The sequence below is a fragment of the Boleophthalmus pectinirostris genome, unplaced genomic scaffold (assembly GCF_026225935.1).
Source record: "Boleophthalmus pectinirostris isolate CB_2022bp ecotype Guang Dong unplaced genomic scaffold, ASM2622593v1 HiC_scaffold_18, whole genome shotgun sequence".
Classification (NCBI taxonomy): domain Eukaryota; kingdom Metazoa; phylum Chordata; class Actinopteri; order Gobiiformes; family Gobiidae; genus Boleophthalmus; species Boleophthalmus pectinirostris.
Window position 1 is genome coordinate 26,474,809 of NW_026571133.1, and position 550,831 is coordinate 27,025,639.

The 550,831-nt window shown below is 38.4% G+C and overlaps 40 protein-coding genes, 4 long non-coding RNA genes and 1 pseudogene across 70 annotated transcripts in view; 22 read left to right on the forward strand and 23 right to left on the reverse strand.

Moving 5' to 3' along the window:
• Window positions 1-21,488: 21,488 nt before the first annotated feature.
• LOC110157503 (proprotein convertase subtilisin/kexin type 5-like) lies at window positions 21,489-35,080 on the forward strand. The gene is given in 39 exon segments (XM_055154179.1): window positions 21,489-21,528; window positions 22,477-22,571; window positions 23,335-23,439; window positions 23,792-23,953; window positions 24,063-24,206; window positions 24,472-24,530; window positions 24,730-24,815; window positions 24,893-25,065; window positions 25,307-25,513; window positions 25,585-25,685; window positions 25,768-25,871; window positions 25,960-26,080; window positions 26,287-26,475; window positions 26,691-26,827; window positions 26,915-27,031; window positions 27,117-27,219; window positions 27,335-27,525; window positions 27,839-27,923; window positions 28,164-28,267; window positions 28,385-28,523; window positions 28,710-28,825; window positions 29,036-29,138; window positions 29,303-29,439; window positions 29,526-29,582; window positions 29,585-29,725; window positions 29,873-29,941; window positions 30,065-30,107; window positions 30,258-30,400; window positions 30,641-30,841; window positions 31,235-31,318; window positions 31,424-31,622; window positions 31,708-31,922; window positions 31,992-32,234; window positions 32,719-32,958; window positions 33,029-33,206; window positions 33,461-33,678; window positions 33,814-33,914; window positions 34,150-34,348; window positions 34,562-35,080. Coding segments are annotated over 39 exon segments (5,631 nt in total). The 3' UTR covers window positions 35,044-35,080.
• A 508-nt stretch (window positions 35,081-35,588) lies between these two features.
• On the reverse strand, window positions 35,589-40,592 carry prune2 (prune homolog 2 with BCH domain). Its single transcript, XM_020921856.2, has 11 exons — window positions 40,443-40,592; window positions 39,704-39,761; window positions 39,401-39,601; window positions 38,815-39,000; window positions 38,395-38,497; window positions 37,710-37,841; window positions 37,550-37,636; window positions 37,068-37,166; window positions 36,957-36,992; window positions 36,538-36,585; window positions 35,589-36,390 (listed from the first exon to the last, which is right to left on the reverse strand). The coding sequence occupies exons 2-11, from the start codon at window positions 39,732-39,734 to the stop codon at window positions 36,345-36,347; spliced, it is 969 nt and encodes a 322-aa protein (XP_020777515.2). The 5' UTR covers window positions 39,735-39,761; window positions 40,443-40,592; the 3' UTR covers window positions 35,589-36,344.
• A 1,384-nt stretch (window positions 40,593-41,976) lies between these two features.
• LOC110157430 (guanine nucleotide-binding protein subunit alpha-11-like) lies at window positions 41,977-53,007 on the reverse strand. Its single transcript, XM_020921767.2, has 7 exons — window positions 52,719-53,007; window positions 44,449-44,633; window positions 44,223-44,377; window positions 43,984-44,112; window positions 43,482-43,611; window positions 43,206-43,359; window positions 41,977-43,100 (listed from the first exon to the last, which is right to left on the reverse strand). The coding sequence occupies exons 1-7, from the start codon at window positions 52,837-52,839 to the stop codon at window positions 42,910-42,912; spliced, it is 1,065 nt and encodes a 354-aa protein (XP_020777426.1). The 5' UTR covers window positions 52,840-53,007; the 3' UTR covers window positions 41,977-42,909.
• Window positions 53,008-53,531: 524 nt separating this feature from the next.
• LOC110157385 (guanine nucleotide-binding protein G(q) subunit alpha-like) lies at window positions 53,532-59,145 on the reverse strand. Its single transcript, XM_020921716.2, has 8 exons — window positions 58,722-59,145; window positions 58,446-58,630; window positions 57,695-57,879; window positions 56,761-56,915; window positions 56,540-56,668; window positions 55,907-56,036; window positions 54,703-54,856; window positions 53,532-54,638 (listed from the first exon to the last, which is right to left on the reverse strand). The coding sequence occupies exons 2-8, from the start codon at window positions 58,579-58,581 to the stop codon at window positions 54,451-54,453; spliced, it is 1,077 nt and encodes a 358-aa protein (XP_020777375.1). The 5' UTR covers window positions 58,582-58,630; window positions 58,722-59,145; the 3' UTR covers window positions 53,532-54,450.
• Window positions 59,146-65,309: 6,164 nt separating this feature from the next.
• Window positions 65,310-66,026, forward strand: LOC129409001 (uncharacterized). Its single transcript, XR_008632231.1, has 4 exons — window positions 65,310-65,332; window positions 65,518-65,647; window positions 65,725-65,799; window positions 65,952-66,026. It is a non-coding gene; the product is annotated as an uncharacterized LOC129409001 (long non-coding RNA).
• Window positions 66,027-68,932: 2,906 nt separating this feature from the next.
• Window positions 68,933-77,771, forward strand: ntrk2b (neurotrophic tyrosine kinase, receptor, type 2b). Its single transcript, XM_055153702.1, has 16 exons — window positions 68,933-69,282; window positions 70,086-70,160; window positions 70,480-70,551; window positions 70,624-70,692; window positions 70,769-70,920; window positions 71,053-71,189; window positions 71,270-71,402; window positions 72,187-72,495; window positions 72,926-72,954; window positions 73,195-73,294; window positions 74,108-74,296; window positions 74,651-74,781; window positions 74,890-75,062; window positions 75,553-75,793; window positions 76,722-76,880; window positions 77,586-77,771. The coding sequence occupies exons 1-16, from the start codon at window positions 69,086-69,088 to the stop codon at window positions 77,769-77,771; spliced, it is 2,352 nt and encodes a 783-aa protein (XP_055009677.1). The 5' UTR covers window positions 68,933-69,085.
• A 3,441-nt stretch (window positions 77,772-81,212) lies between these two features.
• Window positions 81,213-85,060, reverse strand: kcmf1 (potassium channel modulatory factor 1). The gene is made up of 7 exons (XM_020921788.2): window positions 84,874-85,060; window positions 83,368-83,535; window positions 83,085-83,224; window positions 82,686-82,787; window positions 82,406-82,589; window positions 82,023-82,317; window positions 81,213-81,906 (listed from the first exon to the last, which is right to left on the reverse strand). Exons 1-7 carry the CDS (start codon window positions 84,887-84,889, stop codon window positions 81,642-81,644), a joined length of 1,170 nt encoding a protein of 389 aa, XP_020777447.1. The 5' UTR covers window positions 84,890-85,060; the 3' UTR covers window positions 81,213-81,641.
• A 238-nt stretch (window positions 85,061-85,298) lies between these two features.
• On the reverse strand, window positions 85,299-98,175 carry LOC110157451 (integrin, alpha 1). The gene is given in 29 exon segments (XM_055154180.1): window positions 85,299-87,052; window positions 87,127-87,240; window positions 87,326-87,421; window positions 87,510-87,614; window positions 87,688-87,786; window positions 87,864-87,980; window positions 88,044-88,146; window positions 88,314-88,403; window positions 88,480-88,556; window positions 88,649-88,726; window positions 88,799-88,823; window positions 88,825-88,923; window positions 89,062-89,138; window positions 89,745-89,855; window positions 90,535-90,686; window positions 90,773-90,948; window positions 91,462-91,592; window positions 91,661-91,912; window positions 92,009-92,152; window positions 92,587-92,732; window positions 93,048-93,195; window positions 93,993-94,066; window positions 94,144-94,318; window positions 94,431-94,581; window positions 94,957-95,105; window positions 95,540-95,667; window positions 96,126-96,240; window positions 97,131-97,201; window positions 98,013-98,175. Coding segments are annotated over 29 exon segments (3,423 nt in total). The 3' UTR covers window positions 85,299-86,995.
• Window positions 98,176-103,728: 5,553 nt separating this feature from the next.
• Window positions 103,729-125,667, reverse strand: LOC129409033 (integrin alpha-1-like). The gene is made up of 16 exons (XM_055154185.1): window positions 125,391-125,667; window positions 114,725-114,848; window positions 111,862-111,971; window positions 110,095-110,183; window positions 109,091-109,205; window positions 108,505-108,632; window positions 107,922-108,070; window positions 107,396-107,546; window positions 107,109-107,283; window positions 106,958-107,031; window positions 106,012-106,159; window positions 105,551-105,696; window positions 104,973-105,116; window positions 104,625-104,876; window positions 104,426-104,556; window positions 103,729-103,912 (listed from the first exon to the last, which is right to left on the reverse strand). Exons 1-16 carry the CDS (start codon window positions 125,437-125,439, stop codon window positions 103,729-103,731), a joined length of 2,169 nt encoding a protein of 722 aa, XP_055010160.1. The 5' UTR covers window positions 125,440-125,667.
• A 7,474-nt stretch (window positions 125,668-133,141) lies between these two features.
• Window positions 133,142-137,230, forward strand: LOC110157353 (Golgi phosphoprotein 3-like). Its single transcript, XM_020921670.2, has 5 exons — window positions 133,142-133,607; window positions 134,060-134,191; window positions 134,367-134,481; window positions 134,565-134,725; window positions 135,115-137,230. The coding sequence occupies exons 1-5, from the start codon at window positions 133,401-133,403 to the stop codon at window positions 135,376-135,378; spliced, it is 879 nt and encodes a 292-aa protein (XP_020777329.1). The 5' UTR covers window positions 133,142-133,400; the 3' UTR covers window positions 135,379-137,230.
• Window positions 137,231-137,810: 580 nt separating this feature from the next.
• On the reverse strand, window positions 137,811-138,508 carry LOC129408964 (uncharacterized). Its single transcript, XR_008632202.1, has 2 exons — window positions 138,369-138,508; window positions 137,811-138,292 (listed from the first exon to the last, which is right to left on the reverse strand). It is a non-coding gene; the product is annotated as an uncharacterized LOC129408964 (long non-coding RNA).
• A 1,306-nt stretch (window positions 138,509-139,814) lies between these two features.
• On the forward strand, window positions 139,815-143,947 carry pstpip2 (proline-serine-threonine phosphatase interacting protein 2). 4 transcript variants are annotated; one of them, XM_020921588.2, is made up of 14 exons: window positions 139,816-139,995; window positions 140,354-140,454; window positions 140,682-140,756; window positions 141,116-141,150; window positions 141,246-141,352; window positions 141,422-141,484; window positions 141,895-141,987; window positions 142,081-142,126; window positions 142,201-142,280; window positions 142,515-142,613; window positions 142,680-142,776; window positions 142,862-142,949; window positions 143,030-143,064; window positions 143,144-143,947. In XM_020921588.2, the coding sequence occupies exons 1-14, from the start codon at window positions 139,963-139,965 to the stop codon at window positions 143,197-143,199; spliced, it is 1,008 nt and encodes a 335-aa protein (XP_020777247.2). In that variant the 5' UTR covers window positions 139,816-139,962; the 3' UTR covers window positions 143,200-143,947. The 4 variants fall into 4 exon arrangements, with proteins under 4 accessions (XP_020777246.2, XP_020777247.2, XP_020777245.2 ...); XM_020921587.2 differs by having other exon boundaries at window positions 139,815-139,995; window positions 141,895-142,126; XM_020921586.2 differs by lacking the exon at window positions 139,816-139,995 and having other exon boundaries at window positions 140,002-140,454.
• dhx29 (DEAH (Asp-Glu-Ala-His) box polypeptide 29) lies at window positions 143,930-152,871 on the reverse strand. Of its 3 annotated transcripts, none has more exons than XM_055154075.1 (28): window positions 152,738-152,871; window positions 152,433-152,503; window positions 152,231-152,344; window positions 152,027-152,156; window positions 151,826-151,962; window positions 151,591-151,731; window positions 151,299-151,425; window positions 151,065-151,223; window positions 150,814-150,979; window positions 150,413-150,533; window positions 149,958-150,338; window positions 149,479-149,745; window positions 149,253-149,396; window positions 147,715-147,891; window positions 147,499-147,639; window positions 147,287-147,428; window positions 147,078-147,198; window positions 146,899-146,983; window positions 146,741-146,829; window positions 146,525-146,653; window positions 146,354-146,429; window positions 146,018-146,242; window positions 145,808-145,944; window positions 145,285-145,375; window positions 144,920-145,216; window positions 144,359-144,490; window positions 144,185-144,281; window positions 143,930-144,115 (listed from the first exon to the last, which is right to left on the reverse strand). In XM_055154075.1, exons 1-28 carry the CDS (start codon window positions 152,838-152,840, stop codon window positions 144,060-144,062), a joined length of 4,056 nt encoding a protein of 1,351 aa, XP_055010050.1. In that variant the 5' UTR covers window positions 152,841-152,871; the 3' UTR covers window positions 143,930-144,059. The 3 variants fall into 3 exon arrangements, with proteins under 3 accessions (XP_055010050.1, XP_055010049.1, XP_055010048.1); XM_055154074.1 differs by having other exon boundaries at window positions 152,687-152,840; XM_055154073.1 differs by having other exon boundaries at window positions 152,594-152,840.
• A 157-nt stretch (window positions 152,872-153,028) lies between these two features.
• Window positions 153,029-162,433, forward strand: mtrex (Mtr4 exosome RNA helicase). The gene is made up of 27 exons (XM_020921735.2): window positions 153,029-153,161; window positions 153,345-153,485; window positions 153,562-153,628; window positions 153,692-153,754; window positions 153,828-153,940; window positions 154,014-154,188; window positions 154,263-154,353; window positions 154,437-154,561; window positions 154,646-154,744; window positions 154,843-154,960; window positions 155,049-155,180; window positions 155,359-155,438; window positions 157,094-157,204; window positions 157,652-157,753; window positions 158,519-158,644; window positions 158,894-159,044; window positions 159,121-159,293; window positions 159,368-159,436; window positions 159,510-159,635; window positions 159,706-159,816; window positions 159,902-160,090; window positions 160,750-160,913; window positions 161,147-161,252; window positions 161,596-161,652; window positions 161,712-161,874; window positions 161,946-162,050; window positions 162,137-162,433. Exons 1-27 carry the CDS (start codon window positions 153,061-153,063, stop codon window positions 162,187-162,189), a joined length of 3,111 nt encoding a protein of 1,036 aa, XP_020777394.2. The 5' UTR covers window positions 153,029-153,060; the 3' UTR covers window positions 162,190-162,433.
• On the reverse strand, window positions 162,313-170,068 carry plpp1a (phospholipid phosphatase 1a). Of its 3 annotated transcripts, none has more exons than XM_055154076.1 (6): window positions 169,589-170,068; window positions 166,116-166,264; window positions 165,386-165,666; window positions 164,309-164,366; window positions 163,588-163,764; window positions 162,313-163,503 (listed from the first exon to the last, which is right to left on the reverse strand). In XM_055154076.1, the coding sequence occupies exons 1-6, from the start codon at window positions 169,644-169,646 to the stop codon at window positions 163,381-163,383; spliced, it is 846 nt and encodes a 281-aa protein (XP_055010051.1). In that variant the 5' UTR covers window positions 169,647-170,068; the 3' UTR covers window positions 162,313-163,380. The 3 variants fall into 3 exon arrangements, with proteins under 3 accessions (XP_055010051.1, XP_020777297.1, XP_020777295.1); XM_020921638.2 differs by lacking the exon at window positions 166,116-166,264 and adding an exon at window positions 168,490-168,644 and having other exon boundaries at window positions 163,588-163,752; window positions 169,589-170,066; XM_020921636.2 differs by lacking the exon at window positions 166,116-166,264 and adding an exon at window positions 168,490-168,644 and having other exon boundaries at window positions 169,589-170,064.
• A 662-nt stretch (window positions 170,069-170,730) lies between these two features.
• Window positions 170,731-190,209, reverse strand: csgalnact1a (chondroitin sulfate N-acetylgalactosaminyltransferase 1a). Of its 2 annotated transcripts, none has more exons than XM_055154168.1 (8): window positions 189,992-190,209; window positions 181,046-182,228; window positions 179,249-179,465; window positions 178,262-178,363; window positions 173,431-173,609; window positions 173,233-173,327; window positions 172,805-172,886; window positions 170,731-171,692 (listed from the first exon to the last, which is right to left on the reverse strand). In XM_055154168.1, the coding sequence occupies exons 2-8, from the start codon at window positions 181,848-181,850 to the stop codon at window positions 171,403-171,405; spliced, it is 1,770 nt and encodes a 589-aa protein (XP_055010143.1). In that variant the 5' UTR covers window positions 181,851-182,228; window positions 189,992-190,209; the 3' UTR covers window positions 170,731-171,402. The 2 variants fall into 2 exon arrangements, with proteins under 2 accessions (XP_055010143.1, XP_020777437.2); XM_020921778.2 differs by lacking the exon at window positions 189,992-190,209 and adding an exon at window positions 187,073-187,225.
• On the reverse strand, window positions 188,904-189,994 carry nxnl2 (nucleoredoxin like 2). The gene is made up of 2 exons (XM_020921916.2): window positions 189,641-189,994; window positions 188,904-189,329 (listed from the first exon to the last, which is right to left on the reverse strand). Exons 1-2 carry the CDS (start codon window positions 189,940-189,942, stop codon window positions 189,161-189,163), a joined length of 471 nt encoding a protein of 156 aa, XP_020777575.1. The 5' UTR covers window positions 189,943-189,994; the 3' UTR covers window positions 188,904-189,160.
• A 2,031-nt stretch (window positions 190,210-192,240) lies between the features above and the next one.
• On the forward strand, window positions 192,241-193,203 carry gng10 (guanine nucleotide binding protein (G protein), gamma 10). 2 transcript variants are annotated; one of them, XR_008632162.1, is made up of 4 exons: window positions 192,241-192,389; window positions 192,691-192,844; window positions 192,948-192,999; window positions 193,117-193,203. XR_008632162.1 is itself a non-coding variant. In XM_020921794.2 (3 exons), the coding sequence occupies exons 1-2, from the start codon at window positions 192,309-192,311 to the stop codon at window positions 192,814-192,816; spliced, it is 207 nt and encodes a 68-aa protein (XP_020777453.1). In that variant the 5' UTR covers window positions 192,241-192,308; the 3' UTR covers window positions 192,817-192,844; window positions 192,948-193,018. The 2 variants fall into 2 exon arrangements, 1 of the variants encoding a protein (XP_020777453.1); XM_020921794.2 differs by lacking the exon at window positions 193,117-193,203 and having other exon boundaries at window positions 192,948-193,018.
• Window positions 193,033-201,995, forward strand: btc (betacellulin, epidermal growth factor family member). Of its 3 annotated transcripts, XM_055153386.1 has the most exons (7): window positions 193,033-193,042; window positions 193,117-194,019; window positions 194,112-198,065; window positions 198,469-198,573; window positions 199,423-199,534; window positions 199,627-199,773; window positions 199,850-201,995. In XM_055153386.1, the coding sequence occupies exons 3-7, from the start codon at window positions 198,026-198,028 to the stop codon at window positions 199,986-199,988; spliced, it is 543 nt and encodes a 180-aa protein (XP_055009361.1). In that variant the 5' UTR covers window positions 193,033-193,042; window positions 193,117-194,019; window positions 194,112-198,025; the 3' UTR covers window positions 199,989-201,995. The 3 variants fall into 3 exon arrangements, with proteins under 3 accessions (XP_055009361.1, XP_020777582.1, XP_055009360.1); XM_020921923.2 differs by having other exon boundaries at window positions 193,042-193,295; window positions 198,001-198,065; XM_055153385.1 differs by lacking the exon at window positions 193,033-193,042 and having other exon boundaries at window positions 193,043-194,019.
• A 2,719-nt stretch (window positions 201,996-204,714) lies between these two features.
• On the forward strand, window positions 204,715-205,950 carry rxfp3 (relaxin family peptide receptor 3). Its single transcript, XM_020921851.2, has one exon. The coding sequence runs from the start codon at window positions 204,715-204,717 to the stop codon at window positions 205,948-205,950; it is 1,236 nt and encodes a 411-aa protein (XP_020777510.2).
• Window positions 205,951-208,222: 2,272 nt separating this feature from the next.
• On the reverse strand, window positions 208,223-215,479 carry slc45a2 (solute carrier family 45 member 2). The gene is made up of 7 exons (XM_020921921.2): window positions 214,627-215,479; window positions 213,729-213,905; window positions 211,318-211,688; window positions 210,759-210,902; window positions 209,761-209,884; window positions 209,179-209,384; window positions 208,223-208,499 (listed from the first exon to the last, which is right to left on the reverse strand). Exons 1-7 carry the CDS (start codon window positions 215,096-215,098, stop codon window positions 208,278-208,280), a joined length of 1,716 nt encoding a protein of 571 aa, XP_020777580.2. The 5' UTR covers window positions 215,099-215,479; the 3' UTR covers window positions 208,223-208,277.
• Window positions 215,477-222,228, reverse strand: amacr (alpha-methylacyl-CoA racemase). Of its 2 annotated transcripts, none has more exons than XM_055153384.1 (7): window positions 221,949-222,225; window positions 220,930-221,186; window positions 220,606-220,749; window positions 220,358-220,518; window positions 218,151-218,337; window positions 217,525-217,930; window positions 215,477-215,498 (listed from the first exon to the last, which is right to left on the reverse strand). In XM_055153384.1, the coding sequence occupies exons 2-7, from the start codon at window positions 221,174-221,176 to the stop codon at window positions 215,492-215,494; spliced, it is 1,152 nt and encodes a 383-aa protein (XP_055009359.1). In that variant the 5' UTR covers window positions 221,177-221,186; window positions 221,949-222,225; the 3' UTR covers window positions 215,477-215,491. The 2 variants fall into 2 exon arrangements, with proteins under 2 accessions (XP_055009359.1, XP_055009358.1); XM_055153383.1 differs by lacking the exon at window positions 215,477-215,498 and adding an exon at window positions 215,947-217,090 and having other exon boundaries at window positions 221,949-222,228.
• Window positions 222,229-225,221: 2,993 nt separating this feature from the next.
• Window positions 225,222-227,366, reverse strand: LOC129408948 (uncharacterized). Its single transcript, XR_008632196.1, has 6 exons — window positions 227,128-227,366; window positions 226,467-226,532; window positions 226,048-226,104; window positions 225,917-225,964; window positions 225,786-225,820; window positions 225,222-225,627 (listed from the first exon to the last, which is right to left on the reverse strand). It is a non-coding gene; the product is annotated as an uncharacterized LOC129408948 (long non-coding RNA).
• Window positions 227,367-243,818: 16,452 nt separating this feature from the next.
• On the forward strand, window positions 243,819-254,220 carry LOC110160489 (lysosome membrane protein 2-like; annotated as a pseudogene).
• Window positions 254,221-255,081: 861 nt separating this feature from the next.
• Window positions 255,082-263,896, forward strand: nup54 (nucleoporin 54). The gene is made up of 13 exons (XM_055154079.1): window positions 255,082-255,206; window positions 255,564-255,671; window positions 258,159-258,245; window positions 258,363-258,521; window positions 259,625-259,851; window positions 259,926-260,113; window positions 260,390-260,586; window positions 260,665-260,719; window positions 261,071-261,164; window positions 261,239-261,346; window positions 263,000-263,119; window positions 263,265-263,375; window positions 263,460-263,896. The coding sequence occupies exons 1-13, from the start codon at window positions 255,164-255,166 to the stop codon at window positions 263,586-263,588; spliced, it is 1,626 nt and encodes a 541-aa protein (XP_055010054.1). The 5' UTR covers window positions 255,082-255,163; the 3' UTR covers window positions 263,589-263,896.
• A 490-nt stretch (window positions 263,897-264,386) lies between these two features.
• LOC110160607 (serine/threonine-protein phosphatase with EF-hands 2) lies at window positions 264,387-268,565 on the reverse strand. Its single transcript, XM_020925282.1, has 16 exons — window positions 268,559-268,565; window positions 267,785-267,912; window positions 267,664-267,718; window positions 267,412-267,587; window positions 267,203-267,317; window positions 267,084-267,130; window positions 266,845-267,011; window positions 266,714-266,750; window positions 266,205-266,354; window positions 265,805-266,125; window positions 265,556-265,741; window positions 265,348-265,490; window positions 265,167-265,273; window positions 264,931-265,094; window positions 264,658-264,745; window positions 264,387-264,574 (listed from the first exon to the last, which is right to left on the reverse strand). Exons 1-16 carry the CDS (start codon window positions 268,563-268,565, stop codon window positions 264,387-264,389), a joined length of 2,079 nt encoding a protein of 692 aa, XP_020780941.1.
• A 1,192-nt stretch (window positions 268,566-269,757) lies between these two features.
• On the forward strand, window positions 269,758-272,200 carry gsdf (gonadal somatic cell derived factor). Its single transcript, XM_020925283.2, has 5 exons — window positions 269,758-269,876; window positions 270,206-270,363; window positions 270,467-270,544; window positions 270,621-270,739; window positions 271,660-272,200. The coding sequence occupies exons 1-5, from the start codon at window positions 269,758-269,760 to the stop codon at window positions 271,801-271,803; spliced, it is 618 nt and encodes a 205-aa protein (XP_020780942.1). The 3' UTR covers window positions 271,804-272,200.
• A 2,645-nt stretch (window positions 272,201-274,845) lies between these two features.
• aff1 (AF4/FMR2 family, member 1) lies at window positions 274,846-282,781 on the forward strand. 2 transcript variants are annotated; one of them, XM_055153774.1, is made up of 20 exons: window positions 274,846-275,039; window positions 276,404-276,518; window positions 276,642-276,794; window positions 276,874-277,287; window positions 277,624-277,665; window positions 277,769-277,855; window positions 277,922-277,943; window positions 278,082-278,136; window positions 278,221-278,311; window positions 278,404-279,192; window positions 279,257-279,336; window positions 279,421-279,622; window positions 279,704-279,753; window positions 281,335-281,398; window positions 281,496-281,632; window positions 281,781-281,846; window positions 281,925-282,018; window positions 282,095-282,135; window positions 282,225-282,391; window positions 282,465-282,781. In XM_055153774.1, the coding sequence occupies exons 1-20, from the start codon at window positions 275,023-275,025 to the stop codon at window positions 282,587-282,589; spliced, it is 2,811 nt and encodes a 936-aa protein (XP_055009749.1). In that variant the 5' UTR covers window positions 274,846-275,022; the 3' UTR covers window positions 282,590-282,781. The 2 variants fall into 2 exon arrangements, with proteins under 2 accessions (XP_055009749.1, XP_055009750.1); XM_055153775.1 differs by lacking the exon at window positions 277,624-277,665.
• Window positions 282,782-284,203: 1,422 nt separating this feature from the next.
• On the reverse strand, window positions 284,204-297,326 carry LOC129409036 (macrophage mannose receptor 1). Its single transcript, XM_055154188.1, has 50 exons — window positions 297,272-297,326; window positions 296,722-296,867; window positions 296,372-296,484; window positions 296,170-296,303; window positions 295,818-296,041; window positions 295,638-295,744; window positions 295,446-295,564; window positions 295,237-295,372; window positions 295,021-295,103; window positions 294,825-294,944; window positions 294,632-294,733; window positions 294,403-294,561; window positions 294,237-294,319; window positions 294,012-294,156; window positions 293,895-293,939; window positions 293,659-293,826; window positions 293,367-293,486; window positions 293,164-293,274; window positions 293,065-293,091; window positions 292,696-292,830; window positions 292,479-292,625; window positions 292,264-292,398; window positions 292,030-292,187; window positions 291,814-291,958; window positions 291,689-291,743; window positions 291,549-291,615; window positions 291,323-291,456; window positions 291,072-291,115; window positions 290,830-291,003; window positions 290,568-290,722; window positions 290,372-290,485; window positions 290,176-290,291; window positions 289,721-289,875; window positions 289,420-289,625; window positions 288,572-288,749; window positions 288,266-288,490; window positions 287,998-288,167; window positions 287,737-287,807; window positions 287,540-287,640; window positions 287,331-287,447; window positions 287,071-287,208; window positions 286,844-286,998; window positions 286,640-286,739; window positions 286,328-286,563; window positions 285,922-286,105; window positions 285,594-285,842; window positions 285,335-285,514; window positions 284,569-284,619; window positions 284,356-284,501; window positions 284,204-284,287 (listed from the first exon to the last, which is right to left on the reverse strand). The coding sequence occupies exons 1-50, from the start codon at window positions 297,324-297,326 to the stop codon at window positions 284,243-284,245; spliced, it is 6,483 nt and encodes a 2,160-aa protein (XP_055010163.1). The 3' UTR covers window positions 284,204-284,242.
• A 1,215-nt stretch (window positions 297,327-298,541) lies between these two features.
• Window positions 298,542-303,896, reverse strand: klhl8 (kelch-like family member 8). Its single transcript, XM_020925205.2, has 12 exons — window positions 303,817-303,896; window positions 302,858-303,077; window positions 302,464-302,525; window positions 302,122-302,287; window positions 301,636-301,956; window positions 301,328-301,514; window positions 301,073-301,216; window positions 300,890-301,001; window positions 300,642-300,810; window positions 300,406-300,565; window positions 299,844-300,045; window positions 298,542-299,775 (listed from the first exon to the last, which is right to left on the reverse strand). The coding sequence occupies exons 2-12, from the start codon at window positions 303,053-303,055 to the stop codon at window positions 299,652-299,654; spliced, it is 1,845 nt and encodes a 614-aa protein (XP_020780864.2). The 5' UTR covers window positions 303,056-303,077; window positions 303,817-303,896; the 3' UTR covers window positions 298,542-299,651.
• A 596-nt stretch (window positions 303,897-304,492) lies between these two features.
• Window positions 304,493-308,977, reverse strand: sdad1 (SDA1 domain containing 1). Its single transcript, XM_020925201.2, has 21 exons — window positions 308,763-308,977; window positions 308,586-308,690; window positions 308,425-308,523; window positions 308,237-308,347; window positions 308,088-308,159; window positions 307,916-308,016; window positions 307,778-307,835; window positions 307,621-307,695; window positions 307,424-307,525; window positions 307,282-307,351; window positions 306,711-306,814; window positions 306,553-306,610; window positions 306,425-306,483; window positions 306,266-306,342; window positions 306,084-306,181; window positions 305,940-306,016; window positions 305,611-305,737; window positions 305,244-305,532; window positions 305,067-305,151; window positions 304,759-304,920; window positions 304,493-304,654 (listed from the first exon to the last, which is right to left on the reverse strand). Exons 1-21 carry the CDS (start codon window positions 308,850-308,852, stop codon window positions 304,610-304,612), a joined length of 2,064 nt encoding a protein of 687 aa, XP_020780860.1. The 5' UTR covers window positions 308,853-308,977; the 3' UTR covers window positions 304,493-304,609.
• A 188-nt stretch (window positions 308,978-309,165) lies between these two features.
• Window positions 309,166-335,908, reverse strand: ptpn13 (protein tyrosine phosphatase non-receptor type 13). Of its 5 annotated transcripts, none has more exons than XM_055153757.1 (49): window positions 335,620-335,908; window positions 332,024-332,143; window positions 329,686-329,852; window positions 328,338-328,403; window positions 327,997-328,182; window positions 327,262-327,349; window positions 325,815-326,420; window positions 322,308-322,400; window positions 321,957-322,047; window positions 321,343-321,559; window positions 321,193-321,267; window positions 320,940-321,111; window positions 320,345-320,495; window positions 320,129-320,267; window positions 319,792-319,944; window positions 319,517-319,699; window positions 319,278-319,440; window positions 318,825-319,197; window positions 318,559-318,659; window positions 318,419-318,472; window positions 318,016-318,105; window positions 317,835-317,942; window positions 317,636-317,767; window positions 317,126-317,565; window positions 316,494-316,610; window positions 315,710-315,803; window positions 315,553-315,638; window positions 314,923-315,070; window positions 314,625-314,839; window positions 314,448-314,543; window positions 314,017-314,375; window positions 313,563-313,719; window positions 313,208-313,363; window positions 312,967-313,138; window positions 312,640-312,850; window positions 312,434-312,519; window positions 312,288-312,349; window positions 312,058-312,213; window positions 311,820-311,973; window positions 311,649-311,750; window positions 311,482-311,588; window positions 311,348-311,403; window positions 311,193-311,278; window positions 310,967-311,115; window positions 310,807-310,897; window positions 310,385-310,722; window positions 310,081-310,296; window positions 309,944-310,006; window positions 309,166-309,871 (listed from the first exon to the last, which is right to left on the reverse strand). In XM_055153757.1, exons 2-49 carry the CDS (start codon window positions 332,136-332,138, stop codon window positions 309,794-309,796), a joined length of 7,518 nt encoding a protein of 2,505 aa, XP_055009732.1. In that variant the 5' UTR covers window positions 332,139-332,143; window positions 335,620-335,908; the 3' UTR covers window positions 309,166-309,793. The 5 variants fall into 5 exon arrangements, with proteins under 5 accessions (XP_055009732.1, XP_055009729.1, XP_055009730.1 ...); XM_055153754.1 differs by having other exon boundaries at window positions 311,193-311,287; XM_055153755.1 differs by having other exon boundaries at window positions 311,658-311,750; window positions 316,479-316,610.
• Window positions 335,909-336,994: 1,086 nt separating this feature from the next.
• mapk10 (mitogen-activated protein kinase 10) lies at window positions 336,995-356,125 on the forward strand. 8 transcript variants are annotated; one of them, XM_055153483.1, is made up of 13 exons: window positions 336,995-337,232; window positions 341,884-341,980; window positions 343,529-343,698; window positions 346,407-346,536; window positions 347,077-347,135; window positions 347,215-347,353; window positions 347,633-347,798; window positions 348,221-348,292; window positions 349,656-349,838; window positions 352,006-352,184; window positions 352,516-352,579; window positions 352,653-352,730; window positions 353,631-356,125. In XM_055153483.1, exons 3-13 carry the CDS (start codon window positions 343,577-343,579, stop codon window positions 353,771-353,773), a joined length of 1,335 nt encoding a protein of 444 aa, XP_055009458.1. In that variant the 5' UTR covers window positions 336,995-337,232; window positions 341,884-341,980; window positions 343,529-343,576; the 3' UTR covers window positions 353,774-356,125. The 8 variants fall into 8 exon arrangements, with proteins under 8 accessions (XP_055009458.1, XP_055009453.1, XP_055009455.1 ...); XM_055153478.1 differs by having other exon boundaries at window positions 341,884-341,955; XM_055153480.1 differs by having other exon boundaries at window positions 341,884-341,955; window positions 352,006-352,130.
• Window positions 356,113-383,790, reverse strand: arhgap24 (Rho GTPase activating protein 24). Of its 2 annotated transcripts, XM_055153476.1 has the most exons (10): window positions 383,282-383,790; window positions 377,283-377,506; window positions 373,843-373,930; window positions 361,454-361,576; window positions 359,721-359,928; window positions 359,245-359,377; window positions 359,096-359,169; window positions 358,900-359,021; window positions 357,704-358,832; window positions 356,113-357,624 (listed from the first exon to the last, which is right to left on the reverse strand). In XM_055153476.1, exons 2-10 carry the CDS (start codon window positions 377,484-377,486, stop codon window positions 357,363-357,365), a joined length of 2,343 nt encoding a protein of 780 aa, XP_055009451.1. In that variant the 5' UTR covers window positions 377,487-377,506; window positions 383,282-383,790; the 3' UTR covers window positions 356,113-357,362. The 2 variants fall into 2 exon arrangements, with proteins under 2 accessions (XP_055009451.1, XP_055009452.1); XM_055153477.1 differs by lacking the exons at window positions 361,454-361,576; window positions 373,843-373,930; window positions 377,283-377,506; window positions 383,282-383,790 and adding an exon at window positions 360,166-360,459 and having other exon boundaries at window positions 356,114-357,624.
• Window positions 383,791-386,765: 2,975 nt separating this feature from the next.
• Window positions 386,766-388,044, reverse strand: esm1 (endothelial cell-specific molecule 1). Of its 2 annotated transcripts, none has more exons than XM_020925266.2 (3): window positions 387,628-388,044; window positions 387,233-387,376; window positions 386,766-387,057 (listed from the first exon to the last, which is right to left on the reverse strand). In XM_020925266.2, the coding sequence occupies exons 1-3, from the start codon at window positions 388,022-388,024 to the stop codon at window positions 386,975-386,977; spliced, it is 624 nt and encodes a 207-aa protein (XP_020780925.1). In that variant the 5' UTR covers window positions 388,025-388,044; the 3' UTR covers window positions 386,766-386,974. The 2 variants fall into 2 exon arrangements, with proteins under 2 accessions (XP_020780925.1, XP_055009923.1); XM_055153948.1 differs by having other exon boundaries at window positions 386,766-387,060.
• A 528-nt stretch (window positions 388,045-388,572) lies between these two features.
• Window positions 388,573-422,049, forward strand: LOC110160611 (probable E3 ubiquitin-protein ligase HERC1). The gene is given in 81 exon segments (XM_055153509.1): window positions 388,573-388,673; window positions 390,561-391,540; window positions 391,987-392,082; window positions 392,154-392,333; window positions 392,410-392,622; window positions 392,692-392,790; window positions 392,868-392,964; window positions 393,039-393,182; window positions 393,251-393,378; window positions 393,561-393,705; window positions 393,771-393,942; window positions 394,016-394,150; window positions 394,279-394,444; window positions 394,530-394,655; window positions 394,723-394,947; window positions 395,036-395,188; window positions 395,272-395,404; window positions 395,472-395,675; window positions 395,925-396,125; window positions 396,208-396,381; window positions 396,690-396,804; window positions 397,158-397,275; window positions 397,400-397,571; window positions 397,646-397,946; window positions 398,032-398,077; window positions 398,149-398,194; window positions 398,289-398,542; window positions 398,612-398,797; window positions 398,897-399,017; window positions 399,098-399,338; window positions 399,440-399,606; window positions 399,679-399,831; window positions 399,912-400,009; window positions 400,099-400,194; window positions 400,301-400,468; window positions 400,544-400,783; window positions 400,854-400,937; window positions 401,010-401,226; window positions 401,363-401,639; window positions 401,900-401,931; window positions 401,934-402,611; window positions 402,683-402,896; window positions 404,899-405,068; window positions 405,385-405,468; window positions 407,036-407,222; window positions 409,163-409,290; window positions 409,376-409,584; window positions 409,670-409,929; window positions 410,000-410,052; window positions 410,129-410,323; window positions 410,445-410,607; window positions 410,731-410,980; window positions 411,057-411,276; window positions 411,354-411,628; window positions 411,766-411,893; window positions 412,533-412,660; window positions 412,737-412,961; window positions 413,053-413,180; window positions 413,267-413,466; window positions 413,571-413,661; window positions 415,517-415,645; window positions 415,723-415,820; window positions 415,911-416,085; window positions 416,166-416,447; window positions 416,529-416,594; window positions 416,655-416,780; window positions 416,850-416,988; window positions 417,454-417,635; window positions 417,717-417,872; window positions 417,950-418,072; window positions 418,165-418,267; window positions 418,334-418,503; window positions 418,583-418,721; window positions 418,805-418,974; window positions 419,056-419,225; window positions 419,346-419,511; window positions 419,584-419,660; window positions 420,032-420,284; window positions 420,369-420,521; window positions 421,173-421,478; window positions 421,663-422,049. Coding segments are annotated over 80 exon segments (14,226 nt in total). The 5' UTR covers window positions 388,573-388,673; window positions 390,561-390,592; the 3' UTR covers window positions 421,849-422,049.
• Window positions 422,050-441,476: 19,427 nt separating this feature from the next.
• On the forward strand, window positions 441,477-487,230 carry LOC110160656 (potassium/sodium hyperpolarization-activated cyclic nucleotide-gated channel 1). Its single transcript, XM_020925331.1, has 8 exons — window positions 441,477-441,829; window positions 445,677-446,100; window positions 468,518-468,679; window positions 472,805-473,023; window positions 479,748-479,894; window positions 481,371-481,611; window positions 482,584-482,748; window positions 486,104-487,230. Exons 1-8 carry the CDS (start codon window positions 441,477-441,479, stop codon window positions 487,228-487,230), a joined length of 2,838 nt encoding a protein of 945 aa, XP_020780990.1.
• Window positions 487,231-505,058: 17,828 nt separating this feature from the next.
• On the forward strand, window positions 505,059-518,808 carry ccbe1 (collagen and calcium binding EGF domains 1). Its single transcript, XM_020925286.1, has 11 exons — window positions 505,059-505,184; window positions 505,259-505,339; window positions 513,967-514,019; window positions 514,090-514,224; window positions 514,625-514,762; window positions 515,444-515,550; window positions 516,488-516,587; window positions 516,659-516,807; window positions 517,640-517,675; window positions 517,975-518,010; window positions 518,530-518,808. The coding sequence occupies exons 1-11, from the start codon at window positions 505,081-505,083 to the stop codon at window positions 518,806-518,808; spliced, it is 1,218 nt and encodes a 405-aa protein (XP_020780945.1). The 5' UTR covers window positions 505,059-505,080.
• Window positions 518,809-523,794: 4,986 nt separating this feature from the next.
• lman1 (lectin, mannose-binding, 1) lies at window positions 523,795-530,134 on the forward strand. The gene is made up of 13 exons (XM_020925134.2): window positions 523,795-524,041; window positions 524,807-524,961; window positions 525,071-525,178; window positions 525,338-525,399; window positions 525,714-525,813; window positions 525,880-526,003; window positions 526,202-526,260; window positions 526,419-526,551; window positions 526,631-526,818; window positions 526,921-526,994; window positions 529,315-529,477; window positions 529,554-529,678; window positions 529,755-530,134. The coding sequence occupies exons 1-13, from the start codon at window positions 523,822-523,824 to the stop codon at window positions 529,789-529,791; spliced, it is 1,548 nt and encodes a 515-aa protein (XP_020780793.1). The 5' UTR covers window positions 523,795-523,821; the 3' UTR covers window positions 529,792-530,134.
• A 384-nt stretch (window positions 530,135-530,518) lies between these two features.
• cplx4a (complexin 4a) lies at window positions 530,519-533,979 on the forward strand. Its single transcript, XM_020925339.2, has 3 exons — window positions 530,519-530,977; window positions 531,742-531,829; window positions 533,310-533,979. The coding sequence occupies exons 1-3, from the start codon at window positions 530,814-530,816 to the stop codon at window positions 533,535-533,537; spliced, it is 480 nt and encodes a 159-aa protein (XP_020780998.1). The 5' UTR covers window positions 530,519-530,813; the 3' UTR covers window positions 533,538-533,979.
• On the reverse strand, window positions 533,325-535,778 carry LOC129409004 (uncharacterized). Its single transcript, XR_008632232.1, has 3 exons — window positions 535,684-535,778; window positions 535,249-535,303; window positions 533,325-533,441 (listed from the first exon to the last, which is right to left on the reverse strand). It is a non-coding gene; the product is annotated as an uncharacterized LOC129409004 (long non-coding RNA).
• On the forward strand, window positions 535,695-537,457 carry rx3 (retinal homeobox gene 3). The gene is made up of 3 exons (XM_055154104.1): window positions 535,695-535,944; window positions 536,258-536,496; window positions 536,765-537,457. The coding sequence occupies exons 1-3, from the start codon at window positions 535,695-535,697 to the stop codon at window positions 537,212-537,214; spliced, it is 939 nt and encodes a 312-aa protein (XP_055010079.1). The 3' UTR covers window positions 537,215-537,457.
• An 883-nt stretch (window positions 537,458-538,340) lies between these two features.
• On the reverse strand, window positions 538,341-542,820 carry grp (gastrin-releasing peptide). The gene is made up of 6 exons (XM_055154105.1): window positions 542,693-542,820; window positions 542,531-542,627; window positions 540,192-540,269; window positions 539,206-539,256; window positions 538,696-538,913; window positions 538,341-538,623 (listed from the first exon to the last, which is right to left on the reverse strand). Exons 2-6 carry the CDS (start codon window positions 542,553-542,555, stop codon window positions 538,570-538,572), a joined length of 426 nt encoding a protein of 141 aa, XP_055010080.1. The 5' UTR covers window positions 542,556-542,627; window positions 542,693-542,820; the 3' UTR covers window positions 538,341-538,569.
• znf532 (zinc finger protein 532) lies at window positions 542,158-548,912 on the forward strand. The gene is made up of 9 exons (XM_020925289.2): window positions 542,158-542,467; window positions 543,882-546,081; window positions 546,150-546,334; window positions 546,425-546,601; window positions 546,903-547,065; window positions 547,398-547,688; window positions 547,772-547,884; window positions 547,963-548,095; window positions 548,233-548,912. Exons 2-9 carry the CDS (start codon window positions 543,904-543,906, stop codon window positions 548,770-548,772), a joined length of 3,780 nt encoding a protein of 1,259 aa, XP_020780948.1. The 5' UTR covers window positions 542,158-542,467; window positions 543,882-543,903; the 3' UTR covers window positions 548,773-548,912.
• A 770-nt stretch (window positions 548,913-549,682) lies between these two features.
• LOC129409038 (O-acyltransferase like protein-like) overlaps window positions 549,683-550,831 on the forward strand; it is a 1,950-nt gene continuing 801 nt past the window's right edge. The window contains exons 1-5 of the mRNA XM_055154190.1: window positions 549,683-549,920; window positions 550,137-550,270; window positions 550,332-550,410; window positions 550,475-550,610; window positions 550,683-550,816. Coding sequence (XP_055010165.1) covers window positions 549,683-549,920; window positions 550,137-550,270; window positions 550,332-550,410; window positions 550,475-550,610; window positions 550,683-550,816 — 721 coding nt within the window. The remainder of the gene's footprint in view (window positions 549,921-550,136; window positions 550,271-550,331; window positions 550,411-550,474; window positions 550,611-550,682; window positions 550,817-550,831) is intronic.

Here is a 550,831-nt window from a genome sequence, read left to right on the forward strand (position 1 = left end):
ACTCTGTTACCCCTGTTGTTACACCCCACTCTGTTGCCCCTGTTGTCACACCACACTCTGTTGCCCCTGTTGTCACACCACTCTGTTGCCCCTGTTGTCACACCACACTCTGTTGCCCCTGTTGTCACACCCCACTCTGTTGCCTCTGTTGTCACACCCCAGTCTGTTGCCCCTGTTGTCACACCCCACTCTGTTGCCCCTGTTGTCACACTCCACTCTGTTACCCCTGTTGTCACAGCCCCCTCTGTTGCCCCTGTAGTTGCAACACATTCTGTTGCCCCTGTTGTCACACCCCACTCTGTTGCCCCTGTTGTCACACTCCACTCTGTTACCCCTGTTGTCACAGCCCCCTCTGTTGCCCCTGTAGTTGCAACACATTCTGTTACCCCTGTTGTCACAGCCCCCTCTGTTGCCCCTGTAGTTGCAACACATTCTGTTACCCCTGTTGTCACACCCCACTCTGTTGCCCCTGTTGTCACACCCCAGTCTGTTGCCCCTGTTGTCACACCCCACTCTGTTACCCCTGTTGTCACAGCCCCCTCTGTTGCCCCTGTAGTTGCAACACATTCTGTTGCCTCTGTTGTCACAGCCCCCTCTGTTGCTCCTTTTGTCACACCCCACTCTGTTGCCTCTGTTGTCACAGCCCCCTCTATTGCCCCTGTTGTCACACCCCACTCTGTTGCCTCTGTTGTCACAGCCCCCTCTGTTGCCCCCGTAATTGCAACACATTCTGTTGCCCCTGTTGTTACACCCCACTCTGTTGCCCCTGTTGTTACACCCCATTCTGTTGCCCCTGTTGTCACAGTCCACTCTGTTGCCCCTGTTGTTACACCCCACTCTGTTGCCTCTGTAGTTGCAACACATTCTGTTGCCCCTGTTGTTACACCCCACTCTGTTGCCTCTGTAGTTGCAACACATTCTGTTGCCCCTGTTGTTACATCCTACTCTGCTGCCCCTGTCGCCACATTATGCTCTGTTGCTCCTGTTGTTACATTAAACTCTGCTGCCCCTGTTGCTAAACCACACTCTGTTGCACCAGTTGTTACACCACACTCTGTTTCCCCTGTTACCACATTATGCTCTGTTGCCCCTGTTGTTCCACCCCACTCTGTTGCCCCCTCAGCAGCCTCTGTTGTAAGTGCACAGTCTATATCTGGTGTTGATATTCCACACCCTGTAGTCCCTGTTCCAAACTGTTCTGTTGTGTCTCCACCTGCTGTAATTCTGCCTGTTTTTTCTTGCAGTACATCATTGTCAGTGATCCAAGATTGTCCATCACCTATTTCAAACATTGACCTGCCCACTTCATTAACATGTTCTTCCCCAACTCCTGTTCCACAAAATTCTCCTGTTGTGCCCCCAAATGTAACAGATATAACAAGGCATATACCTAACCCTGTAAATATAATTTCTCTACTGCCAAATGCAACATCTCCAACAAATGTAGCTCCTTGTACGTTTGTAACCCAAACTGCCATATCCTGCACATCAATATCCTATTACACTACTACACATCCAGTTGGTCCCACTGGTCCTCAATCACATATTTTGCCCCCAGCTTATGCCACTCTTGTACAAACAGTATCACATTGTAACATACCTTGTCAGGTTTTGCAAAACACTGTTAGCGCCAAAATAACTCCATTCTCTTCTCCAGTTCCAAAACTCAAATCTTGCACATCTCAGCCTATACTAGTGAAAACGTACACATCCAATCTTCCAATTATGCAGCAGTGTGTAACACCAACTAAAACTGCTCCCTTATACTCTTCCACATTTCGCGCTGCACCACCTTACACTCCCCCCTTTCAGACTCAGGTAAAGAGGGGGCTACGGCTTCCGCCTCCACCACCACCTCCACCTCCCTACACCCCACGTAAGAACACAAATGATCAGCCTGCAACCCAAACCTCTGTGCTCAGGACAGACAACAAGACCACTGAGAAGGACAAAGATGTAAGCAAAGACATTAAAGCTGATGAAAAAGGCAAGGATTCACCCAAGCTGAGTGGAAGAGTCAGCTCCCTGAAACAAAGGGCCCAAACTCCACCAGCTACTCTCATGAAGGAAAGGGGCTCTCCGGCTAAGGCCTGTTTCAAGTCCAGCTGTCTCAGTTCAGCCCATGCTCAGCTCGGAGTCCTGCACAAAATGCTGTGCTCAGGCGCTAGACCTCGGCCCAACACCCCCTGTCAGTTTCCTCTTCCTCAAAGTCAACAAGGCTGCTCTAGGTTGAGGAGGTGCTCTGTTCCTGCAGAACGTTCTACAGCTGGACCACTGACCCCTGCCCAAGCTGACACACTAAGACAGGTCCAGGAGATTTTGGGGGGGTTGATGTCTGGAGCTAAATGTAAATTGGATCCAGCTAAAGTGACAGAAAAGCTGTTGAGTCCCAATGGACCACTGCGAGACATTCGAAGTCTGCAAACCCAGCTTCAGAGCTTAGAGGGAGTCCTGGAGACGAGCCAGAATACCATTAAGGTCCTGCTGGATGTCATACAAGACCTGGAAAAGAAAGAAGCCGTGCGGGACGGGTGAGGCAATATTTCAATGTATTACCAATTATCAATTTCAATTTAATCAAAATAATAATTGCATTGATATACCAATACTCCTGGTTTCTTCCTAGATATATAGGATTCTGTTATAACATTTTTGGTTAATTGCTTTCTTGGTTTTTATGTTAACACAATTTGTGGTATTACGCTTTTACACATTAAAGTTTTGTGACTGCCTCAGGCAATGGGAACTATAAACCTAAGGTTAACAAGGAGAGCTTAGCCTAGGGCCAGCTGTGGTGAGACATAGCCATACAGTAATCTATGTAATTTTCTGTTTCATTTGGCCAAAGTAAAAACATACAGGATCAAAAACACACTCATAAATGTTTAGTATTCAAGACCAGGTTTTAGAAATATCAGCTATGGTATGCCCATGAAACCTGCAGTTTACTTCTATGACAAATGGATTTATGTTGCTAGTGTCAACAACTGTGCACAAAAGCACAAGACAAAGACATAATTAACATGCATTTGTCAATGTGTGTAAGCCCTTAGTCGTCCAGGCAGGATCCATAGCAAAAGAAAATTTCAATTCTTTCAACTGGACAAAAGATTTAGAGTGAAGAGTGAAAGTTGCATCTGATCTAAATTTACTGTTTATTTAAGTACTATATGCTTGGTTGAGACATGTGACACAGAAAAGCATTTTTTGTAACTATTTAGTGTTGCTTGTAAATCTGATGCATGCACACTTGACTTTATCTGATAAGCATTATTTTATGCCTCAAGAGAGATAGTGAGTCACAATTTATGTAATCGCCTGAGCTGGTTGGAAGAAGTATCGTTAATTGAAAATGATTCAAGCTTTGATTTCAGTAAATTTGTAGATATGCAACATACACTCATTTGTACAGGAAGTGAAAAGTTAGTATGAGCATATGAACACAGAGTCAGATGCATGTAAAAAAGTGTTTCTTTTACCCCTGATATGTCATCTCTATCCTTGTCAACAGAAGACATTTGTACAGAACTGGACAGGACATTGAGAACTGTGGCACCTGCAGAGACTGTGCCTGCATCATCTACAGGTAATGCAATCTTTACTGTGTATTTAAAAAGCATTATCAGAAAAAAACAAACAAACAAACAAACAAAAACACGCACACACATGCATTTGAAATGATTCAGAAAAGAGAAAATGTGAAAAAGTGGAATTTAGGAAAAAACATTATGGTATTCCAACAATTCTTCATATTCTTCATCTTAATATGACCATGTGGTGATCACCTTTGATGAGTTGGAGCGAAACATAACTAAAGTTTGGGTACAGCTAAAGAAACATGACAGAAACCTATTTTATGTGCTCATCTCCTCAGCTGGCGTAACGGACCATATAACATCAGGCAGTAAGGAGATTTCCATTTAACATAGACTGAGTCAAGTCAAAGAAGACAACTGGAGAGATAGAAATGGGAAAAGAAAAAGAATGTTAGACAAGAAAGGCAAACTTAACAGATACAATTATGGGTCGTATGAGGCATTGATGTCACAGTCAAAGGTGGGGGTAGGTCTTTAGAGTTCCGGAGCCCAATGAAAAAGCCTCCTTGGGTTGTGTCCGCCATGTTGAGTGAAAGCAGGCAGTAATACATATAGAATTGATGCCAATAAGTAATGAATTGAGCTCTATCAGAATACTTTTGTGTGAATACTAACTCAAGTGAATGATGACTGAAAATGAAATGTTGTGCATGCTGTAACATATCTGTAACATGCTTCCCCCTATTACTTTAACTAGGATGATATTATATTATTAGAATTATTAATTATTGTGAAATTAATCTTTTGGGTTGCAGGCAACAGCAGAATATATAATACACATTTTGTGTGAAGCAATATTGCTGAATTTAAGTGTTTGTGTCCTTGAGTATTACAGATTCAATGAAGGTTGGTGTGTCTGGAGACACTTTTTCAAAGTTATTACTTGCATAATTAATATGCCAGTCTGATTGTGTGGTCGTGCAGGAGTGTTAATTAGTCAGTGAGGTGGTGATTTTCTGTGTTATTCTTTTTTGCTAATGGCATATGAGCCACATGAAGCAAAACAGGAGCTCTAAAAAGGAACTGTTGGTGTGAATGCCTGCGGAGTCTACACAGGCCTAATCACATTTGTATGTGTTTCCTTCACCACACATTTTAGGGGCTTAGAAAAGAAAGGGGGGCATGACTCTGGACCGAAGACCTGTCGCTAAAACTACTCCAGTTCCTTCTAGACAGGCCACTGTGCTCTTTTCTGAAGACCAGATAATCGAGAAAAGTGTTGCTGATGAAGCAGTCTTGGGTTCACTGTTTTCTCTTAGCTTTGTGTTTTTGTAAGAATGCTGCTCAAACTTGATTTATGTGGCACTTGTATTGTTTTGTTGAACGTATTTACAGGCTGCCAAGGCTGTTTAAGAATTGGTCAATAAATTCCTCCCCTCATTACAGATGGGTTTTTTGTGGTTCTGGCAGAAGAAAGAGGCGTCAAGATGCAGCTCTTCTGACTGCAGTCTACAGTAACAGATCCTCACTCTGTATTGTCGCACGCTCCCCCATGAATCAGTAGTTTTTGACAGATACCATACTGTATGATAGGACAGAGTTCATGTAACTGGTGTTCTGGAAATATTCCAAATGTATAAAATATTAAATACAAATGCATACATTGAATGATTACAGCTTTGTAAGATTTTTAAAGATGTTTTTGTGAAAAACTGGGAGTAAGCTACATGTAGCCACAGCTGCCCTGAGGCTTACAAAGACATGAATGATGTCACTCACACCATGCGCACCATTCATGATCATCTGGTTATAAAGTAAAATGTCTCTCCCATGATATCCTATAGCCATTTTTTCTCAAGGCTGAAGTTAAGGATTTTGTTACATAAATAGTCTGTACAGTGAAATGTATAGTTACCTCTCTCTTTAGTGACTGTTATGCTGAGCATGCTAAGAAATAGTGTATTAACATCTAGAAATATTTAACATTTTTATATGCTGTGGATGTCCTATTCAAATGTATTCACTACATTTACAAAGCTTACTGAAGGAAAACAGGATCAGTATGATGCCCAGGAATCTCAATAGTGCCCTTGTGCCCTTTGCCCTATAATGCTTGCGTGCCTTCCTGCAGTCACACAATTGACCATAAATAAACACACTGATAAGTAGTAGAATTATAATGTGGCTTTTAACCTAATCCAAGACTATTTATTAGTTTAAATTACTTGCATTTGGCTTTTAGTGAAACCAAATGCAAAGCAAGCTTTGTTTAATGCAACCTCACCCTCTAATTATTCAAAAATGCACGTATTGATTCTTTGGGTTGATTTCCTGCAGTCAACATTAGCACATAATCTGTCATCTGTTCAGACCTAATCTGCTTTTCTGTGATCTTTCCAATAGCCACATTGTGTGAAACAGAAAAAAAATTGATCTCAGTGTGCAGATAACAACTAATGGGGGGATCTTGATGGCAGTCAACAAGAAAGAAAAATAGACATTGTTGTATGAAGCATTTAACCAAGTATGAGAGGTCTGGGTTTGTCTAAGAAGATTTGACAGATTCTTGACTCTGACCTTTTGCTAAGAGCCCTGTCAGAGCTTTACAGAGCTGTGTGTGTATGTGTGTGTGTGTGCTCATGTTGGACAGAGAAGAGAATAGAGAAGAGGTGTGTGTGAGATGTGTAAAGGGCAGGCTAGGCAGTTCTTCTGCAGTAATCCATCTTCACTTCAGGGCTGAGCCGTGGAGCAATAGGCAGCTCACAGGGGACGAGCAGGAAATACACCATAGGCACTGCTCTCATTGATGTGCGCACAACACAGAGGAAACCTGCAGCATGGGCCTTTCAAATAGGATAAACAAAAAATGCTTTCTTTTTATTGCTGACAACATTGCTGTTACAGATATATGGAGTGTGCAGAGGTAGCAAAGAATATGGTTACAATTTGCTTACCCACAAAAACATTTTTTTTTTTTTGGTGAAAACATTCTCACATCATAAAGTGAGAATGTTCTCATGTAAGTACCACTGATTCATAACTAATTATGTGATGCACTCTAGCCTAACTTGAGGTTGTGTGATACTATATATTCTTATGTTACAGCAAAGCGCTGCCTGTTCTCACAACTAAGCTTGGAAAATGGCACCTGAACATTACATGTTTATTGATACTACTCTACTGTAGGGTTATAATTAGAGGTTAATACCAGTCTTTATATGTTTGCACAGTGAATGTCATTGTGAACCAGTTCATAATTTTATATTCATGATGCTTGTGTATGTGATTTTCAGTTTTGGTCTTAAAACAACAGAAGAGACACACACGAAGAGGTATGAGAAGTCTTGTCCATTTGGCACTAATTACATAACCTGCGCACTGGTGCCAGTAGTGAGGGCCAGATGGTGCCCATCTCTGGTGCACAATGTTTTTGAAATGGGACAAGAGAGACAGATCAAGAGTGGCATGTGGCACAGGGAAGCAGGGCCTAATGTGGATGATGTATCATATAAATACTAATCAGGCTGGTATTACACCCACAGCTAAACCAGATCTCAAAAGCTCTTCCACAAGCACCCACTCCAAACCTACGGCTCGCAACGGCTCACGCTACGCCTTAGTACACAGCCTTTTATTTGGGCAATCATTACATATGAATTGCAAATGCAGAAAATATTTGTTTCGCCAGTGTCTGGAAATATTTATCTATCCAAGTAGGCAGTGATGAGGCATTAGGGAGATCAAGGCATTCAAAGATTACACATGAAATTGTATAAAGGAGAAGCTAGTCATGCTATTGTATGACACAGTGTTGTGAAAATCCTACGTATCACACTGGACTTACTGTATAGTAAACACTGATATGAACTCACTAGCATTTTATACAATATTACTCAAAATTCATCTTGCTATACTTTATGAGTGAAGTAAAAATAATAAGTGATAATAAATAGATTGCAAAGTGCACATGTTTATGGCTGTTTTACAAAGGTCTCCCTCCTCAACCTGCATTAGCTTTAAGGTTATCATGTGCTCATTTGCTATGGTACTGAAATATTATCAAAAAAAAAAAAAAAAGTGACAGTTTTGTGCTATTATGAGGCAGCCATAAGAATTGATGGGCCTTGACTGTGAGCTGTTTGAAGCGGGCACAGTGCCACCTTGGCGTCACACTTCTGTCTCAGTTCTCTTCAGTAGCTGCCCATCCATCAGAGCCTTCCGCTTCACAAGTTATCACTCAATATCTCTGCAGTGTTCAGGACAAACAGGTGCTGTGTGTACTCAGTCGGCTTTCTCTTTTAATTCACCACAAATAATTTACTTTCAAAATACTGACAGCAGTTCACAGCATTTTCTGGATACCCTTGTATAGATGCCTGATTTTCCAATGAATTCATGGATCAGTCAATCACATACTTTGCCTTTGCTGTGAAATTGGCCCAAGCAAGTCCCATGATGATGACGAGAAGTTTTTCTTTCATCATATCTTTGCACAGTGCCACAGGAATTCATCTCTCTCTTATAGTACTGTGATTTGTATATTTGGCCATTCTCTTTATGGAATCTTGGAACTAGCTTCCTAGCCTAAAATAGCATGATGCAGTATTAAATTGTACACTGTATAATCTAATCACTTGTAGCAAAAAGTCATTGCCTCACCCTTATTAGTTAGGTTTTAGCTCTGTTATTATTTCATGTTAGCAGCATAAAATTCATTTAGTTTTAATGGACTTTAGATAAAAGATTCATTCATTTTTTATTTGTATAGTTTTGTTTTACATTTCTATCAGTGCTGTATCCTATCAAGGATGAAACAGTAATGCCCTGTTAGATGCATTCTTTCCAAATGCTGCTATGCCACATTATATTTGATAGTGTCTCTGTGTGACAAGGGAAGGACTTAATGGCTTTGGCTTCAGCTAGTTCAAGTTTTCTCTGATGTGCCCTTCTGCTTTTGACCTGATTTACTTGTATTTCCACATCCCTGGCCTATGCTCCTTCAGTGATCAGGATTGACCTTACTTGCTCCTCTATTTGAAAAGCGTTTTGATGCAGAGGATTTTCTCTGATCTTAAACCTCCTTATCTGGGGTCTTTGTCAAACAACCTGGGCTATTTGTGCTTTGAAATGGCTGCTCTCATGCTGATGTTGATTTCAAAGTGTTATACTGGCAAAATCATCGCATCTGGAGTGGTTTTGAAGATCTACCTATTAACCCATTAAGTGAGGTAATGGCAACATTCTGTAAAGTCAAAACCTCAAATTGAAGGACACTATAACTCTTTGTAAATGATTACTAATAATCATTCTGAAATATTTGGATTTTCAAATTCTACCATTTTTCAATCTCATTTTTAATTTATGGCTTGATGAACCAGAGGTATACTGCTTGAGTCACTTGGACTCTTGACTTTACTCTCCAGTTCTTGTAGTCGACCTATGCATGTTAAATGATACAAAGGTACTTTAAAGTGAGAGAGCACAGTTAGTAAAATAGACTAGAAATAATAATATATACTAGAAAAGTCTATTTAAATGAATTAGACTTGTTACTCGGATCAAACTTGAAGGATGAGGACTTTAGCGTGACTCTGACTCAAAATATTGTGACTAGACCACATCCTAGCTATTTTGACATACCCATGTACACATCCAAGTAACAGAGAATAAAGCTGCCCAAATTTACACTTTTTAAAATGGTCCTCTATACCTGTTTTACTACTCTTACTTATGATACTAAATGTGTTCAAGCTAATTTTTAAATTGAAGTTTATTTTGTCTTAAGATGTAACAAGTGTAATGATGCAGCCATGTTACATTTATTAGCATGCGTTTTATTGCACTCCAACCCATTACAAATAGCATAAATTATGAGTTCATGTCTCCCTGAGTCATGTTTATAGTGTCAGTCTATCTTATTTTGCTGCTCGACCAAGCAGTCTCAAGTCAGCACTATGAGGTCTTATATGTTTATAAGGCATAGATTTCAATAGCTTTTGCCAGTGTGCCTGGTCCTGCTGAAGTGGAATCATTTCACAATTCCCACAAATTAAAAAAAACTTGAACGCGACTGGAGAGCATAAGTCTGTGGCAAAACACTGGTGCAATAATAAAACATAGTATTTTGCTCCTGACCTGCTCTGTTGTTAACTCTAACATGATCTGAATTCATAATAGCCCAAAATGATTAATATGATTCTGAAGGCACTTAAGATAACCACATTTTCCACACCCTTGCATTGTATTCTCTCTCTGCATACACAATATCAGTGCGTGTGTATTTTTTTATTAACAGCTTTTTGTCGCACTGTGCTGACACTGCACCACATCTCTGTTTATAGTGAGCCAAAAACAAATCCAGCCAGTGCAACATCAATCATGACTGAAATCGTTTTTATACCAGACACTTTTTTAAGAGTATTTCCATATTTCAGCACATTCGCGGCCATGGTTATTCTCTTAAGAGCTATTTCAATCTCTGATTTGGCTTAAGCAATGTAATTATCTAACTATTGATTCAATCGCTGCTCTTTTCATTCAGCATGAAATGCTCAGACAAATCCTTGAACTCCAAACATCCATTGATTTCTTTCTTCTGCAACTTTTTTGATTAAATTGTATGTATTTATTTGTATGTTTTTCCACAATATACAGAGAGGAAAATTATTACTCTGGTTCAAAATCATTTTCACTGTTTGCAAATGAAAAACATTCCTATGTCAGCCTACATATATATATATATAAAGCATAAATGGAGCGACATAACCAAGTGGTGGGCATAGTGTACAAAAACATCTGTGCAGAGTACGGGCTGGAGACCCCAGGATCAAGGTGGGAAACACCTCCAAAGGTGGTGGAGAATGACCGAGCCAAGATCCTGTGGGACTTCCAGATACAGACTGACAGAATGGTGATGGTGAACCAACCAGACATAGTGGTGGTGGATAAGAAACAGAGCAGAGTCGTGGTGGTGGACATCGCAATACCAAGCGATGGTAATATCAGGAAAAAGGAACACGAGAAACTAGAGAAATACCAGGGGCTCAAGGAGGAGCTGGAGAGAGTCAGGAAAGTAAAGGCATCAGTGGTGCCTGTGGTGATCAGTGCACTCGGGGCTGTAACCCCCAAACTGGAAGAGTGGCTACAACAGATACCGGGAAAAACAACGGACATCTCAGTCCAGAACTCTCAAGCTCCCAGGCCTCTGGTAGAGGACCCGAGCTGAATGAATGTGAGAGAGACCTACCACCGTGGAAGGTGAGAAACACATTTTATATATATACACACACACACACATATATATATATATATATATATATATATATATATATATATATATATATATTATATATATATACACACACACACACACACACACACACATATATATATATATATATATATTTTTTTTTTTTTTTTTTTTTTTTTCCAAACATGTCATTTGTACAACCACTGGTAATAAATAATATAACAATAAGAGTACAGATTTCATACAATATATAATTATGTTATATGTATATTTACCTGTAAAACCTGGCTCAGTTCACACATACACGTAGTTCCCACTGTCTTGAAACAAATGAAGCTAATTATATATTTAATTACCTAAGCTTTTGCATTAAGGCTCAGGGCACATTGGGCTCATTTTTCTGTACCTTATTTGATATTTTGCATATTTACTTTTAAAAACTTTGGAAAAACATTCACTTAAAGAATATTTTCCTTTATTATGTTCTCTGAGAAAATTTGCATGGATGTGTTGAGTTGATTGTGCTTGCTGTGCTGTATTTCCAGTGAAAAGTCTTTGCTTGCTGCTCAGAGTAGAGGAGTCTGGGGAGCTCTGATGATCTCTTGCTTCTGCCACCACTGTATGAATGTTTAATGCAAGACAGAATGAGAAAGGAGTAAAATCCTGCTCAATATTTATGTGAATATATATTTCTGAGATATACTTTTTGTCACTTGTTCTGCCCAAAATGTTCAGACTGTTTTTTCACCCTTTGTTCCCAATGTTCCATTTACTACTACATCTGAACAATACACCTGATTAGACTTTCCGTGCTATCTTATTGACTATTGGTTGTATGTTACACAGAACTTGTAGTAGTAATAGTAGTTTTATCTGTAGTGTAAAATCAGATTATAGTGCTGTGCGTTGGGTTAGAATTGGTTATTGCTTCTAGAAGATCACTCTCTTCCATCTTAAGATGAATAACTATGTTCATACAGTAAATCATCATTTTATTTTTGTTTATTCTTTGACATTTGGGTATTCTGTTGTATGTTATAGAGGTAGGTTTATAAGGCTGTAGTTTTGATGTAACTTTTACATCTCAGGTGTATTCATATTAAAATCCAACTCCACTCATTTATTTAACAAATGTTATAAACAAAACAGCTTACTTAAAGATTTGCACAGAGATGAAAGCAATAGAAACACATTTTCAGTAGTCCTAAAACAAATAAATCAGTAAAATCAAATACATGCTAAAGCATAAAATTGCTAAAATAAAACTAAAGTAACATTCAAGGTGCACTGTGTAACTTTTCCAGGAGAGTCTCCACTTGTCTCCATGGAGAAATTACTGCTTTGCCCTGATAATTCCACTGTATGGAAAAAACGTTGTTATTGCAGTTTTGTTAATGGTCAGATCTATGGAGAAGTAACATGTAAAGAATTCATGTTTTTACATATTTTTGAATTGTAAAACACCTATAATTCAACAAATGCAAGGGAAATATGTTTAATGCCCTACTCTGGAACATTCCAGGCAAAGAAAAGAAAAAAAAAATCTTCATGTAGACAAGCAATTAGTAGACCCTCCACCTTAGAAGTTACATAGTGCATGTTTAATTAAAAACAATGAAAAACAAAAAGGACTGGTAAGATGCTTGAAATAATAAAATCCTTGAAACACCAAAGGTCAATAAATCATCAAAATTTGTATGCGCAATGTCTTCCCTATTGAAAAAACAGGATCCATTTACACTGCCTTTTCTCACATTTTTAGGACTTTAAAACATGCCAAGCCTGAACAGAACACTGAAATCTGCAGAGCCTTATTAAATGAAAGAGGAGCTATGGAGGGCAAAAGTGAAGAAGAGCAGAGGTGGTGTGTGCTGCAGTTTGTGGGCTCAGTGTGAAGATAATTAAAGCTGAGGGTGGACAGATCCCCATAGTGCCAGTGTGCCTTCACTGTGGTTCCTGGAGACTTGGACTCTTCACTCCACAAAGGGAGGAACGTGGCACACTTGATGCAGAAATCACATAGGAACTCTGTAGGGAGCTGAGTGTAAATAAGCAGGCTATGCAAAGGACGAAAAACCTACTTTAGTTGCCAGTAGCATGGAGCCTGTTATCCTTTTTTCTTCTATTTCCACACATGCTGAGATTCTTCTTCTCTACACATTCTTCTATACATGCACACAAAAACAAACCCTCTACACTGCTGTTTTGCATACACAATGCCCTCTGTATTTTCATGTTTCATTTTGTTGTGCATAAAAACAGCTCCTTCAGTGAAGTGGCAGTAGGCAGCTTTTTTTTTTTTGTTTGTTTGTTTTTTGTTGCCAGATGCGGGTGGGTTTGAGAATCATCATTGTTCCCATGGCCCTGGTTCCTCTGCACCAGTCCTCTACATTCTCAACCTAGGGAGTCCTCTTTATTTCTAGCATCTGTGCTGTGATGAGAAACACCAGCTAACTAGGGCACTGCATAATAAGCAAGAACAGCAGCAGCGTCAAAAAGAAAAGAGGAAAAGAGAATGAGCTTTCCCTATGAGAGTACATTCTCATAGGGAAAGCTTACCTAAAGTGCATTTGCTGACAGAAGTAATTCAGCGAGCTAATATTGTCCTTATGCCTTTTATTGCAGTTGCCTTCATTTATTATTGCTTACCTATGGCTATCTGGTGGAGGTGCATCAGAGTTCACAACTTATTTCAACAGCCAGAGCCCTAAGCTAGAAGCTGTCATGTGATGGACAATGCAGCTTGTAGATTGTGGCCTGTGTGTCAAAGGATGAAATACTAAACGCTGTTTTTGTTAGAGTCAGCATTCTGTTTAAGCTTTGTTTTATCACACCAAAGTTAATTTGAGGAAAACAGGAAAAATATGCACTTATTTGTGACCTGGTGGAATTATTTTTAAGTTAAGTGTACAATATTATCTTAGAAGGCAGCAAATCTTTATTTATTTTATTTTATCAGCCAATCTCTACTGTAATGAATGCTTAAACATGTGAGTAAAACTTATTTGACAGGATTATTATTTTTAATGTTCTATAAAGCTCATAGACTATATAAAGAAGTGGACTAAAGGAGTGTCACCCATATTGTTTGGGTTCAGTCAAATGAAACACGATGCTAGCGGTTATAGGAATGAATTTGGAGCAAGGTCCTTATTAGGAATGAGTTTTTATTTAGTTACAAAATGGCAAAATAATAACACCACAATCATGTAGAGTGACTTAATGTGAAGACCAAATGAGACTTTAAAGGCTCACTGCAGCAGTTACAGAGAGAGTGTGACAATTTTCCAAGGTGAAGTCAACTGGTGGAGCTGGAAGCGCCCATATGATCACTTCCTATTTGTAACGAGGTGGCTAGCTATGTCCATTTATATGTGCAGTCTATGATAAAGCTACATAGAGATTGCCACAGTGTATCACTTGTCTCAGTCTAAACATATCCTAGTCTACACTATCTCTCTTAAATTAAAGTGACTTCATTCAACTTTATTTATTTTGTATAGCATTAGCATAACACAATAGTCTCCTCACAAGGCATCACAGAAAAAGTCGACTTGATCAAACAGTCTGAAAATCAAACAGTGAAACAAGCAAATGGATTATTGACCATTCTTCTCAGCAAGGAAAAAAACAAAAACAGTGGTGAAAAAATGCCCCAAGACACACAAGGAGAGATGAGCCCCCTTGGATGTAAAAGCTGTGGATGTAATCAGGACTGACAGCTTATCCATTTACAGAGTTCAAGAATCCTAAGGTCCAGTCATGGGGCATGTAGACAGGTGGAGAAAGGCTGAGGGAATTATCTAGGCAGGTGTGAGGTAAGGGACCTTCCTGTGGGACAGAGAGACAAGTTGTAAAAAGAAACAGACCACAGGTGAACTACATCCATTACCCATAATACCTTTCTAAACAGACCCTACACATCTTAAAGGGCCAAAATTACACTATTTTCTATTCTATGTTACAATGTTGTTTCCTCATCTGAAACTTATCTGGAGTTATGTTTTGCTTCATTCAATCATGTTTAACACACAAACCCTGCAGATTTGGGATGAGTTCTTCTCTCAAACTGAAAACACTCTGTTCCACCTAGTGATGTCATGTGGTAATTTAGGAAGTGCTCCACTGTGTTTTTAAACTCCATACACCTTCATCAGAATGATTTGGATAATTTCAGATCTAAAGGTAAAAGGTAGTTGTTAACCATTTCATGACATCACAAGACGGGAGACAAACTAATAATAAAGCAGCAAGATTGTCACTAATGCTACCTATTCTTTCAAAGTAGTTAATCCATCTAACTAGATTTTCTGTTGCATCTCTCAACAGTGTAGAGCATGATTTCCGTCTCCAAGAAGGGCAGGTGGTTCGCACATGGAAGGTGGGTGACCCCCCAGAGGATCGGCCACAGACCCCCACTCCCCCGCCCTCCACACCCCACCAACAGGACTCTCCTCAGGCCGTGCGACCACCTGTCTCCGCCAAGAAGAACCGCAAGAAATGCTTCTGGTTCCTTTGAGCCTCAGAGGATGCAAGTTACACACAATCCACTAAAAACAATATAAACTGTGGGGAAAAAAATATGGGAAAACTCATGGATATGGCAGTTTGTAGCAAAGACGTGCTGAGGTCAAATAAAAAATAAATGAATGATTCAGCACAAAAGACAAGAAATATATTGAAATGTATTGAATATATTGAACAAATAATAATAAAACATATTTAAGAAGGAAGAGTATGATCTATAATATAGAAGGAGATGGTTTATTTAATTCGATATTGGACTAATGAGGGTAAGAACACCAGCTTTTATATTAAGAGACATTATAAAGTTAAAATATGTATTTAAATCTTTTACTATGTTGTAATTGAAATTAAAATATTATGTCGACACGCACATACAAATCTCACAGTGATGTATAAAAAATATTTAAAGTATTTATAGAGACACAGAGTAAGACGAGCTCTGTACTTATCAGAGATCAGCTGCTTGGATGCTATATTTCAGATATGGATTAATCCTCTATAAAAGTATTTTACCACAGCTACTGTTGTGTTTGTTGTTTTTCTTCTAATGTATTATACATATATCAGAGAGAGAGAGAGAGAGAGAAAGAGAGAGATTGTGGGTCCATAGTAGCTTAAATAAGTTCAGCAGTATTGACAGCAGTTGGTTTTGGGCTAATATACTGAAATCATAATCAGGCATATTCACTTTCAATGTGCAGTCAAGGTCAAACAAATACAGAAGCTATTAGAAATGAATACTGAATATTGCAAACAAAATGAATATATTTTATTTATATTGCACTTTATATTTCCAAAAAATCTCAGAGTGACTAATAACTAGTATTATAAGTGCCCATTTGCTTGGTAACACATGAAAGCTGTTTACCGTCTCTCTTTTTCCCCAAACACTTGAGGGTGGGGGGGTCTGCAGATTTGAAGTCTCAGCTGAAAAAGTCCCCAATATGACTCCTTAGTAATTCATGACACACATAAGCAGCTTCAGAGCCCTGTGAGATCCTGGCCTCATTTATCACACGCTCTGGGAAGTTTGTCTCCAACTTTTCTGCTTACTTGTTTGTATATTTAGAGCCAGAATAGGTTTAGGATAAAGGGTTTTAAAATGGTCCATTCCCCTGTGAGTGAGTAGATTAAATTAAAGTGTTATGCTTTTTATAAGAAAATTAGAAACTCATTCTCTCTCTTTTACTCATTTAAGTAAATAAAATCCATTTAGGTGTTGTACAATCATTTTCTGTGTTGAAATATTATTTGGAGGTGCACTATATATTATTTTGCCTGGGATGTTTCACAGTTAACTTGTCTATCTTGCTTTTGTTCAATTACGAGTCTTGTTTAGGTGAAAAATACAAAACATTTTATGAGCGAGATTTGCCTCTCTACAGAGGATAACTTTTGACTTCTTCTAATGGTGGCACCTGGGGGATAAATTTAATTCCATATTATGGAACATTCTAGGCAGAGCAATTACATCTCCACAGAGTCAAGTTACATAGTGCACTTTTAATATAGTGAGTAAAATATTACAAAACAGACCATATAGCACCTTTGTCACTGCACTATACAAAGTATGTTATCTTAACTGCTATAGTCAAAATCTAAACTTTTTATTAAGGTTGTGTATGGAAGAAAAACAATCAGCTATTTCTCACCAGTTATTACAATACTTTTAATGTAGGAATGTTGTAACTTCTCTCTAACTGGCATACGTAACCATTTCCTGCTACCACTGATTTAAAACCAGGGCTGTCTTAAATACCACCTTCAGCTCAATCCAGTCTGCACAATTACAATTTTCTCACAGACACAATCTCACAGCTAACACATTGTTCTCCAGCCACACAATACTTTATCTCCCCCGCAGTTGTTCCTTCTCTCCTCACCAGCAGCAGCCCAGCCCCACACTGGCTCAGGGTGCAGTAGAGTTATTAATCTGCACAGTCTGTAATCCTGAGTGCAGGAGGCTTTCAGAAGGCAGAACAAGGATCTGAGCCCAGAAGAAAACAAAAGAACCAGCCCAGACCAACACTGAATAAAATCATAGTCTATGAGGACCTGTATGTCATGTTCTCTAGAAAAATACTGGCACTATAAGGCTCTGTATTGTTGGGTTTAAGATGACACTGAAAAATACATCTTATGGCCAATGATGTTCCTGGATTTATTGAGAGGTTTGAGTCTTTCAATATCATACACTATTCTTCAAAAGCAACCAGAAATATCTTGGACAAAGCATTCTTACTGTGGTTTGACCGGTAACTGGACCTGGTCGTGTGACTTGCTTCTCTCCATGGAGATAGATATGTTTAATGCCATATTGTGAAACATTTTAAACAAACTAGCTTCAACATCTCCACAGAGGCAAGTTAGTGGCAGGCCCTCCACCTGAGAAATTATCTTTAAAAAAAAATAGCAACATGGTCATAATGTTACAGCTCATTTGTGTAAAGGTTTACTGAGCAATCAAACCAGTCCAACTGTTTTGGAGAGAAACTTTCATAAATATTTTTTATGTAAATAAATACAACAACCCCTCACCATTCAGGACTATTTTCCCTAAAATGTCTGACTAAAAGGACTCTCAGTTCAGACTGAATCTCCCTCTGTAGTTTTGGCCTATACTGATTGATCTACTCTAAGCTCTACATGGAGAAAAGTCAGATTTCAAATTGCATCTGAATTATTTGGGGTAAATACAAGAATAGGTATAGCTGGTGTCCCTGGGGATGATCTGATAGACAGCAGATTGAGCATTCATTGGGTCTCAACAATGAGAAATGTCCTTGTTGTTTTGGAGCACAAACTGGTCCAGATTAGTATCAGAATGGGTGATTGGACTGAAAATAAGTGGATTACAGATTTCAGTTAATGTTAATATGCCCATGAGATTGAGAAGGTGAATAAACAGAAACTAATTCAGAAATATATATGGGCCCTTATCAGGGCTCTCTGAATTTTATAAATAAACAAAAATCTGCCAAATGTAAAAAAAAAAAAAAAAAAAAAAAAAGACCAAAAAAAAGACCAAACTAATTAAATTAAACTGAGGGAATTTTCTCACAAAGTAAAAAAAAAAAAAAAAAAAAAAAAAAAAACTTATTTCAGGTTCATATAAATAAAAGAAAATATTCACAGCCATGCACTATAACTTTTTTCTGGTGTACAAAGTCTTCTGGTCCAGGCTCATATACAGGTGCAAAAAGCTTGAGGAGCTGTTGCTGTGTCTCTCACTGTGTTAAATGAGCATCAGTCCACACAAGTCTCTAATGAGTTCTGAGAGATGTGATGCCAGTGGAGAAACATTGAACACAGCTGTTTTGAAGAAGGATTTCTTCAAAGAAATGTGAAGGGTCAAAGTTAGCACACGCAATTCAGAGCAACACTGCTGAACAACTGCTGGAAAAATAAGAGTGTCTGCAGGCATCAACAAGAATGCATAATGGACTTGAGAAATAACCAGAAGTGGCCATGAATGCTGACAACAAGCCCACCAACACCCTAAATATATCACATAAAATGGAACTTAAAAAATGATGTGGCTGAGTCAGTATTCTCTTTCTGCAAATCCTAGTCCTAAATAATAGTTGAAGCCTAAATGTACCTAACTTGGACTCAGTAACTTCACCATGCAAGGCAATAAACAAAGTTAAAATAAAACAGAAAGCCTTCATTAGCATTACATCAAAAGCATCCAACAGAATTTGTTGGCTCCTCTAGAATTTCCCTCTACACACATTCATTCAACTGGGAAAAAGTGTATTAAAATTGCATTAAAAGCGCTTGTCTCTCTTTTCCAAGTGTCATATGAATCTCATTAGTGACTAAATAAAAAAATGAGTGCCTTGTAGAAGGGAATACAAGATATAAAGGATCCACACAATGCCAGGATATTTCTATTTACTCAAATACACATTGCCATATCCCAGCAACAGTGTGTATATAGCGAGCTGGACATTGGGAACAGTGAATAATGAATTCGAATGTACTCATTTGCAAGCAACCTGTCAAGCTTTAGCTCTGATGGCTGCAGATTGGTTTAATAAATTATGAGTTAATTTCTCCCAGGCTGACGCTGTCAGGAGCGGGCATTGAAATGTAAATACAGGCTAACATATATACTACATAAACTTGATCTATTTGTTTTATTTATTTATTTGATTGAGACAGAGCATGTTAATGAACAAACATGGTACAATATGAATGTTAACACACCAGATTGTAACCTAAGGCTAATTTCCATCCATTGTCCCAAAGGGCTGAGGTCACAGGGGGTCAAACAATAAAAATTGCACACCCCATTTATTACACAGTTCCCATTATTGCACACTCCATTCATTGCACAAAATATTACACAGTCCAGTCATCGCGCAGTTCCCATTATTTTGCTGTCAGTTTAACCACACATTCAACACATGCGGATAATAGGAGATCAGTTAAAATCACAGTGCAGCTATACATGAGAACATGTTTGGTTTGACCATAACCAGTTTTTCATTTGAGCTTTAAAAGAGCTGTACATAGGGCATTCTCTCAGCGTTAGTGGAAGACTGTTCCACAGATTTCCACCTTGGACAGCTAATACATTCTGACCAAAGGTGGTTCATCTCTGGGGTATGACCAGGTCCCCCCTGGTGGTGGCTCGTGTAGTCCTTTCTGAAATATCTTTGAGTTTGATGTACTCCTTTAATAGTGGTGGTGTGGGGGAGTGTAGGACCTTAAAAATCAGACAAGCAATTCTAAGTTTAACCATGTTGCTAAAATCCAGAAGCCTGTGCTTTTTCAGAATGTGACAGTGGTTGTAGGAAATAGGTTTTTTATCAAGTATTTTCAGACCTCTTTTATAGAGGTTTTCAATGGTGCTTCAAAAAAGTGTTGTGGGGCAGGCAAGCGACCAAATAGTTAAGCAATAATCTATGTGAGAGATAATCATGGAGTACAAATAAGTTTTAGCAGCATTCATGTTTAAGTTGTTCCTGATATTATGATTATTGAGCTGGATTACCTGGGACATGTGATGCAAAGTACATTTTAAATATTAATAAATATTAAAACTTACATTACTTTAGAGTTCAGTATAGTAGTTTTGTCTTCATATAAGCTATATTGATTGAATCACCATCCCAAAATATCAGAAATATGGGATACATATGAATATGTTTTTTTTATTGTAACTGTGACTTTAATTGTGAATCATTTTTGGATGCCATTTTCTAGTAATATATTTTACAGTGTAACAATACTTCCCACTGTGAGTAAGTTTATTATTTGGATCACTACTGTTTACATATTTTATTTTGGAGTAACTGTGTTCTTGAGTACATATTTTGGCTACTCTACCCACCTATAATAATGCATATAATTGCATAATGGTAGGGAAAGAAAAGAGTACATAAAACATTCTGTCTACAGTAGCAGTAGTAACAGTGTAAAAGTAACATTATGCTCAGTAATGAAGGGTCTTTTTTTTTTTTTTTACAATTCTTCTAGGATGAAAGATAATAATAATAATTTGTCCAGACTCTTGTCTGTAGACAGATGGAGTCAGTCATTTCTGAAAATGTCACAGCATGTTCCAGTGACAGAGGCTATTTGTAACTGAGAGTTTCAACCAGAGAGGACATTGTGAAGAAATGTAGAAAAACCACACTCAAATCTCCTCGGCATGAAAAAAATGCATGTAAATATATCAAAATCAGTCGCCTTCGACAATAAAAAGTGAAGAAGATTAAACATTAATTTTAGTTATATTAGTATATGAACCCCCTGTGGGTGAAGTCATAAAGTGAATCTTTCACATGTTCTTTAATCAGTGATCAACTAGAAACATCACGCACATTAATATATTCTTCCTGTCAGCCATAAAAACAACCATTAGGCTATGTTGACTTATTTTGCTAAAATCACCAGGTAAATAAACCAATGACATAAGTTTGTGTTAGTGGGGACTCTACGTTGTGAACATAATCACCATGCCATATGATGTGTCAGAAGCTGACACTGTCATGAGAATTTACAAATGTGTGAGAGGCAGAGGAAAGAGGGGAAGAAAGAGAAGATGGCTGCTGTGCCTGGGGGCAGAGAGCACACACAAGAAGACATTTTAACAATTATTCTCAGGTGAAGGTGTGAGAGAGAGGAATAGCTCTCTGAACATCAAAGCCCGCCTCTCAGAAGACATGTTAGATAACTTCAAAGTCCTCAGACTGCAGCCAAGAGGTGCTTTCCTATTGTTTTATATGCCAATATGTTTTAAGGTCTATTGAGTCAATAAGAAGAAAACAAGTATCCATTACCCCAGCACCAGGCCTTGTCCTCTGCAATATTATCATCTCTCGTATGTTCAATTATTGGGCAATAACAGCAATGCTTTGCATGCACTTTATAGTTGGCTATTTCATGCAGCCTCACATCTATGTCATTTTGAGAGCCAGAATTAACTTTATACTGTACTGAACATCTAGTCTGTGCTCTCATCTCTGCTTGTCTTGGTGAGTTAAGTCTGGCTGTTATTTGAGGGACTTAACAGAATTAAGCCCACTTAGTTTTTCCGACTAAATTTTTAACTAACAGTATGGTAGACTTTGGGACATGTGTCATGTGTCTCACAGTTTTACTTGGTTGAATACTTTAGATTTTTGTAGAGCATGGCCGGGTGAATGTGACATCATGCTCTAACCGCCATATACCGTAGGCCTATATGTACAGGTAGTACAGGTTACTGGTGGTGTGCCTCGAAGAACAGGCTTAGTGAAAATTGATGAGCCAACTGAAATATCACCTCTACAAGTGCAAGAATACAAGTGTCAATGCTATTAGGAAAATGTTTTGTTCCCATTGAAGGTAAGGCTGCACTACGCTGTTGCATCGTCAGAGTCGCCCAGAGTCTGATCCGTGGCTTCCATATTGAGGTGGTAATTTGATAGCCATTGTCCCCCACAGAAGAGACAATCGAAACCTACCGGCACTACTCCTCTTGCCATCAGTTTATAAGGACTTTGCAACTTTGGGAACTTCAGGAGAAGCTGCTGACAGATTCAAATGAAGAATAACCTCTGAGGAAAACGACGCGCGTGGGATAAAACGCAGTGTCCGAGGAAGGGCTACGGTCTGTTGCGATGCTTTTAATTGTGTTAATAGGAGTCTTTCTTGACTATTGTCGTGCAGCTGTCTTTACACATGAATGGGCCATAAAAATCACTGGGGACCAGACGATTGTCAGTGAGATTGCAGAGAAATATGGCTTTTCAAACATGGGTCAGGTAGGTTCAGCCCTTGGGGCCCACACCTGACACGGTGAGCTACTTCTAGCCTTTATTTATTAGTTTAGTTTAGTTTAGTTTAGTTTAGTTTAGTTTAGTTTAGTAATGACGCCGTCTGACTCTGAATAACGTGCGACAACAATGATTTCACTTTGTCACACAACGAAAATGCATATTACTAGAAAGGTTAACGTAATCAAAAGGCAAGATGAAATAATAGGCTAAATGTAATAACAATATCTTAAAATAATAGTTCTAATAGGTCTATATAGAATATAATAAACCTAGTAATAGGCTATATGTAGGCTTACATCTGTGCTATATACTGAAGTGCGGCACTGATTATAGTTTAATTTACTGTGTAAATTAATAGATTTAGGCAATTATTATTATTATTATTTTTTATATTAGTCTTAATAAAAAAGTAGGCTAATATAGGTTTGATTCTACACTGTTAAATGTAGCCTACTTTGAGATTATGCAAATGTCACAGCTTTATTAAACATAGTATTTCTACACATTACGTCACTGTCATTGGACAGGTGTATGCATAAAGCCACAGACTTTGGCAGCTTCCCAAGTGGCTTGTGTTGGGATCAGGTTGCTCAGTCTAAAAACCACCACAGGTATAGGGTAGCCTTCTGTGTGAAAGATAGCAAGGACACTTTCATAATTCAAAGGTCTTTAGTACAGTAACAGAGCAATGACGAGCATTAACATGCCTTCAGCTAAAATTTAACTCAAATGATGTCTTTGTTGTCAGGTTGGAGACCTGACGAGTTATTACAGGTTCTGGCACAATGAGACGGCAAAACAATCCACCATGTCCAATGATGGACTCACGTTTGCTGTCTCCAAGGAGACTAAGGTAAAGTAACCTGATAAAAGGAGGACGAGAAGACTTGGCTGCATTATTAATTTACTTTGTGTCCCCACGTTCCCAATTAATGACACACAAGCAATAGTCTCTACACCATAGACTGAATGTATATTTTATACAGTCTGCGCTCTACATGTGACCAGCATCTTACCCTTGACACATTCACAAAATTCACATTAGAAATACAGTACTGTAGACGCTTTGGTGAAACGTCACATGTGTCCCAGACACAGTGGATTCAGTGTCTAATAGACTTGTTTGGAAAGAAACAGGAGAAAATCTTCCAGTCATTATGTGACTGGCTTTTCAACCACAATTCAATTGCTCCTTTCTCTCTCAGGTGGAATGGCTCCAGCAGCAGGTTGTTCAGAAAAGGGCAAAGACGGCCTCTGGGGTCAGGCAAATCTACTCTACCAAACACTTCTCCTCTTTCCATCTGCCTTCAAAACAGACGACGCCTCTGCACCTTGACGACCCAAAGTGGAGCAGCCTGTGGTTCATTGTAAGTCTGATTTTCCCTTTTAAAATCAAGTATGAAGAAACTCAGACAGACAGGACCTAAAATAGAGAGTTATTCTTATCTAACGGACAGCTTGCTTTTTGCTTCACAGCATTGCAGCGACAGGGGCACAGGTTGTCGCTCTTACATGAACATTGCAGGAGCGTGGAAAAGAGGCTACAGTGGGAAGGGTGTTGTAGTGTCTGTTCTAGATGATGGGATAGAGGGAGCGCATTTGGATCTCAAGTCAAATTATGTGAGTTTCCTGAGAGAACACCTTTCTCCTAAGAAGGGATATTAATCATAGACAATTTGGCAGTGCTGTGAGTGTGTAGTATACAAATACTGCATGTAGCTTTTGGAACAACAGTCTGGACTAAGAGAATATGCATGAAATCTATCATCTACTTTACTGTAAGGTGCCATCTACTTTATTGTAAAAAAGACGTTTGTGATTTGTCTTACAGAAATAGACGCTGCTGATGTCTCATTTTGTGATGTTACTTGTTTCTTTTGCTTAGGATCCTCTCGCCAGCCATGATGCAAACAGACCTAAACAAACACATCACATCTCTAACTAGTAGGTTTTGATATCTACCTGTTCTGCAGTTTTCTATAATTAATGCATGCTTTTCTTTCTGTTTGGTAATTACATGCAGATATAGATGCAAATTCTCTATTCTGGATTCTGTCTTCTCAGTGTCTTGATGTAACAGAAATAGCCCATCTTTCACTCATACATATGCATCTAACCTCACGTTCTCCATCTTTCTCTAAAGCCATGGGACTCAATATGCCGGAATCATTGCTGCTGCAAACAGCTCACACTGCACACTTGGAGTTTCTTTTCATGCAAGAATAGGCGGTGTGTGTGGAAGTATCAAAAATGCTGTAATAAAGGACATTTGAAGGTCATAACATGTCTGCTGCTTTTCTTTGCAGGTATTGATATGTTAAGTGAAGATGTGACAGACATTGTAGAAGCCCAATCACTAAGCTTCAAACCACACTACATAGATATTTACTTGGGCACCTGGGGACCTGAAGATGATGGCATCACTCTAGAGGGACCAGGGCCTTTGGCAAAAATGGCACTGCAATATGGCATCAAAACAGTGAGAGAATATTTTGTGACCATATTTAGCATGAACACATTCTTGGATTGTCTTCCCGAGTGTGGCAGAAAGTAACTCCAGATTTGTAAATATGTTACATTTACAGTCTGTCTTTTGTACTGTCATTTTCATTTGGAGTTGTCTCCATCTAGATTTTGAATTAGCAGTCAAGATTATTATTATTATTTCTTGTAACTTTATTTGACTGGACTATCCTTTATAATAACATTTACATTTTTAGGGTCGACATGGTAGGGGCTCAATATTTGTTTGGGCCTCAGGGAATGGAGGACTGTCAGGTGACCACTGTTCCTGTGATGGCTACAGTAGCAGCATCTACACTGTGTCTATAAGCCCCACCATGTGGAGCGGGGCCAGGCCTGGATTTCTGGAGCGGTGTCCCTCGACTTTAGCCACAGCCTACTCTGGGAGCGAGGTGAAACCCATGGTGAGAACTGAAAAATAATACATCTACTAATTGTACTCTTTGTATAATGTTCTTTATCAAACTCTTCATAGATGACTGCTGGTGAACATCAGACATGTGTTAAGACACCCCCAGCATCTTCCCTGTCTGCTTCTGTGGCAGCAGGTGTCATTGCTCTCACTTTAGAGGCCAAGTAGATAACCATCCCACAAACCGGTACATTACATGAGGACAAAATGGCATAGATAAATATATATTGTTTTTTTTTTTGTCAGTCCTTTGCTAACCTGGAGAGACATCCAGCATATTATTGTTCGCACATCAAAGACGGAGCATCTTGAAGCACCTGACTGGAGAATAAATGGAGCAGGATACAGAGGTTCTCCAAAAAGCTATATACTTGAAGTGTATTTAATGCAAGTTTGACTGTTATTTAGTGTCTTAATATTTAATGTATCATACCTTAGTGAGCCATCTGTATGGCTTTGGGCTGATGGATGCAGAGCACATGGTTAAAGAGGGTGAACATTGGAAACAAGTCCCTTCACAGCATATGTGTGTAGAAGAGGCTCCTGTGCAGCAAATCAGGTAACATGCAACAACAAACGATCCCTGCTTTGGGCTTCTCCAATCCCTCCTCGCCTTTTTTTCACACTTTATCTATTTCTGTGTTGACACTGCTTTATGCTCACTCTTGCTCCTTTGTTTTTATTCTTTTGATTTTGCAGGTCTGTGTTTGTAGTTTTTCATTCTCATTGTTTTTCATTCTCTTTGCTTTCCTTTTCTGTTGACAGGACTATTTACCCAGGCTCTGTGTTGACATCTGTGTACGAGACGACAGGTTGTGCTGGCAACCCTCTGCAGCACGTGGCTTATGTGGAGCATGTCATTGTCCGTGTTACCATCAATCACCACCGTAGAGGCAACCTCTTCATCAGACTCCTGTCTCCCTCTGGCACCATATCAGAGCTGCTAGCACACAGGTAGCTAAGAGTGGGATCTCAAGAGCTGTCCTTAATATTTTCTTTTTGTTTGTGTTTTATATATTCACATTTTAAGATTTGGATTATGATGTTACAAAAATGTACAAGTGGTTGGCTCATCATTTCTGATGTCAGGTTTGAAGTGTTCTTGGAAAGCAACGTGTTAGATACCTTAAATTAACATTTATTTTAATATTTATAATATCTTTATTCAGGCCACTAGACACCTCCAGTGAGGGCTTTCAGAATTGGGAGTTTATGACAACTCACTGCTGGGGAGAGCCTGCAAAAGGAAAATGGACCTTGAAAATAAATGATATTTCATCCAAATCACACAACATAACATATCTAGGTTTGCCCTATCCCTTCACTGTATTTTAAGTTACATTAATACACAGTAGAAGTTTGAAACTAACTGTAGTATGTGTGGTACTTCTAGGGGCTTTAACAAAATGGTCTCTGGTGATTTATGGCACAGCAAAGCATCCATATGTGCCTCAAAAGAGTGTGCGTTCAGCAGAACCTATTGATAATGATCTTTTGGAAGAATATAATGGTAAGTTATAATCTTGATGTTGTTGCTTTGGGATGACAGTCCCCTAAATCTAAAATGTAAGATTAGCTATTCATGTCTTTTACAGGACCCTGTGATGCAGAATGCAACAGTGACGGTTGTGAGGGACCTGGCCCACAGCAGTGTGTAACATGCTTACACCTTTTTCTCAAATTCAAAAACAACACTAGGTTAGTCAAAATTTTTATGTAATTATAATTAGATAGTTAGCTTGTTGTTAGTCTACATGTTTGAGGAAATACATACATTTCAAAAAGATGTCTGACATAATTTGTGCTTCTCGAGGCTGTGTGTATCAGAGTGCCCAAAGGGATTTTGGGGTGACCGTCGTCGTTGCAAGAGGTGCTATGCGACTTGTGAAAGCTGTACTGGGAGTCGAAGTAACCAGTGCACAACTTGCCAATCTGGGCACCACTTAACTGAGGGCACAAACACCTGCACAACCATCTGTGGAGAAGGCTATTATCTCGACCATGGTCGTATTTTCTGTTTGATCAGTTACTATCTGAATGTTTGTGTGTTATGAACTGCAATGGAAACACTCTCTTTGTTTGAACACCTGGACACCTGTTGTAGGTTTCTACTTGTGTGAAATGTCTTATGGGTGTTTAAATCTGACAATTGTAAAAGATAGATTTATTTCTAAATATTTGGATAAAAATAACAAGAGAAGCACTATTCTCATGTGAAGTATGTGATGTGAATGGACTGTTGGCTAATAAAAGAGCAGTTGAAAGCTGTGTGAGTGAAAGATTAATCAGACTGATGTGTGTTCTCATTTCTTCACAGATGCAAATATGTGCAGGAAGTGCAGTGAAAACTGCCTCAAGTGCACAACCTTCAGCATTTGCACAGAATGCAAACAAGACACAAGGTAAACCCAATCACCTGATGCATTTGATACGTTTAATTATTTGAAAACTGTGCTTCTTTTGTAATTTTTTTTTTTATAATCAATTATGTGCAGCACAATTACAAACACATTTACTTTCTTATGGCGTAATCTGTGAAGAAGGAAAACATACCAATCATAGCCTTTTTCTGTGCCCTCAAGACCAGACTTAATGAGTCATTGTTCAGTGATTGTCTATGTCACCTTTCTTTTCACCTTCAGTCTGCAGGGAAATCAGTGCTTGCGGAGCTGCCCAGCAGGATTTTACCATGACAAACAGGAAGGCATATGCAAGCCCTGTCACAAAGCATGTGCTACTTGTGCAGGTGGGTGTCAAAAGTCCACCTATGTTATAAATGTTAAGCATTGTACATTTCATTGATGTTTATGGGTTGTGTGAACTTGTGAAGTGACTTTAAAAATGATGTGTCATTCGACTACAGGCCCAGGGGTTGAGTCTTGCAAACGTTGTGCAGAAGGATATTTAATGGAGGAGTGGAGGTGTGTGCACTCCTGCAGCGCTGGCTTCTATGCCACAGAGCCAAGCCCAGAGATAGCTTATGGGCAGAGGATATGTAGGAGGTGAGCATTGGTGTGTGTTCAGGTGTGGGTGGTTTGTTTATCTGCTGATTGCAGCCCTTGGCCTTGGCTCCATTGCCTGCGTTCATGCTTGTTTTGATGCTGGAGTTTGCTTTTGGGTGGATGGGAGGAGTTTTAATCCCTTTATGGACTTCTGGTCTTTTTGGGGTTGTGTGTTCTATTCCTCAGGTGTGACGCCAGCTGTTCGGCCTGTGTGGGACCAGAGCCGGAGAACTGCAGCAGATGTTCCAGTGGTCATAGCCATCAGGGCGGAGTGTGTGTGCTCAACACAGAGTGTGAAGAGGGTCAGTCAGCTTGTACCTTTTATGACATACTGCACTGAGTTCAGATATACAGCAAACTCTCAGAAGGGAACTGAAAATATGTTATTCTTTAAAGTAACTAGTGTAGCCAAAAGGAATGTTGTTAAAACAAATAGTATGCTATGCTTGTTATTAAAAGGCTTAATTAGTTTCAGGTTAATTCCTAACTTTTCATCTTGGCATGTTTACTAGGCGAGTATCCAGACAGTAATAGGAAATGCCATGCATGTGATGCTACATGTCTGAAGTGCACAGGACCACAGAGTAATGATTGCATCAGCTGTTCCTCTTCACGGTGAGTTGGACTGATTCAGAGTCTGAACAGTGTCCCAACAATGTCCCAATGCAATCCATATTTTACTGCATTTGAAAAGAAATGGACAAAATGTAATATATACATTTCCATTGAAAGTTGTGCTGTGGTAGCTAAGATAGTATTTTGTGTTGTTTTGGTTATAGATCTCTGGATGAAGGTCACTGTGTTCTGAACTGTGCAAAAGGCAAATACCAGTCAGGAGGACAGTGTCACATGTGTGACCACACCTGTGCCACCTGTTCAAATGCAGGACCCGCCAACTGCACCAGCTGTGACACCGGTAAGGACAAAAGCCTATGCTCACATTATGTTGGTATTGATTGTCTGTTTAGAGCAGTTTCAGAACATCATTTTCATTTTGTATAGACAAGTTTGGTATGGATCGATACCTGTTCATGGGCCAGTGTGTGGATGTCTGCCCTGAGTCTTTTACCACACTAAAGAGAAAAGCTGCGAGCCATGCTCTGACCACTGCAAACTGTGCTCTAGCCCCACCCACTGCCTTAAGTGTAACTCCTCCTACTATGTTTCTGATGGACTGTGCAGCAAGCTGGAGTGTGGAGAAGGTAACCAATGTGTTCATCTGAGTTATTTTCTTGCGGTTATCTGACTTGGAGACAGGAACATCAGAGTGACCTTAAAAACATTGTCTTCACCTGCCCCAACTACCCCATACTCACACCATCTTGTCTTTTCCATGCTTGTTTTCTCAGGGGAGGTGGAAGATCCAGATTATGAGGACTGCATGGCCTGCGAAGAAGGCTGCAAAAAGTGTGTCTTATGTAAGTCACTGCACTTTAACCTTCAGAAAGTTATGAGCTTCAAATCATGCTCCTACCTTGCTTCATGATTTAACATTGTTGTTCCAGTCTGATGAAGAGTTTGCTTTTGTCTGCATTTAACAGATAACCCTAGGCATTGCCTGTCCTGCATAGAGGGTTTTTACAAGTAAGGTTGTGTGCCCTCCGTGTGATCCCCTCAGAACATGCTGTACCTCTTACTTTATTTCTATCTTTGAACTGATGAACTGGTTCTGTGTGTTTTGGATGTGTCTGAAAAAGAAATTCAGGGTTTCAATGTTCAAGCATCTGTTATCAGTTTTCAGGAAGGTTGCTTCAAAAACTGTCCAGCAAAGACGTACAGTGTGGAGGAGGAGATGACTTGCATCCCATGTGATGAGAAATGTGTGAGCTGTGACGAACATGAGTGCTACTGGTGTGAAACTGACCTGTTCTTATCAGGTAAGACCACTGCCTCAGGTTAGATGGCCATATGTTGCTTAATGTTTGATGCAACATTTTATAGTGAATTACACAAATGCAGTTTCAACATCAAAATGTATACTGCCCTACATGCTTGCCATGCTTACTAATTAATATAAAGAAAAATACACAGTATTACAGTATATAAAGTAACTCAAAACAAACAATTTGTCCACATTAAACATATTTTAAAAAGCAAATATGCTTACTTGTTTTCAGAGGGTAGATGTGTTGAAGTGTGCCCTGATGGTTTCTATGGTGATGAGGACTCAAATGACTGTGAGGAGTGCCATTCAGATTGTGTGAGCTGTAGTGGGCCAGAGGAAGATGACTGTAAATTCTGTGAGGAAGGAAAGACGCTGGAAAATGGCCTGTGTGTGTTTGAACATGAAGCCTGCCCCATGAAAACCTATCGCAGTGGTAAGAACTATATATATATGTCTTTTACTAATCCCACTGTCCGACCATAATGAAGCAGGGATTTGGGCACTTTCACAGGTGCAGCAAGAAATCATTGAAGGTAATTGGTCTGCATGACACTTCCACTGTCAATTTTAATTTCTCCAAAGAATTATTTCAAAACTTTAAACAACAAGAACATCTTAATTAGTGCAGTTAAACTAAGTGTAGAGTGGGAGATGTCCTCACATTTTCATCTGTTACATTTTATGATTAATGTTAATTTTAAATCTTTACTTTAACAGCAGCACTTCCTGAATGTCCATGTTAAATTGATGATGATGTGTATGATTATGTTAGATCAATTTAGTTGTTGATTTGTAGAATAATATAATGGGGGGGCCTTATTCTCAGATGATGGGGCATGTGAGGATTGCCACCCTTCCTGTGAGGCCTGCTCTGGAGATGAGAAAAATCAGTGTACAAAATGTGCAAAAGGTATCATTATATTTTTAATACAATGCTGTGTTGTTGTGCAAGTTAACAATTGGACCTCTGGATATGCAAACCGCCATACATTTAACGAATGTTTTCTCGTGTCAGGCCGTTTTCTCAGCCCACAGCAGTCATGTGTGTTGAAGTGTCCAGGGGGATACTTTGCAGATCGGATATCCAGTGTCTGTGAAGAGTGCCCCTTTGGCTGTTTGACATGTATGGACGCTCAGCACTGCACACGCTGCCAGAGCACCCGAAATGCTCCATTATACCTTCAGAATGGCCAATGTGTTGAACAATGTCTCAGGTTAAAAATCAACAAAACATTCAATTGCACATTCTTTTACTGTAGTGTTTAATCCCTGTCTAATAATATTTAAATTTTTTCACAGGGGTTATCCTGCTGGTTTAGTGTGTCGAAGTTGTGAGGCAGGATGTGCTTCCTGTTTAAAAAATAGCACCCACTGTTTAAGCTGTGATTCTCCTCTTCTTCTGCACAAACACCTCTGTGTGGAGGACTGTCCTGCAGGCCATGCAGTCCGAAATGGAGAATGTCACCATTGTCCACCTGCTTGTGCAGAGTGCAATCCAGTTGGACAATGCATTGGTATTTTAAATATTTGAATCTGTTTTCATTATGATTATCTTGTAACTTAGCATTAACATCTTTGCACAGAATGTGAAGAGTATCATTTTCTGCTCGAGGGACTATGTGTACTAGACTGTCCCGATGGGTTATTTGCTGATACGGAGCAAAGGGAGTGTTCCCATTGCCACCCTGATTGTAGACTGTGTGACGGACCAAACAGCAATGACTGTGATAGCTGCATGGACTCTCAAGCCACGCTGCACAATGGGGCATGCCTAACATCCTGCCCCTCACACACCTATCAGGATGACATCTCAGGAGACTGTAAAGGTGCCACACACAAAAATAACTGTTTATCTTTCATTCTGGCAATATTATCTGACATTTCTCATGCATTTCAAAATCCTCACCTTGTTCACTACAGCAAATCAACAACACATTCACTGAAACTGCATTTCATGTTTTATACAAGCCAATGTCCTTCATACATTCTCTTAAACTAGAACTTAAACTGTCTGCACCAAAAATAACACTCTATTTGACAGCTGTCAAATCTCACTCACTCTGCACCAAACTCATGTGCAGTCTGATCCCCAGAGAAATACACACTGTTCTGCAATGCTATCCAAAAGCAATTGAATTTAAGTTTCATATAATGTAAGCACATGTTAGAAGTAAAATAGTATATTTTAGTGAAGCATGGATGAAGCTCTGTCAAAGCCCTAGAAGTTACAAATATTTTCATCAGATAATCTATATTATACTCAGACTAATTGCCACTTGACAGCTTTAACCTTTTGACTTTTTGAAACAGAGTGTGATGCCTCTTGCCTCACTTGCTCTGGGCCATACAGTGACTCTTGTACTAGTTGTAGAGATGACTACAGACTGGAGGGCCATAGTCACTGTGTTCCAATGACCCACTCAAAGTGTACAGATCAACAGTATGTGGACCAAAGCGGGGAATGCCATCCATGTCATAAATACTGCCACAGGTGCTCTGGGCCTGGTACAAATCAGTGCCTGACCTGCAACCAGGGTCATCTCATGCTCGGTAAGTCAGTACTTGAAAACCACAGCACTTCCTGTGGCTGAGGCTGCTTATCTGGATAATATCTCTGCAGATGGTACCTGTTTGGATCGATGCCCAACTGGCTACTACCAGGATGATATGGGACTAAAATGTGAACATTGTCATCCCTCTTGTGAGTCCTGTGTGGGAAAACACAGCCACGAGTGTCTTTCCTGCAAATCCAGTCTTTTCCTTGAGGCCAAAGAGTGTGTTGAGACCTGCCAGCATGGGTAATTCAATCCTCACACTGTCCATCTGTTTTATCCGTGCATCGTGTTTTGAGTGGTCATAAAGATTTGACCTTGAAAACAACGTCTTAAAAATACCCCAACCTTTTCTGATGTGCTGTGGTTGATTAGGTTTCATTTGGGAAAAATCTAAATTAAGTTGTGTCAAATGTTACAAGCCAGTGGAACACAATCAGTAAACTTCTAAACTACTATACTACATACTACTACATCTACATCTACTACTAATGTGGCAGGCACTATGGAAACCCGGCCTCCAGGATGTGTGAGAAGTGTGACCCCAGTTGCAGTGAGTGTCTTGGCGCAGGAGAGGACAGCTGCCTTACTTGTACTGTGGGCCTAGTTTATTTGCGCAAAGCTGGACGATGTCTTCCTGTGTGCCCTGAAGGATACTACAATGATGCTGAGCACGGGACCTGCGAGCCTTGTCATGCCACTTGCAAAGCTTGTTCAGGTTTGTAAAAGATAGAAGTGATTAGGTGACAAACTATAATACAAACCAGAATAATAGAATAATTTAAAGAATAAAAGAAAGAATATATGATAATTTATTGCAATAATTCACAATAATGTTGTTTGTCCTCTTTAGCAAAAGAATCACATTCATGTCAGGCATGCCATGTTGGATACAGATTGACAGATGGGATGTGCGAATCAATGTGCTACAGGGGCCAGTATCCTGTAATAGAGGTAAATTTACTAGTTACTAAAGTTCTAGTATTTTATAATTAAACATATGCCATTATCCTATAGCATATAACTATATAGACATAAGAACCTGTAGCTTGACATTTTTCTATTAAAATTTTTATGTATGCCTGTGAGGAATTAGACAAGCAAAAAATGACAAAGTTCAAGAAGCAGCACATTTTTATTTCAGTAGCTGATAAAATAGCCTCATGCAAGCTCATTTGTTCTCATTAAGAGCATGGAGCTGGCTTGTGAAGACTGTGATGCTTCGTGTTTGGAGTGCTGGGGCCAAGGTCCAACCAGCTGCACCTCATGTCCTCCTAAGGCTATGCTCGAACCTGGGGGGCGCTGTCTGCTTTGTTGTAGCCATGACAACAAGGATGGGGCAGATAATAAACGGCAGCAGGACTGTTGTAACTGCACTGAATCTCAAGGTATGAAGAAAAACTGTTTGGCTAATTGGTTTATTGTACATGCAGGGCAAACAGTTCTAAGGTGAATAAATTAATGTACATTATAGTATGATTATACATTCATTCATTAATATATATATATATATATATATATATATATATATATATATATATATATATATATATATATATATAGTTACTTTACAGCATATAATCTGTTGCATTTTTTTCTAGGAGAGTGTATCGTCAGCACGAACTTACCATTCAGAAATGATGAAGAAGAGGAGGAGCGAGGGAACTTAGCTGTATTCATCACTGCTTGTGTTCTACTGGTGGTTGTACTGGTGGCTATTGTCTTCCTCATTAGACACTCGCGGTCAAAAGGTGCAGCCCGGGACATTCCCCTTCGTGGCTATGAGAAGCTGGGCTCAGGCGGGTTTGGAGGGGGAGGCAGCAGACACGGCTATAGTCCAGCCTCCTCCACCTCTTACAGTGGACATGCAGGCTCATGCAGTGGCCGCTTCCAGGAGTCCCAAATGGTGGACTTCAGTGACCGACGCTTGGGGAGTAAGAACAACGATGACGACGATGATGATGAGGACATAGTGTACATGGGCCAGGATGGCACTGTGTACAGGAAGTTCAAATACGGACAGCTGGGAGACGACAATGAGGATGAGCTGGAGTATGACGATGAGAGCTACACTTTTCGATGAAAGAGGAGAATAAGTCATACATCTTTGTGTGTCTTTGTGTCTGGCCCGAGGGAAAGGCCTCTTTATCCCTCATTGAATGTGAATCTACAAAATGAGGCATGAAAGGCTATTTATATTCTGTAGTAACTGTGTACTCGAGATGCAATACACCTCACTGTATTAACCTCAGAGTACTATTTTGCAATATGGTGGTGAAGTTCACATAAATTATATTTTTCCCTAAAATAAAGTCTCTATATATATTAAGCATTGTTACACCAATTGTTTATAAAGTTTGACCTGTCATGGTTGTTCCATGACAACTGCTTTTTACTATGCAGCTGCAACAAAATAATTCATGGAGCTTACATTTCAATATTTAAAGAAAACAAAACAATGGCGTGACTTAAAATAGCATTACCAAATGATATGGCTGATATTGTTATATTGCTATGCACAATTGATAAGTGATAAGCTTAAATATTCATATGAAGTGTTGTGATGTGGTGGGTTATTGTTTAAATAGTGAGTTTTTGTTTGTGTGTTACATTTAGTCGTTTACACCTTCAGATGTCCCTGACAGTATGTAAATGCTAACTTTCCAATAGTTTAATAAACAAACGTCATCAGACACACAAACAACATAGTCTTGGTACAGTTGCTTGGTGCAATTTTATTGAATTACTCGACTCAACTCTATTTATGTTTTTGCACCTCCTCCATACCTTACAACAGTAAAACAGTGAAGAGACATGCACGGTTCTACAGAAAACACACGCAACAAGGAGCAGAGATGACATTGTGCTTTGCAGTCCCTGTGTTTCTTTTTCATTATGAGGTCATTTCTTAAGTTGGCATTATTTTATAAATAGGTTTAGGAAATGACTAAATTACTAACATCATTTAAATGTGCATTATAAAAAATAAATTAAATAAATAATTACAATAATTTGATAGACCTGTGTTTGTTTGGCCACAATCACTAGCACAAAGTTATGCTACGCCTTGTGCTCCTCTAGAGGCTACTTAAAACTTTATACATGTCTAACTGAAAAAAAAGTGTCATTATTGCTCCACAGCTTCACATGCTCACAACCAATATATTCTAGATTTGAATGAGTCAGTGCAACGCGCTGTCAAGTCTACAATGTTACTGTTTTCAAACACACATCAAACAACAACTGCTGTGGCTGATACTGAGATGATTCTACTCAGTGTGGTGACTTACAGATATACAGAAGAACTACATATAGTGCTACAGCAGCCATAACAATGAGACAAGATGTGTAAACAGGCACTATTAGTAGTATATGGAACGTTATTTAGGATGCCTGGCTTTGGGAGTTGCTAGTTGCAGCTTCCTCTGCCCTGAGAATGAGAGAGAGCAAGAGACAAAGAGAGCATGAGGAGAGATGAGGAAAAAACAATAATGACATTAAAAAGTGGTGAGTGACTTTAGAAACAAGAATGTTTGTCTTGTGTGACTGTGTTTAAATGTGTCACAGGAGGACTTACTGTGTCCTGTCAACTGTTGGCTGGGGTCCCAGCAAGAAACTATTAACTCTTGGATAAAAGAGAGAGATTGTTAGAGGAGGATGTATTGGTGACAAATGTTGAAATTAACTGATAAATGCTATCACACATGCAAGTTATGATTTGTTACACAATAAGTCAGTCCATTAAATATCAGGGCAGTGGATCACCTGATAATAAAGATAGTCTTATTTAAGTTCATGATAAATGAGGCAAAATTTGTTTAGTTAACATTTTAGAAACTTTTGCTCTGCTCTTCCAGTAAATACAACTAATGACAAATTAAGTTGGTCAAGTTCCAGCCAAAGAATGAAAAAATGTGCTGTATGATAAATGAATGAATAAAGCAGCAGCAGTGACTAATGCCATGAAGAAAAGATGAAACAGAAGAGTGTGCTTACTTGGAGTTCTCTGCTTCCTTCAGCTCTTTGTCCAATCTGAATGAAAAGAGTTCAAGAGACAAGAAAATTAACTAGGTTTGAAACACAATTAAAGGTTTTGAGTGGGCTCACCTGATGATGCACTCTGGGATCTGTATTTGTTCCATTGGGATTAGCTGCTGCAGCTCATCCAGACTGCTGACATACTTTATCTTACTGCTGAACTTGGCACTGTTTGGGCAACATAAACAGAAAGCTGTCTTTACAGGTATATTAGATCTGCTAAGCTATAGCTTGTTGACAATTTTAAATCTAATGCTGCATAACATGTATAGAAGGAAGATAGTAGTGAGCAAGTTAACTTGCTATGCTATGACATCTATAGCAGGTAAGGGATTTGAGTGTAAAACTAATCTCCACATATTGCACAAGTTGTCTGAAATGGGAAGTAACTATTATTGAAATCTTATACAGAAGCAAATGTTGCTAAAATCAATAAAAACAGTTTTTGACAAAAATGTATCAAACAAACAAAAAAAGAAAGAAAAAAAGAAAGAAAACAAATAATGACAAAAAAGGAAAAAAGAGAAATGCCAAAAATGTCAGTACTTTACCTTATGAAAGGTTTTGTGATGGCTAAAACAGTCCTGATAAACCATGATGGGTGGAGAATAATAAAGGATTTCAAGTTCTTTCTGAGCCTATTGAAAGAGGATATAAGGCTGTAATTTTATTTTTTAATAAGTGTGTTTGTCTAGGCACAAGTAAACACACCTTCTATCAATCATCTGATAGCACTTCTTGAGCCAGCCCAGGCCCGGCATTCTCCTGTGTGGTGTGGCCCCATTCAGATACACAATCATGTAGTCCTCTGCCACCATCAGCTCCAGAGTGCTAATGACATATCTGTGCAAACGACAAAGACATCATGGCTCTCAATCAGCTCACAACAAAGTGTCCACCGAGCAGAGAGAATTCTTTATGAGCCTAAGAGAAACTCTTTTTAATAATTCATTTAGGAGAAAAACATACGAGTACATTCAAAATCCAAATGATAATGAAACAAAAAGTGACAAGTGCTGACAATTAAATTTACTATTCAGCTAGCAATATTTTTTCATGTGATGTCAGTTGAAGAAATGGTAAAGGTGCTGCTGTATGACATTTGTCTCATAATCTTTCTAATTTCAACTGCTTTTAATTTCAAAGCACAATAAAATGCTAGTCTTTAACTATTTTGCCTCAAATATTGAGATCTACTAAAACTTAATTATATAACTAAACAAACAGTGTTCACATAACCATATTCCATTATTTTCTTCCAAAATGAAACAGCATGCCATTCGAGATACAAGATACAACAGTCTTACTTATATATTGGCTAATTCTCTCTTTTTACTCAGCATACTAAACATTACATCTGCACAGTGCAACAATAAATATTCTAGGTAATACTTACAAAAATAAGTTTTCCATAATTTCATGATAGTCAGGTAGATCACTGTCTGGCAGGAAACAAGCAGCAAAAACTATGATGGCATTGACTCCGTTTCCATAGTAACCTTAATAAAAAACAAAGACTTTATTTCTTCACTCATCTTACTATTGCAAACCAACCAACATTTTTGCTGTTTTTAAGAAATGTCATTGTACTTATTTTTCATTAACTCCAAACTACAGAGAAAAAGAACAGAGGGCATAAGCTGCTTCATCGGGCCCCAAAAAGAAAAGGCACTGGTGACATCAAAGACCAAAAATATTTACATTCAGAAAGTTCCTCAAACAATAAAACATGTTTTCAGAAGGTTTTTGGTACACTTTTAAGCAAAAAATCTTTAAATTATATCACTCAGTTGTATAAAGTTGTATAAAAGTTCACCTCCATGTGATATGACTTTCATATATTGCTCAATGATCTTCATATTAATGCGATGCTCTTGCTCTCCAATGATGACAGTTCGCCACAGTTTGCCATCCTGACGATCCTGACGCTCTTCCTCAGCACTGTAAGTGGGGATTGTGTTATAGGCATCACTTGTTCCACTTTGAATGTCCACCTTAGGGTCTAAAAATATAAATAAATAAATATAAATACAATAGTACAACATAATACACTTTGCACACTGGTATTTAATATTAAATTATATAAGGTGCTTCTCATGATTTTGTACATGACAAGCCATAATATTGATCTAAAAGGTCTTAATTATAGTAGTGGGTTCACTGATTCAGATTTTTGTCTTTCTTGTGTCTGAAAAATGACTTATGTGACATTTTTGAAATGCAAATATAAATACAGTGTGATGAGTGGGTCTGGGGGTTAGATGTAAACTGAACGTACTCAAGCCTTAAATAGAGGACAATGCAGGATTACGCAAAAATGCAACACAATTACAACAAGGTTAAAAGCTCATAAAGGTTTATTGTTTTTTTAAGATGTCACCACAGCGTCGTGACTGACCCACCTTCCCAGTCCATTTCGTGGTCTGTGTAATCGAGGTAGTCTCCTTCTTCTGGAGTGTCGATGTCATCCACATTAATGTCCAGATCATCTGGAGTCTCACCCAGGTCATCTTCACTCTGGTCCAATGACAGGCTGATACGAGGGGCTGACAGCTTCTTCCTCTGACTCTGACCTCCTTCTAGAGGTAAAGAGGTGGGAGGCACTACACACATGCACAGAAGTCAATTAAGTGCCATGAGCATTAATGGGATTTATTAATAAAAAAAAATAAAAAATAAAAAAGTTGATGTATCCTCCTCTATACCTGGTCTGCCTTCAGCTCCTTCAGAGTTCATTTTAGCAAAGTCTGTCCACAGGACGACCTACAGGTAGTAACAAATAAACAATCATAATTATTATTATTATAATTTGTGGCTCAATACCAAAAATCATGTAGTCCACTTGACTATGACAATTTGTTTTTATGTAATATATGTTATGTATGGTGCACAATTGTTATTCAAAGCAATAATACAACATCCATTATTAATATTATACATACAATTATGCTGCTACTTAATCCACCAGTCTAACAGTCTCTCTCTGTAGGAGAAGGGCCATGCAGGGCAGTTGAATGGAGGCTGGGAGCAGTGCAGGATTGCTTCCATGATCTGCACTGTTGCCCTCTTCACTGCCTGCTCATTGCTCTTTGTGCTGACTGAAATAGAATGACTACAAGCTCGCCTGTGCACAGATCAAATGATGCAAATTCTCTGTGTCATGTGCACAGACACGTTCGCATGGAAATGAAAACCTCTTTTTGACTGAAATGGGCTATATGGCACTTACAGAAAATAAAAAAGCCCACACCATAAACAGTCAAACATTAGCCAAAAAGGCCCTATTTGAGCATCAATAGGAGTACCACTTTAGAGGTGATGACATGCGCCCGTCCCTCTCCCCCTTCCTCTCCCCCTCCCTCTGCCCCTGTTTCCTGTGCGCAGGCTTAGGAATAGGAACACATTTCATTTGTTTTCTTCCTTAATATATTACCATGTACTTACCGTTGCTGAGTCACGTGAATCTGCAAGTCCGTCTGCGTTTTAAACCATTTGTACTTGTTGTCACCTGCTTATTTCCTGCTCTCTTTTCCTTGGAGGAGATGCTCGACTTGCAAACAGCTCACAGCTTCCACCATTTTGTGGTCACGTGATCACGGCTTCTTCCAAATAAGGACAATAACCTGCTACGACAGCTCTATGCCATAGAGTTTGTGCGCTGTGCACAGCAGTGTCCTCCGGGCAGTGCTACACTCAAGTGCAGGAATGGCTAGCGCATGTATCCACGACATGATACAAGAACATTCTAGCCTTTAATCCATCGTTATGTGGACGAATAAGAGTAGGCCTTTAATAAAACAAATGTTTAGGTTTAATTATGTTATTATTCGTTCATAAGGCATAAGGTTATTTTCTGATCTATGTTATAATGTTGTTTTGTCATCAGCAACAAACTCGGAGTTGTGTTTTGCATGTAACCCTGCATATATAGGCTGTGCTATTCTCTACAATAAAAAACAACTCTATTCCACCTTGTGATGTCTTGTGGTAATACAGGAAGTGCTCGACTCCATACAGTAGTTTAGTTAGCCCTGGATTAGTCCATCTCTATTATACAAAAGGTAAAAGCAAGGAGTTAACTTAAGAAATAAAGATTTGTGACATCACAAGGTGGAACAGAGCATTTTGAGCTTTACAGATGTAGACAGACTAAAGAACAGTGCGATGCAATGACAATGTTTCAGTCTCAGAAGTGTACGTCACAGGCTACACTAGAATCATGTACCAATAAGTGAAATACCGTAATATATCATTATAACAGTCTTCTCTGTGAATACAATTTCGTTGCAGCAACAGCAAAAGGAGGACAATGAACTAGACTAGATAAGAATTTTTTTGCCCTATTTCAATGCACACAACATAGGCCTTTTGCAGCCTGCAATTCTTCGGAATAGCCTGTGACTAAGGTCATTTAAAATGAAAGTTCTTTAGTTCTATTAGCCTGAGCGTAATATTGCAAATAGGACTATTGCAGGTGAAAATATTGCAATGGAAAACTGTGATAATATCGTACCGTTAGATTTGCGTATGGTTACATTCCTATTGTACACTCGAAATTGCCAGGAAAACAACAAAGCCTCTGTGCTCTTCGCCTATAGTTTGAACAAAGGTTAAGGCATTCCACAACCCAAATCACTGTGGCCACACCTGGCTTATGTTAATGACTGAAATGCATTTCTGGTTACTCATCAACTTGGACAACTACAAACATTAAGGCGAGACACTGCAGATAAATAGGAAAATTATCTTAAATTTAAAGGGATCACTTTGAAACGTCTTCTGTAGTTTAATTAGATTAGTGCCTAGTTTTTCATCATGTAGGCTAACTGTAGTTACTATTTGTCAACGAAAACTAACAAACAAAAGAGGCGACAAACTTAGAATTAAACATAACTCAAATAATCACCTTTGGACACCATAGGTATGTTTTTTACGCATAACATACAACAAACTCAATGTCCAGATCCAGAGATGCATTTATCAAGATTTATTCCAAGTTTAACAGGCAAACAACAAGCATACATATTCAGGCCTACTTGCTGCCTCTCCTGTTAGCTGATAAAAACCATAGGCCCACCCAGGTGCATTCTGGTCCTGCTCTACCAACCTTTTTTATCCCCTAGGTGCCATATGGATTATACCAAAAACAGAAAAGGTGCTAAGGTATATTATAACAAATTAGACTAAACAAATTAGAAAAGATATTAACATAGCAAAAATATATTCTGCAAATTAACTAAATTAGTAAACTAACTGACATAAACAGAAAGCAAGTTTTTGAATGAACAAAATAAGCAAATAGCTCATACAGTAATGTTTTCATTAAGTCAATAAATAAGTTTCACATATTTAATTGGGACATAGGCCAGTAGCTAGGCCATATGAAAAATTATTAAAGCCCAAATAAAACAGCAAAATCAGTTAATAACCAAAGCCCTTTCTTTATTTGACATTTATAGCCTATAGTTTGCCCATGTTCCCACTCACTGAGCATTAACAGTAAAGGTATAGCCTATAGCTTAAATAACATTAATAATCTATGACTTGATGTATCTAACACAATAACAACAAATATAATATTAATAAGGCATGAATACCACATTTAACTTGCATGTGCAGCATAGGTTTCAATTTTACAGTTTTTTTAAACCAGTCAAGGCCATTCATCCAAAATATAGCCAATACAAATATCGTATCATATCATAATCAACATGAAATATGTATAGAAATATGTATGCATACAATTAATTAATCTTCACCAGAATTAAAAAAAAAACAATCATATAGCAGAACCTGTTTGACGGTAATGGCAAGTGGCCATGAGGCAGCACCAAGCAGAGCTGCAGACATGAGGAGTATTCACAACTCTTTCAACAATAATTAGTCAGATCTTAAAGCAAATAGCAAATCCTTAAAGTGGGATGAAGACCCCCAAGACATCTTTGAACAAAGTGTGTTTCACATTTTTAAACACCTTGTCAATGTTTCCAGTGTCGGTCGCACAGGTGTAATGTGTGTAAAAAGGTTTATCCCGTTTGCCATGGCTATCCACAAACATTTGTCGTATGAATGTTTTTGCTGCTTCAGCATTACAATTTGGCCCTGAAAAAAGACACATATGAAAAGAAAAATACTGCAAGAATATTTAATCTGATTTGAATAAGACATTCATCACACTAAGGGGAAAACAAAAGTGCATAAGCCTACCGGTGTATTCTGGGAAGTATGCCTTCAAATGGGACTGGGCAATCTTCTCTTCTAGTAAATCGATTTTATTTAGAAATAAGATGGTGGAGGACTCTTGAAACCAAGGATATGAAAGAATAGTATTGAATAAGGCAAGACTTTCTCTTAGTCGATTCTGTTGAATAGAAGACAATATTAGGTTAAACTTGTGGCATTTAGAGTTACAATGATAAATTGTGTTGTTCTATAATGTTGTAGTAGTCAAGAATTACAGTAGAACTACAAGTCTGAGCTTACATCATTTTCACTTTCATAGAGATTTTGGTCATATTCACTTAATGCAGTCAGGAATATAACTGAAGTGACATTCTCAAAACAGTGAATCCATTTCCTTCTTTCTGATCGCTGACCACCCACATCAACCATCCTATACCAAAAAACAAAACAACAGTATTGGCCCTAATTAAAGAACATCCTGTCACAATAGTATAATTGAAATGCTCTCACTGGCCACATTATTAAATTAATCTGCTTCTAAATTTGAATCACCATGATATTCACAAACATATCTTTATGTGCCTGTCTGGGATCAGAGCTCCTACTGGTGAAACTAAAGCTGGGGTTAAAGTTATAAGTTATGGACCTGATATTATGTGTTCTTAATAAAGATGAAATTGTTATTTTTTGTAATGGTTTGTTTTGGTTTGTGTAATGTATTTCTTTTAAATCATAAATTTTAATGTAGGCTACATATCTAATAATATGACCAGTGAGAGTCAGGTGTTTGTGTAAAAATCACCTAAAGGTAACTTTTAAGAAGTCAAAGGGATACTCTATGATTCCTGTTGTGGACACTCGAACTCTCAGGATATCTTGGACAGATGGGATGTATGAAGGAGCCGCGATCCTATCCAAATCACTCAGGTAACTAAAACATGTTTTGAAAACAAAAACAAAATAATATTCAGTACATGTAAAAATTATTAATATTGTGACTACTGTGGCCTAAGTAATACAAACATAAGATGGAAATCTTACTATTTAGCGTTGTCATTTATCTGGTATTCTCTTCTGCGGTCATAGCACATTTGAACCCCATGATCATTCCACACTTTTCTAATGGCCTCCGCCTGCCAGGGCTCTAACGTGGACACTGTGTTCATCTCCACTTGGGACAGTCTCTGTGAATATGCCTGACACACACAAAACTGTCAGAAAACAACTTTTTTCATGACTTTCATAACTTTTTTTTTTCTTTTCTTACAATGTTGTTGTCATCGATATAGTTAATTTTCAAGGTCCTCATGGCATTGATGAGTGCCTGGATTGCTGCCATAACATTCTGATACACAACCCGTTTAAAGACTTTCCTATCATCTTCATTGTATCCTTTACCATGGATGATCCTCATCTGTTTAATGAAGGTGCTTTTTCCACTTTCTCCTGTGCCTGTGTAAACAAGAGGAAACAGAAAATACACCGCTAACACCAGCAAAAATAGCAGAACCATAGGTGACCTCAAAATCCTTTGCTAGATTCCAGTTTAGTTTATGTTTGAGGTACATTCAGTTTAGTTCGTGACTGCAAAGAGATTTGGTTCAATTCGGTGTGAATCACCACAGTAACAGACTCCCCTGCTTTGGACCAGGGTAAGATCTGGTTAGGTCCTCATTTTTTCAAATGAATTTGTTAATCAAAGATGAAGAAAATAAAATGTTTTGATACAATACATATTCATGCATTTCATACATTTCAATATATTTAATAACAAGTCTAATTTTGAGTTAAATTCACAAAACTTGTTCAAAGAATACATCAGATGTATGATTTGATTATCATTTGTATCACATAATCATTAGCTTTTCACCTAAACTGGGGCAGGACTGTGAAATATGGAGGTTTTATGGTTTTCAGCTGGGTTTTAAGTTATTTGTTTCTCAAAATCTGTTAACTTATAAAAACAGCTATGTTTTGTTTTGTTTGTTTGTTTGTTTGTTTGTTTTTTACTGTTATCACCTCCATCTGTGTCCCTGGGGTAGTCCCTCCCTCTAGCCTAACTTGTATTGGCTGAGCCGTGCGACTGTCTGCCTGATCTGTAGGCTACAGGAGCAGCTGCAGTCATCAATGGCTCTGGGTTTGACAGAAGATTCATATCCAACTTCTAGCAACACATAAACCTAAAGTTACTCAGTTTGCTGGTTTGGTCTTATCAACTGAGCACTAAATCAATGGGCTCTATTCACACTTACGTCACACGGCACAAATCAGGGAAACATTTGGAAAGATGCAATTACAACTTCCGGTGAACATACCGACTGTGATAAAACTGTAAAACCCATTGAAGTAAATGTCATCAGTGGTAAAATGAAGACTGCATACATCTGTGCTGTTTGGAATCATCTTGAATTTGGCGCCTCATCTCTTCTAATCGCATGTACCCAGTGTGCTCAGAGTTGTGTGTCAGTGGGGAAATGATGAAAACTGAGGTCTGGTTGTAATTGTTGATTAGCCAAACATAACGGAATGCTACATTGACATGTAAATGAAGAAAACTGAGCCATTTCCTAATTTTTCCTAGATTTTGTCAGACTAACTACCGTGAACAGAGCCTGTCGGAAGTCATAATTGCATCTTTCCAAACGTCTTCCTGATTTGTGACATAAGCGTTATTAGAGCCTATTTGAGTCAGGGTTGAATTAATATAACTCTGAGTAAGTTCAACCGGCTTCTAGCAACACGCCTTTAACCATTATTTGACAATAATTTTAAGTAATGTTTGGCACTGAATTATGCTATTACAGATATGACGGAGGGGGGGAGGATTTGGGGGGATGAAACAGAGGAAATTAAATGCAATTGGTTTGTCCCTGAGTTTTTGAAACCTCAGCTGCCAAACAATTTGGAGAAGAGCCATGTTCAGCCAAAAAACTATCTTTAAGAAAACTGATGGAGAAGTCTATATTTTTGTATGGTTTTATTTTAAACAAACACATAAAACATTAAAACCTTAAACAGCACTAATTACACACAGTTCTCCTTGAACAGAACACTGCATCTCCCTCTGCTCAGTCTCTTCTGGTGCTCTGTCTGTCTGGTGCTGTGTAGTTTTCATATGTAAATGGTTTGATTTTGAAAAGGAAACAGGAAGTAGTATGCACATACACATCTAGCTTAACCTTGCGAATTGATGCATAGAGCAGTCTTTTCTCTCACGTGTTGGCATGTTGGTTGAAAAAGAAAGAGGTGTGAAAACCGTCGATAATCTTCTCTTAATCTTCGGGTCAGTTTTTTTTTTTTTTTTTTTTTTTAATTCATGGAAAAGTGGTGCTACCAGTCTTGGTGTCCACTAAGGTTGATTAAATGATGCCTCCCAGTTGGTTGAATTGTAAGCATCTACCACTCCATACAACAGATCCTGGTTATATTTATAGTTACAACCTGTAGGCCTAGTAGACAAAGGACTACATGTTGGAACTATAAATGTACTGTGCATGCTTTTATATTTTCCTAATTTAAAGTTCACATTTAAATACAATTACCTGGGTCCACTGGTTATAGACCTTTTTTACAACGGCTGGAAGTGCTGTGATGTAAGGTCAATGTCACCTACGTTAATCCTTTTCTATGGCAAAATATCTGTGGAAATGTCTTGCGTATTTTCCATCAGCTTCATAAATCTGTCCCATCAAAAAATCTTCATTCAACGAGGTCAACGAAGTACATAGTCTGTCCATGAAAAATGTATCCACAACTATCAAGGTAAGAAAGACAAAAATGTAAAGGCTAACAATGACTAGCATTAGTGACCTCCTGAGCACAACAAACATTATGGTCATGAATAAAACATAAGTAGGCTAACTTGTTAATTCAGACTGATTCTACAATTACAATTAAAAATCAATTTCATGATGTAGATATTAGCATAGACAGAGAGATTTGTGCAGTTTAAATGCGAGACATCTGTAATCTGTAGAAACATCTGTAGCATTCGAACTGCACAAATCTCTCTGTCTATGCTAATATCTACATCATGAAATTGAATTGAATTACTTATTGTTTTTTACTATTATTTTTTTTTCTATTATTTATTATTACTTTGTTAAACTTATGTTTTATTCATGACCGTACCGTTAGTTTTGCTCAGGAGTAGTTCACTAATGCTAGTCGTTGTTAGCTTTTAAGTTTTCATCTTTCTTACCTTGATAGTTATAGTTGTAGATAGATAAATTCTTCAGGGACAGAATATATCCTTTGTGGACCTTGTTGGATGAAGATTTGGTGACGGATAGGCAGATTTATGAAGCTGGTTGACAATACGTGAGACATTTCCACAGATATTTAGCCATAGAAAACCATTAACAGGAAATTCCACCAACCTACAGTGGGGCACTTCTGGCCATTGTGATAAAGGTCTATTGCTACACTCTCAGCTCCTATGAACCAAGAAGTCAAGACATGTATATACTGTATCTTGAATTAGGTTACAAAGTAAAGCATGGCGAGCCAGCAGGGGGCTTTGAGTAGCAATAACGTTAGTATCCCTTAAGTTTGCACTAGTACATTTTCACCAATGTTAAGGTTCCAAATTGTCATTATATCAGCTTTGACAAATACCCTTGTAGCTTATTGAGTTTTTGAAGTAATTTGGGTCTATTAGCAAATTTATCAAGGTTTGAGAACAAACTTGAGAGTTTTTCAGTAAAGTTGTGAACAACTTAACCCCTTTGAAGTGCAGAGGAGCATGTAGTAGTGGAACACATAGTCAATAGTTCAGACCCCTCACGCATCAGCAAAACTCCATTTTCTGGTAGTCCCTTGCTCAAAATTTGTGGGTGACTGTGACACTTGGAGAAGCAATACTGAATGCCACTTAGCTGATCCCACTATTCTCAGTGCACAGCTTGTAAGGTTGATTGTCAATTATTTACTGCCCCCTGACTCGACTATAGTCAAGTCATTTAAAAAGCTTTCCTAGACCTGTTTGCCTCAGTTTATGCTGTAGTGAAAGATCTGGATGCGCTATTTACTCAGTTTCTCAGGTGAGAAACCTTCTAACTATCTTCAAAGATTACAGATACTGTTGAGCTGGATCATGAAAATGAAAACAATTTTCCCTCAAGCTTTAGACAAACAACTCTTAAAGCAGTTCTGTGGAGATTGCTGGAACAATACACTGATTAATGCACTTCAGTTGGAGCAAAGAAAAGATAACACACCCATTTTTCCAGAGTTCCTACTCCTTTTAAGAATAAAGGAGGACAAACAAACTGCACAGGCAAACAAAATGAAACAACATTTGGGGTTTTACAAACCAAAAGCTATGATGCACAAGTATGAGGGATATCTTTCAGACAAATGATACACAGCTGTCCTTCCCGCAAAGGAAAAGAAGAAAGAGAAACAAAAAGAGAAAACCAAAAAGACATCAACTCCAAAATCTACCGCAGAAGCGACACCAGCAGCACTTAAATGAAAATCATGGTACTGTTTTCACTGTGGCAAGGATGGGCATATTGCCATGAGCTGTAATGATCCCCCCCAATCCCACATTACTGTCTGCAAAGAGAACTCCGTTATAAAAAACAAAAAGCTTGGGAAAAAGAAAATCCGACCCCTGACAAGCAGTTAAACTCAACAGTGTTGTTATTGGGGGACAAACAGAAACAAATGAATCAGAATGTCCCACAAGTGAACCAAAAACAAAACCAAAAGCTAAAATCAAAGAACAAAGAGTGACACAGAACAGCATGTTACCAAAAGGTCTGGCTGGAATAAAAGCACTACTAATGTTAAAGTTAACATGCATTGCGTGCTACTGGTTTGTAAGTAACAACCATGTCCCAGTCCTTGCTTGTTCCAATAGTCTCATTCCATTATTAACTGGAACTAATACTAATACTAATAGACCCATTTTGTGATCAGTTCTGTGATGACAGTGCCCTCCAAACCAGTCTGTACTGTGGCTATCACCAAGTCTTGAAAACGATACAGTTTAGACACAAACAGAGTTCACATGGTTATCTGGGACTTATAAATCTCAGAAATTATGAGTGTAATTCCTGCTGGTCAGAAAATAGTGCTAGAGGGATGCAAATATTGACAATGCAACAAATGAAAAATGTGTCCTAGTTGAGCAGCCTACAGTGTCATCCTTTCATTTGCATTGCCTATAGTCTTAGTATAAAAGAAAAATTGGGACATCTGATTACGTGTGAACTATTGTCATTTAAACATACATATGATCAAGGATGCGTATTACCAAATTTTGTCCTTTTCAGCCGTTAGCGGGTCTGAATGTTTTTCTGAATGGATTTGAAAAATTAATATTATTAAAGAAATGACAGAGTGACAAGGGAAAAAACAGAGTTTGAGTGACCTGTCAGGTTTCAGTAAGGCGCCAAGCTTCTTCTTTCCATTAAGTGCTGGAAAGCACTTAATGGAAAGATGCATGGGTGATATTAACTTGCATCTAAGAACTAACATCTAAGAACTTGTGTTCTTAGATGATATAATTGTCTTCAAATACACTAGAAGAACACATAACCCATTTGAAGAATGTCCTCAATCGCTTGTAAGAAAAATTATCACCTGAAAGTGCTTTGTTTTTTAAACATCACTCCGCATATTCTCACTTGAAGCAGTGTTAAGACCAATCCTCAAAAGTCCAACAAACTTAAGACCTGTTTTCACAGTGATTATCGATAATAATCCTTGTGATATGTCCTAACCAATGCCAAGCGAGATGCAACTACTAGTAAGTAGATGATGATGAAACACTTAGTGACCTATCAGACCGTAAGTACAGTGTGGCGGCACTAGCTGCATTGCAGAGCACAGACCCATCAGTGTAGTCATTAAGTTATGTTGACAGAAGAACTACAATTAAACACACTACATTGTTTCATAATAGACAATATAATAATCAACTCGTCTTACCACAAACTCTGAGAAAACCAGTAAACCACAGGTTACATAACGAAATGGACCATGTAGGAGGCAAAAGAACAGTTAACCAGACCTTGCTTCTATTGGCCAAAGATAGCTCTAGATGTTGAATCCAAAAGCGCAATCTCTGTTTTCACAGCAAACACAAACTAGCTATCATGGGAGTCTAGCACTTATGTTTTATGTCCAAAAAAAGTTGAAGATATACCTTTGTACAGTTAGTCCTGAGGATCAAGAAAGGTGCTTGTGCACTCCATCAAGACTTATTGCTCCCTTGCGTATTTTTACCAGAGAAGGATGAGGAAATGGTAAAACCACAACAGGCCTCAAAGCGCAAAATAAGGTACACTCCCATCCCTCCAGTGGAAAATCCTCCTGACTCAGATAAAAATTGAGCCTTGAGTATAGAGAACACAACAACATTATAAACTCTTTAGATTTAAAAATGACAGTGGCCCAAAAAGGATTACTACATACCTTGATGGGAAACAGACGAACAAAAATACTATCCTTGGAGTGGACAGTTTTTACCCTAGTTTAATTTCAAACATTCCATTTGGACAATTCCGACACCTCAGGAGAATATGTGACACAGACAAGGAATTTGACACTCAGGCTCACGACATGTATGCAAGATTCCAACAATAAGGAAACAGAAAAAGAACTCTCAATAATGCATTATTTAAGGCTAAATCCACTGAAAGGTCTTAGCTTTTCAAAAAAGAAGTCCAAAACAAAAAATAACAATAACATATTGTGTTCAGTCAAATATACTAACCTTGCATACACGATCAAACCTATCATTAGGAAAAACTGGGACATTCTCCAGTGACCCCTCCCTTGCCACTGTTGTACCTGAACCTCCTATTTTTGTTATCCGTAGAGCACTAACTAAGGACCAACTGGTAAAAAACTACTTACCTTTTCAACAGAAGCCATTCTTCACCAAACCAGTTGGAACATGCCAATGTGGATCCTGCAATCACTGCAGCCATATAAATAGGTCTACTTCATTCAAAGACTCCTCCCGTAGAAAAACATTTAAATGCAGACATTCTGCCAACTGCAATACAACTCACAGTGTTTTTGTGGAGGGTTTGATATTGGAAGGACCAAACAAAGACTATGGGACAGACTCAATTAACATAAATATTTTGTCAAAACAAAAATCCAAATTACTTCAACATTTTCAATCCTCATATCATATCAACACTGTCCTATTAAAAGTGATTGCCATAGATGTCATCCCTCACATCATCAGAGGTGGTGACAGGTTTAAAAAAGCTCTCACAAAGACATTTTGGATTGAGACTCTTAAATCTACCAAGTTTCCTGGTCTTAATGAGGACCTTCATTTTTCCTTGTAATTATTTACACACACATGGGAGGTTGTGACCATCTACTACAGTCCTGCTGACTTACATTTATTGTCTCATTCACCATGTTGTGAAAATATTTCTTGGGTTGTATTATTAAGTTCTATTATGACTATTGTTATGTAGGTTATTGTATACCCCAGGCGCGCCCACTCTTACTGTTACATGCTCTTGGCCCTATGTAGTTTTAAAGTGGGTGTTTCCTGTTACACCTGTCTTCTATTATTAAATAAGGTGGGGCTATTGTATATTGTTAAAAAAAAAAAAAAAAAAAAAACATAGTATATTTTTTTAATCTGATGTAGTAATATCATGTTGATTATCGTCATCTCACGTGACTGGTGTAAGATGATTCTACTGTTTAAGTCACCTGTTGCCTTTTAGAATCTCCACAATGCCGTGAAGCAGACCTATTAAGTCGAAAAGCGCAGACGTCCCGTTTTGAAACAAACTTCTGACTTTTATGCGCCTTGTCAGTGAGCCTCAGATCCATCAGTACAACTTTTTTAAGGCAAGTTTTGGCTCTCTCTTTGTATATGGTCACGTCATTGAAAAGTACCTGGCGCTTTTTACAGTTTTGTACACAATTCCTGAACCAATAAAGCACGTCCTTGTCTGCCTTTAATTGTCCAAATAAGACTTTGTATTAGCGTACATACTTCTGTACGTTCAGTCAAAATCTCGTTGTGTACAACAAGTGCAACTATAGTACAAGAAAGTACAAGGAAAGTACAAGCAAAGTCTGTTGTTAGTAGGCGCTACTTTAAAATGGGATCCTTGCGTCCCTTGGAGAGAAAAATGCATTTTGGATAAACGGACGTTTAAGTTACAGTGTCGTATATAAATCCATGGACGCAAATTGATTTAATTAAATAGGCTATTAAAACAGCTTTCATTGCAGAGTGGACAATTTTGTTGTTTCCACATGAAAACAAAAAACTGAAAAAGGTTTTGCACAGTGTCTCCCTTATTAAAGTCAAGACCAGCGTGTAACGCGTTAACCCAATCAAACCTTGCCAATTTATAATAATCCTATTGATTACTCAAAGGGGGCATTTGGAATACGATGAAAACGTAATGACAAAAATAAACTGATAAAGAATAGCTCAGTTTAGTGGTAAGTTTTAGACACTGTGATTTGTCTCTCCTGGCAGGTAGAATAGGCCCCCTGGATCCCGGCGGCACCACAAAGGAATCAGATATTTTGTCTCACCTAAAAGTAGCAGCTTTAGCTCTTTGTAGGAGTTCTCCTTATCCCTCCGAAGTTGTCGCTCAATTTCTCGGTGAATTTGAAGTCGTTCACTCTCTTCAGCAGACAGACAGCACTTGTCCATTACGGCCCAATTGAATGTGACGAATGAACGAAGCTGTCTGTGGTACCGTCAAATAAAGGCTGACGGTAACCCCTTTTCTGATCTCACAGTAGAGCGTCCCGGAACAGGTGGAATTCTTCCTTGTACAGGATCCAGTTCGGGTGCATTTCACATTCCTCTGAGGCGGAGAGGCGGGTGCAGTGCACAAACGCATGACTTTTTGAGCACCGTATTCAGTAGCTTTGTCATTCTCTTAGGGATAAGCAGTTTCGTTTGCTCCATTGCGCCCCATAGCCTACTGAGGCGAACTGTCGAGGATGGGACTTGGTCAGACCAAAAAACAAAAAACAAAAAAAGCCCAAAATAAAATAAACAAATAAATAAAACTAATATATATATATATATATATATATATATATATATATATATATATATATATATATATATATATATGTGTGTGTGTGTGTGTGTGTATATACACATATAGTTATATATACATACATACACATACACAAGTAATTAGGTTCTCTCGCTATATATATATATATATATATATATATATATATATAAGAGAACATAATTCATTATAAGTTTGTCTGTCAATTAGAGAAACTGAGACTGCCTCATGTAAGGGGGCACCTTGTGTACGGTAGGCCTACACATACTACATTTTGAGAAACACTGTTGTACACGGAGATCAAGTCAACACAATGTATTAAAAAATAAATTTTAATTTTCCAAAATTAAAGTACCCTCAGCATACAGTCTGACAAATACTGAATACTGGGCAAGAGAGGTGTTGTAAACAGTGTCCCTTAACACCTGGAGCAGGGATCTTAAATTTTTGTTATACATCATGCAGGCCTAAATCATTCTCTACTTTGAAGTTAATTATAAATGTACAATACAGGACAAAGAACAAAAAGTGAAAAAAATAAAATAAAAAAACATCAAACAAACATCACTGAATAGTAGTGGGCGATGTATATCAAAACTAAACAAAATGTGAAATTGACAGCTGTACATATATGCTGCAAATCAGTATGAACGGTGTTATTATTAGTGTTTCTATTACCCTGTTGCACACAGTTAATATTTCCATCAGTATCTCCACTTTAACAACAAAAAACAGCATATATAACCACATATGGAGCTCATCTCTCCATCCGGTGCATGGTGGTAAGAATACAGTGCAATGGGAAAGAAGTTACTAAATAAAAGTTTCTAATCATAGCAAAAACAGTGCAACATACTTAGTAATCTTATCCAACAAAAAATTTAAAAAGTACATTTTTGTTTGCATAACTGACTGCATATCAGGCAGAGGAGAATAATTTTAACCACACCACCTTATTGGAAATAAATGGTACTGGTGCTTGGTTCTTGTACATTTTCCCTTTTACTCAATATTTATGCACTTAGAATACTGAAAAAACATACATTGCATAGTGCATACTATAAGGCTAGCTCCTCATCTTGATTTTTATTAAAGAATAAGGAATGTGAAAAATACAAAGTACATTCATTTTCTGCCTCAGATTATAGTGTTCAGCAGCTACAACATGCAAATGGAAGAAGTTCAGAATTCCCCTACTGACGGTTCAAACTTAAGTAGACTGCATAGCTGCAGTTTTAAACTAAGTTATACACACTAAGGTTGGACTGCAAAATGTGATCTTTCACTACACTAAAGACAAATCGAATATTGTTTGTGTCTGTGGCACAAGTGAAGTGGGAGTAGATCCTTTTCTGATCTGGCTGAAAACTAAGAAACATATTTAGAATAAATTCACTTGCTGCCTTGGCATCTTGCTTTGGCCCTGAAACATAATAGACAAGTGAAATTTATTTTGAAAACCAAATAAAGAAATATATGTAACTTACCAGCATATTTAGGAAAATAGTCAACTAAATGTGAATACATGATTTTCTCCTTCAGCAGGTCAATTTTGTTGAGAAACAACATCACAGAAGCCGAAATAAACCATGGACTGTGCAAAATTGTCTGGAACAGTGCCATACTTTCTTCCATTCGATTCTTAAAAAAACACAAAAGCAAAAACAGCATACACTGATACAAAGACAAGGAGCAATAACATTCAGGAATCTGTGTTAGACAAAAATTATAGACAAAATTATATAGACAATCCAGTTTGAAATCAGTACAAGTAAAGTGCTCCCCCTGCAGATTTAGACATAATACTACCACAATGACAACTGTGAAGCAGTCTGCCTTCTGTGGCCATGTAAAGGAAATGAGCCAGAGGTGGAAAAGGACTGCATTCCATTATCTGTAAAAGTGCCGGTAAACCTTTACAAGCAAAAGTAGTTCTGAGAAATTATGTTGCTATACGAACTACTGTAGTAGTACTGAAAGTACGTTTTGCAAATCATTTTAACTAAGTGATGATACCTCTGAAGTTCAAAAAATAAATAGGTTACTTCCAAGAGACAAGATGCAAATTGTATTTTGGTCCTATTCTGTTCAGTCCACTCTGTATAAATAATATACATGTTGTAAAAGATTAGATTAAACATGTTAAGTTAGAATGGGTACATTGGAAACAAACATTAAATTTGCCTATATTTTGTTTATTAATTATCTACAAAGAAGAATAAGCCATCCAACTGAAAGCTGGTGGAAACTGCATATAATGTTAATGACCTCTAAAAGATGCAAATAACTCTTCCACAAAAGTACTTTTTTAGGAATGCAGTGGAGTAGAAAATGCTGTATTTATTTTTCAAATGTAGAGTACACCACTAGATTCCAGGTACATTAATGCTGTCTCACAGTGTGCCAGCTTTAGCCTGGTAGAAGAATACCAGAGAGCACAGGTGAGCCTGAACAAAGGCCAGGTGAGGGGAAAGGGGAACAGGTTTCACATCTGCCATCTACTTGTAAATTTTTTTATATATAAGGCTATAAGTAAAGTAAAAATTACCCTTATGCCAGAAAGTCTATTTTCTGCATGTTGTAAAATAAAACTAAGTACCTGACTGGACCTGAATTAGGGAAAGTAAACCAGTGTCTAAACAAATGCATCCAGTGATTATAAATATAAAGAGGACAGAAGTGTTGTCTTACCACGCTGTCAGATTCTATAAGAACCTGATCATACTCGCTGAGAGCGGCCAGGAACATGATGGATGTGACGTACTCAAAACAGTGGATCCACTTCCTGCGCTCTGAACGCTGACCACCCACATCCACCATTCTGTTAAAGCATAAATTAAAGGTGATAAAAATGTTCTGGTGTCACCACAAAATCAGTGACTGTTCCTTAAATAATTATTAATGCTGTAAGATGAGCTATTCAACTACATTTTCCCTTGGGGCCAGAGGTGCACAATGTGTCACCACAAAATATCAAACAAAACAAAATATTCCCAACACTACATCTGTTTCAGTTTTAATAACAGTAGCAACATACAGCTATTCTCATTTTTTCTAAAAAATAAATAAATACAAAAGGCTTCACCAATATTATTTTGTAAAATTACCAATCCAGTACTGAACCAGTTTTAAACTAGGTCTAAAGCACAATAAAACAAACAGAATAAAACTAGGTCTAAACATGGACTAACTAAACCAATCAACAAGAGAAAATATTTTAATATTTGGAAAGTGGAGTGCAGATTTGATGGTTTGGAGTGCCTGATCTGGCCCCTGGGTAAGTTAAAACAGATCTGCTGTCACAGCAGCATAGCAAGATCTCACCTGAACACCACTTTTTCCACATCAAAGACATATTCTATAATACCGGTTGTGGGAACTCTGACCCTTAGCACATCCTGCTGAGTAGGCACATAGGCAGGGTCCCCTATTCGGTCCAAATTGTTCAGATAACTATAGGAACACAACAAATAAAAATATATAAACAAAAATATTCATTGAGTTTGTCCCATTTATTTCTTTTACTTATGTATGTAAAAACTTACTATTTTGCAGAGTCAGAAAGTTGATATTCTCTCTTTCGATGATAACATTCTTGAACCCCAGGATCACTCCACAAGCTCTTTATGGCATCTACATGAAGCTTTGAGAATCTGTATATTTTATCTATATCCACCTCAATAATTACTTTTGCATGGGCCTGGAAAAACAAAATATACCAATATATCTGAACAGTGCAGCTCCAGACTCATCCAAGATCTTGATTCAGTGTAATGTATTTAAAGCCCAACTCCCAGTAATTTTAAATGTACCCCTCATAATATTATACAGTAACAAACAATTATGATTATCTGTAATGACCTTTGCTTGTAGCAAAATTTCTCTAAATTTTCTTAAATCTTAAAATTACCTGGTAAATACTTAATTTGATTTGAATGTATGAATGTATATGAATTGAGTTTACAGGGCACATTTAAACACACAAGCAGTAATATCTGAAAGATGAATTGCATTTAAATTGTCAAACTAAAAGAAACAAATTCATTTTTCAATGGTTGGTAAAGTTTAAACTAGATATAGATGCGATATTTGGTTGTTTGTAATTGCGACCTCTGTGATTTGGCAATTGTGATTTTGCTTTGATTGCGATATACTGTGATAGCCCTAGCAAGGCCAGGAGTACTGATTAGCACATAGCATGAATGGTGCTGTCTCACTGGGACTGGTGCTTACTGCTAGAGTGAATCACAGAGCAAATACATGTCACCACATGCCTGGTGTGCATCATTATGTTTCCAGAAGACAGCATTCTCTGTAAAAGGACAACACTGAGAAAGCAACACTGCTAATCTAAACACATGACAGGAGGACTTTGTCACAATGAAATACAGGCTCACCTACAGGCATATAATAGTGTAATGTGTACACAGTGAGGGGCTAGCTGTAAATGCTGTATTTACTGAAAACAGAGGAAAGTACCTTGTTATCCTCAAACATGTAGGGGATGTGGAGTATATTCATGGCCTGTATGATGGTTTGGATGGCTGTGAATATGTTCTGATAGACCAGCCTAGTGAAGTCTCTTCTGTCCTCTTCAGAATATCCTCGTCCATGGATGATTCTCATCTGCTTAATGAAAGTACTCTTTCCGCTTTCTCCAGTTCCTGAAAATCAATAAACATTACCAACTGTAATGCACACAAGGATACCTTTTATTCATATAGACTCAAGGCTTAAAGTATGGCGTCAGTATTACAAAATACTGTAGATAATGGTCTTTTTTGAGGATTCCCTGATAAAAGAGGAAGAATGTCTTCAGAAAGGAAGCCAAAACACTGCATTCATCATGCAACTCAAACATTGCTGAATATGTAATAGGCCTGTCCAATCGCGTAATAAAGCAATAAGATTAGGCCTACAACTACATTACATGAAGAAGCTGTAAGAAAATTGCATATTAAGCTGGAATAGCATATGCACGAGAATGGCTGGTCAAGTTTTAAGCGACTTGAAATTAATGCACATGAGCCAAAAAGCTGATGCGACCCAAACTTGAACTAAAAGACCTAGAGTTAACGGTCTATTCCAAAAAAAAAAAAAAAAACAACTCGCTTGATGTGCAGTGGACACATCTCTGGGCATTAAAACTTCTTATCACATCCTTGCTGTACAACATTAGCTCTACGTTTCATTGAGAAAGAATTTGGGAGAACATGCTTTCGATCTTTACCCAGCAAAAGAAGTTTGAACTCCCGGCGAGCGTTCTTCTTGTCTCTTCGAAGTTGTCTCTCAATCTCGTCGCTGATTCTCCGAGCTTCTTTAGCCTCTGGATTGAGGCAGCAAGCCCAGACACAACTCTGGGTCATTATCCTCGTCGCGCCGAAGTCCCGCAGATATTAAGACTCAAAATCAACACTGCAAAGTGCAGGAAAAACAACTTAGAGCGCTGCGTCCTTTGGATTAGCACTATACGAAGTTGTAAATTGTTGTTTTTTTTTTTTTTTACCTCACTCAGTCGCTCTCCGGGCGTGGTGGATTGTTTTTTAGCATTGAAACTTACATACCTCTAATAACTATTTTATAACATCTTTAGTAATATTCTCACGTCGTTTTCTTCTCCCCAAACATTCAAAGCTCCCGACCAGGTCCTGTGAACGGCAAAAGTGGAGCATGTGACCAGGGCAGCGCGCTAATGGGAAACCACATGGGCTTTTGTTATTGCATTATTGGACGACATTTCCGGGTATAAACAAACTCGACACCAGCGACCAGTTGTTGTTAGAATCAAGTTGAACAAGCGTGTAAGTTCTGAGCGGTATAATCCAAAATGCACTGCGCAACTATCCAGTCCACGCTGGAAAGCTTCTGAACTTTCTGTCAGTTTATGGCAGAAACAGTGTAGCCCACTGCCGCACCACAGATAAGACTGACATTAGCACGGAGCAGCCGATAGAAGGCACTCTAGAAGGAAAAGAGGTGGAGCACAGGCAGTTTTTTGAGGTTCACAAAAAATGTAAAATACCAGTTTCAAGTAGGCCTAGTCAAACGCCAGCCTTCACAGATCATTAGGAAGATGACAATAAACTGTAGCCTACAAAAAATTAAGTGACTCCATAGAGCAATAGAGAAATCCATCATTGCTTTTATCTATTGCTTTGATACATTTGATATTCACGAAACCATATGTTGATTTTAAATTAAATATAGCTTTAAAGGTAACCATTATAATACGGATATATTATTAATAGGCTACAAAAATGGACAAGGCCACGTTGCCTATGTTATAGCCTAATTTGTTGTCTTGGTTCTCAAAGCAGTATGAGCCTCACATGAGTCTCTCATTTGGGTTCACAGTTTAGGCCTACTGTAATCCAGTTAGTTAAAACCTAAAAGGACTCTCTTTGATCTGAATCGTTACTACCTAACCCCAGCACCTATACTTGTTTGAGGCCTGTCCATATACTGAGAATGAGAAAAACTTGTATGTGTCCTCTACATACAGGTTAAGGCAACGTCAATTCAGTTTCTGTTGTGATTGTAAGAGCGCAGGCTACATAGTTCCTTTATACATTCAATGAAAAATCAAGTTTAATTAGGGCTAGTGCTGTTTTAAGCGAGGTCTACGATGTGGAGTTAAGGAAGGTATATTTCTTATTAAAGCTCTAGGTCTACACTGCTCACAGCTAATTTACTCCTTGTTGGTTTGTGAACCTCTAACAAGAAGGGAAAAACCCTGAAAAAAGTTTCACACTGGTATAAAAGCCCCATGCTTAAAGTAGCCTTTTAAAGGAACAGCTTGACTTGAACGTCCAGCTCCGCCCCTGCAGGTATGTCTGATTGAACCACTATTCAGAGCAGAGGAGTCTTGTAAAGCAGAGGGCCTTTGTAGCACACGGGTTACAATGCATTACAATTTACTTATAAAACAAATTTGTTTTAGTATTTAGTCATGCTTAGACAAACACAAATCGGGTTATGTGAAAATTCAGATTGGAAGACTTCTACCCGCCACCAGCATTACCTTTTTTCAGACCTTTTTCTTTGAATCACCACCACTGCCTTGACCCTGAGGGAAGATTCCTGCCTCATATCTAGCTCTGCACCTCTAGTGCACTCTTGTAACGGTTTAAACGCCATATTCCAAATTAATGTATTTCCTTGTTTGTACACATTGGTTTGCTGTGTGACTTTTGTTTTTACTCTTTGTGACTTTTATGTATCCATTTGCTTTAAATGTTGGCCAATAGCACCATATTGGCATGGTTTACCTGTGGGGAAATTGCTACAATAATTTCTACTTAAATGTTCAAGCTGTAATTAAGGTGTCAATTGTTCTGCCACATTGTACCAAGTTACTAACCTGGCTTTTGTTTTCTGTTGAGAAAAAGCAGCAGTTGGGAATGGTATTTGTGAACAAAAGGGTAAGCCTCTGGGCAGTGGTGCCCAAGGTCACAGCATCAGTCCCAAAGAAAGTGTATAATACCTTCCAGGTAACTGTAGATAGCTGTGACATGTTAGGGACTGCTAGATTAGCCATTTCGCTTTGTTCCTCAACTCTCATCAGCATAAAGGTGCAGCAGTTTTCACTACAGTAGTCAGTCCTGGTATAGTGAGATGAGTTGAGTACAGCTCAGTGAGCCATTCCTACTGTTTTAATTCTGCGGGTTGACAGGCCTGTGCAACGGTGGCAGAGGCCACATCCTGTTCTGGACCTGTTGTAGGTCAGCTTTTAATTAAGAGATGTGTGCTCTAAACATTTGCCCTTTTAATGTATTGTTATTTGTAGCAAAACAAAATAATATTCTTGTTAAGGTGGGGGACGAGGGACCCAAAAGCAGAATCGGAACACAGTCAAGTTTAAGCAGTTTATTGTACAAACGCAGGCAGGCTGAGGAGGCAGGGAGCTGGCCAACTTCTCCGGAGGCAAAGGCAGACGACCAGGAGACACCTGGGAGAAAACAGGAGTAGGTAAATCCAGGGCAAACAATAAGCAAGACAGGAATAAATCCAAGAGTCTGGTGACGCTACCGAACAGGACGGAATTATCTGGCAAAGTGGTGATGAGAAGACCAGGGCTAAATACTGAGGTAGATGAAGGGATTGATTGCAGGTGTGTCTCGTCTGCTCCGGAAAAAGCCAGCCACACCCCCTGCCACACTCAAGCTCTGAAACAGAAAAGGGAGGGGGAGAGAACAAAAACACAAATCCTAACAATTCTGTCTATCTGGAGTAACTTTTGTCCATTTGGCAGATTTTTACTTTTTCTATGGATCCCACCTGGATGACTGAAGGATTACACAGACATTGTTATTTGTGCTCATCATCAGGACAGGAGAGGTAGAATATAGCTGCTACTCTCCATTTACAGGTAGAAAACCTCCAGCCTTCTTAGAAATTTTAATTAAATAAATAAAATTAATTGTAATAAATAAATTGGCCTCAGTATCATGTCCCCTGTCCACTTTATGGCATGGCTCACAGGGTTGTTGCTCCTATGGTGAGCATATTGAACACCAAACTGCTGCTTTTTGTCTTTCTTTCTTTGTCAACTTGTTAGCCCTGTTTATTGGTATTTCTTTTGGCTGTTAACATGTCAAAAAGATGCAGAAGCCTGAACTTGCCCACAATGCAGAAATGTATGACATGACTGATAAAGAGCTGGTCTGAAGAGTCATCCTAGCTGCACAGGAACAGGCCTTGAGCACCAGAGCAATACGGTCCCAGATCTACCACACCAGACAAGACCCAAGGTGAAGGCTGTGCACAGGGCTTAAATGGAGCAACATAAGCATTAAGCATAGTGTACAGAAACATCCGTGCAGAGTACAGACTAGAGACCCTAAGGTCAAAGTAGGAAACACCTCCACAGGTAGAGCATTTTTAGCTTTTTAGACAAAGCACAGTAGTAGCCTGTGGAAACTATACTGAAAAATGAAAAAGCTCCTATTCCCATATTTTTACAACACCATAATATTTGCACTGGAAGAGACTTTGGTATCAATATCAAAAGTGTTTTAAGAAGTGATTTTTTTTATCATGTGTCATGTGTCATATGGCTATAACCCAAATGTAATAATTTTCAAATGCAAAAGAATTTACTTGAATAGTCTAAAGTGAAAAAGCCCTGCTTTGATTTTACCTAGACATCAGGATGTGTAACCAAGGAGATATCTGTTGCTAGGCAACAACAGGCCCAGATCTGCACATAAACATACTAATGCACAGCAGAGCACCATCTTGAGTCTGTGCAACAGTCGGTTGCTTTTATTCTTACAAATTCTAACATCCCATTCAAGCTCCCACCCATTTGCTATAGTAACAAGATAATGTTTATATCACATACCACCGTGTTGTAACTTAGTGTTCTTCTCTGTCTCTTTTATCACAAGAACATTTGTTTGTAAATAAAATACGAAATGTAACATTTATAAATTCACATCATCCGATTGTCAGGTAATGTGGTTTCCACTGTCTAAAAACAGTAATATGATATAATATCATATCATATCATATATAATATAAATATCATATCATATCAGTAAATTGGGAAAGGCATTCCTGAAACAACTTGATGATAGTTTCAGTACTTCAGTACAAAAACTAAAACTAATAATCTCAATTGAATTCCACACTAAACAAAATAATAATTTCTTGAATTTCCATGGAAATAGAAGGTTTCCATGGAAGAAACCATACTGAGGAATATTTTCCATGGAGGTGAGTACATTTTATGTGATACTGTGAAAGATCATGGACTGGTGTCATGCATTCAGCCGGTGAAGAATGTCTCATAGCACAGGAGCTCCACAGGGCTGTGTACTTTCTCCTCTGCTCTTCTCCCTGTACACCAACTGCTGCACAGCCAGCCACAACTCTGAACCTGATCAAGTCACTCTCACTGGGCTCATCTTGGACAGCAATGAGCTTGCTTACAAGAGGCAGATGGCCCGATTGGTGCTCCGGTACAGCGGCAACAACCTGGAGCTCGACACTTTCTAGAGATGATCATGACCGCCCCACTCCCTCTCACCTTGACTGACCCCATCACCAATGTGGACTGTTTCTGCTTCATTGGCTTCATAATTAGCCAGGACCTCAATTGGGAGCTGACCATCAAAACTGTTTCTCTGTTTGTGGACACAGTTTTAGACTGAGGCAAAAGCTGAAAAAGGCCACAATGAAGACACAGTGTTAGCAGTTGGCATCCATGCTATTGTATTTTATTTATGAAATGTGGTACAAATGATCTTGATATAGGAGTGGGAAGCACCTAGGCACCTAGGAAGAATTAAATTGTCAAATTAAATATGTTTATGAGGCTGTATTATTAAATGTATACATGTATTTGTTTTTGTTAACCTTTATTTATCAGATTAAAATAAACAATGAGCTGGTGGATTACAGCACTTGTCATAAAAAAGTCATCTAAATTTACAAAAAGACATTTACACAAAAATAAACTATAAAGCATAGTAGAAAATACAACAGGACTACATTTAAAAACCACAAACCATGTTCATTATCAGTCTTTGTTTCTTTTAATTGACCAACAATTTCACAAAGTTTAAGGGGGGTGGGGGTGGGGGAGAAAAACATCCTAGTCTTGCAGTTAACAAGATTTTGATGGATTATACATAATGATTTGTGGTTTACTTTTCTTTTCTCTCTCTCTCTCTCTCTCTCTCTCTCTCTCTCTTTTTTTTTTAAATGAGGCTATAGTAGCCTATTGCACTGCTCCGAGGATGTCTTCACCTGGAAGAATTCTGCGGGAACACTCTACTGAAGGTATTGGACAAGTGTGCCACCAGCTGGTGTAGGAGGAGATTGTCGCATTGGCAAAACAACCCCAGAGAATTTTTTTTTTTCTTTTTCCTTTTTTCTTTTCAACTACAAAATCTATGTCTGAAACAGGACTAATCAGATCTTAAGTAGATCTAACCACCTAATAAAAACATCAATACAATTTCTAACGTTGTATTAAAAACAAATACATTTGCATACAGAGGAATTTTTAAGCATGCTATTTGGTCAGCAGACAACAACAAAATACTTCTAGATTTACCTCAAGCACTAATTTTAAGTGGTGTTCATTTTAGCATTAGCCTCTTCCATGCATATGTTAATGTTTTCCAACCAGGATTTGACACTGTCACTCAGTGGCTGTCATTTGCCAAAAAATGCTTTATTTTTCATATTTTGTGATATTCTGTGGCAAATCCCAATTTCTTTCATTCAGAATATATTTGTTTACAAACCTTTTACAGGTTTTATGTAGGCTATTGCTTAGGATGATGTAACAGTCTACGCATTTCAAAGTGATGAATAATATGCACTCTTGTCAAAGCAATTTACAGTTCAAAAACTCCTCTAAATGTCCCCCTTAAGCAGGAAGCTATATAGGTAACACTAAGTTACTAAACTCTGGAGGGAGCATGTCACCTGCACAATTCCACATAAATGCAAAGTTTAAAAAAATACTTTGGAACTTCAGTTTTATATTATGTGAAATATTAAAGCCAATGGAACGATATTTCAGTGGAAAGAAGGAGGAGGCCCTCTTCTAGGCCAAATAAGACTAAGGTTTGTGGAGATTCAAGCCTGATATGCCTAAAGGTGTATGCTTTTCTAGTTTTTTTCAGTACAATAAGAAACATACTTTTATTTTATAAATTTTTTATGTGACTAGATTGATGACAACAGTCAAATTCAATTATGTTCATTTGATGTCTCGGTAAATCAAATCATCATTTGACTTTGGCTGGTCTGGGTCCAACGATATTCCAGCCTCACTACAATGCACTGAAAAAACGGTCCAAGAGGGGTTGCTCAAATTGCAAAAACAAATTTGACAACAATAACATCACTTTTTTACGTTTCTCTGTCAAGCATGTTTAAATCTTACAAACATCGCTTGATTGTGGCCGATGTGAGACCTGCATGTTTTAATCAGGTTGAGGAAACATGACTTTATTATAATTTCTGGTGAGGCTCCTCCCTCTGGAATTCTCCTCCCCAAAACATTTGGAGGGAAAATTCAAATGTAACAGGACACAGGACAGTTACAGGAGCAGAGGACACACAGTGGGGACCAGGGGGATTATGAGAGCTGATCTGGAGGTGAGACTTTTCAAAGATTTTATTATGTGCTTCTCCGGCCTAGAATGTCGTCATTGTTAAAACATGTTTGTGGTGTTTTATTTGAAATTAGAGTTAATGTAAGGACAGCTTGAAACAAATTGTTTTTGACTGTCCATCTACAAGAGTGTGACACTTGTACTAAGATTTGAATGTGTTGCTTCCAGAGTCGTCTACAAAGAGTGACGTCCAGAGCTCTGCTGGAGCTGTGGGGAAGTTCATGAATGTTATAGTTGATGTTTCAGAAAAAAGGAAGATGTTTGAGAACCAACAAAACACAGACCACAGATGAACAAAGTAAGTAAACCAACTAAAATTATTTAAAATTTTTCAAAATGAACTTCCTATTGAAACTGTTATCGTACTTGTACAAGGTGATGTGGCACTAGGAGACTTTATACCAGATGCCCTCCCTGTTACTGTGTTTAGAGGAAGAAAAGCAGCACATGGTGAGTTTTGTTTCTGCAGATACAGTTCTAATGTTCTTGTGATTCTGTTCCGGTCCATTATTGTAGTAATAAGTACTTTAAGTGTATTTAAACATGTACAACAGAGTAGATCATCAGAATGTGATCATCATGTGTTATTCCTGTGTCCACAGGCAGAGACCAGAGCGTCTTCACTGGAATAAATCTTCACACTGTCCAGCTCCAAACTGTGTATCTCTGTCCCTGTGCTCTCTTTGTGTTTGATTCTGTTAAGACAATACAGAACTGTGGAAAACTTTTTTTATTTTACAGAATTAGATCAATTAAATTACATTATACATACTTATACATTTCATGATAAGGTACCATAAGATAAATATGCATATTCAGCATGATTTGTTCAAATTTCATCAACATGAAAAAGTGATGTTCATGTTCTGAGAAAAATATGTGTAGAGGGGATTGAAAAAAGTTTCAAAGCCTAAACATAATTTTATTGCGTGCAACCGCTGTCCATAACTTTTTACGCAAATCCAGCAACCTTTTTTTTTCAGTGTGGAATTTTGGTGATTATAACCTGCTCATAGGCACGGTATAAAGGCATTTTAAATCTTAAAACTGAACAAAAGCAATAGGTGCACTTTGGGTAACTCTAGAGATCATTTTCACAAGTTATCAAATTATTTTGACCACTATAATACTTTACCTAAAATTGATATTATTTAATTTGAAACAGTTTCTGTCTACTGCTTAGGAGGTTCAAAATGTGTAATTCTGCTGTTTGGTCTGTGGAGTCAAACCATTGGACTTAAAAAAACTGTGATCATGTCACACTGAACAGACACAACTCCCTGACTACTCTACATTACCATGGAGACAAATATAATTTGGTTCTTGATGTTTCTCATATAAATGCATACTCTTATCTGCAACCACTGCAACACTTTCAGTTTCCTGTCACTGGCGCCATTTTCAGAACTTTCAAAAGTTTGATTTTTTTTATTAGTTAATTGCTAGGGAAATTAGCCAACTTTTTCTTCACTCTGAAAACTGGGGATGCAATATTCCTTGGATGGCAAATTTCTAGGGCAACTCTTGGAGGTCAGAGGTCACTAGAGGCACTGTGCTGTCAGTGTTTCTCAAATTGAAGAGAGGACTGAGCATTGTTTAAACACAATCTGATTACAAAAAAACTTATGTAGTTGAAACTAAGTAAGCAGATCAGATCAAATTAAGCAATAGAGTCCTGGATCTACCACATCAGACAAGACCCAAGGTGTAGGCTGTGCATAAATGCTCCTGAACAGTCTAGGACATAACTGCAGGGTATGCTGGAGGGAAAGCACAGGGCCTTCATGGAGCGACATAACCAAGTGGCAGGCATAGCGTACAGAAACATCTGCCCAGAGTATGGACTGGAGAGGTAGTGGTAGAGGTAGTGGAGAATGACCAAGCCAAGCTTTTATTTCTTGACATTTTCATGATTATGGCTTACAGATCATGAAAGCCCAAAATTCTGTGTTTCAGAAAATTTGAATACTGTGAAAAAGCTGAATATTGGGACGTCATAGTTTTACACCTTCATCAGCTAATTAACTAAAAACAACTGCAAACTTTTCTTGAGCCTTTAAATGGTCTCAGTCAGGGTCAGTGTGCTACACAAAAGGCCATTGCTAAAGAAACTGGCTGTTCACAGAGTGCTGTAAGCATATTCATAGAAACTTGAGTGGATGAAAGAAAGTAGGAAAAGGTACACTGGCCAAAGGGATGACTGGAGCCTGGAGAGGACTGTCAAGCAAAGTCCATTCAATATTTTCAGGGAGCTTCATGAAGAGTCAACTGAGTCTTACCTGGGCTGTGGAGAAAAAAAAACTGACTGTCGCTCAGTGGTCCAAAGTACTCTCTTCAGATTAAAGTATGCATATCTTTTGGAAAAACAAGGCCCCAGAGTCTGGAGGAAGAGTGGAGAGGCATTGAATCCATGTTGCTTGAAATCCAGTGCGAAATTTTCAGTCAGTGATGTCTGGGCTGCCGTGTCATCTGCTGATGATGGTCCACTGTGCTTTCTGAAGTCCACAGTCAATGAAGCCATCTACCAGGACATTTTAGAGCACCTTATGCTTTCTTCTGCTGACAAGCTTTATGGACATGCTGATTTCATCTTCCAGCAGGGCTTGACACCTGCCTACAGAGCCAAAGGTACCAAAAGGGAAGAGGGACAATGTTGAAAAATATGTCTTAATGTCACATTTTCTTGTACAGTTTTATTAACAGACGAAGGGACAATTCGCTAGCCCATTAGACCAGTATATACAGGGCCATAAACCAGGTCAAAATCTGTACGTGCATTGATTGAGTTCATGAATTCAACCTGTAAGCCTATACCAACTCATTAATAGTGAAATTCAGAAATCTACTGGTAAGAATGTAACAAGAATTTATGAACGGGATCCAATGCCTTTATAGCCTTGCCAAACATTATAAAATAACGGCAATCTTAAGTTATGTATATTTTTAGCTTTAGTTATTCTGTGTGTTTTCAGTATTGCCTGTTGCCTGATTCTTTACAACTTGTGCGTCAATTGTACTGTACTCAGAACTATATTAGCCTACAAATCGTTTAAAAGGGGCCATGAAGGAAGCAAACGTGGTAAGACATCTATAACTTTACTACAATGCATAGTAAACAAAATATACAAATATAACAATAAAACAATGCAGGTCGTCACTGCGTGTCTTGAAAGCGAATTTGGTGGTTAGGATTAACAACTGCACCAAAAAAAATCTCATAGGCTCACATATAATAATCTCACATATCAGGGCTCAACGACCGTGTATCTCACATCCTGTCCGCGTGTAGGCTTGAGGTGCGCGCGCTTCTCGGTGCATCGACAAACGCGTGCAGGTAGGGCAGGCAATCCACAATCACCTTGCATCTTTCCACCGCTCTGCTCGTATTTTCTCTCCATCTGTCCACATGATATTCACCAGGCTTATGTCTATCGATGTCTCAACATCTGGCGCAATACTATTTGTTTTACGTGCACGCAGGGGGGCGCGCTGAGACAGCAGCAGCACCACCAGGACGGACCACTTGACACCACCTTGCTTCACGGTATCGATATGCAGTAGTGTGATAGCAGCTCTGCGGAGAAGGAAAGGCCGGTCCATGGAAACTTGATATCAAAACCGTGGACTCTGCGAAATCCCCACGACGTAGTCTGTCACGTTATTTTGACCAGATACGGAAAATTCATCTTGGAGACGTTTATACGGATCTTTATAGTGGATCTCATTGGAACCCGCCATGGACTCAAGAGCAGGGGGATATGGCATGGCTCGTGTCGGGTTGTTTTTGGCTTTGATGGGGCTGTGGAGGTTCAGTGATGCTTGCCCCAAATCATGCACTTGCACCATCTCTAAGATTGTTTGCATCGATTCTGAGCCGGGAATCGAGGATTTCCCTTCTCTCACGATAGATGACATGGAAAACATCACAGAGATGTAAGTGTAAATGTGTGTTTTGACATAAGAGGTAACGCTGTCAGTTATGACGTGATTGGATCCTCACGTTTTACAATTATCAACAGGCCTTTAGAAACCACCTCGTGCATTTTTGCGAACATGTGTGTCAGTAATTAGGCATATCGCCTTTTATATTCCTCTTAAATTATGTGGCTTACACCTGTGCTCGTCACAAGTGGTGTGCTTCGTATGTTTGCCTGTTTTTACGTGCGTGAGTTTGTGTGCGTAATTCTGGGGAGAATGCGCGTAAGGCGTTTTTGGATTAGCCTTGGTTTCTTATAGTAGGCTTTACATACAGCCAGTGGAGTAGGCCAAATGTTGAGCCCGTGAATGTTTTTTCTCGTCATCAACTAGACAGAAGTATTTGTCAGAAATTAGAGCAACTATGCCGTGGAAGGCCACAAGACACCAAATTGCCAAAGCTGGCTTTAGTTAAGGCCTGTGTTGTCATTAACTGAATATCATCAGCCTTGTACAACCGGCACCCTCTGTCCACAGACAACTACTAACGACAAGTTTGGCTACACTGAACTAGAGTTGCCTAGATTAGTGTGTGTTATCAACGCACCAAACTTAATGGGGGTGCAGATGTGGAGTATTGTCTAGACTACAGTTGTGTTCATTCAGCCAAATGAAAGGCTAGAAAATGTCCATCTATTGCTTTGGAAAAAAAGCTTGATTTGCATCAACCACAGATAACTCTAAAATGTCAAAGAAAATTACCATACAGCGTCTTTTGTAAAAATGTGAATGTAATGGTGCTTATGTTCCCCTTTTCACAGATACATTGCCAATCAGAACAGACTATACGACATTGAGGACAGCAGTTTAAGGCGCTACATAAACCTGAGAAACCTGTAAGTATGATACATATTAGGGTGAAGTGGCTGAGTAGACTGTGCAGTGCATACTACCATTGTTTCATTTGGACAGATTTGATGCCACACTCCCTTCACTCTGCTGCTTGCTGAGTGTAATTAAGGAGTGAATCAATAATGCACACAATTGTTAAGTGACTTTAAATGCATGATTATGATTAATATTGTTATTATACAACTTAAGATAAGATACATTATTGTTAGTTCTGCCAAAACGTCCATTGCAGGTTGGATAGACAGTGCTGTTTAATGTGGGGTTAGGTTAATCTAAAACTACTAATGTCTTTATTTTTTATAGCACAGTTACAAGAACCAATTTGACCAACATATCAGTTAATGCATTTTATAACAATACCAGGCTCCAATATGTGTAAGTATTATTTTACCTCCTCAGAGTAACACATTTTGGCATCATTTATTTGTTTAAACTTTAATCTTACAGAGATTTAAGGGACAATAACATATCGACTTTATCATGGAGAATATTTCAGAACTTGTTAAACACTTATTCGTAAGTAAAATGTGGTGTTCTAGAGATAACGCATGTGTTTCAGAATAGTGTTTACGAGGACTCATCCATTCTTTAGGCTCCTCCTCTCTGGTAACCCTTTGGACTGCATTTGTGAGAACCTGTGGATTAAACTGCGGCCCCAAGAGGAAATGGAGAGCCAAGAGTTGAAATGTTTTGATGAGGGAGGAGCTCCCCAAGATTTTTTCAACTTCACACCACCTGACTGCAGTAATGTTCCAATGTCTCTATCCTACACAACCTTAGTGATCTAGACATTTTAAACTATTAATGTAATGTACTGGCTGTATTATTTTTTTAACAACAGGTTAAACTAATCTTCAATAACTTTGTCTTACCCAGGGATTCCAAGAGTAGTAGTGGCTCCTACCACAGTGACAGAGATGGAGGGCCATAATGTTCGAGCATTGTGCAAAGCCTCTGGTTCTCCAGTTCCTCAGATAGAGTGGAACATTGATGTTCTTGACACAGACCATGATGTAAGCGCTTTCCCACTTGTCATGGTTTTAGCCTTCTCATATTAATTTAACTCATGAATGAACATTGCTTTGTTTTTCAGATTGAGGAGAAAGACACAGAGAGCAGTCTCACCCTCTCTGGCCTGTCTCCAGCGGATAATGGCCGGGTGATCACATGCAGCGCTCAGAACATGGTCGGTCAGTCAGAGGCCACGCTTCAGCTCAACATCCTCTGTAAGTAGTTGTGTTAATTGTTACTGTAAATGCTAATTTCCAGATTCATGCTTTTAAATTACAGCTGCAGTGGTAAAGTGAAATTATCCAATTGCCTTTGGAGATTAGGCTCAGCACACGTCACTATAATGCACATTTTTTTCCAGTGAAAGCAGTTGGCTTCTAGGTTTATTATTGTTACTGTCATTGCATCTTCCAATTGTGCTAACTCTCCAGACTTCCTGTTTATGTTACCTCCTCCTGTAAAGTTCCTCATTTCTCCTGTGCCCTACGTTTACCAACATTTGTCTTAATTTAAGTGTCATAATATTAAAATGTGTGTCACACTCACAACTAAACCGTTACACCACCAGGCAGTAGATAAAATATAGTAATTTTATTAAATATGAGTTAATGCTAATCTAATGTTAATTGCTTCTTTTAGTTCAATTATTTGTAGTTTAGATTTTTTTATCATCTAGTGCTGTTACTTAAGTGGTTTAAGCTGTAGCACAAATGCCATACTTGGTACTGGCCTCAGCGCAGTCAGATTGACAATTTACTGGATGCCTTCACCGCTTTTCACTCCCATTTCACTGTACTGTAAAGTCAGTAAAGCCTAGGGGCTGGGGAAAAAAAGTTAAGTAAAAGAGGTAGTAAAATGTTGGTAGTGACTTTTGAACTAGAATCACATGACAGCCATAGGTTTTGTTTACACAGTCCATCAGAAACTACAAAATGTTCCACCCACTTCTCCTCTTATTGTTGCCACTGTGTGATCACTCTCCTATTGCCTCCATGTCAGTTGCCCCTACTATAGAGCAGCTGCTGCCTCCTGAACGGGACCACCACTGGTGCATCCCATTCAGTGTAATTGGGAACCCCAAACCAGAGCTGCAGTGGTACCATGAGAACATCCCACTACAAGAACAAGACTACATCCGCACCATGATCCACGAATCCACAGAGAGTGTAGATCACGGCTGTTTGCAGCTAGTCAACCCCACTCACATCCACAATGGTGTCTACAGACTGGTGGCAAAGAACAAATATGGACGTGACGTCAAAAACATCACTGCCCAGTTCATCAAACCACCCAAACTCGACCCTCTAGGTAGGATTTAGCACAAGCTACACTGCCTGACCAGAATCCAATTTACAAGATACCTCTGCACATATTTATAAAATAGAATATTTTGAAAAAGCAAAGTACCAGTTGAAAGCGAAATACGATTTGAAAAAGCAGTCCACTGATGAATATATTGATAACAAGAGACGCCAAACTGGTTTGAACTGAGAGAGTGTTTTAGGCTGTTTACTAATCATTATGGTGTGTTGTATTTCAGATGATGATGATTACTATGGTGAGTACAAAGTGGATCAATCCAAAATATTGTTTATCATATTTTTCTGTAACCAGACTACATTTGTTCTATCTTTGCACTGAACAGATGCCACAGGTATGCTTCTTTGACCCTTATACAATACTAAAATATTGAGTATATAAAATATCTAAAATGTATTTTTTTTTGTATTTTTTGCAGATCCCTCACCGCTGGATGATAGTGTTGCTGTATGTAATTCTTAAATGTATTTGTTAAACATCACAAGTTACCCTCAAAATGATCAGCATATATGTTCAGAATTATAAACTGAAATATACTGTTCAAATATTGTAGTAGTTTCTTGGTGAATGCTTGTTTCCCTGTGTAGAGAGAGGGCAGGTTGGTGCTAAACTCACATGTAGCTTTAGGCTTGTGGCCAACACAGTACCCTGTCAGAGGTCATGGACAAATGTTTTTTTCTCTTCCAGGTGTATGTTGTTGTTGGAATAGCTGGAGTTGCTTTGACTGGTTGTGTTTTGATGGTGATTATACTAAAATACGGAAGAAACTCCAAGTTTGGAATAAAAGGTAAATTTTTCAATGACTGATACATATACTATATTTTACTATTCAGCAAAGAGGAAAACTTTGAAATCACATTAGCTCTCAATAGCGCAAACAAATGAGGGAAATTCATTTGTAGGGAATGGGTTATGGAATTTCATGTCAGAAATACAAAATGGCACTCACTGATCCCCACATTTAGTCAAAAGTACTAATTCCTTTATCTTCAGGAGGTACATACTCTCACCGCATAGAGCCAGATGGACCCCTCTTCAAAGGAGTAATACTGAACAATGTTACAGTTAGCAAACAACAACAAGAAATGCCTCCAATATCCTCACTGCTCTGAACACTGTGCAAACTTTCTGGTTATGGGGTATACTGAGGTGCCATCATGGAGGAGTGATCCTCTGCAAGGTCCAAATATTGCCTCATGGTCCTTGTAGTTGAAATCCATGGTGAACTGTCTAAAACTCTGTAAAATGAGGAGATAAAATTGGTCAGCACCCTCCACCTGTAAAGCACTCTTGACCAGAGCGCAAGTTAATTTCATCAACATTACAGCTACTGAAACTCACCAACAACTCAACACTACAACAGACTTTATGCCATATTCAGATGTAACATCTGAGCAGCATATTTGGGTCACCTTTAACATTAAATATTTTTATTCATAATTTAGCATATTTAATCATTTTGTTGTAAATTTGGTGCACAGTGAAATATGAGTGCCAATCATTTGAAATTACAGGACAAAATATAAATGACTTGTAATCTTGTTTTCCCACTATATTTTCCATTCTCTTCACTTCCCTCCTCCTTTTCTTGTGTCTCTAGGCTCTTCCTCTGTCATCAGTAATGACGATGACTCTGCCAGCCCTCTTCATCACGTCTCCAATGGCAACAACACCCCGTCGTCCTCGGAGATGGGCCCAGACGCAGTGATCATTGGGATGACAAAGATTCCTGTCATTGAGAACCCACAGTACTTCCGTAACTCCGGCAGCATCTTGAAATCGGACACATGTGAGTTACTACCCCATGCTCCACATCGGGTAATCTGCACTTTTTCGGATAAATCCATGCATTGACTGACCACGTATACACTGATGGCGGGTCTGCTGCTACATGCAATAGACAAACAACCTGGCCTTTAGAATGCAAAAATAACTCTATTTAGACTGTATTCTATCTCTCTATGGTAAAAGTTGATGTGTTTTTATGTAAATTTAGCAACAATGCATGTGCAATAGTATAAACCAATAAATTATACTTGCATAGAGACTGAAACATTTATACATAATTTATTGCATTTCTTACTTGATGCATGAATGAATGTTACGTTATCTGATAAAAAAGTTTACTCTTTTTGTCTTGAAGTTGTTCAGCACATCAAGAGACACAACATAGTGTTAAAGCGAGAGTTGGGAGAAGGGGCATTTGGGAAGGTCTTTCTGGCTGAGTGCTACAGCCTGACACCAGACCAGGACAAGATTCATGTAGCAGTCAAGGTATTGCTTAGGATGCTATATGATCCAATTGCCAATACCATTACTGATTTAAGCGTAAGTGCTTTTGAATTGAATATTGTTGCTCTGGTCCTGTCTTCCTGTGGTCAGACCCTGAAAGAGGCCAGTGAGAGCGGTCGAGCAGACTTCTACAGAGAGGCAGAGCTGCTGACCAATCTGCAGCACGAGCACATAGTCACTTTCTATGGAGTGTGTGTGGAGAGTGACCCACTCATCATGGTGTTTGAATACATGAAGCATGGGGACCTAAACAAGTTCCTCAGGTTAGAATTAAACAAAAAGTATCACTATATTGTAAGTGTAGTTATTATGGTGGTCTGAAATATAAATGTCATATCTACACAAATAACTAAAGCCAGACAATGTCGTAAAGTGAAGAAGAAAAATGTATTTAGGCACATCAAATGAAACTTTTACTGTAGATTGTAATGTAGAAAAATGCACAACAAATTTTTACTTCATTTAAGTTGATTAACAAGCAAGTAGTTTCTTGAGAAAGATTTTGTATATAAATTTACCGATGAAAGTATATTCAGAGACATAATAACCATCTGAATGATTGACAATTTGACAATTGACAATTTTGTTATATTAAGAAAAAATATTTTGCGCTGTCTGGTAATAAATATGCTTCTTTACAATGAATATATTATTATTTGATGTTATCTTTATAATATAGTCTAGTGTTTTACTACTTAAGAGTGATAATGAAGTTACAACAGTCCCTGTGATTGATCCCTTCCTGGTCCATAGGTCCCATGGGCCAGATGCGATCCTCATGGCAGACGGTCAGCACAGTATCCTGGTGGAGCTCACTCAGTCCCAAATGCTCCACATTGCCCAACAGATTGCTGCTGGCATGGTCTACTTGGCCTCTCAGCATTTTGTCCACAGAGACTTGGCCACTAGGAACTGCCTTGTAGGGGAAAACCTTCTGGTCAAAATTGGTGACTTTGGCATGTCCAGAGATGTGTACAGCACAGACTACTACAGAGTGAGTACAGTTTGTTCTAATGTGTTGATGTTGCTATGCTTTACATGTATAAGATTATGCTTGTGGATTGAATGTTCTGCCTTGAAGAACCTTCTTTTGCTGCTTAACCTGAATGTACCAACTAGAATATACAGTATCTTCTACAGTTCATATCCTGAAACATTACTTCATTGGCTGGTCTCAGTTTATCAGTGTTCAGTCAGTTAAATGTGAATAGGCCTATAAGTTTCACCTGGTCTTCACCAACATTGTCAATACAGCTAATAGCCAGTACATATTATCTCTAATGCAGAGTCTAACCACCAAACATTATTTAGTTCAAATACATCAGTTGTTTGTGTTTGTGAGAACAGAACAAAATTTAGATCAACTTCATATTTCGTTTAAATATATTATAAATACGTTGTAAATTTTAGATTACAGTTTGAAACCCACAATGCCCTCTGCTGGCCAGGAATGGATCTGCACCACTCCAGAACATCATAATAAAAAGCATTTGAACGCATCAGATAGGCCCGAGGGGAGTCCAGTGAAAACAAGTCATGATATCAGCCTTGTAATCGAATAGAAACTGTATTTGTTAAGACAATTGCTTGCTGATGTGTCTCAACTTCCCTAGGCTATAGGTATTGAAGGTGATTTAATTATATTGTCTCTATGGGTGTGGAAAAAGCCCAGATACAGATACAATCAACTCTTTGGTCGTGCAAGTATCTAATCAGCCAATCACAGGGATGTTTTGTAAATGCATAAACCTGTAATCTTACTTGTTTTTGTAATGAATGTTTGCAAACTTTTAATGTTGCAATATTTCAGAAACTATTAATCTTGTGATTTTTACTCAGAACCATTTACGGGACATTAGAAATAAAATAAAAAGTCAATGCATCTCAGCGTGCTTGCTGATCTGTGCCCTCTGTGACTGTAGGTGGGTGGTCATACCATGCTGCCGATTCGCTGGATGCCCCCAGAGAGCATCATGTATCGGCGGTTCACCACAGAGAGTGACGTGTGGAGCCTGGGGGTGGTGCTCTGGGAGATCTTCACCTATGGCAAACAGCCCTGGTACCAGCTCTCCAACAATGAGGTAACACTCATTCAGCCTGTAAAGGTGTTAGATACAAGTTTATTTTCTGCTTTTTATTATTGAGGAACCGGAATCATAAGGGTCAGTATGTGTTGTGCATTACTCAGTGAAAAATTAATTAAGATAACGTAATAAAGATTGCACAAATGTGTGCAATCTTATGGAAATACTTTAAATGAGCGAAGTATGCATATGTTATGAGAGCAGGCCATAATAAAATCAGATATCGTAAGTAGTGAGGAATGTAATGTGTATACACACTCACATAATGGTGTTGGAGACAAAAATCTGGTCCCTGTAACATAAATTCACATGATTCAAAGTACAAATATGGGTTAAAATAGGTTAAGGTTAGAGGTTAAAATTAGGATCACTCTCCATTTATTTTATTTATTTATGTATTTTTAACAAGACAGGGACAACGCACAATTTTTACATTAACCTTAACAGGAGAGATGCTTGTACCAGGTTGTAGTACCCATGCTATTTTCCACCTGTAGTCCCTGGGCAGGTTCATTGATTGATTGTATTTAACTGACCTTGGCTATCAACTGTTCTTCCTGGAGACCTATGTAGCATGTTTTGGGTTACAATATGATACAATATGGCCCCAGGAGCCATGGAAACCAAACACTGCTGTATGTATGTAATGTATATAGTACTAGTCACTGTTGATCCCAAACTAATTGTGGTTCTTGGCTGCAGGTAATTGAGTGCATCACCCAGGGCCGGGTTCTGCAGCGGCCCCGGACTTGTCCCAAGGAGGTGTATGATTTGATGCTGGGCTGCTGGCAAAGAGAGCCCTACATGAGACTAAACATTAGGGAGATCCATGCCCTCTTGCAAAGTCTGGCCAAGGCCTCCCCTGTCTACCTGGATATACTGGGCTGAAGCATCACAGGACACTGTATGTACCTGTTGTGTGTGTGTATGTGTGTGTGCGTGCGTGCGTGTGTGTGTGTGTGTGTGTGCATGCGTGTGTGTAAGGGCATATCTGTCTGCGAGCTCTGTTTGAATGTTGGCTTGAGCGAGTCAGACAAGAGCTATTGTAGCCTATGTATGGTGCTTGTGGAAGAATACATGTACAGTCTCAAGCTGTAAATGTAATTGTAAATGTCTATGTCCTCTTTACATAGAGAAAGGCCTTAAATTAAAAGTTATTTTTATTTATTTATTTATTTCAATCACAATATTTTCAGACATATTTTAAATATGATATCAAACTACAGACAGATTTTGGCACTGTTGTTGGCACTTGTGTGTTTCTGTAAAAGTTCTGTAGAATCTAAGTATTTTCACTCATTATTCAATTATTAATATTACACAACAACTAGAGGTTAAGGCATTTCATTGAGTATGGAAAATGTGTAGACACAGCATTGAGGATAGACTTTTTGCTTTACCAATATTGTCAGCAAGCACTTTTTACCGGACTGAAAAGGGTTCCAGTGTAGTTGTTTTTCATTCATTTCTTATTTTAACCATTATGATCTGTTGTCTCTTCTCCATGGTGATTTCATGTATCTAAAGCACACAAATGAGGACTTGTTGAGCTGTGCCTATCTTTGAAGATGAGCACAGTTAGTTTTAATTTTCACCAGCAATGTCATATAGCAAATCTTGGTTGTTCAGTGGTATATTTATTATACATCTATCTACCGACCTCTGAGGAACTGCTTGAGTAACAACATATAGCATTAGCATAAAAGGTTAGAAATGGAGGTGTTGGAAGTGTAGATAATAATTGATGAAATTTTTTGTTGCAAGTAATAAACAATATAGTAGATTTATTTGAGATTTGAAGCACCTTTGCACTGATGGGCCCTCCAAAGTAGAGCATTGTATCTGTAAAAAAAGGTTACAAAATGTATTTATGTAGTTAACCATTTCTTCCGTGGATCCAAGTTAATATGTCCTCCACATTCAAAAACACCATAATATGTTAAAATGCACTTTGTAGAAGACCAAACTTCCCAATGCTCAAGACACTTCCCATCTTCAAAAAAAAAAAAAAAAAAAAACTGGTTTTGTCTTTAATTTTTTCCCAGTTTATGTTGTCAGTTGTACAATAGTCTGATGTCTACTGTATATAAAATGGTGTCCACTTTGTACAGTTCTGATACTTGTCTATATGCACAGTAGGCAATGTTTAATATAGTATAATCTGTCTGAAGCAGATGTTTAAACTGTGTGACATATATGGAAGATTACATGCTATGGGCCACTGGTAATACATACTACTTGTAAATAAGATTTTATTACAGCATTGTATACTATAATTTGTGCTTGTTCGTAATAATACCAGTGGAAAACAATCTTTTTTGACAAAATTTCATCTGCTAAAGAACTTTCTGAAAATGTTTTGTTCGAACATAAAAAGAAAATAAACAAAAACAATGTCAGCTTGTGATGAAGTGGCTTCTAGTTTAAGAAAGAGGTGGTTGTTTTTAGGGAAACCAGAGACTTCTAAAAACTCATCTCTGACATACTCCCTTCACTGAAACCTAACTGACTGTAGCCTATTTTGATTTTTCAAATTAACAACTGTGACTTTGCATCATGAATCGTATATAATTTTGAATGTAATGGAGTGGGGTCACAAAAAAGCTTTGGAATGTTTTCTTGGACAGAGGTTTTTTGTTTGTGTGTTGTTTGTTTTTGTAAATATCTGGTGGAAAAAGGATACATTTCAGTCCTGTGCAGTCAATGGAGCTGACCTACTCTATGAATACAGTGTGTGTGAAATGTTGTCAGTGTGCGTTTCCACTGAACGCCTGAGTGAGTGTGTTTGTGTGTGTGTGTGCGTGTGTGTAAGAGTATGTGTGAGCTCTCCTGGCAGATTTAATCCTGCTTTAATCAGCCAGATCTATCAATCAATTCAATGCTTTGTGCATCCTGTGAGTAGCTTATCCACAAGTAATGGAATTGTTCCTTGTGATACCGTGCATTTAATAAAGGTGGTTTGTCTAACTATCTCTTGCCTAAGAATATTATTGATAAATGTTTGGTCTTTCAACATTGCTATGCAACACATCAAACTAGTTTCTTTTTTGTTGAAAAGGTTGGCTACTCGCTGGACACATTAAAGAAAAATCTCTTTTCCTCGAGTACACTTTGGAGTATTCAGTTAGAGTTACCTTTGCTTTAGGGCAGTAAATGGATTGGGTACAATTTCAGCACAACTGCAGCACTGGGGTCTTCTTACAAAGGAAAGATCAAGATTGCTTTTCATGTTATGAAAGAGGACCATTTGTTTCTAACAATAACCTCTGAGAAGTGACAAGGACAGCTGCCCAAAATACCTCACACAGTCTACTACAGACGTGTAGTATCAAGTATGGTTATGCAGTCTGCTTTTTCACCATCAGAGGCCGCCAAAACAACTCCTTATCTCATTTCCTCATGAATGCAACTTACCTTTTTTGAGTATACAGTGCAGTGTATTATGCGGTCCTGACATAGCACTAGAATGTGCATTTTTTTATGGATGTTGTTACTTCAGATTATATTGTATACATTGTGAGGAATTCATCATCCTAATACAGTAAAAGAAAAGCCCACATGGAACAGCGTCTTGGTTGCAAACGCACTGTGCAGTTTATATTTATTTTGATCTAAAATTACAGTTAAAAAACGTGTGCCCATGTCTTGAATCATTAAGTTAATGCACAAATTGAATTTACATCTCCATATTTTTACAGAGAGGATAGATGTAGGCATGGAGGTGGTATTCATTTCAAGGCTCTAAAGAATCAGAGAATAAAGAGAAATTGCTCATAATAAGCATAAACAGTCTCCTCTTGACAAACGTCTGCAGTATCTTAACAGAAATATCATGCCAGTGAACGCATGTGTGAGGACTCTGGGCATGAAGCAGCCCAAAGGAGCAGTCAACTCAAGCATACTCATATGATGAACTGTTGTACAGCTTTACAGCTACTTAAAAAAAGCAGGAACAGAAAAATATATGGTTTATCTATCTGATATGTTGTTAAAGAGTAGGTAGAAGTCTATGATTACACCTGTTACAATACTACAGAAAATGGCCAAGTGGATGCTGCCACATTGCTGTATTTCACAAGACGCGGAATACACAAAATGCCTTAATTCTGAAAAAAAAATATAATTAAGTGTCAATTATGTAATGTTAATTTTCTTATGAAAATTATTGAATTAACATTGTAATAATCATTTTAAGACCACTTTTGTATTTTTTTCTTTTATGACAAGGTCATTAGATGTCATGCACCCTGTAAATAACTGCATGCAGTACTTATTGTAACCCAACCAAGCACTTTTTATTTAGTAATAGTCATGAACACACACAGCAGCTTCGGTAGAGGAATTTCTGTCCTCTTCAGTTTTTTAATGTGGAGTATTTAGGAGAGCTATATGCATGTCACAGGAAGCAAAGGTCCGCAACAGCTGCCTGCAACAAAAACCTGATAAAGAAAAATGTTTGAAAATTGATTATCAACTTCATATATATATATTTAATATATATTTATATATATATATTTATAGATTTCTCTTCTTTCATTCGCTCAATTGCTATAGCGCAGTCGCACATTTATCCCACTTGCTCTCATTTATTTTGCTTACAATGTAACAAAATTGGTGACAGGCCCAAAATTACAATCACCAAAACAAACTCAGAAAATCAGGGGTTGAACAGGGATAAGGACAGAGCGGCCTGCTGCTGTGGCTGCCCATCACTGGCAGTTGCAGCAGAGTGGACACAGTCTACTTGATGCTTGGACATCAAAGAGGAGGCGGCGGAGGCTCCTTCCCCATAGAGTTGCTCTCTCTGAGCTGGAGGTTTTCCAGCGCAACATCTAAAGGCATGATATCCACACAGCCCATGGCTCCGAAGTCAGCGAAGTCTCGCCGCTCGTCTTCATCGGAGGAGGAACTTTCTTCGTGCATCAGAGTGGACAAAAGTAACTCCTGGACAAACAGACTGCGGTCAGCACGCTCCCCTTCAAAAGACTGCCGCTCAGTTTCTGACATTTTCGGTTCGTTCAACCTGCAAAATAGCATGAAAGATGTATAGAATTATATTGCAGATTTCCCTTTAAGTTCCTATTACAACATAGTGGCTGTTTATTATGAAACTCATAGCCTGCAGTGGATAGTACTCACCGAGCTAATAAAAACTGGGAGCTGTGCGATGAGGATGAGGGGTTGCTGTCACCTGCAGTGGCTGTGCTGGTGGCTGTTGTGCTGGGGGGAGCGATGGTGGTACCAGTATTTCCTGGGTTGTTGCCACGACGTGTGGCATGGCGACCGGATTCCACCTGCTGTCTGGCTGCTTGAGCCTGTTGCCGCTCCAACTGCAGCTGCATCTGTAGCTGCTGGAGCTGGGACGCTGAAGGTCCCGAGGAGTTTATTTGGCCCCCCGCTGCACGGCGGACACCAGACAGCTGAGACAACAACTCTGCACAAAGCACAAACAATTAATAACACACAGTTAAGTCTCAAAGTGTTAAAGTAAAAGGTACAATCTGCAGAGTGATAATTCCCACCTGCTATTGGGTCCATTACCTCCCTGTTACTAGGTGTGTAAGTTGAGCTCTGTGACGACGAAGAGGAGAGGCCTCCCGTGGAACCACTAGTAAAGTGCATATTTGTCCGTCGTGCTCTTGGACCACCTAACCCTCGTCCTGGGTGAAACATCCTACGTACATGCCGCACACTACTTGACTCATCATAAATGAACATTAAGGAGAAAGCAACAAAACTAAAACACTTGCATATACAGTTAAATTTTCATTGATTTATTACTATCTTAATAGTAAAGGATATTAAATCTCTTGGCGCTCTGTGTTCGAGTGTGAGGTGAGCTGTAAAGTCATCTGTAACATGATTAGGGTCACCACCAGGTAATGCTGCACATATTGGACATATCTACAAGAAAGAAAAGTAGATTTAAGAAATTAAGGATTACTTTAGATAACATACTGAATCAAAGATGCATGAATCATATTTTCCTACAAAGGCAGCACCTACTGCAAAGTCTTCCAATGCTTATGACATAGCAGTTTCATCAAAAAAATACTATTTATATCAATTCCTTCTATGGTTATAGTGTGATTATAGATTACCGTGTGATTATAGTGCAATTATAGATTATATGTTATAATCCAATAATGAACATGCTGAAAGATAAGTCGAGATAAACCAGAGGTTTATACTGATACTTGCCACTTCGGTGGATGTTTCTGCATGTTCTGCAGTGACATGCTCCTGTAAAGACGTCTCTGTGAAGCCCATCTTCCCACAGTAAGGACAGGTGAATGACTGAGGTTGTTCTACTGAAAATGTATCGCCTCCATAGTACAGATCTGTTGGAAAAAAAAGAATGCCCCATCACTATAACATTGCTCTAACTCTTTAAAGAAACAATATCAATAGAAGCAAAAATAATTGTATTTTGCAGCACTAATAATACTAAAATAGCTAGTATATATCTGTAAGCAGTCCTTACCATAGTCTACCCTTGTTAATATACACTGCATGGGATGCTCCGTAGTGTGTCTTGTTGTTGTGGCTCCACTTTCGTAGCAAGATGCACACAAATCATAGTCGTAGCAAATTAAACACTTGAACCGTCTTCCCCTAAAGTTTCCTTTTAAACACGCATCACAGCTAACACCTGCAGAGAAGAGGAAAATTCACTATGAAAAAAATAACAATGCCAAACTTACTAACACAACCGATTATACATTAAAAAGCTGGACATCTATTAATCAGTAACTTGAGTACACTGTACAACTTACAGCAGATTTTAGTTGTACTGAAGTCACAGCATGTAACTTTTTAGCCAAAAGCAATTAAAATAAAAGCATGAAGTTGTTTTCATTTAGAAAAACATGAACCTGTACTCTGAGCAGGTTTGCATCTCCACAAACCTGACTCCATTTGGCCTGGAGGAGGAACTCTTTCTGCTTGTGTTTTCATGGAAATGTTGTTCTTTTGGTTATAATCTTTCACAGTTTGATGTATCTATGTCCATGGAGAATGTTCATGCAAGTGATGTGCCACCTCCAGAAAGTGACAAAGTGTACCTTAAACTCACTTACTCACACAATAAATCAGAAAATTATAGATATAGAAAATAGTTGCGGTCTGCATTATATTATTCACTAAAGCCACTATAAATACTAACTTTATATGAATAAATTATAGAGCTAGAGATTGTGTCACAGTGTAATTACACAAACAGCATGGATAGTAATAAACCAACAGACAGCTCAAACTTACGTATTCATAATTTTAGATCTTTTTTAGTAAAAAAAAAAAAAAAAAAAAAAAGCATCATATCAAGATAGTCTCATGTTGTCAGTCATTGCCATCTTCAAAAATATTCATACAAGACACGCAAATTCTAATATTTCTGCCTTCTACTGTCTCCTTTGACAGCCAGCTGGTTTACTGACTGACATGATTGGTGGTGGTATACTTTATGGTCACATACAGAGGCCGCACACTTTTGGGTCGTTTTCTTGATGACAGTGCATTCACCAATAACAGAAACAGCACTTCAAAGCTAACGCGCCCTATACATCCATTTATACAGAAAATAAACAAATCTGTGAGAAGTGTGTTTCGCACAAGTGAAAGTCACTAGAAACATTTTAAGGTTGCACAACTACACCTCCCTATGTTAGCATCATTAGCCTATTAGCATACTGTACGGCGAATGCAAGGTAATACAGCACACAGCGAAAGCTAAATGCTAAGCTTTGTGCTGCCGAATATCTGGCACGAGTAACTTCATATTTTACAATTTAGGGAAATCACCATGTCAAGTAACTGGAACAGACACAAGTAGTAGACGGACTGAAGCCGTATTTATAGAAAAGATGTCTGTAAATAATCTGGCGCAACAACCAACTCACTTGAATGTGCACGTAGCAAAGCAAGCTAAGTGCTAGCTTCCGAGGAAATGTAGCTACCAAAAGAGAAGTTATGGGCCTATTTATGGACTTACCTTCATGTCGGGACATCCTATAAACTGCGGCACAGCCCCTCCTTGGGCTCCCCAGCGCGAAGATCGGAGGACGATACAGTTTTTCAAGCACCAAACTCAAACACCTTCACCTTCGTTTCTTTTTCATGCAAGATGGAGCCCCAGTAGCTCAATATTACAGTAGCTTCAGCTCAGCTCCCCTCCCAGACTCAGTGGACACTAGGCGGCGCACTTCCACATAAAATCTATTGTAAAGCGCAGTTGTACACTACGATGCTGCCCTCAGTTTTGCCTCACAGGCGTATAGAACGGAATAAACATAAACAAGCATTTTCACTTCATTAGTTAATTATTTATCGGTTACACGAATACCATCACAAATTTTATCTTCATACATTTGGACAATATCCCATTATCACAAGAGATTAAATATAAACATAACAAAGTGAGTGATAAATTGTTTTATTATTTTAAAACATTATATTGACATAACAGAATTTACGTTGTGCTGATGAGGAAACAAACCAGTGCATTACAGTGAAGACTTCACAGCAGTGTAGATGGCGTGGAGCATCCAACTCTCACAGCATGCCTTGTCTTTTAAAACAATTATTTGTGAAAACAATCCCTGATTAGCTCTATCTGTGTCAGTGAACAGAAACTTTTACTTCATTTACCCATTAGCAGTGGTGCCTACATTTTTATTTTCCTTTTGGTTTAATGGTTAATAATGGGATGTAGGGCGCTGATCTAGAACTGGAGTAACTTAACCACTAATCACCAAATTAATATCTAGAAAATAAAAATGAACATGATTTGACATTAAATAGTAATGTTTCTCATTTCAGAGATTGAGAGTGGTTTGAGCATTGAACACATTCAAGAATATGTGAATGTTACCTTAATATCATATTAATTGTAGTCTACTGCATGTAAATTATTAACTAAAATGTTATTAACAGAAGAAGACCAGAGAGCACAGGCGCACCTGAACAATAGCCAGGTGAAGAGAGAGAGGGGTGGGGTGTAAGATTTCAATTTTTATAAAAGTAATAAAGGCATTTAGTTAATTAGAGATTTTTTCTTATTGCACTTTGCCTGGAGCAATCTTCAGAATAACAGAAAATCTTTCTCTATGGAGAATTTTCTTTGGTTTTAACTTTTCATCTCCATGGAGGCAGGTCACCAGAAATCTTACTCGGTGATGCTTTAATTAGATTACCTGAGTAAAATCAAGTTTTGAGCACTGTTCACTAAAAAGGTAGAAAAAAATATATAAAAAAAAAAAAACCATTAACAAAACAATTCTGTACATAAAGCTTTACAACAACAAGCATCCATCTATTTACAATAAAAATAAGGTTTATGTTTAAAGCATAAGGAAGTTCTTTAAGTTTTTTAAGTGATGACAGTTGCATAAAATTCCATACAAAAATATACATTTTAACTTTGGATTATCTGACTTTTGGCATACATATAGTAGGCCTATGAAAGTATTAATGAAGCACCTTTATCATTGAACTAAATCAGTGTTAGGCAAATGGAGTCAATGTGTCAAGTGACATTGTAGGTAAAAAAACAAAAAACAAAAAATTAAGTTGGCAAAATTAATACAGTGTTTGTCTCATGATCAAATCAAGCAGAGCCAAAGTTCATAGATTGTCAAGCAAATAAACCTTTGTATATCAAATGCATAAGACAGAACAAGAGTCTTTAACCTCTTTGCTTTTCCTCTCAAAGCACCTGAGCTTTTTTTTAAACAAAGTTGATACAACTCCCAGGGAGTGGACAAAATGCTTGTAAAGGCACAAGCAAGGTGGAAATGATAGTCTTTTTCATAGAAACACAATTGGTTTCTATTGCATGAAGTGTGTCACAGAACCTCAACCACTGAAACAAGGATTTCTCAAAAGACCCACCCAAGTCAAAGATCAGTCCCTGTTGTGATGAATTGCAATTGCAATTGCATTTTGCTGAAGCCTGTAACAGGAATTGATTGTTGTGCATTGAGTTGGTTATGGTTCATATGGCATCCCCTTCGTCTTTTGAGTTGACTGTTAAAAGACTGTTGTTAAGTCTTTGATGTATGGCTTCTAAAGCAGGTGTCACATGTCAAGTGTTTATTTCTGGCAGAATTTCAACATTAGTCCATCATGTCCTCCTTGGAAAACTCTCTTTGTTTTCTTTTAAAAAAGCCCATCTGAAATAGCAAGGGTACATTGTTGAATATGGTATACTGAAAAAATATAAACTCAGTGTTAGACTTTTCTTTACCTTCCATAGAATAAAAATTACAAGTGCCAATATCAATAGTCCTATCAGAATGCTAATGATGATAATCCAAAAAGGGATGCCTCCTAAAGTCTCTTTGGAAATTTGGATTTTCACCTGTTACACAAAAACACAATATATTAGATAGATAGATAGATAGATAGATACCTATTCTATTAAAACATAATAATTATTTACTTACACTTCTTGTTCTGCTACTAGTACTAAGCACAAACAGATCTGTATTTTTAATTCCCAGTGTAGCATTCACGAGCATGTGCAGATTGGAAAATTCAGCCTGTAAAATATAAACATCAGCATTTTTGCAATCATAACAAGTCATTATGAAATGTTATATCAGAACAACACACTGTGTTTTAACACACCGTGATAAATGTAGGCTTCCAAACTCTGAAAGTTAGATTGACTTGACTTGTTTTTGCCTCTGGAATGGCACAAATAAAAGATGCACACGGAAGGTTCTCACAGCTCTGTGATGAAAAAATAGGCATAAGTAAGAAACATACATATCAACCAAAGGTTTATTTCTAAAAGCATACTTACCACCACAAAGTTTCCCAGAGTTTCTTTTTTAAGGTTTGGTTTTACTTTCTTTGAGTTAAGCTTTTCAACATTGATCAGGTGTGCTGCATTACACGTAACCTTTAAAGAAAATAAAGTGGCCAATATGAAGTATCATTTTGCCAAAATATTCTCTCAACAGCAACAATACTTTATACCTGTGAGCTGGTTCTGATATGAGTCAAGTATAGTAAGTGGTTATTCATTGGAGACCGATGAGGGTAGGTCACTTTCAGATCAAGGTCTGGAGTTTCAATATCACCCGTTTTTTCCACCTAAACATTATAATGTGTTACATTAATTTCCTCGTGTGATCCAGATATTATTAGATAACTTACTGTATATGTGATGTTGATCTCCTCCCCAATCATTTTGGTGTCATTGAACATGGCTGCAAATTGTTCACCCTCTTTAACAATGATATGTTCATCAGCTGGCCACCTACACATTGGACAGCAATGTGTCACCATTCAAACTTTTACTAGGCAGTTGATTGTTTGAAGAGATAAAGCACAAACAACTTTATTTGTCCCTGAGGGTTCGATTCAAGCACATGGAGCTTGTAAATTGTCCCTTACTGAATGTAGTTATTGTTGGAGTCTACTCACACAGTAAAAATAAGTCCAGCTTCGTACTTCACAGGGATTGAAATCTGTGCTGTGTTGTCATATAAGGTAGATTCTAACTCTTCACTGTCACTGAGAAAAAAACAAAACATATTTTATTAGTTTATAACAACTTAAAGTAATTCTTACAAAGGAACATCTCTATTACCTTGTTGCTGTCACATTGATTTGGATTTCATTTTGAATATGAGCTGGGTTCACCTCAAACTTCACTTCCAGATTTTCCTAGTAGAAATTTAAACATGTATATAAAAATATAGCACTGGGCTTGCATACACTTGCTATTCTGGTGGTGTAGAGGAAAATGGATTTCAAACCTCCACATTGCTTCCCAAAAAGGGGTATCCAACAGCACACTCTACTTTTGTGTTGTTCAAAGAGCAGTCTTTTTCAGGCTACAAAAATGCAATATACAATCAACCTTAAATGAACCAGATGTACAATAAAGAGCACTACAATTCTCTTACCTCAACTTTAACATAGTTAATGTTTGGTGAAGCTGACTATAAGTTTTGTGTTGTATGCATTGTCTTTGGTGTTTTTAATGCTGATTTTCACATCTATCTTCTCCTTGTTTGCTTTGATAACCATTCTGGAAAGGACAGCAAAAAAGTAACACATTATGTAATGAACACTCTCCACCTGAGGGGGGCAGTAAGGCACCAAATTTAATAGGACATAAAGTCGAAAAACAAAACTGCAACATTGGCAGTAATACTGAATCACTTACGCGTTTACACTTGGCTCTGCTTTGAGTGACAGATCAGTGATGCATCTCTCGTCACTCCCACAGTCCACTAATGGGATCTGAAAGATAATTACAGACAGTAAACATACAATGATAGTTGTGTCATGTATATCTGAGAGAAATGACTCATAATGTCTCAGTTGCTTTTTTTCCCTGTTATCTCCCATTGGACTAAACAACTTGCCTAACATTTGAAAGAGTCTTGAATATCACACAAGCACAATGTCTCAATAAGAAAAAAAAGGCAAGCTTCCGTTCCATGACTTCCTTTAGCTCTGTGTCCCCTTCTCTTCCTTTCAATAACAAAAACAGACTTTGCTATAGCTCCGTGTTCTGCATTGCCTACTTCAAGTTCACATCTACTAAATGTTGACTGCTTGTAATGCTTAAATTGTATTATTTGTCATTGCTTTGTTCTCATGTAAACAATAAACTTCTCAGGACACATCACCCTCACAGCTATAATTTAAACATCTTGTTAGTTAATGATGCCTGCTGGAGTGTGGGAAGACTTAAATGCCACATGGGGCTAAACATTAACGCTGCCCAAAAGAACTGTTAGCTGATGAACTTCAGCTGTTGCACGTTCCAATAGTGGGAATTTTTCTATTTATGTATCCACAAATAACATCGATATTTGAGGGGTTTTATAGTAGCAAGCTTACTGTTTTGTTGATAGCACGAGGAAGGCTTTCATCCAATACTGGTCCCTTGTCCTCAATAACCAGTCCAAAATCCAGAGACACCATCAGGGGATCCCTGAAATCCAGTCTGGCCTGATTAAGACAAAATCATAATCATAATCATAATCATAATCATAATGAGGAGTTACCAAAAACCTCTGGAAAGTGCAGCATTAAAACCAGTCAGATAATTTATACATAGGTTTGAGTGCAGGGGTAAGCCTTTTAGCTGAATAACAATAAGATACATTGTGATTCATTGTCAAGTCTCCCTCTGGTTTAGTTCAGTTTTGACAGCACAACTAGCAAGTACTAAATCTTTGTTAGATAAAACTACTCTAATATATGTATTTGAACAGAGCAGGTATTCATGGAAGCCTCACTGTACAGCAGCTGTTCCCACTGATTAGTTACTCCTGCTGGAGTCCCAGGACTGCTAATCAGAAAAATGCATTACCATTTTGAGTGGCTGGAATAGGACCTTTTACTACTTTACACATTCCAAATGCTGACAAACACATCACAACTGTAACAGGATCACATTTAATAAGCTTTGATCTTGATATTACTTTTATTGTGGAAGTTACTACCCCTTCAAATTCCATATGATTTTAACATTGCTTTCTGGCAACTGGCCAATAAAAATAGTATAAATTTTGTATTTCTGATAATTAATTTCTTTTGAATGAACAGTGAGCCAATTCAAGGACTGCTGTTGCCAAACTGCTAGTGTCAGACTAAACAAGCCAATACCTCATTAAATGGTACTTGCCGACATCATAAAGGTCTCCTGTAAACATTTTCTTTTTCCGTCACTAATGGTGAAATTGCGTCTAATCCTCCGGTCACTTTTACCCTCTTTGTCAAGAAACGAGGCCCTAGCTTTGGCCCGAAGAGCATCAACCGTCAGATTAAAGAAAATCTCTGTTGCATACAATATAAAAGTGTACATTAAAAAACATGTGTGAAACACAAACATAAAATCACAGTAATTATGTTTTATCACTCACCATTGTCGACTTTGTTATATTTGTTATCAGATTTAATTGTGTAGACAAAACACACTTCTGTTCTTACACACACTGATTTGCGACCGTTATGTTCACATTGATTTTGAGCTTGCTGAAGTCGAATTTTAGGTGGATCAAAGGTCATGTTGGCATGGAGCTCTGCCACGTCTCTGGACCTGTCAATTTTCAGTAAACTTGTCAGCATGATTCACTTAAGTTAATCCAGATGCACAAAACTATACTATATCTCTATTTTCTCACAGCATGTCTTAAGAAGTGGGTGTGTCTAATGTATATCTTTCTCTCCAAATAGTGAGATTCACAAATTACAGCCAACAATCTGGGAAGAGCATTTCAACTCTAGGCCTCATGGGAGATGGAGTTTTCACACAGCTTTGGCCAGGAGAATCTGTGGGAGAGGGTAGGCCTGGGACTCTAAATCACAACATGTGGGCTCATGTTTGAAAACTTTGTGGGCTGATGTCTTGAGGTCTGTCTCCAACAATCTAGCAAGGGCTTTAAGAGAGTGATCATTAGGAAACTGTTGCTCTCCAGCCTACAAGCCCAAAGGGACAAGAACAGCTGTCTAAACCCGATTTGGACACTGAAAAACCGGATTAATATTCAGTTTTTCACTAAAGGAATGTGCTATTTTGGGAGTAAACGTATTTTACTGTGATGTTACTTACCAGAACAAAGATACTCCTCCGAGACCTCCAATGGTAACATCTGTGATTCCATCTCCATTGAGATCCATAACTCCGTGTATAGACTGACCAAAAAACTTAATTTTGTCACCATCTCCACCTGCAGGAATTCTCTGAAAGACCACAAATACTTGAAGCATATTAACCTTGTTATCTTTGACTCTCTTATTCTGACCCTTACCTGAACATATTTCTCCTTGAGAGTGGCCCTCTCACCATGATAAATATACACAGCCCCTTTGTGGTCATTTTCCAGGGGTGCCCCAATAGCTACATCATTAAAGCCATCCAAGTTGAGATCTGATACTGCGGCAATGGCCGTACCAAATCGAGCCCCACAAGGTTCATTTTTGTTGGTGCAAACATCGGAGTGGGCAGTACAACATGACTGATTTATGGGTTTTAAAGTGAACTCGTATTCAAAATGGCCATCCTGTTGTTGAACAAATAGAAAAATACATGAAAGAACCTCATTTATAAAATCACAAACAATTCTTGCAAAATGTGTTATTAAATTATTCAGAATTACCTTATTGACCTTGTAAACATACACTTGACCCTGCTCATCTTTTTCACTGCCCATGTACATTGGAGCTCCAACTAACAGAAGATCAGTGTAGGTATCATTGTCTAAATCCACTGTTTGTAGGACACTGCCAAAATAGGACCCAATCTGTTGACATAAACCAATAATTTGAGCTAAATTTATTCAGTCATCACTTAAGGGTTACAAGACAAAAGGAGGTAGTTGTGTCAGGCTTAGGAAGGACCCCAAGGGTAAAACAATAAAACAACAAAATATGTGTCAAATTGCATGAATTTAATGATTACAGCATTTCTTGCATTGACCTTAGAAAGATAGAAGCCAATCTAATGTTTGAAGGTTTATTGACTGTGCTACGAAATATTCAGTTATGCTACTAAAGATATTTGGACAATGTTAATAAGACAATTGCATGGAACCCTGGCAATGTTGGTTTATTATCAATAAAATGAATAAATTATTGCAGGAAATTAAGCACTATACAGCATTTTTAATGCTACCACTTCAGTAACACAAAAGGCATAACTTTTGCAATCAGTTACGTAGTTTTGCATCTTGCTGACCTGTTCTCCCCTGAGTATCTGTGAGATGACAATATTATTGTCCTTATCCAAACGGTATATGACAACACGCCCAGTGTGGTTGTAGCGAGGGGCTCCAGTGATGTAGAGGACACCATCAAAGGTGGACGCCGACTGGACATCATACCCTAAAGACAAAGAACAGACAGTCCACAACATCAACAGATATCAACAATTGCAAGTTTGTGTTCAGTTTCTGAGGATGAAAAGTGTAGAGTGTTTTCCATCTTTGGATGAAAATTGTGATAGGACTGACTTTAAATACACAGTAGTGACATGTTGATAAAATGAGGCAATATTAAGATGTTATAAATGCACTATAAATCACCTAAGGTTTCAGTCTCTTATATTTCTAATCTAATGGAAGATTTAGCTTGTCATCTTACTTTTTTAGCTTTAAACATGTCTGAAAATTTTGGACTGGAGTTCAGAGTTGAGCCTACCAATGTATCCAGCCAGCTGTTCATATCCTGCCTCAGTCTCTGCATTGTAGAAACTATTCCTCCTGGGAACTACGGATCCCATAGGAGTTTGTATCACAACTGTCCCATTCCAGTCATAGGCTCCCACTGCACCAAGTAGCACTCCTTCCTGTGGGAATTACACATATACAACATACTGCACAATCACAAATTTGGCAATGAATCTACAATAACCACTGAAACAATAAGATCTGTAACACAATTTAACAAAAATATTTGTCATGATTATCTAAACGGAAAAGGAGGGTCACAGAGGATATGACATTGTTCGTTAGTCAAAGTAAATTGCGTGGAGTTACTTCCTCAGTTGTAATAGATTTGATGTGTTGTGTCTAGTGCTGAATGAGTGTAGCATTAGCTGTAATTCAACAATAGCATCCAAATATGAATCAGGAGCAGGAAGTGTGCATGTTGTGTAAACAAGCATGTGATTCAACCTCTGCTCCCGTGTGGCCGTTTCTATCACTGAACTTCTCATGCCACCAAACCAGTGCACAGCAGCAGTACAGAAAGCCTCTCTGTCTACAAATGTTAACTTCACTAACCAAAATGAATCACCAAGGGCTGAAGATGCACCAGAGATAACAATGCAGTGTTTTGTCTGCACCAGAGAATTATCCAAAGCAACATTCTTGCCAATGGATCTGTACCATGAAAGCATTTTATATCCATAAATTACATCAAAATATTTCCTTCAGACAAATGCATAGAGACATTTGCAGCTAGGCTTTGATGAAGTGAAGCAGTATAGATAACGTTAACAAGAACAAATATTTGATACATGTGAATTGATTTTTTATTCCATATTAAAACAAAAACAAACAAAAACATTGTATGGCAGCTCTAAAATACAACCACATTGAAATTGTAATCAAGCTGATAAGTAATTAATTTCATATCACTTACTTTAGACGTGTGAGCACTGAAGCCAGTTTGAGACATCTCCATCTCAAAGGATGAGGTGAAATTGCCAGTTGTAGCTGAAGAAGTAGGTGAACATACATACATTATGTAATATTAGACATAGTTAAGGTTATAAATGTATATTTGTATATACCCTCCAATGCAAAGATCCTGCTTCCCAGAGCATCCACAATGCTCAGAAGAGCAAACTCATCTGATACATTGAAGAAATGGTCATGTAATGGTGGACTAGAGATTGATTCAATTTCCTTAATAAATTTCTGCACTTCTTCTGCACTCTTGTTCTGTCGATTGTAGTCTCCCAACACCTACATAAACAATGAAAGTTCTATCAAAAGTTGTACTACTGAGCAATAAGTCTTAATTTTGGCTATTTAGCTTTATAGATGGATAAACTAACACAATTTAGAATGCACTTACAGCAATGCCAAACCTCTCAATATTATCTTCTTCACAGTCTGTGATGACCTGTTTCATGTTGTGGAAGTCATGTGACTCTCCGTCCGTCACAGTTACCATGACTTTCTTAACTCCAGGTCGAGCCCCACGCTCAGGCATGAATGCCTCCTTCCTAATGTTATATAAAGGCATATAAAACTATGACATTATGCAAATTGCATACTATATAAATCAGTTTTTGTTTCATGAGTGCCTTTATTTTGTATTTCTGCTTTTTTCTGCTGTTGAATAAAACTAGTTTGCAATTGTTGGATTAATAAAAGTTTTTTAAGAATATATATTAATATGTTTATACATATAATTTTTTTACACATTATTTGAATTTGCTCATTGTTAATGGGAGGTAAATACTAAAACACTTACAATACTTACTACCACAACCCTTACAAAAGCCAACCCAAAGTCTGACCACAAAGAGGTGTGATAAAAATTATTGGTCAGGGTTTTAAACATGCCAAGTGGAGTAGCGCGGTCTGTGCTTAATTACCTGGCTGTGTCAATACCCAGAAAAGTCATGGTCTTAAAGCCTGTTTGCTGAGGAAGCTCTTTGACAAAGTCCACCAGGTCTAGAGTGTTGTCAAACTGACTCAGGTTAACGTTGTGAGTCACTGTCTCACCGTAAGACACAATGCCCACCTGTAAAAACACACAATTTTATTCTTGTTATTAAACAGAACAAAATTAAAAATGGAATGACATTTCTGTTCCATTCCATTTCAATGCCTTTTCTTTATGGTCCACACCTGTTCTGACATTGTGGAGAGGATGTGAGTGTGTCTGACATATGTATAAATGTACTTGGGCAGAGGACTAAGCACCCATGGAAGATGTGACCAGAATCAGCAGTGAAACAGTTTTCCAGTCTTGCCCTCTGGAAAACTGTAAACACTTCAAGGCGATCAATGTAACCATAATAAAATCTAACCAATCCATACACTGCTCTAACACAAGCAAAAAGAAATGCAGCTTGAAACTGTGAATTAATTTTAGGTTTTCAATCATTCTCTCAACTTCATTCATAATAATGTGGACTATTTAAATATGACTATAAAAATTCAACAAAAACTTACTTGTGAAAGTTTTGGTCCAATAACTATGTTTGAAAGAAAGCGCACCAGAAATTCAGTTATACTCGACCATGGGTAGATACTATTTGATCCGTCCAAGACAATTACAATATCCAACTCCTTAGCACACTCTGAAATCAAACAGTACAATAGTAAGTATTTAATTTTTTTTCACTTGTGATTTACTCTATTTCTATTTTGAGATTTGGTCCAAACATTTACAAACATGTGAGGGTGATCCATGGATGATAACAAGAATGTGAGAAAGAAAGACAGTAGAGGCATAGACTGTTTACACTGGGCTCCTCTGTGTTTCCTTTCAGGGAAACAGAGCAGCCCCAGTAAACCGTCTCCAAACTTGGGCATATAGCAGAGCACCAGGGATGGGCCATGACGAGCTGGGGTCATACATAAGTTTACATTAAGAAGAATGCTCTAATCTTTTGCATTGCTCAGACAGAGTCACGTCGGGGGTCTTTGGATGGAGCTACTGCCAAGATCCTAATCTCCTATTCCTGAGACAGTTCATTTGCACTTCAGACGTCACATCCTGCTACCATGTGATTAATGGGCTGTCACTGTGTTTTACCTTGCACTGCGGGGGCAATGGAGTTCAGAATCTGGAAGGAAGAGCTGACATTGGCACAAACACCTGAGATGTACTGTTGCTGTCCACACATGTACCCGTACTGAGGTCCACATGCCTAAAGAGACAGGAAATAACACTATATATAGGAACAAATGTATATTTAAGAAACAGACTTTTAATAGTAATGTGCTTGATCAAAAATAGAACTGTCTTTACAGTAATATAAAAATAACTGTATAGGAGTATATTTTTAGAGCTATAACCCTTAAGTACATGTCTTGAGTGAAACAAAATGTAAGGTTTAATTTCCTCTGTTTGGCTTCTATTGCAGCAAGAGCTTGAGGGGAAAGTAAAAAATCACGGAAATTGTTTTCTTTATTACAGTTTGGCACTGTTGTGAGTTCAGTAATTGTCGAAGATGTTTTGTAATTGTGAAGTGTTAAGTAATGGTATAAAACAGTGCCACAACGCTGAAAGATCATTACCACTGTTATGGACCACTAATAGACTGACTCTACACAGCTGCACATAATTTAAATACAATATAAATATCAATATATATATATATATATATATATATATATATATATATATATATATATATATATATATATATATATATATATATGTGTGTGTGTGTGTGTGTGTATATATATATATATATTTATTTATTTATTTTTGGATTTTTTTTTACATGTTGAAATGGAGTGATCAGTCACATCACAGGAAAATAAAAAGTGTCCCAGCTCCCCTGTCAGTTTTAATAAATGACTGTTTCATGAGATTGTAATAATAACACTGTCTTGGCCCATACATGCTACACACTTATGCAATAGAGAGTTCACATGAACAGTACTTTCTCATAACCACAGTGGGAAATGCTCACTAAGTCCAAAGGTCCAGCAAACACTAAAAATACTCATGCTCTGCTTCTTCTTTTGTTATTGGCATGGAAAATATGAGCTTAAGTGCATTTATTTTTTCAAAGTGCAAATTCCAACCTACCAGAAATCCTCCATTGGGATTGGTCACCAGGGTGGTTCCCATGGTCATGTTCTCTTTGACCTGTAAAATCGCTACCAGACACGTCACAGCAACATCACGTGACTCTGAGGAAGACGCCAGTGAGCAGTCGAAACTGTCAGGTACGAAATAACAGTCTAGGTCTGAAAAAAAGAACCTAATAACATACAAACCACACCAAGTTACAGGTCAGATCTGTGGAGAGGCAACCCTGCGCGCAGTCAGAATTCCTGTTTTTCTAGGTATTTATGAGCTATAAAACCATTTGTAATTGAATAAATGTGTGAGATCTGTTTAATGTTATACTGTGGAACATTCCAGGCAGAGCAATGACATGTCCATAGAAACAAGAAAGCAACAGACCCTCAACCGAAAAGTTACAACGTGCACCTTTCAGTGGAACATTCAAAACAAATCAATAACATCTTCATAGAAACAAACCAAAAAAGCTGAATAGTGCACATATTATATTCTATAATCAAAAAGAATCAGGTACCCCGACATAAGGCCGTGCAATTACTTGAATTTTGATCGTGATTTTGATTTGTGTGTGTCAAACGATCTCCAAACTCATATAACTGAGTTGAAACAATTTAGAATGCGCTCACACTAGGACTTTAAAACCGTTCCCAAGCACGGATCGCCCCTAAAGCGCAGTACGTCTGTCCTGTGTGAGCACAATCACACCGGGCCCAGGCACAGCACGACTGAGACGTAGTCCGGTTGGAGGAGATGGCCACGGTTACTCTTGTACACACACACACATGACTTTACTATACAAGCCCTGTGTAAGCGCTGATGTCACTCATACAATAAACACATTGAATAAAGTTGCTCTAAAACACACAGTGAATCTGCGCTGACCTTCAATAAGGACTGTGACAGAGACTAAAGTTTTGCAACATTGTCTCTGGCTGTCCTCATTCCTTCTCCTGTCCTCACTCCTCCTGTCCTCTCTCCTCCTCTTGTCCTCACTCCTTTTCCTGTCCTCGTCTCCTCTTGTCCTCACTCCTTTTCCTGTCCTCATCTCCTCTTGTCCTCACTTCTCCTGTCCTCTCTCTTCTTGTTGTCCTCTCTCCTTCTCTTATCCTCACTCCTTCTCCTGTCCTGATCTCTTCCTGTCCTCGTCTCTTCCTGTCCTTGTCTCTTCCTGTCCTTGTCTCCTCTTCCTATCTTCATCTCCTCCTGTCCTCGCTCCTTTGTGCTCTTATTATATCCATAAACTCAGAGAAGCGTGTATCGCAGCAGGACTCATATCTGCGTCACTATTTAATAGATTTTTCTACCGCTGGACTCATTTTCTCCGCTAAATTGTTAGCTCTGCTGCATGGCATGTAAACAAACAGTTGTGCAGGTGTGATATATAAATAAGTATATTTATTTTATTTTTTAAACATAGAAATTGTAGAACAGCTGGATATATCGTTTATTTTGGATACAGTTATGTTTTTCTATGCCTTATTTCATATTCAAAGCATATTTTATTCATTTTATGTTTTATACATCGCAAAACTGCTCTAAGGTAAATATTTGTAGCCTGTATTTATTTTCATTTGGATTTTAGGATGGAATTGAATGAAGTTTTGTGTAAATTATCAATAACAAAGTGGTTTTTTGAGAGAGAAATGCTGAATAAATACATAGTGTAACAAAAAAAAAACAATCGTTTGAATAATCGTGATTTCAATATTGACCAAAATAATCGTGATAATGATTTTTTCCATAATCGTGCAGCCCTACTTCTACATTATATGCATTGATTTAATCCAGATGTCATGTTACAAAAATATTTTCAAACTTCACCATCTTTTCCTTTACTCTCCCATGAAATCGACTGCTCGACATTTCACATTTCACACTTCTATCTCCCGTCTCTATCTCCCAGCGCGGCAGCCGAGTCTTTCTGGCCATTTTCAATTAACTCCGGGGGACAGGTTTGAGCGAGACACCGGTGTAGCGAATATTTTTTTCTCTCCGAGCGGAATAGAGAGTTGGACAGGCCTGTGGGTGAGAGATATGGAGTTTGGCAGGTCTCTCCATTGTACGCGTGTGAGGATAAGTCTTCACCTGTCAGGCCTGAAATCACCGGGCTCCCAGCGGCGGCCATGTTTGTTGACGTTGGCGCTCCTGTACGATGAAGTGTCAGGCCCCCGCGCAGTCAGTCACCGCCACAACCTGACAAAGTGAGACAGGATTCCCACGCTGGTTATCCAAAGCCCCGTCAGGAATATAGACAGTTTAAAGGCCCTGTACTATTTTATGATCTGTGTTATAATGTTGTTTTCTCATCACAAACAGACCCGGAGTTGTGTTTTGAGTTCTTCTCTCAACCTAAAAACTGTTCCACTTTTGAACTACACTAATTAGTTGACTTATGCATTGAGTTTTGTTTGTTTTAATTTATATTTTGCTCTTATAAATACAGTAAGTCAGAAGTGAAATGGCAAATTGTTCATACGCTGCCTTTCTTTCTTCAAATTCTGTCATTGTTTAACAGGTTTTGGCATTCTAAGTACTTTTTACTTCAGTTTAAACCCTTTCGGTCATGATCCATGGTCTTGTAGTCTATGTTTTGTTTTGTTTTGTTTTCTTAATGCTGTAAAAACCGAATAAACTACTACTACAAGGCAAGGCAAATTTATTTGTATAGCACAATTTGTACACAAAGTAATTCAAAGTGCTTTACAGAATAAGAAATACATTAAATCACAATAAAAACAAATCAAAACATAAAATAATCATTAAAAAAAAAAGAGAGAGAGACATTAAATTAGAGAGAAGAGTGCAGAATGAAAAATAAAAACCTTTCAGTCATATGCACAGATAAACAGAACGACTACTACAACTACAGTCCCTGACAAAAGTCTTGTCGCTTATCCATTTTGTAGAAACAAAAGCTTATAACTTGACTTAAAATTAATCGATTGGTTTTAGAAATGTCTCATATGAAAGCTAAAACCCTCCCAAATTATGCTCAATATACTAAAATAAATTTGCTTCACTGAAGAAAGATTGATCATTTAATGAACACAGAAAGGTCAGATTTTGGCAAGACAAAAGTTTTGTGGCCTTGTCATATGATGCACCCAATCCTAGATTACAGCCTCACCTGTGATCAGTTACTGATCAATCAATTAGTGGGTGTGTATAAAAAGAACCCCAGCACACCAGACCTTCACATCAACTGCAACTTGACCTCTGACAACATGCCTAAGATCCACCCTGAGACCAAAGCGTTAATTATCAAGAGGCTGAAGACCAGATCCACTGCTGAGGTGGTGACACCTTCAATGTGTCTCAGCGTCAAGTACAAAGAATAAGAAAAAGATCTGAAATGACTGGAGATGTTTTTGACAAACCTAGGTCCGGCAGACCCCGCAAGACAACTGCTCGGGAGGACCGTTTGTTGATTCGAAAATCCAAGGCCAGCCCCTTTTCCACTGCAGCAGACTCCACCAGGCCTGGTCACCTCAAGTCCCTGTGTCAACCACAACAGTTTGTAGAATTCTGTCTCGAAATGGCCTCCATGGTCGAATCAGTGCACAGAAACCAGCACTAAACAAAAGGCAATTAAAAAAACCGTGTGGCATTTGCCAAGGCCCACAGCCTGCTAAAAGGATGGACACTGGAAAAGTGGCAGAAGGTGGATTTCTCAGATGAATCCTCGCTTGAATTACATCACAGCTGCCACAAATATTGCAGGAGACCTACTGGAGCCTGCATGGTCTGGGTTACATCCAGTATGGGGGTGTGCGAAGACATTTGCAGGGTGGAAGGCAATATCAATAGCCTAAAATATCAAGACATATTAGCTACCTCTTACATTCCCAACCATAAAAGGGGTCAAATTTTGCAGCAGGATGGTGCTCCATCGCATAATTCTATCTCTACATCAAAGTTTCTCAAGGCGAAGAAGGTCAAGGTGCTCCAGGACTGGCCAGCCCAGTCACCAGACATGAACATCATTGAGCAAGTCTGGGTAGAATGAAAGAGGAAGCATGAAGGCAAAACCAAAGAATCTTGATGAACTCTGGGAGGCATGTAAGACGCTTTCTTTGCTATTCCTGATGACTTCATCAACAAATTGTATGAATCATTGTGGAACCGCATGGATGCAGTCCTTCAAGCTCATGGAGTCATACAAGATATTAAATATGGATCTCACAGCACCACTACTTCATTCACTGACGTTATGCAACATATTTTTGTATTTGAAGTAAATTATTTGTTCAATTTTCTGTAGGCGACAAAACTTTTGTCTTGCCAAAATCTGACCTTTCTGTGTTCATTAAATGATCAATCTTTTTTCAGTGAAGCAAATTTATTTTAGTTTATTGAGCATAATTTGGGAGGGTTTTAGCTTTCATATGAGACATTTCTAAAACCAATCGATTAATTTAAAGTCAAGTTATAAGCTTTTGTTTCTACAAAATGGATTAGCGACAAGACTTTTGTCAGGGACTGTAGAATCATTTAGATGATTTCAGTACTTGAATTGTCAATTTTTACTGAACTAAAGCTAAAAAGTAGCTGTTAACTTGAAAACTACTGCTTTATGACAGGTGGAACAGAGCATTTTGAGCTTTGGAGATGTAGATAGAATTTTCAGTCCTGCTCCCGCCTGCATCTGCAATATTTTGTACCGCTCTCGCCCGCAAATCCCGCAGGATGGGGATGTTTGCTTTCCTTCTCTAGAAAGGTCTTTTTATTGGCTCTTCAAAGCTCTGTCAAACATGGAGAAGTGAAAATGAATTGTCTAAAATGTGCGCGAGATTAAACCACGTCTGCAAGTTTAGGCTGCTTAAAATGTTTTTATTAATGCCAAATAAAATATACAGCACAAATTATTTATGATAGGCAAACATTAATCATCTATATATTTTACTTTACACTCATATTTAGTTTGCGAGACTGCAGTTTATCATCTCCCGTAATGTGTCGAAATGTGTCCTGCACCGCACTGTTTTGCATCAGGTCTCGCGGGCAACATGGCTAATATAAAACCTTTTGTAGAAGAAGTTGTGTGTTGGTAAGTTAGTTGCCATATACCAAACAATATTGTGTCTTTTATTTATTTGATTTTATTCATGCTACTGTTTTGATTTGGGATTGGACAGATGTCATAATTTGAGATGGAGGGCAGGGACCTTTTGCCTGGGATTCAAAATATTCACTTCTCGAATACTTAACGAAGATGTGAGTCTGGTCATCGGTGATTCTCCCCAAATTCAAATAGCCTTGATTGACAGGTGGATTATCCAATTAGGGACATGCATAATCTATTTGCTTAAAAAAAAAAAAGTATGGTGGGGAAAAAAAAGTCACAGGAGGCTGGAAAACATAAGGAATTTCTGCAGAATCAATGAGCGAAGCACAGCTCTGTTAATCTGAAGAGAATTGTCATTTTGTTTGTAAAATGATGGTTACCAATGAGCTCCTTCATTTCACATGTGTTACTGAAATAAACAACAAAGACTGCAGCCTGAAGTGACCCAAATCAGATTTTTCGCTCCTATGTGACCTGTATCTGATCTTTTTAATGAATGACACAGATCCGATTTTTCAAATGCGACCCAGGACACTTAGATATAAGCTCCTAAAACCGATGCATATCCGATCTTTTGACATGAGTCTTCAGTCTGAACGGCCAGGTCACATTCATCCCACCTACACGTCATAACAGCACGTTAACGAGCACGTGTTGTGAGCCAATACAGCCCAACGCCGACGCATTTGCTCACTGAAATAGTTTCCTCCTGTGAGAGAGAAATAAGTAGACGCTCACAAATGCACACAAACGTTCTTATCGTCATATGAAAATTGTGTCTGAACTCCGTGTCAGTGAAGCAGCGAAGCACAGAGCAATCCCACCACTCTTGGCTGTGACTCCGCACCTTCACGTTCCTTTCTACGGACGTTACAAAACAGCACGGCCAAAAACCTCGTCCTTCTCCTTCTCAATCTCCTCCTTAAATCAAATAAGCTGTACATGTTCTGGCTCTGGTACGACAGCAAACTTTGAAATCTCCAGGTGCTCATTTCTCGCGTCCATGTTTAGGCGACTTCCGTAACACATGTGGGACACTTTCGGGGCGTTTAAAGTTCACACTGGAGATCACATATAAGTCACAATCAATTGGAAATGTGACCAACCTCGCAAAAAAAAATCAGAATTCACAAAAAATCCAAATTGAGCTCAGAGTGGACAAAATAGATAAACTCAAAACAGAAATATTCTCCACTGGGGGCAGAACAAAGACATTTAAAAATGAAGTAAAAATTGCATTTCTACAACTCTTATATAAATATACCATGATTTTTTAAGTACAATTTATCTTAAAAGTCATATAAACTGCTAAAATCTAAGCTGTATTTGGAACTTTGGTTTAAAGACTTGAAATGACTTGAAGCTCAAAGCAGACGACTTGGACTTGACTTGGACTTATAGGCCAGTGACTCGAGACTCAGCTTGGTAACGAGCTGAGCCGTCTTTGGGATATTAGCATTTCAAAGAGGAAACTGAAACCAAAAAAATCAATTNTGTGAAACACAAACATAAAATCACAGTAATTATGTTTTATCACTCACCATTGTCGACTTTGTTATATTTGTTATCAGATTTAATTGTGTAGACAAAACACACTTCTGTTCTTACACACACTGATTTGCGACCGTTATGTTCACATTGATTTTGAGCTTGCTGAAGTCGAATTTTAGGTGGATCAAAGGTCATGTTGGCATGGAGCTCTGCCACGTCTCTGGACCTGTCAATTTTCAGTAAACTTGTCAGCATGATTCACTTAAGTTAATCCAGATGCACAAAACTATACTATATCTCTATTTTCTCACAGCATGTCTTAAGAAGTGGGTGTGTCTAATGTATATCTTTCTCTCCAAATAGTGAGATTCACAAATTACAGCCAACAATCTGGGAAGAGCATTTCAACTCTAGGCCTCATGGGAGATGGAGTTTTCACACAGCTTTGGCCAGGAGAATCTGTGGGAGAGGGTAGGCCTGGGACTCTAAATCACAACATGTGGGCTCATGTTTGAAAACTTTGTGGGCTGATGTCTTGAGGTCTGTCTCCAACAATCTAGCAAGGGCTTTAAGAGAGTGATCATTAGGAAACTGTTGCTCTCCAGCCTACAAGCCCAAAGGGACAAGAACAGCTGTCTAAACCCGATTTGGACACTGAAAAACCGGATTAATATTCAGTTTTTCACTAAAGGAATGTGCTATTTTGGGAGTAAACGTATTTTACTGTGATGTTACTTACCAGAACAAAGATACTCCTCCGAGACCTCCAATGGTAACATCTGTGATTCCATCTCCATTGAGATCCATAACTCCGTGTATAGACTGACCAAAAAACTTAATTTTGTCACCATCTCCACCTGCAGGAATTCTCTGAAAGACCACAAATACTTGAAGCATATTAACCTTGTTATCTTTGACTCTCTTATTCTGACCCTTACCTGAACATATTTCTCCTTGAGAGTGGCCCTCTCACCATGATAAATATACACAGCCCCTTTGTGGTCATTTTCCAGGGGTGCCCCAATAGCTACATCATTAAAGCCATCCAAGTTGAGATCTGATACTGCGGCAATGGCCGTACCAAATCGAGCCCCACAAGGTTCATTTTTGTTGGTGCAAACATCGGAGTGGGCAGTACAACATGACTGATTTATGGGTTTTAAAGTGAACTCGTATTCAAAATGGCCATCCTGTTGTTGAACAAATAGAAAAATACATGAAAGAACCTCATTTATAAAATCACAAACAATTCTTGCAAAATGTGTTATTAAATTATTCAGAATTACCTTATTGACCTTGTAAACATACACTTGACCCTGCTCATCTTTTTCACTGCCCATGTACATTGGAGCTCCAACTAACAGAAGATCAGTGTAGGTATCATTGTCTAAATCCACTGTTTGTAGGACACTGCCAAAATAGGACCCAATCTGTTGACATAAACCAATAATTTGAGCTAAATTTATTCAGTCATCACTTAAGGGTTACAAGACAAAAGGAGGTAGTTGTGTCAGGCTTAGGAAGGACCCCAAGGGTAAAACAATAAAACAACAAAATATGTGTCAAATTGCATGAATTTAATGATTACAGCATTTCTTGCATTGACCTTAGAAAGATAGAAGCCAATCTAATGTTTGAAGGTTTATTGACTGTGCTACGAAATATTCAGTTATGCTACTAAAGATATTTGGACAATGTTAATAAGACAATTGCATGGAACCCTGGCAATGTTGGTTTATTATCAATAAAATGAATAAATTATTGCAGGAAATTAAGCACTATACAGCATTTTTAATGCTACCACTTCAGTAACACAAAAGGCATAACTTTTGCAATCAGTTACGTAGTTTTGCATCTTGCTGACCTGTTCTCCCCTGAGTATCTGTGAGATGACAATATTATTGTCCTTATCCAAACGGTATATGACAACACGCCCAGTGTGGTTGTAGCGAGGGGCTCCAGTGATGTAGAGGACACCATCAAAGGTGGACGCCGACTGGACATCATACCCTAAAGACAAAGAACAGACAGTCCACAACATCAACAGATATCAACAATTGCAAGTTTGTGTTCAGTTTCTGAGGATGAAAAGTGTAGAGTGTTTTCCATCTTTGGATGAAAATTGTGATAGGACTGACTTTAAATACACAGTAGTGACATGTTGATAAAATGAGGCAATATTAAGATGTTATAAATGCACTATAAATCACCTAAGGTTTCAGTCTCTTATATTTCTAATCTAATGGAAGATTTAGCTTGTCATCTTACTTTTTTAGCTTTAAACATGTCTGAAAATTTTGGACTGGAGTTCAGAGTTGAGCCTACCAATGTATCCAGCCAGCTGTTCATATCCTGCCTCAGTCTCTGCATTGTAGAAACTATTCCTCCTGGGAACTACGGATCCCATAGGAGTTTGTATCACAACTGTCCCATTCCAGTCATAGGCTCCCACTGCACCAAGTAGCACTCCTTCCTGTGGGAATTACACATATACAACATACTGCACAATCACAAATTTGGCAATGAATCTACAATAACCACTGAAACAATAAGATCTGTAACACAATTTAACAAAAATATTTGTCATGATTATCTAAACGGAAAAGGAGGGTCACAGAGGATATGACATTGTTCGTTAGTCAAAGTAAATTGCGTGGAGTTACTTCCTCAGTTGTAATAGATTTGATGTGTTGTGTCTAGTGCTGAATGAGTGTAGCATTAGCTGTAATTCAACAATAGCATCCAAATATGAATCAGGAGCAGGAAGTGTGCATGTTGTGTAAACAAGCATGTGATTCAACCTCTGCTCCCGTGTGGCCGTTTCTATCACTGAACTTCTCATGCCACCAAACCAGTGCACAGCAGCAGTACAGAAAGCCTCTCTGTCTACAAATGTTAACTTCACTAACCAAAATGAATCACCAAGGGCTGAAGATGCACCAGAGATAACAATGCAGTGTTTTGTCTGCACCAGAGAATTATCCAAAGCAACATTCTTGCCAATGGATCTGTACCATGAAAGCATTTTATATCCATAAATTACATCAAAATATTTCCTTCAGACAAATGCATAGAGACATTTGCAGCTAGGCTTTGATGAAGTGAAGCAGTATAGATAACGTTAACAAGAACAAATATTTGATACATGTGAATTGATTTTTTTATTCCATATTAAAACAAAAACAAACAAAAACATTGTATGGCAGCTCTAAAATACAACCACATTGAAATTGTAATCAAGCTGATAAGTAATTAATTTCATATCACTTACTTTAGACGTGTGAGCACTGAAGCCAGTTTGAGACATCTCCATCTCAAAGGATGAGGTGAAATTGCCAGTTGTAGCTGAAGAAGTAGGTGAACATACATACATTATGTAATATTAGACATAGTTAAGGTTATAAATGTATATTTGTATATACCCTCCAATGCAAAGATCCTGCTTCCCAGAGCATCCACAATGCTCAGAAGAGCAAACTCATCTGATACATTGAAGAAATGGTCATGTAATGGTGGACTAGAGATTGATTCAATTTCCTTAATAAATTTCTGCACTTCTTCTGCACTCTTGTTCTGTCGATTGTAGTCTCCCAACACCTACATAAACAATGAAAGTTCTATCAAAAGTTGTACTACTGAGCAATAAGTCTTAATTTTGGCTATTTAGCTTTATAGATGGATAAACTAACACAATTTAGAATGCACTTACAGCAATGCCAAACCTCTCAATATTATCTTCTTCACAGTCTGTGATGACCTGTTTCATGTTGTGGAAGTCATGTGACTCTCCGTCCGTCACAGTTACCATGACTTTCTTAACTCCAGGTCGAGCCCCACGCTCAGGCATGAATGCCTCCTTCCTAATGTTATATAAAGGCATATAAAACTATGACATTATGCAAATTGCATACTATATAAATCAGTTTTTGTTTCATGAGTGCCTTTATTTTGTATTTCTGCTTTTTTCTGCTGTTGAATAAAACTAGTTTGCAATTGTTGGATTAATAAAAGTTTTTTAAGAATATATATTAATATGTTTATACATATAATTTTTTTACACATTATTTGAATTTGCTCATTGTTAATGGGAGGTAAATACTAAAACACTTACAATACTTACTACCACAACCCTTACAAAAGCCAACCCAAAGTCTGACCACAAAGAGGTGTGATAAAAATTATTGGTCAGGGTTTTAAACATGCCAAGTGGAGTAGCGCGGTCTGTGCTTAATTACCTGGCTGTGTCAATACCCAGAAAAGTCATGGTCTTAAAGCCTGTTTGCTGAGGAAGCTCTTTGACAAAGTCCACCAGGTCTAGAGTGTTGTCAAACTGACTCAGGTTAACGTTGTGAGTCACTGTCTCACCGTAAGACACAATGCCCACCTGTAAAAACACACAATTTTATTCTTGTTATTAAACAGAACAAAATTAAAAATGGAATGACATTTCTGTTCCATTCCATTTCAATGCCTTTTCTTTATGGTCCACACCTGTTCTGACATTGTGGAGAGGATGTGAGTGTGTCTGACATATGTATAAATGTACTTGGGCAGAGGACTAAGCACCCATGGAAGATGTGACCAGAATCAGCAGTGAAACAGTTTTCCAGTCTTGCCCTCTGGAAAACTGTAAACACTTCAAGGCGATCAATGTAACCATAATAAAATCTAACCAATCCATACACTGCTCTAACACAAGCAAAAAGAAATGCAGCTTGAAACTGTGAATTAATTTTAGGTTTTCAATCATTCTCTCAACTTCATTCATAATAATGTGGACTATTTAAATATGACTATAAAAATTCAACAAAAACTTACTTGTGAAAGTTTTGGTCCAATAACTATGTTTGAAAGAAAGCGCACCAGAAATTCAGTTATACTCGACCATGGGTAGATACTATTTGATCCGTCCAAGACAATTACAATATCCAACTCCTTAGCACACTCTGAAATCAAACAGTACAATAGTAAGTATTTAATTTTTTTTCACTTGTGATTTACTCTATTTCTATTTTGAGATTTGGTCCAAACATTTACAAACATGTGAGGGTGATCCATGGATGATAACAAGAATGTGAGAAAGAAAGACAGTAGAGGCATAGACTGTTTACACTGGGCTCCTCTGTGTTTCCTTTCAGGGAAACAGAGCAGCCCCAGTAAACCGTCTCCAAACTTGGGCATATAGCAGAGCACCAGGGATGGGCCATGACGAGCTGGGGTCATACATAAGTTTACATTAAGAAGAATGCTCTAATCTTTTGCATTGCTCAGACAGAGTCACGTCGGGGGTCTTTGGATGGAGCTACTGCCAAGATCCTAATCTCCTATTCCTGAGACAGTTCATTTGCACTTCAGACGTCACATCCTGCTACCATGTGATTAATGGGCTGTCACTGTGTTTTACCTTGCACTGCGGGGGCAATGGAGTTCAGAATCTGGAAGGAAGAGCTGACATTGGCACAAACACCTGAGATGTACTGTTGCTGTCCACACATGTACCCGTACTGAGGTCCACATGCCTAAAGAGACAGGAAATAACACTATATATAGGAACAAATGTATATTTAAGAAACAGACTTTTAATAGTAATGTGCTTGATCAAAAATAGAACTGTCTTTACAGTAATATAAAAATAACTGTATATAGGAGTATATTTTTAGAGCTATAACCCTTAAGTACATGTCTTGAGTGAAACAAAATGTAAGGTTTAATTTCCTCTGTTTGGCTTCTATTGCAGCAAGAGCTTGAGGGGAAAGTAAAAAATCACGGAAATTGTTTTCTTTATTACAGTTTGGCACTGTTGTGAGTTCAGTAATTGTCGAAGATGTTTTGTAATTGTGAAGTGTTAAGTAATGGTATAAACAGTGCCACAACGCTGAAAGATCATTACCACTGTTATGGACCACTAATAGACTGACTCTACACAGCTGCACATAATTATAAATACATATATATATATATATATATATATATATATATATATATATATATATATATATATATATATATATATATATATATATATATATATATGTGTGTGTGTGTGTGTGTGTATATATATATATATTATTTATTTATTTTTTGTATTTTTTTTTACATGTTGAAATGGAGTGATCAGTCACATCACAGGAAAATAAAAAGTGTCCCAGCTCCCCTGTCAGTTTTAATAAATGACTGTTTCATGAGATTGTAATAATAACACTGTCTTGGCCCATACATGCTACACACTTATGCAATAGAGAGTTCACATGAACAGTACTTTCTCATAACCACAGTGGGAAATGCTCACTAAGTCCAAAGGTCCAGCAAACACTAAAAATACTCATGCTCTGCTTCTTCTTTTGTTATTGGCATGGAAAATATGAGCTTAAGTGCATTTATTTTTTCAAAGTGCAAATTCCAACCTACCAGAAATCCTCCATTGGGATTGGTCACCAGGGTGGTTCCCATGGTCATGTTCTCTTTGACTTCATTTAAGTTGGGAACTGTTGTGTTTTCTACAATAAAAAAATGGATGAATAAACACAGTATAAACCTGGGACGGCGCAGAGGAACCACAGCTGGCTGAGTTTGTGTAAGCTTTCCCAAAGGAGAAGATGTAGCTAAATCACTTTTATTCAAGTATGAGCTGCTGCAATACTGTGATTTCTTACTTTCCGAAGAGCAGTATGAAATGGTAAGATTGCAACATCACATGACATTTTTATTTTAACCATGCTCTTTACAAACCCCCAATTGGATCCCCAGATGTTTAACTGTCACTGATTTCAATTAGATACAAGTTATGACTTTAGTCTTTGCTAAAAAAAAAAAAAAAAAGAGAGGGAAAAAAAAGTAAAAATACTTGGATTATTGTTAGGATATATATGTACTAGTTATCTTATCATCTGCCTCATAACCTTATCAATTTCCTCACAGCCGCACTTCACACACTTTGAATTGTTTAAAGGAAAATCCTTTTCTCTCTTGAATACCCCTAATTTAACCTGCTGTAAACATGTCAGATATGCAACATGGAGACACAGTGGCAAATTGGCAGTTTATGCTGCTATGAACCCACACTGGACAAAATGCTGCTTTGACAGAGCTGCAGATAATAGATGCCTTGTCTTCAGTAAACTGTAGACCCCCCCTAAGAAGCTGAACAAATCTAACATATCTGACTATTCTATTTGCCTTAAAGAGACCTCTTCGAATACATCACAAAATGGCTCCTGTCTGAGCAGTGTTTTAGTTAGATGGACAATCCGGACTTCTATGTGTGAACTTCAGTAGAGCCCAAGAAAGTACTTGTTTATTATAACTTTATAACTACACAATTGTGTGTGTGTGTGTATGTATGTATATATATACATACACATATACACACACATTATCTGTGTATAATCATGGATTTAAAAAACATAAGATGGCAGTCATTGAGCATAACTGGGTGAAACCTACAACTACAATTGCAAAATAATGACCACAGATTTCAAACTCTACCCAGTGTGGCTTGGCAAGTGTTTTAGTTGAATAAGGGTGCAAATAAAACACACATAATTACATCAGTGGCGTGTTTATATAGTGCTGATATTGTGTGTACATGTAGGGTGACACAGGTGCTGACTCATGCCTTTGGTTAATGTCCATGTTCTGCTTTACATTGATTGTAATGTAGTAGCCATCATGGCTGCCCCTCCCTGTTGTTCCCTGTTGTTGAGCGCTCTGGCTCCAGCTGCCAGGCTTATGCTACTCCCAGTGGAGCTTGTACAGACTAAACTTGATGTTATAAGATTTGAGCTCTTCAATCTAACTCATCCCAGATAACAACAAAGAGCTGCTAACTACTGTTTTAAGGCCTTACTGTAAGTGCTCATTAGGCACAGTGACTCCTATTCGTTGATAGAGCAGCGATGTAAACGCTTTTGTTGACAAGTATTCATTTGAAAATCACAGTGAGCATGTGAAACACAAACTGGCAGATTTGTTGAGACAAACATAGACAGTAGCAATGGAGACTGAGACCGGCTGTGGACATGTGTTTATCTTCTTAATTAAAATATAATTATGGAAGCCTTGTTTATTTGACTGCCTTCCTGTTGAGATGAGCCCGACTTCCTCTGAGTAAATGACAGCCAAATTTAGAGATGCCAAACATAAACACGTATACATCAAGTGAAAAGTTTGACTTACTTGGTAATTCTAGCTTGATACATTTATTTTCTCCTTCATGAACAGGGCATTTGTAGACATCTCCTGTGCGTCTGACTGGCTGTCCCGACAATGGCGACCCAATTAAAATCCTGAATGAGGAAATGTGCACATTAATATTTTAACAAGCAAAAACACTGTTTGTGGAGTTGTTGACTAGAACTATGCTTCACTCTCACTTGAGAAACCTTAATTACACTTAATTAAAGCAGGTTTAATTACACAGTTATACAGAATAAATGGTCACCACAGTTGCCTGCATTAAATAGATTTAATTATTCTATATATATATGTGCCCACTGCAAAATGGACAAATGGTACAAATGGTGCATGTACACTGCAGTGATTTATAAACTATAATAACATAAAAATAAGGCCATGCGTTAAACAAAAAGAAAATAAATATAAAACTTTTAATTGATTTATTAATTTGCAGTGTGACATATGAGAACTTTGTTATTAATTCAAGTCAATCTGAACTGCAAGCTCAAACTAATGTTATGGCAGACATTAGTGCTCTGCAAGTGCTGATAATCTTTGCATAGTGAATATCTTTCTTTCTTTTTTTCTTTTAACTTCCCAACTCCCAAGACTTGCAGTACTGAGGACATTATATTTGCAAAATAGACTACATATGCTAGCATTCAAAACTGTCCATGACTATGTACACATGTTCTTCTCTAATGTGTCACTCAAATGTGTGCTAAAAACAGACGGTCATCTGCCTCTTCCAAACACTCACGCTTATTAACATTCCTCAGATCTAATGGGCCCTGGTCAACAAGAGAGACCCAGGGGAACGACACCGAACATCACAGCACAATAATTAATATCTACCACTAAAACTCGAAATGACTATTAAAGATTTGTACATAAAAACTCTATTTACAACAACTTCTAATCTATTTCGGAGAGCTATTGCTATATTTATACAACAACAACTCAATCAGTGTTATTCCCTTGACAGACCTTACAAGGGTAGGAACTTTTCCCTTCCATTGATAACAAACAATTGTGAATTTTCCATGAGAAATTACAAAGCACTCGCTCACATTTTGCAGCACAACCCTCAGAACTATATTTGTGAGGTGAACAGGACAAGTCATTTGTAGTCATTTAGTCAATTAATGGGATTTGTATGGACCACAGCAGAAAGGAAAATGGAGTGAATTAACTGGAGTTAAACTAATTTTCAATTTTGAAGATGTTGTTGTTTTTGCAAGACATTCTAATAAATCTGACATCTTTTGCTTTGATGCACAAGGCATGGCACATAGGAATTTCTTATAGCCCTACCCAGGAATTATTGGAAATTAGATTTAGTGAACTTTTACATGCATTAAAAAGAAAAGAAAAACATCTGTTATAGTGTTTTATTATTTTAGTAAACTCATTCATTCATCTATGGTGCGCAGACGAAGAAGATTAACCTACTACATATGTACTGCATTTTCACATCATATATCTATTTTTTAGTACTACACTGAGACTGAGAGGCTTTGTGGGGGTGGAGGGCAGGGCTGTGGGGGCGGACATCTGTGATCCATCAGCCACTTTCTAGTTATAGCGACTCAAGTTTTACATCACCTCTATCTGTTCATTATTTTCTCAGGGCAACATCACATCTCCGGTTATATAGCTACCCCTTTTCCTGTCTTTTAGGTATCTTCTTTCATCTCTTGCCAAATCCCTCATGCAAAAACAACAACAAAACTAATTTCTAAACTTTATCAACTTTAAGCGCATGGCTCATACTTTTCTTCCCTGGAACAAAATGCAGAGCTGCATTTGGTATTCCACCTGATTTTACAGACAGACAGTGAGTGGGTTACTGTAACTGATCTCATATGAGCTTGATAAGGTTATTAGTGCAGGTAGAGCCATGTGGGTAGGACATCTGGACGTAGTAAAGAACAAAATAAGTAAAAGTGTCAAACTGTGGTCATCGTGAAGCTAAGAGACAGTGGCCCTTCTCAAACGAATACTATTTAACAACAGGCTTTTAAAGTGCGAGTGTTTTAAAGTGTAAAGTTCCTAGCCCTGTATAGTAAGAGTCCCCATGTGCCCGGTGTCAGCACGTTTACAAGTCTGGGATGTGGATACTCTAGTGTCTAGTTTTAAGGTGAACAGGGCAACTCATAAAAGTACAAGCTCTCAGTGGACAGCTGGCATTTCTCGTCATAGTAAAAAAGTAAATCAGTCCTAGTGCAAAAGGCAGCATGGTGGCTGAGTGGCTAGCACTCATGCTTCACTGCAAGAAGATTCCAGGTTCGATCCCTGTGTCACCCGGGCCTTTCTGTGTGGAGTTTGCATGTTTCTCCACGTGTCTGGATGGGTTTTCTCCGGGCACTCAGGTTTCTCCCATCAACCCAAAAACATGCTACATAGGTCTCCAAGAACAGTTGATCGCCAAGGTCAGTTAAATACAAGCAATCAATGAATCTGCATAGGGACTACAGGTGGAAATTAGCACTGATGCTACAACCTGATGTACAATGCATCTCTCCTGTAAAAAAAAAGTTAATGTAAATGAACTTTACTCAAAAAAAAAAATGTACTCAATTTCACCCACCTTTAGTTCACATTATCAATTTATTTTTTTCTTGGCATAAGTCAAACATAACCTTGCAAAATATCTGTTTTCAACTCTTGGTATTTTTATATTTTGCATTTCAGTGCTCATAATGTCTTGTCAATGTGTTTGGTAGCAGTATTTTTTACAAGACTGGCAAGTTAATGTTTACTGATATATCATTAAGACTTGATTAGATTTGCAGTAATAGTGTGTAATGTTCTCCATACATGTGCATATACAATATAAACAAGCACAGGGCTTTCTACTCACCATTTGCCCTCACTGTTCTCAAACTGCTGGACGGTATATCCGAACATGTCCTCCAGTGAACCTCCAGTGAATGACATACCATTCTTCTCATCCACATTGAAGCACAGGGCACAGGCAAGCAAAGCTGGGGATAAACAGGAAAAGGACTTTACAAAGAATATGAACCTTCCAGTAAACAAAGTAAATAAGTTATTCCAGACAGAATTCTTTACCTTAATACCTCAAAGTATGACAATAATATAGTAGTAGTATTATGAAAATAGTAGTATAATGGTATTGTAACTATACTATACAATAACTACAACTATAAAAACTGAACAATATACACAATAAAAGGTGCACTGTGTAACTTTTCTGGTGGAGGGTCCATCAATAGCTTTTCTCCATGAAGATGCTATTGCTTTGTCTGGAATGTTTCACAGTATGGCATTAAACCTTTCTATTTTCATGGAGCACAAACCACACCAAGTTACAGGTCAGATCTGTGGAGAGACAACAGCGCTCACAGTCAGGATGCATGTTTCTCTAGGTATTTTTGAGCTATAACACCACCTGTAATTGAGAAAACGTAAGGTGGAGCTGTTCATTGTCATACCTTGGAACTTTCCATGCACAGCAATGACATAGCCATAGAAAAGTGCCAGAGCCTCAACCAAAAAATTGCATATTGTATCTTAAAATTTTGTCTCCTTCATTGCAAGCTTTCAAATGTCAGAGATATGGTGAACACACAAAGTCATTTTGCAGGGCACCAGTGGAATTTGGGACATTACTGTGAAGCTGTTGGCCGTGGGTTTCATCTGAACTCCAGGACAAAGAGCTTTTCTCTCTACATCCTCCCCTATCTGTCTCTGTCGGTCATTGCACCGAGCATATCACACAGACTCTGTATAAATCCAGACATGTCTTATTGTGCTACCACGACAATGACATCCTTTATCTCCACAGTGTAAGAAAATTCCTCAAGTATAAATTATTCACTTGATGCTCTTATGAAGGAGTACAGAGAAGGGGAGAGATCAGTGAAGTTAAAAATGGCGTGCAGACATGGGCTACATATTCAGAGACATAAATAATGTCTCTGAATATGTGTGCTGGATATTAATGCTGTGAACACACCAAGTCAGGAGCCCACCATACAAGCTTTGTAAATGGACATATGGATCTTTTCAGATAAGTCCCTAATGTTGGTCCCTGTTAAAAACTTTAATTTGATAGAAATTTGATTGCAGGAGAATCTTTGCCAACAAAGAACCAGTATGCATAAATGCCAGCTACTCAAATCTGCAGATGGAAAATTGACTTAAAGATGCACTGTGTAACTTCTCTGTGGTCCTCCACTTGCTTGTCTCCAGAGATGTTTTGCCTATAATGTTAGACATTATGGCATTGAACATTTCTATCACTATGGACACAAGCAGGTGACATAATACTAAGGGAACAGTAAAAACATCTGCAGCTGAATAAATTAAGTATGGTTTAATGTCATACAATGTCACATTTACAGCAAAGCAATAACAGGTAGCAGACTACCTCACCAGAAAAATGATGCACATTTACAGTTCCATACCATACTAGGAAGTCAAGCTACAATAAGTTTTCTGTATGGCATCATGTGAAGAGTATTTTAGAGAGTGCTTTCTAAACAAAAGTCAAATACAGTCTTAAACAGTCTTTAGTTTTCCTTGATTATTCATCTTTCAAAAAACATACTGTCATCACATACTGTTTAAAAATTTCATTTATATTTTGTGAGAGAATGCACTCGAGAGATTTCCCAGCAGTGACGTAGATGAAGTGTGAGAATGAGGAGCAGGACTGCAGAGTCACAGTGAATCTCCAGCCAAGAGACATTACCCCTGAGTTTTAGTCTCTGTTTTGTCCACTTCCTCTGCTGCCCCGCTCCATGAGAAGAATCTCCATATCCTGTTACCATTAACCTCATTATAGCCCCCTCAAATCAGGCACGCACAACTACCTGTATCAATACAAATAATGTAGCTTAAAAACAAACAGCTGTTCTTTTCCAGTTATTGCAAGTCAAATTCATTACACTATATTTTGAAAGGAAATACCCACTGTCCAACTGCAACCATCTCCATAGGTATGCTTATTCAGCATTGTGTAATTTGCCAGTTGAGCAAGCTGCCATTATTGTTTCCTAGTTACACACAGAACAAAACAAGATTTTTTGCTTCATCAAAATCAAACCTGGTAGAGTTAGAATTTTTATGATACTTAAAAATGGCCCATGTTATTGAAAACATACTGTGAAATGCTAAAATGCTAAAAGTATTAAGACAACTGTGCATGTCGGCAAAATCAGATATGCCTGTTCTTATGTAAGGAGAAAATGTAATAAAACCAAAAAAATCATATTTAAACAGTAACAATATCATATCTCAAGTGTTTCAAGTGCTCAAACCCACTGATGTCAATATTGATTATCGGTATACGTCAGCCACACAGCCCTGCAATCACACCCATAGTCCACAGCTAAACTCAACTCAAAACTCAATTTAAACATTTGAGAATCATCAGGGAACATCTAGTCAAGCAGTGATTCTTTGATGTTTCTGATACAAGGAACAAAGCCTCACCTGTAGAACATCAAATATACCATAAACACAGACTCCATTCAACACCTGAGCAATGGGACTGCATCTGCTTCTCAAACCTGCTACAAAGTTCATTGAGTATCATTCGAACATGCATTAATATAAAGATTTTTTTTTTTTTTTATTCTAATGTAAATCAGGCAGTGGAGAATATCTTTAATCTGCAAAGTGTCAAACAAGGTCAGAATGAGAAGGTGTTTTGGAAAAAATGATGTATCTCTTGATGTTAAATAATCCATGTGTGAAACCCGATGACATTTTGGAGTACAGACAAAGGTTTATTCTTGTTACAGCAGATATTGGCCTGCCCGGGACAGAGACCAAAAGCCTCTCCAGTCTCCTCTCTCCATCTCACCTCAGAGCATCTGAGCTCTGAGTATTTATAGAGAAATATATGTTACATACATAACAAAGCAGAGTTTTGTTTCACAGACTCGTGCTATTCAACATTTGAGGGCAGGTAAGACAACACAGAGTGTTGTGGGGTGGGGACAGTTGTGTCTGCTGAGCCTTTACACATGTTAATGACTGGTCTGGTCTCAGGGAGAAATCATATTCATTTACAGACAGACAGACTGAGAGAAATCTTTCCACAATATAAATTTCCATCACAGGTGCATTGGGTATGAGCTGACCTCTTCACTATGTTCAGCATATAAACAAAAAAAATATCAAGAAATTATTAATCCATATTCCAATTTCTTTTTAATCACCCTTTTTCTGTTGCATTCAAGTGAAATTACACAGTTTGAGTTCCGTGGACTCTCAGACTCTTTGTGAGTAACTTCATTATTACTGGCTGTTTGTTGGATATTTTCATGACAAATCCCTAGTATAACCAGAAACAGAAGGGCAGCAAAAATTACATAATCCTATTGAGCAAGTCATCTGTGAGGCCAAGTCATCTGTGAGGCCATTATATAATGGCATGAAATGAAAATAACATTTTCTAAAACTAAATGTAATTTAACAGCACTATTGTGAACTTCTGGCACACAGTTAGAATTGTTTGGTGCATAAATGAATTGACTCTTCTATATTTCAGTCTAGCAAAAACCCCATAAGACTCTCATTTATCTTCATCCCTCCACCCTTTTCCTGTTCATTTGATTCACTTCCAGAACATGCAAGCCCTACTACACAGTGGTTTCAGATTGCACTATTTGGTACTTACCAATGTATTCTCAAGAGAAGCATTTTCCTTCACAAAACCTGCTGGCCTACTAGGAGAAACCACAGATGACATCATCACCCCAGGCAATTGTCAAATATTCATCCCCCTTCATTTCACTCACTCTATAGAGCAAGCCCGATTGGCAATCCTCTGACCATATCACCCAAACACATCGAGCTTGAGTCTCCTATGTCTCCTGAAATTGCTGATCACTGTTCAGGGAACAGATGGGATGAAGGAGCATCTGGGACAGCTAAAACACCTCGAAAGGAACTAAAAATACACACACACACCCTGGGTCAAAGACTGACCTCCCTCAGAATCAATAAGTGACATGAGAAAATAATCATCCATGTTATGGATGTAACAGGAAGAAAGGGAGCACAAGTGAACATGGATAAACTCTTTATTTCTAAGAATCACAACTCATTAAAACACCATTACAGTTATGGGTTATCTTAATGATAATATTGTGAGTATGATAGTAGTAACAGGCCAATTTAGTATACCGCTTTCTAAAATACTTCTTATCAAACTGAGCAGCTACATACCATTCCTTTATTTCTGTATTCAAGTCCACCTCCACTCAGCAGTGATAGTTAAGGCATAGAGCTCTACTCTCCTTGACTGCCCTCCCTTGACCCTTCTGAAAAGAAAACAACTGGACTGCCCGCATATCTCTAAACCAAGATTTTCACAAAATCTTTAACTCTAGTCAAGTCCCACAAGAGATACAACAAAAAATGTTGCTCCTTACCATTAGTTGGTTATAGAAATCTGCAAAAAGTGCAGAGACATATATCTTGCTTTGTTTAACTACTTCTGATTTGCATTTCCTATATTTTATCTGCTCGCTCAGATACATCCATAGGTGCATGTTTAGTAAATGTTAGAGTATATGCGCCCTGAGGAATCCTTCTCTCATCAACACATACACTCCCTAGATGCAGGGTAGCTGAACTTTCCCTGCTGTTTTGCTTTACAGCTGTTATTCCAAGCCTTCTCAAGACAGGAAAGGCAGAAAACTATGGGGTTTGTCTCATTTAACAAAACTAGGCAAGGTCATAAGCGACAATCAGCTAACAGTGTGCACAGAGCAGTTCCTGTTTTTCTTGCTGACTAAATTACACAAACCCTTTTTAAAGAAAATGATTGTCAAAAGATACATGCCAGGAAGAACAACTGTGGCTTCCCCTTTGTTTTGTAGAAAATATGCTCTGTTAAAAGCTTAAGTTAGTTTTGCTGATTTAACTGTGAGTAAAGCCTACAGACAGGTGGGTATTGATTTATGATTTATTATTATTTCAAGGTCTGAGTTGTCTGTCTTCATTATGAACATATATCTTTTTTTCAGAATTACAGATGATGAAGTACAAACTTTCTACACAATTGCCATGTTGAGTAGCATGGAAGTTGCAATATTGCCCCAGGCTGTGTAGGTCTATGTATGATGCTAGTTTGATGGATGGCTTTGGCTGATGGTTAGCCTGTGAAAGAGGCAGAGGGGCGGGGCATAGGGCAGGCCTGGTATACAGATGCAGCACACACACATACAAGGAGCACTGAGAGAAAAACATGGAGGATTTACACAATATTTACAGATCTAGAAGCAAGTTCAAGTTCATGTCACCTATTTTCTCCACCCCCTGTTTCCTATTTGTTATTGTAACAAAGAGGCCTGTTTGCTAAAATTACAAAAATGACAAAAAAGTACAAAATGTGGACCATGAATTCCTGCCTTCCTACTGAGTTCTTTGACCATTCTTTGACTGAGTGACAGATGGATTTAATTCATCTCTACGTGAAACCTGAATTCCTAGAATGAGCAACTGTACTGTAATAGCCACTTGTAAAAAAATGTACTGTATATACAACTGTATATACAACTGTATACACAACACTATTATTCACCCCTTACAAGAAAAACACAGCAGCAAATACAATATTGTTGTAATTAACAAGAAAAAAATATGAAAAATTTATTGTGGCTTTAAAAGGTTATTGTTTTATTAATTTATTGTTTTTCAACTCAGTAAATATGATTTTATGGGGAACACCGGTGCATGTTACATTCTGTGCCTGAACCATATCTGAAACATATCTTTTAACACATCACTGCTTCAAAAATCAGCAGTTTTAGCTCTCTGCTCTTCCCATAACCTTTGAACTCTTCACTTGAATTCCCCTCTTTGCTGCTGTTCAGGCCCTAACCAGACAAACCCTGTCTCCTCCCCCACAGTGTTTGTCAGAGAGATGCTAGACCTGTCTCCCTGATGAGTCACCACCAGCTCCTCTCTCCACACACTTTCCCCTTTTGCCTGTCTGCCCTTCTGTCTCCTCTGCGTCTCTGCTGATCATGTCAGATTTTCATTGAAATCTCGCAACAACTGTGCACTGCCTGTGACTGCCTAAGAAACACTCTCATAGGCACATTTAACTAGAGGCAGCCTTAGGCTCCTGTGGCATGCACTTATGATGTACATGTGATTATTTTACAACAATCAGCTGTCTCCCTCTTCATACTTTTTTTTCATTCTTTGACATATAAATGTAAACAGATGGAGTTCAAGTGGCTTAGTGTTCAAGGTGCATGTCAGTATGACAGCACACAGTGGAAGGGTGGATTCAGTAGTTCGAAGTATCAATGGGAGGTCAAAGTTACAATTAGTTAAATCGGGTGCACTTCAGAACATGGGTCCCAGCAAGAAATTTATGAAATTGATTAAATTATGTGTGATGCCACACTAGCACCAGAGCACTGGCAAAGAACTTATTATTATTGTAGACACATACACAGTGCAGTATACCATAATAGGTATGGCCCACCAGTAAATTATTCAATATATGTTCCAGAACTGGTAAATGAGCATGAATTTTTGCCTACAGTGCACACATCAATTATCATCAAGTTTGAAAGAAGTGGCTTAGTGACAATTGATGAAGAGGATTGATGGGAAATATATCTATGTGGTTGACCTGATGAGATCTACATCTATGTAAAATATAAGTTCTACGCATGGCAAGACATGGCAAGTGGAGATTTCACACACAGGAAACTCTAGCTCACAGGCTCAAGCAAAAATGAGAAGTTTGATGTGACATCAAAAATTGTGTTAGGGGTGAAGAAAAGTAAAATGATTCAACTATTTGCTTATTATTGTGGATGTTGCATTTTTACTTGTTTCTCAATAGAGTATTTGAAGTAAAGAAATTCTGTGTGTCCTGTCCTCCTGAATGAGCCGAAATGTATTTTCAAGGTCATCACATTGCAGACAGCGCAGAAAAGCACACATGAGGAAGGTTTGAACAAGTGCTCATGTGTGTGGGTGGCCTCTGTGGTTAACACAGGCCTCATCGTGAATCTATCTAAATCTATCTTCTTTACCTCTTACCTCCATTCAGCAGGAAGACTGTTACTTCCTATTACTTTTGTACCAACCACTGACATTAATAACTTATCGTCTTGTAGGCAACAATAGGTGTACATATACTCTATTGCATTCCACCTCACTTCCAGTAGGATGCAAATGGAAAATAAACAGTCTATTAAGGCAAAGCATATATTAGCCCAAATTGAACATGTTTTATTTATTTATTTATTTATTTTACATGGGGTTGTAAAAACTGGCATTATCTACATGGTGACCACATAGAGGTTACTGTTGACATTTTTGTGGTCATTATGTTGGGAGTGAGGTTTTCGGTAAAGAACTTCAAAGTATACTTCCTGTCACACTCCCATGCATTGTAATTTTAACACAAGCTCAATATTTCTAGTATATAACAGCATAATAGGTGTGCTAGAGTCACTTATAACATCAGCACAGATTAAACCCCTAAATGCATATGAAATCTACACCATGAGGTAAGTGTTAGTTTAACATTGAGCCGTGTGAAGAGCCAGACATGCTGCATCTGCACCACATGACAAGGCCAGCAGTTAAAGCTATTTACCAGAGAGGACAGATGAGTGCTGAATGTTGTTACATTTTAAAATTCTGAAGACCTCAAAGTTGGAAATGTTTAGACTGGGATGGGGAATTTATTTTTACTTCTGCCGTTCCTTTCTACTGTGATTTTAGGAGCTGCACTTGAAGGAATGCTAAAAATAAAAACATTACATAAAAGAGAAAGAAGCTATTCTGGACTTTATTAATTTAAGTGACGCTGCATCTCCATGCCGGCAGACAGTTCATGCCAATTTGATCTGATTGAAGCAAGGCCGGGATGAGCTGATTCAAGATATATGAATGAGGTAGGACAGGCAATAGAAAAAGACTTATAACTGAACAGGGTGAGTTTGTGTCTACTGTTCTGAAGTGCATAAATTTAGCTGAGATCTTGAAGTTCCAAAGACTTGGATCTCACTGGCCTTATGCCTTTTATCTGAATTAACAAAAAGTACAGACATCTGCAGCAGCATTCCTCCTCTCAGAGATAACATTAGAATGTTGAGGCATTCCTAAATAACGCTTTGAAACTTGACAGACTGCACTCCAAGATTCTTTTAAAGTTCAAAGATTCATAAAGCATCTCCATATCTATACCAGTATACCATGGCAACATAACAGTGCAAAAACAAGGAAGACTAACTGAAAAACAAGGATTTCCATTTCATTGTCAATTTCAGTGTCAGTATGCTCATCTCCTATATCTCTTATATTTAGTTTATTTACTTTGGACATGCATTAATTATATTTCAATTTAATATTTTCATTCATCACAACATTTTTCATAATACTTCATTCATATTAAGGATTTTTAATTTTTGCAATTGGAAATGCCATGTAGTAATTTTTGAGAGAATAAAAACATGCTCTGCAGTGTATCGATTAATCAGTTAAAAGGGGTATGATGCAGATAAAAAGGCAACAGTCCAGTAACTCCCAATACACCAGCTAACTCCCTCCAAGCATTCTGCTCTCTGCTTTTGTGCATATACCTCCAATACAATAAAATCATTAACTGACCAATAAAAAAGTTGACGCCATCAACCAATTAATCGACTAATTGGCTAAAGGATTACACCCCTAAAGCTACGATTGTTCTTCATCTCAAATAAATTATCCATCATGTGTTATGTTCACACAATTGCAATTGTTCAAGTAGTCTTTATACTTTTTCTTTTTAATTGATCAATACATAAATAAAAATCCTATTCACTTGCAGGATAAAAATTTTGCACTATTTAATGACAATCCTTTAAATCATTAAAATAACCATTACATGTTAGTGTTAAGGTGGTCATGTTGTTCTTGTTTTTAATGTGCTTGGTCACTACAGCCTGACATGTTCTGATTAAAGCCAGATGCACATTTCTCCTATGCCGCGCCAAAACTCAAACCACCTGTAGCCCCATCTCTGTGAGGAATTTTCAGAGATTAAATGCTGCCGCTACTAGAACCACATGTGAGCCTCTGAGGCAGGAGCTGCGCCTACCAGAGTGTAACATGGGATCTCCCTGGACTGGCCTCGTACCAGGGACCCCAGTGTAACACAACAGCTGAGGTCATGCTCTGAAAGGTCATACAGGACGGCACTGGAGAGAGATGGGAGCAGACAGGAAGTATAGAGCTGATGGTGGTGATGTTCATGATGAGATTTTAACGATGTTGGGTGGACAAACCACTGGATACGTCATTAAGATTTAACAGAACTGCAGTAAATTGGAAGGAGGAAACAAAGCATATATGGGAAATCATAAACAATGTGCACTTGGATTTTTTTTTTCCTAAATCAGGATGAAAAGGCTTAATTTTGAGCTCTGTTTATGCTTACAATAGTGTCTGTAGAATTCTAAGGAACCTCTTAACTCATAAAGAATCTACACCCACAACCAATGACCTAACCACCAGCCACGACAGCACCATTTGTTTCTCATAGTTAAGCTCTTGATTAGACACCTGATTAAAGGGGCTAACAAGAGGCCAGTTTGGGTCACTTTAGAATAAACAAATTAGAATAAAGTCTAAGGCCAAGTTCGAATAAACATTTAGCGATAAGAAGTTGCAAACTTTTGCAAAAAAACACCAATCACACTCCACATAGCTAATTCAATTCTGTAATGAACATCACAAGCCTGCATCACATGAAGTCAAGGGAGGTTTTTATCTTAATTTAAAGAGCAATGGTTCTCCAATGCTGTTGTACTGAGTTAAAGTCCAAGGCACAATGCACAAAGTCAGTGTGTTAAGATATATAAATACAAAGTTGCAGCCCACGCATAGACTTATATCTTGTTAATAAATAAATATTCTCTATGTGGTATTCAAACAATATTTACATTCCATCACAAATGTGTTAAATGTCTTGGTTGCAGTGTGGCACAAAACATGAATGGACTGTAAATTGAAAGAGAACATGTTACATAAAATCCGATTTTATGAGCTTTTATGTTAGAATTTTTTTTTTTTCCTCATTATTAACTGCCCGGCAGCCTACATTTATTCTTTTAAACAGCACAATTAGTATATTCGGTCTTTAAAATCATAAACATTCTTTGTACAATTAATCACCAGACAGTTTCAATATGGATTTCAACTTGATGCACATGCGCCCTCCAATTATTAAGACCCAATCCATGCTCCGCGTATCCTACAGAGACAATTATTCCCGGCGGTTTCTTTCTAGCAGTCATTGGCTTATAACACTGACATAAAGTTTTGAGGTCACTTTACGAGGACACCGTGGTGCCAACGTCACGTTTTAATAGACCATCGCGCAGCCAAAGTGATTTACACATTTAAGTAGACTAAATGTTGCCTAGATGCCTATAGTCACATAGTTTTCAATTATGCTGTCTACCAGAAACCCACCTGGCCTTGGTTAAAAATGTATAATTCTTCATTTTAAACCAGGATTAGTTTAGACTTACCAACAACAGACACGGTTGTCAAAGTGAAATGCCAACTCGCATCCAGCATCTTGCCGCAGTGGATGTATCCGGGTGGGCTTGAACAGCTTGAGTGACTTTGCGTTCTTTGAAGAAAAACAAAGGCAGATATCCCCCTTTAAAACCAAAGCTAAGAGACTTAATCCACTCTACAAGTCATCGCTCCCTCCGCAGTATCCACCGCTCAACTGTTTGTTTGGGGAGACTCCGAGGTGGGACGAGCCCCGAGTCATTACGTTGACTTGTCAGAGCTGCGCGGGACTACAGTGTTGAAAGAGGAGGGGTGAGGCAAAGGGGCGGGTGGGAAGTTGTAACTAAGGAGAGAATGCACATGACCATGTAGTTTGATATAGACTACATAATAATAATAATAATAATAATAATAATAATAATAATAATAATAATAATAATAATAATAATAATAATAATAATAATATAACGCTACTGGAATGTTGCACATGAAATTACATTTTTACAAAAATTACATTTACTTTTTTTTTTTTTTTTTTTATTACCGTCAATTATGTGGTTATGCGACCCCACTGACAGTAAGTATGCCTGTAGATACGTTTTTGTAAGCAATTAAAGACATGCAACTGAATGGATACAAGTGCCACACTATGAAACATCCCAGGCAAAGCAACTAGACCTACATCTCTATAGAGACAAGCAGGTTGCAAACCATCCAGCAGAAAAGATCCATAGTCCACGTTTATAAGCAAAGTCTTGCAGCACCCCTGACATGTGAACTCAAATCCTGTCTTGTTCACATCGCATTAACATTTTTGTTTTTGCACCATTTTAAAACTTGGCGCATACATTTATTGGTCTACTGAATTTAAAATATATTCAATGTTTATTTTTTCAAATGCTGACATTTAAGATAATCTAGTTTGTCTTTATGTTGAGACACTTGGCTGTAATGACAGTAAAGCTGATAATCCCACCTCAACTCCATGTGCAGAGTGCAGAGTTACAGATGGGCTGAAAAGTGTAGCAAATTACAGAGGCCAAACAGCTGGATCGACTGGATCTCGTCATTTAACAGAATTGTTGGAAGAGTGGTGTATATTATCCAGCTAATCTGGCACAAAGTTATTCGACCTTCTTCCATAAACAGTCTAAAAAGATGCCAATTTTGTTCTGGTTTAATGGGACCATTATAATAATCAAGTACTAAACTTTGATGATTAGCCATATCAAACTTAAAGGCAAAATGCTTCCACATAATTATGGCTATTCAGGTATTCACCAAGACACCACATGCAGTCAGTGTAAAATTGCCTTTATATATAGCACTCAATCACTTAATGACCTGCCCCTATTTCCTTAATACTACTTCTTATCATAGACTTAGCTTTTCTTTCCTTTGGCTTATCTGTTATTTTGTATAATGGCATCTATAAATACATTTATTGCTGTGAATACTGTTTTCCTCCTGTCAGTAGCTGTTGATTATGTGGTTTGTCTAATATTTCTGTGCAAATTAATTAAATTGCTAGTAAAACCATTTATACTATTGGCAGGCACACTTTTTATGCCTTACATTACCTGCTAATAGCGCGGTACGAGAGCAAGTGCACATGTGGTATCTTGTGAGTTTCGAGTGGTCAGTTTATAAATAGACTTATCTTTATTTTGCTGTGAGCTGCACAAAGTGCATAAATACATTACATCATATCATCACTGTTGTATACTTCAAAGATGGTTGTGTCATCAGTGAGAGGATACAAACAAAATGCACCCACATGAAAGTTACTCCTAGATGTGTTCAGGACTGAATATCAGGAACTGTGAGAGAAGAGACAGTTTACAGAAGTCCTTCCTGTCCTTAGCCCTGCAGATGTATCAGGGCCGACTCAGGAAGACTGATTAGTTTCCGTGTATTTCCGTCAGAGCAAGACCCTTCCCCACCCACTGTCCCCCTTCCTCATTCCTCATTCTTAACTCACCCAACGACATCTTTTATGTCCAGGAAAAACGCAAAGGCAACATGCAGCATTCATGTTTTCGATGCTGTTTACTGTTTGTTTACTGCACTCTAAACTTGAAAAGTTATCAGTGTGTTAATTTTGACAATTGCTCAAGCTCACAGAAGATAATAGAATGAATACAACACATCTCCAATGTATCATTGAAATACTGCTTTTTATTGATCTTCTTATAGATTTTGCATAATGGTTCTGAGCTACAGAATGTAATGATATATCGTATAGAAAAGAAAATAAATTTTGTTAATTTTTAGTCAGTTGTGATACTGTTAATGCTATTATTGTAATACACATTCATAACGCTAACATACAACACATGATGATTATTTTACTTGCCAATTTAATTATATCCACAGGTGTTATATAACTATATAAATGACCAATCTGTGAAGAAAGTGATTTTTCTTGCCTTAAAATTATATAAGGTCAATGTTGGGTTAGTGCTGCCAAGTTATTTATTAGAGACATTGGTGAGGACCCTTGTGGTCACGTAGCCTCCTTCTGTGTCAGTGTTCACTGGAATCTCCAGTGTATACAGCAGCATGGTTTATGTGCTTTATAACTGACATCTCTCAGTAAACACTAACTAAATATGGAGATAGTCACTGCATGGCATTCTGATAAGATCTTGCCATTTTAAACAGTGAGTAAGAAGAATTGCTTAATTATCACTGAGACGTTGTAATTTTTCATATGATGGTTATATGTTTTGGGAGAACAGGTCTCTGGTTGTATCAGTGTGGTAAATGTTATTTCTCAATAACGTTAAGATGAAACACAGAGGTTGCTGATAGAAAGCAGATCTGTAGGTTTTAGGCTGTACTCATAACAGTTCATCATGTCCTTTCTGTAATAATTCGCAGACCAGCAGGCCAAATGGTAATGTCTTACATTCTTACCTCTGATGATTGTCTCTCCATCATATTCATGCTTTTTGTACAGAGAAAAAAAAGCCTAAAAGTGGCTAAAAAGTATGCTTTGTGAGGTGGGTATATTTACAAGAGGAGCAAACAATGTGACAGATGGACATTCTCCACTTGTGCTCTTTGGGCATGCTCACCTTTTAGTCATGCTGATGAGACTTCTAACTTCCCTTCACTCCGCACAGGACCCTGACAGGGTCCTGACCCTTTGACTCTGTCAACATGGATTCTGAGCTTCAGTTACAGCCACTTCTATAGCAGACTGGCATACACTCAAGAGCTCAGATCACCATTGGAGTTAGAGTTAGATAACTGCAGATTTTGGCACATTGTTGCATATAACAGTAGAAGTGCAGCTTTTAATCATGCAAAACAAATGTGTTATGCAAATTCACACATTTTTCACCTTGGTCTTTGCTAAAAAGTTTCACAATACATTCTTGAACTTCTTCAAAATCTGAACTATCACAGCCTGAAATGTGAAGTCAGTGTGACTTGTAATGTGTGTAAATGAATGTGACATCAGCCCTTGGCACAAAATACATTTATTGTGATTAGAGGATATCGTATCCAGCCTCAGTCATTTCTTACCAGAACATCTGAGACAGCAGCACAGTTCACACAAGATGATCTCTTTGGAGATGAGGGAGATGTTATCTGTGTCTATATGTCAATTTCCCAATTTCCCTCTTAACACTTTGCTTGGTGGAGGTACACTTTCATGTTTTAATATCACCTTCACCAGACTTGTTTTGATCATTTTAGTGTTTACACATAGATACATAGATGCATAGTGTACACATGGATACATTTTCAACTTTGAAGCAGCCATTGCCTGGACTGGTGAGCCAGTACAAGTTGCATAAATTACAAAGCACAAAAACATACATACACTGAAACATGACTCCTTTTCAACAGAGCAGTCCAGGAATTGTGATCACATGACATTTGAGCCAAACATGTTAAGAGAATCTTTAGCTGTGTCAATATTCATGTGTATACGCACTTATTATCATGTTACTTGTTATAAATGTTAGAAATTTCAATTCCTGATCTCATTCAGTAGTTTTAGTGGCCAGTTTTATTTATGGGCAGAAGATTAAAATATACCAGACACAGAACTGAAAATGTAGCCCCTCAGTGGGAGATTCAGTGTGTGTGTATATAACCTTCCCATAGTCCACCCCATTGAGCAAGTAACTAGATAATGATTAGGATCACAAGGTTTTTAAATTGCCTGATTGTGTACACTTTGCATTTGCATTACAAACCTGAGCTCTCCTGTTTTGGAGCACAGGCTGAGTAGGGCTATAACCTTTGACCAGCCTCAAAGTAGCACATGAAATCATCTGGTGAGGATTACTAAGCACTGCATGAGCAGACTTTACTTACACAGCAGCTCGTCTTGGCAAATAAACGAGTTTTCACTCAGTTCTCAAGTCTCCAGTTTATGTAAAATCTTCAATGGGGTCCTTGATGAACAATGTTTATCTACATTCAGCCTAGTATTTTCAGAACTCAAACAATACAAGATGCTTTTTTTTTTTTTTTTTTTTTTGCCTTTAATGTGTGTGTTGGTGTGTCCATGCATACAGCTGTTTGAACCTTAGGCAAAGTTCCATTGTTAAACATTTCCTGTAGAAATCTATGAGAAAGAAGTAGAAAGGGAGTATAACATGTAAGTATAGTCAGAAAAGTAGTTGAAAAAGGTGGGGTTTGTGTGTGTGTGTTTTTTAAGTTTTTGATACTTGTACTCCTGCCTTAGCAATTGCAGATGAGACATCTATATTATCTATATTATCATATTTATTTTATTACTAGCATCTGGAAGCAAACATAGGCTAATTCCTATGCAATAACCTGTCCTTTCTGAGCAGTTTTTGGTGTTTGGTGTCAAGAGAGACACTTCAGTCATTTGTAGACCTTATTTATTTTAGTTCAATAGGTGTCGATCTGCCCCTTTAAAGGGTTGCATGTGATACAGAGTGTTCACATTTCTGTATGAGGGAGTAAAGGGTCAAACATTTGCCATCTTCTGAGATACAATGTATGTCTGAACCAGAGGTCCTGGATCAGTGAGCAGAAATCAGAAGACAAAATGTTATGACATAATGTCATTTGAAATCACAGATAACTCATTTCAGAGTCATCTACAAAGATATGCTTAAAAGTGCTTTGAGAGGCATTTTCTGTTATGTTATCATAAATAATATATTTATTTATTTTATTTTTATTTATTGGGTTAATATAATTTAAATGTACCTTATTCATCATCTCAAAATGGAATTTATTAATCAGACAAATTCTTAATGAGTTGACATATAGTGGGGTATCTCCCCCCCAGGTCTGGACCTGGGCAACAGTATGGTCCCACAGTCTGAGGTTCAACCTTCCAGATGCTTTGAAATATTTTAGGTGGGTTTGGGGTGTGAGGGCGAAGCAATAGCAATTAGTTAAAGATGACAATAATTTAACTTATTATTGTAATTGTCTCTGTTTCTATTTTACCTGTACAAAAAAAAAAAAAAAAAAAAAAAAAAGCAAAGCATTGACTTGCTGATTCAAGTTAATGCTTTGCTTTGCTTGCCACCATGTGGTCATAGTTTTTATTGCATTTACAAGGGGAGAAACGAGAGCAATTTAATATGTAACTTTTCTAGTGAGGGGTTCTTATTGTCCACCAACTGCTTGTGGTCATGCTAGAATGTTCCACAGTATGGCATTAAACATATCTATGTTTCATTTATTTATTTTTTATAATTTTTTATTTTTTTTTAACAATTACCTTAAAATTACAAAATACCTTAAAATTATTTTTCAGTGTGAGCAAGTTGCTCCACATTTCATCGAAATGGTTAAACACCTGCTTCCCTGCCTGGAGATAGAAGTGTTTAATGTTATAACACCTCCATGGTGACTAGGAGGTGTCGGACCTCCCACCATATTCATACAGGGCACCATATGGCCTTATAGATCAATGGGATAGGCGGGGGATTTTAACCCTCTGAGACCCAAGCATTAATTTCCTGGATGAAAAAAAAATTAACATTGTTTAACATGTTTGTACTAAGCCTCTAATACAGAAAATAATTAGTTTTTTCTTTTCTTCTTTTTTTTGAGGAATCTGTGGAAATGTTGCAAAATTGCAACATTGGGTTTTAGTGGTTACAAATATTACAAACTTCACATTTAATAAAAGCCAACTTTGTATTAGTTATTGCTCACTCAATAAAATTAAAACATATTTTAAAATGAATAAATTTAATTGAAAAAAACAAAACAAAACAAAAAAACATTTTTATTTTATTTTATACAGAACAGCACTAAGTACACGGCATGGCCCCATAGCTGATGTGATGCCTTGTACCCTTTTCCAGTGCTTTGCTTTCATCCATCCACTTTGTGGACAACCTCAGTGTTAGGGATGAACAGAAGCAAGACAAAGTTTGGAAGATTAGGCCATGGTCTGGTGCTAGACCTAGCAGGCTTACCCTGCACACTACCTTGGTTCACATCGAAGTCACAGAGTATGCCGGAGATTCCTGTTCTTGCCCAGATCTTAAAGCCCCAGGAATGGGGATTACAACGCATATATTGCCTGATTCCACTGAACCTTCCCTTGAAAGGAATCATCATTTCATCAATGGAGTTAGTTTTGGCCATCCTGACTTGTCAAAGCCTGATCTCGTCGGATCTCAGAAGCTAAGAATGGCCGGGCCTGATTAGTACTTGGATGGGAGACCACTGTGAATTCCAGGTGCCACAGTGGGGCGCCAGTTGCAAAAACCCCATCGTTGTGTCCTTAGGCAAGACACTTCACCCACATTGCCTAGTATGAAAGTGGTGTGTGCAGTGGAGGTCAGACAGGCAGGTGGCACCGATTGGCAGCCTCCAGGGCAGCTGTGGCTACAGTAGTAGTTTACCACCACTGAGTATGGAGTGAATGAATAATGAACTGTAAAGCACTTTGGGTATCTTGAAAGGCACTATATAAATGCAATGCAATGATTAATTAATTAATAAATAATAGTAAATAAATAAAAATGTATTCATTATGATTTTCTAGCACTATTTGTAGAAACTTCTCCCTGAAGGACTTCAACCATAGCCAAATCTTCCAAAGTTGATCTTGTTTCTGTAACACTGTGGTTATCCACAATGTGGAAGGATGAAAACAGCACTGGAAACAGTTCTCACTATCACTGTTCTCTGATTCTATTTCAAAATTATACAATTTTATATAGTACACAACTATAAACACACACACATTCTATTGGCTCAACACTCAGGGGTGAGGGATTCTCTGTGTAAAAAGGGCACCCTTTGTAACCCAGTGTTGCGTTTTTGCAACATTTACTTAAATCACTCTAAATCATATGTAGTATACTTTTAAAAAAATATATTTAACTTTTCTAACACTAAACATGTTAAGAATGAAAGAAAAAAAATCACAGATTGTTTACTTACTTCTACAATTGTTAAAATTTATCCAGAAAAGAGAGCTGGGTGGTCAGTAGAAGACAGCCCTGTCGTTTGACTTTGGAATGTCATATTCACTCCAATATTCATATTTTCCCTCCAAAAGTGTAATATAATGTAATACAGAGTGTTGGGTGCTGGTATATGCACTTTTTGTTACATTCAGTCAATGTGAGGCATTACTAGACAGCTCTAAGTAAATGTTGCAATTCTGCAACTGTGGGTCTCAGAGGGTTAAAATGGGCTGCATGGTGGAACTGTTTTTATTATATTTTTATTCTGTGGGTGTTGTTGACCACATTTTTGTAATGTATATGTATACTACCATATTATTACCTACGAGTCCTGAACGCAGCAGGTACGTTCAGGGCTCCGTCAACATTGGACGTCACAGTTTGAGAGCCTCCATGTTTGATCAGGAAGTGGGCAGAGACGGAATGCCGAGTCGAGCTTAGCGTTAACGGCCGTCTTTATCCGATCGGTCACTGTTTCACAAATCTCACCGTTAACAATCAGCTTAACTACATGCTGTGTCGCTTTCTGTTTGGTCAAGGTAGACGCATTACTCCGGATCTGATCGTTTGACAACAACGCGAGCGATGACTTCTCTCTCGCAAAGGCCCTCGGGCCTCGTCCAGCGGAGGACCGAGGCCATTCGCAGCGCTGCGGCCGAGAAAGAGAAGGATTCCGGCGGCGAGGAGGAGGAGGCCCGCCGCGGCGACGAAGACGACGACAAGGGAGACTCCAAGGAAACCAGACTCACACTGATGGAGGAAGTGCTGCTGCTGGGCCTCAAGGACCGAGAGGTGAGACCTGTGTTAAATAATACACACTGTTCCAGTCAGTGCCATGTTATTTAGCTAACTTAGCTGTGTAAGGAAAGCATTAACTAATTACTAAACTAATAATGTTCGATTATTCAAACCTGGAATTGTAATTGTCACCTGATGTTGTAAATATGTTGTCTGCGCTCTCCGCTGTAGTTCAGCTCAGTGGCAAAGTACTAAAATGTTGAGCACTTTTTTATGTTACACTGTTTAGTTTTTTACGTTCCAACACTGAATGACCTTTGGGAAAAATAAACATTACTTTCCCAAATGACACGACAGACACAAACTTCTTAACAGTAAGAGTTTACTTGACAAATGGCCAGGAGCAACGTCAACTCCTGTTCAACCTGGAAGTAAGGCAGGTCTGCCTCTCCTACACGTCAGCTAAGCTAACAGGCTGTACCTTGGTGTTTTTTTCCTCTTTGCAGGGCTACACGTCTTTCTGGAACGACTGTATTTCCTCCGGCCTCAGGGGTTGTATGCTGGTTGAACTGGCCCTGAGAGGCCGGCTACAGCTGGAGGCCTGCGGGGTGAGGCGAAAAGGCTTGCTCTCCAGAAAGGTGAGATTCATGTCACTATATTTTAAAAGAATAGCGTCTAGCCTCTCCTGTCTCAAGCGAAAATATACACCACCGTATTTTGCTGGACCAGTTATTCAATAGAAACTAAATGATTGCCTGCTTTTGTAATGTTGTGACCAAACCTGTAATCCTAGTTATTGCTTTTGTTCATTAGGTAATCTGTAAATCAGATGCTCCAACAGGAGATGTGCTTCTAGATGAGGCTTTGAAGCACATAAAAGACACTCAACCTCCAGAGACTGTGCAGAGCTGGATAGAGTTGCTCAGTGGTGAGATTACGTGGTCATACTTTTAGGTACACAATTACAGGTGATTGTTAAAGTTTATGGCATTTCCTATGTGTATTCTACAGGAGAGACCTGGAATCCATTGAAGCTGCACTACCAGCTTCGAAATGTGAGAGAACGTCTAGCAAAGAACCTTGTGGAAAAGGGCGTTTTAACCACAGAGAAACAGAATTTTCTTCTTTTTGACATGACTACACACCCTCTGACTAACAGTACAATTAAACAGGTATGATGCCATGTAAATCTGTATTATATCATTGGAATAATTTAGATGCCCTGTTACATTCTTCTGTTCAAAACCGGAATTTAAGATCCTGCATAGCCGATTCTTTTATAAGCTAAACGGACTGACTGAAAAACAGCAAACAGATAAATTAGCATGGAAAGTTTCCAGTCTCATGCCATTTGATGTATATAGCTGTATTGCCACTGAGGGTTTTATAATTCATATTAAAATATTTGAAAGATAGTTTAAAAACAGAGTTGCATACTCAAAGCTAATGCTTCTCAAAAGTAGGGTGCTAACCAAAACAAGAGTAGGGCTTCAGAATTTATGCATCTCTGTTGCATTTCTTGAATTTTTTTTAAATAACATTTTCTATTGCTGCCTCTCAGCGCCTTGTGAAGAAAGTTCAAGATTCTGTCTTGGAGAAGTGGGTGAATGACCCACATCGGATGGACAAGCGTGTTCTGGCTCTGATCCTCCTGGCCCACTCCTCTGATGTCCTGGAGAATGCCTTCGCCCCTCTCCAAGACGACCAGTACGACCTGGCCATGAAGAGAGTGCACTCACTGCTAGAGCTGGAGCCCGAGAAGGAGAGTACCAAGCCCAGTGCCAACGAACTGATGTGGGCTGTGGTGGCTGCATTCACTAAATGAAAAATGTTCTTCTGGAGAACTGGAAGATCAGAATATGGTCTCTTATATTTAATTGGTTGAAGGACTTTCATTCAATGAGACAGACTTCACTTAATAAGACAATCTATTTTTGGTTGGGGAGCCTGTTTATACATCTATTCTGGATGATATTAGGGTGGTAGTCCATGCTAACCCAGTGTAATCTGATTGGTGGTGGGCTACACCAAGTAACAATTGGTTTGTTTATGAAAAGACCAGTGACTGGCTGCTTTACACCGCGATAGACACAACATCTTTTCACTCTGAGGCTGGATATGCTTCAGACATCAAATCAACACGACTGATGAGCCTTTTAATGACAAAGACAAAAGGCTGTATCAGCAGCGGTCCTGGTGAATATGAAGATTTACATGGGGCCAAGTTTCCCTTTAATACCAAGGAAACATTGTATCTCCCTCAAAATGGTGTCTGTCCACACTCCTGCACACTGCGTTCTTCTTTCCCAAAGTCTATGAAAGGATAAAGTTAAATGCCTGTTATGTGCGCTGTTGCAGCTCCTCTGTTTCCATTTCTCCATTCCATATTGTGTATGAGTCCATGCTAGTCACTTTTGATATACAGCAGATACAACTGATGTAATATCTTTTCTTTCTCATTTTAGTTTATCAGCAGCAGACTGATAAATGCTTTATCCTTTATAACTGATTTTTTTTTTACCAGCTGATTGGACATGGAGTCACACCAGTATGACCAAAATGAAAGTGAACCTCAAATTTAACCCATTTTAATTTTCAGTTTTTTTCAAACTTGCATAATGTTACTTGTTTTTCTTTTTAATCTTTTTTTTTTTAGCAACTCAGTGCTTGAGCTTAATTTGTTGACTATTTTGCACAGTAAGCAGTCTGCTAAGTCAGTAGTAAAGATATATTTATATGTCAGGCAGTTCACCAAAAATGAGATTAAAAGGTTTACTGTCAACTGCCATGGTTAAAAATGTTAGTATTCAGACCTTTGAGAGTTTCAAAATGTGCATGCATCTATGACCTATTTAAAGATGCACCAGCGGTCTTTCACTTCTTCTATAGTGGATATGGTATCTTAATGAGATTATTCATTCAGGCAAACGGGTAACCTTGTGGACTATTAAAATGAAATGGCCATCATAAGTGACACAAACCAGTACTGTCCAAATGTAACACTATGCTTAATTAATGACCTTGGTGTCAAGTCACCAGGCAGTATATATTTACATTTTCTAATTTACATGAACAAATCTTTTCATAGTACAGCCTTCTTGCATACACCTCTGTAAGATGCTAAAAGCATATAGAGGGAAATCAAGATTATAAACTAGTCTTTCAGACTTTTCCGCTTTCAATTACTAGTTATGTTTTTAATGTCAAAATTTAGTTCTTAAGGCTTGTGTTACTGTTGTTTTGAGTGTTTAGGGTTACTTGGACCCCAAATGAAGCTGCAAGACTGAAAAAGTTCCCTCAATGACTCTGAGCAGGTCATTGCAACATAAAATCTTATTCAAAAGTACTTCGACTCATTTGGCTTGACAGTGAGAGTGTAATGGATGATAGCACATCACAATTTATGACATAATTAAGTTCTGTATTTTTCTACAAAAAATTAAAAATTGTTGCCGTCTGTTTACAGCAAGAGGCATGCATGCTTTTGGTTGAGGGCTGAGGTACAGAGAGCGTATGTAGCGAAAGAGAAGAGGCTTGTATGTAATTATTAGTCATTTTATGTGTACGATCTAATGAAATTCAATGAAAGGGATCTTCTTCTCTATCCTCTATAATTCTGTATGCTTTTATATTATCACAGAAAATAAAGTAAGGATCCTTTAAGTGCCTGAATTCTGCACAGTTGCTGTGGTTGTGTTTTCTTTCTGTAAGCACAGAAGTGCATGTGACAGATTTTAATCTTTTTCAAATTTTTCTTGATTTGGTGGGATAGTACCTGTGATAAATATTTAGCATTGTTTGTTTTTCATCAGTTGTGGCAGGGGCAGTTTGTGGTAAAAAGTTGATGAGTTCTAAAATTGAATATTTGTACCTTTGTCATTAACACTGAAAATTCCATTCAAAATGCAGGGACAATTGACATGCAAGGAACACATTTTTCTGACTGTTTAAACCCTCTAAACTTTTGTTAATTCTTAACTGTAATTATGTTAAATATGAGTAGTGAATAGTGAAATTAGTATGTCTAATCTATTCTGTTATATGCACGACACAAAACAAAACTAACCAATCATTAGCATAATGTTGTTTATTACCAGAAGTAATTCAGGGGTTTTATTGTAACTTAATTAAACCAGGACTGAATCAAGGAGTCCACCAAATATAAACAAATACTATATTAATGCAAGAAGGTAAAGTACACCAAAATCACCCTGTCAACTATACACTGCAAAATAAATTTTGAATACGCATCTGGCATATTTTCAATAATCGCCAATCTTTTATTATTCTCCACATGTAATTCAGCAACATATTAAACTATTTTGTTTAATCCTATTGATTCTGATAAAATAGGTTTCTTCAGCCAACTTCCTCTTAGTTTCCATTTCCATGTTTTTGGTGACTTCAGCATTTTAAATCTTGTCTCCCAGGAAACACGAGTAGTTCTCTGGCTGCTTACATCCTCTAGGATCTGTCCTCAGGCTTCTGCTGGAGCTCCTTCATACCGGCACCAGTACAGAGTCCAGATTTGAACCAGGCCCGTCCATTGTGCCTTTCAGTGGTATTTTTTAGGCCACTTGGCTTTTTTTTTTTTCCCCTCACGGTGTCCATGATAGTTCATTTGATATGAGTCACATTGTTGTAGTAGAGTAAAAGTTCTACAAGTTTGTATTTCCAGTAAAGTCTGTCTCCAACTTCACGAAGCTCAAGTGCACATTGCACAATGGTGGCTGGCAAATCTGACAACAAAATTAGTTATGATTAGACACCTAATTTATACGAGTTATCTCTTACAAACTCAAGATTAACACTTACCACAGCCAGGCATTTTCATGATAGAATATCTCTATTAAGAAAGTCAATAATCCAAACTGTATTCTCTTTCTCAACGGTTGCTCAATGGTTGTGATCAGAAAAAAAGAGTAGTCTGAACTATTGTGAGCAGGTGATCTTAAATAACAGCTGTGACGCAGCAGCATGAGGAATCCCCTGAAGTCAAAGCCAAGTTCCTCCCACTTTAGTGCCCTGTTTGTGGTACCTTTTGCTCTTATTTTGCCAAGAGTAGCTGTTATATAAAAGCAGTAACTTTTAACAATCTGTTATTATAGACCTATCCAAAAGCCAACAACATTTTGGATTTCATAATAATTAACTAATTAATTAATTAATTAATTAATTAACCCTAACACTTCAAATGTTGACACAAACATAAACTAGTTCTAGGTAAAGGCTTACAAACGACTGTGGTATGTTCACACCTGGGCCAACATTTTCAGAGCTACACTCCTTAAATAAGTAGGTTGAGAAACAAGGAAACAAATTGACATTTCATTCTTGTGGTAAAGTTTGAGCTCATGACTCATTATTTTTCATGCCAAAGAAAATAATGCTGTAAAACAGGTCCTCTATACAACAACAATACACTGATCTTAACATGTGCCTTGTTTTAATCTAGTTGTGATAAGATAACTAGAATTGACGTAAAAAGTGCTTGTTTTCATCTGAACCTATTTCAGTGATGATATAACCACCAACGCACAATCCATGCAAAGGCCTAAAGTACAGAGTTTCCAAGTTTCCTTAGACACATGTTTACAAGCTGATTATATATATATATATATATATATATATATATATATATATATAATATATATTATATATATATATATATATATATATATATATATATATATATATATATATATATATATATATATATATATATATATATATATATATATACACATATACACACACACACACACATATATATATAACACATATACATACATACATATATATATACATACATATATATATACGCACGCACACACACACACACATATACATATATACATATATACAATAGAGCTGAGGAAATCCTTCTATGCGCTCCTGTAAGTTGTCCTGTGTTGTTGCTGTACACTTCCTGACTTGCTTTCATGTTATTCATTTGCCTGGAATGTTCTACTTATGTATACATACTCACGTATACTTCTTGATATTGTAGTTTTACAGTACTTTGGCAACTCATAAATATATTTTAAATTGGCAGTGGCGTTCATCTCAAGGATAAAGGTTTCTTTGTCGATAAAAGGTCTATAAAAATGCTCGTTAATTGCCACTAGATGGCAGCACAATTAGCCTTTTCTAAATTGCAGCTTCACTTTGTGTGTGCGTGTGTGCGCGTGCGTGTGCGCGCTCGCGCGCACGTGTGTGTGTGTATTTGTGATGTAAGTGAGCGTGCATGCATGGATGTGTGAACCACTATTTGTTCTTTGGTCAGCCCAGCAGTAAGCCTACGCACGCACTGAGAGGCTGCCGGGCAGCAGACTTTACAGAAGTGCTGGGGTAGCAGGGCCACTCTCGAGCCAGTAACAGGCGGAGTCTCGAGCTTATACTCGCAGATATGAAACACCTTCATTTTAAGGATAATTTCTGGGTGAGTTTTATTTATTCTTGGTATGTCTATAACTCATCTCTATTGAATTTATGAATGCAGCCTACTGAAACCTGTTGCTGAGCCCTATCTGTCTTCTTCTGTTTCTTTTCGTTATTGCTTTTCATCTTATTTTGCTTTTTACGTCTTTAAATTGAGCCTAATAACAGGAGAAGATTAGACATCACATTTAGACTTGATTGTATTTGGGCTTACCAAAATTATGGAGAGTGGCAAGTCAAAACATCTATTTGACCTTCATCACCATGTGATGAGTATAATAATTCAACACAAGCAGAAATATGGGTTTTGGAGAACACAGACTGGTGTAATTAACAGTTTATTTTCTCACGTGCTAAAGAACAACGATTTAACCAGCACAGCAGGATATGATGCCATTATTCAATATCACAATGAGGGGAAAAGAACTTGTAAAGAGGTGGAAGACTTTCTGAAAGCCAGGTAAGAAATGTATACAGCCTTATTTTCACCTAAGATGTATTTGTAAACTAACAAACTGCTACATTCCTTTAGTCTTAAATTACCTTTTGAACAGCTACTTGACCTTTGTTCAGATTAGATAAAAACAAAAAATCATATGGTTAAATTATTGACAGGATTCATTCCCAAATTTAAAGATGTTATCATGTGTTATCTGTAAATGCAAATACAGAATTGTTTCCTTTCAGAGCGGGAATTGAAGAGAAATACGCTAAAGACCTACTTGGTTTGTCAAAGAAAGTGTGTGGTCACAGTGAAATGAAGTAAGTATGTTTTTAATGTGGTTGTTTCTTTTATTGCATCATATTGTCGTCTTTCAGTCCTGACAATGCAATCATTGTTTGTTGAATAAGCCATTCAGCATATTCATATGAATTATAAAGAGTTCTATATATGTTTATAGTATGAAGTTTAGTTCCTTTTGTGTCAACAGTCACAAGGTCTGAGTTGTTTTAGGGCATATTCAGTTTGCATGTGCTAGCCTTTAAAGAAGGAAGAGGAAGATGGCAAATTGTTAACTGAGTAGGGGGGCACCGTATACTGTTAAGATAAATAACACAACATTGCACTGAGGAAATGGACTATAATTTGTATATATATATTTTTTATTTGTCTCTTTAAGCACTTTAAAAAGGTCCTTGGACATTTTTAAATTGCGTAAGTTTCACTTTTATCTTTACTTCCCTTTTCTTGTATTTAGTAACATGTAAATGATTAAGTGATTAATCGTTATGGATAATTTGATCTTGCAGAAATGGAAAATGTCAGTCTTGCTCATTTGCAGCTGGCACAGAGCATGAGAGAGGAGGTAAAAAAACTGGAGGAATTTAGAGAAAGACAAAAGGAAGCCAGAAAAAAGGTGACACTGACAGTGCTCAATACAATAGTGTTAAGGTTCTTGCTAAAATTTCTACTCATGTTCTTACAGATAGAACAACACATGGATGCTCTTCACAAACAGAAGGTGTCACAGTTCAAGAAAACACTGGATGTAAGTAGCAGGACAAGCATCTGATACAACTATATAAGCTCCTGTATTTTGTTGCCAGCAGTACCACTGATAGCATCATAGGCAAGTTTGTAAAGCCAGTCCCTAATGAACAATAAGGCCAACATTTGTGGATCATTTACCCATAGAGTTATGTAGGCCCCTGCTGTCTACCAGGAATGATCACATTATCAAATTCTATTAAGTGAATGCAAGCTATTAAACATGTTTTCAGCCAATTATACTGTAATATATAGGGCAGAAACATGGTTACATATCCTGTAATTAAAATTCTTAGTAAAAGTACTTAATGAGCAATGGGCATGTGTATATTATTCTTTTTATATAGAAGGGATATGTTTGTGAATGACAGTAATATCAGTAACTTTTTAAAAATTGCATGTCCTGTATAGTCAAAAAAAACATATGAGCAAAAATGCAGAGATAAAGAAGAGGCAGATCAGAATGTGTATCGAAACACCAACAACTCCAAGAACATCGAGAAGGTAGTGTCAACTCGTTTTAACACTTTCACTCCTTTCATACTTATTTGTATGCTATTAACCTGTATTGCTGGTTTGACTAACTTGTTGTTTAAGTTTAATGCAAAAGCGCAGCAGGCCAAACTGAACTCAGAAGAAGCTGGTACATTTATTACTAAAAAGAGATGTAACTCTTTATACCATATGATTGTCGATTACATTATTGTTATTAACCAGACAGGTCATACCAGCAGAATGTCTCCACGCTGGGAAATATTAGAGATGAGTGGCTGAAGGAACATATGAATGCATGTGAGGTAAAGTTTGTTTTATTGCAGTGTTTGTACTTTGCACAGCTAAATGTATTAGAAATAATGTGATAGCAGTAGATTATTTTTTATCAGTAAGATAATGTTACCATACTTTTCTAGGTTCACTAATATCACATTTAGAAATAGTAATATTTTTATTTTACAAATTTCTTTTTAGTTATATAATTTGTGTTTTTTACTTACATTACCTTAATTATAATTGAGCATTTTGTTCCACAGATACTTGAGAAGCAGGCTATAGAAAGAATAAACTTTGTCAGAAACACAGTATGGACACATTTAAACCTATTATCACAGCAGTGTGTTACCAGTGATGAGGTAATTATAACTACTAAGTATTTGTTCAGTTAAATATTACATTTTATATTGCCTTCGTGTTTACAGCTGTATGAGGAAGTTAGGAAGTCTTTGGAACAATGCAACATTCAGGAAGATATCGATCACTTTGTAAATCTTAGGCGAACTGGAGACAAGCCACCAGGTATGACGGAATTTTAGAAACACCTGGCTGTTGTTTTGTTTTTCTTTAGTTTCTAGTTTGCTAATAATGTGAATCCTCTTCTCAGGTGCACTTGTGTATGAAAATTTCTATAGTGGTCAGAGAGCTTCACTTGCAACACCTCTTGCTCCTCAAATGCCTCCACCAGTCAATAGGTAGTGACTTAATGTAACTGAAACAAGCTATTGATCTCTGTTTTTTGTTGTTTTTTTTAAATATGATTATATATTTAAAGGAGAGAGGCGCTCCCAGTTCCAGGAAGTCCCAGTGGTATGTCCAAGTACAGTTTTTTTTTTTTTTTTTTAAAGCCGCTGTAAAAGTATTGACGTCAGTCTTTTGTCTGTTACAGGCGGACCAATCTATTCAACTGTGCAAGATACAGAGTACAGTGTGGTCAGACACTAGTGTAGCAGCTTCAAATGTGTAAAAATCAACTTTGTGTGTGACTGAAAGAGCAGTGCATCTCATACCATTTGTTTTTTGTGTAATGCACAGCATAGTGCAGTTCTCAAAATCTCAAGACCAAGGCAAATGCAAAAGGAATGATAGATCAATTGCAACAATTTGAATCAGGCAAATATTTTTATTTAATTAAAAAACTTAAATTAAGAAAGTGCTTCCCATATACTGCATGAAGTTCTTCTGCAGTCTGCAACTTCTCATTTTTGTAAAACTTTCCCATCCATCCCCTACATGTTTTTGATGTACAGTGAGCAGCATTGCCAAAATAACACTGTTACTATGTTACTATGTTATTGTCCTGAAGAAGTCTATAGTACAGTTCAGGAGGTGCTATGCATTAGTATGTCTTTACCTACCCATTTGATTGATATAGATTAACTAAATTGTTCTAAGAAGATAATCCTAACATAAATCTATCATTTTGAAACATGCAAAAATATAGAAATAGAAATGCTAGAAATATTTACCTGGTTTTAAGATTTTGATCAGGACTGTCTTAATCTCAGGGTTGTGGGCATAGTTGGGTTCTAGTGTTATGTATGTCCGTAGAGCCATTTTCATGTCACTGTAACTTAAAATCCTTTTGCTTTGTGTGAATTTCCTGATTTCTGAAGACACCCAAAATAATCCATTCAACAATCAACAGTTTGACAAAATGTACTATTTACACCAATAAACCTGATAAAACTAATTTATTTTAAATAGTTCACTCATCATTATGCTGTCTTTCTACATTCCTTTAAAATGTTAAGTGTTATGAATATCAAGATTATTGCTGGTATGAACAAATAATTTTCCAGAAATCACTGTGCATGCTCTGATTTGATCAACTCCAAAAGCACCTGGATGGCCGTCTCATCTGTAGTACAACAACAAAGTAATTTAAATAACCACATTTGTAAGTAAAACAAGTCACATTTGTATTTACCTTCCAAATTCAATTTTGGATTCTCCATCTTTTTCTCAAGCACAGCATCAAGTAGTCGTCTCAATTGCTTAAAAATTACGCCAATCCGCACAGGAGCCTAATAACCAGAGAATAATCAAAATCAGTGTATATGGATCAGTACTCTCTGATATTGTCAACTGTTTGACCTCTGACCTGGAAATGCATCCATCCATCCAGTGTAATCAGTCTTTCTCTGTGCTGAATATCTATATCACCTCCAAACAGCAGCATTGGGAAGGGAGATATCAGACTTGTGTCCCTCAGATAGATCTTTGTGTATTTGACCTTAAAACAAAAAAAGGAAGGAATTTAGCATTTTAGAGCTGATTAGATGAACCAGAACAAAGAACCAGAAATAAGTCAGTGGCTCTGTTTACATGCACACAACAAATCTCGAGTTATAGGACTATTGAAATGACAGGGAAAATATGCAAAAAGGTGAAAATAATGTAGCACAAACAGAGGCGAAAGAGGAAATGCTAAAGATTGAGTTATTTAAAAAGTATTGCACGTTGACTTCCAAATAAAATAGTTCCTCTAAAAATTCATCCACGAATGGACTCATCACCACCAGGTGTTTTATCACATAAATTTTATGTATGTTAACACACTAGATCTAATTGTTGGGTTATCTGATTATTTCAGGCCATGTAAATATATCCAGTGTGATATGATATTTTAGGATCAATATTTGCGTAAAAATTTTGCATATACCTTTTCCTGGTAAAGCAGCCATCCATGTGTCTGTAGATTTCGGTTGACAGATGATGGATGGACTTGGGCCTTTCCTTGTGGAGTTTCCACAGTGCAAGCTACACGCTCCAGCACATCCACCGATGGCATGCACAAAACCTTGGCCACACTGTCGTACAGACCAGCTGTAAGAGCCGCATTGAGGATAGAAATCTGGGCTTTAGACAAAGTGCCTGCATGAAGTTTGAAGCGAGAAGAGTAACGAGATGACCAAAAACCAGCTTGCTCCATCATCTTCATTAGCTCAAGCTTCACATTCTGGAAAAAAAATGAATTACCTTAACACAAGTGCCTTTTTCCATAGTGAAAGTAGAAATGGGAGCTACCTCTAGTGTAATCAGGGCTGTGCGATTGAGGAAGTGCTTTCTACAGTAGGACATTTCTGCTTTGTACCCCTCCTTTTGTGAGTTTTTCCACCTAAAACAAAAAGCCTTGTTTATTAATAACTTTAAAAAAAAAAACAACAAAACTCCTCCTTGCATCTCATAAAATTGAGAAACTGACAATTTAAGTGTAAAGTGCTAGTTTAAGCAGCTTTGCGAGATGAGCTGGGGAACACCCACAACACTCATCAGTAAATTACACAGTTAGCACATAGATATTTTTAAGAGGCACACGGGTGTTTGTCAAATGTGAGGTGAGCTTTTTCATGCTCAGACCAAGGCAAGGCAAGTTATGCCGCCCAAGTTGTATTTACATTTTAACTCTCTCCTTATTTAAAATATAATTTTATCTATCTGATGTTGTAACTATGTATTTTCAGCTACAAGAAAGCAAAAGTTACAAAGTGAAACCCATTCACATACACATTCACTTCCTGTGAGAAATGTAGAAAAACTAAAGCACTACCCAAGGTAAGCATTGTATAGAGTTAAGTGGTCGGAGTTGGCCAATGAAAGTGCAGCCTTTGCCAGGTTAGCTTCTTCTTTCCTGTTTATCGGTGTAGAGAATGGAGACTTTTCTGTAATGGCTGCAGCAATGGTGGCCTAAAAAGAAATCCACAATTGTTTTTAAGAGGTACATCTTCACCATGCAAACGAATATTCAAATGAAACTTACAATTGGCTCTAGGCAGCCAAGAATTGCTCCATAGATAAGCATTTTCCCAATCTTGACATTCACAGGCAGACTAGCAAGGTGGTGTCCCAGGGGAGTGAGCACATGACTGTTGGGGAGACACGCCCCTATCTTCCTCAGCAAATTAACAGCATTATTAACTGACTGAGGCTGAGGAGGGTCCAGAGCTCGCCCCAAGAAGTCCTCTGGAGAACCGTACTGACATTTCTTTAGAGGGAAACACAGGAGAGGTAATAGAAAATATAGAAAATAGAACACAAGTTTGACGAACAGTAGATTTCAAGCTTGAATTTTAATACTTAGTAGTAACTAGTGTACCATAATATGCAGACAGAGCTCCTCCAGCGGGACCCGAAGTATTTCTGGTATTGAATAATCCATGAAGCTTTGGAACCTAAAGCAAAAATAACTCCATAACAGTGTTTTGATTATGATTATGATTAACAATGTTCATTATGTACAGTATATTTGACATGCTGTAGCTAATACCTGTATTTTGGATAGACTCTGAAGCAAAAACCATTCCGAACACGACCTGCTCTGCCCTGCCTCTGGAGGGCGCTGGCTTTGGATACAAATGTTTCAACTAGAGAACTCATTTGACTGCTCTCGTGATATCTAAACAAAGACTATGTATTAGTAGTCTCATTATGAAATTCAAATTATAATGAAATAATTATTCTTAGTCTGTATAAGGCATTTTACTTGTTCTCCTTGGTTTTTCCAGTGTCAATGACAAAGACCACATCTGGAATAGTTACACCTGTCTCTGCAATGTTTGTTGACAGCACAATCTAAAATAAGGAAGCAATGAAGTTTTGCCAAACATTTTGCCCATGTTTATCCAAGGCAATCAGCAGTACCTTTCTAACACCAGCAGGAGGCACTGTAAAAGCAGCAGCTTGGTCCTTGGATGAGAGGGTGGAATGAATGGCCACAATCTTGTACCTAAAAAAAAAAAAATCATAAAAGCAGAATTAGAGGGATATGTGTATTTTCAGAGGTTGTTACTGTACACATTTTATAATTTTCATTTGATTACCGGTTTTTGTCTCCAAATCTCTTGTCTGATAAAAGAAGGTCATAAAGCTGCTGTATGTGGGCTATGCCTGGGAGAAACACTAGAACAGCCCCATCTATTTCAGCAAACTGGGGGGATTTACCTTGAGTTATATAGAAAAGGAAATCAAGAGTTTAAAGCAAAGATATATAAATATGTTACACTTAAAACAAGCACGACATCTGATGTACCTAAATAGTCCATAAGGTCAATCAGCAAGTCCATGTTGATTTTATTGGGATTCATGTGTTGAAGAACATGTTTGGTTCTGCTGCTGAAATGATCCAAGTCTGGACCGAGGTCCCAGCCAGGGGAGTCCTTCATAATCACTTCCTTAACACACAAACACACAAAGTTACATTAAGTACAAAACATATTATGTTCACTGCAACATGAATTTTACCTGGTGCTGTAATGTCTTTCCCCCTTTTTGAGTGACTGAAATACTGACTTCCTCCTCCTCTTCCAGAATTTTTTGACTGTATTCGGAGTCCTTTTCAAGAATGTATCCCGTCTCCTCCACAATGTCTTCTAGGTGAAAAACCTAACATAAATATTTTTAGATAATAATTCAGAATGTGTGTCAGAATGTTACCAGAAGCTGTGATTTCATTCTTACCTCAACTGGAAAAGTCCTGCCAGGGATTGTGATGACGGGGCAACGGTTAAAATAGCTTGAGAATTTGTGACAGTCAACCGTGGCACTCATAAGAATAAGCTGCAAATCAGATCTCCTCATAACGACATCCTTTAGAATTGTCAAGAGGAAGTCTGATTGAACACTGCGCTCATGAACCTGTGCAAGTGACAGGGAAATGCAGGGACAGTAAATAAATAACTGTGAAATACTACACTACAAAAAAATTTAAGAGACACTTTGAAAACACATCAGATCTCAATGTGAAAACATATGCTGGATATCTATACAAATATGGAGAGTCTTAGGAACAAAAGAATGCCACCTCTGTTAATGGAAATACATTTTTCAAGGGGCTTATAGACACACCTAAATTCAAAATGAAATAATGATGTGGCAGGCTAGTCCATTTAGTCAAAATTTAATTACTGCAACTCAAAATGCTTCTCAAAATCTTGTGTGGCCCCCATGTGCTTGTGTATATGTTTGACAATGCCTTGGCATGCTCATAATGAGACGACAGATGGTGTCTTGTGGGATGTTCTCCCAGATCTGTGTAAGGACATCACTGAGCTTCTGTAGAGACTGAGGAGCAACCTGGCAGCATCAGATGGACCCAAACATAATGTTCCAGAGATGTTTTATCAGGTTTAAGTCAGGTGATCATTGATCATATCAATCCCGTCATCCTCCAGGTATTGCCTGCGAACTGTTGCCACATGAGGCTGGGCATTGTCATGCATCAGGAAGAAGCTACTGTACCAGCGTAGGGTCTGACAATGTGTTAAAGGATTTCATCCCGATACCTAATGACTAAGACTGCCGTTTTCAAGGCGGAAGAGAGCTGTGCGTCCCTCCATTGCTATGCCTCCTTGGACCATCACTGACCCACTACTAACCTGCTCATGCTGAACCATGTGGCATGCAGCAGAGCAGTCTCCTTGTCTTCTCCAGACTCTTTCAGGTCTATCACAGGTGCTCAGGGTGAACCTGCTCTCATCTGTGAAAAGCACAAGGCACCAGCGGTGGACTTGCCAATTCTGGTGTTGTCTAGCAAATGCCAAACTCCACGGTGCTGGACGGTGAGCACAGGGCCCACTATAGGATGTGGCGCACTCAAGCCAAACCCAGAAACATTCAGACCAGTGGACTGCTGGAGGTCATTCTGTAGGGCACGGGCAGTGTTCCTGCTGCACAAAGGAGCAGATATGGCTTCTGCTGATGGGTTGAGAACCTTTTATGACCCTGTCCAGCTCTCCTAGAGTAACTGCCTGGCTCCTGAAATCTATCCCATATTGCTAAGAGACACATTATATCTTCTTGCAATGGCACATCTGGAGAAGTTGGACAATCTGTGCAATTTCTGTAGGGTTATGGAATGGCCTTATACTCCCAATAGTGATAATCAAATACATATTTGTGTATCTATCCATCATATTTTTTTCACATTGAGATCTGATGTTTTCAAAGTGTTCCTTTAATATTGTTGATACATTATATAAGTACATATTAAAACATACCTCATCCACTATAATGTGTGTCAATGAGCTAAGCAGTCTGTCCTGCTGAAGTTTTCTCAGTAAAACTCCAGTAGTGCAGTAAAGAAGGCGGGTCCACTCTCCAGACATGTTCTCCATTCGGATCTGATATCCACAAAGTGACGACTAAAAACAATAAATAATTTCAGGGAATTTGTTTCAAATGTATTTCAAATGGTAAAGCTTTGGTGTATAATTGTTCTTTTACCTTAGATCCTGGCCCATCCTCACAGCCCAGCTCCTCACTGACTCTGCAGGCCAGACTCATAGCAGATATCCTTCGAGGCTGCGTTACCACTATGCTGCATGGCTGTGGCTCTTTACTCCCAGTCAACATATGCTCCAATAGAAACTGTGGGATCTGTGTACTCTTTCCACTGCCTGTTTCTCCAGCAACCACCACTATGGGATAGCGCTGCAATGCCTCCAGGATATGATGCCGGTGTTGAAAGACAGGCAGCTGCTCCCGATCTGCCTATAAGAACATCTCAACTGTAAGACTGCTTTAGCGCAGTGGCTCTCAAATAAGTACCACCAAAGAAATTAGTTGGGTTTCCGAGTACCTGATCAAAAATAGGACTATCAAGACGTAAACAAACACATCTGTATCCTTAGTAAGACATGTACCACAGTTTGAGAACCACAGCTTTAAAGTAAATAAGATGATATTAAAAGGGTTATATTTACCTGTAATTTTTGTGCCAGTGGTGACTTCTTCATCTTTAAAAATAGCTCTTTTGATGCTTCAAATGATGCAGTGGTTTTCCTTCCTCCTTCATTCTTGCCACCTTTGCCCTTATGACAACCTCCTGTATCTTCTAAATCCAAGGCGGCCAAGTTTTCCCATGACTCCTCAGGCTCTTGGTCTTCCTCCCTGTCCGTTGCCAGTGGAACCTGTGATGCAGCTCCTTGGTTTTGCTGCTGTTTGAGTTTGGCGAGGAGTCGTGATATAAACTGGTCTCTGGGTTTGTTGGCGGCGATTTGACTCTCCTCCTGCTGCTGTCGTTCACTGTCTCTCCACTCTAGCCAGACATCTCTGTAGGTTGGAGGTAGTAGCTGATGCACTGACTAAACAAAATGGGTTTGTGTCATTAAAGGTAGAATTGGTGAGGACATATACTGCAGATGGGTTGAAACATTACCTGCCCTTTCACTAAGTTGTACAGTGCAAGTGTTGCTGCTAGATGCTGTGCCTGCATACTGTCTTCAGTCAAAATAGTTGGACAAACTTCAAGTACGTCATCCGGCCTTTGAATTCGTACCCTAATAAAAGAAAACACTTTTATTCTTAGAGATTTGTTATTTTTATTCTAAGAGTAGCTGCTCTGGTAACTAGCAATGTCATTAACTTTGGCCAATGTTCAGGCCAAGACATACACATAAACCATTCACTCTTACAATCTTTCATCTATTTCAAAATTCACACAAGTTTTGGTGATTTTTCATGTCAACTTCAAAATACAAGAAAGACAAAGACAAGAGCGCACACAGTGGTAGGATAAGAGATCACCATCAACATTCACACAGCTGAAGAAATAAATACCGGCATTTCCAGTATCGTCCAGCAGCAACCTTGTGAAAAGCAGGTGGTGGGCTCTTGGGGAGATTCTTTCTGACCCAATCAATAAGAAATTGCTTAGGAGATTTTCCTGTCCAGCTTCGAGCCGTGTAGTCAAAATTGCGTATATCTTTTGGCTCATTCTTTTTGACTGCAAAACATTCAACAAGATCTGTTATTTAAATTAAATTATTTATTATTAAAAGCAATATAGAGCTATAGATTTACAGGGACACCTTTTTCTGTAGGGGGCTCTTTTTCTGCCTTTTCAAACAATTTAAATCCTAAATCTTCTTTGTCTTCACTGGACGAATGAGCTTTGCTTTCTTTTTGGGGTGTATCTCTGACTTTGATAGCAGGGTTAAATATGGGGTGGCCTTCAAGCTGCTTCATTTCTAGAAATAAATAAAAAACACTATTTCCATTTTTACAACACAAAGCTTCATAAGTCTAATGATAGACATACAAACCTTGTTGTATGACACGAATTCTATCTTGTGCAGTCCTTTGTCCCAACTTGTCTCCTTTAGTCTTAGCAGCTACAGCCATTTCTTTGGTGTCATATAGCTGAGCCGTTAGGATCAAATACCGATCATTCTGCATACATAACATAGAAATAGTGAAATAGAGATATATAGAGAAAAGTATTTGGCAAGGTGGTGAATGATGGGAATGGCAAAGATGCCTCTAACTAACTTAGTAACAATTGCCCTTCATTTTGTAAATGATAAAAACATACAAATGGCAGCTTGTTACACTTACAGGATCAAATTTTTCATCCAGCTCAGGATTACATAAGCTTTTGTCACCCTCTTCCTCCTCCTCATTATCATCATCATCATCAGAGCTTTGTTCTGCATACCTCAGAATCCAGTTTTTCACAGTGGCTGCTTCGTCATCAGCCTGATAAACACCAAAGAGTACAAGACATCAAAATTCATCATCATATAACATAGTATCTAACATAGTATTTCCATTGTAGCCATCAAAAACATACGTTGGCTTCTTTAGCTGTGTTCTGAGGTGCTTTAACACTAATTGTTGAAGGTTTCTGTTGAACTGGAAGCTGAAATTTAGGCCTGTTCTTTTGACTCTCTTCCTGCATTTGCTGGCAAAAGCCTCCTGGCAACTCATCTGTAAAACAAGCAAAATAGATGGGCACAATGTCTCTTGGACTTACTGAAAGATTTTCACCTACCATCTTTCAGGTTGAGGCAAAGCCAATCAAGTGCAGAGTGGAGATCCCCTCCATAGAGTACACTGCTCTTCATTGACTCCTCAATATGTTCCCTCTTAAAATTGAATTTTTCCAGGGCTATGTAAAGATCCTATATGCATAAGAGAGGTTTATTGAAATATACGTATTACTTACAGTCATCTTAGGAATCTGGACAAATCTTACCAATAATTTCTTGCTTGTAAGCCTGCCTGATATGGGTCCTTTGTCTGCACACTCCTGCCGAAAGTCATTTATCAGTCTAATGATTTTCTTCTCAAGGTCTCCTTGGATGGTAACCTGTGTCGTGACAAGATATGACATATCTCATTTGGCAACTCGAATAAATACGGTGCGGGTGTGATAATAACCATAATACAACGCTCACTTTAAGAATAGACTTGTCAGAGGTATCCGTGTCCACTTGGGCTACATTGGCAAGACTATAGTTTTTTGGAGCTGCAGAAAAAGGAAAATCATGTGTTCTATATCTGGCTAACTTCAACCATGACATAAAGTAATATGTTTTATTGTTTTGGCATTGTTTACAGTTGGCCTCTGAAGATAAGATCATAACCTGGAGCAGTATGGACAGTTGTTTGTTTGACCCTTTATAGTTTGCATTCAGATAACACTGTAAACCTTTTGACTTGTTGTCCTGGGCTTGTTTGCTGGCTCTGCTGGATGTCTTGCCTTTCTGTTCTTCTGTCGCTGGAGCTGTCCTGGATGTTGTTGCTGCTGCAGGGGAAGCCACTGGAGCAGCTGCCGCCGCTGATTTCTTTTTCTTTCCGCCCATTCGGCCCTACGGCGCTGCCTCCTGAAGAGACTTCTCTATCAAATATCAAATACAATTCATACGAAAAATATGACAGACCGATGCTACGTTAAACTGGGAGCTAACAGCAGAAACCTCTCGTGGTAGACAGACCATAGAACCATAGACCTCAGGCCCGCCCGGCTACCGTAGCGGAAGACACATTGCAGTGAGGTGCATTGTGGGTAAATCTTTTGGCACCATGGCGGACGCCTTTGGAGATGGGCTTTTCAGCGTGTTTGACGATGAACAACAAACAAATGCCAGCAAAAAGACTCATTTATCAACAGCTCCTGAAATCGGGTAACTTATTTCCACATCTTACTATTACACGGTCTGAAATATCAATATTAACTTAATCTAACGTAAAACCGACGCTTCACGTGTCTCTCTCTGTTAACTTTCAGCTAACATAATATCAGTGATACGCTTGAACAAGTATCATGTATTTCTTGTATTGTAATATAATGGTCTGTTGATTTTCAGAAAATCGTCAAACAAACTTGGTTCAGAAAATGATGCAGGTCCGTCCGGGAGGGGAAAGAGGGGAGGCGATAGTGACTGCGCAGATGAAGTGTTGTTTGGGAAGAAACCACGCCATGAAACAGTTTCTTCCAATGAACTCAAGTACCTACTGAATCAATGTATTACACTGTGTATATATGCAGTGCTTGGATTTAACTTGCGTTTCTTTTCTTTTCAGTCTTGCTGAACTTATGCCTCAGGTGAAGGTGGAACAAGTTGAGACTGTTGAAGGATGCTCTCATGAGGTATGGAGAATTGAACTTTATTTAAAATGTGTAAATGCTTAAATGTAATTATTGTTCTTGCAGGTTGCTCTTCCTGCCAGTGATGAATATAAGCCCCTAAGGCCTAGAGTTGGAAAAGCTGCAAAGGTAAGGTGGCATTGTGAATGGCTCATTAGCTTGTTGCCTTGTTTTGATTTGGTCCTTGTGTTTTGATTTGCAGGAATACCCCTTCATACTTGACCCCTTCCAACGTGAGGCTATTCTTTGTATAGACAATAACCAGTCTGTCCTTGTGTCTGCTCATACCTCTGCTGGAAAGACTGTCTGTGCTGAGTGAGTATTTTTATATGCTTGTACAGTACTGTGGTTCTGTTAAACTTCAATACACTCTTGTCCCCTTTTATAGGTATGCTATTGCACTAGCGCTTAGAGAAAAACAGAGGGTCATCTTCACAAGTCCCATCAAAGCCTTGTCCAACCAGAAATACAGAGAAATGTATGAAGAATTTCAGGATGTAGGATTGATGACTGGTGACGTCACAATCAACCCCACTGCCTCCTGTCTTGTAATGACAACAGAGGTAAATGATACTTTCAACTGTCATAGACATCCCAAGGAAGATGTTTGATTTTTAAAATATTTTTCTATTTGTAGATTTTGAGAAGCATGTTGTACAGGGGTTCTGAGATTATGAGGGAAGTTGCTTGGGTAGTCTTTGATGAGATCCACTACATGAGAGATTCAGGTAAAGTATAAAAAAATATATTTACTGCCTTTATGAATTAGTTGTGCTTTTAAGGAAAGGTAAATTTTTTGTTTGTTTCCTAGAACGTGGCGTTGTGTGGGAAGAAACTATAATTCTTCTACCAGACAATGTGCATTATGTGTTCTTGTCAGCCACAATTCCTAATGCCAGACAGTTTGCTGAATGGATTTGCTACTTACATAAGCAGGTAAATAACCCAAATGATTAAAAAAAAATCATGCTTTATTAATGTATTAAAATATGTGGTAACTGTAAACCTTTGTATTTTTAGCCATGCCATGTAGTGTATACTGATTACCGTCCCACTCCACTGCAGCATTATGTCTTTCCAGCAGGAGGCGATGGGCTCCACCTTGTAGTTGATGAGAATGTAAGTCAGTTTTAGTTGTTCTTGTTTGAGACTGAAGTACACATTTATTTTAAGCCCCTGTGAAAATTTTTTTATTTGGATAAATGTCTGTCTTTTAGGGTGACTTCAGGGAAGATAATTTTAACACAGCAATGCAGGTTCTGCGTGATGCTGGAGATTCAGGCAGTGGTGGAGGAGGCAAGTGGGACCCCAGAGGACGCAAAGGAGGAACTAAAGGTTTGTCTTCACATTTGCTTTCATGTCTATAGTCTACCAGCACTAAGTATATAATGATCTAATTGACATAAATGTGTATTTTCATTAGGACCATCCAGCGTATTTAAAATAGTGAAAATGATCATGGAGAGAAACTTTCAGCCTGTCATCATTTTTAGTTTCAGCAAAAAAGAGTGTGAGGCTTATGCTTTACAAGTAGCAAAGCTGGACTTTAATAAAGGTATGTTTAACTGTTTTGCACTTAAATGTTATACTCAGAAAATATATATTATATGTTATATTATATAGTATATTATATGGCTGAAGGGCAAAATGAATTCTGTGACTTTTCTTAATTTTAAGCTGTACAGTGTGAACTCTATTGCTTGTGTGTGTATGCCCAATCTGTTTCATTTCAGATGAGGAGAAACGTCTGGTGGAGGAAGTGTTTAATAATGCAATAGACTGTCTGTCTGATGAGGACAAGAAACTCCCTCAGGTACCAACTATAGCCAAAGGGTGCTTTCCAGTCATATTTTAAAATCTTTTGTTGCTCTTTTGCTAACTCATACTGCATTTGTTGTCTCAATGTTTTTTTTTTTGGCCCGAGGCAGTAACGTAGTAACTTCACTGGTTTCTTCAGCTCTATTATTATTTTTCTTTGCAAACGATCGCGATTTTGACCCCCTGAACGTCGACGAAAAGTCCCCAAACAGGGTATCAGATCGACCGGTCCGGTGAAAAATTTTATAAAGTGAGCATCGCGACAATGCCCAAAGCCCCCCCACTCAACAGTGCCCCCTTGAAATTTGAAAATTTTGAAATTAATTGGAGGCTCAGACGCAAATTTTGGCATAGGGTCACGAAATTCGGAACAGTGATAGAACTTAAGGAGACAAACAAAAAAGCCAATCATTGTGCACCCCTATGATGAACAGAAAGTCGGCCATATTGGATAAAAAAATTCACCACCGTTTTGACTTGGGTGTCTACAAAAAGATTCAAGTCCCCGGGGTTTGGTCCAAATGAGCTCAGATTTGACATGTCACATCTACAGACATAAACTCACAAAATGCATCAGAAGGTTTTTTGATACTCCTTACGGTTTGAACTGTAGCACGCCGGTGAAAAACGCCTTCATTTCCTGTTTCTTCAGTGACCTGTCACGGCCACAGGCATTGGCCTAGAGAGCTCAAATTCAAATCACAATTGTGTGATCCAGGCCTGAATGTAATGAAATATGAAATCTAATAAAAGTGAACTCTACAGCGCCCCGTAGCGTAGACATGAAAGGTCAACATTATCGGATTAGTACCAAATTTAGGAATAAAATTCTATGCATGATTACAAGCAAAACGGTCTATTACGGACATGGGATATTTTTCACAGTTGGCCAGCGGGGGTGCAAAAAGTCCCCCAAAAAATAGTAAAAAAAATTATTACATACCCATGTTTAATCTGATCGTGCTGAAATTTGAATCACTAATGCCTGATCACGGCCTGAATATAATGCACTATAAAACATATGAAATGTGAACACTATAGTGCCCCCTAGCATAGACATGAAAAGTAAACAGTATCGGATTTGTAACAAATTCGGGAATTAAATTCTATGCATGACTACAAGCAAAAAGTCTATTACGGACATGATGCATTTTTCACGGTTAGCCAGTAGGGGCGCAAAGAATCCCCCCAAAATTTTTTTTTAAATGATTACAGGGACATTCTTAGTTCGATCGTGCTGAAATTTGAATCACTAATGCGTGATCACGGTCTAAACATAATACACTATGAAGTATATGAAAAGTGAACACTATTGCGCCCCCTAGCATAGACTTGAAATGTCAAAGTGAGTGGATTTGTACCAAATTCGGCAATTAAATTTTATGTATGATTACAATCAAAAAAGTCTATTACGGACATGGGGCATTTTCCACGGTTGGTCAACAGGGGCACAATGACTCCTAAAAATATTTAAAGGTGAATTATGTAACGTGTCTAATGGACGAGCTGTCGGCTTGGACGGATGCCGGGAAGAGAGAGTGGCACGCTGGGATGGTCACGAGTCCCCCTGGGATTGCGTGGGGGGGGGTCGTGCGCGCTGGGGCGAGGGCCACCAGCGCGGCTTTAATTTTTGTTTTTTTTCCTAAATAGGTGGAACATGTGCTGCCCCTGTTGAAGAGAGGCATTGGAATTCATCACGGTGGACTGCTGCCTATTCTCAAAGAAACTATAGAGATCCTTTTTTCTGAAGGTCTTCTCAAGGTAAATATGTTTGAATTGAAAAAGACTATACTTTCAGCTAGTTTCATAAAACAGTTAATGAAGAACAGGCACGTACTTTGCTACCTTGTCAGGCTGTTAGTTTCCATCATTACTATTATTATTATTAGTATTAGTATTGTTAATTCCTATACCTATACCCTATACCTATTTTTATGTTTACTAAATACTACTAAAAATAATGTGGGCAGGATTTCAGATAAAATTGTCCTTTGTGTATAGCTTGTTACCATTTATAATTAGAGTAAACAGAGGTCAAAACTACAGAGCCTTACCTTTACAAAGAGCGCAGCCATTTGTTGTACTCCAAACGGTTTTGATACAACTTCAGTTTGAAGTGTGGGTCATTTTAGTCTGGTGTTAGTCAGTCACCAGATAAGGGGTTGGTTGTGGACAATGTAAAATGTCACATGTGTGTTTTCTTCTCAGGCCCTGTTTGCCACAGAAACGTTTGCTATGGGCATCAACATGCCAGCTCGAACTGTGTTGTTTACAAGTGCACGGAAATTTGATGGCAAAAATCATCGTTTTGTAAGAACACTATTTTTCACTGCATCTTAACAATTAATCAGTAGTCTGAATGGGATGGTGGACTGAAGGACACACTGCTGTCTTCCTGCAGCTAGTCAGTCTTTCCAACCTCCACCACTCACGATAACTCAATCTTCCACACAAGGACACAACAACATCATGCTTTGGCCGAAGCTATGATTGAGCAGCCTTTTGGTTTTCTAAGTGGTATTTTTACCACCAGCTCACTATCTGTTGGAGTTTAAAACTTCATCTCTTTTTGTTTAGATGTGACAATAACATCTGCTTGTTTTGTGTCACACTGATGTTGCATTCTGGCAGCATAAAGTGTTTGGAGTTTGCTCAGGGCTTTATAAGGTCCTAAAGCCCACCAGTACAAAATGCCACGTAAACAGATTGTTTACAAATGCTGTGGGCTGTGTGGAGCTGCTACTTATAAAAATATGAGGAGGGATTTCAACTTTCCCTGAAGTAAATCATGAACATCTGTTGGCTTAGACAGAGCCAGAGCTCCACGCAGACACTTTTATGTAATCTCACTATCCCTGCTGTACCCGTCTTTGTATGATCAGTTAATACTGTGACAAGTGCAGAGGTATAGGCCAAAATTTTGTCTTCAAAGTTCAGTGGAAAAAACATTTTTGATCAGGGTCATAGATAGTGATAATATAAACTTGTTGATAGTTAATGGATTACTTGAATGCTGTCAGGGAAAAGCCCTTTTCCACTTAACCTAACTCTTAAGCTTTTTGTCACATGCTTTAGATTACATCAGGAGAATATATCCAGATGTCTGGTCGCGCTGGAAGAAGAGGAATGGACGAAAGAGGAATTGTTATATTTATGGTAGACGAGAAGATGAGTCCAGCTGTGGGCAAACAACTACTTAAGGTGCAAACTTTTTCTATCAACACCCAGTTATCAGTCATAAGAGCTTTATCAAAAATGTGTGTGCATACTTACTACAAGAAAACATTTGTGTTTTTAGTAAAGGTTTAAAGGACTCGTTGGGTAACATGAATGACAAAAACTGCTTTGTCTGTGCTTAAGAGGATTGTGTAATATCCAATACAAAAATATAAACTGCAACCCATGCCTACTAATACAATTTTATGTATTGCTTTTCATGGCGTCTCTTAGGGCTCGGCAGACCCTTTGAACAGTGCCTTCCACCTGACTTATAACATGGTTCTGAACCTTCTGCGTGTGGAGGAGATCAACCCAGAGTACATGCTGGAGAAGTCCTTCTACCAGTTCCAACACTACAGAGCTTTGCCTGGTGTTGTCGAAAGTAAGGGAACATTGTTTTGTGCATGTTGTGTATAGCTGATATTTTATTGGACTGCATTAAAATGATAATTTTGCAGAAATGACAAAGCTGGAAGAACAATACCATGCCATTGAGATTCCCAATGAAGAGAGCGTTGTTACTTACTTTAAGATCAGACAACAGCTGGCCAAATTGGGTAAAGAAATCCAAGAGTTCATCCATAAACCTAAATACTGCCTGCCCTTCTTGCAGCCTGGCCGTCTAGTCAAAGTAAGTACACCTTGGTTTATAAATATAACCATTTTATACAGGATACTTTCAAATTTTTTCTGGTTTATTTACAGGTGAAAAATGAAGATGCTGATTTTGGTTGGGGAGTTGTTGTTAACTTCTGCAAGAAATCTAACACAAAGGTAAATACAGCACTCAAATGTAAAACAAAAGGTAACTATTATTGTCATTTATATAAAAACTGCACAATTTCAGTCAACTGCAGAATCAGAGCCTTTGTATGTGGTGGAAGTTTTGCTGCACTGTAGTAAGGACAGCGTCAAAGATGCTGCAACGGAAGCGGCCAAACCTGCTGCCCAGGGTGAGACCGGGGAGATGCAGGTGAGGACAATACAAAATATAGACTGTGAAACATTAGTCTGGTGTGTTTTGACAGCTCTTTGTCATTCAGGTGGTGCCAGTGATGCTTCACCTTCTTACATCTATCAGCTCTGTGCGACTTTACATCCCTAAAGATTTAAGGCCTTTTGACAACAGGCAACTTATGCTCAAGTCCATACAGGTCAGGTATAATGCAGAAAGAGCTCAAACTGTTCATTCACACTTTTTAAATGACTTCCTAATTTCATTCAATATTTTGTCTTCAGGAGGTCCAGAAGCGTTTCCCAGATGGTGTTCCTTTGCTAGATCCAATAGATGACATGGGCATTAAGGACCCTGCTTTAAAGAAAGTGATACAAAAAGTGGAGGCTTTTGAGCACCGTATGTACTCCCACCCACTACACAGTGACCCCAACCTGGAGTCAGTCTACTCTCTGTGTGAGAAAAAGGCTCTGGTGAGACATTGTTTTTGTACCATTGTGCTTTGCCCTTTTCAGATTAATACTACTGACAGATTTGTTTGACCCAACCCCAGATTGTTAATGTCATAAAATGTCAGAAAGCCACAACACAAACACAGGACAAGGTAGAATTATCTGCTGGAATGTGGCGTCTGATGATTAGATCATGTGTAAACATGTAATATACAATACCTCTGCAGAAATGCTCAAAATAGATACAGTTGTAGATGCCTTGTAGAAAAAAACTGTCCATATTTAGGAGACATTCAGTATGAAGTTCATAGTCATGCCACACCTAAGTTTGTTTAACAAATCAGGTCACTGTATTTGACTCAGTACTTTGGTCACCTTCCATCACTATCCTTCCACTCTGTTTTAATTCTTATGCTGTTAAATTGTGTAGAAGCAAATGGATTTTGAAAAATATAGATAGATATAGATGAAGAGAGATTCATTTACGATTAACTGCACAGCCTTTCTCTGTACTGTTGTGTATGTGGGAAAGTGGTATAGTAATTTTGGCAAGCTTTCTGGTTTTACAACTCTAATTGAAATACTTAGATTTGTAAAACCAGAAAGCATGTAAAAATTACTTTTAGGAAACAATTAAAGCTTTCTTGAAGTATTATTAATTAACTTTATTTTATTATTAGATTGCAGCAGACGTTCGGACGGCCAAGCGAGAGTTGAAAAAGGCTCGCACTGTTCTGCAGATGGACCAGCTTAAGTGCAGAAAAAGGGTCCTGAGACGACTTGGTTTTGCCAGTCCTTCTGATGTCATAGAGATGAAGGGAAGGGTCGCTTGTGAAATTAGCAGGTATGTTTAGGGTATATATATCTATATCTATCTCTATCTGTCTATATATATATATATATATATATATATATATATATATATATATGTATATATAATGTATATTTGTGTATATATATATGTGTGTGTGTGTGTGTATATATGTATACACACACAATTATATAATTTTACAATTTTTTATATTTACAAAACCATCTTGCGTTTAAAAAAAAAAAGATAAATTGTGTTTGTTGCAGTGCCGATGAGCTCCTTTTGACTGAGATGGTGTTCAACGGACTTTTCAATGACCTATCTGTGGAACAAGCCACTGCGCTGTTGTCCTGCTTTGTATTCCAAGAAAATGTATGAGCATGTAAACACACAAACTAATTAGAAAACCAAGCAAATAGAAAAAGAGCATTTCATATTTTATTGTAGAATTCATGCATGTTGGCAGATTACTGGTTATTGTTATTAATAGAAATTAATGTGCAGTAGTTTTACTAGTTCTACTGAATGGTCAGACTGAATTCTGTCTTGCACTATGCACATTCTCATCCAGTGACTGCACAGTAGGCACTACAGTATTTGTCTGGCACTTGCTACTACTGTATTTACGTTTAATCACTAGCTCAGCTTATTATGGTACACATTTTCTGCAAGTGGAATGTATTTTGGATTACTGAATGTTTTGATTATATTGTAGGCCAGTGAGATGCCAAAATTAACAGAACAGCTGGCTGCCCCTCTGCGACAAATGCAGGTATGATAGCAATTGAAATTGTTTTTGTTTATTTGTATTCATTCATATTATTTTCACAGGAGTGTGCAAAACGTATAGCTAAGGTGTCTGCTGATGCTAAGCTAGAGGTGGATGAGGAGACCTACATGAACCAGTTCAAACCGCACCTGATGGATGTTGTGTATGCTTGGGCCAATGGGGCGACCTTTGCACAGATCTGCAAGATGACTGATGTTTTTGAGGGTAAACTCATTTAGCTTTTAAAGCCTACTTTAATAATGTATGTGTTCTTATGTTAAGCTTGTGTATTTTAGGAAGCATCATTCGCTGCATGCGCCGTTTGGAGGAGGTACTAAGACAAATGTGTTCTGCTGCAAAAGCCATTGGCAACACAGAACTGGAAAACAAATTTGCAGAAGGTAGGAAAAAAATCAAAGCTTAACTGACCAATAACATTCCAAATCCTAGCATCCCTGTTTGAAATGTCATCTTCTGTTTTCTCCAGGGATAACGAAGATCAAAAGAGACATTGTCTTTGCTGCAAGTCTTTATCTATAATTAAGCCAGATGAACTTCTGAGTTCAAAATCTTTGCTTTAATCCAGTAAAATGCTTAGTTTGCAAGTTGTTTTTCTTCACATTTTGTAGTTTTTAATAAATGTATAGTAATTGTCAAACACAATTTTTCGATGTTCACTCGTTAAAAAGGATGATGGCTTTATTTTTTATGTTAAAATGTTGTACATATTTAAAATTTCAATAAATGTCTGTATGGTGAGATTACACATACATATTACATACAAGTGCCTGTTTACATGTACATTCTTGGTATTAATAAGAAACACCTGAAGTTCTGACAGCAATTTACATTCTGTAAAGGCAACACTGGACACCTCATGACGAAATATGCCTTTTCCAAGCCATATTAATTGTAGTCATTATCAATCATCATTTTCAAGTAATAGTGGTCTTAATACAAGGTACTTATGTTATTTGAAGACTTGTAATGGAGAAACGTAGCATTGAGTTAGGACAATAGATTATTTTTATGCATGTTTAACCCTTGGTTCAGCACATCTCATTACAACCTGAAACCAACAATTGAAGTTAAGGCAACACTCTTAATACGTGTAGGCTAAATCCAGACATTATGAGCATGTGGACTTGTGCGTCAAAAACAAGGCTATAATAATTACACTCGGGGCTTGATATCAACATTGGCCAACTAGCCAAATTATAGTTTTACTCACAATCAAAGACTTGGATTTACACATAGCATATATTTGAGTATAGTATGCAGGGTCCTCATGAGAAGAATAAAGTTATGTAAAATATAATAAATACAACCAAAACGTGTTCAGGGGACCATATGTACATTCAAAAAGCAGTGTGGCTCAATGTGGTTAGTTGCATTTGAAAAGGAAGCCAAAGTGAATAACAGTTCAAGCCCTAGTACTTTTGTATATTCACAGTCAGATCGCTCTTAGCAGTGGTTTTACCCTTCAGTGCGATCATGCAGATAAATGCAGCAGTTGAGTATACACTAAATTATAAGTTAAAGCTTTCCGCCATCGGCATTGCATCCTGCATAAGTGTTCCTTACCAACTTCTGCTTCTACGAGCAAGCTCAGTCACTAATGAAGAAGCTGAGTCTTGGGTAATCCATGCAAAGAGAAAATACGACTTCAAGGCCAGAGAGCAGGAATTTTGGGTGTGCGCTTGGACAAAGCAGAGGTATATCATCGTCATCTTAGTTTGGACTTTCCAAGTGATTTCCATTGGTTGCTGTTTCTTGAAGGGTTGTGTGTGGGATGTCTTTATGTTTTTTGTTATTTTCTAAACCAGGCTTAAAGAAGTCTGAGACAAAAAAGACCTGCAACATAAAATTCCAAATATGTGTTAAAGCGTTAAATTGTTACCCCAGAACAAGGCTGTCAAAACAACACCCTTCTCTTACCACTAGGATAGCCATGAGCGCCCCCTGTAGGAGACCAGTCAGGACATCACTCCAGTGGTGTTTATAATCTGATACCCTGGACAGTCCTGTATAAACAGACGCTGCTATGACGAAAAACTGGAGTGTAGGTCGGAGCAGTCGTGCCCACTCAAACTGAAGTCGAGCCTGCAAATAAAGCTGTAATAAACACATAAATGTACATCAACATTATACACAAAATATAATTTAAGTAATTTATGTTTGAATAATTTACTATATAATTAACATCAAGACTTTAATGAACTATTGAACTTACTTGGACACAGTAGCTCACACAACATAATATATTATAATAACAAAAGAGAAATGGTAAATTCTAAAAATTAAGATACATCTAGACAGGACATAAGGACAAATGGTTAATCTAAACCTCAGTTTCCTTTTCATATTTCAGGAGCAATAATATAGATAGCTACAAAGTCAGATAGAGAAGTATCTTTCTCAGCTACAGGAACAGGGCACCACTGAACGCACCACTGGGAAAATCAGGTGCCACAGCGGCTTACTTACCTACTTACTACAACTTACTACATTCAGATAACACTGCGGTGTAGTAAGTATTAATATAATGACTAATTCATTAATTGTAAACTCAAGTTATTTGTTGTAGAAGTGAAAAGAAACACAAGTTTCATTATTTATAGGCACAATCGTAAAAATCTGGATAGACTAGAATACTTACAGCCAGGAACAACATGCAGTACATGGAAAAAGAGGAGTGGCCAGAGTAAAAGGATAACCTGTAACATAAAAATAATCTGCATTCAGAATCAGGCCCAAGTAATGAAAACAAAAGACTAATCACGGTATTCTAAAGCTGATATGTTTCTATGAGTGCTTGCTTAATAAATTGTAGCAAAGAAAAGATAATAACCTCATTGGTATTTCAAGCAATTTTGGGCACTGCCAAGTTCCCAACAACTAAATGAATTTTATGGCTATGTTTGGAGCTACCGCCCCAACATAGGTCAGGCTGCTCTGCTGTATTGTTCTCCAGGAAATTTAATCTTAGCTAATCAGAGCTCATATTACTGTAAGCTGATCCAGTGCTGGCTACACAGGCCTGCTCTCTGCTTGTGCTTCTGCTTAAAAACGACCTCCTTTAAAAGTAATAGTCAGTATTGGTGGGTAGGATTCAGGAAATATTAACAGTGAGTGCCGCACCCTGTAAATATAGAAAAGATAATGGAGAATACTACAATTGTGTGTGACACCACACACAAAGTACTTATGACTCAAACCTTTTCAATAAGCAAACACTAATAAAAAAAATACTCCTGGTGCACAAACTACCCATATTTACCATAAATCCCATACACAGATGAGGTTTCTATGTGGGTCTGTGCTTCTATAATTACACTTGTCAATGGGTTTGTCAGCTTCATAACATGAGAGTGGATTTCCTCCCCTCCCATTTGGCTTCCTTCTGCCATGAGCAGATAAGAGAAAGGGGTCTAAATCAAAACAAGCTTTGCATTCCACTGACAGAACACACATCAGGGAGATCTGATGTTGTATTTTCAGTGGACACATTTTATGAGCCTGGATTTAAGAACAATGTGCCTAATGTTATTAATATATTATACATATTCAAGTTAGACTCAAAGCTTAAGTACCTATGCAATTTGACAATGGAGTTGTAACACAGAATGATCACAAATTCATTCAAGAAATCAGTGGAGAAACTGAAAGGAGTTATACAGCATACTTTAACTGTCTGTGCTGCTTGTACTTTGAGGTCCTGTCCTGAAATTCTCACCTGCCCTCTTGGACCTTTTGAGGGTCTCCGGTGCAGGTGTAGTCTTCAATGTAAGCCCCCATAGAGCAGTTGATAAGTTTCCAGTCAGGTCGGCAGATGTCCAGAAAATGTGGCCGGAGACGACCAATAGAATATTTGGCTATGTCTGTCAGTGACTGGCTCATAGCAGCACCAAAAAGGAAGGTCCCAACAGCTTTGTAAATACATGCAACATAGCTGCCGAAGGAGGATTTGGACTGGAGTTTCTTGTGATAAACTAAAAGGCACTCTCCAATGATCATCTGTAACAAGGGAGGAACAGAGAGAAAAAAATAATGCACTGTACTTCATACAAAAACTATTTCCACTACAGGATACAGCACATACTAAATAAAACAGTGTCAGAATGTTTTAATACTGCTTGACATTACTGGAAAAAGTCCACATTCAATATACAATCCATAATTGTATGAATTTGTTTTAGTTAATAGTTTAATATTTCTCTTTTTAGCCTTTTTAAAACTTTTCACTTGTCAACTAGTTCTAAATTTGCATAAACAAGAACAAAAGTCTTTATTTTTGTATTTCTTTCCACATCTGAAGCAGTTTGAACTTTAAAACTTTTTCATATTATGTTGCTCTTGACATTTTTGTTTTCATTTATTTTACCAATAGTGTTTTGTTTCTACAGATATGATGTGAGCTACAAAAACAAAATTTGATTTGCAGTAGAAAAAGCAGAGGCACTTACAGTGATAATTAGAACAGGAATCATAAGCCCCCCTAATAACTGATGGGAAATGGTGTCCTCTTTATAGGGGTACTTGACTGACTCATCATTACAGAAAAAGCCTCGCTGAAAAGGCTGCTGAAAATTGAGTATTGCAAATGGAAGTCCAGCTAGCAGACAAGCAATAGGAGACAAAAAGCAAAAGACAGGTTACAAAAGCATTTACCTTTAACCCATTAACACCATGCAATGGTCAGAGTCATGTTAAAGGTCACATAGGTGGATCCTTTCAAGGCAGCAGAGTTTTGCAGCAGCAGCAGATAAGTATTAGTCGGTGCACAATTAGCCAAATGCATTTTTATGCCAAAAAGGGAAATCCTCAGTGGTATTAGTTATTAAAGAAAGCACCTAAATAAACAATAACCTAAGTAAATTTACATCAGTTAAAAGAGAAATGACACATTATGGCAGCTAAACATAGGGATTCTTCATTAAAGATAACAGACAGGAAAATCAAAATGGACATGTGTTTTAAACCATAGAGAGCATAGAGTCTGATCAACTAGGATATACAGTCATGGACAAAATTGTTGGTACCCCTCTGGCAATGAAAGTAAAATCAACAATCATCACCGAAATAACTTGAAACTGATAAAAAGCAATAAGAAATAAAAGTTTACTGAAATTTGTTCAATGAAAATCAAACATTGCTTTTCACCTGTGGTTAAACAGAATTATTAGAAAAAACAAAATAATGAAACTGGCTTGGACAAAAATGATGGTACCCTTAATGTAATATTTTGTTGCACAAATTTTGAGGCAAACTCTGCAATCAAACGGTTTCTGTAACTGTGAATGAGACTTCTGCTTTGGTCAACTGGTATTTTGAACCACTCCACGAGAGCAAATTGCTCTAGTTGTCTCAGGTTTGAAGGGTGCCTTCTCCAGACAGCATGTCATTTCATAGATGTTCAATAGAATTGAGATCTGGGCTCACAGAAGGCACTCCAGAACAGTCCAATGTTTTGTTCTTTGCCATGCCTGGGTGTTTTTAGCTGTGTATTTTGGGTCATTATCCTGTTGGAAGACCCATGACCTACGACTGAGACCAAGCTTTCTGATACTAGGCAACACATTTCATTCCAAAATAAAATGACAGTTTAGAGATTTCATTGTACCTCGCACAGATTCAAGACACCCTGTGCCAGATGCAGCAAAACAGCGCCAGAACATAACCAAGCCTCCTCCATGCTTCACAGTAGGGACAGTGTTCTTTTCTTGGTGTGTTTCATTTTTGCGTCTTTGAACATAGAGCTGATGTGTTTTACCAAAGAGCTCCAGTTTTGCCTCATCTGCCCAAAGGACCTTCTCCCAGAAGCTTTGTGGCTTGTCAGTATGCATCGTGGAAAATTCCAGTCTCACTTTTTTATGATTTGCTCTCAACAGTGGTGTCCTTCCATGAAGTCCACTTTGGCTCAAACAGTGACGGATGGTGCAATCTGACACTGATGTACCTGGCCCTTCAAGTTCACATTTAATTTGGAGGTTGTTCTGAGCTCTTTGGTTCAATTCGTATGACCCATCTCTTTAATTTGTCATCAACCACGGAGGTTGGCTACAGTCCCGTGGACCTTAAACTTCTGAATAACATGTGCAACTGTAATCACAGGAACATCACGCTGCTTGGAGACGGTCTTATGGCCTATATCTTTAACCTGCTTGTCTATGATTTTCTTTCTCATCTCCTGACACAGTTCTCTTCTTCTCTTTCTCTGGTCCATGTTCAGTGTTGTATCCATCATGTCTCCAAACAGGACAATGACACATGTCAACCTTTAAACAGAGTGACTGAGGACAAGTTTGAAGACACCTGTGATGCAGATTAGAGGACACACCTAAGTTTAACATGTCCCTACTGTTCAGTTACTTACAATCTTTTCTAGGGGTACCATCATTTTTGTCCAGGCCAGTTTCATTAGTTTTTTTTTTTTTTTTTTCAATAATTCTGTTGAACAACAATTCAAAAGAAGTGTCTGATTTTCATTGGCTATTTTTCAGGAAAGTTTTATTTATTATTGCTTCTTAGTTTCAAGTAATTTCAGTGAAAATTGTTGATTTTTTCTTTCTTTACCAGAGGGGTAACAACAATTTTGTCCATGTCTGTATATGGTTCATTTGATGGCAATATGAAAAATGACAACAGCCTGAAAATTTTGAAATTTGAAATTTTGAGATTTCTGTCAGCTCCTGACATTCTCTGATTCTGATTCTCTGATACAGTTTCCAGTAATGTCAAGTCTAAAAATGACAATGCATTGTTGGCAGACAGGTGGAGATTGTTCCACAGGTCAGTGCACTATATTAATGACTTTTGCTTCTACAAAGCCCTACTTACACAGCTAATGGGCAGAGTGAAGCCCACAGAGTAGAGCACTGTGGAGGTGACAGTGCTGTCATGAAATGGGTACATAATGCTGTCATCATTACAGAAAAAGCCTCTTTGGTATGGACGGACTTTACCCAGGTTAAAGGCTGCCAAAGGCAGACCCCCTGTAAGTGGAGACATTAAAAGTAAAGAAAGAGATTTGTTAAAGAATATATGGCTGCACCAAAGAAAGGTTAAGTTCACATAAATAGCTCAGCAGGTTCACAGATTTCTTTCCTTTTATTAATGTGTTTCCATAGGGAAGGCTTAAAAGCTGTCATCATGTGATCAGCACTCTGAACATAGAGAAGTCTTTAGATAAATCACTGATAAGAGACAGTAATTGTTTTGACAGGCCAAAGTCTGAGTGCATTAGTGTTGTAATTTCTACTATCTTTTGGCCTATTAGGTCCATTGAAGGAGAAACATTGCAAAAGATTAAGACACACATCTACACACCAGTCATAGTAATCTAAACAACACTACCATTTATTCTTTCTTGTGATAATGTGGTATACTGTCTCAATACTGCTGTAGTAACTGGCCGAGGTGTCAGTTGTGCCACTTTGACAGTCGGCAACAGCTGGTTAGACATCAGACACCAGCACAGAGCAGACACACTCTGTTTTGTTACATTGGAACTCAGGACAATTTGGCTACTAACCTGCACCATAACACTTCAGTCTTCACTACAACTGCTCACAACAAAAATACTGGTCACATTCAGTGACACAATGGTATATACACAGCAACTTCCTCTGGGGTTTTTATGACTGGTTAGAACAGGTAGCCTAATAAAAAAAGCCAATCCAGCTTTAGAAGAAAGAGCTGAATGGAATAGGCCTGTGTCTATGAAACTGTAGCATGTAGCAAACGCTATTATACATTACGAGGTTAACTGGGTATATGGGTCTATCTGGTGATTATTGTTGTTGTTGTTTTCCCGTCCATCTTATTACATTGCTTGAGGCAGTCAACCTTCAGGTGATGGGATACTGAAAAGGCCTTGCATTTCATATTAAACCAAGAGAATCAAAACAACATCTAAAACGTAATGTGTCCAACGTACCCAAGACCAGACAGACTAGATCTAAAAGCACAAAGGGGATCCCCCTCGTCTCGAACATGTTGGCTGCGGTGCGGGAGAGTCACGGTGCGCTCTAGTGCGGCCCTCGCGGGTGAACGGATGCTCCTGGGGACAGGACAGGGACAGGACAGCTCCTCTTCAACTTCTCTTTCCGAATAGACTATAGTCTATGTGAACCAGGAGAGAGAGTTCACGAAAAGCGTCGACGCCCTTAAAAACAGTTGTTACGCACCGCTAAAAGCGCCGAAGACTGCGTTCAGTTGCTTGATGTGGTGTTGATATGAGGCACTGTCCACGCCTCCACAGGATTCGTATCATTATTAAGGCAGTAAATGTTATCCAAAATATAGTTTCGCACTAACAACCGTACTTAACCACAGTGTCACCTGTCTCTGACAATACCCCGTAGATCCAGAGTCGGAGAGAGGCGTGTTTTCTGCTTAAGCTCAACGTCGACGGAAAAAAATAGACGAACCAGTCAGCCCATGGTGCATTCAGTACGCACAGGAAAGTGTAGTATTGAATTGGCCAGCAAACATTTGTTTGGATAAAAATGTCTCTTAATAATTTAATGACTGCAAAAATACGAGATGTGTATATCAAACAATTGAGTACATTGCGTTGTTACGTTGGTCTATGCTGGCCGAACACTGGTGTAAATTTCACATTAATGCATTGCAAAGTGTAATTATACAATATTTGTTTTATACATTTCGAAAAGTCGAAATTATCGACAACATTTAGCTGTTGAAATATCACCAAACTGCACGGTCACCACCATTAACTGTATCTCAACACGTTTATCAACATTTTTATCATATTTCAAATGTACTGTGGCTCCATCTAGTGTTGAGTTTACGCCTATAGATTTTGACCTAGTCTTTAATGAAAATTAATGTAACCTATTTTCAGTAAAATGCTATGCTATGCTCAGAAGATACGGTTTCAGGTTAAAATGTCATTGTGTTCTACAACAAGACAGAAGGTAAAAGTGGAACTTTTTACCTTCTGGGGGAAAAAAAAAAAAAGTAGCCTATACATTCACTAGTTTAAAAGTCATAAGTTAAAAGTTATAAGCCTATGTTTTCAGATAAAATATGTACATAGGTCAGCATTTTATTCAACTCTTACTTGAAATAAAATACAGTACAGTCTACTTCATGATAATCAAATATAGCAAAGAAAGTGCCACTTTTAATGTCTTTGGTTATTCTAGGCTCTAAAACAATATTTTTGTCTCTGTCTAGTCTGAAGTGCTTGTACACTTATTCACGAAATTCATTTTTTTGTTATTGCACATTTCAAAAACATTATCTTATATAGCCTTTTATAGCCAATGAGCTGGATGTGTGTGTTTTGTTAGAGATGTAGATATACAAGTAACAATGAAACAGAAATATAACAAATAGCTATAAAACAAAAACAAATTACATTCTAACTAGTTTCCTACCTTTAGAAAATATACAAATAGTAGTCACATCAACCACCATTATGTAACACTTTCCAGTGAAATAAAACATACAAACAAAATGTAGAAACATAAATACAGAACAATAAACAAGAGGTGCTGCATGCCACGTTTCAGTCCACTGGGTGGCACTGTTGGTCACCAGAAGCCACAATATAGCTCAGTTCTTGAGATACACAGAACGTGGGCTCTGTGTTATTTGTAGCATTATACATTTTTGGGGTGTAAAATATGAGAGCATGGTATTGTGTAACAATGTTTTTAGGTGACAGCATACTCTTGTTGGAAATAGTTAATAAAATTACAAATTTAGTAGTGATGGAGGTCTTCATGATTTTTTGGGGCTCTGTTGCTGGTTTTGTTTACGGAGGTGGGCTTCAATCTCATGCCTGAAGAAGAGCATGCCTAGCTGTCCGTGCGAGGCTTCATTCATGGCCTTGGACTGCATGCACATACGGTACTGGTCTGGGGGCAACTCATCAGTGCAGTGCTTCTCATGCCACAGATGGAACAGTCCACGTGACGGAGCACGCACCACCAGCAGGTTACTATGGAGGTACTTTCTGTACAGGTGGACATCCTCTCCTCCCCACCCTTTGATATCGATGTCAAAGCCCCCTGAAAGAACAGCAATATTTATACGCATTGGACTGATGTACTGTACGCAACTGGTCTAAATAATTCAGCCACTTTTCAGTTACAAAAATGTCAAACATTTGTTGTAAAGATTTCATTTATAAATCTGCATCTGTAATGTATTACCCCTACTGCCTTATGACCTTTTTTATATTGCTGAAATATTTTCATTACTTATTTTAATATTATTTACTTTTATTCATACATATACATTTATATAATTATGCCTTATTTGACACCAGTCTCTTGCTATTTTCCTAATTATTTAGAATTTATTACCATTTGTATTTTTTCTTGTTGTCATTTTAGTATATTGTGATGTGTGAGCTACTGTGTCCAAGTAAGTCTAAGTCACTCTGTAGCAAAGTTGTAAAATTTAGTTTTATACGTGTTGTTAGCAATGCAAATAAGATATATAATACAAATGTCACAGAATATTTATCAGTTTTCAACCAAATGCATGGGTGTTCCGATTAAGGTGACCAGTTAGTGTACAGTTTGTTGGTGTGCAAACAGAGTTTTCCAGCAATATTCCTTAATTTCTTTTAAAAATGCAATGAAAGTGTAGTATGTGATCTTAATCAGGTTTTTGTTTCCTGCTAATCCTGAGTTGTTTTGCCATGATGTGGACTAATGGTATGTAAGCAAGCACAATAGGAGCAGGCATGTTCAAGCTTGAAACTTCATGCATGAACAACCTGTCAAGTTTTGCGTACACCTCACACTTGCCTTTGTTATTGATGCTTTTTTTTTGTTTTGTCTGTCTGGGACTTGAACTGCATCTTATTTAAATCCTTTCCCCAAGTCAGATTTAAATAAGAATACAGAGGAATGACATTCATTGTTTATTTTATGTGAATGTAAGGTCCCCAAAATGAAACACTGTATCCTAGCTAAAAAATAATAATTATAACCACTATATGCCTTCATTTGTGATGAATAGTTTGTGCATGGATTTGTTATGGAGTGACCAAAACTATGAATTACTCAGTGATAAAATAAACACATGGCTGCTACTACAGAAATGCTCCCTGAGTTGTTACACTCTTGCAATAGTGTCTACCTTCATTGTCAGTTAATATCTTCCTGTTTACCTATGCTGATGAAGTCAGATCTGTATTGACAAGTCATGCCAAAGCCAAAGTCTCTCCAGAAGCCTGTATCTTTCTTTATAACCTGCAAAATAAATAGTAACAAATAATAGGTAATAACAAATAATAGCATCTCCAACTATAGTAAAACATTCACTCACACACTCATTCATGCTCGGGCAAGAACACAGCACTGGTATTAGTGACTAGGTGGGAACCATCAACCTTGAAATTCACCTAAGTTGTCTGCTCACCTAAAAAAGAAGCCCAAAGTAACTATGAATGGGCTTTGCACTTGCACTTTCAATTGGAAAGGTTTTAGTGCAGTTTTGCATCTATCTAGCACATGAACTGGGAAATAGCTTAAAGCAAAATGCAGGTTATAACATTCACTTTAAAGGTGAGACTCAAAGAGATTTTATTTGTGTTACCAGCTGTTGCTCGACAGGTGGGACATGTTCAGTGCTTCCGTAGATGAGAGCGGGGTTGTACTGACTGAACAACACTGGGTAGAAGACCTTTTTACCTGAAGACACAACACATTAAGTGATCATATAGCAATGACCTTTTTTTTTTTTTTTTTTTTTACCACTTTATGTCCAATATGTTGCTCTGTATGTTCAGAATACCAGGCTGTGTGTTGAGTCTGCAGGTGTTGAGGAAGTCAGCAGTGAAATAGATGTCTACATCACAGAAGAACAGCAGGACATTGCCTCCTTTCCAGGCTCGGGCCCCAAAGTCTAGTCCTCTTCCTCTGGAAAACTCCTCATTGAGGTGCAGCAGTGTGTAGTTCTTAAAGCTTACTTCCCTGTCAGGAAAAATAAAAAATAATGCATTTGGGTTATTTCTGGTTATTATTTTCTTGCAAAGTCGCTTTACACTTTACACTTTACACTAATGAGAGGAAGTGACAAGGGAGAGCATGGGGAAAACATGACAATTGCTGGGTTCAAGGCTCAAAACCTGACCTGTACATGTCCTGGATATGCACAACACACTGTACCAAGAGAGCCGTCAAAGATTACTAAATTAAGATTAGTATGTGTACAGAAGATCCCTTGAGCCAAAGTAAAACACATTATTGATAAGGAGGAGACATGTTTAACTCCCAGGGATAGAGAGCAAATAGAGCAGACAGAACAACAAGACCCTTTCTTCCCAAGTCATTCTGGGTCGCACCAAAAGTAAAGAGAAACATCTGTGTCCAGATGTACACAGCTGTGGCTTCTAGTTTAACCATAACAACTTACTCTGACTAATGCCTACCCACACCAACACACACATATTTCAGATATAACACCCTGAGAGAAGCTGCATCTAGGACACAGCAAACAAGATGAAGCCTCCATTGTTATTGTGGTGTGAGTGCTAGAATGGAAACTGCTAGACAAAGGTGGGCAAGAACAGACATACCAAGAGGGCTTTGTTACAGGAAGGATGAGCCCGGAAACACGGTTAGCCTGTTCTTAGCTTCGAGGCAGATTAAATTATTCCCTGTGTGATTGGTATGCATTTAACCACTTGAACTGCTTTGGAAAGACTATTGTTTTGCTTTTCTATTTTCAAATATGCAAAATACTGCTTGAGATTACAGGCACCCACATGTAAACCAGTTTAATGCGTACTTGCTTAATGTTTTTTCTAACTATAAGAAAAGCTACAACTATTTAGTGAGCAGTTTATAAATACAAATAGGACTCCCCAGAGAGCTGGATCCACCCACTGGCACTCAACTGACCACAGATGGCGCACAATCTGCACATTAACGCATTTTTGTCTCCCAAATTGTCAACACTAACACCAACTAAATACACAATGTTGGCTTTAAGACCACAAAATGTTACATGTAAGCAAAAGTTAATATACTTAAAAAAGCATGGGGTCTCATCACATCTCAGCATGTTAATAAACATATAAAATGTAACTAGAACTCCCCACTGTGAAAATGTCTGTGTGCATATTTGAGGATAGCATTCATAAATTATTCAGTAGACTTTACAGCTGCACTATTTTCCTGATTACTCATCTTATTTACTAGCAAATATAACTGACTATGCTTCCATAAGAACACAAAACTAATTTAGCATCCAGTAACTGCACAAAGAGAGCCTTAGCTATTTCAATAATCATGGCAGCACATTCCATCCATCACTTAATCTTCAGTTATTATTATTAGATTTTCCTGTTTGCTGCCACTAGCGCCAGCAAAGAGTCTCAAAATAAGTGCATTTGTTTACTCTAAGCGCATTAGCGGCCACATTGTAGGTGTGAACACATAGGAAACTGTGTCATCATAAGCATGAGGCAATGCAGTGCAGTCAAGTAGCATCATAACAGTGACAACCTGATCCTTTTAGTTCTGCTCGAGGCTTTTCTCCCACTGTGCAAAGCTGGGTTTCTCCCTGAATCAGTACTGTATTATTTTTTATGTAAACAATATACAATCTGACAAGAACTGTTGTCTTTAATAATGAAATAATCATATATTGGAATTATATAGAGCCTTTCAAGACACCCAATGCATTCAAAATAGGATTATTCATTTCACACATAGTATAAACTCCTATTGTAGCCGCAGCTACCCTGGAGTGAGACTGTCATCACCACCCCCTCTGACCACCAACACTCACACCACATTCATACTAGGTAATGCAAATGAAATGTTTACGACCACAACATTTCCACTACAGCTATTTCTTCCTCACAGCGGCACCTGCTATTCCCAGTTGTCTTCCATCCAAGTAGTAATCAAGCTCTGCCTTGTTAGCTTCCGAGGTCAGATGAGATTGGGACAAGCAGGTATTGAGAGGAATTGAGCAAATTGGCAACCTCCAACTTATGCTATATTTTCATTCAAAACTATCACAAATCTGTATTTTCTAAAAGATGTATTCTCAAAATCTGTACAACTTTATAAATTTATTATGCATCCTCTGTAACAAACTCCTGTGCTGGCATTAAACTCAAGCAGTCCCACAGCGAGAGACATTTAAGATCTTACTAATGGGAGCTGCCCTCATAAAGGGCAGTTCAGACTCTTTTTTGTGCCACCATTACAACACCTGCCACTGTAAATGGTGGACTAGGTTTGCAGGGGATTATCTCACTTTCTGACTGATTGAATATAATTGTATTTTCCCTTTTATTGTTTATTGTAAAAAAAAAAAGAAAACTGGTTATTTCTATCCATATTTATAATTCTCATATAACCTCAACATTTTCAGCTCTTATACCTCTTTTTCTCTAACAACGCAGCAATGACTATAGTTCATACACCTTTCGAAATTCAAAAAGGAGAAACATAAATCTAATTGTCATCCTTTCCTTTTATATAAAGGCTCTGTTTGTTTGATAATATCCACCTTTATATGCTCTTATAGAGGATGTCGACCTGTCTGTGAGCTGAAATGAAAGCTATGATTACATGAAAGGCTTGTCAGAAAGTGCTGCAACAGCATAGGTAGAAAGAGAATAGAGAAGCTGTGACGCTGTTGTTTAATGAGAACATCTTTTTCAACTTCAAGAATCTGACCTGTCTTTCTTCTTATTTTTGCATGTCAGCCCAGCCAACATGTTTTTTTTTCTTGCATTCACATTAATTCTTCATAGGTATTGATTGGTACACATTTAAACACTTAGCATCCCATACTTTACACAGACATCTTTCTACACAGATACTCTTGTTGTATGCTCTGAGCTCAGAAATGTACACCAATCCCAAAGGGGTAGTGCTGGTGCTATGAAGTAAGGCTGTGTAAGTGATACAGTCAAAAGTTCTTATTTTAAACATACAAGTATTGGCTACATGCCATTTAGTTTCTGTATTAGATATTGTCATTGGAAACTGTCGTTAGTCATTTCAAAATTTTAAGATGCTTAAATCCATACAGACATCTTAAAACACAGAATTCAGTATATGCTTAGCTCACTATGAATGGAATCAATATTGACCTAAAGTTGTTGAGAAGAGGCTAGACACATCAAGGTAATATTGACTCTTCAAGCCTTCCTCAAGAGGTATAGATAACATACATTAATCCAACCATATATGGTTATGACAAAATCTATGGGACAAAGAAAATTTGTCTAATCTGAAAGGACCATACCAGATTTTAATTTTAACTGGTACACGGGTGTGACTGTTATTAACAAAAATACAGGACTGAGTGAACAAAGGTTAATTAACTCTAACTCACATCATCTACAATTAAACTATTAAGATAATTTGTGGTGATCTTAAATGGGTGCTCTGAGTGTCATGCTGGTTTCTATGCTTAAAGCTAAAATCAGGCGAGATGAAATAGAGGTTTATGACTTCATTTAATGTGATTTTCCAGTAACTTGATGTGTTTGTAAACCAAAATAAAGCCTCACAAGTAAGTACATTTCTAAGATGGCCACAGAGGAGTCAGGCTAACAGGTAATGATGCTGTCACTGCTCAGAGCCAGTACTGAATTCAGATGAAGGTTTATAGTTAAAGTGTTTTTGTCCATGTCAAAAGCAATTCATGAATTTGGCCTTCAAAGTCAGAACATCGTACATTCACTTTGTGCTGAAAATGTTCAAAATTCAGCCCATGGACCTATAATTAAACCTCAGCCACAAATTCGACAGATACTATATCAGATTAGCATATTTAATGAGAATTTTTGCGGCGCCAGGCTAAATTCTGGATCATTTACAAAGATGTTTAATTCATTTAAACATTTCTGATCAATAACAAATAGGCAGCTTCTGTGCTAATTTTGCATGAGTGCCTAACCAAGTGTGTGGGTTGGTTGCATGTGATTCACACCATTATATGGATAAACTACAATATTTCTAATGCTAATGCAGTGAAGATGCATACCATCAACTTTGCCCTCCAAATGTTTTTATTTAATTCTTACATCACTCAAAATAAGAGTCAAAGTTAAACTTTGAATTATATTTCTATTTTTATATTTGAGAGTGCATAAAATACACCAACACTGATGCTCTGTGATACTGGAAAAAGCCAGACTCAAAGCCAGACAAAAGGTCCTGAGAAAAACAACAATTGCTATAGCAACCACCAAGTCTGATAAGAGTAACGCCAAAGGTATCAGACAATCTGTAGTGGACATATGGCAACACATGAGTCAGTCATATGATTCAGTGTGCTGTCATTTATCTCTATCATCTGTGAAGGTGGCCATAACCTCAGAGCACTTCCAACTGTTCCATTATTCATGGGAGAGATGGATGGTGGCAGCAGGATGCCATGTCAGTAGGTATGCCTCTGGTCTGTGAGAACCAGAGTTCACTGTTCGAGAGGTAAATACATCTCTGCAATGCGACTGGCTCAATTAAGTAACACTATATCTTTACAAATTTGGAAAATTTTTGAAAATTTACCCCAACTGTAAAATACAAGCTAAACTATAACAGGATAATATCATATGGCTTAATCTATTTGATGTATGCTGCCTTAAACCTACCTGGATGTGTTCTCCAGAATGCTACGGACTTCATTAATCTGATCGTTGCCAAAATACACCACAGTCAGATGCACGCGGCCGTCCTGCCGCACACAGACTTCCCTGAAGACACACAGTGAAGAACATTACAAGCGAGAATAACTCAAAGTCGGAAAAACTAGCATAAAACATTATAAAACAACTCTTGAAAACATCTGAACTGAAACACATTGGTTCACTGAAAACATGAAGGGCTTTTCAGAGCTTTATTATGACTTGTGACAAATGCCTGCTGAAAATGTTTCCCTACTTTCACCAAACACTGACACTTTGGAACCACACAACACAAAGCTTAAGGGAATATGTTTGTGCGCTTGTACACATGACATGCATGACTCTGAACCAGATAGTAGCCTGCTGGTATTTTCAAATTTCATGGTCAAATAATCCCTTGATAGAGAGGACACACATTTGAATATCATCAACCACTAACCCTAAGGCCTATTCAATGTGGAGTAGATGCACTCTGCATCTGCTTTTAATATAGCCAAGGTAAAAACTGATTGCTCAGCGACAGACCAAGTCTTTCAAGTGTGTCCACATTTTGCCATAGTGTATATGAGCTACTGTTGCTCAACCCAGGAGGCCATTTTAATGGGCAGTAACACTGCTACTAAGCAGGATTTAGCATGTAAAATACAAGAAGAGCTGTGATCAGCACCAGCAGGGGCCATAGTCCAATAAATCACCAACATTAGGAAGAGTATTTTTGCACACTTGTAATGACAGAGTGCACAGCTCAGGGTTCAGCTCTGATGTCTTCATTTACTTATTTTAATCTGAATAAGGTTGGTACTCTCGCTCAGCAAAAATATATTGTCTGCATTTGTGTGTTGATAAGGAATAAGAGAAAATAATACACAATAATTTGTTCCCATTGCTCAGCCAAGTAGATATATAACCTACACATGCATTCAAATAAGCTTAAAGGTATATAGTTATTCTAACCTGAAGTTCTGCATGAACTGTTTGAACTTGTCAGCACGCCGGGACAGAGGGACGATGATGTTTATGGGAGCGTTTATTGTATCCACTCTCTCGTTCTTCACCTTCATGAGAGGTCCAAATGGTCGGAACAGCACCAGGCGTCTGAACTCATGAGCCCCATCTCCTCTGAAAGTCAGCTCATACAGTGTCCCCTTGTCTCTTTCTGTGCGTGTAATACCTGCACATAAAGATACTCCATTATCTGTCAGGAAAGTAGGAGTAACGCTTTACACATTTCACATAACAGACATTAGAATTACACTTTGTGGGTTTCATACTTCTGTTTTTATAAATGTGTAAAAGTAGGCTATTTTGTATATATGGATGCACTGCAATTATAATTTAATTATGTTATTTGAAACATTACTGTAGGCAAATGTTAAATAAGCCTGAGCAGATAATCTTTTAGTATTGACTCCCATACCTGTATCCCATCCTTGCAATCCACTGTGATCTGATTTAGAATCTAAACTCATATTATGCACTTTGTCATAGCTATGGCAATATTCTGTGTGCTCTGTGCATCTAATTGGCTGACTGACTCATCCTGTATGCACTCTACTTCTGTGAGGCAAAAAAAGACAACACTATCAACAAAAGCTTTTCATCTCGTCTACAACAGACTTCCTGTTGGTATAACGAGTTGCATATTAGTGTAACTAATGGTGACTTAGTGAAATGGCACTAAACTTATGCACAGAGGACGATCAAAGTAAATGCTTAGTGGGAAGATTAATTGCTAAGACAGTGTAGATGGAGACTGTTAAAACAATAGGAGAGAGTGAGAGTGAGCGAGTCAGATGACAATGAGAAAAGAGAAATAAGATTTCTTGTCTGATAAGAGAATCCTGTTAAACCAGCCAGCTTCCTGTGATATGGGCACCAATTTCCTCAAAAGATATTACGTGGTTAAATTTTCTAAATATCATAAACAATTTACATACAGTGCCTTTCAATCAATCAATCAAACTTTATTTATAAAGCACTTTTCATAAAATGTAACACAAAGTGCTTTACACAGATTAAAAACAATCCCACATTTCCACCCACCCACCAACCCAACCCCCACAGCTGCCCGACTCGACACAACCAAACAACACAGACACCCAAACACCCAAACGTTCTCTGCAACCCTGAGCCTTTGACCCTCCCTGTGACATTTTGACCATCCCATTAGCTTAATGTTCAGGATGCGTCCATTAGCTTGAAATGTAAACCAAGGCAGTGCATGTAAGTAGGATCTCCACATGATGAAGTATTAAAAATGCACACACATGCATTTAAGGGGCAAGATGCTCTATCCTTTGACTCACATCCTCTGACCCAGGTGAACATTACTCATGTTGAAAACTCACTCATCTGATTCTGACCTTCAAAGAGCGCATGAACCCATTCCTAAATGCCAGTGTGTAGGAGATGCCCCACTGAGAATGAGGATCAGCTGTTCATTTCCTGTGGCTAAGCCTGATATGAAACAGGGGGAGCAACAACAAAGTGATGACTGATAAATTACAAAATAACTGCACTTCTTTCATGTAGTTCAACGCAACAAAACATTAATACAGTCTATTTTGTAACATTTTACTATAAACATATATATATATATATATATATATATATATATATATATATATATATATATATATATATATATATATATATATATATATATATATATATATATATATATATATATATAATATATAAATTATATGTATATATATTTTGCCTAGTATATATAATATTGTGATTACTCACCCTCCATGAAGTCTGAGGGTGTGTACACTTTGTTGTTTTGTGTCTTCCCCTCTTGTTGAACTGGTGTGTTTAAACTTTGTAGAGCCAGTTCTAGGACCTCCACAAGCTCATCCCTCTTGTCCCGCCTGACTGGCTTCTCCTCTGGGTGTCGCGTCAGACCCATCTCTAGCTGGTAGACCCTCTGCAGCGTAAAGCTCTCAAAGGGCACCACTGCATACTCACTGGGGAACCTGCTCCCACTGCTCACCTCCGCCTTGGACAGCTGGCTTTTGAGAAACTCCTGAATGTCTGTCTGCTGACTCTTTGCCCCCTGTCCCTCTCCTCCTCCATTTGACCTGGCCCCAACCTCCTGCCCCTCTGTTAGTCCCTTCTTCAGACTCTCCTGCACCCCTTTGAGCTGCTGACTGCGCTCCTGCAATGCCTCTTTCAGTTGGGCTATCTGCTTTTTCAAAGAAGAGATGTGAAATCGATGCTGCTCCTCTCGTTCTGTGAGAAGTGCTTGATAAGACTGCACAACTACTGGACCACCACTCTGTGGGGGTACTGCTCCCACAACCCCAGTCCCTCCAGTCCCTGTCCTTACGCCTGGTCGAGTGCCCCCCATGCTTGTGAGGCTGTGTGCCGCCCTGGGCAGAGCATGACTCATGGGAGGGTCATCAGAGTGGGGTGGGCTGCAGGTCATCACGTACAGGAGTGACAGTGAACAGCAGAGCAGCACCAGGATGCCCCCTACACGAGACACCCAGGCTAGCAGTCCACGGCGCAACATCTCTGCCTCTAACATGAAAGTACTCCAAAGCCTCATGTAATGTCACACCTTCGGGTCACAATATGAGCCCATGTGCTAATCTTTTCCATCAACAGTGTGGCGGCGAATCGCTTATCACTATGAGCTCATTCTGCCTGAATTAGGTCATTTCCAGAGTTATACATTTTGTAAGTGCACAGAGTGGTCAGAAGCTTGGTCCGTTTTCCAGATGATCCAGTACCAGACAGGACTGCAGACATCTTCTCTGACTCATGATGGACTCTCACTCACAGGGTATGGCTTGTACTTCCTGTGTGTCTTTGTGCTGCTTTACTTCTTCTACATGATGACACATGGCTGCAACTGATGCTTGAAACCCGCTATGTTCCATTATGAAGCAGATGTGTGGATGACAGCACAGGTATTTCCACAGACCTGGGGGTAGAAAAGATAACAAGGTTAGCAAGAGAAAACTCAGAGGTTATGTCAGTTTTAAATTGTGTGGCATTGTTCTATTAGTTTACACTTGATCTGCTATCTAAACACAAAATCATGCAGTGTATTTAGAAAAATGGAAACTTGAGCTGTTAATGTGTTAAACAGACAAATATCTGTGCTTGTTCATAAGCAGAATTTAGTGGCAGTTTGAATTACTGTAACATACTCAGAGATTCAGTTTGCAAAAGAACATAACTGCCCAAATTGTGGCAAATAAAATGCATAGAAACTGACATAATATGTGTAAAACAACATATGTCCAAAAGTGTGTGGCTGTTCAATATGTGCAAGACTATTGGCATTACAATAAGTGCTGTTTAGAAATCTCAGTTACAAAGAAAATTGCTCAAATGGATAAGGTGCTTTTTCCTACACATCTGGATTTAGCTTCAAATGAGCTCTCCCTGCAAAGATGTACCTTGTTTGTGTTACTGTACATATCTCTGAATGTATCTTTGTATACAGCCGCATTCCCCTCACAGGCAGCTCTTTGACAGCACTGCTCCAAGCTGTGTCCAATGAAAGGATTAGTATGTGGTACAAGTGAATGCTAGGCTGTGCAAAGTCTAAGAGACGGTTTTATCAGGTACAACAAGGCATCCCTCCAGCCGGACCTCCAGGCTGACAGGAAGAATGTTGGAGGCAAGTTCTCTATAGGGAAATGTGGTCTCCATAGAAGTAAACAGTAAAGAGATTCAACATGACAAAGCCCTTTAATTACAAAGATATCTAGCAGCTACACATCCTCTCCAAATTATGTCTGAATGTTAATTATGTGGTGACAATTTCTGCCCTTTGGTTCACCAGAAAGACTCATTACACTCATATTCATATGATCAAGCGCACATGGGTACCTCCTGCCGTTTATCACATCACTTAACAGCTTCCGGCTTTTATGATATACTATAATAAACTATAATTACTATAATTACTGTACCATGAAATTTGTCCTTATGGAAACCAGGGCAATGTATTTAATTGACATCGAACTTTAGAAGCTTAAGAAAATAGGGATTTGCATTACACTGTGATAAATTACATGTCTAATAAGAATACACAACAACACAATGCACTGAAATAAAAACATACAAACTAAGTACTATTGATTGATTAATTAATAAATTAATCATTGCATTTATATAGCGCCTTTCAAGATACCCAAAAAGCTTTACAGTTCATTATTCATTCAGCACTCAGGGGTGGTAAGCTACTACTGTAGCCACAGCTGCCCTGGGGCAGACTGACGGAAGTGAGGCTACCAATCTGCACCATTGACCCCTCTGACCACCACCATCACTCACGTACACACCACTTTCATACTAGGCAATGTGGGTGAAGTGTCTTGTCTATGGACACAACAACAGTTTTTGCCACTGGAGCCCCAATGTGGCACCTGGAAATCCCAGTGGTCTCCCATCCACGTACTAACCAGGCCCAGCCCAGCTTCTGAGATCTGACAGGATCAGGCTTTGACAAGTCAGTATGGCCACACATTTATGCGGATCACTACTGCTTTAACTCTTTGTAAATTGTTGCTTTCAAAGTCTTTTGCCAAAAGTGAAAATACAAAAACACATACAGGATACAGAGGCTATGCAGAGCACCATTAACTATTGTAAAGTAAGGAAAGGAGCCAGCCAATCTCACCATCAAAGCCCCCCAGGAGGACATGGGCTGTGACACAAAATTAACATGTTTAGCTTTTGTAAGGGTGGGTCTTCCATTCCATTATCTGTGTCTCTTTATGTCCTAACAGACCAAAGATCATGGTTTGTAATGTTTTCATTATCGAATTATTATAATATATTATAGTATAGCATAGTAATATAATTTCAAATCTCATTTCACCACATTGTTCTGTGCCTTTTAAGAATTAAGCACTAAGTTTAAGTCTTATCTTTAAATGCAGAAGACCACAAATTTCAGTGCACTCACTGAGTAAGCAGAAGTTACTTATTTTGGGTAAAATACAATCACTGCATGTGACATAACCACATACAGACTTATGTTGATGCTTTGATTACTCTCTTCTCACTCCAAAGCAACACATAATCCTGTAATGCACCTCTATGTCCAACAATCTAAATGTTGTGACAGTTGTATAATTTGTCATAATGCAACAGTTGAGTGAGTTTGAAATGTAAAATGCAACTTTTTTACAGTTTCTAAAAAAATCTATTTTTTACTCTTCCGGTCCCCAAAACAGATAATTTACACCACTTTTAACATAAAAGGTCAAACAAATATGAAAAACAGTCTATAATTTTCTTCTTTGGGAACACAAAAGCATGATTTTCTTTCCTGTCTGTCCCCTGGATGTTTGGAGTGTCACACTAGAGCAGCAGAAATCACAGAGTGCTGTCAGACTGCCAGTGTCAGACTGTGTATATGCCCCTTTGTGTTGTACAGTGTGCTCATGTTAACCTTTCAAAGTCTATGGTGTTTGAGAAGTGACCCAGAGGTCCCTGCGTGCTGATAAATGTGCAGGGCATTTAATGCATTCAAGCATCACTACAAAAGGCCACTCAAACCATAATGTATGCAGCACCAAATACAGAATGACATATGAAGAATTAAAAGTAGAAGATTCTGGATGGTTGTGTTTATCTACTGTTGGTGAAATTATGTCACCAACAGGGGCTATGCAACCTTTTTTGGTTCAGTAGTACCCTTTATGTGCCTGGGGCACACTCAACATTTGTCACAAAATACAAGAGTTTCAGGTTTCCTTTTCAAGTATTTTTTTGTGTGTTTTTATCAGGCTATTTGGGGGATGATTAGGGAAATTGTAATTTTGTGTATTTTGCATTTTGCTGGATAAAAAATGCCCTTGACCCAAACTGTGACCCTAATAATTCTTAACTCATAACTCGTGCCATATCTGTCTCCCTGCTCTCTTGCCTATGATGTGGATCAGCATGACCTTTTTACATTATATTTCTTGAACATATAAAACCGTGTTAAACTTTCAGTTGCCTTTGTTTATTTTCAGCCAATTTCTCTTGTGATACAAGTACAACACAAAGTAGACTTGCACCACTTTTCAATATTTACATTTATACTGACATGCATGTTAAGGCCCTTCACAAAGTCAAAGACATCTGGCACTAGATAATGGTAATAGTAAGTGTACAAAATTAAGATTTTTTTTTTGTTATATCTCTACATTGTCAGCTCATCCCAAAGATCACTTAAGGCTAGCATTACATAAGTAACTGAACAGGAAACCAAGTTGAAGTTTGTTGAGAAAAGTGGTCTTTGAAGTCTGGTGTTCCCTCAGGTGATCTGCCTCCTATTCATTAGGGGCCGCTTTCCCCTGGAACCTTCGCGTCAATGTGCCATCTGGATGGGGTTCACAAAACATGTATTCTCCACTACAAGAAAAGTCCCTTAACACTGGCCAATTCTCATCTTGCTCTCTCTCACTGCTCCTCAGAGTGCCTCCCCACTCCATATTTAGGGTACATTGATCCTCATGGGAGAAAATGGGTCAAGTGCTCTGCATAGAACCATCTAATCAGGTATATGCATTGGTATAGTGCCTATACAATTCCAATTTAGCATAAGTTAATTTTTCTACATCTAGACAGGGCTAATTAAGAATACAGCATAAACACATAACACACATTATTTTGTATTTTGCATGTTAAGATTTCCAGGTTTTAAGCCATATAATGTGCTTTCTGATAAAGCTCTGGTGGCATGATAATTAATTTGACCTGGATCAACTGTTCCTCAATAAAGTCATGTGGTTTGCAGCATGCTACTAGTGGCAAAGGCAAAAAGTAGCTTCAGTCTCATTAAAAGCATATGTATAAGGTAAATATTCTACAGTAGAATGAAGGAACATGTTTTTCCTTAATCCTAAACTCAGCCACTCATGTTGTACTGTAAATACCCATAGCACCAAACAATAACAAAGAAAAGCACCCTTTAGTCCAACTCAAAACTGCTTGTTAAGACATTTATAAAGACCTATTATCTAAATGAGAGAGAGCAACTGGAACAGCATCAAGGCAATTTGCTAATAAGAAGCGGAATCATTACATCAGAACGGTAAGAAAAAAGTACTAGGTTATACTGCAATCTGATCCACGTAACATGAGAGTACATGCAGGCTCCACATACAGTAGCTTACCGAGTGAGAACACACACACAAACACAGACTAAAACAGACTGACAGAATGAGGCATCTCAGCTCCAAGACTGTATATAAACCGCTATCCATCACCACGTTAATACATAATAAGACACATTGCACAATAATAGCTTTTCACTGATTCTTTCTCCACTGCTTGCTTAACAACCCGAATCCCCGTAATCTTTAGTTCCTTTCTTCCCAACAGAGGAAAACAACTCCACCACCAACACCAGCATGCTCACCAAACATTAACTGCTGTTTGTGAGGGCACTAAGCAGGATTAAAAAACATTTTTCTTCAGCAGCTCTCACTGCGCAGGGTATTGCCTAGATGCTTATTCTGTGCAGGGGCAGGCAGCATTTGGGGTATCTAGATACATAGAAAAATACTGTTAAAGGCATTTTTTGTAATAAACTAGGCTATAAAAAACCCAAAGAAGTACCCTATAGATACCTGTAGAATGAAAATGTTAAACAAATTCCCAAGTGACATGAGAAACAGCAATATTGACTTGTTCGAAGCTTGCAATTATTTAAACTTGAGCAGCTATAAAAATTGTTTATTCAATTATACATTACTGAGAATGAAAAATGCTTCCCACGATGATAGCTACATTCTAACAGGAAAAATGCAAACTTACCTTTAGTTCGGCAAGGTGAACATGATCAATTCCCATTAGTGAGAACACGTTTTGTTTAGTCCTGATGCGACAATCCCATACTACACCCAGACCTCCTTGTGTCTACAGCCGACACTCGTGGAGCGCAGGAGCGGCAGAGCGCGTTTCAAGTGGAGAGCACGTCAAGCGCGCGATTGAACGGAGCAGAACGAGATGGCACAGAGCGGCTTCAAAATAAAACATACTTTGGATTGGACATTATCCTGTTAATCTGTGGCATGCAATACATCCCTTGACAATGTAAATTCCTTGACACTCTATTAGCCTACGCTAAACACACCAAAAAATGAAATTAGGTGTAACAAGATGACGCCACTGTCTAGGTCTAGCAAAAGCTTGACTAACTTATAAAAGTGCGAAATTAAAAAAAAAAAACAAAAACAAAAAACAGAGGGATTTAAAACCATGTCCTGTATTTTGAAGGTGTACAATAGTTTTCCGGTGTGTCTCCAAATGTCTTTACTCACACTGAACTAGGAGCCTCAAGTCCACCCTCCCAGCCCCCTCCTCCTCCTCAAATAAAGACTGCCTTGTTAGTTGATTCAAGACACCGTTTCAACAGCAGCTAACACTACCGCCTTTCATTCTAACAAGAAGTCTGAGTCCAAATGTGAAGTCAACATAGACATTCATTCTAATCTAAAGAGATCCTGTTAAAAATGACAATTGCATTACAAGAAATCAATACAGCTTTGATCTAGTCAAGAGACAGTAGCCAAACTGGGCAACCACCGAGTAAATTCACTCATTGGGTTTCCAGTGACTGAAATTAGTCTAATCAACTCCATGAGAGCAGGCACACTGTAACAATTCTTTAGATTATATTTCTTCAAAGAGGCAAACCGTTTTTATGTCTTCCTTTGTCTGAAAATTACAACTGCCGTAATTCAGAAAAAATCCCGCTAAAACCAGCAAAATTCTTATTATTTTGAAAAGCAGGAAAGTAAAATTAAGAATTTTTGACAATAGCGACTCCACGTGGTATGCTGTCTAATTACAACTCATCCTTGAAATCCGTTGAATAAAGCGTCTACTCTTAAAGACTTCAGTACAAAATGTATTTGTATACACATATAATTTTAAATTAGCATAAACCTCCTTCAATCACTCATAACCTCCAGAATTCACTTACTGAGCTGCAAAGGCTGCATTAGCACTAATTAAAGTTCAGGTAGTGGAGTTCAGGTTTATTGTGTGCATTGTAACTGGCAACAGAAATGAGACTCATGAGAGGCTCATTCTGCTGTCTGATTGGATAATTGTGGACAACCAAAACACCAAATTATAACAAATAATTTGGCCATGCTGGCCAATGATTTTTTTTTTTTTTAATTAAGAACAAATTAACAGCAAATGCAATATTTGGATAAATAGCTCATGCCTGTGAAATTCTATACAGTACCTTTTCAGTAAAATTGCCAATTGAAAATGACCAAATAGTGAGAAAGTAATCTTGCATTACTGCATTAATTTTCCTTTTGATTTGAGCAAAACAAGTTCTGAAATATCACTGAAACACTCAGTTTGAAATATAATACTGCATAATATTTATATTCTAATGTAGCATATCTCCAAAACTATGTGGTACACATTGGATTTAATGGGAGATCTCATTAATTTGATCATACTTAAAAAGGGCCCAGGAGGAGCAAATGTGCAAGCCTCTTAGAAACCGTTGTTCCTGTGGGCTTTGAGCTTCTCAAAACACCCAAAGGGAATTGGTTTGTTTGTGCATAGAAAGCTGAGGCTTCTGTTATTTAAACACCAAAAACAAATACACAGAGACAAGATGTAGCTTTAGTAGCTATATTTTCCCAACAATACTTAGAAAAGTGATTAAAAAACATATTATAAAAAGCCATCTACATTCTGCAGAAGGCTTAATCTTATTGTCATTCTACATTTTGTTTACCTATGTCAGCCCAATCTTTTTTTCTATATAATTTGTTATATGTACAGCAAATGTGCCTGAATCTTTATTGCATAGAACTGAAAATGTAACTATTTAATGGGTTTGTCATGGCTGCACAGGTTGCTCAATCACATAGGTTAGCCCTTAAAGTTTTCAAAGATTTCTGCAGCATCCAACCAGGACCGGAAACAAGCCAGGCCTCTGTCTCTGATTTGCTTTCTGCCCTTGTCTGTGATCACATCACCGTTCTCTTTCACAATCACAAGTTTGGGCACTGCAGTTATCTTGTAACGCTCCTTTAATTCACTGCAAAACAAGAAGGGAAAAGAATGTAACCATACAAGTAAACATGAACATGCAAAAATATCCACTCTTAAAATGAATAAATCCTTAGATATGTATTAGTTTACTTTAAATATTATGGTAATATTTTATTACACAGGCATAAAGGCCATAAAGTAAGATATCTGATTGCACTGTTTATAAGTGGTTTATAAACAAATGTGAGCGTGTGCTAGTAGACTACCTAATTCCTGCTAGATGTAGTCAAGCTTCATCCTAGTTAATAAATACATACATAATTAACAAAAAAAGCCTACTTGTTAAGTAAGACTTACTGTTTGTAGTTATCTGTCCAAGGCAAAGCCAGCCAATCCCCGTGCATATCATGGTAATACTCTACCATGTCCTCCGTGGACTTATCAGAAGAGATAAAAACAATTTCAAACTGAGCAGGAGGGTCATGTTCTTCAGTCAGTTCCGTGTAAAAGTCACACAGAATAGGAGTGAAGTCTCTACAGGGCGGACACCAGCCCGCAGAGAAATATATCCCCACCACTTTATTCCGCAGCGCCTCCTCGGGATCTACAAAATCACCGTCTTTATTCAGAAGGGTCCTTCCGGCAAAAACGTCCACCATGTCTGACACCGTGCGCGGTGTTTACTTTTGTGTCGGGGTTTCTGCTCACCTGATTGCTAGCTTGAGCTTTAACTCGATCTCATGTTTCCCACTATCTTCGCACTTTCTGCTTCAAAAAAAGCTCTTCGTCGACTTCAACATCATCTAAAGCTACTTACAGCCAATCCTGTTAATCACCAATGGACCAATAAGAAGGCACCGGAGCAGGTACACTTTCATTCCCCACGTGGTCCTAGAGCTGCTGCCAGCTGCTCGGTCCGACTGCAGTACCGCGAGCGACAGTGAGGCGCATGCGCATCAAAACGGCAACTTTGATGGCACCATTACGCACTTTTGGATATTCTGTACGATTACACCCCATGGGTTACATTTAATTTGCGTTTCATCTCATGGCCCCCTCTGCTAGGGAAAGAAAAACGTGAGCCATACCTGGTGCCGAATGTAAAATATTGTTTAAAACAGATTAAATGTATTAAAAACATATTTAAAATGAATATATCAACTAGAAAGGTTCTTCACAATTAGCCATGCAATTTCCTCGCCATTTAAGAAAATATGAAGAATATAATTTATATAATTTATATAATTACATTGTACAAATACATTGTTATAATTACATAGTTCACTCCATGTCGCCCAGGGATGGATAATTATTTTTTCCATGGGGCCACATGAGAAACAGAAAATATTGTGGAGGGCTGGGCCAAAATGCTTAACTTAATTCTGCACAATATTAATTGTATTATTATTATTATTATTATTATTATTAACAATAATAATATTAATTTAAAAAAAGCAGCAAATAGCATTGTTTCTATGAGCTGTTAAGACTGGTAAGCGTGTATGTTATGAAAGTGAGGTTGCCTTACAAAAAATAATAAAACACCTTTAAAATAAAAGCAATGCAGATTTAGTCCATGCATGAGGAAAAATGATAAAATATACATTTTGTAATTCCAAATTAGCTTAAACAGGCCCGTCACAGTCAACCAAAGGGCCATTTGTGGCCCTGGAGCTGTACAATGGTTTGATGTAGCCTATATTGTTGCCATCCAGTGGCCCATGCTGAAAGTGTTTGTTCCCCACTCTCACAGCCTTATTTTCTCATATTTAAAAGATATTTATAAATGCATAAACTAACTATAACCAACCCTACAACCCTACAAATGTGAGGCCATAGTGCTGTGGGAACACAGAGCTGATGCTTATTCTCTTTTGCTTTACAAAATTTGAGGAGGTTAAGTTTCAGATGCTGGGTTAAGAGATGCACCTGAATTTAAAAATTCACAATGCCTGTAAGAGAAATTAACAAAGCAAAAGAGGCACAAAGATGCAAACAGGAGAAGGAGGTAGAGAATATGCAGATGACATTGAAGAAGCTGATTTATGAGTCAGTGAAGACTGTGATGCCCATGGAGCATAACTGAGAGAGCAGAGCAGACATCCTGGCCACATGGGAGTTTCTTTTAAACTCTATATATCTGTGCTATTCTGATAAGCATTTAAAAAAATGTTCTGATTGGATAATTGTCTTGAGTATGGATATAGCTAACCCACTAGATGCCGCCTTCCAAATAGGAAGTGTTCCTGACAGGGCTTCTGGCTCTATTAACTACGATTTACTTTACATCAAAAAATGTATTTTAAAGAAATTGTCACCCATTTCTTTGTAACTGCTGCCATTTTGTCTGTTAATAAATTCCTATTCCTAATATGGAGCTTGGCTCCAAATTCATCCCCCTAAACGCTAGCATTGTGAGCTTCATGTGACAGCATTTCACGTTACAGATCGTGTCACACTCCCTTAGTTCACTTCTTTATACTTACTGTGCTTGAGAACCAAAAACACCAAGTGAAAACATGGCTAACTTGGCCACCATGTAGGAGACCCCGGGGTTGATAGTCACATTTTTTACATTCCTCTGAAAAGCTAAAAAAAAAAAAACAAACAAAAAAAGCCTATATCTTAAAAAAATAATAATTTCAACACAAGAGAGAAGTTTAAAGTTTGAGGTAACAAAATAGACTTTCTTTTGCTCTGTGTCTTTTTCTGTTCTATTCTATTCTGTTTAAATAATTTTAGTTTAGCTTTTTGTCAAATGCTTGTAATTTAGAATAATCAACAAATAATATTTATCAAAGCAACATTTTATTTGAACCTGTGTTTATCTATGTTTACCTAGTGTCTGAAATAATACAGCCTTCTAGTCTTTTCCTCTGACGAAACACTTGTGGGCGTCAGTGAGTTTATGTATAATTTCCTCTGCTGCTGTTCCAAGCGGACTGAGGTCATGTGGTGCTTTCCGGCTGCTGGCTACAGACTTCACTGTTCACCAATAGTTTAAGTCTTTGGAGTTCACATCAACATGGCTTCTAACTCCAATATATCAAGCATGAGGCGACTGGTGGAGCAACTCAAGTTAGAGGCCAGTGTGGAGAGGATCAAGGTAAAATTATTTAGTAAAGCAGTAATATTGTTATAATAATGTTGTTGTCGTCATTGTTTTTGTGTTACGACATAGACACTTCATTGGGTTATCTCAATTCTGGAGACAATTAAGTCAACACCATCCAGAGGATACTTTTTAAAGATGTTTGTACATTATACTTACACATTATTATACCATCAGAACCTTTTTACCATTGTCATAAATACTTTATTGTTTTGACCAAGTCAAACTGGGACACGTTTTAGATGTTTTTTTTTTTTGTTTGTTTGTTTGTTTGTTTGTTTTGCTTTTTTGCCAGGTGTCTCAAGCAGCCGCAGAGCTACAGCAGTACTGTTTGCAGAACGCAGGCAAAGATGCTTTGCTGGTGGGGGTCCCCACAGGCAGCAACCCCTTCCGAGAGCCACGTTCATGCTCCATTGTGTGATGCATCTGAGTATACAGCACATCTCAAGGTCAGGCTTGCTCCAGTTATACAGTATTTCTGTCTAGTTCAGCGCTGTTTTGGGGCCTGGGCGAATTTGGCTCTAGAATAACCATGAGTATACCTTTTTACAGATACAGAAAGAAGACTATGACAATATGGAGCCCAATAGACATGTTTTGTACTGTATGTTTTTTTTAGTTTTTTTTTGAAAAATTGGTTTTGTACTGTTATTTTTATATTAAATGACACTGTGAAAACATTTAATATTTTCCCTTTTTCTTTTTTTTTTCATTATAAAAGTAATGAGGACCAATGTTGTTATCTTGGATACAAAACGGATGTTTAAGCCAGGTTCTAAATTGTTCCTTGCAATCTTGCTGCATCCCTGCTTCCTGATGTTCCTGCCAAGTTAAAAACACAAAGCTGAAGGGAGGAAACGGGGTCTTTCCTGTTTGAAACAGGAATGAAGACAAACATCCGTAAGTTTTTATATGTTTTATATATCCTTTTATATATCTTCCACAACCACTGTTACCAACATTAATTTAATCCAGTAATGTAAATAAAAAAATTGTGGAAACTGTGCAATTATTATATGGGCCACACTACATTTTGGGCAATTGTGTAGGTAAAAATGACAACTCCTATTTAAAGAAACATTTTCTCTCACTTCTCCATTTTTACTGTATATTTTAAGTATATTCATTATAGGGGTTCTTAACTTTATAGGGTTTCTTAATCATTTTTACCTTGAGGCCCAAATATTTTATCCATCCATCCATACCTCTTATCCAGGGTCAGGTTGTGAGGGCAGCAGCCTAAGTAGGGACTGCCAGACTTCCTTCACCTCGGACACTTCCTCCAGCTCCTCCAGGGGCACCCTGAGGCCCCCAGGCTGGCCGAGAGACATAGTCCCTCCGGCGTGTCCTGGGTCTTCCCCAGGGCCTCCTTCCGGTGGGACATGCCCAGAACATCTCCCAAGGGAGGCACCCAGGAGGCATCTGGAACAGATGCTCGAGCCACCTCAGCTGGCTCCTCTCTACGTGGAGGAACAGCGGCTCTACCCCAAGCTCCTCCCATGTGTCTGAGCTCCTCACCCTATCCCTAAGGGAGTGCCCAGCCACTTTGTGGAGGAAACTCATTTCGAGCGCTTGTATCCGCGATCTCGTCCTTTTGGTCATTACCCAGAGCTCATGACCATAGGTGAGGGTAGAAACACAAATTGGTAAATCGAGAGCTTTGCCTTTGCCAACTATTTCAGTATAAAGTAACTTCTATCTATTTTTTCTTTGTAGACTGCAGAAGATCTCTCATAGTATTGGAGTATATAAGGCTTTGGAGGCAGGAGTGCTACTTGGATATGCAAAAAATGTGAAGAATTGTCCTTTTGGTGCTCTTCAGTGTAGGGACCAGTCTCAAATACAAAGTGGGAAAAAAACTGAGGCACTCAAAAAGTACAAAATAATTAAAAGCCTTTAATACCACATGGCAGATAAAGTTAAAATACGCCAACGCGTTTCGGCCCTTCGGCCTTCATCAGGGCAAACTCGAAATTTTCTTATTCTTAATCCTCTCGGTATCATCTCAGTGATAGACTAGTGAACAGTTATCTCCCTCCTTTGAAACAAAAGACATGGTTGGACACTAAGGCTGGTTGCTACAGATGTGGTAACTGCACCTTTTGTGAACATGTACAACAGACGAACTTATTCATGGACATTAACTCAGGTCAAAGTTTTTTATTAGAACATTAATTAATTGTAACACTACCTATGTGGTATACAGACTTGAATGCCCATGTGGTCGTTTTTACGTAGGCCGAACAAAACGCAAATTGAAAAACAGACTGGCTGAACATAAACAGGCTATAAGGACATATAACCCCCTGTATCCTATGGCCGTGCATTACAAAGAAGCCAACCATGGCAGCTGTAAAAGCCTAAAAGTCTGTGCAATTGAACATATTAAAGAAACTTTAACTTCTTGGGTTCTTTTTAAAGACAATGCAGTAAAGTGTGTTTACCTTGTTGACATGTTTCGGCTGCTAGCTGCAAGCCATCTTCAGAACTGTCACCGGTGTTGGTGGTGACGTGTCGTATATCAGCTGTTGTTACTTCCTGTAGGCGTGGTCAGCCTGATGGACCTGGCAGGTCGCTTAGACTGACCACGCCTCCCGTCGCCCGGTGTTCTCTGGAGGAGGGTGTCCCAGGTGTGTGAAAGGAGGAACGCGCCGTCGTCCCGGTTAATGCTGTCCGTGCCTCGTTTCCTGATTTCAATGGCCTCCTTGATCCAGCGTTTGAACTTGTTGTTTTCCGATCCAATGACCCGAGCCCCGTCCCAATCCATAATGTGGTTGTTCCTTGTACAGTGGTCTGATATGGCGGATTTTAGGTTTTCCTGTTCTGCTTTTTCTTTTTGTGTTCTGGTGAGTCTCCCTGACGTTTCCTTCTCGCATTCCTTTTGGTGTTCCTTTTTTCGGATGTGAAATGCCCGGCCTGTTTCCCCTATGTATGATTTAGTGCATGATTTGCATTGAATTTCGTAGATGGCATTGCATTTTTGTTCTTGTGGGATTTTGTCCTTGGGGTGTACGAGCTGTTGACGGAGTTTTGTGTATGGTTTTACTACAGTGCTAATGTTGTGTTTTTTCATGGCTCTCTGGATGGGTTCGGTTATTCCTCTGATGTATGGTAGTGTGACTATGTTTTTGTCCTGCTGCCCTGTGTTGGATTGTAGTGTTTTGTTTTTTTTTTGTTTGCAATGGGAGATCCACTATCCGCAATAATGAGCAGTTTTTTCATGGAGGATTTGGAACAGAAAGCACACTTTACTGCATTGTCTTTAAAAAAAAGAACCCAAGAAGTTAAAGTATATAAGAAGACAAAATGAACATCTTTTGCTCCATATTAAAGAAACAATAAGAGGAGGAGATAGACTGAAAAAACTATTACAGAGAGAAACCTACTGGATCTACACTCTCAAGGCCACACAGTTTCTAGGACTCAATGGAGAGTTAGATTTCTCCCCCTTCCTTTAAAACCACGAGTTTTAAATGTGTAATCGATCCTTGTTCTATATCCCTGTCTTCTTGAAATTATTTAAGACTAGCCCTTAACTATATTATACAAACTATAGCTGAAGCACTTTTGAGTTATCGCACTCTATATATATCCTTACACTATGTATCTTTTTATACTATTTTATACTATTTTCATATAATGTATCTATGTATTGGTTGTTGGGATTTGCACCATTTATGTCTTGTATTATTGTATTTGAATTTGTTTAGCCTATAATTAAGGTTTGTTAGGCCTACATGTCCCATCATGCATCTAGGGGACTGTGGGCCAGCCCACTGTGAACATGTGACCTACACCTATTACTTTAAATCTGCACTGTGAGAACCATCTCGAGTTTGCCCTGATGAAGGCCGAAGGGCCGAAACGCGTTGGCGTATTTTAACTTTATCTGCCATGTGGTATTAAAGGCTTTTAATTATTTTGTACTTTTTGAGTGCCTCAGTTTTTTTCCCACTTTGTATTGGAGTATATATTCTGCACTGTACCACAAATTAATATTAGTGCCTCAGCCTTAGTGTGCCTTTCTTATTAAATACTTAAACAAACATAAAAAATATGTGTAAAAGACTGCATTTGTACCACCATGTAAATAAAACCAACCAAACAAACAAAAAAAGTAATTCAGACATAAGCACATATGCCTATATTATACAACTATACATTTAGCTTATAGATGAGGCCTTCAGCCTTACTGGTTTCTTACTGGTCATGTGTCATTTAAAAAACAGGATCTCCTCAAAGGTGTCTTTCTTTTTTTTCTCTTTAGCTTTCAAACAAAAGTTTAAAATTACTTAGCAATGCTAAGTAATAAATGACTACTCACGCTGGAGCAGGAAGAGCTTTAATCATTATGCTTTAAGTAAAAAATGACTAATAACTAAATTATCTTTTATTGTCTATTGTATCAACTGATTTTTTAATACATTTTAATCCAAGATGTTGACCACTGGGAATACCAGATGACACAGACGGGCAACAGCGGCTCTAGTTGTGTCCTTAGGCAAGACATACTGCGCATTAAGAAACTGGTGTACGCAATGGTCATATGGCCCAGTGTCACAGGCGGGCAGCCTCGCTTCAGTCAGTCGAGTGCCCTTTTCCCAAATGAGTCCCTACTCCTTCACCCCTCATATTGCACCCGCTGTGAAGACCCCTTTGGTCCATTCATCACCGCTTTGCTTGCGGACGCACTTCACTCGCTCCAATGTCGGGCAGTACATTCAGTGGTGTATTATAACGCCACCTTCTGTATAGTTTTAGTATTTGTGCTGTGTAAATATTTGGACTGTGTTAAAGTAAAATATAATAATAATTTTCATGCTATAGACGCTTGATGAGTGTTTATAGAACAGGTCCAGATCAGCCACCATCTCACCAGTGAATAAAAAAAAAGAAAATAAAAAAGTAAATCTTATCTTGCTTCAAAACTCAATATCTAAATCACGACGCTTGTTTCAACATACACCTAAACAAAGTGGAACTAAACTTGTTTGGTGCGTGTAGCATGTGGGGCTTACAAACACCTGATTAGGGACCACCACGAATCTACTCTAGGACTACGTCCTGCCCCTCTTCCTAGGGTCTTGATCATTTCGGACGGCACTGTTCGCGGGAACGCGCAAATTCGAGTGTTAGGGCCTGGGGAAGGAAGAAGGGAGCCTCTTGGTAAGGGCCCTTCCTTAGGGCAGCTGTCCACTTCTTGTATTGTGCTGTATTTTTGTAGATAAAAGAATGACCTATATAAGCATCTATATTTATAAATGAAGTAATTTTTGCTGTCAAACGGGTTCCTTTTGTAATTACACGTCCGCCTACCCTTCTTTGTCAAAGTGTAACAGGTGACTCTGGAGTTGTATTTCCCTTTAAAGGTGTGGGCGGGGACCAGAGAGCAGGCGTTAGGTTTCAGTGCGTCTTTTCTATTCTCATACCCAGTGCAAAAGTGTCTCGAGCTAGCACTGGTTACTGCTGCATGGCGGATAGTGCGTCACACCTGTTGACTCTGACTTTACTGGGCTGTACGAGTGGACATGTGGACTAACCTAAAAAGAGAGGACTGTCTTGACCCCATTGTCGTCTGTGTATGACCTCATACTTTTATGCCTAGATGAGTACGCCAGTCAAGTGGGGAGATGGCCAAAGTGTACATGTTGTATGTGGGTGTATTGGCAGGTAAGTTTTTAAATGTCATCAGTAGAAGCAACAACTAGATTTGGGTTTTAAAGTTAAATTCTTTCATGTTGAAGATTTAAAATATTTACAGCCAAATTACTTTCAGTTGTGTTTCACTTCAGTATAGTCACCAAATGACAGAGCAAGTTGTGTTAGTTTATAGTTAAATTAAGCAGCACCTTGGACTGATGTAAGGTTTGTCTGAACTACCTAGCCTTGTAATACACAAGTAGCAACATTAATAGTAGAAAGCAAAACCCTACTGTATCTCCCCCTGTATAACAAGTGAGGAGATTTGTTGTGTAGTTGGTTTTGTGTCCCAGCAATATTGTACTGAGGGAACTTGAACTATGCATCACACATGGTTACTTCTAACATGATGAGTTTTTGGTTTCTGGCCTAGGTTTGGTTCTATGCAGATCCTCTGAGGCAGTGTGGAATACGACTGCGGGGCCTACTGCCAATGCAACAGAGTGTGATCACCATAGCAACGGAGACAACTGCACAGGTAGATCAAGGTGGGAGGGAATATACAGCTGTGTTGTAAACTGAAGCTTTGAAGATTTACTTTGATTAATAAAGAAATGAACAAATGAGCAATTTAGAAAACACTCCACCTTAATCAGCTTTGGGGTTAGTGAAATCAGTGATCGACTGAAGACTCTGACACTCTGCAACTTTTTAGTTTTTGACCTGCCTCATTGTTATTGAAGTTTTTATATTGGGCATTTGTTATGGTATGTTTTCATTTGATATTTTATTGCAAGCAAAACATTTTTGCATTCACAAGTAATTTCCAAGTTCATTCACTGTCTTTCCTGAAACTGGGTTATTCTCATTTTGGATTTAGCGGAATACTAGATATCCGATTTCACTGAGCTGTTGCGCTTTATTGCTCTCACTTGAATGGGAGTATACTTTTACAAGCTCTTTTTGAACCTTTTAATGCCAGTTGGTCATAAAGATAGTAGTGCTTATGTGGAGGCCTATGTGGTGTCCTAACACTTAAAAATGTCACGTTCTCTATTCATGACTCACCATCTAGAAGAAAATAATAAATAATAATAGTTTTTTTTATTTTCTGACTTCAATTTCCTTAATTAAGAAAATGTTAAGTAACTTAGAGGATATTGAGTTGTGACCCTTCCTGGAGAATGATTCACCAGATCTCCACTACGTATCTCATTACACTAGTCTATTTATACATGAGGTCACACAACCTAGTGAGGGGGCAAGAGTAAGCCAAAAGACTTTGAAATAAAAAGATTTATCTTGTGTCATATGTAAAATATGATTGTTATGAATGCACTATATGATAAAAAGTTGTTTAAAACTTGTTTTCTTTATCAACAAACAGACACAGCAGAGCAGTGGAACGGGCACTTCTCCACATGTCCAGAAAAACTTACTTTCTACTGTATCCATGGGGAGTGTCGTTACATCAAAGAAATGGATATGGTATCTTGCAGGTAACACTGGTTTGTTTAAATATAAATTAATAAAATGCCGTGCATCCAAATGAATATATAATGAATATTTCTCCTACGCATGTGGTGTTCAGGTGTCATCCTGGATTTATTGGATCCAGGTGTGAGATTATTGATCTTGGTGTGCTCATAGGTGAGAAAAGTCAAATCATTATCATCTGTGCCGTTGTGGGATTGGTGCTACTGATTCTTTTAGTAGTCCTTATTTGCGTATTCTCACAGTAAGTATGACTTGAGTAACACTTTAGTTGCTACCCCTTAGTTCTTTTAGATTTAATTGTGTTTTTGTATTCACAGCCGGAGGGGAAGACTCTGTAATAAAAAGAGGAGGCACACCAATGAGCCGAGAAATGGCACAGAAAAACTCCACATGGATGTTACCTCCGCATTAATAGCTGACTCCCCAGAGCAACCACATACAACAAACTCTGTGTGAAATGAAAGTATGTCCGCTCTCCACTAGTGCCTCTCAGAGGAATGTGACTGTTCTGGAGCCAGCTGCTGTCTTTTGTCACTTGGTGCTTCAGTATGATACTCTGACCATGGCACGGGCCTAAACATTGGATAAACGCCATTTGTAGAGGTACACCATAAGAAATGAACACATCTGCTTATTTTTCCTGAATGGTATTATGTGTGAAGATCCGCAGAGGAAAACTCTTCAGATTTGTGAATAACATGGACAGACGTGATGTCTGCCTGGTGGTGCCTTTGTGCTCAACCAAAGAAAAGGAATGGAAAAAATGAGTGTCTCCAGCTGCTGGTGGATGATAACAGCTGATGGAAATGTCCTTCTGTGATGAAGATGCTTTCCACTCATGTACAACTCGTGAGGACAGCCACTAGAAATGTACAGGATGTAGAGGCACAGCCCCTAACTGTGGTGTACATGTGCAATATTTTAGAAGATAAACCAAGTATTTTTTTTATGTTCACCGTATCACATAAAGCCTCCAAAGAGATGAGAAATACTTTGTTACTTATTTTCTAAAGCAATGCTAAACTGCCATCTGTACACAGACTACATGTTGATGAAGGATTGCTTAGGTAAATTTGATCCTCTCATTTGGAGCAGGTTAGAACAGCCACCCCTTTATGTGATGGCTCTGTTGACCGGAATAGCCAATACTCATGGGAGATTGTCTAAACTTTTTTTTTTTTAATCCCTGAAGTTAATACAGTGTTGGTTGTATTTATTCATTGAGTTAGCCAGCATATTATTATTGATCAATTCCAGCATACAATCATGTCACATTCCATTACAATGAGCTGAGTTGTATTTATTATTTATTTATTTTGTGAAAAGGGTGTGGTGCTAATTTGCGTGTTTGTGTGTGGAAACCATTATAAGTCACTTGAAAGAGACAAATAAATAGTAATAGTTTACTGGTTAAATTAGTGTGTATCGCTTACATTCACTTTCTCTTATATTTCTACTCTGTGTATGATTCGGTCAGCTGACATTTGCTGGGCATTGTTGGAATGTTTAAAGTACAAATGACTTTGTACTTTTATCATTTTGATAATGAAATCTGAATGAGGCCTAGACATAATTTGTCAGTTTGGCCAACCAGCACTCCTACATCACATTCACACTCACACATAGGGTAAAGTGGTTTGTCCACAACAAGTCGGATGCAAGAATTGTTGTGATTGAACCATTTTAATTATTTTATTATATTGCATTGTAGTTTGTTAGTGTAATTGTGGTAGTTTGGAGAGATTGTGAAGGAAAAATTAATTTTGTTATAGACCGTGTCCTCTTTTGTAAACAAAGTGTTCTATGTTTTGTTTTGTTTTGTTTTTTTTATTATTTTTTTCAGTAAATGTGTCATAATGTTATTTCAGATGTGCGGGATTCATGCCGTTTCCTGGGTGTGTCCACAAGACTTGATAACAGATATCAAAGGGCAATGCTGGATTAGGAATAGTTTTTTCAAGAAAACTGTCGATCAGTAATCTGTCCGTAACGTGATCACAAGTTTAAAATATCTAGTTTCCAACTTAGAGTACCCCTTATATTTTGTCTCACATTCTGAGTACTCCTAATAGGAAAGAAAGAAAGAACAAAGGACGCACAGACAGACAGAGGTCATGTCAGTACTGGCTTGTCATACTCTACGCTCTTTCTACTACGGTTAAAACCCATGGAAATATTAGGCGCTTCAGTTTTTATAGTTTATTGAAATGCCACTTGGGGTCAGCAAAACACAATCCTTTTAAGCTTACGCTACAAAACAGCGCCAGTTGACGGATACTGTACACACGCAATTCAGGAGAATTCTTTCCTTGCTCCTTATAATTGAAAAGAAAAGAACAACATTCATCCACTGAATAAACCTCCGAGCTCTCGGAAATGCAGGCTATCAATCTGAAGTTGAGAGAACAAAAAAAGCTTATTAAATTAGACAGGTCATTGCTTACACTTTCACTTTTCACTAGAACTTGGTAATATGTTGTTTGAAATGTTATTGTTATTGTTATTGTTATTGTTATTGTCATATAATCAGTGAATTACAAATCTGTTCCTCTAAGGTGTTTGGTTCTGTTTTTTTAATTACTAAAACATGAACCCACCCACATCACTAACATCACAATAAACATGAGAAAACTATAATGACTAAATTTAGATTCAAGATCACATCTGAAGTATTAATGTTTATTACCTGGCCATGACTTGATTTGCATACTCCTACATTTCCTTATACATACACCCTATATGAGAGTGTTAACCTTTATGAATTTTAAATGAAAGGTAGAATACAGCAGCCACCAGCTTGCACTTAATGCATACTTCAGTCATTTTAATTTATCTATACTTAAAGTCCAATATAAGGGCCTGTGAAAGATTCAAGACTGCCTTTGAAAATGAAGTGGAAGTAATGAAATATCTCACCTGGCAAGTCTAGAATAGCTTTCATCTGTCTGTTTGTCTGTGTTGTGCACCTTTAGTTGGCTCTTGGACACTAATAATCATTGATTTATATACAACATTCAGCAAGAAAAACAGACTATGCAGATAATAATCCATAAAAGTGGCCAGCATAATGTAAATGAGTAACATTCTCCTTAGGGCTCCTTTGAGAATATATTGACGAAACGAGTTCTCATATATATTAGGCTGCTATTGTGTTCACTGGTAAGTATAGATCAAGGAGGCCAGGGACATATGATAAAGTTTAGGTAACAAGCATGAGGAAAATTCCACCATATCAATGAAAGTCTTGGACCCTTTTTTGTTTTCTATTTTACACAGAGAGAAAGAAAATACTATAGCTTGTATGCTGTAAACCAAGGTCATGTACTTTCTTGGCAGATCACATTAGTTCCCACATTGACTTATAAGGTCTTTCCTCTTTTAATGCTCACCATGAAACAAAATGTTGGCTTAATCGGGCAATGTAATCAGTAACTTTGTAAAGTAAAATAAAGTTGCAAAGTGCATATCACAAACCCAGGAGACAAAACATATTCTCATTACAGGTAAACTCCGTAAGAGGATATAAATCATTTTTAACCCAAAATGTAGCAACATTTAAGAACAAATAGAAATAAATAATGGTTCATGGTTATTAAAACACAACATTATTATTTTTTTCTTTTTTAATTACTCAAATTACATGTTTATCTTTAAAGCTTAAATACCTTTTACCTTCTTATGTATGACTGATTACATATTTAAAGGTACTGTACAATTATTCATGCACAGCTGCATTCATTTGAAACGGTCAGATTTAACACATTCTACTGTCATCTCCTCCTGGCATAAATTCACATCTCACACATAATCATAATCAATCAACCATAATCAGTGACTGCTTTTTCCATTAACTTGTTTTTCTGCATCTTTGAGCTGCTTTAAATAATATATGCTCCATTGTCCCACAACCCAAAGTATTTTTTATTATGCTCTAGCCCTTTCCTGGTTACCCATGATGTCAGGCAAGGTGGAATATTTTCTCCTGTTCTTTTTAACCTGTACATGGATGATTTATTTAGAAAACTGCAACACTCTAAGACTGGATGTATGGACAATCATTAGTTGTATGATGATGATTTAATTGTTCTGACACCATATAGTGCTGGTTTACAGCAACTGATGAGAGCCTATTCAGAATATGGGAGGCAGTATGATATCAAATATAATTCAAAGAGTGTTGTCATGATTGCCAAGACTAAGGAGGATCAAAAGTTAAGCTTCCCCTCTTTTTACTTAAATGAGAATCAGCTGACTAATGTAACAAAAACAAAATACTTGGGCCATACTTATTAGAAATGACTCCTGTGATGATGATGACATCCAGCGTCAGTGTTGCAAACTGTATTCACAAGCAAATATGCTGGCACGCAAATTCCATATGTGTACAAATGATGTCGAAATGACTCTTTTTAGATCATACTGTACTCCACTGTACACAGCTCACCTATGGTGTAATCACAGCAAAGCAAAGATGAATAAGATTATGGTGACATATAATGATGCTCGTAGAATACTGCTAAAGATTTCAAGGTGGGAAAGTGCAAGTGCTTTGTTTGTGACTGCAAATATTCCCACATTCCAGGCTCTAATGAGGAACCTCATGTATAAATTTGTGTGTAGGATAATTGAATTAAGAAAGTGAATTATAATGAGCTTGACTGATATTAAGAAAAGTGACACCCAATATTATTCTGACATCTGGAAATGCTATATGTATTGTAATTCTACCAGATATATATATATATATATATATATATATATATATATATATATATATATATATATATATATATATATATATATATATATATATATATATATATATAAGACTTTTCAGAAGGCAGATGCCACTCAACCCATAGGCTAAAGAGCATTTATTCTAAGAGCCACATATTCCCAACAGTTCCTCCTTTCCCAGTCTATGGCTACAAACAAGTCTCTGTGCTTTCCTGCGAGAAAGCTTAATTTTCTTCATGCGTCTTACAATCAGCACTAGGGACAGCGCCAGGTGAGTCAGATCTGCTAGTAGGATGGCGCACGGAGACGCATGCATTGAGGAATCTTCAAATAAAAAATGAGCATAAGAGCATGCCATATATGCCTTGGAGAATTGTTTCTTTTCTTTTTCGACTCGTAACGGAAGGTTTACCATCGCATGCATGTTGAAACGAGTTAAGCAAAAATGTCTGAAGACAGTGCGGACATTTCGGAAAGATCTCCGGGCTGGATTTGCACTTCTTTTAACTTAACTTGTGTTTTCAACTCGACCATGAACCAGTCACTTTCGAGATACTTTCATTTGTCAGATACGAGCCAGGTGGATGCGGCCGGCGATGCAGCGGCTGTACTGAGGATTATGATCTCGGTGGTGTACTCTTTGGTGTGCGCATTGGGGCTTGTTGGGAATTTACTGGTCCTGTACCTAATGAAGTCTAAACAGGCTTGGAAAAAGTCCTCTATAAACCTGTTTGTTACAAGTTTGGCACTGACAGACTTCCAGTTCGTGCTCACGCTGCCATTCTGGGCGGTGGAAAACGCACTGGATTTTACGTGGCTTTTCGGTAAGGTCATGTGCAAAGTAGTATCGTATGTCACAGCAATGAACATGTATGCCAGCGTCTTTTTCCTCACGGCAATGAGCGTGGCGCGGTACTACTCCCTTGCCTCTGCGCTCAAGGGCAGGAGAAGACGCGCGCACTGCCCGTCTGCGCGTTGCATTTCGGTGTGTATCTGGCTCGCTGCTGTTTTTGCCGCGCTGCCTCACGCTGTATACTCCACCACAGTCACCGTCTCCAATGAAGACTTGTGTCTGGTCAAGTTCCCCGACAACAATAACACGGCGCAATTCTGGTTGGGATTATATCACTCACAAAAAGTGCTACTCGGATTTGTTTTTCCGCTTGGCGTAATTTCAGCCTGCTATCTTCTTCTTCTACGTTTTATCACACCTCAAAACATCAACAACTCAAGCGCAAAGAGACGAGCCAAAGTCACAAGGTCTGTGAAAATAGTAGTCCTGTCGTTTTTCCTGTGCTGGCTCCCTAACCAAGCCTTAACAGCGTGGGGCATTCTTATCAAAATGAGCGTGGTGCACTTTAGTTATGAATATTATACAACACAAGTTTACATTTTCCCCTTGTCTGTGTGTCTGGCGCACTCCAACAGCTGCTTGAACCCTATTCTTTATTGCCTGATGAGGAGGGAGTTTAGAAAGGCGCTGAGGAAACTCTTCTGGCGCATGACTTCTGCAAAGGCAACGAACATCAGGCCCATCACCGCGAGTACAAAGCCGGAGGGAGAGGAGCAAGTCCAAGCGGGACTGCCTATCAGCGTTTCTCAACAGTCCGCAGTGGTCTTCTACCCACCTGGGGCTGTCGTGTACAACGACAGACGGGACCTGCCACAAAACAGTACCTAGCAGCTCCCTGTCAAGATTAAATTATGACGTCTTTTGAATTTCCTGTTGAGGCGACTGGATGGCTAACCATATAATTTATTCTCACTTAAGCTCAAGGGGAATTCTGCAGTTTTTTGCTTAGGCATTTCCTTTTCAGTCTATAAAGCCAGTACATTCTCTCTGGCAAAAACTGGAATATAAATAAAATTGCCAAATTTTGAGACACTTGCAGACGAAGTCAATATTAGTCATTGCTTCTGCATCCTTATTGTTAGCGAAAATAAGTGTTGTCCTAACAAGTCCTAGAGTTGTAAAGAGAGGCAGAAACTCTGGAGTCTGAGGCAGGAGTTCATTACCATCAGTCCGGGACCTGGACACTTGAATACTCAATACTGTGCGTTAGTATCGGCAACTCAAGCCGGACAATGCTTCCACACAAGGAGGTAAAGAGGTCCACATTGGGGCTAAGAAGGACAGCTTGGAGACAACTTAACCTGAGATAAAATGAGAAGTGCATAGCATACTGCATCTCAGACGAGTTGACCAAGTAAACTGATAATATTAAAGAAGAACAAATTCAGGTCTCTACTGTATAGTAGATAGATAGATAGATAGATAGATAGATAGATAGATAGATAGATAGATAGATAGATAGATAGATAGATAGATAGATGGATGGATGGATGGATGGATACTTTAATGGCACAAATAATGTATATTTAAATCAACAACATGACTTAATGTTAAGATATATAGGTTAAGGTAAAGAAAACAGTGGTTAAAGAAACTGTATTTAGGCTGTGCTAAGCCTCTTACACTTTTAAAAAGGGTACAATCTTAACTGGACCTGACTTGTCAGTGCCTTAACTTGCAGGAACACATACAAGATTTACTTGCAATATTGCAGCTGCAGAGGCTGCGCTAGCACTGATTGATGATGTGCTGCAGATCCTGGGGTTTAGGAGGTGAGAATTCAGATCAGAGAGTACTTTTACCAACACTACTGAAACTAGCAACAAATGAGAAATTAAAATGATTCTGCTGTCTGACTGAACAATATTGTTGAGAGCAAAAGCACCCAGTTATAACATAAACAACTTGGCCATCATGTCCAATGTTTTTGTAATTAAGAAAAAAATCTGCATTGCAATTGTTATAAGTTAAAGCTTGTATGGGGACAGAGATCATGTTTATGGAATTTAAAATCTAAATCTTATGGTTCCTTTAAGCTTAGGATCAGTCATTCATGCAATGAAAACATGTAAACACAACATGGGTATGTGTGTTTGTTTTCAAATTTGGGATTTGTAATGGAGAGGCATTAAAGACTATACTGACATCAGGATAGACTTCATGAGTGGATAGTTAATGATGGACAATTATAGAGATGGGTTAAAAGTGAAAACTGGCTATCCAAAACAACTCCATATCTCTACCAGCACACAGAATTAGCCTTTCACACTGAATTGCAACAATTACAGGTAATTTAAATGTTTTTGACATCTGTGTCAAAGCTGTGTTCCAGCAAATTATGGGAATCTGCACAGAGCAGCTGTCACATCATCACATACACCCCTGCAAGATGCTTTTGGTGTTAAAATGAGAAGATGAATTACTTGTGATTGCAACTCGAAATTTGTATTTATTTTTCATCACACTTAGCAGCAGGTAGATGTTTTAAATTTATTTTGTATGAATGGCCTTTTAAAATCCAAAAAGCTTGCAGGTGTCATATCTGAAAAGACGCCAGAAACTAAATGGAAAACCTTGAATATACACATAAATTTGTTCTATGAGTCAAAGAAAATGTTTTACTCATTCGTATTTGTTGTAAATATATTTTTTTTTAAATGGAAATGTTGTTGAAGTTGCATGTCTACATTACCTTATATGAATGGGTTATATCAGCATGTGCCGTTCTATGGCCGTCCAGTGTTGCGGTGGGCAATATTGACAAAAGTGAATGTCTTTATTATTTAGGAGTATCCCAGAATAGTATTCAGACAATGTTGTGAATTTCAACAAAAATGTGTGTTTAAATGTATTGGTTGAGGTTTCAGATATATGTGAAATCAACCATATTACCCAATTATGTGACTTTAACACTTTATTTCCTTATGTATGTGTATGTATATGGAAGTATACAATTTTTATTTATTTTTTTAATCAGTAATTCCAAATTTCTATATTCACAATATTTGCCTACCTCTACTATACCCATTCATTTTTCATTATTGAACAAAAAAGTAGTAGAGGGTGTCACTGCTGGAAACAATTAACACAAGAAGTGAAATAGCATAAAAAAGAAACTTTTTTTTTTATTAAAATACAAATTCAAAATTCAGCAGTCACTCGACATATCTTATGAAAAGTGCAATGAAGATGCAGCCAAACAGGGACATGGTTGAGGCCGATAGGACAATCACAATGACGCTTCCTGCCAAGTTGACCAAAGCTCCAAGTCCTGCTCCCACGATGATCTGAGCCAGCTGTACCATACAAGTGAGAGCTGCACAGTCCACTCCTGTCCCACGAGGGCTCCCTCTGCTGCCTCTCAGTTTTATCTGCTCCTACACACACACAACACATAATTAGACATGATACATAAAAGGGAAATGTCCAAACATTTCACCTACATCAGTAAACAGCTACTTAAAAGCCTAAGGTGTTAGGATTGATTATTTTAGATGTGCTCTACTTTCCCCAGTAATACGGTTAAATATCGGTTCAGTTAATTATCTTCTTCTGTTGATTGAGCACAGCAGGCTAATATTTTAGTACAAACAGTAAAAAAAAGTTTATCTCTCCAATGATGACGTCTGATAAAATTTGATGGTTGACTGCCAGTTATATGTCAACATTGTATCATTCCTACAACAAATAAACATTGACACATAGAACATCTTCCCTTGCTCTCACACAAAAAACAGCACCAAAAGCTGGCAGATACAGAAAAGGGACAGTAAAAGAGGACAGTTCTAAAAGGTTAGTGACTGTCATAAGTGGTGCAGTAAATAGTATAAATACATGTTAAGACTATAGACCTTTTACATTGTTATTTGATGTTTCTGCTTTATTCACTGAATAAAAGTCAGTAAATCAGCTCTGATATTTAGTGAATTTCCTTAATGTAGTTAGGTCAATTGAATTAGATTAACTAGTGCCCTTTAAACACTGTCATGCAGACTTCTGGACTGTTGCACTGGCCTCAGCCTCCTTCAAAGTGAAAAATGCTGAGTTATTTTGTACCTCCTCTTCCCGTTGGTACTCTGCTATTAGGTTGAATGGGATTGTGTAAAGAGTGCTGGACATGACGCCAAAAACGCTGCAGAGGATGAGAGTGGCAATAACGTTAGGGAAGAGACCAATCAGGCTGGTGCCGAGGCCAAACACAAAGTATCCCATGAAATATAAACCCTTTAATCCGATGTATGGGAGGAGGAAACGCTGAACATCTGCACACAATAGACAAGACAATCAGATCAGAAGTACTTTAATTTAATTGTAAAATAACTGTATCAAAAACAGAGATCATGGATTATAGAATAGAATGTACTATATAGTTGATCAGGTGATTTAGGACTACTTTTAAAGAAAGAAAAAAATAACACATAAACATAAACTCTAACTCCTTTTGATATGTGTCTGTTTTATTTCACCAAGGCTGTTAATGAATAGCTGCGTGACCCACTCAACCCACTGATGGAAACATCAATTAACAGTGCTCTATTTTCTGTTGCCAGATTGCCAAGAGGAGTTAATGGTGACAATAGAATTGAATGCTATGACCTCTAATCGTTTATTTGTCTATCAAACATAATGGTTACTTACAGGAGTACAAGGCTGAGGATACCGCGTTGATACATAATCCCCAACAGCCAACCTCCACTCCTCTTTCATATGTCACGTAAGATGTTGAATTATGCTCTGCGTATGGGTTTCCTTTGTATACGATCTTGAAAGAAAGTCATTAAATCCTGTTATACACAAAACATGCACCAGTGCTTCTACACAAGATGAGTCACACACATTCACTCTCAACAGGTGGTTTTATTTTGAATACCTTTCAAAATCTCCTGCTATAAATGGAGGCCTACATGTTGCCTATTGCGGTAAAGAATTCCTTTTAAGATGTCAGTCCTCCTCCGTAATACTAGTCCTGGTCTAGACTAGGATTGTTAGTGGGCGTTTTTGCTATATAATGTCGATAAATTTTCTGTCAGTGATAATTGCACCACCTGGTGGAACAGGTGCTTACTATAAAAATAATCCTTATCTTTATAGTAGACATGAATCTTCCGGACAAAAAGTCACAAGGAAGACAAAAACAACAATACTAAATGTCTCAAAACTTTAGAGAGGCAGAGACGCTCAAGACGATTATCCAATCATCAGTTCCCCATAAAAATGGCTATTGACAGAAATGATCAGTGCTGGAACTTAAAAAAATCCATAGTTACTTTGATAAATACTTTGTGGTTAGTACTGGACTGTTACCTGTGCTCAGTTCATTTTGAAAATGTGAAAAAACCCAAATACGCCCAAACTGAAATGTGGAAAGAGGGTATGATGGACAATGCTGAAAGTGAAAGCAAGGAACGAACAGTTAATACATGTCTATAGCTGTTTAAATCTCCGTTTCTGTGTTAATTTTTGATGTGGTGCCTCACTGTTTTTTTTTTCGTTTTTTTTTTGTTTATGTGCAATTTGTGAAAAAAAAAAAAAAAAAAAAGTGAGTAAATATTTACTTTGACATTACATTACACAGAAAATGTATACTGGTAAATAGAAGAATGCATCTCCATGTAAAATAGATCATATGCATTTACCTGTCCCATGAAATCAGTGAAGAAGAGCATATTGCAGAGAAAGGCCGTCCATCCCAGCAAGTGACTCACACACAGGAAGCGGTAGTGGTTGGGCATGTTGATTATCGCTTTCATCAATGACTTGAATGTCATCCTCTTTTGAGCCTGCACATAAAATATCATATATTATTACGTTCATTCTTGACAGCTGCAGCAGATTTTTCCTCCATGCCTCTCTTAATATCCTTGAAGTTATCCGGTGGTTTCAGTGTAAGGTGGGTTCATATGAACTGTATGTGCAATGAAGTTTATGACACATTATACTAATAATAACATAAAAAACTAGAAAAAGAAGCCTCATAGTATTTTTTGAAATATGATTGTGTGATCTACAGTCTACAAATCTACAAATAAATAGGCTCTTGTCAAAGAATTGCACTTATTTTTGCACTTTTATGCATCACATGCTTCTGAAGTGTTAAATTTGAGGTTAATAGGACAGTTTAAATATCTTTTTTTGAAGGAGTTTTTTTTTTGCTGTTGAGTGGTTAGCATTAATGCATGTTTGAAGTCCACATACCTCCTTGTTAGGCTGCTTAGCGCTAGAGGTCACTGAGTTGGCCTCACCCAAGGCAGAGAAAGACCGGGGCCTGAGGTCTGCAGTAGGTGAGGTGGGGGTAATGACTGGGTCCTTGACCAAAGCTCCGTAACCATTGCTGTTACTATGGGAACCCAGAAGGTGGATGGCACTGAGGGGCGATGACTCAGAGTTACCCCTGTCTTTACCAAGAGGCTGCTCGGGAATACTGAACAAGTGAACAGTGAGGAAAATGCCCCATGTCAGAGCCGAGAAGAAGTAGATGACCTGGTACTCTGAGCCCAGCAGCTCACCCAGTAATGAGTGACCCCAGTCCATAGCCCCAACCAGGTATCCACAAGCTCCACCCAAACCTGGACACAGAACACAAAAATAATTTTAGCAACTGTAAAGAGGACACTGGAGGTGATAGTGGTGAGGCAGAGGAGAGTAAGGGGGACAATGAGAAGCCGAGTGGGTGCTGGAAAGGATGTGGGGCGCAGCACAAACCAAAGCAGCCATGCAACTGCAATGGGGGGTTAAACTGGGTTGACTGGACAAGGAGGAGGTGCGGTGAGCGACAGGGAGGACTGTTTAGACTGAGATGATGAAGGCTGAGGGATAGGTAATCTCTGGGGAAGCGGTGAGCAAAGCAGTTATGTCTTCTAGCTGAATTTACGGCAGCTCCATATCAACTGTATGCAGCAGAGCAGTGAACTAAATGAGTAATGTGGATGTACAATATTAGAAGAGGAACACACATTATTTTCTTTATTTTGAAACCTTATTTTTCTTGATCCAGAATTTTAAAATAATAAGTCAATACTGATATAGAGCTTTTGTATGAGAGTTGTTGAGACAATGGTCATTTCAGTATATTTATTCGTTCACATTTCACAATTATTTACTAATCTCCCCTCTTCAATGTACCACAAGGTTGCAATCACAATTCATAACCTCCCTCCATGGCAATGGCATTTACTCCACGAGATCAGAGGATTACGAAGCTTGCAAAGAAAGGCGCATGAATGTGAAAGTTAACGGGGCATGCTCACACAGCAGAAGGGAGTCATGTGGTCAGCCTGTGTATCTCAGCTCAGACCCATGACTGCAGCACATGACATACTGCGAGCTGGATTACTGCTGCACCAGCTACTGTGAGCTGGGAGCATGTGGCACTACTGCTCACAACATCTTCAAGCCATCCAGCCTCACTATAATGGCATCATATCATATATCAAATATAGTTTTGTTTCATTCACACTTTTAACACACGAACACTGCATATTTAGATATTTAGAGTTCTTCTCTCAAACTCACAAAAATAAAAATAAAAAATAAAAAGTTGTTTTTCTAAAAAAAAAAAAAAAAAAAAAAAGTTTTTTCTAAAAATTATTATTTTTTCTAAAAAAAGTTTTGTTTTTTTTTCATTTTTTTTTTTTCTCGTGTGTTTTTTTTTTCACCGTTGATGTGGCTGATAAAAAAAAAGAAATAAAAAACACAGCTCAGTATATTCCTGTAAATACCAAACCTCAGTGTTGGCAAACCGGTGGAAGACTAGCTCATGGCGTTAGGCGCCGGGGTGGGACATGGGAGGCTGGGATATGAAACTAACCTGCTCCTGGTTATGCATGAATTCATTCATTTTGACTTCTCTTTTATGAGTAATATTAGAAGTAAGCTCGATGCATCACTGATTACACTACGCTGTTTTTCTATTGTACTTTAGTTGTGCTGTTGTACTTTGTTGATGTGCTCCTGTTTAGCTTATGTGGCAAAGGGCTGCCCTATCACGTGAAGGGGTCGATGTTTGAGTTTTAAGATAGATGAGTTGTTTTCTGTTTTTGCTCGTGTTTTCCTTGTGGAGTGGCGTTCAAAGTGCTCAGTGAAGCTTATTTCTTTCCAGGCCCAGGCATATACTGTTTTTTTTTCAGCAGTCACATCAACAGTGAAAAATTTTATTTATTTTTTTCTAAAAAAAACCAAAACAAATTCTAGAAACTTTTTTTTTCGATTTTTTTTTTTTCAGTTGGTGAAAAAAAAAAAACATGTATAACCAACCTCTTTTTTTTCTTCTCTTGCCTCTCAGGGCTTCCGTAGTACACAGACTAATAATAAAAGGTATGTTTTTGATGAGGTAACAACATTAAAATATTGCTCAAATCAATAGTCAGAGTCAGTATAATATTACATATATATATGTATATCGTATATTATTATGTGTTCATTTTAATTATTTATTGCTATTTTACTAATTTTGTTGACAGACTAGTGAGAAACTGAGTATTCATACAATGTTTCATTGTTTTCCATCTCTATGCAGCTCTTTGGAAACTAGAAAATGTGCTGTCTACCTTCTGCCTACCTTCTTGGTAAGATGCACAATTCTTATGTAAGATACGTGTGTTACATACCAGTCAGCAGAGCGTGGTAGTGCAAGCCTCTCTCTTTGTCTTGGTGTGAGCACACATCAAACAGATAGGCCTTGATTGGTCCATCAATGAAGTCTGCGGCAAAATCAAACAGCACCACTCCAAACATGACTACCACAATGGCCCATATGCTTCTCAGCGCCCTGTCACTCACCACAGCTGCAGGACAACACAAACACAAACATCAGTTCCAAGACAAGCAATAAGAGTTAAGGACCAATCTCGAAACCAGCCTTACAGAAAAGCAAAAAGAAGTGACTATGCAGACAACCTACATAATACATAATATAGTAATAATATATAATACTATAAACAGCATTTGTTCATGCTTCATTAAAGCTAATTAAGGTGTAGATATTATAGCTGTCACCTAGAGTAGTGGTTCCCAACCTAGTAGATGGGGTCCCTGATGGGGGAACATTTGTTGTGTACATTTTTCTAGGATAAAAATCCTACACAAGTATACATTGTCTTCCTGAAGACAACAGAAAAATGTTTAATTTAATGCCACATACATCTACTCTTCATTCATCTAAGGTTGAAGCATTCTTTTGTTTAAGGATGTTCTCCTTGTGACAGAGCCTACAGCTGAATTAGCCATTTAAAAGTTTTGAACTTGAAGCTTAATGTGCGGGAAAGTCATGCCTCATTATTTTCTCCCTGCCAAAGGGTATCAGATGCTCCCACACAGACAGGAACTTAACACAACTCAAGTTCAAATTTTGCATGTAGAGGAAGTAAAATAATTATCAATACAAATAATAATAATAGTAAAATAATAGTCAATACCAGTTAATGCATTTCAGTAATATGAACCTATGTTCATTCATTTTCTGAAGTTGAGTCTTAGGAACAAGCTAATTTTAATTCTGATTCTCACCTGAAATAACAGCATCTCCGTTGAGAAACATTGTAATTCCAATAAGCATGAGGATACCCAAAGTTAGAATATACGGCCTCCTCCGTCCCCATGCAGAGTGGCAGTGGTCACTGGCTGAACCGATAACAGGCTGCAACAAGAACCCCAGGATGGGGCTGATGAGCCACACCAGGCTGTAGAGACTGCGAGGCAGGCCCACACTGAGGAGGACCGGAGTGACAAACGCTGCTTCCACAGCATAACAGAATTCCCTTCCAAACATGATCAGGCCGTGGAGGATGAGCCGACCCCTGGATCTTCGTGGAGGCTCAACAATCCCAAACACAGTGCCCTCCCCACTGTCCATGAAGTCTTCTCTGGAGCCTATGCAGTCTGTGGGGTATGGATGGAAACCACTGCCCATATGTTTCCCAGTCTCTAGAAGTCGACAAGGCTGTGGCCTTATGGACTGGTCTTCTGATAACAGAGTCATTGTCACAAAAAACAGATGAACAAAGAAAGGTATAGAGTGTATACAAGGGGATTTGGAATAGATAGAGGGAAAGGAGAATGAGGTTCTTTCTGGTTGAACCAATTAAGGAGAGGTAACCAAAAGCCCTATCCACGGGCTCAGTACAAACTAATCCTTCTGTCTACTGTGTAGCTCTGCTTGCATAGTCCAAATCCAAAGCTTAACAGTGAAAGATCATCCAGACTCACTGAAAAGAAAAGGGGAAGGAAGGAGAGAGAGGGGTGTATTTAACTGAAGGAGCAGAATCTCTCCTCCCAGCTGGAGTAAGGCCTCAGGGGCGTCTTCTACGAAAGGGCAATTACATGCATGTGAGAGTGCTGTGATGCTCACCCTGCAGACCGCCTGTCTGTGTGTTCACAGCCTAACAGCAGAAAGGAAGCACATTCATGTAGTCTAGTTTGTTCATGACATGTAAAGCTCAATGATGCAAGGATAATTGGCATTATAACACAGAGCATTAGAACACATATTATATTAGTCAATTATGTGTGCCTGCAATCCATAGTGAGCTGGCTATTGTTATTGATGACTATTATTCTGATTTGATGTTTCTGAAGTATTAAAGGTAAACTAAAATTACATAATGATAACCTATAATTTGACTGTAGTTGCAATAAAGCCCAGAGGCAGGTAAAATTTCAAAGACTCCTCAAAAAGTTACATGGATTGGCAGGTGACTCAGTGGGTGTAATACTGGCATGGAGTATCTTCGAAAATAAAAGACAAGGTGGTGTGTTAAAAAGTTAATTAATGAACATTGTAATCTTAAGATGTCCTAGTAACAATTGAAATACTTTCTTGCAAGTATCTGTTATATATAGAAAGTAGATTATTTATTATTTATTCAAAGAAATGACAAAAGACAAACTTTAAATCAAACATAGGCCTACACATAGTACAGCTAAGACAAAAAATTATCTTTTAGAAGTAAAAAATGGTGTAGTTTATCAAAAAAACATATTAAAAATGTTAAATTAAGTTAAATTATGAGGCCCTGTCCCCTTACATTTTTAACAGGTGTATTTAAATAATATCTAGAAAACATATTATGGGGATGGATTCAACCTGGAGGACAAGGCTGTCACTACATCTGACTTTATAGTACAAGTCAGGCCAAAACTGTCCACAAATAAGCCTATTGTGGCTCAAATGTGCATCCTGGAAATAGTGCATGTTTACTATGATTTTTTTTTCTAAAATAAGCTTTTGCTGCATGCTATATCGTCTGTGCAAAGACAACTGCTGTGCTGCAATCACCAGGAAAAAAACGTCTCCACTTACAATTTTTTTTAATTCAAATGACATAGAAAGTAAGAATATTAGATCAAGCTGACATGAGCATATAAAGGCCTGGACTTCTCCCACAATTTTTAGAGACTAACCAATCAGAGGAGCAAAACATCTGTAGATGCAAGAAAAAGAATCACACACTTCTGCACTGAACCCTGTTAATTTATTATTATTATTTTTTTGTCTGCAATATTTGAATAAATTGCAGATATTACTGCTTTAGAAAAGAAAGAAGAAATCTTAAGGATGTTAGTTATACTTTTGGGGTGACATTTGCTACTTCTCAAATAACTACAAAGGGAAATAATGAAAATTAAGGAAAAAGATGTGGGACCTGGAAGACTGTCCAGTGAACCTTACAAATGTGTGTATAAAGTCTTAGTGTTCAATATTCTATTATAGTTTATATAGCAGTAAAATTTGCAATACTTTTTGTCCCCATCGGGGACAAAATGTAAATTGTAAATTTAGCAATTTATTGCAATTAAAATAGTAAATTATGGCAATGTGTGCAGGCGAATTTGATATCACATTTCGCCATAGACCTTTTATTGAGGTTACAGTGTGTTGTGTTATGCCTTGCCCACAGGGAGTCAGCTGGTTGGAGTCACGCTACACACATTCTTCAGATACCTGCTGCACTCATGAGAGAACAGTACACTTCTGAGGGAAGAGAAACACTATGAAGCTCAGTATGAATGGAAAGCACTGTTGTATAGAGAAAGCCATTACATCAGCGAGGTACTAGGTAGGAAATTATCATACTGTTTATGATGTTTAAAGATGGCATTATATCAAAATACATTATCTACGAAGAAGATTCATCCTATAATAAAATAGCAATGTGGATGGAATGGATGTTAAAATATATAATTTGACATAATGATGATGGGTGAGCTCATGTTGTTAGTTTGGGATTTGAAAGGTGAAACTCTAAATGCTACAGAACATTTTATTAAATGCAACAGAGTTTTAATTATACTGGGGAAGGCAATATGCCCTTTTGATCAAACTACTTTTCACTTTTTGAAAACTGAGTGTTGTTTGAGTACAGAAACAGTAGAGTTTAGGGACAGATTTAGCAGTAATGTACTTACAACTTAGTCTTAGTGGCATGAGACTCTACAATGCCTGCTGCTAGTAATTGTTCAATCTGCTGTGCTTTGAGACCATACTCTTCAAGGACCTCCACCGTGTGCTCTCCAACCATAGGGTCAGCTTTAAGACAAGGTTCAGCAGGGGTTCTGTCTAGTACTGGCGCTGGCCTGGGACTCTCCTCCCCACTTTGGTCTTTGATGAATGACCCCCTCTGCTGGTTATGAGGGTGCAAGCCCACATCTTCAAAAGACAACACAGGTGTAACACATGCATCTGTGCCTTCAAATATGCTTGTCCACTCTGCCAGGGATTTAGATGCAAATCGCTCTGTAAAAATGTGTCTGATTTTGGGCCAGTCCTTGAAGCTCATCTGAGGTGGTAATTCTGCAGAGTCCAGCTCCAAACCTGTTAAAAAATATATATATTATTAGAGCAAAGAATACCCCCTGGAAGGTAAATGTGTCTTTCTCTCGTAACTAATACTAACATTAATTGTGAAGCACAATACCATCACAAATTAAATTAAACTGATTTACATATGAAAACAATGTGGTGCCTTTACATTTTTTTCAATACTAAAAGTTAAATGTGTGAATGTAAACAAATTAATCTGACATATACAAACCCTTAAGTAACTCTTTGTAGAACTGTGACTCGATAGCACCCACAGCCATGTATTTTCCATCTGACGTCTGATAAGTGTCATAAAAGGGAGCCCCGCTGTCCAACATGTTCTGGCCTCGTGGGTTGTTCCACATACCAATGCGATTAGACTTCCATACAAATGAACCAACATATGCAGCGCCTTCAACCTAAACACAGTATGGAGAAACAAAGTCTATTTTTAATCCGTTTGGTAACGATTAATTGTGTTTTTACAATAACCCTCAATAACTTTGAGGGGGCAATTTTTGTTTTTTTCTCAGGACCAAAATGGAAATTCATCAGCAATTCTATTACTATTCCTATAAATGTTGTGCAGTAAGAAGAATGTATAGGTTTAGTTTCTTATCCCACCATTCTCATAGTTTAGCTGTTGCTGTCAGCTGTTTGTCTTTACTTTAATTTTTTTGCTTTCTGATCTTTATAGAAACCACTTATAATATATATATAATTCATCTGTAACTTCTTTGTCATAATCTCATATCACAGAGAACCTGTCACTAGCAAATAACTGACAGCGACAGAAACAGAAAAGCCTCATCTCTGTATGATTAACTGCACAATACATGGAATAGTTAGCATGATCACTTAAGTTTGTGAGTTTATTTACTACTGAAAATAAGCAGCACATAATAACTAAGGGTTTATGTCATAATTTGAAATATACAATAATTAGGATAGATACACAAAAGTCAAACTCAATTGTTGGTATATTGATGCAAAGTCTATAATCTAAAAATCACAAAGCACCATTATAATCATTATAATTTAGGCTTCAACTTTTCTGAAAAAGTTCATTAGAACAGTGCCGTGGAACTTTCAGGTTCATTAAGGCCAATACATGTCAAATACTGTGGCATTCAGACCAGCGTTTTAAAGCCTGAAGCTGCCTGATTTAACATGCGAAATCTTTCTGGGAAACCAGTGCCTTTAAATCATGGATTAAACAAATAAAGTGCATTTTAAATTGTCTTCATATTGGAAATACAACATGAACAACACCATCCTCCACCATCCAATTCACTCTGTGGTCTATGTGTCCCAGCTAGGTCTGATATGAAAATTATTACTATATCAGCTTATCATTCAATGATGATAGATGGAATCAATTTTGAGGGGATAAGTCTTGTCTTAGGGTTATCCTGTCAGTGAAGTGATTGCATTCAATATTCATTTTTCATCTATATTTTTTGGCAAGAATATAGTGTACTTTCATTTGTTATCATGATAGGCCTAGTCTCACCATTGTATAAAAGCCTCTGCACCTGTAACATTCACGTGAGCACATTTTGCAAAAAACTAAAACTAAAAAAATCTTATCAGCAAAGCAGCCTTGGTCAGTGATAAACAATCTCAAAATAAACACAAAACAATTATAAAGTTTTTGTTGTAGTGCTCTTTGACCTTAGCACTGCTTCTGATACCATAATGCCATAGACCACAACATTCTGCTCTACTGTTTGGAACAATGTCTAATTCTAACAAGAAATTCCCTCCACTCTCCTCACATCTCGCAGTTTGCTGCTTCTCTGTGTCAATTGGTAATATTGAATTCAGATCAAGTCATGCCCTATGGACTCCCCCAAGGTTTATTTAATGTTTGTATGCTCCCCCCTTGGTTTAATAATCAAACATCATAATGTCTCTTATCATTCATTCTTCCCACGAAGAAATAAAAGAAACTCACAAAATGCATTGACAGTATAAGCTCCTGGATGAACAAAAGCTTTCTGCAACTGGACCAAGATTTTCTTGGTCCAAAAATCTCTGAGAAAGTCTAGCTTAACCACTCTGCCTGTCAAAACTTGTGAACTTGTCTGTGACCTAGGTGTTTTGCTGGATTCTAAATTTCTCCAAATATATTAATAACCTTTCCAAAACCTAATTTTATTACCTCAGAAACATTGCAAAGATCAGAACCATCCTATCCCAATCAGATTCAGAAAAACTTAATCATGTTCATTCCGTTATGTTACCACTTTGTCAGGTTTCAAAATTAAGCTTAAAATGAACCTGTTTACATGACTTATTCACTGTTTTTAAACTGTTAATTTTGTTTCTGAGCAAATGTACTGTATAAAGAAAATGTGTTGGTGTTTGCTGACAATAATAAAAGTTAATATGTATGGGTACTTATTTAGACAAAGTTACAATATCCCTCATTCTTACCATACTGGCATCCACAATTTGGCCTTTCCCTGACTTAGTCCTTTCCAGCAGAGCCAGAACGATCCCCAGAGCACAGGAGAGGCCCCCACCTGCAAAGTCTGCAACCAGGTTCAGTGGAGCGTACGGCTTTTCTGTGCTGCGTCCCAGGCGTGACAACAACCCTGTGACATCAAAGGACAAGTGAAGCCAAGTGAAGCAGAGGGACAAGATTAGGAGAAGAAGAACAAGTATTCAGTCACACTCACTACCTGATATTGCAAGGTAATTTATGTCATGTCCAGCAGCAATAGCTAAAGGTCCATTTTGACCATATCCTGTTAATCGAGCATAGATGAGCCGAGGGTTTTCTTCAAGTAGTTCTTTGGGGCCAAGCCCTAATTTTTCCATTACACCTGTAGTTGAAAAATCTGTTACTTTACTGTATATATTTTGTGATAATGAAATGTGGCATATAATTTAAACGTATTTATCTTGTCCTTGCAACTATTTCTGAAATGGCTCTTATGAATGTCAAGAAAAACAGCCCTATTTGCAAGTCTAATCAACCTGAAAAGGATTTGTGCCCTTCTGACCTTTCCGATATGGTTCAAGGATGACATCAGACTGGATGCAGAGCTTTTTGAGCAGACTCACACCTGCAGTGGTCTTCAGGTTAATAGCCACAGAGCGTTTCCCTCTGCCCTGTGTGTCTACTGTCATTGAAACCTTGGTACGGTCAACACGGATCACATTGGCACCAAAGTCTGCGAGAACCATGCCACAAAATGGTGCAGGTGCAAGACCAGCCAACTCAATAACCCGAACTCCAGCCAGAGCCATGCTTAAAAACCTGAGAAAAATAAATGAGAGAGGGATATATAAAGTATTTAAAAACTCAGCCAGTGTAAGAAAGCAAGACCTGTGGAAGACCTGTGCTACAGTGTTATCTATGTCATCTAGACTTTAGACTAAGAGACTGAAAAGTAAAGGACATGCCTCTGCTTAAATTCAGAATAAACTTAACATAATTAAGGTAATGTAGATCCTTTCTTAAATTTAAGTTCATCAATTTAAGTTAAAACCTAGTTATGATGCCTCACCTGTTTGAGGGTATGGAAAGACCGAAAGAAAAAGGCTGCTTAACAAAAGTACGGGGGGAACCACGTGACTTTTGGCTGCACACATTAACAGTACTGCATTAAAAATAACCCAGCCTGGGTAAATTAAACCCAGAGCTGTGTCACTACTGGGCCAACACAAGTCTGGGTTATTTTGGCCAGCCATCCATAATATTTTTCCTCCAGCAAGAAATGAAATGTGTTTCATTAGAACATAAATTTGTTAATTACATTAGCTCAATTCTACCTGCACGATGTAAACATAGCAATTAACAGAAAGGCTATGAAAACAATTGTGTATACAAATGACAAATATAAGTTGTACATCATCTATGTTATATTCTTGAATAACGTCGTACGTGGGTCGAATGATCGAAACAGACCAGCACGAAGCTTTCTAGCTGGGTTCATAATATAGTAACTATAGTTCATATAGTAGCCGAGTTGCGACGATGCATTTCGTTTCTTTCGATCAATAAAAGCATTTCGCTTACTTTGCTGTTGTTACTCCGTTATGCAGTGGCAAACAGCTGGCACTCTATGTGTTTGTCTTTTGTAGTTTGCAGTGGTTACGTTGAATGATTTTAATACATCCATGAGGTGGGTTGAGAGTTGTTTTGCTACATGTTTTGTGGGCGGAAACTTCCTGGTGAACCCTACGTGGCTTTAAAAGGATTTCTGGGAAATGAAGTTTTCAAGAACAAGAAGGCTAAGGATCACAGCCGTTATCTGACATTTCCTGTGAGAACCACTTCACAGCATATGCCAATCCATGCACACGTCTTACCCCGAATTCACACCAGGAGCTGCAACAGCGCTTAACGTAGACGGAGCTGCACGCACGCGTTTGAGTTCACGCAGCCTGCACATCCCTTGCGTTCGGGACAAGTGTGAGGCCATGTGCACAGTGTACGCCAGTAAGCTAAGGGTCTGGCTTCACTGCACGTGTCAGCGTTTACGCGCGTAACCTCCCGAAACCACAGCCGTCTCCACTGGCGTTGACGCGCCTTTGCGCTGTTGGCAGCTGCAACAGGACGTACGCGCGCGACACTGGCTCCGTCTTTGCCAATGGGAAAACCGATCAAACTTGACTGGGCGCGTTTAGCCTCTTGTATCAGCTCCACAGTGAAACTAACAGCTGAACAGACTTGTATTTACCTTCTGCACAGGCTGACCAGGACAAACACGAGTTCAAAAGGAAATTTTAAAGCACTAATTAATAGTATTACTGGACCTGGGCTCTTTCACACGATACAGAACTGCTGATGGTAAACGCACAAATACAACAAGATGCTCTCTGTACTTTGACCCCGAATTCACACCAGGAGCTGCAGCAGCGCTTAACGTAGGCGGAGCTGCGCGTACGCGTAAATTTCAAAGTTTCAATTCACACCAGAGCGTCAGAGTCGCTCCTGCTACGCAGCCTGCACATCTTCTCACTGTATTCAGACATCACATTTTGTACTTGCTTTTTATCATTTATTTTATGTTAAAGTGTATTAAGTTAGAATGTGTATTAAGTGTATTATGAATTAAGTGTACAACTGCAACGCATTTGCGTTTAATGAGGTTTAAATCTATTAGCACGCACATTAAACACCTCAGTTTTTTCCCTTAATAAGGTAAAATCACGTATAATTAACATACATTATGAGTGTGATTAAAATCATACGTCCGTCCAGGTAATAAGGCCTATACTTTTATATGTTGATACAGATGGATAAGGGAAAATAGTCGCTGAAACGGGCGAGTTTTAACGTTCTGGAATTTTAAGGGCGGGTCAGGACTAATTCAGGTGTAAACCAGGTCTAAACCACGTCTAAACCATGACTAAACCCGGACTAAACCAGGTCTAAACCAGGTCTAATCCTGGAGAGAGAGAGAGAGATAGCGAACCCTGAGCCCCGCGGAGCAGGTGTCCGAAAAGCGCGACGGCTGCACGTACCTCTTCACCAAGCTCTGCACCGGTTCTTTCGCCCGCGGACACTCGGGGCTAAACAAGGACCTCCGAGCACATTCAGACATGAGTCTTGGTTTGGTTAGTCCTGGTTAGTCCTGGTTTTGTCCTGGGTTAGTCCTGAGTCCTTATAGAATTGGTGTCTGACATCGTAAATCACGTGCGCGTTGTTTACGTCGCTGTCTTGACTATGGTTAAATTTAATTTAATTTATTTTGAAAGGGCATCGGAAGTTTATTTTGACACCGCGTGTTTATTTCCTGTCTTTCCCCTGCTAAAAACCTTGGAGACGCGCCGTTGACGCTGCAAAATTAGAAGTTCAACCTATCTCGAGCAGCGCGTCAGCGTCAGATGCTCGTTGGACGCGCGTATGACACTGTCGGTGTGAACTGTCAGACCGGTTAAAATGAAGTTCTAAAGCAGCGCGTCTGCTGCTCGTGTGCTGTGCTGCTGCGCTTACGCGCCGTTGCGCTTTGGTGTGAATTGGGGGTTAGTTTCAATGTGGACCTGATACAAGCGGCTAAACGCGCCCAGTCAAGTTTGATCGCCTTTCCCATTGACAAACACAGAGCCAGTGTCGCGCGCGTACGTCCTGTTGCAGCTGCCGGTGGAGCTGCCTTTGCGTTGACGCGCGGTTGTGGTTTTGGAAAGGCGATCAAACTTGACTGGGCGCGTTTAGCCGCTTTAGGCCCACAGTGAAACTAACCAGCTGAACAGACTTGTATTTACCTTCTGTACAGGCTGCCCACGGCAAACGCCAGGATTTCAAAAGTAAATTTTAAAGCGCTTATTAACAGTCTTTCTGGGCCTGGGTTGTTTCATACGACACAGAACTACCCCGGGAGCACGTTATGCCGATTGTAGGAGCCATTCGTGTTTTTTTTATTGGTTTCCTCACGTGACTAATGTGCACGCGCTTTAACTCTGTGCACTACACTGCGGTGTCTGGGGGTGGCACGGTGGGTGTGGTGTGGCCTATATATGAGCGCGCTCACCTGCTGAGTGTAAGGCCTTGGATCATGGCGGCGTAGTGAGCATGGGGAGCAACTTTCTGTTGACTGTATTTTAACAGGAAAGATTTGCGCATAAAAGGAATCGGTGCATGGCTACGGACTGCAGCAGCGTTAAAGTAAGTGCTCTAACGCGTACGCCTACTATAACAAATAAGTACCGTGTATATATAAGCTTTGGGCTACATACCGCAATACTGACGGTAAACGCACAAATAGCCTACAACAATGGATTCATGTTCTCTATGTATTTTGATGGGGATACGTGCCTACGCTCGCGTAGAGTGTCAAAAAAATAGGATGATTTATGATGTAATTGTTTTAAATAATCTCGTAATTACGACGTAATTGACGCGGATCCGTCAAAATAAGCCCGGATCCGCGGCGGAGGCGCGGCTGATCCGCTGCGTATCTCTCCGATCCGCCCGGGACCCGTTTTGGATCCGCTTTCAGAACCGGGTTATCTGCCCCGGATCGGCCGCGGATCTGTTTATTGTGTCGTGAGGAGCCTAAATATGCTTCAGATTTAATACTGATCCACTTCCTACTGACCTAAATACACATCAGCAGCATTTGCATTGTAATTGTACATTAACCTTTTACAGCAAGTATTAAAACTAAGATATAAAGGCTTAAATTTAAAAACATAAACTTAAACAATTTCAAAGTTGGATCAGTGATATCCTATCACTAAATCTCAGTTAAGAAAAAAAGAAACTTTTTTTTTTACATTGTAAACAATATTTATTTAAATCATTAATTAGAAATCTTAGGACATGAATAATTATTATTAATGTTATAGGACTTATATACCCTTTGAGTTAACCAATGCTTCATTCTTAATATGAAAATGACAATTTACAGTTTTTACTAAAAATAGTTCAAGTTAAGCAAAGTTGTTTTTGTTTTTTTTAAATGGCAAAAAACAAATATAAGCTATATGAGTAAAAGCCTGGACAGATGAGTGTAGCCATACCATACTGTTAAAACTAAAACTTAACTTGTGTTTACCACCACAGTACAATTAGACGGATGGTTGTTATTATAGAGTGTGCAGTGTGGGAGCTTCAGAGCCTCTGTCTTTAGCTTCAGTCTGAGGCAGAGGTTTTGAGGCAGAGGTGTAGTGAGGCTGGCTCCTCTTCAGTCCTACTGGTGAAGATCCAGTCTGTCAGTGTCCAGCTCTGGACTTCCCCTTTCTCACAGCATCTGAAATGACACCAGTGTGTATTAAACACCCCATTACACCTCTTATTCTTGTAAGGAGTTAGAGTTCAGGTTTGTGAAGAACATTGTAAGTCATGACAGTGGCTGTGTGATTTGAACATGAAAGGTGAATACCTGATTGGAGAGATCTGTGCACTTACAGAGGGTCAGTCTTTAAACTCAACCACAGCATGTTCTGAAAGAAAAAATATGCACAACAACAGGTGTGATTATAATGTGCATATGTTTAGTTATGAAAGTTAATAAAAGTAGGATAATACAGTAAACTTACAGAGGGTCTGTCTCTACATTTTTGGAACTTGGCCCAGCAGAGGGAATCCTGTAATACATCAAATAAGAGAAACACAAATACCAGTTTGGATCATTTCAGGCCACAGTGTTTAATACAAGTGCAGTATTTACCTCCAGAGGGTCTTTATCATGCTGTTATGTCCATCTTCTTATTAACCATAGTATATTCTGAAACAGAGATGAAAAACATTATTTAACTCATAGGAAATACTTTAGCGCAGTAAAACTGAACTCTTTTGTTTTAGTATAAGCCTGAGTATGAACATGAGACGTGTTTCACTGCTGTTAATACACAATATTCTACTACATTTACTTTTACCACAACATTTAAAATATAATAATCAATTTATGATGGTGTTCATAGTCAATATCGGTGTAATATAGATGTGACACATTAGTGTTCATGTCAACATCTCTCACTGAAAGTCTGAAGCACCGTCTCAAGTCCCATAACAGAAAGTTAGAGACAAATGTCAGATCTGGCTCTAAACTAAATCTTCACTGTCACAGAAATCATTAAAAGTACTTACTTCTGATCAGCGTGCCGGGCTCCTGATGGGGACACTCAGCAGAAGGACAGGGGCTCCTGATGTCATCTGGGGAAAAACAACATAAGTTTTGGTTGGTTAGCTAACGTTAGCTGTTGTTAAAAGTTGTGCTTTTTTATTACGTTACGTTATTGTATTATGGCACGTTGCCTTAAATTATTGTATTAAGGCACTGACATGACTGCACTTTAGTCTCAACTCAACAGTCAACACTCTAGTCTACACAAATAATAATTATCTCTGGTTAAAAACACAATCAGATCAGACACCGGTGTCACCGTCGCTCCACAGCCGAAGGGAGAGCGCCGAGAGCGGCATCCAGCCAGAACCGAGCCCGTTAGACACGACCAATGATCACGGAGCAGAATTACAATTCTGTGATCGTAAAAATATACAAGAATATAAGTAGCGTTATATAAAAATAGTATTTAGACTGGGATCTAACTCAAGAGATGGAGTTATCCTGACTCCTGACCTCACATCGTCTTCATCACGTTAGCTGCTACTGTCGCTAACTTTCCTACTGCACTCGTCAAAACTGATAAAACACACACAGTCACAGATGTACACACACCACAATATAACGTTAACGTTATGTACATTAATGATGACTAATACAATTAACTTTTAAACTATTACTTACAGTTAAATCCGCGGACAACAGGTGGATGCAGCTTTTTTCCACTCAGGTGGAAAGCCGGTTTAGCCGCGGATCCGCGCATTGATAGTACAAATCATTGTGTCAAAAACAAAGTGTTGTGTTAAAAGTACGTTCACAGTGCGGATCTAAGATGATTTAACCGCAGATTCTCTCTGAAACAGCAGGCCATCCAAGGGTTAGGGTTAGCAACAGTCAGAAAGCGAATACGGAACAAATACGGAGCGGATCCGCAAAGCGGACGGACTGTGGGGCGGATTTGGCGGACCGACAGCGGATCCGCTGCGGATCCTGATGCTAGTAGGGAAAATAAACTCGTAATTACAAGATTTTAACTGCTAAACCCACATTTTCAGGGTCAGGGAATCAAATGGTGCTAGTTACAAACCTGTAAGACCTACCCAAATTAACCCTTAGATGAATAAGTGGGTCAAAAATGACCCGGTTTGGTTGTTTTCTTGCAATTTCACTGTAATATTCACATGTAATACTCCATGTTCCTCCAAAAACATGTTTTTTTGTGTGTTTTTTTTAATGATCCTGCTGAAATACATCAACAAAATATAAACATCACATGCAGCTGGTCAGAAAACTCAGAGTTTAAAAGTAGCTAACATAAAATTTGGATGTTGGATGTAAACACACATTTAGACACAATATGATTACACAACTTTTTTTATGAGACATTTTCTATACATCATCATTATCATCATCACTTTCATACAACCATAGACTGTATATATGAGTGGACAGATCTAACGCTGTAGCCGCCATGTGCCAAACAGGAAGTTCTCCAGGAGGCTCTTCCGGCTCCTTCTGACTCTGGCTCCAATGGACTTACATTAGGATCTTGTGGCTCCTCTCTCTGTACCTGCTGCAGTGAGCCTCAAACATTTTGGTCTTAAAATGTTTGTGTTAACCCACGACACATGATCCTATTCATAATATAGAGTCTGGCTCCAGATTGGCTCCTGTAACTGTGAACATCACAAGCCTCATTTGAGTGGCACTGAACTCTGTGGGTCACACTCACTTAGTCCACTTCTTTTATACAGTCTATGCAACAACATGGCTTCGGAATCATCATCATTCTGGCACTGGCTGCTGCACTGACACATGTCAGTACAGGATAAACCTTTAGTTTCTGGTGTGCAGTTCTGCAGTCGCCTTTGTACTTGGCAGTGGTGAACCGTGGACCTGGACCCTGAGCCTTCATTAGGATCAACTGCTGCTATCATGACATCATTTATTTAAAGAAAACTAAATGAAACAAATTGCGCATGCACTTATTGCATATATTTGCTTAATAAACATTAGCTACTGTTCAACAAGATGGATAGATCCACGGCTGTCCGGGCTCCGAGCTCTGGTCTGGCCGCGGGCTCTGAGCTCCAGTTCTTCAGTCGTCCAAATAGGGGTGTCCTGCTTGTTTTTTGACACTGCGGTCTCGTTTATATTTGCTATCACAGGGTATTCACAAGATGTTGTGGTATGTGTGTGTGTGTGTGTGTGTGTTATATATATATATATATATATATATATATATATATATATATATATATATATATATATATATATATATATTAGGGAATGCGGCTACGGCCAAATACCTGCAAAAAGTGAGGCAAGTCCTAAGAAGCCAGCTCAATGGCAAGAACAAGGCGCAGGCAATCAACAGCTCTGCCGTGCCAGTGATCAAATACCCTGCAGGAATCAAAGCTGGCCAAAGGAGGAGATACAGACCACAGATGTTCGACACGAAAGCTCCTGACCATGCATGGAGGGTTCCATCCCAGTGGCTTGAGAGGGTCTGAAGGACACACAGAGGCTCATTCTGGAGGTCAGGAGCAGGCCCTGGGCACTCGAGTAATAGAGGCCCAGATCTACCACACTAAACAAGAGCCACGGTGTAGACTGTGCAAAGAGGCTCCTGAGACAGTCCAGCACAGAACTGCAGGTGTAAGATGCTGCAGGGAAACAAACATGGAGCGACATAACCAAGTGGCGGGCATAGTGTACAGAAACATCTGTGCAGAGTACGAGCTGGAGACCCCAGGATCAAGGTGGGAAACACCTCCAAAGGTTGTGGAGAACGACCGAGCCAAGATCCTGTGGGACTTCCAGATACAGACTGACAGGATGGAGATGGACCAACCAGACATAGTGGTGGTGGATAAGAAACAGGGCAGAGCTGTGGTGGTGGACATCACAATACCAAGCGATGGTAATATCAGGAAAAAGGAACCGCCTGTCAATCTCACGTTCTGTCCTCCCCTCACTCATGAACAAGACCCCGAGATACTTGAACTCCTCCACTTGAGGCAGGGACTCTCCACCCACTCGGAGAGGGCAAGACGCCTTTTTCCGGTGGAGAACCATGGCCTCGGATTTGGAGGAGATGATCTTCATACCAGCCGCTTCACACACGGGTCAAACTGCCCCAGTGCTGGAGGTCCTGGTTTGATGAAGACAACAGGACAACATCATCTGTGAACAGCAGAGATGATCCTGTGGTCCCCAAACCAGACTGTTCGGCCCCTGACTGCACCGAGAAATTCTGTCCATAAATACAATGAACAGAACCGGTGACAGTTGCGGCCCTGGCGGAGTCCAACATGCACCGGGAACAGGTCTGACTTACTGCCGGCAATGAACACAGCTCCTGCTCCGGTCATACAGGGACCAGACAGCCCTTAGTAAAGGGCCCCGGACCCCATACTCCCAGAGCACCCCCCACAGGACACCATGAGGGACACAGTTGAATCCCTTCTCCAGATCCACAAAGCACATGTGGACTGGTTGGGCAAACTCCCATGAACCCTCGAGCACCCGATGGAGAGTGTAGAGCTGGTCCAGTGTTCCATGACCGGGATGAAAATCTTGGTCGGATTCTCCTCTCCAGTCCCTGGCACAGACCGGAAGGCTGAGGAGTGTGATTCCCCTGTAGTTGGAGCACACCCTCCGGTCCCCTTCTTATACAGAGGGACCACCACCCCGGTCTGCCAGTCCAGAGGTACTGTCCCCGACCCCCACGCGATGTTGAAGAGGCGTGTCAGCCAAGACCCACAACATCCAGAGACTTAAGATACTCAGGATGGATCTCATCCAGCCATGGGCTTTATATTATGAATAGGATTTTTTTTTATGGACAAAATAGCAAAAAAAAAAAAAAAATCAGGATCATGTAGAGCAGGTTCATACAAACATTTTAAGACCAAAATGTTTGAGGCTCACTGCAGCATGTACTAACTACTGGGGGCGCTCCACAGCGTGCGACCCGGCAGTCTCTGGTCTCGTGTTTTACCGTTTTTAACTCGTTTTAATGTTTTTTTTAACCCGTCTTTGTTAACAAACACTCGTCCATGTTAACTAACAAGTGTGGAATTGAACCGTGAGTGCACCAGGGAACGATCATGGACCTACGTTTAAAGACTTTTGCACTATTGTGCATATTCGTGTTGCTGATGGGCGTCTCCACCGGTTTTGGCGTGGAGGGACACGGCGTCAATGGTAGGCTAATCTACAGCCGAGAATTTCTTCTGTCCATGCGCGCCTCGACTATGATTTCACGACCAATACAGAGTATCCCTGCTGAGCTCTGGAAGTCGGGACTCGGGAACACCAAACACCGCAAAAGAGGAAGACGGGGAGGCGTGCGCAGGAGACTCAAGAATCTCCAGGTAAACAGCCGCCGCAAACTTCCACCTCTCCCATCTATCCTTCTTTCTAACGTGCAGTCTATCAGAAACAAGATTGATGAGCTGGAGGCGTGCGTTAAACTGAAACACGAGGTGAAAAACGCTTGCCTGCTCGCTTTTACGGAGACTTGGCTTGGAGAATCAGACATAGACACTGATCTGAATTTGACGGGTTTCGGAGGCCCGCTGCGCATGGATAGATCCGCAGAAATTACAGGGAAGAATCGCGGCGGAGGACTCTGTTTCTACGTGAATCAAAGTTACTGCAATACTGTCATTGACAGGGAGAAAATATGTACCCCAGACTTGGAGCTACTGACAGTATCACTCAGACCGTTCTATCTCCCCCGTGAGTTCAGCAGCTGTTTTTTACGTTAGTGTACATCCATCCGAAAGCTAACGCTACAACTGCTGCTCAGCTGATTGCTGATGTAACCTTTAAGATCGACTCTATTTGTCCGGATGCTCCTAAATTCATTCTGGGAGATTTTAACCACTGTAAACTGGAGAAAACACTTAAAACTTATGAGCAATATGTGACGTGCCCGACAACACAGAGGAATACGCGATTGGATCTTTGCTATGGCTCATTGAATGGCGCTTACAAATCTGTGTCGCTCCCCCCTTTCGGGGCTTCTTACCACAACAGCGTGTTCTTGCTGCCCGTATATAGACCTGTTTTTAGACGCTTGTCACCGACACGGAAAACTGTTAAAGTGTGGAATGAAATGAGCATAAGTTCTCTCCAAGCATCTTTAGAATGTACTGACTGGGATTGTTTTACAGATGCATGTGAGAATATAAGTGAACTTGTTGATGTTGTCTCATCTTATATAACTTTCTGTGTCGACTGTACAATTTCTACTAAAGAAGTGGTTATATACCCTAACAACAAGCCATGGGTAACAAAGGAGCTTAAGTCTGTTATAAACAAAAAGAAAAGAATTCATTATTTAGGAGATGAACAGGAAAAGAAAGAAGTCCACAGAGAAGTTAAAAATGAAATAAGACATACTAGAAGGATCTATAAGGATAAAATAGAAAATCTCTATTCAGTAGGAGATCTCAGAGCAGCATGGAGAAAAGCATCAGTGAACCAATGTAAGAAAATGATGGTTTTTGAGAGGCCACTTTTTGGAGATGTGATTGATAAAACCCGAATGTCCCTTGTTCCCAATAACAATCTGTTGATCTCCCAAGAAAGCGTTACCAAATTACTTAAAAAGGTAAACATAAGTAAAGCTGCAGGCCCGGATGGCATCTGTGGACACACTCAGGTCCTGTGCCCATCAGCTCAGTGGTGTATTTACTACACTTTTTCAGATGTGTGCAAATTCTGGCCAAATACCTACTATGTGGAAAACATCCACTATTATACCTGTTCCTAAATCGAATAATTCAAAGGAACTAAGTGAATTCAGACCAATTGCTCTGACCTCATTAGTTATGAAAATCTTTGAGAAGATACTAAAAGAGAATATCCTCTCTCTAATCAATGGTAAACTAGACCCATTGCAGTTTGCGTATCAAGCAGGGAAAGGTGTAGAGCAGGGGTCTCAAACTCAAATTACCTGGGGGCCACATTAGATAAAGTCTGAGTGAGGCTGGGCCGCATTGAGTATTCGATAAATAGCGGTTGCACGGGGGAAAAAAGAGAGAGAAAGAACAACATGCAAACACTTTCTTAATCTTTTAATAACAGTTCAGAACATGAAAATGTATTCAGAACGTAAGTTTAAACTAATACGTCTACTCTTCTTCTTTTGCCTACTCCTTGCTGGTTGAAACCTGGCTACGCTTCATCTTGTACAGCTGAGAGATATTTGGCTTGCAGGAGGAAGCATATGAGATCCTCAGGATAGATTGAAGATGCTCATCAGTGAGCCTTGACCTGTATTAGGTGCTTTCACACCGACAGTATTTGGTGCGCACCAAACGGTCCATTCGAACCAGAAGTGGTTAGCTCGGTTCGTTTGCGTTGGTGTGAAAGCTTCAATCGGACTCGGACCCGAACCAAATCAAACCAACCTCAAAAAAGAGGTGGTCTCGGTTCACTTGAATCCGCACCCAAATGACCAACTTTGGTGCGGTTCCTCTGGTGTGAACGTGAACCCGGGTCCAAACCATAGACAGCAGGTCCAAACGAACTATTCTAGATGCATCATGGGAGAAACGCGTCTCCTTTGCCTGTAATGACGCGCTGTACGACTCCAGCGCAGTAACAGATTGTTGTCCAGACGCAGCCGCGATTCATTTTCGAAATTATTTTACCAACAATGGCCAATAAAGAAATGTAACACACGAAGATCAGAGCAAGAACGTGCGAACGTGTGGCTCCAGAGTGAGTCAAAAAATGGGGTGTGTACTTCTGTTCAAGACCTGCACAGAGGTCCCGGTGTTCCCCGTGATCATGATGCATTTGTTATTTTAGGCTTTAATTAACCAAATAATTTATGGCAATAGGCAATCGCCCATTCAATTGATTCACCTTTAAAAAATGTCCTGCTTTTAGCCTAGTGTGAGAAATACAGTCGGACTAGATCCAAACCGGAGTCCCGAACCAGCAGGAGCAGCTCCGGTTCTGTCCGGGCTCAGATGACGTGGAGCGGGGAGTGAAAAGCGCTTTTCCCGGGAAGAACCAAATGCGGACACCAACTAAACTGGATTCACGCTTCTGTCCGGATGCTTTGCACCACCTCGGAACCAGCCGCGGTTCTTGAGCGCGGAGGACAGGAGCAGCACAGACCTGTAGGTATAGTCCACAGAACATTCTCACTTTCCCCGCATGGAACACGGAACCAGCGCGCAGACGGCGGAACGTACCCGCTCAGACCCAGTCATTGCGCACTGGTCTTGCTCGCCACCGTCTGGAACCAGCACATGGAGGAGAGCCTCCGGACCATCTGACCAACGCGCTTGTAGGACGACAGAAGACCAAGGACCAGACCCCAGCGCCGTCCTGAGGAGCTGCGCGCTACGGTGAACGCTGTTGGCTGCTGCTGTTACCCGAACTCAGAACTGATGCGGTGAGTTTGTAGAAAGTTCTACGTTGCTGTTTTATGAGTTCATGGTGATAAGATGAGGACGACCGCGGTATTAACAGGGAACATCAGTATTGGTTACTGGAGATATCACTGTTCTACCGGGATACAGAGGCTCGTTAATTGGACCAGTTTTTGGTTCGTTTGCCGGTGTGAAAGCGACCACACTGGAGTGTATCCGCTTCTCGTATGTCAAACACGGATGGAAGACGCTTGTTTTTGCCTCGTACTTTTTGCTAACATGTCGCCAAGCCTCTGGAATAGATCACTGCAGTTTTGTGGTGCTTGCATATTGATGGGACAGCTGTGTTTGCCGCTGAGTGCGCGTGGATTTCGGCTGACACACAGGTGGAGCTTGGTCATCGGGTTGCCAGCAAGTTACGCACCGAGTGTTGAGCAGGTAGACAGACTGTCAATGTCTTTTTTATTTCTTATTAGCCCCTCCAATAAATGGTCCCATACTTATGAACAGGGGATTCTGTCAGCGCCTCCTCTGCGCTCTGATGCTGTGGTTGTGGGAGCGTAAAGTGAAGTGCGCACACGTGTACCACCATGTGTGGTTTGTTTTGGTTCTTCGGTGACGCCGTATGTGCACGTGTACTTCGTATTAACAGATCCACTTAGACTCATTGCTTCACAACTGCTGTAATTGAGTTTTGGGATGTAAACTGCGTTAATAATCTGTTGTTGTGAATCTGCATGGGCACCGATTGCAGCTTCATCTGTCAGTGCGGCCCGCGGTCGGGGGTGGGATTGTGCGTACATCTACCGCGGGCCGCACTGACATTATTCTTTGGAATCAAGTGGAGGGCCGCAAAAAATCCTTCCGCGGGCCGCAGTTGGCCCCCGGGCCGCGAGTCTGAGACCCCTGGTGTAGAGGATGCAAAAATATTTCTTTTGGACACTATTTATAAACACCTTGAAAAGCCCAACTCACATGCACGGATACTTTTTGCAGACTTCTCTTCAGCTTTTAACAAGATGCAGCCAGATATTTTAATTGAGAGATTAGCTTCTCTTTTTAGCCTACCTGATCAGCTTTTATTGCTACTTTTAAACTTCTTAACCTGCCGCACACAGAGAGTCCTGGTAAATGGGGAAATGTCCAATTCCATCATTTCAAATATTGTTGCCCCCCAGGGTTGTGTTTTGTCTCCGCTGCTCTATATTTTGTATACAGACAGTTGTAGGTCCGCAAATGAGGGCAGCTACATGATCAAGTTTTCAGATGATACTGTCCTCCTCTCTCTCCTGCAGGGAGCAAACTCTGACCATGGCCGAGCTTTACCTGCTTTCATTGAATGGTGTGATAATAACTACCTGGACCTAAATGTAGCCAAAACAAAGAAATGGTTGTAGACTTCTGGAAAAAAGTCCACAGCCCAATAGCCAGTTCCATCCATGGAGAAGCCATAGAAATGGTAGACTCTTATAAGTACTTGGGAACTGTGTTTGATTCCTCTTTAAGGTTCGATAAGAACACTGAGCACATCGTCATACGAGGACAGCAGCGGGTTCACTTGATGCGGAAGCTCAGCTCTTTTAATGTATCGTCTAATATTTTAAATAATTTTTATCATTCTTTATTGAAAGTTTGCTGACCTTTTCTTTTATCTGTTGGTTTTATGGATTATCTGTGAAAGACAAGAACAGTCTGAACCAGATTGTAAAAGTTTGCAGCAAAATCAGTGGTGTTCAGATGGAGGATTTGGCCTCTGTGTGGAGACATCGGGTGTTACAAAGGACTAAGGCCATATTGAGCCAGCCTAGCCATGTGCTGCGCTCACAGTTCGTGAAGATGCCCTCTGGGAGGCGCTATGTCACCCCACAGTAAAGGACTAACCGCTACGCCAAATCTTTTATTCCTTCTGCCATAAGGGTTTTAAACGGAAAGTGAATTTGTTGCTGTGTCCCTGATGCACTGTGGTTCGAACATCTAGTGTCTGTCTTTCTTTCTCTTTATTATTTATATTTATATATTGTGCATGACCAGAGATGTGCGAAATGAATTGCCCTTTGGGATTAATAAAGTTGTTGATTGATTGATTGAGGTACAGAGAGAGGAGCTACAAGATCCTAATGTAAGTCCATTGGAGGCAGAGTCAGAAGGAGCCAGAAGAGCCTCCTGGAGAACTTCCTGTTTGGCACACGGCAGCTCCAGCGTTAGATCTGTCCACTCATATATACAGTCTATGGTTGTATGAAAGTGATGATGATAATGATGATGTATAGAAAATGTCTCATAAAAAAGTTGCATAATCATATTGTGTCTAAATGTGTGTGTTTACATCCAACATCCAATTTTTATGTTGCTGCTTTTAAACTCTTTGAGTTTTCTGACCAGCTGCATGTGATGTTTATATTTTGTTTTACCCATATTGTTGATGTATTTCAGCAGGATAATAAAAAAAAAAAGAAAAACATGTTTTTGGAGGAACATGGAGTATTACATGTGAATATTACAGTGAAAATGCAAGAAAACAACCAAACCGGGTCATTTTTGACCCACTTATTCATCTAAGGGTTAATGTGGGTAGGTCTTACAGGTTTGTAACTAGCACCATTTGATTCCCTGACCCTGAAAATGTGGGTTTAGCAGTTAAAATCAACATTTCAACTTATTCAGAGGCTGAGATATTCCAAAAAGGGTTTTTTTGGCGGCAATTTTTTAAAAATCCAATATGGCCACCATAAAGACATGTGGGCAAATGCAAACATTGATTTTCTGACTCCATATACTATAACCTTTCCAAAAATATATAGGTTAGCAAATCCCAAAACTTCCCACTAAGGTCAAAAAATGACAATAAGGAACAGGACTATATCCCTAACCCTAACCCTAACCCTGGTTTCAAATTACCGGGTGGTAATTTTTGAAGGGGGTAGTTTGAAAACGCTACACCGGGACCAGAGCGAGCTTCGACTTCGAGCCTCCGTGAGCTCGGAGCCTACAGCCAGAGCCGAGGCTAGAAATCCGGCAGGGGCGGAACTCGCGGACGCTCCGAGGCTCGGAGCCTACGGCCCGGCCGGAGCTCGAATGAGACCGGACCAGACCAGGACCAGACCAGGACTGAGATTGGGACCAGGCCGGTTTAGTCCTGGTTCAGCCCTGGTTTAGTCCTGGTTCAGATCATATGTAGCGCAAAAGTCTGGCGTCGCAGACTAGGACGCGAATATTCGCAAAAAGTTAGAAAATTTCAATTTCAGCGAATTTCGCGAGCCCCTCCCTTTTGGGAATTCGCGCGTCAACGCCAGTTTCACAAACTCACACCGCTCATTTCGCGAATCGCGCCGCCCGATTCGGGTCATTTGCGCCGCAGAACTTTATTTGCACGTCAACGCGAGGGTTAACACGTAAATCGTTCGCATTGTTCTCACCATTCGCATTTGGTGTGAGCACCAAGTAAACAAATAGGACACTACTGAACCACACTATTGTCTTTCTAGTGCTAATTATAGTTTTGGACTAGTTAAAATTTGGCTACCACCGTTCCGAAACATTTCCATTTGGCTTGGCCTATAGCCTATATAAGTATGCCAGTATGGACTCAATTGGGACATTTAGACTGAAACTGAAACGTGAATTTTTATTGTAAAAATAAAAATAAGCAATTGTTGCAAAAAGCCTTAAGGCTTAATATTGAAATGGCCTTGCTAATTTTACATGTCTGAATGTCATCCTACTGAATAAAGCACCCTAAACTATTGTAGTTTAAGCCTCTCTTGGTTTGTACCAGACTCTATGGTTTGTACGTACAGTCTATGTTCCAGATAGACTCCAGTGTACTCCTAAAGTGACTCTATAGCTCCGCCTGGCGTTCAAACCTGCTCAAATGTACCTGCAGAAAGACTCACATTATGCATTCCAGTCCACTATAGTCAACAGGAGAGCCCACTTATTCAAAATATTAATAGATTAATTTGACCTAGACCTAAACGACTGATATAAATAGCTGTCTTCTAATTATTTACACTCATCTTTTGTAAGCCTGTTTACTGCCACCTATATGTATATGGATTAGGTACATAATAGCATGATATGCATGATTGTGTGCAAATTGATGATCTGTCGTAGGCCCTTGCCCCCCATCTGAAATGATGACTTCATCAAAATCTAGAATACAAACGTAACTCTAATAAACCTGCATCTGTCACAGGGTCAAAATACAAAATAACTATGTCCTGAAAAGACAGTTGCTGTTGCACATTCCAAGGACACTAGCACAGGCTCCTCTTTAACTTTCTCTTGTCAGCTGTTACACAATCACTGTAAACACAAAAGTTTTGAATGCTTCTTATACATTTATAAACAATCTTATATGTAAAATCATTTTTAAAAAATCTATAAAATAACTGTTTTTTTTTTTTTTTTTCTTGTATGTGTGTCTCAAAAACAATAAAACTGCAACTTGATTGTGCCTGATATGATAATGTAGCAAGACCCAAACAGGTTAATGGAAAAGAGGAAAACAAGAAATGGTATTGCATGTAATTACTATTGGGCATTGTTTTTAAATTATCCATGAATGAATGTTCAAATAAATGTATTAGAAAAAAATAATTGGCATTTTTTTAATTCAATATTTATCTGGCATCTATAGCACTGTAATATGATGTGTTGCTCTTGAGTGAGTTGGTGTGTTACTTTAATGATTTGTATCCTGTATCCTCAAATTGTGTGGAAACAAAAACATTAGGAAGAGAGATTAACACAAGTCTCAGGTCATGAACATGATACATCCTGTACTGTAGATTTGAATGTGCATGCTTTTCACAAAATAAGATGTTTTTTCAACAAAGATTTTTCTTGCAATCAAGCAAGACGTTATCAGTTTGAACCAAGTGGAAACTGTGAGAGTTTAATTTTGTCCAAAAAATCCCAATATCAAGGCCACAAAAACTGTTTTGACTGTCGCACAATGGACCTGGCTTCTGTGAAACCCTGTGAAAATGCAAACAATTTGAACTACAGATGATTTGGTGAAGGTTGAACAATTTTCAGTTTTATTGGAATTTAAGTTTGTGGAAGTATGTTTTAATTATTGGAGGTCATTGGACAGGAGATGATTATTATACTACTAAAATGAAGTTTTTTTAATGCTCAAACATATGCAGCATACCTCTTTATCTTTCTGGTATGTTAATGATCAAAACAGAGCTGCCAGGCCTGAGTGGGTCATGAGGTGAACAGTGATGGATGACATATTATTTATGTAGGCCTACAAAGTTGAAAAAACAAGTCAAGCTTATCATATAGTGATACACACAACACACACAACATGCACTCTTATCAACCAAAAATAATAATTTTTAAAACGAGTATTAGCCTACTATCACAACTGACACATGCAGATACAATGCAGCAGCAGTGGTTGCTCTAGCACGATTAATGACTGGCTGCAGGTGCAGGGTTTAGGTAGTGAGGATTCAGTCTTTTTAGATTTAAACCAACTCAGCATTGGAACTGGCAGAGACTCATGTTAGGCTCATGGACTTTCTGATTGGATAATCATCAAAGCCAAATTCTAACATAAACAACATGGACATCATGTCCAATGTTTTTGTCATTAAGAATAAATCAGCATTATATTTAATTTGAACATGGCTCTTTCTCATTTCTGGGATCACAGATAGGTTATGTTTATAGAATTTCAAAAACAGTTCACTTCCACATTCACTGAACACACAGACAGTTAAGGATTAATAATGATGGTATAACTTTAAGTTAATTTATTTTCTACATTTATAAATGTTATAATCCAACTCACTGCTAATGATAACTTTGTTAGTTTGGTCAAGTTTATCAGTTTTACCTCAAGTGAAAAGCTAATTTCAAAGCTTATTTCCTTTTACCAACCACATGATCATGACAGATCATTTAAAATCTGCCTGAAAAAAGGAACTGGAAACTACAATACTGGAAAAATAATGAAAATACAACAATAAGCAGTAAGCATGCAATTTAACATGATTCAGTGTTTCTATTTTTGTAAGATCTCACTGCATAAATTCTATCCAGATGTGTCTCCATGTGTGACAAGTGTAAATCGGCAAAGGATTATTGTTGTTGTTGTTTATTCTGGACTATATGATACTCACCTGGCACTGTTTGGATTGAGTCACAGAATCTACTAAAACAGGAGTGCTTTATTATTACTAGAACTATAGTGGCCAAAGACACAAAGAAATAGAAAACAACATCTGCATTGACCTTTAAAATTGGCTGAATGAACTATCCTGTTTAATATCTATGGAAAAGCAAATGCACCTGCTTAAATGGTGTATCCCCTAATTCCCTATTGGACCTTAGAAATTTACAAACATGAACAGTGGATGATTTTTTTTTTTGTTTTTTTCAAATACCCACTATTCTAACAACACTGAGATGGGGGTGAAGATCATAACATGATGATAACAATAATAGCTAATGCTGTTATGGTTAGTATGCTTTTCAAATAAACTTTTTTTTTTTAAATTGTATTTAGTTTTGTTTGTATGTTTGTTTTATCTTCTTGTAAAGTTACTTTTCTGTTACAGGTACAAATGTAAGCACCGCTCTCCTAGTATGTGTCACTGTGACTGGACATGTAATGATAGTGAGGGTTATTTTTTATATCTTACAATAAAAACATATTTTAGGTTTAAGGTTATCAGCTTTATTTAAAGCAAAATGAACAATTAATTTAAAAAAAGTTAATTGTTGAATTAATTTAATAAATGTATTTAATATCACATATAAATGTACAGTTTATGTTTCTCTCCAAATACTCCAAATATATATCAGACACTTTACTGCAATATGCCCAAAGTGATGATGTGAACAATTATTTTAAGTTTTAAAATATAATTTAAAAAACTACAAGTGTTAAAAATATAGGCAAGGCAGGACAATTGTGTTTGTATAGCACAGATCATACACTAAGCAATTCAAAGTGCTTTTCAGAATACACCTTTGTTTTAATGCATCATACTAATTATTCATTTCTGGACTATCCAGCGTCCTGAGACAAATCATCTTAAAACAGACCAGGAATTGGGTCAAACACAGACTTTTCACCTGTCAATGGCGGCCATTATACTCACCTCATCTACTGCTTCAGAGAAACATCTGTTAAAGGTATTGTAATATGTTTATTACTTTATCTTTGTGATTTTATCTGAAATTGTACACAGTTTAATCACTTTGTGCCAGTTAATGTTAATGTTCAATAAACTTTTGAATTCTGCCTGCTAAACATCTACATGGCACAACTAGTAAACTAGCGAGCCAGTCTTTAACTTTTACTAACTGTTAGTACCTGCTTCAATAAATGAACATTGTGTTTTTATTCTGGATCAGAATGTGTCTTACATGAATCCCATTAATTTGAGTTACTTTTATATTTCTCAAATTTTGTTTGTCTCAGAGGAAGACAGATTTGAGCTGTTTATATGTGACCTCTCTCTGTTCTTCCCTGTCACAGTGGAGCAGTCTGCAGTGTCCACAGCCCTGAGCTCTGGACTCAGACTCAGCCCTAAAGCTTCTGTTCAATCACAAATGTATTATAAATTATATTTTATGAGGTCCTTGTAAAAGAAGTGTCATCAGATATATCTGACCTGTAACATGCCCACTTCTCTCTCTGTTCTCACAGTGGAATCTCCTTCACACTGAAGCTCAAGAATATGAGATTAACCAACTCAACTTCTGTCACTACAAGTTTTAAAAGTACAAACTACAAAATGGAAAATATAAATGAACATTTTACAGCTGAATTCATAATGTGCTGCTGTTAATGGTATGAAGTGTTTTGAATTAAATTAAGTTACTTTTTAAAAATAAATGTTTCTTAAACAGCACTGTAGTAGTCATTATATGCATTTAAGTCACATATTGAGTAGGGCTGGGTATCACTGAGAAGTTGCTGATACGATATATACCTCCATACATAGTCCACGATACAATACATATCTGCATATAGTGCACATAGTGCACTTTCGGTTTGATACAATATATTTCAAATCAATTCGATGCGGTTCAATATAAAAAAATAATGGTTAAATCATGGCTGTAATATTAAAAGTCTTTGTTAAACCACATCTTGTGCAAAGTTAATGGGAAAGGCAGAAATTTTAATGATCAAAACAGTGAATATGTCAAATGTGTTGCATAAATGAGTTTCCGTCCTCTAAACAAGCAACAAAACTGTAGTGCTGTAACAAAATAATTAAGGAAAATACACACACACAAAAAAAAAAAAAAAAAAAACTCTTGGCGATATATCGATACAGCAGCCCACAATATCAATACTGTATCATCACATTAAATGTTATGATGTGATTTCGATATTTATGCACTCCCCTAGTATTGAGTAGAATTAACCCGGCAGAGAAATAAAATACAACCCAAAATTGAGTAGAAAAAAAAATAACCCAAAAAGTTGGGTTAAAATTATAACACAAACTGCTGGGTTAAAATAACTGAACGCTGTGTTGGTCCAATAGTGACCCAGCATGGGGTTATAGGATTTTATACAGGTTTGGTCATTTTTAACCCAGCATTTTTTAGATTTATATCAAAACCTGAATTTAAACTGAGTGGTCTAACTCTTTTCCAAACCTGTTTTATGAAATGGGAAAATCTGTGTTGGCCCTGTCTGAGATAAGACTGAGTTAGGAATGAAACTCAGTATTAGTTCAACCTGCTTTATGAAATAGTATATATACACTGTAAACTCTTCCTGTGTCATATGGTCATTTCCTGCTATGGCTTATTTTCTGCACTACTGTATTTGTATGTGAGAGGTAGCACTGACAACTCAACACTGCGTAACATATAACCCTAAAGATATATGCATGCAGTGAACAGAACCATCTGCTGGGATGACATACGTGACCCCAGCATTAAAAGCGTGAGAGAGTTCAAGGATGTGCCAACCTGTTCTATGGTTTTGGTCATAAATCACTATATCTGGTCTTAAAACACAAGCTAATACTGTGCAGTTAGCCAAGAGGAAGTAGTAACCAATGGTGTTGCTCAAAAGTTTCTAACATAATTAATTAGTAGAACAAATGGTTAACATGACTAACATGGTTATGTATCAGTTGTCTCCAAAGGGCAATTGAATGAAGTAATATCCTCCTGAAACTGAGGGAACCCTGGTTGCACTTTCCTGTTGTCCAAGTAGAGCCTTGAAGTTTTGAGTGCCTTTTCCCCCAACAGTGCAGCATATACAATGCAAACTACAGGGGACAGACGGGACAATGGATATATTTCCTTCTACCTATTTTTAAAACCAGGGCAACACATGAAAAAGATGTTTGATTTTACTTTTCAGTAAGTCTTCTTATACACTTATAGTTTGTATATTCACACCTTATATTAATTATCAATGCATGCAGCAGAATCCTAAATAGGACTTTAAAGGCACTGTCTGCATGGGCAAGAAGACAAAGGTTAGTGAATTTTGCCCAACATCCATAAAAGCTAAAATAGGGCTGACAGGGTCTTATAGGACACAGTACTACTCCTTGTCCTTGGCAAACGTTTGTCTCAATCAGTATGCTACTGACAACGGGATATAGGCAAAGTCAGTTGCAGCTATCGCAAAGTTAACCCGACTCATCCAGTGAAGTTAAAAGTATAAAAAATAAATAAATACATAAATAGGCCTAATAATTTAATGCTCTTGCCTATTTAAGTCTAATATTTTGTTCCACTGAGTTTAAAAGGTTATCTTTGTAGACATAGGCCTATCTGTTGCATAGTCTGAGTTAGATTCAGTATTATTGGTTTATAAAAACGTAAGTACAATGACGCTTCCGCTGGTCTCTGATCGGATTAAGCCATAAAATCGCTCTCTGTCAGCAAGTCACATGACCAAATGCAGCAGTGCCCTGATCATTCTCTTTTTTTTTGTGGGGGTTACGTTCACTTCAACGTCCGTGCGTAAACTCCCACACACACACTCGCGCGGCCACAGTTGACCAATCCGCATCAGCCAAGAGAAGGGAGGGAGTCTTCGCAACCCGCTACTACTTTGAAGCATGTTTATGAGGGCTATTCATTTAGATCTTAGCGTTGACCTGTTTGTGCCTGGGCTTACCATATCGCCAAGCTCCCATCTATTCCCCACTTTGGTCGTGAAATCGTCGCGCACTGGCATACACATTCCTCAATTTAAACTGAGAATTTCCTCTTCAACTTCTGCAAAACAGAGACGCTGCAACTAATAGAAGTAGCGGCAAACGGTGCAAGAAAGTGGAGCCACATTACAAACTAACCTGTGCATCCTTTGCTCTTCCTGGGTTCAGCACCTGCAACCATGACCCGAAGATCGTGCGCGATTTACGCAGTGGGGGTCGTTTGCTCCACTTTGCTCGTCGTCGGAATCGGTTTAGTTGTGGCTCAAGGTGTTTCGAACGCTGATGCACAACCGCCTCAAAAAGGTAAAGCTCAGACACGTGGTATGTTACTTTGCTTACAGTAATGCGTGAGGAGGTGCCACTCAAGTTGATGTGAAGTCGTAGACCCAGTGGGGGCTACTACATGATAATGTGTGTTGTTACAATGGTAGGACTGTGCTCTTTGTTTATTAATACAAACTCGTGTTTTTGTCATGTAAGATAAAGCTGTAAGCCAAGCTATCTAAATCTAACGGTTTCAGGTTTTATTTTTATTTATTTTGAAGTGTTTAAGGAACTGGTACTTTAGTGGCCAAGTAGAGAAGTGTACTGCACAGTGTTCTTCTTGTATTTACTTCTTTTCCTGCTGACTTTCATGTCCTGCAGTGCTATTTTACTTGTGAATAAATTTGTCAAAGTCAAGATGCACTACACCTTTAAACAAACATTTTCTGTTTTCCTGTATGTTACTATCCTGTGTGTTAAGATTTAGGGCAGGTCACTGGAGTCACCCAGCAGCCACCATCGAGCCTTGTAATTGTCCACATTTGTTAGAGTGTTTGAACTATCCATCAAAGAACCACCGCCTATCAGACTAAATGTTTCCTTAGATCCAACTATCCTGCTATATATAAAACAAGGACAGCAGACAACAGACAAAATGACTTTGCCGGTGTAAGGTAATGTGAGGTCAGACTCTGAGTGTTTTGGCTGTCATTTAACCCTGTTATGTGATGGGTCACAATGACAGACTGCACGTTTGTATTGAGTCATGGGCTAAATGGAGATGTGTGGGGCTTTTAGTATCAACAGTAAAAGATGGGCACACTCCAAGTCCTTTCCACACCAAGGTTAAGTAAAAAAATCATAAATTCTTTATATATTATGCTGACCATGCCATTTTCTGATCTATTTATACGATTTACCGAAATATGCTTAAGGGTGTGACCCTTGCTCGACTTGCAGCAGTGGTAGTATGATTTATTTCAGGCAGCTCATATTACTGCTTTGCCCACTTCCACCAGTGGGAAGAGACCCATTCCATGAATTCTCACAGCAGTTTGCCTCATGTGGGCCGAGCTTCTTCACATGCAGCTTACTGGGCAACTTTCTTTTTTCCTTCCCACAGTGACTAAGGGTTAGTAGGTGACTTTGAGCATCTGGAAAAGTGCTATCTAAGAATAATGCATTATTTATTATTATTATTAGTAGCATCACATTTGCTGTAGCATAATTTCTTTTTTGCCTGGCTGTAATTTTAAACCATGCTTTAAGAACAAATTTGGCGCAATTTGTAGGTTGACATAGCTTAACAATGTAATTATGGCTAACACTGATATTTTGTGTTTGTTAAAATATAAAACCTCTTACAAAATATAATTGCATTCTTTCTGACCTATAAAACCAGTTTTGACATTAGTTCTGTACAGCATTAGTTCTGTATAACTATAACTGACCCAATAGTATAACAACTATTAGGTCAGAATTGGGTGTGTGGCCTGTACAATTGAGGCAAACCCATTTCCAGCATGCAAAGCAAGCCCACCGCAATGTCTCATACTGTGCCTCTTATTATTCAGATCAAGCTATTTTCCTGCCCTTACCTTACATCAAAGCTCTAACAGTATGTTTCTGTGTGTACACCTGCCACTAATGTTTTCATATAGGGAGTGGTACTAGAGTTGAGAGGATCTTTAACTGTTAGTTTTCCTGTTATTTGTTTGTATTTTATTTATATACTTATAGAATCACCATATTGTATGAAGCACAGACAATGAAAAACTGCATTCATCTAAGGTGACAGCTTTATTGTCCTTGCTTGCAAAGTTAAACCTTTGTTCTGAATAAAACGAGGGGTTCTCATAGCAGAAGATGGGAGTTAATCTGTCGTGTAATAATGAGTGCGTTTATTTTGAGTTGTTTTTTTTTCTTACACCAACCTGACATAACTAGGCCAAAGTTTAGATTTTCTTTGGTACTTTCTAAAATGGCCCTCCCCACCCCCTTCGTCCGCGCCTTGTGTTTTCTAATTCTTGTGAGGATCCCTGTGGTGAAAGAGACTATCCTTGTTCTTTAAGGCGTCTAAAATTTGCTGTGGGTCAAACTTAGTGCCCATTGTGAAAGCAGGAGAATATATGTTTGTGGCATTGCCTAAGCCCCAGAACTCCACAGGAATGTGGTCCAGATCATTAAGGTCACAGTCCTGCTCTATCAGTGGGCATCCAACTCTCCACATCACATGATCCACCAGCCACTCTTCCTGAGCACCCGTTGTCAGGGGCAACAGCTGATAATAGGTCTGTGGAAGGGTTCCCCGATGCCCCTAATAGCATTCATGTGCACCACCAGGGCTCCAGTCAGAAACACAGATTGTAGTCTTTGTCTACTTCCCACCCACCAGGGATGTTTTTCCTGGTTCATTTTTTATGAGGAGCAGATAGAGAAGAAACGCAAATACAGTCACATTCATACTGCATTTACCATTTACCTTACCCATTACTATGCAAGCAATTTTTACATTACAAACTAGTCTGTTGGATTTTAAAGAGCATCACATTTATGTCTCAATGTGCTATTCAATATGAGTAAAAGGCATCTGCATTATGTCTCCAGGAGATTGTTTTGGTGGAAGGCAGCCGAGTGTTTGAATCATGGAAACGCCCCCCTCCCCCAGTCTACATGGAGTTCTTCTTCTTCAACATGACAAATGTGGAGGCATTTCTGGCAGGGGCCAAACCTCAGGTCACGCAAGTGGGACCTTACACTTACAGGTAGGATACAGATGTTTATCTGCTTGTGCTGCCTGTGCTTATTTGTGGCTCAAGCAGACTATCGCAAAGTGTCAGATCCTGTTGTTGTCTCATCCGGGGCGTCAGAGATATTTTGGGAATGGGTAGAGCCATTATTTGTGCAAATTAAATAGAAAAACATGATGACAACATACATCAATATAATAAATACATATTTTGTAAGACTATAAATTACATTTTTTATTGTTCTTTTTACATTCTATCACATTTTAAAGGGAAGTAAAGAATGTAAAAAAAAAATCATTAATTTTCTATTTACCTAGAGAACACAGATATAAGGACAATGTTAGTATGGTGGAAAATGGTAGAAAGGTGTCAGCGTACAACACAAAAAGCTTTGTGTTTCTGAGAGAGAAATCTGTTGGAGATCCGTCTGAAGACGCCATTACCACCGTGAACATTCCTGCCTGGGTGAGTCATGTATATCATGTCCTTCTGATTTTGTCCATGGTTTTCCATCTTTATCCTTAACACAATATTTTACCTTATCTTTTGATTTCTATATATTCCTTAAACCTAAATTTGTATATGTGTGGGTTTTTAGGCTGTAATGAACAAATTAAAAGGAAATTTTTGGAAGGCATCAATGGTTTCCATCTGGATGAATTCTATTGGAAGTGGTTTCTTCACTACCCTTACTGTCAATGAGCTGCTCTGGGGCTATGAAGATCCACTACTAGCACGTCTTGCTGGGGTTAATTCCGATATTGACAAAATATTTGGATTAATGCTTAACGTATGTATTTTCCTCTGTATTGTCTTTTTTTTTTTTTCTTTCTTTTATCTCTTGGATTTAGATTGTAAATCCTCTTCATTTATAGAAAAATGGGACCAATGATGGGGAGTTTGTGTTCCATACTGGTGTAGAGAACTACCTGGATTATGGACGGGTTGTGACATGGAAAAACCAGAGGTATTGCCATTGCTTACAAAATATCTTGCCACAATATTGCTCGTAGTTGCTTTTTTAGAGGGCAGGGCATCCTTTTACATAGTATACCATTTCAAATTACTTTTAGCAACCTCGTTTGCCCTTCATTATTGTTTTGGTTTCTGCTGAGACTCTAATTACACTTTACCCATGAGAAACAAGGCTTAAGTGGATGTGTTTGATCCTTAAAGTGCTATTTTATCACCAAGATTAAAAGGTTTACACAGGATATGATCTAAACTGAAATCTATCCACAAATCTAATGCTTTCTACCCGTATTCCATTTGCAGCCAGCTGACATTTTGGATGACAAACCAAAGTAACAGCATCAATGGATCAGATGGAAGTGCTTTTCACCCACTGATAGACAAAAACGAACGTATCTATATCTTCACTCCAGACCTATGCAGGTACAGTAGGCCTGTAACAATTACCCGGTTTTATATATAGTGCTACTGAAAAGATTACTGATAAATATTGAGGCCAAAAATGATTGTTCATTCATTCATTCTGATGTCTTCTAAAGAGTCTGATACTTGACATTGCCTAATAGCAGGACATTTAATGTGAATATATGGGAGATTATTACTCAAGATGTACATGACCTTATAAGGCTCTACTCATTTGAAGATACAGCTGCAGACCTTTGTCTGGAGTCAGGAAGTTATGCTCATAGGTCTTGATGTCCATGTTGTCATAACATCTAGATCATTTACAAATTGCTGTGGAGATCTCTTTTGTTAGTCGTATTCTAGCCATATCAATGGGAGAAGGCATGTAATGATGAATTTGTCAGTTTCTAGGAAATACATTTTTGAGTAAAGTTGGTTTGTCTTTATTGTGGCCACTGTTGATTTGTGTGTTAAAAGAATGATGGTGATTTTTTTTTCTTGCAAAAGTGCATTACAGTTCATTAAAGCTACCATAGCATCTGCAAGTTTATTGATCCCCCCAGGGATGTTGATGTGAAAAGGAGGAATGTGCCTTTCTGAGGACTCAAGCCCCAAAATCTCAAAGTTGCATAAGTTAATTAGAATACAACAAAACAAATGATTAAAAACTCTTAGTAAATTTTACATATTACTCTTCCTTTGCTCTACAAATTGATATAGATTTTATTGAAATGAGGAAGGGCAAACTTCATAATGCTGTGAGGTGTCAAGTTTATACTCTCAAGACATGGTTCCTAGACATCTAATACCTTGAGGCATAGGCCACAGATGTGCAGTCCTTAGCTGAAATCTCAATGGCTAAAAATTAACAGTTGCTAATTTTAAACATTGTTTCATATACTTGCTATTGCAAACACTCCCCTCATTTGTTGACTATGGAGTAATCTCTTGGAGTGCTTGTCTTACCTTTGACACAGTTCGGAAGTCTGACACAAACTTCCCCCAAATGTTTACAACCAACTTTCACCTACAAATTTATTGCCTCCCTTGTACATGCAATGGCTGTCTGTGTTACTGTGAGTAATGCAATGCTCCCCGTTTCCTACGAAGCAGGATGTGTCATGTACTAAGTCAATAGGCTTGCGGTCAGGGCAATCAAGGCAATCAAGGCAAGCAGTACTTGTCCATTAAAATCTAAAAGTGATGCATCTCATTTAATAGTATAATTAAATAGTTACAAATTATATTCCAATATTCACATTTTCCATTCACCTCTGCCTGTTTAAAGCATGTTTGAAATCATGGTGACCTTTAGTACAATAGGTAATAAGGATATGGTTTATAGATCTTAAGCAATTTTCAATAAATAAAAAAACATTGTTTACATAACTGTGAACATTTCTATAATTTATTCAAATTTTGCTTTACAGTTGTACATTTCATCTATTAGATTTTGTTGGATAGTTCCTTTTAGCAAGTTGCCTCTCCTACACAAAATAATTGAATGCCTGGGGCCTCATTCTTTTACTGAGCTGCTCCCTTAAAGGTCGAGGGAAAGGTCTGAACAGTATGTTAGCACAATGATGGAACTCTGGAACACACTCTATAGATGTGCTTGTTCTAACAAAGTAGTAATTCCCTAACCCACAGAGACACTTTGTACAGAGTCCAGATACTCTCAACAGTGAATTTGAACTAAATGTTGTAGTGGATGTCATTGTCATTGGCTTTCTCATTGAAGGCAGAAATAAAACAAAAAACAAAAATTTGTTTTCATTTTCAAACTTCAGTATTAGAAGGGCATAGTTTGGGTATAATTTGTCAAAATATAAACTGTAAAGTTTATTTTATTTTTTTTACATTTTTTATATTTCTAAGTTAATATTTTTAAAGAATTACATATAGCCTCTTTAGATTCTGAGACGTTTGGTGGAATAATTTTAACCATTGACCACACTTTTTTGTAAATTGACAAAATGTGGCAAATAATAGTAATAATATATATATTTTTTTATACCTATCATGCAGTATCCACCTTCTCATTGTTATTTCCTATAAAATGAAAATGAACAGAACATCTGTTGTATACATCCACCATTTGAACAACAATTAGTACAGAGGCTCAATGATCTTGTGTATACTGGTGTTTAAGGCTGGTCCCTCTCATTTAATAGATTTATGTACTTTTTTTAACTGTAACTGACAGTCTTCTCATATATAGATTATATAGAACAGGAAAGGGGGTTTACTTTATTGGCCAGGCATTAAACTGGAATGAAAATGGGATGAAGCATTCATGAATCAGTTTATTTTGTTTCTGTTTTAACTAGGTCAATATACATGGAGTATGAAAAGGATGTGGAGGTCAGAGGCATCCCAGCTTACCGCTTTACACCTCCACGTTCTGTCTTAGCCAGTAAAGAGGAGAACCCAGCCAATGAGGGCTTCTGTGTCACCAAACAGGAGTGCCTGGGGACTGGCCTTCTTAAAGTCAGCCCCTGTCGTAAAGGTATGTCATGTGTATACTTCTCTGCATCATTTATTGAATACGCCCAAAATGTTCATCTCTTCTCTCCTTTGACTGATACCTTTGTTGCTATTACTTTTCACATTTGTAACTATAGTTTATCTATTAACAAACTGTATCAGTTACAATGGTAATATTTGGCAAACTCAAGGCCAGAATCAGGTGACCAGGCTTACCGCCCTTCAGTTACTGAGCTAGTCAAAGTCAGGTGGTGCCTGAAGAGTGTGAGCTGTGTCACATGGGCTATTTATAAAGAGTTAGATGGAAATTAGATCAGAAAAGGACTAGGAAAGGACATACTTTATAGTATTTGTTGAAAAAGATTTTTTATTTACATTAGTAACATACATTTTGTCAGTATTAAAATACATCTTTTTGTCTATGTGTGGTGACCAAAATCTGTATCCAGTCATTAAACCCGCTTCTCTCATAGGAAAAAAACTGGTCCCCACAACATAATTCCTTTATTTGTAGATCAACAACATGGTTTAAATTTAAGAAATTGGTTAAAATAGCTTAAGGTTAGGGTTTTGGTTAAAGTTAGACGGGTAGTCATTTTGGTTAAGGTTAGGATTAGTCAGAAAATGTATATATTTTTATGAATTTAGTCAAGCCAGTTTACATCTAACATGTAAACCTGACGTGTGTGTATGTGTGTGTGCGTTAGTATGCGTGTGTGTGCGCAAATGTGTGTGTGTGTGTGTGTGTGTGTGTGCGTGCACGCTTGTGCGTGTACGGTGACCTTGGAGGTTGTCATAGGAACAGTGTGTATGCTCAGGTGACAACAGGTGCTCGCTGTTTGTGTTGTGTCTGTTGCCAAACACAGGAGCAGGAAAGTGCTTACCTCTGCCCCACTTTATCATGGACCCACTATGACTTTGTCTGACCCTACTATCGTCATGTACTTGGTATATAGGTCATTTTCTGTTTTTGCAGCATAGTCAATTCTTTTTAGACTCACTTTTGTGTATCATAAGAAATGCAACATTAGACTTACATAATACATATATGTATATGTAAAAATTGTGTTTTCTCTTTTCTTAAACTGCTTGCACAGTCTATCTGTTGGGGAAGGTGAGTTATATCATCATCACTCTAACATCACCACTGTTTTAGTTAGGTGTCTTGTTTGATTATTTAACTTAATATGATTTTCTGTCTAGAGATATGTAGCATATTTTTATTTTTATTTCACAGGTGCCCCAGTGGTAGCTTCCTTTCCACATTTCTACTTATCTGATGAAAAATATGTGACAGCCATTGAAGGGATGTCTCCTGAAAGAATTCACCACCAAACGTTTCTTGACCTTAACCCGGTATGTCCCCAGAATAACTATGTGGGATAAAGATGTAACTACCCCATCTAGAGGTCATTGAATGCACAGCAGAACTGTTAAAGATTTAGGTTACTATTTATTATTATTAATAAATTGTTTTTTGCTTTCAGACAACGGGTGTAATAGTGCGTGCAAACAAGAGAGCACAGGTCAACATCTTAATTAACAGGATTGGCGGATTTCCGTAAGTGTTGGTATTTGAACAACTGTAATTTTACTCTAAATTACTTGTTTGTTCTTGATTTACAGAAAAACAAGAACTCTAAATGAAACAATAATACCTGTGATGTTCATTAATGAGGTAAACTTGAAATAAAATGTATTAACCAAAGTTTTTTATTATATATTATATTTATATATTTGTAAGTGCTTGTTTTATTTTTTCCTTCAATGCAGAGTGTGGTGATAGATGAGGCTTCTGCTGCAAGAGTGCACAAGTTACTTTTAATTGTCACTCTTGTGTCAAATTTTCCCCTGATTATTGTGGCTCTTGGAGCTATAATGCTTACTGTATTCATCCTCCTCCTTGTTCGTGCTCGTAGACAGAAGGTAAGTGACCAGAATAAATTTATAACTTTTTAAAATCGTGAGTTCAATGAAACTAGCTTTGCTCCTAATGGTTAATGTTTGTTTGGTTTCTCTGGCCTGCTCCTAATTTCTTTGCATGCATTCAACACCCTGTCTTTGTGCAGAATGGGGCTAATATATTGTTTACCAAGGCGCTTTATGCTGTAAGTGTAACTTTGCCTACTGCATGCTCTCATTAACAAGGTGTACATTGAAAGTAATATATGTAATCTTTTATCAAAGACAGTTTACCAAGATATTAATATTGACATTACATTTGAATACTATATATTAAATCTATTTTCACTTTCTTTTTCTTTAGGCTCCTTCTGAAGATGAAACATCATACAATCCTGTTAGTGGAAAAGAAAAGGAAGACCCGCAAAATGGAACCTACATCGGTTTGGCTCCCAAATTTGATGGACAAGCTTAATTTGTTTCATATCGTTAAGCTCTGTAGGGGGGTTCCATGTGGTTTCCATTCTCAAAGCACACGTAATTGTGTCAGTGGATATTTCGTACAGATTTCTTATGATTATGATTTTTAGATTGGATTATTATACACACTTTCTTAAGGCAATGTTAATGTTGGTCAAGTGCTGTTATGTTATACCAATCTATCAGGATTGTTTTAAAGTATTTACTAAAAAATGGACCACTATGACACATAATGTGAGTCATGTTAACTGTGAAATTTTAAATTATATGCCGCTGTCAGGGTGGCAGAGACTTTGCCTTACTTCTGTATATTATAATTCATCCAAAACTACCGTAAATACAGTATTATTTAGTTTCAAGAGCTACTGTTATTACTGTTGTTTTTATTTGTTTGCGCTGTATGAAGGTAGGCTAGTGCTTAATACCTGACAAGCCGTCAGGTGGCATATGTGTAAATATACAATTTTAAATAAAACGCAAAGAACTGTAGAACTGCTGACATTCCTGTCATTATAATCTGTTGGGAATGGTTATAACACTTTGTATTTCAGTTACTTACGTTTTGTAAAAAAATAAATCTGTAAATGTAATGGGTTAAGTTTTATATCTAGATCTTTCTTGTTTTCTAGAACTGTATTTCAGTACAAATGTGGTGCCAACAAATCAGGTTTAGAAAATCTCAAATATTGTTTTGCTGTTTAGATTTCACTGTAGAAGACTAAGAACGTAATACAATACTGGTTAAATCAGTGTGTTTTTCTTTAGTTATAAACTTTCAAATGTAACATTAAAAGGTCAGCATGAATATAGCCTTTGGCTACTGCACTACTGTGACAAGTCATTGATTGTTACTGTGATTGCCTGTTGTAGGTTTTTATTTTATTTCACACTGGCAGCATGTCACATTTTGTCAACCCAAATTATTCAATAAACAATAAAAGTATTTGTTCTGGATCTTGACTTTTGCTTTTAGGTGAGGTGCAAAAGGAGGAGTTCTGATCATTTTATACAAAATATAGTATTACATTATAGTAGTAAAATCTGAGTTAAAGGTGAATTCCAGGCAAATCAGTAACATCTGCATGGAAAACAGGCCGCAACAGCATGAAACAAGGTAAATGTGCACTGGAGTTATACTCTGTTTCAAAGACCATATGTGAACCTCAAAATATGCAAAACACATTTGTTATGGATTCCTGTAAATTATCTTTTAGCTGCATAGGGCAAGAAAAGATTGCTAAAAAAAAAAAAAAAAAAAAAACTAACCGTAAGGAGTATCCCAAAAAAAGTTGACAACTTCTGTGAGTTCATGTCTGTAGATGTGACATGTCAAATCTGAGCTCATTTGGACCAAACCCCGGGGACTTTAATCTTTTTGTAGACACCCAAGTCAAAACGGTGGCGAATCTTTGATCCAATATGGCCGACTTCCTGTTCGTCATAGGGGTGCACAATGGCTTTTTTGCTTGTCTCCTTGAGTTCTATCACTGTTCCGAATTTCGTGACCGTACGACAAAATATGCGACTCAGCCTCCCATTCATTTTAAAATGTGTATTTTCAAGGGGGCGCTGTTGAGTCGGGGGGCTTTGGGCATAGTCGTGATGCCCATTTTATCAAATTTTTTGCCGGACCGATCGATCTGATACCCGGTTTGGGGACTTTTCGTCGACGTTTAGGCCCTCAAAATTGAGATCCTTTGCAAGGAAAAAAAATAAAAATAAGAAGAAGAAGAAACCGACGAAGAACAATACTCCTCGCCCCTAACTTTGTTAGTGGCGAGGGCCAAAAACATGTTCATGAAGTAGTTTGAGCAGTAGGTGGCGTAAGAGCATCCTCGTGAAGAGAAGCGCTCAGCAATATGACAGAGGAAGTCACAGTACACACAGCACAGACATCATGGCGTTCAATTTTGGCGCTGCCTCGAGCAATCCAGCTACAAGTATGTTTTATTACCATTTGTTTTTATTAAATTATAACGCGTGGTGTTTATCCCGCAGTGCATTGTTTGTTAATGTGGGGTGCGCATATTTTCTTACGACAAAAATGATCAAACTGTTCATAAAGATAGCATCAATTTGTGTTACCAACCAGTTAGCGTATTAACTTACTTGTAGTGAAGGTTGTGACCAAGAATGTTCTGTTAGTTTTTATTATACTACCTCGATAAAAACTCGTTATATTGAAAAGGAAGCTATAGCTAGCTAATAGTTACATTTCCTTCTCCGTAGCTGTCGAGATTGATGTCTGCTGTAAATATCCGCGAATAACTACAGTATTCTCTTGTACTTTTCTGAAGGTACGACTGGGTTTTCTTTTGGCTCGTTTGGTGCCAAGACCACAGCAGCTTCCACAACATTTGGGTTTGGTGCAGCCACGGACACCACAGCTCCGTCTGGGTTCGGCAGTGAGTGCACAACAAATACGGATGTCTGTTAATATGTAATTGGGTATAATAATGAAGTTATATGCACGTAGGCGTCAGACTTTTTTAAACCTACATATTCATTCATTAAAAAAAACAAAAACGTGTTCATAAATCTCAAAGATATCTGATGTGGGGGCCACAAACCATTTTTACATTGTTACCATGTGCCACTTGGCATGTTCTGTCCTTTTAATGCAAAACTAAACTGGCATGTGCATCTCCAAATAAACTGTGATGCTGATTTAAAGGTTGCTATACAATTTTATTTTCCTGTGTTCTAGCGTTTACAGCCCCCAACTTTGGTACAGCCACCACTAGCGCAGCTGCACCATCCACAGGCTTTAGCTTTGGTTCCACCACCACTGTTAAGTTGTTATGAAATTTATGAAAAGGGAGCTGGAAATAGCACTGCTGGTGGGTTTAGTTTTGGGGGGTTTGGCATAAATGCCAAACCCAACAGCAGTGAGCTTTAATGTGGGATGCTTTGGTACAACTACTATTACTGGCACGACCTTCACATTTGGTAATAGCCTGGCTAGCACAGGTAGAAGACCATTAAAAATCATTATTTCTTGGGGTATTCCATGAAATGTGCAACACTAATAGTTTATAGCACTAAAAACATGAAGATCATGCACCTTTTGGAGAGCTGACCCTTCACCTTTTCTGGTGAAGGGTCAGCCACCTGCTTGTTTACGTGTTAATGCTTTGACTGGAACATTCCACAGTATTACATAAAACTCTATCCAGCTAGAGAAGTTAAAACTCTGCATGTGAACAGCAGTGTTGGGAAGTAACAGATCACATGTACTGGATTTATGTAATTAGAGTACAAATTATGAGTAACTGTATTCAGTTACAGTTACTGTTTCAGTGAGTGGTAATTGGATTACAGTTACTTTGTTGAAATAAATTGATTACACAGAGGTATTTTCCTGTTTTTCACATTTTGGGCTATATCCCTTTTTTTATTTTTCAGTAATTCCACTCATTGCCGGAAACTAAACCAGGACTAAACCAGGACTAAACCAGGACTAAACCAGGACTAAACCAGGACTAAACCAGGACTAAACCAGGTCTAAACCAGGACTAAACCATGCCTCAAACAGGATTTAACTGGACTAAATCATGCTGCGTGGACGTGTTTCCTCCTCTTCTGTTAATAATATTTTTTATTTGGTTAAGTAAAGTCTGGGCTTTTTATTTTATTTTATCAGACAAAACTTCTTATGTTACGATATTCTGGTATTTGCTTCTCTACAGCAAATCAAGTAATCCAAAGTATTCAGATTATGTTACTCACTTTAAGTAATTTAATGGATTACGTTACAAACTACATTTTGGGGTATGTCATCTGTAATCTGTAGGGGAATACATTTTAAAAGTCACCTTCCCAACACTTGTGAACAGACACAGCTGTGCTCTCTCCGTCAGCGTTGGCTTCTGTCATAGCAGTTTTCTCAGCTGGGCATTGTTCTGAAATCAGCTCTGTGATTTTATTAATAATGTTCATGGAAAACCACATTTCTAAAATGTTTTTGTTTACATTTGTGAGATGATGGTTAGTGTTCTGTGCTTGCTAGTTCCCTTTGCATGTCATTGAAATGTGGTTTTCTATTCATATTCTCACTGTACAATGATTTATCATGTTAGCTGGTTCTCTCTCAGGATCTCATTCTCTTATACATCAATTTTTTGTTGCAAAATTTGCAAAAACATTTGTTGCAACTTTATTTTATTTTGTGTATTAAAGGGATAGTTCAGGATTTTTGACATGAATCTGTATGGCATCCCCGTCATCAGTGTTGTGCATCCACACCGACTTAGCGTCCGGTGAGCCGAGATACTGGCCCGTTTTGGTGCTGAGGAAAGTAGTTCGGCAAGTTGTGTGGGGACTGTATACTAAAGCGTTTTTCTTCTCAAAGCAATATTTGTTCAAAAGAGTGATACATTTGCATCACAAAACCATCGTCGCCAAAAAAGTCAGCCCTCATAATCGCTTGGCGCTATTTTCTCTCCGTACGTACCACTGCGCGCGGCTCTAGTTCTCTCGTTAGCTCTCTCGCGTGGTGGCGGTCTGCGCATGTAAACACTGCCGAACAACTGAAGAAAGTGATGGATCCGTGCGCGGCTGTCACCTGGCGGCCGCGCGCAGTGGTACGTACGGAGAGAAAATAGCGCCAAGCGATTATGAGGGCTGACTTTTTTGGCGACGATGGTTTTGTGATGCAAATGTATCACTCTTTTGAACACATATTGCTTTGAGAAGAAAAACGCTTTAGTATACAGTCCACACACAACTTGCCGAACTACTTTCCTCTTCACCAAAACGGGCCAGTATCTCGGCTCACCGGACGCTTTCGGGGGTAACTCGGTGTGGATGCACAACACTGATGACGGGGATGCCATACAGATTCATGTCAAAAATCCTGAACTATCCCTTTAAGGTTGCAATGTATTTCTCAGGCACTTTTGGTGGATTTGGAACCACAACAACCTCTGCTGCTGCTCCTGGGTCAACTTTTAGTTTTTCTGCTCCTTCAGCTGCCACAGGTGTGTAAAATTGGACAGTTGAGTGTTTGCTGTTTTCAATAGACTTACAGGACTAACATAATCAAATGTTTAGTTTTTTTTTTTTACTGTAACTCTTGTTTTACTTGTGTGTCATAGGGAGTCTTTTTGGTAGCACACAAAACAAAGGCTTTGGGTTCTCCTCTGGCCTCGGTACAGGGACTACCACTGGAACATCAGCTTTTGGAACTGGATTGGGAGCAACCAGCCTTGGCGGGTTTGGAAGTTTTAGCATTCAGCCAACACAGCAACAGCAAGGTGAGCTTGTATTTTAAAAAACTGAATTAAAAAAAATGCAGTTTACCTTCATTAGGTACAATAATATGTAATATAATATGTAATCCATCTGTTCTTATTCATAACTTTTAGTATCAAATAGGGATGGGCATAATTGATCATCGGGAGAATTAACGATCGATTATCTATTAATCATTAACATTTTTATATTAAAATTATCATCATTATTATTACTGTAACTATTATTAAACCGTAACCTCTCTAGTGCCACATCAATCCGTTTGAGATTATAATGTGTTTAATGCAGCTTTGCACAAGTCTCACAGAACCAAAACTTTAAATCGCTTGGCTAATTTGCATAAACTAAGCAAAGAAAAAAATAGCTCTTGTGCGCTGATGCGGTCAACTTCTCTCGGACTAAAGGACACGACTCAGTGGAATATAGGTTAGGATGACCATATTTGCGTTTGTCAAAACCAGAACACCCTACGGGGAGTGGGAGGTGGGGCCTCGTCATTGACATTGAGCTACTCTCACCTGGGAAAACTTTTTAATGTTTTTTGGTGTCCTGGTGAACTTTGAGGTCCTTGGCACCCCCACTGAACACCGAAACATATGTGCCTGCTTTGTACACTGTGCACATGGCCTCCCACTTGTCTCGACCGGGATGGAAAGCGGGGAATTTCTTGTACAAGTCATCGTTAAATGTGCATTTGTGCTTCGGCATGTTGCGAGCTGACCGACTGTTTGTGTCTGCACGCTCCTTCTGAGTGCAGAGAGCTACGAGAGCCGCTCAATTTAATGGTCCAATGAACGGTAATGAAAACCCGGACATTTGCATCACTTTATAAAAAAAAAACCCAGACGGCCAGGACAGGACATGAAAAACGGACATGTCTGGGGAAAAACTGACGTTTGGTCACCCTAAGCTATGCACAACAACCTACATTCAGTTTGTCAATTAAAAATGAATATAATCGACAAAATTCTTTATGATCAATTATCAATTAATCAACTAATCATGCCCACCCGTAGTATCAAATATATAATATATAAATTACATTATATACAGTGTTGTTACATAAAAACAGTCAAGTATCACCCATTTTTCATCTGATTCTCAGGTGGCTTGTTTGGTCAGCAGGCGCCACAGCCGGGCCAGACCCAGCACACGCAGCTTTACCAGCAAGTCATGGCCCTGTCAGCTCCAACACTACTTGGAGATGAGCGTGACACCATCTTGGCCAAATGGAACCAGCTGCAGGCATACTGGGGCACAGGAAAGGGCTATTATGCTAACAACAATCCTCCTGTTGACTTTACCCAAGAAAACCCTTTTTGTCGCTTCAAGGTTGAGCCTTTTTAAATTAAAATTCAGTAATTCTTTTTATGGTAAAATATAAATGAAAATCTCTTGATTTCTAGGCAGTTGGCTATAGCTGCATCCCTGTAACAAAAGATGAAGATGGATTAGTAGCATTAGTTCTGAATAAAAAAGAACAAGATGTACGAGCCCAACAGCAGCAGTTTGTCGAGTCCCTCCAGAAAGTTTTGGGAAGCAACCAAATGTTGTCTGTCAATGTAGAAGGTGTGAAGTCCCTGCCAGATGATCAGTAAGTTTATATTTACTGCCATGTATGGCTGCAAAATGAAGCACAAACCCATCCAAATTGCAATTAAATATTTGGTATTTAATTGTTTAGAAGATCCTTTGTTAACAACAAAAAAAACTGTCCCCAACTCTCCCCAACTTGTAAACCTTGTATTTTAAACCTACAAATGATTCTGAAATTCTTAATGCAGCAGTCCATATATAGTTTATTTTATTTTGAGATATTGAGTTGCGTAGACAACAAACATAATTGAATGCAGTCTACTTGTATCTTTAGGACAGAGGTGATAATTTATGTTGTGGAGCGATCACCAAATGGCACATCAAAGCGCATTCCTGCCTCCACCCTCTTCAGTTACCTGGAACAGGCCAATATAAAGATTCAGCTAACACAACTTGCTGTATTGATGTCTGTTGCGCGCACAGAGTTGTCTCCAGCGCAGCTTAAGCAGCTGCTGCAAAATGCTCCAGCTGGTATGTCGTGGAATATTTAACTTCTGCATGTAGAAGAACAAACTTTTTCTAAACTTTTTGGTTCATTGTGGTCTCTAGGTGTTGATCCTATAATTTGGGAACAGGCAAAGGTGGACAATCCTGATCCAGAAAGGTAAGTTCCTACAGTCTGAACTCCCTAATACTATACGAACCATATACATGATGATGGGGATGGGTACTGAAACCATGGATCTATTAAAATAACTGAAACCCAGTGAAACCGTCTACTGGATCATTAAACTCCAGCCATCAAATGCGTGCATAAGATCATTCCAGCGCATATGAGTGACCTACACTACTTTAACTGAGCCGCACTCACAGATGCAGACACAGAAGCAAAGCGCTGAAATTTTAAGTTTAAGATGAGCAGGGTGGCTGCAGTGAAGTTTAACTCACTGCACGAGGGTTGCCTGCAGGGATCACAAAGACCAAATGTAAAATTCTATTTTACCTCCATTTTTAGATTAATTCCTGTACCTATGGTGAGTTTTAAAGAGCTATTGCGGAGATTACAAATCCAGGAACAGATGACCAAACAACACCAGACCAGAGTGGATGTAAGGGCCAATTATCCTTCATTCAAACTGTTTTTGTTTTGTGCTTTGGTATTCATTTTTTAACCTTTTCACAGATAATCTCTAATGACATAAGTGAACTACAGAAGAACCAGGCAACGACAGTGGCTAAAATTGCTCAGTATAAGAGAAACCTGATGGACCTCTCCCACAGAGTTTTGCAGGTAATGTTTTGCCTTTTTATACAGGCCCCCAAAATAAATATAAAATAATTTATGATCTATTCTGCATCTAATTGGCCCTCGCCAGTAACGAAGTAACTGGCGAGGGCTATTGTTCTTCGCCGGTTTCTTCCGCTCTTTTATTATTTTTCTTTGCAAACGATCGCGATTTTGACCGTCGACGAAAAGTCCCCAAACAGGGTATCAGATCGACCGGTTCGGCGAAAAATTTGATAAAATGGGCATCGCGACAATGCCCAAAGCACCCCCACTCAACAGTGCCCCGTTGAAATTTGAAAATTTTGAAATGAATTGGAGGCTCAGACAAATTTTGGCATAGGGTCACGAAATTCGGAACAATAATAGAACTCAAGGAGACAAGCAAAAAAGTCAATCATTGTGCACCCCTATGATGAACAGGAAGTCGGCCATATTGGATCAAAAATTCGGCGCCGTTTTGACTTGGGTGTCTACAAAAAGATTCAAGTCCCCGGGGTTTGGTCCAAATGAGCTCAAATTTGACATGTCACATCTACAGACATAAACTCACAAAAATCATAAATAAAAAAAAAAAATACTCCTTACGGTTTGACCGTAGCACACTGGCGAAAAACGCCTTCATTTCCTGTTTTTTCGGTGACCTGTCACGGCCACAGGCATTGGCCTAGAGAGCTCAAATTCAAATCACAATTGCATGATCCAGGCCTGAATGTGATGAAATATGAAATCTAATAAAAGTGAACTCTATAGCGCCCCCTAGCATAGACGTGAAACATCAACATTATCGGATTTGGACCAAAGTTGGGGATTAAATTCTATAAATTATTACAAGCAAAAAAGTCTATTATGGACATCATGCATTTTCCACCATTGGCCAGCAGGGGCGCAAAGACTCCCCCAAAAAATAGTTTAAAATTTATTACACAAACAGGTTTTGTCTGATCGTGCTGAAATTTGAATCACTAATGCCTGATCACGGCCTGAATATAATACACTATAAAACATGTGAAAAGTTAACTCTATAGCGCCCCCTAGCATAGACATGAAACGTCAACATTATCGGATTAGTACCAAATTCGGATATTAAATTCTACACATGATTACAAGCAAAAAAGTCCATTATGGACATGATGCATTTTCCACCTTTGGCCAGCAGGGGCGCAAAGACTCCCCCAACAAATAGTTAAAAAATGATTACACCCACAGGGTTAGTCCGATTGTGCTGAAATTTGAATCACTAATGCATGATCACGGCCGAAACATAATACACTTTAAAGTATATGAAAAGTGAACTCTATAGGGCCCCCTAGAATAGACATGACATGTCAACATTATTGTATTTGTACCAAATTCAGGGAATAAGTTCTATGCATGATTATGAGCAAAAATATATATAACGGACATGGTGCATTTTCCACTGTTGGCCAGCAGGGGCGCAATGACTCCTAAAAATATTTAAAGGTGCATTATGTAATGTGTCTAATGGACGAGCTGTTGGCCTGGGCGGCTATCAGGAAGAGAGAGTGATGTGCCGGGGCGGTCGCGAGTCCCCGGAGGTCGCGTGGGAGGGGAGTGCGCGCCGGGGTGAGGGCCACCATCGCTGCGCGCGGCTTTAATTTCTATTTGCTATTACATATTTTATTTATTTATGTTTAGGTTCTAATAAAACAGGAAATTCAAAGAAAAAGCGGATATGCCATTCAAGTTGATGAAGAGCACCTCAGAGTCCAGCTGGACACTATTCAATCTGAGCTCAATGCTCCCACTCAGTTCAAGGTAACCATGTGTTCAAACTTGCATCAATTAGCATCATATAGTGTGCTTAACACACGCTGTTACAAAACCAATATATTTGAAATGTCTTGTTTAACATTTTGGTTTGGGTATTCTTAGAAATACATCTATCTTCTTTGTATTCAAGGGTCGTTTGAATGAACTGATGTCCCAAATCCGAATGCAAAACCACTTTGGTGCTGTGAGATCTGAGGAGCGCTACAGCGTTGATGCAGACCTCCTCAGAGAAATCAAGCAAGTGAGTGTTGGCAGTATTTAGTATTCTTTTTTGCATGTCTGCAGGTAGTAGTTTCAGTTCATGTAATATATATATTTTTTTTAGCACCTAAAACAGCAACAAGATGGACTGAGCCATTTAATTAGTGTGATCAAAGATGATTTGGAGGACATCAAACTAATAGAACATGGACTGAGTGATAGTGGACATTTAAGAGGAGGCATGTTAAACTGAACCTCTCAACATACGCTCAAAAGGAGCATATGTTGAAGATTTTCTTCCAAAGCAATTAGTTAGTTAAACAAAAATGTCCTTTTTTTTTTTAAGAAAGGTATGATGGTTCAGTTTCAGTATTTCATGTTATTCCCTTGATCAGCATGGCATAAAAGAACATGAAGATCTAAATTGTAATATATTAAAACATCAAATAATGGTTATGAGGCTGTGGTTGGCATATTGCATATAATAATGTTTTGGATTTTTAAAAATATACCTTTGTGTTTTTTATGATGTTAAAATTTAATAAATGTATGTAAATATGAGGTCTGACTGTTGTGATTTTATAAGGTTTTATTTGAACAATAGAATATAGTGTATGGATATTTAAATAGCAATTTGCCTAAAATAAAGTTTTACAGTGTCACCAACTCCTCAAGTCTAGTTTACATTCAGAGATACTTTCCAACATCTCATCAAAGTATGGCTTAAGTTGAGAGGATTCCTGTCCTGGATTCAAAACTACATAATCAAAAGGCTGATTGATGGTTGAACTGATAAAGCAGACGCTTCTTTGCTGCTGGCAAGTTACTTTATAAAATATATACCAGGAGTCAGGGGATGAATAAATGCAAGTACTCAAATACTCAAACATGTTTATTTTGATACTTGGTTCATAGTTTCTTCTCTATTTTTAGGGGCAGAGTTGTTCTCTTGAAGATGTACATACATGCTAGGCCAAGTAGTACATATTTTGTGTTGCGATAAAACTGACTGATTCTTTTTATGTTAATACCATAATAAAAGGGTTGTGTTTTATTCTACATTTGCAGAGAGGTCAACTAGTCTAAATGCCTCCATAAACTCATTAATGTCAATGCTTCCATCTTTATTAAAGTCAATACTCTGTGCCAAATCTGAAATAGCTTTGTCACTGATTTCTAGTCTCAAGTGAGAACTGAGTAGTTTCCACGTCCGATGAAACTCTTCATATGATATGAGACCTGCAGTTAAGAGATAAGAGGACCTTTATAGAAGACATAGGTTGAACTGAAAATACAATGCTTTTATTCTTTCCGTCACTCACCAGAATGGTCTGTATCAATAATTCGAAAAATAGTTTCCAGATTTGAGTGGTTTTTATACATAGTCTCCAGGATGCTGGTGTCTGTAATCTAATGCATTGCATATATATATATATATATATATATATATATATATATATATATATATATATATATATATATATATATATATATATATATATAATAAAATAAAAAATAAAACTAGTTAAAAAATTCATTGCATTAATTTCTGCATATGCAGGAAACCAGGGGTTTTAAGGTGACATTTGTCTTACGTGTAGTTTGGGCTCTGTGATGGAGAATTCTCTTATCCACTTATGATAATCCACCATAGTGTCCTGCGTACAGGTGATGAGCTGTGGACGCAACACCCTCCAGGGCAGACCCAGGTTCAGTACACTCTCTGTGGCACTGGCCCACTGACTGAGGGAGATGATTCCTGTGTGCATATTAGAAACATTAGCTTTAAACTTGATTAGGATTAGGTAACTTTGGAGATGTAGTTTCATGCCTGTACTGTTCTCATCATATTCCTGGAAGGCACTGATGAGACTTGACTTGTGAGCAAATAACTGTTCTCTAAGTGCTTTCAAAGCTGATTTTTCGGTCTGTCCAATGCTGACAAATAAGATACAGCATGTTTTCATGTTAAATATTTGTCATTCTGCTAGATTGCCAAATATAGTGTGTACCTCTGTCTGAGAGTAAGCTCTCTGCAGGTTCGGCTTGCGTGGTACTGGTTAAAGTGTGGTACTAGATCAGCACCCATTCTGACGTATGCACCTCTGTTACTGCCCAGCTCGTAGTAGTTAGAGGCTGAAAAAATAGTCAGTACCTGGAAATGCAGAAAATATTAACTGTGTTTTTGGTCAAGGCAAATAATGAGTTGTGTTTGTTTACTTTGTGATTATGGCAGAACTCATATCCCTCCTGTTTGCACTCATGAGAACGGATGAGAAGAAGGAGTTTATGTTTTGAAAGCACTGCTTCTGTCACATCAGGCCCCCAGTAGCAACCTCCTCCTCTTACTTCATTAGATATACAGCCATTTTGAGACATGGGGTCACTCCACAATATATCCACAATCTACAATTGCAGAAAAGTCACAAGAATATATCTTATGTAATGTGAGAGTGTTTTGTTGCTTACTTGTTTCCAGTGCTTCTCATCTGTCTCTCTTAGTTCAGGGTCTGAGTCTGAGTTGGTATCCTCATAGGTGCCGTCAGATTCTGCCTGTCTGCATCGCCTCTTCAGCTCTTCATCCATTGAACTGTTATAATGTGCATTTGTGGCCATATTGTCTAATGATCGCCATTGAATTCTCTGTCTTTGAACCCGTTTTGGATTGTGGTAAGTAAGGGAATACCCTCTCCTCCGGCCTCCAGCTTGTTCAAAGCAATCTTTGATCCTGCCATTGGAATCATTAGATTTAGTGTTTGTTGGCTTAGGGGGCCTCAGGACTGAGACATACTGTAGTAATGAAACACACACATTAGACTTTCATTACTACTAACTATATGTTTAAATGTGTATCCTTAAAATCTCTTACTTTGTGTCTGTCCACTTTGTCTATTGTGTCAAGATCAGTTGTGTCAGAAATCCCTCCATGCACTATAAGTACTTTGTGATCAACCACAGTAGCAAGAGGCAGCCAGCTGAAAATCTTGTGCATAAGTTTCAGAATCTTTTTGCCATGCACCTGCAGTTTTGTGCAAATACAAGGATGAAATCATCTCCACATTTTTCCCACATGATAACAAGAGATACTTCAATATTTCGACCTCGCAAAGAAACTCTTTCAACAGACAATAATTTATCAGGTAATGAGTTTGGTGCAATATCAATATCACATGTGTCCTGGGAGTGTGGTATTATGTTACATTGTGTTGTTGTGATACAGTGTGTTGTGTTGGACCATTCTTCATGCCTCAGGGAAAACTATCAAATCTGAACAGTGATACATTATGAAGGTTATTCATTCTGTGACAAGGAAAGACAGGTGTCTTACCGATCTTGATAGCACAATAAAAATAATACATATTGCTGAGATATTCATACCCGGTACTTTCCCAGGACTTCTTTAGTAAAACCATATCTGTTATAAAGAAAAGACATAAGACATTTAACTCAAGTCACATTTTCTTTGACTCTGGTTTAAAACTAAAGAGTTACCTAAGCCTAACCCATACCTAAGGTTCACCATATGGTCCTCATGGTTTCCTCTGTTCAGATGGACATCATTAGGATAGACCAGCAAAAACCCAAACAGAATGAGCACAATCTCTAAAGAGTTTTTTCCTCGGTCCACAAAATCTCCATTAAAAACATACGGTCTCTCCGAAGATGGCAGTCCATTCTATGTTCATTTCACAGTTAAGGTCAGAATCACTTCATCTCAGATCAAACAGCAGTGTGTTAGTACTTTTACCTTGTAGAATATCAAAAGCAGGTCTTCCAGGTGCCCATGTAAGTCTCCTATAAAGATCAGAGCACTTCAATCATTTAAGGTTTTTAGTAGGAGCCTTGATTAGACAAATATTTGAATACCACAGATAGTGATCTCTTTAGCATGAGTTGTAGACACATGAGTGATATTTGGAAGAATTCTCAAAAGTCTCCAGGTTTCTCCAAGAAGCTGCAGAACATAACGAGCATGGAGCAGCTACTGAAGAAAAGCAGGCTATAAATATTGGGATTTTGAAGACAATATTCATATGCTTACTTGTGTCTATATATGTGTGAAGATGTGCACCTACTTGTTTGTGCTTAAACCCCTCCACCAGTCTAGACACCCCACAGAATGTCAATGGGAAAGTTAGGTGTGGACCACTGTAGCTGTCAGGTACATCAACATTTTTGTAGCAGAAATACCTCTCCCATTCCACATCACGGCAGATCTCATTTTCACGAAAAAGATGAGATATGAGACTTCCTTCATGAAAAGGAATGGAAAGTTGTTATTTGTGCTTTAACTCTCATTAACAAAGCTTTAATTAGAATAGCCTCACTTTCATTGCTGGATGGTGTGAAATGATCCATTAAATAGCTAAAAAACTTGTATAGCTGAGGGAAAACATAAAAAAAAAAGATCTCATGAGTTGACAATGATGGTTGGTTGAACATTTGTACCTTTATCTGGTCTTGCTCTCCTGCATATTCAATGGACTGAAATATGTTCCATGTACATCTGCGCCTTATCTCCAAACGGGCCACATACTGTCTGTACCAGCGCTGAATGAGCAGAGCAGCTCTGATGGCTGCACAAAACCAAAGGCATTATAAATAAACAGATGGATTTAGTAACATGTTGAAGGACACAAAGGCTATATAAGTGCAAGGGGGTATGCAGGCATCAACTTTTGAGGTTCATAGATGAGTGTTCTACTAAATCCATCTCTACTAAGCCACTGCAGTTGTCCACAGCCTACACTACAACTGTGTATTGGAGAAAATAACAAACCTGTAGCAGCTTCAGTTTCCAAAGAATATAATAGCATACACAACAAGAACACAATGCACAAATAAATTCAACAGCTCTAATTAATATAGTTTATCAATAATGAAAAATACCTGGAACTAGGCTGCTGACTGTAATGAAATGAAAGAAACATATTTGAACAAAAGTGCTTATTTGGAAAATATAAACACTACTGCATTATTACCACCTCTCTCAGATTTCTGTTGCCGTTGTTCTGGTTTTCCCATGCCAAACCCCATGACCCTTGGATTTTTTCCCTGCTAAATACAAAGACACTTTTACAAATGAGATATTTGACCTTGTGTTTGCAACCTGAATGTAATAATAAATTTGTACAATAAAATGCCACAAAATAATGGTGTATCAAGGTTCTATTTATTTCAATAGATTCAGTGACCCATATAAAGAATGAAAATGGACCTTACCTCTCATTGTCTTCTTAAGCAAATTGGAACTCAAGTCTTAATGCTACTGTTAACACAAAAATCCTGCCTTACATTCCAAATGTTTTATAAGTTAAATATTGTTGTTGTTATTATTATTGTAGCAAATACAGTGTGAACTAGAAGCCCAGCCAAAGTACTGAGCCATGGACAAGCAATGTGATCAGCATAGTTGTACAAGGAGGGATTAAGCCTTATGGCTAGGGTGTTCTCGGAGTAAACGGATAAAGAACAGTTTAGCAGCTTGAGTTGTCTGTGGCTCAAGATATGTCAGTCATAATTCATCAGACATGGAAATCTCTTATTACAAATATCCAAACGACTAAATACATTATGTTTTGTGGGTATTCTTATTTCGGAGATTTGATTGAGGCCATGTCATCCATAAATCTCAACACAAAGAAAATGTCATGAAGTAATTTTAATTTGTAAAAATAAATGCCTCTACTGTATTCCTTCTTTAATTACTTTTGATTACTTTAGGCACTGAAATCAATTAATCAGTCAAGTTAAGTCAATTAAGTCAGATTTATTTGTATAGCTCATTTAAAAACAACCATAGCTGTACAAAACACTTTACATACAGAAAATTAATACAAGAAAATTTAAAAGAAATATAAAAATATATACCACTATGAGCATATTAATATGAAAAAATCGCTAGAATGTGTGATTTATTGTCAGTTTTAATTACTGCCTAAATAAAATAGTATAATTCAAGTGAAAAAACTACAGCACTCTTTCCTGCAGCTTCTGTGAAACACAAGCCATTCATTTAGTTTATTGGTGCTGCTGCTGCTGCTGCTGCTGCTAATAATAATAATAATAATAATAATAATAATAATAATAATAATAATAATAATAATAATAATAATAATAATAATAATACATTTTTATTATGGATACTTTTATAAGACTACCTTGTAATTTTCCAAAAAATCATCTGGTAACAGGTCTTCTTGGGCCAGCCTCCCAGTGTTTTTTTTCACACAGAACTCTGGACAAGAAAACAATGTTAAGTATCTCAAGGCCACATTAGGGTAGGCAAAGATAAAAACTCAGGTTCCCAGGACCTGACAAACAGTACCACAGCATCCCTGTTCGAACCAGACTGACTCGACTCTTGTATACAACTGATCTCCATTGAGCACAGAATTAGACCTGCCACTGCACCCATCAGCATGTCTTCTGTTTTCATCATCACACTTCTGGGATCGTCAGTGGTGACTGCCTTTGTCTTGCAACCATCACACGAAGAAAAAAAAGACCACTCTGTTATCAGAACAGGTTTTCAGCAAAGGTTTGTGAACTTTCTTCACTGGGATGAGAGGGGGTGTTCTAAATACCTAAAATATGTAAGGTGATGATCATATTAATATTTATATGATATTATATAAACAGGCATTCAATTGCACCAGGGTTTATGTGCACCTGATTATTGGCACGTTTCATGTTGAAGCATGTTTGGAGGAATCTTTTCACATTGTTCTAGATGAAGAAATCCTCATGTGGTGGAGTAACATAACTCACTTGGAATCATGATAAAGTCTTGTAATGACTTGAAATGAATGAACAATTTGAAATGAAGTGATTTTATTTTTCATTTCCCTATGCTGTATGTCTGTGCAGCTGCCAGAGTGTGTCCCTGCAGTCCATCAAAAAGGATCTTCTTAAGTCTTTGAGTCTACAGGCCGAGCCCCAGGTGCCATTGGGCTTACTGGACAGTGTACAGGAACAATGGAAAGAGGCCTTCAGTGCACTGTCTAATGATGCGATTGAATCTGAAGGTCAGGAGCAGAGTGTGGCTTTTTTTTTTCAGTATTGATAAAAGTTCAAGACCTATCTTCCTTGGGAACAGCTATAATCAGTGTATCTTGTTTTGTGTTGTAGCAGCATCTGTTTCTGATGGTGGAAACATTAGTAACAGCCTGGAGTGCTGCTCCATGACATCTGAGATCTTCATGAAAGGTACGCATCTGTGTGTGATCCTTGCGTTTGCTGCATCAAGCATAGTGATTTATTTTTTCACCTTTGTCTTAAACAGATCTAGGCTGGAACAACTGGGTTATCTACCCTGCGAGTCTCACATTTACCAAGTGTAAGCTCTGCACCAGAGAAGGGAGCACAGTGCATTGTCCACATGTTCATCCTCTGAATGGACAGGTACAGATCTGAGATTTGATTTCATTTTGTCAATTGTATATTTGTAAGTCAGATCAGACTCCCAAAACTGAAATGTGTGAAAAAGTCCAGAGGGTCTGGATTTCTACATGGTTTGTTATGAAAATGAAACAGCTGCCAGCAGATAGGCAAATTTTTTTCCCTTCCTGTGCCAATATAAAACTCATGCCAAAACACTCCCCGGATTAGGTCAGCCAGTTCAATAGAGTCTGGGACTAATATATTAGACCAATAGAACCAAATGAACTCCCTGTGCTCACAGTAGTAGTAGTAGTAGTTTATTTTCTTTAGTCATGTACTTAATAAACTGTTACAAACATTTCACATAAAACATAAATGACCGAAGGGGTTTAGGTTGAAGTGAGATCACTTATGAATGCCTAACCCTGTTTACAAGTTATGATGATATGGCTGTCAGCAAATAACAAGCAACAGCACAAATAGCACAGAGGAAAAAAATAAAAAAATATATTAAAATAATAATAACAATAATAATAAATAATAATAATAACAGCACTCATGAGTTCAGTACAGAACTATGTGAACTCTAGTCCACTTCCTACACCTAAAAAAACCCAAAACTTTTTCCTTCAAAATCATCAACATTTATCCTATACACTAACCTGCTTCTGTAGCCTATCTGCATTATTATCTTACAGTCTCTCTCTATGTAGTAAAAATATGTCTTTAAATCATTCTATCGATTTAACATGCTTAAAGAGAACTTTACATGTTTGTTATTTGTATAATATTAGTCTTTTTACATTTTTTTTATATTTTTAAAAACTTTATTGTGTCATACAGAAGTTCACCAGCATGTTATCCTTGTGTGACATTACATGTTTAGACACAATATCCATTATTCTTACATTATAAATTTACCTCATACTTGTTATTTCAAGGTTCCCTGCTGCCGCCCTACCTCCCATAAGATGGTGCCCATTGTCTACATGGATGAATTTGGCAGTGTGGTCATTTCCTCTATGCAGCTGACCCAAAGCTGTGGCTGTGACATTGGCAACAACCAGGAGCCCATCAACAAGTAAAGTAGGTTTGAGGGATGCCATGAGACCACCTAATGCCAACTTTGTACAATGTATTAGTGTTATCTTTAGTCTTGACTTGAGTCTTCATGGAACAGCCTGTGAGAACAGCAGCAACAATGAACTCATCAGATTAATTTCATGTTTCTCCTAGAATAAAGAAAACTGAAAACAGTACTGCTCAAAAAATGTTGCTGCAAGTTCATATTAGCTTGGTCTATTTTGGGACTTTGAATGTAACTCAATTTTCCCGCTGAAAATGTCAGTACCTCATTCAGGTCTTTCAGCCAGTTTCCCCAAATGTTTATCTCTTCCCATGGAACTTGTATGCAAAAAAATGTGAAATCAAATGTCTTTTCAAAAAAACAAATGTAGTCCTTTGACACCTTTGCATTGTAATTTGTGCACATGATGTAATGATATAATGTACTGTGTGCTAAAAATATTCAGCAGCTTTATATGGTATTGTAAAACATTACATATTTTGTGTTCATTATTTTTGATTAATATAATTCTGTTTCATTATGTTTGCTTAATATAATAAATGTCCTTGTAATCAGCTTACAAGTGCTGTGTTTTTGGACCCATGCCGGTATAATTTCCTTGAGTACAAGTAAAACGTCATGTTTTTCCGTAGGACCTCCAGGGTACAAAAACAGCAGTGAAAAAAATGTTGGCACTGCCTACTTGAGCACAGAGAGAGAGGGAGGGCAAGCTGTTGCGCACTTCTTTATATGCTGCATACCTTTTACATAGATGCTTGATATGATTGCAAACTTTTGAAAAAGATCACCAGACTGCTGCTGACAGTTTTCACCATGGGCAAAATCTCAAGACATTTTACTGTGTGGCTTACTCTCTGCATATTTACTCTGATGGTAAAGGCCGTTTGGGCTGAAGAATGTTCGGACAGAAGAGGACTGCGACCTCTTCCCAGCAAGTTGAATCTGCCATCAGACTGTTTAATGGACTGCACTATGAGGACATACATAAAAAAACGGCTTTTACAACACAGGTCTTCAATAGAATTTAAAGACAGCACACAAGGTAAGACTTACATTAATATTAAATCATAGTTTAGCATCATATGAGGGGTCTTTGTCCTTGTGTAAAATAAAATACTTCAAAATATCTCAAATATTTTTATGAATATAAATGTTAATAAGTATTTATGACTGCCAAATCATGTGTACAATATCTTATAAATTTTATGATTTCTCATTTCAGGAGACCATGGGGGATACTGCTGGTCAACTTTTCTTAAATGCATTGTAGGAGGGGAGCGCTTTGATCGGGCCTTTGTGATATTACCTTGGAACATAACTTCAGCAGAACAAGTGGAGGTGGTCACAAGCCCTGCTGCAACCAAACTGAGTGTCCACCCCTCTCTTCCATTAATCTCAGACTCCTGTGGGCTCCTGTATGAAGTGAGCCAGAACTTCAGCACAGAAAACACACACAGCTCCTTCTGCATACAGCTTCGCACTCTGCAGAACAACTCTGGGGATAGGTCCTCAAGATGTCCTCCATACCTGCTGGTCCTGTGGCAGAGTAACTCCAATCAGGCACATCAGCAAAGTGGTGGATAGTATGGATGGCCATATCTGTACAGCACTATGCAGTGCTACTTATAAACTGAAAAATCAACAATATATGCTCAAGTATCAGTTTGATGTGTTAATTTGGTGTAATGTCTGAGACAGGTCAGGACTGAGAATCTAAAGGGTCTGTCCATTTTTAAACAAAAAGAAAAAAAAAAAAAAAAAAAAAAAAAAAAAGCAGATTCAGCACCAAACATTATCGTACAGCTGTTACTGAACTTGTAATTTAATTGCATAATATCTAATGATGCATTTGTCCATTTGGCACTGATTGAACTGCATGTATGACAGTCATTAGCTTTTTAGTCAATAACTATATTCTATGACATGAATATAGCAGAGAACAGTCTACAATTTGCTTACATGTCTTTCAAGTTTGTCCAAGTAATTGCCTTTTAGATCTTCAACCCAAACACATGTGTTTGTACAGGCATCACATGAGGTACAACTGAGTAGATTAAACAATTTAAGGAAATAACAAGTAGTGACAACTGCAGTTATAGATTCATACCAAGATTTTTTTTCTTTTTTTCCCAGCGCTACTAGATAGGATTATTACACCTGGCGCCATAGCACCACCTGCTGATAGTCCCTACATTAGATCCATGGTAATACATACAGCAAGTAAATCATCTTGTCTCGTCATGCAAGATTTAAGGTTAATATGATTAACTATGACTGTAAACCATGGATCTATAATTCTATAATAAAAATTAAATTAATTATTAAATTATTATTATACTTCAGTGATGTAAACAGGCACGAGATCAGGAGGTTTTTCCAATCAAAAAACAACACTCAATAAAGTCAGTTTTGAAAATGTGAAGTTATTTATTTTATATAAATAATATAATTTTAGATTTATAATACATTTTAGATTTTAAAGATTTTAGTTCATGTGATTTATTTGTTTGTTTGTTTTTTGCTGATTACTTCGGCTGTTTGATATTGCAGCTGTTTTTACGAAAAAAAGTTTGAAACTGTAGGCCAATATTTTCCCCCAAATGCATGCTAATTTCCCGACAGGTTCATAGGCATCATAAACGAATGGCTTTTAACGTAGCTTTTACCCATGCCTTTTAACTTTGCCCCTAGCTGAGTGTGAATCATAAAACTATCCATGTTCTGGATCAAAAATCATATCATACTTTTTAATACAGTCTCGTCTGGATCTATGGTGTGCAGAGTGGATGGAGGCTGTGCGACCATACCACCTCTGTCTGTATGGGGGTAACCTATGGCCAAAACGCTTCAAATACACCGCAAGGCAGAACCAAGATATCTTTAATTTTCCATGTTTCTTATATAACTAAACATTCGACCCAAATAATGATAGAAATTCGTCGTTAAAACAAATGCATTTAAAAATGTTTTATACTAAACGAGTGTATAAAACTTGCTTGGCCCCAGGATGACACGAGTCGGCCAATCCATACGAGGCAGTCAGAGTTCACCGGAGTTCACAAACGATAAGGATATCGCTATTTAGGGATTTTCATTTTGAGTTAAATGTGAACTTTGTTTGTTGTATAAATGTGACAAAAATTTGAGAGTTGGTCCACTTCTGTGAAGACTGCCAGAAACACATGACACAACACGGACTGGAGGGGGGCGCACCACCATGACATCTCAACCGAGGTAAGTACCGCTGCTGCCAACACTTTGGCAATAACGTGTCCAATTAAAAATTAAATATTTCATTGAAAAGAGTAATGCAGACATGTAATGCCTCCTTGGCTGTACCTGTTTATGTGCAGACTCGTTTTGGCGCAGTAAGCAGATCTCGTGGGTTCAGGAATCAGCTGGAACCGCTGAGCTGTTGTACTGTTTCGTACTGATTGAGTGTTAACATAAAAGCAAGTCCGCTTGTTTAAGGTCCACCCTTTTTAAATGAAGATGTTATTGCTTTGCTTAGAATGCTCCACTGTACAATAACATCAATGGAGACAAGCAGATGAACCACCAGAAAGTTACACAAGACATCTTTAGAGTAAACCATGATCTTCTCTTTATATCTACCACACAGACTTAGATTCGTTTATTTAAAGGGACAATGCATATTAATGAACATAAAATATAAATATGACAGAATAAGCCAAATGGTTATGTACAGACATTCAGTAACAGATTACAACATTAGAGTTCAAAAAAATAAAAAATACAAAAAACAACAACACAGTGGTCAATGATCACAGACCTGGCTTTTCTTGGACTAACCTTTCAGGTTAATTTGATATGGGGATAATATAGTTTTTGATTCTCCTAAGATTCAAATTACCCCAGGTGATGAACTGCACCTCCAAATGAATTTGCCCAAATTCTTAAATTTACTAATCTGTAAAAATATTATCTCACTTGATTGGGCTGAAATGATATCTGTAGGCAAAATTAGGCACCATCCCAAAACGGCACTCCTTGACCTGTTGTCATGGAACCCTCCCATTGGGGTTTCCAAAAATACAAGCTCCGTCTATTTGGTTCAACTTCTGCAAACTGCACTGACTAATTATTGACACGGCATCTAATTCATTCAAGTGGGTCACACAAGTGCATTCTTTTAAACACTTCAGCCCCTTTGCTTTTAAATGGTGTGTCATGCTTGATTGGATGTTGGTAGCTCTGTATTGACTGTAGGCCTCCTGTGGGAGAGACTCTGGATGGTTGTCAGTATGGTGAGAAATCCTCTTGGCCTCATTGTGCTCTCACTTGTCTGTGTGTAAAATATGTGGCAGAGTCAGTTCCTTTTGGGCCATGGGGGTCTGCTCTTTGTCAAGTCTGGTGCAAGACTGAGATGTGTCCAGTTTTACAATGTATCATGAAGTGTTTTTTAGTTAATATTTAAATGTTTAATAATGTTAACGGTTTCCTATATTTAAAAGAAGAAATGTCTCTAAAGGTGTAGAATTAGTTCAAAAATCCATAATGATTATACTTTAAGACTGTGTCTGTGGTTGAGTATGTGATTCATGAGTATGTAACATTTGATGCCCTCTTTATATTAGCATTGAGGAAAGAAATCGTCTTCGCCTTCAAGCCTGGGAAAAGAGAAACCAAGAGACCAGCCGAGCCAGAGAACAAAACCCTGTGAATGAACAGCTTTTTGGACAACCGTACAAGGTACATTGTGGGAGTGTTTCATCAAGTTTCATCACGTTGTAAACACACTGTGAAGTAATTATGTAATGTCAGTAATAGGGGCAATTTACTGATTCAAAGCATTTTTCTTTTTCCTATTTTTAGACAATTAAAGGGGATGAGCTTTCTAATCGGATTCAGAGGATGCTTGGTAGTTATGAAGACAATACCACAGCTGAGCCGTTTAGTGTTCCTTCCTCCTTAGCCTTTCCACTTTCAAACCTCATTCACCCTATATCTGAACCTCCATCCCACCAAGTATGCTTCAATTCCCAAAATCTTGAAGGTCCTTGTGCTAATCCTCCTTCAGCTGATACTTTTTAATTCTCCTAAACAGCACTGTGAAGAGGAGGCGCAGGGCTTCAGTCAAAGCAATCAGTTGATCCACTCATCACTACAAAAAACATCTCCCAGTGACAACATCAACAAAAGGCAGTTCCCCACATTTGACAGACCTCAATACAATTTCGCAAATCCACAGGTTTCTTGTAAAGATACTTCCTCTCCCCTCAACATGACTATTGGCATGTTACATTCACAAGCTTTCCATCCACCCCTGTCATATAAGCAACCCAAAGCAGCCATGATGCAGAAGCCCACGGCCTATGTTCGGCCAATGGATGGTCTGGATCAGGTTGTGAGTGAATCCCCGCTGCTTAAGACTTCCCCAGAGCACCACACCAGTCTGCCTGACCTCACTGGAGATAAATCCATCTGGGGAAAAGCAGACTTGTTGCCGCAGTTTTTGGAAGTAAGTAAATAAAAATAGAATTGATATTTGTGAGGATCTTTTAGTTTATGGTTCAGTACTGTTTTACAAAACTGTGACTTCACCTCTAAGCTCAACAGAACAATAAATGACCACCATCACCATTCACCATTCATCATCTTGCAGCTTTAGGATCCGCCTGAATGAGTCCTATCTTTGGTTTTGCTGTACTGAGGTTAACATGGACAAGTTCTTAAAAGCATTTCCGACCTACAATATTTGGATAGCATTTACACATTATAATAAGTTAATTTACTTACTTACGTATTTTATTATTTTCCCCAATTGAAACCTACTGCATATTTTGTCAACCTGCAGACTAAGACAAGTGAGGTTCAATATGTAGAAGATATCTTAAGAGTAAGTCCTTTGGCTTTAGTAGTTTAAAATTCTAGTATTTTAGTGTATTTCAATTCATATTAAATAAATTATTAAGTACAATGTATATTTTTTTATTTTTAAGGAAATGACCTGCTCATGGCCTCCACTTTTGTCTGGCATACAGAGCCCTCGCCCAGACTACCCACCAAAGCCCCAGTGCTCTGTCAAAGTAATGATTCATACATTCTGAGTTGCATTTCTGTATGATGCCTTTCTAACAGTTTTTACTTCATAGGAAATCAATACATCTAAACAAGGCGAGTAAGAAAGAGCCTCTGTGGCCTCAACTTGCTTTTCAGTTTTGAATGTTTTGAATCTGTTTTGTGAACTGAACAATCTCATTTGTTTTGGCTCAAAACAAAAATTCTTATTTAATGTACATCTTTATTACATAGACGATAGCCAGGCATCGTCCACAGATCAATCCCATCCACACCATAGTTCATTGGTGTAAGTCAAAAGTACATATTATCTTAAACCACCTGCTGTGTAACTGTGGCACAGTAACAGTTGTCTTTCTATTGTCTTTGCTAGTTTGTCACATTATAGTGCAGTGGATTCTGTCTGCTCCAGTGACTCGGAAAGTTCAAAATCTGAATCGGAGAGTGAGAGTGGCAAAAGTGAGGTACTGCTTTTGAGACTTACTTTTTAAAAATAATGTCTTTTCCACACAAAAAAAATCATTTTAAATTGCTTTGTTTTGGTGTAATTTTATAGCCAGCGCATGTGTCAATGGCATCTGGGGATTGGCAGCTGGATAAATTAATTCAATTCAGGCAACAAAACTACAGGAGTAAAAGTCAATGGGCTATCGCTCAAAGTCCAAAGCTCTCACCACTGAAGGATAGTTTAAACAAACCCACTGTCAGCATCTTCAGCCCTGCCAGAGATACTTCAAATCCACTTTCTTTGGATCACAAAACTGTAAACTTCACAACATCTCAAAAGTCTTGCTCAAGAACTCAGGAGAGCACTGAGTCCACTGATGCCATGAAGCAGACTGAAGATGACCGACATGGAGGCGTCAGTGTTCACTTTGACCAGACGTCATCTACACAAGAGGAAGAGCCCCAACTGAAAAACGAACCAAAACTCAAAACAGAAAAAATGTGCCATAAACGTAGCAGCAAACATAGTGTTGTTTTTGAAAGTGAAAGCACTAAGCACCATCACAAAGATAAAGAGAAGGTTTGGTCTGAGGTTTCAACAGTCTATGATCAGTGCACATCTTGTATTAAAAGCACTTTTTTTTCTAATCGTATGTCTCCAGCATGTAGTTGGAGAAAATCAAAAGCAGAAACCAAGCACAAAAAAGTTTCCAAATTATCTCAGAAAGATAAATGTGTAAATGGGTATTCCCCGGGCAGCTGTAAGGACGCACTGTCGTTAGTTGTGAAAATTGATTTAAATCTCCTCTCGAAAATTCCTCTGACTTCTGGCTCACTTGAAACCAACGTTGTGCAAAAAGATGAGAAACTACATAAAGTCTCAAACAGAAGAAAGAAGGTTAGTACATATTTTTTATCACAAATGATAAAATACTTTACTTGACATTGTACTTTCGTTTTAGGATAAGGAAGACCAGTCTTGTCCAAAGAAGAAACAAAAACTGCAAGACCATAATCCTATTCTGCACACTACTAGACTTGAGTAATTTTCAGTATATTAACTAATATATGCATACATATGAGTTTTGAACTATTGTCACATACTATTCTGTTTTACTACTTGTAGAAATTCAGCAACATCAAAGACCATAGAGAAAAGGGAAAATTCACATCTTTTATCTACTGCAAAGGACTGCACACTCACAAAGAACAAGCAGTACTCTGGTAATGCACCACAGGTAAACCAGTTAAAAAAGGAACCACTGAAAAGGCAAAAAAATCCCAAGAAAAGCTCTGGAAAAAAGATGGATGAGTCAACTTCGGAAAGGGTAAGAAAGAGACGAGGGTTACATTAAATGTTTTTACATGCAACATAATCTTTGTTTTCTTATCCTCCTCATCTTTTTCAGCATACCAAAGAATCTGCAGGCAACAGGCTTCTGCTTAAATTTGAGGACCGGTAAGTTACTCCTTAATTGTGTTTTAGATAAGAAACTCCATTACCATGTACATACAGTTGCAATCAAAATTATTCAGTCCTCACGGCAAATTAGGTTTATTGGTAAAATGTACAAACTAGCAACTGTTTATAAAAAAGAAATCAAACAAGAACAATTTAAATAGCTCAACACAACTAGTATAACAAGTGGTTTCTCCAAGTTCAACACAAAATGCTACTTTTAATTATTACTGCAGTCTCAAAATTATTCAACCCCCTGACTAGAATCCCTCATAAGAGCACACTTTTGCAAATCAAGGGCTTCATTAGTTGCTTGATATGGAACCCCTCAAATATCTGGACTATTGACAGTAACATTTCATTGCATGTTAGAAATATGGCTAAGTCAAGAGAAATGTCCAGAAAGTTCAAAGAAGAGATCATTGCCTTGCATAAACAAGGAAAAAGAAAAGAAAAAATTTAACAAAAGCACTGAATGTTCCTGGAGATACAGTTGAAAGCATAGTTCGAAAGTTTAAAGTTAAAGGAATGGTTGCTACACTACCTGGATGTGGCAGAAAGAGGAAACTAACAACGGCTGCCACCTGAGTCCTGAGGAGGCAGGTGGTAAGAAACCGACTGCAAAAGACACGCAGCAAGACTTGGTGGCAGCAGGCACTGAGGTTTCAGTTTCTACAGTAAGACGCATACTAAACGTTGAAAGGTTCCATGCTCGAACTCCAAGACATACACCACTACTGACCCAAAGACAGAAGAAAAGTCTGCTTCAATTTGCTCAAAAACAAAACTGGAACTTTGTGGGCCTATGGATCAGCGATCAGTCTGGAGGAGGAGGAAGAATGAGGCATATGCTGAAAAGAACACCCTGCCTATAGTGAAGCATGGTGGTGGCTCAGTGATGCTCTGGGGCTGCTTCACTTCCTCTGGCACTGGAAACTTGCAGCATGTGGAGAGCAAGGTGGATTCAATTAAGTATCAGGAAATCCTGGGAGAAAATGTCATGCCATCTGTGAGTAAACTGAAAGTTGGGCATCATTGGATCTTCCAACAGGACAATGATCCCAAGCATACCTCAAAGTCCACCAAGGCTTGGTTTCAGAAGAAGTCCTTTAAGATACTAGAGTGGCCATTACAGTTGCTCATTGAAAATTTTTAGAGGGATTTGAAAAAGGCGGTTGCAGCACACAAACCCAAGAATATTAGTGAGCTGGAGGCCTTTGCCCATGAGGAGTGGGCTAAGATTCCACAGGAACGCTGCCAGAAGCTGGTGTCTGGCTATGCATCACATTTGCAGCAGGTCCTAACAGCAAAAGGGTGCTCTACTAAGTACTAAAGATGCTTGTCATGAAGGGGATGAATAATTTTGAGACTGCAATAGTCTCAAATGCAATAAAAGGGCATTTTTTGTTGAATTTGGAGAAACCACTTGTAATATTAGTTGTGTTGAGATATTAAAATTGTTTTTTGTTTTTTTTTGTAAACAGCTACTAGTTTGTACTTTTTCCCAATAAACATAATTTGGAGTAGGGGTTGTATATATGTCCATTTACAAGTCTAGTCACACAAGTCCCCTCCCTGCAGGCATTACCCAGCAAAGCATTACATCAAAGAAGCAAAGCGGCTAAAGCACAAGGCTGATGCAGAGGTCATCTTTTTATCTGGTGTACTATAAATAAATGTACTTACATGAGATGTTGTGACTAATCCAGCTGTTTTTTTTTTTTTTGTTTTTTTTTTAATAGATGGACAAACTTCGTAAAAGTTTTCACTACCTGGATGCAGCTTTGTTCTTCATTGAGAGTGGGATTGCTATGGAAAGTGATCCCCAGATCTCAATGTCTTCCTACACAATGTTTGCAGAGACGGTGGAACTGATAAAGTATGAACCTTGGGTAACATCTTACAATAAACACACACTATTCAGAAAAGAAACAAGTAATTATGAATGAAACAAGTATACTATTTTAGCTAATTTACATAATTTAAATCCGTGGGTTTAGTTTTAATGACATTCTTCTTGGTCATAGATTTGTCCTTAAGCTTACAAATTCAGGGGACACCTCTTCAGCAGAAAGTGACTTGATAGCTTTATGGTAAGACTCTAAAATGCATGTTCAGCATTTGTTTAGGTTGAATATTATCTCAAATATCTATATTTTATTCTTATTTAGTTTGAGATGCCAGGCAATCCTGCAGATGGCCATGTTTCGTCACAAACAGAAAACTGCACTTACATATTCAAAGACCCTTATAGATCACTTTAATGTAAGATTAATGATTTTAAAATTATTAAATGATATGAAAACACAACACTGAATGCATGTATCACTACAATTTATAGAACTCAAGCCAGTCAGCACCAGATCCATCAGCTTCTATAAAGTAGGTGTAATTAAGCATCTCTTTCTTCATATTCTTTCATCTAAATAACATTTGATTTATTCTGCAAATTCTCACATATACTATGACAGAGGAAAACATGCCCCTGTGTCCCCAAGCAACAACACTTTGCGTGGATCTGCTGTCATTCCTCAGGACATTGGACAAGTGGCATTAACCTATGTCAACATCACAACACTGTTCTTAAATGCCCACGACTTGTGGGAACAAGCCCATGAGTTTATCAACAAGGGCAGTGGTAAGGAACATAAAAATAAATCTTACCTTTTTGTTGTTGTACAATTAAATGTCATTACTGATATGGATTTCAGGGTTATCTGCAGAGATGGACAAAATAATGGGTCATCTGAGCCTTACTTCCACTATGAGCTCCATGGTTAGCTACGTTAGACGGGGGCTTCACTGGCTGCAGATGAACAGCCCAAAGTTAAAGTGAGCCAGTGGCCTTCTCGTCTTCATTTCATACTCTACTCTGAAGCCATCTGCTATGTTGAGCAACAAACCTTTTTAAAAATTAATTGATATTAGAATGTGCTGACACTTAAACTTTTAAAACTTGATCAAATTTGGCTTGATTCACAATGAACTGTAAGTAAATGTATTGCCATGAAATTACCTTACCAGAATTTGCCATGTTATTGCTATGATGACTAATACCAATGCCAATTATTCAAGATAATATTGTCACAAACACCATAAACATGATATGTACATTACATTTATATTACATTACATTTATATTTAATGTTTTGGCAATAATTCAGTAATTTCCTGGAAAGTTTCTGGGAAATTATTCATATCTAGTTAGATAATTAGATTTTTTTTTTAGATTACTTTGTTCTTTGTTTTAGTGTGTGGATTATTCCAATTAATGGGTTCAGTGTTTTAATTAATCAAAGCCGTATCCACTATTGTAGTATTATGCAAGAGAAAAGACTTTATTTTGATTTGTCCTAATTTGATTGATTTGTCTTGAGTACAAAAAATCTGTGACATGTGTTTCTTTAGCCCATTTAAGGTTGAATCACTACAGGAATCAAGCTACAGTTTTGCTATATATAGGTTTGATTTGCACTAACCATGAATAATATCTAAGAATACACACTGGAAAATGAATTCATGTAAGGTCAGGGGCAGACCTTGTGCACTATAAGTACAGTATCAGGAACACAGGTGGAACAGATGTAAGTTTCTGACACACCCTCTCTTTTGTGTGATAGGAGTCTGTTGAAGTAAAAGAGGAATTTTGCACTGGTCATGTCATGTTTTGCACATTAGGTAGATGCCTTTGTCATGTTTCTAAATTGTCTTTGAAGTGTGGTGGTGGTGCCTGCCACTGTCATTCTTTGGCAAAAACAAAAGATTTAGTTTTGTCTTTGCACATTTACCTGTGTGTGTGGTCACTTGAGTAGGTAAGTTACTTAGCTGCACTGTTAAGTGTTTTTTTTTTTTTTTTTTTTCCATGCATCGTTTGAAGATGTCAGCAGCGTTGTTCTGGTCTTCAGATTACTTTGTTCCATGCAGTTCTAGTTTTATATTTTAACAAGTTCTTCACAGAAATCACTTGAAAAACTACTTTTATGTCAAACCTCATATAAAAAGGGCTGACTTTCTTTTCTCACATCAATGAAGTGATATTTTATTTCATGAATGTATACACTGGTGCTTAGGAAATTGGGGGTGTTTTATTTGTAGATATTGGAATGAAGATCAGAGTTTCACAGCCAAAGAAAATGTAACTTGACTGTCCATTCATGTCATTTCTTTTTTTTTTTTTTTCTTCTCAGTTCTTGTGTTTTCCAACAGACTGATAGCAGAAAATGTATTTATGAATTTATGATAAGTTGACAAATGACATTTGTTTCTAATAATTATTTTTTAAGACGGTGTGTTTTTTGTGACATGAAGTGAGCTTTTATGTTGCCTTGAATAAGGTTGAATAAAAGGATAAATGATTATTATTTTATTCTTAATCACATTATTTTAAATAATTGTATTGCACATATTGTAAACATTACAAATCAATATACAAACAATCTGTAAAACATAACCCATATTTATCCTAAAATATATGTGTCGAAGTGTAGATCTAAGTATCCGACTCTCCTGCAAAGTTGGGGTTGTCAAATGCAGGCTGTAAAAGGAAAAGGCATTCCATAATGTTTAATATTTCAAAGCACACATCAGTAGATGGTAACTTACCACATCCACGTTTTCAGTATTTCTTGTTGGAAGGCTAAAATTGCTCAATTTATATCCCCGAATATTAATGGAATAATACAGAAGTCCCCCAATCAGGCAGGCAAATATAATGGCTCCAATTACTGCACCAGCGATAACCCCACCATCTACGCAGACAATATAAATGTAAAATAAAAAGACCAAACATAAGTATATTTTTACTACTGCACTTACTGTTGCCACCAGGGGTGCCAGTAGGATGAATATTTCCATCTGTTGCATGTACTGTAAGAAAAAAATATCATGCTATATCAAATTGTAGTGTTACAATTACTGTGAGATTACTGTGTATTGTTCAAAATGCTTAAGTCAGTTTCATTAACATGACTGAACAGAATGTGATAAATAAATAAAATAATGATAGTGATAAATAAAATAATAATGAATGATAATAGTACATAAAATGATGATAAAGTCAAGCTAATGTGATTTAAACGGCCAGATAAAAGCACTTAAAAATATACATATTTTTTAGTTCACACAGATATATTATGACATAAATCATTATAATTAGTATATCAATATAATTTCATCAGCATTCCTAACATGGGGATGTAGTAATAGTACAGGTGCAGTATTTCTTATTTTTATTGTTTGGGGTGACAGCGGGGGACGGTGGTCAAAGACAATGGTTCCCCAACCCTAAGGTCAATGGACTGATTCACTTTTGGATCATTATGTCCTTCACCCACATTGCTTTGTATGAATGTGGTGTGTGTGTGTCAGTGATTGGTGGTTGTCGGAGGGACCGATGGCACACATGGGCAGCCTCATTTCTGTTTGTCTGCCTCAGGACAGCTGTGGCTACTGTTGTAGCTTACCATCACTGTGGAGTGTGGAGTGAATGAATGTCTACAGTGTGAATGTCTACACTTTTCTGAGGCTTCGACAAGCATGTAAAGGGCTTTACAAGTATAAGGTATCATTGTTATCATTTTACATTGGTGGTGGCGGCAAGCAAATCCTCTCTTTGCTAGGCAGTTGTTGTCATTCCAGTGCCCATCAGGATACATTTCCACACATTTCTCTTCCTCATTCCCGGGGTGAAACACATTATTGGGTTCGCCCTGAGCCCAGTTGAGGAATCCCACAGATGTCAGATCAGTCCAGGCCCAGCCAACTACATTACACAAAATATATGTATAAATGATAGTAGTAAATGTCCATTTGCTAAATAGAATATACGTGGGTGGGCTTACAGTTTTGGTCTCTTGTGAGGCCAATCCAGATATTGTGCACTTTTTGGTCACCAAGGTTCCTTAAAAACTCAACATCTGCTCGGCTGTGGAGCGATACCAACTCTGACTGGCCTTTCTGGCAGTAATATCTTGAGTCTGGCCAGGAAAAACCCATTGGACGGTTGTAAACGAAGTAACAATAGCGCCCATATGGCACAAATCCATACAAACAACTTCCACTAGCAGGAGGAGGAGTAGGAGGGGGAGTCTCTGGTTGACCAAATTGAAAAATATAGTTACCACATACTGACATTTCTAATGGTTAATGTAATGATGACTGAGGTTTTACCTTTAGAAATCTTGCAGATGTAAGGCTTGGCATCATTACAGTTAGTGTCATTCCACGTTCCATGAAAGAACCGTGAAGCATGCATGCTCACACAACCCTCGCCCTCTAAGTTACTGGGTTCACCTGGCCCCCACTGTGTGAAGAAAACTGGCCATCCATCTGTCCATGCATATGAATTGTTTCCCTGCAGATCAATGCATTACATTAACAGACTTATTGCTGTGGTGGGGAGGTGACTGTGGTTTTAGTGTATGTTTCTCTTCAACTATTTAGAGTCTTTGTTTTGTTTATATACATTTACATTTTGGTGTCACTGAATGTAGAAAAAAAAAATTTAAACAAAACTAAAATGTAAGTCTATTTGTTTTTCCTACTGCCTGAAAAAATAATATTCTTCTGACTGTACCTTGCGTTTGAGTCCAATCCAGGCGTCAGCTTTTCCCTGCAGCACGACCCCAGCCACAAAGGCCTGGTCATAGCTCATGTCGATGCTGGCCAGGTTCCCCCCTGCCTGTGCACATGCTGTCTGAGCTGCATCCCAGGTGGCTGCTTCTTCCACCAGTTTGTAGCAATTTAGGTACCAAGAGATGTACCCAGCTGGACATGGGCTCGGTGTTGGGGGAGGAGGGTCGATGCTGCTTGCTAAAGGGAGCAACAAATGAATAGCAATTGTGATAAATAAGACATTTTAGGTGGAGATGGTTGAATTGTTACTAACATTTCTTTCTGGAACAGACAAAACTCTGATCCTTGTGACAGGCATCATCATTCCACCTTCCAGTAACTAGATGGTTATGAGTCATTGCTACACAGTGCTCCTGTTGAGTATATTATTACACATTTAAATTAGTTTAGAAATCTCATATGAGAACATTTTACATAAAACAACATCTAATCATTTTGAAGATTTATTAGTTCTCACCGCTCCTCCTGCATTATTGGGCTCTTTTTCATTCCAGTTTGTGTACAGAACAGGGCTAACCCCATCACTCCAGGCATACTGATTTTCTACCAGAAGATCGGACAGGCCAATCCATGTGGGGTGCTGCAAATCCCTCAGGTAACTAGATACAAAGTCTAGAGGACAGAATTTCAAATATACTCTGCACCTTTATTGTCATGAAACCCAAGCCACTTCAGTATACAGACCATTCTCATATTGACTGTCGATCACTGCCAGCTCTCCTCCTTGCTCTTTGCACCAACTTCGTGCATAGGACCAATTGGCTTGAATGTCATTCTTTTTGCCTTTGAATAAAAAGCACTTGTTGTTGAAGCGTAGCCAACCTGGAAATTATTATTATTGTTATTGTTGTTTTTGTTATTATTGTTGTTGTTGTTGTAAATAATACACTGAAATTCTAAAACAACATAGTTTAGCAGTGCAGTATTTACTGTAGAAAAATCACCTGCTGGACAATTGCCTTCCCAGGGCTGTGTCGGTGGGGGAGGAGTGTGATGACTTCCAGGGAACTTCTTACAGACGTACCCTCCCATTCGACCGCAATTGACATCATTCCACCCACCTGTGCAGCAAACATATTAATAGTACTATTTTTTATTTATTCTTTATTTATTATTTTTACAATATATGAAGTACTATGTAGAAGACAGATACCCTGGTGCCTGTTCATTTGAACACATTGTTCTTCCCCATTTGCATTGTTTGGTTCTCCAGGAGACCAGTGGGTATATGTCATTGGGGAAAAGTCCACCCACCTGTTGAAAGAAGAGACATTTGATTACACATACAGCAGAAAACACTAAGTGGAAAGAAAAAAAACAACAAAAAAAAACAAAAAAAACAGGGCTTACATATACTGTCCATTTGTAATACCAAACATTCTCATTCCAATCCAAGCTGCAGCAACATTTCCCGTACCAACCTGTAACATGAATTAAATGCTCTTTACCAAATGGCACACACACACACACACACACACACACACACACACACACACACACACACACACACACACACACACACACACACACACACACACACACACACACACACACACACACACACACACACACACACACACACACACACACACACACACACACACACATTACCATAGTGTTCACATAAGCCTGTTCATCCTTGCTAAGTATTGAAACCAAAAGTGCCTTCTCAGCATAGCAGCGTAGCATAGCAGTGTGGAAGTCCACTACATCAGTATCATTGTAGTAGTAACAAATGTTGTTGTTCTTCCTCCATCCAGGGTTTGTGCCACACTCAGGGGCTGTGCATATCATAATATTTACACAAATAAAAGATTTTTATATTGAGTTAAAAAGATGCATGCAGAGAGTTGACAGATTGAATGTGATATGAGTGTACCTGGTACTGGAGAAGGAGGTGCTGGTGGTAAAATGGGCGTCTTTCCTTTAGCAATCATGCAGATCCAGTCCTGGTGGGCATCGCAGTTCAGGTCATTCCACCAGGAATAGGTCCCATTGGTGCTGCTCACCATCTCCACACAGTCCTCCCGGCCCTCGTGGTTATTAGGCTCTCCATGACCCCAGTTAGTGTGGGACAGAGGAGAGCCATCACTCCAAGAGTAGCCTAGTTTGTGTGCAGGTATTAAAATAATGAACATTAAACTCCATTAATAGTTTGATAATGTTTTTTAGCTTTCAAATGTACCTCCTTCTGTGGGGTTGCTCTTGAGACCTATCCACTTGCTGGTGCCTTTGCTGTACGTAGATAGAAACTCCTCCTCTTCCTGATTGTGGATGCTGACTAAATTCGCTCCTCTTGAAACACAGTCTTCATATGCTGCTTCCCAGCTCTTCTTTTGGGACCATTCAACATTATGGAACAACTTAAAAATAAGAGAAATAAATATCATTGCAGGGAATAAGAAATGTTTGTAAATTTGTAGAAATGTTTCTTCTAAATGAGTATGTCCAAATGTAATGTGTATGCTAAGATAAGAGGGTTAAAGTTTTGAATGGAGGTGGGTGGTCCCTTTCCTTAAAAATTTTGCACTTAGCAGAGTAGTTTTCACACACTGAACTTTTACTCCTACCTGATTCATACATTTTACAATATAACTGTACTCTTACTCTTACTTTACAAGTAACAAAAGCTTTATTGTTGACAGTATGAAACACTTAATGCTTTGTGTTTTTTGTTCTGCTCATCAAATGTAATTTAGTTTTTAGTAGTTTCACTAAATACCTTTGAACTCTTACTAGAGAAATAACTTGAACTACTTTGTTGTTCTTCTTGAGTACTGTAATATGATTTGGAAGAAACTGTATTCTTACTCGAGTACTGTAATTTGAAGGACGTATACTAGATCTGCATTATATCTTGTGAAACATATTTTATTTTAATGTAATTAGACTCAGAAGAATCCTAATACTTTTAAAACAATGCCACTGAGCGAGGTGAGAAATTACAATCATGATTACATTTATTTAAAAAAGTAAACTGTCATACGTTTATTAGCTGTGTAACATACCTGAAGATGCCAGGTGTATAAGTACCTTGTAACAGTTTCTAAAGTGGGGCAGAGCAGTCCAGCCGTCTGCACAGCCCTGAGAAGGTGGAGGTGTTGGGGCCTTGGTGGGTGGAGAGATATCAGGTCGTGCTTTCTCACAAATAAAAGCAAATGTTTCTGAGCACTGTTTATCATCCCAAAAGCCACCAATCTGACCCGATGTCATGGCCACACAAGTACCATCTCCATTATCTACAGAATGTAAGATCGCAATATTGTACTGTTTGAATTTGAAAACATCCTGTCAGACAGTCTTAACCTGTTAACCTGGAATATTAAACATGTACCTGGTTGGTTTCTGTCCCAGTGGGTAAAAGTGAGGGGTGCTCCATTGTCCCAAATGTAATCCACTCCACCTGTAACTCCACCTCGTGCTCGAAGACCAATCCACCAGAAGCCATTCTTACCTGAGAGCATTACAGTGAAGTGGGACTGCTCGTAACTGTCAAAAAAACCCCACACAATTTATTTATTATTGCATAATAACTGATTGCATTCTCAGTGAAATCTATAGAAGGATTTCTAGTAACCTCCTTCTAGTAAAGGAGTTCCCTACTGACCACCAGAGGGCAGTGTTGAAACCACTGAACCATTGCTTTCCGGGCTTCCACTGATTTCACTACCATTATGTAGTGGTCAGTAGGTGTAAGGATGAAATAGAACTGTAGTTATATTTGAAACTTTCATTATACACCATTTATAATTCATTTTACTTGTTGTACACTGTTATGTCTAAACTCACATGTCTCCAACATGCACCAAGTAGCTGTCCTGATCTTTACAAAATGCTTTAGCATCTGTCCAGCTTCTAGCTGTTTCCTCCATCCAGTAGCAGGAGTAACCATATGCATTCCAGCCCTGAAATTATATAGGCATTTGAGATTAATACTCAGTTAGTCAGTATGTCAAAGACATACTGTATGCAAGCAGCTCTGTACCTGAGGACATCCGTATACTGTGGGTTGGGCCGACGGCGCAGGGTAATGTGCTTTGGGCATTTTGCAAATGTAAGTATTAAGCTCCATGCAAGAAACATCATTCCATCGACCAGTCTATGTATGGAATTAAGATATGTTAGAAATGCTATAACAAATGAACTGAAGAAATAAATAAGAAAGTTGCCAGATGACTCACAGTCTGTAAAATTTCAACACAGTCATCACTAAAGCCTTCATGGTTATTTGGTTCCCCTGGAGCCCAGTAGGTAAAAGTGACTAAATGTTTGTCAGACCAGGTGAAGTAACCAGAATAATGGAGGTCATTCAGCCCTGTCCACACATTGCTGGTCTCTGTAAGGAAAATGTGTATTTTGTATGTATATAATGTATATTTTTAAAAAAGCACCTGCCTCATAATGTTCATAATTTAAAGACGATGAATACCTATTGAGCCTTACCCAGATAGAGGTAGCTTTCCAACCAACTCTGCTCCGTCATTGAGAGGATGGATACAAGTTCAGCCCCCACTTTCCGGCAGCTGTCCTGAGCTGCATGCCAGGTCTTTTTGTCTGCATAAGGTTTGTAGCAAAAATCTCCAAATTCATACCAATCTATTCCTGGACACCTTACATCTGGAACAAATGCAATAAAAATTATGCACATCTACAATGTAGCAGGATACACACCAAACCCAACCTACCTCCGTCAGCAAACATGTAAGAGACTGCATAGTTGCCATTATATCTGCAAAGACAGGCAGTGTTTAATTATATCTGCAAAGACAGATATATCATTATATCTGCAAAGACAGGCAGTGTTTAATTATAATATATATATATATATATATATATATATATATATATATATATATATATATATATATATATATATATATATATATATATATATATATATATATATATAAATTAAATAATAATAAAAATTACTTACTGTCGAGAGGTAATGCCATTTTTGGTTGAACCTGGGTAAAAACTTTGTCCTGGAGCTTTCAGTAAAGTGCAGTCTCCCCCAATGTCATCAACTATCACTCCAGCGTGTATGGCTGCTGCACAGATATTTGAGTCCTGAAAGATCAATACAGAAGTGTTAATAGTAATTATAACATATATAACATATGCAGTTAACTGATTTATTATGTATAGACATGGGTACATACGCCACGATATACTGAAGTACCATAAACCTGGTAGTCAGCCTTTGCACAGGCAGCAGGACAATGCACGCTAAAAGAAAAGTCAGCTTGATAGTGTGAGTGCTTTCATACAAAACAAAACAACAAAAAAACATTCCTCTTACGTAATTTTTTCACTGGCAGAATTAAAGTTGGGCTTGCTGGCACAGGTAATTGCATCTGTTGAAAAGACGAAAGTTTGAAATACCTCAAACATTGTCCTTAGATTAGGAATATACTATTTGCTTACAATCAGGTGTGCATCCTAAGACATCAAAGCGAAGGCCTGCTTTCCCGCTATATTCAAGTGGCCAGATGCGAATGTATTGTGCTGACACTGGAGACCCCAGAAGCTGAGTGTCAGGCGTATTTCTGTCTGTAGAGCCTGGGAAGAACTAAAAGCAGGACCAACATTTCAAAGTAAACAGTACATGTTCAATAGGCCAGTCTGTTCATATAGTCATACCTCTCCATCTGCAGTGTAGTCTTTCCAGATCACTTCATCCACACTGTGCTGTACTTTAAACTTGGTGACCCAGTAGTCATTTTGGGGGCAACCCTGAATTACAATCCCAGTCACTTTTTTTGTCTGCCCCAGATTAACTTGAATCCAACTTGAAGATGCTGTAGGCAACACGTGAAATAGCTAAATATTACTATGAAAAATACAGTAAATATGACATTTAGGGACACAACATACGAACTCCTGAAGGCATCCAACAAGAGTTTCCATTCAAGCGAGCTTTATCAGGAGTATTCAAACCCAGAGAGGTGGATGCTGAAAGCTGGGCATTTGTAATATTGCCATCTTCAACACCAAGGCCATGTAGGCACACTATAAATAAGCATTCAAATTGATTTTAATACTTGGTTTGAATTACTTGGTGACTACAGAAATGAAGTCCTAACACTGACCTTTCTGTTCACAGCTGTATGTGATTTCCAGATATTTGGAAACTGTGGGACAGGGATCATCAGTGACATGGGCCTGTGCAAAGCAGAACTGGCGGTTGTCACAATACTTCCTATAGGTAGGTAGCACGCCCTCCACAGTGCAAGTGCCTGCAAACAAGCTTTGTATAGTTAAACACTGAAGTTACACACAAAAAAGGAATAGAAAAAAGTTGATCACCATCAGAAGAACCCAGATGAGGACAAATATCACTGCTCTTTCGTCCAAAAAAGGCTGACTGGATGTTAATAACACTCTCAAAAGGACAGTGTAGAACAGCAGGGAAATCTTGGCAAACGACAGATGTTATAAAACCTAAAACCAAACATAATATTTAAAAAATATCTAATCCACGTTTATTGCAATATATACTACAAGGAATACTTGAAGATCAATTTGGGTTTCTTAACAAATAAAGATAACTGGTTGAGGACAGATAAAAAAATCTCATAATTTTTCTATCCCTATACATTATGAATTAGCCATTGTATTTATCTTAAATGTAAGAAATGACATATATAAATACTACAAATAGTAAATATTCAGTACCATCATGGGGTGGAGGAGATATTCTTCCTAAAGGAAAACAACATCAGTGGATCTGTATTTTTTGATTGTGTTTATATAATTGTTTAAAAGACACTTCACCTGTCTTCTTGCATATGTATCCTCTTTTGTTGTCACAGTTATCGTCATTCCAGTAGCCATTGTTTATAAGAATAGACAAGCAGTCCTCTCCATAATAGTCATCTGGGTTGCCTGGTTCAAACCAAATAACATAATACAATGTTGATATATTTATTACAAACAGACTGCATTTTTATTATTATTATAAATTTTTTTTAATGAACCTGTATTCCACCGAATGTAATTGAATGGTGAGCCGTCAGTCCACTCCCAGCCCCCTTCAGTGATAGAGTCATGACCGCCCATCCACAGGGAAATCCCAGTTGGACTTTGCTGGACAATACCTAAGAAAATAAAATCTAATGAAGAAGCAAGCAAAACTTTGTCTCTCAAACTGTGTCTAATGCAAATATACAAATATACACAACAATGTTTCTCCAAGCTTAGGACTAAAAACTTACAAACTAATTCATTTATGCAGAGTATTTGTAATAATAGTGTATGTTTGAAACACACCCTGTGTAAAGCTCTGTTCTACAGGATCTGTGATACTGATGAGGTCTGCTCCCTGGTTTAAACAGTCAGCTCGAGCATCTGTCCATTTCCTCATAGATAGGAAATTAAACAAGTAGCAGAAGTCATTAAGAGGGCTGGGCATCCAAGAGCCACACTTCTCATTCCATCCTAAAAAAGAAAAAACAACTCACTCTTATGTTCCCATGAAACCATATTACACTTGAGATCAAACTAACCTGGTCCAGTCGTTGGAGGCTGTGGAGGTGGTCCTTGTCCTTTTGCTAATGTTTATAAAATGTATGTCAATAAACCAAAACAGACAATTAATAAATGAACCAGGGCAAAAGGAGGACCTTTTTTGCAGATAAACTCTTTAGTGGCTGTACAGAAGTCATCGTTGAGCATCCCAGGCTCATTGTCATTCATTCCTCTAATGTTCACACAGTCCTCATTATTCTGCCAGTTGTCTGGTTGATTTGGGCCCCAAGGGAGAAAATCCTGAGTCATAAGACAAACTTAAGCCACATTTATGTTGTTTAATAATAAAAGAGACACAATGAATTTAATAAGTGACTTACAGATGGAGTTCCATCAGTGTAAACAAAGTGGTTTTCAATATTGATGTCATTGAGGCCAGTCCAGGCTTCTCCTGGCATATGAGCTGTATAAAACATAGTGTCAGGTGTATAAGTAACAAGCACCATAAAAACTGCTCTGCACACTTCAAGAGTATTTTGTTCATACCTGTTATAAAACTTAGCTCCTCCTCTGAGTGGATGCTGACCAGATGGGCCTGCTCCTTGGCACAATGAGCTTCAGCGTCATGCCAGTTCTTCACTTCCTCTGTCTCAAACTGATAGCAGAAGTTCCCATACAACAGATACCCAGCATCACAGTGTGAATCTAAAGAACAAGAAAACATCCAGTTAAAACAGATTTACGTTAACTCCAAATATGAACAATAACACAGTACCAGGAGGTGATGGTGGTTTGGGGTTCTGGCCACCAGTCATCTCACAAATGTAGCCCAGGCTTTTGAAGCAGTTAGTTGTTTCCCATTTGCCGTCGTAGTTCCCTACAATGAAAAGTTGTGGATTTTTAAAAAAGTTTTTCTTTATAATGCCAAAAAACAACTAGCACATAACTAAGGGTTGGTAATTTCAAACCTGTGTATATTTGGCCACAGTCCCAAAAGTGTTCAGTGTTTTTAGGGAAACCAGGAGCAAAGTTTGAGAAGTCAAAAGCATTTTTATCCACCCATTTAAATTCTCCATCTTGATACATGTCTGTTTGATAATAAATTAATATATCATTAGTTACTATTTAGTCTCGTCATTAGATGATTTTATTATTTTAGGACACCTGATAGACCAATCCAAATGTCTGGAATGTCCACATGGTGGAAGTCTGGGAGTTTTCCATTGATAAAGTACTGTTCCTCTTGGCTAAAACAGAAATTGGACATAATATTACCAGTCTATATTATATTATATGATAAAAGGACAAGGACTCCCTTGAAAACTAGACAAGCCTTTCGATGGGCTCAAGTAAATACACTATTACAATATTATAAGTTACCTGTTTATAATAAGCAAGTGGGACCCCATGTCAGAGCATTTTGTGAATGCATCATGCCAGGTTGTCAGAAGGTTGATGTTACTGACCAACCAGTAACAGCTTCCATTGAAACTCAGCCAGCCGGAAGGACAGAGTGCTGTCGACAAAGAAATATGAATCCAATATCAACAAAACGATGTTCTGAAAATGAAAATGGCTAAAGTGCTTACTATTCAGGGGTCGTTTGCACATGTACGGACGCTCATACCGACATAAATGTGACCTCCATTTCCCATATTGCTCTGATGGATCTTTGATGATGGCCGCACATGAACCTACTTGAGGATCTCTACAAAGAAGACACCTTTTTCAATGCTTCTATTTTCTTCTATATTATATTTAAATTAGATATGTTTACTTACGGAGAAGGTTCGTTCTCACCCCAATTTTGAAATGACAGTGCTTGAGCATCAGACCAGGCAAACTGTGTGTTTCCTGCTTCAACTTGACATGAGATCTTGTTGCACTTCTGAAAACCAACACAAAGAAATGTGATATAAACATATTAAACACAAATAAATAAACTACAGTACCCCTCTCACCAGGGTAGACAGTCCGATCCAGAGATCAGTATAGGAGGAGTCCAGTTTTCCCACTATATACTGCTCTTCCTCTGAAGACATAATGGACACCAGATCAGACCCATCCTCCAAACAGTCATGTCTGGCCTCTGCCCAGCTCTTTCTTGTGTCAGCTTTTAGCTTGTAGCAGTAAGAGCCATATGAGAACCACCCACTGGCCAGGTCACACCGTGGGATAGGGTTTTCTGAAAAGCAAGGATGCATGTGATGAAAAAAACAATCAAAAAGGCTACAATTATAATGGGAACATGAATGTTGTATAAAAATGCATTTAAAAATTAAATCATTACTTAAAATTAAGTTTTTTGTCTACCTTCAATATATTTACAAATATATTTCCTCTTGACATCACAGTTCTCATCATTCCACTGCCCGTTACTATATCCCACAACTTGGCCACAATTCTCATTGTCATTCCAGTTGTCAGGCTGGCCCTGCATCCAGTATCTACAACAAGATCACTTTGAGTCTAACTTCAAAGTTAATGCCAGTTAAGCTTATGGTTGTAGACTTACGATAGGTATTGAATAAAAGTAGTGCCATCAGTCCACTCCCACACACCTTCTGTGATCTGATCAGTTAGGCCGATCCAGTAGATCTCAGAGGCCAGTTGTGTCCTTAGCCAAAGCTAAGAAAACAAAAGAACATTAAACAACATTTATTTAGCTTCACCCTTTCTGTTTGGGATTTAAAAAAACAACCAATCCCACCGCGATCTGGCAAATTTATACTTGAATAGCGTGTCCAGTAACTTGGATAAGGTTGACAGACTTTGGATAAGGTTGACAGACTATGGCACTGTCACTCTGTAGTACAAATATAATAATATGCAAGACATTTTGCTGATATTTAATGATAGTCTCACCCTTTCATGGATGTCCTGAATGCTCACGAGGTGGGAGTGCTGCCGCTGACAGATATTATTAGCCTCTGCCCATGACTTTGTATCAGTGGAAAAGAAGTAACATTTACTCTCATACTCCCTCCAGCCTGTGCGACATACACTATTGGCTGAAAAAAATAAAATGTATTATGGGCCATACAAGTTAAGAAAATATGCTAAAATGTCTTTATAAACAATAAACAATAAATGAAGAAATTATCTGACAAAATATGTTGAATTCCACAAACAAATATGTCATTCTCATTGTTCTCATTATTAATTTGAGAACATTTAGGACAATTATCATTAAAATAGTCTTAAAACACTTGGTGATGTGTGACTTTAACAAGCTCAGAACTCTTTATTGAACTTTATTAGAAACCCCTACAGCAAAAATCTTCATAGAACCACTTAAATAAACAATCTATTAAATTACATTAGGGCATGCATGGTATTGTAATGCAATAAAACAAAATACTATCAGCATTATGGCCACAACTAAATAAAGAACATAATTAATAGTGAGACCTACCACTGGCCAAAAGAGCAGCAAGGCTTAACAGTTGCAGAATAGTTTTCCTGTTCATTTTTACTCTTCAGCGAAAGAGGCTCCTCAGCACATTCTACATTTACATTTGTTATTTTGCTCCAGCCTAGCACAAAGTAGGATGCTGAATAAAAAAGTAATGGTGCGGAGAAATAGCAGTAGCAGATCATAGGAAGAGAACAAACTGAGACAGTAACTAAGGTGAGTCTGGTCCCAAGTCCTCTAACTTCTGAGCATCAGCTGCTGCGTTCAGCCACTTTTCAGCATCTGTCCAGAGTCCAGAACCTGTAAAACACTGATGACTCAATTGACCTGGATTATTGGACAAAGGATTGTTACTAAACAGGTGCTTTAAATTGTTAAAAGGACTTTTTATAATGTTAATGATAATTTTACATGTGAATTAATACAGAAATTATATAGTAGACCAGTCACAATAATTGCTACTGTGATTATCACTCAGTATAAGATAGATGGACAATATTTTTCAAGCTCAATATTCATCACATGTACCTTTTCTTCACACTAGTGGGGACATTTTTCTTCATTTTATTTAGTATTAGGCCTATAATACAACATTTGAGTTGTAGGTGGTTTAATTATTTATGTAACAAGTTCTAGATACTATATCTAATTACGAGTGTTTCATTGTACTATTTATAATATAAATAGTACAATGCTGTCCATATTATGTTTCATGTGATTTGCTTTGAAAAAGTTTTACTGGGATTATCCTGCTTTAAGGGTATTGCAGAAGTAGTATAAATTAATCTCAATATTATCATATTTTCAGATTAAATATATGGCATGTTTGTTATCTTTGCAGGCCTATTACAATTACTTTTATTGTAATGCAAAAGAAGAAAAAGGATTTCCCTAAAGAACCTTAACTTTAAAATAAGTATTACATACATTCAAACTTTGAACAGTGTAATGTGTTTTCATAATTTACAAATAACTAGTATTATGTTATAACAGATGCATTTTTTATGGGTTGAAATGACTACATTACCAAAGTTCAAATTTGCTCTAGTAAAACATGTCAAATGCCAATAAAAGTTTCTCATTGCTGCGTTATATTAGGGCCTACCAAAACCATAAAAGCAGGTCTGAAACTGATGTATTACTGTATAATGACAGCTAAATGGCTGCTTTAAAAGCTTCTGCATCTGGGTTAACTCAAAGTGAAGAGTTTTGGGTTGTAAATAACTACATGTGATCTGAGAAGGTTTGGGGTAACAGAAATGTAAACTAGTGAACATCTTATAAATTACTTTATTATACAATACGATGTAAATGACAAAATGTGGAAGCAGTCAAGGGAAAGAATAAGTATATGTTATAGATACAATATAAAACAGCAACAATCTACAAAACTCTGTTTTGCATCAAGATTAGTCTAGTTGTAAAATGAGATACGTAATATTTTGTGTGCAATTCACATATTTATCTCACTATATAAACTCCAAATACCATTTAGTTTAAGCAGTTAGTAAATGCAAATCATCACAATGTGACAAAATTACATCATCAGTTTAGTTTTCTATTTAAGACAAAAATATACTCAGAGGTCACATCTACATTTTCTAGAAAAATAGTGCACACTGCATGAATATGAATATTAAAGACTATGACATACACCAATTATATACAAAGAGTCTGTTATTAAAATAGAACAGAAGCACTGGCAGAGATATCAAAAAGCAGTCTGATTAATATTGAAGACAGCCCAACTATCATCCCACACAAGTCTGTATGAAGAACTCTTCTGGATTGGGTTTGAACAGTGCCACATATATTGCTTTATTCAGTCCTTTACTGCACAATCATTATGCCTCTTAATGTAAAATGAAATGACAGCAGTTTGAATAAACTTTCTGTTTAACAGACAGAATAATGATTCCATCAAAATGATGGCCTAAATGTAACAAAATCCTCAAGGCCAATAAAAACAAAAAAACAAAAAATAAATTATTGAGGCAATATATGGCTAAACATGTTATAAAATGTACACATGCACCTAAAACTGTAAAATTGTCGTGTTGAATTTTCAGCATGGGGCATTCTGAGACAGAGCAATTTGTATATTAACATTTTAACATTACATTTGCCTTTCCCTCAAGTCAAAATGATGTATAGCAGCCACGCAGGACAAATACAGTACATAAAATAGTTCACAACAGATTGTAAAATACCACCAGCAGCAGTTTGGGATGCATTTACATGATATACAATTCCTTTTTCTGTATGTATATGTAAGAGCATGTTCACAAACAGGCCTTTAGCGTAAATAGTCCCTCTGTGCTGTGTGGCTTGTGCTTGTGCAAGGGTTTGATGTGACAGCTGTGCTTCACCTGGGGGATTCTCACATGCAGTTGACCACATTGCTGGAGCCCTGGCCCACATCCCTGATCTGACTCACATGAGAGGAACATACTGCCACCCCCGCTCCAGCTCGACAGTGAGACACCGAGCCCACCAGTTCCCATCTAGACACAAAAGGCACTTTCAGTCACAGTTTAGATTCTTTCATATTATTCATCATTTATCTCCTAACCTGTTCATCCGGGGTTCAAATGCCTCTACTGTGTTCAGGTAGATGTTGCCGTTGTGCCCTCCCACCGCGAACACCCTTCCCATCACAGTAGCAACTCCAACACCTCCCCGAGGAGTGGTTAGCTCAGACACAAACTCCCAGCGGTGCATTCGAGGGTCAAAGCGTTCAACAGAACTTAGAGGTGAATTATCATCAAATCCACCTTAGCAAATAAAAGAAAGGATATCTTTACATTTATGGAGATATGGCATTTTAGGTAAAGCATCTTGCAATGTAACACCAGTTATGAATCATGTACATTATCAAAATTATAATAAAACATTTAAATAAAAATAGCTTAAAATATTTTCCTTTAGTTTAGTGAATTTACAATAATACTGGTAAGTATTCAAGTTTTAAAGCAAGTGCTGTAATGCAGCATCATAAACAACATTGCAACTTAATAGATACAACAAGATTAACACTGAATGACTGGACAGTTTCAGCTCTGTAATAAAAAAAATAGTAACCTGACATCTACAAACCGAACTTTTCTCCTGATCAGCAGTTTTATACAACTTACCTACTACATAAAGACATCCATTAAGTTTGCTAACTCCATTTCCGGCTCGCCTTTGGCCCATCTCACTCACTGCAGACCACTTATTGAGGTGGGGATCAAATCGCTCCACACTGGAAAGTGACGCCACACCGTCATTGCCCCCAACTGCATAGACATAGCTCTATGGAGGTGGCAAAAGGCACAGGGTTACATAAAGCAGTTGTACTAAATAGCCCAGTGACAAAGTTCAGTCTTACCCCTAAAGCCACAGAGCCCACTCCACCACGAGGGGTATTCATGGGAGCCACAGAACTCCAGCAATCACTCTCAATGTCATATCGCTCCACGTCGTTGAAACAAGAATTGTCGTTCAAACCCCCAATAGCATAGATGGGACCGCCAAGTGCTGCCAGTGCAATACCTCTCCTGCACAACACAGTCAACAGGTGCTCAGGGTGCTATGTGCGAAAAGTCAAACATCTTTGGCTACACTCTGATACTGTACCTCTTGGTATTCATAGAGGCTTTCATCATCCACTTATTGGTGAGTGGGTCAAACACCTCCATGTTTCCTAAATGTTCATTACCATCATGGCCACCAACAGCATAAACCTTGCCTAGAAAGTAAAAATTAATGACAGACAAAAATTTTATTTATGTGATTTTTTTATAACCTTAATCAACTTACCTCCTACAGAAATTACCCCGACATGACGCCGCCTGCTGTTCATCTCTGGACCAAAAAACCAACTGTTCTTCGTAATAGAGTAACATTCAATGCTGCGAAATGGATCACCAGAACCTCCTCTACCTCCAACACAGAACAAAACGCCTGAGGAGTGCAAAACAATGCCATTTTAGGAATTTATAGGAAGTTAAATAACTTTAATTGATTAACAAAATACTGATTGTGTAATTGTGTCCAGATATATGTAAAAACAACCTGCAGTGTGCTTCCGTGGCACAGTGCGTACAGAGTATTCAAAGTCTGGCACCACATTGTTGCTCATGTGGAGGTGGTAGTTCCTTGCTTCATCCAAAAGATCCCGACAGCTTAGGTTACCTTTGATCATTTCATCCTTGGCCACAGTTCCTGTTAGAAACTCCACAGAGAGCAATGGCAGGCGCACCTAAAAGACATGAAAACACAGAGGTTGTAAAATTGGTTACATATGTAACAAGTTCCTAGATAAACTATATTTATGGGCTAATAAAGACAAGAAAACACATACAACCTCTTGTCTTACTGACCTGAGACATAATCTGGTCCAGCCAGGCCTCGTGATGTTGTGGGTTGGCTTTAAGCCACTTGACAGCTGCATTGTATACCTGTGTCTCTGAGTGGATATTTAGATCATTGGAGGAGAGAAGAGTGCGCAAGTGCTGGGGCGAAACAGAAATAAAGTCCTCACACTCCACCACCTCTTTAAAATGCTCACATGCATAGCGGTCAGCCATATCCATCAAGTCCACACGGTTGTGGCTTTCAGCAAAGGTGCGCACTGCAAGGCAGTTTGTAGGATGGAAATGAGCCTTCATGTACTCGCAACACGCTCGTGCAACTAACTCCACCTGTCAGGAAAATGACTGTTAGTAACTAATTATGATTACTAAGTATTTCAAATTTCAATACTACCTACTACAAAACCTAAAGTGTAATGGAATGTTTTCAATATACAAATAATAATGAAATATAAAGGAGGCAACATTTAGCCATGAGGACTTTAAGTAACTCACATGAAGTATACATGCTGCATACAGCAGTGGTTGCACATTGTCCACTGTTAAAGTCAGCTTGGAGGAATAGGCAAAATGTACAAGGTCCTGAATGGCGTCACCATCAAAATCTTTTATTTCTATCAGGTCCTGCTTCGCCTCAGACATCTCCGACAAGAACATGGCTCTGAAGTTAAAAGAAAAATCCAAACATGATTGCATTAAAACACATTACCTAGGGCTGGGCAAAAAAGCAATTAAATCGATTAATCGAAACAAAACTATTTGTTTGAAAATCTGCATTTTAATTTTAATCTGAATCACCAAGCTCTACTCTCACCCACAATCAATAACAGCACATACCTGAAGTATGGAATCACACATGCAAGCACTAGTTTGTGGCATGGGATCAGCCTGCTGCCAACCTATAAAAATGAAATGAGAAATATTTTTAGCATCACAACAAGTCTTAACATACCTTTATACATAATGCATACACAAAAGCTGTTGTGCATATTGTTGTTTTTGCACAGAAGATAAGATAACCCCTACAAACTGTATTGTGATCTGTGATGTTGGTCAATTTTTAAATAGTTTGTTGCATAATTGAAGGAATAGCCTTTGCTGATTGGACAATCATTTTTTAAAATCCTACATACATTTAGGACAGATAAGAAATATTTTATGTTTACAAAATCATAAGTTCAGAGTTGAGAAGTAAATGTAAATATATCTAGTTTAAAAATGAGAGACTGACCTTCAGTGTCACATCACAGAGTTCCCCCACTTCATAGAAATGCCTGAGGGAGTTATGGAAGTCCTTCCAGGCCTCATGTGCCTCAAAGACAAATGACCCATCAGTCTCACTTTCTGCTTTAGAAGTTCTATTTCCAGGACGCTTCTCCTTGGACTTTACTTGTTTGGCATGGTCTGGCACCATATCGCCCGGTGCCATAGCTGCCTAGACAAAACAGCACCTATGATGAAAGAAAAAAAAACACATTTATTTCTTGAAAGAAATTAAAAGCTTTTGGGCGATTCTGAAAAACATATTCCCTAATAAAAAATTAACTTGTCAGGTGCATGGAACTACTGAGTACCAGTTTGAAATTTCAGCAAAATCACTAGTTGAACACTTTATATTTTCCACTTCTTCAGAATTCAAGCCCCAACATCGCCGTTTCGACTGGGTACGTGCATGGGGAATATTCTGTAAGATACGCACTGTCCAACAGAACTTGTTTTCCCAAAAGATCACTGTGACAATATGTGTATATGTATTCAATACGTTCCTTTAGCAGAAGTTGTCTTTACTGAAAAGACACTTGACTTTAGGCTCCATAAGGCTGTTTACTAATTCAGTGTAATCGTAATAGTGTATGATATGGACAGTGCACAGCTCGAGATAGATGTACGATATAGTGCATGCATACAATTTGTGAAACTGGAACTTAATACCGTCATCTTTTACTGTATGAAAGAAGTTATGTTTCGCACACACAGTTCACATACACACGCAAATGAAAATATTTTCAGATATAGCGTTAAAAATGGCAGTTTAGCTCACACAGGCTAATGGCCGATAACACCACGGCCCACGCTAACTCGCGAGGATGGATACATTAACAAATAACTTCTCCCAAGCCAAATGAAGCGTAAAGGCGTTTAAATAATAGAAAGTGCTTGTCTAATATAATTGCAAACAATCGTAGATACCTCATGTCGCAGCAAGAATTACTCTGCCCGGCTTCTTTTCTGTGATGTTCGGCGTTAGCACGTTTGTTGTGATGCCTTAATGCATTCTGGGTAATGTAGTCAGTTTTATATTCTACATAAGTGGAACAGGAGAAATCTGAGAATTGCAGGCAATGGACGTTCACAAAGTGTTATGGTCTCTTTGTAAATAATAACACTATGTTTTTTGCTGTCTGTGACATCTTAGTTACACAGCGCAATAAGCAGATTGGCATTGCACCACTCTGTTAAATCTGGTTGGGAAAATTACACAGGATTCAACAGTAGTACTTTTATCACCTGTATGCCCTGTATGCAGTGCTTGATGCAATTTTTCTTTGTCCCAAGATGTTTAGCACAAGGCTTTATTTCCCCATGGGATATCAAACCCTGACCTAATTTCTAGCATCCAGTGAAGACAAAATTGATCTTTTACTACTATGGTAAATACAACTTCACAGGCCCATATTTTCTTAGCATAACAAGTTTTAATTTGATGGGGCAGTAACCTGTGAGGAATTTGCAGTGTAAGGGGAAATAACACTGAATTATTGGATTTTATCACAAAACTGTCATATGACTGCTAGAACACAGTTATAATGTTATCCAGTAAACTGGTATTCATTAACTTAAACTGGACAGAAAGGGGGCGACTCAATTCATCAAACATGTATGCATTTTATTACAGTTTATTTGAAATCTGAATGCTATATTTAGACAGATGCTGAATAAAAAATATATAATCAATTCATTGATCATTCATGTTTTCAAAAATTTACTTATGCTTTCGTTTCCTCAGAAGTGCATCCCGTAATGCAATCTGAAAAAAACAAAAAAAAAACCCACAAAAATATGCATTTACATAAACCATAAAGAATAAATAATTATTTGTAACTATTTTGTATGTGTAAAAAAACAACTTGCCTGTTTTTCTCTGAAGGAACGTTTGCCTTTGGTCCGAACATTCTGACTGTGTCTCATCATCATAAAGTTTTTAGTTCTTCTCTTCTCCTTGTTGCTGGTGCTGGCATGTGGGTTCAGCTTAGTCCGCTTTCTGATAAATTCCTTTTTATCAGTCCTTCCAGCCTATACATATGACACAAGTACATTACGCATGTCAAGTATATTCATTATTCATATCATCTCTCTCTAGCCATCTCGCTCTCTCTTATTCACACGCACGCATGCACGCACACACACACGCACACACTTTTTTTATTTTTTATTTTTACCATTGCTGTTGCAAGTCTTGTTTCTTTATCAGCTTTTGGTTTCTTATGAAGTTTTTCAATATTCCTTAGTGTTAAAATTTCCCCACTGAAAAACAGATATTGATATTGATCACTGATACTAAATTATAACAATTGGGATGAGCCTTAAAATCTAAATATTTAAACATGCTCCTTCACCTCTCCTCCTCCTCGTCTATATCAATCATTTTCCTCTTCTGGGCTTTGCCTGGTGCAGCACTGACTTCTTTAGCCATTTGAACCAAACGGATTTTCTTAAACTCATCCTGAGTGAGAAGTCTACGGCCACTGACTGCTGCTGCCATGGCTTGTCTTTCCTCCACAGGTATTGCCTTCAGTTTCTCAGTAATCTCTGTGTCTTCATCAGATGAGTGGTGAACATCTACCCACTCACCTTCTTCATCATCATCACTAATGCTAGCACTCTCCCAGCCATCTGACTGATCACCTGTAACGTCAATACCCCCTTATGTTAATGACAACATGATATTTTGTGAATTAGAAGGATGTCAGTATATAAACTGGCCTTCTGCTCCCTTATCCTCCTTTTTCTCCTCCAGCTCAAGAACTTCAGCTCCAGGTATATAGTCTTTGGCCTCCAGCTCCCCATAATCTTTTATTTTAGCTTCTGCAGATGCTTCTGTGGGTTTCCCCTGAGAAAAAGGTAAGGTAAGTAAGTGTGGTAAGTATTAAAATGTATAAATTAATACTTATGTTATGTCAAGAAAAAAACAATTATAGACAATGAACATAAAAAGTAGTGTACCTTTATTTTTTTCCAGATTTACAAATGTCTCAATAAATAATTTATCCCCAAACTACAAAATATGTAAAAACATTACATGTATTGCTTACCCGGTCTTTCTTGTGCAGCATTTGTGGATTGAGGTTTCTAAACAGCTGAATTAGACCTCTGGCCGACATCATCACATCTGCAATATGTGCAGATTATACACAAATCTTGTTCAACTAGATAAATCCTATTTTTTTATTACTTACTCTTATCCTTATGAGTTTTGTACTGGGCCAAGTCGTGTAACATGTCTTCATTAATGGCCAGTGGACAGCGGGCTACAATTTCCTTGATGGCATTGATCCTGAGGTGCACAATAAGATCAATATTATATCTTTGGCAATGAGGTCAATACATGTGTTTAACAGTTAAGACAAATATGGTTTACCCAACAGTCATGGCTTCGCCCGAGTTTCTGTCAGTCACAAAGTTGTTAGCAATAGTCATGATCATTGGTTCAATGATCTAAGGTGGAATAATAAAAATAAGGAAATGTTTCATTATGTGACTAAGTTATACAAGACAACAGAAGCTCATAAAACACAACCTCTGGTGGGACAAGTGAATGGGATGCTTGAGCTCCACAAAGTAATATTTTTGTCACTTCTGGAAAAAAGACAACAGATAGGTGAGTAAGATTATTCCTTGTTGAAGTAAGGAATAAAAAATGCATACCCCTTTGATGTGGCTGGAGAAACCTCTGTATAAATGGATAGAAATTGAAGAGGAAAAGCTGCACAAAGAAAGTTGTTTTATTACTGATTATTTGTATTTTAAAACCCCTTTACATTCATAAGTCTAAATTTTCCTTACGTCACAAATCATTTAATTACCTCGTGGATTCCAACAAGTCGGGATATAAGCTCCATCATCATAATCTTCACTTCAAAGTGCTCATTGGAGCTTTCCAATTGTTTCAGGAGTTTTTCAGAAAAATCTGCAGAAATAAGCTTTTGATGATAACTACATATAGACAACTTTAACACACACAGAGCAGTGTTGTGGTTAAGTACCTAAACAAATTAAAACAAACATGGCAACACTGATAAACATAAAGGGGCCTGAGCAGAAATATAGAATGTGTGATATTTGAAACAGAGCAGAGGGAAGCTTTTCTCTGAACTGGATTTAGCAAAAGTTTGATTCCTCTTTGCACTCTGCTCTTATGATGCTTCCCCAAATCAACTTTTATTTGCCTGAAGATTTTACAGAACAACTGGAGCCACCCAAGACTGATAATATTTAGAAGTTCACTAAAATGTGCTACACTCCTGCCAAGTAACCATGATCATGGAGTGGTAATGAAATCATAGTTGTTAGGCTACCAATGATCAATTAAAATGGAAACGGACAACCAAGAATTGTAAACAGGTTGTGGAGTCTGGACAACGGATGTGAAATTACCTTGAGGATCATGGATCAGGTGAATTGCAGAAAAATTGAAGACTTCAGCTTTTGACTTTTTCTTGTGTTTCTAAACAGGTAGAGAGCAGACATTATATACATGATCTTACTTTGACCAATAAATACATATAGAATATTTTACCTTAAGAACTTTCATTGCTTTTTCCATTTTCTTTTTGTTTTTGGAACTTTTTTTACCAGTTGAGTATCTGATCATGAGGTCTCTGGCTGATGGTCCTTCGGTCTGAAGAAAAATGCAGGGGTATTATTAGTGCCTGTGCATGTGCATGTGCCTGTGTTGTCCGTTCACATTCTCTTAAAACAAACTTTGAAACTTGCCTCTGAATCAGAGTCACTTTCGTTTTTCTCATCTTCATCTTTACCAAGGAAAAACTTAAGACCTGCTACAAGAATCTAAAGAAACATAATGAAAAGTGGGTTTATTTTGAGTATTTTAGTTTTAATATTATTATACATTTTTAACAGAATGTCATACCTTTGTCACCTTTGAGAAGCATGCTGTTGTTATGACATTCACTGTTTTTGCATCATTCCTAGAAAAGTAGCATTGATGGAGTAATCAACTGCAAGTTTTAATTTAGAAACTTTAAACAAGTGAAAATAAACAACCAACCATATGTTTCTTTTGTACAGCTCTGCCATAACATCTAGGGAGATCTTTGCTGCGATTGGGTTACTGTCTCTTAGCATGGTATACATAAAGTTCTGCAATGTCTGAATCAGAACAGTAATGCAATTAGCAAGTGTTGCTAGGGAAAATAGGAATATGTTTAAAAAGGACTTACGGTGTTAACTTTATTGTTTTTATGTTTAGCATTAATGTTTTTAATATCTGTTACAATGTGTGTGTACAGTGTCTGTAAAGTGAAAAAAACAACACCATTAGACCACAAAACAGTGATTGTGAGTATTAAGTATGTTTTAATATCAATACCTTTCTGAGTAGTTTGTCATGGCATCTTAATAGCTCAAAGAAGAGCTCAAGGAGTCCGGATGGGCTGATCAGGTTTTTGTTTCTCAGGAGAATTAATCCTTTGCAAAATGTCTATTATGCAAATCATATTATGTACAAAACAAAAATGAATAATATTTAAACTAAATATTGTGTGTTCCTGTGCTTACCATTCTCAGATCTGGTTCCAGGACTGTATGATAAGCCAGCAGCATCTCAGACAGCTCTTGAGGAAAAGTTGACATGTGTTCGAAGTAGCAGTGGCCAACCTGAACGGAAAACGGTTGTTTTACACATGGCTACTTGGCTAAAATCATAAATGTCAATATACCTGCGCAAGAAACATGACTAGCTCCGCCAGCTCCTTATTTGGTTTGTCTGGCTGTAGTTTGAAGATCTGAATATTGGATTGATAATGCCTGTATTGCTGTAAAAACTGCAAAAGACGAACACAAAGCTCACCAATAACAGTAAGTGGTAGCCTGGTCGTTTCGGAATTTACACTTACCTCGTCAATGTACGACTGTGGATCTCTCTTTATAAGATTCTGTAACTGAGGCAGATTGTTTGGTAACTTATTGTTTTGTCGGCCAGACATGATTAGAGTATGTCACACACGTTTTATGAATATAACGTAATTTAAAAACTACACTAAACAGACAAGCGTGGTCAACCTGTATGCTGCCATGTATTTTTAAGACCAGCTCTGTCATCACATCCGGGTATGTTGTCATTTCCTCTCTGTGCCCGCTGTGCTAGTGGGATATGTAGTTTTATGATGGAAATGCGCAGTTGTAAGATATTTATTTAGGCTTATTTTATATAACCATTAACTGCACTTTCCTGTTGAATATTTGCAATTTATTTGCTTTCTAAAACATGCATAATGAATACACATTAAGTTATGTATTACATTTTTATTAAATATGTATCACAGCATGTATCTTTTTACACAGGATAATTACTAAAGTGACATTTCCTGCTACCTAAATGTGCATGGTTTTTTATTTTTATTTTTTTTTAAAAGAGAAGGATTACAATTGATTTACATGTTTAAAAAAAAAAAAAAAAATTCTGTACATGGCATTTTTTTTATCCAAACTATATCCAGTTTGAGTTTCTGGAGCTCAGTATTTACACTTTAATCTCATCACCTCATGCAATAGGCAATATTATAGGCTTATAATACATTTACAAAGCAAATACTGATAGTATCTTGTCAAGGCATGTTCCAGCATTAAAATAGGATTTAAAACACAAATTCCTCTTAAAATATACAGCCACTGATCATGTTCATAATTCTTTTAAATTTGTAGGCTATTCTTTTGTAGATAATTAAACAGCAGTTTGGAAAAATACAAATAAAAGGAAGAGCAGCAGATGAAAAAGGCATACAGAAAATAAATCATGGTCAACTTTCATACAGAACAAGGCATTTTTTACACTGGCAACATTTGCCTATATCCACTGTGTGTCATTAATCCAATAGGTTTTGCAGTCTAGTAGAAAGAGCAACAACAAACAGGTTAAGTTATATTATTATCCTGAGATTTTTTCCTCTGCTTGAAGGCATCGAAGGACATAAAGAATGACTTGATAGCAGAAAATGTATTGATCCTGTATAAAAGCATAAAAGTACATAATTAAAAAATACAACAATGACAATAGAAAAAATTAACTTACACTCACCTCAGTCTGAACCATCCCGTGTCTCTGAAGTCTCATGTTTCTTACAACATCAGAGATATCAAACTGAAAAATAGGAAAGCTTTGAGTACTTCATGTGCAACATCCTCATAGATCACAGTGTATTAACTGGTACATACGTCAGCATCTTTACTGATGAGTCCCAGAACAACGTCTATGCAGATGAGGGTGCCAGAGCGGCCGATACCAGCACTGCAGTGTGTGATGATGGGCCCCGATCGATGAACGTGTCTCATGTAGGAAATGAATGTTAGCAGCTGCTCAGGTTGAGAGGGAGTTCCATGGTCAGGCCAGCCAGTGTAATTGAGATGGGTCACATGTTGAATTTCATTAGTCTGAGAAGAAAATATAATTTGTATTCAATTTAAATATCATCATGTACCAACTAGGCTAATATTAATATATACACTTTCATCACTTTACCTGTATATCTTTAACTTCAATGAGCCGGATGACAAAATTATCAAGATGTTGATCCTTAATGAGGGTGATTTGTAATCGATCATCTACCATCTCAGCTGTCCGCGGTGTGTCTGGCCAATAACGCTGACATTTCACTTTGCCTCCCTCTACTTCTTGGGTCATCATAGCTATCACATTGGACTTCTGTTCCCAAACCATTTGCCAAAAGTCACCCAGAGTTGTGGGCAGGGGTCCCTGACAGGCTATATACATGAAGTCCTCATTTTTGACAGGCATATTGATGAAGTTGGCATTAATGTAACCGCCATCTTTCCCCAGAAGGACACGAGTTGTATCGACTAAAAACACAAAAGGATTGTTAAAACAACAAACAGTAAAACATATTTTAAAATTGATACAATTTCTATGCAATGATTTCTTACAAGGAACAATATTCTTATAGCGATTCTTTCTCTTGTTTTCTTTTGTCTGACCAATTAAACAATCATCCAAGGGCTGAAGATTCTGTAGATTCTGTAAATAAAACACATGAATTTAACAAAACATAAAACGGAGTTTTGTTTTAAACTATATTATACTTACTTCAAACTCCTGCAGTGGAACTTTTTGCTCTAAAAGTCCCCTCATTGTGCGAACCACAGAGCTGAGTTTAAGGCCAGTGTACTGGCCATCAGGGACCACTTTAACAAGGGGTAAAGAGGTCAGCTCGTCCTCTGTAATGATTGGTCCATCTGAAGTTAGATAAAAAATTGAACAGAAATTAGAATTGTAAACTAACAGCAGCTACAACATATGCAATTCTTCTTACCATCACTAGATGTCATGTTTTCAATAGGCAGCTCATCACTACCCCATGTGATATCATCTTCATCAGCATGCCCAGCACTCAAAAAACTGAAACAACTAAAAATGTGTAATTTTTGTAAAAGAAATTGAACATCTGTTGGAGTCTACAGTACTTACGGTTCATCGAGTGGATCATCTACACTCTCCTCCTGCCATTCCATGCTGCGATGATTCTAAAAGTTCATCAGTTTGATCAGTGATCGAGAATAGAGATGAACAGATCAACAACATTGAACATCATTTATGGAAACCTTAGGTGAGTCCTCTGGTAGAGAGGAACCGTCACAGTCAGTATCTTCTGAAAGTTCTGTGCTTTGGTCCATCTCCTTATTCTGGTCAAGCGAGCCATCATCATAATCTGAAAAAGTTTATTTTTAGGGAAACTAAACTTATGCCTATTCTGCAAGATAAAATATACCTATAATACCTATAGGCGGTAACTCAGGATAGCCACTTGATTTGGATCCATCCAGGGGGGGAGGAGAAGGCTTGCTCTTCATGCCATATTCTGCACTCAAATCTAGACAACAGAAGAATAATGAAGTAACCAGGACTGATTTGAATTTTTTCACTCTCCAACAGCATATACCTGTAGCTCCATTGCATTTGTCTGAATTGACTGGTGAATAAGATGGGTTCTGCTCTGGAGGCCTGGACACCATGAGATGTACAAGGCCTTTGGTTTTGCGGATAGTGGTGACAGCTTTGGTGTGAGACACCCCTGTCATCATTTCATTGTTTACCTTAAAACAACACAAGACAAATTATATCAATTAAAAGCAATTCCAAATAATTTGCTATTATAAAACATAAAACTAATAATTTACTTTCAACAATCTGTCTCCAATTTGCAGCTTTCCCGATGCCTCAGCTACTCCTCCAGGAGTGATGGACTTAACAAAGATCCCCCTTTCTCCTCCAATCACTGAGAACCCCAAGCCCCCAGACAAAGGCTTATCCAGGTCAATGTGTATAGTTTCCTCCTACATCAGAACAAAGCTGTCATGTTCACAGTGGTCAAGCTAATATTTTAATTAATACATCTCTATATATTCACCTCTGCGGGACAAAGGGATGAAAAAAAATCAGTTTCTCTTGGAGCATCTACTTTGAGGAAACCTACAATGACAAACATAAACATGACAAACACAAAAAATACATTTTTTTTTTTCTTTTAATAGGGAAAAAAGACCTAAAATATACCATTAACACCTGATGAAACTTTGGGGCTGATATTGTTGTTGAGAAAAGGGATACTTTTTTGTGCAGGAGAAACAGGCTTTCCGTCCCTTTAAAAAAAATAAACAAGTCATGTGAATATTCCTTTAATTCCCATATTAATTTAGAATAAATGTTAGTGACTCCTTATATTTTGACTGTGTTTAATGGTCTTGGTCAGAGGTGATTACCGTGTAGCTTTGATAATGAGTTCACTGAAGGAGAGTTCCAGCAGCCTATTGCTCTCACTGAGAGTTAACTCCTGAGTTGGAGCCCCATTGATGTAATGGACGAGGTCCAAGGGTCGCAAACTACCTTCTTCAGATGCTAAAGATCCAGGGATTATGTCCTTAACAAACAAAACTCCATACGGGCTGTCACTGCCACCATCTAATGCTAATCCTGTAAGAATACAGTAGGCATTTATTCATAGTGTTACAATCTGAATGAAGAAACTAAGAAACTAGACTTTCTGACTATTTGAAAATGTTGCATGGTAAAATATTATAATACTTTACCCAGTGGTTGTTGGGTGCCCTTAAAACAGATATCAGGCAGCAGATGGGCTTCAAAAGGTGGCTTTGGAGCCTCTAGGACTCTCCCTACCACTAAATCAACAACTCGAGGGGCTGCCCGCACAAGATTGACAACTTCAGTGTGGCCCATATTTGTGACATCTGTGTTGTTCACCTAAAAAAGAAAACATTTTTTAGACTGTATAATTGTAAATACAGACACTGAATAGGTCAAATGTCATACCGTTATCATCCTGTCTCCTGGTCTGAGCCTGCCATCTCCTTTGGCTGGGTCTTGCACTATGTCGTGAATATAACATCCATGATCATTTCCTTTGGTGAGAGTAAAGCCTAGACTGCCTTTCTCTGATTTCAACAAAGATACATTAAGCTCCACCTCCTAAAAAAAGGGAAACCATGTGTAAATAAATAATTTATATTGCTGCCTGTTATTATAAGGTGTTGGCAGAGGGCAGTTATGTTGTGTTCAGGTCAGTTTAAAAATCTTAAGTTTCAAATATTATCTGAGATATCTTGTGTATCTGCATAAAAGATACTGGGGTGGAAAATGCACCTTCATAGTAATTAATGCAATTTACCGGCACATATTCATCCGCATCCTGACCATTGGCCGAGAGAGTCAGATTTAGAGGATGTGGTAGAGGAGGGGGCAGTGGATCTGGACTTGGGCCAGTTGGAGAGGAAACCATCGGCTCAGGACAATCTATATCAGCTGGTAGTGGAGATGAAGGGCTTCTATACAAAGAGAAATAGTAATGGAGTAATAGAAAAAATACTAGAAATTGTGTACAACCATTAAAAATACACTGATCCTGAGATCTCACTCTGGCACCATTTTGCACAAATGGAGACATTCTCCTATATATAATAGTGCTAAAAAATAAAGGAACTACTAATAATAATGACCACAGTATATCTAAATAGATTAGACTAAATAGGTTAGAATAGACTAACCCTCTGCACTTCTTATTCACAGTTAATTTCAATAAATAAACTACTGAATAAAATTTAACAAGTGAAAAGACCCAGTACCTTTTACTTAGATCCAGTCTTGTGACTGATAGATTTGGAGAGTAAAAGGCAGAATGGGTGCTGTCATCCATCTGACCAGAGCTGTTGAAACCCCCCAGGGCAAGGCTGCTACTGGGATTCTGATAAACACTGCGGTCCCATTTGTGTATGCTTGGACTAAACGCTTCCTCAATCTCTTCATCTCCATCGGTGCTATCACTGTAGCTGTTTTGACGGACAGGGGTTTTTTGCAGTCTCTCTAGTGCATCCTCTACCAAAGTGTTTTTTGCTTGTGTTCTTGGAGATGTGGTGATTTTGCTCAAAAGCAAGGTGGGATCAGCTTTGGATCCTGGTACTTTTCTGGGTGATGACATAGGAGTCTGAAATAAAAAAATTCTCAGTTTAAGATAAATAAGTGCAACATATTGTTTGAGATGGTGCAATATTCTGACCAAAGCTGTGTCCACTTCACGAAGTATGCCTTGTTCAGGTCTACAGATAAGCAAAGTCACCTCTTGTCCTGTTCCTCTTAACGCTGAAATCACCTCCTATATTTGTACACAATCAACACCCAACAATCATGGCATGATTCTTAAAGAAAATACAAGTGATTAAAATGTTTTTCCTACGTGTTGAGAAAGTCCTTTGAGTGGGGTCTGGTTGACTTTTAAAATGACATCCCCAACCCTAATACGGCCACTTTCTGCAGCAGGTTGTCCAGGAAAGAGTTTTTTCACACGAACCATGCTAGAACCAGGAGGCTCTCCTGGAACATTCTCCTCTCTACTGAAGCTGAAGCCTAACCCTGATGTGTTTTTCAAAAGTGTCACATCAAACATGTTTTCTGTTAGGGCATAAACATGGAAAATAGTGACTACAAATATACTGCCTGATGCCCCCCTTCTTATATGCTCTTTATTTACTCACCTTCTGTAACAAAGCTGTAGTCTTGTCTGTTTGCTTGTCCTGTGCTCTGCTCATTGGTAGGCCCAACAGGTGGTGTAAATTGAGGAGTCACAGGGGCATGCAGGCTGTCTACAGGAGGATGACCCTTTTCAAGTAACAAATGCACTTTCTGTAAAAAAAAATATATATATATAGCAGAAAATTATACTTAAATAGGCACATACTATGCAAAATTGACTTTAATGAGTTTTACCCATGTTATAATGGTGTTTCCTTGTCATTAGTTTACAAAGATGTATTTGGGTTTATTCAAGCATGGTTGAGAAATCTTGCTCTCAAAATTATTGTTTGCACCTACCCAGTATCCCTACCATAGACCGTATATCTACCCAGAGCTCTGTACCAAATTGTGAGTATTCGAAAAATGAATAGCCATTCTTCAAAAATCCTAATGAAATATAAATGAAAATCTGCAACTAGCTACAGAAAAGGAACTCAGAGGTCCCAATTATTATTATTATTACGCAGTTTAAGATCAATATTGTAGTTTACACTAAACTAAATGTAGAATGGTGATCTACATATGTTATAAAGTACCAGATAAAGCTTAACGTGTCCTCTTTAACACAGCCTGACCATTTGTCACCTCACCTGCCCAGTATCTCTAAGTGCTTCCACTGCTTGTTGATGAGTAGCTCCATCCAGACTCTTTCCATTAACTGCCATAACACGATCACCTGATGACAAAAGTGTCTTAATATTGATTCTTTTTTTTTTAAATTTACTTTAAATTGTGAAGAAAATGTACCTTTCTGTATCCGTCCATCAAGTTCAGCAGCTCCTTTAGGTATGACAGCTTTAACATATATCCCTCCGTGTCGGACACTAGTGTTTACTCCACCCTGTGAATTTCAGATCAAGAGTTAAATGTGGTGAACAGATATAAATCCTATGCTATTGTATGAATGGGGACTTGAGTGAGTTGTGGAGATTTTTTTTACAGTGATGTGATTCCCATGACAATTGCCTTATTTTTATTTAGTCAAATTATAATGAGGGTTATCACTGAAAATGAAAGAAAAAATAAGGCAGGGATCATGCTTATGTTTTAGTGATGGGTGAAAAAAAATCATCCACAATGTTGTTAACACAAACAACAATATGGCTCTACTACATTTTATATTTAGTAAAAACAGTGATAGTTTTGTTATAATGAATGATGGTGCTTTAACATGATTTTATAGACAAAATATTAATGTTCATTGATTATAATACAAGATATACATGTTTTATATGTGCAAAAATAATACTTTTTCATAAGAATGATGGAATATGGAACCCATGTATTAGTGACAAAATATGTATTGGAACATAGAGTTGAAAAAAATGAAGAAAAAACTGTATTGCAAGCACAGGCTGTTAAAAAAGCATTAAAAAAATCAAATGTTTGTTTGATTTTTACAAAGCATGCAATCAATGTGATTCTGAATCACAAATGACACCAAATAAAAAAGATCTAGATTAGCAGCAGTGATAAGCCAAGGGGGAGGGGGGAAAAACCAAGAGAAGACGTAAACCTTGCCAAACAGTACCGTGACACTTATGCCCAGACTGCTGTCTTTTTTGGACAGCTCAGCGTCAAATAGATCTCCTGGACGGAGACTATTGACCCCTGGGGCATTACCATTTACATTTTCCATGATGCATTCCTGTGAACAAAGAAAAGGCCATTAAGGTGAATTACTACAAGGTGCAACATGCAGAGAGAAGAAGGTTTCGAATCACTTGGGAGGAGGAATTAAGCAGAAGCTGGAGTCAGGAGAGGACATGCATGGCACACCAACATATTGCATTTGTAAATACAACAAGCATGGGGCATCTGTAGCAAGCAGTTAGTAGCGAGATTATTGTTTACGCTTTTTCTTAAATATCTATGCGATATACAGAGGTCAAGAATGCTATACCACATGGTACCAACAGTATTAACTGACAATTAGAGTTACAATTAGTTGTTGGACCATCACATGCATCACCGGTTAATAGTTCACTACCATTTCATCCATGAACTATTTTCCAGGCCACTGTAGAGAACATGACACAGGAGCAGGAGGTTTGGCAATGCTCTGACCCTCAAACTTGTTAAAACCTTTTACTTTTTACTATTACCTATTACTAATGATAATAATAATAAAATATATTTTAAACTATTAGGTAAATGTCACACCTTTTTGGTCATAGATTTATTTTGGCTGGAATATGTCTCCTCATCCATGTCTGAGTCCCCACAGTCGGAGGGTTCTTTCGGTAGCTCTACCACTTTTGCTTTTCTTGTTTTAATAGGCAATGGTGGTGGACGTGGATCCAGGCTGATGTTAGGATCTGGTTTATGAGATCCTATAGATGAAACTGTCGGCGCCATTTTGGCTCTGTCCAAAAATTGCTGGACTCCACTAGAAGAGGGTTGAGTCACTTTTGAGGTGATTTTAGAGCCTTGTGATGGGGAGGAGGCAGAAGACATGGAGCCAGTGTGAAGAACAGGACTAGGGCTTCCTGTTGGTGCCTGTTCTTCAGATGATGATTCCAAATCTGGATTAAGTTTATGGAGGGTTTCCAGTGTTTTTGATGGGTCCTTAGGTTGGTACGGGGTATGACTGGGTGACGAGTCTGAAAAATTATACACAAAAATTTACAAAAAAAATCTACCCCCAAAATATGAAAAATATTCTAAAATTACCTTTATAAAGCCTCTCTCTTGGCTGTGACACTACGAGTTTAACATCATCTGGAGCATTTTGAAGAATTTCCACTGTAGCAGCATGAGAGAGACCTTCTACATACACATCATTCACTGATATCAGCCGGTCACCTACAATGTTTAAGAAGCACCATGTCACAACGTAATAAAATTCAGTCCAAATAAATGATTGGCATACCAGGTTTTAGGCATCCATTAACATCAGCAGGTCCACCAGGAGTGATTGCACTGACAATAGTTCCAAGATCCTTACGACCAGAAGTCTCCCCTCCAACTATCTGAAACCCTAGACAAAGCAGAAAATACACTGAGTCTGCATACTGACAACAGTGGACATTGCTATATTACCAAACACTTACCAAGGCCATATTTGACATCTTTCTTTAATTGTATAGCTGTGATTTCCCTCTCTGGAGATGGTATGGCACTTATTTTTTTCTTTAATGAATCTGTGAAAAGAAAAATAAATTGTATGTTTAAAGTATGCATGCCAGTTTTTTGTGATCAATTGCCATTCTAGAGTGATGCATAAAAGTTAATTTCATGAACAGAAACCACCAGGTCAAAGAAAAGCTTTTAGAGTTCATTGTGTCTTCTATAAAGCTGATTAACTGCATTTCTGTGTGTGGCAGTGCCATATTTTAATTAAATAGATTTGTGTTTCCTATCACAATTGCAACTACAATATATAATATATAAAGTCTAATTTATTTTAACCGTTTGCATAATAAATTAACAAAAATTTTAGTAAAAGCACACTACCATTAACAGAGACAGGGGTAGAAGGATGATCAGAGGAATTGTGCATACTGACACCTACAAATTAAACACATATAAAAAAGTCTGTTATTGATTAATCACATTGTAGTATTGTAAGTAAAAAAAACACTTCTCTAACATACCAACAACATATGCTGGGCCCATATCTTCAATTGACGCATCTGAATGCTTTTTAAACCTGTGGTTCCAGGCTGGACTGCTGTGTGACACAGTGCTGAAAGCTCTGGTAAAGAAAATATTAAAATATAGTTTGTAAGACAAGGGAAATTGTGTTTGTTGCAGAGCTATTATTAATGTAATCAAAAACATATATAAAAAACAAATCAGATTAGGTTACATTTAACTATGTAATTATTATTGTAATACACGATAATTACTGCAGACTCACTTATGCTGTTGTTGTATGAATGAGTCTGTATCGGAGCTGGCTCTCTGGTGCTGTTGAAACCCCTGGTCACTGCTGGTCTCTCCATCTCTGTGCTCAGAAAAGTCTTGGATCTGCCCCAGGTTGTGAAGAGAACGACTCAGTAGCTTTGGATTGGTGCGAATAGAAGAGGGGCCAGCATTGAAACCTGGAAAGTGCAGCTCATGGACTGACAGAGGACCAGAGAGTGCCCTGTTGAGAGCCACCTCAGAGTAGGAAATCCTCTTCAGCTGGTCTGGGTTTGAACGTGTTGATAAATTGCCTGAGCTGACTTTTCGCCCCACTGCACTTTCTGCATGATTGAAGGGGTACTGCAGGCTGCTCAGGGGTGAGTTCTCTGTTTCAAAATAAATACATAATAATTAGATATGAACAGATATTATTGAGCTGGTCTGTAGGAGGAGTATTTGTGTTTACCCAGGTCTTGCAGCTCCTGGTTGTTTTGTCGAGCCTTCATCTGCAGATGGAACTTATGCTGGTCAGAACAAAGCTGGAGAAGATACTGACAGGTCTTATTGCTGTCAGTCTGAAAAAGGTGCTTGATCCCATCAGATGTGTTTTGGAGGCATATTTTCTTTTTCTAGAAATGCAAGTTATAAGGAAAAGAGCATAAGCTTTGTATTACTGATCAACAATCAAATGAGTAACATACATACATTAAAGGAAATCTTCTTGGTCTCTCTCCAGGGAAAGCGTAGCACTGGTGTGCGGTTTCCATTAAGTACTTCAAAGATGAGCACCCCCTTGGAGTAGACACCCAGCATGATGCCCGTCTGGGACCTTTTCTCAGGAAGCACCCGATGGAAATGGACACCATATTCTGTCAACCTTTGGCTTACCTTAAATGAATCCACAGAATGATCATATGATATTCACCCACATAAACATTCCTAGTTATCTTTGGTTAGTGTGTTAAGACAGAGATAATAACCTTGAGGAATTCAAACTCTGCTTCAGACTCTGACGCTCCATAATAGTTGCTGTGAAGCTTGGGGAGCTCTTCTCTGAGCGTTGTCTGGTCCAGTTTATCCAAAACGGACACAGGAATGTAGTGCTCCAATCTAAAATAGGTTTTCCCGTGGAGCTAACCAACCAATACAGGAGAGAAACAACAGAGAAGTATTGCATGGTAAATAAATAATAATTATTATATTTTGTTATTATCATAACAATAAGAGTACATAGATATAATAAGTAAAAACAGATGTTCACAAATGTATAATTATCATTGGGTATTTTTAGTTCAGAAAAAGTTAAGAAAATCTCACCTCAGGTTGGTAGTCTCCAAATTCAGCTTGAAGAGCCAGTGAGGCCAAAAGCATTGCATTTTCCATGTCACAGCACATCCGCTCTTCCAGCACATCTTTCCTCAGCTGTAGGTAATACTGATGTTTGGTCATTGCATGTCTGTAATCACAATTACAATGTGTTAGCCATTCAAGAATCGAGATCTTTTTAAACTCCTATGTCCATTTTATACTTACTGAATGAAGTTAACATCATCAATAAAGAATTTGATACGTAAAAACAATATAAATGGAACTTCTGTCTTCTTCTTTTTCGGATCCTTCTTCCACCCCTCTGGGGCAATATCAATTAGTTTGGCATCAGGTTCAACGAAGAAAAATTCATTATCTGTGTGAGGGATTTACACAGTGAAAGGAGAGGGAGTGAGACCATTTACAATTTCATATCTTGTGAAATATAAACAGGCTATAATATACCACCTATGTTATTTAAAATAATGTCTAGCAGAAGCAGATAGAATGGTTAAATTTAAATCACATGCATACTTGACAAATAATACAATGAATGCCATTTGAGATATGATACAAACATTGATAGAATGACATAAACCGTGACATAAAAACAGAATTAAAAAAGATTGGTGGAATGCAGGTGGAATGGTCCTGGGCTGGAATACCTACACAGACCTACAAGTTAACAGCCTCCATGCATCGCATACATTTAGTAAAACCAAGTTTTGGTTCAAAACATCACAGGAAAGCAGCGTTTATCTTAACTTAAACACACACGCTGCACATATAGTTTGAAACAGTATTATAATATGTAGAATACCTCTAAGATATGCCAGGCCAAAGAGATGGTGTTCAACAAGCCCAATGTGGGCAACCACCATATCAAGGACATCTTTACAGACTGCCTTAATGTCACAGCTCAACTCTAGCTTCTGGCCATTCAGAAGCACCACGCCAGCCTTCCTCTGGATCTCCTCTCCCTTTCCACGCTTCTAGAGTTGGAAAATTAACAAATAAGTCTAAGATCTATGATAAGGCAATTTATTACGCAATAGTAAATTCTAAATCATCACCATTATTGAAGAGGGCACCGATAGAGTCACGACTGGGTCACTTGCCATTTTCACAAACTCAGGTCCAAAGAAATTCTTAAAAACATAGAATCAGAATTTTAAGATCATTCTGCCAGGGTATTTGATTTAGGATTAGAAAAGTTTAATCACCTTGCGTTTGTGCAGTGGTGTTGTGGCTGTGTACAAAGGATCACGCAGATCAAGTGCAGAGTTATGAGACAGCAGCAGGGGTTCATCAGCAGAGTACAGGTCAGCTCTGGACAGCCTCTTGGCCAACTGGACCTGAAGCCGCTGCACCTCCTCCTCCTGCTTCTGAAGTAGGAGCTCTGCCCCCACAAGGCCTTCATCTGTGCCCCCCTCATACTGCCTATAGGAGACACAAGAGCATAGAAATCAGCATAACAGTGCTGCTTCTTCAAGCTTGCAGTCTCCGACATCTAGCAGAACACATTAGGCTTCTAAAAATGGTTCTTTGATAGAGTGTTGGTGTAAACGGACAGAGCACCAGCAGGAGGCTCAGGTCTGCTATGTCATAGATTAGAGAGTTCAGAGAATGCTGAATGAGGATGTAACATAAAATAACATCACTAGCAAAGTATGGGTTGACCCTGCTTTGTGTTAGGCCTTGAGGATCAGAAAATGACAGCAGTAAGGATAAGGATAGAATGATGAAGCATGGATTGAAATAACTATATTGATATTAATGTATGGCTTCATAATACAATTAGGGTTAAACAATATATTTTTAAGTGCGTGCATGTTACCTTTGCGGGTGACTTGTTAGTGACAGGGCATCTTGTTCTGAAGTAAGGGCTAACTGAGAACCAAATCGTCTCCCATCAGTAGATTTCTTAGCTGAACAAAAAAAAAAAAAAAAAAAATATATATATATATATATATATATATATGTAAAATTAAAATGTATGTAAGTGTAAGTGTATAACTGTAGATTTCCTGGATGATTCATATAAACAGTCAGTCGATTACAATAAAAGTGTTAAGACAAATTTTGTATATGTTGACAATTTCCTTGTTCACGCTCCTGGAAACTATGCTACTACTGGCAGCAGGTTTTTACAACAACTCTAAAACAAAAATACCAAACCAATACTTACCTTGTCTGTAATCTGGATCAGAGGAGGTAACAGAAGGGCTTTCACTAGAAGAACTGTAATCACTGTAATACCGATGGTGCGTTTGGATTGGGTCTATGAAAAGAGAGACAATTTACTGACATCTCACATAATTCAATTCATTTATGACACTCATGCATGTGCTGTGACCAGAGTACAAAATGGTTAGATGGGTTTCCCAAGGTTTCATGTTGGGACTATGGTGGCATCTGTATTTCACTGAACTCATAATGAGCAATCAGTTATTGTCTAGCTAGCAGGTATTTTATATATACTAATGTAACTGTATGGCCATTTTAAAATGTGTGTAATTTTAGTATTATTTTGTTGTGGTTTGAAAATCAGACAATGGGGACCACTAGAGCATTCTGTATTATTTAATAAAACTAAATAATAACAAAACAATATTTTCGACAGCACATTAAACAAATGTGGCTAAAAAAAAGGCTAAAACAGGCACAGGGTAAATTGGGGTTGTTGTATAATGGTGCAACAAACAATGGCGTGATTAGTCATGCTGGTGGAAAATAATGACTGACTACATTGCTTGCCACTACATACCTTTTCGTTCAATATTTATATAGTGGTGGCTTAACAAGACTACAAATCTACAGCATGTAGAGTCACCTGCTTGCAACAATCTTGTGTTTTGTTACCACCACTTCAACCAATGTGTCATGTGCTTCAACAGAACTTGAAAGTCCTGCTCCCCAGTATCACTCTTCACTACATACTTTGAATAAATGGCATTCTTGAGTCTTTGCGCAAACATTTTAGTCAGACAATGAAAACATAAGTCAGCCTTCTGTAAACATCAGAAACCTCAGCCCTCTATAAGCTGCCATAGGTAAGTTACTGAAAGAGACAGAAGTGTTACCATTTGCCTGTTTAATAAATACAAGCATCCGAATCAGAATGAAAATAGTATCCTACTCTGGGATGCACAATGAACACTCCATAGGGAAATAAAGTCTCTTGTTGTTGAGTCATTAGTATATAAAAAATGTATGATATATAATTCAGCCAGTGTTAAAAACGGTAACAGTGACAGCAGAACAAAAAAATTCAAGGTACACCAGAACAATTTAAAGGCCTTAGGAAAATATGAGGGTGAAAGCTACTTAAAGAGATTATGTTTTGATCTTGCTGATAATGCAAGGTTGGTTCTAAGCTGGCGTGAGAGAGTTTTAGCATTGGTTTTTACAAATAAACATTACTAACTATTACATCTAAGGACTGTCCATAAAGAAAACAAAATCTTACTATTGTTGCTTAATACTAAAATACTATAGATAATAGCACATTATCATATGTAAGTTCAATGTTTTAATACAGTTTTATTAAAACATTTTTCTGACAATTTAAAAAGCTTTGTATAGATACACAAGGTTTTACAAGCTTAAATTATAGGAAAGTAGTTAAGGTTTGAAAAGGCAAACTTACTTAAAGGTTAATGGACTGAACAGGTCTCCTGTTAGTCAAAATATCAAATCAAAAACAGGAGACTTTGACTGTAATCAGTAAGTTTTACACCCAAACCTGGTACCACCCTGACTCAGACCACATGACCTGTTGCCTTTTGCCGGAAAAGTCCAATAACATTTGGAATTCCCTCATCCACTATGCATGACTCCAATTACAGCCCCTCAGAAGCCTTGAAGCACCTTGACAACAGGATAAGGGGGTGTGGCAGAGAATCGGCTGTGACGTGAGTGAACCAGGTACAAACATGCTCATGCACACACCGGCATGCATACGAATAATGTTAAGATCACAAGATATAGAAATATTCCACATCTTTTCACAAGACGCACAAAGACTGACTGTAATCACTGTGAAAATGGTGAAACCTGAAACACTGACCACTGCTGCACCATCACTTTCCTGCAGAAAAAAATAACAGAAAGAACAGTCTGCCAAGTAATACACCAATGGGGCCCTCTGCAAATGGTCTGTGCTCAATTAAGCCCCATTCAGACCCAGGCAAAATGCTTCAGGAGGAAGGAGAAAGTATACTGCCTTAACCCCTGCCTCCCATTTCCCCTTGCTCCAACATAGGCATGTTAGGGGTGTCCATGTACACATAGTATCTTTATATTCAAAACATTTATATCATCTATACATGTACACGTAGTATCTTTACATTGTCTTCAAGAGGTAACTATTTCACTGTTCACTGTGATTGCTTAAATCCACCTGTCACTCATTCACACATGACAGAGATGGATAAACAGAATGACTGGGTGAGTAAGTCTGTATTTGAGCATAGTGCGGAGTTAAAAAATTGAAGCACAGAAATAAGGCTGCAGTTTGTTGTTTTTTTTAGCACCATATCGCCCAGTCCTATAGTCATAATAACGGCATGTCATCTGCTCTAGCATGAATTAGAGTAGATGAAAATTAATTTATATAGTAAACATGTTGTACCTTTTGTGATGTCTAAATCTGATGCTTTCAGCTTCCCTGCTTTCAGCTGGTCAACAGACACAGAGCCACATGTGACTCATGAATAAAAGTAGACTTCCTAGAGAAAGACTTTACCAAGAATTCAGTAAGCCCCCAGAGGGAAACCTAAAGCGCTTGGGCCTGACAAAGGTTAAGCAATAGTTTAATGTGTGCCTGTTTCATGCAATTGCTAAGTGAGGACACCCATTGTACTTAAAATTCTATAGGAGAGTCTAATTCAGATGTATATCAGGAGTAGGAGTTCAGACATCTGTCTACCAGTCACTCTGTCTACTCCTGATATATACTGCCTGCTTATCACACATTTTTCCTTCACCTAATTTGATAAGTAGCCCATCTTCTGGCCTCAAAAGACTTGTGATGAAATGACACCAAGTGGCGTGAAGTGGTGTAATGAATATATACAGCCAAACAGCATGTTACATGTTGAAGGTGGTTTTGACACAGAGTCTATGGACCGACCACAGTGCGTACTAAATTTAGTTTTGTTTACATCACTTTTGCGTCAGTCTTGTTCACATGTATACTTCACATTATTCACCTAAAACATGAACCATGAATCAGATGAGAGGCCATCAGCTGATGGCGAAACTTATTTCTGAAGTTATTCAAGTTGATGAAAATTGCCAGACAAATGTGTCAAACACTCTCTGCAGTGCCCATTCATATAAATATGTGATCCAAGCCCAATTCCAAGCACTGTTACTTGCACCAAGGACTGTGAATGTGGGCCCCAGATCGGCCGCATTCACACCACAGAGTGCGTGTGGAGCCGCTCTGAGAGCTCCATTTGCACAAATACTGGCAGTGTGAAAATGGCCTAAAATGCATAAGTAGAGTCATTACATTTCTGCATTTTAGCCCTACATTTGCCATTGCTGTTCATGTTATTTTAAGATTAGAACATTTAAAATGGACTAGAGCCAATGGACACAAAAACACCTAATTAATTATCATGTTCAACAATATGTCTCAATAAAAAATGCTAAAAAGAAAAACAGCATGCTATAAAAAGCAACTAACCTTCACCTCCTTTTCTGAACAACTGAAGTTTCCGTTGCTGCTCCTTGATCCGGTCGTAGGTGCTAGGAATTCCTGAGCCTACAGATAGAGCCGAGTGATGGTGTGGCTTCCTGCTCTTCATCCCAAACTCCCTGGAGGCCATAAGGGGCGACTTGTGTCTGCCCCCAGAGTAAGTACTTAAAGCAGTGCTGCCTCGCCGTGCATCCTCCAAAGCCCCAAAACGTAGTGCCTCTGGGTCAATATAGGCCAAGTCTACAGAGGATGCCCAAGGTTTCCGGGGCTGGCTGGGTCCCGGGTCTATGTTGGGGAAGTGTAAAGAACGCCGGTCCATTTCCACAGGTCGGCCTTTCTGGTGGGGGTGTAAGGGGTGCAGGTATGGGTAAGAGAGCTGATGCTGAGGTGAGGGGGCTTTAGGGTACAGTTCTGTTGGTGAGCCTGAGCTTGGCCGATAGTCTGACTGAGAATATTGTGCCATGGCTGCCTCTTCGGCTTTTAACACGTCCTGAGGTAAAGAGCCCATAGAGCGACTAAGGCCACGATTTAGAGAGGCCTGCTCTTGAGTCCTGGCTCGGTAGCGTTCCAAAACTCTTGGAGCGGCACTTCTTCCTGTAAAAACAATAAATAAATAAAAATCATCATATGTCTGGCAGTTCTATGTGATGATTGATTCAAATATTTCAGACAACAAAGTGAGACACAGTAAAAGAAGATGACACAATAAAGGGAAGGTACTAGGCTCTGTTAAAGTAGCTGTTGAGCTGCTTAATAGGGAAGTATATCAACCACAGGTAAGAACAGGACTGACTCAGACCATTTTATTAAGCAAAGTACTGCCAGCAACAAAAACACAAAACTATACTGTTTAACTTTACTTGATACACCAATAAATAAATTGAAAAATCAGTAACTGTGTAATTTGGAAACTCTTCAAAGACTTGAAAGGGGCACATCCACAGCAGAGACCTCCCCTTTAGAGCACTTGAACCATGGAGACAAAGGCCTGATACAGACAGCAGACCAGCAGCTCCACTGGTGATTTAAATACCCGTCTGCACTTTGTACAGAGCTTACATAATCAGGAAGGATGCCATGATTGTGTGCTATTCTCTTTTTTTTCCAAGGCCTGGAAAATTCTCATACAGTTCAGAGAGAAACCACTGGGAGCATTTGCTCATATTTTCCTGAATCAAATCTCATTCATGGATGACAAAGTAATGCTGCGCACTCGGTCTTCCTCTCGTTTTCAGCTATGAAAGTAGCTTGTTGCTGTTAAGTAATCGTTTCAGAACCAGGGGCCACCTGAAAATTGGAACATGTCAACAACTTTCACGTTATTCTTTGTCAGAGATTTCCCAGAATACCAGATAATTATGTAGGAGCAGGATGGAAGGAGTTAAGTTCTTATCAATAATAACACTACAGATAGAATTTTAAATGCTTATCTTACCTGAGGGCAAGCCTTTTCCCCTGAGTCTCTCCCTAATTTCTTTGCTCCTCTCAGGGAGTGACTCTCGGTCAGTCAGCAACCCATCCAGCTAGGGAAAGAAAACAATAACGTGTGTTAGAACCTATAAGATTCTTTATATTCCTGATTATAAACAATCACAGTATAAATCAAGATTTTGTCACAGTCCTACCACTAGTAAAGTGGGAAACTGAATATACTTATACTGTAAGTGCAAAATAGAGTGACTATCTGTCTATGTTACTTCACGCTCTACTGCACATGTCACCTACAGAAAGAGCTGCTGTCCTGTTTGTACCATGTCTGTCTTGTAGGATTTCAGCATATTTCAGGCTCTCCCGGGGTCTAGGCTAGTTTTATCGATTAATGTCCGACTACTAAAGTTTAAGCCATTTCTTCTTGTCATTTACGCAGTCACCTGCATTTAACGCATATGGGTCATTAAGTCATATCCACCTCACTAATATTAAGTATTTAGTATCATAACTTATTTTATCATACGGTGATAAACTGTTTTAGTGCGCTGACAACAGTGCTAGCTAGTGTTGCATCTTCATTTTAACTGTGCAGACAGCAGCTCTTTCTTCACTGTGCACGCATCTGCTGTTTTGATAAACAAATAATCCATCTATACAGTAAAATGAGACATCAGCAATTTTCCTTCATAAATTTGCAGCCCTTATAATATTAAACACACATACACAGTTGCATGTGTACCTGTGATAGGCTGCCCATGACCAGGCGCACCAGTTTGCGGATGTAGGAAAACGGAGGGTCACAGCTGGAGTTCCTGATGTGTTTGCTGCAGATGTCCAGCACCGTGCGCAGCGACATTCGGCTCATTGTGATGTCATCACACATGTTGAGCAGCAGGCTGTTAAGGTGTTCCCCCAACTTCATGGGCTGAGATGTACACATACACAACATTAACCAAATCCTCTTTTATGACATACAAATAAGGTTTCTTGATATGACAGTATCACCAAGGTTAATATACTAAATTAATATGAAATCAACACAGCAAATGCTTAAAAAACAGGTTAAGGCCTGTTTCTTACCTGACTCTGTGGTATCTCATAATCTGCTCCCCAGAACAGTGTCATTCCCAATGAGTACATGTGCATCTGCAAAAGAAGAGAAGAGATTTACTTAGTACAGACCACAGCATTTTGATTCCTCTTGTATCAGTGGGCTGTACACACATTTGACAAATCTAATGGGAGACAGATTAATACTTAAAGATACTGAGAACCCAGGGCAAATCCTAATCGTGAGATTTGTCCATAAGATTTATAAATTTTCTTTTTATTAAAGCGCTCTCACTGTTTGGTAGAGAAATCACTGGATTTCTATTAGGCTTGGAACAGGAAAGAATAATTCAGACCTTGCCAAAGAATGCAACAGCCTTCAAGGACTTTTAGCTAGAGAGTTCACGTTCAAACTGAAAGACAGCCTTTCATTCATTCAGAGAATGTGGAAAAGTTGCAACAAAAGCAGCAGCAATTTGTTAAAGAGCATAGAACCAGATGGCAGTTATGTTGGCGGATGTTTAGTCACAGTTTATCATAATGGCAGGAGCAGATTATATTTTCTGCACAAAAATAACTCAAGTAGCAAGACGGGACTAGGGCTGGAAAACTGACTCAGCACAAAAGTGCTGAGGTCTATGGGAGTGTGCCAGAGACGAGAATCCAGTCATGCGAGCTCTTCTCTCCTCATAGATGTTCACCAAGGCAGAGATATTATTTTACTCTCAAACTAAAGATAAAGAGGACTTCCTCATAGTAGAATTAAAGTGATGTGTGTTGTAAAATAAATAGCCTGAGAGACAAGGAAGTACTAACATTGAAAAGACAGAGACCCAGAGACATTGACATTGTGATAGTAGTCTCTATTCAAAAGAAGCCATATTGTGCTTGTGTCTGTTATACAGTTATAATCTATGACACCTGTGGATCATTATATTAATCAATATTCATCTAAAATGACTTATAAAAGAAAAAAATCTACTGACTTCTTCTTCTGAAACCTGCAGTGGCAAATCGGAGCAGACATCACTGTAAACGTCATCATGCAACACAACAAAGTAAGTAGAAAGCAGGGGGCGTTTACAGTGTCTTGAAAATAAGCAATTACCCAAACAATTGCCCAAACATGCACAAATCCTTCAAATACAATTTAGAGAGAGGAAATTAGAAGGGGAAACAACTATAACATGGGTAAAAGCTCTAAAAAATGTATTTTGCATAATAAATCTAATTTAAGTCAAGTTTAGTCAGACTAGGTTTTGGTTGTACGGAGTACTATACCTCTGATGATGTAAGCCAAGATAACAATCACTGAGCTGGCAGTAAATGCCCTTGGTGTTGTACAGAAATGCAATTTCTCTATCAATGTGGACCTTACCTTTTCAATGTCTGAGACTGAAGTGAGAGTGACCCCTTCGAGAACCTCTGGGGCAGTGAAGGCTCTTAGGTCCTGTTGCGTCACATACTCATCTGTGAAGGAGATGTTTCCAGATGGCATGAGTAGGAGAGACCAAGGGGAGATGATGAAGCCCATGGCCGCAGGGTCTATAGACACAAACGTTGATGAACAAAACAAACATCAAAAGAAATGAAATCACCAATGTGAATCTGCAGGAACAAAGGGGTTGAAGAAGCTAAAAAGAAGGGAAGGAATAGCTGCTGGACAGTGTAACTCCCTTCTCCTTTGTAACCACAGTCAGCTGTATGGTTAAAAAGTGTTATAAAAACATACAAAAGAATGTTTGGAGAGCTTTGGAAAATTCTTTTCCTTGACTTATTAACTCCAGGATGAACAGACAGAGAAAAGGGGCAACTGTACTTGAGGCACCAAATGTCTGCTTTGAAAAGCTGGAATTTGCTAAGTAAATACAAGTTTCCTGTTTAAAACTTCAATGACCATTTGGCGTGTAGTTAGCTGAATTATAAGGTGATTCTAAACTTGACCAAACTAATGTATTGTAAGCCACTCACAAGATGACACCATTATCTGAACCCTTCGACCCAAATTCATTGTTAGCAAATATGAGTAAACAATCTACTGTAACTTCTTGTGGGTACCCAGAGGGTAAAACAATCTCTAGTTTGCCTTGTGCTAAAAGCCATACAGAAGGACATCGAAGACTAGACACTTGTCTAATGCTGACCAGTGAAATCCTTGGTCCAGTCTCATGTTCCTGGAGGATGAAGCAATTAATAAAACTACCCCCATCTCTGGTGCTCTGTTCTAGACTTGGACCCATTTTATACTGATATAGATTTCCAGCGTGAAACACAGAAAGAAATGTCAAGAGCATTTATATATAGACTTTTCCTCTTCATTTGTTTGCAAACACAGTAACAAACCACTGCTGTTTACTCAGACGAACACTGTGCTGGTGGTTTGTACATTATAACGTCTGCATCCAGATAGATACAACTGTCCATTCATTTTTTGTTGCCCTTTATTAACAATGAGCATCAAAAATGTCTTACTGTGTGATTATCTAAAAAATTTGTTATTTTTAAGGTGCACATGCAACTGTGCAACTTCCCTGATGGAGAGTCCACCACTTGTTTGTTTCCATGGAGATTATTGCTTTGCCTGAAATGTTTCATGGTATGGCATCTATGTCCATAGGACCCAGCAGGTCAAAAAGTTATAGGTCAGATCTTTGGAGGTGGAGAGAATGTATGTTTTTGAATTATTCATGAGTAATTGTAATTATAATTGAATAAATGCAAGATTTAAAGAGGGGTTGTTACGCAAAATTGAAATGCACACCAATTGTGCAATTGTGTGAGTGATAGCTCCCAAACAGTGAGCAGGGAATAAGAGAAGAGAGGACTCAGAGCATCAAAAACAAAACTGAAAGGAATTAAATATTATATATATATATATTAAAAACAATAAAAAGTAACATGGTGATTTAAATGTGTTAACAATACCCCATGGTAGTGCAATATCACCACTTATAATATAATACCATTCTGTGGATCATTCCAGGCAAAGCAATAACATCATGGGACAAGCAGGTGAAAGCAGAAATGTTACATAGTGCAGCTTTAACACATTATTAGTGAGTGCAATCAAATGTAACCTTAGCCAAAGGCCGACACTGAAGAAATTCTTTCAGCAGTTATAGAATGTTGAGTGAATGAATAAGGAAACAGGTTCAACTCAAAGCAGTGCTCACAAACTTTCTATTCTTAATGTCATGGTTAAAGTATAATACCTCAGGATGTTGTTGTATCTCATAGTAAATCCTTTTCTTTGTATGCTGCTATTCTAAAAGCAATGTCTTCAGCCTCTTTCTACTTCTGATACTGATGACAACAACAACAAAAAAAAAAGCTTTTCAAATACACATGACACACAACACAGTGCAATACCAGAGGGGTGCATTAATTAAAGTGCAAATGAACTCTAGTAGGGTGGAATACTTGTAAACTGTAGGTCTCCATCACCATCCAATGACATTCATATGTTAGGATAAATAGTGAAAACTACCCACAGTTATGTCAGACAAAATTGATAACTACAATTTTAAGTTTGCAAAATGGGAAACAAATTGGAACAATTCATTTTCACTTGTAATGTCATTAAACATTTTGGATCAAGGATTTGTTGGAAAATTTGTCCTAGTAATTCCCTGATGCACTTTGTTTAGACCTGGGAGAGGGTGCCTTCATTTCTAAGAATCTTGTGCATAACACATGTTCATCCCACATGTTGATACCTTTGTGGAAGAGCTCTTGGAGGCTCTCTGCACTCTGGCTTAGTACTGCCCACACCTCCTCCTCCTGCAGTGGACCTCCTCGTACCTCCAGAGCCTCAGCCAGGGACACGTGCATTTTCCCTGTAAACACAAATTTTAGGGGTTACAATTTTATATGAAAAAAAGTTTTTCAAAAGGTATTTTGTATGTTGCTATAAAGACCATCTAGTACAAACAAATTGATAAACACATGGTTGTCACCACTAATCACATTATTGTGATGACTGGTCAAGGTGTCTTGCTCAATAACATCACAGCAAGGCAAGAGTTCCAACCTCTAATATTCCGGTTGTAGGATGATCCCTCATGCCCTGAGCAGCCCAAAACAATACAATATCTGTCTTATATGCAAACAGGTAAACACATGTTGAGGATTTTAAAGTGTCTAAAATATAGGGCAAACATAAAAAGTGGGGTTTATCTTAATTGCAGCCAATAAATCATTTGTCTTCACTAGGAAAGTTGATATATCAGTTTTTGGTATTACAATTAATATGAGAAGAGACGAGATGGTTTTACAATTATTAACAGTTTGGACTGGTTTGGATTCAAGTATGGACTACTTTACATACTAAAATTGATTTTTACAGCAGAATATTGTAAACATGTAGCCAAGCATCATTGCAGCACCTTTCCCAGATTTGGAGTTAACACATGCTGCAGCACGTTGGGCCCAAGGCTAACAAAGACGCCAGCCATGTCAACCAAAGACTGGCTAACTCTTTTGATTTGCTGATCTTTTTTTCATTTGTTTCACTATAAAGCCTCAAAAGTAAAGCATTAAGGATTTGATCCACTGAAGTTCACCTGAGTGAGGGGGACAATCTGACCATATGTGAAAAGTTACCAAACATTAAATCACTGTCTCCAAGCCTTGTGAACCTAAGGATAGGCTCATCACAAATGAAGAGCTAGCCTAGAACTAAGTTCTAGCAACAGTGAAGTACTCATGTGACCCATCTGAAAATGTTTTGCAGGCAACGTAAAACAGGAATTACCAAACAACATACTGTAGCTCTATGCCCATTACACAGTAAGAAAATGAAAATAACATCTGTGTCACGCAGTACTGGGTTGTGTAAGGAATACTACTATACACGTCACTGTAGTCAATATAGATAATGGGTCTCATTTTGTTAAAATATTGACAATAATCCTTTTGTATGCAAATGTATATAATATATGTAAATGTTTGGAGAATTTCATATTTCAGTCACATTTTATATAATAATCTCAAATTACTCATTTTTGCACTGTCCAAATTTCACAGGACTTCTGTTCTTACAATATACTTTACAAGTATATTGCTCACATCTCATTTTTAAACTCTGCGGTGAATCTTCAGTATTTTTTATTATATGCATACATCTGCCAGGAATTTCGTACCTTATCCTTTTGTTAATATCAAGTCTAAATTACAGTTCTAGGAATTTGTATAATCCAAAGCAGAGCAAATGTTAGCATGGTATCAGCAGGGAAAAAGCTATACATTCTTTGTGATGTCAAGACAAGCAGTAATCAAAGGACGGTTACAAAACACAAACACACAAAAGTACTATAGTATCTGTAGCAGGGGAGATCAGTGGTATCTGCACAGTGCAGATTAACATGAACTGTCCCACTGTAAGTGTTAGGTATCAGGTTAGTTTAATAAATTATTGTATTCATGCAAAGGATTTTCCTGCTACTAATACAGGACTTGGAAAAAACAGTTAATGAGTAAGCAGACATGGCAGAGAGCTATATGTTAATGCAGGAATTTGAGTTAACAATTTCTGTCAGTGGGAGGCAACAAGAAATGTGAGGTGAATTGGGCTAGTACCAATCTTGCTCATTGCCCATGAGAATAGAGGCCATTTGAACTGTGAAGACTGATTGTTTGGTGGCTCTTGTTTTTTCAGTAAAGACCTACAGTGGAATGTTTTTATCTGTGCTCCTCTCTCTCATTGGACTATGCTCCTGCTCATTATGGAGGGGGGCTTAGGAGGCCGCAGCCCAAAACAGTCAGAGCAGACAGCCCTCAGCACTTGAGCGCCTCATTCTTTCTCCCTTTGTCAAACAGTGGGCATATTTGTTCCTCTATGCATTCCCACACTGTAGTTGTACAAAGAAGAATTTAAAACAAGATTAGATTTCTGCTGTTTGAAAGTCTTGGCCACAGTCACAAGGATTTTAAAGAAAATAATCCAGGAAACGTGATAGTTCTCTTTACTCTGTAGTACTTATGTGTAGCTTTTCTTTCCTCCCAACAGACTGAAAAGTGGGCAGAACCCCCTGAAAAATACAACTGAAACAACAGTTGATCTAAGTACAGTCATGTATTTATTTATTTATTTTATGAAAATGAATAAAACTTTAGGATGGATTTCTGTTATGAAACAGTATTTCCAACATGCGTTATGATTTGGGAAGGAATTTGTTCATATCCTCCCAACATCGAGGCTGTGGTTACAGCTGGCAAATGCATTTGGAAGAGGAATGGATTTAAAAAAACACAGTGAAAACAGCAAAAGAAGAAAATAATCCCCCATTTTCAAGTAGACTACTTTGTTAGATATATACCAGATATAACAACAGGGGTACAATCTTTACAACAGACATAACATGCATTGAATCTCTCCTCCCAAATACAATTAAGTAGGTCATAACACTTTTGCACTTAAAGTTAAAGTAATCAGCTAACTGGCTTTTCCAGATTGTCTTGATCTGACATGTTGAAACTGAGGACTAGAGCACTGATCTCATATAGTTTGGGCTGTCTGCTGATTGAGGAGAGAAGCTAAACTAAAAGCAGAGTTGCACTTTTCCATGGACATCACTGCTGCTCTGGACGTATGACCCTCAGTGCCCATTTTGGGTTCAACCTCATCCGCTCCATTTCTGTTAATCACAGGGTTGCTATGAGTACCGTGACAAGCGGAGCATGGTTTTGCAAAACCTCATTTCAACCACTCCTCCCCTCAGAAACCCAACCCACGAGCTGTTTTCCCTATGCTGATGCTCACTAAGTTTATCAGAGGGCCAGGAATTCCAGCCAGGAATGCCAGTCTTGCCCAATCTCTCCACCTCTTTCTATGGGCTTGAATGACACATATTCAAACTCGTGGTGACCTCTGACACAGGGATAACTTTACTACTTTTCCATGTTAATGAAGGGGGAGGGGGACATGGCCGCCACTTCCTCACACCCCAATAAAACCTTCAGTGTGTGATGACATGTTATAGCCTATATAGAAATGCCTTTGTTAAGGCTACAGACGCACTATGGCAGCTTAAGCTGGCTACTGTGTATTCAAGTGGGGGTGAACTTGAATGGTGTTATTGATTTGCTTTAAATAATGAGGTCTCCCTCCAGAAATAGGCTATTGTGGTCGTAACTTCACAGGCTAGTTCCACTAAGCACCAACACTAATAGGTTATCCTATCCATCTATTCTAGTCTTGAAATTGAGGATACATGGGCCATTATTTTCCCCGGCAAAATGTCCTGACAAGAACTCACTTATAGCCACAAAATGACCATAACGTACACCATACACAGCAAGTATCAAAACTTACCGGGCGAGCAGAGCTACGCAAAAACTTCAAACAAAAGTGGTGGTGCTCCAACAAGGCTAGGAGTGCACACGGGACCATACGCCATCCCATCCACAAAGCAACATCTTGGGATACTCGCCGACTGAACGCACGGCAAAGACAGGCAACAGGTCTACCGTTCCGTGGAGCTCGTAGTCACACAAATCCACATTAACGACAGGTACTTTCCACGAAGAGAGCAGCAAAATGGATATAGTTCTCCAAAAAGTGGTTAAAGACGTGTTAGATGGCGACTACGCTACACTTCTCCTCAGGCGCAGCCAAGTTGCCAAAACTGTTGAGGAGTGAATAACCCCTCCCTTTGCCCAGAGAGCGTGGGCTGTCTGGGAGTAACCAGACACCTTACTACGCCTCTCCATTGGCTGCCAGCGAGGGGACTGTCTTTACCGTCTCTATAGTAACACACAACCAGGAGCACAACTTAAGAGCTGAGGCATAGATGATGATGAAGGCTCAGTTATGCCTATAATGATGCCTATAATGTTTAGGATAACAAAAATATAGCCTTCTGTGTAAGATTAACACCTTAAACTCTCTCCTTCACCTCTATTGGTGAAGTTCAATTATTAAATTAAAATATTTAAATTAAGTCACGGAGAGCATCCTTTTCTAGAGCTCAATGTTTAGTCTGTGAACTACTTGTTTAGGCACTGGTCACGCCAATCAGGAAGCAATTCTGGTCTGAGTACTTCCTTCCTTTGCTGGACTTCAAAGCCATGGCTAAGTCTTTTATTTATTTATTTATTTATTTTGCCATTTCTACTACCATCTAGTGGTCATTTCTTCACATTGCACACAAATGTTCTTATTTTCTCGTTTCCATCTTCTTTAGATACGTTGAAAGAGTGAAGAACAGGATTAAGCGTTCGCCTGAAAGATGGTGTGCATATCATTTTCAATAGCCTATTTACACAGTTCATTTAAAAATAAAATATATTTTCTGACCAATGTTCTGCACAGGTTATCTTTTTTTCTGCAATATTGTGTCGATCTTTGACGAATAGGCTTTATAGTTTGTAAACTATGCCGCAGCACAAAAACTCAACGTTTTGTTTAAAAAGAATAGTCGTAGACCTATTTTGATTATGACCTTAATTATTATTTGTTGGATACCACCACAAGCAAAGTGATCTTTTACGGTGGCCGGATTAAGGTCTGTGGCATCGCTGCTCTCTCTCCTCCTCTCTAGTCCTTTGACGTCAGATGTGCTCATGCTCTGTCGGCATAGCAACACATTTCCCTACACCCCCTGCTCTCCTCCTCCTCCTCTCCTCCTCCTCCTCCTCCCTCTCCGCGCGCTGGTCTCGCTCCACAATGGTACAGGCAGCATCTTGCAGCACAATGGTTGCAAGGTGGTGAACGGGGGGATAGAAGAAGTGATTCAGCATCCGAGAGTCCTTATCCGTCCACCACTGCTTGTTTTATTTCTCCATCGCCATTTTCTTTTAACATTTTCCCCTTTCCTCCATCTTTATGATTCGGTGCAATGGACTTGGTCGGCATGATGTTTTCCGTGAGGATGTTTTGAACAGGACTGTCACAGGACTGGGCTCGTCATCAGCTGGCACGGAATGGTAAGGCCGGCCCTCGGGTTGTTTGGTGCGGGGATGCGAGGTGGACGTCAGCCTTGAAAGTGCAGTGGTGATGAATATGCTATGGTTGCTAAGAGTAGGTTATTGTAACGAGGTAGGTACAGTAACGATGCCTAAATAGGAATATTATTCAAAACAAAAATATTCAGGCAGTGAGGATTGGTTTTGTAACATGCTGCACTGTGCGGGGATTCCATTATGGCGTTGTCTTGCCCTGACAAAATAACCTACTCCCTCTCCATCCCCTTTACATCTCCTCAGCATTATTAAGCCTTATTATGATGTGTTTTATACGCACACACACTATGTTATAGTAATCAGCTGATCATGCAGTGGCTACTTTATGTGCTGTTTCGATGACTAAAGTCAAAACATCAGTGCAGTCGTGTGGCCTTATGGTGCAGTTGTGTAATGCTTGTTTGATGTTATAGGAGAAATACAGGAGTGGTGCAGTTGGTTAATGGATGACCACAGCCGTATACTGTTCAAAACACAAGCCTTTTATTAGGCCTACTGTTGGTCTTCAACATGCAGAGTCTAACCACCTCTCACTAGGACTCAGCTGCGCACCTTGTGCATTATGCAGACCATCAGGACTTCTAGTATGTGGGGCCCATAACAAATCCCACACAAACAAACAAAACAAAACTAGGTTAAATTGCTTAGTTTTATTGATTTAATGTAACTTATTAGAAGTGCTGGTGTGTTTTGTTTTTTATAACACATAGCCTGACTACTCTTGGAATATTTTGTAGTCTAAAGGTCATCATGTTGGGCCTATATTGCTCATCCCAGGTCTTGTGACTACAAATGACTAGAAATCATATTCTTTGTTTTTCTTTTCTTTTTTTTTTTTTTTAAGCGTTGACTCAAATGACTGATTACTAGCAGCTTTGTAGAACTTAAGAAACTGTGCTGCTTTGGTGCCATTCGTAAAAGTTTCTCATCAAAATGTTGAAAACATGTTTTAATGCTGTGACCTTGATAGCTGAATTATTTAAATACATCGTATTTTTTTCTTGGTGTTTTATAACATAAACTGTATAATACCCACATTTGATGCAGTCTATTTATGGCCATAGTGACTGCAGGTTTGGTCACAATTATAATCAGTATTATTGATTTGGAAGTAGACAGCTTGTTTACTCAATATAGGATTCTTAATGTTGACTATGCTGACTGTTGTATATAACCCCATCTTGGTAAATTACAAAGGCAGCCTAAAATTGAAGTCTCCTTAATCTGTTGTGTATATTTGGTTTATGTTTCCAGTGACTGTGAACTACAGCATGCTTTTGTATTGGCTTTGATCGGCAGTGAACACCACTGATGCTGTTCCAGTGTGTTTCCATGACATCCACTGCTCACTGACCTTGTCGAGTATCAAAATAAAGATAATAATAAGAGACACTGGTTGAATGTGAGAGCTGAATGTGAGATGTTTGGTGCATTTTAAATTAATAGCTGTGTTTAAAACAAGCACAATTATTTACTGCCATATGTAAACGTTTACAAATACCCTATAAAGACCAAAATATTGCAAGACAATACTTTAAATTTAATTTGATGTTCAGGTTGTAATTTCTATTTCACACACTACAGTTAATTGAATTTCCTTGCACATTTAGTTTTTATTTTGATTTATTTGGTAGTGAATGCTAATAAGAATAAAGTAACAGTCAGCAAATAATGGTTAGAGCCACATCTTCAAATCATATTTTCACAATGAAATTTGTATTGGCAAAATAGTGGGACTATAAAACTGGATTAAAGCATGCAAGGAAATGAATAAATTATAAAATCCACAATAAAATGCAATATGTTTCAATTTGCTGAAAAAGTGCAAACAACAGGTTTTGGCACAAAAGTCCTTTAAAACACAATACTGTCCTGAGAATTGTAAGTGCAGCTAAAATTAAAAGTAGAAAGAGGAAGCCTGCATGGAGCAAAGGACTTGGTTGGAACAGGAACAGCATCAGGCATTAATCTCCTAATTACTTCGCAGCAAGCCAGAAACAACTGAAAAAATATATTGTATATATATATAATATATTAAATATATTGTAATTTTATTTTTATAATTTCAATTTAAATTTTTTTTATTTTTAAATTGTCATTTATTAGATTAAAACTGAAGTGTTAGCATGTTTTCAGCTAGATTATGTTGTTTATTTAGTGTTGGAGGGTGGTGACACAGAGACATCTATGGAACAGTTTTTTTTTTTGCATCAAACAGTTACATTTACATCACAACTCCTGTTTGATGCTTTTGGACTGTTTCCATGGCATTTTTGCGTTTTCCCTCCCCTCAGTGCCCACACATGAGACTCTTCTGTGTTTAGTTAGGGCACCTCAGCGGGGCTATGGCTGCATATATACTGCAGGAGAGAGGAGAGGGAAGCTGGGGCACTCACAATGAAGCTGGGGGGAGGGGCGGCGATCACTAAAGCCAGGAGACTCAGGGATGGGAATGGTGGAAAAATGACATCCAGGGACAGAGAGGGCTACTGGAATACTCATGATGGATGCTGCTGAAGAATGCAGGGATAAAGATATGCTGTAATGCACCACAGCAAAAGAAAAAGCATATAAGGAATAGACAAGGTGGCTATTCATGTAGGTAGGAGCCTTTAGCAAAAATAATTGACTGGGATGTTGTTTTCAATGTAAATAGTAGTGGGCCAAATGGTCGATCTTCGTGTTGAGATAACCTGTCCTGGGTAGCTAAAATGCTATGTTTGAAATGAATTTCAACCTAGAGTGTACAGTTTATTGTTAATGTCATAATAGATTTTGTTTTTATTTTTTGTTATTGTAGTTTGAGGTGCCATGTGCTTTTCTTTTCACAACCCCATTCATTTTTTTCAGTCCATCTACCACATAAAACCCTTTCACTGCAAGATATATTTATAAAACATTTTATTAAGATAGGATTCATTCAACACCAACCTGCTGTTTGTTCTTCACAAACAGGGCTGGGTAATTTTATTTCTTGTCTTGATAATTGAAGATTTATTTGTATTCATTTCCATTTTTCTTATTAAAACAATTCAGTAATACTTTGAATATGCCATTTTTAAGTGCCATTTAACCTAAAAATTCTCCCAAATATTGTACTCTGATTAAAAGTTGCTGTTATTATTGATGACAACAACTGCACATGAAATAATTTGGAGTGGTAAAAATTCAGCATACCGCATTCAGCAGCCACAAAATTGTAAGTTATAACATGTCAGTTACTATATAGACCCTTTTCTCTGCATTTGTTCATTGTATCATAATTCCATAATATCATCTTAATAGTAATGGTTTACAATTTCCAAACCATAGCCTACATTATCAATATGATACATTTGGTATGTTACTAGATTACCTGCAGTTCTTTCATTGTTTATTACAAGAACATTTTAATCACAAATGATTGCAGCAGTCACATGTTTATACCTTTACATATTATGATGAAACTAGTGTATCATTCTATTTGCTTACCCGCTCTCCTCTGAATTGGCAGTGCCCTGATGAGGCTACCCCTGCAGTCACAATGATAAATGGGCATTTGGGCAAAAGGTGCTGAGCAGTATTAGCCCAGACTACAGCAGTGTTTTAACTGTGACCCTCTCAGCACATTCAGTTAACTCATTCTACATTTAATCTGAGCTCCAGTGAGAAATGGAAACATATAAACTGAATTGGCATGCTTTATTATAAATTCATTGTTCCACAAATTTCCCCATAGTATTGCTGTCAGATGCATCTAGATTCATTGGTTTGTTGGTGTCCAGGTCCTCAGAAATGACAGCTCTCAAGAGGGCAGTACATTCTCAGGGGTTCTCAAACATTTTTATAGTATAATCTGTAATTATAAATGAAAAAGCTGCCTAAAACTGAGGCACACATGCATTTACGGAATAATTATTCTAATGATTAAAAACAAAAATAAAAATAAAAAACAAAAAACATTAACATGGCGTAAAAGTAGTTTATGTTATAGGTTGATGTTTAGTGTCTTTAGTTCTCAGTCTCTCAACCTTGCACATTACTGACTTGAATCTGATAAAGGAGCCTATTCTTTGGTTTACCACATCCTCCAGCTAAAATCAGTTGGCAATAAGACTCTTCTAAAATCCTGTATCTTGAAATCCTCAATTCTGAATTTCTGTTCTATTGAAGCTGTATGCATTGTGAAAACCGCTACTAGCCTATATGTATTAATCTACAAGGCCTATCATGGTAGACAAATAATGGTTAGTCTTATCAGTAAAATTAGGTCCCTTGGGTTGCATATTAACAGTAAATCATAATTATTTATTGTATTTTCCATTTATTTAATGTCCATCCATCTCATCACCCAGTGCTGCTGATAAACAATATGAGACAGCACTCTGAGCCCCATATCCAGGTTACCAAAGTGGAGAAAGGGCCTGCTGTGTATGTTTGGTTAGTTAGGGTGAAATATTTGAAGTTGTCTTTTACCTGAGCATAGATAAAGTTACTGGGGAAAAAACCCGTAGAATAAAATTATTACTGACCAAAGATATATTTCACTGGGTGCAAGATGATCAGGACCCTGTGGAAAAGTAATGAATAATCTGCTGTAGTAATTCTCAACACTGTTTTACCTTGTGTCTTTCAGGTCTTTATGAGCAGGCATTTCTTATACAACTGCAGTCAACCAATCCTGGATGTGAAGATAGCCTTTTGTCAGGTGTGTGTTCCATACAGGTAAAAAGGTACTGTATTGATTCCCCTTATTGTTCTTTAAGCAAGCAAGTTTCTCCTTACAGTCACAATGTACACTTTTAGTATTATATCTGGCTGTTACTAATATTTGGGAATGAACAACTTTAAATTGCAGTTATAGCTGAGTGCTCAACTCACAGCTGGGCTATCTGTTAATTTGGTTCACACTTTTTGTTTTGTTGTAATAATCAGTCTAACTTAATGGGTCCTATGCAGGCATTACATCCAACTACCCTCAAATGAAAGAGAAATGGTTTGCATGTTTCCCACTGTATGCAGAGCAGAGATATGAGCGCACTGTCTCGCATATAGGTTGAGCTTTTGCCAGGTTTGGTGAATTAACCAATGGTGTGCTATTACTGCCAGCTGACCATCTGGTATGTGATAGTATGTTGTATGCTTTATACTGTAGTTTGACAGTATATTACATGCCTTATACTGTACAAAATATTGTTGCAACATAATGTGATTTAATTTGAAGTAGAGACTAAAGCATACATTAGGAATACTGATATTGGCTATAGAAATAAGAGGCAAACTAACTGATAATGAATACATAGGTGATGCTTCAGAGCAATAAGAATTAGATCTCCCTCACTCTCTTTAAATTGCATCCACAGTAGTGTGTAATGTAAAGTCCTAGTGCACTGTAATCTCATAAACGGTGGCCTGTACCATGAGTGAGATGACCGTGAGGTTGCTCAAGAGCTGCTCTGCAAGACACTCGCCTTTATTAAATTATTAAAAGGCTTTGCATGGCATGTCTGTATTTCACATGTGAAGGCGACTAATCACTGCTTCTGCATCTATATTTTTTGTAGTAACAATAAGTCTATATTTGATGTTCAAATGTGTAGCAGTGAAGGTACTAATTTCAACAGTGTCTCAGAGAAGTGCTGCTCTCTGGTTGAGAGTGGTATTGTAATTAACAACTCTGTAATTAACTGATATTTTTGTTGAGCTACCATTTGTAGAGACTGATTCCTTAATTAGTATGTGCGCGTTAGGGAAAGAAAAATAGTCTTTTAAATTAAATACTCCTGCTTCCTATAATACAAATACAATTATTGAGCTGGATATTTGTAACTTCACAAACTCACTTGCGTGGCTGTACGGTTACTTGGGAGGGCAGACCAATCACAGAGCAGCACTCAAATGAATCAAAACAAACATGGCAACACTGACAAATGTACTTTAGCCTATTTTTTGGTCAATACAGACTGTTTAGTTTGTACTTTTGTGGACAGGGAAGATGTCTTTTCTTTCAACTGGCTGGACAAAAGTTAGAATTTTTCAGTTTGTTGTGACACTTCAACCAATCAGATTCAAGTAATCGTCATGACATTTCGTGTTTTCCAATTGCTTTCAGTGAGAGCCATTCCAGACTGATAATGTGTAGAACTCAATTCAGTTACTTCCTTTTGTCTTTATTTCAGATTACTTATTTGAGGTGTAAAAAGTGGTATTTTCAAAATAAATGTTTGGGACATTTTGCATTCTATTGGATTGTCTAGAATGTGCTTTCTTTATGTTTTTAGGGATTTGGAAAACAAGTGGATGTGTCATATATTGCCAAGCATTACAACATGAGCAAAAGTAAAGTGGACAACCAGTTCTACAGCGTGGAAGTGGGAGATTCTACCTTCACAGTCCTAAAACGCTATCAGAATCTAAAGCCCATTGGCTCCGGAGCTCAGGGAATAGTTTGGTGAGTGCTCTATTTGTGTTTTGCTGGCATGTGAATGTGTTACTGTAAAGCTCAGTTTCAGTATCCTGTACAATAATTTGATTGAATAGCATTGGCAATATATAAGCATAGCTTCAGCCTATTCCTTTTTTGTTAAAAATAGTATAAATAGATTAAATTTATACTTGATACAAAGTACATCATAGAATATTGATTTAGTAAAAATGTGCAATGTGGTTTACCACAGCCAAAGTGGCCTGGCATTGTGAGAAGAGGAGAGAGGACAAATTATATTAGTGATGGCCGACTTTTAACCTGGCAGGGACACAGGGCCCAGGTGCCCCTGTTTAGGAGGACTGCCCTAGGATCATCACAATATGTTACATTTTAAAACTTTGAATGTATTTCTTGATATTAATGCAAAATAAAAAAAAAAAAAATGATGTTTGAACTGCTCCTTGCTGAAGGATACGATTGTGTGGAGCATAAGGACTAGCAGCATGAGCACTTAAGAGAATACTTAATCCAGATCCCAGCTCAGGCTCATAGTTCATTGTAATTCACTCCATGCCCTCTTTGACAGAATGCACAAAACCACTGCCAGCGTTGCACTTAAAGGAATCAGTCTCCATCGTACGACTGGGCGGTAGAGTCATGTGTGCTCCTGCTGGGTCATCATGCTATAGCAGACCCTTGTTAACCCTTCATATGTTCTCATGATTAACACTATCCATATAGTTGATTTGGTGATTGCCAACTCATTCACTTCATCTGATCTTTTTGGCCTCCTTTGTTTCCCATGCCTTGGGTGCTCTATTCTCTTCAGGCTTCAAAGCTGTTTTATGCTTTACACTTACTTATTCTCCTGCACATATTCCTGCTAGTGGCCATGCATGGATAAGTCTTACCCAGGTCAGCAACTATGAGTCACAGTGGGGTACAGACCAGAGAGTGCACACAAGTGATGTTGATATTGTCACTGCCTCTCTCACAGACTCATTCCATATAAACAGTCCAGTTTAAGTAGTGCGATGCCACGGAAAATTATGTTATTTATTATTTATTTATTATAAGACATTTGTTTTCATTTACAACATCAGTGTAGAACAGGAGGAGCACAAGTCACCACCACCATGTACAATCAAGTAAAGCCAGAATATTGGGTCTGTGCCCATCTAGAGGATTATGTAATTGTGAGGGTCAAAAAGAGATGGAAATATCTATTTCATTCATGAGTCCAATGCTGCTATATGTTCTCAGCTATTTCGAATACTATTATGATTTTCCCACAATATGACTATTAGCACTACACATATACATAAAATAACTCAAGTAAGTAAGTAAATAACTCTTCACAAACAGCATTTTTTATATCAGCTGTGATGTGCATTAATCCTTTTTTGGATGACATAATCACTTTTACTTTAACATCTGTCCACCTGTGACTAAAATCAAAATTTTTCTGCACACAATATAAGATTATGGTCTATTTTAATTGAAGCGGGGACTACTAAACTTTCAGACAGGGGAAGCACTATATACATTTTAATTCTTATCATATCCTATTACTTTATTTACATTTATATGTAATAGTTTAGTTTTAATAGTTTGTTTTAATGTTAATTGTTTAATAGCACAATAATTCTGCTTTGTGAGTATGAATATTAGAATTAAGCCTGTAATCTTTGATTTCACAATTTAGCTATTTTTCTAAACCTCAATTATTAAAAACACAAATTAATCTAATTAATTTGATTAATTGCTCATCTCTCTCTACCTTAACCTTAACCTTAACCTTAACCTTAACCTTAACCTTAACCTTAATCAGTATAAGGCAGATTGGCTCATTAAACAAGGCAAAATATATGAGGATTGAGGACTTAGTTTAGCTGTTGATGACGTAATCTTTTTCAAACAAAACTGATATTACACACTTATTATTATAATTGCTTTTCTCTTGAGAGAAACATCATATTACATCTCACCCTGTCATCATCAAACCCACTCAGCATTCAAACAGGAAGTTTAGCTTGCACAAATAGCAAGTGGAGAGATTTAACAGAAGAGCAACTTGTGTAGCAGCCTCCCTTTATAAGTCTTTTATGGCCACCGTGGAATGGTGTAATGAAAACAGACATAAATTCTTACAACAGGCAAACACAAATGGTTCTCAGGTAGGAATTATACAGAGTCAGCAAAACAAAAGAATTCAACTGTGATTGCTCCTGAATCAATACAAAATATATGCAAAATAGAGGTAAATCTTTGTTCTTTTTTATTAATATAGTGGATCAAACTGGATCAAAAGTAATGAGATTCCACAAAAGTGCATCTGCCTTTTTGTTTTGCTTAGACTGGACAGTAGTGATAGAAATTCAGGGAGAAGAAGGAGAGACATTCATCATATTTGAAAATAATGCTTAAAGTGTATGCATTACATTTTCTTTCAAATAAATGAGAATTTATTATTATTGAATTAGTACACCAATTCATATCATTAATGTACTAATGTCCACTTTACAATAGGGTCCCACACACCACCCTCCCACTTCATTTCAGATGTGTTGTGTTGCCTTCTATTAGGCCTTAACAATAAAGTCATCCATCTTCTCATGTGTCTTTGTCAGCAGAACTTGTCATACTTGCTGTGACCAGTGGCACTGCGAGTGGATGTATTTGCACAGATAGGGATGAGTGATTCATTCAGTCTTATTCTTTTCCTTCTGCAGTGCGGGCTATGATGCTGTTTTGGACCGAAATGTGGCCATCAAGAAGCTGAGCCGACCCTTCCAGAACCAGACTCATGCAAAGAGAGCATACAGGGAGCTGGTGCTCATGAAATGTGTCAATCATAAAAATGTAAGCAAAGGAGACATACATGCAGGCTGTGGAAAAATTCTGTGAAATTTTAAGTTTTGTAGACAATTTTTATGTCAGCAGAAATGATCTCATAATACAAGGAAAGCAATCAGAGATTAGGTTTAATGAACTATTCTAAATTTTATTCCTCTTGAGTATCTGCAATTTGTCTAGCTCTAGATAGTGAACCAATAATTTTGTTAACACTCTGAGTTGCTCCTCTGTATCAGAAATGTCTTGGTGATGTACATAGAATTATCTGAAATATAGTTTAAAATTGTATTCTGATACATCAAAGATATGTGCCAAATCACCATAAAATGTACACTTTTATTTTAAAATTAAGATGGCATCTGTCCAAGTCGTTAACAGAAAAATGTAGAAAATGAACCTATTTCATTGGGCAAGTGATTAGTTGACTGCAACTTGTGATTCAGAGCTTTCTTATGTAATATCCATGATCACAAACACATTATCTGTTCAACTATTTTTGATGCACATTAAACAATTACACTATTTCTCTCCTCGTTTCTCTTTCAGATTATCAGTTTATTAAATGTCTTCACACCACAGAAATCTTTAGAAGAATTCCAGGATGTGTAAGTATCAGAAAGTCACCATTATTTTCCAATAAACCATCAAATATCAATGAATGAACAAGTGTTTTATTGTCTTCAGGTATTTAGTGATGGAGTTGATGGATGCCAACTTGTGCCAGGTTATTCAGATGGAGCTGGATCATGAACGAATGTCCTACCTGCTTTACCAGATGCTGTGTGGTATCAAACATCTGCACTCTGCTGGCATCATCCACAGGGTAAACTATTTTTATCTAGTAATGCTAAATAAGTAAAAACTCTATACAACAAAATTATCTGTGCGAAAAGTACTAGTAGCAGCAATAGCATGTGCTGAGTGAGTTGTTGTAGTCATGATTAGTCGTTGCTTGTGGCAATGATAATATTTTTTGTGGAAACTTAAGTCACTTTCATTCTGAATACTTTAATCTTAAACTTGGGTGATGATTTAGTTAATTTGTTTCACTTGTAATTCTATATTACCAACAACCACACATATTTTTTTCTGCCACCCATAGGATCTAAAACCAAGCAATATAGTAGTGAAGTCTGACTGCACTCTGAAGATCCTTGATTTTGGTCTGGCCAGGACTGCGGGCACCAGCTTCATGATGACCCCCTATGTAGTGACGAGATACTACAGAGCTCCAGAGGTCATCCTTGGAATGGGATACAAAGAAAATGGTGCGCAATACCAACTATTTATTTAAAGTTTGTATATAAAGCACATCATATGAAGGTGAGAAAATGTGCTAATGTCAAGTTTAGTTGTATGAGAAATGAGTCATTGATGAAAAGCCCCCAGAATAAGAAGTGAGAGATTCACTGCCAGCATAAGTCACAAACTGATTCATTAACTGATTCTGCCATAACAAGTGTGATGCCATCATTGAGCTTCTGCCACCTCCAGTATCTGTGCCACTAGTTAGTCGTCTGGTGGTGTCACTTGTTTTATTTACGCATGTAGCATGCCTGATCTAAAATGTTGGCTCAATAACCACTGCTTTCTATTCACCTTTGGCTTTTTAGGTTGTCTAACACTAACGACTGCCTCTTCTCTTGTTTTCCTGCTGATCCTGGCCTTGCTCTCTCCTTGCTGTGTGCAGTGGATATTTGGTCAGTAGGATGCATTATGGGAGAAATGGTGCGCCATAAAATTCTTTTCCCAGGGAGAGATTGTATCCTTCTGTAAAAACAGAGCTCACAACCTAACAACTGTGCAATATAATCACTGCAATAGCCTGATGCACTTCCTGTGTTTTGTTTAGATCACTGTATGACTGTGTAAATTTGGAATTGTTTGTGACTATCCAATCTATTTGATTAATACACTGCAGCAAACTGTTAAACTTTGCTTCTTGACTAAAATAGTTCATCTTATCACAACATTGCTCAACAACATGAAATAAAAGTCAAGAGTTTTGTAAATTGTAGCATTCTGTAGTATTCAGACAGCTGGTACATTACATCCCCATTATGAAGTGGCTTATAATGCTGTAATGCTGAGAATACCTGTGTGTTGCCGTAGTTGACATGTGGTCACTGGGCTGTATCTATGGAGAGGTGATAAGAGGGACAGTGCTGTTCCCTGGGACTGATCGTATCCTTCTGACAGCTCCACTGTAATTTGTGCATTTGAAAGAAGGATAACAGAAGACGTCATGTCACATGTATTAGGACAGCACTGAGTTACAAAGGTGTGATGCTAATTATGCCCTTTTTTTAGCTGAGAGCAAAAATTTAGCAAAATATAAAATTCCCTAGACTGGTTTTAGGCATCTGGTGGAATGAAAGTTTTGTTTATTGTTTCAGGTGTCTACATCATATAAAGCAGGGGTGTCAAACTCATTTTGGTCCGGGGGCCGTATCCAACCTACTTTGATCCCAAAGGGGCCGGATCAGAAAACTCATAGCATATATACCCCAAAAATAGCAATAAGTTCAAATATTTGTGCAGAGAAACACAAATCTATTACAGAAATCTTTTTTAATTGATGAACTCTTTCTTTTACAAAATATTATAATATTATGAACAACCTGAAACTTTAAGAAAAATGCAATTTCAACACAATATTTTAACAATAACTTGTTTGCAAATAGGAATAAGTCAATTTTTCTTGGGAAATCCTGCACTCGGCTCCACTTTTCTCATTTTGGACATTTTGTTGATGAGGGTGTCACGGTCAACAGTCAAAACGATCGTCCTTTAAGAGCATTTGGAAAGAGACAAGTCTTCATTTGTGCTGCTCTGGTGGGAGGGGCACGTACAGAGACACTGGAGACACTGCTGTGATAAACACCACAGAAAATTACCAATATTTTAATAGAAAATATAATTAAAATATTTTAGTAGAAAATCAGCTGAGGGCCAGATTAAAGGTCTTGGAGGGCCGGATCTGGCCCCCGGGCCTTATGTTTGACACCTGTGATATAAAGTATATCAATATTTGCATCATTCATGTTCCATATTATTTGGGGACAGGTTTAGCTTTTGCAGGACTGTTGTTGTTAATTTTTCCATAACCTTGACCCTCATACCAGACATTGACCAATGGAACAAAGTGATTGAGCAGCTTGGGACCCCCTCTCCAGAGTTCATGAAGAAACTCCAGCCCACAGTCAGGAACTATGTGGAGAACAGGCCCAAATATGCGGGCCTCACCTTCCCCAAGCTGTTTCCCGACTGCCTGTTTCCTGCTGACTCTGAGCACAACAAACTCAAAGGTGAGTGCTGACCAGTAACAGCAATGCAATATTAAAATATAGTCTATGTCCTTTTCTACTTATATGAAATGATTATCAAAATTACCACAACTTATGTTTATAGGTGAAGGTAAAGGTACTCAAAATAGGACACAGTATAGATATTGGGATTTTGATGTAACAGGATTTTTTAAGTTTAAATTTAAGTTTAAGTTTGTATTTTCCACACTATAGGGCGTGCTCATAAGCCTCCAACCCCATAAAAAATGGTTGTGCGCCCCGCGATCTAGAGCACCCTATACACGAATCCTCAATAGTACAATCTGAGAGGATCATGCCTCTTTCAGAAAGCTCTTGTGAGGACCAGCCTGAAAAATCACTGTGTCTCCATCATAATCTGTGGGATAGTCTCGATGAAACTTTAAAAGGCTCTAAAACAATTTACACATTTAAAAAATATATAAGACTAAAATTATAGAGAAATATAGAGAAATACAATAAATCATATTTTACCCTATCAAACCTACAGATTAACTGTAACCCCCAATTATATTTATATATTTAAGTGTATATTATAAACCAATAGGTATAAATAATAATAAATAAATAAAAATTATAATAATAAATAATAAATAAACATGTACAGGGAGCATGTGTGTGTGTATGAACATTAACGTATATTGGATTGTGTTCTGTATTGTGTAAGTGTATACTATAACATTTAGGACATTTTCTTTCCTGCTCTCATAAAAGAGGACTTTTTCTGGTTGTTTTCTGTAAATAGTTCTGCCATCTTGTATCCTATTCTATATGTTAATAGGGTTTGGCAAAACAAGTGTTAAACTTCAGCCTAAACCCCTTCGGTCTACAGAATAACCTTATTTATATGCATTAACTGCATAATTTGTTTTTTTTTGTTTTTTTTGTTAAATCATTGTTATATGATGCATGATTATGTTAATTGACCAAAGAAAATAAACTACTACTACTACTACACTCGGGTGTCCCAGCATGACTTCAGTAAACTACAAAGCCGCACCACTCGCAGCGCATGCAAAATGGATGAGGAACGGAACGGAGGAACGAACTGAAAAAGCAAGTGCAATGTGCCATTTCTAGCTACAACTGAACAACTGAGTCACTGCGAACACGCCAACAATCCAGCGGTCCAGACAGCACCCTCCCTACCTGCCACAATTGAACAAAGCCCAGAGTCACTGTAAACACACCAAACAAAGTCCGACTGACCCATCTAACTGTTGTGTTTCGTTTAAAGTCCAGTGCGGTTTATTTGTGAAAAAAGTTTGAAAATAGATCGTTCAGTGACAGTGCGCCTTATAATCCAGAGCGCCTAATAGTGCGGAAAATACAGTACTTTACCCAAACGTCTTGAAATACATGGAGCTATTTACTAGCAGCATGTCTCTTTTATCTTTTTCTAATATTATTTTGGGTTATCTATACATGTTTTGCAAAGCAGGTGTTTGCCAATAATGTTTGATTTATGAACTCTATACGTCTGGCAGATTGTGATTTTCAAATTACATGAAATGAAGATAGTCTGTACTGAAAAAAACTGAAAAAATAATTGTCAGAAAGAAGCACTATTGCTCCTGATGGCTTGTTTTTCATCCTAACATAATTTGTGACTCAAATCAATGCATGTGATTGTTTTAATTCCATATTGTGGAACATTTACATTAATATTACATAGGGCTTTATGACTATAGGACTGCATTTTGCCTGTATTTTGCTTGTGCTGCTCTGCTGTGGCATCATGCCAACTTGACTAAAGATGTGGAGAATCACTTGTGTATTCCGGCCGCTCACTGCTACAGAGGCAGAGTTAGAGAGAGTTAGAGAGTGGGAGGTGAGGCAAAGAAGACCACTGCAGTGTACGAGCTAGAGCAAGCCAGACTGCTGCTGAGCTGGAGCCAGACCCAAGCCATAGTTCAATGATGATTCTTAATTTAACACAGAAATTCACAATGTCTTGAGTCTAGCCTATTAACACATACATTCTCTAACATGGAGGTGAATGTGATTATTTGGAATATGATGATTTAGAGTACAAACAACATTTCTATCTTAACCAATAAACCATGTCACATCATAAATATCTGCATATAACCTCTCTAGCCAATAAGTCCATAAAGGATTTGACATTATTTCATCTGCCTTATTTCAGCGAGTCAGGCCAGAGACCTGCTGTCCAAAATGCTGATCATAGACCCAGCTAAGCGGATATCAGTGGACGAGGCCTTACAACACCCGTACATTAACGTGTGGTATGATCCGGCCGAGGTGGAGGCGGTGAGTTCGCCTTATCAACGGACCATTGATCCACTTCTTTCTGTCTTTGATTGGGCAAGTTTGATCTGAGTAATCTTCACAGTATTATATGAGCTTTATTGTACTCCATATAGATTTAAAATGTGGACTGTTGTCATAGCAAACCATGTCATTCCAAACTAAATATAAAATCTTTCAAATGTTCAAAAGTCTTACAAATAGTGTCCTTTATAGAAAAAAAGTCATAGGACTTTGTTTATGACCAGAAATTGACTACAAGTCCAATGTTCATCAATAGTATAAATAATGCATTTGTTTTAGTATTCAACAAATACATTCTGATATTTTGTACCAATCAAAATCACTAATCATGTCACTAATCATATGTCCTCACTGTGTCCTTCAGCCTCCACCTCAGATCTATGATAAACAACTGGATGAGAGAGAACATTCTATTGATGAATGGAAAGGTAAGTCCTGCACCATAGTAACACAGCATAGGCCTAACTGGTACAAATCCTGATTCACATGTCTTCTCGGCAGAGTTAATTTACAAAGAGGTGATGAACTTTGAGGAGAGAACGAAGAATGGCGTAGTGAAGGGACAGCCTTCACCTTCAGGTACTCTCAGTGCATAACTAATGGCTCTGTAAGTGAATTTATTACAACCTTACTGGAGTTCCCTGTAGATAAACATACCCATTGTGCTGTACTCCATGTGTCTCTGTCTTTCCTGCCTACTGTCCTTTGACACCCTCTATGATAAGACCATATTTAGACTGGGCTGACTATTGCTAAGATTTACTATTATTTATATGAATAAGATTCTACTGAATCTTTCTACTGATTCTACCTACTGTTACAATTTTGTGTGTGCACAAACATATCATGCTCAAGATTTAGTCCACTGGGGTGCGTCAACTGTCAAGAGCAATTTAACTTTTTGTCCACAAAGGGGCAGCATATTCACAGGTAAAGTGTTTTTGGAACCCTATGGGCCATCCTTAACAGTAGTCTTTATGAAATTTCTAAATCATTGTGATTCACTTTTCCATAGAGAGCAACACATTAGGCTAAAGAAAGCAGCAGTTGTTTGCAGCACTATGAATATACAGCCTAACTATAAAACCGTAGCATGCAATTTACTACTGAAATTGCACTTGCTGCCATTCTAGATACTTTACTTTTACTGCTGTGCATAAATAGATATGTTTTGTCAACAAATTCTAACATAAAAAGTTGGCTTACAGCACACTATGAATTGCACTCTTAGTAATATTGTTTTTATATTGCATAGTGCAAAATGCTCTGCAGTCTGATGCTCAGTGTCCTGCTGGAGCTAAACCTTAGCTGTGTGTCTGTCCCATTAAACAGAAGTGATTGTGACTTTGTGGATGTTTTTATCTATAAAACTATTGCTATGCTGTAAATATGTGTCAGTTGTTCTGAGTAGTGCCTTATCTTGCAGTGCTGGTCTCTGTTATGTTGTGACCCCGGTGTGCGCTTCTTTCCGTAGCACAGGTGCAGCCGTGAACAGCAGTGACAGCCTCCCTCCATCCTCTTCCATCAACGACATCTCATCCATGTCCACCGACCAGACCCTGGCCTCAGACACTGACAGCAGCCTGGAGACCTCTGCTGGACCCCTCGGTTGTTGCAGGTGACTAGCCGCCTGCCTGCGCAACCCCATGTTCTTCAGGAGGTGAATGAACAACCTTAAATAAAAAGTGAAAAGACAAAAAAATGTAAAAAGAAAAAAATAAATAACCTAACTGAAATAAAATCTTAAGCCTGTGCATTGTTGTTTAAAAATCAGCAGTGGTATTTAAAGTTAAATAAGAGTATAATGTTAATTAACCTTGTTGCTTTGCGTATAAACTGCCCCTTATGTTTTAAATGGAAAAATTACTGCTTAAATCTGCATTTCTTGTGAACTTGCATATTGGCTGGCTGCTGGTGTCCCAACTCTTTGCACAGGCATTTAAGCTCAATCCACTGTGGCAAGGTGGGCCGCCATTTTGCTTACCGCCAATGTACAATGTAAACATTCTATCTTTTATGTGACAACACTGCTGTATTTAACTTTCAACACCCATTCACTCTTATGCCCTCAATGAACGGTTGCCTGATTTGTGCATCTATGTGTAATTCTGCAGGGATTTGTAGATTTGTAGGGATTTCTTGCACATGGGGGCCACACCCCCTATATGCTTCATGTAAATAATGTAATTCTGTACAGTTGTAAGACAGAGTACACAGAGTGGGACAGAAGGCCAGTACAATATTGAGTTTTTCTGTTTTACTATTCTGCACCTTGCCACAATACTGCTTTACACTTGTGTTGCCCCCCCACTATACCATCACTTTTTGCTGTTATATTGCATGGTTAGGCTGAAAACAATGCTAATCTCACTGTATGCTAAATACACGTCTGTATAAAAATGATCTATGTAAACTAACATGAACAAATGGGGGTGTATTCACTGAAGTGTATATAACTGTGATTTCTCAAAGAGTTAAGTGAGTTTGACATCCATATCTCCCATTGTTATGTAGCTCTCTCCATGGCACCTGTCACATCCAATTTATTTAAATTTTGTATTCCTCAGTCTCAACATTAATATATTTATTTTCATAGATGGACATTGACAATGGCAAGTGCCTTTTGAAGGATGCAGTTGAAATGTATTTTTCTCACTTCTCTATTCCTTTGCTCATTTTGTTCTGCCTTAACCTCTCGTCACAGCCCTTAAGCAACTAAGCATCCAGGCATTGTAATGCTACACAACTTTGGCTGGAGTAAATTCTCATTTTAGTGTGATATTTAAAAAAGCTTGCATATGGATTGTTCAGCTCTGCACTCATTACTTATTACTAATAACTTCAAATTTATTTTTGTTTAATTGGAGGATTTTCATTCGGTCTTGGTCCCTGTAATTTCATTGTAGAGGGTGATGTCTCTAGATAGGCAACCACTTAGACTTTCGTTCAGTGTCTGGCCAGGGCTCTTTATTATTATATAACATAACAGGGTGCAAATGCATTTTAATCTCACTGTTACCATTATCAGCTTTCACCATCTCACAAATATTATTACATTTTTTTTCTACAGGACATTTACAGAACAAATTTGTGTTTATTTTTAAATGTGAATTTTATGACAATTCTGTAGGTGCTTTTTTGGAATCATAGCACCATAACATTGCAAAGGCTGGTGGCTGGAAATCTAGCATTGAATGTACCAGAGATTTTTGTTTGATTTTTGTAATGCACATCATTACAGATGCCATTACAGTGTCATCTCTGTGTGAAGATGTGATTTGACAATTCAGTTTAGTTTTGTTTTTAAACAATGAATATTTTTTGATTCATTGTGAGAATGTCATTGCCCCCCTTCAGTACAAACTGTTTGGATCTGTGTCTAAATTCTCTCACCTTAGGAGTGCTAAATTGCTGACACAACAATAGTTCTCATTATTTATTAGTAGTAATTGGGCCATAATACATAATTGCCAGTTCACTATATTGCCACAATAGTAATATCCAACCACTTGTGCCAACCTTTTTGTCCCATTTTAGAATTTGTGATCTTACTCCATCTTGTATATAAGATCCAACAATGCAATAAACACTTTATTGCACCCACAGGGAGCTGCTGTAGGAGGTCAACCGATGTTAACAAATATCACATGTAATTTTAAGAACAATTCAAGCTTGTATAGCATCTGAATCAGGTGATGTACTTTTACAACTTCTCTCTATCTTCAATTGGCTTTTCTTTTACTCTGTGCAGTTTTAACAGACTATACTTTTGACATTGAGAAAATGGTACCTGTATTTGTTCTCATGCTGATCTTGAAGCTTTGGGCTCTAGCATTTTAAATAAAGTTTAAACAAATGCTAAAGAAAATTATAAATAAAATAAAAATACAGAAAGATGTTACACAACAATTTAAAGGAACTGTGTATGTAAAAACAGTATATGTATGTGACTGAAAATAAACAAAATCTTTGAACTTGGGCTATGTCTGTTTCATTTATGATTTATTTTGCATTATTATAAAAAGTAGCCATAATAAAATACAATTTTCACATTAATGATTGTGTATTTTTTAATTGTATAAGCTACTTCAAATGTAATATGACTTTATATGATACCTGTTTTAAATCTGGGTGCACTGGAGGTCAAGTAGTATTGCTTAAGATTAAAATAGTCCAGACCAGCATTTAATTTAGACTTTATTTATAACAAGATATCTTTAAACTCAGTCTCAAGTATTGCTTCCTTCTAGTTTACACTTCAATGGAATCGGCAGAGACACTTGCAACTTACTGACTGCAGGACAAAAAAAGAAAATGTCACTATAGGCTACTTAGACTCAAAATATTTTGAAGCATTCAGTTTGGTTTCAAGCTACATTTCAAAATGCAATTACATCCAAAAGTGTTTGAGAGCCAATTGTGCATTGAATTTTCTTTCCCAGAAGAACTTATCTAATAGATTCAATTTTTTAAATGTGGAACTCAAATATGGCATGCCGCTCCTTAAAATCATCTATTTTATACACTGTATTATAGTATTGTATACATCATATATGACATTTTTGCCATAGAGAATGAAGAAACATGATACACGTACTGTATTTTGTCATCAATGGCTCATCGTGCAAGATTTTTGCAAACTATAAAACATGAAACAATCTTATCCACATATGATAAAACGTGCCATTCCAGTATTCTATACAATATTTACAGTATGGGCTCTTTTGGTCATAAAGTTATTGCAGCAGCACATAGCACAGGTGCCTATACTGTACACAGTACCACTCCACTCAGTTTCAAAGACACATATAAGTGCAAGGAACATATCTTAACTCACATAGACATCTATGTATTATATTCAGTTTGACACATATTTTCACTGTTTCCCAATATGTACATGAACAGGCAACAAAGAGGGATACATTTAGCACCTAAAGCTGGTCATTTTATTGGACCAATCTATCCCTTTGAAGTAAAATGCTGAATCTTCCGACTTGCTGCAGTATCCTTTTAACTTGACAATGACATTGTAAATAACAGTGTACTATAATCACCCCAGGTGATTTTAACATATTTAAGGTCTTTCCCCTAATTTAATAGTTTAAACACTATACATTGTAAAAAGAGCAACCACCAAATCCCGTTTGGAGATACTCAGATCAACAATAAACAATATTTAGGTAAAGTACCATGTCCCTCAGTGTCTTTGACCTACTGGATCCAAATGGTGTTGTTGCGATCTGCTCTCCTGTGCTCAGTGGCTGGGCTACTGTTTGCTGTCAGGTCACTGAATGTGGAAAAGAACTGCTCCATCTCTTTCTGTAACATCTGATTTCTGCGCTCAGCATCATCCTTCGCCCTTTCTGCATTACGCAGTTTGATCTCTACCATGGTGTACTTCTTCCTCTCCTGGTCCAACTCCTCATGAAGGTTCACCATCTCTGTCTCCAGCTCTTGGTTACGCTGCTCCAAGCTAAAACGTGAAAAAGTGAGTAGGTTAATATGTGTTCCACAGACACAATAAGTTAAAAAATGTCACTGTAAAAACCCACCTCTTAATCCTGGCCTCATACTCACTCTTCTGCTTGTGCATTTCTTGTTTGAGGCTGGCCACAAGGCTGTGCAGAGCACTGTGACTCCCAACTCCATTGGGTCCAGTGAATGAGTCAGCATGATCACTACTAGTGGAGCCTCGACTGTTGCTGCCCACACCTTCCCCCTCTCTAAGGCTACTCCGGTCCCCCTCTGCCGCTGCTGATGGGACAGTCTCTGTTTTCTGTCCTGGTGCATCCAGGTCCTCAAAGTGGCTTGTGTAGAAGTCCTGCTCAGGACAGGTGGTGGTGGAAGAGCGGCAGGAGGTGGAGTTGTCTGGCAGAGAGATCTCACATGACGAAGTGGACCAGGTAGCGCTGTCTACACTCTGCTTGTCTTCACAGCTGCTGCTCAGGCAGGTGTTGTTGAGTTGGTTTTGCTGCAGCACATTTTGATGGTTTACTTGGACATTGTCATACGTAGAGAGACGATTCTGATTAGACATTTGATCAATAGTGACTTTATTGTTGTCACGTAAAGTCACGCAGCCATTTGAAATCCAATGTGCATTTCGGAAGTTGCCAGTGTCTGTGCTCAAAACACCCATACGCACATTTCCTCCAGTGTTGTTTGCACTTGCCACTCCACCAGTGCCCATCTTTGTACCTGAGCCTTTGATTGTGCCAGTCCGGCGTCCTGTTAAAGTCCCGCCCCCAATCAGCAACTTGTCCAGAGTGGGGTCTGAGGAGGGGGAAGAGCTAAAGGACCCATTTGTAACAATCCCACTGCCTTTACCAAATGCAGAGTTCTTTTTCACAGTCAGAGGTGGGCTGCGGGTGATGTCAAAGTGTGCTGTCACTCCATTATGAGGACTGGCAGATCTGGGAGAGCTGCTGTTGTCTGAGTGTTTGTGAGAAGGAGAGTCTGAGGCTTCCCATACACACTGTCGAGACACCTGCACATTGTTGTTCTCAGCATTCTGAGACACCAGGGTGTTGGAGGAGGTAGTTGTGGGCACCTGTGGCTGAGAAAGTTCAATATTGTTGTTGTTTACAAGCTCTAGAGCTGTGGGGCTGTCATCGCCATGAGGGAAGAGAACGTCATAGCGACCAATCAGAACAGCCATTAGCTGCTGAACCAAGACAGTACCTAAAGCACAGGATTTTGTATTACTTGTCTTTTAAATATGAAGCATTTAAATGTCCATTTCACTGACCTTCCATGATAGCTACTGGATCTTCCACTTTGGGTCGCAATATATTGGGTCCAAACACTGTTGCAAGATTCTGCACACTCATCTTATTCACTCCTGAGTATGACTGCACTTCATCTAAAAACCTGGAAGAATACCTATTAATATACTTCATAGAGATAAACTATTCCTTAATGACACATTGTGGGAAAAAACTTACCTGCAGATGTATTTGAGGAGATTGTAATTTACTGGAGGTAGACTGTCAATAAGTTTTCTTAACTCCTTTATTCCCTGTATACAACCAATGTTAGAGTAGATTTCTTTGTTTTAAAAATTCTGAATTTACATTTTTATTGATGTCCTCACTTCTTCTTCATCTTTGCTGAGCACTTTTGCACAAGCCAGAAATTCATTATAGTTGTGGAAAGGAATCACAGGCTCAGGCAGCTCTCTGAGATACAGCTTTAAAAGTGAAGCCACTGTGTGCACATCAGTGTTACTGTGAAAACAAAACACAAAAGACAAAATATACACAATTTAGCTAAATTAATAACACTAAATGATCAAAAGAAGAGCAGCACTGGTGAAAATAAGTACTAAAAATAGCGCTAGTCAGCAGTATAGGATAAAAATAATAAATTCATAGTAATGTATTTATGAATAATTGCTAGAGACACATAATGCCAGTGTTTGGATATGTTTAAATTTAAGGGAAACAAATCTGCTTCCCATTTACCATTCAATTCCCTGTGCTTCCAGTTCTCTGTAGTCCAAAATTCTAACAAATCAAGTGCACATTAAAATGACTGAGAATCCCATTACACCATATCCCTGCTTCTTACCTGTCAAAAGAGGGCTTTTCTCCACAGTCGAAGGCCTCCTGCAGATCTTTGACCAGGTTAGCTTGTCCTGGGAGCCTGAAGAGTCCCTCTTCCTGAAGCCCCCGCTGTCGGATGAAATCCACGCATTGTTCCACCAGCATTGGAGCCAGTTTGTTCCCAAAACGTCGCTCGTATCGCACAGTCTCCTCTAACTTCTGACCGAAGATACCTGGAACACACAAAGTGCTTTGGAATAAATGTCTATTATTTATAAGAAAACTTAGTAACTCAGGTGCTGCCTTGGTCGACACAGTATAGGATAGTACATTTCCGTATCTAGACAGGTAATTTACACACATTCAGGACAAAAGTATTCAAATGATTCTAAATACTTAAACAAGGCAACTAACACATGTGAAATCCCTGGAAAGGCCACATCCAGGACATATGAGCAACAGTTACTTACCTCTAAAATGGACACAAATCACAAGCTTCTGGAAAATATGTTGATTAATAAATTTGTGTGAGATAATACAAAAAGGAATCCACAAAATCTTCTTGTATTTTGACATATTAAAAAGAACCAAAAACTACCCAAGAACGACAGCAGCAAAGATCTCTTTAGGCTACACAAAACTGCAGTGAATTCACAAAAATTTTTTGCTAGGAGATAAATCCATATACAGTAAAAGCAACACACAAAACTCCAACAAAAGTCCTGCTGAGTATAAAATAGTGCAGTAAAGAGATGAAAAGCATGACATCCCTCCAGACACACTGGTCATGAGTCTGGGAATGTTTTTCTGAGTCACATGTATCACTGTGTGCACCAGCCTGTAAACTGAGAAAAAAAAAAAAAATGACTATAGCAGCTTGGCCCAGCTGTCCTTGCAGTATACAAGAATTCTGATGATTTGTTCACAAACAGATGTAAAATATGCAAATATATTTAATATGAGGTGTTCTAAAAAAGGGAGCAAGCCATTTATAATTACCATTAATAATCCAAACGGAGAAGCCGCAGCTGCACATTTCTCACAAGAACTTGAAGTCCCACTTTAAAAGCTTAAAAACTATAGCAATTATTAAACTGACAAATTCCTCCTCTTAGTATCACTGACAACTAGAGCTGGGCTGCTCTCACTGTTTCACTCCTATGGTTATTCAGTGCCCTTTTATTTCTACAGTGTGAATGAGCTGGAGTGTGCTTTTCCATGCCTATGGGACAGGCAGTGCCCAGCTCTGGTCCAATGTTGAGCCACCTCTCTTGTGGCATTTTTGACATTTGACTTGTCCTTTTGAAGAGCAGTCAACTGCAATAGACGTCAAACTCAGTACTCTGAAAACAAAGGGGCCAACCAAGCCCCATCTATTCACTGTCTGTCTAGATAGAAGTGCTGTGTTGAAACATGTCTCTTGGTTTTTGGTCAATGTGGGCTATGAACCACTATAGTCTGGTATGAGCCACGGGAGCTTTGAAGAAGGCATATCATCCTAGTGAAACTATATTTGTAAAAACTAATATAATTTTTTTTTTCAGCTCTCATAGGAATTACCCCTACTGAATAATAGTACTGAGGACTTAAATTATGACTTAATGCATGGGAAATTTAAGAAACAAAGCTCCAAAATTCAAATGAATAGAAATTACATTTATATAAATGTATCATGGTTAGTCAGAAGATCTAACACTCAACAAAACATACAGAAACTAGTTAGTTACAAAATAAGGTAATACAGCTATGCGTACTGACCTCCACCAAAAGGTGCCCAGATGACCCTGCGTATCGTCTTGACCCAGTCTTCCATGTCATTCTGTGAGCTGGCCATGAGCAGGTAAGTCTCATGGTTGGCTGTCATCCGCTCTCTTTCCCCTCCTGTGTAAAATGGAAACAAAAGAGAATCAGTACAGAATTCATGAAAATGCCACATGTACTATCCAGACAGTTCAGTTCAGTTATTTGCTTATATAGTTGTAAAAGCGCACATGAATAATCTTCAGCTCATCTCTTTAACACACTGAGTGTCTGTTATTGTCTAATTTTACATGGTAAATGTTTTACTATGTCCAAGACAACACTGTTGAGTTTTAAGTTGGATCTGTGAGTACATAGGGCTCACTGAATACATCCAGGTAAAGTCATCTCTCTCAGTCACAGCATTGTTTGCCATCATTGTTATGCAAACTTATTGTAATTACTAAGTTTCCTACTGACCACCATTGTCCATTTAAAACCAATCAAGCTTTTCCGTTTTGTGTCTGCGGCGCTTCCATTGCTGCAAGGAATGGCATTGTTTCCTTTTTGGACACTTGTGAATCAGTGTGGGACAGGATAGCATACCATAGCTGTTACAAAATTCTCAAAGCCCCGTCACTTCCTGTTGATGCCAAAGATTTTTATTTGAGGCCCTGACACTCAGGATGTCGGTCAGTGGGTGTTGGAAGATAAATAAACAAGATTAAATCAGTGCATGGGTCACATGAAAAGCCTTATTATTGACTTATAAATAAGAATTGTGCCTGTGGCTGTACTTATATACTCATGCACACATGAAGAAGACAAGTGTGACACAACAGTGTGGCCTGTATTTATGTAAATGGGACATAAATACAAAGGTCTCATACATTTGTCCATAGACACCTAAAACTGTCATTGTTAAGAGCACAATCATTAACCAATGTTTGAAGGGTTAGAAACACAAATAAACCCAGAGAAAAAAAAAAGAAAGTTGGGCAAATATTATTTATGTCAAAGAGAGTGTTTAAACTGCACCTGCAGTCAGTTAAATGTGCTTAAAATTTGAATAATTAACATCAAATTTTTGCACATTTCTCAAAATGCAGAAATGCAAAAGCTGCCCATCAGTGTAAATAAAATACTAGCAGGAGAACAGCAGAGAGCCCTGGACACAGTGTCCTCATCTCAGACTGAAGAGGCAGGCATGACTGCTGGCACAATTGGCCTGATTTGCCATGCTCCTTATAGTCCATAGACCTTTAGAGCAGTGAGCAATTCTCAGTGCAGCACAGTAAGGGCACAACTTATATGGGTCAGCAACATCTCTCTCTTGAACTTGGACTGTTTTCCATACATCATTTAGATTAAAAATAACTCCAGATGAATAAAGTACCTAACAGAAATACTTAGCCTAAAAAAACCCATGTCATTATACAAACAAGTTGTACAACAAAATAGACCATTAGTCCTGTGCTGCCACCACTATGCTGACAGTGACCTGCAAGCTCTTGGTAGGGAAAGCACAGACATAAACTCCACAAACAAGCCCCTTTCTGTTACAGATTTGAACCTAGAACCATTTGGCTCTGATGCAAGTGTCTTAACCACTGCACCACCGTGACTGTGGTGTGGTGCCTGCATACACCTTAATGAGCATGTAGCTGCGGTCCTGTGTGTCACAGCTCTTCATTGGGCTTTAATAAGTGTCTGGCAGCTGCAGACTAGTTATTAACTAATACTCTCCAACAGGTGGAGACAACAAAGGAGTCCAGTGTAGAGGAACTGGCCACAAATATCTGTAGCCTTCCACACTAATACCCTATAGCGAACACAGTCAGACCATGTAAATGAGTTAACTACTGATAAACAATTATTACCATAAATTTTGTGTTTGACAAATTCTTTCCACAAAACACTATTAGTTACAGCATATTGTGCAGTGGGTCTGCAACAATAGCCCAATGTTTTGAAATTTCAGCAGATGGAAAAGTGAAGGAAGCAACAGATGCTGGTTCCAAAAACAATGCAAAACCACATCGTTTAGCTTCATGTCATCTTTCTTGCAGAATGTTTACAGTGTAGTAAATGGCAGCACTTTCTTGTCGACAGTTCTCTGTGCATGCAAGCAGGGGCAAGTTGAGATTCAATATTGTGTCTAATGATAGTCTTCTCAGAAGTCCTCACATCATAAATACCTCCAACAGAACAGGAAGCTGCAGTAAGTGACAAGACATACCACTGCCAGATATGTGTTCATTCATAAAAAATGAAATATAATATGCAGCGGAAATAACAGCAATGCATACTTTTACTATTTCATCAAAGCAGTAAATTTGAAAGAGGCGTGTTTTCGGTATAGTGCTAATGGTGTGAATGAGGGATCAGCTAATCCCTCAGCAAGTCACAGCTGTTACAACAAAAGTGCTAGTAGTCATACAGCAGGCGTTTATGGACAGACAGATCCACATAAAGCTATCAACAAGCCCATAACATTTACAGTGAATAGACCAGTGTCTATTACCTGCACGTGAAGGTAGTAAATCTGTGAATCCATACTGTGACAAAGTCTGATAGACCACTTCCATTCCTCCTCCGGTCCACACTAGGCCAGTGATAATCCCCTAAAAGAGCAGCACTAGAAGAGGGTTCTAGGTTAATGTGAGGACGTCCGGGCGGGTGTGCTTCTGTCCCTCCCGGGGTCTGGCCTGGCTCACTAAAGACTGAGGCAGAGCAGCTGAGAGGGAGAGGAGAGGGTGTGAAAGAGAAAGGAGGAGGTTTGGAGAGGGGGTAGGGAGCGAGCATACCTCTCCACAGCACTGTACTAGGAACAATAGGCTGATCTATGAAGAAAAGAGGATTGATTTTAAAAAGGCCACAGGCAAAGACACCAGGGCATGACCTTAAAAGCAAACACAGAATCTCCCATTGACACTATAGTGCAATGTTAACTTCTCCAACAAAAAGAATATCATGATGTAATGTTAGGAGTCATACAGACTTTCACACGTCTCTACAGGCATAAGTATTGGAGGGATATTATTAAATGATATTCAGCAGAAAAGATGATTCAAGACATTTTAACCTTGTACATAAAAGCACAATATCTTCAATCTACTGTACTATTAAACTAAGCTATTAGCTAAACAATTTAGGCTTTAGGCTTTCATAACTCTACAGGTTCATTTCTTTCTTTAAAATCAATCAAAATATTCAAATGTGCTCATGCTTAATTTTAATTATACTGATAGAAGTTGTAATATAAATCTAATTGCTTGTTTATCGGTTCTTCTATCTAAAAAACACATTTGAAATTATAAAATAATATATCAAAAAATATAACTTATTCCAAATGAGAAAAAAAAAAAAAACTCAACAAATGTATTTAAAATGTTATTCTGCCCACAAAAGTGTTGCAAAACATGTTCACTTGTCTCTTGGTGGCCAAACATACACAGGTGCACTAGCTTGTTTCTTGTTTCTCTCAACCCTCAGTGAGGTATTGATAACTACTCCTGCAGGTGTCATGGTGGTCTTTAGCTGTCAATAGTCATAATCTGAAATCAGTCTCCAAAACGCTATCCCATATGCTCCGACAAACTCAGAAACACTGCCCCCATAGTGCAACTCCAGATATCCATTACCATCTATGCTGAGTGAGCAACACAGTCAATGGGACAGGGAAGGTCAAAGGGGGCACGGCTTGTTTGGTTGCACTGTTCTTCTGTGGGGAAGTGGGGAATCGTGGCACCAAAAGGATTCACAAGAATGGACATGAACGACTATATTCTTTTGTACTGTGAAAAGGCACTAATAGCAGACTGATTATCTGGGTTTGTAGGTTAAAGTTTGAATGAGTTGCGATGAAAACCCATGTGTGTACAGGATCAGTAAGTTCATTCAGGAAGTCAGTTGTGTCTGTATATAGGCGCCAAAGGTCCTGATTTTACGCTAGCTAAATAAAGAGCCATGTCCAAGGCAGCTGTAGCAGTTGAATCTACTTGTGCTTATGTTTTAAACGTGTACTGGACACAGTCACATTCAATTTTCTTAATGATATACTAAAACTGGACCATAGTATATATTTATAACTTACCCGGCTATGTTAAAAAATTTCCATGAAGTCTCAAACTGTGCTGGTGAAGCCTGGTCACTGTTGTAGCTTCAAAAGATAAATTACTAAACAAAATAACTTTAAGGTTATGTTTTGCAGTTACATAAACAATTTTAGTATGACAGATTACCAATGCCTCACTGTGTTAAGCAGCCATGGCAAAGACACAGTAAATGTTTGAGGTATGCATTCCACAGGCCTGCACAGTGTATGGCAAAATCAGTTTCTGATTTATTCATAGGTTTCAGCTTCCTGTTATAGGCAACATTTTGGAGACTTTTCACAATTCAGATAGAGATACAGATATAATATTTAAGTAACACTTTAATATTATTCCTTAATTAGCCTTAGCAGAACAAAAGTAAGGTTTAGGGTATTATTTAGACTAAGTAGGTAGTAAACCTGAATAAATTCTACGTTAACTGTTCATTATAAAATAGGTCTTTGTACATGCTTAATTAAGGGTGTTAGAAATGTTGTTATTATTAAGTGTTGTTTTAAATTGTCAATTGCTGTGGCAATATTCTATCATTCTGAAACCCTTGGATACACTCAAGACTTTGGATCAGATGTAGGATAGACTAAGCTACATGCACACATATACACAGGAAGATGTACAGTAGATACAGATGCTACAGCAAGTTTACAACCAAAAAAGGAAGAGGTCTGAGTTGAGGCATTTGGCTTTTGACAGTCTGAAGTGTAAGTAAGAGAACATACTGGTGTAATTATATTGCCAGGAATAGATGCAGACAGACAAACATGCTGGTGTTCACACAGAGGCCTTGATCCAGACCACAGAAGAAGAGGAGTCACAGAGCGCACATGGCAAACTACCTGGTTTGGCCTTAATGCCCTGTAATATCAGCTTTCAGCACTGAGCTCCCGAGGCAGTCACACACCTGCACATCCACAGGCTGAGCAGAGGGGGGCTGCTGTCTGACTCACTGTCTGCACTCTGAACTGAATTACAAGAACAAATGCTATAGTTTTAGTGGCTAATGAGGTACTACAGCATTTTTCCATGGCAATTGGCTGTCAATTTTATAACTGTAAGTGACAATAATAAATCATTTATTTCTGCAACAAAACTATTGTTAAATAAATTGTGAATAAAATGAAAACCAAAAATGAAAAACTATGATATACACTAACACTACTATTCTTTTGAGAGAAAGGCAGAGAGAGCAGCAATGATAATCAACTGTTTTAATTAATCCAGTGGCTGAGGAGAGAATTGGTTTTGGCAGATGTATGCTTTGATTCCGCCATTGCAGCAGTCCTGTCTGCCATCTTAGCCTCTGACTAGTGTTTATTCTGGAAAAAAAACAAAAAAAAAACAGGAAAGGCTCTGTGGGCCAAAGCACTGTTCACCTGACAGCACTGCAGTGCAGGGAATACAGTTTCTGTTGCAAACATTGACAAGTGCACAGTCATGTAGAAGCCCAATAATGGTGTGAGGATAAATAACAAATTACTAAACTATATAACCAAAATTACTAAACGATATAATGATAAATATTATAAATAAAAACATATGAAAGGTTACAGCTATGTCATAAGCTAAGTCAGTTTGTCTCAGCTTCATACCAGCATAAACAGGATTATGTTACCTGGTGTAAAACAAATCACAACATGGCAACCCCTGGAGGGAAACAGAAAGCACCTCCTGTGGATAGTTTATGGTCAACCTGGAGCAATGAAATTTAGATATTCTGTTATCACCCTCAAGCAAAGCACTGTGAAATCTGAGCCTGATATCCAACACCTCTGTGCTAAACTACACCTTTTTTTTGTTTGTTTGTTTTCTCAGGCTAAATACACCTATGGGGTATTATGGGGTAGTGTAGATGTATGTGTGCATAAGTGCTGACCCACTCCTTATTGATTACACATCAATACATTCTTCGTTTTAGCTTTAATTGTTGATCTACAGCATTGATACAATTATAGTGAATAAGACAGAAAACTACAACTGCGAACTTGAGGTTCTCACTGAGCTGATATGACAGATGGAAAAACAAAGCAAGTGAATGAATCGTCTTTGCTCATGTTCAGGTTGCTTTGAGTTAAAATAAAACAAGTCAGTATATTAGTAAAGCTACAGACCTGAGTTGGAATTGAGATCCATGGGACACAGTGGAGGACCTGCCCCCCTCTGAGCAGCTCACAGTGGGAAAAGAAAAAGAAGCCACGCTGTCGCTGCTGACCGCCGGCCCCCCTTAAACTCCTCTTCATCTGTTCTGCACCTCTATATGTCCAAACGCCACAGCCGCTTCCCCCGCTCCTCTGTACTTGCCCTGATCGCTGAATCTAAACCTCCTTCTTTTCCTCTATGCAGTAGCTCTCCAGCCTGGTAACTTCATTTTAGGTCACTACGTCTATAGTCTAGCTGCTGTCAAGACTGGAGCATATTTCTTACAAAGTATACAGCTCGGAAAGCAAGATGGTGTGTGAGCTGGTCCCCGAAGGAAGTGAGAGGAGGTGGGGAGGGCTGTCGTAAATCAGGCAGCACTCCCCAAAGTGGAGACCTGTAAATCTGGCAAAGGCAGAGTGGGCATGGGGCCAAATGACTCATCTACACTGCTCTATAAATACAGCGCTGCAGGGTCGGCGAGGGCTGCTACCGTCCGACAGACAGCAGGCTGTTGCATTTGGGCTCACTACCTTCTCCAGTGTACACTCAACAGTTTTCCACAAATGTAACTGCTGAGATATTGTCCCTAAAAATTATTATATAAAAAGTCCCAATAGTTTTTCTGTCATTTTAGTCCTGTTGTGGATAGGGTTTGAACGGTATATTCGCTCGCAGCTTTCTGCATGTTTGGTTTATAAAACTTTTTACTAGTTTAGATCAGCTGAAGCTTAGCTTTACTGCTACTGTCAAGGTGCAATTTCAGTACAGGCTAAGCCCTGATAAAGATGTTATTTGGGCTTCGTTTACATACGGTTTACTCCCAGAATTGTCTTGATTAAGCACATAGTTCTGAATAAATGAATTATAAATTTCATTAGTTATGGGGTACTTCCATAGAGATCTGTCCAACCTGAAACATGACAGGGAAGGTGGGGGAATAGGGGGGAGCAGATGGGGGAGACTGGTATGTGACATGTCAAATACCAATTCCTTCAATAAGGTTGTTATGTAAGCATGGAAACTTCCTGTTCAGCCCCTCCAGTCTGCTGTAGTGCATTTAGAGACCCTTATAACATTGTACAATGCACTTAGAGACCTTATATCATGGTACAGGGTGTTTCAGTTGCTGCTTATTCTTCCTTGCAAAAATGCTAGTTCATCAAATTGTCCTTCTGTGACAGCTTTAGATAATCAAACACACACCATTAAATAAAAAACGTCTGCCTTGTGACTTCAAATCTGCAACTGCTAAAAGTACACTCCAGCTCAACCTCCCTGTTTGCTGCTATAGCAACTGTCTGGTCAACAAATTGTGATTCAGCCAATAACTTATTTTACTGAATTAAACACATAGCACATATTTTATATTCAGATTTATTTCAGTTTTTGAGCATCATCTCAGACACTAGAAGATACCTGCCAGTAGTCAGACAAAGCAAAACTGATTTTCCAGTTTAAAGAACTCCCACACAAGCAGAAGCATTCCCATCTCATACAAACTCAATGGCCCTCTCAAATAGTGATAACTGGAATGTAAACTTTGTCTGACTGAATAGTATCTAAAGGCTCTTGCTTTCTTAGCATACAAGAAAGTTACAACTGAATTATTGCAGTTCAGAAAATTTATTAGAAAGTAAATTGAATAATTGAATTTGAATGTCATCTAAACATTTGCTTCAGAACCACACAAGTACAGAACTATCTCTGAAAATAATTCTCTAATAATTTTGCTTTAAGTTCATCTTTCATTATGTCATAAATGAGTGAGAAGAAGTCTGCTCAAACTGCAGAGTGAAGCACAAAGAAAAACATTCCTGTTTTGGTTTCAAAGTCAAATATTCACTGGAGAGAGCAAAGAACAGCAAACCTCAAACACAAACATCCTCCTCACCGGACATTTCATGAGAGAAAACAATGGAACTTACTGAATGTGACCATGTATTTAGTTTACACATTATATATTTATATTTACAATACAAAAAGCTACTTCTCTAACTTGATGGCACAATTTGCACACTGATGATATATATATATATTTTTTCCATAAAGGGAACAATACAGGTTTACAATTAATTTGCTGTTTTAACACAGCCTTTTAGGGGCAAACCAATCTCATAAACCTATGACTTGAAACATGCAGTTACACATTGCACATTTATGGTAGCTCTATGGTATACTTATATACTTCTCACAGCTAATTAAATCAATAAATCAAAACAGGGAATCTGTAAAACATAAATTTATTGTCTTAGAACTGACTAAACACATTAACTTAAAGGGGTCCAGAGAAGCCAAATACATTTTATGAGATAATATGAAAATAAATTAATGTACTGAGTGTAAGGAAGACAAATAGCAACAACAGCAGCAAGAGATTTAAATCCAAATAATCTGTCAAAGAATAGTCCATACAATTTATTGTGTAACTATTCTTCAAGTAATAAATACAATCTAAATGTTCTGATTTCATTTGAGGACCTGAATATTATGAACCTTAAACATTAGAATATAGCTTCTTTAAACCTTGAAGCTAATACAGCATGAGCTTGATACTGTACAACCTGCACAGTTTACAGTTTGTTTACTGTACCACCCTATATCCAAATTTCACTTGTCACTGATGCTACAGGTTTAATCAAGTGCTGATATGCTCACAGTGCACACAGCAGTATGAGTGATGGCACACGTGGACCCTCTGAAAACCCCCTCCATACATCGTGACACAGTCATGTCAGCGAGCCAGATTAATATACTCCCTCAATTACTTCAGGGGGGCTCTCTTGATGATAAATACTCATGTCCTGGGACCATATTGGAACTGAGCATATGGCACTCAAGTACAAGTGCACTAATTAGCCGGCCCCAAATACCCCTCTCAAACACTAGTTTCATTTAACTGACCCATCCATCATTCAGTCATCACATAAGGATCCACAGGGTTGACATTCCATCTTATACCTGCATCTGACTTCTCAGTACATATCTAAGCACGTTTGACTTTAAAATGTCAGTCCTCGGCTTCAAAAATTTACCTATGTCTAATGCAATATATATTCTACAATCAATAGCCCTCACATTAAAAAATATGCTTTTAATCCAAGTATTTACTGTTACTGTTAAATTACAATATGGATCTAAAATGGCTTAATATTAGAAATGGGCCCAGTGACCTCCTGTTCAAACTTGCATAACTGAAAGGTCCTGTCTTTACATAGCGGCTTAGTGCAGGTCATTCATGTATAATTGTAAGATTATACACATGTCTGTAAGTACAGATATGTGAGTGGAGATAGGGAGTAGGTGAAAATAGACATTTTCTGAGGATTGAAGACTCAAAAGCAGGACAATACAGGATGCATGAATTAATCAAAAATATTGTAGCTTTGATAAAGTTAGTGAGAGAATGCTGTTATAACATGGTTAGAGAAGCTAGAATTTTCAGCGTAAGAGAGTGATTCCCTTGTCAGTCTGATTCTGATTTGATTAGCATTGCTCTTGTAACATTTATATAGGACGAGATGCTAAATCCATTTTAGGGATCACAACAGAGGTCAAATAAACATGTCACGCCAACTTGTGAACTTTATTAGTCAGCTGACAATAAAAATACATAGGTTAATACACTCAGATGTTGTTAATTGTAATTGCTTCAATACTCCATAAGGGGGTAGTGCTTACCACGTAATTTCTGAGATTCTTCACAGTATCTTAAATGTATGCATCGATAAAATGTGTAATCTTTAAAATAATAAGAATATTCACATATATTGGGATTGATGGTTGGTTGGTAAGCTATTTATACAAGACAAGGCCTAATGATTTGATTGTACATACAGTCTGCTATTTTTAATGCATGTATTAGTAAGATGTGTTTCACAACAGAAATTATGCTATAGAAAAATAGTTTCCAATATCAACTCACGCCACAAGGGGTCAGTAAGGGATCACCATATACCACGACTGGATTACTTTTTAGCATTAACCATAAGAAGACTGGTCTGTTGCAAAACCTACCAGTTACCCACATAATGTGTGAACGCAGTAATATTTCTAGATTTACTACCAGCAAGAAAACAACCCAAAACCCAACCCAAAACCTAACCCAAAACAACCCAAAATGATAGTGACCCAGGAAATTAGGGGGGAATATTCTGATAAAACTGTGAACCTGGGAGTAATTCTAATGTTTACAGAAAATTGGGAAAAAACAAAAAATAGAATCTCAGCCTCCTTCTCTGATTAGTTCCTGTGCTTGTTTTTGTATTATAAGGAAGAACTAATTAGACCACGGATGCAACATTCACAATAATATTTATAGATAAGAACACGCTGCACAAAGAATACCGTGCTATTCATTCCATATGACAACGTCTTCCCCAAAGTGCTCTTCTCCAGTCCCATCAGCTGTCATTCCAGAGGATTCAAAAACATCAGCTACAACATGAAAGAAAGGAAGTTCTGCTCGCAATAAACAGTTTAGAATACATTTTCGGTGGAATCTTCAATAAAGTAGGCCAGTGTTTAGCGTTGCATTTTTATATGCCCATTAATAAAGGGAGTTTAACATCAGGGACAAGTTTGAAAAAGGTTTAACTAAAAGGTCTAGTAATCATAACAATGGTCCAACCTTAGTTTTTTGTTTCACTTGGGGGAAAAAAAAAGCATCATTCTAGTCTAAACCACTACTCCTTTCCAGTCATGTGCAGACAGTATTCACAAAAGAATATGCAAAAAAGTAAAAAATTTTAAATTTAGTTTGGATTTTTTGGAGGGCTGCAACAAGATATCTGCCTCCCTATATATGCACTGTTTATTTATCTATGCCTGGACCTACTAAAAGGACCCCTTGAGCTGAATTTACTGCAGCAACTACGACTCAACTACTGTATGACAAACATGTCTGTTAAATCTGGTGGATATTTTCATATATTGGTAAATATACAGGTATATTAAGTCAATAACTTTAATGGAAATAGAAGAACAATGAAGCTAGGCAAATGGCTGTATTTTTACCTAATTGTCATAACTACAACCATTTCTATCTGAATTACACCTACATAAATTGTTTATTTAAAGTTCATTTGTGAATTTAACCACAAGTTCACTTTGATTTGTAAGGCTTTCTATAGATTTTAAGAGCTTGGGATTTTTATAATTTTCATATTATTCTTTGATTTCAGCAGACTTTATGAATGTAGCCATCTTTAGATGCCCTAGTTTGAACCCTGAGCTCTTCCCTCTAAAGAGTTACTCACCCACATATACTCATCAGCTCTGAGAACATGTACAAGACAGTGGAAGGATTTTTCAGTGCAGCTTCCTGTCTGTGTTTGTGCCAGTGACTGTCACAGTGTTTGGGCCTCATTTAGAGCAATGGAACATATGTGCTGGCTTTTCCCCTTTTTCGTCCACTCTCTCTGCTTCTCTAAGGCTTCTTTATTTGTAGTATTTTCTTGTTTTTCACCAGTCTAAAAGCATGAGTGTATGGGTATAAGGATTTTTATATTTTTTTTAAAGGTAGTCATTTTCATATTGACATTAAAACCAACAGGTTTGTGAGCAGTTACGGCAGTTGAACATAACCAAATGTAAGTAACACCCACACAACTTCTGAATAAAGTATAGTGTATTTGGGCCAAGTCATGTGGGCGCTGGACATTACACTAAAACATGTTGGGGTTTTTTTCCAAAAAGATCAGATTAACAGAGTTCAGTCCAGTGTCATACCTTCCAGACAATCTGATAAGGTGATTTTTTTTATGCTGTGGTAGAATTTTATTTTTTAATTTAATTTTATCCCATGTGTGTTTGCACACATTTGTAGAGCAAGTCATGTGTCACAATGAGCTTGTACAAATTAAAAACTGAAAAGTGATGCTCAAAACACTTGTGACACTGCTGTAGATTACTATTATGAATCATTACTGACTATAGCACATTTCACAAATATTTCACTGTATTGTAATGTACATGATGAACATGCTCATTACATATAAATTCTTGTTACCTTACATACAATTGTAGTAGTAATAGTAAGTCCTTTTCTATACTGTACTTGAAATTCACTTGTTTTAACCAAAGCTTATTAATGTACTGCTAAACAGAACATTTGCAAATACAGATTCCATTACACATATTTGTAAGTGCTTAACTTACCTGGAATGACCTCAAACAGAAATTTTCCTCCGTCGTCTCCGCTGTTAGGATGCTCTGTTACCTTGTTTCCAGGCAAGAAAATAGTTCCCTGGAAAAAAAAGAGAAACAGAAGAAATAACATGATAAACAAGTATAGTTTTGTGTTAAACATTACATAATATTGTCTAAAAATAAATAAATAAATAAACACTTTTGATTTCAATGTGGTATCTTAACTAGTACCAAGTAGCAAACAGCTTACTATCAAAATTGGGCTTGAAATTTTAGTTTTATTTTATTAGTAGTATGTAAGTTAAAAAAGCTAACAGTACTCTGTTCACTCATGTCATCAAAGCCATTATCTGTGCAACAATCCCCCAACATATTGGAAAATGCGTATGGGAGGATAAACATTATATTTATAATGGGTCCCAGCCCAGCAAGTCTCCGATTCATGCAAGTGGGGCTTCGAGGAAGAAAGGTAGGGAACCACTGCCCTAGACTACAAGTGCAGGGCCAGACTCCAATGAGGACTTGTGTTGTTAATGAAAACAGTGTGCGCAGTGGTGATTGAGGAAGTATTAGGGAGCAGCACATTAGCAGAATCAGAGGGAGTTGCCCTATCCCTCCAAGTGAGCCTCTGCTTAATAAGACACAGGCCGGCCAGACAGGAGGTCAGAAGACACATGTCCACCATGACCCCTTTAAAAAAGGGATCAAAGACACAGCAGTTGGCCATGTATAGGACATAAACAAGGCTTGGAAATAAGTAACTCCTCTATGTTGTAAAACCACAGTAGTGTGAATGTTCTTTCCACAGTGACACTATTCCCGGCGGCTCACTGTTTTCTGCAGACAAACCAAACCACATTTATATTTAGCCACACATCAGCACACCAGACTCTGGAGGAGAGAGAGTATTTTGGGGTGTTTTCTGAGTTTTATTTTAAAGGAGTATGAGATCATCTTTGGTATATGGCACAATGACACAACTTATTCTTGAACATAAAGAAAAGAAATCACTCTCTGAGCTCATGATTCAAACCATAGAAAGAATTTAGTGTGCCAGGATTGTATTGATAGTATTGATACATTTGTGGATTAAATGATTAAACACCAGTAAAAGGCATGCAAAGATGAGATTTTTTAGGAATTTGTACACTGTACCTACATTGTAAGCTCTTATAAACGCACATTTACAGAGAAGGAAAAAAAAAGTCACCACTAAATAAATTCTTCTAAAAGTTGTTATTCTTAATCAGTGACATTTTTAGAGTCTGGTAAGTTTTAAAGTCTGTGGATAGTCCAGTCTCAATTACAATATTAGTTGATTTTTGTTGTTGATGTTTTAAAAAAATATGTTAACTATGATTCATCTAACAAATTACTTATGTCACTTAACAATGTTGAAATCAATAGTATTTCCACAGCTATAGTAACTGCACAAATGAACATACTGTCCCCTTTTTCTGCCATTATAAAGTTTGTGCCCCAAAGGTAGACTATTCTCACTTTTCGGAGATGCATCTCCACATACCATTCAAAGACATTTGTCTTGCAACAGAACAGAACAACAGAATGCTTGAGCGACATACAAGACCTTGCTGCAGCTGCTCATTAGTTTTGATAAGAACATTTCCATCCATCAATGATTTTTATTACACAAGCAGTTCCTGTCAAAACTGCTTTTGTTTCAATGATCTGACTGCAGAGCTATAACTAACTTTACTATGTTAACTTATACAGACTGAGTATATAATTACTACAAAACTGCCAAGCTGGATTACCAATAGTGCAAGTGCTCACATCCATATAAAAACAGTGTTTAAAATGTGTATGTTTTAAGTGATCTTAATATGACAAACTATTTCTCTACTGCATTAATCCGCCTCAGAAACAAATGCTGTACATCAGAGGAGTGAATAGTATGCAGTCTTGAAGTCATAATGCCTAAATAATTACTGACAGTGTACTGTTTTTACTCCACTGAATGAATTCCAAGGTCAAAGTCTGGACATAAAACTCTATTTATTCCATGAATTTCACTTATTCATGTCATTTATCTTGTGAATGTTTCATCATAAGTCCTTTGTGCTATTAATATTCAACACATAACTCTCTCTAACTCTCTACTTACCATAATACAAATTAAACAGAACATGATAAATAATACATCATAAAGACATCTTTTGATATATGATGTCAATGAAAATATTCTCTCATAAAGATACAGTTCAAAGAATGGTTTACATTACAATAATTTCCCTACAATTACCAACTTGCTGAATGTTGGCTTTGTTATTAGCGTAGCCAGAGTTGATGTATGTGTATGTGTATGTGCCAGCAAACATCTCTATAGACAAGTTAAGACACACAGATGGCATGTTGATGCGAGCCCACACGTGCTGTACACGTGCATACTTTTGGATGACCTTTCACCTCTATCAGACAGCCATTCCTAAGATTCCATACACTACTCCATACACTCTCTGGGGCAGTAACAACATAACAATATGATGTTTTAAACAACAATATAGTTTCATATTATACAACAATATTGTGGTCCCAAAAAGCATTTATAGTTTGAACTAATTCAATGACATAAAATCAAAGTACCATTTTTGTTGGCTCTCTATGTTACCAGGGCAACAGATGTTCTTGTTTCCATGGAGAAGGCAGTCTAGGCATATGTGACAGGTAACAAATGGTGTGTTAGAGCATGTTAGAGCAGTAATTAATAGCTCCACTAAATATGGCTGCATGCTGAGGTGCATTTCATTGCTCCACATACTATAGGAACTTTCTTTTCTAGTTCATTTGACCTGTGATAGACTAACCCTTTGTGTTCAGTGACTCTGCTCTGATCTTTAACATCACTAATAGATTTAGTAATATTTAGAAACAAAGTCATGACTGAGGCAGGGTTTATTTTGTCTGTATTCTAGTAATGTCCATATACCATAATTTATACAGATGTTATTTGTCAATGTAACTGGGCAGCCCTGAACACAGGCACGAAGCTCTTGAGAAATCCTTGTACAAATAATTATCTATCCTTGTGTTGTGAGACAGTTTCTTTGTTTGGGATAGCCAGTACATCTCTTCTGTTGGCTGACTGGTGACATTCTCTGAGCATAGTGTCTGGTTACATGTACATAAGAGTAATATAAGTAAGTAATAACTTAATGGAAAGTTTTAAGTTTTAGCCCTGCAACAAAACAATGCTACATCAAACTGTGTCTGTGCCAAGTCCATAAAAAATCTTATTATGAGGGGTATAAAACTGAGTACCTACACAGTGTTTTAGTCACCTTTTTTTTTTCAGTTACACTAGGCTTAAATAAAACATGTATTTTTGTCACTGATTATTGTTTTTTTGTTTTATGTACAACATTCAGATCAGTTTCATGAGATGGATGTATGCATTTATATCTACGTCCACCCAAGTAGTAGTAACTTACCAGTGCTTTGGTCTCCTCTTCATCTTTGTAGTAATAGAGTTGGTCCCCTCTCAATACAAACCAGCGGCTGTGCCAGGTTTTCACAAAGCCCCCCTGTTTCCTGAGCCAGCCACACCTGACCACACTAGCCCGGGTCAATCTGTCTGTGCTGGACTGTCCAGCAATGGGATGGGGGCCTCCGAGGGGCGCACACTGTTCATCCATTATCACGCCTGGACTTTAATCTGTAAGAGAAGAAATACTTTTATATTTAAGTCAAACTGCATCACAATGAAAACTTAACTGAGACTGAACTAAACCAAGATGTGAGAAAGGGAGAACATTATTGTCAGTCCACTTATATAGGTGCAAAAGATGACCTCTTCTCTGTAGAAACAGCTCATTGGGCACAGTGTTACAGAGATTATGTCTGACTCCTAACAGTTTCCCTGCAAGATTCCCTGACTCTTTCAGTGGCCATGCCGTAAGCCATATCAGCAACAGGTTCTCAACCACATGTATTTATTGTAAATCAGTTTCCAAAGGCCAATCATATACTTTCCATCACACATCAGTTGAACCAAACAACATTCAACAACTTTCTTTCACAAGAGATTTAAGTAAAGTTCACTTTACTCTGTTATGAGATCGCTATTGCTGAGTACGGAGTACTGATTCCAGAGTCCACGCAGCTCACAGGTCCAGATGAGGGCCAGATGCAGCCTACAGCATTCCTCATCACACAAACACAATAATAACGGTAATGTTTCATAATCTTTCACAGGTTTTAGTGTTTTTATTGCCTATTTTATTAGTGTTGGAGCACCTTGACAACTGTCAGTGCAGAGATAATAATAACAATAGAGATACACAGATATTGGTGTGGGATATTTGGTCTGACACAGGAATATTGTCTGATTAGTACACTGGTTTGAAAATATTGGATCAGATGATATTGTATATTCTCCTTATCTACCAACTTGAAAGCTGGTAATTCAAACCTTTATTGTTACAGCTACAGTGTTGAACTAATGGGAGTATGTTTTGAATACTAGGAGTATTCAAGTATCTCATATACGTTTCATTATGCAAATAAGGCAATAATAATTATAATTAATAATAATAATAATGTATCCTCTTGATGCCACTACAACAAAGTCTTAACAACTTTAGCTAGAATCATGCTGCATCTTCAGCAGATTAGCAACCAGCCTCTAAAGCACCTGTATGTGCAGGTGTGTAAGCCAAATCTCATTTCTTCAAGCTTCCGCGTCTAAAATAAGCACAGAGCAGAAGACTTACATATAGTACTAGATACTGCCTTGTCTGGTATCATCGTTTCGAATTGTATTCTCCATTCTTCATGTATTTTCTATTAATGAAAACATATAAAACCAACTAATACTGTCTGTATCTGTAATACACCTCTTTATAACTTGAATCACATCAGATCAGGAAATGGCACAGCATTGATGAAAAATGAAAGGTGGCAGACTGATGTGTCAATTAATTTGGCGCACTAACATCTGCTACTGGATAGCAGCTTGTGGTTTAATGCCAACTCTGTTGTATTGGTGTGAAGCACCCCCTTCATTGTTGCCATGATATCGGAGGGACATCTTCACCAAACCAAAGTAGTTTGGGTTAGGTATGCCCTCTATGACTGTGGATGCACACCCATCCCCCGCTTCCCTTCAGCTTCTCTGGACCCTGTAGCTGATTGATAAGATAAAACGAATAGAGACTTGTGTTCAAGCAATGCAATCAAAACTTCTCTTACACAAAGACTCTCCAGAAGAGCTACGAGATCTACAAAGTTTCTCCTAAAAAGAAACCAACTGACTGATGTAAATTTCAATAAACTAGCGATAACCAAGACACAAATAAAAGACACAAGATCAAACACTCTCAGTAAAATTAATTTCTCCACAGAAAGAAGAGGAATGATGTGAACTGTTCATGCTGTGAATATTATCAATGTTGTTTGAATATTGATTTGTAAATGTCATGTGAATATCTTTTATGTGTGTAAAACTGTCACTAGCTTGTAAGCCAATCACATACCTCTCCTCATCCCCCACTCAACTTTAGCCAAGGCTTCACCCCACTGGTTTAGCCTTCCCCCGAGTGGTTACAATGGGAAATAGACTGTTATCATTGAGGAGACCCCACTCATTTCAAGGAATCAGTTCAGAGAAGACAGAGAAATAGGGAGATACAGAGCAGCTCCTTTGTCCTACTGGACAAAGAACAGTCCAGAGGGACAATGCCTGTGAAGTTAAAACTTCCAGTTCCCCCTTCCAAAGCTATGCCCATCTTTTGCCATGTTTTTATCCAAATTAGCTGATCTGACCGAAAGTGAAGCATATTTAAATATTTGCATTTTTGTAGTAAATAACCTTTTGGTTTAATTGGTGATAATTTGTGATCAGTGCTGTTCAAATCTCATGGACACTGGGCAGGTGTCTTCTGCTCCTTTGTAAACAGAAGACACAGTGTTCCTTCAGACTGACGCTGCCTGAGCCTTGAGTTATTGTTTAGATCATGTGGCCTCTGTCCATCTCAGCTTGTTTGATTCTCCAGACCTGACGCCCTGAGGACTTCAGACCTCCAAACCATTGGGACTCTGGACCTTGCTGTGACTGACATCTCCCCTCTCCTGGTTGTATGCGCACACTTCACAGACTGGCTTAATTGATCTCAGTTTAGACTCAACACATAACTTTAGATGACTCTTAAAGTTTTATCTGATCTCCAATCTTTAGGCCCCAATCTAGAGTCACCTCCACTCATTTGAATATTTCATATCTAAATGCTGTCTGTTTAACTTGGTCAATAAATATTCATAAACCAGTTTGCTTTGGTGAATAGTGATGTTATTGCCAGATATGGGTCAGGGTCACTGATATGGACAACAATTTCCAAACTTCAGAACAATTGGTTAGTTATTTAATTAGCTTAGATAACTGATTATACTGAATTAGTAACATTTCTCAACATTTATTGAGTGGTGCCCTAAAACTCTACTTCTAATCAAAGCCAGACACCCCGCCACATGAGTTCTGCTTTAACTTAGAACTCTTAATTCCAATATGTAATACCATTTGCCCCCTTTAATACTACGACACTGTTAAACTTCTGCTTTGTCACAAAACCATTGATGACAGCCAAAAATATAACAAAAGTCACAGCATTCATACCAAAATCTCTAACTATGAAAAATATTTTTTGTCATTTCATTACAGCTCAAGGCTGGAAGATGATCAATACATTCAAATCATACACAACAATATAAGACATTAGTGCAAAGTACACATTTTACAAAAGCTAGCCATAGTTACTTAGTGTGTACTTAACTTAATATTTGTTCAAATCTACCAAAAACAAGTACTTCTGCACTATTAACTTACTGTTACTGGTAGGGTAACTAATTGGAATATGAGCAACTAATCTAAAATAACTGACCATTTTGTTCATCATTATCTTGACTTCACAGACTCCAAAATGCCAAAAGAGATTTAACAACAAAGCCAGCATTAAAAAAAAAAAAAAAAAAAAAACACTAGTGCTGTTCCCATCATTTAAAACAGCTACATGTGCAAGCCTGAAATGTAACGGTCAAGGCTCAAACTTAGCATGTAATCATAGTTTAAATGGATGAAGTTTGGTCTGAACATCAGTAGAGCTTCAGAGCTGCCACAGTATTTGCCTTCCATATGAGAGTGGTGAGTTTACAAAGAGCCTGAGGAAGTGTTTGACATGTCCCTTTTTGCAGGGAATGAGATTGGGGCCACTGAGGCTCTTCCACAGAGAAATGAAGCTCTACTCTGGGAAATTACTTCCTCTGCTAAACTATGCTTGGAACTAATGCCAAAGGAAAAAAAAATATCTTAACTTTTATTAAAGTTAAAAGTAAAGACACAGTGGTCATTCAGTAACTGAAATAAAAACATATATTATTTATATTACTATTTCAAACAACTTTTGGTTCTGGAATCCCTATCTTGCAATTAATATTTAAAAAAATCTTATACATAGCTAACTTGTTGCGTTTGAGTTTTCAGACTCATTAGATCCATCTTGTGCAGCTCTGGGCTGTTCCATTTGCATCCACACAACTTTTAGTGCAAAGCAGAAAGCATCTTTTCCATAAAAAAACAAACAAACAAAAAACAAACAGAAAACATTTCAGACAGCAAAGATAAAAACATTTATTTAGCCAAAAACTAAAACTCTCCTGAAAGTCCCCCTCTTCACAAACAATTTCAGAGGGTACAATCCCAGGTCGATATTACAGATGAGTCACACCCAGTTCAATTTAATGTTAGTATTTATAATCACACGAGTTAGGTAGGTTTAGTGTTGAAGTGACAAACTTGACATAAAGACAGATTCTTCATTGTTCCACATCTAAAGAACAGCATTCTATGTAATAATAATTCAGATACTGATTTTTCACTAACATTAAGCACTTCTAGATGCAATGTTTCTATGAGGACTTGAGAAGAACTGAAGTCTCACTAGACATAAAAAACTAAAACACATGTAAAAGCTTTTCCTGCTGAGTGGCTGTTGGCTGCTTTGTGGACATGTGGAAAGGGGTTTTCTCACAAAATGATTGATTGAATCCACCTGGCCAAGTGATGTTAGTAGCCCTTCATGTGTGTAGAGATCAAAGAGAAATGACAGTTAGCGTTGTTCATCTGCTTTCTACATACTATGATACACCTCCAAACTATATCTCCAAACTATATAGAGATGGAGCCAACATATAACAGGAAGTCAAAACTCATGAATAGGGGGAACTTTAACTTCACATGTAACTTCACATTTTTGTGTTGTTATGTATACCTTAGGCTCCATGCCTACAGTGCGGCTACCGTAACCCACATGTGTTAAAGACAAATATAACCATCATTATAGAGAAAGCCTGGACACAGAGTGAACTGGTTTTCTCTAAAGAAGAGAAGGGTAAGAAAAGAACATAACCCATACTGGGTTAATTGCAAGAGAGGATGTGAAAGAGGAAGGACTTTGGTCACCATTTTGCTGATAGAAAAGTAGAATCACCATATGTGAAACCTCATGTGAGCAGTGAAACTTTGTAATAAAATATCCTCCACAAGATTACAGTAAGGTCACATAGTTATCTTTTATGTGCCAAAGACAGGTGAGGGGAAGACAGAAAGTCGACCATTTCTGTCAAATCTAAAGTTTTCATATTATAGACTTTTCAAAGGTTGCCTTATGTTCCAAGCCCAGACTTGTCATCCCACTTACATACACAGAGTGAGTTAAACCTGGGCCGCTGGGTGCAGCAGCTGACAGGAGGAACCTGATCCCTGGGCTTTCCAGCAGGGCACCCTGTGCACTGGGGACATTTCTGGTACAGAGTGGTCACAGTCTATCCACTCTCCTACCTCCATGTGTGCCACATTAGCTTTCTCATCTTTCATTGCAGCTTTTTCATTAACTCACAACAAGACACTGACTGGATGTGAGGCTGCCATCTCATTCATTTGCTGCTGGAAACCACAATGTGAAAACTGGACCACAGAAATCTCTTCTCTGTTCACAGCCAGACTGGCTGTTAATGAGCATACTTTTTCAAATTGCCTTGAAACCATTCACATCCATGGATCATTAGTTAGGTCTTTAAACTAAAACAGTTTGCTTTTATAATTTGAATGCTATTAATTTTTTTTTTTTTAACATGAACATACAAGCATTTTTGCCACTGTGTCACTGAAGTACAAAACAACTTTTGAGGTTCAGAATACATTTCTGATTCTGACAGCATTTGCTGTAGCTTACAACAATCTCCATCGACCCAAGTAGTAGTCTAAAATCCTCTGACTGTATCCCTAACACCTGCAGAGTGTCAACAACACGATCTACAAACTATACAGGTGCCCCAAAATCCCTCCACAGCATCAATCTAGTCATTGCTAGGCATTATAATAGCCTGTAGGGGACACTCAATAAAGTGTTAATTAAAATGCATACATCAAAACACTTACTTGCCTCAGATTTATTTAATTCGTCCAGCAATCCAACCAGCCACAGGCGCGATCCGTGAGTGCGCGTTGCGTCTGAACAGTACCCTTCTCCTGGTTACGGAGTGTAGACACGGAGGACGGAATCAAATTGATTCGACCAGACTATTCCCGATTCCTCACACCATCTGTAGCCTGCACGGAGGCAGTCACGGCAGTAGACGGGGGACTAGCTGTGCAATCAGCACAGTCAACGAAAGTAGCGCATAGTGGGTGAACTGCCGAAGCCCGCCCAGACGCATGCACACCCACATGTAGCTCTCAGCTCGCCCGGCGCCAGCCTTTCTCAGTGCTCCACACTCTCCGGGAAAAGGGAAAGAGGAAAGTGGGACCTATTTGTTTTGAGAAAGTCTTTGACAAGCACGACTCTCACCCTTGCTGAATGAAGAACAAGATCACTCAGTTAAATGGTCATTGCCAGCAGGGACATCGTGTTCCAGCGCACAAACTTCCCTGCACTTTAATCGACAGTATACTTTTGTCAACTGCGAGTCACGGATAACGCCTCTCAAGGATGACACACAGCGAGTGTAGCCTACTATGATGTCATTAAGGGAAGATATAGAGCTAAAGGATGACTCCATGGTTGCGACTCCTCAAACAACAGGACTGTCTTCACCAAGGTGTTAATCCAGCTGTACACACAGGCAGCAGGGCAAGTAGTTTGCTGGGGTTGGCTGCACTTGGTTGCAATAGGGATATAGAGACTGCCTGAAAATCTCAACCAAGGCTTTCCGTCTAATATTTCACAGACATTTGATGCCCTGTCATGCTGCTTTTTATTTAAGACTTTTGAAAATGAAGCGCCAAGTGAGTATGAGAACCATGTGGAAACAACAGCACGAGACTATACTGTGCAATATCACAGTGACAGAAATGACTAAGCTGGCATAGTTAACAGTTTTCTGCGCGCACGCACACGCACACACACACACACGCGCACACACACACACACACACACGCACACACACACGCACAAACACACACACACACACACAAAGTATTGCATTAAAGTGTGATAATGAAAATGTCACATTGCACATTCTTTTTCTTCTCTTTATTCCACATGGTTGATCGTCTGAAGGTATGATCATTATTACGTTTCCCTATAATGCTAACTATTGCTATTAGTCTCTCTGTTGTTTTAATTGGTCGTATTGCTTTAAAGATAAGCAGACTATGCCACAATCTAATTAAAACAAACCTTCATATCTCATGTGTCATTGAATAAACTGTGAGCCCCGCATCCAGGGCATCTGCCCACAGACATCCTTCAGCATGTTTTATTCTATTTATGTGAGATGGAACGCAGAACATAAAGCGTGTGACCTTGCAACATGAGAAGTGGTCATCATGAGTAAACAAATCAGTGTGCATGGTCCCTAGGATTTGATTTGAGAGGGGATAAGTGTAAGATTAGAATGGACGTCTCAACAGAAGACACCCCTGGGATTAGGATGCTCTCAGCGACTATGCTTTTCCCATGGCCCTGTGATCCTGCTAAGAAGCAAAAAAGTTGTGTGGAAAAAGTTCAAAATGTACAAAACTCTGCATACACTGGCATGTTTACTTTGATTAAGTATTCATTAGTAACCAAATAACAAGTAAATACTTACTTAATGACATTAAAAATAAATTTCTACTACCACTGCACACCAATTACAAATGAAAATTAATTCACAGAAACTTTGTTTTTTACATCGCTGCAAATTAGTATTAGTATATAGAAAATAGTCACTATAATTTCTTGAGACACTGGCTCCCTCTTGTGTTCAAAATGAGAACACTATTTAAGATTTTCTATGCGATTAAGTCAGTTCAGTTTAGCAATTTCTTAGCCATTTATTTGTTATTTGCTGTTTTTAGCATTTTATTGATTTATTTATTTTAAAGAACGTGCACAGTTATCGATGTTTATTTTATTTTTATTTTTTTTCTACATTACATGTCTCTAAAACAAGCATCATCTAAATAGCACTACTTAAATCAATTGCATCAAAAATCACATCAGCAATGTCCTTATTGTCAGTATAAACATAGATCTCCAATCAGGCCCTCTAGTAATTACAATAAGCAGGTTGTTAAAGTGTATTGTTAATAAATTAGTATTCTTTTTACTATAGCTTTGTTTCTTCAGAGGCCGTGACGTGTTCAGGGACTCAGATAAAGGGCATTCTCACCAACTCCTTCCTGTTGTTTTCGCCGGCCTTTTGTTTGGTCACAAGGCTCAACATGCTGTTCTCAGAGAATCAGAGGAACACTTGAGGTTGAGTACGTCCAAACACACCACATTAGCCTCATACCTGAGGCACTGCATGGGGACCCAATGTTGACCTTGTTGATGTCTGAATGGAAACTTATCATCTACCCAAAGATATCTTTTAATAGCAAATGATGTCCTACTTTGCATTTTGCTTCCAATGCAATTGTATGTTTGTCTTGTGATGTATTTTTGCATCAAGCGAAAAAAAGGAATTCTTGCTTTTGACATTCTTGTCCAGGGCAGACACAACAACAACAGGAAAAAGGGTCATTTTCACAGGTGTCAGGAAGCATGGGAAATAAACAAGCTGAATACTGGAAAACACTTTTGTACAAGTCAAGAGTCAAAGGTGAGACCTCTGGAAACTACACAGTGATTTAGTGATTAAAGTATGCCTGCTACTCTGTACAGGGTATTTCAGATCCACCATAGATCAGAACAGCCATATTGAATACTGAACAACTATCAACTATGAGCCACAATATTAGTGAATATGGGTTCATTTGGGGCCCAGCCAAAGATTTCTTTGTATAATTTTCTTTCTTTAATTTCTAATAGACAAATTGCAAATAACATTAAATTTGTGGAATTATTCACTCACAGGGGCAATTGTCGTCAGCTGTCAGCAAAAGGCATCTCTCTCTCTCTCTCTCTCTCTCTCTCTCTCTCTCTCTCTCTCTCTCTCTCTCTCTCTCTCTCTCTCTCTCTCTCTCTCTCTCTCTCTCTCTCTCTCTCTCTCTCTCTCTCTCTCTATATATATATATATATATACCGTATAAACATGCGATTATATTAAATTCTATGAATGCAACCTGTGAACAAAATGAAGTGAAGAACAAATTGACAAATAGATTAAGTGTTGTATTAGTGCTCATTAAAATGATAGGTATGCAGACCACAATTTCAAATCCTGTCTATACAGGCTTTTTATTTTATCTTTATTTAAGAACACATTAAAAAGCAATGGAATTGCATTATGTCCTGACTGTTGAATAATGATTATAGTGCATTTGCATAAGAATTTAAATCCTCTCAATGAACAGAGGAACACAATATTTAGTTGCTATTAAGTGAATATAGGGCACTATAGGACACTTAAGGCAGTTCCATGTTCAGCATTTAAATTAACCTGTGCAAAATCAATACACAAACCATTAACGACGACAATGTTTTATTAAAGGGTGCGTTTTAATAACATTCACAGAATTTATATTTAGATGAGTTTGTGCTGTACATTGCTTCTTGTTTCCTTTTATGTTTACATAGGCCTATTACAAAATGCAGTTATAGTGGAGGCCAATATTGTTTAAAGTGAATAAAATACATATTCAGATCATATGATTCATAAGTTAATGCTACATTTACACAGGTGACTCCAGTCGGCTCATTGCTGGTCAGCGAGGGTTGAGCCACTTGGGAGCTTTGACTGAGTGTTGCACTGTGTTCTGTTGAGTGCTCAATTCACCAGATCCAGCCTCTGCTTCAAACAAGATTAGATTGTTTATTATGCATAATAATTCCTAATGTCTATTTAAATAAATGTGAAGTAAATTATACATTTTTAAATAACAAAGTATTTTTTTATTTAGGTAGACTATCTAAGATTGACAGAAAAAATAGGATACTTTTAATTTGCAGATTTCAAAATTTACCTGCTTGTATTTCAGGTTTGAGTTTGCTAGTAAGTTTGCCAAAAAAGCGGAGAGTTAGACATGCTCCTGTCTCTCGGTCACAGATCCCCCCTTTGCAGTTACATGTTTTGCGGCATTCAACCCCATAAGTTCCAAAGAGACAGTCTGTAAAAGAAGAAACAACATTAGGACAGGTATCATGTCCTTCTGCCATTGCAGGTAGACTAAGATATCAGAAAATCGGTGCACCATTTATGGAATCAGCCTTTGTTTTTTTCACTTGACAGGTGATTTCTCGACCACTGAAAAAAACTGTTTAGCCTACAATATTTCAAGGCAGAATAAAAAATAGCAAGAAGAGACTAAATGCAGCCCACCAGAGCAGCTACGTAAATCAGCACTGCTTATGCACGCACCTTTGCAGACTCCATATTCATCTCCATAATCATCTTCATCCTTGTAGAACTCGCAGAATAAGCCAGGTCCACACTTCACCCCGTGCATCCCAGACACTGTGCGGTAGCAGTGCTCGCCTCTGCCGGCAGCACAGACTTGGCAACATCCGCAGTCATCCAGGACGGTCCGTGCGCAGCGTTGCGTCCCGCACGCGGCTGGGTTGCATCTGTCCGGACAGTTTACCGCGTACTTTACACTGACGCCCCACGCTTCAGCATCCCCTACCACAAGTGAAGATAAGACCGTGATAAGCAGAAAAGACATGCTAGATGAGCGACTGGAGACTGAGAGGGCTGCTGTCTTTGGGATGGTGCTGAATGCCTCTGGAAGACTTGAGTGAAGTGATCTGTAGCGCATCAGGTTAGCCTATGGTTATCAGCATCTAACAACTTTGTTTTGAGCATGGCTTGCCCTTGTCAATTTCCTCAATCCGGTGTTGTCGTGTTTCTGCCAGTCAGTCCCTTTTTTAGAAATCCGGCTTGGAAGTGGGATTAACTCCATCCAGGAATTGAAGTTGTGTGACCTGATGTCACAAGTTTTCTTTGGTTTGTTTTTAAGTAACGGAACCCCCAAACTCCGTGACTAGGCTGAGAATCCAGGTTTATAGTGTGGACCACAACTTCCTAGGAACGGATGCAAACAAACAGGAAACAACGCAATAGAATTTACTGCTCTGGCATCACAAAACATGTATGCTGTGAGAAGCACCATGGATTACCCTGGGTGTGATTCACTTGGGTCCTTACACTGTGAAAAGTAGGGCCCAATTTTCAATTAAGCAGCGGGTCTCTAGAGCATTGTGGTCATGATGCTGCAAATGACACTTCGCCTTCCTGGACACATGGTGGCAGTAATGTAATATCACCATATCAGCGATGCCCTGAGCCCACCCCGCTGTCCGCTGAATAAGCGCAGCTGACACTGGAGAAGGTTGGAATGGTCCAAGGGAGACCTCACTGGGACAGCGCAGGTAGCGCAAAACATCCCGCTGGACTTTACTGGCAAGGTAACTCACACGTCCCTCACAGCTCTATTGATACACAAGATGTTACACCTTTGAATGGATCTAGCAACGGTCTGTTTCGTGTTTCATAAACTGAACGCGAGGGATCTGGTCGTCTTTGACAGCCATAAGCGTACTACTAGCTCTGCATTGCAGCCAGTGTTAGCTCAGCTGTCATCGCATATGCACAATAATGATAGCTTACCGGTGTTTGCGAATGTCACTCTAAAGACAGCCCGTACAATTGATTTATTTAGGCGCTGGCGTTAATGTAGCACGAAATAACAAAAATAGAAGGCTGAGGACTGAATGATACAACATAGCCTAGTCATAAAAGCGCTTACAACAAGAGAGATGCACTGAGAAAGGCTGGAGAAAGCGGGGGAGGATGTGTCATTGCAGCTTTCATTCATAGTTAATGCTACTAAACGGTTTTTGATATTCTTGTGAATGATAGAGCAAACGTGAAATGTGTTACAGCCTGTAGATTAAATCTTGTCTAAGTGCCATTTCCCAAGCACTCCTTTACCAAGGCCTATATTAAATTATCAATCTTGCAAACGTCATATGCCCGGGATGGAGCTGTCTTTCATAGCCCAGTTCTGGTGCAGTGGTGCAATACTGTGATGAGTGCTGAGAACACCATGACAACAGCTGGAACATAAAACATCCTATCCTGATTGTGGAAAAGATAGGGAAGTCATCCTGTGGGCCGGCAATTTTTTATTCCAATTTCCTTGACATTATTTTATTTATAATAATTTTGTCTGTTTTGAAGAGCGCTGCTTGCAGCACCTTAAACATGTCATGTCAGACTAAGCTCTTTACTATATCAATGTGTAGTGTTATTTTTGGACAGACTGGAAACCATATAGCCTCCACAGCCCCCAGGCCAACAAGAAGGTGTGCAACTCTGTCTCCCACATGTATCCCGTAAATTTAGATTTAAGGTCCTTTTTTATTGTGAATTGTTAAATTGAAACATTCTTTAATAGTACTTATAGGTAAAGGTGCATTGTGTAACTCTTCTGGTGGAGGTTCTGTCAAATGCTTTTCTCCATGGGCATGTTATTGGTTTGTCTGGAATGTTTCACAGTATGGTACCTTTCTATCTTCATGGAGACCATCCAGACCAAGTTACAGGCCACATCTGTGGAGAGGCAACCCTGCCCAGTCACAATAACGTTTTTTTTTGGTTTTTTTTTTTCCCTTCTTCTTTGTTGAGCTATAAAACCCCTTGTAATAGAAAAAAAATGTAATGTAAAACTATTTAAAGTCATACTGTGGAACATTTCAGGCATAGTCATGGCATCTGACAGACACTGGCCAGTACCTGGTTGTCCCTCCATGGCTCCATGGTTGCTTTGCTTAGAACTTTCCACTGTATGGCATTAAACTACATTGTCCACAGTCTTTAAAGTTTAATATCATTTGGTGGATTATTATGAAGAAAGGAATTGGAACATTTATAGTGTAAATAAGTGGAGCAGTCAAACACACTGTGGCCCCCATTGGCCTCTGCATGCAACTGTATCATATGTCAAGGCGTCAGGTTTGACCCTTGCCCAGACTTGACCATAACAACTGCATTCTGTGAAGATATGACTCTTAAACTACTGTATACAGAGTGAATCCTAGTGCAATTAGTTGTTTTATGTTCAGAAACATATCATACATATAAGCTTAATATATTTATGTGCTTCACAGATGTTAGGTAGCACTCATTTACTGGTGAAATATGCAGGAGGAACTTAGCTGGCACTGAGCAAAGCAACTAGGGACATTTCTCAGGCAGTTATATTTATCAAGTACTAATAATATATTAATAAAGTGGGTAGCAGTAAATGTTGTTTGTTTCCAAAAGTTGTGATATATTTTCTCACTTTCTAGGTTCAAATTGCACATTTTTATAATGTCCAGTCATGATGCCGGGCCAGAACCCTTTGTTGCTGAAGTGGCAGGAGCATTTCAACAGTTCCTGGGCCACTGAGGACAGTACACAGACAGCCACTCGAAATGGAGCATCTGCACTTTACAATAAACTACTTCACAATAAGGAAGTGGTAACACTTGCCCCACCTGTCCAGGAGCTTATTGGACCACGACTGCCAGACTTTGAATGTGAGTCTTGTGCCTCAGTGGAGAAAGAAGAGTATTTGTCATCTCTACTTCATAGCCAGCGATGGCTGGCACACCGTATGCTGACACAAACCTCCTACAACTTTGGTCTTCAGCACAGGCTTGTAGTTCTACAACGGATCTTCTACGCACTGCACAGTAAATATCACGACAAATTTCGGACACAGCTGCATGCCCAGGCTACAGATAATGGGCCTCAAAATGGACAGGTGGAACTGGCCTCTGAGCCATTCCTCCCCAGCGGGATGTGTAAAGTGAAATCTGGCACAGATGTTTTGATAGAGATGGGTGTGCGGACAGGTTTGAGTCTACTGTTCTCATTGTTGCAGCAGAACTGGAGGTTTGCTGCCTCTGTGCACCCAGAGTCAGTACTGTGCAATGATGTGCTCTCTACAGCCTCCTCTGTGCTGGCCTCACTGCCCCCCTTGTCTCTGGCCAATGAGAACAAGATCCCCACTGTGGGATTGGACTGCCTTGCACAGGTTGGTGACTTCCTGAAGAAGACGTCTGTTAGTAGTGGAGCAGGTGGTGCGGACGTAACGGGCCGGAGGCTCTCCCTGGAGTTGCTGCTGGGCCTGGCCATGCAGAGAGGCTCTCTCAGATACCTGCTGGAGTGGGTGGAGGTGGCACTGGCTGCTTCACAGTCCTGCTTTGCTTGTGACTCCCAGCAGTCTGTCAGTGTGGGATTTGATGTCATCCATCAAACTCTTCTTCAGATGAGGCACTTTTCTGTATGTCTAATTCTAATCGTAATATTAATCACTTTCAAATACATTAGCATTTACTGATACGTAGGGATGTCACAAATTCACTTTTATTCACATTGCGTTTATAGATCGCTATCCTCTAGTGGCCAGCTTTATTAAATTAAACTTTATGAAAAATAAAGTTAATAACATAAACTTGAAATAAAAACAATTTTAAATTTAACTTTTCTTTATTGGAATATAGATTGAATTGAAAAGACTTAAATTTAATTCTAAAATTATCACAGTTATTGTTTTTGAGATCGTACTATTATTTTGTGACCTGAATTATCACAGGTATAAATTCACTAAATTAAATAATCCCTAAGGACATTCCTACTAAATGAAGCATTGCTATTTGTATTTTTAAAAAAGGCTTTTGTAATGAACTATGAACAATTGTATTCTAAATACAACTTGCATCTCCAAAGGGTGTACGGGGTGACTGTGTCAATCTTCAAGTGCTAAAGAAGGATCTAGAAGGATATTGTCAGCTTTCCCAGGCAGCTCTCTGTCTCTTTGAGGAGGTGAGAATCACACAATTAACTGATTGTATGGGTCCAAAAACGAGTGAAGGCTCATTTCTTTTCTTAAACAGGTTTGTAATCTGGCATCCTACTGCCTGTGCTCTTGTAATAGCGATGCAATGCAGAGCACAGACAGTGACACTGTTATGGTCTATGTGTGGGGCAGTAACAGCAGCCATCAGCTTGCAGAAGGGACTCTTGAGAAAATCCTTCTACCTAAACTTACACAGGGCTTCAGTGATGCGCAAATGGTAGGGCTTTTAGTAGGAGTGATAACATCAACACTTTAGTATTTATCATTGTAACCAAATATTAAATCATGTGCAGATTGAAGCTGGACAGTACTGCACCTTTTCAGTGTCAGAAGATGGATCAGTGAAAGCATGTGGTAAAGGAAGCTATGGACGATTGGGACTGGGAGACTCCAACAACCAGTCTATTCCCAAGAAACTTGTGTTGGAACCCCACAGAAACATGAAGAAAGTATCCTCTTCTAAGGGCTCTGATGGCCACACCTTAGCCATTACTGTAGAAGGAGAGGTATGTAGTATTAGGTACTGAAGTAAGTTTAAATATATAACATGAATATTTACTTTTTTCCTCTTTCAGGTCTTCAGCTGGGGTGATGGAGAGTACGGAAAACTAGGTCATGGAAACAGTGCAACACAGAAATATCCAAAAATTATTCAAGGGCCGCTGGTTGGCAAGGTAGACATCTTTTATTTATATAATTTTTAAATGTACAAAGATTAAAGATGACTGCAATTTATTTTCATGTATACCAGGTGGTGGTCTGCGTGTCTGCTGGTTACAGGCACAGTGCTGCTGTGACTAGTGATGGAGAGCTTTATACTTGGGGAGAAGGGGATTTTGGTAGACTAGGTGAGAGATTAAGCTTCTCATTGATTACATACATAGAAAATGGAATATGATGTTAACAGCATTTCTCTGTCCAGGTCATGGTGACAGTCAAAGCCGAAATGTTCCCACTTTGGTAAAGGATATCAGCAGTGTGGGCCAAGTAGCCTGCGGCAGCTCTCACACCATTGCAGTGGCACAAGATGGACGCACTGTGTGGTCATTTGGAGGAGGGGACAATGGTATATTCTAGTGACGTATAACTACAAGCAGTTATGTTTGTGCCTCATAAAACGACTCACTGTTGCAGGTAAACTAGGTCACGGCGACACCAACCGGGTGTATCGACCCAAGGTCATAGAAGCCCTGCAAGGTTTTATCATCAGAAAAGTGTGCGCAGGAAGCCAGTCATCTCTAGCCCTTACCTCTGCTGGACAGGTGAGGTTTGTCATGTGGGTTATGTACCAGTATGGGGGTACATGACACATGCAAATATATACCAGTAAATGTCTAGACGTATGTATAAGAAAGTTGAATTGACTTCTGTTCTTCTTATCTTATACCAGAAGTAGTAATTCATAGCTTGATTTCTGTATTTGATCTCTTTTCTATCTATTAAGGTGTTTGCCTGGGGATGTGGCTCATGCCTAGGTTGTGGTTCTTCTGAAACAACCTCTCTGCGTCCAAGGTTCATAGAGGACTTGAGTATCACTAAAATTATTGATATCTCTTGTGGAGATAGTCACTGTCTTGCACTTTCCCATGGTAAAAACACGCCATATTTATATTATGCTGAATTGAGTGATTCTAACGTAACTTTATGTCTACAGAAAATGAAGTATATGCATGGGGAAACAACACAATGGGCCAGTGTGGACAAGGGCATTCTTCCACACCTATTACCAAACCCAAGAAGGTGCTTGGTTTGGAGGGGGTGTCAATACAGCAGATAACAGCTGGGACCTCACATAGCTTGGCATGGACAGCAGTACCTACAGACAGGTATTTCATCTTCATATAAGCACCTTACCCTATTTGTCTAAACATCTTCCATCATACTGTATTCTTTTCCCAGGCAGTTGGTGGCTTGGCATAGACCCTTTTGTGTGGATCTAGAAGAGAGTACATTTGTTTATCTGCGCAACTTCTTGGAAAATTACTGTGATGGCATTGAGAATGATACACCACCTGCCCCTTTCTTATCTAAAACGTATGTTTCTTTTTCAGGACTCATATAGTAAACTGTTAAAACGTTCTGCATCAATCATAACATATTTACTAACCCCTTCCTTCGTTCTAATTATTAACCCACTTCTCTTGGTCTCTTTATACACTCAGAGATCATCATCAATTCCTTTTATTGTGCATGAAGCTGTTGTCTATCCATTTGTCCTTGGCACACGCGGGGGGCACGGGTGCAATTGTTTTGGGAGCACAGAGCAGGCCTCTGCGTAACCTTCTGTTCAGACTCATAGATACCAATATGCCAGATGAGATACAGCAGGTGAAAACTGAGACTTGACCAAAATAAAACGTAGATTATGTATTCCCCAAATGTTATTCAGTTTTCTTTTTCTGTTTGTCAATAGGCTGTCCTGAATACACTTTCCATCGGAGCATCTTTGCTGCTACCACCACTGAGAGAAAGGACAGAGCTTCTGCTATCTCTTCTTCCACAAGGCCCACATAGTTTGAGCAATCTCTCTAAAGGACAGGTTGGTGATGCTTTGTGCAGGTTTTTTTGTTATCCACATTGAATGCGTCACATATTTTTGTTTGTAGCGTCTTCAATTAGACATGGTTCTCAGCAGCCTTCAGGACCAAAACCACATAGCTTCTTTACTTGGGTACAGCAGTTTTGGGGAGGCGAATGGCCTGGGACTTCCTTTGGCACCCGTCTCGTCAGCTCAGCCTTTTTCGGTGTCTAGCAATGGTGAACCCTTTGACCCCTTACACATGGCAGAAGTCTTACTCAGGACTTTGCTTCTCAGTATTGGATTTTATACGGTAGATACCTTTGCAAGTGACCGTCCTGTACATTCTGTTGGCACTTTAATGGATGTAGCTGTTTTGTGATTATCACGATGTCTTGTAGGAACGTGCATTTGGTGAATTGGAGAAAAACAGTGACAAACAGTTATTGTCTGAAAGTCATGACCAGACAGATCCTCCGTCATACTTTCACCAACTGCTATCAGGACTTCATAAACACCTGCTTGCTCATTGCTGCGTTGTCTCATCTCCTGAGGTTCTTCCATTTATCTTTTCTAAGGGATGAATATCTGTTTTACTGTTATTGATAACTAGAACTAACACTGTTGTCATATTCAGGATGATAACAGTGTGACTTTACTGTGTGAGCATCTATATCTTCTGCTGCCTTGTGCTGCTGAGACACTAAGGAGGTCAACTAAACTTATAAAACAGAGCTTGATGGACAAGCAAATTATGGAAAAGCTCCATAGTGAGTGAACTTATTGTATATATTTATAAGCTACAGTAAAATCTAATATTTGTGTTATTTATTCCAGTGGTGCTCTTCAACTCTGTGTCTGGTAGTCTGCTGTGCCAGGTTATGTATTCTCTGCTGCTGCTTCCTTTAAGTACAGTACAACCTCTCCTGAGCCAGCTGTTGGCATTGCTAGAGAGTCTTAACAATTTTACCAAAGTGCTGCCAGAAACAACCCAACAAGAGGAAGAAGAGCTCAAAGTGGATTGTCAAAACTCAAGCCAAGGTAAAAAAAAAAAAAAAAAAAAAAAAATATATATATATATATATATATATATATATATATATACATACACACACACACACACACACACACACACACACACACACACACACACACACACACACACACGCATATACATATATTATATATAATATATAATATATATGCGATATATATATATGTGATATGTGTGCGTGTGTGTGTGCGTGTGTGATAAATCAAGTAATGGTTCTTACACTTGGATTTGTACAGGAAAAAGCACATTACAAAATGAAGAGGAATGTATGTGGGTTTGGCTGTTAGACTTGGAAAGATCAGTTGCATTGGCCGTTGGCCGGTGCCTTGGTGGGATGCTGCTAGGTCCAACTCCCTCACAGCAGGAGAAAGAATCAGAGGCTTGGCTCTCAAACATCTTACTGCGCAATGGACTTGAGGCAGACTTTGAACATCTAGGTAGGAAGTTACTTCTTTTATATATGTGGACAGTGGGCAAATTTTATCTAGATTTTATATTTACATTATTTTCTATGTATAGACTCCAGCATGGTATGGCTTACTGAAGAGGTCCTACTTGGGTCCAGTGAAACCAGGCTAACTGAGTTCACTTTGAGTGAAGAAACTAGGATTTTACTGGAGCTGGCTCTGGGATCTAACAAAGGGGCAGCTCTGAGCCTCTGGCAGAATTTAGAAGAGTATGCTCACAGCAGAGGTAAATGGTTCTCTTTCAGTTCATAGAAATTTCTTGGACATTTATTAAGATTCCTCACAAGAAATAATGGTAATAAATCAATAAACAACAAGGTCCATTAGAGGGGAAACAATGAAACAAACCACAAAACAGAAACTGTTTCACGAGTAGAGGCTGCTGACCCTTTTGCCTGTCTGGACGTGCCCCTTTGTGTTTTTTCCATGTCATCAGTAACGATTTACAACATAAATTAAATCCATTTTGAAGTGCCCAGGTTTGATTTCATTTTTGTAAAGAATTTGTTAAAATTATGTTTGATTTTTATTTAGAGTGGGAAACTGGAGGATTTGCTGGAGACTCCCTACTTCAAACTGTTTGTAGATGCAGTTTGGCGGTACTTCTCAAGCACACAGGGACACAGGAAAAGGCATATTGGAAAAACGGGTCAGTGATACATTTTTACAGTTTCATATCTAATGGGACGTAATTAAACCTTTGGCTGGAACCATTTGTACATGCATAAAATGTAAGTGTGCTGATAAAATCCCTCACATAGTCATTCTGGGTGCGCAGCTGTTTAGAGAAGCTATATCAGTAGTCTAAGCTGTTAGAGACAAATGCAAGCGTCTCTCTAAATCTGGTTACTATACCTTGGAACCTGCCAAAGATGCTGAGGATATTGATCTAATGTGATGGTTAAAGTTTGTGTGTCTGACCGTTAGCAATAAATCTTTCTTTAAAACAAACAAGCCATGTCAGTGGGTCAAAGTGATACAAAACATTTTTTGCACAAACAGATGTGACCTTTGTGAACAGCTGTTGGATGTCTATGAAACCGTGTATAAAGTCAGAAGTGCTTTGTTGGCTTATAAAAATGTCCCAATGACCTCACAAGTGGTTTCTTCAGTCAAACTGGTAATTCATTTCATATTTCTCATATGATCAAATTAATTGTCAAAATAAGGATTTTGATCATTAAAATTATGTGGTGTTAACTTTTAATCTGCTTTATTAAACCAATTAAACCACACACCCCCAGTCTTCTCAAAGTATTGAGGCTGATGCCGAAATAACAGGCATATCTTCAGAAGATGCAGCAAAGAATTTGGAGCAGCAGTCTGCTCACTGCGTTGAGGTGCAGGTTCCAGCAAACCACAATGAGGAGGAGGTGGTAGGAGAAGACCCGTGTGGTAACCGCATGTATCTGTCAGGTAGGAAGCTTCCCTATTCAACAGCATACTTGGTATATATAGCAAAAATATATTATGTTGCTTGGCTTTTGTAGAAGTGTTGGAATCCTTCATGGCCACTCGTGAAGCAATGCATGTACAACAGAATGTGACAGTGTATGAGTCCTTTGGCACATCTAACCTCCCCGGCAGTGCGGAGAGCCCTGGCAGCCCAGTGCTTGATTCTGATCTCAAGCAGCAGTCGGACAAACAACAAGCATCAGAGCAGAGCTTGTCTTATCCTGCTGCGTGCCATCTGGTGGTGTCCCGCTGCCTCTTTCTTTTGCTGGGTGTAAGGGCGGCATGGGTGGAACCCACAGAACGGGAAACTAGTCCTACTGCAGCCACTGCAACAAGGTCAGTTTGGAAGTGCTTAAGGTTCTAATGGCAGCACTGTAGTTTTGTCTCATACCAATGTTTTTTTTAATTTTTTTCATTTCAGATACACCATGGCTGACTCCTTGCTGTTCACTGACAGTCAAAAATATGTGAGACATTTTGCTTAGCATTTTACATTGTTATTTTCTCTTTGCTTCTAATACATTTTCATTGTTTTCAGACTGGCCAAATAAAAAACACACCTTTGTGTTTCAAAAATGCAATTGGTGAGAAGCAGTTTATATTTCCCATTTGTCAATTGTAAATGTGCACAACTTACTGAGCTTTTTTTTTTTCTTAAATTACTTTCATGGCTTCCAGGTCTTCCTCTGTGTTCTCTTGGGGTGATGAAAGAAGCATGGGATCGCTTGAGGCAGTGTATTGGTCCAGCCACATCACTGTCTCACGATGGTAGCAATACATCTTATATTGTTAATCAGGTTTTTGAATTTGTTTGTGGAAGTCTGGTCCACATGCCTGAATCATCCTCCACATGGTATAGTGAACAGCCTTGTGCTCAGGCAGATCCTAGGGCCATAACATGTGCTATACTGCAGCAACAACAAAGGGCTGAGGTAGATAATATTTTTAACTGCCACATTTTAATAACCACAAATCTAACTGTTATGCTTTTTTGTTGTCAGATGCGACTTGAAGCACTTTGTCAGATGTCATCTTTCTTGTCTAAAATGGAAGAAAAAGGCAGTTTTGCATCCTCCACTGCATTACTGCAGTCTGTTCAGTTACAGTTCCTCTGTGGCTGCTTTGGTTTGGGAACACAGCTTATCAGCTTTCATGCTGGGGCAGATTATGAAACACAACATTACATGGTACTTATAGCTCTAAAATGAATATTAACATATGTTAACAATGTTTTAAATTTTATATAATTATAAATATAACTATTAACCTGTTGTTTTCTAATCTAGGGTGGTACATATTCAGCTTCCATACATACACAAAGAGAGCTACAATCTGCAGCCCACACTTTTTACCAGCAGGTGGTTTGTAGTCTCAGACAAAGAGTTTTACTGGAAAAAGAAAATCCAGGTAAAGATATTGTTTAAATACTAAGATTAACACATAAAAAAACACACACACATTTTTATTCTCTGCTCTTTTTTATGCAGGTTCTTGCCAGCACCTACTGTTGGCTTCAATGTTCGCACTGAATTTCTGTTACCAGCCTGTTGATCTGGTGCTTGTCATCAAGTGTGGCATCCTTGAAGTTCTGTCGTTGCTTACCAACAACAGCTGTTATCTGGTGAACCAGGGCTGGTTTGCTGCATCAGCATCAGCACATGCTCTGCTCAATGGGGCAGTTAAAATGGCTTGTGCACGCTTGTTACAAATTTTAACAGTAGCTGCAAGGTGAGGGTGTGTAATTATTTTTCATGTTCGGTTTAAAATATTTTGTAAAACAAAAATGTTGAAAATTATGTAATTTTGTACTTAATATGTTTTTTCTGCAGTTCCTGTGAAGACTCTCTACCAATAGAGATTTCAGTTGAGCTCATGGAAGTAATGTGTGAACAGCTCCAAAATATCCTATTAACTTTGCAACAACTACAAGGAATAGAAAAAGGGACCATTGACAGACAAGATCTCAACTCCAGTATCTTTGGTGCAGAGAAAACTGGTGACCAAACTTTTTAATTTATTACTGATTGACTTTAGACTTATGATGATGAAGCACATGTGTCTTTTTTAGGAATGGAAAGCAGTAAAGTGGTTGAATCCCAACTTGCTGATTTTCTGGTATTTTTGAGGCGCGTCCTTTCATCCAGAGTTATGAAAAGACTTTCTACGTTTGAAAAATGGGTTGAGCCACTTATAGCCATTATATCACACAAGACTTCTTTAGGTAATATTTCAAAATCATAGTAAACAACGAATTTATCATGCATCTTGACTTACATTTTCTGGTGCATAATACTTTTTCAGGTTCTTCATGCTTTCATAGTCTACGGACACAGCTTTTGGCTTTCCACATTTTAGAAAAATTATTACCTGCTTGTTCTGATTCAGATCACCTTCAAAAGGTATGTTTGCATAGTTTTGTTGTTTTGCATAAAAGCCTATTACTACTATTGTCACAGTTTATAATTTTTTATCTGTTTTTTTCTTTCAGATTGTTAAGCAACTCTTTCAGCTCTTATCTGTTTACATGTGGGAAGAGCCATTGACTGAAAGGAAGCATGGGGAGACAGTTGATATAAATGCCAGGGTAAAGAAAGCTTAAGTTCAACAAAGCTGAAAACAATATCATTCATGCCTTAATGTTATTTTGTCTTTCCACCTAACACTTCTCTTCTATAATCACCTTTTCACAGAATCCTGGTGGTCTTGAGGAATGTATTGCAATTGGAGAGTTTTCATTTGATCCACACAAACTTATATGTTGCACTTTAGAGAGTGGAAACATTCTCTCCCATGGCTCAGGTGGGAAAGGCTACGGTTTGGCAACGACCGCTATCACATCAGGTTGTTTTATATGGAAGGTAAGAACACTTTGTAAAGGGAAAATTAACAGGTGCAATTTGTTAATAGTAATATGTTTCCAATTCCTTCCTTAGTTTCACATTACCAAAGAAAACAGAGGCAACGAGGGCACATGCATCGGTGTTTCACGCTGGCCAGTCAGAGATTATAATCATCATACTACTACTGACATGTGGCTGTATAGGGCTTATAGTGGGAACTTATACCATGGAGGTGAATTGGTCCGTAGTCTTCCCTCCTTCACCCAGGGGGACACCATAACCTGTATCTTAGATATGGAAGCACACACTATATCATTTGCTAAAAACGACAAGGTTTGTCCAGACAAGCCCCTATAATTGTGAGATAGGCTCCTCTTGTATCAACACTGTGTATTTTTGATAGGACCCAAAGCTGGCATTTGAAGGTGTGTCAGCCTCTGAACTGTATCCCTGTGTTTTATTCTACAGCAGTAATCCTGGAGAGAAGGTAAAGATTCACTTTTGTCCTTGATTGCCAAACAGTTAGTATAAAGACTATTACTGAATGATATTTTTACAGGTGTCTCTGCATGACCTTCAGATGCGAGGTGTACCGAGTAATTTACTTCCAGGAGAACCACTTTGCAGTCCCCAGACTACTGTTCTTCTTGAATCCACCTTACAGCTTCTCCATAAGCTCCATCAATATGATCACTGGTCCTCAAACATTAATCAGCATATCCATACCCAACTGGAGCTCATCAGTGAATTGCTAAAAGATAAAGATTTTGGAGAAGGTCAGAGAACAAAGTCTAAGTAAACATGGGTGGTATTGTTGTCACTTTCATTTTGACTTGTATACCTAAAGTGAAAAACATCAATATAGTGGTATATTAGAAACAAGTTTAAATAAACTGTATTAATGTTTTGCAGTTCAGAGACTTGAAAACAGAAAAGAAGATGAAAAAAATGTGTTATGTGATGACACAAGTGAACGGCAAGGTGGTTTTCTGTCTGAAGCCAAGCTCACAGCTCTTTGCACTGAAGTGTGGCCTGTGCTGGCGATGATTGGAGGAGTAGACAGTGGGCTTCGAGCAGGAGGTGTGTGTAGACACAGGCCCAGTGGGCGCAGAGCGATTGTACTGGGCATCCTCAAAGAGGGAAGCACACTCTGCAAACTACAGTGGGAAGAAGGAGATCTTTCTGTTAGGTAATTTAACTAACACCACATCCTACATATTAATTATCGTTCATATTAACGTTCATAGAAAGATTCTTACATTTGTCATGTTTTGATTCTTCCTTTCTCTTTTGTCTTATCTTATCTGTCTTGCTGTTTTTTTATGATTTACTATTTTCTATTTTTGTCTTTCTTCCTCTTCTTCAACCTTAAATCCATTGAACACTTTCACATCTTTCCTGATGTCTCCAAAATGTATCTGTGGCTTGTCATCCCTTTCAATAACTAAGCTACATGAATTCTTGGTCACCTAGCGACACACCGTGGTCTCACTGGAGCCGTGCCACACAACCTGCTGTGATGTCACTCGACTTGGAGGCCTCAAGCCAATGGTGTTATTAGATCTTGTATATCTCATGGGTGTGCTGGAAGAGCATGGATGGTTAGGAACTGTACCAGTCTCTCCAAAGAAGTTTTCAGAAAGTGAAACGCAGTGTCGTTTAGATGAAGAAATGGAGGAAGACGATATTTGGCAGACAAATGAGGAAAAAGTGGAGCAACAATTTCAGTGCGACCCTTTTCTTTCACCAACCAATGATGTCATCAATAAGACAGAGGAATATCAGGATTTGTTTTCCCATTCCCAATCCCCAAGAGGTGATGCCTTTCCTCAAGAGATGAGAGCAGTCAAAGTGTCATACCTCCTCACTGCAGCACTGAAGAGCCTCAATGTCATGTTCAGCTGCGAAAAGCTGTCTGACTTGCTGCTTGTGGCTAAAAAAGAAGCATCAGGTCCTAATCTTGACCAGCCCAAGACTCCCAACAAACAATGGGATGAAACTGTTGAACTGCGCTCAGTGATGCAATATGTGATTCAGAGTATGGTGAAATGGGCAGTTCGACCATGCCCTATTAAACAGAGGGTGTCCCTCTCAGATCTAGAGAGGGCTCAAATTATGATCTACAAAGGAGCACTCAATAGCCTGTGTGGTGATGTCAAAGGTATTAAATCATTAATAAAGGTTCTGTTATATATACAGAGATATAAGTAACAATTTGGCTTGCACTTGCAGATTCTGGCCACACTATGTCCTCTCTCCCCATTTCCAAGTCATCCAGTTCAGTATCCTTGTACAGTGCAGGGTCAGAGGGAACTGCTATATTTGGTCAGTCGAACAGAGCATCGGTTTCATCATCTAATACTGATTTGGCTACATCTCTTCCCATGAGCTTGCAATCAGATGGTCTGGACAATTTCAACCCTTTCCTTCCTATCAGCCTTCTTCAGTAAGTAGTGCTTTACCAGTAAACAAAACACTATTTGACAAAATCTAATCTAGAATATGAGAAGCAAAGAAAAAAATGCTGCACTGTGTCTTTTTACAACAGCGTTAATTCAAATATTCAGGAAGTAGGTGAGGATGATAAAAATCTAAGATTGAAGCTTGCATTGCTCTTGATTGACTGAGGCTTTTCTAAAGTTGTTCTTCTAACCAGACACATGAAAAAAGTATTGCGCTTAGTAATTCTGAATGTTGCATCCCATAGCCAACTCAAACTGTGTTTAATAATAAACCTCAGGCAGAATCAGAAACGTATATGACAAATAATATTCTTTGGCAGGTACAGATGTGTTCAACATTGTTGGTACCCCTCTGGTAATGAAAGAAAAATGAACAATGGTCACTGAAATAACTTGAAACAAAAGCAATAATAAATAAAAATTTACTGAAAATGGTCCTACATAAATCAGACATTGCTTTTCACCTGTGGTTCCACAGAATCAGTAGAAAAAACAAATAATGAAACTGGCCTGGACAAAAATGATGGTACCCTTTACTTAATATTTGCACAACCTTTTTAGGCAAACTCTACTAACAAATGATTTCTGTAACTGTCAGTGAAACTTTTGCACTGGTCAACAGGTATTTTGACCCACTTCTCATGAGCAAACTGCTCTAGTTGTCTCAGGTTTGAAGGGTGCCTTCTCCAGACAGCATGTTTCAGCTCATTTCACAGATGTTCAATAGAATTGAGATCTGGGCTCACAGAAGATACTCCAGAACAGTCCAATGTTTTGTTCTTTGCCATGCTTGGGTGTTTTTAGTTGTATTTTTTGGGTCATTGTCCTGTTGGAAGACCCATGACCTACAACTGAGACCAAGCTTTCTGACACTATTCAACACGTTTCGTTCCAAAAAAAATACCTTGATAGTTTTGAGATTTTGTACCTTTTGTACCTTGCACAGATTCAAGACACCCTGTGCCATATGCAGCAAAACAGCGGCAGAACATAACCAAGCCTCCTCCATGCTTCACAGCAGGGACAGTGTTCTTTTCTTGGTGTGCTTTATTTTTGCGTCTGTGAACATAGAGCTGATGTGTTTTGCCAAAGAGCTCCCGTTTTGTCTCATCTGCCCAAAGGACCTTCTCCCAGAAGCTTTGTTGCTTGTCAGCATGCATTGTGGCAAATTCCAGTCTCACTTTTTTATGATTTGCTCTCAACAGTGGTGTCCTCACATGAAGTCCACTTTGGCTCAAACAGTGACGGATGTTGCGATCTGACACTGATGTACCTTACCCTTCAAGTTCACATTTCATTTATTTGGAGGTTGTTCTGGGCTCTTTGGTTACCATTCGTATGATCCATCTCTTTAATATGTCATCAATTTTCCTCTTGCGGCCGCGTCCAGGGAGGTTGGCTACAGTCCTGTGGACCTTAAACTACTGAATAACATGTGTAACTGTAATCACAGGAACATCAAGCTTATGTCTTATGGCCTTTATCTTCAACCTGCTTGTCTATCATTTCCTTTTTGATCTCCTGTCACAGTTCTCTTCTTCTCTTTCTCTGGTTCATGTTCAGTGTTGTATCCATCATGTCACCAAACGGCACAATGACACATCCCCCTTTAAACAGGCAGAGTGACTGAGGACAACTTTGAAGACACCTGTGATGCAGATTAGAGGACACATTTAAGATGAACATGTCCCTGTTGTCCAGTGATTTACAGTCTTTTCTAGGGGTACCATCATTTTTGTCCATTCCAGTTTCAATAGTTTGTTTTTTTAAATTATTCTACTGAGCAACAATTCAAAAACAGTATCTGATTTTCATGGGTTATTTTTCAGTATTTTTTTTTTTTATTTACTATTGCTTTTCTTAGTTTCAAGTTATTTCAAGTTGATTTTTCTTTCATTACCAGAGGGGTACCAACAATTTTGAACACATGATTATGTAGCAGTGTGTGGCTGTCTTGTCATTCTAATGCATTTTCACTTACTTCAGGCACATGGTGCTTACACGGTTCCCCACTCTCACTGGCCTGGTTAGCTCCTCCCCCATGCTGCACCCCTGCTTCAGCCTGGCAAGCTCTGCTTCATGTGATGCTTTCACAGAGCAACAAACTAGCTTCATGGAGCCTGGCCCATCTAGTACTCAGGCCAGAAGCAGTCTGGGTAAGAAGGTTTTTACAAAGTTTGGACAGCTTTTGACATTATATGTAATTGATAAGAACGGGTTTAGTAAATTTTGCTTGGCATTATGAACCTGATTCAAAAATGTGTACAAAATGATAATGGTGAATTATGAATGAATGAATGAATGAATGAACGAACGAATGCTTTTAGTAATAACATAATGTATGGTTTTCACCATAAGCAAGGACTGGTTATGGATTAAAAATGCATGCACACCTACACTAACACACTTTTTGTGTTCCATTTTTTAAATGTAGAATTTGTCCCCTGTATAATTTTCTTTTTCAATCACCAGAACGGACACAAACCTTTGTCACCAGCCGTTTACTAGAAATGGGATTTTCTTTGAGGCATATCTACTGGGCTATGGAGGCAGCAGGTACTGCTCTGTATAGTGATGTGGTCAGTACTGTGTTTCATAGACTTCATTTAAACATAATTTGAGTTTAATCCTTTCCTACAGTCATTTTTAGAAATCCTGATCCAAATGTTGTTGTATGATTTTACAGTGGGAGTGGTTAAACACATCATTTATTTAGTTATTTTTTATTTACATTTATTAATGTCCGTGTTGTTTTTGTCACCCACCCCTGGCATAACAGCCTGTTCTCCTACCAAACCTTCAGCAGGAGACTTGGTCTGGCCTGTATCAGAATGGAGTGTCATTCTAACTTCTATCTACCTGTGGCCATCAGCCCTCTCCCTTCCACAGGAGGGGAAAGTCACAATTAGGCCTGTAACGATACTCAATATATCAGTTTAATCGTAAGATAACTTTTAACGAGCTCGATAACTTTTCCGGCCGCGATAAATTCTATTTGCATGCTTGTTTGTTTTCCTCCTTGGTCTTTCTCGCTCTCAAAGAGACTGAATCTTGAAGCTTCTATCGCTCTCTGACTCCTCTCGTTTAACAATCGTAATGACGCTTGAACCAACGTGACAAGACACGATGCCGAATCAAAACTGGTGAGCGGGACACGTCTCAACAGCCGCGAGCGCGCAAATGAGGAGAAGAAATGTCTCAAACCCCAGCAACCGATATAAACCCAAACCCGAGCGACAGAACTAGCCTCGCCCCCGGGAGAACCAGAAATCCTACAAGAAACCAACACGATACAGACAGGACAGTGGCTCCCTTATAGCGAAATAACATCCTGTGTCGCGGGTTAATACGAACATTTAAGACCAAAATGACGAGTCTCACAGCAGCAGCCACAGAGAGACGAGACACAATATTCCAATGAAAGTCAGTCACTAAAATAACTTTTAAGGGCAATTTTGTTACAGAGACTTAGTAATCAATTTTATTTATTGCTTTGGTTGTATTTGGTTTAGCAATGGTTTATTCAAGTGCATTTTTGTTAACAAGTCCCTGCTGTAAACCAGACTACATTAGGCTGCTCCTATGTTAACAAGTTAACAAGTGTTTTATTTAGGCTTATTGTTTTTGGTTGTCTTACAGTTCCTGTGTTAAATGTATTTAGAAAGTAAGGTTTATTGATCTTTGAAAGCATGTGTTTGCATTTTTATTCCATGGTCATTATATTAGTTGAAATTGCTCTCAAAATGTAAATATTATCGTTTATCTCAATAAATTCTTGGTCAATTAATCGTCCAGCAAAATCTGTTATTGTTATAGGCCTAGTTACAATGATTATTTCAAATTGCATTTTCCCCTATGCAATCTACAGTCTATTGTTAATTAATTAATTAAATAAAAGTATTTATTTTATGTGTGCAAAATGACAAAACATACAGTAAACATAGTAAGTATAATTTAGCGAATACGTTTTGTAAATGGGACACCCCTGAAGCTGGGCCTGGCTTATAAATGGGACCCACAGCACACAGTATCTGATGTTGATCTGGACTGAGCCTGTATATATACAAAAGTGCATACATAAATTCATAAAATAATAATAATTAATAAAGATATATTTTATCAGATTTATCAGGTGACTTTGACTCTCAGACCATTGAGGTGTTGGCCAGCTGGATGCTTGAGCACCCCTTGACCGAGGAACAACAAGCTGTCCATCCACCTCATCCAGAGAGGGTGCCAGATACACCATCTCCAGATGGACCAGAGACTGTGCAGTGTCCTGAACGACCCACCAGTCAGACACATGAAAGGTATTATTGTTTGGCAGTTCTATTACAGTTGAAATCACAATAATGGTAATAAATATAGCCTCAAGCGGCAATGATCGGCACGTGCGTGTGCCTATGCTGTACCCCACAAACGCCACGCAAACACCGCAAATGCCGCACACTGCAAATGCTGTGCACCACACTAACTCTAATAACCAAAAACCCCAACTACAACTCTAACCTCTAGCTCCACCCCCAATGCTAGGCCTAACCCTAAACTTAACCCTAGTCGTAACCCTAACCATAGCCCCAACCCTAATCCTTACTCATAACCTAACCCTGCAATTTTTCTCAGTTTTGGTGTGTGTGTTAATAAAAAATAAAAATAAATTAAATAAATAAATAAATCAAAGATGGTGGACTTCCGGTTTGTAAAGGGGCATGATCACAGGATAATTTTATTTTCCTATTGCCATGATGCATCTGGCTACCAAATTTGGTTTGGCTACACCAAACTTTGTGTAAATATGTGGCAATGGCAAGGATAGATTTTCGGCTTGTCGCCATGGCAACACAATTTTTTAATGGAGACCATTTCACAAATTAGCATGCCAAATTTTGTATATCTACTACAAATAATACAATATTATTCCATACAAATTGAATAGAGAGCACCATCGCACTTTTTTGCATTTTCTTACATCAATCTGTTCAAGGTAGGGGTTTCCATCCACAATTTAATATTTGTGTGAAATCAGCCAAAGTTTGTGCAATGTGGTGATTTTACCATTGGAATAGCATGGAGAGTTTATGTCATAGCTATGGCGACGCCATAAAAAATATGGCATGGGTGTTATTGATTTTATAGATCAGGATGACAAAACTGAATTTTGTGCAAAATTTCAGAAAATTCAGAAAAAATATATTTTTTTCCCCATATTAAATGTTATTTCAGTCGGTAGGTGGCATTAACACACCAAATTCAGTTTTTTCAACAACAGTTTCAAATTTTACTGAAATCTGAGTTGTGTGCATTTTTTGTTGCTTCACTGCTCAGAGACCGTAAGACGAGTGTCACAAATTTGGATAACTTTTGATGTTCCACCCTTTGAGATAAGGTATACCAAATTTGAGCCTGCTGGGGTAAAAGTATGAAGTGTAGAAAAAATGCTGACTTATGCCAACTTTAAACCAATATTGCTTCCCCCTGGTGGAGTGCACAGTGTTGGTATAATAATATTTTTTCCTTGTCTTGTCATGATCAATTTCTGTGTCAAATTTCATGATTCTACGTGCAAGTTTTTTTTTGTTTCATTCCTTTTCCCTAATGCATTTTTGAGTAGTTTATTGGCGCTGATGGCCATTTTATTTATTTTTGGAAAATGGAAATTGCCAAAGAGAGAAGTGCAAGTTTTAATAGTTGGCAAAATTTCATGAGTTTTCGTCATTGTTCACTAGGTGAAAAATCTGTGAGTTGGTTTAGGAGAAAAATAATAAGTCGCTGGGCATGGGCTCTCATCGTACATGCAATAGGCAATAGGAAAGCCTATTGGGCCTAGTATAGGGGCACGAGCCTAAGAAAAATAAGAAGAAAGAATGAATAATATTTTGATATGAGAACAATGTTCTGCTTTTTTTGGCTAACAAACTGTACATTGTTGGAAAGCTCTGGCACATTGCTATGTCATGGCAAGGGTTCCTGGTCACTATGGGTGAGTCACGTTGCATCATTTCACTTCCCGCCTACTAGGAGCATCCCTTTGTGATACTAAGAGGCTCTTCGCCAGCTTCTGGCGCTCGGGCCTAATGATAAACTCACATTCTTGATTTATTTTTTACATTGCACATTAATTTTCTCTGCTGTGAAATTATATTATATATATATATATATATATATATATATATATATATATATATATATATATATATATATATATATATATTATATATATATTTATTTTTTTTTTTTTTTTTCTTTTCAGTCTTTTGCCTGGGCTTGATTGGATAGAAAGGGAGAATGTTTTAGATGTCCATTTAACCAGAAACCGCCCCCCTCCAGCACGGAGGCGCCGCTCAGGACCAACTCAAAGAACTTCATTTCGAAGAGCAGGTTTGTTTCAGTGTTATTATAATATGTTAATATTCATACGGCGAATTAATTCATTTAAATACACTTTGAATACATTTATTTTCAGATATGCCATTAACCAGTCCCCTGCCACAACTGTACCAACCTCAGACAGGATCTACTGAATGGGCAGAGCAGATGGAGTTCCATCCCTATGCCACTGAAGAGGAGTCCGAGTTGGACTTTATGGAAGATCCTTATGATGAAGACTCTTATGAGGATTTGCTTACCTCTTCGTTTTTCAATTTAGAAAGAGATGCACTGCAAATAGTTGAGGTCCTTTCAAATAGCCAGGCCTTCTCCAGGTGTTTTAATAAATTATTTCTATTCATATATATTTTTTATTATTCATTATTTTCAGGTTGGTGAAGAACACAGTCAAATGGTCAAGTGTGAGCTGTGTAATACATTGACCCTTCAGTTTAACAACCACATAAAGCGGCGACACCCAGGATGTGGACAGAGCGCTGCACGTAAAGGCTATGACAGTACAGGGGCCTATGTAGATGTCTGGTTCAAAGGCGAGTGTGGCTCCAATTTTCCCTTCTACTTGCTTTGCAGCTCATGTAGAGAAAAATATTTAGCTGCAAATGTTAATGAAGCAAACTACAAACAGGAAAGGTAATATTTCTATACTTGAAATTGTACAGTACATGAATGTAGTTGCCTATAGCTTTTGTTTTTGTTTCAGGAATAAAGGTGTCACCTCTGATCTCACTGGTCAATTTGACGGCACATCAGATGGTATGTAATAGTTTAAGTTAAAACAATGTATTCAGTTGGCTAAAAACAGTAATGTTTTTTTTGTTGTCAAATGAAGATGATTGGGATCTCAGTCACTCAGACTGTGTGTCAGATAAACTGACTGGACTGGAGGACTTTGGGCTCCTGCTGAGACCCCTGGGGTTAAATGAAAAGAAGCTGGTGCCAGACCCCATTGACTTCTCTGAGCCAGACCCACTTGGAGCCCTCATCTACAACTCTGCTGGTTCTGCAAAAGCTGTGGGAGCGAAAAGTATGTTTATTGGACATTAAACTGACTACAGCCAAGCACATCCCACCAGTTCTCTATAAAATAGAACCATTATTTTTAGTAAACTGAGCAAAACTGCTAGCATATGTACATTTACCAACAGGTTCTGCTCAAGAGCAGAAGAACTGTCTGAGTCTTGGACAGCAGGCTATGTCCCTGAGGGATTCTCAGGACAGACTGAAGGCACTGAGACGAGTCACCTCCACTGCCCAGATCCTGCTCGCATACAGCATGGTGATGAGAGCTCTATCTCAGGCTGCCTCAAGGTGCATTCTTTATTACTATTTGGCACATAATTTTCTAGATTTATATGTAATGTGTTTATATATAATTATATGTTATATATAATATGTATATTCACATTTCAAATGATTTTTCCTCATGTTCAGTGTCACTGTGGGAAGCCAATCAAATGGACTAGAGTCTTTGGGACTGGCAGACATTCGTGTGCTGGTGCGGTTGATGGTACTTACAGCTGGAGGAAGGGCTCAGACCTGTGTCGATAAACAGGCCAGTGTGAAAATGATGCTGACTGAGCGCAGCAACCCCTCCTGCCTCAACTTCCTCAACACTGCCATTGGCAGTGTTGTGTCTCACAGCCCAATGGCCTACAGACAGCTAGTAGAGATATGCACTCATGTAAGACTATTTTGTTACACTTGTAAGCAAACTAACCACATTTGCCATCTTAAAGAAAGACGTTTTCTGTCTATAGGAATTAATGGCTGCAGCTACTGGAGTGAATATTGGAGCAATTAGTGACCCCCAACAAAGACTTTGTATAAATACAACTGCAATGGGCCAGTGTAGTCAACAGAAGGACTATAATGACCAAAGATCTTCCGCTTTCCTTGTCACACAAAGTCTGGTGTCTCTGCTCACAGAAAAGGGCATTCAGTGCTATAACCAGGAGCGACTTGAAAGTGAGGCTAATGGTAAGAGCACCTTACAAAAATATATGTAATAGCATTTTATAAATTATATATGTGTTTTGTGTATTTGTACTTTACAGCAGATGTAAGACAGGAGGGTTCTTCCTCATCCCTGCCTTCATCCCCTCTACCTCATCTGATCAGAGTAGGTCCACTGGAGTTGTCAAATGCACTGGCAGCATGTGTCTTGTCTGCTCGTCTCACCAACATAAACAGACAGTGGGCAGCTCGGCAGCTGGTACAGGCGCTGGCTGCAACTGGCAGAGAGAGCCTCCCCCGGCCCCAGACATACAGTGATCTGACTGGAGATTTGAGGAAATGCCCTCTGAGACGTCTTGAAGGGCATTACAATAAGGTTTTATATTGTCGACCTCTGTATATTATTTCTATTCCTGCTTTGCGATTTAATTATAACTTTTGCCAATCACGTTTTGCTTTAAATCCAACTTTACAATTAATTTATACTTTGTAAGCTTACACTTTCATTTTTAGGTGGTGAGTTGTTCTTGGAACAGTGACCAAAGTTTCTTGGCTACCTGCTCTCAGGACAAAGTTGTGCAATTATGGAATATCAGAGCAAACGTTGTGGAGTTACAAAACACCTTCTCCTGTGTTGCAAGGTATGTTATGACCCAGCTTTGCTAAGGATAGGGAAAGTAACAAAAGAGCCAAGATTCAAAATGGTAAAACTTAAGTTATAATTTATTTAAAAGGAATTATATTTACACAAAACAACAGAACAAGCCAGTCTCTTCAAAGTCTTAAAAGACTACTAGTGTCTCAATCACATAACTACCAAAAGCTACTCAACAGACACAACAAAAATGACGTGCAGTTCACAGACAGAACAGCAGCCAGTAGTGGCAGAAGGCGAATCCTTTTAAGGTGTGGCAGCCGCAGGTAAAGGCCCAGGATTGGCCAGGCTCTAGGCCAATGCATCAATTACCAGGAAGGGACTCAGGTGCCAGTTTGAAGGGAATGCACCAGTCGCAGGAGAGGTCTGTCAAATAGATGCTTACATTTACAAACAGGGATCAGCAGCAGAGGCTTAAATATACAGTATATGGCTACATGAGGAGCTGAAGGCTTGTGGCCGTAAAAAGGTATTTTTTGTCATCATTGTAAAATAACATCTTCATCTTTGCACATTTCAAGCTCTACGCTGTCTCATACCTTGAAAATAAGATGTTTATCATACTTGTATCTGTGTTTATTTATTTATTTTTTTGTTTTGTTTGATTTGTATTCTGTTTTTACAGCAGGACTGACTGGTCAAACACAGAAAGACCTGGCAGATGTCAGCACATGGCTCCTGTATATTGGAGCACTGGGGGAGATTTTTTGGCTACTCCAGAGAACAAACTAATAAGTATCATGTACATTAGGGGTAAGCTATCAAAAAATTGATTGATTAGCCTAATGATGATGACTTACTTAGACTTTCTTGTTGGTATCCTCTGCAGGCTCTCACTGTCATGTGGAAGCCCAGTTGTCTCGGGTCACGGCCCTTTGTTGGGCACAGTCACTCAACTTGTGGGGTCTTGACCAACCAGGCTGTGACAGCAGGCCTGCTGCTTATCTTCTGGTTGGACGGCTTGATGGTTCACTCTGTTGGATGCAGGTCACAATGCAGGAATTAGATTTGTATGTGAGAAGCACTGAACTTACATACTGCTACCGGAAGGAAGGTACGAGGACTGGTCAATATTGTAATAACACACGAAAAAAGAAAAACAATATCTGTGGAAGCTATTACATTCTTGTCCTTGCCCTTGTCAGCTCCCCAATGTCTAGCCTGGCATAGTGGGGATAAACCATTTGCAGTGGGATATGCTGATGGAAAGATCCTTTTGAGCTCCATTGAGACTGATGAAGAGGAGCAGCCTGAAGTATTGACTGTTTACTCGGTTAGTGTGGTAATTTTACTTTTATTTTTAAATAAAATGTGATATAATTCATTCTTCTCTCTAAGTGACCATCTATTATTGTTCAGGAGGGCTTAATGTCTCTTAAATGGGACCCCACTGGACAGTTGCTCCTGTGTGCCAGCCGCTCAGAGCTGGTTAGGATAGTAGGGCGGTCGGGGGGAACATGGGTCACTCTACACTCTTTGATGCACACAGGTGTTGTTAATATCACTGAGTGGTGCCCGCTCCCAGGCAGAGGATCTGATCCCAGGCTCATGATGGCAGTGTGAGTCAGCTAGTTTCATCATTCTTACTATAATCATGACTATATATTTTTTTTTAACACAAATGGCACCTTAAGAGACCTTAATGTAAATCTTTGTTTTGTAGGGGTTGCCAGAATGGCTCTGTGTTTGTCTGGACATTATCTCAGCCAAATCTATCAAACAACTTTTCCAGCAATGATAACTGTACTGTGAAGGTCAGTTATACAGACTTTTTATGTATTAATCATAGCACAATATCTACACAAAATCACAAAATAAGCAGGAAGACGTCATTAATGAATTGAGCTTTCTTTGATGAGAGTTGGGCAGGGACTAGCTTGTCATGTCATTTGTACACTTAGATTTTTCAGATGTCTTCAAATTCAGTCCTCTTCTAATAAATGATCCTTTTGTATCATTTACTCACCTACTGAAACCCATGCAAGCATTCAGAATGATCTCCTTTATTTAAGACCGAAGCCTTAACCATTGATTAGCTGTGTCTATCTAGTGCTGTCAAGCAATAAAAAAAATTGAGAGATTAATTAATTATGATCTGTATTTAATTAATCTAATTAATCCCTTTTTAATCTCACCTAAAAATTGCTGAGAAAAGCCCTCAAGTTGAGGTATTTTCATTTAAATGCATTATTACTTTATTGTGGCAGATCAAAAGACTGATATAGAACAAAAAAAGTGACTTTATAAAGTCATTTCTTGTTTAACAAACTTTAACAGATACAGTCACTTACATTCCACAGTATCATCATTATTATTACTATTACTAATCTGCAGTGTTGGGAAGGTGACTTTTAAAATGTATTCCCTTACAGATTACAGATTACATATCCCAAAATGTAGTTTGTAATGTAATCCATTAAATTACTTAAAGTGAATAACGTAATCTGAATACTTTGGATTACTTGATATCGTCATGCTTTTTAAAACTACATGAATGTAGCAACTGCATCCTGCAAATTCTTGTTTGTTCTCTTCAAATTGGCCGTTGAGCCAAAGTCTCCATGAATAAGCAACTGTTTGCTGTAGAGAAGCAAAGACTAGAATCTGTTAACATAAGATGTTTTGTCTGCTTAAAGACAATAAAAAGCCCAGTCTTTCCTTAACCGTATTAAAAATATTATTGATAGAGAAATGCTTTCTATATGAGATCACTGGTTTTAGTTCTGGCTTTAGTCCTGGTTTTAGTCCTGGTTTTAGTCCTGGTTTTAGTCCTGGTTTTGGTCATGGTTTAGTTCTGGTTTTAGTTCTGGTTTTAGTTCTGTTTTAGACCTGCTTTAGTCCTAGTTTAGTCCTGGTTTAGTCCTGGACTGGGTTAGTCCTAGTTTTACTCTGGTTTAGAGGTGCTCAAGAGGAAGCGCGGTGTCCGCGCAGTAGCTACGGAAGGAGACGTGGTCCGCGCGTTCTCAGGTTGATGATGATGATGATGATGAAGGTGTGTGTTTGTGTTTGTGTGCGTGTCCTCTCATGTGGCAAGTCACTATAGGACAGTAGTGCAGACATCATGAGCCTATGCAGTTTGTTTTCACCAGTGCCAGTAGCTCCGGTTTGACATTTAACTTGTAGGCGATTTTATATTTGTTATTTTCTTTTATATCTCACATCGGGAGAAGAATTTCCAAGACACGAATGCGTTTTTACCTGTGCGCTGCTGGCTCTGTTCTACTGGCTCTTCGACCTCGTCCGTTGTGTGACTGACGCCGCCAACGTTAACATGACGTTTACATCGCTCTTACTATGCACGTTCTGTGTGGGTTTCTGGCAATGAGTGGAATTACCGAAATAAAAAAAATAAATGAATGTGTTTTTTTGTGTGTGTGTTGTTGTCCCAACAACACATAAAAACTGATTTTTATAATAAGGCAACTCGCATACAGAAACAGTAAAGTTAGAGATTAAAAATGAGATTAATGCGATTTAAAAAACATAATGCGCTAAGTATGACTGTAATTAATTAATCACAATTAACATGATAATTTGACTCCCCTATGTCTATTTTGCTATATCTATTGTGTATATTAATTTACATTTTATCTTTTTTTTTTTCGTCAGGACCGTGCAATTTGTATGTTTGTGCTTCATGGTCATGTTACAGCTGTCAAATCGCTTTCCTTTTGTCCCAGTGGATTGGCACTGGTTTCAGGAGGAATTGGGGGCCTGCTAAACATTTGGTCTTTACAGGTTAGGAGACAAATGCAATACCAGTTCATTCATTTGTGTAAAAATTTAAAGTAATTTACATCCCTTTTTCCTGTCAGGATGGTTCAGTCTTACAGACAGTAACAGGTTTGGGATCAGTTGTCAATACTATCTGGATCCCAGATGTTGGGGTAACTGCCTGTTTTGGAAGATCAAAGGTATATGAAGTACTATAATAAACCCAAGATAAAGCAACATGTGATAATCATAAAGAACCTGTGCATTGTTTACTCTGCCATTTTTCATTAGGATGTCTACTGATATGCTGTACACCTGAGTGGATTCAACAGAACCATGTGCTGGCATCATGCCGCATGGCCCTTAGAAGCCAGAATATTTTAGGCTTAAACAGGGCACCTTGCCTGGCCGTGCTTCTGGAGAGACTCCCTTTGTTGCTCCAGGAACAATACAATTATGAGAAGGTACAGGGCACTGATAAAACTTGGACTTACCTGTTCATACCATAAACCAGGAATGCATTTTTTCTATCTTCATCATACAGATCCATGTGACATCTGGTGACCAGCTTGTCCACAGTGCCTTTCTGCAAACTTTGGCTTCAGTGGCTGTTGGTTTGTCATTAGAAAAGCACATTTGCCATTACCTTTTACCACCACACCACAGATCACCTGATTTCCACTCATGCCCATCTGAGTGGAACTGGCTCAGCATGTATGCTACCACTGTCCGCACCGCTGAATCAATTTCTAGTGGCACAGCCTTCCCAGAATCATTTCTGTTTGAGTTTGAGGACATTGTTGACAAAGAAACTGCAGTAGCTCTGGTGAGTGAGAGATTTACTAAGACCAGTCCTAACCAAAGATCTGAGATTTTTTTTTTTTAAATGATTTAATATATTTGTTAGGATAATAGCAAATGGAGCTTCAAGATGGATGAGCAATTGATGTCTTGGGCCACAACTAGACCAGAGGTATCTGAAATCATGTAGTGTAAAGAATGCAATGTGAATATAAATTCACTTCTTTATTAGGATTGGCAACATGGTGGCAAGAGTGAAGTTTACCTCTGGGGAAATGGGCGATATGGTCAACTGGCAGGAACGGGGTCAAACATGATGGTGCCTACACTGGCACACACCCTGTCTCAGACGCAGCAGGTAACCATTATATCCACATTCTGGCTTTCTCTTGGATAAAGTTTAATTTACCTCTGCTGATTTCTCTAGGTTGTATGTGGCCAGAACTGTACCTTCTTGGTACAGTCCAATGGGACTGTTCTGGCTGTGGGAGAAGGACAATACGGCCGATTGGGGCAGGGAAATTCTGATGACCTCTATGTGCCCACTATTATCTCTACATTTCAAGGTATGCATTTCACAACCTATCTTCTTTGATTGTAGAACTAATGATGTTTAAATCTATATAATATTTAACAATACATATACAGTGCATATTGTTTTAAATTCCCCAGTATAACTACTAGTTCAGTTACAGTTCATTTAGTTCAGGCATTCCTAGGCAGCTCAGGGGTTCTTGAGCGTACCATGGTAATGCTGTTGCTACTAGCCTGAGTGCTATAGCTTCAGTTCATTATCTTTAACCTATCCAAGTCTATGATAAACAAACAGATGAAAGGATGGATAACCAGACAGAATGGTGCAAGAAAGGGATTTAAAGCTCCTCAAATCCATTCCAGTGTCATCTTCACTCGCTGATCTGAGTATTGTTTGATGAACTGTCCCAGTATATTGCATACAGTCCTAAGATATCTCTGATATATATTGTAAAAACTAACACAACACAAAAATAACTGTCCCTGATATAAAACAGGTTACGTTGTGACTCAGTTGGTGACATCTTGTGGTTCTGATGGACACTCCATGGCCCTAACTGAGACTGGAGAAGTCTTTAGTTGGGGAGATGGAGATTTTGGAAAACTGGGCCATGGCAACAACGAAAGACAGAGAAGACCTAAACAAATTGAGGCTTTACAGGGGGAGGAGGTCATCCAGGTAAAGATGTGCTCCATGGTTTGTCAGAATAAGATATTTTGCACTTTTATAACAGAATGTATAATTTTCTTTTTTTTTAAGCTCTCCTGTGGCTTTAGGCATTCTGCTGTAGTAACAGCAGATGGGAAACTGTTTACCTTTGGTAGTGGTGAATCTGGCCGTCTAGGTCTCAGGTCAACATCTAATAAAATGCTTCCAGAAAGAGTAGCTGCCCTTGAAGGGTATCATGTGGGTCAGGTAGGACCAGTGGCGACCTACATCTTTAATTAAATTAAGTTAATACCTGTAATTTTAAAATTGAATCTTTTTGTCAGGTTTCTTGTGGCCTCAATCACACTTTGGTAGTTTCACTTGATGGCATGGTCGTGTGGGCATTTGGAGATGGTGATTATGGAAAACTAGGTACAGGTTCTTCTTCTGCAAAATACTACCCACAAGTAAGATGCAATTATATAAAAATGTACATTTTGAAAATCTTAACAAATAAAAATGGAGCCTGTACTAATTCACTATATTGGTTACCTTTTAGAAAGTGGAACAGCTATGCAATATTGGAATCAAGAAGGTCGGCTGTGGGACCCAGTTTTCTGTAGCTCTAGCATGTGATGGGCACGTGTACACATTTGGACAAGGTACTATGATAATACTTAAAAAATCTTGGAGTTGAGCGAATAGTTATTTTCTCTTTTTCTTCAAAGAGCGTATGATTGGTCTGCCAGACTCCATGCTTAAGAATAAGTCAAATCCTCAGGTTATTCCAACTTTTGAAGGGCTCTTCATTGAAGACATTGCCGTTGGCTGTGAGCATGCTCTTGTTCTTTCTTCCAATGGAGATGTTTATGCCTGGGGCTGCAACAGTGAGGGACAGGTAAAGTTCTCTGGTATTATTTTGTTGAAATTACATCAGCCTATATCCAGAAAAACACTTACTCAAAATAATTTTCTAGCTTGGCCTTGGTCACTGCAACTCAGTGAAAGAACCCACCCTCATAACAGTGCTCCATGACAAAAACATACGTCAGATCTCTGCTGGCCGCTGCCACAGTGCAGCATGGACAACACCAACTACCTCAGTGAAAAACTCAGGTGCACGTCACTTCTTACAAATGTAGTGTATGTTGATTTTTTACAAATGCATGAGTCACTAATTTTTGGATGGTCTTTGCAAGGTGGTTCTGGATATTTTCAACTGGGCCTTCCCCAGTCAATTCCACCTCAATACAACACCCTGAAAGACTGTGCACCAAACATACTAAGCATGCGTCTTATGGTCCTCTACCATTTCTCTGACCTCATGTATAAGTCATGGAGACTACTCAACCTGGACACTAAGAATCTGGTAACCAGACCAATCTGTATGTAAATTGTATTAATTATTTGACTACACATAGTTATTTGTTTCATGTTAAACCCTATCCAGGTGTCTGCCTCGCGATACAGTTTAGGGACGAATGCTATCATCCGAGGTGAGCTTCGAGGACTCTTGTCACCCAAGGTTAACACTTTGCCTCTGGTTCGCTCTATTGGCCGAACAATGACCCAGGGTAAAACATATGGTCCACAAATCACAGTGAAAAGGATTTCAACCAGGTAAATGAAACCAGAATATTGAAATCAGCAATTCCATATACTCTGTAGCATCTAAGTACATTTCACTAAGGTCTTTTCAAATACATGTCCTGTATTATTTTTCTATATTCTTTTCTATAGAGGAAGATCGAGCAAACCCATCTTTGTACAGATTGCCAAGCAGGTGGTGAATCTGAACCCTATGGAGCTGCGGCTGCCATCACGGGCCTGGAAGGTCAAACTGATTGGAGAAGGAGCGGATGATGCAGGAGGAGTGTTTGATGACACCATCACAGAAATGTGCCAGGTGAGTTTTAGAACGCCAGCCGATGATGCTAACTGTCACTTTTTTTTATTGCTTTCTTTTTATTTGCACTAGGAGCTGCAGTCCAATGTAGTGGATCTTCTTATTCATACTCCAAATAGCTTTGCAGATGTTGGTAGCAACACTGACAGGTACGTAGGGTGTAGCTTAACTACACTGCTCTACTAAAATACTTACATAAATAAGTCAGTATAAAATGTACATGAATCATAATTCACAAACATATTTAAAATGCTTGCACTGTAAGTTGAGTAGAGGTTGAATTAAAGACCAACATTCTTATTTTTCATGAAACAATGTATGATTAAACATGCAGTCTTGATGTGACATGATTTAAGTGTGGCATAATTTCATGGTTTACTTGAACAAATGGTAGCTGTTGGCACAATTTATTGTTCAGTTTTAATTCAAGGTTTATGAGCCTTACACAGTAGTTGTTTTCTGTCATATTACTGCTAACATTGATGTAAGATGTTATTCCTTTTTTTGTCCTGTATACAAGGTTTCTGTTGAACCCTGGAGCTCTGTCTGAGGATCACATGATACAGTTCAGATTTTTGGGCATCTTAATGGCTGTAGCTATACGTACCAAGAAGCCACTGGACCTTCATTTAGCTCCCTGGGTGTGGAAACAGCTCTGCTCAATACCTTTGACAGAAACCGATCTTGAGGAGGTGGATGTGCTGACCTTTCGCAGTCTGCAGGGCATTCTTCATCTTGAGAACAGTGGGATCACAGAGGAAAACTTCCATGTGGTAAGCTGCTATAAACCAATGTAAGTAGGAAATTTCACAATCTTCCCTTATTTTATTTCAAAATGCATCTGTTTCTCATTTAAGATGATTCCACTGGACTCATTTATGGCTCATAGTGCAGATGGAAGACTTGTGCCTATAGTTCCTGGTGGCCAGAACATTTCATTGAGCTTTGCCAACAGGACTGAGTATGTGGAGCAGGCCTTGCACTACAGACTGCATGAAATGGATTCTCAGGTAAGGGCTTATTTACGCCTACATATTTTGAGCAGGTTACTTGGGGAGTAATTGATCTAATTACTGTATTTTTCGGGCTATTAGACACACTCTTAAGCCTCTTACCCCATCAAAAAACGACCGCGCGCCCCACAATCCAGAGCGCCCCATACACGAATCCACTCGGGTGTCCCAGCACGACTTCAGTAAACTACAAAGCCGCACCACGAAGGAGCGAACTGACAAAGCGAGTCCGATGTGCCACTCTGAGCCACAACTGAACAACTGAGTCACTGTGAACACACCAACAATCCAGCGGTCCCACACAGCACCCTTCCTATGCGCCACAACTGAACAAAGCCTAGAGTCACCGTGAACGCAGCGAACAAAGACCGACTGACCCATCGAACTGTTGTGTTTCGTTTAAAATCCTGTGCGGTTTATTTGTGAAAAAAGTTCGAAAATAGACCATTTAATTAGTGCATTTTATAATCCAGAGCGCCTAATAGCCCTTAAATACAGTACTTGAAAACCACTCCAGACTACTGACAGTGGTATAAATCTGGCGTAAGAGAAAGAACAACTGGCCAAATACTAGAATGCCTCCTTGAAAACAACCCTTTGTGGCTGTTTTGTTATTATATAAAGCTGACATGACTTTCCTGTTTCCAGGTGTCTGCGGTCAGAGAGGGCATGTCTACCATCATCCCTGTGCCCCTCCTCTCTCTGCTGACAGCTCAGCAGCTGGAGCAGCTGGTATGTGGCCTTCCAGAGGTCTCTGTTGAGATGCTGAAGAAGTTGGTGCGTTACCGTGACATCACTGAGAGCCAGCAGTTGATTGGCTGGTTTTGGCAGAGCTTGGAGGAGTTTACCAATGAAGAGCGGGTTCTTTTTCTGCGATTTGTGTCTGGAAGGTCCAGGCTACCATCCAATCCAGCAGATATAAGCCAGAAATTTCAAATCATCAAGGTTGACAGGGTAAGGATTTAAAACATTTGTGTTGCAATGCTATTAGTGATATGTATACAACAACACAAAACTTTTGGTCTTAACTATAAAGATTTTTGTCATATTTTGTTTCTATGCTATGGCAAAAGTGAAGGAAGGCAAAAAGTACATTACAAACCATACTCATCTGGGGTTTTTCTTGTTTCTTTTTCAGCCTGTTAATGGCCTCCCCACAGCTCAGACGTGCTTCTTCCTGCTACGCCTGCCCCCATATACAAGCCAAGCCGTCCTGGCAGAACGGTTACGTTACTCTATTCATAACTGTCCTTCCATTGACATGGATAACTACATGTTGACTCACAACACAGACCCAGCGGACAGCTCTGACAATGAGGACTGATGCAGTTCACCAACACAATGGAGAAATGAATGTATTTTCTCTGATGCCATGCATTAGATGACTTGACAATATTATAGCAATGGTGCAGTTGTAAACTGTTAATATGTTTGAATCCATGTGCTGCTGTTTTGACTTTTGTTTTAATACAGTTGAATTATTGCCATCCATGTCTTTAATTAAAACTACATGGAAACTGAATAATGTTTTATTTAGTTAAGCTAAAGAAAGCTCTAAATGTGCCTATTAGTTTAAATTAAATTAATTACATACTAACTGTAACTACTTGTGGGAGTATTTCTCACAAATCTGTGAAGATTTATATAAAATCCTCACTGTGTAAAACTTGTGCACCTTATTGTTGTAATAAATATTTGGTGAGGTTGTTTCTACAATGTTTTTCATAGTGAATGCAGTTTAGCGTTTTATGTGCCCCCTAGTTACCCAAATTAATTTCAGCAGGCCTGAATTTTGTAATGATTTTAGAGGCATACAGGTAGTAGACATATGCATGCCTAAAGACATTTATGATTGACTCTACTGAAGATGTAGTTAAGCCCATATAGTTTGTTGTTTCTGCTATGCTGAACAAACAGACCATGGTCCCCGTCTCTCTTGTATGACTCTCTGATACCTATAATGAACACTGGAGGGCAGTGCAGTCGTTTGGCTGTCATGGAGACGAAACTAAAGACCTGACTAAGCAGAGACCGCATGCCTACAAAGCTGATGATGCATGTAGTCGCCTCAATTTTCCAGTCATCTCCGCCACTGCGCTCTCCCTCAATTCAGTGCGCATTTCAGAAGTCGGTATGTGGTTCAATTCCATTGTGGTTCCATTCAGTATTGCATTTAGGTTTGTAGAATAACTCGAACAAGTGCACATGGTCCTTGGGTTAAATTTGACCAACACAGGTAACCCCTTTGAAGTTGAATTTATCTGATAGGTGGTCGTAATTTCAAAACACCATTCCTTGTTCTACTACAGCAACAGACATTAACACAAAAACTTTAACATTTTTGTTTCATTTTAGATTAATTTCAACATATATATATATATATATATATATATATATATATATATATATATATATATATATATATATATATATATATATATATATAATATATATAATATTATATATATATATATATATATATATATATATATATATATATATATATATATATATATATATATATATATATATATATATATATATATATGAGAGAGTTGAAATTAATCTAAAATGAAACAAAAATGTTAAAGTTTTTGTGTTAATGTCTGTTGCTGTAGTAGAACAAGGGCAGAGGTCAATGGGGAGCACTCATTATTTGTGTGCAAGTGTCCCAGCTGGCACCCTGTCTTCTCCAGTTACGCCACAGAACAGGAGGCTCTCAGACACCCAAGAAGATACTGGTATAGTTTCAGTTAGTCAGATGATGGTGGCTTGCCAGCTCACATCTAATGCCAGAGGGAGCACAGGAAAGAGGATGGGGAACCACTGTGTTTGGTTTATTAGTTAGGCTAATTATGACATCTGTGTTTATTACAAAGATAAGTGTGATTCACAAAGAATTGTTGTGTTTTCTTCATTTCTATTTTATTGCTACATGCTCCCATGGTCCCTGGTCTGTTAGGTGTGAAGTGAAAAGACTAGGTGCCATGGCACAACTTTAAGTGGCACTTTGTGGGACCCATGAGACTGATTAATAATGCATAATCCCCGAAGGACCAACATGATCTATCCATCTTATGAGATCATGATTTGTCTTGCCTCCTCCTTGTGGCATTTTTCAATAGCATTTCTTATGCCAGCCAGGACAAATTCCATTGGACTTCCATTGGATTGTTTAACTGCAGGGCCTCCATCATTGTCTTCTTTAAGTTTGCATGAAATGGGTGGATGGGTGTGGTATGAGCCTCATTTAGTATTTATGTGTTTATGCTGTAATATTTTGTATGATCAAGGATTGGGTTCTTGACATTTAGTGTCTGTAATAAGGGGAACCAGTTTCGTCTTTGAGTAAATTGTTCTTGTGTGTGGTCAGAGAGCCAGTTACAGAAAATCTACATAAAATTATATATATCTTTACTACTTAAAAAAAAAAAAAAAAAAAAATAATTATATATATATATATATATATATATATATATATATATATATACATATATATATACACACACACACACACATATATAGATATATACACATATATATACATTAGAGCCCGACCGATATATCGGCCGATATGGACACATATTGGTTTGCTGATAGGGGGCAGATATTTCATGTGGGCAAAGCTTAGACTCTCTACGTTATGTGCATTTAATCCAATTTACAGACAGCTAAATGTCCTAATATGTAGCTCCGCATCAGTATTTATCTGCGGAGTCATTTGTCTGTGAGTGTGTCCGTACTGTCGCTGAACACACGTCACTCACGTCAGGTCACTCATGTACTTTTGTTTACACCCGCAGACATAGATCCACGTGCAACACTTAGATTATATTCTTTTTACGGACAATGAGTTTGAGTCTGGATTAAAAGGACATTTATTAGTGCAGACTTGTGATGTGAGGAGGAGCCTGTGTGAGCGGTGAGTGTTGGAAATATGTCGACTTTGAAGCTAGTTTTGGTTATTTGTTATTGGTTAGCGATTAGCTGCTGTAGCTGTACATATATATATATATATATATATGTATATATATATATATATATATATATATATATATATATATATATATATATATATATATATATATATATATATATATATATATATATATATATATATATATATATCGGCCACAACAAAATCCATATCGGTGGGGCCCTAATACACACACACACACACACACACACACACACACACACACACACACACATATATATATATATATATATATATATATATATATATATACACCATAAAATGAACCACAAAATGGCATTAATATCCATTTATTCTCTGTTTTAGAGAGTACACTGGACATTTCTGTCTCTTCTGAGGTAATTAGTGATTGTTTTAATTATCGACAATATACTTGATATTCAAATTCTGCTTATCCCCAAAGCAAGCATTTTTTATATTTGTCTTTCACCCTTTCTCCTGAATGAATGCAGTTTCTGTGACTAGGCAGATACATAAAAGCTTCTGATCGCATCGTCTTTACCTTAATTAATGTGATAATATAACATCTCTGCTGAGAGTATCATTGGCTTCCTGTCCCTCACTGTCGGTGGGAATTGCAATAGATCTAAATGACAAGCTGCTCTCTGAGGTTACAAGCTAATATAATACTACAGACTGTCCTATTCCAATGACCCATTACACAACAACATCTGGACAAGAGTACCAGCCACACCAGTTTTTTGTTAAGCAGCAGTGGTTGCTTCAAAATCAGGGTCACATTTGTGTTTACTGGATTACTGAGAAAAACTGTAGTCAATCCTGTTTATCTGTTATTTTATTTGCTAATGGTGATGGAATTGGGAATATATTTTTTTTATTCTCAGTAGCATTGAACATCTGGTACGTGCCATCTGCCCATGTTATTCTCACAGGGTACTGATCAAGATTATTAGTCCTAAATGGATATGCTCTGTTATACTGTATGAACTGGAAAGTGATCACAGATGTTCAGACCTGCATACCCAGGTTCGAATGCAGTAGTCAATAACAAAGGTCATTATTGCTGTAACCATAAGTGAATAAAGATTAAATGGATTAACAGTTAGTGCAGCACTTATGGTCTCAGAAGTACATTTTTCATTCATTTCCCCCCCTCAAAAATAAATAATAATAAAAGTTTTGCAAGCATGCTCAGGGGTAATCTGTTGCCAATAAGACCAGTAATTTTATTTAAAATCTGTTTGTGATATCAGAATCTTGCACTTTAAATGTGCTTTTAGGATTTAAAACAACTACTTTATTGATATAAGTTTCCGTATAGCTGATTAGCCTCCACGTTTTCTTTAACACTTAATATTTTAATTTCTCTAAGAGTCTACGGGAAAAAATTAATGGAAAATTCTCTTCCGGAACTGCAGTGGGTTTTCACTGTTGAGCTCCACTGATGTGGCTTGTGGACATACAATGTTCCCCAAAGCAAAGCAGAATCTATGAGGGCTCGGAACAGCAGTGTGTGTCATTAATATTCTACACACTATAAGCCACTACAGAGTCACACTCATACTGTATATCTGAGGGCATGCAACTGTGGTTAAAGGAAAGAAACAAGAAATTAGAATGGTGTACCTCGTGTTCAGTATTGTTATTGTAGTGTTATTGTACTGTATGCTAAAGCCCCACATTTTACCCCCATATTGATGTAATAAGGTTTCGTCCCATTTCAAGCTGTTCAGCTATGTGAATAAATGTCGCAGGTGGAAAAGAGTACCCCTCTCCGGAAGTTGTTAGTCAGCCTATCCCACGTTCTGAGGAGGATGAGTTAGCTAAACAACATCCTGAAGTATTCTCCGTGAGTGTTTTGACCCAAGCTCAGGCTAAAAAGTTGTCTCAGGAGAATGTTGATTTGTGTGACTCAATACTTACTCCTATTTTCAAAGAGGACAGTGTGCCCTCTTTTGGCCAAATTGAGAGTGACGTTAAGTTCAAGGCTAAAAGTGAGGTGTTAGAACCAGTTTCTCCTGTGTCCCCACCATTAACCTGTGAAGCTCTCATTAAAGCCCAAATCTCTGACACTACTTTAACAAAATGTTTTTTTGCTTTAGAAAATCCAGATGACCACAGTCACTTCTTCATTGACAGGGGAGTGTTGATGCGCAAGTGGGTTCCAAGGGCAGGTCACAACCCTGACTCTAGTGACTGGTGCTCAGTTTTCCAGATAGTGGTTCCGAAAACTTACAGACACCATGTGTTATCTCTGGCACATGAACATTTGTGGTCCGGCCATCTTGGCATTACTAAAACCTATAATCGCGTCCTGCAGCACTTCTTTTGGCCAGGTCTAAAAGCTGATGTGGTTAGCTTCTGCAAGACCTGTCAGTCTGTAGGTAAGCCAAATGAAATGGTACCGCCGGCCCCATTACGTCCTGTGCCAGCTATCAGTGAACCATTTGAGCATGTTATTGTAGACTGTGTTGGCATACTGCCAAAAACGAAGTCAGGTAACCAGTTTCTGTTAACTATCATGTGCGTTACCACTCGTTTTCCAGAGGCCATCCCCCTGCGCAAAATAATGGCACCTTCAGTTACCAAAGTTCTTACAAAGTTTTTCACTACATTCGGTCTTCCTAGGGTTGTGCAGACAGACCATGGCACCAATTTCCTGTCTAAGACCTTTAAGGAAACCTTGCAGTCATTTGGTGTAATTACCTCCGCCAAGGAGGTTATGTTTTTGCCGGCATTTGTCTGTTTGTTTGTTTGTTTGTTTGTTTGTCCGTTAGCAACATAACTCAAAAAGTTATGGACGGATTTTGATGAAATTTTCAGGATTTGTTGGAAATGTGAAAAGGAAGAACTGATTTCATTTTGGGGGTGATCCGGAAGAAATCCTGGATTCTGGATCACTTTGAAATTTTAGTTTACATTGTGGTAAATGGGGCCAAAAATTTAGTTTCTCAATATCTCAGTTAATTATTGACCAAGCCCCATGAAATTTGACTCAGGGATGGACAATGGGATCCTCTTTCATATTCCAAAGGCTGATCCGGATCTGATCCAGAAGACTGATTTTATCGCAATTTATATAAAAAATGGGGGTAGTCCTTGGCGGAGGTCTGCGCTCTCTGAGTGCTTTTCTAGTTCACTCTGTGTCCAATGCTTACCATCCCGAGTCCCAGGGTGCATTAGAAAGATGGCACCAGACTCTTAAGTCAATGCTGAGCAAATTTTTTTTTTAAACTGGAAAGGATTGGGATGAAGGTGTGCCATTTATGCTATTTGCTATTAGAGATGCAACACAGGAGTCCCTCGGATTCAGTTCAGCTGAGTTATTGTTTGGTCATGGTATTCGTGGCCCACTGAAAGTACTTAAGGAGAAGTTTTTGTCAGCGTCCACAGGTACTGTGTCAGATTTTGTTGGTAAATGCAGAGAAAGGTTGCAGCAAGCCACCAAGTTAGCCAAGGAAGCTCTCTCATCTTCACAAGCCAGCATGAAGAAACGTTTTGACAAAAAGTCACTTCAAGCCTGGTGATAAAGTATTAGTGTTGCTACCTACTCTTGGCTCTGCTCTTTCAGCCAGTTTTTCTGGTCTGTATGTTGTTGAGAAACAAGTGTCCGACACAATCTACATTGTACTTACACCTGAGAGGAGGAGGAAAACTTGACTTTGCCATGTCAATATGCTCAAGCCTTTTTATGTGAGGGAGGAGGAGAAGCCAACTCAGTCTTTGTTAGCTGTGCCTTGTGTGTCACCTGTGTTTGAAATGTCAACTGAGGAGGATTTTGAAGAGCCTAGTGTTGCCCAACAGTGTGGCCGGTTGTCAAACTCTGAGTTTATGTCCAGTTTAGGTGCCAAACTGTCATATCTCAGTGAAGACCAACTTAATGACATCCTGGATTTATTGCAATCCTACCCCTCCTTGTTTGGTGACACTCCATCTCGTACTAACGTACTTGAGCATGATATTGATGTAGGTTCCGCTGCTCCTATTAAACAGTATGCATATCGTTGTCCTCTGACCAAGCGTGAGGCTATGAAAAAGGAGGTTAAGTATTTGTTAGATAATGGCTTGGCCAAACCCAGCCATAGTCCTTGGAGTTCTCCTTGCCTCCTTGCTCCAAAGTCAGATGGTACTCCTCGTTTTTGCACCGATTTCAGAAAAGTTAATGCAGTTACTGTACCAGATTCATTTCCTCTGCCACGTATGGAGGACTGTATAGACAACATTGGTCCTGCCGTGCACATTACCAAGTTAGACCTGTTAAAAGGCTACTGGCAGGTTCCTTTAACATCTAGAGCTTCTGATATATCTGCCTTTGTAACACATGATCTTTTTATGCAGTATACAGTAATGGCCTTCGGCATGAGAAATGCCCCTGACACATTCCAACGCCTTATGTACCTAGTGCTCAGTGATATCTCTAACTGTAATGTGTACTTAGATGATATAGTTGTCTACTTGGATACCTGGTCTGAACACATTTGCACCTTACACGAAGTTTTTAAGAGATTGTCCCAAGCCAACTTGACTCTCAATCTAGCCAAATGTGACTTTGGTAAGGCCACCGTAACTTACCTTGGCAAGGTGGTTGGTCACGGACAGGTACGGCCAGTTAATGCAAAGGTTGAGGCTGTACTTACCTACCCTACACCTACCACCCGTAGAGAGTTGCGCCGATTTTTAGGCCTGGCTGGCTATTATTGGTGTTTTTGTAAAAACTTCTCAGTGCTAGTTGCTCCACTCACTGCTCTATGTAGTCCTTCTGTCCCTTTCATTTAGACGAAGGAGTGTGAATTTGCTTTCCAAGCAGCCAAATCACTTCTGTGTAGTGCCCCAGTACTCTTGGCCCCTGACTATTCTAAACCTTTTAGTCTGGAGGTGGATGCTAGTGCCACCGGTGCTGGTGCTGTGCTTCTCCAAGGTGATGAGGCTGGTGTCCCCCATCCAGTCTCATATTTCTCAGCTAAATTCAAAAAGCACCAGCTCAACTACCCCACCACTGAGGAGACATTGGCCATGCTCCTTGCTCTCCAACACTTCAATGTATACCTTGGATGCACCAGGATCCCAGTCTCCGTCTTCACCGACCACAACCCTCTTGTCTTCCTGGCGCAGATGTATAACCACAACCAGCGGTTGATGCGGTGGGCACTGCTGGTCCAGGGCTACAACATCAGCATCCATCATAAGACAGGGAGAAACAACATTGTGGCTGATGCCCTATCGCGAGACTGAGGACCACTATCACCGCTTGAACAAGTGGTGATGGTCTTCTATATCCTTTTTACGGGAAAGTGTTTGAATTTTATGGGGGGAGGTGTGACGGATGCCATCCTCATTTTATTTGACCTTGCCTCACCCCACCTCAGATCCACCCACCCCAGATCCGCCCCTCTGATCAGCCTCACCTGATCCGACTGATCAGCGGGGGTATAAAAGCCGGAGCCAACCCAAGAAGAGTGACCAGTGAGTCCTCCGCTGCAGCGTTCCTTAGTTGTTTATTTTTGTGTTTTGTACACCTTTTTGGCACTTTCGTTTTTGTAATAAATATCCTTCTTTTTTCACCTCGCCACACTTCCCGTTTTGTTCCACTCCCGGTTCATTTTTAACATCTTTTTCAGTTACCGTGCCACCCCCTAGGCTCCCGTGGCATGTAACAATTGTGTATTAGACATTTTTGTTAGAAAGGCTGTTACGCTGTTTATGTTGTATGTGTTGGGTGTAGAAACGGCTTTATAATTCAGGACAATAATTATCAATGTTTTACTACACTGCTGCTCATTTTGAACAGTATTTACAGATGTGGACAAAACTGTTGGTACCCCTCTGGCAATGAAAGAAAAATCAAATATCATCCACCCATCCATCCATTTTCTTCCGCTTATCCAGGGCCGGGTCGTGAGGGCAGCAGTCTAAGCAGGGACTCCCAGACTTCCTTCACCCCAGACATGTCCTCCAGCTACTCCGGGGGGACCCTGAGGTGTTCCCAGGTCAGCCGAGAGACATAGTCCCTCCAGTGTGTCCTGGGTCTTCCCCGGGGCTTCCTCCTGGTGGGACATGCCCGGAACACCTCCAGAGGGAGGCGCCCAGGAGGCGTCCGGAACAGATGCCCGAGCCACCTAAACTGGCTCCTCTCGACGTGGAGGAGCAGCAGCTCCTCCCGTGTGACTGAGCTCCTCACCATATCTCTAAGGGAGCGTACAGCCACTCTGTGAAGGAAACTCATTTCAAGTGCTTGTATCCGCCATCTCGTCCTTTCGGTCACTACCCAGAGCTCATGACCATAGGTGAGAGTGGGAACGAAGATTGACCAGTAAATCGAGAGCTTCGCCTATTGACTCAGCTCCCTCTTCACCACAACGGTCCGATACAGCGACCGCATCACTTTAGACACTGCACTGATCCGCTTGTCAATCTCACGCTTCATCCTCCCCTCACTCGTGAACAAGACCCCGAAATACTTGAACTCCTCCACTTGAGGCAGGGACTCTCCACCCACCCGGAGAGGGCAAGCCACCTTTTTCCGGTCGAGAACCATGGCCTCGGACTTGAAAGAGCTGATCTTCATCCTAGTCGCTTCACACTCAAACCGGCCCAGTGCACATTGCAGGTCCTGGCCTGATGAAGCCAACAGGACAACATCATCTGCGAACAGCAGAGATGAGATCCTGTGGTCCCTAAACCGGACCCCCTCTGGCCCCTGACTGCACCTAAAAATTCTGTCCATAAATACAATGAACAGAACCGGTGACAAAGGGCAGCCCTGGTGGAGTCCAACATGCACCGGGAACAGGTCTGACTTACTGCCGGCAATGCAAACACAGCTCTTGCACTTAGCAAAGGGCCCCGAACCCCATACTCCCAGAACACCCCCCACAGGACACCACGAGGGACAAGGTTGAACGCCTCCTTCTCCAGATCCACAAAGTACATGTGGACTGGTTGGACAAACTCCCATGAACCCTCGAGCATCCGATGGAGAGTGTAGAGCTGGTCCAGTGTTCCATGGCCAGGATGAAAACCACACTGCTCTTCCTGGATCCGAGGTTCGACTATCGGCCGGATTCGCCTCTCCAGTACCCTGGCATAGACCTTACCGGGAAGGCTGAGGTGTGTGAACACACCCTCCGGTCCCCCTTCTTATACAGAGGGACCCCCGACCGCCACGCAAAGAGGCGTGTCAGCCAAGACAGCCCCACAACATCAAATCAAAATCATCACTGAAATAACTTGAAACTTTGAATTGTTGATCAACATAAAAATAAATACATTATTAATAATAATAATAATAATAATAATAATAATAATAATAATAATAATAATAATAATAATGAAACTGGCCTGGACAAAAATTATTGTACCCCTAGAAAAGATTGTAAGTAACTGGACAATAGGAACATAGGTGTGTCCTCTAATGTGCATCACAGGTGTGTTCAAACTTGTCCTCAGTCCCTCCCCACGCCAGGCTCAGTATAGTGCTGTGAAGAAGCAGACTCGAAGAACCCACCATAGCATCTCTCTATTAACCTGACCTACATATATTCCTTGTGTACACTGTATTGTGCTGACATCAAAGCAATGGGATTATTTTTAAGCTTGGTTTGTGATTTATCTTTGGCTTCTTCCTTAAGAGACAAATTAATCATGTGGCCAACTGCACCATTCCCACTTTGCACTGGAATGCTCTTGTTTGTGCAGCCCTGAGTTTGTTACTTTAAATGTAAAGATTTACACTGAAATTATCATTCTGATAAATGTTTACATTTAAAGTAACAAACTCAGGGCTGCACAAACAAGAGCATTCCAGTGCAAAGTGGGAGGAGGCCCCGGGGAAGACCCAGGACACGCTGGAGGGACTATGTTTCTCGGCTGGCCTGGGAACGCCTTGGGGTCCCCCCAGAAGAGCTGGAGGACGTGTGTGTGGAAAGGGAGGTCTGGGAGTCCCTGCTTAGACTGCTGCCTCCGCGACCCGGCTCCGGATAAGCGGAAGAAAATGGAATGGAATAATTTCAGTGTATGTCCTCTGTTTGACCTGTGGGCAATGTAATAAAATTCAGCCAATTCCAGATTAAGAGAGCAAACCCCCTTAAGGTAAATAATGCACTCAAATTTACTTTCAACATTCCAACACTGAATTGATCCAGGAGTACATTCCAAACTAAACATGTTGTTGGAACAAGGGCTGAACAGGGCAAATATACCTAGTGGGATCCATAATACTATGTTTGCAGGATGGGAGGGCACCTCTGACATACATAGTTATAGGGGAAATTCAGAGTGGAGGACGTCTCCCTTATGCTTCTCCTGAGCAGTCTCTGTCACACTGCATAGCCCATGATAGGCCCAGGTTCAGCCCATCAGTCATTGCATCTATGCGTTACTCATCATACAAGGCCAAAGTCTAAGTGCCAAAGCTATGCCCAATCTCTTCTGATCTCAGAAGCTAAGCAAGGTTAGGGCAAGCTAGTATTGAGATGGGAGACCACTGGGAATACCAGCAGTAGGGACATAGTGGGGGAGTAGTACAAAGAGCACTTTCCTGCTGTATATTGCGCACACCGGTACACCAGTGTATGAATGTGAGTCTAATTGTTGTTGTATTGTTTGTCATCATTTAAGTTTTGCCAGGCTGAATACAAACAAATTCACTTTTTGAATGTATGGAAACAAACACTGACTAAATGGACCACTACATCGAGTGACTATATTTAGTACAGCATGTCTGAAATTGTCATTCAGACATGAATGTACATGTATGTATGAAGTGTGTGCAGTTGATGTGCCTGACCAGGCCACTGTGTTCAATTAGGCCAATGTATGCTCTTATCAATCATCATAATGCTCACTCCGTATGTGGAACATACTCAGCACACAGACTGATCCCACCTTTCCTACAACTTTCACATCAGCAATCATTTTAGTTTAGTTTACAGGGCCACACTGTCATAGGATAATAGTTTTTCCTCAGAAGAAGCCAACTTCAGGTCTGTGTGTTAGTGGGTTTTCACCAGGGAACTCCAGCCATGAATTTTGTGGGTTTTGTAGACACCACATTGCTCATCTTGAATGAGTACATTTTGTAGATCCCAAAATCACAACAGTTACCTCACAGGTTGCCTCATTGATTTATAAAAGACAAGTAGAATTAACCAACATTCATTGTGTCTGCAATGCCACAGTCCACACTTAAGAGCTGTTACTGGGTTTATTATTTGGGAGGCATTTTAAGAATATGGTGTAATATGTGATAATTATAATAAAGGAATTTTATTTTAATATCAGAGTGCCTCAGATTGTTCTTCTCTTTTTTATGGTGTGATGTACTAGTATATTATTTAGACTGAACTATGCAGTGCAAAAAATTGATTCATCATATTTGAAGTTTAAATCGATTAGAGGAAAATCCATTTTTATTTTCCCCACCTTCTTGCAAGAAAGGCCGCTTACTGCAGCCACAGGTCCATGCAGCTCTGAAATCAGTGACATCAAATTAAATGTTGGGGCTGCATGTTTAATGCAAAAGTTTCTTTTATCTGTTTCTTTTGTCTCCTTCATAAAATATTTGTCCAATGGCCAATGGGTTAAATAGGATCAATCTCTTCAGTTTACAGAACATTTTTAGAGAGGAATGGAAATCAAAAATCCGTTCATTCATTAATTTTATTCCACTTAGCCGGGGCTGAGTCATGGAGACAGCAGTCTATGCAGGGACTCCCAGACTTCCCTTACCCGGGACACTTCCTCCAGCTCCTCCAGGCGTTTCCAGGCTGACTGAAAGACAGTCTCTCCAGAATGTTCTAGGTCTTCCCCAAAGTCTCCTCCTGGTGGGACATGCCCCAAATACCTCCTAAGGGAGGTGCCCAGGATGTATCTGGAACAGATGCCCAGGTCACCTCAGCTGGCTCCTCTCAGTGTGGAGGAGCAACGGTTCTACTCCGAGCATCTTCTTTGTGACTGAGTTTTTCACCCAATCTCTAAGGGAGCCCCCAGCCACCCTACAGAGGAAACTCATTTCGACTGCTTGTATCCATGATTTTGTCCTTTCAGTCATTACCCAAAGCTCATGACCATAGGTGAGGGCAGGAACATAGACTGACCAGTAAATCAAGAGCTTTGCCTTTCGGCACAGCTCCTTCTTCACCACAGTGGTTCGATACAGCGACTGCATCACTGCTGATGCTGAGTTTTTTTTATTTTCATGGTAGTTCACAGGAGGAGTACACCCTCCATGTTTTATTAGCAATCAGCTGTCTGTGAACTATGGCCCATAAGTCCATATAGGGTTAAAAGCAATTCATCAGTGACCTGATGTCATGGCCTTAAGCTTAATTTTCTTGAAAGCCTGGTTATGGTATAATATCAGTCATGAGGTGGACGCTGCTTGACTGACAGAGTCTGAAATACAGTGGCAATTTGGATCCACTCAACTGTGGCCTCTCCGTTTTAATTGATAGTCCCTCCGCCACAGGCACGTGCAGGCCTGGCCCGCAGTTACCACATTCCACATGAGATTCAAGTATAAGGATTGATGCTGCTGACTCATCCTGTTCCTCGGACCCAGCGAGCCACTAAAGGAGACCAGGCTCCCTCCTTCTGGAATTGCCTGTCCCTTGACCTCACAATCCTTAACACTTTAAAAATATCTGTTTTTAGTGTTGTATTCAGCTGAATCCAGACTGCTCTGCACACCCGTTCCTCCCCTGCTACTGCAGTGCTCCAAGGCTAGTAATAGCATGCATTGATTTGACTAAATTTGTATTTACTGCGCGACCTGCAGATGTTCCAAACCACACCCAAAGGCTTACAGTCCCACTGTTTTACTGTACTGAGCTGTATTGTTGCTTTTTATTGTTACATATAGCCTAGGCAGCCAAACAAACAGAATAGTATATTTCTTCTAGTAAAGATGAATGTTCAACTACAGAGCAGATACTACCCTGGCCTACTACTACATATTAGAAATCTCTGGTTAGTTTTATGTACAGTCTACTACTGTTTTCAACTAGTACACAATAACTCACTGAAATATTAAAATGGATTCTAAATAATAATCTCTTGTGTGGTAATGAAAACCTAGACAATGCTATTTTACAAGTGTGGACAAGAGGTCTGAGCTTGGGCTTGTACAAGCTGATTACACAGAGCGAGGAGAGGCAGCACAGCAACTCAAGCCCAAGGCAAACAAGTCTGACTGCAGCAGATAGGACTATACTCCATCTGGCAAGACAAGGGCAAATTTTTTAAAAAATATTGAAAACACACACATTGAATGTAAGATGGACAGGTTTAATGCAATGCTGTGGAAAATAGAAAATCTTAAAAAAACGTGCACTGTGTAACTTTAATGATGGGGGATCCACCACCTGCTTGTCTCCATAGAGATTTTATTATTTTACCTGGACATTTTGCAGTAAACCTGTTAATAATGCCAGGTAAAAGCTGCAATTTGCTGCAGCATGTTTAGTTAGAGCTAACCATGTCAGGCTGAAGTGTCGCTGGACAACTGTTGTATTTGCTGATGTCAGTTTTTATCATGTCCATTGGCCAATGTATTTGAGTGTGAATGGTGCGGGGGAGGGTTTAGGTATTCAGCCACTTGCTCAAGGAAATAATATAGAATATGGAATATGAAATAATTAATGGATATGGAATATAATTTTGATGTTAATACAATTTATCTCTAATTCAAATAAAAAAGATAAAATACACAAATCTATAGAGAGAAAGTATACATGTTATAGTACTGTATACAATTTAAATGTATTATATTGAATCATATAAAATGTAACTCTTGAAAAGTTGCCATCATGGGCCATAGTCACAATTTAAATGTCCTAATATGTGTTGTGTGTGTGGCATTCTAAAACCGAGCCATCGCTTAACTACCCTCTCTGCATCAGTGGGGAAAAATAGAAGGGTGTTTAAATAGTCACCACAGTTTAAAAACTTAATTCTTGACGGTCAATTAAACATGAAGGATCCTGACAGTATGGCTGTGACCCAGAGGCTAGTGTCTCACTTTCTGATCCTGATGGACAGACAGCATTTAAATATTGTATCAGCTCCAAACGTCACAACAGAAGCCAGGGAAATGTCTTAGAACAACTATCAAGCACTATTAAGTTTCACTTAAATACACATTTTAAATTATGTTTTTGTCCTTTACAGACAAAGGGGATAGAAGAATCCAAGAATTCCAAGGCAAACCCACAGTGAGTGACACATTCCAACAGACAAGCCTCAGTGAAAAGTATAGTTGAAGCATTGTTGTTTCCATTCACATCTCAAAATATATCAACATTAATATACACTCAGCTTTATTCGTTGAGCACACAGACACTTTTTATTGCATATATCCATATCATTAACTTCATGAGTCATGGGAAAGTTATAGAATAAACAATAAACTTACCTAAATCATTATAACAGACCCTTGAGTTCACTTATTTCTCATTTCTTTTCCTAAGTATCTAATGTAATCACTAACTAACATCTGTGAATAAAATTACGATTTAATTAAGAAACAGTTGACCACAGACTGACATCACTCAGGAGTCGGGTAGTATTTCTTTGTGCAGCCTGTGCTAAAGTTTCGTTTTTGCACAGGCCCATGTTGAAGGACATGAGTAGGATTAAGAAAGATTTTTTTTTTTTTTTTGATAAAAATTGTGCTTTTGATTGACAAGATTCTGTTAAGATTCTGTTCAAATGTTTTCCTGAACTGACAAAAAGAAATATGAAATTAATACAAGAATTGTCTTTCAGATTTCACATTCATTTTACAGATGTAAACTACAGTGTTAGCAATTTTTATGCAGAATAAAACCAAAGGAAATTATAGCACTTGAAAAAATTTAGCTTGTGATTTGCAGTTAGTGTCCATTCAAATTGTGATTTACATTTTTGGTGATTAATCTTGGAGCCTTAGTGCAGAGTATAATAACATGAATAGCAGTGTCAGCTTTGAAGGTGAGCCCCCTGTATGTGGTAAAGTGCAGAGCTGCTGGGAGCCTCCTGTATTTGGAAGATTTACCCTTGCTCCACTGCTGAGACAGCAGAATAAAGCACTGGGATATACAGACTCATATAGAATCACTGGTCACATTTACATGCACACCAAAAATCTGATCATCATCTGACTTCTGGAGACCTTGTATTATAGAGATATCATTTTGATTTCTACCTGTTTGTTGTTGAAGTTTTGAAAATGAATGTGGCAAAAATGAAAGAGAAAAAGTGAACATTGAAAGAGTTATGTTATTATATAAAATCCATTCTTTGTCTCCTAAGTATAACAGTTAAATCCATGTATTAACTGAAATGTGATTTAAATTGTTACATATGAGCTGAATTTGTCTGAATCTGATTCTTGCTGCAGTTGGTTTCCATGGTCTTGGCTGGATCCTCTAACCCTCAAACTCAGCCAAAGTAAATCCCCCTCCACTGCGTACAAGCACAGACAGACACACTGGCCTGTGGCTGGCTACAGGGCAGAGCATTTCAGATCACCATGGATTACTATAAGATTTTCCACCACCCACTAATACCTCTGGTTTTAAACATTTAAGCGATTTGGGACCATAATTAATATTAGATTTACTTGCATTCAACCATTCATGAGATCATTTCAACCCATGCCGAGCACAGGTTGTGTGGCCATGGATGGAACTCAAAAACAAAAGTCAACCCAAGTAAAGCAGCACATGTTCTTTCTAGTACATCATGGTTAAACATGTACATCCGTCCTAAATAAATACAGACTCATTCAACAACGTAAGATAACTGGATCAGCAGCACCACAAGGAGGCTTTTAACTTTAGAGCAGTCTATACTAAAATAATATTAAACATCTTGATGAAAGCTACTTTCCCCAGAGCCTGCAATTCTATTTCTTATGATGCCTGGGTGCCACAGTTTGGAATGTTGATTTTAAAAATATAACCTAGATAGTGTGATATTACTTCCAAAAATCATGCCAAAGAATGGGGCCAGGTGTAACCATTGTAAACAAGACTGCTGAGACAGCTGTCTAGCACTATGAAAGTAGAGACCCACCCATCAAAGGATCAACAGACGTCAGTAAATCCATTACTAAAAATACTTGCCAATCCTTTGGGATTACTATGCTTACCAAGTGGACACTGCATGCCACAAATCTGGAATTAGGCAGTGAAAGGCTTCTGTGTCGTGGTGCACCTGATCCACTGTCTAGGCATATGTGGCTGAGAGCAAAGGTGTTTTGAATTGTGTCACTCAAAGGCCTACACCATATGCTGTGCACAACTTTGGATATATGACCTAACAAATGGAGCAAGTCATTTAAAGATAGTTAAGCCAAAATAAAAAATGTAATTCTTCAAAACTGGAATTATTATTTTGCCATTCAATGGCAAACAAAATATTATGCATGCAGGGGGTGGTATCATTATGGGATTGATTGATTTTTATGTTTCAAAGACCCTGTCATGATGTGATAAGTTTCAACAACACTGTGTCCTGTTTTAAATTTGTTTTGTGTTGAACTGAGGTGCTGACTCAGACTTAGACTCTGTAGAGTGCAGATGTGCAGCTGGATGATTAGCAATAGCACCTGAAGATAAACATAACTCTCAAAGCAGCACAGTCAGAAAGGGAAAAAGACAAAAATCTACTCTTCCTCTGCCCTGTTATGCCCCTCCTTTAAGATGTGCCATCATGAGAATTTGCTGAACAGCCAATGGGAACACTTTGTTTCTCAGAAGGGCATATGATTGGCTAATCTTTTCTGTCATTGGCAAGATTTCTACAGGCAGTGGGTAGAGTCAAGTGTAGGTCAGGGAAGACTTGCTATAAGCATGAGCACGTGCTGGGCAGATATTTTGTCAGAATATTTATTCTTTAGTATCCTCTAAATATAACATCTGTTAACTCTCCCTATTGTAAGACTATCAACTGAATTAGTGTTTTCACTTATGTCAGTCTTTGTTTCTGCCATCCATATTGGGATTAGAGCCCCATTAACATTAAATGATTAATGGAATCTTGAGCACTCTTTGCAGATCCAGTACAGCTGCATAATCTAGACTAAACAAGAGCTGTTTAGATCTAATTATGATATGTTAATGAGAACTGCTTTATGAACCTTAAACAGCATGCTGCTCTTTTAAACAAACTGCCATTTCCAGTTTCTACACTAAGAGTTGTAGTAAAGATGCTAGATTCATTTGAGCTCTTCTCATCTGTTAATACAATGTTGTTATTTGAGCCTTCTAATGCCTTCATGTTTGTACCTGTCTGAGCATTGATTGAGTCAACCTTGGCTTGTGCTGGCTCCCTTCCAGTGCAGTAGCATCACTCCAGAGGTCTATGATACTCTGATAGTCTCATCTGGAGACAGACCAAAGCTGCCAATCCTATTACAACACCACCCTCTACCCCGACCCAATCATGCTTTAATTAAAGCAGTCAGTCATGGGACAAGAGTCCAAAGAGCACAATTGAATTAGTAGTCATGACTGGCCCTGGAGGTGCAGGATTTGTATTTTAATTTGGGTTGATATTGAGCATGGTATCTCAAATGTTTCACTACACTACAGCAAGTTTAATATTATTACAGTTACAACAGTAGGTTGAACAATCTACTGTGAGTTGAAAACTGTAGTATTTGCTTAAACAATTGTTATAAAATGGCTGCTATAACTATGCATCAAATGACTTGCAGAAAAGCAGGAGGCCAAAGAGGGCATAGTAACTCAATGCTGCCATCCTACAGCTGGCTGATGCTATTTGTGGCAGAAGCATTGGCTGGCAGAGGGGGGTTGTAATGTTTTGTGTCCAGATGAGCTATTGACTGTAAGCAGAGATGACTGAATGTAATCTTAGAGACACAATGCAATTTCAGCAGGGCCACTGAGACCATCATGGAGATTAGGGGCACAATTTAACATTTTCTGGATTTATCCATATTATTCATTTAAAAATGCATGACTTTAGAATTTCCAATTGCATATTTGGATTTACTTTCTTCTGAATTATTCCCAGCATACCAGTCCAATGTATACAGTTGTTCTGTACACAAGACACATAATTCTACTTGAACTCTACTCTACCTATTTCATAGACAGAAGCAGGACAGCTATGGCTGATCTTACCACCTCTGACAGTAATTGAGGGATGAATGATAAATGGAAAACATGTATCTCTTCGATTATTAATTCATCACTAATGGCTTATACTAAACAGCTAATCAAATATGTATTTATTCAATTCCCATTTTAAAGCTAATCTAAAACAGCTATTTTAATTTTGATTTTATCAACATTTTTGACCCTGATTAGGTCTAGACTATTTGTCCTACAAATGGGAAAATGTCACTGTTTCAAATACAGATAAATAATATAACAATAAGTACATGGTAACCAATATACCAAGTGTATTTAGGCCTAAGTGGCATGGTCAACATTTTAACTATGGGCGTATGAACGTACAATTTCACTAATACGTTAAAGTAGGCTGCATTTATTAAGAATCTATAGCCTAGCCATATATTTTATGTATATTTTATAGCTACATGTTAACATGACAAATTAGATTATAATTCCATTTGATAATCTGTAATATTTTCTGTATTCCTGCCGTGTTGTCAGTAGGCCTCCCTGTCGTCATTCGTGTGTATTGATAACCGCTGGAGGGGCGGGGATCTTCCATGAACCACATTATGTAAATAAGGTTCAGGAAGAGCATGTGCCAGTTAAACCGCAGTGCTGTGCGGCGTGAGACCAAGCTTTGAGCAGCGTGCAGCGCTGGGAGAGAGATACAGGAGCCGTCGGTAGATGGCGGTAACCCAAGGAAACCTGATCCAGCGGCTTCTTGGCCACCCTGTCTCAGTTTGCAGCACTCGCGTCCAGGGCTAAGGAGCTGAACACTTGTGAAGGGTACCGAAACGCGGAGAACAGGAGAGCTCACGGCGGCTCCTCTTGAGTTTTGCGTGACCGCGGGACTCCAAAAGTCATCGCGCCATGGAAGACAAATCCAACTCGTTTTCCAACAAGGAGGAAAAGGCGGATGGGAATAATGTCTTTCAAAGGCAAGACTCGATACAGAAAAATAACACAGGCAGCCAGAACATGAAGGAGCACAGCAACTCAGTGGGCTTCAAGGGGGAACGGGAAGAGGCCATGGTGGGCTTTGACGACTTGGAAGGGGCGTCCAGGCAACACGGGTTTATGCAAAGGCAGTTTGGGGCCATGATGCAGCCCGGAGTCAATAAGTTCTCCTTGCGGATGTTTGGCAGCCAGAAAGCCGTGGAGAAGGAACAAGAGCGAGTGCAAACGGCCGGATATTGGATCATTCATCCATATAGCGATTTTAGGTAAGCCCCCATTCGCTCTTCCCGGGCTGGGCAAGATGTATTTCACACTTTCACACACAACACGCACGCTCATCCCACCGCGCATTCACCTGTGCCTTGACAATCAGTGTCAGTGAGGCTGCACGCACTCTCACGCGCACCCAGGGTTTCTCATTGCGGCATTTTCCTGTATCAACAGACACACGCGCGCGACTAGGTGCTCCAGTGAGATGTCCTTGGCAAAAGCATGCTGAATGTCACGCCACGCAAACATTGGGCTCAATGCGACACAATGCGCTCCGTGCGCAGGGACACACTTTCGCTCAGACTCAACGTGACAATGCCATTGCAGCATCACGGTGTAAACATTCACTGAAGGTGGTGAGGAGACACTGGGCCTTGGCGTTAAAACACACGGAATGCGGTAAAGGTAGCGGCAAAGATAGCGGGACAGACTGCCGTAAAGAAGGCACAAATGGTCGTGTGCTGAGTTATTGAGCGAAGCACGGTTTAAATGGTGCTGAATCATCTCTAATGCGTAGTGATTATTAGCTGCCGCTCTAAATGTGATGGAATGCGTTGGTTATAGAGAAGCTGCAGATGCCACAGTGGCCTTAGTGACTCTTACTACACACCCAAGTCAAATTACGAATTGGTCATTCGTGCAACTAATGATAAACTTCTCTTCGCTATTATCGGTTTATCGGTTTCGTATTATTTAGGGAGAGAAAAAGTGCTAATTACACTTGAATACATCCCTTTGGTCCGTTGTCCTCTGGCACAGCTCATAGTCATCCTACATAATGCTAGGGCCATGTTCTCACCATGCGTCTGCCATAGAGCTGTCCATGGTGCTGATCTCGGGCCTCCGACGCAGTGAAATGTCTAACTCTGCAGCAGTTTTAGACTTATGTAAACAACTTTAGTGTTGTCTGTCCCAACTAGCTAACAAAGTATTTAAAGTGTTCTATTTGGCCACCTGAGTTAAAACCTAAAGTTTTCTATTTCAACGACTTGTTCACATTAGATCATCTGGAAAACTTCTTCTTCTTCTTTTTTCCCCCAAATAAAATATGTCACATAGCGTCACTCCTAGAGCACACTTCTGTTAGACAGAATGGCCCATGCCTTATCCTCACACATGACGCTGACTGGGATATCCTTTACACACCCACACAAGCACATGGTCAAGCGATATTCAGGGACAGTGGACTAGCACAAAAAAGGCTATTAACTGAAATGTTGGTTGTTTATTCTTCATACATGGGTAATAGCACAGATTATACTAAATACAGATTAAACTGAACAAATCTACATCTAAACCAGTCCATGAAGATACAAACTTCAAAAACAAAACATTTGCTAATATGAACAAACCACAAAAAAGGCAACTGTTAAAAGACTTTAAATTGTTCTAGATATTCTATCATTTGTGAAACTTTAATGGGCCAATTTTCAGATGTTTTTAGACACATCTTTTATAAAATGGCTCCTACATTGTGTCATCACTCATCACTCAATCAAAGTGTAGCGTGTAATTCTTTTTCACCTATTATTTATTTCCCTGTAAATGTTAACATATTTCAAGGCCTCGACATGTGTTTGTGACAAGCTTACATATTTCCAGGTAATAACAGGATCATTCACTCGTACTCTGTGATGTGTTGTGGAAGTGTTTGAAACTTAATATACTGTATATTCTTTGAACACAGTACCTGCTTAATAATTAATAACATGTTAGTAAAATTCATTATTCATATACAGTATTTTGAAGAGGCCTCATATGGGGGCTCAGGGCTGAGAAAGTCCTTTTGTTCTTGTAATAGACTCTCCAACAACATTTTTTCCAATAAGCTTTTTTCAAGTATACACTACTGTAGCCATATTGGTCATCTGCTCCATGTAAACAAAGTGGGCCATTAGGATAATTGTATTCCCCATAATCACTCTAATATATACAAGGACTATTGCAGTATTGACTTACTAGGATTTGCAGCAGTGTTGGTAGCATAAGCACAGGTTGTTTTGGGTCACTCACAGCTGAGTCAGTTTCAAAGGGCTTTCCTCAGTTGTATGGTAAATTTGCACTACCATTGAATACCCCTTTCCTGTCCAGTAAATGTAGAATTTTCTTTCATTTAAATGACATTTATCCACATTTTCGTACATTTTAAGGATTATACTTTTACAGCCCAGAATGAGCACACTCAAGCTTAAGATGACCACTGCACCGAGGGAAAGAGATAAGAGCAGGTGACACTTGAAATGTTTCTTGTGTATTTGATTTAACTATGCCATTGGCCTCTGAAACTGATGGAGTCATTTTAAGAAACATATTCACTTTATTTTACAATAGATAATAGTGTTGTCCATTTATACATCTTCAAACGTTGGACCCTTGCAGTTATTGATCACTAAAGTTACGTCATACATTAACACTAGTTAAAGAAAGAAATAGCTGTTAGACAGGTATATTTTAGAGCAGGCCCTGGTCCTATGATTTAGAATCACAGTTTTAGAACATCAAGAAATATATATATATTTATAAACTAAATTCTAAACTACCCACCACAATATTGGAGAATGATGTTAACACAACCACACCACAATATATATATATATATATATATATATATATATATATATATATATATATATATATATATATGTGTGTGTGTGTGTGTGTGTGTGTATTGTATATATATATATATATATATATATATATATATATATATATATATAAAATACCATCTTTTATGTACCTAATCTGTATGTAATTTGATAAATACATTTGCCTCTATGCTTATATTATGAAGTCCATCATGAAGTATATTCACGTCACATTAGCACTCATTTGAAAGATGAGTCATTATTTCCCTGAATGTTACAGGATGTCCTTGAATACCTATAATGATTGTGCATCATTTAGACTTGTCTCGCCAGGAACCGCCAACTGACCTGCTATTGGATTTTAAATGCAGTTTAAATATTCATTTCATCCTAAATTGTAGTTTCTACAACAGTTTGTAGCTGCTACACAACTAATATTACTAAAGAAGTTTGGTGGATTGGCCCAATAATATGCATGCTGCGTTGTGTGGTTTGCTTTGAGGAGTCCCTTGAGGTGCTGAATCAAGTCTCTCATTGTCAAGGGCCCTCTCCACTGGCCCCAGTTCATTTACTGTTTGTGTAAAAATGCTGATTACAATTCACTCTTTTGACAAACACAGTTATTGGATATAAGATCTAAGGGGATTTTTAAAGTCAAGGTTCAGTCTTAATTTATTCAAACATATCTATTACTTGGTGGCTGTTCTGCCAACAGGTCGGGCATGTTGCCAGCACCAACAGTCTCTGCACCTCAGCCCCCTGCAACAGCACAGAGCAGACAGACACATGGTCAACAACAGGAGGGGCGTCACATTCAGTTTATCATTCGCTAGCTAACTGCTGTTTCATTGTCACTGGAAGATGGTGCTATCTGTAGACTGTATAAAAAGTGTGAACTTGTGCAGATGAAGCAAGCAGTTCATCATAAAACCGAGGGCAGTGACATTCACACTGCCAAGCTCAAGGAGAGGGCCACTCCTTTGTGCTTGACTCTAAACCTAGGCTCCATACACATACACATAGAAAACTGTTATAATGTAGAAACTGATGGTTTGGTAATAACTATCCTTCAGAACAAATGTATTTAATTTAGTCATCAGGAACTGTTCATTTTCACATGTACTATGATTTTGATGGCAGCAACAGAGAGAAAATGTACTTAATGCAATGTTCAGTTGTTTAAATTATGTGCCATTGTGTATAAAATTGTATATTATTTATTAAATTCTAATCCAGTGTCTGTGTGCTCTCTTGCCAGGTTCTACTGGGACTTGATAATGCTCATCATGATGATGGGAAATCTAATCATCATTCCTGTCGGAATAACCTTCTTCTCAGAGCAGACTACCACCACCTGGCTGGTTTTCAATGTGGCCTCAGACACCATCTTTCTGGTGGACCTGGTCATGAACTTCAGGACTGGGATTGTCAATGAGGAGAGCTCTGAGATCATCCTCGACCCAAAAATAATCAAGATGAATTATCTGAAGAGCTGGTTTGTTGTGGACTTCCTATCATCCATCCCAGTGGATTATATATTTTTAATAGTGGAGAAAGGCTTTGATTCTGAGGTATATAAAACAGCCCGAGCCCTGCGAATTGTCCGCTTCACCAAGATTCTCAGTCTCCTCCGGCTCCTAAGACTGTCCCGTCTCATCAGATACATTCATCAATGGGAGGAGGTGTGTATGTCTATTCACATGATCTTGTTTCATTCTTAGTATTATTCCAGTTCAACAGGATTCTCTAGGTTTTGTTCTGGTCACATGGAAACAACCTTGAAAGGTTATTTTGCAGAATTGTAATGATATCTCTCGATAGCACTAATAGGGGCTGTCAATCATCAGTGGTCAAAAGGCTTATCTCTGGATAACAAGTGCTAATGTCTGTTGGAGCTCTCTGGTGAGTGAAATGTATTCAGAATCATGGCAATTTATTAATTTAAATTTCTAAAATGATTTAAGTATGCCTTAAAAGATAAAATATAAAAAGCATTTTGTTTAAAGTTTAAAGCTTCATTGTTCCAAAGAAATACATAGAGAGAGACAACTAACTCAGCAGTCTAATGACAGGAGTGTAGTGTGGTCTGAGTCCATAGTTATTGTTCCCGGGCAGACTGCTGTTTTGATTGGAGTTGAACAGGTCTATGAAAGGGAGGTGATTTATGTTGGAAACAGTGTGTAATCTTTATTAGTTTGTCTCTGTGATGGAGAGCATTTTGTATTTTCAGGAGTAACTGATGGTTTAAAAATATTGTAGTTCTGGGTATGTCTATAATAATTTTTGTTTATCCAATTTAATTTAAACAATTTCAGTTCCTAAAAGGAAGAAAATATGTTTTTTAAACCCCTCCTAATTAATTCCACAAAATTCTTTTAACCTTCTTTTAAATTCTTTTAATGTCTTTAATTTAAAAATTGTTGGATGTGGAAACTAATGCACATTTGTGCTAATCCTAGGCTTAGAAATATTGAGAGGATGGAGTTATGAATAGTATACCATATAATCTATTCCAAATCAATCCATCATCTAGTCTATGCCTTCTTCATTTTACTGTACTTGTTATTTAGCACAGATGGAAATTATATTCCACCTCTCTATTGTTTATCTGATCCATTAGTGAAGCCAAAATAGATTAGTGGCTTCTTATATTTTTTTTATTATAAACAAATCTTTAAAGTGGCACAGGCAGCAAATGATCTGTTGTTGTGTTATGGATCAGTGACCATTTATACAAGTAGGAAGGAAATCATTATAGCACTGTGGCATATTAGCTTTAACATATTATTACTCCCTAATGAATACAATCCACAAGCACATCCCAAACCATATTCCTAAAGCCTCTTCCATACGGTCCTTATTTAATGAATATTTCAACACCTCTAATAGAATATCTGCATATTTTGACATGGTGTGTTTGAATAAGGTAGGAACATATGGTATAGACTATTTTTGAAATAGATGGATTCCCAAGGTTAATGAAATTTTACAACAAGCCGGTACAGCATGAGGATGTCACAAAATTCAGGGTTCCTTTCACCCGAGCCCGTTTGTTTTCTTACGTAATGGTCAGTTATGAATTTTAATAATGTTTCCTGTTTGTGGCAGTTCTAGTTTCCTCTGTAATGTACAACATCCATTTGTAATGCCAGAAGTCTCAAACCTTTCAAAACTGCCTACAAAAAGACAAGAGAAAAATAAATAACGGTTAGTGGTTAATAGTTAAGTTTTGAATCTTCCCTCACGTTATGAGCCATGAGATGCGTGATCTCACTAGATGGTAGCCTGCCCTGTAGCAATAATTATATAGTGTAGAGTGTGAAGAGCATTTTTTTTTTTTTTTGTCAGTCCTTTTTATGTCAAGATATGCGGCAGAATTTCTTTCTGATGTAAATGTTTAACATTTTTGGCCTCTCAAAAATATGGTTTGTAAAATAACTAAAATAGCTTCAAGTTACTTTAAAGAGGTCACCTTTGTACATGATAACATGCTCTATATAAGACAGAATGTACTGAGTTCAATTCACTGCTGGAGTTCCTTTTTCAACTTTCTTCATACCTAAAGTTCTTCGTACTTATAACATATCTAAAGTCCTTTTTACTTATAACATATTTTCTATACAGCTTCACCTTGTTTTGTGGTTGATTTAACTTGTTCACTTATACAGGATAATTCTCAGCATAGATTTCTCTCTAACCAACCCCACCCTAAGAGACACATTTATCTACTGTAGAGAATGTAGCATTGCCTTTTGCACACTGGGATGTCAAGATGAGTGTGATTAATCAGGATTATTTAGGTCACAATATAATAAATAAAAAAGGTCATTTCATTTGATCTGTTCTCTAGGAAGTAACTAACTCTAAAATTTGATATCATGACATGGCTCATACACAGTGATTTTCTAAGCCCAAAGCAGTGCATTGAACATTCTAACCAAATCCGACACATCCACGAGAATGAAAAAGGGCATTCAGCTGAAAAACTCTGCGCTGTCGAAACAAGTTAGTTGTAAAGTGTGGCATTAGTGTTGTAATGGACGGACAAGTGCAGTGTCTCTCCAGTACAATGACTTTGGAGCAGTGAAGCCTTTTTATATTGGCTCTGGGTTTGGGACTAAGTTATTCAGTCACTTCAGCCTCTACAATAAGTCATCTCCAAGCGCCAATGTCCATCATTCCTTCATCTGTCATGTGTTCCCTGCCCCCTCCATCTTTGTCACTCTCTCTGCTCTCCATCTGTGAGGCTACCACATACTGCTGTCTCCACAAAGCTGGATGGACACTCACAATTAAACCCAAATCACTGAGATGTTTACTGCTCTGCCTGGAATGTTATGGTTTTATCTATTGACCCTGAATAAATTGTCCTCTGCAGTTGACCCAGCCTTCAATGAATATCTACCAAACATGAATTCAGTTACAGCTTTTTATAGCACAAAATACCTTGAAAAGTATGTATTCTTAGTGACAAAGGGAATCCACAGATATTACCTGTGAATTGGCCAGGTGGCATTGCCTATTTGTCTTTATGGACACAGATACACTTAAAAGTAGTAAAAAAGCAAAGCAGTATTATCTCTATGAAGTCTGTACCAGAAAGCATTAAGAGCTGTGAGAGCACAGAAATATTCATACACATATGTTGTTAGACAAGCTAATGATTTAATGTGGGTCCATTTAAATATAGTAAATAACAAACAATAACTTATTTTAAGGCAGTTAAATGCAGCAGTGCTTTGTCTCCTGTTTGTTTACATTTACTAGACTGAGAATATGCAATGCAACTGATGCTATTTGGAACATGTTTGCTGCATAAGCTGACATTAGGAACACACTGTACAAAAGTCTGAGAAAGACTCATCTATTTTGGTGATGTTACTGTCTGCGTGTTTGCCTGTAATTGTCAATGTGTTTGTTCAACCATTCATTCATTTGTTTGCTCACACATAATTATTGCGTTCCTTGGTGCTCAGGGAAATAGCAGCACACAGTGTGAAGGTCACACAGCACAGTAAACATGGTGCGTACGCCACCACAGAGCAAAGCCAACACAGGCCAACTAAGGTGCACAATTGGACATCTGGAAGAGGCTGTGGGCACTTGGAGAGTTTAAGAGGGAATTCATAATATGTAACAATTATTTCTCAAAATAACACGTGGACAAAACATTTTTTTTAAAGTATTTTATGTTTCTATGTAACATAGACATAGAAACAGCAAGTGAAACTAGGTTTTCAGGAACCAGGAATCTGTAAGAAATCTAGCCTATTAAATAATGTAATTTCAAAGCTTATAGCCACTGTTTTTAAGTCCTTTTGAGAATTTCTAAGGTTTTGAGAGTGTACCCAGGATGTACATTGTAGGATGTACATCCATATTTCTGTAACCACCTCAGCACTACAAATCTCTACACTGATTTGAAATAATGAGATCAGCAGTGTGGGTTGTTTTTTATATAATTTTACATCAGTGTTGGTATCTTTCAAGGGCGCTCTACCCTCTGCTCCTCCTTATTTCAAGGCTTATTTGCATGTATGTTTTTCTTATTATTCTATGCCCTCTCGGATTTTGGACTAACTATCCCTGTGACCCCAGTGTCTGCTTTTTATCATCTTCTGTTGGTGGCTCTGTAAATGCTGAATTTTTATCCATGTTACAAAAATGGCCTTTCTGTGCACATCCTCTGAGATTTCTTGTATTTTGTAACAACAGCCTGGCATGAGTAATCCCACAAGAACAGTGTGCCACATCTGGTTCAGCTGCTCCATCAGGTCTGTGCCAAATCCCAGCCTAGAGCCAAGGCCCTGCCAGGTCGGGCTTGTGGCAGTACCCTATCACCGAGACCAACCACACATTCACTAGGATGTGTTTCTGTTTATTAATAAGATGTCCCTACAGCCTTTCTGTGTTGACTTGACATTTTTACAAGTTTCAGAGTGTTTCAGAGTGTCCTCACATTATCACTGACACCCATGAACATACTGGATTATGAATACAAATTGATATGCTGAGTTTCTGAGGAGAAAATAGTCTGTAGTATTTCACACTAAAATTAATTATGTGTGGGTATTCATCTGTATACACACTCAAATCATGGAGACCTGCCTCCCTCCCTCAGACAAAAATCAGGTATCCATGATGTAAATCCTTCATTATTAGATCGACAACATGATTTCAAGTTCAGGTACAATTAAAGTAGCTTATTGTTTGAGTAGGGTTTGGGTTAAGATATGGGAAGAATTTTGATTAAGGCTAGGCTCAGTCTTGAGGAAATAAATGTAAGTCAATTAAATGTCCCCCAAAAGGATGAAAAATCCAACATGTGTTTTTTTGTGCATGTATGATGTACAAACACAAAAAAAAACATTTGGAGGAATATAATCTCATTTCAGTGATTCCTACAATTTTTATGTGCCAAATCAAACTCAATAATTACTCTCAATGACGACACAAAATCAGTGCAAGATACTTTTTCTGTCATGTTCTCAATACTGCATATATCACTGATGATGGCATACAGAACAGCGATGGGATTCAGAGGATCCCTCATTATTCAGTACTATACACGATACATGGCTCATAATACGATGTTATCACAATATGGTGATACATATTTTGCCAAACAAACCAAACACATTTTAACAGGATTTTTGTTAAACAATGATCTGCACAAACCTGATATGAAATACACCCATTTGAATCATTAAAACAGTTGCCTGGAAAAATCCAGACTCAATGCTGTGCCAGTGGCTGATTTGGATCTGTATCACAAATACAGAGAGATATCCTTCTGGATTTCCACGCAATTAAAACAGTGAATATGCCAGTTGTGTAAACAAGTTTTTTTTTTTTTTTTTTTTTAAATATATATAGCAGCCCAGTATCATGATATTTTGATATATTTGCACACCCTTAATACATTGCATTTTTAACCCATGGGCATAACAATGTGCCTTCTGTGTCTACAATCTAAACATAAAAAGCAGCATGTATCTGATAACAGAAGCAAGTGAGCTGTTTAACTAGTGTCCTTTTTGCTAAGTATAGGCACGTGGTTGATTCACAGTCGGTAAATTGATCTGAAAGGGGAAAAAAGTAAGCCGCCTGACCTGGGTGTCTAGTTTAGCGCATGGAAGCACCAGAGGAAACCGTAGTGACATGACATCGGCTGCATGTGGTCTGCTGTGGAACGGATGCCACTATTATGTGTCAGCAGCATTCGCTCTTCTCTTCTGATCCATGTTTAGAAACACAGTGTAAACAGCTTGTGCGTGTATCAGGTGTACTGTCTGTCTGTACATCTGATGGACCCACATGCAGCACAGAATACATTACTGGTGGACTGAGAGCTAGGCCGTTGCAAGTGGAGCGTTGATGGCAGGGCTGGGCAGGTTTGGAAAGAAGTCGAAGTCAAAATGTTTTTTCTACTATTGTGAGTGTGATTATATCTGTGATGTAAGCTGGATTTTGTTTAGAGTCCATATTGTAAACAAGGAACATTAATTTTAAAAGAGAAGACAGAAATATGAAGCACTAAACTAATGCAAGAATCCCACACATTTTAGAGCATGTTTGTAGAGGTCTAAACTACAGGCACTACATGATTTACTGATAAAAATATTTAAGGATATTTTGGTCTTTGCAGAGGTCTGTCTTTAATGTAAATAATTGCAGCCTATGTACTATGAACATTGTACCAGCTCAAATAGGGATTTTGATATGATTGCGATATATCATGTAGCCCTAGTTCATAATGTGCTAGTTTGTTACATATTGTTTTTTTTCTATGGTTGCTATACAGTAAAATCTATGGGTGCTATACAGTTCTATGCAGATACAAATTACAAACATCAAAATAATTCTCTGGTAGATTTAAAGCAGATTTTAAGTAGGGCTTTTAATGCAAAGTGAAGAAACAGAATAGGGTCAAGATACTAGGACTGGATTATAAAAGATTGTTAAATATGTTTTCTTTGCTAATACCATTAAGTAAACACACAATCTAAATGACTTAAAACCAACTGGATTTCGACTAAATGAGTATTGTCTTGCCTTGTGCTCTTTTATTGACAAGTTAAGCAACTGTTGTTCCAGAGCAGCCTGACGCTGTGCAGCAAGTGAGGAATAATGATGAAACTGTGTAAAATGCCACCTCAGCAGAGTGTCTGCGTGGTGCCAAAGAAGATTAGCTGGATTGGCTTCACAGAGTCCTGCAGACGAGAGTCACCTGTCTTAGAATAGGCCGAGCCAAGTCCTCTGTGCCTCGGGGCTAGCGTCAGAGGCCAGGCAGGGACACAGGTGTGCCTCCCTCCCACAAATACAAACACACCAAAGGAATGCTGACTCATGAAGCACTGAATTATGGGGGAATTGAAGAGGGGAACAGAGAGAGGGAGAGATAAAAGACACATCGCAGTGCAGTGATTCTCGCATGTACCCCTGATTGATTTCCTGTAGTGTCGACCTTGTTTCTCTCGTGTAATTGCAGCTTGTAAAATGCTGCATAATGAAGTGAGGACAAATGGGTTTTAACTGAACACTGAAGTAGTGTTTTAGTCTGGGTGGGTTTTTCAACTTGTGATATGCCTACGGGATTTTAAAATAAAATCAAATTGTGATTTCTCCTACAGGTGTTGTGATTGCAAATAAATTTACAATTCATGTTTTCAAGTCAAAATTCCATTTGGTCAAAATCACAGTTAGCCATTTTTTCTCCATTGAAAGACTGATTTTGTTGTTTAGAAAGGACATTTTATTACTTCAATCACTGCAACTTTTTGATTTCAGATTGCAACTGAAATTTCAATTTGAATTAGATTTATTTTGCAGCCCTAATATGATATTGTTGAAAATATACTTCCAAAAAGAATCATGCCAGCCCAGATGTCTACAAAGTGTGTATACTCTATGAAAGATGTCATATTAGTGCATTCTCCACAAAATTACTTTTATGGATGCATAATTAAAAGAGAATTGGCTTGAGTGATTTCTGGTATGACTCTCCTCAGCTGTGGTCAATTAAAAGCTTTGTCTTTTTTTTTTTTTTATTTAATGGCAGGTGCAATGAGTTATTTGTACTTTTGGAGAACACTTGTTACTGTGATTTGCTTAGCAGTGTTCTTTATAAGTATTGGTTTGTTTGTGTGTTTGTTTGTTATTAAAAACAGATATTGTTCAGGGTTCCAAGGTCAACCTCTGACTTACCCTTTTGTCCAAGAAATGAATAAGGAAAAGTTAAAGTTGTAGATGGTGATTCAAATTATAATTCTAACAACACAGCCCTGGATCACAGGGGGGACTTATTGGGCCTGTCCAGACTGCTGTAAAGTAGTGCAGTGGTGGAGGCACTTCACTTTGGGAGCAGGTGTGCATTAGCCTAGATTTGGATTTGCTGAAGCACACACATAGCGTGGGGCTGTGCAGCTGGTTGTTTATATTTAATGTCCATACAAGAAAAACTTTGTGCAGCAGTCGTGTCCATTTTAAGGTTTTCTCTTTCTTTTGGCTGTTCCCTTTCAAAGACTATCACTACACACTTTTGTACACTTTTTTTGTTTTTCCAGAAGATCACTACATCATCTACAATTAAAATTCAAACCTAAAACTTGATGTGGTCCACCTTATACTTTCAGAGTAAAGGAAGGAGGGCATACATTGTGTTCCTATAAGTTCCAGTCACTTATGTAATATGCACAGGATTAAACTTTCAGTGACTTTGTATAAGACATTCCAGTGTGGGCTTGGCTTGAGTTACCTGACAGACGTTAACTATATCTGAGCTTCTTGTTCAAGTTCAGCCGCAGCTCTTGTGTCATCTCTGTTTACTGTGTCTTGTCTAACCAGTCACCTCTCACTGTCCAATCACATCCCCCGAGTTAGTTTACATGCTTGTGTCTTATTACAACCGCCATTGCAATTAAATACAGGAGTCTTCAAGTGGAGACTTAAAGCACATTACCTCATCAATATGAATTATCTCACAGGGACGCTAACAAAATACATTGTACTGGTAAAAGCTGCCGTAGGGGCTCTTGTTGTTGTAGTAATAATCATATTCACATATCATAAGTACTTCTTTCATCTCTGAAAGAAAGAATTAGAAGCTATTGTTTAGTTTGTGGTAGTATAGTAGGCTAGGGTATGTGTCCTCATTTTTACTCATTCACTGCCACTCATACTCATTCAACTGCGCAGCTCCAGAAACCAGGTTCACATGGTGTGCTGGTCCTACTTGCATTGCTGGTGATGGTTATTTTCATTTAAAAAGTGACATGGTTAATATATGATATGATATATAAATGTATTTAAAGGAGTTTTATACTCTATATCCCATGTGTCGTCTTGGAGCACATGCATATTTTATTAAGAGCTGCATGTCTTCTATGTTTCTTTGTGTTCTAAAAATAACCCAGTAGATGCCTGGGTTCGCCTCTGCTTTGATTACAGTGCGAGTGGGTAAAACTTTTGTGCTCATCAGGAAGCACATGTACTCCAGGGACTTTCAATGTGGCTCACTGAAAAATTGTTTGTTATGAGGGGAACTGTGGTTCATGGGGGGTGGAGACTAAGTCCAAACTTTTGCGTTGTCCTCTTATAAACATGTCCTTTCTGATTATTGTTACTGAGATTTGTTTGAATTTTATTATTGACTTTTTTCTGCAATTTCTCCTTACAAACCTCTCATTATGTCATCTTCTATTCAAACATTGCTGCTTAGTAATACATCTCCTAATGAAGTACCCCTCTCTAGTCATGTCCAATAAAATCATGCACAGATCCCAGACCTGTGCCTAACTCCTGTGTGCTCTCTGAAACATATTTGTTGAAGAACACACTGTGCTTCTGTGCTCCCGTGCATCGTGTGGAGGCAACCTCTCTGTCGGCCCATGGGGTGGAAAATCCACTGACAGAATTGTTTTCTCTTTTCTACGTCCCCTGTAGATTTAACCCATATTCTGAGGCCAAGTCACTGAGCGCTCCTTCTGTTGCAGTTTGGTCTTGTTAACTCTGGTAGTGAGTGATAATTGGTTGACCATATGGTTTAGTGTACAGAGAAAATTGCCAGAAATATGATTATAAGAGACATTTTTGAAGCCATACATCCTTCATAATTGGTAAAATATATGAAAAGTCCTTAACTAGCCCCACACCAAATAATGACTCTCTCTAGGCCTCAAGTTCTATTTTAACATTTTGTCATTTATGCCACAGTCTGCATCCTTTGATTCTTGATTTATTACTTTCTAAATTTGTACAAATCCAGTCCCAGATATTTAGTTCCAGTATCAAGTGGTATTAAGTAACCTTTACCATCACAGAAACTGAAAACAGTATTCTTTCCCCAAACTATAAACATTAAATAAATGCAAATATAGTATTTAACTGATAACTGATCCTTTATCCCACTGGACAGCTTTTTGTAAATAAAACATCAAGCAATATTACCATATACATCCCTATTGTCTTGTACATTCTAACACATCAGCAGTTATAGATAATTAAAAAACAACGGGCGAAGAAAAGGAGGCAGAGTTCAGAAATCAAGTGAAGAAAAAATGCTCTAGAAATAGCTTCAGAATCACTCGCAAATGTCACATATGTTACAAGCCATATGCTTCATCTTTCGTGCCTTTAGTGATGAACTGTGTAGCTTTCTAAATATACAAACTTGATAGCGTATTGTTTTGTGCTGGCCTGTGCAGAGACAGACGCTCATAAATATTGGCTGCTGGCGTCTTCGCTCACTCAGTATGATACTGTGGCTCTGTGACATTTGGTATATTTCATTCTCATCCATTGGGAATACCTCAGTTTGTCAGTCTCTGGCCCTCACTCAGCCTCTCACTGTCACTGTCAGAATGTCTTCAGCTGATCTGATGGTGGATACAAGCAGACACACAGCAGCCATACACATAAGTAGGTCATGATAACAAATTTTTAAGCACGATATATTGCTATAGATAATATATATATATATATTTATACTGCAATAAACAACTACTTTATGCCATTAATACAAAAACAAAAATGCAAGATAATCTCAGTAAAACATTTTAGCTGTAGCAAATAAATGGCAGTATCAAGCACCAACTGGACAAAGAATGTTATTTGTATAAAAAAACAAAAAAAACTAACCAGTATCTCCCCAGTTTTGCCAAGAAATTGTACGCATGATAAATATTGAGCGCCAAAATATTGTTCTAACTTTCATATATTGAATGATAAGTCGATATGGTAATTATCATGACACACAAGCAGTACGGAGGTTTTTGTCATTTTAATGCGGTAAATCAAAACTCTTAAATGCTATTCCAGTGGTTTTCCAATGTAAACAGTGGCATTTACAGGCATCTTTCCGAAGTCACAAGAAAAAACTAAACCTTGGTATGAAGTAGGAAATAATGTGTGACCAGACAATTTTGTAGATAAATAAGAAAATAGTCTTCTAAATTAATAATAAATAAGCCAGACAATACCACCTGAGAATAAGTTAACAGGAGAGTTAATAGGAGACAAAACAGCAGAGGATTGTTTCCAACACTGCAACAGAGATCACCTTTAAAATGTATTTTTATCCAAGGGAAAGACGTTATTGCCCTTCTTCTTATGGGATTCGGGAAAAGCTTAATATACCAGTTAACCCCATTAGTGGCGCATTACATACGTAACTATCAAATAGCAGCAATTGGTTAAATGATAAAAAGTACCCGCCTACCGTTGAGTGAACAAATTCTAACACTGAGAGGTCCAACAGTTTCTACGAAGTGAAACCGGCTGAAGAATCAGGCTAGTCGACTACACCTACCATGTAGATACATTGGAACAGCAGTCCATGACACTTAATGGAGGAGCACAAATGACAGTGAGGCCATGGTGAGAAGGGTTAGCTGTGATCTGACTTGCTCATTCCTGAGTCTTGGAGATGTACAAGTGCTGGAGAGATGAGGGGCAGGTGGTGATGGGGGTGTCTCTCAGGGCAATCTCCATGTCATCTGGGCATTGAACTTCTAGTTCTTTCTGCTGCACCAGGACACCAGATGATTCACATCCGTCCTCTAGACTGGCATATCACAGCCCAGTTTAGGTGTTGAACTCACACTTGATTCGTTTTATAAACTTATAACTAAGTGAATTAACTGTGAATGGAGCATAGCAGCTTTCAGCATGAACCAGAGGAGCTAAAGGTTAAAGAGTGGGAAGGCTTTATATCTTGGATAATTTAGTCTTATATTTATGTCAATATAATCTAACAGGAAAGTTTCCAAATGGATATCTCTAAATTATATTTTAAATGAATAATAATTTAACCTCATTTACCTGCAGGGTTTTCTTGTAACAGAATCAGATGAAGTTGTGTGAACATTTCTTAAGAATACAAACACTTGTCTTGAAGTCCACGTGGAATTTGACTCTAAAATGCAGTCTGACATCAAAGTCTGACGGGAATTCCCCTGGCAACCATGGATGTAGATCTTGTGTACACTCAGACAGAAGATATACAGTTGGGAGGGGGCTAACATGATAAGTGAAGAGATTAGGCTAATCTGAGTTATTTTTGGTAACTGCTCTGGTACTAGGGGGCTAGGGTTCAACAGTTCAGACCATTTACTAGAAAGAAAAGTCTAAAATTAACCTTCCCTAGTGGACTTTGAGATTCTCTTAATAGGGAGAGTAAAACTACTTATGGCAGACTTCCTGAAATGATGCCCGGTGCTAATGAATTAATTTGTAAGCAGCCAAGCATTAAAGCTGGCTGCTCCCTCACTTCCCCAGAGTTGTACGGAGGTGATTGATTGGCTGAAATGCACAGCACACACACATCTGTCACACCCACAGCTGGGCCCTATACCATGTGGCTGCACTGCTGTCCGTAAACACATTGATTTATATGATCCTTTAGTGCCATTTTTACTGCTATAAACTACACTGACTTCATCCATGAGCATTGTTAAGAAGAGGGAGACACAGCAGCAGATCATTTGGGCTATTAGTCTTACTACAGTCAGGGAGTAGATTAAAAGGTATCTAGGTAGTGATGTAGGCAGTACATACAAAGGTCTAAAATAAATTTATTGCATTTTTACATTTCTTCAACCAAACTAACTTTTGTCCAGTCGACAGACTCCTCATTAATGAATTACACATTTTTGACTTTTGCACTTAGGAGGACACCTGAATGCAAAATTTAATAAACATGCAATAAAGTAGTGCTATCACACTATAAATATAATAAAATAAATGAGAGTCACATTTGATTCATGTTAGAGTGCACTAATGTTATGATTTCCAATTATATAGACTTTGGAATTAACCTACAGCCAAGTCAGGATCCTGCATAACAAGTCAAATTGCTCAGTTATATTTGATTTACAACACAACAGACACAGTTGCCAACTTGGGGTCTCACTAATCTATGGCACTAAAGAAACAAGTGAATTAGAAAAGATTTTAGTACTTTCCTAGAAGCATTATAGGCTTCCTACCTGTGAAGGAGAGTAAAATATGCAGAGAGGCATGAGGTCTGAGGCAACACACTTGGGGGGGGGGCTTTATATCTTTGGCATGCACCACCAGCAAATGTCTCTAGATAAACTATTGTTATCTAAATACTCGACTTAAATACTTAAAGGTCCACTATGTAAGTTTTCTCATGGGGGGTCCGCCAAGGTAACTGCTTTGCTAAAAATGCTCGCTTTACAGATACATGTTTTTTGAGGTATTTTATTCTATTCTTTTGCACCATTCGAGTAGCCTAATTTGTGCTAAATGTGTATTAGATTAAAAGGTAAAATATGATACTTGTGTTCCTGTTTGTATTGGTGACTTTTTAAGGAGAATTGTAGATGTTTTTAGCTGAGTTTTATTTTCTTTCTAATTGTGCAGTGTTCAGGGTTCATCTTGTGTTGACATGAGCACAGCAGGCCCAATGTGTGATCCAGCCAAATCCCCTTTCCTTTCCCATGGCTCTAATCTTCCTGACTGCCTTCTTAGCACTGCTCACTGCACTCTTTTGCTCCGTTTGCTTGTGCCACTTCCCCAGACATCTGCAAAAGGCCTTCCCATCTCTCTTACACAGTCATCATTCCCACTTCATTTTGATCTCACTTGTTTTCTGCCTTTTTTGCGGTGTCTTCTCTTGGCAGAACTTGTAGTCATGCAGATTATGTAGAGGTAAATGATATGCACAGACAAAATAAACTGTTAGGAAAGGTGACTTAGTACAAGAAGTACATCAATGTTATGCTACTGAGGGCATCTGGACAATAGACATTCATTCATTATTTATTTTTGCTATTTGTAAGAAGACATTAACTATGCTGACGGTTCATTTAATAGTTAGTGTCTGTGATAATTGGTCCACTTAATTTGGTCACTTTATTTTAGGGGTGGATCTTTTTTTTTTGTTTGTTTGTTTCTGTTGTGGTTAATGGCTGATATTTGTGAACAAAGGTTTTCTCTAAATATTTCTTTATTAACTTATTTACTATAAAAACAGGTATGTTTACATAAATTTACCTAGTGGTATTGTTTTTGATCCTGATAGATTTGATACATTTTTTGTAGTTATATTTCAGCTATATGACTTGTTAAAATTCAACTCTACCCCAATACTGTATTACATGCAACAGGAACAAGCTGCAGCTACCATCTAAAATGTAAAGTTCTCACTGTAGCACTTTTTAAACTAACAAAATATTTATTTGTTTGCTCGAGCTCTCCTGTGTCCATATTCAGTGTATAGAGACGCTGACTTGATTCCTGGAACAGTGTTGTTGACTGTTGCTCTGAGACAGGCCTGAATAACCAGGTATTTTGAGCAAAAACTCTTTCATGTGGTAAAACAGTTGTTTATAAAAAAATATGTAAACGTGTTTCTGTTGTGACTTGTTCTGGCAGAAATGATGATGAGAGCGTAATGGAGGTGCTGCTGCCCAGCGTTTAGAGCTGTCAGTCATCTGGACATGCTTTCTTAGAGCGGAGCTGGTGTTATTTTGGTGCTGCCGCTCAGGTTACAGGTACAAATCAATAGAACATTTAACCTCCTCCTCATCCATAAATATGTGGATTTGATCCCTAGATGCCCTCCTGTGCACCACGCCTTGCTTTTCCCCAGTTTCTGTACTCCTTAAGAAAATGGTACTGTTCATTTCTTGCATTGCCAGAACAATGCCCACATAAGGTCTCAGGCTGGCCCTGACTACTTTGAAACCTTCATGTTTCAGTGCAAAACAATGTATATAATTTAATATTAATCTGCATAGAGGGCACCATAAACATGACCTCAGTGTGCGTGGGCCCCTAGCCCTGCAGGAGAAGCCAGTGCTGCAGGAATGGTGGAGCACAGATTAAGTGTTGAGGTTATCACGCTCACACGACCAAAATAGATGCAGAGCGGGTGAGACAGCGGGCAGGGAGTGAGGCTCGCACTCCTCTGTGATGTGCTCAGTGCGAGAACAAGAGAATCCTGCTGACGGACATGGAAATGATGAGCAGCACAGCTCCCACAGGAAGAGGCAGCTCGCACACCCTACCACACCAAACGGGTGTTTTCAGACATAACAGTACCAAGAACTAAGTCCCTAAAATCTCACACTCCCATTTAGTTAGAGGAACCACCCAGTCCTCCTTGCTCATGTCCACTCAGCCGGAGTGCCAAAGAGTGGATCTAACAAACTTAAAAGAGAAACGTGCTTTGAACATCTGTGGGGACAGGATAGCAAAAGTGTTTTTCCCCTTCATTCTACTTTGATTGAGCACTGTAAACCATGCACATAAAACTGTGATGCTTAGAATTTACCTTTGCCTTTACCTTTGCAGTGTTGCACATGTGCTTGTGCATGTTGCTAAAATGTTTGTGGCCTGACCAGCCCCAAAGCGCAGGTGCAGCCCTAGTCTCAGGTCCCTACTCTGTGCCTACTGTGCGAAAACCCCGTATGCATTTCTCTGCTCTTGTCATTGGCACATTAACACAGCTTATCCAATCAAAGCTATCCTTTGATTAGTGCTTCTTAGCCTCTGTGTACACTGCTTTTTGCTCAAGCCATTTTCTGAATATCCAGTTTGGGTTGTTTTCATAGTTTACAGTGTTTATGAAAATGTCTACTGGGTATGTGTTATATGATGTTCTTGATTTGGTACCAAAGAAAACATGTTGAAAACAGTCTCCTCACACTCCATTACTAACGCAGAACCCTACAGTGATGTTGTGATTGAGTGCTGGAAATGCAAATCCTCCTCTTACTACTCTGTGATTGTGCGGCTCATTAGTAAGATCAGGCTGTATTTGACATTGTCTCCCTGATGCAACATTTCCTGAAGAAATGAAAAAATGCTGCGATGAAGAAGGGATGTGAGATGCAACAATAGTGCTGTTAACCAGAGCAGATAAGGTGTGGATCTGTGGAAGGAGCCAGTTCACATCCTTTGTTTTCTCACTGATGGATAAGCTGTCAGATGTATGGATATGACGTCTCACTAAGGCAGGAGTGCATGCTTAGAAACAATAATGATATTGTCTTCACAGGTTCTTTTGTTGCGTTAGGATCATCATTTATTTTCTGTCTGTGTAAAGATCCCATCGATCACCTCTTGTATTCAATTAAGCCTCTGGCTACGAATTACTGTTGGGCCTCATTACCTAAATGTACTCTCATTCAGATGCTCAATCTGGATCAATTATTTTGGCATAGGTAAACCATCAGTCTGAATGCTTTCACTTTGAATAATGGATATAAATATAGATTGTTATAGTTTTCTTCTCCTCCTCTGGCCTATTCTAATCTGCACTGCTCTGATTAGTGTTTTGGAGCATACTGTATGTTGCCTGTAGCTTTGAAACAATGCCAACTCGATTTATGTTTATTTATTGCTGAACTATTACATTCATCTATCAGCATCAGTACGGTTGCATGAATTCTTATTATTTCCAGCTGGCTGCCTTTCTTGGGGAAGTAAGGATGGCACTGTAGCATTATGATTTCAGCCTTTTCTGGGAGTACACAGCGCACGGTCCTATAAGTTATTATTATATAAGCTTGGGTGGCACTCATTCCCTTACCAAAAGGACAAAAGGTTTGTTAAGTACGACTAAAAGAACATGCATTATAATTTGTATAAGTATAACCCGTCTTTTAGTAAAACCTCCAAAAGGTCCAAAAAGAGATTTGGAAGATGAGGAAATTTTCCTGGAAGGAGTTTGTCATCCTTCAATGTACTAGTCATTGGTGGATTTAATCCCTTCAAATTAGTCCTTCCCTAATCCTGACTAACCTCATGCAGACGTCACTGTGTTCAATTTGAAGATGTCTAAAGAACATGTTGTAATTTCATGTTTGGTGTAGAGTAATTATCTTTGGTTTTGTTTCAAATGTTAACTAAGCAGAAGCTGCATTGAAGCATTCTTCAGTGTAGTTTTCATGGACCCATCTCCAGGTCTTGAGTCTAGTTTTGGTCAGGACTGCCTTAGCTGGAGGAGCTGCCTTCCTGTTGTGCATGTTTTGCAAAACTTTGCAAAGAATGACCTATGCAGCATGAGTTTCTTGCTGTGAGATGTGAGTGCTAGCCATTCAAGCACTATCCTGCAGTAAAATGCTGACCTGGCCAGACAGAACCATGCACTTTGATGAAACTTTCCAAAGATGTCTGGAACCATATTTACTATATTTATTTTTATTATTTTTATTTATATTATATACCAATTTCAGATAGGTGTGATTAACTGGCAGGTTAACCAGTCAGAGAAAGCATAGTTCATTCGTGTCAACCCAAACATGAAAATGAAAATGTTATTTATCTCAGGTTAAAGAAGTTTTTGTTCCGAATGATACGAAAGGAGATATCTTCTACATCATTTGAAACATGCTACAAATTAGCAGTTGCGAAAGGACCATCCCAAGGATGTCAGTTTAACATCCTTGATGGTCTGTTTCCAGAACCATCTGGATTCAAACTAAATGTAGACGGGACTGGCTGGACAGGCAAGTAAAATGCAGCAAATTTGTCATCTATTGCAATTTGAGTAGATAGGGTTATCGCCAAGTGTGCCTGCATGCTCAGCTGGCCGTATTCTGGAGTGTGTGACCTGTGCTACTACACATCACTTCTTGGCTTGTTGCCCCTCTGTATTCAAGAATTATGCATACTTACAGTTAGAATTTTTCTGCAGTTTTTGCACTCGAAGGCGTTTTTCCTTCTCTTAATTCCTCTGTTCCATAGTCAAACCATCATGCACACAAACACCACATTCACACTAGGCAAAGTGGGTGAAGTCTCATGCCAAAGGACACAACAACAGTATGCACTTAGTCCGAGTGGGAATCAGTCTCTGACCTTCGAGTAGCCCTTCAGAAACACTTTTCATGCACTCCTGCCTCATGTATGTAGGTGATTTCTTAATTCACAAATAAGTGCAGTCATTTATTTTAGGTGACATAAAATTAAAATGTTATTTAAGTGATAAAGCAAACATAAGGTCCCTATGCTCTGCTTTGTTATGAAGATTATCCTGTGTAATCCCAGACCAGACGACCCTGAATCTTGTTAAACATGCTTGGAAAAGAGAGGGTATTTAATAATAGCTCATTATCTGCCTGTGGTAGGTAACTGCTGCCACACTGAGCCCAACATTCCTGCTAACAACAAGTAGTTCCTCTGACTCAACTTGACCCAAAGGCTACACAGGATTTCCAGCAATGTGAAGTACTTTGTGAAACGCGACCCCCATGTATTTCAACCAACTGCTGAGATTGTAGATCTACTACATATTATACTATATATACTTTCTAATTACCTTTTTAGCTACAAAGAATTTATTGGCATCTTACTTGACTAAATCCATGTTTCACATGTGTGGTGTTGATATTTTTTGTGTCTCTAAAATATTATAACTTTCTTGAACTCTTATTGAACTGCAAACAAACAAAAATAAATATTTTGTCCACAGTTCTTGAATGATACCACTAACACTAACACATTAGGAAAGGCTATTGTCATGGTGTTAATTTCCATTGACTTATTATATTATTCTTGACCCGGTTTTATTTTGTATTTCTCTAGCCGTATGTGTTTTGACTTCCTGTTGAATGGATTGTTTGCCCCACACTAATGTGTCTCGACCGTGTCTCATTCATGTGTGTGCATATATACCCTGTGTTCTCCTTTGCCCTTTGTTGGTTCATTTGTCATTATCAGCATCATGTCTGTTTGGATTTTTGTGTTTGGTCATTCTTTGTTTCATTAAACAACTTCAGAAATGTAGTCTTGCATTTTGGGTGCTACTGCTGCTCTAAACATGACAGCTACATTAGTCGAAAACAGCATATTAACATGTTTCACAACCAGTTTCACTTTAGTTTTTGATGAGGGAACAACATCATAACCTGGTGGAATCATGTGTGACTTTCAGACATTGTAAACACATTTTACTGTTTCTAATTAATGTAGTTTTAGAAACTATTGCACTCTAACTTGTGAATTTTCATATTATTTATTAAGTGCACTTGCACACAGGGGCAGAGTAAGACCGTCGTTACATTAAATGGTAATGTGCAGCAGAGGAGGACTGCATGCACTGAAGCTGGCTCTAATGTGAGCGTCTCTGGGCAGAGCTGTAGATGTGCTGCTGCTTTGCTCTTTTTCTGTCTGTGTAGAGAGGTACAGGCTAGTCACAATGGGCCTGGGTGGAGATGTGTTCATTCAAAGCACTTCTAACACACCTGGGTTCACTATGGTTTGTTGTTACAGAGATGAGTGCGGCACAGCTGGTTTCAGCATGTGCTGCTTGTGTGCATGATTTAATATTGTAAACAACAAGAATTACAATAAAACTATGTCCTTCAACTGACAAAAATGTCTGATTAATTATCAGTTTTTAATTTATTTTTTTCAGAATCTTTATTTTAAAATATTGAGAGGCATAGCACAACATCCTTGATATTTGCATGTTTACATAATCATCATAATAAAGGAGAAACAGAACAAAGGAAGTATCAGCAGAAACACGGAGTATTAACAAGAGACATATAACTATAATAATATAATAAAATAACCTCTTCAGATGTACTTTAGATTTGCTCATGACTCTTAGAGCCTTTCCAACATTGTGTTTTTATGCTATGATATTGTGTATCTCCTCTTAGATCCATAGTGGGACATTACTGAGTGGAGAATGTCAATGAGATGTGACAAACCTCAACAGGAATGGTTTACATTAGTTTCACTCCTGTTGTATGAGACGCTACATGAAAATTCTCATTGTTGGATCCTAAGACAATGCAATTCCAGTTCCTGGAGGATTAGAAAATTGGTACTTTTTTTTTTACCCCAAAACACCCCAGTGGCCTCTGCAACATGCCTCACCATTGTGTTTTAAAACAGCCTCTATAATTCTTTTGAGCAGTCCATATTAGATTGTTCTATTTGAATTCTCAAAGCTTTAGATGAAGGATGGTTAGCTTAGAAAACATAATGGAGAAAAAGATAAATTGACTGTCGACCATATCACTTCTGATGGACCAAAACCTATCACAATGAAAACTGCTTCTCACTGTGGGTACTTCATTATGGTTTTCTATTCCTGAGACATTAACCACTTACTACACAGCTCCTGCTCCAGTCGTTCAGAGACCGGACAGCCCTTAGCCAAGGGCCCCCAACCCCATACTCCCAGAGCATCCCGAAAAGGACGCCACAAGGGACACGGTCGAATATCTTCTCCAGATCCACAAAGCACATGTGGACTGGTTGGACAAACTCCCATGAACCCTCTAGCACCCGATGGAGAGTGTAGAGCTGGTCCAGTGTTCCCCGGCCAGGACGAAAACCACATTGCTCCTCCTGGATCCGAGGTTCGACTATCGGCCAGATTCTCCTCTCCAGTACCCTGGCATAGACCTTACCGGGAAGGCTGAGGAGTGTGATCCCCCTATAGTTGGAACACACCCTCCGATCCTCCTTCTTATACAGAGGGACCACCACCCCGGTTTGCCAGTCCAGAGGTATTGTCCCCGACCGCCACGCGATGTTGAAGAGGCGTGTCAGCCAAGACAGCTCCACAACATCCAGAGACTTAAGGTGCTCAGGATCGACCTCATCCACCCCGGAGCCTTGCCACCAAGGAGCTTGCCAACCACCTCAGTGACTTCAGCCAGGGTGATGGACGAGTCCGCTTCCAAGTCCCTAGCCTCAGCTTCCTCCTCGGAATTGAGGAGATCCTCAAAGCACTCCTTCCACCGCTGGACAATGTCCCCAGCCGAGGTCAACAGCTCTTCCCCCGCACTGTAAACAGTGTTGGTGAAGAACTGCTTCCCTATCCTGAGGCCCTGGACGGTTTGCCAAAATCGCTTTGAGGCCCGTCCGATAGTCCTCCTCCATGACCTCCCCGAACTCCTCCCAGCTCCGAGTTTTTGCCTCCGCAACCGCATGGGTTGCAGCATACTTGGCCCGCCCGTACCCATCAGCTGCCTCAGGAGTCCCACAAGCCAACAAGGCCTGATAGGACTCCTTCTTCAGCCTGACAGCATCCCTTACTTCTGGTGTCCAATACGGGTTCGGGGATTACCACTGCGACAGGCACCACAGACCTTATGCCCACAGCTATGAGCGGCCGCATCGACAATAGAGGCCGAGAATGAAGCCCACTTGGATTCCATGTCCCCAGCCTCCCCCGGAATCCAGGAGAAGTCCTCCCGGAGGTGTGAGTTGAAAGTCCCTCTGACAGAGGGTTTCCCAACAGACCCTCACTACATGCTTGGGCCTGCCAGGTCTTTCCGGCTTCCTCCTCTGCCAGCGAACCCAACTCACAACCAGGTGGTGATCAGTTGACAGCTCAGCCCCTCTCTTCACCCGAGTGTTCAAGACACGCAGCTGGAGGTCAGATGACACGACTACAAAGTCGATCATTGACCTCCGGCCTAGGGTGTCCTGGTGCCACGTGCACTTATGGACACCCTTGTGCTCGAACATGGTGTTTGTTATGGACAGACCGTGACTAGCACAGAAGTCCAGTAACAGAACACTGCTCAGGTTCAGATCAGGGAGGCCGTTCCTCCCAATCACCCCTCTCCAAGTGTCACTGTCGTTGCCCATGTGGGCGTTGAAGTCCCCCAGTAGAACAACGTCCCCGGGCAGTGCACTGTCTAGTACCCCTCCCAAAGGACTCCAAGGACGCTGGGTACTCTACAGTGCTGTTCGGCCCATAGGCCGACACCGCAGTGAGAGACCTGTCCCTGACCCGAAGGTGCAGAAGCTCTAGGTAATGTCTGAAAGGACGAGATCGCGGATACAAGCGCTTGAAATGGGTTTCCTTCGCAGGGTGGCTGGGCGCTCCCTTAGAGATAGATTGAGGACCTCAGTCACACGGGAGGAGCTCGGAGTAGAGCCGCTGCTCCTCCATGTCAAGAGGAGCCAGCTGAGGTGGCTTGGGCATGTGTTCCGGATGCCTCCTGGGCACCTCCCTCGAGAGGTGTTCCAGGCATGTCCCACCGGGCGGAGGCCCCGGGGAAGACCCAGGACACGCTGGAGGGACTATGTCTCTCGGCTGGCCTGGAAAGGCCTTGGGGTCCCCACGGAGGAGCTGGAGGAAGTGTCTGGGAGTCCCTGCTTAGACTGCTACCCCTGCGACCCGGCCCCGGATAAGCAGAAGAAAATGGATGGATTGATTAACCACTTATTAAATGCTTTTCCACTGTAGCCACTATAGCTGCAGATGATTGCCTTTTAACTATATCAAGATCTGATCAGTGATCACTGACTACATGACATCTTGATCTGTATGTCTTGCGTATTTATTTATTTATTTATTTGATGTTCGTTTGCTTTGGATTGCAGCCATGATAAATTATGAACCACTCGACATCTGCAAGTGCACACAGACATCCAGTGGGCCAAACAGACACACTATGCTGTCCACTTCAAAGCTGACTTTTCTGTGATTTTTATTTTTTTTTTTTAATCCAAGTCTTTTTGTACTATAAAATGCCAGAGTCTCTTCTGTGCTGTTATAGGCTGCTGATGATAGAAGCTACTGTACTAGAATGAAAGTAAGAGATACCTGGTCTAACCCAGCTTTCTTTGTTTCTCTCTCTCCACTTTCCACAGATTTTCCATATGACCTATGACCTGGCTAGTGCTGTGGTAAGAATATTTAATTTGATAGGAATGATGCTGCTTCTATGTCACTGGGATGGCTGTCTCCAGTACCTGGTGCCTCTCCTACAAGAGTTTCCGCCTGACTGCTGGGTGTCCCTAAATGGTATGGTTGTAAGTATTGCATCTTTTTATTTCACTTTTTTATGTGTTGATATTGTTTACACATGGTTTGAATTTTAGCATGTATAAGTATATTTACTGTGTTTAAATTGATTATTCATTAGCCATTAGTGCAGAATTTAAAACACACAGGCAAAACAAATAATAGACAACTAATGACTGTAGAGTCCCATTTGGCAGTAGTCCCTTTAAGTTCTCTCTTATTGTCCGAGTCTGGGCCAAATGGACCAGACTCTCAGGCATTACACACTGCAGTGTGTATAGGCCTCATGGAGTGTATTGTAATTTTTTCAACTCTGGAACATCGCCTTCTCTCAGTTTGTTTCTGACAAACATTCCCACATGCACAGCACGTACGCTTCAGGGCATCAGGCTTGAGGTGCTCTTGTCAGCTTTTCTCATCATCACAAAGCACTGTCCCAATCTTGTTATTACTTGCAGGCTATCCCAGCAACCATGTGCTATTCATGTAAACAGACATTACAGAGAACTGTGCTAAAGGGATAAGATTTCTCACATTACTGTCACAATGCATTCTTACTAATAGCAACTAAAAGCTGCTCCCCATTCAAAGTGAACGAGCTGAATTAGGAACTATATTATACAGTCTCAATGTGTGAGTGATTGGTTGGCCCACAGTCTATTCTTTAAGCTATAGTGAATGACTATGGAGTCTAGCCTGCCCTACAGAGGGCACATAATCTTGTCAATCACAGATAAACAGTTGGCTCAGAGTAGAACGGTAACAGTTGTTAAGCTCTTACAGGCAGAACTGAGAGCTAAAATAATGCATCTGCATGGGCGTGTACCAGTACTAACAAAGTTACATGTTTGTTTTGATCCAGAAAGTTATTGTTTAAAACCTTGACTCAATTTAATGTCAACTGAGCTTGCAGCCGAGGCAAAAAAACAATATGACTAGTGACCACTAAAATTAGTTTATGACCAAACCTCCATATACAGTATGTGCAGGGCAAGACCTTATGAAGGCCCTTTGTGGGCTCTCTTACACAAAGAGGAGGCTGTGTGTTAAATGCTTTTTGATAAATCTAAAGTGAAAAGCCCAGCCCAGTGTGATTCTCTCACCCTATCACAATGCATTAGTGTTCACCATCTCAAATCTTGATAAGGAACCTCGGCTTTTGTTTATCACAGGTAATAAATGCATAATGTGATTTTGTGGCCCTGTGTTTCCTGAGAGGCACATTCTGCTTTGCAGATGCATCAGTGATGACTTCGGAATTCAAATGGTGTTAGATATTTTCCTGTTGTTGCCATGGTAAAAGGGAGCTTGGGGCCAACAAAGGTTGTAGATATACTGCTGAGTGGCACAGTACATGGAGAAGGCCTGTTATCTGCTCAACTAATGGCCTGAGAGGCTTCTTACTCTTTGGAAGCAGCATTTACTTAATCAGGCTCTGAGATAGCAGGGCTGTCACGATGTTAGTGTTGGTGAGAGGCTGACGCACTGCTGCAGGCTGACAATAGAGACACTCACTAGCCCTCTGCAGTGAATGAGACATAAGACTAGCTCTCTACAGTGAATGGGACATGTGACTTTACATGTGTGTTGGTGTCTTAGACAGGCATGTGGAGTAGGTGCTTGAGCAGGTACACATACACAGGAGGCTGACCGTGCTCAACTCCCCTCAGTACTCACCTGTGCTGTCTGCTTTTACCCAGGCACCTCCCACCACTTTCCCATGCACACGTCTCATACATTGATTAAATGACTGTTATACAACCACTGTTTGAATCTTTCTCTTCACTCACTCACTTTTACCCAATATGAGCTGCATATTCACTGAACAACATATATCATAGATAGACCAAATTTTACTGCACAATTTGCATCTTAACATTGTAGGTGTTATCTTCAGAAAAAGCTAACTAAATAGAAATTATTTTGTCATCATCAATATATTAGTATAAAATAAAATAACTATTTTATTATGTATTATTATGTTTTGTTATTAGACGCAATGAAAACATTTAACAAGCATTCAGTGAAAGATGCCACAGCATTAGTGTGTTATTTTTGTGTGCACAGGCAATCTTAAAAAGGCCATATGAGATAACAATGACTGTTATACATGCCCACACAGTTATCAGGAGATGTATTGCACTGTAGGCTGCAGTATATGTTGTAAATACACCATTGGGGTAAGATGTTAGTTTGAGTATCCACATTCATTACACATTTCTGTCACAATTCTTGCCCCTTAGCTTGTTAACTTGATGAAAAGGGTCAACAAGCTCCACTAAAAATACTCAGACAAATTAAACTTATCTTAGTTTTGGTCAATATGGCCATAGGTCCATTGGACCCATGATACATGATGTCCCTTCTGTCCCAAGAACAGCTTGTAGTATGATTATGTAACTCAAAACAAATATTGTGAATCACATTTTTTTTCCCCACGGAACAGCTTGTTGGGTTTTAGCATTACATGATTGAGTAATTAACAATATTAATGTGGTTGCAGTTTGTGTATGATGATTTGAGTTTTGCACATATACTTCTGCACATTTATGAAGAAGTTTTGGAATTTGACTTTTATTTTGTATTGATGAAGGCTGTGTTAAAGGGAAGTACATCTACAACTCAAGTGAAGTCGCTTTAGTTGTAGGTGTAATTTCTTTTATGTAATCACAGTGAGCCAGAAGTGGCCATCTTCGCTAGTGGGCTAACAATCATTTAGAGTTTACAGCTATGACATTTGAAATTTGTTCTACAACAAAGGAGAGTCAAGATAAATGCAGGTTGTGGTGTGACAGGTTGTGCTCCAGACAATACCAAAATAATTTAATAGCCAATTCAATCACCTAACCTCCTGAGATTGTGAGAAAAACATATATTTTAATACCATTTATGCTGCATTTATGGTGTATAAGTATAAAGATTCAGCATTTAAATAAACTTTTAGGAAAGTGATGACTGATTGCTCAAAATTCATGAATTTAACTTTGACAAGAACATGCAGCAAAAGAAGCACACAGTACAGTGTGACAGTTCTGTGCAGCCTTTGTACTTATTTGCTGCAGAGGTGAAAAGATTTGACAGGTTAGAGACTCCACTAAAAGGGCAACAGTATGAACCCTCTCCAGCTCAGGCCTCAGTGGGATTACTCAGCGCTCACTTGGGACACAGTGGTCCCTGGACAGACACAGTTGACATGTGGTGTGTTAATGAAGCCAGATAGTCACACTAGTATCCAACAGCATTACAACAATAGGTCCAAATGTGTTGCACTGCAGTCTTGGGCCTTCCAGAGGAGACTGTCTTTAATGTATAAATGTTTGGAAAGTGTTAAACAGCATTCAAATATTCAGTTCAATACAATTATTTCCTTTAAACTATTTTTATTTTGTCATCTAAGACATTGTCATCATAGTTTTTGTCAATTTCATATTTTTTCTTACTAAAACTACATTTTAAAAGTAATAAATAAATAAATAAATAAATAAACTAAAATGATGACTAAAAACAGATATTTCTATCAAATCACTTTTCATGTTTTGGGTTTCTTTTTTTGGAATTGTAATAATTAAAATCTGAAAGACTGAAATGACTGGAGACCAGATCCATGTTCTACCTTTTCACTCCCAGAACTCCAAACCAAACCATATGGAAACTCATTGTCCAAGGAACATGACTCTACATAACCCCTGAAGCAATGCAATTATTAAAATGACAATTCCGTTAACTACAAGCTAAAGATAATTTTAGTTCCTTTTTAAATCAAGCACAAAGAAGGGTTAGCTCATGTGCAGTTTATGTTCCTCTAAAGAGAATGACTATGCCGCAGACATCTGTAAATAATGCAGGTTTTAGCTTTTTGGTCGCTGACTAAAGTCTCCCACTGGCAAATGGTAAAATGGAAGAGAACAGCACATGGAGAGGGCATGACTCTAAGCACAGGGCATTAGGCAGTGAGTGCACTAGCAGGACGAGTGCTGGAGGTTCAGTGATCCATCAAAGGAAAGCCTGTCTCCATCCGCCGCACTGGAGAGCTTTTTCTTCTGCTTTGCTTGGCAGTAACCCCTTCTATTCTCCACTCTCCTCCCCCTTTTTCTTGTGTGTGTGTTTATTTGTTTTTTGTTTGTTTTTTTCAGAACGTTTCCTGGGGTAAGCAGTACTCCTACGCCCTCTTCAAAGCCATGAGCCACATGTTGTGTATTGGGTACGGTGCCCGCGCCCCTGTCAGCATGTCCGACCTGTGGATCACCATGCTCAGTATGATTGTAGGCGCCACGTGCTACGCCATGTTTGTAGGCCATGCCACAGCCCTAATCCAATCACTGGACTCCTCACGCAGACAATACCAAGAGAAGGTGAGAAAACTATAAATATGATGCATTGTGCAGTGATTGGAGAATATAGTAATCATCTTATTCTACCTGATACTGTTAATCTCTCACAGGGTTCTGGCATATTTGTTTACTTTGGTTTGTAAAATGTATACTTGTGACAGGGATGATACACACACTATTAATACTATTGATTGAGCCTTCACTTTATAGTCCCACCTGTACTGTTTGCATCCTCCTTTCTTGGGCCACATTATATTACCGTTAAATACCAAAGGGAACAGCTCCTCACGTCATGTTCTCAAATAGGAAAATGACCAATTAGCAGTTGCTATAATCTTAAAAGTAAAAACTGTTCCCAACAATAATGATAATAATAATGACTGCTCATTCTGACAACAGAGAATCCTGCTTATTTAGCTGGACTTATATAAATTAGGTCTTTTCTTGTTGGCCCTTTGAACTATTGGGCTCTCCTATTTCACAATATCCAGCTGATGAGAGGAAAAGAGGATTTTCTCCCCCCACCACAAGCCCAATCACACATGGCCACCGGGTTGCGGAGGTCCATGACATGTGTCCAGGCAGCCACCGATCACATTTTGCTCTTCCTTTTCAGTTAATGCCCTATTACATCATTTTTTCTACATGGAGGGTGATTATCCCGTTTTTCAGACAGGCCACCATCTGTGTTTCTGCTGAGTGGGCAGGGCTACTCCCATAACAGAATGACTGATGCACTTGTTTGCACGCAAGCAGCCATCTTTAAGTATCAAACTTTTTTATTTGTGCCATTTAAGAAGATTTGAATGTGCGTGTATAGTGTGACGCAGGAGATTACGGTTAGGTACAGTACATTTTGATCCACTTCAGATTGTGGGAAGAAGGTCTAAAATAAAGAGATTATAAAGTATGTACACTACAAACAAATGGTTACAAACAAATGTAAAGCAAAAAATTTGCAGATTTCTTTTTAAATAGAGTTGGGCTTTTTTCCTTGAATGATCTAGTCTTTTTATTTTATTTTATTTTGTCTTATTAAAAACACATTAAAATTACTATGAATACTATTTCCTGAACAGATTTCTTTCTCTTAGACTCAAACTTAGACTGGCTTAGAGTTAGACAACCTTTATTGATCCACAAATTATTTCGATATATAGTAGCTCACACATCACAATATATAATCATAATCATCATCATCATAATCATAACAAAGTCTCTTTAAAGTCTGAACTCTGCTCCAAATCACGTACCTCTCTATTAAAAAGACCCAAGCTTATCATTGACAATTAAAAATGACTAAATCTCAATCTCAGTTAAAATGTAATTAATTGCATTGCCCTACTTTTGAATAGATTCACTATACAATAATTAATAAAAACTGACTATGGTAATAGGTAGCAACAGTCGTAGTAGTAGTAGTGTTTTCCACATATAGTAACACATTCATTATGTTCAGGCATCTTCACTAATTATCATGACATCAGGTGAGTCACCTTCACCATTATAGGACACACATAAATACCAGTTTATTCATTTACTCCATGCGCCTGACCACACCATTACTCTGATGACCTTGCCAGTCTGTCTCATTGTCAAAGCAATTTAGACGCACCACCTCCTCTTGTTCAGTGCAGGAGGTGCAGAGCCTACTTATAAAGCAGCTAAAACACTTTTTATTGCTTGTAATATTATATTCCAGCTAGTGGTGGAAGAAGTACTCAATTTTGTTACAGAAGTAGAAGTACACAAATAAAAAGGATTTAAAAATGTACTTAAAGAGTAAAACATATTTTGCACAGAATTTGAGATCTAATAAAGCTCCAAATGTCATGATTTAGATTTTTTAAATGTGCTGAATTTTGTTCAACAGAAACAATTGTTATTATTATTATTATTATTATTATTATTATTATTATTATTATTATTATTATTATTATTATTATTATTATTGTTATTATTATTATTATTATCAGTAGTAGTAGTAGTAGTATTAGTAGTAGTAGTAGTATTAGTAGTAGTAGTAGTAATTTGCTCAACATGTTAAAAATAAACCCCTCGACTTTTGCAGGTGTCAAACAATCATAAAAAGACTTTTACTTTTTAGTCCTGTTAAAAAATGTTGTCGTGTAGAAACACATACACACACCTGCTCTCAAATGTAGTGAAGTAAAAATAAGAAGTATCCACTTTAAAATGTACTTATACAGATACCTGAAATGTATAATTTAGTACAGTACTTAACTACTTTTACTTTGTTAAGTCCCACCACTGATTCCAGATTACAGTTACACTTAACTTAACTACACCTTAAGGCTAAGTCAAGGTATTAATGAAGTTTTTTCTTACCCTGAATTGGCATTTGCATGGATTAAAGTGTTACTTGTACTTACTAAACCTGAATTATTCTTATATAAACTACGTTCATTATAAATTGAGCATTTTTCTATGATTTATTACAGTGAATTGATCTAGTAATTCTAGTGTTACCAAATATACATTATATCACTAAGTTGCTGAATGCCTTTTTAACAGTTTACCTTGGGTGTGACAGTTATAACTTTCTTGTTACTTATTTAGATCAACAACCATCAAGTTTGGTAAATGTCGGGAGAATCAGTAGCTTAGTATTTGATGAACAGCAGGACATGTTTGTTACTTGGTGCAGTGTTCTTGTAATTGCAAAAATCATTTTATGATTGAATACGCACAAGCAGACACCTAAATGTCACAAGACAGCCCTGTGAAAATTAATGACAGGAAGTAGCCCACAGCAAACATGAGCGGCAGTCTTTGTTAGCAACATGCTCAGGATGTCATGTACATCTGTTTCACAGCAAATCTGCTTCATCTACATCCCTCTACACATTCACCATTCCTGTATGCTCCCCACTGACAGCTCAGGGGGATGCTATGCTATGGCTGTAGTTGACTAGGATTTTCAAAAGTACGGAAAATAAGACACTACTAAAACTAGTATCCAAAGTAGATACTCATTTGAGCAAATATCCATATTAAAAAAGTCACATTTACAGGACAGAAGTTAACCTTTTTTGAATGACTTTGAGCTGTATCAGAACAAGTATAAGACAGAATAGAGTAGTATACACCCATGGACCACCTGGATGACTGAGGGATTACAAAGGTCACATGGTAATAAAAAAGAAAGCACTACGATTTATTGGGCATTATATTATCATTAATAAAGGCCATTGTATGATCATCATGGTATCAAAAGGGTAATGAGTATCAAGTCTATTCTTTAATATTGAGATTGTGTTTTATTTTAGTACCGTGACAACACTATAGTTGAATTACGAAATTATTCATTGACTACAAAATTATAAATCTTCCAGTTTACTCCCCAAATCATATAATCCTAGCAGAAATCTTGACTGATTAAAATTTCACAGATTAATCAACTAAGCAACTAAAAACCTGCAGTTCTTATTTACTTTTGTTAACAGAGCCCCACAGAGGAGCCAGATTGGGGAATGCATGGTTACCGCATGGGAACAGAACAGGCTGATGGCTAGAATGTATTCAGCCTTTAGTCTGTACATCTTTATCAGGCACAGCTGGTAGTGGTAAGGGGGGCCAAGGGGGTGGGACATCTGGCTGCAGGGGGTTCAAGTTATCTAAGGGCAGAAGATGAGAAGAACACCGTGTAACAGGGGAGCCGCCTATTCATTCTATATGACTGCTTTATTGTAATTACGAGAGTCAAGGTCTGCAACAGTGTAATTTATAATCACCTGCAGTAGTGCGTCATTCAGTCCACATAACTTCATTAATTCCTATGTTTAGTAGAGAACATTTCTGCTGACTCCCAATATGTTACAGCAGTGGTGGAGCATAACAAAGTAAAAGTAGTAAAGTACTGTACATATAAAATTTTTAGGTACCTGTACTTTACATAAGTACATTTTAAAGTGGATACTTTTTATTTTTACTTCATTACATTTGAGAGGAGGTAGCTGTACATTGTTCTCCACATTTTTGAACAGGACTGAAAAGTAAAAATATTTTTTATTACTGGTTGATACCTGCTGGAAAGGCTGATGGATTTGTACTTAGCACATTCATAGTTTGCAAACAAAAATATACAAATAAAAACGCTGATTGATAAAATGCCAATTGAATAGTTTTTGTTGAACAAAATCCAATACAAATCTTTACCAAAATCATAAACATCTGAATATCTCAATGTAACATTTCATTAGATCTCAAATTTGGTGCGAAATACATTTACTTTTTAATCTTTAAATACTTTTACTTAAGTAGATTTTTTTCATATGATACTTTTACATGAGTATTATTATTAATATAGTATTTCCTAGAATTATCTTCCTTTATTGATCACCTGTCCTTTGAGCATGTGTACTCCTCTCAACATGACATAAATATGCTGTTGTGGAGTCATTTAGTGATGCCTGGCAAGCTGATTGTAAATCCCTCTAAAGGTTTGGTCTAGGTTAACGTCTGGTGACAGAGAAGGTCACTGTTCATGACTCATTTTTATACCAGACCCTCATTAGTAATGGCACGGTTGGAAGTTATTCTATTCAACTTTTCTTCTTCTTCTTTTTTTTTTTTTTTAAGAATAAAAATAATTTCAGAGTGATGAAAAGTGTCTTTTGTTATAACATAACAACTGAACAAAATAGTCTTTTAAATGGTCAAAAATCCTCAAAAAGGTCTCCATAACCTCTGAGTAGGATAGCTTCAGCAACCATCTCTTTAAAGATCCTATATTATGCAAAATTGACTTCTGTGAGCTTTGAGTTTTGTATTGTATTTGTAATCCTTTATTATATGTCTGTCAACATCACCAAATCTCAAAATGTTCAAGTAGTGATAGTTTTCAAGTTACCTACCTTTTACCTTTTGTTCAGTAGAGAATGGCAATTCCATGGCTGAAATCATACAAATGATTCTAGTGAAGAATCAGAGTTTAAAAACATAGTGGAGCACTTTCTGTATTACCACATGACATCACAAAATGGGAATATGTTTTTGGTTTGAGAGAAGAACTCAGCCTTAATATCTTGAATTTGGTGTTAAACATGTGTGAATGAAAGAAAACACAACTCCAGGTATGTTTGTGATGAGGAAACAGAATTATAACATAGATCAGAAAACAGTGTAAAATATTATAAATTAGAAATTGTCTCTTCTGGATCATGCTAACCTTGACCTCTGTGCATGTCTTGGATCCTCAGCTCGAGACACTGCCCAGCTGCTCAAAATAAATCAATTTCCCGCAAACAAAACCTCTCGTCTTATCACCTTTCTGCAGCCAGCCGGGGAATCAATGATAGAGCCATTGTGAGTCCCGAGTCTCCTCTCTCTCTGACAATTTCCATTTAGTGAGCCGAAGAGCCGTCCTCCAGACCCAGCTCAGCTGCAGTGGGCCCTTAGATACTGCTGATTACTAAAGGCAATGCCCAAGTCAGTTCCTTCCAGGTGTACATCCAGGTGTCAGCTATGTCTGGGGCAAACCAGGGAAAGAGAGAGAGCGGCCATTGATCAAACTAGATGAGCTCAACATCTTTTGCAACTATGAATCATTGCTTGTTTTCTGATAAATGTGCTCTACCGCTTCATAGAACTTATAAAAATCTACTCCAAATGCAGTGATGCTGGATCCTTAAATGGCTGTAGTTAATCAATGTAGGGCACCATTTTGTGAACATTTCCTCATCAAAATAAACTCTCGTGTTCAACAATAAGGTAATACGAGGTGGAAAGCATTAAAGGTACTTTTGTGTAACTTTTCTGCTGAAGGGTCCATCACCTGCAGGTATTTTTCAGAAGTAAAGCTTCATATAACTGAATAAATATAAGATAGATCTGTTTAATGTAATATCATGGATTTGATGCAGAGAAATGACAAGAAGAAGATGACAGACCCCCCAACTAAAGAAATAGGGTCATTGATAAACCTTTTTATCATCATGGAGACCAAACTAGGCCAGGTTACTGGTCAGATCTGTGAAGAGGCAACCCCCGTTCACTCTCAGAATATTAGTTTTTGTAGGCATTTTTGAGTAATAAAACCACATATAATTGAATAAATGTAAAGTAGATCTGTTTAATCATCTGTTTGTTGTGGAACATTTGAAGCAGAGAAATTACATATCATAGCCATGAAAACGTGTGTGAATAAATTAGGAAAAAGATGCTGAGGTTCAGCTTCAAGTTAGGCAAGCCCCAAGGTACTGTAGAATATTGTATCACTGTACATTACCTTACACGATGTTAACAGTGCAGATTAATGTTTATGTAACTGTCAGGCCATCATTTGAGTCATTTTAGATAACAAAAATCAACAGCAGATTTCATATTTAATACTGCCAAGTTTGTGAATCACTGTAAACAACCCCTAAAAATCCTTCTCCCTCCAGTGTCTCACTCAGTTTCGCTTGTGGTCATTGCTGTTGTATGTTGTGATTCATATCAGATCATGACTTGTTTTACCTATTGGACATAGCGCACTGGGTGCATGAGATAATCTGCGCTGTTACCTTGGTCTGACATAGCCCAGGGCCTGTACTTGTTCCTACTTTCCTTCACCACCTGCCTTCTGCATACCAACATACACAACCGGGCCAGGCCACAGTGCAGCATGCTCACTTTGTCCTCAGCAGTGGCACAAACAGGCCATGAATGCACCACACACTTTCCTATTTGCTACTTTGCTTTTCTAATTTGATGCTAAATGTTTTCTCTATTTTCTCTGCAGTACAAACAAGTGGAGCAATACATGTCCTTTCACAAGCTTCCAGCAGACATGCGCCAGAAAATCCACGACTATTACGAGCACCGCTACCAAGGGAAGATTTTTGATGAGGAGAACATCTTGAGTGAGCTCAATGACCCGCTCAAAGAAGTAAGGCTTTCAACCACTCCTTCTAATTGAAACTCATTTTATTGTTATGGAAAAAGGGATAATATGTGGTGCTTTTGTGGGGTGTAAATTACTGATAGTGTTTTAGAAATGACAAATTCCTGAATTGTCAACAGGGGCACTTTAGATCCAGATTACTCTTGCAATCATATTTTTAGGGATTGGACTATTGGTGCATGTAGGCCTCGCACTATTTATCTTTTGTTCATTAATTCATTTAATTAATTAATTCTTTTTTTTACCATGTCTATATATTAGACTACTTTGCTACTTTTGACAAAATGGTTGAAACCATCATGTAACACAAGTCAAAGTGAAACAGCTGCTATATTACCGCATGAGGTCAAGGACAAAAGTGGCTAAATGTACGCATGGCTAAACCCAACATCTGGCTGAGTTGTTCTGTCCAATCTGTTCTTAATTCATACATAATGCAAAGACTCTACAAACATATTTGCTAAGCCATCTGAATGAAAGACAAAATAAAGTTCTCTGTGTATGGAGGTGCTACAAAACCACTGATTACCATTTTGACTCAGCTGACCTCTCAGTTTAAGCAGATTAACATTCATTACATTAATAACTACATATAGGAAAATGGGAGGAGTGCTTGCAGAGGCAGACACGTGCAGTAATCATGACCATTCCTCACGCAGCCCCATTAAGTCAGCCTGCAGTGTTGAAACGCTGAGGTGTGGGATGCTGCTGCCGCTGCTGGAGACGTTCACAGGTTGCAGGGTATTTTAGGATGTCTTACAACACACACACATTACACACACACATACTGAACCCGCCCGCTTTAGTTCAGACTTCATAGCATGCAAAGCTACAATCTGCATTGTGCTGTGTGAACAAGAACATGCCCAGAGAAAAGTGTGTGAGAGAAAATCAAACATCTGGTTTCCTTTTTAATCTGTTCAATATAAATAATATTACATTCAAGCAAGGAAAAATAACATTGGTTTCATATTAGAAAATTTTACAAAGATTAGGCTGCAGAGTCACTGGGAATTTAGTCAAGAATGGCTACCACTGAAAACTGTATAAATCAAATTTATATACTGTATACTAGTAGATCTCTGCTGAGGGGTGAGTCAAAAGGTGAATGCATTTCTTGAAAGGATATAGTAATCATCTTGGTTTTTATCCTTTACCTTTTAAACATGATTTTTACAAGAGAAATAGAAATTATACATTTGCCTGCAATGGCTTCATTGCTGAGTGTAAGCTAAACTTGTATGTAGCTACATTTTGTGGGGCTCTGTCTGTGTTGTTGTTGTTGTTGTTGCTGTTGTTGTGTTTTTGGACTTTCCCAGTGGCAGGTCAGTATAATTCATTCTTATGCAGGGGCAGGGTGTGACTGAAGAGATGCCCCATAGTGACTACATGGGGCTAACTCATGAACCAAAATTTGTCTAATGTAATTATATTTTTTAATTTGTTTGTTTCTTCCACCAGGAAATTGTCAACTTCAACTGCCGTAAGCTGGTAGCCACCATGCCATTGTTTGCTAACGCTGACCCCAACTTTGTGACAGCAATGCTGAGCAAATTAAAGTTTGAAGTTTTTCAGCCCAATGACTACATTATAAGGGAAGGCACAGTGGGTAAGAAGATGTATTTTATTCAACATGGAGTGGCAAGTGTCATCACCAAGTTTAACAAGGAGATGAAGCTCACAGACGGCTCTTATTTTGGAGGTAAGATAAGCACAATGCACCTTCCTGCACTATTTTAGTGTCTTTACACTCATTATTTGAAGCTAGCCTGTGGTTAAGTGCTTGCTGCTGTTTGAAGTTTGGTTGTTGTCAGTGTAGATTCTCATTATCGGTGTTGGACATTAGTCAGCTCCTGTGATTATATAAGCTATCATCTGGTAGTTGGGGTAGGCCAAGGCTTAGAACAGGCATCCCTGAGGAAGCTTAGAGGTCCCTCCCCCACCCAGGAAGACATGAAGGCATGCATCAGCTCCCCCCATACTGTACAGTGCGTTCCACTTACTCTCCTGGCACAAAGCCAAGACGGTAGAGGCTGTGTACTGTCTATGTAATATAGATGCTATTATTAAGAAAACATTACAATTATATATATATATGTGTGTGTATATATATATATATATATATATATATATATATATATATATATATATATATATATATATATATATATAGCTGGAAATTTATGGAGCAGCCATGACCTTGACCTCTATTTATATACTTTGATATGAACATTTTTATGTACAAAGGCAGCGGTTGTGGGCAGGAATTGTGAAGTCGCTATTTGGTCCTGAAGTCATCAGTGATTGTGAAAGGGAAACCGACTGGTGTCACACTGCATCAAGACAAGTGTAAAGAGAGCTGCCACTTCACAAACTCATTTCAAACAAATCTGCATGTTCACAATATTTAGTTAATAGGTAATAAGTAAGATTACAATCAGTTTGAAACCATCTATATACTCCATAGTCTAATGTAAAGCTGTAATCTCTTTTAAAAGTCTGATACCCTCTGATAAATAATCTTAGTGTATCAGAAGTGGCAGGACTCTCACTTAAGACCATAGTGCATCTGCATCAGAATGTGCATGTCATTTAAGGTTATTGCTTTTATTTCTCCGTGATTCTTAATCATAAAATTTAATCACATCTTTCCTTGTTAATCCTTGCCTTACAGAGATCTGTCTGCTGACCAAGGGCAGGCGCACAGCCAGTGTGCGTGCAGATACTTACTGCCGTCTCTTCTCCCTGTCTGTGGACCATTTCAATGAGGTGTTGGAGGAGTACCCAATGATGAGAAGGGCATTTGAGACTGTTGCCATTGACCGGCTGGACAGAATCGGTAAGATCTCCCCCCCATCTATCTCTTCACTGTCTGATTTGTCAGATATCCTGCCTGTTGTTCTGCTTTTCTTTTTGTCCTTATCAATATTTGTTTGCATTCATTCTTTACACAAGCATTGTGTCTGCCATTTTGTGCTGCATGACCTGTATGCAACTCATTATTTGTCCTGTAGCCTATCAGTTTGTTGAAACCAGCATTAATCCTTCTAAAGAACCAAAGTAGTGTTTTTGTGGTTGGATTAACTGGAAGGCAGTGCATGTTCCTGTCCGGGAGGGAGTCAGGTCGCCCCCTTGTTGGTTTGGTGTTGACCCCCCACTGGATGCCAGCGAGTGGTTAGAAGCTAATCTAACATGCATGTTTGTGGTCTTCTTCCACTCATCTGCAATCCTGGGTATGAGCAGCACCCCATTTCGGGCAACTTAGCAGGTCAAAGATGTCAGAGTGGTTTCAAGCACACCACTAACGTCTGTCATCTGCAATGGCCATCACACACAACAAAGTTTCAAAATAATAATAACAGTAAAAAGTTCTATTTGTTAAAAGGGGCACATGTATGGAGCACTAAAAGGGCAATAATTATTAACATCCCCCAATTTTTTATTTTTTTTATGAGATTATTCAACTCTTTATTTTTGGTTATATATTACCTCAGTCATTTTAGTAAATATGGCAGGAGTGCCATTCTTGAGAAAAAGCCCTCACAACCTAATATATTAATATATACATATATTAAAATAATTTAAATGTTAGTCAGATAACTGAACTTTACTTACTCAGTCCTGTCCAGTCCTCAAAGGCACTGGTCAGATGATCAGTCAAGTTATGATGATGTTACTGATTAGGAATTACCAGAATCAAGCTTTTGAGTAAGACAATCACATTATACATTATAGTTTGTTTGTAAAATGATGAATAGTTTGATATAGGTATGTAAGATACCTGTGATAATAGGCAAGATTTGCTTCAACAACACAGTGTAGCTTAATGAGTGATCATTATTCGTCACCATCTATATCTAGAAAGAATCTGTTTATTTGTTGTGGTTGTTTTGCCATGGTTTTATTTTCATAGTAGTTTGCCTTTGCTTTGCAACCATTGTGTCAAGTCACCAATATGCTGTTTTTAAGCAATAGCCAAGCCAGTATCTTATTGTAAAGGTTACACTGCTTCTATAAATGCACTATTTAATCATAAGTACACCCCTAATATAGATAATTGTATTGTATGTATAAGTATATGACATTATCATACATTTATTTGTTTTCTTTGTATCTTTTCATTAATGCCCTTGAACAGAAACATATGCCCTTTTTGAGACTAATTGTGCTGGGGTATTTGTCTCATACAAGGGAAGATACTTTGTCATGATCAGTGCTGGTTGTATCGTTCTATTTATGGAAATGCATTTGGTTACATGCTTGTCTTGCAATAAACTAAAAGAAAGAAACGTAACCATGCTTTGAAGCAAATGACATATTGCACATTTGACACTATCTTTTATCTATTTAAAAATTATTTGACCAGGAGTCCGTCTTGAGACGAGCACATCTCGTTTTCAAGAGTGTCCTGGCCGACGAGTAGGCATCAGGTAAACACTTTATTCCAATTCTAGTGTTCCAATGGGGCAAAGTGACCTACAGCTAAATGGATCTGGTCTCAAATTCATCCAGAGTCTTACGCACAATGTTATTGTAACTGTTTAACTGCTGCATCAGTAACACATAACTTCAACCACCCATACAAGACAATCAAGGAAACAAAGGCTTCATTTTGTTTTGTCTCACTGATGTCACAGAATAATCATACTGATTATTTACGCACACAACTAGATGATTTTAATCCTTTGTTCAAAGTGCATTCACAAAGTAAACCATTTTTTTTTAGATATTTTATGTATGTAATACCACAAACTGTTTTTGAAGTCATTTTTGTTTATGTATTTATTTGTGTTTTCACCAGTCAAGAACATTTGTTTCTGATTGTCTGTTTTTAAAAAATATATATTATTATTTTATTATCATATTGAAGCACAATTAATATAAAAACACTCTTTTTTAAAAGAAAAATAATAAGAGTTTTAGATCAATGAGATGTGATAAAAGGATAAATACTTTTGTTTTGTAAATTTTAGGCCAGAAGAACTCTCTCTCAGGAATACTGTTTACTACTACTACCTACTCTATTTACCAAAAAAAGGGAAAGCTTCATTGAGCGCACCAGTGGGGGAAAATCCATGTTTGAAATGTTACTAATTCTCTTTAAGGAAGTATGATGTTCTTGTGCCAGAAATGGCATAAGTGACAGCCACCATGAGCATTATTGCTATTGCGATTCTCCCATGTATGTAAATATTTATGATAAATAAAAAAGTCTCAACAAGTTTATTATGCATTTCCAATCTGCAGAATTTAACCCCATCACCTTCAAAAATGCAATGAAAGCATACCTGTAAGTGGACCGTAGTAATGGTTTGTATGTGATGACTGATCCCCTTAGTTCCTGTAGAAATGATTGTGAACTGAAGCACAAAAATATGCCCAAAATGTGAGTCACCATTTGGAAGTACTAAATCATTCTCTTAATAAAAGGTAAGGCTATAAGATATCCTGAAGTTTGACGGACAGGTGGACTCAATAATCAACTATAGCTGAACCTAGTGCACTCAGTCATCTACAGTGATGGTCTGTCAATACTCTGGTTCAACAGTATTGACATATCCTTAGCATAATGTTTACAATTAACAATCATTTCCACAAAAAAGAGTTTACCATAACACGAGGAGTACATTTTTGGCCTTATCCTAGGTAGTAAAACATTGGGATTTGTCCTTGTACTTCTGTAGTGAAATAATCATAAGGTAACAATAATACATATGTTCTTCCAGTAAATGGCATTTTAGGCTAGATGTGTTTGTTTTTGCAGTTTTATAAGTGTCTTTCTCCCTAGAGTATAGACCTTGCAGATTAATATTGTTGGTGTCTAGTGGTGTGGCGTTTGTCCACCTCATTTGTATTCCTGTATTCCACTGTCTACATCAGCACCTGCATAGAGTTTACTTTCACATATCATATGGATCTTTGTGTCCTTAGTGTTACTCACCTGGTAGTCGTCATGTCCATAGACATTTCCACTGAATGTCCTTTACAATTTCAATAGTTTTACTGAATATAAGATCCAGCTTGTAATGTCTAAAAACATCATTACCACAGTCATTTGGAACTTTCATGCCTTCAGTGGATTTTTAGCAGAATTCACCAGACAAACATACAAGCTGAATCTTTGTAATACTGTCAGTATTTAGTCTGGTGCTGCCACAGATGTTTATGCTGACCCTGTCTGACTGCGTCTCCAGGGAAGAAGAACTCCTTGCTGCTGCAGAAGTTCCAGAAGGACCTGAACGCCGGCGTGTTCAACACCCAGGAGAACGAGATCTTGAAGCAGATCATTCGTCAGGACAGGGAGATGGTGATGATGGTGGACCGCAAGCAGTCAGTTACCGGGATGAACTCAACCCCAATGTCAGGAAACTCCATCATTAACTCACCAGCTCAACCGCCATACTCCACTGCCTTTGGCACCAGTCAGCTCCAGCAGTCCTCAGTACCTCTGACCTATAGTGCTTCAGCTATTGCCAATGCCTCCGCTGGCCGCATCCTGCCTGTGGCTGCAGCTGCCGCGGCTGCTGCTGCGCAGGGCATTTTCCCTGCTCCCAGTATGTCCCAGGGCAACCTGAACTCCTCCTCCATCAACCCCCAGACCCCACTGCAGACTCCCCTGCAGCAGCCGGGCTCCATCATATCTCCCTGCTCCTTCACCGCTGCCATGTGCAGTCCTCCTGTACAGACACCCCTAGCCAGTCGGAGCTTCCAGTACAGTTCTCCCACTGCCTCCCAGCTGTCCCTCATCCAGCAGCCCAGTCAGCCTGCGCCTTCACTCCCCCCACAGCCTCCGCTCCCTCAGCAGCCCATTGTTTCCACTACAGTGGGTGCCTCTGCAGCCCCACAGCCTCCTCCTCAGCAGCAGCAGGCCCCTTCTCCCCAGAGGGGCGACGTCCACAAGAGCACACAGGCTCTTCAGTCGGGCAGCTTGAGTCGGGACCTCCGACACTTATCAGCCTCCCAACCTTCACTGCCACACGACACATCCTTGGGGCCCAGGGCACACCCTGCGACAGGAGACTCTCTGGCCTCCATAGTGCCACCCACAGCGGCTGCAGCCATCCAGGGAATGAGTCTGCAGGGTATCCGCAGCACCATGCCCCAGCGGGTCAGCCTGTTCCGACAGATGTCATCCGGAGCCTTGCCCCCGGTGCGCTCGTCACCTGCAGCCACAGCAGCTGCAGCAGCAGCAGCAGCGGCTGTCCCCACCCCACCCTCTTCCACCGCCCCACACAGGGAGTCTCCTGGCTCTAGAAGAGATTCTGTTCTTAGCAGTACAGAGATTGAGCAGGACAAAATGCGCTTTGCATCAAATTTATGATCTTTTTTTTTTTTTTTTGAACTATATTTAATTCATTTTTAATGATGGAGATCAAACAAAAGAGATAAATACACTGAACTTAACATTTTTGTTTCTCTCCAACGCTCTTCTACAATAACCTCATAGAAAACCTGTACATACATTTCTTGTATTATATTTTAGACAGATTGTCTCCCTAAACTTAAGAATGTATATTATACAGATACATTTCTTTTCTTTATCGCCATATACATGAAGTATGAATGTGTGAGTCTGAGAGTGTGTGTGTGTGTGTGTGCGTAAGCAAAATAAATCTACAATAAACTGTATGGCAACAGCAATTGAAGCTGTATTATAAACATGAGTCTTCCTTTCAAACTAATATACACAATGTATGTTTTGTTTTGTTTTGTTTTTTGTTTAGTTTTTTTCATTTGTTTTCATTATGGCTTTTATGGTTGTTGTCTTTTATTAGATGCATTGTGGATTTGGAGGAAATGTTTGTTTGTTTGTTTTTTGTTTTTTTACCATTTAGGATGAAGAATAGTTTCTTCTCCTACTAAGCAGCTTTAGACACCACTGTGGAAGATCAAATGCAAGAAAATTATTGGACAAATGATTTAATGACAAAGCACATGCTGCTTGAAGAACTATTGGTGAATGAAATCTCCAGTCAGAAGTCCACGTGAATACTGTACGTGTGTAAGTGTTTTGTTTCTCATCAATGGAAATATAGTCTGCAGAGCCTCTATACTCCACAACGGCTCACATTCAAACCATGACAGTGTTATGGGCCCAAAGGGAATAGATAATAAAAATGCTGCTTTCTTTGTTTATTTTTGAAGAGAATCAAGTGTGAAGACATATGAGGATGGATACTATTGTTTTGTATTTCTGATTTCCAATGGCTGAGATGTTGCTTAAAAAATCTGTATATTTATAATATTTATAAAGTAAAGATTACCACCATTATGCAATAGACTGTGACATAAAGATACCTATATGTGTGTAAATAGTTTTGTAGATCTACTGTAGTATTTACAGATACTGTGTGGTGCATTCTCTATCATAACAATGTCTTACTTCCTACTTCTGGTTATCATTGCTTCATATGTGACAGTTAAGTGACAAAACACTCAAAACGTGATCAACAAACCTTCATGCAATTGCTAGCACTATGTGTTTAATACAGTTTCCTTTTCTGTTCAATTAAGAGTTGATATTTGAAATATTTATTAAAACATGTTTAGCATTAAAATCTGACATATCAAAGTCCAGCCACTTTGTAAATTTTCCAAACTGATATTTTGTTGCTTAGTACTACTACTACTACCACTTTTTTATGTAACATCAAGGCGTTTGGGTATTTAGACATGTCGTATTTTGCATATATTATCTAATCTGTGGTCTTTGTTCAGTGCTTACTGTATTAAGGTTTGTTGCATCAAATTCCACAATGTGCACTTAGCCACTTAAAACAAGTCTGAAAAAATTAATCCGAATAAAAAAGAGTGATATGATACATTGCCCAACGTTTAGTGAATCGACAACAATTAAACTGAAACTGAAAATCTGCTTTTGACTTTTGAGTTTAGTAAACCTCTTTTTAAGTGGCTAAATCACAATACAAAAAGAATATGTGTTCAGATTTTGTCAATGGTGTACCGGTACAGTCAACCCACCAATATCATGAGAGCATGCACTGTCACAGATACTACTTAAAAGATACTATCTCCAAAATGTTGACAAAATGTAATGTTAGATTCTGTTGTTCATTGTCTGTCTGCCTATAGGTGTTATCTGTGTGTGAAACAGGAGCATTGACTTTTCACAAGGACGTTCTTAAGTATTTGTGCCTAAACTATAGCCATGTTCCATTCTTTGTTATGAGTGCGATCTGCAGTGCGAATGGGAGGGCACTTCTGCACACAATTACGCATTCATCCTTACTATACTCTGTGTGTTCTGTGTCTCTGTGTTATAGACTGGAAATGAGGATGCAGTGATGATGGCCAAATATCCCAGTTCATCTAACAATATAACAATGCTAAGTTCTAGGGCAAGTTTTTTTTCTTGCATTCTCACTCAAGCTATATGTACAGTTAAAAGAAGTGCAATCTTTGCCGTAGTACCACATTGAGTGAGTCATTGTATAAAGTTGCAGCACTTTTCTATCTTTCTTTGTAGCTAGTCACCGGTGTTCAGCGTTATTTTGATGCGTGGAAGGAAACTGGCCAAAGCAAACATTCTGAGTCATAGTCTTGTTTCGAATTGCACTTTCTGATTTAATAACTAAATGTTGCAATTAGGTTAGATGTTGATGGGAGCAATATCCACAGGAGCAGGCATCGGCCTGGTCCTGTACAAAGTTCTAAATGAGGGCAGAGATGTTCTATTTACAACGGAGAGCGCTTAATCATGAATATGCCATAGTGTATAGGAACTAGTACACAGAGAGATGGATATCAGCACTGTTGGTTTGTGCTGTTTTTGATACTTGCCTTCAGAGGGAGAGCTTCCCAACTATGTGCTTTTTTCACTGTACCAATCACTAACATACTGGAATGGGCATTATTAGTGACGCACAACACAAACTAACAAGCTTACATATGAAGCAGTAGAGACTCTCGACAAACCAGCACGCACATTTGTATATTCCTTTGTCTGTTCTGTATCTGAGCGGAGAGAAAACAAGTGATGCAAATAGACTGAGATTAATGCCCAAACTGGATTTTGAAGACCACTGGTTTCATATGTTTACTGATGATGCGCAGTGGGGAGAGGGGCATGGTCCTCTGTACTCACCACTCACACAGTCATTGTTTAGCAGCTCATTCATGTATCCAATGCTTAGAAAACACAAACTATCAGTTGGTTACTTGATACAGATGAAAGATGGGTAAATGTAAACTTTCTTACAACAATATGCAGACAAACAGTGTTTGTCAAAAAAATCCTTTTTTTTTTATTTTTGTTTATTTTTGTTTGTAAATAATAAACCTTTAAAATATAGAAAATAAAGGACATATTGTCATTTAAGTATGTGTGCAGTGCTTTTTAAAAGGTTTTACTGAGATTTGGGTGCATTTATTCACCATATTAACTTTTTACTTTTTGTTCAAACATGCTATATTTATTGAAAATGGTCATTTTTATATATTAAACCCTTAACTCGTGGTTGATTGGACTGCAGTGTGTAATTGAAACAGAGGCTGGGCACAGCTCGTGTTGCAGTGGTTTGAGATTACCTCTGCACAGAGCCACAGTCAAGGGTCAGAGGAGGGTGAGACATGCTCCACATGTTGTGAACACACGTTATCAGCAGCACACCAGCCTCATTATATGGCTGTCTAACATTCATGTAATGATAGAGAGGGTGGATGAGATGTGATCCTGGCCAAATATGTAAAGGTCATTTAATACTATGGTACCTGGCTCAACAGAGCCTCGCTGTACAGCCTCCACTATTACGACTGAGTTCAGTTCTAATAAACAGCCTTGATTAAGTCACACAGGAGCCATACAAAGCAAATCCATTCATCCCCCATTAGGATGGAAAAAGTGCTTATCTGTGCTTAATTACAGAGAAAGCTTTGCCTAATGGCACGAAAGAATACCCTTTTACCATGCTTAAACAATGGGGTAAGAATGGCAGAAGATATTAGCTTCAGTAAAAAATCAACACGACTAGTAGAATGGCAAAAAATCTCCAAATGTATACACAACTGTAAAATGCTTTATAATGCATCATGAGCAAGACAATGTAAAAAGGAGAGCAATCCAAAGAAAAGTTATGAATTATTATATTGCTACAAGCTAAATGCAAAACCATGTTACATGCTACATCCCTGTTACACATTACATATCTGAGTACCAGTTTTACCTTTGATGTGTAGAGGTTTAAATACCTGGGTCAACAGGACATTGTTGTGTAACCTTCATTCTGCTATTTGTTTCAGAATAGTGTTATCCTATGGATTATATTAGTTTGGGATTACACAGGGAAGCCTATTGAGGTCACCCAGTCCACCAAAGAGACCTTTATTTTTAATACAACCTGTGCATTTTTCACATACGATTATTGGAAACTACAGATTATTTTAACATATAATACAAATCTGTTTATGCCTTGTCTGTCCTCCTGTTCATTGCCTTTTACTTTACCAAGGACAGTGTGATGGCAACCTTACCCATGAATAACTTCAAGGAGAAACCTTTACTACATCTCTGATTGGTGATTAATCAAACAGGAGACCTAGAATGCTTTTAGACATATTACCTTGTCCTTTGCCATGTTCACCACTGACAAAGCTGTGTTACGTGTATCTTCGTGCACTGACGACACAATGTTCTGGGCAGCAGGGTAAAAGAAGGGACACTCATTTAAATGCACAATATGTAATGCTGCTGCTTTGTCTAGGTCTCTGTCTGGACAGCCTCTTTGTACTCACTGCAAGCACACACAAACACACACACACATTCTTTTGCATTTTGGAACAATAGGACATAGGAACAGGGAATGTCTACATTTAAACAATACATTTTTCTGTGACCACAAGAAATCTAACTTCATTTTGGCTTTTCTTTCTTGAACATTACTTTCTGAGTATTCCATTTACATGCATTCAATATGAAGGGAAATATTACATAAACTTAAACCAGAACATTTTAATAACAATAATAATAACAATAAATCTAATGCCTTTTCCTATAGTCCTTATAAGTAGAAATTATAATTTGCTATGTATATAATACCATTTTCATGGCCCAGTACTCAAGTACAGTGTTCCTTGGCTTGTCTCTCCCACTGACGAGAATCGCCTGCAGGTTATTCTGTCCAGTACAGCCTTGTTATTATGTGGGCCCCAGATGTGCGCAGTGTGACTCTAAGCTCTCTGCTGCTCCTGGCCTTCACACAGTGTTTAACCTCACATACTGACTGTTGGACACTGCCATGACCTCAGCTCAGAGGTCACACACTTCATGTTAGCAGGTAGCACACAACTTCTCCCTCACAGTAATTGGTGTTTTGTTTCATAGACCAAAGTTGAGGCTTGTTTTATATAAAATGCTTAGGCCTATACTTCCAAAAACTGAAATATATATATATATATATATATATATATATATATATATATATATATATATATATATATATATATATATATATATATATATATATATGTATAAATATAATAAAATGTCAAAAATTGTATCTGCCACACTGTAAGATGTTACAAGCAGCACATTGCAATTGTAAAACAGCTCAGTCTAATTCAGACATAATTTAAAAAAACATAAAATATATTGTTCTCATTGTCAATGTATTCTTATTTGTATTGTACAGTACATTACTTGCCTTCCACTTCTCACACCTGAGCAAGCAAACTGAAAGCCACCGTGTGTTTATACATTTGGTTTGATTACTAGAACTCAGTGGTGAGCGTCATGGCCTTCAAGGCCTTCTCTGCTGGCCTAAAAAATATCTGAATCACAGACTGATGTTAATTATATTATTATTAAATAATTCCAAATGGTCCGTCCGTTTCCTTTCAGAGCTTCTCTGATGGTTGTGCTGCTTCCACACATGCATTTTTCATATTAAAGCATTTGACCAATCAAATTTCAGCCTTCACTTGTTGCTAGACAGAGTCAAAGTCAAAGAAGTGTCCCCGAGGCCTTCACAATCCATTCTTCAGGTCCTCGAACACAAAATAAATGTCGATGAAACTGTTGCTTCAACCAATCAGATTTTGAGTTGGTGTCGCCAGGGCCTTCTAGCAGGCGTACAACGTCACTGGATTCAGACCCGCTGATTGGACAGTCAGAGAGCAAACCAGCCAAAGCAGCAAAATGCATCTGTAGCGGAACCAGGACTAAACCAGGTCCAAACTAGCACTACACCAGGACTAATCTTGGACTTGAGAGAAAGCGAGAGAGCGAGCGAGAGAGAGAATGAGAGAGTGTCCGCAAAGCGGATCGGGCGACAGCCGCACTGAGCCCCGTGCAACGCGGAGCATCGCAGTCACCTTCAGGCCAGTCCCGACAAACAGTCCTGGTTTAGTTCTGGTTTAGTCCTGGTTTAGCAGCCAAACGGTCCTCACTTCTTCTCTGTGCACCGCGCACCCCCTCTCCTCACTTCTTTGTGCACAGAATCTCCACGGCTCTTCATACCATGTTTCTGTATAATAAGATTCTTTTATAACCATAAAATAGTTACTGAGGAGTGGATTGTTTCAGATGGATCACTACTGAAGGCCTAGGTGTGAAACTCTTTGATCAGGTCTTTCTGTACATGCCTTGATTCAAATGATTATGATGGTGTTCCTCGTGATGATGGCATGAGAGAAGACTGCACGTTTGACTCAATCCAGTACAGTGTTTACATTTTTAGTGTAGTTCAAGCTTGCAAAATCTATGCAAATAGAGCTTTACTAGAATTAGAGAAATGATTCAGCAGTGTATGCATTACTAACTCAAAGGATACTACATTAAGATCATTGTAATATATTAGTGTGTGCATGTCCATATTCAAAACCCCAAAAAGACTGTACGAAATCATCATACACTATATTTAATAACTGGATGTTTTTCTAGTTTTTGAATTTGTTATGCAATAAAACTATATTAGGCTAAACAAAAAAAATACTCTTGATTGTGAGATGTATTGTATTGTGTCATTATTGATTTTTATTTCTCCATCTTTTTATGCACCGTTCAATATCTAATACTATCTCTTTTCCTGAGCACAGCCCCTTCTCAGATACCTGTGAGCCTGCTGTCCTTTACACTACATGATACACAGCAGTGATCAGTAGATTATCCTCATAACTGCACAAGAAGCACATATAATATCTGTGTCCCACTCTCCCGCTCTCCAATATTAATCTGTCTGGCCAGGATTAATGCCCTCCCAGAAAGGGCCGTCCATGTTATGAACAGTGACTCTGGCCTACTCCCCTGGCTCACCTCAGGTCAAGGCCTTACAAGAGATATTGTTGACAAATGATATAAAGCTGAGCTGAGCATCCACTATTTCCTGGATTACAATCACACATAGTTCCAAGAAATATGGTAAATCCATGGTGGAGTAAATGCTGATAAATAATGTTTAATAAGTATGTGTGGATATTTTAAAATGGGTATCCTTCACAAGGGTTTTCTATAACATGTAAAATTGTAAGACCCTTTTGTAAAAACACACTGGTCAAGTTTACTTTAGAACAAATTTGAACATGCTTGTTAACATTGCTTTACCTGCAAATCTTATTACACTAACAATATAATATAATCAGTGAAGGTACACACTACACAGAACATGAGCCATCCACTTCAGTGCAGACTACTTGACAAAATAATTGTTATTAAGCACTCTTAAATCTTAATTCTTTCTATTCTGACCATAATAATTCACAAACTTGTCAAGACATTTAAAAAAAAAAAAAAATTGCATTTCTACAACTCTAATTAAAATACTCATATACCATGAGTTTTAAAGTACAATTTAGTTTAAAAGTCATATAAATAACAAAAATGTATATATAAAAAAAAGTTATATTTGGTACTTTTTTGGTTTAAAGACTTTAAATGACTTGAAGCTCAAAGCAGACGATTTGGACTTGACTTGGACTTATGGGCCATTGACTCGAGACTCGACTTGCCTGTCTTTGACTTTGGACATTACTCAGACTTGAGATCAAAGTCTTGAGACTTACTGAGACTTGCAAAACAACAACTTGGTCCCATCTCTGGAAGGTAGCCCACACAGAACAGGTTTCACCCTCAGAAGGAACAATAGCAGACATTGAGAACAGTTACAAGTACATTGGTATCTCATAAGCAAATCGCTATGAACGCAAATACTTCATGTAAAGAGGGTTCCATCCCAAATCCAGCACATAACTGCAGGATGTAATATACTGCAGGGAAAGCATACATGGAGCAACATAACTTGGTGTTGGGCATAATGTACAGAAACATCAGAAACATCTGTACAGAGAACAAACTGGAGACCCTAAGGTCAAAGTGAGATACACTTCCAAAGGTAGTGGAGAATGACCAAGCCAAGGACATCCAGATACAGAACGGTGATGGCCAAATCAACCAGGCATTGGATAAACAGCAGAGCAAAGCTGTTGTTCTGGACACTGCAATACCAAGTTATTGGAACATCAGGAAAAATGCAGTTCTAGGAACAGCAAAGATACTGCGCAAAACCCTCAAGCTCCCATGCCCCTGGTAGAGGACTGTATATGTGTTGTCATTCAAAATGCGATTGTAGCTACTGTTTAAATTGTGCCCATTGCATGACAATTTCCAATTCAATACGGGAATGGATATAGGATTACATAATCACGCAATGCATGCAAGTAATTTGACAGTGAATCAGTGTGAGCAGTATTTGTCATTCACTGAACTACTAAGAGCTCTCATAATATATAGTATATAATGAATTGTTGTGTCATGAGAATGATCACAAATGAGTGAGCTCTTTGTATGTGCCAAGGCCACACCACATGGACATAAGACATTTGTATAACCTTATAATCACTGATGGCCATTTGCTAGTCCATTGAACTGAGCATCTGGAGGTCAAACTCATGTCAAAGTTTGACCGGTCAGTCTCTGGCCAAGACTCTGTGGACATGTGACACCTAAAGCCTCCTGCGTAACAGTAAATAATCCTACCATCGTTAAATCCAGCCAGATTAAAGCAAATCCCTTATGAATTAACTTTTTGTTGTACTTTCCATAACCATATTACCAGTATTGTCTTAATACTTTTTTGATTATTTCATACTTATATTTTAAAGTATAGACAGTTATTCCTCTATTACTGTGACCGTACAAAGAGCAATGTCTATGCACCAATAAAGCATAGTTAAACATTTGAAATTTGTAATTTGTTGGATTGAAGATGCATGACCTGTGTAGCCTTTTAAGGTTAAACCGTGGAATCCCAACAGTCTGTTCAGTATAATAAGATTGTATTTTATTAATTTATTAATTTATTTATTTTCTAATAAAATATGAAAGTGGTTTCATGTTATTCTAATGATCTAATATTTTTAACTATGAAAAGTGAATATGAATAGTTTTGACATTTGTAATATTTTAAATGTTCTGGTGTCCTCACTGAAAGGTTGCTGCCTCATCTTTCAGGGAAAAAGCACAGTGTTATTTGATATAGTTATATGATATAGTTCTGTGTCTAATATACTCATAGGCAATACCATCATACCATGGTGTCCTTCAAATAATGCATAATTCATCCTACATTCACTAACAACAATTACCTGCATTTTAACAGTCTCTGCTTTTGGTCAACAGAATGAATGAATGAAGTCATACAAATTGTCTGTCTGTCAGACAGATGTCTTCTAATCCCACATAATCTGGTATTATGGTAGATATCTGACTTTAAGTAAACAATTAGTGCCAAAGTTGGAGTTATCGGCAATGTCATAAACGAGTACAATACAAATACCAAGCTACTTCATTATACCATAGGATATAATTATCCTCATGGAATGCTATATAAATGTATGGCATCTGTGTTACCTGACATTAGCCTGGCCTTGTCCTTGTTGCTCAGAGTTTGTCCCATATTGAAATAATGGAGCGCGTATACATAGGGTCCACATAGAGGCCTATAGCACATGACCAGCTGAAGGTCTGTGGCACACTCTGCACTGCAGATGTTTCATGCATCATGTAAAAGATGAGTACAATTACAAACAAATTACTCAGTGAATAAACTGTGCCATGTTTGTTGAACAAAAGAATCAGAAAAAATATCTCCTTTCCAAACTCCTCCAAGAGGCTGCACCTTTATGACAAAAAGGAAAAAATTAATGAATGAATTAAATAAAGAATTTAATTTTTTAAAAAGCATAGATTTTCACATAGTGGTTATTGTTTGATTAAAGATCCAGTGTTTGGCTTTAGAAAGTTCCCTGTGCTGTCCTGGCATGAGAGGGAAACTATTTTGAGAAGGGACATTAAGGTTGACTGAGATGTACAGCCCCCAAATTCATTTACAATGTGGGACAATGTGGCATATACAACAACCTTAGATGACTCAGCCATAGTATAAAATGCATTAAATATCTACTGTATAAAGAATAGAATGTATTGTGTTGTTATCCACTGCTCAGGGCTTTAGATTTCACATAATGTCAAAGATCAGTAATAATTCTGAAGACAAACTGATACTGTTGAAATGCAGGCAAACTTCCAGTTTTAAATTTGCCAGTATATTTACTGTTATAGGTAAAACATTATTAAAATCTACTGTTTAGAAAAAGAAAATGGAGTTATACAGAAGTCCAAATATCCATCAAAGAATATACATACAAATGGAAACATTATTTGTTTTTCCTGTAAAAAGTATATATAATATATATATATATATATATATATATATATATATATATATATAAACACATTTACATTTTGTGTACAAATAAATTTAACAACAAAAACAGAAGATAAACTCACAGGCTCTCAATTTTCTTAAATGCTTTTGTTCACTACAGTTTACTTGTCCTTCTTGCTTTTATGTTTTTATAATTTTAGTTTTTTAGTGTAGATGTATTGAACTCTGAACTCTGAACTCTGAGACACACCATGTTGGATGAGACAAGCATGAGGTGCACATTATGCTGAGAACTCTACCCCTCTCCGTCCTACATATTTGTCATTCTGTAGCACCATAACAAGACTTATACATTATCTCATGGCTGCTATAAATCAACTTTTGAAGCCAATTAAAATATCTTGCAATGCAGTTTGTCTCCCCTATAGTCAATCATGGTGAAATTCTGCAGTCAGGTGGCACGGTTCACTACAATGTTAAACAGTCTCAAAAGTACTAGTATATTTCTGTACAATATACAATGGGAGGAATTACTGAATAGATCAAAAATATCAAACACCAATATAGACATTTTTAAGACATGTTTTAAATTCACGTGGTCCATACAGGCCTGTCCCCACCACTTCACCTCTGTCCTTAATTTTTTAGCATATCACCTGAATTATTGCTGTCCTACACATGGCCCAGTGAATGATGCCATTGGAGGAGGCATTAATAAATGATAATGCAGCAGCTGCCTGAGTGTTATGTAATGAGAGCCGTCAGTATATTCTGTTTAGGGCTGCTCAAGTGTGTGGAGAGTTTGGCTGCAAGAGACATTCGAACAGCCATGTGTCTGAGGTGTGAGAGAGGACCCAGCGGCCAGAACATCTTCTGTTCCACTTATGGGAGGCAAACATGAATGCTGCATTTACTGTGCTCTCAATGGGAGACTTAATGCAATATGTAAAGCCCCTTATGGTTATGGCAAACATTAATTTTAGAAGACTGTGTTAAATATAATGTATTATCTGTAAATGTTGAAGGCCATAAAAAGGTAAGAACTCTTTAAGGCTTAATTATGTTTATCAAGAGTTAGGACATATGATATTTGACAATTAGCAGAGTATTTGTATGTACTGTTTTGATGTATTAATTACTATATAATAATTATTAATCAACCCATAATCTTACCCATAGCAGAAAATGCCAACTCTTGATAGTTCAATAGCTCCAGCAATCTGAGCAGCGGTCACCTCCTACACACCAAGTTTGACTTTGTGTTGTCATGGTCCTGGCATTTCAGAAGCATGACTAACCAATCAGTGACATTTCTGAAAGGAAATCAATCAAAGAGGAACCATGGCAAGCTGCAGTTTATGAGAGACAGACACATTAGAAACGCAATTAGCTGATGCCATGATAACATATAAGACAGCAACATTAAGCGGTGGCTCTTATTTGGGGTTTTGTAAAAGTATTTGTGTACTGTGAGCAACACTGATTGGCAGGGTGTGTGTTTGGAGAAACACTAACAGCCTCCTCAACTCCATTCACCACATTTACAATAATTGTTGTTGAAGAAGTCAAAATACCTGAACATCTCTAGTAAAGCTTCAGTATTGACTTGGGAACAAGCATAACTAGGCTATAAATCCACATATGGCCAGGACCCAATCTGTGTAATGCTGCAGAAGTAATTTCAACAGTGATGAGCTGTAAATGGGTTACACCTTAGCCCTGACCAAATAAATAGTAAATCTGTAATAGTTCAAGTAGGGTAGGCAAGAGAGATAAACTGCAGATGTATGAAAAGAAGACATATAGGCCAGTAGTTGAGTCTCTTAACCAAAACTAGGTGGACATATTAAACATGGTGCAAAAACAAAAAAATACAGTAACATTAGAGTTTATTTAATCTTGGTTTAGATGTGTACAATAGCACATGAGTGGAGGGGGCCAGAACAGTTGAAGAATGTCATCTTTCTGCATTAATGACTACAGCCAAACCATCTAGTCTGGAAGTACAACTTCCCTGATTTAAATGATCACTGATCTGACCCCAGATTTCCATTTTATGTAGGCTTCAGCAAAAAAAAAAAAAAAATGGTATCATATGCTACCGTTGGAGGTTCATGACATGTCCATTCTAAATGCACATTAAACTAACTTTGCTGGATGCACATTAGACATTTAGAGACAGAGAGGAAAGAATTGCCGAGCAAAGAAGTGCTCTTGGACCTCCTGTGAGTCACCAGTGAACCTTTGCACAGCTGGTGCTGGTGAGCAGATACTGAGGTACAGTGACAGCAGATGACAGCACAAAACTGCTCCTTAACCTGCTGTCACAACACACATAGATTTCTCCAGCTCTAGCCTACTGACCATCCATTTGTTTTTGGTTTTTGTTTTGTTTTGTTTGTTTGTTTGTTTTTACAAAATACAAAAGAGTGGGAGAGGAACCCTGCATTACCTGTTTTAGCTCTTTAAATACAGGCAATAATATAATTAATAATATATAATAATCTGATAATCTGCAACAAGTGATAATGTAGTGACCTTAAAAAAAAAATCTATAAAAACATTAGGGGTTGATGACAGAGTTGAACAGGTACACATGGCTTTGATGCAGGATGTGAACATCTCCAGTGAGTTCAGGCTGTGGCTCCCCCTCAGTCTGGGCATGTGCAGAGCTCCACTGCGGTGCTCTGCACAGAGGAGAGACAAAGACAGAGTTAGGACAGTGAGCTGCTCAAAGGCTTCTTGCTATCTATGGTCATTCACTGCTATAAGGCAAAACAGGATGGCATGATATAAGCCTGTTTGTACAGGAACCAACATAAAAGGCATATAGTAGTGTGTAAGACCAGTGTTCCCAGTGCTTATTGCAGGCCTCACCTGTAATAATACAGCCAATGTTTTGTTTATGCTGTGAACTCAAAACAAATATTACTGTTGTTTTTACTCTGAAGATCTACTGTAAGTTTTATTTTCATTCTCACCAAATCCATGTTCACTTAGAAAAGTTTTAAAATAACTCAGTGCAGGCCTATTATTTCCAATAATTAATACGTACGTTACTTAAGAATCTTTAGAAACATATTTGGTCAAATGGTGAAAGCAAAAATTAAGCTGGGACACTAAATAAAACAAAAATAGGCTATACATTTAGCTACAATGACGGGACAACACGCAGTTATCCTCTATAGTTTCTATGTAAAATGGTGATGATTCATCTTAAAATAACATTCCTTAGTCTGTATTTTCAGATAAATATTTAATATCTCGGAAGGAGGAAATTCTTCCTGGATAAGGTGGTGCTTTGCCATAGGCGTCTGAAGCAGTAACGGAGTACACTCGTTCCTGCGGGCGTAATCTCTCTCTCTGCCTTAAGTTGCTGAGGTTTCAGAACAGGTGGAACATAAATGGCTCAGCGTGTGCACCTCAGAGTCGTGACGCACCCTGGTATTTCTAAAGCCTGTCATCCATTTTGTGGGCAATGATGACGATAGTGGTTAAAGGGGGTGGCAAACTCATGTGTTGGTTAAAAGAGACATCATGTGGACAAAAGTGAAACTGCAACATGTGAGTTTTCGCTGGTCAGTTGAAAGTGGGGAGCGGCCCGGAGTCCTTTTAACATTCACATAGCCTATAGTGGAGAGCGGGGGCGGGGGGACTTTTGTAAAATCCAGGAGTAATTTTAACAGAATGGATAAGGTTCTTTATTATAGGCCTAATGAAATGAGACCTTTATTGTATGAGGAAATATTGTATTACGTGGCTCGGGAAAAGAAACTGACTAATGTCAAGGTAAATCACACCTGAATGACCTCACAGATTGGAACGCAAGCTCGTGGCTGTAAGTGACACCGCGGTCTTCTTATTTCAGATGGGATCCTTTTCAGTTGCTCTCTGGCCTTCGACGCCCTAACGCCACACTGCATTCCCGAGAAACTGTAGACCGTCTTGGGGTTGCGCAGGTGCCAGTGTCCAGATCAGCCTACTGCGCAGGGTCACGGTTAGGTCAAGGTCGTCTAATCCATTAGTCCAGTGGCTGTGGAGTGGGGATTGTTAAACAAGTGATGCACTTAGTAGGATTTCTAGCTAGACATCTTCCTTGATACAGCTTCCTGAGAGACAGCCATACGTGTAGGCTATGTAAGACTAGTCTTTGAAAAAGAAACTTTGTTCGTGGTCTACACAGCAAATTCAAGTGTTAATTCAACTCATATATTGTTAATTTTAACACTTTTACCACGTCATATGGGGTCCACAATAAAATGAGTTAAAACTACACTTTCTAAAGTGTAGAAGGCTCAACACTGGCAAAATGATGTAACCACACTCCTTAGTTGAATTTGACACTGATTAAGATTTGATTTTTTTACACTAGTGTATAGTGAAAAACTAATAACTCTATATTGTTATGTTTTAACACTTTATGAAGTAGAAATAGTGTAGAGTGTTCTTCGTGTTCGTTTTCTTCACTAAAGTGTAAATACTGTGGTCATTCTAGTTCATAATCCCTTTTACAAATGTAAAACAATAAAAAACACCACAAAATTTCATTTCAACTTAACTTGTATTAAAACAATGCACATCATACAATCAACACAATTTGCACAAGTCATATGACACAATACTATTTTTGCAAAATACAACTGACAGCTGGATTTCTCTGTGCCCTCAACAGTTGGTCACAATGATTGTCATTTATTTTTTTTAAAGTAGATTTTTCAGTGCAAGCAGTCGATGGATGAATCAAGATCTTGTTTTGAATGGAATTCAGGCTCATCTCCAAAAATGAGAGGAGCATGTCTGACTGTTTGAAACAAGATCTTCTCTATATTATATAAACATAACAATGTTCACAATAGAGGCAGTCCTGCTAATTATGAAACATTAACATTGCAAAAACTTTTTACCTCAAGAGTCAGTCTTTCACGCTTAGGGTTTCTTTTGACACATCTAATGTACATGTTGTAGACAGCTCTTTGAATACACGTGTAAAGTTTGTGAGAGTCTGAGGACCAAGTGCCTTGAAGTGTTCACCAAATTCAGCCAGGTCAACAATGACAGAAAAAACCTTTGTCCTTTCCACTTCAGTCACTGGTAGAAAGGCTGTCCAGGCTCAACCAGCAAGAAATGTGTCCATATCGATCTGTAAAATAAAATATAGACTAGAATAAATATAACATATTCAAGTAACCACCTTGCAAAATGGGCTATGCAATATTTAATGAGCCATGAATAAAAATTAAAAAGTAAATTAAAAGTATATATATTATGGTGCATATATCATTATTTGTTTGTGCCTATTAAGGAGGTTATTCTGTTGCATGTATGTTTTTATATACAGGAACCATTCAAATAAATAACTTGAAGGGTAATTTGAAAAAATTTAGCCCCTTAGAAAAGATTATTTTTATAAAGACCCACAAGAAACAAAACACCTAAATGCCATTAATCACAAAAATAGAATGAGATTAAGGCAACAATTACAACTACTTAGCACATATATTAAATTCAATTAGTCAATTACAAAATTATTGGTGAGGTTACATTTCAATTCTACATTTAACCATGTCATGACATACCTGCAAATCTCTGACGAGAAGGCTTGAGCCTTCATCTTTCCACTGTAGCCTTTAGGAGCTGGGGATGCGTGTGAATCAGCAGCAAGACACTCACCCTAAAGAAAATACAAAAAAAGAATGTATCATTACAATTTTTGACTAAAGGTCAATAGCATGTTAAGACACTGTATTGGGTAAGACATCATACTTGAAGATATTTTATTTTTACTAAATACTACTAACCTTTTGATTGAATTCAATTTTAATAATTCTCCTCTTGATACAATATCCTACCTCAACACACCACACAAAAGTGTGCACGTTTATAAGATATTATTAAAAGAAATGTGAATACAGCGAAAGAATGCAGCCCCAAAGTGTGAAAAACACGGTGAAAACTTGGAAGAGCTAAGTATTTGCTTAGTATTTGCTAAGCTTTGTATGTAGGAGACATTATTTTACCACCAACATTTTTGTATTTATCACTTGAAATAGCTCCTAAATAGCTCCTAACTGTCCTAAATCATCGTTCATCAATCATCAGCGTTACATACACTGAGTGTAGGGCAGGCCTGTCACAAGGATTTCTATGACCTAATACATTTACTTGAGTCACTATTTACAGATATTGTACTTTCTTCCCACTGTGAATATACCATACATGAGTACTATTTCATGTTTCATCCTCGCAATTGCATTAACTTTAAATGACGAATCAGATGTTTTGTCCAGTTACTTTTAACTTAAGTTACTTGAGGAGTAATTTCCCCGAATATTTTTACTCTTAGCCACTTAACACATTTTTTGAACTTCTAGTTTTTACTTAGACTTGAGAAATATTTTTTTGAAGTAACGTTACTTTAATTTGTGAGCATTTTACCCAATTTTCATGGACATCAGTGACAGCAACATTGACGTAAATTAGCTTACTACTACTCAATACGACTTCTAGCGTTTAGTATTTTTATGAATTAAATTAACTGCAGAGTGTCCTAAAAAGGTAAAGTAATCTGACCCAGGGCATGTGAGGGCTCAGGTGGTTGGACTTGAGGCTCGTTGAGTTCAGGTTCTTCTGAAAAACAAACGCTATTAGCTGTTAGCTTTGCGCTGTTAGCTCTTAGCTTAGCTTCGGACAATGAAATGTGGCTTCTCTCTCGGACTGTAGTTCTCCCGCTGGAAACGTTACAAAAGCCCAACACTGATGTAGTGTAATATTCAAAATAGACACTTTCTAAGTGTTTGACGTTAACACTGTGAATCAACAACTACTTATTTTATTCGACAGCACTGTCATAGTTGAAATAACTCTTGACTCTGTTGAAACATATCTGAATTTTCTTCACTGTATTCACAACAACACCAGCACGAATGTAACACTTTTGAATTTGCTGTGTACTTGTGATTTTTTTTATTTTATTATTATTATTTTTTTAATTATTAAACCAATTAAGATTCATCTTACATAATTTAGACTTGTGTTATTTTAGGATTTTACGTGGATAACCCTGGTAAGCAATGCTTGTCTTAAAAGTAGACCTATATGTTAGGCTATATAATAATCTAATAAACAATTTTCCCTTCCCTTCCCTTTGAGTTCCACTTAACTGATGTGTATTTTAACGAACACACGGTGGCAGTACACGTATCACAGATAAGAAGCTGTGCAACGAACAGTCTAACTGGGAGCGCTTTTCAAATCCTGTACAAACTTACTTTTATTAGTTTGCTAACTAGATGGCATTTCATTTCCAGCAAGGTCTTTACATTTTTATGAGAGCACAGTAGCCTAACTGTTTTACTCTTGTCGCTAATTCACAAATGTGTTGAGGAGTGGGAGGGTTTGACTCTGTTGGCACTTTATTCATTGGATTGGGAGCCGCAAATCATTTCACGATCCACAAAGTTGTGCGTCGCTGAAAGAGCAGGTCCACTGGAGATATGCTGGTTACGCGCAGCGGGAGCCCTCTCCTGCTCACCGTCACATGTGTGTGTTTCTCACGAGGACTACTCTGGTCCTACCTGGAAGAGGCTGTTTCAGACGGGTATGACTCTAAAATATTTCGATACAAACATTTTTTGACTTGGCTTTATTCTAATATAGGCCAACGCTTTACAGTGAGAAATGCTCGGAAAATAATATTGCCACAACGATATACCCTTGCCTGAAGTCCACAGGAGAAATTACGACATGCCACAGGTAACCGATATGATTTGTTAGCTTCTATCGATTAATATTACTTTTTAATAACGACAACCTTTCATGAAAAGGGACCATGATGTTTACTTATTGGTAATTTGGTGCATAGTATAATAATACTTTAAGCACTTATACATATTTTATTCTTTAACTGACTAACTACAAAGGAAGGTCTAATTTTCATTTAATTTTTTTACATTTGCAAAGATCTTTTGAGCAGCACCCTACTACTGGGGCATTTTTTAAGAAAACTGGCCTGTTAAAACGTAATCTTTCTAACTGAAAATGGCACATGAAAATTAGACTATAAAACACCAGACCTGGCTTTTACACATAGACATAGTTGAGTAGGATCCAAATGGAAATTGTGAATTCAAATTTAGGCAAATTAAAACCAACTGTGGTTATTTTGTGGAAAATGTCTTTATTTTGTTTTGGAAAGACACCCATTGTGATTGATTGTATAAATCTATTTTTGCCTTTCTTATTGTGGGAAAAGATTTGAGATCAGCAGTCACGCAGAATGTTTACTGTGTGCAGATTTTTTCCACATGTTGTCTTGTCCAATTTTATTCGTCTATTTCCTGACAAACTGCTGGACGTGACTCAACTACACAACAGTGATGTGTCTTTTGATCTTCACATCTCAGACACACTCTTAACGTAATTATGTTGCTTTATGGTCACTGGCTACGGTCACAGTTACTTCACACAGTGTTTGTTTAAAGAAGAAAAATGGTTTTAGGGGAGTGCCAAGTGACTGTGTTGCTGTGAGTTCAGTTCACCTGTGTGTTGCAAGCTGGCGCCTGCCAATCCGCTCTCTCCATTGCCAAAGCTTTAGATAGATGATCTGATTTTGTTAAGATGATCTGGAATATTTGCCTAATCCTGTTTATCTTAAAATATTATTTTTGACAGTATTATTGGGCCAATGTAGTACACAGTGTGTAGTCATGTTTGGTCTTCAGTTTAACTCCATAATAAGGCTATCACCATAATTTGTTTAAACTGTTGCCCTGTTGGAATTTCCTTAGCTTCAAATTATTTCTATCTTCCAAAGCCATTATTAATGTTACTGTTGCAGTATTTTGGCTGAAATGGAGCTGAAGGCTCTTACAAAGGATTTCAAAGTATGACCCCCTCAATCTCCTCAGGGCACATTTATCATATTGTGAAGACCATTACAAGAAAGAGCATGGAGCATAAGTTACAGAGAGGACCAGAGAGCTGCCACAGACAGGCTGACCTAGACCCCATCAGTCCCCCATCAGTCTATAAAGTCAGTGACCAGGCGTTCTTTTGATGTGTCTTTAAACCAAGACATTATTCCAGTGAAAATTTAAACAATTTCAGAACTAGTAAATGCAAGAATATTGTGTAATAAGACAATATAGTCTGAATAGTTTGACTCAGCTTGGCAACAGGCAATACACAATGCCCAGGATTAGTTTGAACCAAATATCGTTGGTAATTCATTTTGGTAATTAAAAAACTATTCTCTCAAGTCAGAAGTTGGAGCAGGTTATAATTAATCTTAGAGCCTTTGCTCTTATTCTGTTATGCTAGATGTTGCATTTTTAAACACATTTATTTCATTTGAACAGACAGAAGAAAAATACAAATTATATCTGTAAATATAAAGATCAAAACTATAAATAGAGCTAGGTTTGAAAAATGCCAAGTTTTGTTGGCATAGATGCAAAATATTTTACAAGGGCGTTTAGTTGCACAGATAAAGATGCTAGTTAAAATCCACACACTACACTGTTAAAGAATTACCAGTTATGCATTATGCTTGTTTGTGCGACTGGTAAGACTACGAGTAATTTTATGTGCAGTTCTATCTTTACTATATTACTGCTATAGCCATGTTAACATCACTCCAAAACAGACCCTATAGACTGTCTGTATACCTTGATGATATAAATAGCATTTGCACACGCTGCAGTGCTGTTTACCACATACGCTTGTTCCAAAACAGACAATTATAGATTATGCAGTGTGTGTGCTATTTATGAGCTAGGTCACTATTCTAAAGCCTTTGGGTGTTCATTATTTCACATTGACAGTGTTGAAGAAGATACATACAGTTTTAGCATATCTTTTTTTATGTTGAGATTTACTTCATGTTTTTACATTTTCACACAAAGTGTGGGAGTTGAACTCACTACATCCCGCTAAAGTTCATCTAAATGACAGCTAGAGCCTAAATTATAATATGAAGTGTGGGGGTGCTCTGTCAAAGTGTGAATCCCATCCACTTGCTGCTCCTCAGAAAGTCGGAGCAGGGGTGTGTAAGTCATCAGAGGAAAGAAGGGAGGACATGTTAGTGTTAAGGAGCATTCCTCACTGACAGATGCAGAGTCCAAACAGCAGCAAAGACCCTCAATCTTTCTCTATATGCTCATATTTAGGATTTACAAAATACAAGTACCGCTCTTTAAAGTGCATTGTGCAACTTTTCTAGTGGAGGGTCCATTATTGCTTTGCCTGGAATATTTCACAGTATGGCATTAAACCTTTCTATCATCATGAAGACCTAACCAGATCAAGTTAAAGGTCAGATCAGTGGAGAGGCAATCTTGCTCACAGTCAGAATGCCTGATTTTGAGCTATAAACCACCTGTAATTGAACATGTAAGGTAGAGTTATTTAATGTCACACTGTGAAATATTCAAAGAAGAGCATTGACATAGCCATAGAAACAAGAAAACCCCTCATCGAAAGGTTACATAGTGCACCTTTAAATCGAATAGAGAACATAATGGCAAGACAGATTAACGTCACAGTGTTTTATCAGTATCACAAGACATTATTATAAAGATAACGTTACATTTTAAATCCTTGGTCTTTTGCAAAAGTTAACAATTTTCATTGGGATTATCAAACAGAATAAGAGAAATGTTTGAGTGAGAGAGGGGGAGGAAACGTTCACATGTTCAAAGCTTGGGTGGATTAGAGAGTGGAGTTTGAGGCCTGCACTGTAGCTTTGCTATTAGTGGAAATGGAAATGAGTGAAATATATTTGCATAAATGAAACATACTGTACTTCTATAGCAGCCCTACTTTCACTCCTTTTGTACAGACTAGGTGCATGAGTAGACCCACACTTAAACATTGCAAGCCTTTAGTAGGTAGAATTGACTGCTCCAGTGCCCCAGTGATCATAGCTGTACAATTTACTACCATTATAAAGATCCTATATTATGCAAGATTTTTTGACTATATTATTATTATTTATGTTGTTATCTTCAAGATCCTACAATTATGCTTTCATATGTGTATTTTTCCTGCAGATTTGGTCTTGCACACGCATCACATCAACCCATAAATTGAACTCTAGGCTTTAGGTATCCAAAGAAATTTATAAAAGCCTGAAAATGCATAATATAGCTCTGTTACTATATGAATGTGTTATTTTACTGACTTCATGCTAATAGAAAGTGTATGGCAGTGTGCTACATCAAAGATAGCAGCCCTATTGTGGACTTCTTGTGTGGTCCAACTTCACATCCAGACGGCGTGGATTGTGGTTATACTTGTCTTATCAAATCACATGAATTTATTTACAGATTGTTGTTGCTCCAAAGTTGGCACCTTTCCCTTGGCCTGATACTAACTCCCTCATTTAGAATTTGCTCTGCAGTCATGCTTGGTCATTCTGTCAGATATCTTGGAGATGTAATAAAACCACAGTTCATGGTCTGTAGAGTTGTGGTTTGTTGTGTATTTACCTTGACATTGATGTAGTTTGCATTTATTGTTTTTCATTTACAAAACATACTTTTTTATAAAGATTAAAGTTCACTCAAATACCTTGCTGATGACAAGCTCATTGGATCATGTGAATGTGTGAGGTGCATTTTCTGCCACATGTTAGATCAACTAATTTCGAGTAAGACCAGTTTATTTAACATTTATTGGAGAGTCAGGAGCACAGCCAGGCATGGAAAAGCTTCAGATGCACCAATGAACTTACAGCCATCACAGATGATGCTTTAGTGAAAAGGGAAAATCCCAAAGTAAAAACTTGTTATGTGATTTTCTAATGTAAAAATCTGAATGATGCCCCAAAGGAAATATAAAAGAATGAAAAAAAACAACAACCCAAAAAACATTACACCCTGTAGCCTTCACATTAATTATTCTAAAACTACATTAGGTCAGGTCTCCTGAAAAGACATAAAAAAGAATTATAATCCAGGAACTCAACCTTCCCACACTGCAGACCCAAACTTAAATCATTTTTTTCAGTAATCACTAAACCAGAGTAACAGTGGGTCTAGAATCCATCTTTACTTCACTTTCAAAAAGCCTGTTCCTCTTTAACAACTGTAAGAGAGACTTCCCTAACCAAATAAATGAACTATATTGATTTGTGTTAACAGCACCAGACAGGGAAAGCTTTGTCATTAGGCTTCAATTGATTCCAGATTGATTGAGAGGTTTCCTGTCAGTGCAGCAATTCTTTCAATTTCTTTGTAAACCAAGCTGAAAATACAAGATGGTGAAGTACAAGAAACACTTCACTCAAGTAACTTAGTAATACTAATGTAATCACATCATCCTCGTGTCAAAATAATGTATATCACTCTTTTCCAAAGCCTATATGTCACAGATTATGATTCATTCACATTAGTTTTTGCAGCAGCTAAAGCTGTTTGCCTCTTACATTATGCATAGCTGACCTATAAGTATACATCCTATGCATCTTGATGATTTGAAAAATGTATATAATACCCATCCCTGCTTCACCAGTTATCTCTATATGAGCCAGCGCAAGCTTGGTTTATTACACTCAGCTTTTAAGTTTATTAAAATAATTTCAGCATTATTATTACAAGTCACTATCTTCTAAACCTCCAATATTATTATAACTATTATAGCTTTCCATACTGTACCTGGCCCTCATCCAGAGGCAAGTTAGAAACATATGGAAGTTTATGATCATTTAATGTAACAAGTCTTGGACAGCGGTGCACGCTATAATTTCCTGAGGTGTCAGACTCACAGATATTGTATGTGACTTAACACTTACCCTCTGCTTTGTCTGTGTGATATTAACATCTAGACTCTAACACAAAACAGACAGGGATATTTGGGATATTTTCTACTTTATATCAGAAGAACTCTCTATAAGAGTTTTTTGTTTGTTTGTTTTGTTTTTCTAATATAGTAGCTAAAGAGTTAATGTTGCTATGCCAGCACAGTATGCGCACTGAGTATAGCCAAAACTATCTGTTAACACTGGAGTAACACGTTAAGGCATACAGCAAAGTAGCTTAACTGTAATGCGTGTGGTTACTGCCTATGTTGATGTAAGTATTGGCCATATAGTCTGCTGCCTGTAGCCTTTGTCACCTTTGCTACCAAATAAGACCAAAGAGTTTTTCTCTTCATTTTAAGATATAAGCAAATTCAACTCTCAAAATCAAATCAAATTAATAACTGTGTTAAAATTTAAACTGCATTACATTACATAAGCAGTGCAAGCATGAAACTCTGTAATTAGCCATTTATTGCACTATTAAATTACTCTTAAAAGATGATTTGCTTAAAGCACATCTGGAATTAGTGACTTCAAATGGAGTAGTGTGTTTTGACAGTATTCAGTGGAGACTTCTTGTTTATTTTTCAAGCATTAAACCAAAACATTTGAACAATTGTGGGTCTTTAACCAATGCCTTTTGTTAATGTTGCATGGTTATAAAGAAACAGCCTCTCTTCAAATTATGGCAAATATTTTGGAGGTTAATAGTGCTTTCTTGATCATTTTAAATCAGATATGTGATATATTGTTGATTTTTGAGAAAAAAAAGACAGATATGACCCGTCATTTCCACATCTTTCCTGGTCCCTGGTTTAAAGCTTGCAGCAGGAATGTCTTAAACAGCTGAGTTGTTGTTGGAGGCTTTGACACGTCCCTTTAGCTTTCACTTTGAGGACTGCTGCTCAGGGCTTAAGGGGGGGACTGAGCACTTTAGAAGTTGTCTGAAATGGAATGGTTTCAGCTGACAGTGTCATCTTATGGGACAAAAGCACTTTACTCTAATATAGTTAAATATTTCAGACATTCCACCTCAAACTATTTTAATATAATTTAGATTCAATAGTGTAAGCTGAACCATCATTGAAAGGACTGCCTTATTTTTTGGTAAACAACAATACCAGTGATTCCGACTTGTATATTTTTAACAGACAAACTGACCTTTCCACACATGCATTCCTAGTGCAATCCACTGAAAAAACATCACAACATGTACACTATGTACTCATAAAACTCCTTAACGTTTTTGTACTTTTTTTTACTTGTCCCTCATGTATTTGTGGGTTTATGCATTATGCACTTGATGTAATTACAAATGCTAGGCTGTTTTTTGAATTGGTCAATTCATTAAATTTACTGTTGTTACTACTGTCAGATCTCGATGATTGATGTAATTTCACTTTCACGGATTTCATAACTGTTTGGGATAAGAGATTTCAGTAATTGCATAATAAGAGTTTAGGAATAGAAGTTTGTTTTTTTCTGTAAGGCAAGGCAAGGCAAGTTTATTTGTATAGCACAATTCGTACACAAAGTAATTCAAAGTGCTTTACAGAATAAGAAATACATTAAAATCATAATAAAAACAAATCAAAACATAAATAATCATGAAGATTAAAATTAAAAAAGAGAGACATAAATTGGAGAGAAGAGTGCGGAATGAAAACCTTTCAGTTATATGCACAGTTAAACAGAAATGTTTTGAGTCTGGATTTAAACAGCGTCACAGAAGAGGCCTGTCTCACATGTTCAGGAAGACTGTTCCAGGTTTTAGCTGCATGAACCTGAAACGCTGACTCCCCTTGTTTAGTCCTGACTCTGGGCACCAGCAGGAGGCCAGTCCCTGAGGTCCTCAGAGTGTGAGATGGTTCATATGACTGTAGATCACTGAGTGTAAAATGTTCTTTCCCAAACAAATGTAATGAACTGTATCACTCTGAGATTTGTCCCAAGTTCCATGTTGAGACCCAGAGGGAATGTTATATGTTGATTAATAATTACTTAAGTTATGATGGACACTTGACCAGCACAGCCAAGTCTTTTCCATCTTTCTCATATGGTTGCTTTTTAATTTCAATTCAAGGACACTGAGTTGACCAAAGGGAAGATGTTTGTTTATAATTAAGCCCTCGTGGTTAAGCAGACTGGTAAAGGTCAGACTTCCGTGGAGTTAAACAGTTAAACAAAACAATATGAGGGTCAAATAGGGCACAGGTGGACAAATACTCAAATTGTAGTCTCTAAGAACAAATGTTTAAGTTAGCTAGATTGGCCATGATTTTACAGTTGTGTATAAATATATTAAGGACTAACACATAATCAATACTTTTGAGATTTGCTCTTTTGAAAACTGGGATAAATATAGGCAGAGCTCAGTAGTGCTTTATGAAATCTGTATGTATGTATGTATTTCCAGGCTGAACATAACATGTCAACTTGCTTTCTCCACTTGAGCCACTTAACATTCTGGTAAGCAGTGATTGTACTGCAAGAAGTAATTATGAGATTAGCTGTTGACATAACAGCAAAACATAATCATTTGACAGGAAATCTTTGAAATGTTTGAACAATATGAACTGACTAAAAACGTTTTCAGTGTGCAAAAAGGCCCACTTATGCTTGCCTTTTTATTTACGATTCTGGACTCAAGATTCTTTGTCGGAGTGCACTGACCTTGAGGAAGACATCTTATCAACAGGAGTCTTTAGTTGTCAGATCACTACCATCGCACTCTCCCCTGTGCTCTCTGTGTTCTTTATAAAGAATCACTGTTTAATGTCATACTGTGGAACATTTTAGGCAAAGCAATGCCATATCCACAGAAACAAGCAGGTGACGTACTCCCAGCCAAACATAGTAAGTAGTAGTGCACCTTTAAGCCCCCCAAAAATATTGTTCTAACTTTCATTTATTGAAGTGAATAGAGTCACACAGTTGGAGATAAATGCAACTGGTCATATTTAGAAAGATATTTAAACTACTGTCCGGAGCTGAAATATCTAGACATTCTATTCAAAGTGATATGTGAGAGCCGGACATGGATGCTTGTTTTTGTTTCATTGTTCGTCCTCCCTATAATTATTAGTTTTTGGTTGGATATTTACTAAGTGCTCTTCCAACCTTATATGGCTGTTATTTAGACATGAAATACAAAGTTTTATTCTTTATTATATTGTTATATTATATTTATTTATTTATATTTTTATTTTTTTTACTTTACTGTTACTTTAGTGGATAAAATAAATAAATAAAATATTTGCAGAGTATGTCATCTTTTACTTCCACTATCAAAGTCCTGCATCTGTTTTACAATTACTTCATACTATTATTGTATTTTTTAAAATGGCACCTGGTTACATTTATGGAGCTCTCCATATTAAAGGGACAATCCTTTAAATTAATCTTAGTTTAAGTTTTACAACAACAGCAATCACAATGAGTTATTTTCTTTGTAAATCCTTAAAACAACGCAGACTCCTAATCATTGCCAATTAAGACAAATCTTTGAGTAGACTGTGAAACCTTATATGGTGGAACACTATGTGAGTTTATAAATGCAATATATGATTTATTTTTCCAGAAAAAAATGCTGTAAAGGATTCAAGTTTGTGTTGGGGCACTGCATTCCTGAAGGTAGGGGACAGCTGTGTCACTGATGCTCTGTATTGTTTTTTTAACTTATTATTACACTTTTTTTTTCCAGATTATGATGTGTGTGCTGGCGCCCCCTGTGAGCAACAGTGCACAGACCATTTTGGACGTGTTGTTTGCACCTGTTACCCCGGTTACCGGTATGACCGTGAACGTCACAGAAACCGAGAGAAGCCCTACTGTCTAGGTAATAATGCCTATTTGTACTGGATTTTTTTTGTGACCTGCAATCACGTGCATGATTACACAAATATTCATGATGATCATAGTAGTGTGTTATGTGTGTGTTCTAGAAATGTTATCTGTTTCCTTAGTCCCCCACACCACTCTAAATATAACTTTTAGAGTTATCACAACATCACGATTTAACCAAAGAATACTAAAAATCTTTAATTTTCTTCCATTCCCCTTCTCTAATAGATTAATACAGTTTTATGAATTAAACTCTCTGAATGATATAACAGTCAGATACATTTTTAAATTAACTTTTTTAGACAATGACACTTTATGCATTATTTTCATGTTTGAGATTTGTATGATTTCTGTAAAGACTACTTTTTATGATTGTAACTTGCTTGTTTGAACAGACATTGATGAATGTGCAGACAGAAACACCAGTGTCTGTTCTCAGATCTGCATCAACACATTTGGGAGCTACAAGTGTGAATGTGAGAAGGGCTTTTTCCTGGAGGAAGATGGGAAAACGTGCACCATGGGAGAGAGAGGTAAGAGGCCTTCTTCACTGGCACATTGGACCAGTGTTATTAATCGCATTGTGAGAAACGTGGGGTTGGGGGGGTATGACAAACACAGACACCTGGTAGTCATTATACATCCAGTCTTTGAACTTGTCAGAAGAATTCTGTCTCTTTGGCACATGGCTAACCTTGTGACTCCAAGTCTTTTCTCATTTGCTCTCTGCATTTGAGTACAACATCACAAATGTTCAGGCAATAAAAAGGGGTTTTCTCCAGGTTCAGTTGCCAATGAAGCAGTTGGAGGTGGTGGAATTGTAATTTCCCTCTTTCACTTTATCTTCCATTACCTTAACCACTCAGGCAAAGCTGTAGAGTATGTATAGTCATGGTTCTGCTTTATGTCCTGCTGTTTCCAACACTGTACAGAAGGTAGTGTCCAGACTCTTTCATTCATGCATTAAATGTATGCAGTTGTAAGGAAGGGCTCATTACCACAGGCTTACATTTTTCTTATTTATTCAGAATGCCCTGAACATAAATGTGACCAAAATGTTATTTCTGTGGTTTAAAATATAACATGGTGGATACCCTAGCAGATGAATCACAAAAGTCCTTTGAAATTATCAATAACATTTTGCATAACCTTCCAGAATAGAAAATACATCTTTGATTTGATTTCAAAATTTATTTTTTCTGTGTTTTATTTAGTGGGACTTTTTGAAAAGTCAGAAAATGTGATGAACGCTGAAACATGCTCAGCTACCTGTGATGATTTCCACCAGATAAAGCTGTCCGTCCTGCATCTCAAACAGAAGGTTGATAATGCATTTTTCCCTTTTGCTTGTAAATATATGCCTACACAAAGGACTATGTCAAATGATGGGTACATTGAAAGTACTCTGCACTCTGCACATCTTAAAATCAACAAAACCACTGTCTTGAATGTTGACCTAGGGTTTGTGGTTTGATCTCTGCTTATGACTATAACTACTGTTGAGTGCAGGCATTGAACAGGGCATTGCATTAGGGAAAGTAAAAACTTTCAAAGAGTTATTTACCTGGCTCTGAAGTCACATGTGCAATGTACTGTGAACTGCTCTGCTGTGTAAGCATTTTATTATTAGTCTATCACCACTTACAGCTACAATGTAATGTATTGTTGCAAGCTGTGTGGTCTATATGAATTTCTTTCTCCACTGTGTCAGCGTATCAACAAGTGAAATATAGAACACTGCAGCTTAATTATGCCAGTATATGACAGGATGTGTTGTTACTGAAGGTTTAGCCTTATGTTTTAAACACCTGTACCCTGGGGTTGCAGGTTATGGCCTGTGCCCTAACACAGATATTTCTAACATATGTCTGCTGCAAATGTACATAGCATTTTTCATCTCATGCAAGAAGACTTTGATGTGGTCTGTGTGAAGCTGTCACTCCCATGTGACATTATTCAAAGATCAAAAATAGTTTAGTTCCAAAAACATTGATTAGCATAAAGAGCCAACTCTGTGCCTGTGTTGCATAATGCAGCAGTTTTATATGCACTTCTTCCGTCATGTTTCGCAGTCTTTTTACTCCACATCGGAAACTGAACATGCATAATTTGTTACTGAAATGTACGCTAGTAATAAAGGAATTTACCTTTAACCAACAAGGTGGTTGACAGTGTGGCCTGTGTATGTGTATAATATTATTAGATTATGAATTCATTATTTTGCACTCCCTGTTTTAATTGTTTATGTATTCTTATAGATGGCTGTGCTGTCTAACAGTGCAGGAATCCCAGAGGAGATGACTAGTCAGAAGGTTCATGGATCACCCTTGTTCATACCTGGGCCCCCTGGGCTTCCAGGTAAGTGTTTGGCCTTTTTTCTCTCCTGTTGTGTTCAATCACCATCTCACTGTGGCTGGGCCTTGCTGTAGGAGAACCAGGACCACAAGGACTGAAGGGAAATCTCGGCCCACCTGGCCCACCTGGTCCACCAGGTCCACCAGGTTCAAAGGGTTTGATGGGACCTACTGGGCCTACACCAGACCTCTTCCACATCAAGAGAGGCCCACGAGGACCAATGGTCAGTATATTCCCACTGTTTGATCTTTCTTATTATTCCCAATACAGACAATGGTTACTGTTACTCTGATTATTTTTTGTTTTGATTGTTGTGGAATTTAATATTCATATATGTTTATTAAGTTTGCACTGAATGAGGGTCCATGGACATAGTGACTATAGTGACTGTTTAAAATTGTTTTATGACTTTCTTACAATTTCTTAATTTATACAACTATTTTCAGTTCAAAAAGATAATTGCAGCATGCTTGATTTCCCTGCCATCAGGCTGGTTCGTAAAGATGAGTGCGATGTGTAAAAGATGTGGCATGGTAATGGCAGTAACAACAGTGAGGCAAATCCATTTAGGGTTTTGGCTGTTGTTTTTGGCTCACTGTGTTTCTGTGAACAGATTCTTGTGAGTATAAACCTTTGTGTTGACAAGTGGGCTCCTAGTCAAGAATGTGCAGGATGTGGCAAATGTCATATTAAAGCCGCAGTATTTTCACAGTTCTGTTGCTGATAAATCAGCCTATCAACAACTGCAGTTAGTCACATCAAGGACAGACATTTTTTTTTTACAGATGTAGTGATGGATGTGAGTGTGCATCTGCATGCTTTTACTCACAACTCATGACTTTTGACTAATCAAGCAGGTTCTAAAGGGCTAATCAAAATCTGACTAGTTATTGGGTATAAGGCCATGTCACAGTTACTGTACTTGGCCATTTAATGGCATAATCTTTTATAATATAATGACTTACAGTTGGCAGAGTGGAATCATTTGCTATTAAACTGACTAGCCAAATGCCTCAAAGTAGATATTATTTGACTACAAATTGACATTTTTACAGGGGCCTCAAGGTGCTCCAGGAAGGGATGGCATCAAGGTAAGAGTGACTGCAAAAAATAAAATTAAATTAAATAGATTAAAGTATATATTTAAGTATATATCAAATTAACAAATATGTTGCAAGTAGCTAAAAAAAAGCAGGCAAACCTTTTTTTTTAAATGTACTGATTGTGATTCAGAGCTATCTACTTTTGTCCTTACACCCATAACAATTACAGCGTGTTTGCCCTGTCGTTTTAAAGTATTTCTTGTTTCTATCTTATTTTACTTTCTCTTCTCATGTCTTCATTTTCCACTGTAATTCATCTAAACTAAATATTTGTTTTGATTCCACAGGGGGACAGAGGAGCTCCAGGGCCTGCTGGACCACCAGTAAGACTCGTATTTGTCTTCAGTTATCTGTACTGATGCAACACTTTTTCTACTAGTTGGTATGAACAATGTAGTTCACTCAAACTTGAGAAAAAATATTCCTCTGATGTCTTAGTAAACCTTGAAAGGCTATGTATGAAATACCATACAACATTTTCAGTTATTAATTGACATCAGATCTGAATATTAATAAATATTTTAAGTATATTTTTATTTGAGTTTCACAAAAACTATAATTTATAGAGAAGGATGACAACATTTCTGTAAGTATTTCCCAAAACCACTTTCTTTTTGTTCATTTTACGATATTTAGAGGCTAATCCTAAATATTACTACTGAAATATCATTATGTTCCTTCACTTTTGTGTCCATGTTTTTAAAGATTCTATTAGAAGAAATCGTTCATCAAAAGTTCCTTGCAGCCATCTTGTTAAGTTTTTTTTCACACCCAAGTACTGTACAAGACTAATCTGTAATTTATCGTATCTGAATATGTGATTTTGTTCTGTTTGATTCCAGGGCCCTCCAGGATCGTTTGACTTCCTGCTTCTGTTGATGGCAGATATTCGTAATGACATAGCTGACCTGCAGAGTAAGGTGTATGGGCGAGCAGTGCAGTCTGCTGAGGACTTTCCCTCCATCCCAGACAACTGGAGTGAACGGGACCAGGACTCCGAAATGGGATCAGGGGTAGAGTACAAAGCGCAGCCTTCTCCATCACGAATAGTAGGTACCTCAAGGAGAAATCGAAAAAAGAAACCCACACAACATCCAACAAATATGGACTGGAGAATATGAGGAGAAGTGATATATTTTCTGTTTTCAGATGTAAATTAAGATCAATATATTTTATTGAATTGTTAATATCAAGAATGCAGTGTAGTGTTTTCATTGTTCACAAATGTTTATTTTTATATTTCTATTAAATGTTCTAAACTAATTGACTTAAACACAGTATATGCTCTCTTAATACTTACTACAGAGGAGACCATTAATACATTTGACGTTAACGCTTCAAGTCGGTAATTGCAATCTGTGTCCACACGAGGGAGCCACAGATTAATGTACTCTTAACTACCCCTGCAGTAGCACTTGCCTTACTTAATAACATCTGCACTGTACTGTATTTGAGGAGGGGTGGGCTAAGGACTACTTTTATGTCAAAAATACCATTAGGCCTACAGTATTATATTTCAATCCAACAATTCTGAATAATGTACAGTTTCACTAAGATATAGGACACGTTTATTATTGTTGACATATAGACACTCTCTTGTGATGTGCCCCTTGATTGCAGGCTACATGCTCAACTTAACACCATAACATAATAAAAATAAAAATAAACATAATCATAATCATAATAATCATCATCATCATCATTATCATACTTTTCCTGTGGCCTATGTCATATATGTTACACATTGCTTAGGAACAATATAATATGTATATGCTTTGTTTTTGCAGACAACCACATAGGCAAATGCTTTCTGGATGTAATTAATCACTGATGCTGGTGCACATATTTACTGAAGTGTCCCTTGTCCCTAATTATATGTTCCTACTTGTTCCCCTCATTATTTAGAACTAACCACCAGGAAACAGAAAGAGAACCACAATCCATGACATGCCATGAAAAGAGAAATATTTGATAGTAAATGAATGAGTGAGTCCCTGTCTCATCTCATAATGGGGTAACTTTATTATTTGTACAAAGTCTTGGGGACAGATGAAGGGAAACAAACAGAAAAGGCAGGATAGAGAAAATTAGTGTTACCCAATTCATTAATTAATGCATTACTAAGGGCTGCAAATTAACTGCCCCAAAAATCCTCTATTCAGTGAGATTGTGCTTGAAAAAAACACATTGTTGCCCTCCTACGTAATTAGAGGACAGTGCAAATTCAATTCTAATGAGGCGAAAGCCACCCCTTCAACATTCATCCCCTTATTTTCCTGCATAAAAGGCCTGGACTCTTCTCGAGGCCTAAGTTTAAGGAAGTATTCAGAGTGAGGGAGACAATAATAAGAGATCAGCCTGGCCCTGAGTGCTTTATATGCTGCAAACAGGTAGAGAGGGATTTGAATGGTTCTTTTTACTGGGACTCCTGGGAGGCCTGTCTTCCCAGCACAACAACACTTAGCCCTGAGAAAAAGAGGGTCTGCTGAGGAGGCAAGTGGGTGAATGGGCCTATGCAGCAGCAGGTCACTTCTGAATAGCCACAAGTTTTAAACTGTTGTGCCGGCCCTGTCCAGAGACATACACAAACACATACAGACAGCCTCCACCCTTCCACCTCTCCCTCTCATTGAGTTATCTTTACTTAGGCTTTGTCTCCCCTAATTGGAGCTGATGAGGGACTAATTGGTAGCTTTTTTTTGCAACATCCAGTACTTCAGCAATGGCCAGTCCAAGGGAGGCAGTACGAGCCAAGTTAATGAGAGGCTTTGCACAATTAAAAAGCTTTTTTTTATTTTTTTACTGAAGTTGAGGATTGCTTTTGTGGCATCTACGTAGTTCACTCATGTGCAGGTATCTGAAAAGACCAGTTGGTGGAGGGCATGCAATGATTGCCGCAACACTGAGTACTTGTAGAGCATAAAGAGATCTGGTGGGTATTGTCCACTGCCCATCGTTTAGTGTGTCCACTGGTAATGGGGAAAAGGGCTCCTCATCAAATGAATGTGGCAAAGTCCTGAGTGGCCAACAAGAGCACTCTTTGCTGGACCACACTGAACCGATTTGAAGAAATTGGAAATAAAGGTTTTGCATTATTAAAATGGAGTGTGTGTTTTGTGCTCAGAAACTAGGTATTTAAGAAAGCAAAACTTTCAAATTATATTTCCAAATCAGAATAAGAAAAAAAACTTTACTGCAGTTGTCAGTGAACAAAATTCACAAATGTGCTTCGGCAATTAGTGTAGCACAAAACAATTGATAATAATAGCAAATAAGATTTTTTTTAAAGATATACATGAGATAATGTGTTAGCCATAAAAAAAATAACTATGGACAGAACAATAGTGCAACTAGATAAAGTATTGTTGAAGTAAGTATTTAAAATAACAACTGTAATGAAGTGTTCATGAGTCCAAAGGCAGAGGGGAAGATATTGTTCTTGTGGTGACTGATTCTGATTCGAATGGACTGTAGCCTTGTGCTTGAGGGGAGTGGCTCAAATAGTCTGTGTCCAGGTGAGAAAGGTCAGTTGTGAACCAATCTGCTCACCCCGAAGTCCTAGACATGTCTGTCCCTGGAAGTAGCCCCGGTGGACCAGGAGGAGAAGATGGACTCAAGGATGGCCGGGTAGAACTGCACCATCATTTGCGCTGGCAGCTTACCTCAGTGACTGCAGAAAGTACATCCTCTGCTGGGCCTATTATGTTAGTGTAAATGTGACAATAGATACAGATAACAACAAATGATTAGAGATGCTGAAAAAAATCTACAAGAGATTTGGAGATATAATGAGATGTAATTCATACATTTTATTTCAAAACTATACAAAAGTTGAAGCTTTGTTTCTGTCATTGTTTTGGAAATACATACATGAGTAGATCAACACAACTATGCCAACAACTCAATAATTATATGTTTAAGTACCTCACTACATTAAAGGAGTGAGGTTGGTAATCACTTGACTTCCTCACTGGGTTGTTTTCACAGCAAAAACTCAGTTCATGTGGTAATGGGTTGTTCTGTGCTTTTCTTATATGAATGAACTCCATGCAGTTATTTCTGGCTTTAACAGCAGGAGAGGATAAACAACTCTCCCTTTCTCCCCATGTAGCATATGCTTTTATAATCTATGAGTAGATACAAGCTTTGAGAGAAGGACAATTAAGAGTTAGCATGTTCTAAATGAATGCAGTGTCACCAATTTAAGTACTTTAAACTAGATGGTCTTTTATTGGCAAAATATTGATGTTGACTATCCTAACTGTCAATTGAAAACCACAGGGATCCATTCACAACTTAAACATTTCCATTGTCCACTTCTAAACAAATCCATTAGCACTGCTGTTGTTATTTAAATCCAAGATTTCCTGACAATTAATGCAGCTGGAGTCTCAGGAAGTTCTCAGACAAAAGACAATCTTGTGTTTCAATGTTTCTTTATTTTATTCAGTTAGATATGTTCATTAGAAACTCAAATTGAAATACACCGACATCCCAAAAAAGATACTACATACTAGCAATCCATACAGCAAATGAATAATAATCTAAAAGTATTGCCGGACACTCTCAACATGGAATATAATTACAAATGACCACCAAATGGTTTTAGATATTCATGAGTCAAAGAGCAAGTGCAAAGTACAGGCTTATAACTCTAGAACATCTATAGACAGAAACTTTGGCTGATTAAGAGCTAAACCCCCGACCTGTGTCAAAACAATTGCAGCTGTTCTATTAGGTAGTTTCTTGAACCTGCAATTAAGCCCACCAGAAAGTCATGTTAAGCCTGCTGAGGACAGAGGGGAAAACAGCTGAAAAGAAAGTGAGTGGTGCATAATTGTGTCAGCTTCATCTCCCACAGAGACTTTCACTCTGCAGTGAAAGCTCCTACAGCAACAGGACTGTGTCCGCTAACCTTTGACTATTACAGGATTACAAGGCACATACTAATTGTAAAACAATGTTGTTAATGCGCAGAAGACACCACATGGTTTGAACTATGAATGTCACTGTTGTGAGCTGGGGTCAAAGCTCCAGAATACTGAATGGGCATGCTAAATCTTAGAATGAATGACTAGAGACAGGCACTTGGTGATTTCTCAGACTGATATTTGCATTTTAGCATGTTGACTATCTGCGTAAAAATTCCAGCATAGGCTGATATTTTATTTGGACTGACCAGAGTATGGTTGTATAGGCAGAATTTGCTTCAGTCCATCAAAGGGGCTGCTGCACTAAACTGAGGTTTGCAAGGCAAAAGAGCTTCAGAAGACTTAAAATGGTTGGTGTAGCCTATATAGTATTTTCTTTAGTTATAGCCTGCTTTACTAATGTAATACTGTGCACTGGATAGATATTTAATTATTATGAAGTTATTTTTATTGTATCAACATTGGCACAATGGCTAGTGAATAGGTCCTTTATCTATAGGCTATGTCTCTACCAAGCTCTATTATTGGATAAAAAAAATTGTCCTACTTTACTTCTCAAGCCTCTATAATAAGGCAATCTAATCATACTCCTGAAAACACTAATAATTGACTGCCTAGCAAGGATTGAATATAATATGCTTGCCATAGCCAGTGAAATTTTCAGAAGTAACCTAAATGCACTCCTTTTTTTGTTTTGTTTATACTTTAGGTAAACATGTACCGCCACATTGTTCAACTGTCCTTGCCCAACCCTGAAGGGGCATTATGCACTGGCAAAGGGCGTTTGTTCTATAGGTTACAGGGCCAGACAGTCTATTATGCCATAGCTAATATTGTCATTTAGTTCACAGCTTAATGATAAATTAAGCTTTAGTTTGAAAGAAAAATGACTAGATCAATAATTTACCCAACTAGAATCAAGTCACTATAAACTAGGCCTATCGTTGTTGATTTAAATATTTTATCGCCCATGCCCTTCTATTTTATTTTATTCATTTACAACTATTGTATTTATAATCCTCCCAAGCATAGCCTATTTACATTTGTCGGTTAGAGGTTGCATTGGCACATTTACCAACCTCTGTTCTAGAAAACGCTACAAAAAACGGTACCAAAAAACCGACCAATGAGAAAACGCCCTGTTGGCTACTCTCGTCCCGTCATGCTCGTGGTGTAGCGCTACGTCAGCAGTGAGACTGAAACATGGCGGTGTCCACAGCGCGGCGCCGGGCAGCCGCTGCTCATCTGTGGATTATAACTTTTCTCACAACGTTAATATTTCACCATGGCGTGGCCGAAGTGGTCACAGGTGCCGCGGGGTCGGATGAGCTTCCCCACCGCCGTTTCGAGTATAAATACAGCTTTAAAGGTCCGCACCTGTCTCAGAGCGACGGATCTATTCCTTTTTGGATCCACAGTGGAAGTAAGTTTGTATCCAGATGTCAACATCATAGCTCGAGGCGACTTAATCTTTGGGAATAGGTTCTCTTCTTCTTGTGACAAATACAAAGCGGCTGTAGAAATGTGCATGTGCGAATGCTGAAATAGTAAGTGTATAATAAACATCAATCTGTAGCTTCTTACTGTTATGAAGCCACAGTTGAATGTGAATGTCTGTACTCAGTAAGTGCACATAGGGCCTATATTGCTTGTTTCTATTTCAGAATCTGTTTACAAGTCGCCTATGAGATTAGGCCTAAACCCAAACTGTATCAGAAATGTCCTATTTTTTCTACTCTAGTGCTGTAGGGCTATAGCCTGACCTGACCAGCCAGCCAGTCCCTTCTAAGTGTGTGTGTGCTTTTGCTGGGCAAGCAAGTAGGGCAGATATTTCAATACAGTCTTGGCAATGCCAGTTTGATAAACATGAGCCATATCAGCTGGCAATGAACAGAGATCTAAGGTCACTGTTGAGTGGCAGTGAATTGTTATCCTTTTCATTCCTTTATTTTCTTTCATTCTGTCATTGTAGCTGGCTTTGTCATTGTAACCTGCTTTTTTATTTCAAGCGCTGGTATTTGCCCGGTCTAGATGTGCATCACAATCAAATACTAACTTGTCTAATTTATCATAATTCATCATTTTCAGCTGTTTACTGTATGCCTAATCTTGTATGGCAACATTGTAGACTTTTACATCAGATAGTAGGGCTGATGAGCTTATACCATGTCTTCTTTCTCTTCTGCAGATGCGATTCCCAGCTCAGATCAAGTGCGCATCACACCATCTCTCCGCAGTCAGCGAGGCTCTGTGTGGACAAAAAACAAAGTCAACTTTCAGTCTTGGGAGGCAGAGGTGACCTTCCGGGTGTCTGGTCGAGGCAGGATGGGGGCTGATGGACTGGTAAAGGGTTTGTTTGGGCTCACTCCAGACAATTACATAATGGATTTAGAGGAACCTATTCTAACTGATTTGTATCAATGCATATTTTTGGTTTTAATCTATATAACAGGCTGTTTGGTTTACCACTGAACAAGGACTTGATGGTCCAGTCTATGGAGCTGCTGACAAATGGAATGGAGTTGGGGTTTTCTTTGACTCCTTTGACAATGACGGCAAGGTTTGTGTGAACTCTTAATACTGAAGTTTTAGCTTTAAATCAGTGGTATTATCATGTCTGTTACTTTTCATACATTTATTAAGTGCTGATAATCACATTCTTTTGTTGAGAATAGATACATTGTTAGGTTACATTTTTTAAATTTTTGTTTTTATCCAGAAAAATAACCCCGCTATTATCATTGTGGGAAACAATGGAAACCTTGTTTATGACCATCAAAAGTAAGTAAACATCTCCTGATGTCATCAACTTACAATATGACAACTCAAAGAAGATTAAAAAATATGTTTATACTGTATTTGTTTAAGAAAAAATAAATAATCCTTTCTTTTGCTAATCCCCCCAAGGCCAGTGAATGCTCCAGTAACTTTTTAAAGGCCTGAAATAATATTAATACTTGTTTACAAAAATCATGTTTGTGACATAATCTGATTATGCATTTTAACCACACTAACTCTGGTGTAACATTCAGTGTATTGGGATCACATCTACCAGCCAGTGTTGATATTTTGTCTAAAATATTAAATTGTTTTAGTGATGGCTCCACACAAGCTCTTGGCACATGTCTACGAGATTTCCGTAACAAACCGTATCCAGTTCGGGCAAAAATGACATACTATAAGAAGACATTAACGGTAAAAAAAAGGAAAACAAACTGAATTGAGCATGTATTTCCAGATTTATTTCACGTTTCATTATAGGTGATGATCAACAATGGGTTCACTCCTGATAAAGAAGATTATGAGTTCTGTGCAAAGGTAGACAACATGGTCATTCCCACGGAAGGCTTCTTTGGAATCTCCGCTGCCACTGGGGGCTTAGCAGGTAGATTTTCCTTTTAGTAATAAGTAAGTAATAATGTTATAATCCATTGCTTTTCATACATACTGCTCATAAACAACAAATGTGATATGGGCTGTAGGAATTATCAAAGGTCCTTACCAAGCACAGATATATAAGAATCTTTGCTGAATTGCATAGGGACCCACTATGATGTCTAAAATATTTTGATTTCTCTTTTAGATGACCATGATGTTTTGTCCTTTTTATTATTCAGTCTCACAGAGCCAGGACAACAACCGGTAAGTAAATGAATATATATTGTCCTGCCCTATATGTTGCCCTTTGACTATGGTAGTTATTTTATGTTGCATACATCACATACATTTCTGTATATTGTGTGGATCCCAAGCACTGCTCCTTTTACTCTGAGCAAATATTGTTCTGTTCTCTACTAAAGCCTCCACCTGAATCTGAAATTCCTAAAGAGGAAAAGGACAAATATCAGGAAGAATTTCAAAACTTTCAACAAGAACTGGACAAAAAGAAAGAGGAGTTTCAGAAAGAACACCCTGATGTGCAAGGAGAGCCAAGTTAGTCTTTCAAAGATGAATCTTATAGAAACAGTTGAATGTAAAATAACTTAAATCAGTTGTGATATATTCTCTTTAGTTGAGGATCTGTATGAGTCTGTCAATGACCGGGAAATTCGTCAAGTGTTTGAAGGCCAGAACCGGATTCATCTGGAAATCAAACAACTCCACAGACAACTTGCAATGATACTGGATGAGCAGCGTCGCTATGTGTCCATTATTACTGAAGAGGTCTCCAAAAAAGGGGCCAATGCTGAGTCAGGACAGGTAGGACAACTGCATGACAAAAGCAAAACAATGTATTTTAATTAATTATGTAGTTTTTTTCTTTGTCATTATTTATTTATTCTATTTATTTATTTATAATAGGTGGATTCCAGTACGCAAATAAACTCCGTCATTGCAACTCAACAGGAAGTCCTTCGGAATTTGAATGACTTGAGGTACCACAGATTCTGCGCTACATATACACCACACCACTATGTTGTAAATCACAGGATATCGTAGCTGTAATAACAGACTGTTATATTAGTGGTGAAGGTTTCTCTCAATGTGTTTAATTTGTAATCAGTCATTCACAGACCTAGTGAGGAGATGCTGGGCCAGCGTCATGGGTACAACCCACCTGGTGCTGAGCAGTCTTATTCCAGCTTCATGGCATTCTCAGCCATTACTCCAAGCAGCTGGAGATCACTCTCCCCAGGTTAACCCCATGGCCGATGGCCCCAGCAGTAGCATGGCAGAAGCATGGCTTCTGTTGGGTGGTCAAGACACACCTGATAACTATGCTTGGGCCACCTGATGATCTCGATAGCCTTGAGGGTCCTGTTACCAAACCCATCTATTCTTGCACCCAGGGTCTTATGAAGTGGCCAGGTTTCTGACTAACATCTAGTTTTGATATACCCAAGCAAAATTTGTCATTTTGCCTTGGTTTTAGGTTTTCCATTAGGTCTGTATTACAAAATCTACTTGCAATGACAATAAACAAAAAACAAGGCCTAAACCCAACAGGACAATCAAAGTTTCTTTAACAGGAGAATTTGGTTATTATATAACAAACCGTTAACACCAATAATAAATGTCTTCATTAAGCTCCTATATGTATAATCCCATCATAAATCGGGCATGTAAAGGCTGTCATAGTAGATTAAATCCTGAGAGCGTGACTGCATTTCCTGTCAAAAGGCACACGTCTGCTCCTTCTAAATTGCTCAAGTGAAAAGCTCATTTGTAATACACTGTAGATTAAGGATTCATTTTATCCTGCCTTGTCACTGAAATTCAAGAGGTCATGATAGGACTCCCTCTTCGACTCATATTCAAGGAGGAGCGCCTCTTCATAAATGGGTCACAGTTGAAGATTAGATGTAGGCTTTAATAAATGCTCACTTACTTTCTCAAGGAAGATTTTGGTTATTCCCTGAAACAAATTAGATTTTGTTTATGCGTCATCTTTTCAGACCTCAGCCATGTGTCCAGGCAAGAAAAGCCCACATCTTACCACTATTTTCTTTATCAGATTAGATGTTGTCCAATACATCTGTCATACCACAGAACATGGACTAAGGATTTTAGTCCAATTGTTTTTTTGGTGTTGTGGTAATAATCCTGCCCCCAGGCCTCCTTATTTGCATGTCAATGTGTTAAATCCCAGTTTTATTTTCCATAATCATCTTTGAAACTGAAAGTAAAGTGAAAGTTCAGTTTGCCCCTATTCTGAAAAAGCAAAACTGATACCCAATTTATCAGGATAAATATGTATGATTACTCAAGAGTTCACTTATTTTATACCAATAACGTTGCTACTATTACAGTGAATGGCGATAACATTGTTGGCATGAAAATGCTTCTTAAGTCGTGTGCGATTTTGAAGCTGCTGCGCTCCTCATGTGTGGTGTCTGTGTGATTCTGAGCTGCACTGTCAGATCGTAACCACCAAATATATCAGCAACACTATGATAACAGCCAATAAAACAGCATCAGACAGGGTGATGGACAGAGAGGCATGAGATACAAAAAAAATTATAATGTAAAAATTATATGTAAAAAGGCAAGAGTCGTTCCTCACGTGTGTCTGTTTACATCCACACAGTGCGCGGATTGGGGTGAAGCTGCAGATTAGCAATAGTGACTCTACTTCCTGTGTACTTTATCACCAACCTTCTGTGCATTAAAAATCATGTATCTGAAGGATTGCACCACATTTCACACATAAAAATAACACAGTTTTGTCTTGCATATAAACTAGAAGTGCAATGCTCTGATCTTTTCAACACTTGAGTGTCTCAAAGCGAGTGGTTTTACTGTAGAAAGGAAACGGCTGATGTGAGGTGTGCTCACATCTTTTAGGTCTGTGGTACACAGCCATATCCTGTAATTTCATTTCTCAATCTCATAAGGTTCTCCTCGTGTCTCTGGCGTGCACTTTTTGTCACACGTTTAAAAATCATTTAAGACCAAAAAATCCTGTAGTGTGTGGCAGCCTTTAGCCTGCTTTATTCGTAATCTTTAAAGAGACATGTTTTATGAGAGATTAATTCAACAATCATGACCCCCTTTATCAGATGGTAATTTCTGTATTTTTAACTTAAGAGCATGTAGTCCCTTGTGAATATGGATTCGGGGATTAATTTTGGTCCAATTTTGTTTCTCCATCCTGATACCAGAGTGAATTTAACAAATCATATTATTCAGCATTAAAAATATTGGTTTGTCATTTTTCTGGTCTTTTGATTGGGAATATTGTACATGTTTCCACAGATCCTCCTTTTTTGAGTCTTTGAAGCAGATTGGTTCAGTTCAACACCCGGCCAACACGGGTGGTATGGGAACATATGAGAGCCTTCAACATTTCAATGACCTCAAGGAACATTTGCACTTAGTCAAACGAGATGTAGAACATCTTGTTCAGAAAAGTGTGCAGGTATCCTTCTTATGTCTTGTTAATCACATTGTATGAGTATTCCCTTCAATTCTCCTGACTCTTGTGTCTTCTTCAGAATCCAGCTGAAAAGGCACTCAAATGCCCAGAGCCACCTCCAATGCCCACATGTCTCTCCACAATGCATTTTGTTATATTCATAGTTGTCCAGTCGGTTCTGTTTTTCTGCTACATCATGTACAAGTAAGATATTTCAAGGTAGTTCAACATTATTTTAATTTGATCTGTGAACACTAACATTTTTGATTTTATCTTTTAGAAGTCAACAAGAGGCAGCTGCCAAGAAGTTCTTTTGATTTGAGAAGTATTGGATAATATTGAATATAAGTTATTGTACTTGCACAGAATTTGCAGCTGTTTATGAAGTTTGTTGTAATTATTTGAAAATTTAATTTGATCATCGATGTTGCCTTATGTGTATGAATGCTAGTACGACACTGACGTCCATAATATTTCAGATTTCTCAGTATTTTTTTCTGTTGGTCACAAGTTTCAGATTTTTAATGCCCATCTCTTGCCTTTCATATAAAGTTGCAATAGAACCCTCTTCATACATTAAAAAACCTGTGTTTTGAAATAACTTTTTTTACATGTATGAAATGCCTGGAAATTTTTCCATAAAGAAATACTTGAAATGACTGTGTTGCGCCTATCTTTAAAACTACAAGATAACGTCAATAGTTCTTAAATAGTCTAAAGTGTAAAATATAAAAGGAAGCAAAGGAATGGCATTGTGGTGCCTCCCTTGTACCATCCTGTCAGTCATCCCCCACTGAACAATAGCACGGAAGCTCGATGGGGATAAAGAAGCCTATAATCCTGCTCCTCCCTGCTCCCATTGGTCTCACCCGCCTCAGCACGTGGCCCACACTTCACTAATATGATTAAACCCAAGTGGGTGGAAACGTCACAAGTGAAGTCAGAAGTTGATGTCTCCATCTGAAAATGTATTTATATGTGATAAGATGCACCATGACTTGTGAGAGAATTTATAAATTTAACAAATAAAAAGAGAAACTTTGGAATCGATAGAAAAGTAGTAAACAGGCCATCTGCCTCTTAGCATAGTGAAACACGTGGGATTAAATCCAGATTATGGCTGTGGCACAACGATGTGTGTGTGAGCTTGTGCGTGCCTGTTTGTGTCTATTGCTTGTCGTCAGTGTGTCCTTGGCTCCATAGACAAGCAGCAGGTTGACTACAAAGCTAAAAGTGGATGTGACAGCCATAGGGAGCTAAAGTAGAGGAATATTTCTGTTTTGCAGGATATTTTGTAGTTGTTCGGTGGTGACTTTGTGATTACATTAGATAAGGGATTATGGCATTCTTGATCAAAAGCATGATTGGAAACCCCTTGTCAGGCATGGGTCTTGGGGGTGGAGGTGACAAAGAAGAAGACGAAACCCCTAAAGATCCTGCAAAAGCAGCTGGGATGACACGTGAGGAATATGAGGAGTATCAGAAACAGTTGGTGGAAGAGAAGTAAGTAGTAACAATGGCAAGACTTAATTTACTTTGTGCCCTTTGCTGGTACATTATGAAATAGCTACACAATGTGTCAGCTGACCTTAATATGCTTTTCCCTACGTTTGGTCTACACATTATGAAATGTATTTACACTAGGCGTAAATGTGTTAACCAATTCTGACTAGTTTGTTACTAGATGACACCCTTGTATCCATATTGTATTTATATACATTAATGCTTTTAATTTAATAGTTAATTATTTCAATCACCATACTTAGCTTGAATTAGATGGTACATTTCTTTTTTTTTAATATATGATTTTATTCCCCTTTTTTCATCTGTGCAAAGTTAGGCCCAATTACATAACCAGATTCACTATCCCTGTAAGACCTCAATGGACTTGTTGTTATGGAGAATGACTATGATTATCATACTTGAAGATACCGACATAGATATATTTATTTTTCTTTACCGTGGTTTGATTTGTGACCTCATGGCTTCATTTCAAATCTGTTCTACTCAGTCTGGTCATCTAATCTCACCTAATTAGCTACTCAAAGATATGTGCATGACAAACTTAAACTTAAGCAAACTTACAAACTAATTGTCCATTGTACAGTAGTCATGGTGAAAGTCATACACTCATTATAATAACACTGTAATATTTATACATTTCATAAAACTACTCTAATAGTAATGCTTGTGCCAGTTCAAAGCCTGGATAAAACGACATGTATTGTTTTGTTCAAATGGTATGCTGTTTCTTTATTACTTTTCAGGATGGAGAGAGATGCAGATTTTCTACATAAGAAAGCAGAAAGGGCAACATTGCGGGTCTGCCTTAGAGAAAAATACAGACTGCCAAAGGTGAGTCCTAAATTGTAAACCCATATGTCTAGTTTATATTTTACGTATATTCATACAAAAGCACATGGTTTGGAAATGTACACAGGACACCAATACCATCATGTTGTCATGCAACACTTTCTACTGCAGGAAACAACGCAAGTGGATTAGAAAGCAAGGTGAGAGAGATCCTGGAAATGTTAGGTGCCCCTGAGCAGGTGTCTAGGCTCATTAGGGAGAAGCCACTGTAGACGAAGACACACAGTTTAGCGCATATTCTAGTAGCTTGACATTTGAAACAGAATTACTTGTTATTATGGAGGGAGCAAAAAAGGTATGTATGAATTTAATATCTAACAATTTAAGAAGTTTTAGGATCAATTAGTAGGGACAATATCTTGCTTTAGATAGGTAGTAAAGTTAATCTATTAGTAGAATTATTGTTTTCTTATGTTTGTTCAACTGCACACATTGAATGTCTTGACTATACAATTCTTTACAATGGTAGCAGTATTCTTTCTTCCAACAATGGCTTTTCACCCTTTCACTATTACTAAAACAAAAGATGGTTAGCAATACAAACAAAGCAATTAATTTCTGTTAATTATGTTTACATTGTATAAGGGCTGAATAGAACAAATGTCAAATTGATTCTACAAAATTACAGGTTGTTTGTCAAATATAGATTTTTGCAGCTATATTGTTTATTCAGCATGCATTTTAAAAAGGCATGATTAGAAACGGTAAATGTTTGGGGTTTAATGGATTTGCGTCCCATGTATTGCTACAGAGGATATCTTTAGCCGATCATCAGGATCCACCATGAGAAAACACCAAAGCACTTCTGACATAATCCCACAGACCGGCTACAGCATTGCACACTATTCCACATATCTGTCGCTGTAGCTTTCTGTAGCAGCTGATTTAATCTTTGCTCTTCTTTTCAATACAAAATACATAATTTAAAGTAAACACAGTAATTAATTTCAGTGTTTTGTGAAATTTGTTTATTATATATGTTGTTAATTTATGTTAATTGGATGCATGTTAGTGCTTATTACTGGTAGAATTATGGGATTTCAGCCAATTAAATAAATACAATAACAAGCTATTGAAGATCATCAAGAATGAAATATACAGTAGGTTTTAATTTTTAAACTACATTTTACATTTTAAAACCTTTTAAGCAGTATACTTTAACAACAGGACACCTTCACAAAATAATGATAACAAATAAAATTAAATGAATGAAAGTCATGTTCAATAGATCTTAGTAAAAGTGAATATAGTACTAAACAACAAATGTTTTGAAAACATGTATTTTAATCCTATAAAATATCCTTTAGGAAATTGTTTAAAAAACAGCACAAATGTTCCAAATCTCCTATAATCTGAAGAGAAAGGTGAAGTCTCAAATACCTGATAATCCACACAAAAGATGTATTTTTAAGTCTATGTCCCCGCGTATTGGATGATTGTTGTTGTTTTTCCTTACCTGCAGAGTGAGCAGGATGAAAACATGATTGAGATGGCTGGAGATGATGTGGATGTGCCTGAAGAGCTTCTCAAGATGGTGGACGAGGACGCCACCGAGGAGGAGGGCAAGGACTCCCTTATGGGCCAGTTTCAGAACCTGCAGAACATGGACATGGATCAGCTGAAGGAGAAGGCTTCAGCCACAGTCACTGAGCTCAAGACCAAAGCAGAGGAAAAGTGCTCTGTCATGTGAGGAGAAACAAATGTGAAAATCTAACTACCAACCAGGGTTTAACAGTAACACCATTACATGTTATATGGTACTATGCAGGTCTAGACCACTGACTATAACTTTTGTAAATATTATTTCTTGCTGCCCACCTATAAAACAACAACAACAACAACAACAAAAACATCTTCTAATGATAAACCCTGAACAGCCCCACACTTCCTCCCATACAATGTAATAATGTCATGTTCTTCAGCTGTGTGGTGTGTGGTGTATGTGAAATTGTTGTCTGTGTGAGTGTGTCAAATGACCCTAACAAAAACTTCCTTTTAATACATTTCCAGATTTGTTTGAGTGATTTCTGTTTTCTGTTAGTCTTTTTTAAATGTTATGTTTAAAAGAAATACAAACTTGTAGTTATTTTATTTAACTCAAAAACCATACAAAACCACATGTTCATCACTTTTTGCATATTTGCTCTCATCATAAAACACAAACTGTATTACACTGTTTTAAGACTCATGTAATAACACTGTTTTGCAAATGCCCAAATGTGTTGTTAAATATTAAACATTTCAGAAATTAAACATGGTCAAGTTGAACTGGTCCCTCTATTTGAAAACAAAGGGGTTTAAATCTATTTATAGCAACCGGACAAAGAATATCCGTAATTCCGTAATCCGATCGGCCTTATTCAATGATAGTGCAACAAATAAAGAAATCAGTCTTCAGTTAATTGGGCATTACCCAAACACCTGCTGGGGGTAACACACAGCTATGGGAGTCAACTTTATTTTGACATGAACCTGTGTTTTAATGTCTGTGGATTTGAGAAGTCCAGGGATTACCAACTAATAGGATCAGTAAACTCAAGGTTGTCACTTTGTCCCCATGAAACTGCAGAGTCTGCCCAACTATTTGGTTTATGAAGAATCACTGATAAAATTATAATTCCAGTAATTATTATTTCTATCTTTTAACAAATATTTCAAATATGGTACTTTTGTAGCTAGATACCAGATTTTAATGAAAAATGTTTATAACTAAAAAGTCCATACAATTTGATATTTTAATTTGTGCCTACACCTGAGTGACTATATGGTGTAATGCTGCCAAATCCAAATGTTTGAACAATAACGATGACGTTAATTGATCCAGTTACTCATTAGCCTCCTTCCCCCCACTTCACTCAGTCAAACAAAGACTCTGGTCACCTCCTGTAATTAGAAAAAGCTCAATAGTTTTGGGCTTTTAACTTTATTGAGTAAAACAATGTAATCCCCTTAAATGGGATTACCACACTGCTGTCAAACTAAATTTGCTGCTAAGTGGTTGCACCTCACATTTAGGTAGATAAATTCAGGAAATGGTTCTCAGTGTCAGCTGTTGCTAAAACAATTCCCCCAAAATATGTATAAAGAGGTGAGTGATCAAAATATACCACAAAATAGGACCCTTTTTAATGAAATACTTTAACCAATTACTTGTGTCAGTTCAAAAGACAATCAGTATTGTATCAAAGCTATCTATTGTTTCTTACAGAGAGACATTACACATTTTTTCCTCTTGTAAAAAAAACTGATATCCCTCTAGTTGGGTGTTGTAACTTTGGTTTCATTAAATCGTTAAAGTGTGAAAAAATGAGGGAAATAGTTGTTCATAGTTCCATAATTTAATGATGTATTGATTAAATATTATGCTTCAATCTGAGTCCTAAATCATGGTTTTACTGTACCTTAATCTGTGAGCCTAATCTTCCTCTTTTTCACAGTCTGACATGAGCATGACATCTGGAGGAGCAGAAAGATGGTTTTAAGATTTATGTAAGTAGGTTTAGAGACAATATTGGCGGTTGTAGGGGAGGCACACTTAGGGAGGAGGAGTGGTGGAGGGCGCATGTGTCTTTGAGGGCAAACGTTTAACGCGTTAGCCCTAAATCCAACGGGACGTCCCCCTTTCTGACGTCCAGTGTAGTTGCCACAAGGATAGGTGTCTTACCCCTTTAAAATCCCCGTCTGAAGATAGTTTGAGTGCTCTGAGGAAGAAGCTTTTGCGCGCGTGATAAAGAGTCCTTATTTACAGTGTATTGACTTTAAAAACTTAAATTTTGCAACAGTTGTTTTTTTTTTTTATTATTTGTATTATTCACGTTGACTTGATTTTCTTTTACCTCGGCGATCAATGTGGCTCCTCGGATCACCTACTCCAATAATGAATGAGGCAGTGTCACCGGCGCGCTCGATCCACAGTCCCGGTGCCGTGTCCACTGTGCACAGCATAGAGGCCATCCTGGGCTTTAGAGAAGACGCTCATTTCCACAAGTCCATATCCTACAACATGATGGACAGAGAGATGGGACATGATGCTGAGCGTAGTGCGGATGTTACTGTAACCCCAACAAAGAAAAAGGCCTACTCGGGGAATTTTGACAGTAAGTTAAACTAGTGTTTGCAGTTGCTAATACAATGACTTCATCTTAAAACTGAGTATTACGTTTTTACTAACCTACTATGTGTGTTAAAAAAAAAGCCGCTTATGTGCAATCAGATATTTAATGGATGTTAAGCATAACATTTTATGCATTAAAAGTGGCCTAAATTGTATTAACCTGGCTTATATTTGCGATCAAAAGCAATGATTCTAAATTGGTTAGTTAATTTATTAAAAGTTCAAAGTTACCCTAAAGCTAGAACTTGACCATATTGGTTTTACTCACCTGTTGTTCTGTTGCCTTTGCTCCGCAGTGGTCTGTTGTGCCAAAAGCATCACGGAGCCATCGTCAGCGTGTCTGGACTCTCCGGACAGAGAGGGCAAGTTGCCGGATGATGAAAACTCAAAGAAGAAACACAGGAGGAACCGGACCACGTTCACCACATTCCAGCTACATGAACTGGAGAGAGCCTTTGAGAAGTCTCACTATCCAGACGTGTACAGTCGAGAAGAATTGGCCCTAAAAGTCAACCTTCCGGAGGTCCGCGTGCAGGTATCTTAAAGTTGTCCCTAATAATACAAAAAAAAACAAAAAAAAAGACTAAACTTCTGAAATGTCGAGAAGAATTTTTGTATTTTTATTGTCCATGAGGCAAAAAAGTCACAGGCTTGAATTTTCTTGAAACCTGAAGAAATCAATCTATTTAGAGATATACCTAAGAATCTCAGGAATCTCACATTAAATGGAATATACAGTACAAACCTGACAAGCTGTGTGTGTGTGTGTGTGTGTGTGCATTTATATGGGTGGTGTTTTGTAGGTCTGGTTCCAAAACAGACGTGCAAAGTGGCGCCGTCAGGAGAAGCTTGAAGTCAGTTCCATCAAACTTCAGGACAGTTCCCCCTCACTGCTGTCATTTAGCCGATCTCCGACTCAAGCATTGGGATCTGGACTGCAAATGGACTCCTGGCTGACCACCCCCATCACCTCTTCCACCTCCATGCAGTCACTGCCTGGCTTCGTCAGCAGCCCACAGCATGCCCTTCCTGGGACATACACTGCATCGCATTCCTCCGCAATTTCACCATCAACACTATCGGCCCCATTCCTTGGCTCTCCTGCCCTGGCTCACAACACTCACCTGCCCCTTATCAGATCTATGTGCCCGCCTGTGCCATACCAATGTTCAGTGGATCCCAGAAACTCCAGTATTGCCTCACTGAGGATGAAAGCCAAGGAACACATTCAGTCAATTGGAAAGTCATGGTGATGCTACTGAAGGAGATTAACAATGGACCCAAGAACGCTTATACTGTACAGCAGACCTGAACTGAGATATTCTATTTTGCTGATGTTGAAATTTTAGGTTCAAAGAAACTCTACTTATCTGGCAACACAAATTAAAATGCTGCAGTCTTTGTAAAAGATTACTGCCCTGTGTCTTCTAATGACTACTTTGCTGCAACTTTTATAACTCTCCTTTATAAGCAATACTTAAGTGTATGTGTATGTGAAGGCCTATCCATTTTTTTCCAACTTCATAATCATCAAAGATGTACCATGTGTGACAATAAAGTTCCTTTGCTTAATGTACCCTATTTTAATTTTTTATCATGATTTATTTTCTAGTCTAATCTGTGGTATAAAAAGATGAAAGCCTTTTTATTTTTTCATTGCAATAACGTTGTATTGTAGTAGGCCTGCATTGTTTATCTATTGTAGTTGCATTTTATAGGCCTACATAAGAGTACTCTCACTCAAAAAAGGAATGGGTTCTAGCCCACAACAAAGTGTTAACTTCAATACACCTTAACAAAAAAAAAAAAAAAAAAATATATATATATATATATATATATATATATATATATATATATATATATATATATATATATATATATATATATATGATGCTAGGTATATGCCTAAGAGAGAGTTACTTATATGGGATACTGATCCTATGACTACATAGGTTGCATAGGTGCCCTAAATCATTTTTGTTTAATATTTAACCTAGAAGAGTCTTCAGATTAGATTATCTCGAATTTAACACTTCCTCTGTTTCTGAGGATGGGTCTTCAGCCTCATTATTTCCAGCTCATTATCCTCTGTAAACCGTTGCCTGTTGGGATTAGTCCCTTCAAAATGAGGTGAAAGTGGCTTGTAACTCTATTGTATCCCTTTGTTTACAGATCAACCACAAGAAATGCCAGAAAAAAGGAAAGGAAATCTTTTCTTAGATTCTTTTAGAAAGGATTCATGTATCCAAATTGTTTCCATTAACATGTTCAATTGACTTCATTAAAAATCAAAGTCAGTAACCATGTCGGCTACTCTTTCTGCAAGACAGAAGGCTAGGGGCAGCAATAAGGACGACTTTTCTTTATTATCCACAAGAGTCAGCGATCCACGGACACATTTAAATACAGGTTTGTGAGACTTGTGCGCCACCTTGCGGTATTGTTGTCAGATGACAGACTAAAGCAGAATGTGACTTATATTTATGTAAATGGTGAATTCGCAATGGAAGCATATTGACAGAATTCTTGATTAGTTTTACATTATTTTAGTATTTTGCTGCAACATAAATAGACTATCACATGTCATATCAATAACAAAAATATTTACTTATATAGAGTCATTCTCTTGGAGTTTCAAAGTCAGAAGCAGGAGGTCATTTATCTACAATAAAAAGCACATAAGCAAAAAATAAAAATCTTGTCATACATAAATTCTGACCATTTCCAAGCTTACCTCTCGGAGATATTTGTATCTGTCCACTCGTCTCCTCCTGCTGTGTAGCAGAGCCAGGTTGTGCATCTGAGCAGCCTTCAATTGGTGAGTTTTCCGTTGCATCAGACGCGCGTATTGCGTGGCCTCCTCCGTTCGCCAGTCTCTGAGGTTGTCACTGTTGTGGTCACTTTGTTGTAGAGTTGCAAAACTACTGACGCTCTTCTTGCCCATCAAATGACCTAGGAAGTGTGTAATAATCATAAGTAAGATAGGTAAGTCAACATAAAAGATATCCCTCCTGACAGCGACAGGAGCGCAGGATAGCCTACCAAATTTAAACTGAAATAAATTACGCAGAAATCAGTCTAAAGCTTTTGTAGGCTATATCACAAAAATGCCTATTTAAATGCAATAGTTAACAGTCTGTTCTCATTATAAAAGCTATACACATTGTTTAGTGTGATGAAAACCTCTAAAGCTGTTACCCGTGTGTAGCAGTCTAAAATATACTGTGACCTGTCAGCAACTTACCTACAGCCCAGTGATTGCCGCGTGGATACATTTTCCCAGGTACAGGACTTTCTATGGAGTGCAAAACACAGGAAATTGTTGCAAGAATAATAAAGAGGGGCAGAAACGGTCTGCAAGTCCATGGGGACCACAGAGCGCGCATGTTTTGTCAGCGTGTCTTATGTAGTAGGAAAACGCAGTAACTTTTAGAAACTTAGTCAAAAATCCATCATAATCTCCAGTAAATGCTAATATTCGTTGCGGAGAAGGTCCACTCTCAGCGCGTCGGGCAGTGTTGTCTACTGGGTTAAGTTAAATGCCCCTCCTGATGCAAGGGCAGCGCGTCAGCTGCGATTTTTAAAAGTAGCCGGTGCCACAGCACGATGACAAACGACACTAGTCTGTAATTATTACTGGTCCATATTGTTTGCCTCAAGATTGCTGGGTGATTGCAGGAGGTGTCAGCGTCATTTCATGATCACGGAATAATTGCAATGAATAATGGGTTGGGACCAATAATGGCAGATCTCTTACTGGGGTCAATGAGCAATCAAAAAATCTGAATAAAATCCGCCAGAAAGCAATATCAAATAGTAAATTATTTCGTTTGAACTGTTCAATGTAGGCAAGTATGATTTCTGTAATGTGACACTGAAATATTCAGTTGTTTTAACAACCAAATCATATAGCTCATATGTTAACAATTAAAATGATTGATAATTATCATCTGCCAGCGTGTGCCCCTTCGCCAAAAGATGTACAATGCATGTACTATTCATTAGGTGTTTATTGTTCTAGATTAGTTTATTTTGGAAAAGTCAAGAATGTAAATTAAAAGTGTAATCACGTAGTTCCTGTGTACAGTCTTCATAAATGACAGCTGCTTTTCATCCCAGCAGACATACAGCTTGCCAAATAAAAATAATGCACAAGGACAGATAAGGGAGCATGATATGCTTTACGTAGAGGTCTGCAGGCAATATTAGTGTTGAAAAGGTTAGGGTTACCGCACAAGTCACATCCTCTTTGCACGGGGTGGTGTACTCCTCCAAAGAAGGCCATATACATCATTGTCCACCTATGACCTTAAACGAAACACAGTGAGTCACCTAAATATTGTTGCTACAAAGCCAAATAAAACGTTTATCAAAAGTTTGGAAATTAGTCTGACGTAGATCTGACGGTTGCAACAAAACTAGCAAATAATTTATGATGCATACAGCATACTTGAAACTAATCTGTAGGTCACAGCTTGTTAAAGGAAGTTTGTAATCAGTACAGCACTTAATAATCAGTCTTACAAACAGCCACTTACTTGCTGATTGCTAACCCCTTATTTCCATAAATAAAAAGGGTATAATTTTATAAACAATTAAAATAAATCTATATATCTATTTATATTTTAAAATTGTCGGCACTGCACACTTGCAAACCTTTTACAATATCTGATAATGGCATAGAAACAAGAAATCTGATCCACCAGATGGCGTTGCAGGCCAACTTAAAAAAAAAAAAAAACTAACACTGACGCTTTCTTGAAAATGTTCCATTTGATTTCCTTTGGGCTAAATGTGTCAGTAGATATACTACAAATAAAAATGAGGGTTACAGCTAATATAGCATAATGTAATCATAAATGTTAAAAACAACAGGTCCTCTCAGAATGCCTAACAGCATTAAGTGCTCTTATAACTTGTAACTGAAATAACTTTGTTTTCCAGATAAAATGGGCCTTTTAAAAAGAGAAGTCTTTCAGAAGCAAAAGTGATAATTAGTGAAGGCAATTTTCCATTGTAATAGGTTCAGACTGTGGCTGTCTGATGGCAGCTGTCAAATCTGTGATTTCAATGAAGACATTCAAGCACTAAAAATGACACGGGAATGAATGTTACAAGAGTCATTTTGATTAAATATGACCAAATCTATGTATGTGGATGTGTTAAGCTAATGGAAATGTGTGTGTTAGTCATTTACTACATCCTAGCTATGATTAAACTAATGGTTGCAGGGATGTAACAGCCGCTTTGTGACAGAATCTTGAGCTTGATCTAAATGCATGAGCAGCACAGACAGCACAGAATGGAGGGTGTCTGTGATCATGTGACTATGACAGTCAAAGGTGAGGAACACAGCATCCTCAGCGCCATCTCCTGTTCTGAATCTGCCTCACTTGAGATCAGGGCCTTTTATGCACAGAAGTCTAAATGTCTATTCCATGTATCAATGTACCTGTAGCATAATGAGCAAGGCAGGCCTAGTTGGTTAGTTCATGCTGATACCAGGGCCAGACAACTGAAAGACAACTGCTGCAGTCAGGTAGGACATTACAATTAGTAGGTCTAGATGTTGTCACTTTGTAATTTTGTAAATTTGTAATGTTTTATGTGGTTTGGAATGGACATTAAAATTTACTGTACACACACACGCACACACACACACACAGTCAGACTCTCTCTCTCTCTCTCTCTCTCTCTCTCTCTCTCTCTCTCTCTCTCGAAGTACAAGTTGATACATGATGATAGCAAAACGAGAACTGGCTTTGAAGGTTGAACCCTGTCTTGCTGCATGATCCTTATTGTCTCTTGCTTGTCATTTTCCTTCCCACCTCTGTGGCTTGTCTCTCTTTCTCTCTTCTGTCTCTGCACCAGCTGCTGCTGTACAATCCAAAGTGAGAGACCCTCACCCCCTCACACAGACAAAAGGCCTGATTCGCCTGCTGAACACTGCCCCCTTTCTCCATCTGTCCCTTCACACCGGGCTGGTGCTGGTGGCAGGGGCTGGCGAGGGAAAGGGCCTGCAGTAAGACTAAAATCTGAGAATGACCCTAAGAAGGAGAGAGGGAGAACTGTGAAGGATGTGAAACTGGGGAAATAGTGTAGTGGGAACATGGGGCTTACACAGGAAGATTCCCTTTTACTGAATACCTGTGTGGAAAGCTGACAAGGGTATGGCTTCTCTGTTTCTGCATGAAGCTGCATGTTTATGTGTCTTTGTGGCAGCAGGGACCGTGGGCAGTATAGGCACTCAGAGATGTTGTGTGGATAACTGTTCTATGTGCGACAAGACAGTGGCTAGTGGATATTTAAAGTGCTTTCTCTAAGACAGCAGCATTGGAGGTGTAAGTGGAGGGCTATTAGTATCAAAGTCAGGTTTTTGGTGTTTATTGGGTGTTGGGGGCGGGCTGGAGCAGAGTGTGTGTATGTGTGCACTGGGGGGATGTGGCTGAGGAAAAGGCCAAGAGTGAGCTTCCCGCCATCATCATGAAGACAACATCCTCTATTATGTAAGTGAACAACATCTTTATTAGTCTATTTTTTTACTTCATTTGCTTATGTAGACAACTCACCATCCTCCTCTTTTTCTTGTCCCATATCAATAGATAATTTCTTGTGCTTCCTGTGACCATTATGCTTCTCTATTCTTTTTTCTTACAGAGGCTTTATCTAGGAGAAAATACATGTCGGCTTTATTATGTTGATGATTATATTACATAAATATAGATACTTACATATTGTACAGAGACAAAAATCCAATATTTCCTGCAGGGTAGGCTCCTGTCTCCGATTCTAAGGCCGTACTGCAGCAAAGTACTGCTGTAGGCTGGGTGAACAGAACCAGCTGAAACCGGTTGGAGGCAGATGGAGCGAAGACAGGAACAATGCTGTCTCTGTGCTCCAGTGAGAGATATACAGGGCTAGTCCAGACTTCTTCTATGGCAGCTCTGAGGTGCTTAGCTATGGTGCAGATTTCCTTGAAGCCGCTGCTACTGTAGTAGTCGTCGTGGTAGCAGCATGGGCATGCTCACAGGAGGAATGGGACTAGATGAGAGCAGGGAGACGTGGCTGGCAGAGTGAATCTGCAAGAGAGTCTTCCTCACACACACCCACCCACAGGCACACACTCACAACTGAGAAGGATTCTTACCCAAAGCATAATAATTCAACAGATCAATAGATGAAACCTGACCCTTAGGTCTGGGCCTTGATGGGGAAAAAACTGATTTTGCAGAAACAGTAGGGCAGATATTGCTCTATGAGTCAGTGGAATTGTCATTCCATGTGGCAGCATGGATGGAGGCAAGGAAGGAAAGCAAACTTGTCTATAAACCGACGATGAAAAGAGACAAAAGTTTATGCAATTACATGCAGATGTACTTTAAATTGCATTGGATACAATGCACATAAAATATCCTATGTCCCATTATCAAGCAATTAATATAAACTCAAGAAAAAGTGTTTAAACTTGTGAATGGTGTACAGTTATGGTTATATTAGTATTAAATATATTTTCAGGTGGAATGTCTGTCAGTTGATTTTTTTCCCTCAAGGTCCATAAACGTCTCACAGCTCAGTCACCATTGTGTCATGCTTCACTCTAGTATTTTCTGCCCAGCATCTCAGCATCCTTGTCTGGACAACAATTACAGTTTACCTAAATCAATACTGGCCCTATTACATATGAATGTTTTTGCATTTAAATGTGCTATAGGTGCAGCACAATCCTGGCTGACTTCTTATTTTATGTTTCTTTTTTCCATGGATTTAAATGGTGTTATTTTTAGTAACAATAAATGAGGAAAAAAAGTGACAGCTGTTGAAAATCTTGTTAGCTCATAGTTTGATTGTGTTTATATAACTAAAGAGTAAAGCAAAGTAAAAAGCTTAATGTGAATCATATAATGTATTTTTCTTTGTTAGGTGAGCTGATATAAGTAAAATCATGGGAGATATGAAGACTCCAGACTTTGATGATTTACTGGCAGCCTTTGACATCCCTGACATGGTTGATCCCAAAGCTGCTATTGAGTCAGGCCAAGCTGATCATGAAAGCCAGCTCAAACCAACAAATTCAGAGACTACACCTCAAGATGAGCCCCAGAGCACTCAAGATGGTGGCATTAGTGTCATTGTTAAGAACACTAGAAACAAGGACAATAAAGGACATATGCATTCTCAGACTCAATCAGACTCAGTCAGTCAAAATGGACATTATAATGGCTGTTTGTCTCCCATTCCATCTGTAAGCTGTGATCACAACCAAAACAAACAGAGTTCACCAAATGGAGCCAAATCACCAATGTTCAATAAATACAGTCCCATCTCAAGTGCTGAGGAAAATGATGAAGAAGAAGTTTGTGGTGACAAACGTGGTAGTGAGTCCCCCAATAGATCAACAAATAAACAGTCTGATTCCCTTAATTCTGATGACAATCTAGCAAAAGCAAATGTAGAGGGTAATGTAAAACATGATAAGAACAACAACAGTCAAGAAAATACTGATTTCTGTATTTCACCCAATGAATGTAGGCAACAAGAAGAATTAAAAGCTATTCTAAAACCAGATGAACTAAAAATGTGTAAAAATGATGAGCCCTCAGAAACTTGTTTGTCTAATACATTCCCAGTAAAAAAAGAAACCTCTCATACACTGTCTCCATGCGAAAAAAACAAAGCTGTCCTTAGTCCCAAAAGGTCTGCTACTGCAAATACTGAAGTGTACAATGCTGTAGAAGTGGAAGTTAAACCCATACTTGTTAGTCCACAAGAAGATGACAGTCCTATAACTTGTGCAAAGCTTGAAGATAGTGAACAGTTTCCACAAAAGTTGCAACCAAAGCTACCAGATAGCCCATCGATGATCACAAGTGATGGTAGCAGCAACTGTTCTTCTGCCTCAATCTCTGCCAACACCCCTGTGATCCCAAAAGTCTGTATTAAAACTATTAAGACAAAGACTGGACAAATAAAGCGCACCGTTACTCCAGTTTCTTCTCAGCACAAGGGCATTAAAAAATCTGAGATTTCTAAAAGCCAAAACTTTATGGGAACGACCACTGCAATTACATCTTCTCCAAGAACTTCACTACCAACAACAGAAGTAGCTAATTCTGGTGACTTTGTAAATGAAGTACCAAAGCAGATGACAATGAAGCCTGTAGCGACAGCCTTTTTACCTGTATCAGCTGTTAAAACAGTTGGTTCACAAGTGATCAGCCTTATGCTGGCGGATAACACCACAGTCAAAGCTACAGTGATCCCAGCTTCATCAGTGTCAAGTACGAGTGGTGCAATTCTCAAAGGTGCAAATGGCAATCAACAACAGGCTATCATGGTACCCTCTAAGGCGACTAGTGCTAAACTTATTCCTAAAACAGTGCATCTTGGGAACCTCAATCTCCTACCTAAAGCCATGACATCATCTTCCTGTGACCTCCAACAAGTTTACTCTTCCTCACAAACACAGCAATCTCAACTGAAATCAATCTTTAATGACCAAGTGTCAAAAAAATTGTCCAAGGTGCAAGTGTTTGGGAGTTCTCAAAGTTCTCTGGTGGATGCCTTCAACAAACTCCTCGGCAGCATTAACCCTGTTCCCATATATGTCCCAGACCTCTCCCCTCCATCGGCTGCCTGTATAACTCTACCATGTCGAGGCTACAGGTGCTTGGAATGTGGTGATTCTTTTGCCCTAGAGAAAAGCCTGATGCAGCATTGTGAGCGTCGTAGTGTTAGGATTGAAATGACCTGCAACCACTGCAACAAAAGTCTAGTTTTTTACAACAAATGCAGCCTGCTATCTCATGCCAGAAGCCACAAAGAAAAAGGTATGGTCATGCAGTGCTCAAACCTCATCCTCAAACCAATCCCAAAAGACCAGATGATAGTTGCCACAAGTCCAAGTGATACAAATGGTATGGATTCCACCGCCCCCTCCAAAATACTACAAAGAGTATTACAGACTGCAGCACAATGCACGCCATGTACTGTGAAAGTTGAGGCAATGGAGGATGAAACATCAAAACTGGAGAGACCAAATCTTAAGTGTTGGGAATGTAATGAAATATTTGAGGATGTCCACTCTCTAGTAGTCCACTACAAACAGGAGTCTAGTAGCCAGGTGTGTGGGTATTGTAGCTAGTTGATTTGGTAAATGCATGATTTAATCATTGCAGTCATGTTTTACAGAAAACCTGCTCTGTCTGCCAAATGATTTTGCCAAATCAGTGCAGCTTCATGTCGCACCAGAGAATTCACCAACATAAATCTCCATATGTCTGTCCTGAGTGTGGAGTTAATTTTCAATCAGTCCACCTTCAGTCACATCATGTCAACAAAACCTGTCTGCACTACACCCGGAAGAGTGGCTACAGGTGAGCTCATTTACATCATACAAAGTCAAGACCCAGCTCAGTTAATAATAATGTATTAGAACAATATTAATAACACTTCTTTTTTCATAGATGTGTCCACTGCAGCGTGATCTCGACTGATGCTTCCACTCTCAAGTCCCACATCCAAAGCTCTCACTGTGAAATCTTCTATAAATGTCCTATCTGTCCAATGGCTTTCAAGTCAGCTCCTGGGACACACTCCCATGCATATACACAGCATCCAGGAGTGAAAGCAGGGGAGCCCAAGTAAGCCTCTTTCTACAACATACTTTGTTACTTAGCATTCGTTGTGTATTGGCAAAATCACAATTGCCTATAATAAAATTAGAGATAGTAGTTAGACAGTGTAATGGAATACCCATGTCTAATGTATTCTTTGAAACATAGATTATGTCATCAATTGAAGGATTTGGAGACTTTAGACATGGTAGCTTTGGTTTTCTTAATTGTTTTTCCAGGTGTCAACCTTTAGACGGCCAATGTGGCATCACCTTACAAATGAGGGTTTCCATAACAGACATTTTAACTGAATTTTGTTGTATTTCAGGCTGATCTACAAATGTGCCATGTGTGACACTGTCTTCACTCTACAGTCTCTGCTCTACACACATTTGGAACAGCATGTCAATAATCACAGGGTACCTGTCTTCAAATGCCCAGACTGCTCCATGTACTATGCACAAAAACAACTCATGCTGGATCACATAAAGGTAGGGGTACATTGTATTTATATATTATGCCAAGCATACCTTTCAGTGCAAATTTTCCTAACATAAACAATACCACCACTACCGGGGCGGCGTTAGCTCAGTTGGTAGAGCATTCGCCCACTAATCTGAAGGTTGGCAGTTGTAAAGCACTTTGAGTGCCTTGAAGGTGGAAAAGTGCTATAGAAAAATGGGACCATTTACCACCTTTTCAAATTTACCATTTAGAAAAATAATATTTCTTCATTTACTGTGCACAATCTAATATCACATAGTATTATTTTGTTCTACTATGCTTTGTTAGTGCTTAAATGATAAGCTCTGCTTTTTGTCAGGCCACTCATGGTACTCTGAAGACAGCTGAGGGCCCACAAAGTCTCAGCCTCCCTCTCATCACTAGGTCCACCAACTCTAACAGCTCCAGTGCCAACACCAACCACAACAAAGACAGTTCAAATGAAAACTGTCATGGCAGACCTGACAACTTTTTGCTGGCAAAGAAAGCAAAGAGTAGCAGCCAAAAAGGGCTGAAAAATACAAATACTGGATACACATGTGGGGAGTGCAACATGGTCTTTGCTTCAAGAGAGACTTATGTGGGACACATGCGCAAAAAGCATGGAAAGGTGGAAGTTTTCAAGTCACACATTAAAGACTTCATGTTAACAAAATTAAATGTACTCAATGACATTATATTTTTTCTTTTCAGATATTAAAAAAGCACCCATGTCATCACTGTGAGAAATCTTTTTGTTCTATGCATAGCCTCTGTCGACATAATCGTCTCAAGCACAAGGGGCTGCACAATGTTCTCCCCTGCCCGTGAGTTCACAATTGTCACAATATTTACATTTAAGTGTTGGTGAAAACAGTAATATAATGTTTTGTTATTTGTTATAGACAATGTCCACCTCTAAGTCAACCTTTTACCAAAAGAGTTCTGTTGGACCAACATACTCAGCTGATACACGGTGATCAAGAAAGGAAAACTGCTCATACTAATATCACATCGACAGTGTCTGATAAAGAAATGGTACTTTATGCTGTTAATAGTGTTTTATGTAAATGGATTCAGTGTTGTGAAAATCTAGTATGTTTATAATAAAAACAATAGCATATAACTTTGCAACAAAGTTAATACAAGTTCTTGTTATATTCTGTTTCTCACAGACAAGTCCAAAGCGGAGGTCAGAAGAATATGAAGGCTCTCCGGATGTTAATAACAGGGACTCTGATTCACAGCCTTTGAAGAAGCTAAAAGTAAATATCCTTAAAGTTCATAAGTGTGGCGTCTGTGGCTTTAACACAGAGAACATGACAACTTTCCATGAGCACATCCCACGGCATAAGTCCGATGGATCTTCATACCAGTGTAAGGAGTGTGGACTCTGCTACACTTCTCCTCGCTCCTTATCCAGACACATGTTTATCGTTCACCGAATGAAGGAGCCACGCGGGCTCAGCCATAGACAGGGCAGAGGGGGTGACGAGAGCCAGAGAGAGAACCAGCTCAACAGTGCAGACGAGAATGACAACAGCATGCCAAACACCAGGTGTAAAGTGTGCGGCCGGGAATTTGAAACTGAGGGTATTTTAAACACTCACATGAGGACACATGGGATGGCTTTTATTAAAGCAAAAGCAATTAGAGAAGCGATGAATACTGAACAAAAGCAATACAGCTCTCATGATATAAACAAAACTCTCTAGGTGTAAATAACAGGCAGCCACATACATGTATGTCAAGTCATTAATTTATATCCTACATTACTTAAGTTGTTCCTATAGGATTTTGCAGTATTCCTGTCATATATTTTATTTTTATTTTTATTTTCATTGCCTTTAGCTTTGTCTAGAGCTAGATAGTTTGGGGGTACTGTGGCCTGTATTGAAATATTGTAAGAGTGTGTTTAATCTGCAATATGCAGAGTTTTAATGCTGCTATTTCCACTGAATGTACTGAAGTTTTGTATGAGTTCCCAATCAATGTAAACTTTAATGTAGGACCTACGTTGTTGTTCCCTTTCAAGAGCTTAACAACTCAATAAATAATTGGATGTTGACAATCAGGAGCTATTAATATATAAGCTCATTACAACATTCCCACTCAATGCAAGTGACTAGTTCAGTGCCAAATTCATCATGGCTACTTGTGTGCTATTATATTGTGCTTAAGGAGCTACTTTTGACGAATAATTGGAATGTAATAATAAATGGTCCTGTTTGATGCAATATGTATTTATATACATTTTGAATACAGTGGGAAAATATAAAAGTCTCAATATGAATTCAAATGTGTGTCAAATATAAGTGTCAAAGAAAACATCACTATCTAAATTCAGAAAAGACAATTTTGAAATAATGTTTTGGCTCTACAAATGTCTCATACAAATAAATTTGTATGGAGCATAAAAATAATACAGTATTTCTTCAAATTTATTAAGGCATTCAGCATTGTGCTTAGGTTCTGAAGTACCACGTTTAACAAAGTGGCTTCACTATCATTTAGCCCCATCTAGTGGCTTGTTACTAACACTACAGATGCATTACCAAATCCTATTCATTCTGAAGAGTGACATTCATGTTTGTAACACAATCCTGCCATTTACATCAAGGTAAAATGCCAATTTCACACTCCCATCGTAATGATGACAATGCTATAAAAGGCAGCTGTCAGCAAGGTGGAGCAATCAGTGTTAAAATGAAAGCCTGTTTGGTGTTGCTGCTCATTTTACTACGCTCGTATGGAGGCCTGGGCATGACAGAAGACTTGGCACTGTCTCAGAGATGTCTTATGGATACAGTCACTTTTCTATCTGAAATAAACATGGACCATCCAAAAGAATATGCTGTTCACAGTAAGTAACAAATTATTCAAAATTCCTTGCAAGGACAAAAATTTTAATAGAGTTAATTTTGTTTCTTGCGATACTAACATTGCAGTTGCAATGGAACCCTGATTAAGTGGTTGTGATTGATTTATGATTATGATTTGTGACTTATGCAAGGAGTAAAGTACTATTATTTCATGTGATGTAATTAGAAACAATTTGATTGTGCTATGTTTTAATCAGTGTATGATGCCTTTGGAAAAATGGGAAGCAATGTGGAGGGTGGTAACACTGATCAGCCTGGCCTGTTGCAGCTGTGCCAGTCTGCTCAGGCGCCAACCTTTGCTGGACAATACTGCCAAGTGTTCCTCCGTCAGGTAAAATATCACAAATTTTTTTTATCATATTTGTATGATATGAACTAACGTTTTTTAATAGGGATCAACTGAGTATTTTGTGGGGATATGTGTCCCTGACAGTTGTAAGGAAGAGGATGTCCAATTGCTGGTGCTGCAAGGTCAGTACTGAAAATGTTGTTCATGCTTTATATAGGATAAAACAGGTTGTTTTCTTTTTAACAGACAGGTTGAAGTTTGGGGGTGCATCTCTTCTTGCCCCCTTCCCTTCTATTCTGGTGAATGACTCCACTCAAGAGGTACTCCTGATCCACTGTGTACCTGACACTGTTGCCCCAAACATGTTAGAGATCACCTGCCTGTGAGTAGACCATATATTACAAAACACAAAATGATGTTGTGGAGGTTTAAATAATTACAAAATGCCATTTAGGTTTGTGTGTTGCATGATGGTAGCAATTCCTCTGGCTGCCAGTCTATTCACAGCTTTTACAAAATGGCAGCGGAACAGAGAGGTCGGTCCAGCAGAACAGTCATCAAGTTTAAAGACTGGCCTAGGCCTTTATGGTACCATGACAAACA

What these genes read in the sequence shown, in the direction of transcription:
- nup54 (XM_055154079.1), top strand. Translation starts at nt 255,164, where the DNA reads ATGGCGTTCAATTTTGGCGCTGCCTCGAGCAATCCAGCTACAA. An exon ending in GACAATCCTGATCCAGAAAG is followed by an intron (nt 260,720 to 261,070) that starts GTAAGTTCCTAC and finishes CTCCATTTTTAG; the next exon opens with ATTAATTCCTGTACCTATGG. An exon ending in TCCTCAGAGAAATCAAGCAA is followed by an intron (nt 263,376 to 263,459) that starts GTGAGTGTTGGC and finishes TATTTTTTTTAG; the next exon opens with CACCTAAAACAGCAACAAGA.
- esm1 (XM_055153948.1), bottom strand. Translation starts at nt 388,024, where the DNA reads ATGCGCTACAGATCACTTCACTCAAGTCTTCCAGAGGCATTCAGCACC. An exon ending in TGAATATGGAGTCTGCAAAG is followed by an intron (nt 387,377 to 387,627) that starts GTGCGTGCATAA and finishes CTTCTTTTACAG; the next exon opens with ACTGTCTCTTTGGAACTTAT. An exon ending in CAAACCTGAAATACAAGCAG is followed by an intron (nt 387,061 to 387,232) that starts GTAAATTTTGAA and finishes TCTTGTTTGAAG; the next exon opens with CAGAGGCTGGATCTGGTGAA.
- LOC129409033 (XM_055154185.1), bottom strand. Translation starts at nt 125,439, where the DNA reads ATGCTGGATGCGAGTTGGCATTTCACTTTGACAACCGTGTCTGTTGTT. An exon ending in CATTGCCCCCGCAGTGCAAG is followed by an intron (nt 108,633 to 109,090) that starts GTAAAACACAGT and finishes GTTTGATTTCAG; the next exon opens with AGTGTGCTAAGGAGTTGGAT. An exon ending in TTGAGAGGTTTGGCATTGCT is followed by an intron (nt 107,284 to 107,395) that starts GTAAGTGCATTC and finishes TTGTTTATGTAG; the next exon opens with GTGTTGGGAGACTACAATCG.
- lman1 (XM_020925134.2), top strand. Translation starts at nt 523,822, where the DNA reads ATGGCGGTGTCCACAGCGCGGCGCCGGGCAGCCGCTGCTCATCTGTGG. An exon ending in TGATGTGCAAGGAGAGCCAA is followed by an intron (nt 526,552 to 526,630) that starts GTTAGTCTTTCA and finishes TATTCTCTTTAG; the next exon opens with TTGAGGATCTGTATGAGTCT. An exon ending in TTGTTCAGAAAAGTGTGCAG is followed by an intron (nt 529,478 to 529,553) that starts GTATCCTTCTTA and finishes TGTCTTCTTCAG; the next exon opens with AATCCAGCTGAAAAGGCACT.
- csgalnact1a (XM_055154168.1), bottom strand. Translation starts at nt 181,850, where the DNA reads ATGAGGCTTTGGAGTACTTTCATGTTAGAGGCAGAGATGTTGCGCCGT. An exon ending in ACCCTCAGACTTCATGGAGG is followed by an intron (nt 179,466 to 181,045) that starts GTGAGTAATCAC and finishes CTTTATGTGCAG; the next exon opens with GTATTACACGCACAGAAAGA. An exon ending in ATTCTGGAGAACACATCCAG is followed by an intron (nt 173,610 to 178,261) that starts GTAGGTTTAAGG and finishes TTTTCCTGACAG; the next exon opens with GGAAGTAAGCTTTAAGAACT.
- mapk10 (XM_055153478.1), top strand. An exon ending in GGAGCTCAGGGAATAGTTTG is followed by an intron (nt 343,699 to 346,406) that starts GTGAGTGCTCTA and finishes TTCCTTCTGCAG; the next exon opens with TGCGGGCTATGATGCTGTTT. An exon ending in GGGACAGCCTTCACCTTCAG is followed by an intron (nt 352,731 to 353,630) that starts GTACTCTCAGTG and finishes TCCGTAGCACAG; the next exon opens with GTGCAGCCGTGAACAGCAGT.
- LOC110160607 (XM_020925282.1), bottom strand. An exon ending in GACCATATGGTGAACCTTAG is followed by an intron (nt 266,751 to 266,844) that starts GTATGGGTTAGG and finishes TCTTTATAACAG; the next exon opens with ATATGGTTTTACTAAAGAAG. An exon ending in ATGAGAAGCACTGGAAACAA is followed by an intron (nt 265,742 to 265,804) that starts GTAAGCAACAAA and finishes CTGCAATTGTAG; the next exon opens with ATTGTGGATATATTGTGGAG.
- amacr (XM_055153383.1), bottom strand. Translation starts at nt 221,176, where the DNA reads ATGGCTCTGGCTGGAGTTCGGGTTATTGAGTTGGCTGGTCTTGCACCT. An exon ending in AAATTACCTTGCAATATCAG is followed by an intron (nt 220,519 to 220,605) that starts GTAGTGAGTGTG and finishes TTGATGTCACAG; the next exon opens with GGTTGTTGTCACGCCTGGGA. An exon ending in CATGCCACTAAGACTAAGTT is followed by an intron (nt 217,091 to 217,524) that starts GTAAGTACATTA and finishes CTCTTCCCTCAG; the next exon opens with AAGTGTACTGTTCTCTCATG.
- nxnl2 (XM_020921916.2), bottom strand. Translation starts at nt 189,942, where the DNA reads ATGGTGGACGTTTTTGCCGGAAGGACCCTTCTGAATAAAGACGGTGAT. An exon ending in TGGACAGATAACTACAAACA is followed by an intron (nt 189,330 to 189,640) that starts GTAAGTCTTACT and finishes CTTGTTTTGCAG; the next exon opens with TGAATTAAAGGAGCGTTACA.
- mtrex (XM_020921735.2), top strand. Translation starts at nt 153,061, where the DNA reads ATGGCGGACGCCTTTGGAGATGGGCTTTTCAGCGTGTTTGACGATGAA. An exon ending in ACCTTGTAGTTGATGAGAAT is followed by an intron (nt 154,745 to 154,842) that starts GTAAGTCAGTTT and finishes TCTGTCTTTTAG; the next exon opens with GGTGACTTCAGGGAAGATAA. An exon ending in ATGGCAAAAATCATCGTTTT is followed by an intron (nt 157,754 to 158,518) that starts GTAAGAACACTA and finishes CACATGCTTTAG; the next exon opens with ATTACATCAGGAGAATATAT.
- rx3 (XM_055154104.1), top strand. Translation starts at nt 535,695, where the DNA reads ATGTGGCTCCTCGGATCACCTACTCCAATAATGAATGAGGCAGTGTCA. An exon ending in CTACTCGGGGAATTTTGACA is followed by an intron (nt 535,945 to 536,257) that starts GTAAGTTAAACT and finishes TTTGCTCCGCAG; the next exon opens with TGGTCTGTTGTGCCAAAAGC. An exon ending in TTCCGGAGGTCCGCGTGCAG is followed by an intron (nt 536,497 to 536,764) that starts GTATCTTAAAGT and finishes GGTGTTTTGTAG; the next exon opens with GTCTGGTTCCAAAACAGACG.
- gng10 (XM_020921794.2), top strand. Translation starts at nt 192,309, where the DNA reads ATGGCTTCTAACTCCAATATATCAAGCATGAGGCGACTGGTGGAGCAA. An exon ending in CCAGTGTGGAGAGGATCAAG is followed by an intron (nt 192,390 to 192,690) that starts GTAAAATTATTT and finishes CTTTTTTGCCAG; the next exon opens with GTGTCTCAAGCAGCCGCAGA.
- rxfp3 (XM_020921851.2), top strand. Translation starts at nt 204,715, where the DNA reads ATGTCTGAAGACAGTGCGGACATTTCGGAAAGATCTCCGGGCTGGATT.
- LOC110157353 (XM_020921670.2), top strand. Translation starts at nt 133,401, where the DNA reads ATGACTTCTCTCTCGCAAAGGCCCTCGGGCCTCGTCCAGCGGAGGACC. An exon ending in TGGGCCTCAAGGACCGAGAG is followed by an intron (nt 133,608 to 134,059) that starts GTGAGACCTGTG and finishes TCCTCTTTGCAG; the next exon opens with GGCTACACGTCTTTCTGGAA. An exon ending in CTAACAGTACAATTAAACAG is followed by an intron (nt 134,726 to 135,114) that starts GTATGATGCCAT and finishes GCTGCCTCTCAG; the next exon opens with CGCCTTGTGAAGAAAGTTCA.
- dhx29 (XM_055154073.1), bottom strand. Translation starts at nt 152,840, where the DNA reads ATGGGCGGAAAGAAAAAGAAATCAGCGGCGGCAGCTGCTCCAGTGGCT. An exon ending in TTACAAGCAAGAAATTATTG is followed by an intron (nt 152,157 to 152,230) that starts GTAAGATTTGTC and finishes TTATGCATATAG; the next exon opens with GATCTTTACATAGCCCTGGA. An exon ending in AGATTTGGAGACAAAAACCG is followed by an intron (nt 146,984 to 147,077) that starts GTAATCAAATGA and finishes TTTTTTTTTTAG; the next exon opens with GTACAAGATTGTGGCCATTC.
- cplx4a (XM_020925339.2), top strand. Translation starts at nt 530,814, where the DNA reads ATGGCATTCTTGATCAAAAGCATGATTGGAAACCCCTTGTCAGGCATG. An exon ending in AAACAGTTGGTGGAAGAGAA is followed by an intron (nt 530,978 to 531,741) that starts GTAAGTAGTAAC and finishes ATTACTTTTCAG; the next exon opens with GATGGAGAGAGATGCAGATT. An exon ending in AAAAATACAGACTGCCAAAG is followed by an intron (nt 531,830 to 533,309) that starts GTGAGTCCTAAA and finishes CCTTACCTGCAG; the next exon opens with AGTGAGCAGGATGAAAACAT.
- LOC110160656 (XM_020925331.1), top strand. Translation starts at nt 441,477, where the DNA reads ATGGAAGACAAATCCAACTCGTTTTCCAACAAGGAGGAAAAGGCGGAT. An exon ending in TCAATGACCCGCTCAAAGAA is followed by an intron (nt 479,895 to 481,370) that starts GTAAGGCTTTCA and finishes TTCTTCCACCAG; the next exon opens with GAAATTGTCAACTTCAACTG. An exon ending in AGACGGCTCTTATTTTGGAG is followed by an intron (nt 481,612 to 482,583) that starts GTAAGATAAGCA and finishes CTTGCCTTACAG; the next exon opens with AGATCTGTCTGCTGACCAAG.
- prune2 (XM_020921856.2), bottom strand. Translation starts at nt 39,734, where the DNA reads ATGAACTCTGAAGGAGCTGAAGGCAGACCAG. An exon ending in ATTATGGAAAACTTATTTTT is followed by an intron (nt 37,842 to 38,394) that starts GTAAGTATTACC and finishes TCGTTTGCACAG; the next exon opens with ATATGTCATTAGCACTCTGG. An exon ending in AAGGAAGCAGAGAACTCCAA is followed by an intron (nt 36,586 to 36,956) that starts GTAAGCACACTC and finishes CTTTTATCCAAG; the next exon opens with AGTTAATAGTTTCTTGCTGG.
- arhgap24 (XM_055153476.1), bottom strand. Translation starts at nt 377,486, where the DNA reads ATGGATGAACAGTGTGCGCCCCTCGGAGGCCCCCATCCCATTGCTGGA. An exon ending in TCAGCAAAGATGAAGAAGAA is followed by an intron (nt 359,170 to 359,244) that starts GTGAGGACATCA and finishes GGTTGTATACAG; the next exon opens with GGAATAAAGGAGTTAAGAAA. An exon ending in TCCAGTAGCTATCATGGAAG is followed by an intron (nt 358,833 to 358,899) that starts GTCAGTGAAATG and finishes CCTGTGCTTTAG; the next exon opens with GTACTGTCTTGGTTCAGCAG.
- plpp1a (XM_020921636.2), bottom strand. Translation starts at nt 169,646, where the DNA reads ATGTTCGAGACGAGGGGGATCCCCTTTGTGCTTTTAGATCTAGTCTGT. An exon ending in TCTAGTCTGTCTGGTCTTGG is followed by an intron (nt 168,645 to 169,588) that starts GTACGTTGGACA and finishes CTCCACTTACAG; the next exon opens with GGGGTCTGCCTTTGGCAGCC. An exon ending in TCACTCTGCCCATTAGCTGT is followed by an intron (nt 165,667 to 168,489) that starts GTAAGTAGGGCT and finishes CCCTTGTTACAG; the next exon opens with ATGATCATTGGAGAGTGCCT.
- ntrk2b (XM_055153702.1), top strand. Translation starts at nt 69,086, where the DNA reads ATGGACTCAAGAGCAGGGGGATATGGCATGGCTCGTGTCGGGTTGTTT. An exon ending in CTTCACACCACCTGACTGCA is followed by an intron (nt 70,921 to 71,052) that starts GTAATGTTCCAA and finishes TGTCTTACCCAG; the next exon opens with GGATTCCAAGAGTAGTAGTG. An exon ending in CATCTTGAAATCGGACACAT is followed by an intron (nt 74,297 to 74,650) that starts GTGAGTTACTAC and finishes TTTGTCTTGAAG; the next exon opens with TTGTTCAGCACATCAAGAGA.
- LOC129409036 (XM_055154188.1), bottom strand. Translation starts at nt 297,326, where the DNA reads ATGAACAGGAAAACTATTCTGCAACTGTTAAGCCTTGCTGCTCTTTTG. An exon ending in TATTTGTAAATATATTGAAG is followed by an intron (nt 296,042 to 296,169) that starts GTAGACAAAAAA and finishes CTTGCTTTTCAG; the next exon opens with AAAACCCTATCCCACGGTGT. An exon ending in GGAAAGCTACCTCTATCTGG is followed by an intron (nt 290,723 to 290,829) that starts GTAAGGCTCAAT and finishes TTTTCCTTACAG; the next exon opens with AGACCAGCAATGTGTGGACA.
- znf532 (XM_020925289.2), top strand. Translation starts at nt 543,904, where the DNA reads ATGGGAGATATGAAGACTCCAGACTTTGATGATTTACTGGCAGCCTTT. An exon ending in ACCCGGAAGAGTGGCTACAG is followed by an intron (nt 546,335 to 546,424) that starts GTGAGCTCATTT and finishes CTTTTTTCATAG; the next exon opens with ATGTGTCCACTGCAGCGTGA. An exon ending in TCATGCTGGATCACATAAAG is followed by an intron (nt 547,066 to 547,397) that starts GTAGGGGTACAT and finishes GCTTTTTGTCAG; the next exon opens with GCCACTCATGGTACTCTGAA.
- LOC110157430 (XM_020921767.2), bottom strand. Translation starts at nt 52,839, where the DNA reads ATGGACAAGTGCTGTCTGTCTGCTGAAGAGAGTGAACGACTTCAAATT. An exon ending in GCTAAAGCTGCTACTTTTAG is followed by an intron (nt 44,634 to 52,718) that starts GTGAGACAAAAT and finishes TTGTTTACACAG; the next exon opens with GCACAGGAGAAAGTGGAAAA. An exon ending in TCTATGAAAGTGAAAATGAT is followed by an intron (nt 43,360 to 43,481) that starts GTAAGCTCAGAC and finishes TCTATTCAACAG; the next exon opens with AATCGACTAAGAGAAAGTCT.
- slc45a2 (XM_020921921.2), bottom strand. Translation starts at nt 215,098, where the DNA reads ATGACTCTGTTATCAGAAGACCAGTCCATAAGGCCACAGCCTTGTCGA. An exon ending in CTAAGCAGCCTAACAAGGAG is followed by an intron (nt 210,903 to 211,317) that starts GTATGTGGACTT and finishes TTTTATGTGCAG; the next exon opens with GCTCAAAAGAGGATGACATT. An exon ending in AGTACCAACGGGAAGAGGAG is followed by an intron (nt 208,500 to 209,178) that starts GTACAAAATAAC and finishes GTGTGTGTGTAG; the next exon opens with GAGCAGATAAAACTGAGAGG.
- btc (XM_055153386.1), top strand. Translation starts at nt 198,026, where the DNA reads ATGGCCAAAGTGTACATGTTGTATGTGGGTGTATTGGCAG. An exon ending in ATGGATATGGTATCTTGCAG is followed by an intron (nt 199,535 to 199,626) that starts GTAACACTGGTT and finishes TGTGGTGTTCAG; the next exon opens with GTGTCATCCTGGATTTATTG. An exon ending in CTTATTTGCGTATTCTCACA is followed by an intron (nt 199,774 to 199,849) that starts GTAAGTATGACT and finishes TTGTATTCACAG; the next exon opens with CCGGAGGGGAAGACTCTGTA.
- ptpn13 (XM_055153753.1), bottom strand. Translation starts at nt 332,138, where the DNA reads ATGCACGTGTCCCTGGCTGAGGCTCTGGAGGTACGAGGAGGTCCACTG. An exon ending in TAATGGATGCCTAAAACCTG is followed by an intron (nt 317,768 to 317,834) that starts GTATGCCAATCA and finishes TAAACATTGTAG; the next exon opens with GTGACCGGCTGATATCAGTG. An exon ending in TCAAAGGACTTTCTCAACAC is followed by an intron (nt 314,544 to 314,624) that starts GTAGGAAAAACA and finishes GTACAAATATAG; the next exon opens with GAGGTGATTTCAGCGTTAAG.
- pstpip2 (XM_020921585.2), top strand. Translation starts at nt 140,216, where the DNA reads ATGGAGAGTGGCAAGTCAAAACATCTATTTGACCTTCATCACCATGTG. An exon ending in AAAAGGAAGCCAGAAAAAAG is followed by an intron (nt 141,353 to 141,421) that starts GTGACACTGACA and finishes ATGTTCTTACAG; the next exon opens with ATAGAACAACACATGGATGC. An exon ending in AGTTCAAGAAAACACTGGAT is followed by an intron (nt 141,485 to 141,894) that starts GTAAGTAGCAGG and finishes TGTCCTGTATAG; the next exon opens with TCAAAAAAAACATATGAGCA.
- sdad1 (XM_020925201.2), bottom strand. Translation starts at nt 308,852, where the DNA reads ATGTCTGGCCGACAAAACAATAAGTTACCAAACAATCTGCCTCAGTTA. An exon ending in ATAGACGAGGAGGAGGAGAG is followed by an intron (nt 305,152 to 305,243) that starts GTGAAGGAGCAT and finishes TCTGTTTTTCAG; the next exon opens with TGGGGAAATTTTAACACTAA. An exon ending in CAAGACTTGCAACAGCAATG is followed by an intron (nt 304,921 to 305,066) that starts GTAAAAATAAAA and finishes TCATATGTATAG; the next exon opens with GCTGGAAGGACTGATAAAAA.
- LOC110157385 (XM_020921716.2), bottom strand. Translation starts at nt 58,581, where the DNA reads ATGACCCAGAGTTGTGTCTGGGCTTGCTGCCTCAATCCAGAGGCTAAA. An exon ending in GTGGAAAAAGTGGTGTTCAG is followed by an intron (nt 56,037 to 56,539) that starts GTGAGATCTTGC and finishes ATGCTTTAACAG; the next exon opens with AATGGTGGATGTGGGTGGTC. An exon ending in TTATAGAATCTGACAGCGTG is followed by an intron (nt 54,857 to 55,906) that starts GTAAGACAACAC and finishes TGTTTTTTTAAG; the next exon opens with AATCGAATGGAAGAAAGTAT.
- kcmf1 (XM_020921788.2), bottom strand. An exon ending in ATTAACAAGGGTAGACTATG is followed by an intron (nt 83,225 to 83,367) that starts GTAAGGACTGCT and finishes TTTTTCCAACAG; the next exon opens with ATCTGTACTATGGAGGCGAT. An exon ending in ACAGAGCGCCAAGAGATTTA is followed by an intron (nt 82,590 to 82,685) that starts ATATCCTTTACT and finishes ATGTTCATTTAT; the next exon opens with GATGAGTCAAGTAGTGTGCG.
- ccbe1 (XM_020925286.1), top strand. Translation starts at nt 505,081, where the DNA reads ATGCTGGTTACGCGCAGCGGGAGCCCTCTCCTGCTCACCGTCACATGT. An exon ending in TGGGCCCCCTGGGCTTCCAG is followed by an intron (nt 516,588 to 516,658) that starts GTAAGTGTTTGG and finishes GCCTTGCTGTAG; the next exon opens with GAGAACCAGGACCACAAGGA. An exon ending in GAGGCCCACGAGGACCAATG is followed by an intron (nt 516,808 to 517,639) that starts GTCAGTATATTC and finishes ACATTTTTACAG; the next exon opens with GGGCCTCAAGGTGCTCCAGG.
- klhl8 (XM_020925205.2), bottom strand. Translation starts at nt 303,055, where the DNA reads ATGGCACCGGGCGATATGGTGCCAGACCATGCCAAACAAGTAAAGTCC. An exon ending in ATGCAGCATGTATACTTCAT is followed by an intron (nt 301,957 to 302,121) that starts GTGAGTTACTTA and finishes TTTTCCTGACAG; the next exon opens with GTGGAGTTAGTTGCACGAGC. An exon ending in GCCACGGAAGCACACTGCAG is followed by an intron (nt 301,217 to 301,327) that starts GTTGTTTTTACA and finishes TGCACTCCTCAG; the next exon opens with GCGTTTTGTTCTGTGTTGGA.
- gsdf (XM_020925283.2), top strand. Translation starts at nt 269,758, where the DNA reads ATGTCTTCTGTTTTCATCATCACACTTCTGGGATCGTCAGTGGTGACT. An exon ending in ATCTGAGATCTTCATGAAAG is followed by an intron (nt 270,545 to 270,620) that starts GTACGCATCTGT and finishes TGTCTTAAACAG; the next exon opens with ATCTAGGCTGGAACAACTGG. An exon ending in TTCATCCTCTGAATGGACAG is followed by an intron (nt 270,740 to 271,659) that starts GTACAGATCTGA and finishes TGTTATTTCAAG; the next exon opens with GTTCCCTGCTGCCGCCCTAC.
- aff1 (XM_055153774.1), top strand. An exon ending in GATCCATCAGCTTCTATAAA is followed by an intron (nt 282,136 to 282,224) that starts GTAGGTGTAATT and finishes ATACTATGACAG; the next exon opens with AGGAAAACATGCCCCTGTGT. An exon ending in GTTTATCAACAAGGGCAGTG is followed by an intron (nt 282,392 to 282,464) that starts GTAAGGAACATA and finishes TATGGATTTCAG; the next exon opens with GGTTATCTGCAGAGATGGAC.
- grp (XM_055154105.1), bottom strand. Translation starts at nt 542,555, where the DNA reads ATGGGACAAGAAAAAGAGGAGGATG. An exon ending in AAGAGGATGTGACTTGTGCG is followed by an intron (nt 539,257 to 540,191) that starts GTAACCCTAACC and finishes TGCACTCCATAG; the next exon opens with AAAGTCCTGTACCTGGGAAA. An exon ending in CGGCAATCACTGGGCTGTAG is followed by an intron (nt 538,914 to 539,205) that starts GTAAGTTGCTGA and finishes CACACTTCCTAG; the next exon opens with GTCATTTGATGGGCAAGAAG.